The sequence below is a fragment of the Pleurodeles waltl genome, chromosome 6 (genome assembly GCF_031143425.1).
Source record: "Pleurodeles waltl isolate 20211129_DDA chromosome 6, aPleWal1.hap1.20221129, whole genome shotgun sequence".
Lineage (NCBI taxonomy): Eukaryota > Metazoa > Chordata > Amphibia > Caudata > Salamandridae > Pleurodeles > Pleurodeles waltl.
In genome coordinates, this window is record NC_090445.1 from 1074321648 (window position 1) to 1074731281 (window position 409634).

General features: G+C 44.2%; 1 protein-coding gene across 2 annotated transcripts; it reads left to right on the forward strand.

Moving 5' to 3' along the window:
• The first annotated feature begins 80327 nt into the window (after positions 1 to 80327).
• FAM131C (family with sequence similarity 131 member C) lies at positions 80328 to 372653 on the forward strand. 2 transcript variants are annotated; one of them, XM_069240100.1, is made up of 7 exons: positions 80620 to 80906; positions 200583 to 200728; positions 255312 to 255347; positions 257223 to 257316; positions 330210 to 330392; positions 334461 to 334571; positions 370036 to 372653. In XM_069240100.1, exons 1-7 carry the CDS (start codon positions 80885 to 80887, stop codon positions 370389 to 370391), a joined length of 948 nt encoding a protein of 315 aa, XP_069096201.1. In that variant the 5' UTR covers positions 80620 to 80884; the 3' UTR covers positions 370392 to 372653. The 2 variants fall into 2 exon arrangements, with proteins under 2 accessions (XP_069096202.1, XP_069096201.1); XM_069240101.1 differs by lacking the exon at positions 255312 to 255347 and having other exon boundaries at positions 80328 to 80906.
• Positions 372654 to 409634: the final 36981 nt, after the last annotated feature.

Below are 409634 nucleotides of genomic sequence, written 5' to 3' on the forward strand. Positions count from 1 at the left end.
CTGTGCCTGCTTAGAAATGTGATTAATGTTAACAGATTAATAAAGTAGTTAAATTTACAGTTGAACATTTTAAAACACGCTGTAAATGTCAAGGAATTTGAAATTGGAGGCTTAAAATTAATCCTCTGATTGATTCATGGGAGCAGAGCAAGTACATCAAACAGAATAGAGTATGGAGGATGTGTAGCTTCAATTGAATTTAGAAAAGATCCAACCTTACTATTAAAATTAGAATTGTTATTGTTTTTAATGTATTTGTTTGCAAATTAAATAAAATGTGTTTCATTTGTGTATTTACTTGATAGAATACTTCTTTCTGTATTTTTTCTGTATTGTTTTGTGGTTCAAATCTTCAACCATGTTTAGGACAGGGTCCCGAGCTTCTAGTAGTAACTCAGTGGAGGGTTCTCGATTTCTAATAATGTTTCACTGGGGGCGTGGGGTCCCTGGGTTCCTGTAATCATAACGTGGGTGTCCACAGAAGTGAAAAGGTTGGGAATACCTCCCCGAGGGCTTTTGTGTGATTTACATGTTTACCACCTCCTATTAGGAAATCGCAAATTTGAAAATGCAAAATCATAGGAATGAATGGTGTAGGATTTCTTAACAGCGATTTCCTAGACTGTAGGAATCGCTCTTAGGAAATCTCTATTTTTGTACATTCCATTTTGCATTTCCTAAGTAGCGATTTCTTAGGATTTGATATTTAGGAAATGCAAAATAGGAATTTCGGGCCCTTAGAGTGTTATTCCAAACCGCACTTAACTTGAGGCATTTGTAGCCACCTCTGGTTGCAGCTTGTGTTCCTTCATCTAGTTTGCATAAATATGAAGCCCACCAAATTCGTAGATGTTCCCCAAACTTAAACCCACAAGAACACGGGCCGCCCCCCCCAAACTTCAGGCAAAAGGGGTGAATCTTATGAAACCATTATGGGCGCCTCTGAAAGTTACCGTGGGTTACCAGAGAATTTAACTTGCGTCTATTGCAGCACAGGATGTTAAGATGGGAAGTATATTTTCTAGTCTAAGAGTGAAGATTTTGGCAAATATCTCGTAGTGTGTGTTTAAGAGAGATATGTGCTTGTTGTCTAGACGGCTTTTGCCCTCCTTGGGGGATAACCACAATAAATGCTTCAGAGGTAATGTCTGTACTTTTCCCGGGTGATGTGAAGTGCCTAAATAGTTCTTCCAGGTGGGGCAGAAGGAGAACTTGGAAACTTTTATAGAAGGATACTGTAAAGACGTCAAGCCCATTAGAGCAATTTGATAACCTCAAATATTTTTGAAATATCAACTTTTCTATTGAGATCTTTGTTCGCCTTGATAGAGTACTAGGATATTCAGACTCTCTATTTTTTGCAGAGATGAGCGTAGACTATCAGTTTGTTGTTGTAGAGGTCTGTGTAGAAGGAAAGAAAGGAGTCCAAAATTTCATTAGAGTCTGCATCAATGGTACCATTTTTGCCTTTACAGGAATTTTGTTTGCAGTGTTTTTAGTTTTGAGACAGGGCGCTAAAGTGCTTCCAGCTTTGTTACATTCTAAATGTTTTTTGCACGTACGGTTAGTGCACCATCCATGGGCTCATGCACTCAGAATTTTATTGTAGACATATTTAAGAGGTTTTATTTTTAGTGGTATCTGTGTCTCACAGGCATGAGGTCTCTCTGGTTCAAGACACTTAGGCCCTCATTCTGACCTTGGCGGTCGGCGGAGAGACGGCGGTCGGACCGCGAACAGACCGGCGGTATTAAAAATGGTGACCGCCGCGACCGACCGCCACTTCCCCACTCCGACAGCCACGGCGGTCATGACCGACGGGCTGGAGTCTGCGCACTCCGGTCCGGCGGTCGACCCAAGACCGCCAACGGTATCATGACCCTGCTTACCGCCGCGGTTTCTGGCGGTCGGGAACCGCCATGCGAACCATGGCGGTAGGCACTATCGGGGCCAGGGAATTCCTTCCCTGGCACTGATAGAGGTCTCCCCCACCCCCCACTGCCCCCCCGAGTCCTCCCCCCACACCCTCCACCCCCCTGCTACCCCCCAGAGGTGGTACGAACCCCCTCCCCACCCCCACCCCGACATGCACATACACGCACCCCGACATGCACACACCCCCTACATGCACATATACACACCCCCTACACACACACATACACAACGGGGACACATACCCGCACACATACATGCCGACATGCGCACCCGCCGAACTACACACATTGCCCATAGGCACAGCAGCACTCCCCGCCCGCATGCACGCACTCACACACCCCCTCTACACACTCCCACGCACACCCCCATGCACGCACACATCACACAACACCCCCCCACCCCCTCCCCTCACGGACGATCAACTTACCTTGTGCGTTGGTCCTCCGGGAGGTGACAGGAGCCATGGGGAGGTGACCGCCAACAGAAGACCGCCAACAGAAGACCGCCACACAGAAATGTGGGTCGTAATTCTGTGGGCGGTGTTCTGCTGGCGTGGCGGTGGAGGTTGACCAGTCTCCACTTTCCCGCCGACCGCCAGTGTGGCTGCTGGCGGTTTTCCGGCGGAACGCTCCCAGCGGTCAGAATGCGCACAGCGGCATACCGCCGCGGTCGGCGGTCTTCACCGCGGCGGTAACTCGGCGGTCTTGCGAAAAGACCGCCAAGGTCAGAATGAGGGCCTTAGGGCCAGATGTAGCAAAGGGTTTTTCCCATTCTGTGTCAATGGGAAAATGTGTTCGTACATATGGCCCTTAGGCCCTCATTACAAACCTGGCGGTCTGTGATAAAGCAGCGGTAATACCGCGAACAGGCCGGTGGTAAAAATAATGAAATTATGACTATGGCGGAAACCGCCAACACAGACAACCACTTTAACACTCCTACCGCCACGGTGGTAGCAACAAGCACTGTGGCGGTAACCGCCAACAGCCAGGCAGAAGACAATGTACCACCCACTCTATTATGAGAGGCCAATCCGCCAGCTTTTCCGGGGCGGTACCAATGCCATCAAAAGCACGGCAGAAACAGTACACAGAAGGGAAATGACTCACCTTTTGACACTTAAGGAAGAACCACGATGCCATGGAGCCCAGCTGCACATTTTTCCAATGCTGGTCTACCTCCTCCTACACCAGGAACACGAACGGCGGCGAAGACGACCACTGTGAGTACCGCATCAAGCACACAAGGGAGGGTGGGAGGAAAAAAAGAGTGACAAACACATGCAACACGCAACCCCCCCAAACCCAATACCATACACACAAACAGATGCAACAACATTACATATCCACGCCGTACCCCTTAGGAATAACGCAAGGACAAAAGGAATTGATTAAATTCAGTGTAATAGTACAATTTTAGATAAATACATCCTTAAATCAATAAACAGTATGAACAATATATACAAATGAAGGGACAATGCCCACTCCAAAATGTCCTTGGCCCATGGGGCCATAACAACAAGGCCAAGGCCACACTTGACTCGTGCCTCAATATGGAGAGAACACTGCAGGGGCATCAGGTCGAAAACACATAGGCACCTCAGGGGGATGGGGAATGGGGGAGCACCTCAGCCAGAAGATGGTACAATGCCACTGCTCCTGGAGGGAGCTACATGCCCTCTGCGATGTCCTGGGGAGTGCAAAGCCACAGTCTCTCAGGTGGGTGGGTGTGCCCACTGCTTGGTCCTGGGGAGTGCAAAGCCACAGTCTCCCTAGTGGTTGGGTTGCCCTGTGCGATGTCCTGGGAAGTGCAAAGCCGCAGTCTCTCAAGTGGGTGGTTTGCCCACTGCTTGGTCCTGGGGAGTGCAAAGCCACAGTCTCTCAAGTGGGTGGTTTGCCCATTGCTTGGTCCTGGGGAGTGCAAAGCCACAGTCCCTTTAGTGGATGCCTTCTTCCACTGGTTCTGGATTGTGCCCAGTGTGCTTCATCCTGGCAAGGATGGGGTGAGTGTATGGATTCTTCCACTGGCTCTGGAGGGGGTGTTGTGCCCAGTGTGCTTCATCCTGGCAAAGAGGGGGTGAGTGGATAGCTTCATCCACTGGTTCTGCAGGGGGTCTTGTGCCCAGTGTTCTTCATCCTGGCAAGGATGGGGTGAGTGGATGGCTTCTTCCACTGGTTCTGGAGGGGGCTTTGTGCCCAGTGTGCTTCATCCTGGATGGTGCAAGGTGACAGTTTCTCACCTGGGTGTCACACCTACAGGTGCTGCAGGGGCCAGGACGCACTGCAGCCCATGTAGTCATGACTACACACTGCTCGCCGGCGGTGACGGCTGCTCAGTGGATGGCAGTTGCGGTGCAGGTGCTGTCAGTGGTGGGGGGGAGGCTCCAGCCCTTCCTGTGCAGCCTCGGACAGCTGCCCACTGGGGCTGCTGCCAGTGGTGCTGGTGGAAGTGCAGGTGGCGGTGAGGATGGCAGTGCAGGTGGCAGTGCTGGCTGCGGTGCAGGTGGCGGTGCTGTCAGTGGTGGGGGGGAGGCTCCAGCCCTTCCCCTGCAGCCTCGGACAGCTGCCCACTGGGGCTGCTGCTGCTGATAGTGGTGCTGGTGGCAGTGCAGGTGGCGGTGCAGGTGGCGGTGCAGGTGGCAGTGCTGGCCGTGGTGCAGGTGGTGGGGATGTCAGTGATGGGGGGAGGCTCCAGCCCTTTCCTTGCAGCCTCGGACGGCTGAAGTGCCATGGCTGGTGTTGTTTGCCCAGATGCTGGTCTAGTCCCAGGCACCAGATCCATCCTGCCTGCGGCGTCAGTTCCTTTAACATTGGCCTTGGCAGCTGTTGTTGCCTTCCTGCCCTTGGCAGATGGTGGTGCCTCCTTGCTTCTGCCAGCTTGTCAGCCCTTCCTGTCTTTGCTGGCTGGTGGTGCCTCCTTCCACTTGCTGGCTGGAGGTGCCGCCTTCCCCTTGCTGGCTGGTGGTGCCTCCTTCCCCTTGCTGGCTGGTGTCCCCTTCTTGCCCTTGCTAGGTGGCGGCCCCATCTTGCCCTTGGCAGGTGGTGCAAGCACACTGGCTGTGCTGATGGGTGCAGTAGCTGCAGAAATTACAGTGGCTGTGGACTGGGTGGCAGAGGTGCTGGGCTGGGTTTTGGCCACCCTGGCCCGAAGTGAAGGATGGGGGGGAGAGGCAGGGAATAGGTCAAGGGTGGCGAGGAAAAGCTTATTAGGGACACTGGGGTGGGAAGAGAATGAAGGTTTGGGAGTGGAGGAAGAGGTAGTGGTTGTAGGAGGTGTCTGTCTGCTGTGTTTGGGTGCAGGTGCATGGGCTGGATGCTGTTGTGAGGTGGATGGCTGTTGGGTGTCTGAGTGCTTGCGTTTGTGTACTTTGGGAGGAGGGGTCACAGACACAGTGAGAGAGGACACAGGGGACATGTGCATGGATGTGGGGGTGGCGACTGCCAGTGAGGGTCGTGTTGTGATAGGTGTGCTGGTGATGGAGGTAGTGGATGAGGATGTAGTGCAATCAGGTGTGAGTGGAGACGCTACTGGGAGGGAGGTGGACGAGGAGGAGGAGGGGGACACAGTGGAGGCAGTGGATGTTGGTGAGTCTGCATCTGGATGGTGCTTGTGTGAGTGCCTGTGGGATGAAGTGTGGTGCTTGTGTTTGCCTGAGCCACTACTGTGTGTTGATTTGGGTGCATGCAGGTCTGAAGATGTGCTTGGGATAGACTAGGGTTGATGGGATTGGGAATGGGTAGAGGAAGATGGAGGGGGTAGGTTGGAGACAGGGACAATGGCTGCCATCAGTGAGTTGGCCAGAGCCTGGAATGCTCTCTGTTGGGCTGCCACACCAGAGTGAATGCCCTCCAGTATGCATTTGTTTGTTGCAAATGCCCTGCTAGACCCTGGATGGCTTTCAGTATGGTTGACTGCCCAACAGAGAGGGATCTCAGGAGGTCAATATCCTCCTCACTGAGGGCAGCAGGGCTGACTGGGGAAGGGTCTGAGGTGCCTGGGGCGAAGGAGATGCCCACCCTCCTGGGTGAGCGGGCACGGGAAACCCGCTGAGGGGCTGCTGGGAGGGCGGTGCTGGTACGGGGGTGGTGGCTGTATCTGTAGTTGGGGTGGGCACAGAGGTGTCCACCACCGCCAGGGAGCTTTCATCGGAGGAGGAGTCGCTCTCGGTACTGTCCCCTCCTGTCTCCGTTGTGGTGCTCCCCTCCGTCCCACTGGTGCCCTCACTGTCATTGGATTCGGCCTCCAGGCCCATGTGGGATGCAGCTCCCACCATCGTTGGTGTCTCTGCTCCCCTAACAGATGATGCTGATGCACACAAGGACAGGGTGACAAAACAAAAAGGGGGGAAGAGACAGAGGAAACACTTGGTCAATGCCAGCAACAACACTACCGTTGGCGTACACAACTCACAGGGAACAGCCCTATGCACTAGGCCATGCACTACCAGTTACAATGCTACTCACCAGGCCATGGGTACAATGCCTAACGTCATTAGCTGCACACCTGAATCCCACAGGACCCTGCCCAGTAGCAGATGCCCACTAACATTATTGGGATTGGAGTGCATCTGAACTTGCCCATCATGAAACCTACCCTGCCATGTTCACCCTGGCCTAGGGGCACCCATAGCCCACATCCCCACCCAGGTAACACCTTAACACATGCAAAGTCATGATTCAGAATCTGTACTCACCCCCTTGTGGCTGCTGTGATGCCTTCAAGCGCCCATCTAACTCTGGATAGGCCACTGCCAGAAATCGGAACATCATGGGGGTCACTGTTCGACAGGCACCCCTTCCTCGTTGGGAGGCCAGCCCCAGGTGGGCCTCCGCCATCTTCCTTGCCCAGCGGCGCAGGTCCTCCCACCGTTTGCAGCAGTGGGTGCGCCGCCTGTCAAAGACCCCAAGGGTCCGCACCTCCTTGGGGATGGCACGCCAAATACCCTTTTTCTGATGGGCACTGAACTGCAGAAAAAGATACAGAGTATTCATACCGTCCGGACTGTTATATTCATGGCCCAACATATCCCTCCCATCCCCTTGCACACATACCTTGACCACCATACATGCAGCACTCTGCCCAGGACCCCACAGCCCTCTGCCCAGGACCCCACACGAGGCTTACACACACAGCACTCCATACATTCATGCCCCACGCATCGTGCTCACGTGTACCCACCTGTTGGTCTGGAGGACCAAAAACTAAATGGTACTGGGGTAGGACCCCATCCACCAGTCTCTCCAACTCCTCTGAGGTGAAGGCAGGGGCCCTTTCCCCAGACACTCGAGCCATGGTCGCTTCCAGACACAGGTCACAGCAGTACTTGCAGTATAGGTCCTCTCCTGTTGAAGGTCAGGTAGCAAGTGAGTGAACAGACAGAAAATGGCAGTCACGTCCGTGGCGGTGCGTACAATCACTGCCGGCGTACATCACCATTGGCTCCTGGAACCCGTAGGCCCCAATGATAACCAATGCGGTGTTGCACGGCAGTCATCGACTGTTTCCGCAATGGCGCACAATGCCAGCGGAATTACCTAATTTCCACTTGTCCCTCCTCACAGGTCAGGCGGCCGCCATTTCAGGGGGCACAGGCCATGGCACCTACCTGCGTCACAGCAGACATAGGCACATCTACGGACCTACACATTCACATGCTGTTTCTGTAAAAAAAAGAAAAGCATATTAATCGGAGTATATGTTTGAATATGACCATCTGCACACCGTTTTTCACCCTAGAGTTCAACCGTTGAGGATGAATAGGAGATGGAGACATACCCCTGTGTACAGACCCCTTGTGGACCTGGCCACAATGAAGGACAGGCACATTATCCTAACCTACAGACTTGATAGGGCCACAATCCAAGAGCTGTGTGCCCAATTGGAGCCAGACCTGATCTTAGCCATCCGCCACTCCACAGGTATCCTCCCTCTAGTGCAGGTCCTGTCAGTGCTCCATTTCTTGGCAAGTAATTCCTTCCAAGTGACAGTGTCCATGGCATCAGGGATGTCACAGCCTATGTTCTCAAACGTGCTGACCAGAGTCTGCCCTGATGAAACACATGCGCAGCTGCATCGTATTCCCCCAGGTGGAGGATTTGGCCACAGTGAAGGCTGACTTCTATGCAATGGGACATATCCCCAAAATCATTGGTGCTATTGATGGTACACATATTGCCTTTGTACCCCGCCCTGGAGAAATGAACAGGTGTTCAGAAATCGAAAGAGCTTTCACTCTCTGAATGTGCAGATGGTGTGTTTGGCGGACCAGTACATCTCCCATGCCAATGCAAAGTATCCTGGCTCTGTGCATGATGCCTTTATCTTGAGGAACAGCAGCATTCCATATGTGATGTCTCAACTCCAGAGGCACCGGGTGTGGCTAATAGGTGAGCCCATGGTCCACACACAGTTGATGTATGTATATGGGTGTGGGTTTGGCCCTAAGGGTGAGTGTCTGGCTAACAGGTATCCCTTGATATTTGCAGGTGACTCTGGTTCCCACAACCTTTCACGGCTACTGATCCCAGTGAGGAATGCCAGGACAAGGGCAGAGGAATGTTACAATGAGGCTCAAGGGCGAACAAGGAGGATCATTGAGCGCATCTTTGGCCTCCTGAAGGCCAGATTCTGGTGCCTCCGTCTGACAGGTGGATCCCTGTACTATTCATCCAAGAAGGTGTGCTAGATCATCGTTGCATGTTGTACCACCTGGCCTTGAGACGCCAGGTGACTTTTCTGCAGGAGGATGAGGCTGGAGATGGTCATGTGGCAGTGGTGGAGCCTGTGGATAGTGACGAAGAGGAGGCAGAGGAAGAGGATGTGGACAACAGAACTACTATAACTCAACAGTATACTTCCAGTGACACACAGGTAAGACACTGTAACTTCACCTTCTATTGCAGTTTTGTGTTGGACATTGTACATGGCAGCCTGATTTTCCTATTTTTATGGCCACTTACTGTACCCTTTGGTATCTCTATTTTCAGATATCGGTGCCCCACTCTGGCTCCTGGTGTGTTTACTGCTGCCCACTACAGGTCATACCTATGTATATGTAACTGTACATTTGAATTGCAATGATTACAGCTTGTTAAACTAATACAAATTTCAATCAATTGACAGACTCCATACTTGTATTAGTTCCAAGGGTGTTTATTTCTGTTATATGTCCAGGATAGAGTACATTCTATTTGTATCACAGGTGCATTGTCCAAGGGGGCATAGGAAGTGGAGCAATGGCAGTTCAAGGTGGACAGGGTGACAGAGTGGGACACAAGGGTGACATTCAGGGGAGCCTTATTTCCTGGCAGAGGTCTTGGCAATGTTCTCTGGCTTCTGCCTGGATCGCAGGGACCTTTTGCGTGGTTGCTCTTCTTCTGCAGAGGGTGGGGTGCTGGTGGCCTGTTGTTCCAGTGACTGGACCTCCTGTCCACTAGCGTCAGTGAGATGGAGGCCTGTTCATTGGTGTAGCTAGTGTCAGAGGCCCGTTGGTGTGCCACTGCCTCCCTCATGGTGTTGGCCATGTCTACCAGCACCCCTGCAATGGTGACCAGGGTGGTGTGGATGTCTCTTAGGTCCTCCCTGATCCCCAGGTACTGTCCCTCCTGCAGCCGCTGGGTCTCCTGCAGCTTGGCCAGTATCTGTCCCATGGTCTCCTGGGAATGGTGGTATGCTCCCAGGATGTTGGTGAGTGCCTCGTGGAGAGTCAGTTCCCTCGGCCTGTCCTCCCCCTATCGCATAGCAGTCCTCCCAGCTTCCCTGTTGTCCTGTACCTCTGTCCCCTCAACCGTGTGCCCACTGCCACTGACCCCAGGACCCTGATCGTCCTGTGTTTGTGGGGTTGCCTGGGTTCCCTGTAGTGGTGGACACACTGCTGATTGACGTGTCCTGGGGACAGAGGGATGGGCCCACGAGGGGGTGCTGTGGTGGTGTTTCCTGAGGGGGGTGGCTTTGTGGTGGTTTGGGAATGTGGCTGGGTCACCAACTGTCCAGAGGTCCCTGATGGGCCAGGTTGGTCATCCTGATCAAGGCGTGCAGAGCTGCTGTCATCACTGTGGGCCTCTTCTGGGAGGGGACTGGATGTTACTGGCACCTCCACTCTGGTGACGTTGTGTGGGGGTCCTGTGGGCATGTAAATGCAGTGTTTTTGTTTCTGCATGTGACATCTTGTGCATGGGTATTTTTCTCTCTGTGGTTGTTATTACCAAGGCAGCTTTGGCTGGTGTGAGTTCTAATTTGGTTGGCTAAGTGATTGTCACTAGTGTGCATGCTGTGGGGATGGGTGTCCATGCAGGTCTGTGATGGGGGTCCATGCATTGGTGTAGCATGCAGGGCTTGGTATTGGGATGGGTGGGTTGTGATGGTGGAGTATATGTGAGGTGGTGGAGTGATGGGGGTGAGGGTAGGGGTAGGAGTTTGTGATGGCATACAGGTAGGGGGGGATAAAGTAGTAAAGATTTGACTTACCAGAGTCCAGTCCTCCTGCTACTCCTGCCAGGCCCTCAGCATGCATGATTGCCAAGACTTGCTCCTCCCATGTTGTTAGTTGTGGGGTAGGAGGTGAGGTTCCACCGCCAGTCCTCTGTACATCTATCTAGTGTCTTGCTATCACGGAACGCACCTTCCCCCGTAGGTCGTTCCACCTCTTCCTGATGTCATCCCTTGTTCTGGGGTGCTGTCCCACAGAGTTGACCCTGTCCACGACTCTCCGCCACATCTCCATCTTCCTAGCAATAGACGTCTGCTGCACCTGTGATCGGAATAGCTGTGGCTCTACCCGGATGATTTCCTCCACCATGACCCTTAGCTCCTCCTCTGAGAACCTGGGGTGTCTTTGTGGTGCCATGGGCGTAGTGTGAGTGGTGTGTGTGAGGGTGTGTGGGGTGATGTGTTGGGGTGTGTGCTGTGAGGTGCGTGGATAGTGTATGTGTGATGGTGTTTTGTGGTTCTGATTCATTGGGTGCTCCTGGCTTGTCTCTCTCTTAGTTGTCAATTTTGTTTTTTCGGAAAGGGTTGTGGGTAATGTGTGTGTTTTATATTGGTGTGGGTGTGTGGGTGTGGTGTGTGTATGTTTGTCAGGTGTGTGTAGTTTGAATTGTCCATTGTAGTGTTGTTTTGTTAGTGTGTGTATTTTGAGCAAGGCGGTCTGGAGCGCCAATGGTTTACCGGGGTTGAATGTCCGCCGCAGTGATTCGTGGGTCATAATGCTGTGGGCGTATTGTTGTTGGCGTAACGGTGTGGCTTTTGGTACTGCCATTTTATCACTGACCTTTGGGCTGGCGGACCAGTGTTGTGTCTGTATAGTGGCCGATTTCTATATGTGGGTCATAATACTTGTAGCGGTATACGGCCGCGTTCGCGGTATGTTGGCGGCAGTCAGCATGGTGGTAAGCGGTACTTACCGCCAATGTCATAATGAGGGCCATAATTTGGGATTCTAGTGCATGAACTTTGTGGTTCGCCTCCTTGGGTCTTTTTTGGTCAATACTTCTATGATTTTACCTCTGATGGTGGCTTTCATTGCAACCCAGATGATTTCAGGAGATAGATCCAGGGATTTATTTTCTTTGAAAAAGTTGAGGATTGTGTCACTTATGGATTTTGCAGCAATTGAGTCATTAAGGATCTCACTATTCATTCTTGAAGAATCCTTCATAGGTTTTGGCTTGGATAGAGTGAAGTTTAGGGACATGGTCTGAAACAATTGTGGGTTTATTGAAAGTGTTGGACGGTTGTGATATCAATGTACACAGTACAGCTGTTTCAGCAATGTCAGCAGGACATCTGCGCCTGGCTTACCCAGGCCTACTGGCTTTAAAATGTCTAGTTTATTTATTTTATTTATTTATAGTGTTTTATAAAGCATGAACATGACCATCACGGAATCAGAGCGCTGTAAAAAGATAGAGCTGATGAGAATTGCAATACAACAAAAGCACCTATCACTGATGATATTCTGTAAACAGAGTTCGAGGGCACGGTAAAGAAACATTAGTGTAAGATATAAAATGAGGTGAGTGGTGAAGGTTGCAATACAGTAAGAAAGACCTGTGACAATTATGAAGAGCAAGATACAAAGCAATAGAATGCAATAGAAAATAAAACACAATATAAAATCGGGTGAATGACAGTTTCATAAGAGTTCTCATTATGGCACATGTTTTTCTAGTAGTAAGGCTTTCACTTCCTTCTTGAAAAGCTTGAATGAGGCGATTGCTCTTGATGAGGGTGGTAGGGAGTTCCCTTTTTTTGGAGCAGTGCCAGCATACGTTAACACCAAAAGCTGTGCAGCACACATTCTCCGATGTCACAGAGCAAAGCTGTAAGACGAGGCATCAAAGGTTTCGAGGGCTGTGTTTAAGGCTAAAAAACTTATTTCACATCAAAATCTCAAATTGAAGTTCCTGTTGAAAGTCATCCCTACAGATGGCACCACAAGTAAAGTCTTGCAATTCCACCTAGGTTTGCAAACTCAGTGCCTTCATTGCCACCCTCACAGAATCTGAAAATCTGACTACAATTCAGTTTGCTCATTTCTGCCAAAATAACATGTTATAATAATGTTACGGAGGAGGTGACAGACTGCCTAATAAATAGGTTTTACTGCCCAGCAGCTACTTGAATTGCTGATTCAAACGCCATTCCAAGAGTCATTTCATTCAAAAACAGTAATAGCTCACGGGGATTCCTGGGAGAGGAGTGGCGCATGTGGGAGGGGGGAATTAATACATTTAAATGTATTCAAATAAAATTAAAAAACACTTACCTCCTGTGCCACGCACCGCTCCTCTCTCCCGCGTCATCGCTGCACGCAGGCTCCAAGCCTGCCCTGCAGCCAAGCCCGGCGCTGCTCAAAACAGCATTAGGATTGGCTGGAAGCGCCCTGGCTGGGCGCTCCCAGGCAGCCTGGGAGCCTGTGGTGGCTCTCTCCAGCCCAGCAACTGTGTTGCTGGGCTGGAGAGAGCCCTGTGCGCATGTGTTTGGCCAGTCTGAGACGGCCAGCCAAACATACACGTGCAGTGAGGAGGAATGCACAGCACTCCCCCTCAGTGCATGTCACCCGTGACCCCACCCTTTTCAAAGAAAAGGATCAAAACATAGTTTATGATCCTTTTCTTTGAAAGATTTTGCAGCTGCTGCTGCTGGCGGGGGCCAATGCTCCTCCGCCCTCATGGAGGGCCTGCCCCTGCTCAAAAATCAATGCACTTGAGAACCCCAGTCCTGAACCACCTCAGTTTAAGAAACAGAGTAAAGTCTCTCAATTATTAACTAGAAGCACACCAAAGAACTGATCAGTGTCCACCGACCGGGATATGGACAACCCTTCTTGAGAGACATTAAAAATGGAATTGACACCTGCTGATACAACTACATGTTTAAAGACATCCTTTCCTATTTTCCCAGATACATGTGTGATGTTTTGCTCCAGTGCAGGTTTTTTCCTTTGTATTCTGGGACTTGTAGTCCTGTTTTACAATGGAATAAACAAGACTACAAGTCCCAGAATTCAAAGGAAAAACCTGGACTGCAGCAGCACATCATGCATGGACTTGGGAAACTTGGTAGGGCCGTCTCAAGCCTCAAGCCTGTTTAATCCATTTTCAGACACTCCCTTCCCCTTTACCTCACTCTTGCAGGTGCCTGGTTTCTCACTTTGTGGTGGTTTTTCCATCTTTCTCTTTCGCTGCTGTTCCGATTTTGTGATCTTTTCCCTTTCTTGGTCTCCTAAATATCTAAGTCGGAAAAATAATTGCTGATCCCCCAAAATAAGTGCTGGACACCCACATTGGCGGCCACAGGCTAAACTTAATCACTGTCTACCTGGCTCTTAAAACCTGGCGACCTCCCCCTGCACTTCAGAACCGCCATCTAAGTCCCAAGTCGGCAGATGCAAGTTAAAAGAATCAAAGTTACATATGTCAATGTGACAAAAAAATAAATATTCATTTATTTTGTACAAGAAGATGAAAGGAAAGTTTTTTAACACAGCACACCATACTTAATTCTGCTTTTATTAAACAGTGAACAGCTAATTAAGCATCTTCCTGCATGTCAACTTGAATCCAGAGAACTCACACACTGAGTACACGAAATAGTTGTGAGTGGTCATCTGTGTAATAATTGTACAGAAGGTGTCATTGCATACAAAAGTCATGCAAGACACTTCTGATGCACCATCTTGGTCAATCTTACCTCCAAGCAGTATCACAGCCTTCCAAGGAAACTGTATATTGTAGGGGCATAATATTTGACATTGGTCCTAATCTCATCCAGCCGCAATGAAATTATAGTTAGAAATCCAGTCAAGTCTATCATATCTTTGGACACTTCCTTTTATCCATTTGCACTCGAAGATAAGGCCTGGAATTAAAAGAGCTAAGGCGTTACATGGGTGGGGCGCTGGCGTTCCCGTGCAGCCACCCAGGTATTTTGAGACAAACCTACATTTACTAAAGTCAGAAAACATGTGTTTGGGCGAAAAGGTGCACCTAACAAAGGCTGAGATAACAAGGAGGAGTATCTTAGGCCCATATTTAAAAAATGAAGCAAATGCGGTGCCAAAAAAGTATAAATACGGGCCTTAATTTCTCCTCATTACTTCCTCCTTGTGTAACCCTCTAAGAATAGTTTTTGTACAGGATGGTGTGCCATCCTGCACAAAACCTCTTCTAACAACATAGACACCATTTGATGATGTTGAAAGGGTGCCTGCATTGGTGCCAGAAGTACACCAGTGTTACAAAAAAACAGAACTACGTCATATATTAGTAGGCGTGGCACATTTCTGCTCTCTCCCTTTGATGCAAGGCAACACAGCAGCTTCCCTTGCCGCATTGCATTCAAGTGTGGTAAATCAAGCCCTGCTTCTATACTGGGGAATGGACATGAGATGGGTTCTTCCTATATTTCCCAACAATAGCATTCTAAGTACGATTTTACCAAATATTATATACGTTGTTAAACCGTACGTCAACAAATAGCTTCTCATCTTCCTTACATCAATGAGCCATACCTTTTCATATAATGCAAGTACCCGCTGAAGGGTCTAACTGTTGTGCCTACTATTGTTTAACCCGTGAGCCAACTTGGTTTTTGGAAGATCAATTTCATTTAAAACATGTTTAACTTTAGTTGACCTGGTTTAGCTAACATTTGTGATGGCACTGCTAGTGAAGTAACCAAATTATTTTCATTTGTTCTGGGACCTACATTATAAAATATTTCACAAAAGCGCATGTTTCAAGCAAATATGTACTAATTTGAGCTTTTTTCTAACATATTTCTTTTAACAAATCTTTACTTCACACAAGGACTCGTTTTTTAAACCAAAGATACACTGCTGTCTTTCACTTTCAAACCAAATCAATGGACTAGAGCAACGCTTTAAGTGGCAATAGAAAAGAGCAGGTACTCACTCTCTAGAGTACCTGCTTACTTCTGAGAAGCGCAGGTACTCTCCCACATAAATGTATTGTACTAGTTCGGAGAAGTGCAGTCACTGTCCCTTTCAAATTAAAGCAGTTGCAGGTACTCAGTACCGGACAGTACCTGCCCATTTAAAGCACTGGAATAGAACATTTATAGAACGCTAAAAACAATCGATCTGTTTTGTTATTTAAAATGTACTTTTCAGAGTGTATAATACTTACTAACTTCATAACTTGAGCAAGGTTCTCAAATCGACATTCACCCACAAATCAACGTAGTTGATTAACAAGGGAACGAAACATTAAACTTAAAAATTAAGCTTGACACATTCATTAACTTAAGGTTGATAAAATCTCTGTGCAGTAAAGTCAATGCAAAATGAAAGACAGGTAAAAATAATAATAATAATGCAATTTTTCTTGCTGTATTTGATTTACTTTTGACACTGACGGCCTTATTTAGAGTATGGTACATGCAGATATCTGGCAAAACATGGCATTTTTTCTGTCTTCCATATAAAGAGTGCACTGATGTCAATGGCACTCTAAAGCTGGCAGATGGTACATCTGTAACTTTTAGGCAAATGTCATGCACCACCAAAATGTAAATAAGGCACTAAGGGCCACATGTACGAAAGGATTTTTCCCATTCTGTGTCTATGGGAAAAAGCTTTCGTACATATGGCCCTAAGATATTGTTTGTGGGTCCCCGGTATTAGGCTATTATTTGTTGCATCCTATAAATAACATTATCATGAGGACTGTTATTTATTGGATGCAATAACTTACTCCAGTCATGATTTACACCTGTGAATATTGGGGTATATCAAGCAGATTTTGGTGCTAACTCCACCAAACTTCACATGTCCCAGTATTTTCTGGCTCTTTTTTCGCCTGGTAAATATTGTCATGTTTGGACTGCCAATATTGCCCTTGTGAATATTGCTGCGGTCCGGCATTTGCAACTAAACTCCCAATTGGAAAATGTGTGGTAAGCAGAGTTGCCGGATGTATCTCAATTAATGGTGGCACTTATCAGGTCCAAAATCTCTTATGTCTCTATCTTCCATAATCTCCATTCACTTTTGTAACCACAGTTTAGGAGATGGCACCTGAGGTGGGATGCTCCCAGGCATCTGTCTGGTGCTAGTGCTGTAGGACAACAGGAACTCCTGCAGGACCTGGTCTGTGAGGGGTCAGGGGCACTCCCTTTCTTCAGCCATCCTCTCTCCCTGGTTGCCAATGTCTGAATTGTATGTGGGCTGCCCTTGTCTTATCCTTGAATAGTGTATGGCGTGTGGGTTAGGGAGATAAGGTCAGTATTCTTCCATGAAACTGGGAAACCCAGTCACAACTCATGTCTCTAAATCAGAAGCGAAGAATGTGGTTGCTGTTCTTTGGTAGGAAGAGGTACTAGCTTCTTCCAGCAAAACATTAAATCGAAGGTCTTCAAAGTAATAAAATATAAGTGTACTGTGGAGCTGCACAGTATGTTGACTGCTTAATAGTACAGCTCTGATGGCAAGGGATAAACATCTTTATCCAGTTCTTAAGACTGGGCCTTTGTCAGGTTTGATGCCACACATTGCCTTCTGCCCGAGAAGTTCATGTGGCTAGACCCGATAAGACCCCCACAGATGTTTGGGTGATAGGCACCCTAATCGGTGAAACTGTCCTGAATAATGGTGCCTCTCCTGTGGAGGTGAATAATGGTGCCTCTCCTGGCAGTGACAGAAGTGGCTGGTGATCCTGCAGGTGTTCTACTAACTGAGGTCCTATGTCCCCCGTGGTGCTGGGAATGTGCAGGGCTCTAGGGATCCTGTTGCCATTATCCCCTCCTAAATAGTTTTCTTGTCACGACATGTAGAAAAAGAGCACTAGCATTGGAGTGCTATGCTAGAGCAGAAGGTGAGGGATGGAAGTCAGAGTAATGGGGGACCCAAATATGCTATATCGACCTACAAAGATATCAACAGCAGAATATCGATTACCACTATGTCGTCAAGGTGTTTGTATACAGGGAAGTATATATTTACTGTATCCTAAAATAAATTAACATGTATCTACATATATTTACTTTAACAACATTGCGCCTGTTGATTATCTGCTATTGATAATTGTGTAACTTAATGGGGACTCAATATTCCAGTATTAAAGTGAAGGGAGGACATTGTGGCTGGCTAGATGCTTGCCTTTCTACACCCTCTCCTCCTGTGTGAAGTGTTATTGTGCTTTTGGAGGGCTCTCTGATGAGGCACAACTGGAGTGCCATGCGGCACTCTGTGGAGGCTTGGCAGTGAGGAGTGGTTGGGGTGGATCGTCCTGCTGCCTTTCACTTAACCTTTGTGGTGGTGGGAATTGGAATTTCCAAAATTCTTATACTTTAAAGACTTTTAGAAGATTCTGGTTTAAAAAAAAGTGAATTCAGAATTTGATGCCAGGAAATAACATTTGCCACTACATCAAGTACAATACGTTTCTAAAATCTACAAATCTTAAAACAGTGCCTTTCTCCAAATTACAATAATTCCTTGAGCCAAAACGTATAGTCCATGAAATGCAGTGAAAACTATTTAGCGTACATGTTAAAGCAACAAACTCAAGTAAAGAAGGAGAGGAGGCCGTATCTATAGCATTATACATACAGCTATAATTTATTAAACAGCTTCATAGTCTAGAAATCCATCCATGTTAAATGGAATATTGTCTATAACTTGGGCTGAAAGCTGCTTTGTTGTCCCTCCCTGCAACCAGGGTCACTTAATAACTAGAAGAAATGGGGTAAGTACCATAGAAGTCTTGGTAAATTTCTAGACACTTGTTTGACACCTTTGCTCTATGAGAACCCATGGGGTACTAAAAGACGTGAGGCACAAACGACTCCATAGTCGACTCCAAATCAGAGTGTGATTTACAAAGATTCACAATTGTCTACCTGTGGAATAACATTGTCTATTTGCTCCCATGATATGATATAACATATGGGCAATGTTACTCCATTTCCATGGAGTAACATTGCCCATATGTCTCCATGTTATTTGTGGCATTGTACTTTGACACATAAGCACCAGTATTTTGGAGTCATCTCTTGGTCCCAGGCACTGCTGAAGGAGCTAGTTTCACGTGTTAACCATCATTTTAAGAACTGTAATACTACTTGTAAGTAAAGACATTAATTTAGAAAGTGATAGTGATTACTAAGTCAAGCTGTCAAACTTCCGTACCATAGTAGTTATTCACTGGTGGACCTGGTACCCTTCGAGACTTGCCTTCAGATGGCTTGAGTGTTTTTCAGTTGGAGTGCACTAGCAAATGTGTCCCTTGGGCAGCAGTGATAAATAACAAACTCCACCACATATACTGTCCAGTAACCGCTTAATGTCCTAGGGCCAGGAGACAGGCCCTTACGGTATGGTCATTCAATGCAATCTAAAGGTTGTTATCTAAGAAAAGCCTCCACCTCAGACTCTACCTATAGCCCCTCCACTAAAACAATCTCTATGCACAGTCTTTGTAGGCTAGAAAATATATGTATATAGGCTATGTAGCTAAATAATCACATTGCATTTTCGAATTGTATTTTCCTCTTGCTACCATACACAACGGCATGTGCACATACACACACACAAACATGTCCCATACACACACTCATCCACCAACACAAACATAAACAAATATGCCCACACAAACGTACATGCACTTGAAAACGCAGACACAAACAAACCCCCATACACGTACAGAGATTCGCACACATACATACAGGCACGTCCACCCACATACACACATGTCCATAGACACTTGCCTGCAGTCACACAGGCACACACCCACGCCTCTAATTCTCAGGCGCAGGAATTTGCTAATTAAACCAGCCTATACCCCTATAAACAACACACGGGCGCCTGGTTTTGAACTTCTTCATGTATGGGGAGCCGAATTCTACTAAAGGCACCATCATTATGAGACAGGTGATGAAGCAGAAAATGAAGGTTTTGATTTATTAGCGCTTAAACGTAGTGCTGCAATAATCATGTGTGACTTTAACCGAACTAATAAAGATTGTATGGGGACAAAATGTGCCCTTAGAGTAGTTTGCCAACATTTATAAGCGTGCTTTATATAACGTGATGTATTAGAATTGCACTAATCCGACATAATCATAAACGTGTGCTACGATTTGCTTGTTTGAAATGCTTTAGCTTAGCATTACTTTAGTGCAGGCTTTGGCCTAGTTGCCTGGTCTCACGGTTTAGATGCTCGTATTTTTTCAATGTGCTATTAAACGTGTACTTTTGCTTGAAGCTGTACTTTTCCACTGAGATCGTTCACATGCTTATCTTAAAGTTTCGTGCCAGCCTGGCATATTTTCTCTTTACTCCAAGGTCGATCTGCAGGTGCGGACAATGGAGGCTCTGAAAGTGAGCTAATTGGTATAAAATGTTGCAACTTGCGTACCCATCTCCAAGGATAATGTATGCTTAAGTAAAAGCCTGAGAACTGTCGTTTTTGATTGGACAATTTGAAGCTAACCTATGAACCCTCCAATGGAGACCCTACTGGATTTGGACTGTTGTCTATAAAACCCAGGTGCACGAGAAGAAGGTAGCCATTATTGCTTTTTGCAGCCATTACCAGCTCGATACCCGCCATTTTGCAGACTTCGTAGCTATTATGGCCCACTTTGCTGCGACGCCATTTTGAGAGACTTTGATGCTTTCTCTAATCAAGAGAAAGAGACTTTAAATGATTCTTGCCCTAGAGACTTTAACTTTGATCCCTTTGCATGAAGTAGTAGTTCTACCTTGCCGCCGTGAGGCAATTGCCCCGTCCACCCCTGCCCCTTTGCCCCGTCCCATGCCGAACGAAACGGTACCCATGCTGATCGACAGACGGTACCTGTGAGACGAAGACTTCCTTGAATGCTGATCGTAATTGGTAAATATGAAAGGAAAATTGTAAAATTGCATTGTGTTTCTTTTAGGTAACCAACTGCTGATTTTGACAAGATCCCTAGTTAGGAGTTTTTCTAAATTAATGTTGCTAAATTGTTTTCGCATGAAGTCCCACATGCCGATGCTAATTTGAGGTTAGATGAGGATTCCTTTTGTCGCACGATGCAATTTGAGACCTTGTTATGCTGACTAAATGTACGCAATTAGTTCATTACAGATTATAGTATTAGTGATTTGCATTGCTGTTATCGAATGCCTTGTGATTCAAATGCTGCATAGATTGCACTTGTTTCGCCGCTATGGACAGCTATTAATGTTCATTTACGTTTATCATTTGGTGTTGAGACACATTTATATTGTGCTAGCTTTGTTAATATAGGGAAATAAATTCACTAACTTTGCAATAAACTGGTGTGGTTATTCCTGACTGAAAGGTCAGGGTTCGCCGAAATGTATTCTGGATTAATTGTTAAGTGTTATGTTGATCAGGGTATTGCTTATGTTCGTTATTGATTATTGATTTGATTAAGGTGATCGATTAAGAGTACAGAGAGTCCCACTTAGTCAAAAGATTCATCGGCCTAAAGAGCGTCCGAATACAGGTAAAATTACTAGTACGGACCGCTCTATCAGTAGATGGTAGCAGAAGACGGTTTCGTCTTTTGGGACCCTGTACTCCTAGAGTACATGGTGTTGAATTAACGGGTACGCATTTTGAGACCCCACTCGAGAAGTTGAATTAGATTTTTCTTGGATAAAATAGATTGACAGAATGATGATGGGCTAGGTCCACCGCGACTTTCCCGGGATCTCGGAGCTTGCGAATGGAGAGAACGGAGGTGTGAGATCAGCGTTGGCGGTACTAGTGATGGTATGAGTGAAGTTAGGGTTTTGCGCTTGCACAGCTTATTGCCGCAGGGTGTGTGAAAAGGTTGCAAGGATTTTTCCTTTTTTTAGAGGATAGCGGAGGTGCGACTCCGAGTGTAGAAGTAGAGAAGTCGTCGAACTTCATAGAAATAGCGGAGGTGCGGCTCCGAGTGTGAGAGTAGGGAAGTCGTCGAACTTCATGTGCGTGTGGCGCTTTGTGCATAAAAAGGTCCACGTGGTTGTTGTTGTTGAGACGGGCCCTGCGAGGTCAAGAGACTCCGGAGTATGTTGATCCATGTTGTGGTCTGGGCGGTTTAGTAGGTTGATCGGGCGTGGTCAACGAGTCGGTACGTGTGTTAAGGGAGTGAAAGAAACTTCGACTTCGGGCTTTGACAAGATTCTAAGTGCACTAGAATAGATCATTGACAAGTTGAGAGTAGGTCTGCGGGTCAGATTTGCTTGCGAACGTGGGGACCGAGAAAGACGGAATAGCGGCTGAGGCTAGTGAAAAGTCCCTAAGGTCCTGAAGCGACTGTGTTACCCTTCCTGTAGTAAACCGACAGATCTGTTTTATTTTTTGGTAGCTTGCGATACATGCAAAAAGTTGTTACGAAAAGAGGTGAGTGAAGGAGGAATAGCCGCGAGGCTTTGTCAGCCGCAGTGTGTGTGAGTGTGACGTCACTAGGAGCCGCGCTGGGATAGGTTGGTTGGAGAGAAGAGTCGCGCACGGATTGGACGCAGTCCGTGGGGCTCGATTGGAAGGGGAAAGGCAAGCGAAGAGTATTCCGGGAATTAAAGTCACCTATTGATTACAAACTTTGTGAAATAAAAGACGAGAAAATGAAATTCTTTAAAGCATTTAGGAGTGCGATGAAGGGGGAGTCTTACATTAAAGCGAGCGTAGGAGAGGAGACGCCCCCCGAGGGTACACCAGCTTACATTGTAATGGAAGAGAAGGGGGTAGCTCCGTGCCTTTGGCTAAAGCAATGGCACAAGTTGACAGAGAAACATGGGAGCGTAGCATTCCCGATCCATGGGACATTCAATATAAGGATTCTAGAGAATTTGAGATTCACGATGTACGACATGAAGGTGCCTCCAAGGCCAGCACAGTTTGAGGCTCTAGCGATTTGGGAACTAATGTCCAGACAGCAGCAGCAAAATAAGTTCGAGAACAGGATAAGGAAAGTAGAAAAGACACTAGCGGACGCTAGGTGGGATAATGCACAGAAGGTGCGGAGGTCAGATGTATTGCAGGGGATAAAATTGTTCCCGGCAATTACTAAGGAAGAAGAGGAGACAGGTAAGAAAGCTACCTGTAAGACAAACAGGAGGTGTTCCAAGGATAGAGAGGACGAGGAAAAGTTGAGAAGAGAAGAGGAGTTAGAGGATGAGGAGTTAATCATGCAATTGCTGAACGACCGTCCACCACCCTATGCAGAGAGTGGACAAGGTCCAAGCACCAGTTCTGCCCCTCCGGCACCGGTACAGAACAGTGAAACTCAGAGTTCAGGAGCATCATCGGGATCTAAGGACCCGAGTCTACTGTTCACCCCGCAGATACCGCAGGTTAGGAGAATATATCCAGATGTGCCCATGTTGAAACCAGCAGAAAATTATCAGCCACAGATGCCAGGGTACTACAGCAGTGACAACAGTGGAGGGATGATTATAGATCCAACCGTAAGAGGAGTACAGAATGGTCACAACCAGACATTGACACAAGCTGAATCAACTCAGTTTTTGATGCCTCAGAAGCAGATGCAGGGGGGAAACGCACATGCTCAAATGACGGGGAGTCTGATGGGCATGCCGGCAATGATGACCCATGGTGTGGGAATGAACATGCCTCAGAACATGGGAAATGGACAGAACCCAGATGCGATATCCCTACCCATTACTGTAGGTCCACCGGTACCTTTGTACAGTCAGCCTAATCTAGGTATGAGCGGTCAGGGATCAATGCTGCAGAATGGGACAGAGAGGAGGTGCATAGAAAACACTCCAGGGATAACTCCGATAGCGGCTCAGCCAACTGGATCTGGGACCTTGATGGAGTTTAGTCCCGTATGTGCTCAGTCGACACTGGTGAGGTCGAGTCCCCCACTGATAATACCTCTGTCATCGAACACTGAAAAGTTGCCGCAATCATCAATGGCAGTCGATGTGAATGCTACACTGATGGGGTTGAATGCGCAACAGCTGACACAGTGGTTCAACAGTCTAAATTCAACACAAAGCTCAGACAGTGGGAAGGGAGAAGATTATATGAACAGGATGAGGCTGAACATGGAAGCACAAGAATTGGTGGAAGGGACTATGGGTGTGAATAGGTTAGAGTCCTACTCGGAAGAAGAGCTGAGATATCTATGTCCCAGGATAACAAAAGAAGTGAACAAGGTACACAAAAGCTTGCAGGAGGTAGCTGACAAAAACGGGGTTGATATAGACAAGATGAAACACTTGAGCAGGAGCTATAGGTTGGATTTTGGGACTGCAGATTTTGAACACATGAGGTCAGCAGGCATGAAGGCGCACCTTAGAGAACTGCTGCAGAGTGCACAAGTGTGGAGATGTTTAGACAAGTGGGAAAGCAGATGGGTAAAGAGGAAGGAAAAGAGGAGGGACAGTGCTACAGAGCTCAACGAGAAAAGACCACATAGTAGCGAGGCAGTAACCATGTTACCAATGAGGGAGACAGCGGGGGGAAAGTTAATACATGTACCATGGCACAGAAGTGACATTCAGTCTTTTACGGATGATTTTCCCAAACTGAGAGAGAAACCGATTGAATGGTATCAACAGACTGATAGGTTTGTAAAGCTTGCAAAATGTCTCTGGGAAGATCTGAACACTCTCTTTGAGATTGTGGTTCCGGCAGATTTGTGGGAGGATTGCAAAAGAGCTGTAGGTTGGCCGACGAGTGAACCAGAGAGAGACAGGGAGACGGGTGCACCATCACCTATGGTGATGAGCCTGTACTATAAGGTGATTGAGCATTTGAAGACGAAGGTGGCCGCGAAAAATGTGGATTGGCAGAAGATCGATCGAACTGCCCAAGAGGCTAAAGAGTCGATTCATAGTTACTATGAGAGGTTGTTGAAGGTGTTTAAGAACTACAGCGGCACGGAAACAATAGAGGCGAAGGACATGCTTCATTTTGTGTTTAGATTTGTGGAAGGGTTGAGACCAGAGATAAGTCAGATGATAAAGTCGCATTTGATTTGCTGGCAGTCGAAACCGATTGATGAGGTGTTGAATTATGCGAAATACTGTAGCGACGAAATTGAAGTGAAACAGAAAAAGTTGAAGGAGAAAGTGATGATGATGCAACTTAAAGCAGCTCAGACAGGTCTGCAAGGTTTGCAAGGGATGCAAGGGTTCCAACAGCAGGTGCCGCAACCACAGCCGCAGTTGCAGGGAAACATGGCGTTTCAGCCACAGGCCAGAGGCAGAGGCAGAGGAGGTTTTGCGAATAATGGTCCGGATTTGAATACTGTTGTGACTGGTGTGCAGGCAATGAAGAAGGTGATGCCGTGTCACGTGTGCGGAATTGTCGGTCATTGGAAACGCGAGTGCCCGATGGTGGTGCAGGAAGGTGCAGGTGCAGGTGCAGGTGCAGGTGTTGGTCAGCAAAACAATGATGTCAATGCATTTCAGACAATGAGGGGACCGAAAATGAGAGGTCCAAACCCAAATTTTCAGACCATAAATCAATTGCAGGGATTACAACCTATGCAGCCGCAGCAGATGCAGATGCCTCGTATGCAGATGACGCAAATGCAGCCAATGCAACAGCAGTTACCCATGGTACCTAATCAGCAAATGCAAATACCTTTGGCACCAATGAGTCAGCAGCAAGTGATGGTTCCTCCACAGGTCTCGGGTCAGGTAATGAGTACAAATGGCACCGTACAACAGTTCCCATTACACAGTGAGAGTGGAATAAACAATGTATGGGAGAGTGAAAGCTCAGAAGAAGAAGGGGATTGTGTGCTTGCAGCATCCTTGGAAGTTGATCAAAAGGGTCCGTACGTAGAGGGAAGAGTAATGGGTCATCGTGTTTCATTCTTGGTTGACACAGGAGCCACACGTTCGACTGTTAAGAGCAGTGAAGTACCAAATTTGCCACTCTCAGGGAGGACAGTTCAAGTGGTGGGAGTAGCAAACAGGCACCTGACGAACCCAATAACAGATCCGGTACCAGTCAGCATCGGTAACTATCAAGGGGTGCATCAGTTTGTGGTATGTGACTCAAGCCCGATAGCACTGTTAGGGAGAGACCTATTGTGCAAATTGGGTTGTTCGATCATGTGTTCGAACGAAGGAATAACAATCCAGACGAGCAGTGATGGGGAAGAAGAGGACAGTGTAGAGGGGGATGAGATGGAAACTGTCGATGAAGAGTATCCTCTGATTTGCCTTTTCCCGATGATAACTGAAGAAGATATTCCAGCCGAATTACGGAAAACAGTCGGAAAGGAAGTGTGGGACATGACAGGGAAAGAGGTGGGATTGATGAAAGGAGTGGAACCAGTGAAAGTGACTGTAAAGCCCAATGCAATCTTTCCCCAGACCCCACAATACCACATGGCACAGGACACCCTCATGAAAGTTGCTCAACTTATTGACGAATTTGTAAAGCAGGGAGTACTGAAAGAAGTGTTAAGCAGTCCATGTAATTCACCAATAATGGGACTCATAAAGCCAAGTGGAAAGGTCCGACTTGTGCAGGACTTGAGAAAAATAAATGACATCATAGTCAAGTGTTGCCCTGTCGTGCCGAATCCAGCTGTGATAATATTTCAAGTCCCTTGCGATGCCGAATGGTTCTAAGTCATCGACTTGTCACAAGCATTCTTTTCTGTGCCTCTTCATGAGGACAGCCAATTTCTCTTTTGTTTCAAATTCCTAGACAGAGGGCCTGATTCCAACTTTGGAGGACGGTGTTAAACCGTCCCAAAAGTGACGGATATACCACCTACCGTATTACGAGTTCCATAGGATATAATGGACTCGTAATACGGTAGGTGGTATATCCGCCACTTTTGGGCCGGTTTAACACCGTCCTCCAAAGTTGGAATCAGGCCCAGAGTGTACAGTTGGTGTCGAATCCCTCAAGGGTTTTCTGAGTCACCGTCAATCTTCAATCAGATTCTAAAGAAAGATTTGGAAGCATTAGAATTGCCGTTTGAGTCAACCCTAGTACAGTACATTGATGACTTACTAGTTGTATCAAAGACAGAAAGTGGCTGCACCGCCGATACCATTGCTCTGTTGAACCATTTGGGAAGGAATGGACATAAGGTGTCTCCTTCCAAATTGCAGTTCTGTCAGAAGAAAGTGAAATACTTGGGTCACCAGATAGAGAAAGGGTCACGGAGAATAATGAAGGAAAGAATAACAAGCGTACTTCAAATGAGTCCACCCAAGACAGGGAGGGAGGTGAGGAAGTTTTTGGGAATGGTGGGCTACTGTCGCCAGTGGATTCCCAACTTCTCGACTCTAGCAAAGCCTTTACTGAAGTTGACCCAGAAGGATGCCTTGGATCAAATTGAGCTGAAAGGAGACAAGATGGATGCTTTTGTTGAATTGAAAGAATGCATGTGTAGGGCTCCAGCTTTAGGTATGCCTGACTACACAAAGCCTTTCACATTGTTTTGTCATGAACGTGATGCATGTTCTTTGTCTGTCTTGACTCAAGCCCATGGTGGCATAAACAGACCAGTAGCGTATTTTTCAGCTACTTTGGATCCAGTTGCAGCAGCACTCCCAGGGTGTTTGCGCGCCGTAGCAGCAGTTGGTATCAGCCTCACTCAGAGTGAAGGAATAGTGATGGGACACCCAGTAACAGTCATGGTCCCTCACTCAGTTGAGATACTTTTGACCCGCTCCCGAACGTAACACATGACCGGAGCAAGACTCACAAGGTATGAAACGATAATTCTGGGCTCACCGAATGTGCAGCTGAAAAGGTGCACTACGTTGAATCCAGCAACCTTGCTTCCTGGAGAAAATGCTGAAATTGAGAACGCTGAAGACGTCGAGCATGACTGCCTTCAGGTGACTGAATTTTGCACAAAACCTCGACCGGACATTAAGGATACTAAACTTGATGAAAATGACCAAATTCTTTTTGTTGATGGTTCATGTCTAAGAGACGGGATGGGGATTTTGAAAGCAGGATATGCTGTATGTACTGTAACAGGTGTCTTGGAAGCGGGATGGCTTCAAGGAGTCTATTCTGCACAAGTAGCAGAACTTGTAGCCCTTACCAGAGCATGTCAACTGTCTGCATTGATGAAAGTCACCATTTACACTGATAGTCAATACGGGTTTGGGATTGTGCATGACTTTGGACAACTATGGTCACAGAGAGGTTTCCTGACTTCTTCAGGATCCCCAGTGAAAAACGGGGAGAGAATAAGGGAATTGTTACACGCCATTCAAGTGCCAGCCGAAGTTGCAGTGGTAAAGTGTAGTGCTCATACGAAAGGACAGGACTATGTTTCTCTGGGAAATGCATATGCGGATCAAGTCGCAAGATTTTGTGCCTTGAACTGTATATTGCTCAGGGATGAATGGAATTCGATAAGTGAACCAGAACTCGAACCAGCTGAAGCATTTGCCTTAAAGGTCGTAGATACAATAGAGGAACTAAAAGCATTACAGAATAATGTCAGGGAGGATGAAAGAGATTCCTGGATTAAATCACAATGTATAAAGAGACCAGACGAGTTATGGGTTTCAAATGAGGGAAAATGTGTTTTGCCAAACAGTCTCTTATCACAGCTTGCGCGGTTCTATCATGGGCAGGCTCACCTAGGGAGAGATGCCATGATAAGATTGTTCAAAACTGATTGGTTTAACCCCAGATTTCGTCAAGCTGCAGAAGCAGTTTGCCATCGATGTGTCACTTGCCAGCAGATGAACCCAGGAAAGGGAACAGTTGTGAACGCGAGCCACATTGGTAGGGCAAGCGGGCCTTTTAGTCGTATGCAGATGGACTTCATTGAGATGCCTGTGCATGGAGGTCTGAAGTACGTGTTGGTGATTGTGTGCATTTTTAGTCATTGGATTGAGGCGTACCCCACACGTAGAAATGACAGCCTGACAGTTGCAAAGCTATTGTTGAGAGAGTTGATACCACGTTTCGGATTCCCGATCTCTTTAGAATCAGATAGGGGAAGTCACTTCAATAACGAGGTAATAAAGTTACTTTGCGAAGCGCTGAACATTGAGCAAAAACTGCATTGTAGCTATCGCCCTGAAGCATCAGGACTGGTGGAGCAGATGAATGGTACACTGAAATCAAGAATGGCGAAAATATGTGCATCGACAAATTTGAAATGGCCTGACGCATTGCCCTTGGTGCTAATGTCAATGAGAAACACCCCTGATAGAAAGACTGGATTGTCTCCGCACGAAATTCTCATGGGCAGGGCTATGAGACTTCCTGCAGTTCCCGCAAACGCGCTTTTGAATATTACAGATGATATGGTGTTAGACTACTGCAAAGGACTGGCTGACGTGGTTCGCTCTTTCTCTCACCAGGTGGAAGTGACCACCTTGCCACCGATCCAAGGTCCAGGACACGCACTGAAAGCAGGTGACTGGGTCGTGGTAAAGAAGCACGTGAGAAAGTCGTGTCTGGAACCCCGTTGGAAAGGCCCTTTCCAAGTGATCCTGACGACAACTACCGCTGTGAAGTGTGCGGGGGTTCCCAACTGGATCCACGCCAGTCACACAAAGAAGGTGTTGTGTCCCACAGATGAAGAAGTTGAAGCGCTAAAACTGCCAGTGCCTGATAAACCAGTGCTGAGTGCTGAGACAGAACAAAACCGAACTGAAAGCGAACAGGCAGAAGCAGGAGAGAGAGAGATATTATTGGAGGACGAAGAGTCCGACTCACTTGGGGAAGACCAAGGAGAAAGTTCAGACAGCGACGAAGAAGCTGAAGGTGACAAAGAGCCTGAAGCAGCTGAGGGTAGCAAAAAGCCTGAAGCAGCTGAGGGTGAAAAAGAACCTGAAGCAGCTGAAAGTGATACAGAGCCTGACGAAAGTAACGGTGACGAACGGCTCGAAAAAGGTGAAAAAGCAGGAGAGCCTGATCAGAGGAGGGCTTTCCCAGAAGCAGACGATACCGAAGAAGAAAAGGAGAACGTGATTGATTCCCCAGAAGGAGGGGACAAGGCAGAACAGAACGAAACAGTTCAAACTTCTACAGAAAAGGTCGCAGGTCCAACGAATGGACATGGTGCAAAGAGGAGACTAAGTATATCACCAATAAAACAAAGGACTGAAGAAGGTTTGAATGACGGAGAAAGGCCAAAAGTGAAAGAGAAAAGAAAGGAAGTGTCTGTCGTGGTACCAACCTCAAGTGACGAAAAAGACTTGACAAAAGAGGAAAGTACCAGCGAGGCAGAATCGAAAAGAGAAGCAAAATTGAAAAGGAAAAAGATACCGAACAGAAGATATTCCGGTCCTGAATGGGCATATGTAGTCAATGATGATTGGACTGACGAGTTTGTATCTCTAAGCATCGAGAACGAAGAGGAAGAGATACCAATAGAAAAGAAAAGTTTTATGGACAGTGTTGATTGAAAGGGTGATAAATGACATTGCCTGATACAATCTAAAGTGCTAAAACCAGCTGAGACATTGCTAAACCGGATGAGACATTTGCTAAACCGATAAAGACTGAGTTATTGCCGAATTGAGACAAATGCTGCTAACAGATAAGTGACTGGCCTCCTGAAGAAGACGGTGTGAACATTGCGCTCGTTCAGCTTTGTAACTGAATTGCTAAGTAGTTTCTTTATAGGTGCTTCTAGCTCTCTGATTCTATACAGATCATGACGCAAAACAGTAGAAAGAAATATTGTAAATATGTGTGTATAGGCTTAATGATTGCATGTGTACTAATAATAATGGCAATTGTACTCGGAATGCATGGTAAGGGTGAGAATGAGAGGATTGATGCTTCTACTTTTGCTCCTGTCACTGTCACTGAACTAACCACATTGAAAAGACTAGAATTAGATGAAAGGCTCTTGCATGATAAGAAAGAGCTTTCGTATAATGTTTTCTATCGCTTGCTAACAGAATATGTTGAGACAATGGATGCGAAAGATTGTTATGTGTGTACACAGATACCGACATCAGTAAAGGAAGGGGTGACATATCACCACATGCCTCTTACATACGGGATTACATGTCGTATAGTAATGTCTAGATTTTATGGTCAAACTAACATACAGTATTTTTATTCAAATTATGATGTTACCTTTGCATATGTTCCTATAATAGCGCAGCTAAGCCAGATTGCTAAAGATTGGGATGCTAAAATTATGAGGGAATTTTTCGAGCCAATGCAACCTTTTGAAACGGCTCACGCTCATAGGGAAAATCTTACCTGCTCGCTCTCTGCAGTAGAAATAAGCTTTTTAGATCGCACAGATGATAGAAGAGCACAAATGAATGCGAAATTAGAAAAGGAGCTACATAAGAGGACTTCAGTAGATAATTATGATTTTGCCGCAATAAAGACACAAGGGAGAATAGCTTTAGATGCTTGGCATGTAGGGAAATTTTGTATATATCGAGGTGAATCTTATTATGATAACATTTTTGTAGGAGCGAGTGAGTGTAAACACACGTTTATTTTTAAGGCCAAATGGACATTCATGATGAACGGACTTGACCCTGTCATTCCAGGTGTATATTACATTTGTGGGTATAATGCCTATTATCGTCTTCCAAAGGGATGGTGGGGGAGATGTTATTTGGGTATAGTATTCCCAAAGGTTTATCAACTGGATGACCTATCGATGATTCAAAAGACATCTGGATCCCATCGTATCCAGAAAAGAGAGACTGCAGCTGCTGTGGTAGGAGATATATTTGGAGCTATGATTCCTTCATTGGGAGTTGTGCTAAATTCCATCAAAATAAGAAAGTTGTCTACTATAGTGGATAACATGTTGACAAAGTTTTCAGGTGCTATAATCCTGATAGATGCTGAACTTGCAGCGGAAAGAGCTATGACTCTTCAAAACAGGCTTGCTTTAGACATTCTTTTAGCAAAGGATGGCGGCGTTTGCAAAATGCTTCGTGCACGACACTGTTGTACTTATATTCCCGACAATAGTGTGAAGATTAAAACTATGCTTGCTAATCTAACAAAAGAGAGTGCAGATTTGAAGGAATTGAAAGAACCAGGAGTGTGGGAGAAGGTTGGAAAAGGACTTGCTTCAGTGGGACATTGGATTGGGGGAATTTGGAATGGAATATTGTTAAAAATAATAGAGGGAATTTTAATAGTTACAATTTGTGTATTTGGAATTTGGGGAATAAAAAGGGGAATAATAATGATTATGGAAAGAATTAAAAGAAGAAAAGAAGAGAAAATAATGAAAAGAATGGCAGAAGAATACAAAGCGCAAACTAGGGGAACCAAAAGGAAAAGAGAACTGACAGAATTTTAATGGAATAAAATTTGTGGGCATGATTTGTGTGATGACTAGTAGTCATCAGAGGAGGGATTGATGAAGCAGAAAATGAAGGTTTTGATTTATTAGCGCTTAAACGTAGTGCTGCAATAATCATGTGTGACTTTAACCGAACTAATAAAGATTGTACGGGGACAAAATGTGCCCTTAGAGTAGTTTGCCAACATTTATAAGCGTGCTTTATATAACGTGATGTATTAGAATTGCACTAATCCGACATAATCATAAACGTGTGCTACGATTTGCTTGTTTGAAATGCTTTAGCTTAGCATTACTTTAGTGCAGGCTTTGGCCTAGTTGCCTGGTCTCACGGTTTAGATGCTCGTATTTTTTCAATGTGCTATTAAACGTGTACTTTTGCTTGAAGCTGTACTTTTCCACTGAGATCGTTCACATGCTTATCTTAAAGTTTCGTGCCAGCCTGGCATATTTTCTCTTTACTCCAAGGTCGATCTGCAGGTGCGGACAATGGAGGCTCTGAAAGTGAGCTAATTGGTATAAAATGTTGCAACTTGCGTACCCATCTCCAAGGATAATGTATGCTTAAGTAAAAGCCTGAGAACTGTCGTTTTTGATTGGACAATTTGAAGCTAACCTATGAACCCTCCAATGGAGACCCTACTGGATTTGGACTGTTGTCTATAAAACCCAGGTGCACGAGAAGAAGGTAGCCATTATTGCTTTTTGCAGCCATTACCAGCTCGATACCCGCCATTTTGCAGACTTCGTAGCTATTATGGCCCACTTTGCTGCGACGCCATTTTGAGAGACTTTGATGCTTTCTCTAATCAAGAGAAAGAGACTTTAAATGATTCTTGCCCTAGAGACTTTAACTTTGATCCCTTTGCATGAAGTAGTAGTTCTACCTTGCCGCCGTGAGGCAATTGCCCCGTCCACCCCTGCCCCTTTGCCCCGTCCCATGCCGATCGAAACGGTACCCATGCTGATCGAGAGACGGTACCTGTGAGACGAAGACTTCCTTGAATGCTGATCGTAATTGGTAAATATGAAAGGAAAATTGTAAAATTGCATTGTGTTTCTTTTAGGTAACCAACTGCTGATTTTGACAAGATCCCTAGTTAGGAGTTTTTCTAAATTAATGTTGCTAAATTGTTTTCGCATGAAGTCCCACATGCCGATGCTAATTTGAGGTTAGATGAGGATTCCTTTTGTCGCACGATGCAATTTGAGACCTTGTTATGCTGACTAAATGTACGCAATTAGTTCATTACAGATTATAGTATTAGTGATTTGCATTGCTGTTATCGAATGCCTTGTGATTCAAATGCTGCATAGATTGCACTTGTTTCGCCGCTATGGACAGCTATTAATGTTCATTTACGTTTATCATTTGGTGTTGAGACACATTTATATTGTGCTAGCTTTGTTAATATAGGGAAATAAATTCACTAACTTTGCAATAAACTGGTGTGGTTATTTCTGACTGAAAGGTCAGGGTTCGCCGAAATGTATTCTGGATTAATTGTTAAGTGTTATGTTGATCAGGGTATTGCTTATGTTCGTTATTGATTATTGATTTGATTAAGGTGATCGATTAAGAGTACAGAGAGTCCCACTTAGTCAAAAGATTCATCGGCCTAAAGAGCGTCCGAATACAGGTAAAATTACTAGTACGGACCGCTCTATCACAGGTTTATAATGATACAAAATAAACCATTGATGTCAATACCCACATACTTGATTAATTAAAACGCAACCAAAGTTGGTTTATTGAAAGATGTTCTTTTTAATTAAAAGCTATATTTATAAATCGCAATTCAAAATAATACTTCGTGCATTATTGTTCGCGTGTAATTCAAATTAGAATATGATTTTACCTCCAACATAAATTCACAGTTGAACTTGAGTGGACGAGCCAAGATCTGTTCATACAATAAGCTTGAAACGTTAACTGAAACACGGTGTGGATGGTAACATTAATAACATGTCACACCTGCTGTGTACAGCTTAACTAAAGGGGATTCCTCCTCAAAACTACTTCTCAATACCCCGAAAGGAGAACCTCTAAGTCCATCGCTTTTTTCATTAAATAGCACTGGACCTTAAAATGCATTTTATGTTATGTTATTCACGTTAGCTGTAAATCGTTGCCTTTGTGTAAATGTAACAATTGCAGCCAAGTCCAGACTCATACTAACTATGCTTAAAGGAAGAGCCATCTATGATGTTTCAAGTCTCTCTTTGACGTTTTGGCTCCCAAGACGAGTATGTATTGATTAGCTTGCTCAGCTGAAAGTTTTTACATTCTTATAACAAATGAACGTCGTCTGCTGCCTTTGTCCTGATCTCAGACCTGTGTGATTCCATTTTATATACAATGCCCTGTGATTCTCATTAAAACCCTAATATGAAGTCCAATATATTTATGCCTTACATTAGGGAGCTTGATTATTTTACAGTTGCAGAGACCCCTATTTTAGCCAAATCTGTGACTTACAGATAATATACTTTTCTTTTGTTAATAAACCCGTCAGACTTCAAATGGCATGCATGTCTATTTTATGTAACACTGCTCCTCGTAAATTTGAATAGACCATCACAATCTTCAGTGCTGTTATGTTCTTATGTTCTTTTTGGCGTGGCGTGGATCTTCCGATATTGACATATATCGAAGTAGAGGAGCTCCTGAGTTCTTATGTTCTTATGTAAAATAAAACAAGCATTGACAAAGCCCATTGTTTTGGCTTTTGAAAGGTTCACAAATGCGGCATTGTCCAGCAGCAGTGCCCAATTCCAGGCACAGCCACCAAGACACTGCACTTGATGTAGAGCTGCTCATCCTAGTAGCTACAGAGAAAGCCCTGGAAGCCTATTTTGACTTATTTACTTACAGCCCAAACGAAGATCGTATTGAAGAAGATCTCCCTATGTGCTCTCTGCAGGCACACCCAGATATGTTTTAAAGCCAGGTTAGAAAACATATTTTATTTTACTTTCTAACAATGCATGAGATTGGTCAGTACCAAATCATAGGCAGTAATCATCACCGGCAGTAAAACACATCCAACTCCCTATATATTGTAGCACTGTGTTTTGACTTCATCCACAACACATTTTCACAGTTTATATTTCATAGGTACAGAAACACCTCGCTTTCTTAGCTCTCCCTCTTTACTCCACAAGATGGGATTGTGTACTGGCAGGTACAGACATGAATATACAACCACGAAGAAGGTAGCACTCACAAAAGTGTAACTACATATCTAACAATAAGAAGTCAGGATTATGGAAACACTTCTGTGAATTTCCTGCCAATATAACTAAGTGTGTTAGTGGCAGATTAAATAAGCGGTGGCAAAGCCAATAGGGCTGACTCTATGTTACGTAAAGTGATTGGTCACAATAGGTGACTTTTTGTGTTGTGATTTAGCTGCTTTAGAAGGAAAATCCCACAATGAATGGATCACTGACAAAACATATAGGGCAGAAATATTGTGTGGACAGAATATTGTGTCAAAATATTGAGGATCAAAATATGAAGAAGATAAGTGCGTTAGTTAAGCATAGATGTACTATCTGTAGCTCCACATCTACAAACCTTGAAGATATATATATTGCCAAGGGACAGGAAGTACAGGTGGAGTTAAATATAGTAAAACTTTGCATACCCATAGAAGCTTACCTCCACAGTATTCTTGTCCTTGATATTCTTGACACAACATCTTGTCCAGATTATATTTTGAACTCGATATTTTGTCCAAACACCGAATGAACAATATCTTGGGCTACAACAATATGGAAGCCGAGAGTAGGACCACTTTACGTAAAAGACTGCACTGGGAGAGTTAAACTGTACCCTCAAATAGTAGTGTTATAAAACTGAGTCAAAAGTTGAGATTTGCATTATACATACAGAACAAAATATTGCATTGTAGCTAGTTTGGTCAACAAGCTTGTAATTTTGTTGTATCTTTAAGAAAGGCTTAATTTTGAGATGCAAAAAGATATAAATGCTTCAACATACTTTCATGACAACAAAGAAATCAATTGAACCAGTTCCTGAATGAAAAATCCATAAGCAGCAATTAAAATGCAATTGTGTGGGCAAAGTAAATACCTCAAAGGGCACGCACTTACTCTAGTATGGCAAAAGGAGTACTTGAGCATAGTATTATTTCTGTGTCAACTTGGATTTCAGTACTTTAAAATCTATGTTAGTCAACCAGTTCTGGGTTGACATATGTACAACAAATTGAATCTGAACCCCGGATCATGCTATGTTTACGGGACCTAACATAATAGAAAGGACAGTCATGGTGGTAGTAACAATCTGCTATCTGGTTGTGTTTCAAGCATCTCACTCGAGCTTGATATTGTAAAGCAAGGAACTCGACTTCCCCATTCTTTCAGATGTCACAGTCATGATGATTCATTATCAGCCTCCGCATTCTCCTCTGGTAATGAATCTGTAGTGTTCAGCTCGGCTTCTGGGTACAGTTAACGTTATGACAGTCTGTATTAATTATTTTGATAGTTTACATGTTAAAAAAGCATAATATGCTAATTAAACTACTTTACATCTAAATTAAATGTACGTCTTTTCATACTTTGTGCTGGTTAAAGCTTTTATCTGTGATATCACTGCTGTGACATTGAAGAGTGAGGAAGCGAGCTAGGGCTTGATGTACAAATGTGTTTTCCATTCGAAAAGCATGTGATTGGCAAAATTACCAGCTTTGCACTGGCAACACACAATGGTTTCAAAGGCACTTTGCGATCTGCTGCTGTCTTTGTAACTCACACAGTATGCTTTGCGACAACTGTGAAATTGAATGTGGAGTGGGTAGAAGAGGGACATCCCATTTCTCTTTCAAAGTTGCAATGGAAGATATCAAAGGTTTGTCACAGCAATTGCAGCCGCAAACCACTAACAGAATACCTATCAAAGCAGACCATTCACAAAGTATAAGTTGACCGTGATGGGCAGCTTCCACTTAGTGAATGCTAGCTGCAGCCAATGGTGCAAGGAAGTTCACCCTGATGTCCCCTCACAGCATGCCTTTCTTCTTTAGGTCCCACCTAAAGACAACTTTTGCTTTTTCAACAGGCTCATGTAATCAAAAAAGTTAAAAAAAATACAAATACATACAAGAATACATGCAAAGAGGATTTTGGTTAGTGATCTACATCCTTTTGTCTGTTCCCCTATTATTCACATTGCACTTTCATATATCATGTTATGTACCATTGGGCAATGGGATAGCCCACTTCAGACCCATCGAAATCTACGAAGTCTTCAGATTTAGTTTAGAAAAGGGAGCCTCCCAATGCCTTTTGGAAGAAGTTTTGAAGCTCTACCAAAGTTCAAAGCTGTTGGCAATTCCATAGCCTGGAAGGACAGAGATAAGAGAGTGAGAGACTGAATTTGAGGAACAGCAAGCATTGCTTGTTTACTCATACAAAGACGTATGGATTGGTTGTGGGGTTTTTGTTTATTCTCGCTTTTTATGATATTTTGTTTATTCTCTCTTTCTATGATAAATGACTTGAGTTTGAATACATTACATGAATTTGTTGAATCATAGTAAATAGATCTACTTTTGGCCAATATAGCAAATGGAGGCAACATCCCACAGACATTTACACAATAAATTTTAAGATGAGTACCAGTTGAGAAGACAAACACTGCACAGAGGGAGCTGTGGCAGCTGTTTGGATGCACAAACAGAATTTTCACATATATTAAGATGGATGACTTTACATCGGATTGCATCAAGTTGATCTTATCAGGATCTGACATGTGAATGAGTTTGTTTGGAGACTTTTCATTGATTATAGGCCCCAGTGAAGCTTGTGGTGTATGAGTGAAATGTGTTGGCTGCCTGGTTGCATTTTAAGAAGAGAATTGAAAGAATAATAAAGAACTGATTTTAAACAACATTATCTCAGGGTTATAGAGCCTTAATATTTGGGCTTACCGGATTTCTTATGTAAATGATTGTGGGACGTTGCCCCTCCATTTACTATATATCTTAAGGATTGGCATGTTGGAGAGCTAACCCAGTGAGATGGGCAACCAGTCGACATAGATAGAAAGGGAACTTACTGGTGGTGAGGTGGATCAGTCCTTAGCTGATCAGTATCTGTTTACTACTTTTGGCCAAAACGAAGTCAAGTTGAGGCCCAGATTAATAAGGACTGCTACATTCTTTATTCAATATAGATGTCCACATAGATGTCTTACAAAAAGTTAAAGGGAGCAGTTAGCAGCCAATGATCCTCTTGACACCAACGTCCTATCTTTAGCAATGAACAAGATTAAAACCTGGGTCAGGTGCTCAGTTCTCATTGCAGAGACAGGTGTCAACCTTTCAGACCAAACTTCGACTCCTCGGAGGCCAAGTTTGCTATTCGCATTTTCAAGGTTATTAAAATGAGCACTATAGAGTTAGGTGGTAATATCACCTATTCCTATAGCCTGAAGAGGTGAGTTTGCTTTAAAATGCCCAAAATTACATAGAAGGAGAGACATCTTCAGTTTTAATAACTAAAATAAATAGGGACAGATTTAAGAGCCCCTAGCGCCACCTTGGGCCACATTAGCGTAATTTGTTTTATGCTAATGTGGCCCAACGAGGCCAAAATCGCCAAAGTGGATGCATTGCTTTGCAGGATTAGCATCACAAATGTTGAGGCTAATTCCCTAGCTGCCTCCATGGTGCTCTTTATCTGCTTAACAGACAGTGCGCATTCCAAGGGCACTAGGGGAACATCCTAAGCGGCGGCATTGGACTCGGCTCCATGTGGAGCCGAGTCCAATGCCGCCACTCGTTTTCCACTGGGCTGAGGTTTCCACTGGTCAGCCCAGTGGAAAACTCATTTTGGGGCCGATGGGGAGCCAGCCAGCACCGTGGTGATCTCCTCATCAGGAGTTTGGCAGTAGGGTTTTTCCAATCGCCAATCTTGTAATAAGCCCCCAATTCCAAATCTAAATCCAGGATTTATAAAGCTTAGCAAATCACCTGTGCGGGTCTCAAGACGTTGAACTGTAGGACATTAACTGATTTGACCAGAATCACAGGATGTTGAGCCAATGCTGAGACTTGAATCTTGTTACCCCAGCTCTTAAGTCAACAGCTCAAGCTGTTACACACCCCCTCTACCCTGCACTGGAAGGATTCACTTCCTCCAACTATATTAACTTGGACGAGGTCTCGCTCTCTTGGTTTTGATCTGAGAATACCTTGTTACACAAAGAAGAATGAGCAGGTCTGAGGAAATATTTTGTTGCACAGATGTGGGGTAGTTTGGTGGAGGGCTTTAAAGACTTCACTAAGGATGATATTATGCCTCCCCATACACCACCCAGGCACTCTCGGTTTCTATGTACTAGTTGTTCTTGCTGCATTTTGGCAACTACACAATGCAGTGGCCTAAGAGCACCTATATTTGACACATTGTCATAATTTCCCTACTAGAACACTTTCTTGTGCGCGCCACAGGGTTTATTGCTCTGCTTCTCTATGTTGGTAGATAAGGCAGTGGCAAATGGATGGGGGTTGTGTGGGACAGTTTATTATGGGTCAGTTTGTCGCACAGAAAATCTTAAAACTTGTGTGCTAACTCTTCATAAATGTATGTAGTCCAGCACTGTTCTTCTGCATATGTACAATGGAATCTGTTGAAAATACCTGGCTACTTTTCTGCTACGTAACCTCTTTTATCATACAACAATAAAATCTTAGGAAACAAAGATACGGTAATGTTTCAATTTAGTACATTAGATCACAACAATGCATTGACGTTTATATGAAGTGAATGTTTCTAAACATGAACTTTAAAGCATTCATTAACCCTACATCTTGACAACACCACAAGTGAACAAAGTGAACCAATTATCTGGAGTCCATTCCATCATGGCCAACATTATTGTTATGGATGGTGTTACATTACTGGCTAAAAAAACATGCAAGTGAGTTCTTTGTACACAGTCCATCTTAAACTGAATTATTTGAAAGTGTACTCAAATGTCACTTTCAACTAAATTAACACAAGACTTACATTGATTTTACTTAGATCACACAAGTTAGTTTTGTAGGAAATCCGGGTCTTGAACTCAGGCTTTCTGACCACATTCTGATCACACATAGTGCACCTAAGCCACTGTCTAGGTTAACTTCTTTGTCTCAGTCTCCTTTAAAACCAGAAGACAACGTTTTTCTGCAGTTCTGTAGGATGAATAGTACACTGTGTTACATAAATATAGATCCACGTTAATCTGACACAATATCTAAAAAAGAAAAAGGTACATAATGAAGTAAGGGAAAACAGGACACCATATGCTAATATCACTGGCTTTTTGAGACATTACATAGCTATTCAATGGAGCTGTCAAAGTGAATGAAAAAATGTAGGGATACTGAAGTCGGAACAGTTTCAGTGAGCATGGAGGCAGAATCAAAGGGGAGGCTAAAGAGAAAAAAATATTCTGCAAGCATTTTGTTGTCCTTTTCCCATCAAGTAACTATATATAATATAATGTATAAATGTAAAAAAATGAAAGTTAAATTAGTCAGTGGGAAATGCTCTATTTTATGGTATGAAACCTCTATTGGTTAATGTGAGAACAACAGATGTCTATCTGTGGACTCAGAAGCCCATCGAATTGAACCCTGCTTGGTGCAGCAGGGAAAAGTGACTTGTGTATTTTTAGTGCTAGGACGTCCCTGAAAAGCACTGTGAGTCATTGTTTGAAATGTGCATTAAATACAGTGTAATATCAGCTTCAACAAAACGTTCATATAAATTAAATTGAAACATATTAAGTGCTTTTGAAGTATAGATTTCAGTAATATATAGATTGATCCTAGTGCAAACATTTTTATATAACTGTCCATTAAAAGCAGCGTTCCCCAGCTCAGCTTGCCCCACCCTTACAGTACCTCTCCAAATGGAAATATCTTTGCCATCCGGAAACTTCCAGTACTCCATCAATTAATGCTATATCGGCTCCCTTTCAGCCAATACAGATGTAGATTCACCACCTGCGCACATTTGCATTTCTTTTGGGAAGCAGACACCAGGCATGAAGTTGTGTTTTTTATCTGTCTGCCCTGCCATGGAATCACATCACAGGAGACTCCCTCCCTTTAACTCAGCTGTCATCATGGACAACAGACATTAGTGCTAAATTACAGATAGTACATGAAAGTTAAGCTCTAGTGGTCACCCTAGCAAATGGAGACTGATTTCAGGATACAAACTGAGGTGGCATGGTGTGCAAAATAACGATGCAATGGGATGCGGCCCGAGTAATTACCAGTGGCTGAGATTAGGTCAAGCATTCTATCCGTCACATTTTGTATACTTCAGTGTGTCACCCATAGTGGGACAGGTATACCCAGATATGGGTCCCGTGCACACTGTGTCACTAGAACCAAGCTATACCTAGCTGAGCCAGCCCTGAGTTCCCTACCTTCTGGTTCAGGGAGGACCTGGCCTGGCAGATTGGGCTGGACTGTTCCCTTTGCAGGAGGATCAAGCCTGATTTGCATATGGCTGGGTCCAAACTGAGGTGCCATGCCTGGCTATACAATATGGAACTGGATGCAGCCCAAGCAGTGGCTGACAGCAATTCAAATATTCCATCAATCACATTGTTTTTGAAGCTGTAGATGTAACAGGTATGCCCAGGTGTGGGTCTCATGCTCACTGTGCTAGTGGAACCAAGCTATACTTGGCTGATGAGCCCTAAGAAAGGCAAAACCGGCCCTGGGTGGCCTATGTCCCTGTTCAGCAAGGACATGACCTTGCAGTTCAATCTGGAATGTTCTCACTGGAGCAGGATCAAGAATGATTTTCATATGGCTGGGTCCAAACTGATGCGGTATAGTGTACACAATAATGATGGACAGGGATGCAGTCCCCAGTAAATAGCAATTTCTTCTCCTGTATGGAAGCTACTTTCTTTCACAAAATCATTGGATTAACATGCTCCTTATCAATATATATAATTATTTTTTTTTTAACCCAAAAATTGAAAAACAGTCTCCCAGTGAATTTCACCGTCTTTATTCTTGTACAGCAAGCAGGTATTTTCTGCACAAGAACAACAGCTGAGTGCTCTGTGGACCTGCCTGACTGCATTACACTGAATATATATTTCCATAGAAGAAGCGTTTTTTTATTTGGCTGTATTGTCGTTACTATTTGATGAATCTTCACAAACTTTTCCAAAAAAGGTGTACCAAAGAATCTTGTTGGGAAAGGAAAGTTTTGGAGTGATTCACCAAGCAGGGGCTGAGTAAAAGAGGGGGCCAAAAAAACTCAAACTGCTGGATGGAATTAGACCAAATTGGTCAGGAAGGTAGCTCTTGGTCAAGAAAGAGTGCTTTTTGTTATTTGGTGTAAATCTGTTCAGTAGTGTTTGAGAAAAAAGGAAAAAAAATGAGTATATATGGTCGCAGCCTAAGCACAGATCTCATTGTGATATCTGATTGTCTGTCAGCACTTCAACCATATTGGGACCAATATACATGATACCACCCCAGTGAAATGCATTGTAGTGAATGGCAGGCTGTGAGGGTCACAAAAAGGAGAATGGTTAAAGGCTGATAACACATTTTAGTTAAATCATTTGAGGATGGTACCATACTCATTATAGGAATCGTGGTGTGTTCTAAGGTGATTTTACCCTGCTAGGATTTAATGAATCATGTTTGAGAGAAAACTGTTTTCTCTTATGGAAGATGCTCCAGAAGCTAAAAAGAGAGCATATTTTCTGTAAATTTACACTATCATTTGCAGCCATGTAGAATGAAGTCAAACTTTCTCAGTAAAATAAGTACTTCCTACAGGATTAGACTGTCAGTTGAATTACATTTGCTTTACTGCAGCCTGCCAGGGTGCTCTAGAGAACAACTAGAGTGCTAATAGTCTTACTTATGACAAAAGTGTGGCACGCCTAAAGCCATCTTGATTGAATCAAACTGGTAAAATTTTAAAACATTTAATTTTGAAAGAAACAAAATGAGGGGGTTAATTTTGTCATGGAAATTATAATTTGTGCTGCAGAAAGAAAAATTAGCACATGTTTTAAGTGAGTTCTCAAATATCACTCTTTTCTATTTCATTGAAATATTCTGACATGCAGACTGAAACATGCACTTTCAACACCAGCAGCAGACTACCAGTAGACTCCCTGGTGATCAGCAGTTTAACAGTGTACTAATGAGCAAATAGAGTGCTAACATTTTGAATTTATGCCAAAAGTGTGCTACGTCTGAATGCCATCTTGATGGAATCAAAGTGGAAAACTGAAAGAATTTTCTACTGAGGATACTGCAGGAAATAAGGAAATTAGGGAGCCAAGCCCTGTATCCAACCCCCAGAACCATGCATTGCAATGGGCATCTTACTTAACATTAAAAAACCTTAGAAGTTCACTGAAAAAAACAAAGTTTACAGTGACTTTATAGTTAAGCTCAAATTTTAAATGTACAAAACCACAGAAATTCAGGTGTTACAGTTAGAGGTATTTCAGGTAACTATAACTAGTGCCCTAAGGTAACTATAACTCGTGCCTTTTCCATACACTTCTATTTACCCGAGATATTACATCACTCATTACATCTTCTTTGACATCATTCATAATATCACTGTAACATTTGCAGAAAAATTATTGATGAGAAAATTGTGCATGGCAAGGGCGCGAGTTATAGTTACCTTAAGGCACGAGTTATAGTTACTTGAAATAATTGTAACAGCTGAATTGCTATGGCTTTGTATGTTTAAAAGCTGAGCCTACCTATAATGTCTCTGTAACCTTTTTTTTAGTGAATTTCTAAGGTTTTTTAAAATTATATTTCCTAATTTCCTAACTATAATGGCCATTTAACCTTTGTTTTTTTCATTTTTCAATATATATATATATACATATATATACATATATATCTGTCTCCTAGGCACTGCACTTTGTTGTTACGAGTATTTAAAAAAATATATATATGAAAAATCTTTGGAGTTTGCAGTGCAGTGCATCTGGTTCTAGTTTGGTCCTTTTGGAACAGATAATCAACAAATATATATACATATGTATTCATACACAACACCGAATACTTCTTGGCTGATGCCCTGTCGGGGTAGTGCGTTGACGGTGGAGTTGCAGCAATATGAGACAAAAGTTCTTGTAAACAATAAAGAGACGCACACTCAGACCATGATAGGCTGTGAAGATTTATTGCCCCGTACATCCCGCACATCCACCCATGGATTTTGGTGCATTCCCAGATTTACCATTACTGGTAGACCTGGGAGAGCGTCAAAAACCTGGGACTCCCAAGGTGAGGCTTAATAAGGAGAAATATCCTTATTTCCCCTCGTTACTCCCTCTTGCTATGTATGCTGCATTCTACAGCACACATAGAAAGAGAAAAATGCCTCTCAGGATTGTTTTTGTACAGGAACCCTCCTGCACAAAACAATCCTACTTACAATGCAGGTGCCCTTGCACCATGTTGCAAGGGTGCCTGCATTGTCGCTAGGCAGCACATTGTGTGCCAGCGTAGGGAAAAGCCAAGAATGCGCTGTGCAATGTTAAGTATGGCGCATTACTGCCCTTTCCCAGTCACGCAACGCAGCAAGGTGGCTGCCTGCGCTGCCTGTTTTTTTTATAACTATGCGCCTTAGTTGCTTGTTTAGAATGCTTGCATTACTACCTCAATAAAGAAACCTAAACTTCTTCATCTCATGAGAATATGGTAAATTTGTACTGTTTTTGCCCTTGTCAAATGGTGCCATCACTTCTACAACATTCTAATTCATTTTTCCTGTGTTTACAGGTCACTGTTCCACAATTTCAAGGCACTTTAACATATTTTAAAATACATGAATACAAATCGTCAATTGCAAAATTACAAAAATAGAGACAGTCTCATTAATTAAAGCTTGGATCGTGCACACAGTGCAAAGCGGTCGGCAAAAGGCGTGAATTACAGAGTGATAAAAATGTAATCAAAACATGTTTCTCCTTATGTTGTGCTAATTATATGTTCCTATCTTCTCCAAGCAGAGTTTCAAACAGTTACCATAGTAATAATAATACTACTATAATTGCCTTCTTTGTACAAATATTAATCCAACTTCAACTAACAAGGTTAAATTCAAGTATTATTGAGCAGGTATCAGTGTTGTGTGTATTACCTCATTGTTTACCTGAACTTTGACAAGATCTGAAACTGTTGCACTCTGAATTATTCCTATATGAACATAAGTAAGTAGATTAATAGTCCTTTTCGGTACATGGGAATCACTCAGGAAAAAATATTTTTACTTGGAGTGCTGAAAATCCTCACACTTTAACTGTTCACAGTTGGCCCTGTCCTTGTAGTCAAGCGAAGCCTACTATTTACCAAAGCGTAGGCATACAGTAAACAAGCGTTGGCAAAGTCAGCTCAGGCAAGCATGCAATGGGTTTATTTATATTTTGCAAAAATAGGCAGAATATAAAAAGTATTTACCAGCAACAAAAAGTACAAAGAACATTAACGGAGGTGTGAAAATATTTGGGAAAAAGCAGGAAAAAATAACTAATTTCAAAAATAATAAATAATCACTAAATGAAAGCAAAAGGGAAAGAAGAGACAAGCTAGCTAGCCTATGTTGTTGCTGAAAATTCAATCACTTCTTCCTTCTCGATCTTTTTGACCCTCATGCTCGGTCTTTCTTCAGGTTCCCAGGATCAAAAGGACCCACCTTGGAGGATGTTCCTTCTCGTACATCACCATCAAGACGTGGAATTATCTTCCTGTACACTTCGCTAAACCCCAAACCTCACTTGCTTCCGGAATTGCTAAAGCCTTGAACTTCTTTTAGCATTCTTTTTATTTTTTTCTGTTTTCTGGTCTCGTCCGTCATCGCAATTTCTCCTCTCCTAGCGCCACGATGCCTCTTGCGGTATTAATGCGCTCTACAAATATATTTAATTCATTCAAGTATACCTCCTTCACCCTATACAATAATATGGTGAAAGGTATTCTACGGCTGGCAGGCCCGCATGAGCAACTAACATCACTCATAGTGAATGAAGAGAGGGATGGCTGACAAAGGCTGACCCACTGACGTGCTGTATGCTGTGCGGGGATGGGTTGGGAAAGGAGCAAAATGACACTTTAATATGGACCAAAGGATGAAGTCAGCTGACTGAAAGCCCCTGTATTCATTTTTATGATGATTTTCGGGAACATGAGGCTGGCGAGGCAGTTACTGCTGTCTGTAGGCAGATTTATAAGGTGCGTGCTGTTTTGTTTTGTTTCCAACCCTCTGTCTCAAAGCATAACCTATTGTGTTTTTTATATACATTTAACAGTATCTGTAAGGTCCTGTGGTGTGTTGCCTTCCGTCTCCTTCTGCTGTTCGTTTCTGCCCTTTTCAAGACATATGAGGCAATTAGCAGCTGCAACATTCTAGTGGTTATTTCAGGATTAGAGATTAAGCAGCTACAGTGGTACTTCATAAATTATGCTTCTGTCTGTGAGGAAGATTCACAGGCTAGCGCACCCTATCTGACATTAAATAACTAGCCTCTTCAAACTTATCTGTCCAATGCATTCTTCCAGCTCCAGTCCGGGGAGGAGGGTCTGTCACTGAAGTGGCATGTTTTAAGCAAGCACCGACAAAGCCAATTGTTTTGCCTTTTGGATCGGGAAAATATTCCATCAAGTATCAGCACATCTACAGTATGGTAGAACAAATAAAAAGCCATATTTACAAGGCCCGAGTGCCACCGGAGTGCCACTTTTTGTGATGCTTCAGTTGGGCTAACTGCTTCGCCATATTTACACCTTCCTGCACATAAACAATCACACCCCTCAATGCTGACACCCTTGCACTATGGTGCAAGGATGCCTGCACACACACAAGCTGCTTAATCTAGCACCGGCGCAGGGAGAAATGCAGGGGTCCACCATATGCTTGTAAATACGGCGCATCCCTGCAATTCGAAACTGGTGCAGCGTGGTGCTGCTGAATTTGGCACAGCATCGTGCTGCACCAGTTTCTTGTAAATATGGCCCACAAGCTTTCTGAATATGCAGATCAGGTACAGCACAGGCTGCAGCAGTTCATGCTTCCCTCCTCTTTCAACATCTTTGAGTTCTCTTATTGCAAATGACAACTTTGGAGAAGGGCAGCCGTTATTTGGCACACACGCCAAAATTCCAGGAGCATTAAATCAGTAAATAGCAGGTGGTAAACTCAGTTAGGCTTGAGATGAATCTGGGTTGTATGTATCCTCTTCTGTTCAAACACCCATAGCACATAAACATTGTGAGGATTTGGGTGTATTATATGATATGGCCTGATAGCCTTATCGTGAAACACACTTACAAAACCTCTCATGGGTCATTTGCTTAAGCTTAACTCTGGGTAGCTGTGAAACAAGGCTTAGACAAAGAAACAAATGTAAAGCATTTACCAGCACCAGTCAACAAAATAAGGTCACACAACAAGAGAGAGACACAAGCATTTATGAAAATAGACTGTCTTTTTAAGAATTTTTAGATTCTTTGATTATCAAAATCCACCAGATGATTCCAGAGATATGAATTTTTAAAGCATTTAAAAACGTATCCACTGCAAACAAGCATTGGTTAACAAAAAGTTTACAGACTTTTGAAAAGTTTGAAAAAGTTAGTTCAGCAATTTCCACCAAGTTGGTTGACCAATTCCAGCTGGGCAGAGGTCTAGGAAGCCAGTAAGAATACTTTGGGCATTTACCTGGCCACCAGAGCCTTGTCCTGTCCAGTTCCAGGCTTTAGGAGATGCCCTCCATAGAAGACAATGGATTGGTTCTGGTGCTGGGGCTGCAGGATGAAAAGATGCTCAATGATGCTGCTAATGATGTGCAGTAGATGGGGATGAGTTGCCGGTGACTCCTTGGTTCATGGGTTAGGTGGGGTGACTTTGACAATGGAACTTGGGGTCCCCCAAAGTCCTCTCTCTGATTGTAGATGGCTAGCTGCAGCTGGGCTTCGGTTCTCATGACACAGCAGTCAAGGTGTAATCATTGTAGGGGGCTAATGTCCCTCTTACGCAACAAATATGAAAACAGACAGCTCCCTCGGGTCCAGCAGACATGGGTGCAACTTTTGGCTATCTTCGTTAAGTCTCTTGGGGTGCTCGGAGGCAGCCAGCAGTGATTCTTGTGAAGGGGCTACTGCTTGGCCGATTTGGGCTCCTCCAGCCTTAATGTCACTGGTGCTGTTCCACAGGGCCAGCTGACTGACAATTGGAGTAACTGCCTTGATCTGGGGCCCAGGATCAACTTTTCCCTGTGCCAGGAGCCACGGATGCAGTCCAAACGTTACTGGTCTAAAGTGCAGCAAGTGCAGTCCTTCTGGCAGAGCAGCCTCTCTTTGTGCGCTTTCAATGGCAGCAGGATGGTCCTCCTTCGGTCCATTTTCCAAACCCAGAGTGTAATGAGGTTCAGGGTGCCATGGGTGCCATATCTATCCCAGGAATGTGCCCAGAGGGGCTAACATGGCCACAAGCCAATGTGCTAGTAGGTCTTATCCTCTTTTGTGACAAAGTTCCAGTGATGTGTGGCATTTGGCAATTTCAGAATACAATATTGTGGCCACTCTCAAGAAATAGCGACCTTCTCTCGACTTTGAGGAGCTTGGTAGCCTATCCCAAAAGTGTGGCTAAATAAGGACTACACGCCCACCAGAAAACCGGTATGGGAATAAGTTTTCCCTCTCGGGCCCTGTCTCCAACCTGTTTAGATGAACAAGAGGCAGCCCCTCGCGAGTGCTAATGCCATTTGCCCAATCAAAGGAGTCTTCCCCTTTGAAGCTTGCCTTTTGGGCTAACACCCTAAGGGGGTCATTCTGACCCTGGCGGTAAATACCGCCAGGGCGGAGGTTGGCGGTACAGCCGCGGCCAGAAGCGGAAAGCCGGCGGTGTACCGCCGACTTTCCGCTACCCATGGGAATCCGCCATGGCGGCGCAGCTTGCTTCGCCCGCCAGGAACAGGATGGCGGTATGGGGTGTCGTGGGGCCCCTGGGGGCCCCTGCAGTGCCCATTCCAATGGCATGGGCACTGCAGGGGCCCCCGTAAGAGGGCCCCACAAAGAATTTCAGTGTCTGCTTTGCAGACACTGAAATTTGCGACGGGTGCGACTGCACCCGTTGCACCTTCCCACTCCGCCGGCTCCATTCTGAGCCGGCTTCCTCGTGGGAAGGGTGTTTCCCGCTGGGCTGGCGGGCGGACTTTTGGCGGTCGCCCGCCAGCCCAGTGGGAAACCCAAAATGACCGCCGCAGTCTTTTGACCGCGGTACGGTCTTCTGGCGGTTCCCGCTTGGCGGGCGGCTACCGCCGCCCGCCAAGCTTAGAATCAGGGCCTAAGTGTCTTCCTGAAAGGGGAAGGTGACATATCTCCCTAGAGCGGGCTGCTATTGTTTCTAAGACTGGGAGTCATTCACATGCCTCCTCAGGTGGGAAGAAAGCTGTCTGTAGGCCAGAGCCTGTGTGAGACTACTGGACCAGCTGGGACACAGAGAGGCAACTTTTTAAAAGTTGCTTTACTTTAATAGTGACATTAAATTCGACCTGCCATCAGGTTGGGTTCAATGAAATGATTAATTTGATACTTTATAGTACCCAGTTTAGTAGTCCCATTCAGAAGTTAGTCAGGCTAGGGTGCCAGCTGGTAACCCTGCAGTAGCCAATAAGGCTACTAATCTTTCCACACCAAAATGACAGTTTGGTAAGTGTTGCTGCTGAGACATATGAAAAATATATGTCTCGCTAAATAATAAACAGTTCCCTGCAGTAGGGATCTATAGGCCTTCCTTAGGGCAGAATGACATGTATTATTAATGGAAGGGTTTGGTTTGTCATTGGTTTAAGTGGCAAAGTCAAGCTGGCAGTGCAAACACTGCCCTCCCTGTCTGCAGTGGCAGGCTGGAAGTCATTTTGTACTTTATCACATACAGGGTCTCACAATCAGTGATGCAGCCCTGGATGGACAGATTGGCCTTACATGCCCTGAGTACCATATACTACAGACTTATAAGTAAGTACGTAATTGCCAATTCGGTGTAGCCAGTTCAACATACACATTGTAACAGGCTAGCACACTAGCACTGAGGTCTGGTTGGCAGGCCTCAGTACACTCACAAAGTTGAAATACCAGCAGCTGGTAATCCAAATGGGGGCAAAAAGTGGGGCAAAAATTCATCTGTAAGACAGCACTTGCTTTGTGGTTGAATTTTCCCTACTTTTACTCACAGCCGCCCACAATGCAGCTCAGACCTTTTTGCTTTCTCTGCTAAGGGTTTTCATTTAGTGATACATTTAGCCTTACATTTTGGATCTCTCCTCTTCTCCTTTTAATTAGTTAACTAATAGCAATTTGCATACCTCTCAGCTACTGCTCTTTTAGACAGTGTCAATCTCTTATGAGCTTTATTCACCCTCCAAACGATGGACTTATCTCTCATGGACTTCCATGAGCTCAACCACCCTGAAGAGCTTCCACACCCTCTAAAATTTAAATTATCATATTCTTTGATTTCAATGTGAAAACCCTCCAGAAGCACTCAATCTCATGCTCGTTGGGAACCCAACATGTCGACATGGATTGGTTCTGTCTCTAGTGCAGAATGTAAAGAGGCCTTAGAGTGTAGAGAACAAACATTTCTCCTTGCCCGGTCCTATATCTCAAACATTCAGAAAAAAACATGCATTCTAGAATTTTCATTTCTTTTATGATGTCAGCTTGGGTTTTGAGAACTATTGTGGCATTATTTACCAGATGCCCCATTCAAGAATACCCTTACTTTAATTTCACCAACACAAAACTTGGGTGAGATCTTCTACAGTGATCTATCTTTCTCCCTGCAGATAAATACAGTTTGCAAAAATGAATTTTTCCAACTTTACCAACTGAGTGGGAATTTACTTTTGCTACACTACTCACAGAAAATGGCACTGATCCTCGCAGTGGTCACGACCCAACTTGATTACTATAATGAGCTCTACACAGTCTATATAAAAACTCTGAGTGCAAAAATATGTTATCAGGCGCATTTACCATCTCAAATGCCATAATCATGTCCCTCCAGTTCTCAAATCTCTGCATTGATGCCCCCATTGGAAGGGAAACAGCTTTTACAATGCAGATTTTACCATGCAATGCCTTTACAATGCATTTTTACCACAAAAGTTTGAACCACACATATGCCTTTACCACACATGCTATTACCATGCATTTAAGGTAAGTACAAATATTTGTGCAGTATATAAATGTGTGTGTGTGTGTATGCATATATGTGAGTGTGTGTGTGTGTATGTATGAAACATGCTGCCATGCCCTGCAGCAAATTATCTATAACCACCCAACCCCTCCATCAGTGTTTACAAATACCTTTGTGAAAATGCAAAGATGAAAACATTTGCATTGCCTTCACCATGTACAAGAGATTTGGATGATTAGTACTTTACAGAAGTGGAGATTCAACGTTGGCACCTGCTTTGTTTATATCTTGAAATGCTTCCTGTTGACGTTTAATTTTTGTGAAATGACCATTGTGCAAAAATTAATACCGCTGTGTGTATTTATTTATTGCCCCAGGAAGGTGGCAGTCCCCGGGGTCAGTCCATGTGCCCCCCAATCCTTGTTTTTTGACTCGGGGAGGTGCAGTCTCCATGGCCTGGGGGGTCCATGCAGCCCCTGCATTTATTGTACAAGTAGCCCTGGGGAGGTGGTGGTCTCCTCGGCTTTTCAAAGTCCCAGGAGGGGGCACTGTATGCTTCCCTCTGTCATAATTATACAATGCCCCAGACCTGGCCCACCTGGGGGCAATATTAAAAGCAAGCCAGGGAGACCTGTGCTTGTTTTTTTTTTTTTTTTAATTCACAGTGAAAGTTGCCTATATTTGCAGATTTCGCTGTGAATTTAAAAAAATGTTTTTTTGTCCCGGCAAATCCCAGGGGCATCCCTCCACCAAGGCTAGTGTGTTAGGGTAAATGTACCCTGTCCCCTTTTCGTTTTTTACATTTGTTTTTGAGACTTCCCTGAAGCGAGTCTCAAAAATGGCTGCCGTTTCCTAATTGAAGCGTTGGCAGCCAATCAGATCTCTGCATGAGATAGGAAGAATTCAAAGTGTTTGCGCCTCTAGATATACAAAGTTCAATCTCCTTTGGATCTCCTTTAATTTCTCTTAAACTACCAAACAGATTTACACCAAATAACAAAAAATTTAATATACTGACAAAGAGCTTGCTTTCTGCCAAATTTGGTGTAATTATATGTATGAATGTATATGAATGTATAAATATGTGTGTTTGTGTGTGTGTGTATATATATACATATATATATATATATGTGTATGTATATGTACATATATATACATATTTAACCCCTTCGCTGCCAGGCCTTTTCCCCCTCAGGTACCAGGCCTTTTTTGGGGTTTTTGGGGCAGGGCGCTCAGGCCCTCATAGCGTTTTGTCCACATAAGCTACCCACACCAAATTTGCGTCCTTTTTTTCCAACATCCTAGGAATTCTAGAGGTACCCAGACTTTGGGGGTTCCCCTGAAGGAGACCAAGAAATTAGCCAAAATACAGTAAAAATTTCGTTTTTTTAAAACAAAATGCAAAAAGGGCTGCAGAAGAAGGCTTGTGTTTTTTTCCCTGAAATTAGCATCAACAAAGGGTTTGCAGTGCTAAAATCACCAGCTTCCCAGCTTTCAGGAACAGGCAGACTTGAATCAGAAAACCCTATTTTTCAACACAATTTTGGCATTTTACTGGGACATATCCCATTTTTGCGATTGTTTGTGCTTTTAGCCTCCTTCCAGTCAGTGACAGAAATGGGTGTGAAATCAATGCTGGATCGCAGAAACCTAAACATTTCTGAAAAGGAGACAAAATTCTGAATTTAGCAATGGGTGATTTGTGTAGATCCTACAAGGGTTTCCTACAGAAAATAACAACTAAAACCAAAACATATTGAAATTGAGGTGAAAAAAACAGCCATTTTTCTTTACGTTTTACTCTGTAACTTTTTCCTGCAATGTCAGATTTTTTAAAGCAACATACCGTTATGTCTGCTGGACTCTTCTGGTTGCGGGATATATAGGGCTTGTAGATTCATCAAGAACCCTAGGTATCCACAGCAAATAAATGAGCTGCACCTTGCAGTGGGTTTTAATTCTATACCGGGTATACAGCAATTCATTTGCTGAAATATAACCAGTGAAAAATAGGTATCAAGAAAACCTTTGTATTTCCAAAATGGGCACAAGATAAGGTGTTGACGAGCAGTGGTTATTTGCACATCTCTGAATTCTGGGGTGCCCATACTAGCATGTGAATTACAGGGCATTTCTCAAATAGATGTCTTTTTTACACATTGTCTTATATTTGGAAGGAAAAAATGTAGAGAAAGACAAGGGGCAATAACACTTGATTTGCTATTCTATGTTCCCATAAGTCTTAGTCTCCCAATAGAAATGGTACTTCACTTGTGTGGGTAGGCCTAGTGCCCGCGACAGGAAGTGCCCCAAAACACAACGTGGACACATCACATTTTCTCAAAGAAAACTGAGGTGTTTTTTGCAAAGTTCCTATCTGTGGATTTTGGGCTCTAGCTCAGCCGCCACCTAGGGAAACCTATCAAACCTGTGCATTTTTTTAAACTAGAGACCTAGGGGAATCCAAGATGGGGTGACTTGTGGGGCTCTCACCAGGTTCTGTTACCCAGAATCCTTTGCAAACCTCAATATGTGGCTAAAAAAACACTTTTTCCTCAAATTTCGGTGACAGAAAGTTCTGAAATCTGAGAGGAGCCACAAATGTCCCTCCACCCAGCGTTCCCCCAAGTCTCCCGATAAAAATGGTACCTCACTTGTGTGGGTAGGCCTAGTGCCCGTGACAGGAAATGTCCCAAAACACAAAGTGGACACATCCCATTTTCTCAAAGAAAACAGAGGTGTTTTTTGCAAAGTGCCTACCTGTGGATTTTGGCCTCTAGCTCAGCCGCCACCTACGGATACCTACCAAACCTGTGCATTTATAAAAACTAGAGACCTAGGGGAATCCAAGATGGGGTGACTTGTGGGACTCTCACAAGGTTCTGTTACCCAGAATCCTTTGCAAACCTCAAAATGTGGCTAAGAAAACAGTTTTTCCTCACATTTCGGTGACAGAAAGTTTTGGAATCTGAGAGGAGCCACAAATTTCCTTCCATCTAGTGTTCCCCCAAGTCTCCCGATAAAAATGGTACCTCACTTGTGTGGGTAGGCTTAGTGCCTGCGACAGGAAATGCCCCAAAACACAAAGTGGACACATCACATTTTCTCAAAGAAAACAGAGGTGTTTTTTGCAAAGTGACTACCTGTGGATTTTGGCCTCTAGCTCAGCCGCCACCCAGGAAAACCTACCAAACCTGCGCAGTTTTGAAAACTAGAGACCTAGGGGAATCCAAGATGGGGTGACTTGTGGGGCTCTCACCAGGTTCTGTTACCCAGAATACTTTGCAAACCTCAAAATGTGGCTAAAAAAAAACTTTTTCCTCACATTTCGGTGACAGAAAGTTCTAGAATCTGAGAGGAGCCACAAATTTCTTTCCACCCAGCGTTCCCCCAAGTCTCCCGATAAAAATGGTACCTCACTTGTCTGGGTAGGCCTAGTGCCCCCGACAGGAAATGCCCCAAAACACAAAGTGGACACATCACATTTTCTCAAAGGAAACAGAGGTGTTTTTTGCAAAGTGCCTACCTGTGGATTTTGGTCTCTAGCTCAGCCGCCACCTAGGGAAACCTACCAAACCTGTGCATTTATGAAAACTAGAGAACTAGGGGAATCCAAGATGGGGTGACTTGTGGGGCTCTCACCAGGTTCTGTTACCCAGAATCCTTTGCAAACCTCATAATGTGGCTAAAAAAACACCTTTTCCTCACATTTCGGTGACAGAAAGTTCTGGAATATGAGAGGAACCACAAATTTCCTTCCACTCGGCGTTCCCCCAGGTCTCCCGATAACAATGGTACCTCACTTGTGTGGGTAGGCCTAGTGCCCCCGTAGGGAAATGCCCCAAAACACTATCTGGACACATCAAAATTATCAAATAGAAAACTACCTGTTTTTGCAAGGGGCACCTGCGTTTTTGGTCCTGGGCTCAGCAGCCATCAAGGGAAACCTACCAAACCCAGACATTTCTGAAAACTAGACACCCGAGGGATTCAAGGGAGGTGTGACTTGCATGGATCCCCAATGTTTTCTTACCCAGTATCCTGAGAAAACCTAACATTTAGCTAAAAAATCACATTTTTCCCACATTTCTGTGTTGGGACAAATTTACTACCACCCAACGTTCACCTTAGTCTCCCAGTAAAAATGATACCTCACTTGTGTAGGTGGGCCAAGTGTTTGTGACAGGGAAGAACCAAAAACACGTCGAAATTGATGGGGAACCACAGTGGGTCCAAAAGGGCAGTTTGAAACAAAACATTTTTAGGCTGACAAGTGCAGCAGAACTTTTATCGGTATAGATGAGAGAATGCTGGGTGGTAGGAATTTTGTGGATTCCTGCAGATTCCGGAAGGTTCCAGCACAAAAATGTGGGAAATATGTGTGCTTTCCAGCAAAGTTGCAGGTTTGCAGGGCACTGTGGGTAAGGAAATGGTGCGGGTCCATGTGAAGCACACCACCCTGGAATCAACTAGATGTTTAGTTTTCAGAGGTGTCTAGGTCTTGTGGATTTTTCTGCATGGCAGCGTCCTAAAGTAAAAAAAAGTGCAGCCCTCACCATTCCAAGTGGGACGATTTTGAGAGTTAACAAGCTCTCGTGGCCCAAATGTAAAACAAAAACCCAACAAATCAAATGTCCTCTTGCTTGCCATTGGATAAGATGTTTTAGTGTGCGTGGGAGAGCTGAATGACTGTTAGCCCGTTCAGTTCAGGTGAGGGCATAACCAGGCTCATACTAGTTGGTAGTCACCACCCCACTATTTTCTTTTTTTAATTTCATGGCATCTAGTAGACTTTCTGCCCCTGTGGTGTGGATCAGGGTAATTGCCCCATCTCCTCACTGGTGGGCAGAACAACTTTGGCCTCATTTATTTGGGGTGGGGGTATGGCCATAACTCCACCCTCTCATTTTGAAAAAAAAATCTTCTCTGGTGAGCTTTCTGCCCCCCTTGGGGGCAGATGGGCCTTCCAAAAATAGGCCAATCTGCCCCCAACCGGGGCAGATATGGCCAACAGTAAAGTGTCCCCATGGGGAGCAACCCTTTCCCAAGGGGCTGCCCCCCCAAACAAAACACACACACCAATCCCTGGTGTCTAGTGGTTTCTGGCCCCCATGGGGGCAGATTGGCCTAACAAAGATAGGCCGATCTGCCCCCAAGGGGGGCAGAAAGGACCTAAATATAATATGGCCCCCTAGGGAGCAACCCTTGCCTAAGGGGTCGCTCCCTGCACATACACGAAAAAAATAACAACAAAAAAAAATCCCTGGTGTCTAGTGGGCATTTCTGCCCCCCCTGGGGGAACATGATCTGCCCCCGGGGGGGGCAGAAATGACCTAAAAATTATTTGCCCCCCCTAGGGAGCAATTCTTGCCCAAGGGGCCGCTCCCCTCATGTAATTTTTCTTTTAAAAACGAAATTCCCTGGTGTCTAGTGGGCAGCAGAAATGCTCAGAATGACATCGGAAAAAAGGAAAAGCCTTTCCTTTCTTCCGATGTCTCTCCCGCCCCCCTACTCCCGAGCGGAAGAGAAATGCTAAGCATTTCTCTTCCGCATCGCGCTGGAGGCGACCTATGATGAGGTCAGCACGCGATCGCATTCTGACGTCATCAGATGTCACAGGGAGATCGGGGGGGTCGGGGGTGAAAGGGGAAGCGATTCCCCTGTCATCCCTGACGGGCGGTGTGGGTGGGGGGCTCATGGGGGGAGCAATAGTGCTTCCCCCGTGGGCCCGGTGCAGGACGAGGTGGTCTCGTCCGAGGCACATGGGAACCATGTGCTGGGACGAGACCACGTCGTCCAAGGCACCCGAGGGGTTAAGGTTCTAAGTTTAAGATAAGGTAGGGGTTGTGGGTTTCAGGTTGGGTAGGTGTTTAGGGATGGATGGGTGATTAAAGGTATTTTAGGAAGGGTAAAGGTATTTTAGGTTTTAGGGATGGGTCGGGGTATAGAGTGGTAAGTGTATTTGTAGGGTTTTGGGGTGGGTGAAGTTTTTGGATAGCAAGGATGTTTTTAGGGTTTAAGGGAGGATAAGGATATTAGTTGAAAAGAGTGTTTTTATGGTTAAGGGGTGGATAAGGGTTTTGGGTGGTACGTGTATTTTTAGGGTTTAGAGCATGTAGGAGTATAGGGTGGTAAGGGTGTTTTCAGGATTTGGGGGTGGATAGGAGTGTTGGGTGGCAAGGGTGTTTTAGGGTTTAAGAATGGGTAAGGGTATTGGGTGGTAAGAATATTTACAGGGGTTAGGAGTGGGTTAAGGTATTGGGTTGTGAAGGTGTTTTTAGGGTTTAGGGGTGGGTATTGGGTGGAAAGGGTGTTTTAGGGGTGGCTAATTGTTTGGGTGGTGTGTTGATTTTTAGGATTTAGGGGTGGGTTACGTTTCTCGATGATAATGGTGGTTTTAGGGATTAGGGGTGGTGGTATAGGGTTGTATGTAAAGGTAATTAAAAATGGGTGGTTTGGGGCGTCTCCCCCCAAAAATACAAATTGTGTCTATATGTATTTTTTTTTTCACTTAAAAATCTAAAGATTACAGGGTTTTATAGTTAGGTTCTGAATTTACTTGTACAAAACCATAGAAACTCAGCTGTTAGAGTTATTTCAAGTAACTAAAACTCGTGTCCTAAGGTAATTATAACTCCTGCCCTTGCCACGTACAGTTTTTTCTTCATTAATTTCACTGTTTCATTGATATTTTTATTGACATTATAAAAGTTGTTATGAGTGCTGTAATATCGGGGTAATTAGCAGTGCATGGCGAGGGGGAGAGTTATAGTTACCTTAGGGTGCAAGTTATAGTTACTTGAAATAACTCTAACTATAACTGTAGAATGTTTATAGTTTTGTGCGAGTAAATTCAGAACCTAACTATAATGTCACTGAAACCTTTGTTTTTTAAGTGAATATCTATGTTTTTTAAATTCTAGTTCCTAACTATAACGTCCCAGTAACCTTTGTTTTTTCAGTGAATTTCAATGACTTTTTAATGTAATTTTAATTACTATACGTTAATCCAACCACTTCTGCACATGGCCTTTGGCAGTATGCGGCGGAGGTTGTTGTGGCCACCACCCTATAACCACCCGACCCGGTCTCGCTAAGTGTGAGAATAGATGTGAGAGGTTATCTCTGCGTGTGAGAGTGGGTGTGACAGTGTCTGGGTGCAAGAGTGGATGTCGGAAGGTCTATGTGGGTGTGAGAGTGGGTGTGATAGTGTCTGGGTTTGAGAGTAGCTGTGCGTGGGTCTTTCAGTGTGGCTGTGATTGGGTGCATGAGTCTCCAAGTGGGTCTTTGAGTGGGTGCATGAGTGTCTAAATGGGTTTCTGAGTAGGTGAGTGAGTATCTGAGTAAGTTTGCGAGTGAGTACATGAGTCTCTGAGTGTGTCTTTGAGTGAGTGCATGAGTCTCTGAGTGGGTCTGTGAGTTTATGTGTGGGTGTGTCAGTAGCTATGTGAGTGACTCGGCCACAAAGGAACTGCACCTGCCCATTTATCCTACAAAAGTCCACAGTTCTGCACAAAATGTCTACCCAAATGATGTGCTTTCTACTGGTTAGTTAGTAAGTGCTACCTCATTGAGTAAACGGCCAGTATGTATTCTACACTACAGCTGCATAATGGACCACAAGGAAATATCTTCAGGTGACCTTGTGTGCGTTTAGTAATGTGATTGTTCCTCGTACGTTTTTATCCAAAATTCTGTGCTAACATAAATCCTGCTACAGGGAGGCCAATAAGACTACAAAGATGTAAATCTACACCAAACCAGGGACCTTCCTCTCATCTATTTGACTTAAGTGCTTCTTTGTTTTGTATAGAAGTCCTCATATTCCTTGGCATCAAGAACGTGACACCAAAATAAGCGGCAAACGGACTGGGGCGGCCTTTGGTAAGCCGTCCATCATCCTGGCAAAAGGCAGGTAGGCCTCCAAATACTACTAAGGTGGACAGTGTAGGGCCAAGCGGGTGGATCTTCAGGTGATTTGCACATTTGTATACTTGTGGCAATGTAAAGGGAGACCCATGGACTAGGCTCTAGGCACCTCCCTGAGCCTAATTTGGCCCCAGGGACCCCATCCCCTGGGGCCTGGCCTTCATTTAATAGGGTGGTCATGTGGCTCCACTCCACAGGCCGATTTCAGTCCTGGGGACCCCATCTCTGGGGCCTGGTCATAAGTAGATGGAAGAGGAGGGTCAGACGGCCTCCCTCCCCGGGCCCATTTTGGCACCTGGGACCCCTTCCCCAGGAGCTTGGCCTCAATGGCCCCCACGGTCTCAAGCAGATCCCCATCTCCTGCAGGAGCTCACATTACTTTTGCACACAGGGATCTGCTAAACATGCAGCTCCCCGACTTCAAAAGCAATTGTTTAATCTTTTTACCTGCCTGCAGCTCTGTGGGCAGAAAAAGATGAAACCTCTGCTTCCAGTGGGTGAGAGCAGTTTGACAGCCCTTGCCCGGTGGAAGCAGAGTGTTTGCTCTGACTTGGTAGGATCTATCAAAGCTCCCGCCAAGTCAGAGTATATAGCTGTGTCCCAGGGGTGGGCACCCTGGGACATACCTGGAGCCGGCCCTAGATGGTGGCAGTCCAGAGGGCCATTATTGGCTCCACGGGTGGGCTGTGCAGCCCCTCTCCAGCATTTAACTTAGCCCGGGGGAGGTGTTGGTCCCCAGGGGTCAGCAACAGACTCCCCTCATCATGTTAAATCAGTCCCTGGTAGGTGGGATCAGCAAGGGCTGCGGGCAGGGAAGCTCCCCCTTAATTGCTACAAATTGTCCCCTTGAAGGAACGAAACCCCAAGGCTCCAGGGGTGCCCTGCGCGCCACCCGCATAAATTTCAGAATTAGCCCTGGGGAGGTGGCAGACCCCAGGGCTGTGGAGAAGGCCCATAAAGCCTCACACATTTCATCACCATCATCAGCATCAATCAGTTTTTGTAAAGTGTGGCTACTCACCTGTGAGGGTCTCAAGGCGCTGGGGAGGAGGGGCCTCATCCAAAGAGCCACGTCTTTATGTTCTTCCTGAAGATGTGGAGCGACAGGTTTTGTCTGAGGTGCAGGTGGAGGTTGTTCCAGCTCTTTGCTGCAATGTAGGTGAAGGATCGTTCTCCGGCGGTGGTTTTGCGGATGTGAGGGATGGTGGCCAGGGCTATCTGGGCAGAGTGGAGGGATCTGGTGGGGATGTGGAAGGAGACATGGTGGTTCAGGTAGGCTGGTCCTACATTGTGTATGGCTTTGTACGTGTGGGTGAGTAGCTTGAGGTGATTCGCTTCTCAACTAGTAGCCAGTGGAGGGTCCTCAGGTGTTGGGAGATGTGTGGGAGGTCCAGAATGAGTCTAGCTGCGGCGTTCTGGATGAGTTGTAGTTTTTTGATGTTTCAAGTTGAGGTGCCGGCGTAGCGGGCATTGCCATAGTTGAGCTGCCTGCGACAGTCTGCTGGGATTCATCTGAAGATCTTCTGAAGTTTGTGGAGTGTGTGCCAGCAGGATGACGCAACTCAGTTTACCTGGCGGGTAATGGATATGGAGGAGTTGAGGATGATGCCTAGGTTGCAGGCGTACTCAGTCAGTGCAGGCGGGGCGCTAAGGGATGTGGTCCACCAGGGGTCGTCCCAAGCTGAGGTGGCATTTCCAAAGGTGATGAGCTCAGTCTTGTTTGAGTTGAGCTTGCGGCAGCTTTCTCTCATCCAGGTGGCGACGGCTTCCATTCCTGAGTGGAAGTACCTTTTGGCAGTGTCTGGGTTTTCGGTGAGGGAAATTATGAGTTGTATGTCATCGGCATATGACACGATGTTCATACAGTGGCTTCTGACGATGGCTGCGAGAGGGGCCATATACATTGAACAGTGTGGGGCTCAGTGAGGATCCTTCGGGGACTTTGCAGCTGACTGAAGTGGGTCTGGATGTGTAGATTGGGAGTCTGGCCCTCTGCATCCTACTGGTGACGAAGGGGTGGATCCATTCCAGGGCTCTTCTGCGGATTCCTATGTCGTGGAGTCTGGCGCACAGGGTGCTGTGGGAGACCATGTCAAAAGCTGCTGAAAGGTCAAGCAGTATGAGCGCTGCAGTGTGGCTGCGGTCTAGGAGTAATCAGATGTCATCAGTGGCTGCCAGAAGGGCTGTCTCTGTGCTGTGGTTACTGTGGAAGCTGGACTGGGAGCTGTCCATGGAGTTGTTGGCCTCAATGAAATTCTGTAGTTATACATTGATTGCTTTCTCCAGTACTTTGGTGGGGTAGGGTAGCAGCGAGATGGGACGGAGATTCTTTAGTTCTGATGGGTCGGCCGAAGGTTTCTCCAGGAGTGGGCATATTTTGGCGTGTTTCCAGTCCTTGGGAAACATGCCAGTGTTGATGGAGCAGTGGAGTTGATTGTGTTCCGGAGCTCAGGGTGATGGATGTGCTGGCTCTGATGTATATGTAGTGCGGTCAGGGGTCCGTGGGGGCTCCGGAGTGGGTGCTGTTCATGATGCTGACTGTTTCCTCTGTGGAGAGCGTGGACCAGCTGTCGTTGGTCTGGGGGTATTCTGGGGGGGAGGCTCAGTCACAGGTTCCGGTGCCAGTATTTTCCAGGAGGAAGATGTCCTAGATGTCTTGGATCTTGCGGTAGAAAAATGTGGCAAATTTCTTGCAGAGGTCCTGTGACTGGGGGATGCTGGTGGCTTCGGAGAACGTATCTGTGAACTCGTTTTTTTTTTTTGTTAACTATTTTTATTAACATTTGCCATTTACAGGTTGTATTCTTTAATACATGTACATTTTCAAAGGTTATTTTGTACTTAAACATCATTATTCTTTTTTCTGTTTAAAGTCATCTTGCATTACATGTCTTGAAAGTTTTTTTTTTTGCATCCTTTATTATCGCTTACTCTCTTGTATTTGACCTCTTATTCTGTGTTCGGTCTAGTAGAGTGTAGTTACTGATTGGTCCTTACTTTTATCCTGCCGGCTTAACCTGAACTTAAACATGAACGTAAACTCTATGGTGCCATTATTCCCAGTTGTCTTTTTATGTGGCTGTGGTTTTGGAGCATTGTCCTATACCATCTTACCCTTAACTAGTTCTTACCCCTTCTATTGGTATGTTGGATCGTCTGCTATCCTTCCGGTGTCCCTTAGTTCCTTTCATCACCTCCTTATTACTAATGGGCAGCCCATTACTTCTTGTGGTTTCTATACTGTTTTCGCTCTCTCCCCCTGATGTGACGTCTCTACTAGTGTGTATTTCTCTGCTATGTCTCAATATACTAGCTAGTTGCTAGTCTTAGTCTCCTGTGTCATTGCCTTCTCCCATTACTTCTCTTCTCCAATTTGACAATATCTCTTCCCAGGCCGGAGCTATCGGTGTTTGGCGCAACCCTCTTGCTTCCTCGCTCTTCAGGACCTGTAATTCCGCCTTTGCCCATTTCTCTACATCCCGCCTCCACTCGGCTACTACTGGGCCCTTAGTGGATTTCCATCCTACCGCTATTAGTCGTCTATATAGTGCTAGCGCAGTATCTATGTAACGCTCCTGTACCTTCCCAATTGTGAGTCCTTGTTTCAGGCCTACCAAGCATATTGCTGGGGTTTGTGGTACTGGGCGTCCCATCATCTTCTCCAGATCGCTCATCACCATCCCCCATCCAATTTGGATCTCTGGGCATTGCCAGACCATATGGTCCAGGTCGGCACTCGCCACACCACATCTGGGGCATCCCGCTGCAGTGCCTCCATATATACGGGTTAAGCGCTGTGGAGTGAGGTATGTCCTATGAATGTAGGTATACTGGTCATATCTCAAATGGGTATTTCTCGACACTTTCTTTTGATATGTCAGTATTTTCTTCCACTCTGTGTCTGTTAGCTCTTTTCCGAGTGTTCTTTCCCATTTATCTCTTAGTGGTCTCAATTGGTCTACTGTGTCCCCAATTTGTGTTTTGTATAGTTTGGTGATTGGGAGGGCATCTGTCCCCATTGTCAGTAGTTGGTGTAACACACTGTGCATGGCAGGTTCCGCGTTGATCGTTTTGCAGTGTTCCTGTACAATATGGGTTAGTCTTTGGTGCACCAGAAACTGACCTCTGGGAACCCCTTTTTTCTCTACTATCTCAGTGAATGGGCTCAGTACCCCCTCCTCGAATAGGTCTCCTATCGTCTCTACGCCCGCCCTTGTCCAGGGTCCTAGGTCTGTGTCCATCCACTTCCCATCGGTCGTTTCTGCCTTCAGCATATTCAGTGGTAATGCCGGGGAGTAGGGTTTACCTATTCCTACCCTCTTTGAACATCTCTTCCAGCACATCAATGCCACTTTCGTCAATATGCTTTTTTCTTGTGACTTCAACTTTCGTCCTACCATTTCTGACATGATCTCTTCTGTGCTTAACTCTCTGTTCCCCATGTGTCTGTCTAGCGTGCCCTCCCCTGCAATCCATCTGGCCGACCACTGTAATTGACAAGCTAAATAATATAGCTCAAAGTCAGGAACTCCTAGTCCCCCCTCAATGGTTGGTCTGCATAGCGTTGATAGTGCCATGCGACACCGGCCTCCATCCCAAACTAGTTCTCTGAGTAGTGAATTTAGTTCGCTAAACCATGATGCTGGGATCAGTATCGGTAGGTTAGTGAAATAGTAAAGGAGGCGAGGTAACATGACCATTTTGGTTAGTGCTATTCTGGCCGTTATAGAAAGTTTCAGAGTTCTCCAGAACCCAACGGATGCTCTTAGGGAGCCAAGCGCCCTGCCAAGGTTACCCTCCCGCAGGTCCCCTGGTCATGATACACCTGGATTCCTAAGTACCTAAATGTGTCAGGAGCCCATACCACTGTCTCCGGGAATGCTGATGGCTGTGCGCAACCCCTTGTAATCGGAAAAACGTATGTTTTTCTTCTATTAAGTTTTAGCCCTGATAGTTCAGCAAACCGGTCCAATGCCTGTAAGGCCCATTGAAGTCCAGTGTCCCCGTCGTTAAGGTAAATTAGGATATCATCGGTATATAGTGAGATGTTGTGTTCACTCCCTCCCCATCTCACCCCTCTGTCCTTGCCCTCCATACGGAAATAGGCGGCTAGAGGTTCAATGGCTAGGGCAAACAGTAGCGGCGATAATGGGCACCCTTGCCTGGTGCCCCTATAAATGGTGTAGGGGGTTGAGATAACTTTCTCTGTCTTGACTCTCGCTTGTGGGGCTGTGTAGAGCAGGTCTACCCATTTTACCCATTTGTCTCCCATGCCCATCTTTAGCATTACTACTCTCAGGTAATCCCAACGGATCGAATCAAAGGCTTTCTCGAAGTGTATGGCCAGTAACATCCCTTTAGGTGGCTTCGATGTTACTGGCATCTGTAAAATGGCAAAGAGTCGTCAGAGGTTGAGTGATGTATTGCGGTTCGGTACGAACCCATTTTGATCCACATGTACCAGGGCTGGTATATGTTGCAGTAACCGGTTAGCTAGGATTTTGCTGAGGATTTTAAAATCATTGTTTAGCATTGAGAGTGGTCTGAAGTTGGTGACTGAGGCCTCGCCTGTCTTCATTTTGGGCAGTGGAATCACTACTGCTTCCCTGAGTGTTTCTGGGAGAAGGCCTCTGTGTAGTGCCTCTGCATATAGGTCCACCAGCTGTGGGGCCAATAATTTGGAGTATTTCTTATAAAAGTCCTTTGGCAGCCCATCGGTACCTGGTGTTTTCCCTGGGGTCAACTGTGTGATGGCCTCAAGTACCTCTTCCTTCGTCACTGGGCCCCCTAGTGCTTCACCTTCTCCATTGTCTGCATCGGGAGCGGGAGTGATCATAAGAATTCCGTTAGTCTGTCTTTCTCTAATTTGTCTGGTTCCCTATATAGGTGAGTGTAGTACTCTTTAAAGGCCTCGTTAATGGGTCCGGGTTTGAATCTGTGGTTTCCTCTCATGTCACGTGCACTCACTATAGGTGTTCCCTCTCCTCCTGTTTTCACCAGCCATGCCAGCATCTTCCCCGATCTACCCTCTTCTGCTTGTAGTGTGGCGAAGTGTTTCTGGAAGCAGTGGCAGTGGAGCTGTTCTTCCGCACGCGAGTGAGATTTTATCGCCTGTTCGTACTCCTCCTTTTCTTGCGCATTCTTGTGCCCTTTCTTTTCCCATCTATGTATTGCCTCTTCAAGTTTAATTACTTCTTGTTCTAGTGTGCGCTTAATCCTGACTGTCTGTCCTATGCTATAACCCCCCATCTCCACTTTTAGTGCTTCCTATTCTAGGTACCTAGAGGATGTTGACCCCTTGTTTATGTTAATTTGGTCTGCTAGGTGAGATCTGAGAGTCTCTCTGAATGTCTGATCTTCTAGTGCTGTTGGTGAGAGTCTCCATAGCGATATGGGGGGCCTATCCCCATCCACTCTCCACCTCACCAGTAGCGGGTTATGGTCTGATATGGTTCATCCCAGGTATTCAGTATAAAATATACCTCTTGCTATCCCAGGAGTACATACTATCCTGTTGATTCTAGTGTATAATTGGTGTAGTGCAGAATAAAATGAGTAATCCCTCTTGTTTGGGTGTTGTTCTCGCCAGATGTCCACCATTCCCCATGCTTCCACCCACTCTCTTACTTTCTTCATTGTTTTATGTGTCGCTGCCCCCTGTAGTGGGGGTGAGGAGCGGTCCAAGTCTACGTTCATAACACTATTAAAGTCTCCCCCTATTAGTAACTCCCCATGTTGTTGATGGGTGATGCGACTCGAGAGATGCTGCAAAAAAGGCGCTTGATCTTGGTTGGGGGCATAGACACTTCCCAGCACTATTGGAGTCCCATGTAACCGTCCCTCTAGTACTACAAATCTGCCCTCCCGGTCTACTTCTATGGATCTCACCTCAAATGGCACGCCAGCACAGATCCAAATTAGCGCGCCCTTGGAGTAAGACGAGTACCCGGTGGCAAACACCTGCCCTCGCCATCTGCGTTTCAGCTTTTCTACCTCGTTCGTTGTCAGGTGGGTTTCTTGGAGCATTGCTACATGTATGACTCTACGTTTCAACTGGGCCAATACTTTGTTTCTTTTTGTTTCTTTGACCCCATTCCCCGTACGTTCCATGTCAAAAGGCTATAGTCTGTCATCTGGGTATGTCTGTGAGGGATGCTGGTCCCACCCCCTCCTAGTGATCTCTCCTCTCCGTTGTGTGTTCCGACGACCCACGTGTATATGATCTTTTCCATTTATGCACCTACTGGTTCCAAACCTACGTAACCCCAACTCCCCCACCCCAGGGCCCCTCCCTAACTGTAGGGTGCCCAGAAAAAATGTGCCAACGAGCAACGCAATACAACAAGTACGTCTAGTTCTCGCCATTCTACTGAATAGGCGAGAAGCCTGTCGGGGGGCTGGTATAGAGTCCATTGGGGCCTTGCTTCTGGTCAGTGTGCCCCACCTTGGTGTCCAGCTGCGCCACGGTCACCCCAATTTGTCCGCCGTCTGCGGCGTCACTCTCGGCTGGTTCTCTGAGCCTCAGGTGCTCTCCGCAGACGATGCTACTGTGTCATCCGAGTCATTGTCAACTTTTCTCTTCGGTGAGGTTTCTTTACTCATTGAGGCCGCTGCCCTTACGGCCTCTTTTTTACTCAGGTCTTTCTGAGTCTGTGATGGCCCAGCTCGTGTGCGGGGTCTGCGTCTCATCCTCCGATTCCCCCCTCGGGGGTAGGGGGGATCATGGCCCGGGCCTTCAGTCCGCTTTCCGCCTCCTCCTCGGGCCTCCAGCCATTCCCAAGCTTCCTCTGGACTAGGAAAGAACGTGGCACTACCGTCAATCATCACCTTCAGTTTGGCCGGGAAGAGGAGTGAGTACTGGATTCCCTCTTCTCTCAGTGCCCTCTTTACAGCCATAAAGGAGGCTCTCCTAGTTTGGACCTCAAGGGTAAAGTCTGGGAAGAGGGTCACTTCTCCGTTGCCTACTCTGTGAGGGCCCGTCTCCCTAGCCCTCTGGAGCAGGATGTCCCTGTCTCTGTAGTGCAACAGGCGTGCTATCACCACCCTTGGTGGTCTACCAGGTGCCGGCGGTCTCGCGGGGACTCTGTGTGCTCTCTCCAGCTCAAAGAACGGTGTCAGGCAATCTGGGGCTACTGTCTCCTTCATCCACTTCTCCAGGTATTCCACCATGTTTGTGCCCTCTGTTCCCTCCGGCAGTCCCACCACTCGCACATTGTTCCTTCGGCTTCGGCCCTCTGCATCTTCTGCTCTCTGCTCCAATCTTGTTATTCTCTCCGTCAAGTGCAGTACAATGGATTCCAAATCCTTTTGCCTTAGGGCTATATCTATCAGGGTCGCCTCAGTGTCCTTGACCCTGTCTGCTGGCTTTTGGTGGTCTGCTCGGAGGAGACCCACTTCTACTGCAACCTGACTGATGTCGCGTTGCAGTGTGGTTTTTGTGTCCTCTATCGCTCCTAGGATTTTGTCCAATTTTTCCTGCATCATGGATTATGTTCGTTCGTGCTTGTCTCCACCTTTATTGCCATCAAGTGCTTGGCGTTCCATTTTTTCCCTCCTCAGCGTTTTTTTGATGTCATCAGCCCTGTTAGATCGGGTCCCAGCTTACTACGTCAGCCAGCCCCGTGCCCCCCACCTCAGTCTCGGTGGTGTTCGTGGGGTCGCCCCCCGGCAGACAGGGGTCCAGTACCACCTCTTTTTTGCTCACTCAACTTCCCCGCGTCCCTCCCACGTGTGATCGCTGCTTCTCGGGTCGCAGGCCTTCGAGGAGTCCTCTTAGTTCCCAATCTTTCCTGCCCTCTTCTGCTGCCCTTTCTTCAATTGTGGCCCTAGACGCTCCCCCCCACCAGGGCTTTGGCTGGGGCTTCGCTCACCTGGGTTACTGTTTTATGCGGAGTAAGTTCTTCAGCATCGGCTTTTACTGGCTCTTTCCTTGCCCGGGCTTCCTCTGTGTTGGGCCCCCTCTCTCATCTTCAGGAGGTCCCCGGCTGGTGGATAACTTCCACCCCTGTGTCACCATTTTCGTTCTCTGGGCCCCAGGCCCTTCACCTGCAGAGGGTCAGGTAGCCGCTACCCGCCACGCCACGCGCTGGCAGTCCCGGCGATCCGCCGCGCCCCATGGGGGAGAGCCGACAGCGCTCCCCACGCTCGGGGCAGGCCCTCTCTTCCCGCTCCGCCTGTTACGTCCACGGCAGGCGGGCGTCACCTCCTCCGCTCGGCCGAGCAAGGATAGCCGTCCCACGTCTTTGCTTGCTCGATCCCTGGGGGGGAGAGCCTCCAGCTTGATACGCCTGCGGCAGACAGGCGACACCTCCTCCACTCAATCGGGCGAGTACCGCCGTCCAGTGTCTCCATCTACTCGAGCCCCCGGCTCGCTCGGGAGGCCCATGGCGCGGCGGGGCCTCCGGCCCCCGGTCACCTGGAGTCAGGCGGCTCTTCCCTACGCGGCACCGCTATCTCTAGCGGTGACGCACTACTTCTCAGGCGCCGGCTTCACTCTGGCAGGGCTCCGTTATTGCGGATAATTGCAAGGTCCCGTCGGAGCACTCGGACTACGCGTCCGACATCTTGGCTTTCGTAGCCACGCCCTCGGATCTGTGAACTCGTTGATGACTGAGAAGAGTTCCTTACAGTTGTGTGCGGAGGAGTTAATGCGCTCCCAGAGTTGTCCTTCCTAGCGTTCTTGATTTTTCGGCAGTGGGCGGCGGTAGCGGCTCTGAATGAGGTGGGGTATTTGCTGGTTTGGCTGTTCCTCTATTTTTTCTCTAAGCGGCTGCGGGTACGCTTTGATTCTCGGAGTTCGGTTGTGAACCAGCTTACTCTCCTAGTATTTGGCCGATGTCAGCGGGAGGGGGAGCAAGAGTGTTGGCACATTCAATGATCTATGCAGTGAGATTGCGCGCAGCTATGTTGGCATCATCGGAGGAAGGAGGGATGGATTTCACGAGTTACAATTCGTCCTGGGGAGGTGAGGGTCCCCAGGGCTGTGAGGGGGCCACACTGGCCATCCCATATGAACTTAATTTTTAGCTTTGTGGAGGTTACGACCCCCAGCAAAGGCCTCCCCATTTTCAATTATTGTTTTGCCCCGGGGAGCCAGTGGTCCCCAGGGTGCAGGGTGGCGGCCCCCACATATTTTTGCATAAACATCCTGTGGAGGTGGTGGTCCACAGAGCTCAATAAACCTTAGGAGGGGGGCCCTGTGCACCCCCACTTTTTTGGCCTACCCATGGGCTCTATTTAAAACAAACTCAGGAGTCTGCGCTTGTTTTTAAAAAAAAGAAATTGCAACATTTACTGATCCGCTGCGATTTTCAGAGAAAAGTTTTTTTGAAAGCTCCTTTGCCCCACCATCAATGCCAAGGGGTCAGGGTGTCCCTACCCTGCCCCCTTTTCTTTTTTCTTTTTTTTTACATTTTTTCTGGGACTTTCAGCTGAGTCCCAAGAAGACTGCCAAGACTTCCTGGTTGAAGTGTTGACAGCCAATCAGATCTCAGCACAAGATAGGGACTATTTGCGAACCCCCTCGACTCTTCAGATCTCTATATTTCTTTTTTTAATATCTCAAAAACTACAGAACGGATTTACAACAAACAACAAAAAGGCTTCTTTCCGGACCAAAATCTACCTTTCTTCCAAACATGTGTCATTCCATCCAGCAGTTTGGGTTGTAGTTGTGTTCAAAATCCCTTGGGAGTTATAATGGTAAATGTGCTTTATTTGAACCCTCATCCCCCCCTTTTCTCAGCCCCCGCTGAACAGGTCACCCCAAAACATTGCATGTATAACAAAATTCTCAGCAACAGTTATTTTGGAAACTTTCATGAAGATTCGTCGAACAACGCCAAAGATATAGGCAAGTCAAAAAAATGCTTCTTCTCTGGACACATGGTACTAACTATAACTACCTAATGACCACTGCCAGTAGGTTATACATATATATATATATTTATTTATATATATATATGTGTGTGTGTGTGTACATATGTGTGTGTGTGTGTGTGTGTATATATATATATATATATATATATATATATATATATATATATATATATATATATATATAAATTACCTACTGGCAGTTGCCAATAGGTAGTTATAGTAAGAACCTAGTTTCTATAGAAAGAGTGTTTTTTGTTTTGCATGTAACTTTGGCACTGCTTGATGAATCTTCATGACATTTTCAAAACTTATACTTTGCTATGTTCAGCTTCTGTTTTGAAAGTTTTTAAGCCATCTGCCAAGCAGGGGCTGAGAAAAAGGGGGGGGGGGTCACAAAACGTGTTTTCACAATTAATTTTTCATAGGACCTTTAGACATGCCTAGAGCCCAAACCACTGAATGGAATTACACCAAATTTGGCACGAAGCTAGATTCTGTGCCACAGATCACGCTTTTTGTGATTTGGTGTGAATCAGTTTAGTAGTTTCTGAGGAATTTAAGGCCACAAAATATATATATATAGGTACACGGATCCACTGTGGATCCACGTGCCACAGGAAGAATCTGATTGGCTGCCCGCAACCTGAGAGAAATGTTGTAGCCGCCATTTTATTTTCTCTGTAAACAAGAGATCCGCTGATCCACCCGCGAGTTCGAGAGCGGACTGGGTGAATCTGCGAATGGATCAGCAGAGCTCTGGAGACATTAAAAAAAAAGAGTTAATTCTAATAGAGACACCCTACATTCAGTATTACACACAGAGAGACAATCTCACACCCAGTCTGACATGCAGGCAGACACTGTCACACCCACTCTCACACCTACAGAGATGCTGTTACATCCACTGTCACGTGTACACAAACAATCTTACACTTACTCTCACACTTAGACACACTCACACCCACCCTTGCATCCAGGTAGACACTGTCACACTCCCTCTCCCACCCAGACACAAACAATCAAGTTCAATTTCACAGTAACATAGAGACTAGTACATGCAGTGTCAAACCCAGAGACACACTCACCCTCATACCCTGACAGCTACTCTCACACTCAGTCTGACATCCAGACAGACATGGTTACAAGCACTCTCACACCTGCACAGACAGTCTCACACTCACTCTCGCACTCAGAGAGACACTCTCACACCCACCCTTGCACCCTACTTTTACTAGATCCGCTGAGCCATTTGCAGATCTGAGCAAGTTTTGAAAATAAACAAAGTACATAAATAGAAATACATATGTATATGGGTAATAGATTGGCTCTGAAAAGAGTCTTTATGTTTACGATGTGTAGGTGATTACTACACATGAGAGAGGATACAGTCTCTCAAGTTATGCAGGAAAGGTTTGTTCCCTTTCTCTGTTAGGAGAACGCTGTCATTTCTGTAGTTACCCTCCATATCAAATCGTAAGTTGTTGAATATAGAAATCATGTTATGGTACCTGAGGAATGCCGAAAGAGTTTTATTGACATGTTTCCTGGATTTCTTGATTTGTGGGCAAACTGAGTGACCAATTCCACTTCTGACTTTGAAAAATGTTTGAAAAAACCAAGGCAGTGTGTGGGAAGAGTATCATTAATTTTCCAAAGGTTTCTTTCATTACGATTTCCAAACCAACTCCTGTGACTACACCTAGGTCATTGACACCACAGTGTACAATCACAAGGTCTTGATGTTGGCAATTCTCAATAGTTTCAACCAAAGAAAGTAATTGATGCCACATTAGCCCTCTCTTGCCAATCCAAATAATATTCACATTAGACAAACCTAGGTCCCTGTCAATACCACTTCTTTTTGCACTCTCTCTGGCCCAAAACACAAAGCTGTGACCCTCAATCCACACCCTAATCATTTTGGAGGTAATCTGGAGAAACACACAGGAGATGGCTGCAGCTGAATGAGGCTGGTATGAAATTCAAATCAGCTGAAATGGAGGGTAGCAGGTACAGTCTGGAAGCAGTGATTTAATTGGCTGTTGTAGGTATGTTTGGGGTAAACAGTGATGTTATGTGAATTGTAAGTATATGTTGGATTGGGTTTAGAACAATTGGAAAACAGTAAAAATAGCTTTGATATGTTTATTCTGAAAGATTCAACCACACCTGCTAAATGTGGCTTGTTCTAGTCGGAAACTGTTATGACCTTGTGACCTGGTGCAGCAGAATGTTGCAGACTGTATAACCCTGGTAGCAGAGGTAGAAGAGCATGAGGAGGAAGGGAAAAGAAAAAAAGACGAGAATGTGACTTTGTTTTACCATATATATATATAGACGCAGTAGTGATTCATAAAGATTTTTTAATGTTATGATTTGGTTTTATGTTCTAAAAAAAAGTGTTGATATGAATGTACTTTTTATAAGATCAAAAAATAATTTCTGAACTTCCCCATGGATCCGCAGATCCAATGCCGAATTTACACAGAGGGACTGTGCTGAGTGCCACTGTGGATCCGTGGTTCCAGCGAAACTCACATAGTAATGGCTAACTTTTCAGGAGCACTGCAAGGGATTAACTATGCAAGCCAGTGAGAAGTTGTAGAACATTGTATTAACATGAAAGGGAGATTGTGATTGGTTTACTGTCTCAATAACCTTGAAAGCGGAGTTGAAGAGGTTGCCATTGCTGGTTGCTATGAGAAGGGACTTCCATTCGTGTAGTTGGTTTAATGAGCTTTGTTCAGTGAGAAGAAATTCTAATTGATACTGAAAGAGAAAAATAGAGCACAAGAAAGAGAATAGTCAGGTATGTGTAGTGAAATGTAGTTTATTTTAGAAAGTGTTAATATATGAATAAAGTAATATTAACTTGAAGAAAGTGAGCGGTGTGTTCACAAAATGCTATAAAAGATATGAATTCTAGATTTGTGATTCATGTAAAGGAATTATACAAGAAAGTCATTATACAAGAAAGGTATTTAGCTGAACTTGGATAAGAGGTTTCATGGATGTTTCCAGTTTCTATAAGTAAATTAAAGTGATCCCTTATGTATGCTGAACCTGATATGGAGAATGCACTAATGAGTAATTTAATGGTTAACAATTTTACATTGAGTTCTAAACATGTAATGTGTTTGTCTTTCCAGAAATTGGTATGTATATAAGCAATATTGAAATCATGCAGAGAGTCACACATTTATTGAGAGGTGTTAAAGGTTATTTTACTATGAGTTAGACATTAGTGAGTGAAATATACTACTTGAAAAGGTAAGAGAAAGGATTGGGTGAGAGCAGGTTGAATTGTTTTTGCAGCAGAAGGTAAAGGGGTCAGATATATTATATGTAGGCTGAAAAGGAGGTTGCTGTGTCCGTAGAAGAGAAAAAAGTGTTTTTGATTTTTATTTTGTTAACAGTGCACTTGGTATGTTAAGATATATATTTATATATATATATTTATATATATATATATATTGTTTAATGTATACTGTCAAGGAGATAGACAGAGAGAATTTAAGTACATAGGTTGCAGTCAAAGATGTATTTAGGATGTAATATACTGTGAGCAATATGTAGTTATGTACATTGATGATATAGATTCTTATTTATATAAATTATGGATTCAGTGTAGTTTAGGGTACTAATTGTGAGCATATGTCCATAGTTTTATTGTTAAGTACACTTGACATTGGGAAATGTGTTTCAGTAGGTTTGTACTGTGTGTTGTAAGAAAAGTCACCCTTTAAGTGAGATGCATGTAGAGTATGGAAGAGATTGTATTTTTATTAAAAGATGAAACATATTGTTCTGAGTTTTAGTGACTGAGGTGAAGGGTTGTAAAGGCCTATACCCAGGTATATATGCACTCTACTAGAACACATGGTATTTACATTGCTAATAAGGAAAAGATACGGTCAGCCTCGTATCTAGTGAAATAGTCATAAAGTAACTTGTGTATTCACCATTGCAGATACTAATACTCCAAGCCATACAACAGGGATCACACTCATAGATTAAATAACACAATCAGGGACGCACTGATGCATACACTGACACACCTAGACACACACTGACCTGTACACTGACACACCTATGCACACTGTGATGTATAGACTAACATTCCCATACACACACTAATGAGAAGAGTGACACACCCTGACATGCACTGTTGCATGCACTGAGACACCCAGGTGGAACTGATGCATTGACTAAGACCCCCAGGTGCACTGCAATGCATACACTATAATACCTAAGTAACAGTGATCCATACACTGACACATCCAGGGACACACTGGCATATACACTGAAACTCTTAGGTATGCAGTAACAGATGTAGTGGGACACCGAGATACAATCTTATCTATAGACTGAGAGCCAGGCACACAGCGATGTATAAAGTGATACATCCAGACACATTCTCTTACCTATACTGATACATCCAGGGATGCAATCTACTGACAGATCGAGGCACATATTGGTGCATGCACTGATGCAGCCAAGTAGACACTGATGTATTCAGAAAATAATTCTGATGTACAGTGATGTATACACTGAGACACCCATGAAGAGAGAGATGGATAGAGTGATACTCACACACCTAGGAGTACACTGATGTATAAACTACCACACACAAGCATACACTGGCATAGCCAGGCAGAAACTCATGCATATACTAACACAGACATGTACAAAGTTATGCAATCACTGATACAGCCGTACAGATACTACTGCATCCACTGACACACCCAAATGCAAAATGATACATGCACTGACAAACCCATGCCCACATGATTGGATACACTGACACACTCAGATGCACATTGATGTATAGATTAACAAATCAAGCGACACATTAATACACACACCAAGATGCACACTGATGCATATACTGAGAGACCCAAACAGACACTAATGCAGAAATTAACAAAGCCAGTTATATAGTATTGCTTCCATTCAGACTTTTAGATGGACACTATCAAATACATTGATATACCCAGGATCAGATTTACACATGCACTAACATACTCAGGGACCCAATTATGTATAGATTGAGACACCTAGACAGAGACTGATAAATACGTTTATACATGGAAATGAAAAGATATATATGCACTCACACAGGTATGGTAATACTGATGAGTAATAAAGACTCGAACACAGCTCTTGTTTGATTCAGTGATGGTTCTCCCAAAAAACTTTTTTTGTAGTTTTTGACAGAAACAGTTTTTTTTTTTGTTTGTTTTTTTTCAAAAAATGTATTGGAAACTTGTGAAAAACTTAAATGCAATACTTTTGCATTAGGAAAGCACAACAGTGTGCAATATCAGCTGGTTTGAAGAAAAATCTTGGGGAAAAAATTAGCAACAGTGGTTTGTGACCTGCAAAAGGAAGTTGTTGACATTTTTAACTTTTGCAACCACAAGATTATGGCAGATGCTGCAGGATGTTACCATTTGACTTAATTTGGTGCATGTGGCCGGTACCCTGATATTCTGAGCGGTAGCTTGGCGAGATGATGATGCATTAGGTTCTGCATCAGAAAGTATCAGTTCTTTTTCTCTCATCATTTGTTGGTATGCCAGTTCATGGATAGTGTGCAGATGTTTCAACATGCTCAACGTGGTGTGGCTGTATTTCTTTGATGTACCACGAGAGAGATTTTTTTCACAGAGATTGTATTTCACAGTTCTTGCACTGACTTTTTTCTCCACTAGGTATGGTAAAAAATGTCCATACATCACTCTCTTTTCTAGATGAAGAAGGCACCTGTTGAGAATTATCTTCTTCTGGAATATCTTGGGACTCTCCGGGTGGTGGTGGAGCACTCCCTTCAGCCATTCTGGAAGCTTCTGTAGTAGTGAATTCACAGCTAAAATGGTTCTCCCTCAAGAGGTAGCAGGAGAACAACTGTTTTAGGGAGCGACCATACCCAAAACTAGGTGTGGTTCAAAAGTAACCAATGAAATGTCAGATTGCTCTTCACACATTGAGTGGCTCGGCGGTTCTGAACTGGAGTTGCGGTTCCACAAAAATTGTAATATACGTTTTGTGTTCTATTGTAAATAAATTGTGTATTTCATTGAGGCAGAGAGTTTAATGTAAGGATTCCTAACATGTTTTCCATAGACATCTGGGTTTAGTATCTAAGTGTGAATGAGAAAAAAATATATAATTACCTAAAACACCCAAACGTTATTCACAAGTTATAGTTTTAAAATACACTTAAACAAACCTTAGAAGTTTCATAAAAATGCAAAAGATTAAAGGGACATTAAAGTTAGAAAATATAATTTAAAAAAATGTGGAATTCACTGAAAAAAACAAAGGTTACAGGGATGCTATAGTTAGGAAATAGAATTAAAAAAACTTAGAAGTTCACTGTAAAAAACAAAGGTTGCAGGGACATTATAGTTAGGAAATAGAAAAAAAAATTAAAAATTCACTGAAAAAAACAAAGGTTACATGGATGTTATAATTAGGTTCTGAATTTACTGGTACCATAGAAATTTAGCAGCTATAGTTACCTGAGCTAACTATAACTTGTGCTCCAGTAATGCACTGCTTATGACCTCACATGTAACTTCAAAGAAGCTCAGCTTGTTCACAAGGCAATAAATAACCTTGCTCCAAATTATATTTCTATGCTTCTTATTGCCTTTCAACTTACATGGAGTCTCAGGTCTGCCAACAAACAACTGTGGGCCATCGCAAATTCTGATATAAAAGATATGACGTACGGTTTCTGTTCCATAAAAGTAACTCCTACTGGAACTCCTGGCCTAACCACCTCAGACTTGAACTGGAGCACGCCAAATATAGAAAATGCTTAAGAAACAACTTTTCATCATGGCATTTGGATAATACTAACTTTCTTGTGATAGCATACATTACTTGTCCTTCAAACCTAACACTTGGTCTTGACTACCTCCCTCAAGGCTTTCACATTCTTGGACACTTCTTTGGACATACCTTTAACTTGGATTGGTCCTTCCTGCCTTAAACCGTTCCTGGTTATACATGGCTCACGTTTTATGTACACTGAGGATTCCAAATTGGTAGTTAGTAGCACGTGTTAAGTGCTGTAAACGAATGAATATCAGCCTTGTTAAGGCTGACTTTGCCTTTTTGAGCATTCTAGAAGTCGAACCTGCAAAACATATATAATGCTGGCTCCCAACAAAAACTAATCCACCTATATTGCTTGAGCTCCAGTAACAAGAAATGGTCTCAATTGGGACACAGCCTGTCATGCCCATGTCTGTTCACACTTTGTCTTCAGAAATCTCGGGTCACTGATTGATACTTTGTAACCTCTCATACTATACCATGTACTTTTTTGGTGGTACCAGGCAAACACATTTCAAGTAGTAAATAAGTAAATATATTCAATAAATAAAATAAATGAAAAAAGACAGATTTTAGGCGGAGGGATAGCTGGATTGGGACAGTGAGATTGGACTGTTATTTCATTGTGATGTAATACTCTTTAAGAAGATTTGTAACAGAAGAGTTGGGGTGTTCCGTGTGGTTCCAGATATTGGGTACATAGATGTAAATGGCCTGTTGCCTCGCTTTTTCTTTTTTTAATTTCTTCATCTCCAGAACAATGGTGTTATGGCTTTGGATGTGCTCAGAGGTGCCAGAGCTGGTGAGCATGTCAGTCAAACAGGTCTTGTGGGATCATAGGTTCTGCTAAAAGACCATAAAATTAAGTCTGTTTGGTGGTTGTGTGGTCACTGAATTGTGGAAAATAGATGCTGCAAACTGGTCGGACTGTGGAGAAGGCTAAGTCTTAGGGCCCTAGATGCTGCTGATCAAATACAAAAAGAAATCATACAGCAAAATTGTTTCTGGGAATGTACCACTGTTTCTTCATCTTGGGGAGGTGGTTTGCATGGCTATGTATTGTTATTTTGTAGTAACTTTGATTGAAATTCTTAGGGTACCAGAATTGGTCTTTGTCGAGGTCTTGTGTAGGCCTTTAGGAACTACAGGGAGTGCAGAATTATTAGGCAAATGAGTATTTTGACCACATCATCCTCTTTATGCATGTTGTCTTACTCCAAGCTGTATAGGCTCGAAAGCCTACTACCAATTAAGCATATTAGGTGATGTGCATCTCTGTAATGAGAAGGGGTGTGGTCTAATGACATCAACACCCTATATCAGGTGTGCATAATTATTAGGCAACTTCCTTTCCTTTGGCAAAATGGGTCAAAACAAGGACTTGACAGGCTCAGAAAAGTCAAAAATAGTGAGATATCTTGCAGAGGGATGCAGCACTCTTAAAATTGCAAAGCTTCTGAAGCGTGATCATGGAACATTCAAGCTTTTCATTCAAAATAGTCAACAGGGTCGCCAGAAGCGTGTGGAAAAACCAAGGCGCAAAATAACTGCCCATGAACTGAGAAAAGTCAAGCGTGCAGCTGCCACGATGCCACTTGCCACCAGTTTGGCCATATTTCAGAGCTGCAACATCACTGGAGTGCCCAAAAGCACAAGGTGTGCAATACTCAGAGACATGGCCAAGGTAAGAAAGGCTGAAAGACGACCACCACTGAACAAGACACACAAGCTGAAACGTCAAAACTGGGCCAAGAAATATCTCAAGACTGATTTTTCTAAGGTTTTATGGACTGATGAAATGAGAGTGAGTCTTGATGGGCCAGATGGATGGGCCCGTGGCTGGATTGGTAAAGGGCAGAGAGCTCCAGTCCGACTCAGACGCCAGCAAGGTGGAGGTGGAGTACTGGTTTGGGCTGGTATCATCAAAGATGAGTTTGTGGGGCCTTTTCGGGTTGAGGATGGAGTCAAGCTCAACTCCCAGTCCTACTGCCAGTTCCTGGAAGACACCTTCTTCAAGCAGTGGTACAGGAAGAAGTCTGCATCCTTCAAGAAAAACATGATTTTCATGCAGGACAATGCTCCATCACACGCGTCCAAGTACTCCACAGCGTGGCTGGCAAGAAAGGGTATAAAAGAAGGAAATCTAATGACATGGCCTCCTTGTTCACCTGATCTGAACCCCATTGAGAACCTGTGGTCCATCATCAAATGTGAGATTTACAAGGAGGGAAAACAGTACACCTCTCTGAACAGTGTCTGGGAGGCTGTGGTTGCTGCTGCACGCAATGTTGATGGTGAACAGATCAAAACACTGACAGAATCCATGGATGGCAGGCTTTTGAGTCTCCTTGCAAAGAAAGGTGGCTATATTTTTCACTGATTTGTTTTTGTTTTGTTTTTGAATGTCAGAAATGTATATTTGTGAATGTTGAGATGTTATATTGGTTTCACTGGTAATGAAAAATAATTGAAATGGGTATATATATTTTTTTGTTAAGTTGCCTAATAATTATGCACAGTGATAGTCACCTGCACACACAGATATCCCCCTAACATAGCTAAAACTAAAAACGACTTCCAAAAATATTCAGTTTTGATATTAATGAGTTTTTTGGGTTCATTGAGAACATGGTTGTTGTTCAATAATAAAATTAATCCTCAAAAATACAACTTGCCTAATAATTCTGCACTCCCTGTATAGTCTTTTTTGATTAGGGTTAAGATTATTCTTTGATATGGGCGTAGATGTGTCTTTAGTGGAAGTATGAGTGTCTTTGGGGATGGATAGGAAGGCTACTATTGGCCTTTGATGGGACTTGGGTTAAGGCTTTTTGGAAGCTTGGATTTTTTGCAGTGGCCGTGGCCTGCAATATTCTGTGATTAAGGTTTGGACTTGTCTGTGGTAGAGGCATAGTTAAGTCTGTATATTAGAGTAAGAGAGGTCTTTGGTAGGTTGTGTTAATTAGATTTGGTAGAAGTTGGTCTGACCTTTGGTCCCGAATTGGATTGGTCTATAATCGGACCTAAAATTGATCTTTGCTAAGAAACTGGATTGTCATTAGTGGTGGCTTGCGCTGCTGCGTGATGGGAGTATGTGTTGGTCGTTGGTAGATGAAGTTGATATTTGGTAAGAGTATATATAGTGGGGATTAGTCTACTCTTTAGCAGGACCGGTTTTAAGCCAGGTAGACTTCTGTTAATCTATGACCTAGGCTTGTATCTGTTTGCAAATGAAACTTGAGTTAGTTTATGGCTGTGGATGGGAAAGCTTCTAGTTGAATGCTCAGAATGGTTTTAGTGCAGGTTTGAACTGTTATTTGTTGTGGGACTGGGTGGCGCTATATATTTTTTTTACATTGACTGATCTTTGGTGAGTGCTTGCATGGATCATTGGCACTGGCTTATATTACTTTGGCTATGGATGTGTAATGGTTTCCAGTTGTTTCCTCTGTGGTGGTCATAACTGATTGTAGGTCGGGCACAGAGGAAAAATACGACGATGCTATGTCGTAGTCTTCTATTCCGGTGAAGCAGAATAAAAAGGTATGTGACTGTCTCACCTTTTTTGCCATAACATGGCGCTCCTTCCGATCTCCTTGTCTTTACCACGCATTCTGAACTGCCCTCCCCTCTCTTTAAGCTCATCTCTTCCCTGCGACTCTAAACTCGAAATTGTTTTCTTGGCGTGTTACAAATTCTGAAGTATTTTAGCCTCGCACGTCACACGTTTTGCAGATTTGCAAAGCGAAAGCAGGCGCAGACACCACACAGACTTATTGGGCGCTGTGTTACTGCCTGGCGGCTCTTGGGAGTCTGCTGCTGTTTTCTCGCTCCATGGTTGCCTGGTGGTGGTGCTTTTTGGTGTTAAGACGTTTGTTGTTCTCTGCCAGTTTGATAGTCTCCCGCTCCTTTTCTCTCTCGGGATCTGGCGCTGCCCTACCACTCTCTACCCCTCAGGCTCTGTCTCTGCCCCACCTCTCTCCCTCCCTCCCCACTCCATCTCCGCTTCTCCCTCCCTCACACACCTCCTGCCCCGCCTGCTGCCTCCGCTTCTTCTGCTCACAACTGTGACGGCGCTGACACTCCTCAGACGGTCCTCAAACTTGTGCGCCGAGGACCCCAATTAGACATTGTTATTTCATCCGGCGGTGGAGGCGGGAGGCGGCGGGGACAGGAGGCAGGCGGGCGGAGCAGCCCCGTCTCCTGCCTCCCATGCCACCTGCTCTCCTTCACGCCCCCGGGCAGAGCTCGGCCCCAGGTTTCAGGATGAGGCAGAGGAAGAAGAGATGAGCCTCGTTGCCCCAGCAGGTCCCCGGGCTTCAGGATGGGCTGCTGCATTTCCAGAGGTGAGTCCGTGTGCGGGGGGCACTTCAGCTCTTTTTTCACTCAGATCACGCATCACTTCGCACCACGCCTCTCACCTCACACCTTGGCACCCACCTCATCCATCAGCACCGACCATGCCCCTCTCATCTAACCTAAAGGGTGCACAGATCCAGCTTTCACCTCCAACCTCATCACACGTTTGAGCCTGTGGATCAATGTTTTACAGGGCGTAGAACCCTAGCAGAGATCAGATACCGTGCACTCTCACTGCGCGTGGGCTCCCTTGCAGGCATAGCCCCCACTGACATTACGTGACCCTCACCAGCTTCATAGACGCCCTCACTGTCATCGTAGCCATACTCACAGATATCCACACCCCTCCTCGTTGGCATCATAATGACGCTTAGTGACAACTTAAACAATTCACGACGTCACCTTCACCCACATTGCCGTCATAAAATCACCCTCGCCAACAGCATAACAAAACCCAGTGACATCGTAGTCACCCTCAGGGACATTATACCCACCGTCACTGGAGCCGTAATAACCCTCACTACCATTATAGCCCACTCACTTGTTGGAATCACAGTAGCCTTATTGATGTCACAGCAAAGCTCGCTGGTATCTCAGCAGACCTCAGTGACACAATCGTAAGGCTTGCTGACATCATAACAACCACTATGACATCACAGTCACGCTTGCTGACATCATAGCAACCACCATTACATCACAGGAACGCTTGCTGGCATCATAGCAACCACCATTACATCACAGACACGCTTGCTGGCGTCTTAATAACCCTAAATTAATATTCATCATCACGCTCGCCTGGATCACAATAACCCTCAGTGACGTCAAAGTTACCGTTGCTGCCATCACACTCCTCCCCCGCTGGCATAACATTCACAGCCAGGTCCTTTACACACCTTCACAGATGTCCGCGCTAGCGCGCAGGAGTGTGAGTAGTTTTACTGTTTACACTCGGATCAAGACTCCGAAAATAAAAGGGCACCGAGGAACAGGTGCACAGGATGTACAAAAGCAGTAGACCGCACCTCTTTTGGTTCGCACTACTCTGCTTGTAGGTTCATATCAAGGACTTCAAGAGTTCCATGTTCCAAGGAGGCTCGCTGCTTTTCTTGCTTCATGATCGCTGGGGGACTTCATTGTTGACTACAAATAAAGTATGGAGTGCACGTCTAATGCCTGTGTTTTTTTCGATGAGAATATAGTTTTACCCACCTGAAAATTCATATGCCGGCATTGAAACACGTTAACACCTTAAAATTGCGCTCTAGTCCCCACTTCCACATTGAGAGGATAAACTCACACCAACCTCAAACTTACCTGGATATCCGACCTCGTACTTTTAATATATCACGTCTCAAAGAATGTAAGCGCCGTCAACCTTTTAATTATTAAAAAAAAAAATACACAGGGTTCCTTCCATAGAATCGCCCTCGTAATATATGTCTTCATAGACTTCACTTTTAGCACCAGGGTAACAAAGTACACTGCTCCTAGACATCAAGGTCATTAGTGCTGCATCAGCTAATTTTTATAGCGTGAAATGCATAATTTTCTCAAACCCAAATGTCTTTAGTATATGTGTATTCTATGATCTTACATTTATTAATAACCAAATGCATCTGTAGACTTCCATTCCATAGCTTTCTCAGCATAGGAAATAATTGCAGTCTTGAGTGCCAGTACCTTGTTACAGAGTAAGATGCCCCATCAGAATTCAATGCCATCACCCTCTTAGCTAATTACATTTCTCCAAAGCCTTTGGTGTTGTGACATTCTCACGCTATATGTCTCAAAAGACTTCAATGCCATCCCTCTCTCACAAATGAAATACCTCTCTGACCTTCTGTGCCGTAAACCTCTTGCAAAGCTATAAGGCTTTCTTGACCATGACCCTCTTACACCTCTATATGCCTCAAGCAACTTCAGTGCCATCACCCTCTAACATATTAAATATCTCTATGGCCTTCGGTACCATGACTCTCTAACAATGCTAGATGGCCTTCAGTACCATGACCCTCGTACTTCGCTATTTGCATCAAGGGACTTCAGAGCGAAAGACCCTCTCACATGTTAAATATCTGTATGGCCTTCAATGCCATGACCCTCTGACAAAGCTATACGTCCTTTGGTACCATGACCCTGTTATGATGCTATATCCCTCAACAGAGTTCAATGCCATCACTCTCTCACAAATGAAATTCCTCTATGGCCTTCTGTACCATGGCCCTCTTATTATACTTTAGGGCAGTGGTTCCCAACCTTTTGACTTCTGTGGACCCCCACTTTATCATTACTGGAGCCCGAGGACCCCCACTGAATAATAATTGGAATCTGGGGACCCCCCACTGAGTCATTACTGAAAGCTTTGGACCTAATCCGTTAATATTATTTAATTGTCTAAGCAGTTGCGTACCCCCTGAGGAGGCTTCGCGGACCCCCTGGACCACAGGTTAGGAACCACTGCTTTAGTGCCTTTGGTACCATGGCTTTGGTAGAAAGATGCATGCTTCAAGCGACCTCAAAGCTATCGCCGCTTTACAAGTTAAATACTTCTGTAGTCTTCGGTGAAAGACCCTCTTCAGACAAATGGCCCAATAGATTTGATTGCCTTCACCCTCTGCCAAATCAAATCCTACATCGCATTCTGTGTCATGACCTTTTACCGTGATATATGCCTCAGTTGACCTCCACATCATTACATGCTTAGCATATCTGCATTACCTCAAATGCTTTGTTCTCATCCTTTTAAGACCTGTCCCAGACAGCTGACTTCACTGCAATCAGAGACCCAATATTTTGTGCTTCAAGTGAAGGTGACAAGCCGGATGCCAATGGAAGGTGGTGGCACCACCCCCCACTCTATTACTTTTGGAGGGGTACACTCAAGCCTCTGAAAACGAGACTATTACTTTTCAGCCGTCAGTTTTAGGATATTTGCATTCTTCTTCCAGCAAAGCTGCTCTACAGCAAATGGCAAATGTAGAGACATATACCACCCTCTTTGGCCTCCAGGTGTTAAAGATGTACTGAGATGTTGGGTGTAAAAATTAGGAGTGAAAGCACTGGTGGTCGAGTGTTCAGTGAGGGAAACAATGTTTTGAGATTTGGTAATATTGGGGGGTTTCAGTGGACAGTAAGGTAAGTGGCAGCTAGTGACTCACTAGAAGCAGGAGCAGGTTGGAAGCACCAGTGGTTGTCAGTGAGCAAAATCGAAAAGCGATAGTCCCTTAGAGGTGGAAAATATGAGTTTATGGGTGATCATGAAGGGTGGGGGGAAGTGCTGGCTATTGAAGGAGTGGTGCTGTGCAGCTGAGAGTTGCTGGCAGAATTGTCTAGTGATTTAGTGAGGTGTGACAACATCAGTGGGTGTGGATGAGGTGAAAGTTGTGGGCATTTGTGGTATTTTCATGAGTGAGACATGCAAACCACAGAAATTGAAGGGGGAGAAGGGATGAAGATTGAGAGATTCAAGATAATGTCAACAAATGTTTTGGTGGACATGTAGATACTACTTGGGGGCTGTAGCAATCTGCTGCAGAATTGTTTGTGGTATAGTGAAACGTTTTGCAACAACTTGTCCAGGTTTGGTGGGAGTTGGTAGCATCACCAATAGCAGCAGTGATCATTGACAAGGTGGGAGGCGACTAGACAGTGGCTGGTTAGGCTAGAATTGGAAGAAGCTGGGGTGTAAATGAGGTGACTTGAGGTTAAGCAGTGTGGTTGGGAATGAGGTGGTTGTGGATTGATGTTTGGGGAAATATTAGAACAGTGGTTCAAACATCTGATGTCAACAGCAAATGTAGGTGAGGAGGGGGATCAATTTAGCATTGTTTGGGGATGAGGTGAGAGGCTGAGAGAATAGACGAAGAGTGACATAGGAGGTGAGTACAGTAGTGGGTGAGAGTGAGATGATAGGTACGAGCAACAGTGGTTGGTGTTTGAGGTGATGGAGACCTGTCACATGGATTAGGAGTGAAAATTTATGGACAGCACTATTAACAGGATTAGAGGTGTGGCTTCGGGGAAGGGTAGTGATTAGCAATGAGGTTAGAGATACTCCTGCTTTTTGGTGGGTTGGGGTTGTTGGCACTGACCAGTGGCCGTGGGTGAGAAGTAAGGGTGGCTTGAGGTGGGTTAGGGTAAGAGGCTTGGGAATCAGTGGTTACACTTGTAGTGTGGGAGAAGTGACTATTAGTGGGGGTTGGTGTATTAAGAGTAGTGGTCCCTGTGATGATGGTGGGGTATAGAGGCGGATTATTAGATTCATGTTAATTTCTGAGGTCTATCAACTGATTACCATTGAGTTTGGCAATTAACACCTGCTATCAGTGCCTAGAAATAAGACAACGTGGCACATGCACTATTTAAGTGTACCCATAATTATGGTTAGAGGGGAGGTATGAGACAACAATGGCTAGGCAGAGTTGATTAGTGCAGATGGCAAAGGGAGAACATTACTGAATTGTTTGAAAGCTGAGGTGGTAGGTTACACATCAGAAAAGGGTGAGCAATGGTTGTGGACAGATCCTGGCAGCAGGGGTTCTAGAGGAGCATCAGCAGCTGGCGGGGCTGGAGGGTGGATGAGGTGAGGAGAGAGTACGCAATAAGCTGGGGAGCAATACGTTTGGTGAAACAGGGGCAACAGTGGTTCGTCTTGATAAGCGAGGTCAGTATTGATCAGGGCTTAAAGGTGAGGGCAGCAGTGGTTAAGAATGGGAGATGAGGGCACCAGGGTTCGAGACTAAGGGATCAAGACAGTAGAGCAGAAGTCTTCAAACTTTGGAGTGCATCCCCTGGTGGTCTGAGGCCGCATTCCCACGGGGGCTCAAATCGGTCGCAACTACTGATGAATGAGCATGGCCTGGAAGTGTAAATTTGTGTATCTGCACAATTCTGGGATGTCTTCATTTACATGCAGCTGTTGAAGTGCCTAAAAAAGTATGTGACCTCTGATCCTAGATGCCATGGGGTAGTGAGTGGGTTGGCGGGGTAAAAGATGCAGCTAAAAAGAGTACAATATCACACAACTATTTTGTTATTTTTTCCACTTTCAGTTAACCGCATTGTTAACTGAAAAATAAATGCAAGTGAACTAAGCACTGGAAAATACACTCTTTTATAGTGTAAAACCTCAGGTGGCTAATGTGATCACTCCTGATGTCTGTGTGTGACCAGAGAGTGAAATAATTGAATCCGAGCTGGTGCAGAGGGGAATAGTGTCTTGTGTATTTATAGTGCTATTTAGAAGTAGGTCTTTTTTTCTTTTTCATGTATACAAAGTCTCACAAAGCCAGGTGTGTGTTTCAGGCCAGGGAGTGATGGCCCAGTGGAGTGAGCAGAGCAAACAGCCTGCTTCGCAGTGCTTTAGGTATCGTTAACGCTGCAAGTGCAGTGACACTAGAGCCCAGCAGTATGAGAAGCCAAATAAACCCCAATTCTGGCCGTTTTATTACGGCTTTCATTAGGGACCAGTGCACACTTGCTGTGCTAGTGTTGCTTTGGAGCAATTGCCTAGGGGAGGGGAAAATTGACGCAGAGGAGACATCTTAGTTTGGATGTCAGAAGCATGGTGGGGGGTTGGGCAAGATTGAATTATGTTTTTAACTATGTGTAGAGGGGACAGCTCATTTCACAAAGCAGAAGCTATCATTATTGAAGAAGGTGCAGCAGAGCTGGGTTCCAGGGGTCTGAGGAGGAATAATAACCGTCTTTCTTTACAAAAAAGGTGTATAGAGGTTCTTTTCCTTTGCTAGTGTGGATGTCACCTTTGTAATAAAAAGGGGAGGGCAAAACATGCAAACTCATGGGAACTATTTTTTTCTGAAAGAGAGGTGTGACCTAATGGTGAGAACTGCTGACTTTGGAACTGGGGAGCCAGGTTCAAGTCCCAGCATTGTTTCAACATCCTGAGACTCTAGGCAAATCACTTAATCTCTCTGTTCCTAAATACAAAAAAATGAATCTGACCTTGTTTAAACAATCTGGTTCTCATGTAAAGTGCTCCAATGCCCCTGGGATGAGTTTGCACTACATAAACCCCCCAAAGTGAGCCACTTTCAAGATTGGTTCATCTTCGTTTTTGTTTGATGAATTTGCTCTTTTGTAAATCTATTTATTGTGGATTACAAGCTACAGAAAACGTCTCCATTACATTTCCTCAAAAGCCCCATTCATGCCCTCCAATTTCCCAAATTCTTGCCTTTAAGTTTTGGAGGGGGGTCCCTGTTTTAGGGGGTCAGAGCAAAAAAGTTTGAAGACCTGTGCAGTAGAGACAGAAGGAAGAGATTGGATAGCATTGGTTAATGGTAAGTTATGGAGGATAGCGGTTGGGAGTACATTGTAGACACCAGTGATTGGGATGAGGTGGAGACAATAATGATTGGAGTGAGATGAGAGGGGTGTGCCGCTGTAGCTGGTGTTAAAGTGAGGACACCAATGGCTACACTCAGGTGCACTCTTACCCCTTTGCATCATTTGAGAGTGGAGTGCAGATACAGGAGCCATGTTCAGTGGGAAACTGTAAGAGCAGAAAGGATCTTTATGGAGCAGCTGGCATGTGGCTCTGGAGGCAGAAGATAATGATGAAGGGAATTATGTTCATCATCATCATGAATGTTTATTTCGAAATATGGGCATCTATAAAACATCTTCAATTATAATACATTTTTCTGAAGGTCTCTTGGAAAATCCCATTGCTACGTAAAGGTTAGCCTTTCATTGTAGTTACAGATGCCCAAACGTGGTACCACCCAAGCTCCTTTATAACCCTGTAGTCCAGTCACTATAGATTGCAAGGAAAAACAGCCTTCCCACATTTATTTAATCAGATCTGGGGCCCCGTTGAACAAAAAAACATCCCAACCCTGCTATCCTGCCAAGAGCTAAGACTGTGGAAGCTCCAGCTGCAAATATGTGAATCCCAATACGATGTCCTGCTGAAAAGATCCTAAACCTCTCCTCTTCAGAATCTTCCTTAAGGTCTCATTCATTCTTCCTTTCTGTATATCAGCTTCCTCTCATCCCTACCTCTACTGTAATGTTACTTTTGACTGTCGTTAAGTGTATAGTGCTGCTCAGCACATCAAGGACGTTACACAGGCCCCTGCAGCCCCTGCGGCGCAGCGGGGTCTCCAACCCTATAAAGGGACCCTCATTGAGCACAAGGTCAAGGAATATCTGTGAGATATGGGGGACTCCGGGCCCCACATCACATTCTGCAAGGGAGGCTTCATCATTTTGCGCTTGTGGCTTCATCCGCACTAATAGAAATACCTTTAATAAATAAATAAAGCCAAAGCCCTGTGAGAGGGGTTGGGATGGAGTGGGTACACAGATACAACATAATACAACAAGTGGTACCTCAAACAAATTGAGGGTTGTTTATCCAGGGTATTCCCCTAAAATAGGTACCTCTATAATTACTCGTAAACCACAAGAAGAGAGTAATGGGAGTATCGCAATCCCACACCACCTCCCAAAAGAAATCTATATAATCACTGAGGGTGTGGGATAGTAGAAGTTGAGGGTAGACCTAAGTTGGTGTTCCCTCGGTCGGCGGTGTCCATTAGGTCGCCTTGTGCTGAGAAATGGAATAGGTGGAGAGTATCCACGAGGCGGGCGCTGTGTTGTACTACAGGGGGAGGGGGAGTTCCCTTACGGACTAGGTGGTCTCACACACATAATAGTGTCTTGCTTCATCATTTGACCACCTAGCCCCACCCAAGTAAGGATGATACTACTAGGGCGGACTCAACCTCTTGGTTAAAAGAACCAGAGGGAGTGCTGAAATTAAACTGACTGGATAATTACAGAGATCCAGATAGGGTGGAAATAAAATTACCATACATGTCACTGGTTATTCTTAGTTAGTTTTACCTCACTAAGTAAACATACTGCACAACTATATTTGTTATTCAAACTTCTAGATTCTTCCAGTTTTGGGGGAGGCAGTGCATGGTGGGCTAAGCGTGGGGCAGAGAGCCCTCTAGGGGTACATTTGGACTGTAATGCTGGCAGCGGTGAATGCTGGGCTGAATTGAATTGTGGAGTAGAAGGCGCGGGTGGTTGTTGACTATGGCAGGGAGCGTGGCTCGCAGTTTTTGTGAGGCATGATGTGATATTTGTTCCCCAAAAGACCGATAAAATACACCTCGTCCTTTAAACACCACCTCAGCCCCTGCACTGCAAATCGTAGCTGTTAGTTAGAAGTAACTAGGGATATTAATTTATAAGAGGCTAAAAGGACGTGCAATACAAAAACACCACACGTAAACTTAAAAAAACCAACACATATCACAAAAAAATAGCTGCCACCAACAAAAATGACAAGCCGCCAGAATAGAAGGACTGCTTTGAAAGGAGAGGGCATGTATTTTATATCTAAAGCTCTCAGAGGTATGAGGTCGCAAATTTGTTTGCACATAAAGGGCCAGATGTATCAAGAATGCCTTTTGCGAATCGGAAATAGCGATTTTTAAGAAATCGCTATTTCTGATTCGCAAAATGCAATGTATCACATTTGCGATTCGGTAATAGCGATTTCTTAAAAATCGCAAATGCTATTACCGAATTGCAAATTGCGATACCGGCCCCCATTCGCATCTATGGGCCTGTCGACCCATATTTGCGAATATTTTGCATGTCCCAAATTGCGAATTCCTAACTGGAATTCGCAATTTTGGGAAATGCAAAGTCCAGGGTGCTGGGGGCCTTAGGCCCCCTCTGCTGCATCCCAAAATATTATTTTACAACATGTAAGGTGCACACATGCCAAAAGGGCATGTGTGCTTCACATGTAAATTTTAAAAATGCATTTTTTAAATTTCCACATGGTTACCACCAAGTTCAACTTGGTGGTAAATAGCGATTCCTTAATGCCCAATTCGCATTAAGGAATTGCTTCTTACATGTGCCTTAGAAATTGCAAATAAGGAATCCTTATTTGCGATTTCTTATTTAGAGAGGCGCAATTTGTGAATGCAAAAAGCTTTGATACATCTGGCCCAAAGAGGACAGACTTTGGGTTACAGAGTCTGGCATTGCTCACAAAAACAATTGCAAAAAAATCAAAATATTTTGAGGTGTACTTTAGTCCTTTGTGTTCCTTACTGTGCCAATAGACCCAGGGACCAACTATAAGCAAATCAGCCTAGGAACAGCCTGAAATGCTAAACTATCCCCTCTTGCAATGGATCACAAGCAAACCCAGTCATTCATCAGGTGATGCAAGGGCTTTATCACTGTGGAACAACTCGGGTCCTAAGACACAGCACTCACAGACACACATTTGGCACACCCATCATAGTACGGGCGTTTCACTGAGAAAAAAAAGGTATGGTCGGAATGCTTGAATTAATCTCAACCACATGCTTTCGCTCTGGGCTACACATCACTCTGAGTTACACTCTCTGGTACGTATCTCACTAGCCAGTCTTATACCACCTCAAGTTAAACCCCCTCAAAACTGAGGGCGTGGTTTAGAGCTTGGTTTATAGCTTGGCAGACTGGTTACTCCGATACAAACATGACAGATATCCAGTCTGCTGTATTACAAGTGCTATTGTATATAATGCACTTGCAGTACAGCGGATGGAATATCCATCTCGTTTGTGACTGAGTAACTTGTTCACCAAACTCCAAATCAGGCCCTGCGTTTGTACTCATTGGCTCTACCTCCTGAGCTTGTTCCTGGTCCAATGTCGACATGACTCTGAATGTACTGCATTGTAACGCCTCCAACACCTAATATATTAAATCTTTGATTGGCACATCGAAAAAAGTCAGTATCAACTCAGTCTCATAAACTTCACATGTAAAAGCAATCTCAATTTATCCTTTGAGGGGTTATTCCTTATCCGCCACCCACACTTTAAACCGTAACACTATCCCTTTTCCTGTAGATGCTGGACGTAGAAATGATCTGCTTACAGGTACATCCAAAAAATATCTTATTCCACTTAAGGTCGCCTTGCACCCTCCAGATAGGATACCTCCAGGTGTTACGTGCTTCGAGCATATCACTCCGACCCTCTTCACCCTTAATTAGCTTTCTGTAGAATCTCAGGATATTACTCGCAAAGCCTTGCTCTCTGGTACATCAAATTACTGTCTCAAATCCATCTCAGGGAGGAGCTACTCTCTTCAGAGCTCTGAGGCTGTGCTACTTGACTCTATTGCCTTTAGGAAACAAATAATCTTTCCCGGGGATCCTGCCACCCAAAGGCATGGGGGTCTACTACTCTCTGAATTATTTTTATTTATTTCCGTTTTTAGTATAGGACGACGTAGACCCTATTAAAGGGTGCTCATGCAGTCCACATCTTTATCAAATCAGATTGAGTGCAGGGTGAGAATTATGCCAGCAGGTGACAGCAGGTGAGGAGTGACACAGACAATGAATACTTGTAGTAAAATATTTACAATTAGGGAATAGGTAGCTTTTAGTCGAGTCTGGATATTGCTAAAAATGTGGCCATATGCATCCTGGTTGGTAGAGAGTTCCAGATTTTAGGGGCATGGCCTAATAATGTATGTTTCAATCTGAACAAGGCCTTCCAGTGAGACATTAAAAAATTAATTGAATATTTAGCTCTTCCACTGCAGTTGAGACAAATAGTGGTTGGTGCCACCATATGTAATGCTAAATTTGATGCATGGTAGGCGAAGTTACAGTCTGTCATGTTGTATAGTGTAACATGCAGCAGTTCACCCATTTAATGTGTGGTGCCTGGTATTTTGTTCTCCCACTTTACCATCAAAGGCGACTCAATAGACATAGAACATCTTCTAACTTCAGTTTCCCGCTTGTTGATGGGTTTGGTCAGTTTACGTCTTGAGGGTAGCCTCACAAGATCGTGCTCCGAAAGGAGTTAAAGACTTTTGGGTTGGTCTTTCCACCATAGTTCAAACGTGAGTGGTGTGAGAATGTGCGTACATATATGTATACATGTGTGTGTGTCTCTAGGTATCCCTGTGACAACCCATTGGTCTACTTGGGGTGGTTTGTCCCAACTTGAGCGTTGGGATTCTCACCTCCCCTGCTGCGAATGTGTGAATCGTATCCATTGATCTTCACATTGAGATCTGACTTCTGAGCCATGGATACTGGTGAGTGTGTGAGATGGGAGGATGCTCTGAGAGGATAAGTCTCAAAACCAACTATTCCATTTGTGTTGTAGTTCTTTGTACTGTGATTTTAGAATTAATATATGGATGCAAATACCAGTGTCTGTTGTGCTGCGGATCAAGGGATGTCCCATTGTACTTAACAAATGTTTTGACAGTTCATGTTGCCTTGGTGGGGTTTCAATGGAGAGAAATTAAAAATGAGTTATACCTTCTGAGTGATATTGTGAGATGATTAAATGCAGTAGCCCACCAGAATAATACATTTTACACGTGCTTTATCAGATTAGTAAGGATATTAAAAGATAAATGTGATACAGCGCAATAAAACCTGACACTTTAACCACTGTGAGTTCTTACTTCAAGCGGTGCATTTCAAATACTGTGAAGTCTTGGAAACAGATACATTATGCTGTTAAGAGTGAGGGCCAGAGGTTCTTGATTCAAATTGTAAATGTTAAATATTGTAAATTCTTCAAATAAGCCTTAAAGTAAAGATTCTGAAAAAAAATAAAATCTAGGGGCCTGATTTAGAATTTGGTGAGCAGATACTCTGTCATAAACGTGATGGATAATCCTCCGCCTTATTACAAGTGCATTAACCTGTAATTAGACAGATGGGATAATTGTCATGTTTGTGATGAAGAACCCATACACCAACCTCTCAATTAAACCCTATTTCCTGTATCTACCTGTTATGAACCTTTGGTGGTTTGTGCCTGGCATGAGTGAGGTTGTGGGTGTGGCCAAGATGGCGCTATGGCTGGATGCCTCGCGATGAGGCTCCGTAAGCATCTGGCCAAGTCTCAATTATCGTCTGCAATCTGGAGCCCCAAGCTGCTCTCTTTCCTCTCCTTGAACCCCTGCACACGTTGGGAGCCTGGGGTGAGCAGAGTTGGTGACGACCGTGCTGCACTGTTGGCGAGTGGCCTACATGCATCAGCTGCTGCTGCTGCGTCCCCAGAGCCCCATAAGCTCCACAGCCTGAGAGAACAGCGCAGCCAGGGGACTCACTTACACAGGCCATTGAGGGGGCAACGGTGATCAGGGTCCGCACACCCCGACCTTGGTATTCCTGCAACATCTCTGGCACAGTTGCTTCCAATGGCACACACTTCCCCAGGGTTAAGGGAAGCTTGACACAGACATCTTCCAGGCCAGGCTAATCTGAGGCCTCCAACCCCTCCACAGCCAGACTACCGATTGGAACACCTGGCTCCCTCCTAATGCAGAAACCGCCCTCATTGCTCTGCCCTGTGGGGAGAACTGGCATGCAACTCCCATGAGGCATGCTAGGGTTTTTATAGGGGAGGCCCTAGGACATCTTCATAGTTAAAAACGGCTATTTCAGCCTCACGTTAAAATTAGTCATGGAGGTCTTCATGGACCGTACTCACGGCCTGCACTGGTGGGGCCCTGGGACTATGAGGCTGGCTCCTCCAAGCTGTGTACCACGATGGGGATATGCTAAGCGTCGCTGGAGCTCTCCTCATCTGCGGCTCCGCAGTGCAACAGTTCTTTGCTCTTCCGAAGTGAATATCTCATAATTTGCAGCCTCCCCCTGCTCCTCACTGAGATATTTTTGGACCTCACAAACACCGGGCACATTCTCGATTTTTGGGACCACCTCTGCACACCACTATGTCCACTGCAGCTCCGCAGAAATTGACTAGACCCTAGAACAATTGTCTCAGGAAAGTTGCCACTGGCGGTGAGAAGTGATGAGATCAGTCCTCTTGCCCCCATCCTCCGTGACCTGCCTACCTCCGTGACCCTAATGGTGTATGTAACTGCAGTGCCTCCGACATCACAGCAGCACTGAGCAGACCTCTGAGGTTTGCAGGAGTCCCGCCACACACCTGAGACTGCAGGACTATCCACATGAGGAGTGCATTTGTGATGCTTGAAGTCCTTGTAGTTGCCGACCGTGCCCGTGTCTTGAAAAACACCCATAGCACAGTGGAGCTGGAGTCTAGAGACCCTAAGGTCTCTAGACCTCTGCCCCAGAAGTCAATTATATTGATGCAGTCACCCACTCTGAGTTCAGTGGACCCGATCTGCCGACTGGAGTGCACATTAGAGAAGCAAACAAGCATGTTCGAAAAGGTCCTAAAGGACATACAGGACTCGAAAACTGCAATGGAAAATCAACTGAGGGCACACTAATTGAAAGTAGCTTAAACAAGCAGGCCATGCCAAGCTTGCTAAACGGGTTGATGAAACTGAAACCAAGCTGACATCTACTCGGTCCATGGTGGCAATTCTACAGGACCAGGTGAAAACATTTCAGAAAGAGGTGAGGGACCTTGCAGCCAATGCAGAGGAAGCAGAGGGATGTTCGAGACATAAAAATATTTGCTTCTTGGGGCTTCCTCAGGCTCCAAGAACCCCAACATGGAGCTATTCTTGGAGGAATGGCTAACAACAACAGTACTAACAGCCAGGGTCCAGAAAATGTTTTCCATTGAGTGGCTGCATAGGATTCCGGGTCACCCCCCACCTCATGGGTCACCTCTGCGCCCCATAATAGCGCTCCCTCTCAAGAAAGGGATCTCTTGCTGCAGCTGTTTAGGGTTGAAGGGCTTCTTGGCCTACAATGGCGCCATGATCACTGTTTACACAGACTACACCGCCAAAGTCCAGAGGAGGCGCAATACCTTTGTGATGGTAAAAGTCCAGCTCCGCTCCTTGGGCCTCGCTTATGCTCTACTTTCCCCTGCCCATCTAAAAGTGGTGTGCTCTGATTCTAACCATTTGTTTTCCACCCCAGAGGATGCCTGGAGATGGTCGCTCCAAGGTCATACGTGAATAGCCTGAAGAATCTGGCGATAGCCTACAGGGATGGTGTGATGGGAGACCAAAATGCTCACATGCAAGACTCGATCCCACCCTACATACAAAAAGGCAGCTCATGAAAGGGCGCACGTGGTCACTGAGGTCTCCACATGCAACACCAACAGGTACCAATCTCTGGCCCTGGGCAATGATTAGGACTCAATATTGGGGATTCCTGGCTCTGCTACCTCTGGAGAAGGTTCTCTAATTACACCGCTTGGCTCTCCCCACAGGAAGATGATGGACCCTTGAAAACCCCTGATGCATGGATACTCATAATCAGTATAGTGATTCATACAACTGGTAATATGTTGGAAGGTTTGATAATTTTGTCATATGTGTTGAGAAATTGGGGGTTGCTACTTCGATTCTCCCAACTGGGCCCAGATGATCTCCTTCACAAATTCTTATTGTTCCCTGTGATTGCCCGCCCACCCTGGACACTTTCACAGTGACTTTCAATTGTTAATGGTACATATTGCATCTAACTTTCTTCTTGGGGACATGATAGCACTCTGCCCATAGGGGGACAAACCTGGTCGAGTGGTGTTTTGTTGTATTACAGTTCTTTGTGTTCATTCTTTACTGGATGGACTGGAGGGCTTGAAGAAGCGGGGGGATTTGTACATTGAGGGGGAGGGAACCCCCACTTCCAGAAACGCAGGGAGTATTGACAACTAAACACTTTTAACACTGGCCTGAGATGCTGCACTTACATGACATCTGGCGATTAGGTCACCCCAGTGACACTGAGTACTCCTATAATGCCCTTGGACATCAGGTACACACCAGAGTTGGCTGTATCTTTTGCACTTCAGACTTTTGGCCACAGATGCAGACCTCCAAACACACAACAGTTTCCGATCATAGCCGGCTCAAGGTTACTTTCCGTTGGAGAGTAACCCGATTTGCCATTCCAAAAGTGAGATTACAGACGTAAGCACTGAATGATATGCCCTACAGACAAGTCATTGGTACCCACCTCCCACAATATTTTGCTGAAGATGATGGCACGGTTGAATCCCGGAGGATGGAATGGGGTGCCTTGAAGGTGGTTATGAGAGGGCACTGTATTAACACATCCTGGGGTGCAGAGACTATGATTCTCCGTTCGGTCGCGAACTTGGAAGTACGGATATGACTTGCAGAAATTGAAGTGGAGACGGTGGTGGAAGCTTGGCCATGAATGGCGGAGCTCTGGTGTAGATACCACAAGAAGGCCCAGTGAATGAGAGCTCTTGATTATAAGACCACCCTGGCATGCCAACACAAATAGGGTGATAAGCCTGAACATACGTTGGCATGGTTGCCACACTCAGAAATCCCCCGGACAGTCATAGGGGCTATCCATGATGCTGCAGTCGAATAGTTAATAGTCAAGCAGATATTAATGAGGTGTTTGTCTGGTACTACAAGAAATTATACTCACCTCCGACCGAGCCTTCTTTGCCGGCAAGTAGAGCTTTCCTACAAGGGGTTACTCTCCTTCGCCTTTCTCCCTTGCAGCTGTACGAACACCTCATACAATTGGAGGAACTCCATTTGGCTATCCGCCAGTTGGCACGGGGCAAGACCACTGGCACAGACAGCTTTCTTGTGAAGTATTACATAGCATTCCATGCCACCCTGACTCCTAAACTGTTAGTATTATATTGTGAAGCTCAGTGACAGGGCATTTTACCTGACTTTCTTTGTGAGGTTCTTACATTAGTACTGTTAAAGCAGGGCAAGGACCCAGTTTTGGTGGCCTGCTTCTGCCCCCTCTCCATGCTCAATATTGATTACAGGATCCTGAGCAATGTCCTAGCCAAAACATTATTCCCAAAGCTTGACTCTCTTGTTCATCCTGACCAATGCAGGTTTATCCCGCACCAGAAAACCACTTATAACATGCAAGCCTCTGTCATATTCTGGGAGCCACGGAGGGGCCAGCTGATCTCTCAGTGGCAGTTTCTCTTCATCTTGAAAAAGTTGGGCTGGACTTTCCTGACCCATGTGTTGAAAGCCATGGGGATGGCCCTGAGTTTCTTAGACGGATCAAGCTACTGTATACTGAGCCAAGAGCTAGGGTGAGCATGGGGGTAACATATCATGCTCCTTTCGCTCCTTTCCTATAAGAGGACCAGGCAGGGTGCTCCCTGTCACCCATAATGTTTGCACTGGTCATGGAGCAGTTAGCAGCAGCACTGCTCACCAGGGGTCCCTCCAGGGGCATACGAGTTGACATTAACTGGCATGTCGTCTCTCTTTTATTTTTTGTTTATTTAAGATGCTTGTCCTGGTCACAGGCAAGTATAAACATTGCAAATTGAGGTGTGGGTGCACAGAGTGACAAAAAAAGACGCCAATTAGCACCCATAAGGATTGTGACTACCTGAACGCCGATGTAAGGAAGTGGATAGGATGGTGTAAACTTGAAACAACCATACACTTGTTAAAATGGAATTCACCAGTGCAGGTGCAGGCGCATGGTAACAATCTATAGCAACGCGTTCATTGCAACTTGGGTGTTACATGTTAAATCACATTGCATTTTGTTTCCGCCCTCCGTAGTAAAACAGGAATGGCATGTTGTCTCTCTTTATGCTGTCAATGTGCTCTTCTACTTATGGGACTAAGCCCACACCCAACTGCCTTATACGACCTTCTAGATACCTTTGGCGATTTGGTAGGCCTTTGGGTGAACTGGGGCAAAGCTTGCATTTTTCCATGGTGTCGGTTAGATTAGGGAGACCAAAATGCGTTAGGACTTGACTCCCTTCCCTGGAGTTTTGAGACCTTCCACTACGTGGTGGTAAATGTGTATCATAGTGAAAAAGATCTCTTGGATTGTAATCATGCTAAGAGCTTTTACCTCTAAATGTCAATCACTGGCTTTCTGGACATGCTTGCCTCTGTCACCCATGGACCGGGTGGCTATCGTCAAAATGCTTGACTGTTGTATGTCTTTGCAGCACTCCAATTGGTGCCCACTAGGGCCTTTTTTAAGGAACTTAGAGGACTGGAATCTGACCTGATCTGGGGACCTTCCCGAAAGTGCATCTCGATTTTGACGTTGCAGCGACCAGTGTTGGTGGGTGGCATCGGGGTGCATGATTTGGAATTGTTTTTCGCAGCGTCTCAGTTGTAGTGGCCAATGAGATGGCTGGCGAGATATAAGATAGGAGAGTATAAGTTTGTGCTCAATGAGCTTGGCAGAAGGGACCTATTGCAATGGTTATTGACACCTGGAGGCCCAGCAGAGGAGTTAAGTAGACTGCCAGGTGTAGGGAAAGTGGTGTGAAATAGGTACCTTCAACCCAAACAAACTCTGCTCCTTTATGCACCATAGCTTTCTCTCTGAGACATGCATGCTACCAGGGTGTTATGGGACGTACATGACCCAATGCCATGGCAGGAGGCAGGGATACTCCAAGTGGGCAACCTGTTTGAAAACGGTATCACACAATCATTTCAAGATCTCCAAGAATTCCACTGACTTGGTGCGGACTCCTTCCTCATTTACCATGCCCTGATATTGACGGGAGGTAAAACTCCATCAGGCGTTACATTGCTTCCTTACACACGGGGCGGGATGCAAGGTGATATTCTTCTTCTACATAGCACTTCTTGCAGCAGATGCATATCATACACTGAGGGGCAAACCTCAATGAAAGGGAGACCTGGGCACCACACTTACTGATAAACAACGGGCGATGGCACTGGAATAAGTAAAACTTGTTTCTCTGAATGCTCACCTTAAATTCACACAATTTAATTTTCTCCATCAAACATTCCTCACCCCGCACCGGCTTCAAGCAGTGTTCCCAGGAACACTGTCCAATTGCCCTATATTCAGTCATGCCAGTTCTACACCTGTACATATAGTTTGGGAATGCCTACCACTAGCACGGGTCTGGATTCAAGTGCTTTAACAGATCGCTGCTGTGGTTGACATACAGCTGACACCGACCCATTGCTTTGCTTAATGGGGATTACCAAATGCTCCGAACTTGACAAATACCACTTGAGACTGGTAGACCTTGCTCTGGCCCTGTTTAAAAAGTTGATAGCCATGTCATGGAAGGCGACCCAGCCCCCCAAGGTTCTTACGTGGCTTCAGGTAGCACACAAATGGGCACTGGTGGAGGTGGACGCCTTAATGTCTGATCAGCTTTGACAGGGTGGCGAGGGCGCGGCCGCTCTCTGGGATGCGTTTGTCTTCAAGCTGTTTGATAAATTACATCCACCCCACCCTAATCCAATTCATTGCTGCTGGAGAGCAACAGGGTGACTGTGTCATTAGTGTCATTATTAGTGTCTCAAGGCCTCGTCAGAAGTGACGCAACAGCCATATATATGAGCCACTTGCTGCAAGTGAGAGTAGTTCTCATAATCTTTCATGTTCGATCGAGGTTAACAGCTTAAAAGAAGGAGACAACAATGAATATGGAAACTATAACAACTTACTCCTTCGAAAGGGGAGTTAGAAGAGTATTAAGAGATATGTGGGAGCTGTCATATTCATCAAAATAATGTTGCAAAATGTAAATTATTTGTTTTTCTAATGAATACTAGCTTCCTCAAATGCCTTATTTTGAACCATTCCTAAAGTATCTGAATAGTAATTGGTTTAAGGTCTTAAGAAGGATTTTATTTCATCCCTTCCAAATTGTGAGTGATCACAGTCTGCCACATCAGGAAAAAGAGGGTTTGCAGAAATAATGAACTGAAGACAAGGCAGTAGCTCTGTATATGGACTGGAGTAGTACTCACCTTGAAATAGGAGAGGTGGTGACTCAGCAGGTTTAGCAAGCATACTTAGCCTGTGGGGGCATAATTTTGCTAACTGGCAGGAATGTAAAATTGCTAATGAATGCTGCTTAAGAATAAACTTTCCAAATAGCATTGACAATCGTAGTCCAATCGAATCACACAAAGCTGTTATTAACAACCCTAAAATATTGAATTCTCTGAATATAATGGCTAATAGCCATTTTGTGGTCTAACCTACACTGTATGGTGATGAGGGAGAAAGGAAGCGAAAGCTAGTTACGAAATTACTTGGGAAACATGAAACTCAGAGTTTACTTGGGGAGATTAAATGTTTTTTAATCAGCAGCACTACCTTGTCCACAACAACCTCCACGAACGGGGAGGAGGCTATAAGAGCTTCCAGCTCACTTACATGCCTGGCTGAAGTAATGGCTACTAGAAAGCTACCTCCCAAGAAAGAAACTTGAAATTACACAAATGTAAGTGTGTGAAAGGAGGCCCGATAAGAAATTTAAATGCTTATTTTAAATCCTGAAAGAGAACAACAAAGGGCTTGAAATCAATCTTATTTGAAGTCCTTTAAAAAACATAGCACAATTGTAAACTGTACAAGAAACCTTGGTGATGAGGAAAGATGCACGTGAAGACAGATGCTAAATAACTCTTAATAGTTCCAATATTAAACCAGTTTTCAGCAGATGAAATGCCAAGCAGGAGAATATGAACTGTTTTAACTTAAAGAGGTTCCAAAGAGTTATCGCAACACTGTGTCAAAATATGACCATCTACTTGAATATGTATTTATAGTAAAATGTCTTCTGGTTTAAAAAGAACTTCCATAACCTATGAGGGCCGATCATGGGAAGTGAAGGCTAACCTCTCAAGGTCAAGAAAGCTAGACATAGAGTTTCCAGCTTGGGGTGCAGAATTCTGCCTTGATTTTCAGAAGAAAGATCATCCTTGCGACAGAGCACAAGAGAAGGGACACAAATCAAGTGTAGGTGGTCTGGAGAACAGGCCCTGCAAACCCAATCCAATGTAATCAGAATCACTCTTGTTCTATGAATGTTATGAATCATCCACTGAAGAAGGGGGATAGAGAAATTCATAATGCGGATTGAGTGACCATATCTGATTAATTGTGTCCCTCTGAGAATCTTTCATATAAAAGTGCTTGTAGTGGGGGCGTGGCCAAGGACCCAGAGATGGCGCACGCCTGAATTACTAGCTCCGGAGGGGCCGGCGAGTAGTGAGTCGGAAGCGTGCCTTCCCCGGGCCGACTGAGGTCCAGGCTGCGGGGCGAGGCCAGCGGAGGGGACCGAGCGTGTGTGGGCCCCCGCGGGTACCCCGGGAGTGCCAGAATCTGCCCGTCGGAGACTTTGGAGTCCGCGGGCCTGAGTGCGCGGCCGAAGCCGCGGCCTTGCGTGGTGCCGCGATTCGAAGCGGTGAGAGTGCGGGCGGCACAGAGCAGCGGGAGGCGCTGGGCAGGCTCTCCAGTGGCGGCGGAGGTGCTGGTGGGGGATTGGGGGCCAAGGTGTGGTCGCGCACAGCTGAGGTGCAAGGAGGCTGCGCCACTGGAGGCGGGCGGCCCCTGGAGAACACAGGGGCAGGCCCGAGATCGGGGTTGCGGCCACGGGCGGGGCTGCAGGTTGAGGCGGCCCGGAGGCCTGAAGATAGTGGAGGACGCCGGCGGAGTCTACCAGCTGGGGCGGAGATGCCGTTTGGGGCCTGGTGGCCCAGCAGAAGACGCACTCTGTTGGGCGGCGAAGTGGCGCAATTCTAGGACACAGGCGAGGCCCCAGGAATGATTGGGGACGGAGCGAGGCCACGAGCGAGAGAGTGGCAGTGCGGAGCGACTTCGAGGTAGCGGCGTGACCCGGGGACAAACTGCGGGGCTGCTTGACTTGAGGTGGGTCTCTGGGCCCTGGCACACACCGAAGAAGCGGAGTGAACGAGGGATAACGGGACCTGGTGAACCCCCGCAAACACTGGCGAGTTAGATGCGGGACGGTTGGTCCGATTGAGTCGGATGTCGGAACGGGGTGGCCCGGGACTGAGTCGACCCGGGACCCATGGGTGCTGACTGGGTACCCAGGGCTAAGGAATCCAGATGATAGGATCAAGCCAGTGAGACAAAAGGACCGACTGACGAAACTGGCGGATGGCGGATCGCGCCCCCGGGGGTGAGTGGTGGGAGGATTGCCCAAAAGGTAGAACAGTGGACTCCCCCGGGCACATTGGAGTGCTGGAGATCCCTAAATGAGTAGGACCGAGCACAGAAGTATCTCTGGTGCAACAAGGGAGGCTAGCGGGAGGAAAATCGGAACCACGATGAAGAGTGACAGCTGAGAGCCTACGACGGGCTAAAGGACCCGGAGCTGAAACGGATAGCGCCTAAACGGAGAGTGTTGGCGCGTAGTCCCTGGTGCTACGACCCGGAAACGGTGGGACCTGAGTGGGGGGAGGGACCCCGCTGGGGGCCAGCCGGGAGCGGGGGTGAGGCCTACGGTGAATGGGGAGAGATATCCCGGAGTGGAACAACAGAAACTGCTGGGGCTGCTGCCGGAGCCCCCGGGGCGTGGTCCGTTGCTGGTCAGATGCCCCCCAAGAACGGCCACAAGAACAGAACCATGGACACTGCGGCTCTGGCCGAGAGCGGGGAACCGGACCCACAGGGCCATATGCAGATCAAAGTCCAGGATACTTTAGAAAAAATACTCGGGGCGATCGAAGACACCAAAACAACGTTGCAACGGGAGATCAGTCAGGTAGCGGTTGAGGTGAGCCTACTGAGAGCAGACCACCATAAACTGGCAGACAGAGTCAAAGAGACAGAAACTGTACTGGCGGATATAGCACCAAAGCAGAAAGACCTGATGGCTGAAGTGACCTCCCTGGTTGACAGAGTGGCGCGCCTCGAAAAGAGAGCTGAAGATGCGGAGGGGAGGACCAGAAGGAACAATGTGCGCGTGGTGGGCCTCCCGGAGGGGGCCGAGGGGGCGAACATAGTTGAATTTCTGAAGAATTGGTTCAGTACGATAGTGGCACCTGGGCGCTTGACCCCTTTCTACACACTGGAGCGGGCGCATCGGGTACCGGCGAGACCCCTTGCTCCGGGGAGGCCCCCTCGGGCCGTGATAGCTAAACTCTTACACTACAGAGACAGGGACACCCTCCTGCAGAGAGCCAGGGAATCGGGCCCATTTAAAGTCGCAAATGGGGAGGTGACACTGTTCCCGGACTTTACCCTGGAGGTGCAGAACAAGCGGTCTTTGTTTCTGGCAGTTAAGAGAGCCCTAAGGGAGGAGGGAATTCAGTACTCGCTACTCTACCCAGCCAGATTAAGAGTGATACTGGAAGGGAAGACAACATTCCTCCAATCCCCTGAGGAGGCATGGGAATGGCTGGAGTCACATAGCTCCCAGGCGGGAGGTCCCACAGGAGAGGGCCCGACTGGGGGCAAGGGAAGGAAGGCCAGAGACCGCAGACGACTGGCGCCTACACAAACACAGAAAGAGAAAGGCAGGAAGGAAGCACTGGAAGCGGCGGCACGCATGGGTGGTGAGGCATCCCCCCAGGAAGGTTCAGGGAATGAAACGGACGACACGCTGGTGTCCTCTGCGGGAGACCTGGAGCATTCGGCCCGAGCCCCGAAGGTGACCCCACAAACGGCTGACGAACTTGGCTAGCCGGGGCCTGCGGAAGGTACCGGAGACTGAGCATGTCATGTGATATAGCGGCCCCTCCGGACTTGGCCACCCCCCGGAACAGAACCTCGCCTATTCAAAATGGCGAGAACTGCTGGTCAAAGGTTGAACAAGTTGCACGGTTGCATAGTTTTCTGGGCAGCCTACAGGTTAGGAGGTGCCCCGGAGAATGGGAGTTGGGATACACAGTTACAAGTTAATATGGCAAAGTGGGTGGCGGAATTTGTTTGTGGCAAAGACATGATGACGTGGGAAAACAACTTCGCGACTGGGGAGAAGCGGGGGCATTGTCACCAGACTGAAATCATGAAATGGCGGATTACAACTTATTGACCTGGAACGTTAGGGGGATGGGCACACCAGCTAAAAGGCACAAAATACTCTCTTATTTAAAGAGAAGGGGGGTACAGGTGGCATTACTGCAGGAAACACACCTGGCGCCTGGAGAGGGAGAGAAGCTAAGGCGCAGATGGAGGGGGCAGGTGTTTGCATCGGAATACTCAGCCTATGCAAGAGGTGCATTAGTATGGATCAGAGCGGGGGTCCCCTTCACAATGACCTCTTCCAATATAGACCGGGAGGGAAGATTCGTGATATTAGAAGGGAGGTTACAAGGTATCCCGATAGTCTTAAGCTGCATATATGCCCCCAACCAAGACCAGGTTCCCTTTATGGCGAGTCTATCGAGACACCTCACACGCCAAAGCGCTGGAGAGCTATTAGTAGGGGGGGATTTTAACGCAGTGCTAGACACAAATATGGACAGGTCCACCCCGCCTCTACAAGGGGCAGCGACAATCAAAACAGCCAAAAGGCTGAGTGGGTGGCTGGACACGTGGGGGTTGTCGGACGTCTGGCGAATGGATCACCCAACGGCTAGAGAATACTCATACTACTCGGGCCTCCACCGAGTGCACACTAGAATTGACAGAGTAGTCTGCACAGCAGGCCTGATAAATAATATGACACGCTCGGAATACTTAGCCCGCACCTTGTCTGACCACAATCCCTTGTTAGTAACGATGAGGGTATCGGAGGATAGACCCCCTATACCGTCATGGAGGCTGTCTCCCTCAGCACTTGAGGACCAGGCGTATAGGGAGGCCCTACGCGATCACCTGGCAGAATATATTGAGACGAATAAGGGGTCCACTCCCTCTAGGGCCTTGGAATGGGAGGCGCTCAAGGTGGTGACGAGGGGCTTCTGTCTGGGGCAGTCGGTAGGGGTGAGGCGCACACTTGAAAAAGAACTGAATGCCCTGGAGAAGGATATGCACGAGGGGGAACTGAGACAGGGGAAGACAGCACAGGAGAATGAAGAATATAACCGTGCTCGCAGGGAACACTCCCGCATTGAAGAGCAGCTCCGGTGTCACGATAGGCAAAAATATTTAGCATCCCTACAAGCGGAAGAGGGTAGATCGGGGAGACTGTTGGCGTGGCTGGTCCGCCCGGGAGGGCAGGGTGAGCCTATCACATGTGTGTTAGATGGGGAGGGATCTCGCAGACTCAGGCCGGGCCCAATAAACGATGCATTCAGGGAGTACTATTCGCAGTTGTACGGGAAACCCGGCGAACTGCAGGTGGAGTCTTTCGATAGGTACTTACAGCAAACTCCACTACCAACACTGAGTGCAGAGGAGAGAGACAGCCTGGGGGGACCAGTAACGATGGAGGAAGTAGACGAAGCAATAGCGCAGTTAGCACCCGGAAAGACCCCAGGGACAGACGGTCTCCCCATGGATTTTTATAAAAAATACAAATCGCTGCTGGCCCCCCAATTGACAGGGATGTATGCGGAGGCACTGCAATATGGAGAACTACCGCACACAATGCGGGAGGCTTTAGTGGTACCGCTCCCCAAGACAAAAGACAGGGAAGCTCCGGTGACGGACTTTAGGCCCTTATCAATGTTAAACAGCGACTTCAAAATTCTTAGTAAGATAATGGCTGCTCGGTTACTCCCTCTTATGACAAAGTTAGTGCACGCTGACCAGAACGGCTTTGTCCCAGGCCGTAGTACCTCCCTGAACCTGAGACAGGTGTTTACGATCTTGCACATGCCCAAGGACCAGAGGCCGCCAGAGGGGGCCTTACTCGCGGTGGATTTCGAGAAGGCCTTCGACTCCATCAGGTGGGACTATTTAAGGACTGTGATGCTTAAAATGGGGCTGGGGGAGAAGTGGGTGAAATGGGTGGATTTGCTGTACTCTTCCCCGTTAGCAAGAGTCAAAACCGGAAGGACGATCTCCAGTGCATACCCAGTATACAGGGGAACTAGGCAGGGCTGCCCCTTGTCCCCACTACTGTTTGCCCTGGCAATTGAGCCCCTGGCATCGCAGCTGCGGTGTGAAGGCGTGGGCAAGGGAATTATTTGGGGTCCGTCTGAACATATAGTTTCTCTGTATGCAGATGATATACTTATTTACATGAGGGACGTGACAAGAGGACTCACGTGGGCACTGGGGATATTGGAAGACTTCGGGGGCCTATCTGGACTCCGACTTAATCGGAGGAAAACGTATGTATTCCCCGTGATGTCAGACAGCGCACGCCCAGATGCGTGCCCAGCTGATGTAAATTGGGCCCACGGACATTTAAATACCTGGGCATACAAATATTTCACGAATTGAGCGACCTTAGGGACGGTAACCTTGGTAGGACACTCAGATCATTGCGCTCCTCGGTGGGGTTTTGGAGATCATTAAAACTAACAATCATGGCCAGAGTGGCGCTCTCAAAAATGGTCATGCTTCCACGCCTCCTCTACTATTTTGCTAACTTACCGCTACAGATCCCCTCGGCATGGTTCCGAGAGTTGAACGCCTTGCTCAGAGAACTGATATGGGATGAGGGCCGCAGAAGAACGGCGCTCTCGACCATCTGTAGGCCAACACGGTTGGGGGGCCTGGGCGCCCCAGATTTCGTGGGTTATTACCTGGCATCCCAGTTACAATGGGTGGCCGGCTGGCTAGCGGGTAGGGGGCGGCTGGACCTGGCTACCGCACATGTTGAAATTGACATAGCTCAGATTACAGCAAATATGGCGGGGTAGAAAGGTTGCCCCTATTAGAGGCAACATAATGTACAATGTGGCGATGAGATGCTGGAAACAGTGCGAGAGGAGGACTGGGGTGGGGCCACCGTATTCTCCCGCTCTGCCGCTGGCGGCCGTTGCTCTGGACGTGAGAGCGGAGGGGCTAGGGGGACTGGGATTGGGACCTTGGACGAGAGCAGGGATAGAGACAGTGGGGGAGCTATTCAGGGAGGGGGTGCTGAGGAGCTTTGCTGATGTAGCAGGGGGGGGAGTGCCAATAGGACAATTTTTACTCTTCGGAAGGCTGGTGCATACCCTGAAGGAGCATTGGGCCACGGTCAACGCAGAACCCACTTCCCATGGGGTGTTGCACCTCCTGCTGACAGCGGGAGAGGAATCTCACCTGATAGCAAAAATATACCGGGCCCAAATAGAGGCAGCTGTGGACCCCCTGCGATCCCTAAGAGAAAAATGGGTGAAGACAATTGGGCGGGATCTGACCGAGTCAGAGTGGGCCAGAGCACTTGCTTATCCTAGGGTGATCTCACGCAACACTAGGCTGAGTTACCTCCAATACAACTATCTACACAGAACATACCTTACTCCTCAACGGCTGTACCGCATATATGGGGGGGTGCCCAGGACTTGCCCCAGATGTGGAGATGGTGAACCCGACTTTGATCATATGATGTGGGGATGCACGACACTCCAGAGGGGCTGGAACGCGATGTTGGCGACTCTCACGGAGCTGTTCGGACGGAGCTCCGGCCAACCCCCCGACATGTGTCTATTGGGCCTCAGAGCTAGTGCCAAATGGAGCAGGGTAGGGAGTCGTTTCCTTGACCTGTCCCTAGCCCTCTATAAAAGGCTGATTACGTAGGGTTGGAAGTCTATCGCACCCCCCTCACTGACAGAATGGAGAGGCGATGTCACAAGATGGTCCAGAGCTGAGCTGCAGGTCCTTAAGACCGAGGAAGCCAGGGGAGTCTGCCAGACCCCCATCGCCTCGGAGTGGGAAAACCTAGTGACAAACTGGGATGGCCTAACGAAGGGACCAATGGCACCTGAGGGGGAGGGATGAACTAGCTGAGAGGGCCACACCAGATATGCTTGTAGGGGAAGGTTCCAGAAAACATGACGGGAGGAACACCAGAGGCCCCACCGGCCCGGACGCAGAGGGAGAGAGTACAAGGGATAGGACGCAATAACTAAAAGAACAGAGGAGGGAGGGGAACAGAAGATAGGCCACTCCTACATAGCATGAAACTCCATGACGACCCTTCCCTCTTTGAAGTTAAGCAGATACACCCACATATGCCAATAAGTTTATATACAGTTTGTAGTGGAGTTAAGTCTGTTATCAGGTCACCAATATAAAAAGTAACAAGGGGCACTGAAAGTACTGTCACCATAAAATCGGATTGATTAAGAGTTGAGAACAATGTTATACAAATTTTATAAAAATACTGAAATGAGCAAGTAATTGTGAAACACAATGCAAGCAAAGAAAAACAGAGGTGCGGACAAGTTAGAAGAAATGTATAACAATGACAAAATGTTACTGTAAAATGACCTACATATGTAAAACAGCAAACAGTTAATAAAAAATATATTTGGAAAAAATAAAATTAAAAAGTGCTTGTAGTAGAAAAAGTGATACTTCATGTTCTCTGCAGATGAACATCAGATCAATTTCCGTCTATATGGCCCATTTCCTAAGGAGAGTAACCTCCTTGCACAGTTGCTTTTACCATACTCTGTGCTGCTTGATCGGATAGATCATGGTCACTGTGTTGTCTGTTAAGACCTACACCTGGTGTCTTTGAACCTGAGGTAAACGATCTTTAAGTCCAATCTCAGAGATCTTCATTTCATCAGGTAGACTTGAAATGATTCCCCCAAGGGAGCAACCTAGCATGGGAAAGTCTGTTACTGGAGATTTGCTTCGGTCTGCCTTAGAACTGGTCCCAGTCGCATTTCAGTCCTCACTAAAGTCAGTGCATACAGAGTCTGGCATGCTAATCGACGAGCCCGTGAGGGCTACCAGTCACATGAGCCACTGTCACCTACTGAGAGTGGCAGAGAAGCTGGAGACCATTCCCTGAACATTGTGAGTTTCTATCATAGGATAAACTTGTATTGACACACATCATGGATTGCTGTAATGAATTAAACGTCTGTGTGGGCACTAGGCTTCTGCTTGTTCGCTCAAAATCCCTGACAGAACAGAAAAACTACTCTAGAAAAAATATCTGGACATCTTCAAAAGATAATGCTCCAGCTAGGGTAAATGTGAATGGCCTTATGGTCAAAATGCAACTGTAGTACCCATCACCCTTAGATCTTTATGCCTTACAAAGAGTATGGAAAGCACTATATAGATACCAATATAAAAAACACACTTTTATAACGACTTGTGGTACTGTAGTCAGACCAAATGGTAGAGCAGTGAAGTGGAAACAGAAATCTCTTATAGTGAGCCTCAATTATGTCCTCTGTTTATTGGAAATGTGGCATGGAAATAAGCACTGTGGATGTCCAGGGAGACCACTCATTCCTGTTCTTTCAACGGAAACAAGACATGCAAAAGAGTGACCATCTTGAATCATCAAGAGCCTTTTCAGAAATTCAAAAAAACTGGACAAAGCAAACACCTCCTGCTTTCCAGGTCTTCAGGAAGTACCTGGAATAGCAATTGTTTCCCATTTGAGAAAGAAGAACCACCTCTACCACCCTTTCGGCAACTGGGGATAGAAATCGTTCAACATGATGTTTCTATGAGTTAGGATGGGGAGGGTCTGGTGGGGGCATCACTAGAAAAGGCAGAGAGTATCCTGCAGGCTTTACTTAAAAGTCCCATTGGTCCAATACTATGCTCACTAGTTAATAATCTGTAAAGCTTCTGTCTTACAAGTGCTTCCATGTGAAGCAAACACTTGAGGTATAGGTTGGATATTGTCTGACGACGACCAGTCCTTGGATTGTTTACATTTTTAGAAATGTATGTGAGGACGATCTTGTATGTTTTTTTTTGTCTTCTTCCTGGATCGGGGCAGGACCATTTTGGCAGACACTTGAACCTACTTCTGACTGATGTTATATGTAATTTGACCTTCCACTCTAGGGCTAATTTAGGATTCAATGTATGGTTTTGCAACCAGAAATGTAAGGGTTAGTAAATGTCTGCTGCTCCTGGTGGCCAACCCAGTTTCCAGAAATTACATTAGTAAAAAGCATTCTCATGGCAGACACCATAGAGTTGGTGGTGTTTGAGTACTGATCAGTAAAATCCAGCTACATTTTCAGGATCTCCAGTATAAATACATGTGACAAAGACTCTCAATAGAGATTTCAACCATGAATTGAATGCTGAGATTTTCTGTGCTAGTAAGAATGATTTCTCTGCTAACACTAACTACAGTTGTTTGCTTAGTTTTAGGTTCAGAGGGAGAGACAAGAAGCAGACAGAGAAGTTGGGCATGCTTATTTACTTCTGATAGGTTATGGAGGTGAATGCTTATAGCCACACTGCCTCATGCTGTCAGGCTTACATAGCTGTTAATTGCCTTTTGCCTCTCAATGTGCCATTGGCCCATGATTGCAAGGCGGACAATTAACACCACTTACTGCCTTCTATAACTGCTTTAAAATTCTGAATTCATCTTCTGTTTGTTGGCTCGACAAATGCAGCCCGAGGGAAAGAAGCAAGAATCGCTGTCAATTAACTACAGATAATGACATGCATGTGTTGTGTCAGTTTCCTCGGTTTAAAAAGCAAATATTAAACAGCGTTATTTTTAGACAGCGAGCACATTAATAGAAAAGCGTGGAAGATGCGAATAAGTCTCAGTGGCCTAAATTGAAAGAGCAAGTGTGAAAATCTGTCCTCACCCGTCAATTAGTTCAATGGATGACTGTTGACTTAGCCAATCTAGCGCTAATGCAAGGTGACAGAAAGATACCAAACACTCAAGTACAACTAGCTTGTCTCGAAGAATACAAAAATGTATCAGGGTGTTAAATTAATCAGTGCACAATGCAATTGCCTTTAAAACGAACGCATGTGCAAACCCATGTGATCTCCGAGGAAGCACTTGTTTCATTTTCTGTCCTGATAAAGAAGGGGCCATCTTTGAAGTTGCTGCCGAACGTGGCAGCGTTGCCTGCTGTGAGCAGAAATTGATTCCCTCTCTGTGAACACCCCACGCATCCTAACGTATGGAAGGGAAGTGGCAGAAGCGGATGACCTCGCTGCTGATAGAAGAGGCGCTTCTTCCAGGAGGCATATACAGGTTCGGTCAACAAAAAATAGATTTTTTACGTGCAAAATATGAGATACGGTACAGGACGTTTAACTCTTCCTTAAAGATGAAAGCTACACCCGACTAGGGATGCATTGCTTACTTTTAACGTTTATATTGTAAGTGTTACATTACCGTTTCTAAATTTCTGGCTGAATTAAAATTATTGTTATGACTTTTACCGTGAATTTAATATTTCTACATCTAAATATAGTTCCAAGCATATTTATATCCATCTTTACCTACATACATTATAGGTACATTATTTTATTTTAATGCACAAAATGAAGTGGTTTAAAAATTACATTTCACAGGTACCCATGAAATGTGTAAACATTTCCAGATTTCCCCGGGTCCATTGAAATATGGAAACTACTTCACTGGTACGGGTGACATATGAGTTTTACCATCATAATAACCCCCCCCCGCCCGCAGGACTCTCGAGAGCTGTCTGAGCCACTAAGATTATGGAGAAATGGAGCGATCTAATTTAGGTGTTCAGAAAACGCAAAGTATGAACCATCATGTGGTACATAATCGGCTAGCATTATTTGGATCCGTTTTAGCAAGAAACAATCATTTTGTAGTGAAATCTACTAATTCCGCATCAATTTATGCATCTGTGTAGCACAATCATTATTATGCAGGAAACACTGATAGAGCGGTCCGTAGTAATAATTTACCTGTGTTCGGACGCTCTTTAGGCCGATGAATCTTTTGACTAAGTGGGAACTCTCTGTACTCTTAATCGACCGATTTCATCAAATCAATAATCAATAACGAACATAAGCAATACCTTGATCAACATAACACTTAACAATTAATCCAGAATACATTTTCGGCGAACCCTGACCTTTCAGTCAGGAATAACCACACCAGTTTATTCAAAGTTAGTGAATTTATTTCCCTATATTAACAAAGCTAGCACAATATAGATGTGTCTCAACACCAAATGATAAACATATATGAACATTAATAGCTGTCCATAGCAGCGAAACAAGTGTAATCTATGTAGCATTTGAATCACAAGGCATTCGATAATAGCAATGCAAATCACTAATACGATAATCTGTAATGAACTAATTGCATACATTTAGTCAGCATAACAGGATCTCAAATTGCATCGTGCGACACATGGACTCCTCACCTAACCTCAAATTAGCATCGGCATGTGGGACTTCATGCAAAAACAATTTAGCAACATTAATTTAGAAAACTCCTAGCTAGGGACCTTGTCAAAATCAGCAGTTGGTTACCTAAAAGAAACACAATGCAATTTTACAATTTTTTCCTTTCATATTTACCAATTACGATCAGCAATCAAGGAAGTCTTCGTCTCACAGGTACCGTTCTTCGGTCAGCATGGGTACCGTTTCTTGATCAGCATGGGACGGGGCATAAGGGGCAGGGGTGGACGGGGCAATTGCCTCACGGCGGCAAGGTAAACTACTACTTCATGCAAAGGGACAAATCAAAGTTAAAGTCTCTAGGGCAAGAATCATTTAAAGTCTCTTTCTCTCAATTAGAGAAAGAATCAAAGTCTCTTTCAAAATGGCGTCGCAGCAAAGTGGGCCATAATAGCTACGAAGTCTGCAAAATGGCGGGTATCGAGCTGGTAATGGCTACTTTCTTCTCGTGCACCTGGTTTTTATAGACAACAGTTCAAGTCCAGTAGGGTCTTCCATTGGAGGGTTCATAGGTTAGCTTCAAATTGTCCAATCAAAGACGACAGTTCTCAAGCTTTTACTTAAGCATACATTATCCTTGGAGATGGGTACGCAAGTTGCAACATTGTCTACCAATTAGCTCACTTTCAGAGCCTCCATTGTCCGCACCTGCAAATCGACCTTGAAGTAAGGAGAAAATATGCCAGGCTGGCACGAAACCTTAAGATAAGCATGTGAACAGTTTCTGTGGAAAAGTACAGCTTCAAGCAAAAATACACGTTTATTAGCACAGTGGAAAAATACGAGCATCTAAACCGTGAGACCAGGCAACTAGGCCAAAGCCTCCGCTAAAGTAATGCTAAGCTAAAGCATCTCAAACAAGCAAATCGTAGCACACGTTTGTGATTATGTCGGATTAGTGCAATTCTAGTACACCACGTTATATAAAGCACGCGTATAAATGACGGCAAACTACTCTGAGGGCACATTTTGTCCCCGTACAATCTTTATTAGTTCGGTTAAAGTCAGACATGATTATTTCAGCACTACGTTTAAGCGTTAATAAATCAAAACCTTCATTTTCTGCTTCATCAACACCACAGTCACAGTATCACATAATTCTACTGGCCCTAACCACTGTCCATTAAATTATTAGCAATATATTCTTAAAAGGTAAACCCTAAACATTTTAATTCCACTCACTGCCTATTGTTAGCTGTACTCAAAGAGAACAATTTCCACAATCTCTGTTTCTACAGAGAGTGTTTTTGTACCACACAAGCAGGTTTTTCATCTAAAAGTCGGCATTCTTAACAGCACATTTATTATACTCATCTTTATACTGCAGACAAACATACTCCAGTATTTCACTTCAGCATTTGCAAAAGCCATTTTTTAGTTTGAAAAACAACAATTTTCAGGCTAACTGTCCTAAAATAAATAATCATTATGAAAAATACATATTATAAACATGTGTGAATAGTCAGCAGATACCCTCGATGGTAAGATTGATTCATATTATATGGTTATTTATTATATATATATATATATATATATATATATATATATATATATATATATATATATATATATATATATATATCCAGTGCATTACTAGGCTTAGATTAAAGTTACCATTGAAAGGCTATTTGCTGTCGTTTGATTAATCTGCTCAAAACATTAGGGTTAGGCGTGGTAAGTTGCAGACAGATTTATGAAGGGGGGTGAAAATGAAAAGGGGGCATTTTCTTTCCATGGTGTAGTTCAGTTCAAAGATTTTTCCTGTATCAGAGAGCAAAGGTTCCAATGGGATTTAAAATAGGAAATGGTACCTTTTTCATCCCACGCTCCCCCTTTTAATGTTTCTCCTGTTATACAGGATTGAATGAACCTCAAAGAATCAGGAGTAAGCTAAACATGTCTAGTGTCTGCCAAGTGTTGTGTTGATCTGTAAAACTGTGCTAAACTTATTAGCAAATTCATGTTTTTGACTGCCCCCCAAAACCCTTTAAATCTGACCCTCTTGTAATATCTACATGATATCTGAGATTCCTACATTTAATTTAACAGGCAAACACCTGCTAAATGGCACTCAGATTCTATGAACTGTGCCAAGCTATTAGCACAAGAAAACGGCTTTGCCCCACCTTACCTTCCCTCTTTGTGGATCTGCATGAAGTTTCAAGTACCAACATAACTCTAAATATGCTAAATAACTGTCCAATTCTTATGTGGGTATGTCAATGCATGCCACAATTGGTGGCAAATTAACACTTTATTGACCCTCTGAGCATAGCTCTGCTCCTCTGCTCCTTTTTGTTGGATTACACAAATGTAAAAATAAGGGGCCTGATTCACAATGGTAAACTTACACCTTTGTGCGAGATTACTATATTTTGGGATTCACAAACGACAAGTTTAATTTTACTAATTGTAATTTTATGACTGCGGAAACTCTGTAGTTGGGTCAGAGAACTCTGCACATAAAAAGATAGGACAGTCTTATATTTTTATGTGCTGAGTTTCAACCTCTCTGCAGTCATAAAATTACTAGAAGTAAAATGAAACGCATAGTGTGTGAATACCAAAAAAATGGTAAACCTTCACAAAAGTTTAAGTTTACTTTTGTGAGTCCAGCCCAAGGTGAACAAGCAAAGCGTTTGTCAAATTTTATGCAGAGTCATCAAACGGAGCTGAAGTTAGAGGCAAATCAAAAATCACCTTTTTAATGGGCAAGATGCCTTTTTACTTCATCATCATCCGGGGGCTGAGAAAAAAGGGAGTCCTTAAAAGCTTTTCCCCATAAATTTTTCTATACTGATTTTGAGCAGCGATAGCACCCGAACTACTGGACAAAATTACATAAAATGTGGCAGAAGGGTAATTCTTGGTCCACAAAGTGACCTTTTTGTTATTTGGTGTAAATCCGTTCAGTAGTTTTAGAGAAACTAAAGAAAATCCAAATTTGCACATATATATATATATATATATATATATATATATATATATATATATATATATATATATATATATATAGGGACCTGAGGGCTTCGCAAACCCTCCCTGTCTCGAGCTGAGATCTGATTGGCTGCCAACACTTCAACACAGAAGTGTTGGCAGCCCTGATGGGACTCCGCTTCAGCGGAGTCCCAGAAAAAAAAAGTACAAAAATAAAAAAAGAGGCCAGGATAGAGTAACCCTGACCCCTTAGTTCTGCTGCTGCGATCCCAGAGCCTCCACCGCCAAGAAAATAAGAGCATTAAAAAAAAAAATTCATCCGGAGTCACTGCAGATCTGCTGAAAAAAAATAAAAAAAAAAAAGCACAGGGCTGTCGCACTTGTCTCACTGGAGTCCCCAGGTGAGTCAGGTCCTGTGGCATTTAAATTTTCAATGCGGGGGGCCTTCCCACCCCCTGCAGCTCCGGGGCCCACCACCTCTCCGGTGCTCTAATCAAAATAAAAGCGGGGGCCTCCCAGCCTCCCTGCCCCCCTGCAGCCTTGGGAACTACCACCTTCACGGGGCACACATCTATTTCAATGAGGGCGGACCTTGTGGCCTCCACCTGCAACCCTGGTGACTGCCACCACCCTGGGGCACACATCTATTTCAAAGCAGGGGGGCCACACACCCCCACCGCGTGCCCGGGGACCGCCACCTTCCCAGGGCAAATTTGAAAAAAAAAGAAAGCGGGCCTGTTTCGGACCCCTGCGGTCCGGGAGACCATTACCTCCCCAGGGCAAATTTGAAAAAAAAGAAAGGGGGTCTATTTCAGACCCCTGCAGCCCCAGGGTCCACCACCTCCTTGGGTCTGCATGCAGAGATGGATGAGAGCTGCGCGGCCCCCCTGGCCCAAGGGACCACCACCACCTGGGCTGGCTTCTGCTTTATCCCAGGGTGCCCACCTTTGGGACATAAGTGTTTGCTTTTGCGTGGTGGGAGGTTTGAGAGCGCCCACCAAGCAAAAGCAAACAAAGTCTGCTGTCTGCAAGAGATAGCTGTCAAACAGCTCTCCCTTGCAGAAAGTGGAGTTTTCATCTGTCTTCCATGCACGCAAATATGCGTGCAGAAAAGACAGATGAAAACTTTGCTTCCAAAAGCAGGGAGCTGCTACTTAAAGCAGCTTTCTGCTTGTGGGAGCAATGCCCGCTCCCACAGGATATGGGGAGCCGGCTAGGACCACGGGGGCCTTGAGGCTCCCCCGCAGTCCTGTCACACTCTCTCTCTCTCTCTTTTCCATCTCATGATCAGATGCAAAATCTTTCAGCATAGGATTGGCCCATTGCCATCCTTGCCGAGCTGTAAATGACAAAAGCCTTTCACCACAGCTTTGGACTGGTAAAATACCATCCACGTCAACCTGGAATGAGCAAGAGCCACCCCTGCCACGTGTTTCAATGTCATTACATCTCTTCAGAGAGGTTTAGCTTTGTCCAGACACAACGGAGTACCCAGTATAAGTCAAAACAACACCCTTTTAGGGTTAGAGTGATGCATACATTATGCAAAAGAGAAGAGCTTGGATTGCACTGTGCCAATCCTATGCTTTAAAACTTTGCTAGAAAAACAGACATTTGAGGTGAGCAAATCTAGAGTGTCGCTGATGTTGCAGGGTGCTCATTACTGGAGCTGCTCTCCACCTAAACTTGGGAACTACCCAGAATACTCTTATCTGTTTTCCATGATGTGTGTGTGTCACTCTAACCCTCAAAGGGTACTGTTTTGATATATATATATATCTTTATATATATATATATATATATTTTGTCAACAAAAAATAAACGCCGCGCAGTCCATTCAGCTCCAAAAAGTTTTACAGATTTATTCGATGCAAAAAAGAGAAAACAACGCGTTTCGACTTAACAGTCTTCTTCTCAGTTTTACAGTCCTTCCTCTATTGTCTCTATTTATAGTACTTAGTTTCTGAGACCATTACAATGCATTTTGGTCTCAATAGTTTTTTATATATAACATGAGATTTACAATATACCTAAAAGGTTGTTGAAAACTTTCTTAAAGGTTAATAAAATTCTAAATGCATTGAATATTATGACATAAATATCCCGACAAAGTATATTAGAGGAGGATATTGCAAATCATTAACTTTAAATTTATAACCATCAGCTTTTTCATTTGGAAAGTTAGCAAAGAGTATATGTACTAATTATAAATGTAATTATAAGTACTTATGAGGATTCACCACATTTATTATAACACAAAATATATTATTCCTACATTATATACAAGAACATATCAATTTGTCATTTTAAATTTGTCTAAAATTAAACTTTTAAATTCCATAATGGCATAAATTAAATTCTAAATACATTTATTCAATACTTAAAGATGAACATTAAGCTCCTCATCATTATTCAATCCCAAAGGGCTCTTTGTTCTCATTACAATAATATATTTTGATTCAAGTTGTCTAAGTTTTTTTACCCGCTCTCCACCTCTTTCATGTTCAGGAATGTGGTCTATTCCATAATGTCGTAACATTTTCCAACTATTCACTTCATGTTGTTGGAAATGTTTGGCTATGGCATATGTAAGGTCCTTGTGCAAAACCGCTCTAATGTGTTCTAAAATCCTTTTCTTTAGCACACAGATTGTGCTACCTATGTACCTCAAACCACAATGGCACTCAATTACATAGACTGTAAATTTTGTATTACAAGTAATTCGATGTTTAATATTCATTTCCATTTCATTCCATAATCTCACTACTTTAGTCGATTTACCAATTTTACAGGCTTTGCAATTATTGCACTTTATAAAGCCACATTGTTGTTCTGTCAGCCAATTTTGTTGTTTTTTTATGGTGAAGTGACTTCTTACAATATAATCTTTTAATGATGGTGCTTTTCTATACGTTATCAGTGGAGCTGAGCCAATTTTAGGACCCAAGTCTGGATCTTTCCGTATGACATGCCAATGTTTACATAAAATCTTTCTAATTAGACCACTTTCTTTAGTGTATTCCTTTATCATTCTAACTTTATTTTCATCTGATTTTTCCTGTGTTTTCCTCAACTGTTTAGGAACTAATGTCTCATCCCGAGGGATTATTTGTACTCTTTCTAAAAAAATTTGCAAGATTCTGTGATTATACCCTCTTTGTTTGAATCTTTGTATGGTCTCCTTATACTTCAACTGTACTTCCTGATCATTAGAGCAATTTCTATGCATTCTTAATAATTCCTCATATGGTATACTCTTTAAAAGAGGTTTAGGATGAAAACTTTTGCCATGCAGAATACTGTTTGTTGCAGTTTTCGTATGATAAACTGTAGTTTCTAGTTTATTATCCTTCACATAGATGTTAATGTCTAAGAAATTAATTGACGATTTACTCATTTCACATGTGAATTTTAAACCTATGTCATTCCTATTCAATTTATCAAAATATAATTGAAAATCCTCCTGTGATCCCTGCCAAATTATGAATAAATCATCAATAAATCGTACCCAAAGTGCAATTTTGTCCATAAATAAGTCATTATCCTTGCTCCAAGCTATTTCCCTCTCCCACCAACCCACTGTAAGATTGGCATAATTCAGAGAGAGGGAAATGCCCATTGCTGTCCCGCACATTTGCTGGTAAATTTCAACATTAATAGAAACATATTTGAATGTTCAAACTCCACAATACTTCTCTGCCTTAAGAAATATTCACATGCTCTCAGTCTAATTTCATGATTAATAGATGTATATAACGACACAACATCAATTGTGACCAATAAATATTCATCAGACCAATTCATATCCGATAAAATCCGCAATAGATCTCCTGAATCCTTAATATATGAATTTACGGTCATCACGATGGGTGCCAAATATAATCCACATAATCCGAAATTCTCTCATATAGTGAGTCACATGCTGAGACTATTGGCCTCCCTGGTGGTGCTGTTAGTGATTTATGTATTTTGGGTAAGAAGTAAATTGTGGGTATAGTTGGATTTTCTTTTTTCAAGAATTGATATTCTTCCTTATTCAAAAGTGATTGTTGATGCCAATCATCAAGCATTGAATGCAATTGATGAATCATTCGATTAATGGGATTATGATTTAATTTTTTTATAATTAGATTCATCATTTAACTGTCTACATGCCTCAGCCATATAACTTTGTGTATTTAGAATCACGATATTTCCACCTTTGTCAGCGGGTTTAATTATAACGTTATTGTTATTTGTCAGTTTCTTTAAAGCCAATCGTTCATCTTTAGTTAAATGTTCCCATTGTCCATGATGTCTAATCTTTTGTATTCTTTCCAAATCCTCCAATATTAATTCTGAAAATATATCGATCTTATTTCCAGGTGATAGTACCGGACAAAACTTTGATTTTTCTTTAAAATTACTGCATTGATGTTTATTAGTGTCTACTTCCAACTCTCGGAGGACTTCTAATTCAGGATACTCCTCATCTGGTATATCATAGTATAAATCAAACAAAGTTTTCAAGTCTGCGATCTGATCAATATGCAAATCTGTTGTTTCAGAAATGTCAATTATTGCTTCATCATGATCCAATTCTATGTTTTTAGAATGCATAGAGTAATATTTAGCCAATTTCAACTTACAAATGAATTTATAAATATCAATCCGAGTATTTACATAGTCAAAATGTTTCTCAGGGCAAAATGATAAACCCTTATTTAATAATTGAAGTTCAGACGAGGTTAACTCATAATCTGAAAGATTTATCACCAAATGTGGCATATCTATTGTTGTTTCTTCTGGCTTCTGAGGGGATATTGTCTCTTTCCTGTTTCTTTTGGCTCTTCTGGTTTTTCTCCTCTGTTTTCCATTTGATCTATCTTTCTTCCAAAGCCTCGATTTCGATTTCTTCCTCTTCCCCTCATTAGCCGTTGATCTAAGTACAATACTTGCATTTCCTCTAAAAAAGTATTCATGCTTGAGGTGTCCATACGTTCTGAAGAACTTTCCCCTTCACTTACATCCACATCAGATTCACTAGGAGTATCTTCATTACTTGGAGCAATTCTCAAATCCTTTCGTCACATATCCATTTTGAGACTCTCAAATCTTCTAGCAAAAGTTAAAATCCTGCCATATTTATAGTCTTTTTCATCCTGTATGAATTTATTTTTCTTACTTTCCTATATTTCAACCTAATATTTATCCAATTTACTTTCCATATTTTTTCTGAGTAATGCTTTTTCATCCTTTTCTTCACCTTTATCAATCTGTTCTTCCACATTTTTAATTTGATTATAAATCTCTTCTAAATCAAGTTTGGCATATTTTATGAGAATCCTCATCATATTCAGTGAACACTGCGTATTATTTTCCTCCCATTCCTTAAATAATTCAGAATTTGCTCCTGAGTATGTTGGTATGGTAAATATACGTAAACCTCTTGGAATTCTTCTAACTTCAATACATTTCTCTAATGATAATATTTCCCAACTTTTGCTAATTTCTTTTTTATAACACTTTTCCAGTTGAAAAAATAGATGTTTTCAAGATGAATTCCTCTGTGCTGATGTCATTTCTAATGAAGAGGTGGAGAAGTCCTCATCAAATAATTTAGTAGCTGCTGCTAATCGTTTGATTTGTCTTGCTTCCATTTCCAAAATATTTTGCTCTTTGGCTATTCACAAATAATGCATCAAATTCTAATCACCAACTATCAGTTTTAAGAGCTGAACCGCACGTGCGTAGAAGGAGTAATTACTTCCTTCACGCGAAGGCAGCTTCGGCAAGCAACAAGTGTCAGTATCCAAATTAGCAATACAATGTATCAATGTACACGGTCTTACCCCGTATTTTCAGCTATTTGCTTAGACGGTGTCCTCCGACTCCGATCCCATAAAGCTGATTTCAGGAGCCGCGTCAAAGGGTATTGTTTTGAGATATATATATATATATATATATATAGAGAGAGAGAGAGAGAGAGAGAGAGAGTTTTTTTCTTCAATAAAAAACAAAGGTCAAGCTTAGTTATAGTTAGGAAAATGTATTTTCCCTATACAAACCAAGTTTAAACTACACAAACCTTAACAATTCTAAAGTTATAGTTGTAACTTTCTATTTGCAATTTATCCACCTCCATCAAATTATTATATGTAGCAGACCCTGTTACACACTCTTTTCAGCTCGCTTACCTGACAACACTAACTATAACTTGCCACTCTTCCATGCACTGTGTTGTGACAAATAATGTCATTTGAGAAGTTATATGTGTTGTTATGAATGCTATGATTTCACATAGTATAAGTGATATAGTATGCTTAGTTATAGTTAGGAAAATGTATTTTCCCTATACAAACCAAGTTTAAACTACACAAACCTTAACAATTCTAAAGTTATAGTTGTAACTTTCTATTTGCAATTTATCCACCTCCATCAAATTATTATATGTAGCAGACCCTGTTACACACTCTTTTCAGCTCGCTTACCTGACAACACTAACTATAACTTGCCACTCTTCCATGCACTGTGTTGTGACAAATAATGTCATTTGAGAAGTTATATGTGCTGTTATGAATGCTATGATTTCACATAGTATAAGTGATATAGTATGCAAGTGTATAAACAGTGCATGGAAAAGGCATGAGTTATAGTTAATTTAGTATGGTGAGTGAGGTGAAAAGTCGGTGTTCAGAGGTGTGTAATTTATAGTAATTTGAAGGTGGTGCATAAATTATAAATTGGAATTATAATCAAAACTTCACAATGTTTAATGTTTGTGTATTTTAAGTTGGGTTTGTATAGAATGAATTGATAAGGTCTAACCATAAAGTCTCCTTAATCTTTGTAGTTTTCTTCCATTGTAGGTTAATGGTTTTTATTTTTTAATAAAATGTGTTTCAAATTGCAGTTTGGAGTGTCACTGACTGAAGTGACATAAGTTGAAGTGTAGTACAATACAGTGAAGGAGAGTGTCATAGAGACTAGTGTCGAATAGTGGAGTATTGTATCATGGAATAGAGTGAAGTTGGGTATAGTGGCGTAATGTATTGTACAGTGGAGTAATGTGTTTTACAGTAGAGTGGCGTGGTATGTCTTATCGTACCGTGGAGTGTCATAGAGTGGAGTAGCGTGTTGCACAGTTTAGTGGCATGTCATAGAGTAGAACTCAGTGTTGTACATTGGAGTGTTGTTGACTGGAGAGTCATGAAAAGGAGTGTGGTGGAGTGAAATGTGATTGAAAAGAGTGTTGTAGAGTGGCATAGAGTGTAGCAGAGTGTTGTAGAGTGTAGTGACAAAGAGTGGAGTTCAGTCCAGTAGAGTGTTATTTAGTTCAGTGTTGTCCAGTGTAGTGTTGTGCAGTAGAGTGGCAGAGAGTCTCGTACACTGTAGTGTTGTACCTTGGAGTATCATTATTTGTGACAACACAGTGCATGGTACAGTAGCAAGTTATAGTTAGTGTTGTGTGGTTAGTGAGCTGAAAAGAGTGCGTAACAAGGTCCGCCTCTTATAATAATTTTAAGGTGGTGGATAAATTGTAAATGAAAGTTATAACTTTTTGTGTAGCTTAAACTTGATTTGTATGGTTAAAATACGGTTCGCTTTTGTTTTTTCCATCGAATTTCAAATGTCTTTTTTAAATTTTTAGTAGTGTAGAGTGGAGTAAAGTGTCATTGAATGGAGTAGCATGGCATAGGCTATAGTGGCATGGAGTGCAGTAGAGTGGAGTGGCATAGCAAAGAGTTGAGTAAAGTGTCATAAACGGAAGTACCAATTTGTACAGTTGAGTGTAGTGGGGTGTTGTATAGTATTGGAAAGTGATGTAGACTTCAGTAGAATAGAGTGGCATACAATTTAGTTGATTTTTGTAGAGAGGAGTTGTGTATTGTACAGTGTTGTAGAGTGTGGTAGAATGGGTTGGCATACAGTGTTATAGAGTACAATGGCATTGAGTGGTGTATAGTGGAGTGGCGTTCAGTGGAATAGTGGTTAGAGTAGGGTGCTGTGTCAGAGTAAGTGGGGTGCAGTGGCACACATAGAGTTGCTTATGGTATTGTATAGTGGACTAGAATATTGTAAAGTTGAGTGGAAAAGAGTGTTGTACAGATGCATACAGCATAATACAGTGCTGTACAGTGGTGTGAAGGGGTATAGACAGGAGTAAATTGGCATACCGTGTTGTAGAGTGAAGTTACATAGAGTGCAGTAGTGTGTGAAACACTGGAGCTGCGTGGAGTGGATTGTTGTATAGTAGCTTAGAGTGAGGTAAAGTCTCGAACAGTGGAGTAGAGTTAAGTGGAGTGGTTGAACATTGTGGAATAAAGTAAAACAGAGTGTATTAATGTGTCATAGAGCAGAGGGCATGGGATGGAGTGTAGTAAACTGTTATAAACTGTAGTGGGGTCTCATACAGTAGAGTGGAGTGCTGTGTCATACAGAAAAGTGTTGAATAGTGGAAAATAAAGTTGTACATTGAAGTTTATGGGTATAGAGTGGAGTATAGAGTTGGACAGTGGAGTGTACAAGGATACAGTGGTGTAGAATGTTGCATAGTGCCATGAAGTATGGTAGACCTTTACAGAGTGAAGTTATATAGAGTGGAGGAGAGTACCATACAGTGGAGTGGCAGAGAGTGAAGTGGGGTAAACTGTAGTAGCGTTGAGTGGATTCAGGTGAAATGGAGTAGCATACAGTGGAATACTGTACAGTGGAGTGTACAAGAGTGGAGTGGCATAGTGTGGACTAGCATAGAGTGGAGTGTTGTGCAGTCAACTGGATGAGAGTGGAATAGGGTAAAGAGGATTAGCGCAGAGTGGGGTGGCATACATTGAAGTAGCATAGCGTAGAAACAAGGAAACTGTTATAAAATGGAGTGGTGTCTCATCCAGCAGAGTGAAGTGCTGTGTTGTAAAGTGTTGGAAACTGTCGTAGAGTGGAGTACAGTGTTGTACAATAGAGTGTATGGGCATAGAGTTGAGTGCAAATTTGGACAGACGAGTGTACGGGGATAGAGTGGAGTAGGCTCTAGTACAGTGGCATAGAGTGTATTAAAGTTTTGTTGTGTCTGAGTTTTATAGAGTGGAGGAGAGTACACTTGAGTGGTGTACAGTGGAGTAGCGTACAGTGGCATGGCATAAAGTAGAAAAGTGGAAAGTGGAGTTACGTAGACTGGGGTGGCATACAGTGGAGTGGCATAGAGTGTAATAGCGTATTGTGTAGTAATGTATAGAGGAGTGGTGCAAAGTGCAATAGCGTACAGTGGAGTAGCGTTCAAAGTGGGGTAGAGTGGAATACCATACTGTAGATGGACAAAGATTGAAGTTGCATACATTGTAATAGCATAGAGTGGAGTGGCGTACAGATAATAGTGTAGAGAGGCGTACAGTGGAGTGGCGTACAGTAGGAAAGAGTGGAGTGGCGTACAGTGGAGTGGTGCAGATTGTAGTGGTGTACAGTAGAGTGGGATACAGTGAAATAGAATATAATGGAGTGGCATAGAGCAGAGTGGCTTTCAATGGATTAGCATAGAATGGAGTGGCTTAGATTGGGGTGGTGTACATTGAAGTGGCGTAGAGTGGGGCATCGTATAGTGGAGTGGCATATATTGGAGAAGCGTAAGGTGGAGTGGAGTACAATAGAGTGGCGTAGACCAGAATAGGGTATATTGGAGTGGCATCCCAGTGCAATTGCATACTGTGAAGTGGTGTGGACTAGAGTAGCATACACTGGATACACTGGAATAGGGTAGATTTTAATAGCATACAGTGGAGTGGCTTACAGTGTAGTGGGGTCCAATAGAATACAGTAGAATGGAGTGGGGTAGAGTGAGGTGGCATGTACTGGAGTGGAACACAGTGGAATAGCATAGAGTGGAATGCCATACAGTGGAATGGTGTAGAGTGGAATAGCATATACTGGAGTAGCGTACAGCAGAGTGGTATACAGTGGAGAGGCGTACACTGAAGAGGCATTGAGTAGAGTTGCACACTGTGTAATTGTATTGAGTGTAGAAGTGTACAGTGTATCAGCATTGAGTGGAGTGGCATAGAGCAGAGTGTTGTACAGTAGAATGGCATATAGTGTAAAGTGGAGTGGCATACAGTGGAGTGATGTAGACTAGAGTGGCATAGAGTGGAGGTGTGTACAGCATAAGAGCATAGATTGCATGTAGTGGCATACAGTAGCGTTGTGTACAGTGTAATAGGATAGATTGGAGTGGCATACAGTGGAATAACATATAGTGGGGTTGCTACAGTGACGTGGCATAATGATTTATGTGACATTTAGCAGCAATGTAAATTATGGTGTGCAGAGCAACGCAAAATTGGGAATTGTGCTGCCGTGAGTTTCTCCAGATTTACCAATCAATGCAGGGCCACACATGGTGGCCTTGCGTTCCTTTATAAATATATCTCAAGTATTGCTTTGCCCATGCAACACCATGCGTGACACAAGGGTACCACAATCCAATAATACAGCTAGGCCTTAGTTATATTTTGGGCCATGGTATACCATGATAACCGGCAGTATACTTGGTACATGACGATGACAGACAATATATAATTGGGTAGTAGCTGTTTTTGGAGAAGGGAAAGGCAGCCATATTGTTTTTACTACAGTTGGCTGTGTTCAATGTTGGATGTAGGTAAGTAGTATGTTCCTTCCCATGACCACTTTATTAAAGTTGTGATAGGTAGGAAATTCTTTACTATTTATAAATATTTTTTATATATGTTTAAGACCATGTAACACAGTACTTTCACAAAGTTTTGTGAAATTCTGTGAAAGTACTGCAGTGACAGATATCACTAAGTCTAAATAGCTTATCACTTTTAAAAAAACATACCATACTAAAATGCAGTACCTAAAAAGCATTATCTTTGCACCATAATGTACAATGCTGCCAAATTTCAAGTAAATCCATTTATCTGTTTTTGCACTCCATCAAATACAATACTTACTTTGTGGAAATTGGATTGGTGGAAAAACGCACTATTGGACCACTTTTATTTTTGAACCCCCTTAATGATACACTGCACAAATTGACACATCTCAAAATGTAGAAAACACAGTAGGCCTGGAGAGTTTTGTGGTGATTTGTCAAACAAGTCAAAAGTTATGAGGGAGCTAATATCCGAGAATTTTCTGTCTTTGAGAATACTAACTATAACTGCAGGGTGACAATCAGACTTAATGTGAGTTCTTCTTTTTATCTATGTTTTTTGTTATATATTAGTTTATTGGTTTACATAATCATATTGACCATAAATGTGTTACTTAGTTGTTTGTGTAGTAAATCTGAAACGTTACATAAGCAGTCTAGTTAATTTTGGGGCTACTTTGCTACTTTTTGTAGGATTCTGCTACATATGAAGCCCAAAGTGAATGAAAGCCAGTCATTGTTGTTCTAAAAATTAAGATTTTTTTTTTTTTCCTAATGGCCATTTATCATGTCCTCAATATAGTAGTTTGAGTAGCTCACTGCTAGGTCACTTTTCTATTTTGTTCCACAGGAGTACACGAAGAAGAATTGTTTTTGTTTAGCTTGTTGGACACAGTTTTATTTTGTGGGCCAGAGAGCATTACAAGAAAACTCATGTAGTGTACAATGTATTATATTTGTTTATAGGTTTCAATTAGCATGTGACCATAAATGGGTCTTTCAGTTGTTCATGTAGTAAATCTGAAACTTTACATATGCAGTCTGATTTATTCTTTGGGCTTTGTTGCTACTTTTAGTAGAATTGTGTTAAATAAGGAGGCAAAATAAAATAAAAGGCAAGCTTTGTTATTGTTGTAAAAGTTGTGTTTATTGTTTTTGTTTAAGTAGCTATTTATCTGGTCCTTCAATTAGCAGTTTGTGTGGCTCTCTGCTAGGGCTATGTTTCATTTTGTTGCACAGGGATGCATAAGAAAGATGTTTTTTGTTTGGCTTGTTGGGACACTTTTATTTTGTGAGCCAGAGAGCATTAAAATAAATGTATGTAGATTAAGTTGTATTGTATGTCTCATGTATTTTTTCATAAGTTTCCGGTCTTTCAATTGCACACATAGCAAATTTGAAACTTTACATATCCAGTCTAGTTTACTTTTTGCTACAAGATATCACTAAGATGTTGGCCCTTATAACTTCATAACCATTTCATAACATCACTTGCAATAGCAAAAACATAATCTACACAGTCTAATCTACATTGCTGTGAAATTTCATTACTATACACTTATGTAAAATAGAAAAGTCTACATACAAAATGCATTGGATTGAAGCATGTTTGGGACCCCTTTTTTTCTTTGCACCTCCTTGACTAAGAGCTGTGAAATGTTCAGTCCTCCAACACTGTAACAGGTGCAACAGGTTTGCATAGTTTTGCAGAGATTTGGAAAATGGCTACAAAGTTATTAAGGGACAAAAATCCTAGAAATCCCTAACTCTGGTAACCCTAAATATAAAACTTTCCGTTCTGCAGTAAGTCTGTCTCATCCACGCTACATATGCTGGTGCCAGTTTTGGGTGTAGCTGCCGTAATCAAATCTCACAAACTTGTAACCAACGTACAGGGAACAAAACCAACAGTCCTGGATCCCTGCATTGGCAGTTTTATTTCATACAGGTAACCAGTGTTAGCCTTAGTCAGACATGACGGTGTCCTGCTTTTCCACAATGCATATGCTCGTATATAAACAGTAAAAAAAGACTTGTAAGTACATGATACGGTTGCAGTTATACGGTAGTTCCATCTTGGAGTGGCAAATTATCAGTAATGCATATTGTAATCAAGTTCATTATTAACTACAACCACCTCCCTTAATTAACATATACGCAATAACGTGGTGGTAACATACTCAAGTATAGTAAATGTCATTGCAGATAATAAAAGCACACTGCTGTCTAAATACATAAATTCCCATCTTCTTAATCTGTACCAATACCTTATATTAGTCTCATTTTCAATCATTTAATAATGCAACCAAACACATAACTAGAAAGTGCACTTTGTCGTGTTAGCCATTTTCAAACATGATTGTATTCTTTTTTCCTACAATACAAACACTTGTGTGTAAACAGTGGAAAAAGAGTAATTAAAGTAAATGATAAGGTTGCATTATATATATATAATAATTTCTTCTTGGAGAGCTAATTGTATCAACAATGCATATTGTCTTCAAGTTCATTAATAACTACAACCATGTCCATGTGAAAATATAGATAGTGATGCAATGTTAAGTTACTTAAAGATAACAAATGTCACTGCATCCACCCTCCTGTTGTACATTATAAGGATAATGCAAATCATCAAGGACTTCCGTGACCATGTAGAGGACGCGTTCCTTTATAAGGTGTGGAACACTGAGGTGACTTGTAATATCCTTACTATGTCTTTATAATAGGTGACTAAATTTGCAAGGTGTCGCCTAGTATAAAAAAATTAGAGACAGGTTTTTATACAGAGATTGCAGAATTCCTTGTATTATAAAAGTATATAGCAGTCTAAACACATATATTGCCATCTTTTAAATCTGCACCATTGTACCATATTATTCTCATATTCAATCATACCAAACAAGGTGGAATGCAGTAAAGTTAAAAACAATGTATACATAGTTTCTCTTTCATTGCAGTGTTACACAGTCCTTCATATGGTACTGTGGCCTGTGCGAGTATGAAATATGGACCTGTCACACATGCTAAATTTATTATGTAATGCCAAGTCGCCAGTGCAACACTCATTCTTCAAATAGTAATACCTACTTGGACAATAGCTTGATAGGTAAAAATATGTCATGGCTAAATTCTTACCCACTTGGGTGGTTATCCCTTATAATGTTAATTAGTTATGTGGTTTAGAACTGATATGGAGATAGAGTAATCTGTACAGATTAATGTATAAGGAACACATGTGGATTTATTAACTTATTTTTATTTAATGTAAACAAAATTATAGGTATCCTGAAAATTGTCCAGCGCTAATTCTCAGAGCACTGGCACCCATCAAGTGACGTACAAATATAAGTTACAATCAAGAAGGTCTGAGAAGAATATGATCATAAGTATTCGTTCCATTAACATATTTTATTCTTCAATCTAGGTTATCATTGCAGAACAGCCGAACAGCCAACATGTGTTTCAAGACACAGTCTCTTCTTCAGGGCTGTATGATACAATATTAAACATAATTTATAGGTATAAAGAGGATACTCATCATGAAACTTTACATAGATAGATACATACACACTCAACTGACAGAATAAACCTTCTCTTATTAAAATGCACACATTATCATCCAAGAAAGTCCCAGTATAAGGAACTCCAGAAAGAAAACACAAATATATCAACTTATGTATACCAGGGGAATTAATAAAAAAAATACTGAAGCACAAAGAACAACACAAAAAGTATATATGCATCTGCAGTGATATCCTATATTGAAGAATAAAAGATGTTATGAATACTTGTGATGATACTCTTTTTCAGACTTAGCTGATTATACTTTGTTTTAACTTAATGCTGCACTGACCGTGAAAATATGTAATATATTTTTTAAAACAATTTGAGTGAACTCAAATGCAATAAGCATTGCTGATACAAATAGCCACTCTAGGATGGATGCAACTGTATCATTTACTTGCAAATCCCATTTCATCGTTTTTACACAAGTATTTGTATAGTGAGTAAATAGGGCATGATCATGTTTGACAAAGGCTTAGGCCGAAACAGGCATCTGTATGAAATAAACTACTGACTCAAGGATCCTGGAGTGCCAGTTGTTTCCTCTAGGTTGGCTACAAGGTTTTGACTGTGTATGTTTGAAATAAAATGCTGAAACTCAAGAGTCCTAGAGTGTCATTTTTTGTTTGCTTAGAGTGGAGACATATAAATGGAATATTTTGCACGGACTGCAGCCATAGACAGGCACCAGCATAGAAAACCTGTATGTGGCAGGTTGCTGCAGCACTTGGTGGAGATGAGATACCAGACTGAGCCACCCTCACTGGAGTCAAGATAAGGTAGCGATACAAGCAGGTTGAGCATCCGTGAGCGTAGCATCAATGCGCTACTCAATCAGGTAAACTTCTGAATTGAAAGTAGATGGAGTACTAGTACACTACATCCTAAGGGAATGATTGAGGATCCAGCAGTGGGATTTACTCAGTGACAGTAATAAAGGCAAGAATTTCCAAATGTGCCTGAAAAAGCAACAAAATAACTGAGAAGCTTCACAAAGTTAAAGAGATGGCATCAGCAGTATTTACCGAGGCTGGAATTCTGGGTGATATTGAAAACCAAGAGAGGGAAGTCAGAAATCAATTATCAAAACTTTGAAACAAAAATTGCAACTGCTTGTGAAACTTTCCCCCAGATAACTTAATAGATGGTGGGAGATTTCAGTAGGGAGAATCTCCAAGGGATTATGAATTTTCATTATTCCCACATATGAGAAGCTTAACCCGAAAGTACTTGAGGAATGGGTAATTATAATGGGTGCAGTGGTTAAGAACATGATGGAACGTCTGAGACGTTATGCTAAAATTGAACTAGATTCAATATGGGAACAATTAAAATGTCTTGAAGATGAAATTAAATCTGGCCAAGAAATTGAGGAGGTTAAGAGGTTTCTAAATGTTATGGAGAAAAGACTGGAAAAATGTGATGCGAAACGTAAGCAAAAGAATCTTAGAAAGTTTCTTCTAAGGGATAAAGGTGAGTACAGAGATGGTCAGAGGGAGACTGTTAAAACACAACAGGAACTGTTAACATCAGTTAGTTCTCAGCCACCCTTGGATTCAGGTGAAGATACCAGAAGCTCTATTGTCACCACCTCCATTGGAATTATTTTTTAGACAAATATCACATGATGAAATAAAGCAAAGGGATAGAAAATTGGAGAGGTCATTCCAGGGGAAGAGGGAGGGGAAGATGAAAAGAAGACAAAAGAGAAACAGAAAAAAACAGGTGAAGAGGGTAAAACAGACACATGCAATAAACACCTCATAGGAAAAAGGTGGGGCAAAGAAACAAGAAGCAATAATGGGTGGGGAATATTTAACTGTGGTTAATTTGTCTAATAATACTCTCAAAATGGCCAAAGGTCTTGAAGTTGGGACTTTCATTTTGTCCGCTGGCCGATTTAAATTATTCTGAAACCCTTTTTGTTCTGTACTTGTGTCTTACAAAAATTAAAACTACAGAAATACTTCCAGTTAAAGGGCTACAATTACAAGGAGATAATGATTTCCAAAAAGAGTCAGGAATTAGAGCTATTTATTAGGGGAATTTGCTTCTTGATGAACTTATGTGAGTTGGAGGGATTTGTGAAACAAAGGATGGAACTTCAGGATGCTCTTGTCCAAAGAACAAAGGCAGGCACTTTTTACCTTAAAAAATGATCCCAAAATTGTCATCAAGTTCTCTGTCAAGGGAGGCAATGACAATTTGTGGGATGTCTTGAAATATAAAAAAGGCAATAAATCAAATAATATTGTTGGGATATTATGAAAAAGTTCCACTCATGACACATTGAGAAACCATGACACTATACCTGACACTATACCTTAATACACTCTGTAATTGAAGAGACAAGGGCTTAATAAACCATGAAGAATATTATCTGAGAAATTATTATCCCACTATGCCTTGTCTTTGTTCCCTTCCCAAAATACATAAAGACATAGTCAACCTGCCGTGGCATCCAACTGTGTCCTTTAATCAGAGTGTATTGGAATTTATTACAACATATATGAATCATGTGTTATCACCTGTAATGAAGAGGTTACCATCTTATTCCCGGGATGCTGATTATTATAAAAGAACATGGTATATGTTAGACCTGGCATCCTTGGCGTGGTCTCCCCTGTCTTTTTTGCCTCTGCTTCCCATGTTTTGACTGTGTGCTGGACTCTGTTTTTGCTGCTTTTGGTACTCTGGTCACTTTACCATTGCTGACCAATGCTAACGTGCAAGTGCTGCTGTGTAAAGTGTATGTGTAATTGGCTTTTCCATGATTGGCATATTTGATTTACTAGTAAGTCCCTAGTAAAGTGCACTAGAGGTGCCCAGGGCCTGTAAATCAAATGCTACTAGTGGGCCTGCTGCACTGGTTGTGCCACCTACATTAGTAGCCCTGTAAACATGGCTCAGACCCGCCACTGCAGAGTCTGTGTGTCCAGTTTTAAGCTGCCAATTCGACCTGGCAACTGTACCCACTTACCAGGCCTAACACTTTCCTTTTTATACATGTAAGGCACCCCTAAGGTAAGCCCTAGGTAGCCCCTGGGGCTGGGTGCCGTGTATGTTAAAGGTGGGACAAGTACTGATGTGTTTTACATGTCCTAACACTGAAATACTACCAAATTATGTTTTCACTTTTGGCCTATCACTCTCATAGGTTAACATGGGGGCTGCCTTAAAATATTCTTAAAGTGCAGATTCTTTTTGAGAGCAGATATAAATGTGGAGTTCAGTGTCTCTGGACTCACAATTTAAAAATACATCTTTTAGTGAAGTTGTTTTTTAGCTTGTTAGTTTGAAAATGCCACTTTTACAAAGTAGGCATTTTTTTGCTTTAAACCATTCTGTAACTCTGCCTGTTTGTGGATTCCCTGTCTGAGTCAGACTGACAGTTGGGCTGTTTGTGAATCTCCTTTAGACAGTGACACAAAGGGAGCTGGGGTGTAGGCTGCATATCCTGATGAGCCATCGGAGCTAGAGTGGAGGAAAGAGTGGTCATTTACACCTGAATGGACTGTGCCTGCCCTCACACAATGCAGTTTCCAACCCCTTGGTGTGTGTCTAGTGCTTGGCCTGGGCAAGGCAGGATCTTGTGAACAACAGAGACTTTCCTTTGAAGTTTGCCTACTTCAAAGGCAGAAAGGGGTATAAGCAGTGGAGCCACAACCCCAGACTTTAGATGACTTCTGGAACCTCTGCCAAGGAGAAGAGCTGAGGAGAAGTGCTGCCCCTGCCTGTGACCGTGCTTTGTTGGGCTATCCTGCAGGTGCTGCTTCTGCCTGTGATAGGGGACAAAGGCTGAACTTTGTTGTGCATTCCTGCTTGTGAAGAATCTCCAATGGCTTGAACTGAGCTTGCCTCCCATTTTGAAGACTTAGGGCAACCAACAACTTCCTCTGCCAGCACCTGGACTCTCTGCTGAGACTTCTACCCTGCCAAGTATTGCTCTAGCCAGTCCCTTGTCCCTTGAAAGGTGAAGTTGGCAGAATAAGAGCTGAATCCACGCACAGAACGCCGTGCTGGGAAATTTTCGATGCACCGTTGGCTGATAAACGACGGGCCAAATGCTTTGCTGCCGAAATCGACGCTCTACCTGCATCGCAGCTGGGAGATCAACTTATTGCGGCTGGAGAAACGACACAACACCCGCTTGCGGCTGCTGATAACGACGTAAACCCCACACAGTGCAGTTTTCTAATACTGTGTGACCGGATTTTACACGCATCATCCCTTGGTGTCAAAGCCATCGTGAACCTGCGCGGATCTGAGGTGCCACGTCTGGTAATCGATGCGTTGCTCTCTTGCCAGGGAGAAAAACAAGGCATCGCTGACCCGACCAGAGCAGAAACAATGCACGGACTCACTTGCGAGTAAGGAATCGACACTACTGACTTTTCCGACGCATACTCACCTGTGTGCTTTTATTTTTGACGCAAACCAGATACTTTGTGTAAAATCAAAGTTTCCATTGTTTTCTAAGTAGTAAGACTCTTAATCTTTTTAAAATTCATATCTTGACTTGTGTATGTTGGATGTTTGTTGTTTAGATCTTGTTTGATTTAGATAAATATTACCTATTTTTCTAAACTGGTGTGGTGTCCATTTTGTAGTGTTTTCACTGTATTACTGTGTGTGTTGGTAGAAATGCTTTACACATTGCTTTTGAGATAAGCCTGACTGCTTTTGCCAAGCTGCCAATGGCGTAAGCAAGGGTTATCTAAGAGTGTTTCTCCATTGCCCTGACTAGGGTGATGGTCCCTGCTTGGACAGAGTACAAACTGCCTGCCAGCCAGAGACCCCATTTCTAACAGTATACATTAGTAATCCACATTTCATATGAGGATCACAGATGTAAATAATTGGATACATGTATCAAACATGAGCTGGGTCTTCTGGAATGTGCGTACGTTCTGAAATGTACACAGTTACAGTTTCTTGACCATACATATACGTTACTAGACATAATAAAGTTGTTCTTCAACAACAACCTTTTCTTTTTTGAAGGCCAACTGTATAGATAACTATCCAGCACTGCCAGGGGTACCTACTTTAGCCCCCTGCTATGCTAAATAACACCTTTTGATGCTGGAAGGAGGAGTAGCTGGTCAATTGAGATCTTGAGGAGTGGATGGAACACATCCCTCTTTGTGTCCATTATATAGATGACCTACTTATTATTTGGAATTGGAGTGCAGAGGCGAGCGATTTTGTGGAAATACTGCAGAACAATAGTCTCATCCCTAGGTTCACTTCTAAAATCAGTAATTAGAAAGTTGGGTTCCTAGTCATTAGGATCAAGGTGGTTAATGGAAATGTAGTCACAAAATTGTTGCACAAGGAAACAGCTTTCTATGTGCCAGAAGTCACCATCCTAATTAAATGAAATCGAGAATCCCTTATGGTGAGCTTCTTCATGCAAAGCGTAATTGTAACACTGAAGAGGGTTTTGTTGAGAAATGGGCAGTAATGGAAGAGAGGTTCAGAGTAAGAGTTTACCTTAAGAGTACCATGAAGGAGGCTAAAAGCAAGGTTGCTCAGATTTCACTGGATCAACGATTATTTAATACAAATAAGGAGCTCAGTGATAACAAACAGAGAATGAGATGTACTTACAAAAAGGCCAGCAGTTGTGTAAATAGGATATTATCCAAGCACTGGCATTTAATTCAACAGACCTTAAAATACTAGTCACTGTGGGTTCCCACCCTAGTATAATTAATCAAAAACTACAAGTCACTGAGGGACACTTTAGTTATTTCAAAAGAACATCAATCTGAGCTGGTTGGGTCCTAGAGGGGATTTGTTTAGATGCATCAAGTACTCAGCATGTAGAATAAGTGCCAATTGTGACTCCTACTTCTTACCTTATGGTAAGAAACAGAGGATTCTGAAACATCTTACTTGTACCTCCAGTTACTGTGTGTATGGGCTGAAAAGTCCCTGCAACTTGCTGCACGTGAGCAGCACCATCTTCCTGTACAGATGAGAGTATTAGAGTGCTAACAAGCCATTTAAAAGCCTGTCGGAACATACCCAATAGCCAGAGGTTTTAAGCCATTTTAAAACAAAATCCAATTGACAAGGTGGAGCAAAGCAAAAGATAAGTTGACCAGGAAGCATACTCAAGATGACTGGAAAGTAAATACATCCTTGATATAAATACAAAATAGCCTCATAGACTAAACATTGATGAGTAGTTAGTGATTTTTTTTAACTTTGTGGTCTCTCTTTTGAAATGGTTTATTCCGATCTCTGCTTTTTTCCAGTGTTGCAATTATACTGATTCTCAATAGATCCAATTTTGTGTTGAAAAGCTTCCTAAATATGTACATTGGGAGCACACGCTTTAATTAGGTGAGCATATTAGTTACCAGAAAATGACATTTTACCCACTTAGGTATGTATTCAAGGGAAAATATGATTTGTAATATTGAGGCGAGAGGCAGGTTCAGAAACAATGTTAATTGGAATGCTGATGATGCCACTTGAAACATAATATATATTATGTTTGTATATTTAATTTATCGCGAACGGTGAGTTTATGACAATTTTTAAGAACTTGTTTCCTTTTGTTTGTACTTTCACACTTAAGTTATTTTTGCATTTTAGGACTTAGCTGCATGAATTTCATTACTTATATGTTTGTAATATAATTTGTGAAACTGTGAACATTATTAGTGATTATACTGGGAGAGTCTGTGACATTGGATTTGTATAGCCAGTCCTCTGGTAACTTGAAAACTGGGAAATTCTGCAGGAGTTTACATTTAATGGTGATTGGACTTTTTATTACATACCCCATTTGATGTCATGTATAATATACTGAGCTTTTCAAAAATACTGCAATATATTTGCTCAGGTTCAAAAGATGGAGATACTGTGAGGGATATAAATTATAGTGTGATCAAGCTTAGCATTTGTTTGGCAGATATGACTACGCTGAGGATTAATCAATTACTTCCATTTTTTATATATTTTCGTGAACAAATTTGAGTGATCTGTAGGATTACCCTTGATATTGTATGTATGAGTTGCCAAAATTTCCAATTAGAATGTGATTTGAAGTTGTTCTAAATAAAGTGCTGTAATACATTTAGTAATGATTAACCTCTCCAAAGGCATGGACATATTAATACAAAAGTGAAATAATTGGTCTATCTTCCTTTTTTTAATTTTAATGCGTCACTGTTTGACAATGCTGAAAGTTATGAATCCTGGCGTGCCAGATTTTGTCTGCTGAGAGGAACGACATGTACATGGAATGTGTTGCAGGGACTGGCACCGGCAAAGAGAGCATGGACATCATGGTTGCAGCACTTAGAAGAGTGTACAAAAATATAAAACGCTTTAAGCGATTGATTACTTGTGCGTTCTCATGTCAGTTTTTGAAGCAAGGACATATTTCTTGCTACAAAATAGAGCAACAATTCAAAAGAACCGCAAACAACAGCCACTCGTGTTCTGTTGTTCATGTGGATTCGCTGGCACATTCAATGTAATTGTTTACAGTGAATGGTGCACTTTTATGCAAAGTGGTGTACTGGCGGAATTTCAAATAATCAGCGTAATGCAAAATTCCTGGAATTAGACGAATTACACTGGTGTTATTTAAATTCCATCCAGGCCTATATTTTATTGATATAATAAAGTAAAATATATTTTTTTTAAACAAAACCAATTATAAAAATCATTAAAAACGAATTCCCACTACCTAATAGTACCATAAAGTGGAGCTCAAAACCTACATATTTTAATTTACACAAATGTGCTCAATTTTCTGAAGCTATTAGATGGTTTTGATCACATCATTTAATTTTCATAATTCAGCATAATTAAAACTGTAACATCATGAACTCTTTTCAGATAGTTATCTTCATCATTAGCACATAATGTCAGCAACATTCAGTTGAAGTCAAACATAATTAGCTGTGTTCAGGTGGTTGCACTTATTCTTAGGTGATTAACACATGGTTACAGTCATGGCAACCCATGTTTTGTAGATTCGTCCCCTTCATCAGGGCTTAACAGTAGCAGAACATACAATGAAAGAGAAAAAAATATAAACACCTAATAGGGACCAACAACTAACATAATATTACAAAAGTGATTTGGGTATATTTATACCAACAAAACCACTAAAACTAATTTAAGATTATATATAAAGGCAAGCAGGTGTTTGAAACAAATATACAATCACACTTATCAAAGAGTTTTATATATAACATATGTATAGATAAATAACTACATATGTATTGTATAAATGTAAAAGAAAATATCAGTAAACATATTTAGGAGTTTCGTTCACCAATTCCATTTTTATAGTATGTGTTATTTCATTTTTTGAAACGTTCTTCATTTTACACTCTTACACTCAAGGATTGATATTTATATAAAGCTATGTATTTGACCTCATTGATGTCAAGGTAACTTGACAACCATCCTATGTGGATTAAATATAGTCTTTGACTCCCATTTACTATTAGTATGACAACATTCATCTTAATTTTGATAAATTATGTTCTACAAATATGGGTAACATCTGATGAACTGTTGGATCCATTTTGCTTTTGGTCATTGCAGATTAATGTACTGTGAAGTCAGGAAAAATTAATACGTCTAGCTTGAATAATGGAGCATGATAACATCGGCACGCTAAGAAATCAATATATTATTTTTTTATCTGTATAAATGTGGACCCATGTTAAGAGTAAACAAGATGGTCCTGCCCTGTATGTGCAACTTATATTCATTATCCAATATATGCAATGCATGAAAGAGTTTACAAGAGTCAAAGTTGGCTCCTTGTAATAAGTAGGTATGTAGTTTAATCTGATGGAGTTTGAATCTTGATCATGCCAAATTTTAAATAAGCATTTAAAATGATTATGTACTGATATCTAATAGACTTGTGGCTGATGTTCAAACTACTAAATACAGGCATGAATGCGTATGCCTTTTTTACTTGAAAGACTTTTGAGGACAATGATAGTTTGGAGCCAGAGGAAGTAAATACTTTGTACTGGAGGTTGTCAGTTTGTTCCCAAATATGAGAAACTTAAATAGGCTTTAACTACAATATATCTGATGGTGGAGAATTTGTTTTAACTTCCCCTTGAAAAGCCTTTGAGATGCATGCCTAATAAATATGAGGACTGCACTTTATTGCTAAATTAACATAGTGTGTTATTTTGAAACATATGCTTCTACCTGTTTGTGCCTTTATTTAAATGTAAGAAGCAACAGTGGCAGTTCCTGAGAATGTTGATGACTTTGGGGAACTGTGTTGGGGCATTACGTTTGGGTTTGTGAGTTGGAACGTGAGCACAGCTTGACATGATAAATTGTTATAAGTCCTACTTATGAATCTCATAGAGCAAGAATGATCGTGTGTATTTTGGAACCATTCATAAGTGGTATAGGGTATTTAGGATGAGATTTTCTTTTAATTGGTCAACAGTTTAGAAGTGATTTGATTATTTTATAACTGTGAAAATGGTTGTTTCCAATGGTAAGAAATTTATTGTACAATCTTTGCTGCACAAGCTGACAGGAAATGACCTCACACGGGAAGCGGTCCTACCGGTTTTAAAAGAGACCTAAACATTAGAGATGGTTTCTTTTCCGGGTTTTTGCACATGGTGGAGGCTCGCTGAGACGATCATGAGTGCACCTGTCTAATGAGACTCAAATGTTTTGATGCAAAGTAGATGTGGCATCTGAGGGGAAAAGAAGAAAAAATAAATGGCTTGTTCTTGTGTGGAACATGACATAATCAAGTTAGGTATGATTAAATTATAGATATATAAAATGTATTTAGAATTTGTTACTCTCCTGATTCTTTATCTGCTATTTATAGCCATGTACTTTGTAAAAAAGGTCCTTTATTCAGTGCTGTGCTATGATATTGCTGACCTCACGCCTAAGCCATATTCCATCATTTGGATGGAAACAAATCTCCCTTATCAGTCATATTCTACATGGGGTAGTGGAAAGGCAGCATCTAGCATTCTCATAGGACCACCAAAAGCACTCACTATAATCTTAATAAATACATTGCAAAACTGACCTGTGGGTATTGAGGCTCAACTGTGGCAGCATAGTCAAGAAATCAAAGTCTTGTGCTTGAGGGGGTTTGAAGACTGGCATTATGCACAATATAAAACATTATCACCATTGTTAGTGAATGTAAAATGCCATTCGTGTTAGCTACTTAAAAGGTAAAATTTCCTCTTTACAAAGCATAAAATATATGCTGGGAAAATTATACTCACCTCAGTATTATCCTATGAAAAGTGATTGTGCTTAGAAAGGCTCGGGCAAAGGTATATTTAGGAGAGATGGCTGCGGTTGCCATTGACGCCAATGATCAGATTGAGATCTCCCATTCTATTCAGCTTTTAATTTTCAGTAGACGCTCTCCATCCGTTCACTATTAAGGAATAGTAATCTCATCACAGGTATTTATACTTATAGAGGACGGTTCCAATAATGGAGCATGCCACTTAGTGTGAGTGAGCTTCAAGCATCCTTTTTAGGAGAAGTCACATGATAGGCACAGTTAATCATCCCCACCACCACACACTGGTATGGCGAACCAGGCTAGAGAATTCTCAGTATTTGTTGTAGGTCTATAGTACTCTGTTGTTGTGATACAGTAAATCTTGGGAGGTTCCTATAGACAAGGGCACTAGAACTTTGCAGCAGGGGAGGACCACATTTTGTGGCAGGGTTGACAAAATTAGGCACCAAGAAAAAAATGGATATTATGCAGCATTATGCTGCATATTTTATGATGGTACTACTTTATTATTTTGTCATTTGTACACTTCTTAACACTGTCTGGGCATAGGTTTCATGCCATTAGCACCAATTTAGCACCCAAACATAGCAATAAGCAACAGAAAGGTGACCAGTCTACCTTTGCGAAGGGCCTTCCACTTCACAGCATCCTGTGTCACAGCGTTGTTGGTAAAATTTGATCCATTTGAGCTAGAAACTATTTTTTTGTTAACATCTGCAGTCTGTACAACAGATGATAGACAGTGTGGCAAACCCATAATTATGCGGAAAACGCTGCAGCTAAAAAAAACCACATAATTCCTCACGATTGCCTCTTGCTCCGCCATTTTGCTTTGGGTCTAAAATAGGCCTGTTGTATAAAAAAATGACAGTATCTGCAATACATCTACAATTACTCAGTTGTTCTAATACCTTTCCTCATAATAGAACCCAGTCTGACTGCTGCTGTTTTACTGGGCTTTTAATGGGGCAGCCTGTTGGCTTTGTCCCAGGCAACCGTCTGATCTTGTGACTTGAATCTATTTATATAAGAAGAGGAACAAGTACAAAGCAGGAAAGAAAAGGGTGATGTGCATTGTAGAGGTACAAAGAAACAAAGGAAGGCATAAGTACTCTGAATTCAAAGTAACAAAAAAGGGCAGATGGCCAAATATGAAGAGGAAAAGCAACAGCGAACATGTGCTCACTAGAAGAGAGAAAGAAACTTTCAGAGGCTGCCGTGAAAAAAGAATTGGAGAAAGGCACACATTGAAAGGGAGATAGCAATATTGGTGAGTTAGTAGCAGTGAGTGGAGTGAGAGAAACAAATGTGAAATAAACAGAGACTAGGCAATGTGAAAACTGAGACAGAGGCAACGAATGAAACAAACATAGCTGTACAAAGGCCAAAGGAGCTGAAGGAGACAGAGAAAGGGGCAGAAAAGTGTGTGCTACAGATAAGACCACTAAGCGAGTTAGAGAAGGAGGAACTTGGAAACATGTGAAAAGCAAAGGACGAGGGATGAAGAAAGGGAGAGAGTAGGGAGCAGGGGAAGAGAACGAGGCCATTGGAAACTGGAGAAGGGCCAATGTCATTGTATGAAAAGCAGTTCCCGAATATTGCACGACATACTGAAAGAATTGACCACCTTTTAATGTCACAATATTTCACTCTATATTTCATGTTTTATAACAGCTATCCGAATGAAATGGAACAGAAACAAATGTGTTGGGGTTGGAAGCACCTGTATGGCTCTGGCAGGGTGCTCCCCTGCTTCATGACATTATATATGAACAGTCAATGTTTTTTTTTTTTTTTTTGCCCTAGTGAATCTGACTGTCTTCCAAGGTCACTGATGGCTTTCCCTTTTAACTGGCAGTGAAATATAAAAAGCAGAGTTCTGTGGTAGAGAGGGTGCTAACCTTCTTTAGAATAGTGATACAAACCTCTCCATCTATGCTTTGAGGGGACTGGAAACAGTCGCAGAGTATGATCTGTAGTGCGAGGTAGGCCTTTCTACTTGCCTCCTTCAGGTGAAATACCTAGTGGCTTCCTCTGTGTTAAGGGTTCTTCCAGATTACATTATCTGGCTCGATTACTCCTGTGCATGTGTGATAAGTGTGTATAAACATTGTTTGCATCTGGGGTTGAGTGATAGGCCTATCAGAGTTGATAAAATTAGAAAGTGGAATCCAGGTTGGAGTCCAAGGGTGTGTTTCAATCATGGTCGGACTGGGATAGAAAATAGGACCCGGGAACCAAAATAAAAGTGCCCCCCATTAGTGAAGTAGTAAGCTAAAAAGTGGCCCCCGTTAGTGAATTACTAAGCTAAAAAAGTGACCCATGTTTACAAATCAGGGGAATTGGACCATGGTTACTCACAAACATTTTCCCAGGGGCCAAAACTTTTAGTCTGAGTTGTGACCGAGGGCCGCACTGAGGCCAGCAGGATGGTGCTTGGAGCGAGGGGGTAAGATGGGTGTAGGGGAAGCAAAGCATGTACATCTAGTTTCTAAATTGCACAATCTGAAACCAGAAAACCTGGGATCAATCCCGTCTACGTGACTTGACCAATTTGTGTGATCCTAGCATTTCATTTACTTCACTTTCCCTCCATTTTCTTCATTATCACTTATAAGAATATTTAGAAGTAAATGACTTCAGGGTGTGCACAGTGCAAAACCTACAGCTGTGTTTCATTTAATGAACTATAATGTTGCATCATGTGGAATAGCAACCCAGCCCACCCAAAGGGTCATATAACAACTGACATGCCTCTTAGTTCACTCTTGGCATTGTTGTCAGGGTGGGGAGAAGCATGAATATTTCTAAATTCATGTTAGAAAACTATCACTTAACAAAAACCTCCTCAATGCACTTAAAAAATACTCCTATACTGTCCCAAGATGACACGATTCTTCAGCTTAATAAAATACACTATTTGAATTTTGAAGAAACTATCCTATTTTTACACTTTTGCTGCAAGAGGTCTTTAAAAATGGTGTTCCTAAAGTTAAGAAAGGTAGGCCACGGTAGTGGCTCCCTTTCTCTATCTTCAAATAACAATTAAATACATGTTTGCCCTTTTATGAAACATATGTTTGGTGTCAATGCTGAGTTGAGCAAACAGCAAATGCTGTTGACCGGGGGGTGCATGTAAAGGTTAGGAGGGCCGCATGCGGTCCCCGGGTGGTACTTTGAGTGTCACTGTGCTGGACAGATGTTTCGCATGGAGTGGGCAGTGTTTAAGTTGAGCCAGTGGTTGCAGTTAGTGGGGGGGGGGAGGTAGTGTTAAGGAGAGAGGACCGTCACTTTCTTCATCATACATTTCCCGAGAGCACAAGGGGTAAAGAACACTAACCGGAATGGAGAAGGAAGAACCGTCACCACGTGAGAAAGAAACCTACAGGAGTGAGATAAAGCGCCAGTGAATGTCTGGCAGTGGATTAAAGAAGCCTGAGGGGAATTCAAGTCTAAGTAACCTTAATATTCGGCACGGGGACAGTTAATAGCACCAGCAACAGGCTTCTGACAGAGCTTTGGGCACCAGAACTCGTTATGTTACAAATTATACACCGAGTATGGGTGATTGCGTGCATTTGAGTTTGCTGCAGGCAGTGTTTGTTTCAATATTAGTGTAATCACCAGTAAAAAACGGCTCAGCAGACCATAAAACAGGAGCACAAACAGCCAAAACACAGGCCCACAGGCTGACCTGTCAGACCAGCTCGTTTAGCACTGCCTGGTTGCCTTATAGGCCAGTCCGACCCTGGTGCCAATCTAAAGTGAAGGACGGTTTTTTGCAGGGGAAGCCCAGGTCCCTGTTGACATGTGAGCTCATCCTCTGTGCCCCCCTTGCACCCCAACCCGCGCCAAATTAGGCTGTAATTGGTTGCCGTGTCCCTGTGGCTAATCGCTTTAACACTCTGCTTCAGTCGGAGTACTCTCAGTTCCACCTCTTTTCCTGCCTGATGAATTTACGAATAATGTGGCCTGCTGTCTGGACCCAATAAACATCTTTACCTGGGTCAGCTGAAACCAGCACAGAAGAGTTTCCTTTTGCGCACCGCCCAGGGATGAGTTGATAAAGCAATGGCAAGATTCGATTGGAAGAGTCTTCAGTACTTGAATGCGAGACTGCTGACAGCAGTCATTAGTTAGTGGTCTGGCAGTCTAGGTCCCATGCTGGTGGAGTCGACCTCTCATGTGCTTGAGGAGACAGACACACATTGAAAACACCTTAATAGATTACCACTGTCCGTAGACGTCAATGTTAGGGGAGAATCTAGCGTCTAATGTTTATGCGCTACAATGTTTGGACTCTGGTCTCTTCCTGAAAGAGACTACATTTTTCCAAATGTATGTATTTCTATATCCTTATCTCATATGTGTAATTTTTATTATTTTATTTATTTTTGTGTGTAATAAAGTACTTTTCTTTTTTTTAAGTAAGGGAATTGATTGGACATGAAGTTATTAAACGTGTATTGAGTCGTTCTACTGTGCTGTATGTAACCTTCCTCCCCCCTTGAATAATCCTTGCCCAACGTAACTCATTACCACTGAAAATCAAGTGCTAAAGAGAAATACATGGTAATTCACTTTGGGGCCGAAAGCATCAGTAGTCACTTACTCCCAGTATTAATAACCGGCTCCCCATCTTAGTGGTTAGAGCTGGTGCCCGTTATCCTCCGATGGCCTCCGAATGGGACCTTACGTTTGCAATGTTATGTGATTAGTAAATATTTTCACATGGTTACTCGGAGAGGGAGGAAGGAAAGAAGATAGGAAGTGTGGACGGAGGAGGGAGAAGTCCCAGAGGAAGGGAGGGCAGTAAGGAAGGAGGCAATCGGTTTAGCATTAGTAATGAAACAGAAGATGCCCGGAAGAGGGAGGAAGGGTGAAGGGGGCGCATGGAAAGAGAAAGGCGGAAAAAAGAGGAGTGAAGTACTCGAGCAAGGGATCGGATGGAATCCGACATAAGGGAGAGGGGTGATACAACGCATAATAATAAAACCAGGGTGAACTAGGGAGGGGGATAGTGTAATGAAGCACGAGGGTGAGAAAAGAGAATAGAAGCGACGAGCGAAGGCAAGGGTGGAGGGATGTGGGCATGAGAGCGGAGAAAAGGACGCTGGGGAGGGGCTGGTGATCAAAAGGAGAGAGCGCGAGGGGCTTCAGAAAGGATAAGAAGATGGCTGGAGGGCCAAGACAGGAGCATCTCTTGGGAGGGCAGTGTGAGAGCTGTTGCTGTGGAGGAGATGCTGAGGCTGTGTGTTGCTGTGGTAACCGGGTCGCATCCCGGGAGCGCAGAGACCAGCTCCATGCTCACTTGGGACCGCAGAGCGCATCGCAGAGTAGAGGTCAATGTGCAAAGACCCTGTCTGAACAGAAAACAGAGCGAGGTGAGGAGTTAACAAAAGACAGGTGGATCAAAGCTAACCAGTGCGAGGGGATGGTGGGTCTGAGACTGCGATTGCAAGGTTGTCAGTAGCATATGGTGCAAGTGAGGAACGACAGGCCTGGTAAACAGGGAGTGGAGTAGCTGGGCACTGAACCAGAGACATAGAAAGCTAGCGCAAGAGAGGGATGAGAGAGAGACAGCCAATGCATGTATGGGAAGAATTAGCCAGGGGCAACTAGTGCAAGGCACGAGTGCGTCAGAGTCGCGTAGCTCAAAGAGTAGTGAGTCTGAAACCTCCAGTGCAAAGGACGGGTGAACTAGTGACACCGAGTGCAAGGGATGGATGGGTGCAATGGGAAACAGCTAGTTCAAGGGAAGAATGACACAGAAACTCCCCTAGTGCATGGTACGATTGAGCCAACGTCAGCTAGTTCAAAAGAGGAGCGCACAGGGGTGGTCAACCATCATCAGCTATGCAAGGGAAGGCGCGAGTCACATACAGTTAGTGCAAAGGAAGACATGATCCAGAGACAGCTAGTGCAACGGAAGTGTGACTCAGAGGCAGCTAGTGCAAGGCATGCGAGTACTAGTGCGAAATAGGGAGAGTGAGACAGGGATTCTGTTATAATGGGACGCAGCCGGACCTGGAAGGTGCATTCAGTGCTTAATTTGTAAATAAAAACGTGCTGGTACCTAAAGCTCTCTTTTGAAACACGCGACAGCTGCATTTAAATATGCGAGCCATCTCGGGCCTCTTTAATCCATTTACAGTCACTCCCTGCCCTTTCAGCTCTCTCTTGCAGCTTTCTGCTTTTCCCTTTGTGGCGCTTTTTCGTTTTTCTCCGCCTTTCCGATATGAGTCTTTTGATCGCAAAAAATGCCTGATGTAGTGCCGGCCTTCAAAAATAAATGCTGGTGTCTCGCGGCGGAAACCACCGGCTCAAATTAGGCACTGGGCGCATTGATTCTTTATTTAAGGTTCTGTCGCACAAGATTCATGAATGTCCCGGGATCCTGCTTCCTCTAACTGCCCTCGTCTTCTCCCCGCATTCCTTTTGCCACCCAACAAGTGCTCCACCCTACATTCGCTCTTGCCCCTGGTGTGTTTCCTGTCCCCGACAGTGAAGTGCTCTGGTCAGCTAGAGCGCTAACCAGCAAGGTCCAGTATCCTCCTGCTGACTCCATTGCAGATACCTAGAGGAAGGAATTGTGATCCAGCCACAGGAAGTGCGAAGAAGTAGTGAGAGAGAAGCAGCTAGTGCAGCGGAGGCTCGGTGGCCAAATCAAGCCCCCCCCCCCCCCCCCCTCCATCCCCCAGCCCTGCACAATGTAAAGAGGGGCACTTTAGTCTCAAAGCTTTTTTTGGCCATGTACTGAACGAGGTATAAGTTGTGGTATAAGTTTGGGCCCCCCTACGCTGCAGGAACTTCTGTTACACCCCTGTCGAGACCCCATCCGTATCTTTTGTAGGTTCGGTTTTTCCGCCCCACTTTCATCTCTCTGCTTCTTGTCAGTCGATTTATTGAAACATATCCAGATTAAAGGAAACTAGGTGGATAAACACCTGTGTATCTGGGCCTCAGAGTGCAGCTAATAATAGGGCCGTGGGAGTTGCTGTGACAGGGAATACATCACACCCCGTGCCCTGCTTCCCTGGCACTCGATCACCGTGCTGGCGCCCGGCAGACACGCACAGTCACTGATTGCTCCGCGAATTCCCTGCCAACAGAATGACGTAAATAGAGCCGATTCACCTACATGCCGGGGGTCGCTTTAGTGACATCACACACTCCTTTGAGAAGCCAGAGACATGACCTCTTCTCCAACTATTTTTCACTTGTCACTGAGGGGACAAGGGAAGGGTGATACGTGCAGTTTTTAGGGCACTTTGAACGTCTCACTCCAGGGCATCATTATGGATACTGTCTTGAGTCCTGAACATTCTGATCCTTAAAATCAGTGACATCACGGGAGTTAGGGCCTGATTTAGAAGTTGGATGGAATTTTCTGTTACAACCGTGACAGATATCCCATCCGCAGTATTACGATCACCATAGGACATAATGGGATAATAATATGGCGACGGGATATCAGTCCCATTTGTGATGAAGTATTCCTCTCCGCCAATTTCTAAATCAGGCTCTTAGTCTAATTAGGTAAACGGAAGCAAAATAACTCTACAACACCCAGAATGCATTAGGCTGACATACAAAAGTCCAGCAGTGGATTCTGTATCAGTAATTACCTAAAGGGAGACCGCCACCCTCCTTTTTAAGCCTCATTAAAATTCTAAAGGAGGGGTATCCGGATGACGATGCCACTCCACCAGACTAAAATTTATCAGCTGTTCCTGTACCCATGTCTAGTTTTATTGAGTGAGCATCTGCACTCAGTAAAACCTCTGGAACCAGGCGCTGAGGCAGGGAGCACAGGCTCAGCCTGGTTTGCAGCTGGCCTACTGCTACAGTGCAGGAGGAGCATGCATAACTTCCCCCAGTAAGGCCCTACCTTACACTGTCCAACCACACCCGCTAGGCATAAACTTGGGAAGTAAGAGTGAATTGAGGAACAAGGGGGTGGAGTTGCTGCAGGTACACCAAAAATAACCATGCTGGAATTGAGAAAGTCAAGGAGCAATTATTATGCCTTTACATTTTGCTATTATCATGTCATGTTTGCTGTGGTTCAAATGCAGTTCAAATGTCAAGGTGTGACTTCTGACAAATTGCAGCTTATTCTTTTAACATGGAGGGGCATATTTAAGGAAAGTTGCGCTGAACCCAATGCAGCGCCACTTTCCCTGCGCCCCTTAGCTCCCCCCTATCGCCACCATTTGTCCGCCATATTTAAAATACAGCGCACCATGGCACAGGGTAGGGGGCAATAGTGTCATAATTTTTGACGCTATTGATGTACTGGTCAGGGTTAGTGCCAACATTTTTGAGCTAACCTGAACTGTATATAGGGGCCTATTGTAACCAGTGGTGTGCCCCCTTTTAACGCCGGCTCTGAGCAGGTGGTAAAAATGCCAGAAAAAATAATGCAAAGACATCTCTTTGATTTCTTTGCACCATTTTTCGGCCCCCTAATGGGGGAACGCCCATTTGCATAAATTATGCCTGGTACAGGCATAATGTGGTGCAAGGGGTTACAAAGTGGTGCAATGCATGCATTGCACCCCTTTGTAAATATAGCGCTGCATTGTTTGCCATCTAATGCCACATTGCTGTCAAAATAATGATACTAATGTGTTGTTAGATGGTGCTAGGTCTTCTTAAATCTGGGTCGGAATGTTTTAAAAGTGGTGCTTACTCTTCCATTTTATGACTTAAATGTGAGAGGATTTTGCAAAGCGAACTATGTGACAGTCTTTCTGGGGTTCAGGGAATGTGAAAGGAATGACTGTAGGGTGTCATTTTTTCTAACACACAGCAAACGAAATGAAATGCCATGAAATGAACTGTACTCAATTTAGAATATATATATATATATATATATATATATATATATATATATATATATATATATATATATATAGTTAGGAAAACACAAACAAAACATTTTTTTGTAATTCTGATATTTAATGGATTCAAACATTATATTAAATCAGAACAAATGAATACACTTAGTGATAGGCAAATGAAAAATTAATTGAAATCCAATTTCCACACATTATTGTTTGTGCACCATATAATTCTATGAGTAAACCATACAGCTGTCCAAAGTTAGTGACCATTTAAATGGAAAATGTGCTGTCTGTAAACAATAGTGCGTTACCACACCATACTTTAGTAATACATTTGCGAAAGTGTGCTACATTTGTTACATTAATTGTTTGTGCAAGACTTGGATTTTTCACACTCCCATGACTTAAGTGATCTAATATTGATGGCAGCACTCCACTCTAAAAAATGTTTCAGCACCACTGCTGCCAGGCCCCTGTCCCCGTGACCTGCTGTGGCTACCCCAGCCAACATTTACCACCATCACTCAGCAGATGGTAAATGCCAGTGACCGGTCCCCAGAATGTGGACTAACAATCAGAAAAGTGCCCAATATGTCTCCATTCCATAGACAAATGGCTGGATTTAGAGGAGTGATACCTGTCAAATTTAACCACCACTAAGCTCTTTTTGCTTTCATTTCCTGATGCTGCCTTCATGACAGCAGTATGTTCACAGGGGTGAACAGCCATGGAGAATACAGCCTGTCTTTGGTCTTCAACGTGGGGTGTGTGACATCAGGAAAAATGTCCAACAAGAGGCTATTCTTTTTGTGTATGAAGGGCACCATTCTCATGAAAAAGGTGTGGTTAGTCTTAAATCTGTTCTTGTCCAAGATATTTGCCTTCTCAATGTTTGTTGTCTGATATTTCCAAGCCAAGATGGTACTAACCCTATTCCATATGGTTTCCTTTCCTGTTTAGACCATATATATGGAGGCTTTACCTTGAGATAGATGCATAACATTGTATTAATTCCTCTATTTTCTGTCACGTTCATGGGCTACTTCGTAGCCTTTTTGTCCCTGACTTTTTTGTGCGTCTGGATTCCTATTGGATTGTCTGGTTCTGAAAATCGAACATCTGGCTCTTTCTCCACCCTGGTCCAGGGTAGGTGTCTTGTTATTTAACCCTTATATCTTCATTAATCTGCATTCAAGAATCACTAAAGACTGCCAGGAGTTTTTTTGGATCCTGTTAAGGAGATACCTAACACCTTTCACATGCATTTTAAGTGTGGCTGGCATCATGTCTACTGGGAGGAGACAGTCACCCTTTCTTTGGAATATCAAGAAAGAAGCTTGAGAGACATTTGCAGCATCCAGTTCTTGTCAGACAGCATGTCTAGTCGCCAATACAAAAATGGCCTCACTACATCATACACGTCCTTTCATCACTAAGTTGGCTTCCCATGGACTGTCATTCTGCATTTAATACCACATGCGTCACCTATACCTCTCAGTGCCCTTACACACTTACGAAAGTGCACTGGTGGGTATGCACTACACACTACAGTGCCCACTATAAGCCGTGGAGAAATTCCCCAGAATTCTGCAGAATTTTAGTGCAATTCTGTGGAATTACGTGAAATGAAACTCTGCCAATTCCGTCCACCCCTAAATAAAAGCCCAGGGCTGGAGCAAAGTGTCCTTGGTAACTTCAAGTCATAGGGTAACAATACTGGTTGACCAGCAGCAACGAAGTTTTCATGGCTCTACCATGCTGATTAAGAACTGTGTGCTCCTGAGAAGGCAAATGGTAGACATACATAAGATGTTGAAAACGATGTTTACATTAGTCCAACCACCCCTGAAACACTCCCTGAAATAGTTTGGAGTCAAAGTGAAAACATTGGGAGCCTAGGATAAAAGGAAGAGCTAATCAAACCTATTCTGTAGCTTCATACTTTTTTTCAGAACCAGAACAACATGGTTCATGAAAGTTTTGTAAGGTTCTGGCAAGTGGAGATCCGTAAAGGTAGAAGTGGATGTTAGTTAAGACCCGTGCTTGAGGTAGTGGTCAAAGAAGTGCTGCAGGCACCTAGAGAATGAGCACTGGTGCACAGAATCAATAAAGTGTCTTCACCAGTGGGCTGTTTGTGCTTGTCTACATGCATTCTCCATCTACTTACAAGCAGACAGTGAATTCAAAGCTAAGGAAGCCTTTTAGCTCTCTTGCAGGTGAGTGGTAACTCACAGAAGGCAGACGACCCAATAGCTCACCTGGGCAGTTTCTCTTGAAGAAACATGATAAGTCGTCATGGCAATCTGGAGGCAGGCAGTTCCACGGTTTCTTTTAGATTGCATCGAAGCCAAGTAAATGCGTTCTCCAGAGGACTCTACAACAGTCATATCAATTTAGCAGCAGATGTGTGCACCGGCAACCCCCTCTGTCTTAGAGCCATCGGATTGTGCAGACCATATCGGATTTCGGACCTAACTCACCTACTCATAGAATATAAGTTCACCTCTGTTCAGTGGCATCAGCTCCCTTGTCCCCAGAATTAAATGTGATGGTCCAGGATCCAAGCCAGAACGTTTAGTGGAACACATGAACAGGTATTTCACTCCCCACTGCAGTCACGACCAAGTGCATTATTTCATATCAGTCCTGCTTAAATCAGAGCAGGTCCACTCCAAGATTAAATTCTGAGCTTTCTTAACTTATGGGGTGCAAAACAATAATAATTTAGTTTATTTAATTTGTATTTTACTTTTTTATAACACAACATGTTGCCTTTTGACAACCTCTATTGTTACAGTGTTCCTCTTCTAAGGTATCATTACAGTATTACTTCTTTGTAAAATAACTTTGGGAGAACTCTTCTTACTGATTGCAGGGGCGTTGCTCAGGCACCTGCAGACCCTGCAGTGCCAGGGGGGGGCATTCTTAAGGTGACCTCAAAGCATCGGGGGGCTCATTCAGCAAACAGCCGATTAATATCTTGAGATAAAAGAGACTCATGGGTCCCTCTTAACAGTTTGCAGGGAGCCTCTATCATTTTGCTTTATGACACTTGTGAGTGTGATGCAGGTTTCCCAGACCTCCCAAACAGGAGCATTAGTATCACAGCTCTCAACCTTTCACCATTTCAAAGGTGGTCCACGTTGATTTTCCCATTGAAGTGCTTTGGAATGAAATAATAATGTGGAGGATACTGCTGGTCAATCATTGATGGTAGGCCACTCAAAGAGCAGGTCAATTCACTGGAAAGATATTCAACTCACTGAGTGATTTTGCTTGACAACTAGATGTACACACACCTGTAATTTGAAATACATTTATACTGTTGCGTAGGCTCTCATTATTCTAATGAGACTACTGGATTTTGACCAGCAAGATCGTCCACAGTGTGGGAGACTGAGTCTAACCAACTATGGATGACACCTGTCGCTCTAAATCCGGGCTTTGCTCCGGATAACTAGCAGTGCCTCATCTCTACCAGGGGATAGTGATGATTGGGCAGCCGAGCGCATGACATATTTAGGCTGCTCAGGGAAGTCGTGGTCACTCAGGTCGCATCCGGTTCTCTCATTCACAATTCAGTCTCATATATAAATGACAAACAGAAGCAGTATATGTTTCAATGATTGGTTTAATAAAACGGCTGCATCTTAGATAGCAAAGCGTGAGCTGCAATAACCAGGATGACACAACATGACAGTATTAAAATGGTGACGAGAGGAGTGACGCATAAGAATAACGCTATTATATTGCCACTATGATCGATGGATTATTTCATATCTAAGTCATAATCCGACCACTGCATGTTAAGCTCTAATTCTGCCTTTCAGGTTTCCCCAGGGAGACATCAACCCTCATACCTGAGCAATGGCCTGTAGTCTGCATTAGCATCTGTAGCGAAGCATTCAGCAATCAGCATACAGTCGTGGTGCCCTGGCTGGAATCTCCCTCTTAACGTGTAATGGGACTAGGAAGTGTTTTTATAATAACACCGCTGATGTTGTGAGAAAATGTCCTTATGTAACGATGTGTATTTTCTACGAATGTTGGAGACTAAACTTCTACCACGTTCACCGGCAATGTACCAAGCTGTAGCCTTGAATGAAGTACAGAGTGTTCAAGAATGTCTTGTTTGAGAACACAGTGCTAGGCTAAGCAAACCAGTTAGATAGATGAAAAATAAAACTAGACCGTAAAAATGGTTATTGTAAAAATAACAATGCAAAGCTGAATAAAATATATCTAGGTTAAAGTGCACAGCGGCCTAGTGTGTTAAAATAACGTGCATGGAGCTATAACTAAAATGGCTACACAACACCCTCCCCTTTTCGGTTGAAAGTGGTTCAAAGCCAAAACTAAAATTTCATTGCTAAAAGCTCAACCTTAGATATATATAAAAACCAGGTCAATTTGGACAAGTTAAAAGGACACACAAGCATACTACGTAGTAACTTAAAACATGAGCATGTGACTTATAACCAAATTAAAAAGACATGTCAATTTAGAAAAGTTCCAAACGAGTCATGGAGAACAGGAGATCTTCCACTTCGGCAGATGTCAAAACTGGAAAGTCCTCGCCAAAAAGGATCAAGGAGCAAGTGTGTTCCATAGCCCCAGTGTCAACCAAGGCGGCATCCTGTGGAGTGCCCATTGATGAGTTGTCGACAACTTCCTCCAGGAAGGGTAACTCATAATTAACTTCACGCAGTAAACACAACCTCAATGCGCACGTCTGGTAATGAACCCTCAGCGAGAACATCAACAGATCAGCATCTACTGCAGGCAAGCGCTGCTGTGAAAGCGAGATTTCCAGTGCATGTTCGAAAGAGCACCAGAGGCACCGGAACACGGGCTGCACACAATACAAAACCGGTCTGAATGACAAAGACCAGTCACACTCCAATTGCTCCAGGAGTGTTGCTCCAAAATACTCCATCATGCGTTCACGACACAGCTGCGCTGATGGGAGCGCCGTCATTTCTCCTCTGTGCAGCGGGACAGCCATTGAGCATAAACAACAGCAACAGCAGGATGCCAGCTAATAAAGCCAAAGTTATTGGAAATCCCCCCAAAATACTACCGAAAATTGAGTAGATAGCTGAAGGTATCAAACCAAATATGGAGGAGAAGGAGTGAACGAAACCAGAACCAACAGCTTTGAAAAAATGTGCAATTCCAGTTGTACTGGATGCATTAAATATTCGTCCCACGAGTTCACCAAAGTGTCTCATAAAGTTAGTGTTTAACAGGGACTATATTTCTGCTGATGACCTTGCCACTTGAAGTGCGCAGATGTAAGGGCCACATGCTTTTGAAACAATAAAGCATTGAGTCTACTTAACTTGTCGGAATTCACATTTGAAGTAGCAATGTAAGGCCAAATATCAGCCACCTCCCTAAATTTAGTGGGGGGAAACAGTATGTTCCCGCAGCATGTAACGACCTTAGAGACCGAAACAACGTAAACTATTCCGGCCCGCATGCCACAACAGCCTTCACTATTGAGAAGGATGTAGCTGCCATTTGAAAGCACCTGGAACGTAGGTCTAATCAAAGGGACTGGGACTCCCTTCAGATAACAAGCCAAGTTTGCAGCTGAGGCGTTACACGCCCCATGCAAAGACAGCTGTTTACAAATCATCGAATGGCTGACTGAAGTCTTGCATTCACTACCGCTAAGAAAGACCTCTTTCATGCCATTGAAGCATTTGTACGAGAAGGGAAGCTCCCACACCTCATGAATGTAACTATCTCCCAGTTTTTCATATCTGCCTACCGGAATATGTTTTAAACAGGAGGTGAATTGTAGTGTGGAAATAGGCAGATTAATAACCCCATGTACTAACCACTCAGCCGATGGTATTTTGGCCACGGTAAAAGGCAACTTTTCTAATTTCTCGATGTTAAGTATGACATAAGCCGCTTTCTTCTTAGCCATTAGTTGTTGTTGTCGCGTTAGATTAAAAGAAGAAACTATCTCCCTTGCACTGACGTGCTGCCATGGGACGCGGCCCGCCTTCAATGTTTCAAGCGTCCAACCCAACTGCATAATGGACCTGATCTGACTCTGTCCATGGTGTAAAGAAGACATCTCTGATTGTATAATGTCTATAGCAGAAGAGACAATATTATTTATGGTGTATATCCGGTCGGACTAAGTGTTAATCCCATTATCCACAACAGCTAATGTCTTTTTTACATTTTCTGATCTATTTGCCTTAACGGGGCAGCAGCATCTTGTTGGGAAAGTTTCCGAATCTCATTGGATACTGCATATAAGAAACGCTTCCTACGTGGTGTTCTGGGACCGACAAGAAATCTTGTAAGTCAGTGGAGTTAGACAGGAGACTGAGGTGTTCTCTAACCGTGTCTAGTGAGGATGATTTTAGCCACTGCTGGCATCATTTTCCCACACTATATGTTGTAATTATACCCACATGTTCTGGTGATATATAGCGAGGGGCCGGCCTACTCGTCCTAAAACCCCCGAGGAGTTAATAAAACGTTGATGACACCCATTTGTATCTATTGGCCAAAATAACCACCCGCCAGGACGTGTCAGTGATGCATTAAATGTACCATTCTGGACCCACTCATCGAGCTCAACTTCAGTTGCATTTGTATATTTTTGCCATTTATAAACTTTGCAGGTATACTGGGCATGTTTATTGTGCCCAGAAAAATATGCAAACTTTTCAGAATATGTTTTGGAACTCCCTTGAGGCGGAGTCGGGCAATGTTCCCATTGCGTGTAATTAAAAACAGTTTTGGGACTGCTCGCTCTATGTATGAAATGGTGTCCATAATAATTATAACAAAACATATCACCATCATTTTCTTTAAATTGGTACACATCTTCGTTTTCAAAGAGTGTATAATATTGCAACTCAGTCATCATAGAATCAACTGTTTTCACATCCCAATCATCAGAAACAATGCCTGGTATCACTATAGCATTCATTGATAATTTGAACACATATGGTATTTGAATAACTTCCGTGGGACCATATATATCAAACATTACTTTGTCCCAAACAATCCCATCAGGAATTGGCAATGCGGAAATGTTCACAAAGCATAAGTCTCTTCAGACTTTATGTGATCAAAAATGTGGTTTCAAAACCTCCTCCACCAGTTCAACTGTTGATCTTTCAGGTAGAAAATGACCATGTATTAACAAGAAAAAGGTAATGACAAAACCAATCCACAGTAGAACGGCTAGGACAGTCAAAGAGAGCCATAGATAGTTCCATGGAAAAATAAAATACGTTTCTTTAAGCTAGTTTGTTAGCTTACGTGTACTTGACAAATCAGCTGTCGAAGAGGCGAATGAGTCTGAGAAGGCATCGTTGAAGTTGGTAAAATAACCAGAGGCAGTTCGTGCAAATAGCGGAGCCGTTGTCAGTGGTGGAGTCGGTGTTTCCTGTGGTGGCACACTATAGATAGCACCATCCGTTTGCATTGGAGTCGAGATGACTTGGTCAAATGTTTCTAAATTGGTTGACGTTAGTGGAACTAATGCAAGATCATCTTCCACCCTCCTCAAGCTCAGAGAGGTGTAGGTGTTGGTGTAAACAACTTGTAGAGGAACTTCTTCGCCAGTAGTGAGAGGTATTCGGGAAATACTGGATGTTCCTCTTGGTCGGCTGTGCAGGATCGGCCACATGGTATAGTTTGACATTGTCAACGGAGACAAAACGATTTCCTTTGGCACCTGCCAACGGTGGTAGAATAACAGTTCTGGTACCATATATCCCTAGTACAGGGACTGGTGCTCGATAAGAAGGGCCAAATTCCTTTTTCACTGCGACTTTCTCACGTACATGATCCCCAACGCTGGGAATCCAGCCGGTAGATGTTACAGGCACATCCTTAATTCCTGTGGAGGTGGCACTTTTGGAAGGATTATCATCACGGAACTGTTGCAATTCCTGCAAGACAGTGACACGTTCATTTATGTCAAAAGGTGTTTCTGCTGCCTCCACGCCAGGACCATCAAGATCTGGAACATACATTAGAGTTCCGAACAGGCACTCATATGAAGTACAAACCCCCAGGGACCTTCTAGGCAGGTTATTTAGTGCTCTCTGTACTCCACACAGGTGATTAAGCCAACTACGACCCGTACCTAAGACTCTGGCTGTTAAGGATTGCTTTAAATCACAGTTTAATCGCTCCACGACACTATTTCCCTCGGGATGAAATGGAGACGAGTACTGGAGTTGGACCCCCAATGAAGCCATGGCGTCCCTGAATGCCCATGAGGCGAAAGCAGGGCCCTGGTCCGAATGGAAAGCCGCAACTGCTTATGTACCGATAAAGACTCGAAAATCTTTAATAACAGTCCGAGCATCAGCCGAGCGTTGTGGCCACACCCATACAAATCTGGAGCATGAATCAACAGTGACTAAAATATATTTGTATGTACTATCAGGTGTTAGGGGACCACAGTGGTCCAAGTATACACATTGTAATGGTTTATTTGAAATTAAGAGGGGTGTCTGCTGCGGGCGCTTGACAGTGGAAACTTTGATTTGTTGACAGATGTCACAACAAAGGACATACTGCTTAGTCTCTTTGTAGAGACCTGGCCCTCTAATTCGGGCCTGCAAGATCGAAATTGTAGCCGCCACGCCAGCATGGGCAGATGCCACCCCCTCACGCACTGCTTTCATCAATTGTGACTTATGTCTTTGTTGGGGATGTCTCGTACACCTACGCCCGGTATTTTAACCTCAGCGTTCAGCATACCTCCCATACGATAGTGATATGTGTTAGGAAATCCATTAGCCGTAGCTGTCACGGCAGCCCAAATGTCTGCGTCTGGTTTTGAACTCAAACGAGTCACTGCAGCTACAGCGGCCACAGCCACTGCTAACTTTGCGGCTTTATCAGCCAGTGTATTTCCAGCAACATGTATTCCAACGCGCTGGTGTCCAAGTGTGTGCACAACATGGACATTTGCTAGCGTCTCTTTCAGGTCAGCTACTTTCCGCCACAGTAGTCTGTGTTTAATAGTGTTGCCTTTGGAATCTCTGAACCCATTCTGGTGCCAGTAACGCAGGTATTCATTAAAGGACTGGACATAATAATATGAATCACAAACATTCAGCATCAGCTGTGCAGGATCCGTGTGTTCCAGTGCCATCAGCAGGGCTTTTAGCTCTGCCAATTGTGCTGTACAATCCCATAGGGTTCGTGTAAAGGTATGTAGAGGACAACATTTATCGCCCTCTATGTAGCCACTTACGACTGCGTAAGCAGCAGAATATTGATGTTTAGTTCCAATTGCAGGTTGTGCTGAGCCATCGGTGTACATTACTCTATGATATTGGTCAATAGGCAAAGTATTTGTTGGAACTGGATATTCTATTTCATATTGTAAATATTCCTGAGTTTGTAGCTTTGGGTCAAAAATGTAGTCTACATCAGTGGCTGTCAGAGACGTAGCCCATTGTATCCAACATGGATGTAATGCTTTTGCGTTTGAAACGCTAGCTTTTGTAACAGCCTGTAGGGCTGGGATTGGAGAAACGACAATAATGCGTTTTCCTTGAGCAAGAGGTCTTTCTTTAATGACAGCCATCTGTACAGCAGTGAGAATTTTCTCAGTGGGATCAAAGCGTTGTTCTGCCGTCGAGTACAAGTGCGATTTATATGCAATCAGGACTGTCTCACCTTCATTAAATGTCACATAGGTGAAACCGATGGCCCCAGCTATTACTCTGATGACCAAATGTGTTTTGTTGTCCCTCGTATGTAAGTGTTGTGCTGCAAGCATATCTGTCTGGAACTCTCGAAGAATACGCTTATGTTCAATTGTCCAGAATTTACTTGAAAAATCGGGACGTATTAAGTCATATAAGGGTTTTATGCATGTAGCATAATCTGGAATGCAAGTTCTGCCAAAATTTAGGAAACCCAATAATGATTGGAGTTTTTTAATCGTATTCAGTGGTTATAACTGTGCACATTTCTCTAAGAATTGTGGCGCTAGGCACTTCCCTTCACTTGACAGCTCATATCCTAGGAACAGGACGCTGAGGAAGGCTATTTTAGTTTTTTTGAAGTTAAATTTGTCTCCAAATTTAACAACTCCTACAACAATGCAGACTACCCATCTTAAATGTTGTAGTAATTCATCATCCGTGAGATAGATATAATCTGCATAGGACCATGCTTCAGGGTCAATCTTGTGTAAAATAGCAGTGACACGAGCTGCGAACAGTCCTGGGCTGTTCTTATACCCCTGAGGTAAACAACAGATTTTTTTCTGGGAGCCTAGTGCACTGAAACTTGTTAGGTCTCTACTCTAAGGCGCTATATTCTGGCAGAAAAACCCATTGGAAATGTCCAGTGTCGTTTTGTATTTTTTACACACTATGTTGCTCATTAGTGCTGTACTATGCGAGTTTTGGATAGCATAGGTACGTGTATGACTGTTTAAATGTCTGTAGTCTAAGACTATTCTATATGAATGGTCTGTTTTAGCTATGGGGAATAATAGGTTATTCAATGGCGAAACACAGGGTTCAATCACCCCCTGGTAATTGCATGAGTATTTCTCTCACTGGTGCTTTTGTTTCATGTTTTATAGGATACTGCGGTTGTGGCTGAGGTTCACTTTTAATTGGAATTACATGGTAGGGGTATTATTTATCCCATCCTACGTGATTTCTGTATAATGCAGGGGCTTGTGCCAAAGCCCATTCAATGGAATAGGATTCAGCGAGTTCCTCTGGAACAAGGGGCGGGAAGGAAGGCTTAGTGACCATATGGGCAGGTACGGACAAAGTCAGGTGGCCAATCTTGTTTGGCCAACAAGTCATCATATACTTTTACTACGCGATCCCAAAAGATTGCCTCTGTTGTGCGTTCAATATCTCCTTCCAACTATAACGTTACTTTGTACACCCTATCAGGTGTGGAGAAACACATGTCTGCAATCTCTACTTGTATAAAGTCATCAGTTGCTTTCACCTCCAGATGCTCTAGAAGATTCCGGCGAACTATTGTGACCTCTGCCGCGCTGTCTAGCAATGCTAGAGCCCAATTCTTGTTCTTCAAGCGGACCCTCTTCCTGTGTGACATGTCGGACTGCGACTGCTGCCACTTTTATTCTTTTTAGATTGTGGTTTTTGTTGGGCGGGTTTCTCTTCCTTTTTAACAGAAACCTCAGAAGAGCGTTGTGATTCCTCTCGCGGTTTCACATACTCTGTTCTTCGATCTGATCGCCCACCTCTCTCATTTCTTTTTTCCGATGAGTCCTGAAAGGAACGAGATTGGCGTGTATCAGTATATTGATATATATCAGGCGTTTTTATATTATCTCTGTTTCTGAGATTATACCTATTCTGTAGGGTCTTCATACACAGAGATTCTCCCCTCTCTTTCTTAGGAGTTTGTTGCTTTTTATCCCAGCGTTTCTTTTTACCCTCAGGTGCTTGCTTGGGCGTAACTTTGCTTGATTTACCCAGAAATTGTGGTTTTTGTGGTCTGGCCCCTAAGCTATCTCGACCAATACTTGAATAGGTCTCTGCTATTATTTTAGGCAGCTCTTGTTCCTGATCCTGTTGTGGAACGTCACGAAGCCGCATGCGCACTGCAAGTGTGACTACTTCACCTTTAAGGTTACTTAAAATGATTGAGCATACTGTGGCAAAATTGCCCATCAATTGTATCCCCAAGTCTAGGGCCGGGGAAGCCCCGTATTCTTCTTGAATTTGTTTCAACACTTCCGGTAAATTGGCAAGTGTCGGTGTACCATGTGCAGTTGTATAGAGCGTGGCAAATACCGTGCCCCAAGTATTACAGTTTTCTACTGTAGGGACCATCCCAAAAGGCAAGCCCATTGTTAGTATTCTATGTTTATCCTGAGGTCCTGTATGGGGAACTACTGCCTCCAGCGTATTAATTTTCTGTGCTGACCAAAACGGAGTCTCCTCTCGTTTGGCTGGTACTTTACCCATAATGCAATGTACTGTTGCAGGATTTATACCTGCCGTTGCTGCATGTGGATGTGCTGGAGCAGCACGTGCTGGGTTTGTATTTAGTGTTTGCTTCACGAATTGTACTAATCGTCTATATATCGCTATTAATTCAATGTATAAACAACAAGCCTCAGCTACTGCTAAATTTGCAACCGCAGGATGTGGTGTATAGGTGGCCAACAAAGGCCAGGTAGGACCGTCATTACTTAGTGGACCTAACCTTACTGGTAATATTGTGTGGGGTAGGGTGCCACCAAGCTAAGTATTATGTTCTTGATAAGATAGAGGTATCTCCAAATATGCGTATGCTCTGTATTGTCCAGGCGCTTTTGCAGGTGTATATTGGTGAAATGTATTCGTGTTCCCATCTACTGCTGTAAATTTGACCCAAGAATAAAAAAGTTCTGCTCTATAAGCTGCGTGGGCATCCACCACAAATGTGACTGGACCCCCCCGGGACGTTAGGCCATTCGCTAATAAATGTGGAGTTAGAGGTTGTCTCATGTTAACCACTATTTGTACCTGTTGTGGATTCGTCATGATAGTAACACTATGAGTTCAGAGAAGGCACACCAATTAGGGTTTTCCTTTTAAAGTTCAAGCTTGAACAACCTCCAGCTGTAGTAGGATCACCTACACAGCTGTGGTGGAAATCCTCAGCACCACCGACATCTCAGCTTACGGCATTGAGGTGTCGTTATATAAAAAGGAGACAGAGATGCTCCGAAGGACCCGAAAATTAGAGCCTGACCAAACATTGGCGGCGCCATGTCACTTAGGCTCTCATTATTCTAATGAGACTACTAGATTTTGAGCAGCAAGATCGTCCACAGTATGGGAGACTGAGTCTAACCCACTGTGGATGACACCTGTCGCTCTAAATCTGGGTTTTGCTCCGGCTAACTAGCAGTGCCTCATCTCTACCAGGGGATAGTGATGATTGGGCAGCTGAGCGCATGACATATTTAGGCTTCTCATGGAAGTTGTGGTCACTCAGGTCGCATCCGGTTCTCTCATTCACAATTCAGTCTCATATATAAATGACAAACAGAAGCAGTATATGTTTCAATGATTGGTTTAATAAAACAACTGCATCTTAGATAGCAAAGCGTGAGCTGCAATAACCAGGACGACACAACATGACAGTATTAAAATGGTGACGAGAGGAGTGAAGCATAAGAATAACGCTATCATATTGCCACTATGATTGATGGATTATTTCATATCTAAGTCATAATCCGAGCACAGCATGTTAAGCTCTAATTCTGCCTTTCAGGTTCCCCCAGGGAAACATCAATCCTCATACCTGAGCAAAGGCCTGTAGTCTGCGTTAGCATCTGTAGCAAAGCATTCAGCAATCAGCATACAGTCGTAGTTCCCTGGCTGGAATCTCCCTCTTAACGTGTAATGGGACTAGGAAGTGTTTTTATAATAACACTGCTGATGTTCTGAAAAAATGTCCCTACGTAAGGATGTGTATTTTCGACGAATGTTGGAGACGAAACTTCTACCACGTTCACCAGCAATATACCAACCTGTAGCCTTGAATGAAAACAGAGTGATCAAGAATGTCTTGTTTGAGAACACAGTGCTAGGCTAAGCAAAACAGTTAGATCGATGAAAAATAAAACAAGACAGTAAAAATGGTTATTGTAAAAATAACAATGCGAAGCCGAATAAAATATGTCTAGGTTAAAGTGCCCAGCGGCCTAGTGTGTTAAAATAATGTGCATGGAGCTATAACTAAAATGGCTACACAACAATACTAAACATTTAAACGAGGATTAACATGTTGGTACATTATTTGAATCTATTTGAAATAAATTATTTTTGCCCCCAAGACTCAAAAGGGCAGATTTACTATTATGTCATGCCTACTTCCCTTAGAGGGAGAGACCTGGACAGTGCGTGTACGAAGATAATGTGCTTCTGCTCTCCTCCCAAGAGCTGGCACACTTTCTGTGAGCCTAACACCATGCGCATACCTCTGTACTATAGTGCAAGGACATGTGCATACGTGTACCATAGGGTTTATATTGAAAGGATACCTTTACAGTAGAAAATACTAAGCTCTGCTATATTTTTAAACATTGCCCACATCGTATGCGTTCTGCACTCACGGTATTTTTTTAAAGTTTGGTGAAAAGAAATCTTCGACGTCATGTCTGCCTTAAGGGGGCATATCGTTGGTGCAAATTCCTGACTACAAATGTTAGTAGAAAGGGCTTAGCTTCAAAAACCGTGGTTGGAAGCAGAAGCATGAGAACATCCATTAACCACCGATGGAATGCCTGCTTCACATAAAATAAGGCAGATCAGTCACTTTCTGGCACATTTACAATACAAAAAAAGAGTTACACTAGAATTACTTGAATGCACATAAAAAATCAACTCTTTGCATTGGGTTGCATCACTTTTGCTGATTTTGCACCAGTGCAAAGTGCTCTCTGTCCCAGATTTTCACTATTTTCCATGCAACCTGCAGTGCAGGGGCTTGTTTAAGGTAACTTGTACCCTTTTAGTCCTTAGAGGATGTGGCATAATGGCCAGAGATTCCAAGTTTGGAGCTGGGAAACCAGGTTCGAGTCTTGGCGTTGCCTTAGTATCCTGTGATTCCAGGCAAATCACTTAATCTCCCCTTGTCTACGGCAAATTAATGTGTCCTTGTGTAACGTAACTGATGCTCATGTGAAGTGTTCCAATACCTTCGGGTCAAGTTCACACTATATAAAACTGCAAAAAAAGTAGGTAGCAGCCAAAATTGCAGTTCAACTATCATGTAATTATGTATAGAAAAACATAAATCTACACCCTGACATTTACCACCATGCCTGTGAGTAGAAAGTAATAGTGTATTTCAGAAAAATGCCCATATATAAAAAAACAGAATAATTAAGGCACTGAACATCATTTTAAAAGCTATTCCACATTATGACCGGATGAGTTAAAACTATGTGGTGATCTTATACATTCCATGTGCTATACATGTAATCTGGAATGAGAGAATCTCGAGGGGCAATCCAGAGGGGACAGTTGTAGAGAGCAGTCAGAGCGGTGATGACTGTGGGCAATAAAGATCCAACTTAATTGAACTGGTCATCCGTGTTCATTCTCATTTTTATCACCACAAAATCTGGCAACGAGCTGGCCACAGTCAAGAACCCACTTCCAGTTTTTTGGGACCTCAAGGGATTCTCTTTCATTGAGTACGAAGAGCTTGCGGACTGCACTACGTGGTTTCAGGCCAGTTGCTTGTTTTTGTTGTGAAGTTGTGACAGGCTCCGTGTCCGAAATCTGTCATGTACGTTCATTTTGCTTTAATTTTGCTACTTTATATGTGATTGTTACTTCCGCTCCCAAATGGTCTGCACCGCGCTACATAGCCTCACATGCATCCAGCATCCCATGCAGTCAAGCACATCCCGCATCACGTTACATCATTATGTACGTTCAGCCATATGCATGTTGAGGCATCCACGCTATGTGACACGTACAAATACGTACATCAGCCATATTTGAGGAAACAGTATTCCGCACATATAATACGTACGGCAGACATGCTTTGGCAAAATCCATTACAGAAATGTATGATCTGCATGCATAATACGTAGCGAGACATACAGCAATCAAACCCCTCACAGAAGTGTGTGGTCCGTGATCCGTACGCATAATAAACTCCTCACAGCAGGGTGTGGGTTTCACTGCGATCCGCATACACTACAAACCCACTGTGATCTGCACGCACAATATTCACGAGCCGGTGGATTTTTCTGTGACCCCCACAAATAAACTCACTGCAATCTGCATGCATAAAACTCAGGAGTTTGCAGATTTTACTGCGATCTGCACGCAATTAGGGAGCCACTGAAATAGAAGCAAAGCAGTGTTAAACAAATTTATCTTTACATACTACTACATCAACACATTATCAAAACAGAAGGGAAGCAGTGTTAATCATATTTATTTTTACATACCACTACAACACAATTATCATAGTCATTATGCAGAGCGTCAGCGCTCCGCCGCCATTTTTACAAACACCTGGAGATCCATCAATACCTTGGAGAAGTTGGCATAGGGCTTTTACTAAATGCTTAGGAGCTATAGGTGGTAATAGATATTGCCCAGAGAGGAAAAGATTTTTATTAGAACTCAATTTAGGGTTTGAAGGCCAATCTGTTTATGAACCCTTACCACTGTACAAATTACTGTACGGTGAAGCAGATGGCATTGATGAGTATCAACTTGCTGTAAAAAATGTCAAAAAGCAGTTTGATGTTCAACCAAGCTTGATAGTAAATAGACACACATTTTTTCACTCGAGCACAAGGTCAAGATAAATCAAATGACAGTTAGGTCGCAATTTTACATACATTAGCTTCCGAATACGAATTTGAAAGTTTTATGGCACAACTTATTCACAATCAAATAGTGGTACACTGCTGGGTTAAGAAAGTTCAAGAAAAACTGTTAACGTTAAAAAAATCGTTCTTTGACAGAAACAGTAGAAATTGTAAAAAGTATAGAAATTTCTCAGAAAGCATGCAAGGAACAATCACAAAAAGAACATGTTGGAGTAAGCGCAGGTAAAATTAAAGGGAACTCCAGTGATTGTGCTGAAGAACAAACAAAGAGACCAACACAGAACCAAAAAAAAGATTAATTCTTCAGCAGAAGGAACATATGTTTGAGATGTGGTAATCCTAGATATGGTAACAATGCTCGCCCATGTCCAGCTAAAAATGTCAAGTTCAGAATATATGGGAAAATAGGGCATTTTGTCAAAGTTTGTCAAAGTAGTAAAACACCTGATAAAGTGAATGTGATTGAAGAACTTGATCCAAATGAAAGCTCTAGTGATTAGGTGAACCCAAAGAAAGATGTAGTACTGGTTCTCCAATGTGGTGAACATAATTGCATAGACCCTTATGAAACATTGAGGTTGATGGGAAGAAACTACGCCTATTAATATATTCTGGGGCAAGGATGACCATAATTACTGACGACTTGCTATTATAAACATATGGGGAAAATAACTTGTTAGCATCTGACAGAAACCCTGTATCGTACGATGGAAAAAATAGACTTCATTCTTTATTTTGAAGCACGTATGAACTATAAAAACAAAGTGATTCTTGGAAAAGTTTATGTAGCTAAAAAAGGCTTGAATATACTTGGTGGTATCACCAGGGGTTATCCAAAATAATATTAAGACCAGGGAGGAGTGTTCAAGTTTCGTTAGTTACCGATGAGTTAAATGATGAATCTCTGGTAGTTCAAAACAAACAACCCAAGAATATTTGGTTACAAAAGTTCAATAAGGTGTTCAGTAATAATTTGGGCAGGATCAAAGGTTTCAAACATAAGATCAAAGTACTAAATGGTGCTGCACCTGTAAAGCATACATTGAGACATGTACCCTTCAGTGTAAGTCAAGATTTAAAGAGTATTCTCAAACAAATGGCTGTTGATGGAGTTATAGAACCTACAGAGTCATCACATTGGTCATCGCACGAAAAAAAATGGACAATTAAATGTTTGTATTGATTTGCGCAGTCTGAATAATGTCATGTGGGTCAATTCACATCCTTTACCATGTATTGATGACATCACATCTACTTTTGCTGGAAAAGAAGTTTTCAGCAAAATGGACTTATCTTCGGCATATGATCAGGTTCAGTTAGACAAAACTTCAAGGCATTACACAGCTTTTATGTCACCTTTTGGCACTTTTCAATTCAAAAGGATGCCTTTTGGGTTGGCGTCTACCACTTGGAGTTTTTAGAAAACATACTTCAGGGTATTGAAGGTATCGTAACTTTTCAGGATGATATATGGATTGCTGGTGAGGATGAATATACCCATGATGAAGCAATGAATAAAGTGTTATAAAGATTACAAAAACATGGTGTACTAGCAAATGTTAAAAAAAATGTGTGTTTGCTAAATCCAGCACAGAGTACTTATGTCATGTTATCTCAAAAGATGGGGTTAAACCCAGACCAGGTTTGGTAGAAGCGATCGTTAGTGCACCTGAACCAAAAACAAAAGACCATGTTGCATCTTTTCTAGGTTTATGTGAATTTTATTCAAATTCAACAAGAAGTTTTCTACTGGAACAGCAAACTTATGGGAACTCCTCAAGAAAAATAAAGATTTTTTTGGGGATGCAAAATCACAGGAAGAATTTAGAGCGCTTAAAAATGACGTGGTTGAGGCAGGCATTTTAGCGCCATTTGATCATATTGAACCTTGCACTATTACTGTGGACGGTAGTAACAATGGTTTGGGGCAATGTTATCATGAGAAAGCAAAAACAATCACGAACAAACTAAAGGGTTTGTGTCACCTTCTTTGAGCGTCAAGAAAAAAGTTTTATCAGTTATAGAAAAATAGTTATTGGCTTGCTGTTGGGCTGTTGAGCAATTCAAGAATTACATTTAGGGGAGAAGGTTTACACTCAAGACTGATCATAAACCGTTAGTGAACATCCTTAGTGGAGAAGTTATCGAAGAACACACTCAGATAATTGCTACATTGAGTTCAAAATTGCTACAGTATGATTTCAAAGTAGAGAATATGCCTGATGGGAAAAATATCAGGGCCAATTATTCGTCTCATTCACCAATCAATTCGGATGATAAAATAGAGTTGGTGGAAGAAGAAAATGAAGAGAGTTTGATTGCGGCTGTAGATGTATGTGATTGGAACACTATGGCGTTAGGGACGAAATGTACAATATAGAATGTTGGGGTTGGCCGGTAAACAGAAGGTTGGCGGATGACAGTTGCGAAGGCGACGACGGACGCGGTCGCATTTGTGTGTTGGAAACGCTCTTGTATTGTATCTTGAAATAAATACCTTAGTGGAACCTACCTTCGGCCGCTTATTTTAACAAACACTTTTATGCAGATTGAGTGGAACGAAGAAATGTTGAAAGATAAAGATATGGTACATATAAAGAAGTAATTGACCCATGGATGACCCAGTGAAAGTTCTCTGCCAATAAATGTACAAGCCTATACGCAGGTTGCAGACAAATTATCGGTAGACACCAATGATATTTTGATGAGGAACCATAAATTCATTTCACCCAGAGGCTTAAGAGACAAAACCATTATGATTGGTCATCAAGGACATTTAGGACAAACCATCACTAGGAGAAAGATAAGAGAGTGTTATTGGTGGCGAGATATAGATCCTGAAATAATTATGTGTGAAACAAATTGTGTGATCTGTGCAAACAGTGACAAAGTGTTGAGAAGTCATCCAACATCTTTTTTTCTTTTTTTTAAAATATATTTTTATTATTTTATCGGCCAAGTGGCCACATTTTAAATAGAATACAAACTGTTACATTATGTTTCAACTTGCATTACACATATAATTATTACATATGAGCAAAACCCAAACCTCGTGTGCGTGTAACAACGCCCGGATATGGCTCCGCGAGTTGCACGTTTACATTCGAGGTGTATTACAACATGTGCAAAATTGTTCAAGAGACAGGAAGCATAGAGAAAAGACAATAAAATAGACGCTGAGGTGGCTCCGGCGGACACACAACGGTGGGGGGGAGGAGGGGACCGACAGTGGAGGAGGTGAAGGGCCCAAGGGGGTGAAGAACCAGTCTCCGGGAGGGTCAGGAGGCAATCCACATGAGGCATGCATGACATTTGTGCGAACCTCCCCGCGACTACGTCCCATCAGCACATAGCCAGGCCACCCCACGATCACAGGGGACCAGCCCACCGTTGGCCGTGGAGCGCCAAGCACGGGGGACGGGGCGCAGCAGGAGGGAACCAGAAGGGTCCAAGGACTCCCAGCCCCCATACCCTCCAGCTCACCACAAGGCTCCAGCGGTGCGCCCAGGGGGACGCGCAGAAGGCGTCGCAATTTTATACTGGTCCATTTTTTCTTTTTTTTTTTTTCTTTATATTGTTCCTTTTTCCTTCCCCCCCATCCACTCCCCCGCATGCCCCGAGCGCCCCACACATTACTGTTACACTATGGCCACTGCGATAATGTCAAATCTCTCCTAACATTTATTCAGGGAGGACGCACATCGTCTTTATTATCTACAGCTGTCAAAAACGAATTTCAAACCTCCAGTCCTTTAACTAGTATACCTTTATCCAGTAGATTCTGCAATGTCTGTGTTTCTGCTTTGGTCCAACGTATTACCTCTTTGCGCCACTGGGCCACACTGGGGGCGCCGGGGGCTTTCCACTTCATGGCGATCAGGCGTCTATACAGCACCAGTGCCAGGGCAATGCATTTATATGTACATTTGCGTTTCTTGTGCTGAGGTGTTATGCCCAATAGGCACACCTCAGGAGTGGGGGATAATGTGGTATTTGTCCATTCCGCTAGCAACGTTATTATCTCTATCCATGTGTTCCGGACCGGGAGGCATTCCCATGTCATGTGGTAGAATGTGGCCTCTTCTGTGTCGCATCTGGGGCATGTTTTCGGCGACCGGGGAAACATACGTGTTATGCGGTGAGGTGATAGATAAGTCTGATGTACATAATTAAAGTGTGTGTATCGTAAGCGCGGGTTGCGTGAAACCTCGCGAGTCATTTTCATCGCTTGTTCCCATGAACTAGGGGATAGTGATTCCGGTAGCACACAGTCCCATTTGCTTTTTGCCTGATCCTGTTTGTGTTCAGCCTGGACGGCGAGGATATTGTATATATTTGAAATGCTTGATGGGGTGTTCATGCTTCCCATCAGTTCGTGCAGCAGAGGGGAGATATCCGGTTCCGAGTTGCCTTTACTCCAGCACTCTCTCATTACCTGCCGAATTGCACCATAAGCTATGAAACCTCCCCGGCCGAGCGCATACCTATCGGCCAGCGCTTCATAGGTTTGAAGTTGCCCGTCCTGATAGATGTCACCTAGTGTAAGTATGCCCCTGCTACCCCTATTCAGGCCCACTTTGGATGCTATTTTTGCTAATGTCGGTTGGGCCAGCAGTGGGATCCTCGGTGAGTACCGCAGGACTTTTGCGTTTTGCAACGCATATCGGCCCCAACCCCAGTGTGCAGTGTGCAGCAGCACACTGCTAGTGTTCACTGGATCAGTGCGATTCATGAGGTATTGCATTATCTCTGTGCCTTCGAGATCCCGCAACACCCTCCGAGTCTCGGGCCCGGTTGGGTTGCCAACCCATGTGGATATCCAATGTAGTTGGGCAGCTGCGTAGTACGCTTCAAACCTGGGGGCGTCCAGTCCCCCCAGCCTGAGCGGTAGGAGGACCTTTGTTAATGCAACGCGTCTGCGGCCATTGCCCCATATTAAGTCCGTTAGTAAGGTATTCAGTAGTTTAAAGAAGGAGCTCGGAAGTGTTAAGGGTAGCGCCATAAAATAATAGAGTAGTCGGGGTAATACTATCATCTTTGCGATAGCTACTCTGCCCATAGGAGACAGTGGGAGTGAACACCAGAAGGGCAGGGAGCCCCTCGTTGATCTGACCACTTGGCCGAGGTTACCATCCCTGAGATCTTGACTGTCATGGTATATGTTTACACCTAAATATTTAAATGTTGTATAGCACCATTTCAAGCCTCCCGGACCCGCCGGTGTTCTCAGTGCCTCAGGTACCGGGCGCATAGGGAATATGCAGGATTTTGTCCAATTCACTGTTAATCCGACCACCGAACTAACTTTTTCTAGGAGTTCCAGCAGACCCGGCAGGGCTCCCACGTAATCTCGTAGGAAGATCAGCGCATCATCCGCATATAAGGATACTATCTGGTGCTTCTGGCCATCCAAGACACCCCACGTGGGGGCCATTATGCGAAGGCGGGCGGCTAGAGGTTCAATGGCTAATGCAAATAATAGTGGTGAAAGCAGGCATCCCTGTCTGGTGCCTCTACTAATGTTAAATTTTTCGGAGATCGTATCGCCCGCCTTAACCCTAGCTGTTGGGTCAGTGTATAATGTTCTCACCCAACCAATGTACACTTGCCCGAACCCCATCCGCTTGAGTGTTTCTGTTAAAAAAGGCCAACCCAGCGTGTCAAATGCTTTTTCTATGTCCAATGATACTGCCACCTGGTGCCTGCCTTCCACCGGGGAGTTTCCCATTAGACGCAGTAAATTCCTGATATTGCTGAATGTGTTGCGGCCGGGGATGAAGCCTGCCTGATCCTGGTGTACCAGCTCTGACACACAGGGAAGCAGGCGATTAGCTAGTATTTTTCCAAGTAATTTGCAATCGGTGTTTAGTAGTGATAATGGTCTGTATGAGTGAACATCCAAGGGATCACGGCCTGCCTTTGGTAAAACTGCTATCAAAGCCTCACGGCATGTTTCAGGGAGCTGGCCCCGTTCCAGCGCTTCCTTTAGCATTGCTAGATATGGGGCTAGAATCTGAGATTGGAACGTGCTGTAGTATTCTATGGGAATGCCATCGCTGCCGGGTGCTTTGCCATGTGTCAGCTGTAGCAGTGCACGTTGGATTTCAGCTATCTCAATCGGGCTGTCCAGTTCTATAGTTTGATCAGCTGTTAGGCTGCCTAAAGTTATATCGCTGAAGAATTCTTCTAAATGGGTCTTAGTGGGTGGAGGCCGTGCCTGGTACAACAAGCTATAATACTCTTTGAAAGCATTATTTATCTCAACCTGAGTATTGACTATCCGACCTGACTCCAGGTGGATAGCGCCTATAGGGGCGTTCCGGTGTTCACTCTTTATGAGCCACGCTAATAGTTTACCGGATCTGTCGCCCTCCGCATGCGTGCTGGCCATGTGATGTCGATAGTCGAAGTGTCCGAGGCGACTGTCTGTCTCGGACCATTTAGTGCGCAAGTTAGTGAGCATGGTCGCTGTTATGGCATCTTTAGCGAACTCGCCCTCAGCTACTTGAATTTCTTGTTCTGATACTCGGAGTTCACGCATTAGCGTTTGCCGGACTCCCACTGTGGTTGATATGCATACCCCTCTTATGACTGTCTTATGTGCATCCCATTTGATGGCTCTTGAGGTGGCCGTCCCTTCATTCGATGTGAAATATGCTGAGATGTGTGTAGCAATGTCCTTCCCAAAAGGGGGGTCTTGTAATAATTGCGTTTGCAGCCGCCAGGTAGGAATGCATGAGCGAGGTCTTCCCCATCTTATTTGTACTATGAGTGGGCAGTGGTCTGAGATTACCCTAGCAGAATACTCCGCTCTTGTTATTTTATGCGTTAGATTCTGTGAGGTGAGGATGAGGTCTATACGGGTATGTAATAAGTGTACTTGGGAATAATAGGAGTACAATTTTTCATGTGGATGCATGTGTCTCCATATGTCAATCAGTCGACGTTCTTCCATCCATGTGCCCAGCATTTGGGAGTTTTTCATTATTGGGGCGGCCACTAGCGGGGGATGTGATCTGTCCTTATCTATATGTGGGACACAGTTCATGCCCCCCCCCCATATGCATGATGAAGTTAGATCATTGGTTAATTGAGAGGTCTTGGTTTGTAAGAATTCACCTTGTTTGATGTTCGGTACATACAGCCCATTTATCACGAGTTCCTCCCCATCCAGTAAGCCCCTTAGTTGTATAAACCTGCCCTCCTTATCTTTTGTGCTGTGTTGTACTGTATAAGGGACGCCTGGCGCTATCCAAACCAGCACCCCTTGGGCAAAGGAAGAATCGCCAGCGCTATATATTGAGCCCAGCCAGCACTTTTCTAACCGAGCAGCCTCTGTGGGTGTAATGTGTGTTTCCTGTAGTATTGCTATATGTATGTGGTGGCGTTTTAGGTACGCATGTATTCTGTGACGTTTGCTAGTCCCGGCCATGCCCTTCACATTCCAAGTTATGAGGTTATAACTAGGTGTTTTATTCATTGTGTTATGCTTAGGCGCAGGGAGCTATCTGATCTGTACCCATCACGCCCACCCACACCCACTCCCCCGGCCCCACCCCAGCCACCCCTCCCCGGCCCCCAGCCCCCCCACCCCAGCCCCCCAGCACCAGAGAGAGAGGAGTAAGCCCATAGTGGGCTAAAGATAGACAAGAAAGAGATAGATATAACAACCAAAAGGATATTACGGACTGTATACGTCCGTTAAATAAAGTGGCACAACCGGTGCCTAAGATGGCTTCCAGAGAAGTCAGTTCCATTCGGATACCGTTCAGGTGTGAGGGGTCGTGGGTTACTTGATGTCTAGTCCTTGGGAGGCCCACCTGCAGGATATTTCACTCTTCTGCAGACCCATTCGCCCATGTGCAGTTTACAAGGATTCAGTTGTAGTTACTCATATTAATAGCTGTTATTCGCTGTGGATCTTGGGGCGAGGGCCCCGATGTTGGTGTTATGCAGCACCCTAGTTGCTGTCGCCGTCGGCGATGGGCCACAAATGGCAACTCCACCTCTTTAAAGTTCGTCTGCCAATCGCGGCGTGAGGTCCGGGCCCACCAGCAACGGGGAGGGGGATGGGCTTGTATCTCCCCCATGTGAGGCAGTGTCATTGGTATCCGTTTCACTCCTTGAGTCTAGCATCCCACGAGCGAATGAATTTGTGTCTTTTAATATTTGCGCACGGTCCAATGCCATTTGCGCTTTTGTGGGACGGGAGGATGTTTTCGTGCTTTTTTTCTTCTTTCTGGAGTTAGCAATGGACCATTCACCGGACACTGCGACATCCTTTGCTGGGTCGGCCAATCCCTTAGCGTGGATCCAAGTCCATGCATCTTCAGGAGTGGGGAACATTAAGGTTTTCTCGTCCATAACGATGCGCAGTCGCGCTGGGAATATGAGGGAGTAAGTGATGCCTTTCTCTCGCAGGAGCTGCTTGATCTTGCTATACGCGATTCTCCTGCTTTGTACCTCCATTGTGTAATCAGGGTAAGCTGTTACCCTGCTGTTCTCCATCATGATCTGGTCAGACGTTCTAAAGTGTTGAAGGACCAAGTCTCTATCCCTATAATTCAAGAAGCAAGCTATTAGTGGTCGGGCGGTGCTCCCAGCCTCGGTGGTCTGCCCGGTATTCTGTGTGCTCTTTCGATCACCGGTGTTGTGGTGGGGTACTGCTCTTTAAGTGTGTTCCTCAGCCAGGCCTCTAAGAACACCTCTGCCTTAGGATGTTCAATTCTCTCAGGAATTCCGAGGAATCTGATATTATTCCGTCTGGAGCGACCTTCAGCTTCCTCAGCCCTACGTTGTAGTTGGGTTATGTCTAGTTCCATTTTTTGCATTCTAGTTCTCATTTCTTCTACTTCGGGCTGAATAGTTTTCAGTGACGTTTCAGTGTCGTGGACCCTACCAGTTAATTTGCGGTGGTCAGCTCGCAGCAATGAGACTTCCTGTACTGCAACGTCTATTTTCCCCTCTAACGATGATTTAGTGTCCATTATTGCTTGCATAATTTTGTCAAATTGAAGGGAGTGCGTGCGTAATGTTTCATTCAACTGTAGCTGTGTGAGCGATTGTGTGTCCACATGGCTGGACGGATGGGGAGGGTCACCTTCTCCAGTGGACCACGTCTTGGGGTGTTTTGGTTTGACCATGACTTCCGTGCTATACTACAATAGTGTGTTACGCCAACTTTACCGGTCAGTTGTTTGCCGGGAGCTACCGCCCACGTCTTCGAGCTTCCTTCAGCTCGTCTCTTAGTTCACTTGGACTGTGGTTCAGGAGGGGGTTGCGTGTCCTTTTCTGATATTGGCGTCAGTTTAGTTTCACCGTTTACCCACTCCGTCTTTGTTGTTTTGGCCCCAGTTGGTGTCTACCTGATCCACGTCAAGTGGCTCCCACTGCTCCCGATAGCCAGCAGGACCCGGATGGGCCCAATGCCATGCGTGGTACTTCACGCCAGAGGGGGCAGCTCGATATCCAGTGCTCCCGAGGATTCCAGATCAAAAGCAGTGACAGTGTCAATAGTGACGTCAGATGTCCGGTGAAGGTCAGCATCTGCCCACGCAGTGCAGCCCGAATGGGGCACTCGTTCCGCCAGAGAACCGCTGTCCCGTCTCCGGCCTCCCCGTCAGTAGAGCCCAGATGCCCAGCTCAATGCCAAAATGCCGATGTGAACAGGATGTGAAGCGTGCACTGTGTAGGCAAGGCAGTTGGCGTGCCCGTTCAGTTTTTCAGTAAGCCATGAACGCCGTGGGTCCGCGTCGCTGGCGCCGGCCGAGGATGAGAGCGTCGACGAGGGCGCGGGGCAACGACGTGGCTCTCCCCATGCAGGAAAGTCATGGGTGGAGTTTTCAGCCTTCCCACTTCACCGTTGCCCACCTCGCATGAGCAGGCCTATAAGAGGGGAAGATCAAGCCCCCCCCACGCCGCGACCCGATCTATGTCGCCGAATGGGGTGCAGCCCCCCGTCCAACCAACAGGCCCGGGCGCCCAGGGTCCCATCAGGGGATCCCCTGAGCGGCCACCCCAGAAAGCGCGAGCGTGACGCCCCCCGACACCACAGCACTCAGGGCGTCTACTGCTTTTTAAGGTGAGTGTGCCTTTAAGGGCCTCAGATCCATCGGGCCGTGTTCATAACAAAAGTCGTATTCCAGCGCCATGGGGTCCACAGTTATTGTTACTTTTGCGATCCGGTCAGAGCGCTGAGGGATATGGCCCTGCTGGGGAGGGAGCCCCGCAGGCCGAGGAGTCCCAGCGCCGCCGTTGTTCTTCAGGTCGCGCGGCGCCGGGCGCTCCGAGAGCTCCAACGCCGCAACAGCAACCCCGTCTCAATTGAAGGGCCTCGTGCATGCCCTCCGATTCGGCGCGATCCCCGGGGCACAAGCCCCTCGGGCCACTGGCAGCCCCCGGGCCCCCACGGGTCCCCCCAGAGCCGCGCCGGGAGCCAGAAGTCCGGGGGGCGGAGCCGGCGCACGGCCCCGGGCAGTAAGCTCACCGGCCACGGGCGTCGGCCCGGAGGGCCGCCAGCTCCACCTCAGGTTTCGATGTGACCCCGGCGTCACCAAGAGGGTCGCTGCATCGGGCGAAGATGCAGAGATGTTAGGCGGGCGGCACCGTCCTCCGGGAGGGCGATGGATGCCGCACACAGGATGATATTGTGGGCCAGGCACGGAGCTGCAGAATTATCCTGCCACTCCGGTCGCCATGTTGGCCACGCCCCTCTTATCCAACATCGTTAACACCAAATATTTTGTCTGCGGGACCCTGGATTAAGCTGGTGATTGATTTTATTGGTCCATTTAGCACCCTAGCAAGAAGATCTAGATTTGCCTTTGTGGACTATTATAGCAAATTATATGAAGTAGAGTTTATGGAGGAACCCAATACAAATGTGGTTATTAAAAGTTTGAAGAGATTATTTACCCGGGAAGGAGTCCTTAAAGAATTAGTGTCAGACAAGGGGGTACAGTTTATCTCTAGAGAAATGAAAGAAAGTTTGGAAAAATATACCATCCAACACAAGCGGGTAGCTCTTTATCATCCTCAAGGAAATGGTCTCATTGAAAAAATGAATCGCACACTGGTTGAATGTATACAATGGGCAATTCCAAATAAAAAACGAGTGAATGAAGCAGTGGAGGACATGTTGTGGTCACATCGTTCCTCTCCATGTACGATGACCGGTGTAAGTCCGTTTGAAGTGATGAGAGGTCGTGTTTCAGCCTCTAAGCTGTGTCCTGCTTAGTTGAGAGAAGTTAAGACCAAAGCCGATAAAGCTAAGTCTTTAGATGAGATCATTAGACCTCGTATTCAGAAGTTTCAAAATAAAATGAAAAATGACTGTGATACAGAATACAATGCACGGGTAGAAAGAACCGAAATTAATATAGTTGATTGGATACGAGTAAAAGATCCCACTCATGTGGCTAAGGGGTTATCCAAATTCAGAAGTCCAAAGAAAGTAGACGCTGTTTCCAAAAATGCAGTACGCATCAAAGGTCACGAAAGGTGGAATAAAAGCAGAATAGTGAAAATTGAGGGAGATTACGATGGTAACACTAGGAGTAGATCTCACGATGTCATTAAAGAGCGAAGTGGGATTAAAAATCACGGTGAACAAAAATCAAAAAACAAACCTGGCTTGAAAGCAAACAATGAAGAACTATTAAGACACAGAAGTAAGAGCATTATTTAAAAACCTCCTAGCTATTGTGATTAAGCTTTTACTTATGTATTTTGAAATGCATTTATTTTCAGTTATCATTTTTGTTAGAAATGGGGTCTTTGGTTGGCAGTCAGGTTCCCCTCTGTCCAAGCAATGACCCTCACTCTAGTCAGGGTAAGTCACACACAATCCAAATTATCCTGTGCCCACCCTCTGGTAGCTTGGCACTGAGCAGGCAGGCTTAACTTAGAAGGTAATGTGTAAAGTATGTGTGCAATAAATCATACAATACCACAATATAACACCACAAAAATACACCACACAGTGTTTAGAAAAATATATAATATTTATCTGGATAAATACAGGTCAAAACGATTAAAGATGAAATAAGTAAATGTAGGGATATCACCGGAAGTGATATCAAATGTCTTAGAGTTGAAATATTACTGTAAAAGCAATAAAAAGTGTCTTTAGTTCTCCTAGAAACAACAAGTGTCTCTTGCAGGGCAAAGTACCCGGTTAGCATTGAAAAATCCTCGCAAGGTACCGCAGAGGAGGAGATGCGTGGAAAACAGTGAGTGTGCGTCAGTTTCGCCCCTTCGCACACGGACTTGCTTTGTTTTTTTCCACGTGGGGAAGACGGTGCGTCGATTTCCGGCACCTGGACTTGGATCCTCTTCATGCTGCAAGGTTTTCAGATGCCCTGGGGATGATGCGTGGAATCCTGGGCTTGCGGAGCGAAGTCACAGGAGCTGTATCGATTCCGGTAGATGATGTGCAGAATTTTCTTCCGCACGGCAGATGCAGCGTCGATTCCTCTCCGGAAGTCGGGTGGTGTCGTTTTGAGTCAGCTGCGTCGATCCAGTAGTGCCGTGCGTCGAAGTTCCGGCCGGGTCGCTGGCACTTCGTCGATCTTCTGTCGCGAAGTCAGGCTGCATCGTTCCAGACTCGGCGTGCAGTGAATTTTTCACCACGAGCAGGCTGTGTGTCGTTCTTGGCAGGTGGTGTGTCTAATTTTCCCCGCATTGGGATTTCAGCTGCATGAGAGAGGTCTTTTTGGTCCTAAGACTTCAGGGAACAGGAGGTAAGCTCTATCCAAGCCCTTGGAGAGCACTTCTGCAGCAGAGCAAGAGAGCAGCAAGACAGCAGGGCAACAGCAAGGCAGCAGTCCCCTTCAGAAAGCAGTCAGGTGAGTCCTTTAGGCAGCCAGGCAGTTCTTCTTGTCAGGGTGCAGGTTCTGGTTCAGGTTTCTTCTCCAGGGAGTGTCTGAGGTGGTAGGGCAGAGGCCCTGTTTTTATATCCAAATATGCCTTTGAAGTGGGGGAGACTTCAAAGAGTGGCTTAGAAGTGCACCAGGTCCCCTTTCAGTTCAATCCTGTCTGCCAGGGTCCCAGTAGGGTGTGTGGCAGTTCTTTGTGTGAGAGCAGGCCCTCCACCCTTCCAGCCCAGGAAGACCCATTTAAAATGCAGATGTATGCAAGTGAGGCTGAGTATCCTGTGTTTGCGGTGTGTCTGAGTGAATGCACAATGAGCTGACAACTAAACCCAGCCAGACATGGATTGTAAGGCACAGAAAGATTTAAGTGCAGAAAAATGCTCATTTTCTAAAAGTGGCACTTCTAAAATAGTAATATTAAATCCAACCTCCCCAGTCAGCAGGATTTTGTATTACCATTCTGACCATACTAAATATGACCTTCCTACTCCTTTCAGATCATCAGCTACCACTCAAACAATGTATGAGAGCAGCCCCAATGTTAGCCTATGAAGGGAGCAGGCCTCACAGTAGTGTAAAAACGAATGTAGGAGTTTTACACTACCAGGACATGTAAACTACACAGGTACATGTCCTGCCTTTTACCTACACAGCACCCTGCCCTAGGGGTGACTTATGTGTAGAAAAAGGGTAGTTTTATGCTTGGCAAGTACTTTTAAATGCCAAGTCGAACTGGCAGTGAAACTGCACACACAGGCCTTACAATGGCAGGCCTGAGACAAGGTGAAGGGGCTACTTAAGTGGGTGGCACAATCATTGCTGCAAGCTCACTAGTAGCTTATAATCTACAGGCCCTGGGCACATATAGTGCACTCTACTAGGGACTTATAAGTAAATAAAATAGCCCAATTGGGTGTGATCTGATGTTACCATGTTTAAAGTGAGAGAGCATATGCACTTTAGCACTGGTTAGCAGTGGTAAAGTGCGCAGAGTCTAAAAACCTGCAAAAACAGTATCTCAAAAGTGGAGGGAGGCAGGCAAAAAGTTAGGGGTGACCACCGTAAGGCTGTCACGTCTAACAATTTTGCTTATGTATTTTGAAATGCATTTATTTTCAGTTATCATTTTGCGTATGTATTTTGAAATGCATTTATATTCAGTTGTTATCATTTTGTATAGAGAAGGAAGATGTTGTGATGATTTCCTACATTCCATATTCCATGCTATACATGGAATGTGGAATGAGAGATCCTCAGGGATATTCCAGAGGGGACAGTTGTAGAGAGCAGTCGGAGCGGTTGATGACTGTGGCCAATAAAGATCCAACTTCATTGAACTGATCACCGGTGTTCATTTTCATTTTTATCACCACAAACTATTTAAAACAATGTAAAACATAGGTATAAAAGCATGCAGTAAGCTGAAATAAAAGATTATGGGGCTCATTACAAGTTTGGCAGTCGGACAAGCCCACCACCAAACTTGTGGAGATAAGGCGCCTGTCAATTCGGCTGCCTCACCCCCTGAGGTATTGCGATGTTCCCACCGAGCTGACAGGCAAGAACATCGTATTACAATGTTCCCGGGGGTCAGCCTGGCAGGATCACTGCTATGGTATTGGTCTCGGCCCACTTAAAGCAGACAGCGCACATTCAGAGGATGCTGGGCAGGGGCCCCCCTGTAACCCTGTGCATAGCCTTTCCACCCGCCTTTCCATGGCGGTTGAACCACTATGGAAAGGCTGGTTGAAAGACATCTCGTGCTCAGCATGGCGGTGCTGAACTCAACACTGCCTTGGCTGAGCATAAGTCAGACCGCTGTCAGCCCATTGGGAACAATGTTCCTGTGTGGGAGGGCGTTCCCCTGGCGGTCCAACCACCAGGGTTGTAATGTGGCAGTCAGACGGCCTGGAGTGCGGCGGTCCAATGCCACTGCAAGTCTGGCGGTCCTTAGACCGCCAGACTCTTAGTAAGGGCCCTTAGATATTTTAGATGATTCCAAATTTTTCAGACATTTGCTAAAAAGCAAGAGCCCAAAAAAACTAGTGTTTGAAGTGTCTTGACTTAATCAAGTGTAAAGCGATGTCCAAGTTACAGGTACCCTTATTTTTGAAAATGTTTACTAGCCATTTTGCTCTGTGTGGCAATACATTGAACAGAAGAATAAGAGGTGAATTTTATCTTCAAACTACTTCTGACATTTATACACATGATCTGTTTTCAAGGCTGGACTGGGGAATCAAAAGCAGCCCTGGTACAACTGCTCAACTCATCCCCTCTCCCTCTCCCCTCTCCCTTAATCTCCTTGCTCATCCCTTCTCTGTCTATCCATTCATTCTCTCACTTTCCCTGTCACCTCTCTCTCTCTTCTATCGCTGTGATCACTTTCTGTCTACCTTCCCTCCCTATCTTTCTCTCTTGAAATCTCCCTGTGCCTGCTGCAATTAACCTAAGGGAGCTTGGGAAAGTGATAGATGCCAGGAGCGGCCCTAGGCTTTGAAAACTCGTCTCAAAGGGCTCCAGCCCACGAGGGAAACGTCCAGTGAAATGAAAGGACTGTACGGCCCTGTTTGTTTTGGCACAATCTTTTCCCCATTTGTAGGTGAACTGGTTGAGGAGCACAGTGCCTACATAACATACAAGGTTTTGGCCAGTGATGGTTCAACCTCATCTAAATAAGCCTCAAAAGTAGGATAGCACTTCCTTCAAAACACCCTTAGTTAACGTGCCCTTGGTCATGTTGAAATATAGCATTTCCATTCATCAGTTTTTGAACACAAGTTTGATCTTGCACATGACTCCATGGGTTGCAGACGGGGTTAGTCTACAGATAAGAATTATCCATCTGTTGTAACAGGATCCATGAATGTTTGGACTGACCTAACAAGCCACTTCCAGTCAGGGACTCTACTTCCTGCAGTGCGTTCTCACATTGTTCTAACTCAGGTGTGCCCCATTCCCGGGCACATTCAGCATCCGAAGGTCAAATAGTAACAGCACTGCTACAGTGATGAAAGGTAAATTGAATGGATGTTTGAAAAGTCTTTTTCATGACAAGCTAGCTCTGAAAGATCAGAATAGTCACTGATCTCTGCTCCATACTGAGCAGTGTTCTATGCCTGTAGACTATACCCCCATTAGTGGGAGGTACAAGGTACCTGGCCTCACCCCTTTGGAAAGCACATCATTGCTCCTGCACACTGTGTTAGGAAATTACTACTCCTGTGCATGGGCTTCTTTCATTATGCATTGTGTGTTATGTCAGTTCTCAGTAAGGTAAATTCTCTCACTAGCTCTATGCCAGAGGTTTGCAATCTAAAGTTGTTTTTGACCTTTTTGTGAGGACGAAACATAATTAGATTTGTTTTTGACATAGGCCATTTTTTGTACAGAACCCACAGACCTTATCCAGTATGTTCGGTGGGCCCCTTGGTGACTTGGAGACCAATAGAATGTTATCTGCAAATAGTAGGGTAGCAATTTTTCCCCTCCCCAGTTCACGGTGTGCCATTTAGATATGCTTTAACAGCTTCCACTAGCTGGTTATTATATACATGGAATACTAGAGGAGCTAGTGAGCAGCCCTGACACACACACATTTCAATGGGGAATGGAAGTGTGGTTTTTGCCTACTGGACTCTTGTATACTCTTGCAGTATTTCTACTATGTAATCTAATCAACAAACTAAGCAGCCCCAGTGAAATGCCCTGAGCAAGCAGTGATGTCCATAAGAGATTTCTTGAGAAATTATCAAAGGAAGAGTGCAGGTCTATGAATACCACATGCAGAGCTACATACTTCTGAATAAGAAAATAGAATCTGCATACCTGGTCAAACGTGCTGGCCTTCTTCCTAAATCCAGCCTGTCAGATAAAATCTTATTATTCTCAGCCCTGTTTTCTAGGCTTCAATGTAAGACACATGAAACTTTTGTGTGCTATTTAGGATGTCTATTGGGAAGTAGTTGACTGCCTTATTTCTGTCACCTTTTTTATATAAAGGCACAATTTCTTCATCTATCCAAATGGAAGGATACATGCTCCTCTTACAATGGCATTGCTCAGACATAAGTTACATTTCCAGCATACACAGAGTTGGATTTATAAACATCTGCCGGGATTTTGTATGGGCCAGGAACTTTGTCCCTTATTTGTTTATTAACTGCCTGAATTACTGTATTTAATGAAAAATGCCTACCTCTTCATGGTCATTTACTGCAGCCAAGAGGTATTTTTATCTTCCCAGTCTGCATACATTTTACTCACTAGAGCAGTGAAAGGTGAGCATGCCAACAGTCATCCGTGATATGGACATATGATCTAGGGATTGCTTGAGAGTTGCCATGATTGTGTAGCGAACTCACTTGTTTCGGCTTCAACTTTTTTAACATGTTCTGATTCCAGGATGGAGTTTGCAAAGTCCTCCGTCTAGGTTAGAAAACTGCTCAATTCTACCTTCCCACTTAATTCTCTTCTGATTTATCAAGACAATTATATTGTTATTGCTTTCAGCTGGCAAAGGTGCAGGCAGGAAGATATCTTTCCTTAATGGAAGAATTAAAGCCACTCAACACTTACTTGATCTTCATGTTAATTATGGTACTTCAAATCATCTGATCGACACGATATAATCAATTATGCTTTTGTTAAAGCCATTATTATATTTAAAGCGTCTGTGAGAATCAGACATGAACGAATCTTTGCTGGCTCTTATGCTATGGTGGAGCGTGAGTGAGGCTAGTTGATTTTCAATCTTATTCCCTATCAAAATAAATGTATTCTCTTCCGCACAGCTTGCTCTACAGTCATTACTGTGTTCATACCTGGTACTAGAATCACTAGCAACAAGTGTGGTGGAATTCTTCATGTCAGTTTATGGGCTATCAGCCATATGGAGGCTATCGTCAAGGCAAGCCAGAGATGAGGAGGCTTTATAATTATCACCTCTGTTATAAACGTTCAGTATCATTAATTTCTTTCCTCACTAGATTGTCAATAGCAATTGCTATAACTTTTGGCAGTTACAATTTAGTTATCCCGTCTTGCAATAAGAGAAACAAGTACCTATATTGTTAGCCCAGTCGATGGCCTGCCTCTCAATTGCCTCGCAGCTGGTACTTTATACCATGTATATCTGGCATTGTATGGGGGACTAATGTCCAAATTTTATGGAAAATGCATATTTCATGATTTTCACCAAATATCTGCCAGTCATCTTTATCAAGCTTCTGCACCGGTCCTGCAATGTTACAATTGAATATGCATTTCTCATAAACCCTTTCTGTTAGTGTTCTGGTTTGCCAAATTGCCCAAAGGGAATCATTTAATCCAGTACTTCCATCTTCTTTTTGCTAGGAGTAATGTATTTATTCATACTGACTTTAAGCAGCCACTCACTCTCCATGCCTATATTTGTGGATGCCGTCACAACCCTGTTGTCATTGCCAGGGATGCATTTGGTCTTAATGGGTGTGCCATCACCTGGAAAATCAGAACCCAGGCCCTTTACATTGATCAATGTTCTGCTTAGCAAATCTGCATTGTTGTGATTGTTGCTACACAGGTTCTTAAATTGAGGTGGCCTTAGCAAAGGGATATTTTGTGTCAGCAGCCTTTGACACTAGTATAACCACAACTACGTTTTCCATTTAGGCTCATAGTTCTTTACCGTGGTCCATGACATCCCACAGTCCCTGGGTAGATCCTTCCCCACCCCATTTCTGAATTAACAAAGAATTCAACTTATGTTATATTGGTTGAGGCAATATCTTTAAGGCCATCTAGATGCGATAGCAGGCATAAAATATTCCTTCTATTTAGGACGTCATTTTCACCCTTAGACGGACAGATAAAAGGAAGGTCCAGTTGAATTTGTCAATGGGACCTCAAGTACCCCTTGGCCACGTTTTTTCCATTTTTGCATTGCCTTCTGACTTGGCTGGCGAAAAGGCATTAACATTCACATTTAAGGTTGAGAAAAGATCATTGAACATATATGTTCTTAATTATGATGACAGTTAAGTGGACCTTCTTTAGTAATATGGAAATGTCGATATTGCTCCCCCACCGTAGGGTCGTTCTCTCATTGTGATATTTGAATTTATGGTTGCATACCTCGTTTCTAAGTGCCTTTTATATATGAGGGGGCCTGGTGATTTCTAGTTTTTGATGGTAGCTGGTGGATTGCAGCTCCTCTTGCTTCATGCAGTTCGTTGTTGTTGACATTCTGTGCAGACCTAATTCCAGATCCATTGTTTTTTTGGTTGCCCCTTTCTGAATGATGGAAATCATTAGTTTCTCCTTTAGACATTTCTGAATGGTCGTGCTACAGCAATCATTTTTTTTGCAACTGACCGAACCTTTTCAGTTAAAAAAGTTTCTGCATCTTTTTTTTACTACACTCTTCTGAAAAAATCACCATTTGTGAATGCCTCAGCTTGGCTATTACTCTCTATGTTCAAGACCGGTTGTGTTTTTGTACTGGTGCATTTTTACTTGTTTTTTCCTGGGGTCTGGGGCCCTATGCTAAACGGGTGAAAGGTACTGGCTGCAATTGTTGTTTTCTGCCCATATTGCTCTCTGAGTGGCTACAGTGTTTAGTGTTTATGTTCCCAGTCTCTGGGTGCCTAACAGCTGTACCTAAGACTTTAAGTAATATATTTTCTTCAAGTGGTTCCTTCTCTTTCCCCCTATTCTGACGAGGTAAAGAAATTATGTGTGGTTGAAAGGGGACAGGATGCTTGCTCGCCATGGGGAGTAGCTTTGTCTCCATGCCTGGTTATGCGTCTATTTCAGTCTTATTGACTCCCTCTAGGCCTTTTTTTAAGTTTGACTGGAAGTAGCCTAATGGATTCAATGTTGTTATCCACCCTAGAATGTTCAATATAGGTTTTCAATTTTTCACTAAAATTCGCTCCTGGTATTCGGTCCTGCTTTGTGAGAATTTTGCATTTTCCAGCAGGCCAGCTATCCTGCTTAGAATCCCCAGCTGTGTTTTGGTCTTTTACGCTTGGACAATGATTCCCCATGTTTGTGCTTTCAGCATGCGCGGCACGCCCCCCCACCTTTTGACCCTCATGAAGAGTGTCTGTCAGGCTGAACAAAGGTCAGCCTGAAGGACACTCTTCATTTTCAGCTCAGACAGCCAGGAGTGAGACATGCGCGATTTGCACAGATTCCTGGCTGCCTGAGCTGAACGTTGCTGGGCTGAGACGGTCACAGCTCCTATGGGTGTGACCTCCTCGGCTCAGCAAAGGTGCCTCGAGGCCCTCCCCTAGGTGACGAGGAAAGTGTCACCCATTGACTTCGCACTGGGCGCTTCAGGTTTAAGCCCTGAAGTGCCCAGGCGAGTGTCAATCAGTGACACTTCGTCACAGAGTGGGGTGGGGTCAGCAGTCTCACTGACCCCATCCCACTCCGTGACGAGGCTGGGACTGCTGCCATTCCTCAGGGAAGGCAGCAGTCCCAACCGTCCTGGGACCTCGAGGCTGAAGGTAAGTGTGTGTGTGTATGTGTATGATGTTTTAAAATGAATGTTTGGTGCGTGCATGCATGTTTGAATGTTATGAGTGTTGTTAATGGATATGCATGTGTGTGAAAGAATGAATGTGTGTGATCTTTTAAAATGAATGTTTGGTGCGGGCGTGCATGTTTGAATGTTATAAGTGTTAATAGATGAGCATGCGTGTGTGAAAGAATGTGTGTGTGTGATGGTTTAAAATGAACGGTGCGTGCATGCATGTTTGAATGTTATGAGTGTTGTTATTGGATGTGCGTGCATGCGTGTGTGTGTGAAAGAATGATTGTGTGTGAACTTTTAAAATGAATGTTTGGTGCATGCGTGCATGTTTGAATGTTATGAGTGTTGTTAATGGATGTGCGTGCTGCCTGTGTGTGAAAGAATGAGTGTGTGTGTGAGTGTGTGTGTCCGTCCCGCCCGCCCCCTCCCTCCTAAAGCTGCCGGCCACCACTGGCTTTCAGATGTGGTTTCCTTAACCATGCTGGTTTTGGCAGCTTCCGTCTGTGATGGATTTGCTCTTTTATGAATTCACACTTCTGGGTTTGTGGATCCGCATCAATTATTGTACGTTATTCTCAATTGTGCAATGGCAAACACCCTCTTATTTGTGTGATGGCTTTTATTTTAATTCGTATACATTTGTTTTCTCCAGAGATAATTTTTTTCTCTATGGAGAAACACTTTTTCTTACAGTCCCCACCTCCCTATCAATTTTGAGGGTGTTCTTAACCCATTATCGCCTTGGAAAATGTTTAATTGTGCCTTTGGTAGTACCAAGTATTTGACCGTTGCAGGGTGGTAAGGCTTTAGACAACAGGAGAGGATGTGGCATTGCAGCCAGAGCTGCTGACTTTGGAACTGGGGAAACAGATTTGAATCCAGGTGCCGGCTCAACATCTGGGCAAATCACTAATAAGGGCCTGATTTAAACTTTGGCAGATGGGTTACTCTGTCACAACGATCCCGTCGCCAAAAAATAAAAGGCAGCATATCCTATGGGATTTATATTTCTCCGGACAGGATATCCGCCACCACTGTGATGGATTAACCCCTCTGCCAAACTCTAAATCAGGCCGTCAATCTCATCATGCCCAAAAAAGTATTTATGTGACCTTGTGTAATATAACTGGTGCTCACATAAAATGTCCAAAACATTTGAGTCCTGTTGGCGCTATATAAAACTGCAAAAATAATGTTTTTTTAATACCAACATCCCAGTCCAGGAGCACCTGCACTAACTTTACTTATGTGCACATGAGAAGATGTAATTACTAGTGCATGGGAAGCTTTTGCACCTGTAAGTCAAGACATCTCAACTTGTAAATTGGACGCATGTGGAAATGGCTTTGAGAGTAGTGCCTATAGCCGGTAAACCAAGATTTGTATGTAAAATAGCCGATTTAATAGACCTGGCATTTCCCTTGTTTATTTCATCCATACCTGCAGTATGTAATGTGCGTGCGCTGCAGAAAAGGAAAGTGCTTGCAGGCGTTAAACGAGAGAGCCTTCCTATCAGAATCCTTCTGAGAGCTGAATGTCCTTCCCATCGCCTAAGCCAAACAAGTCGCTTTTGGTCCTGTATGAGCATAGCCGAGCATTCTTATGCAATAAAAGAAAATTACCTGGTGGTACCCTAACATTCATGGCGAGCCCTTACAGCGAGCACAAATGCTGGCAAGCCAGACTGTCCGATTCCAGTGCCCCATTTGTTGCTTCTTTGCAACAACTATACGATGTTCCACAACTTTCCCCCCAAAATGATGAAATTCATTACAGGTACTTTTCTAATGGGCCAGATTCGAACCTCAGCACGTTCATAGAGACTCATAGCGCATGGTACGCTAAATGAAGTAGCTGGTCTGAGTTTTTTAGACATCGTTCCCTCTGCCGTTCACTAATAGCAGTCTAGAAGGAACGTTTTTTCTAAGGCGGTAATAGATCCTTTTGTATTATCTATTTGATTATTTTTTATCCTACTTGGAACATTATTGTTGTTATTGCCAAGAGCAGTGTCTGGAAGTGCATTTTTTCCGAATTACCTTAGTCATCACATTCTTTATCTGTGGCTCCTTTGAATTGTGCTGCACTGAATCTGCAGCCCCACTTCATGCTTCACGGGTTAAGCTGCTGGAAGGCAGAAACACTGGCCGTCATCGCCTTTGAACATCTGTGTTTAGTTGCACTTGTACCTCGGCCATAGGTCACTAAGCCCCATTTCTGGAAAACCTTTTCATTGGCTCCCCCTACTGGCCTGTACCAACTTCAAAACCATCTGCATCATTCAAAAAGGCATCAGGACCAGCACCCCCACTTATCTTGAGGACAAGCCCAACATATTTGGTGGTACTTGGCACAATCCAGTCCGGACAACATCAGACTACAGACTAGAAAATGTGAAAAAGAAAAAACAAGACAATGGGCCTTTTCCACGTATGCACCCAGGATATGGAACAACAACCCAATATCCCAAAGGGCCTCAAGGCCGACCAATTTAAAAAAGCATTGAAAACCCAGCTCTTTGATGGAGCACTATATCACAAAACATTAACCATTCACAACCCCTTAACCCATCCATTCACTTGTTAACTTTGTTTGTTTTTGACCCTGTACAGTGCTCTGCAGCCTTTTGGTTAGGTTTGTACTATAGAAATATCATATACATACATACATACAATAAGCATTTATTATATCTTCTGCAGAACTCTTAATCTTGAGTCCATACAATGCTCCTTGCGTAGAGAAGAAAATTAAAGCCTGTAGTTCTGGTCTTGGCAGGCTTTGCGATGGATAGAATGTTTTCATTTTTAAATGCAAGCACATGCCACAAAAATAATAAGTATAAAACTACTGCTGCCTAGCTGTGACATTCATTGGCTTGAAATTTAAATTTTAAATTAAAAATGAAATTGAACATTGCATATCATTTTAATCTAACAGTTCTGGAGAATCATAGAAGGCAGAGGTGCCAAGATCTTGTTAGTTTTTATGTGCATCACATGAATGTATGGTTCTCCTTGAATACAAATGTACTGTTGCCTTTGAATTTCTGTATCCCAAAAATGGAGTTTAATCATGCCATAGTCTAAGCAAGAATGATTTGAAAAATCAAAACAAGGATAAAGAATGGGAATAAAAAAGTATTGGCAAAGTATTGTCCCAACGTCCCAGGCATTGAATTGTGCTTATTTTTAGGTAGACGTGCACATATGATCAGACAAAATGCTGTCATTCACAATGCAAGAGAGTCAATGGTTAGCTTTGGCTGATTCACTGTAGGCTGTCAGGCAAAAGCAAACTATGAATGACAATTGAACAGACTAATGAATGAAGATAGCTGACCTCCGAATGCCTCTATGTATGTATTTTTACCTACAAAATTTTAGGATTGTGTGAGTATGGGTAAATGATAAAGCCGACTCTAGGCACACCTAAAAAATCTGCACCGCAAAAATGCTTCAATTTGTTAAGAAAACTGGCAGCTTGTCACACATCCCTCTCGATGTCTTTTAACAGCCATTACATTGTCTGCTCCTCTGTCTATATATTTCTTTAGCAAACCCTATTCTTCTCCAAGTTTTACAGATCACGTTTCTTAATTGTTCAGAATTTAGCATTTGAATGAAATGACTGTAGTAGCTGGTGAACTTTTGTAAACCGTGGGATGTAAATGGTCATTCCAAGTTGCCCCGAATGAGCTGGAGGAGCATGTGTAGTCAACGTGTGAACATGCTATTCTCATTACTTTATACCTAGGTGTAGATGAGGTAATAATAACAAATACGTGTCTGGCACAAACCTATCTGCCCTGGAGTTTTTAGAAAGTACTATTTGCAACTAGGTAGATCTGAGTTAAGTCTTTTGAAACCACCACCAAAGGCTTAAAGGCCACTCACCTTGCCTCTAGAACAGAATTACTCCCTAACAACTCTTACAAATGAATCTCCCATTCACAACTGGCTGTTGACAACTCATTGAGGAAGGCATTGTCCCGATCTCAGCCGTGTAAGCATAGTTCCTGTGCTTGGCACATGACCTTCTTCGACATCCTCACCAAACATGAACTTTCTGGTCTTCCACACCTAAGTATTGTAAAGTCTGCCAACCAGCATTGTTGTGTTTTGTAATGTAGTACGATATGAACTTTATTCTTTTTTTTTTGTAATATGTCAAGTTAACCACTTCACTGCCAGGCCTTTTCTCCCTCAGGTGCCAGGCCTTTTTTTGGCTTATTAGGGCAGTTCGTGCTTAGGCCCTCATAACTTTTTGTCCACATCAGCTACCCACACCAATTTTTTTCTAACATGCTAGGGATTCTAGAGGTACCCAGAATTTGTCGGTTCCCCTGAAGGAGACCAAAGAATTTACCTAAATACAGCAAACATTTCGGTTTTAAAAAAAAAATGGGAAAAAAGGCTGCAGAAGAAGGCTTGTGTTTTCTTCCCTGAAAATGGCATCAACAAAGCGTTTGTGGTGCTAAAATCACCATCTTCCCAGCTTTCAGGAAAAGGCAGACTTGAATCAGAAAACCACATTTTTCAACACAATTTTGGCATTTTACTGGGAGATACCCCATTTTTACTATATTTTGTGCTTTTAGCCTCCTTCCAGTTAGTGACAGAAATGGGTATGAAACCAATGCTGGATCCTGGAAAGCGAAACATTTCTGAAATGTAGACAACATTTTGAAGTCAGTAAGGGGTCATTTGTGTAGATCCTACAAGGTTTTCCTACAGAAAATAACAGCTGAAATAAAAAATATTCAAATTGAGGTGAAAAAAAACAGCCATTTTTCCCACGTTTTACTCTGTAACTTTTTCCTGTGATGTCAGATTTATGAAAACAATATACCACTTCTAGTTGTGGGGATATATAGGGCTTGTAGGTTCATCAAGAATCCTAGGTCCACAGAGCCAATAAATGAGCTGCACCTTGCAATCGATTTTCATTGTATACCGGGTATACAGCAATTCATTTGCTGAAATATAAAGAGTGAAAAATAGGTATCAAGGAAACCTTTGCATTTCCAAGATGGCCACAAGATAAGGTCTTGAGAAGCAGTAGTTATTTGCACATCTCTGAATTCCGGGGTGCCCATACTAGCATGTGATTTACAGGACATTTCTCAAATACGTGTCTTTTTTACACTCTGTCTAACATTTGGAAGGAAAAAATGTAGAGAAAGACAAGGGGCAGTAACACTTGTTTTGCTATTCTGTGTTCCCTCAAGTCTCCTGGTAAAAGTGGTACCTCACTTGTGTGGGTAAGCCTAATGCCCACAACAGGAAACGCAACATGGATACATCACATTTTTACATTGAAAAAGGAGGTGTTTTTTTGGAAAGTGACTAGCTGTGGATTTTGAGCTTTAGCTCACCGGCACCTAGGAAAACCTACCAAACCTGTGGATTTTTGAAAAGGAGACACCTAGGGGAATCCAGGATGGGGGTGACTTGTGGGGCTCTCACCACGTTCTGTTACCCAGAATCCCTTGCAAACCTCAAAATTTGGCCCAAAAAACACTTTTTCCTCACATTTCGGTGACAGAAAGTTCTGGAATCTGAGAGGAGCCACAGATTTACTTCTAGCCAGTGTTCCCCCAAGTCGCCCCTTTAAAAATGGCACCTCACTTGTGTGGGCTGGCCTAGTGCCCACGACAGGAAATGTCCCAAAACACAACATGGACACATCACATTTTCCCAAAGAAAACGGAGCTGTTTTTTGCAAAGTGCCTAGCTGTGGATTTTGGCCTCTAGCTCAGCTGGCACCTAAGGAAACCTATACATTTTTGAAAACTAGACATCTAGGGGAATCCAAGATGGGGTGACTTGTGGGGCTCTCACAAGGTTCTGTTACACAGAATCCTTTGCAAACCTCAAAATTTGGGAAAAAAAACACCTTTTCCTCACATTTCGGTGGCAGAAAATTCTGGAATCTGAGAGGAGCCACAAATTTCTTTCCACCTAGCGTTTCCCCAATTCTCCCGATAAAAATGGTACCTCACTTGTGTTGGTAGGGCTAGTGCCCGCGAAAGAAAATGCCCCAAAACACTACCTGGACACATCAAAATTATCAAATACAAAACTACCTGTTTTTGCGGGGTGCACCTGCGTTTTTGGTCCTGGACTCAGCAGGCATATAGGGAAACCTACCAAACCCAATCATTTCTGAAAACTAGACACCCGAGGGAGTCCAGGGAGGTGTGACTTGCGCCGATTCCCTTGGTTTTTTTTACCCAGAATCCTCAGCAAAGCTCAAATTTAGGAAAAAAAATCAACTTTTTCCACATTTCTGTGTGGGATCACCGCACCGGGACAAATTCCCTACCACCCTCTGAGTTCCCCTCTGTCTCCTGATAAAAATTATACCTCACTTGTGTTGGTGGGCCAAGTGCCTGTGACAGGGAAGAGCCAAAAACATGTCAAAATTGAGGGGGAACCAAGTGGATCTAAAAGGGCAGTTTGAAAAAAAATATTGTTAGGCTGACAAGTGGGGCAGAATTTTTATCGGTAGAGATGCGACAATGCTGGGTGGTAGGAATTTTGTGGATTCCTGCAGATTCCGGAAGGTACCATAAAAAATTTTTGGGAAAAGTGTGTGATTTCCAGCAAAATTGGAGGTTTACCTGTCATTGTGGGTAAGAAAATGGTGCAGGGTGCATGTGAAGCACACCGCCCTGGATTCACCCAGCTGTTTCGTTTTCAGATGTGTCTAGGTCTTGTGGATTTTTCTACATGGCCGCGTCCCAATGTCCAAAAAGTGCAGCCCTCACCATTCCAAGAGGGACAATTTTGAGAGTTAGCCAAGCTCTCATGGCCCAAATGTAAAACCAAAACGCAAAATAATCAAATGTCCTCCTGCTTGCCTGGGGATAACATGTTTTAGTGTGCAGGGGAGAGCTGAAAGACTGTTACCCCCTTCAGTTGGGGTGGGGGCATGACCATGCCCATACTTGTTGGTAGCCACCAGCCTAAATCTTTTTTTTTTATTCCCTGGCATCTTGTAGGCTTTCTGCCCCACCCCCCAGGGACTGGATCAGGGGTAATTGCTCCATCTGCCCAGTGGGCAGAACAACTTTGTCCCCATTTATTTGGGGTGGGGGTATGGCCATACCCCCACCCTCTTTTTAAAAAAAAAATCTTCCCTGGGGTCTGGTTGGGGTTTCTGCAGATCTGCTCCCAAGGGGGGAAGAAATGGCCAAAAACAATTCCCCCCCTCTCCCCCAAGGGGACCGACCCTTGCCTAAGGGGTCCCTCCCCTTATCAGCTCCCCCTTGGGGCAGATCGGCCTAATCAATATAGGTCAATCTGCCCCCGGGGGGGCAGAAAAGGCATAATAAAAACATTGCCCCCTTGGGAGCGACCCTTGCCAAAGGGGTCTCTCCCCTTATGCCAGTTTCATTGAAAAAAAAATCCCTGATGTCTAGTGGCTTCTGCCCCCCGGGGGGGAGGAATAGGCCTAATGAAATTATTGCCCCCTGGGGAGCGACCCTTGCCTAAAGGCTCGCTCCCCTTTATATTTAAATAAAAAAATAAAAACTCCCAGGTGTCTAGGGGGCATTTCCTCTGCCCGATCGCTTTGCGATCGGGCAGCAGAAATGCTCACAATGACATCGAAAGAAAGGAAAAGCCTTTCCTTTCTCTCGATGTCTCTGCCTGCCCCCTCCTTCCGAGCGGAAGAGAAATGCTTAGGATTTCTCTTCTGCATCAGCGCAATGGGAGGTGACCTCTAATGAGGTCAGCACGCGATCACGTGCTGACGTCATCAGATGTCACTGGAGGGTGGTCGGGGTGGAAGTGGAAGCGATTCCCCTTCCATCCCTGACGGGGGGTGTTGATGGACCCGGTGCAGGATGAGCTGGTCTGGTCCCTGGCACACAGGATGTGGGGCCAAGGGTGAGACCAGTTCATCCAAACCACTGTAGGGGTTAATAGTAACAATATTATTAATAATTATATCATTATTATTATTATTATTATTATTATTATTATTATTATTATTATTATTATTATTATCATTATTATTATAATTATTAGCATTATTATTGTCATTTTTATTATTCAGTCAATAAGTCAGTCATTTGTATGGCACACTTATCACCCATGAGGTCATTTAGAGGCCACCATGGGTTGCAGATGCGACCTCTGGCTTGCCCCTTGAGGCCCCGGGTACTGTCTTTGCGACCCCTGACTTCAGATGTGGAAAAATCAGTGCCAGGAACACAGGGTGGCAGGTTGTCCTTACAGATGGCAATTGAGGCCCCACTTTCCTTGTTTTCTGTCATTCTTTTATCACATTAGTAGTGGATAATTATATATTATTCATTATCAGCGTAATAAAAATGGAGTGCAATTAGCTGGAATATGACATTCCCTGGGACCTGAGATAAGCAAAAAATGCTTTTAAATGTATGATGTGTGCATGGCTGTGGGTGAGAGTGTGTTTATGTGAGAGGTTGGGTGTATGTGTGAATGTCTGTGTATGTGTAAGCAAGTGTGTGTGAGTGAAAGTAAAGGTCAAATGGCGTGTGATGTCATTTCCGCTACCCAAGGCATTTTGATGAATTGACATCCATGGCATCCAGGTACCGGGACTACTGCCTTGGTCTCAGACGGAGCTCAGTCAAAAAACTAGGTCTTGAGCTTCTTTCTAAAGTCCTGGATGGAGGCAGATTCCCTCAGGTGGATGGAGAGGATGTTCCAGGATTTTGCTGCCAGGTAGAGAAGGACCGTCCTACGAATCTGGGGTGTGTGGGCAAGGTTGAGGGAGGCAGAGTGCTGGTGTCTGGGAGGTCTGTGAAAGTTCTCTCTGTGGTTGAGGCAGGTTGGTCTTTGGTTACGTAGGGCTTTGTAGGTGAGAGTCAGCAACTTGAATTGGCATAGTTTGTGTACAAGGAGCCAGTGCAGATTTCCGAGGTGTGAAGAAATGTTAGTCTGCCATGGAAGGTCAAGGATGAGCCTGGCTGCTGTGTTCTGGATGCTTTGGACTCTTTTAGTGAGGTGTGTGGCGATTCCAGTGCAGAGAGAGTTTCCACAATTGAGGTGGGTGGTGACAAGAGCTTGCTTGACTGTATGCCTACAGTCAGTGGGAAGCCATTTGAAAATCTTATATAGCAATCGGAGGGTATGGAAGCAGGAAGAGGATACCATGATGACTTGCTTCTTCATGTTTAATTTATTGTCAATGATGACTCCCAGGTTATGGGTGTGCTCTGTCAGTGCAAGTGATCCCTAGGTCTGGGTGCCACCAGTAGTTGTCCCCCAGAGACAAGGTGTTGTCGCACAGTAGAAATTCGGTTTTGTCGGTGGTCAGTTTGAGGCAGTTGTCCCTCATCCAGTCGGCAATGTTGGTCATGCAGAGGTGGAAGTTGGTTTGAGCCGACGTATGGTCTTTGAAAAGCAAGGTGATCAGCTGCATGTCATTGGTGTAGGAGATGATATACAATCCATAGTCTCATACGATGCTGGCCAGGGGGGTCATTTAGGTGTTGAAGAGGTTGGGAATGAGGCAGGATCCTTGGGGGACTCTATAAATGATGGATTTGGGTTGCAAGGTGAAACGCAGAAGGAGGACTCTCTGGGTTCATTCAGAGAGAAACAATGCAATCTATATCAGGGCGACACCTTGGATGCCGATTTGATAGAGTCTTTTGAGCAGGGTGTGGTGGGAGACTGTGCTGAAGGCCTTTAAGAAGATGAGGGCAGCTGAGTCTCCTTGGTCTAGAGGGTTCTGATGTTGTCTGTTGATGTAAAGAGGGTGGTTTCCATGCTATGTGTCAAGCGGAATCCAGACTGAGATGGGTCCAAGAGGTTGTTGTCTTCTCAGTGGCTTGTGAGTTGCTGGATGATGGCTTTCTCCATTACATTTGCTGGGAATGGGGAGCAGGTAGATCGACTGGTAGTTTTTAAGGTCGTTGGTGTTGGCGGAGGGTTTCTTGAGGAGTGCTTTGACTCTTGCGTGTTTCCAGGCATCTGGGAGGGTGGCTGAGTTGAGGATGCCTGTGAGCCTACTGTCAATGCCGAGGCTGAAAATGTGGTGAGGGCAAGGGTCGGTGAGTGATCCCAGGTAGATGGTTTTCATAATGTCTGTGGTGTTTAGGGTGGTAAGTATTTGTAGAGTATGTTCTTGGCCAGGGAATCTGTTTGGTTGAGGAGGTTTATGGTGTCTGCTGCAATGGGCTGGGGCATGAAGTTTTCATAGTTGGTAGAGATTTTGTCGAGGAAGTAGGTGGAGAGGGAATCGCAATGTTCCTGGGTGGGGGGGATTGTGTTCTCTTGTGCTGCTGGGTTGGCAAGCCTCTTGATGTTGTTGAAGAGTTCTTTGCTACAGTTGGTGCTGGCTTGGATGCAGGTGGCTAGGTCTTGTTTCCTGGCATTCTTTAAGAGTTTGCAATACTGATTGAATGTACTCTTGAAGGCTGTTCGGTCATTGGGGAGTTTTGAGCTGCGCCATTTCCTTTCTAGTTGTTTGTAATTGCGTTTGCCAGAGTGCAGATCTTGTGTGTACCAGCTAACTTGCTTGGAGGGTATGTTGGGCTTGGAGGTTTTGACAGGGACTAATAGGTTGGTGCAGTTGACTATGCAAGAGGTGAAGTTTTGACATCTCTGTTGATGTCTGGGTTGATGCCTGGTGTCTGTTGTGTGGTGTCCAGATGCTGGATGTTTAAGGGCCTTGGCCCATTGGTCCTCATAAAACTTGCTCCAATTACGGTGTCTGGTGGCGGGTGGTCTGGGTCATAGTGGACTATGGAGGGGTTGATCCAGATGAGCTTGGTGGCATGGCTGTACTTGATCCTTTTGCTTGAGGTGAAAATGGGGTCTAGTGTGTGACCGGCAATGTGAGTGGCATCAGTGACAATCTGTCAGAGGTCGATGAAGTCCTTGCTATCTATGAGGTTAATGGTGCTGCCATCATTTGGGTCATCCAGGTGAAAGCTAAGGTCTCTGGGGCAGATGTAGCGTTCTGTAGTGATGACTTGGGGTGGGGGGGGCGATGATTTAGGAAATGGCGTGACAGAACCTGATGCCAGGTCCGGGGGTCTATAGGAAAGAGTTCCTTTGGTGGTGGTGTTATTCTCTCTGCTGAGTCGCAAATCGAGGTGCTCCATGATTGGAGTGTCGCTGTCTACCGAGGTAGTGCAGTATATGGATTTCTTGTGTATTATGGCAATGCACCCTATGGGTTTGTTGGTGTGGATACGGTGGGTGATCTTGTGTCCGTCGGGGTGGCTGCGGCGATGTCAGATGCCAAGGAGTCGTTGAGCCAGGTCTCTGTGAGAAAAATGAGTCTGTCTGCGAGGGATGTGATAATGTCCCATATCTCTGTTGTGTGCTTGACGAGGGAGTGAACATTGAGCAGTATACAGTCCAGTTGGCAAGTGTTGGAGGTGTCCGGTTTGGCTGTTTGCACAGGAGGGTTAGTGAGGCAGTTGAACCGGTAATGTCGGCAACTGAAGACACTTGCTGTGGTCCGCGGAGAGACGCACGCAGAAGCAGTGCTTCTTGGAAGGTCGGACATTGATGGCAGTGAGTTCTGCTCTGGTGTAGCGGTGGGTGATGGAAGAGCCAGGATTCATGGCAGTGGGCGTGATCCAGGCATGGGTGGGAGCAGATGGGCTTGCCTTTAGTGGCCCTTTGGCACACCCACTGCATGCAGCCACCTAGTGGCCTCCATAAGTAGTCGTGGGAGGTGGGTAGGGCTAGCAGCGAGGTGGGAAAAGGTGGGAACTAAAGAGGCAGCAAAACAAGTGGCAACGTCAGAATCTGAAAGTGACTGGAAAGTCTAACATGACACTTAATGAGGCAGACAAACTAAGGTCAAATGAGTAGTAGCAGGGTGCTTACCAGGGGTCAAGGGGCTACTACTGTTAACAAAAATAATTTTACTAACATTACTGATTAAATAATATGTATTATTATTATTATAAATCCCATCTCTTTCATAGTTTCTATGAGCTGTAAATATCGGGGTTTACTATTAGCCAATTTAGTGGTTATAAATCTAGTAATTACATTTTTTGTGGTATATGTTCTGTTTTTTCTTATATGATGGTGTGTGACATACTAGGTCTCTAAAATCCCTCTGAGATGGGATGTGCGGTGTGTCAGACTAGAGGTGTTTAGAGTGCGGGGGTTGGTGAAGCATAATGCAGAGTTTGTGATTCAGAGCATGTTTTGATGTTGGATTGGCAAAGAGATTTTCTGGGTTATTCACACAAGTAACTCACATTTGTGAGTAGTTCCCACATGTAATTTACTCTTACACTTTTGAGTAGTTTTACTACTGCTAGCTCATGGCAAAATCATAGTGTAAAGTTACTCAAAAGTGTAAACTTACATGTCAGTGTCTTTTGAAAAAGAAGCTAGAGCCAAATTACTAGAGTAAGTTACAGCTGCAAAAAAAAAAAAAATAGTAGTGAGTCCAACATGACCAACCATAGGTCTTGCAACACCTTCCCATAGAAAATAATGGCATTAGAAACTTGAAGTGAAACCCTAAAGGAAATGACTTTAAATTAAATTAAATAGCTACAAATAAATATAACTTAATGTAAAACAATACAAATAAGGCACCTTTTTTATTTGACCTTTTTTAATTGATAAATGAATGTAGCATTATTTTAAAAACATAATTAAATTGCTTTTAATTAATTTTTCATATCACTTTTAATACTTATTAAGGCATATTTAAAATGCTCTAGGTAGTAATTTATTTTGTAATTTAAAACAGTAAAAATAATTTTTAATTAATATAATTTAATTAAAGATTAAATTAAAAATCAAGTAAACAGTGTTGTAGCTTTTTATATTTTGTTCTATATTTTTTTAAAAAATGTATACCATGCATTTACCTTAATAGTAAACTTTTTCAGTTTTCCATATAGATCTCTCCATAACCGTGGAGTCTCCCTACAATAAAATATAGGGAAAAGTAATAAAGTTTATGACACTCAAGCAAAATGTAAAAATACTTTAAGTCATATATTAATGTAAATTCATTTTATAGATTTATTTTAAATTGACAAAAAATAGAATGAAATCAAACAAATGCTGTAGTACAATAACATACTTTTGAATTAAACCTTTTCTAAATTAAATTAGTTGAAATTTAAAAATATTTTCCCACCTAAATAAAAAATATTTTTATTATGAATTAATACTTATTAAATGTATATGTAACATAATTTCATTCCATTAAAAAAAATTATGATACAGTAATTTACAAATTTAAAAAAGGTTGTTATAATATGTTATGAATAGATAATACACATTTTTAATTTTTGTTCATTTTCTTTAACATTAAAATATATTGATTTATGTTTTTAACTATTTTAACTATTTATAGAACTTAATTTAATTGAACGTACAGGCTTTAAGTTAAGTCCCTCCCTCCATTATTTTCCATGGAAGAGTGATGCACTACCAGTGGTTGGCCATATGTGGTGGTGAATGTACTCCAGCTCTGATCTGGAGTAATTTACTACTGTTTTGGCTTCTTTTTTGACTCTATAAATTTTAAAAGTGCAGCTTGTGAATAACAACATGCTTACTCTTTTGTGCGTGTCACTCCCTAAACCCCTCCCTAACCCTCACTAAACATCCTTTCACTCCTCCCTAAGCCCCTCCCATTTAGTGGTAAGTATGAGACTTTTCCCAGCCTTTCCATTCCACATTTACTAGAAAGTAGTAAGCTCACTAATGTCAGGAGTCCCTAGAAAAAATAGGAGAGGTTGAGATGTAGATTTACATTTGTAGGTTTGTAAAACACATTTTGTAGTACTATTGAAGTACTACTAAATTCCTACAAAATTTAGCTTGTGAGTAGGCCCAGTTGTCATTAATTTATGGGTGATGAATGTTAGTTAGCTGTGTGGGCTTCATGAAGAGTGTGGGGATAATTAAATCCTGGCTAAGAACTGATGCAACTATTTAAGCACTGAGATGGTGTTGACTGATTTATTTGAGTGAAGGCTCTTGATATGCTGTTTTGAATTATTTTGCAATTAGTTGACAAATTTATTTGGTAGGATGGTGTGTGGAGCTTTGCAGTACTTGAGCTTTGGCTTGACGTGATGTGGTTAGGAATGACTAGAGACATTTTAATAATTTTCTTCTGGAAAGTAAAATCTTCCATCATATTTGCAGGGTTCAAAATCTTTACCCCAGCAATTCCCTTCTCTATGTAAATCTCTGCATTCAAGCACAATCCATCCAACCCTGATTAAGGGCCTCATTATGAGTATGGCTGTCATATGAGCTGACCATCAAAAATGAGGGAGGACCCCTAAACGAATCACAATGTTCTGACATGAACATTGTATTATGGCGTTCCCGCCAGACTTACCGGCGGGAACAGTGCTGTGGTATTGGTCTTGGCTCCCTTAGGGGAGCCTAGGCCAATACCATAGCACAACAGCACCATCGGAATGCACACTGTCTGCAAAGCAGAGAGTGCGCATTCCAATAATGCTGTGCAGAGTGGCCCCTGCACTGCCCATGCCATTGGCACTGACTGGCTTTCCACCAGCCTTTCCATGGCGGGGTGACTGCTGTGGAAAGGCTGGCGGAAAGCTGAGTTGTAATCACATGGCAGCGCTAAGTTCAGCACCGCTGTGGCTGATTACAACTCAGACCACCAACAACCCATCGAGAACGATGTTACTGGTGGTGACACGGGCCCTAGGTGGGTCTGCCCACCAGGGTTGTAATGTGGCAGTCAGACCACCTGGAGTGCGGTGGTCCGATTTTCACCGCAAGTGTGGCGGTCCTCAGACTGCCACACTCATAATGAGGCCCTAAGTCTGGTCTTAAGGCAGCTCATTTGCCAGGGACCATGCTTGTTTGACCATACATACTCATTTCAGTGCCGTACCTTTCCCACTTTCTAAAATATGAAATAGTAGTCAATGGGGCAAGGCTGAGCTCTCTACTTCAATGAATCGCAATGATGTACTTGCAAGGTAAACAATATGTTTCTGGAGTGATGCTAAGGAGCAGATGTGTCAGTAATGCTTCTAGAGATGCCTATTGTGCAAAACCAAGTCATTCCACCCACCAAATGCAATTCTCTAACTATCGGAACCTGACCTTCCATCACTCAATATAAACTCCAGACTTATCTCTTTATTTCATATTTGGACCACATTTGACATCTGTGACTTTTCGCCAAACCCCAAAGCCTGGCAAAGACCAAGTACCATCACTATCATCATATATGTGTATTCCACCTAAATTTAATTAAGTGGTCCTTTTCCCATTAAGGGCCTGATTTAGATGTCAGCGGAGGGAATACTCCGTCACAAAGGTGACAGATATCCTGCTTGCCTTATTACGATCCCCACAGGATAAAATGGGATCATAATACGGTGAACAGGATATCTGTCATGTTTGTGACAGAGTATTCCCCTCCACCGACATCTAAATTGGGTCCTACACATCAGTTGTAAAGGAAAATAATATCAACAAGAGCAAGCTCCATAATAAAGAAACCCTTAAAATGGATATAAACAAATCAATGAAATGAAAGATGAGCACTTATGCTCAGCTACAATAGAGTGGACAATGGACACTGGAATTCAGCACTCCTGGGTGGGTTCTTGTGAATAATGTCACCTGGAAGAAGGGAACAAGGCTAAATCTTGGCATTACACTTCAGCTTAGAATTTATATTTTCTCTCCTTTTAGAATTTTTCACTGCTGCTCATAAGGACTATTCAACAACCAGCAACACCACTCAGACAGAGTGCCCACCTACCACGGCTCATGCCGAAGACCAAGAACCTTCATCGGAGCCTGATGCCCCGGATGCTCCACCGCAAGAAACAGCAAAGGTAAGTGGCATGAGACTAGTGAAGATGATTAACACCATGTAAGCAATCTTCTAGGAAGCTCAGCTACAATAGTTGGCCAGGCTCTTAAGCTCTCACCCACACTGTCAACTTCAAGTGCTATTGTACATGCATTGTGTCAGATGAATCATCAGGTACAAGTTACTCCATATAGTGACTCTTGCACTCCTAGTTGTTAACCCTGTTACTGCTGGGTTACATTAAAATCTCAAAATAGTTATAATTTTTCTCCAGGGGAGGCAACCGATAGACAACCAAATCTAGCCAAAATTGTCATGTTTACCGAATGACAGAGCAGTAGGTCAGATGGATGTTTGGACACATTGTGCACAATGGGGTATGCTGTTGAACACCACTGATGCTGTTGGCCTGTGATTGCCTGAACACAGATGCCTTCAGTAAAAAAGGTCCCAGTAACAGCATATCAACTAATGGTAGGTACTGGCGTGAATCTACAACATATCTTTATGAATCTAGCTTGCTGCTTTGTAGGGCAAAGTAATGCTTTGTACGATTTCTGTAAGTGCCAAAAGTAGCTACATTTGGTCTATATGACATGATTTCGATCCGAGACTAGTCAGGTGAACAAATGTACAATGAATTATGATCTAAGACTGGATCCATTCCATATTTTCATATTAGGCAAATAGGATAAAATGCACGCAGCTAATCTCATGGAAAATATTTTACAAAGTCAATGGGCACTCCTGATCTAAGAAGCAACAGACATGGTTGATTAAATGGAACAAATAACATCTTCCATACACTTGGCCTTGTTTATTCTGTATTGCATTTATAAGCAAAATTAATGAAATAGTGCTAAAGTGGTACTATCTAGCGCAATGATTGCCAGGTTTTTAAAAGAAAAAAGTCTTGCAGGGGGCAGTGATTTTCTGGAGCACTTGTGTTCTAATTAGTTCATGTCTTGAATACATATAGCACAAGAACTGCCGGCTGGAGGCATCAGATGTGGTCATATTTTTGATGCAGCATTGTCAGCATTACTGATCTGGGCAGCGGGTTTTGTTCAATAAAGCTGACATGCCCTTCAGTCCGCCTGAAGTCAAGCTTTGTTGAGTGCCCCTGTCGTGGGGTGGCACGGAAAGCAGTTGCCAAATAAACTGAGCTTGAATGATAGAAGACTTGATACGAAAGACAAGTTGGTCTCTTGTCACTGGAGACCATGTTACGTTATGTTATGCTATGTTATGTTATGTTGTGTTGTGTTGTGTTATGTTGTGTTATGTTGTGTTGTGTTATTTATTACAGTGTAATATTCACCCTAGATTCTTGGTGCTATAAACACAACAACACAACTCCATCAGCATTCAGAATGTAGAAAAATGACTAAACAAACAAGAGCTGCCATGACCTTATTAACAATTTAGGAGAAGGTCTACAGTTTTCTGGGAAAAAGCTGAAGATAGTTTAGATCAATTCAAAGGTTATTTCAGGCCTTTGCTGCCCTATCACCAAAAGTTATGGTTACAATTGTTTGGTAAATTACCAATTACAGCATGGCCTATAAAAAGCAAATCTGGACATCAAAAAGTCAGTGGAGCTGTGATAGATTGCCCGGTGAGCGATCACAAGAGTCTTAAACTAGATGCATTCTCTGACAAGCAGCCAATGGAAAGAAGCAAGAATTGGGGTGTTTTTATTGCATTTTTGATAATGATTTGATTTGAGTATTTCTTGAGAGTGCTGTTACCCCACAGGGTATCCTGGTGATGAGGCCTCAGGGAACCAATACTAACCAAATACAGACTGTCCAGTTAAAGGATCATTGAAATAGCAAATGGGAATGCTTTAAGTTGATGATAAAAGCCAGATGATCACTAATAGAAAGCAAAGAGACAGTGCATTCCAGTGTTTTGCAGCCAGAAGTGAAAACAGCCTACTTTGCATGTGATCTCGAAAAATTCACGAACAACACTAGAGCAGGAAAGATTCAATGGATTGCAACATTCTATTAAGTGTATAAATGATTATCTTGCTCTGCATTTAAGACGGGCCTACGGTGGCAAATACAGAGTGCTTTGAAGGTATTACTCTCGGAAATGGGAAGCCAATGTACGAAAACCAGATGGTCAGAAATGTAGCATCACAAGATACAGAATTTTTAATTAATGTATTTCAAGATGAAATTTGGAGCAACAAGGAAAACAGAGTTGAAGTAGTCCAATGACGGTAGTATAAGAATTTGGACTCCTTGCTATCTGGGCGTCCTCTCTGTATGCCTTGAATGGGAAATCGAAGTATTGAATTAATAGGGTTAGTGGGAGTATGTATAATGGAAGAGAGGATGATTCCAAGCTCAGCCACTTGTCTTTTTGGCGGAATGCAGAATAAAATGGAGGTAGCTGGTCAGCTTAAGAATGTGTGCTGAGAAAGGAGTTAAACCATGGTATGACTGAATTGTGAATGCCCAATTGTGATAGACGCTCATGCATGGTCGATGTTAGAGCATGTCAAAAGCAGCTCTAAGTTCAAGGTAGATAAGAAGTGATTTTCCTCTGTTGTCCAGAGAAAGATGTGGGTTGCCTGTAATGGTGAGAAGAGCGGTGTTGGCTCTCTGTAAAGGGCAAACCTGAGCTGGATCGAGAATATTGTTGTTTTTTACGAAATATGATGGTTGTTTGATGACTTTGACCTCAATCAATTTAGCAAGAAAAGAAATGTGTGAAATAGGCAGAAAATTAGTGAGAATGGGAGGTTTTGCAAAAGACTTGTTTTTTAAAAGAGGGCTGACCAAAGGCTTTTATCAGTTGGTGGGGACCATTCTGCATTTCAGTGAAACAATGATGATATTAGATAAGTCAGGCCACATGGTATATAGTATAGTCTTATAGCTCAATGCCGAGAACTACACTAGTTGTTTAAGGCCTTGAACACAAATTATAGTCTAGAGTTATAGGCTAGGGCCTAAAGCAAGGGTGAGGGCCTTTTTCAAACGATATAGCCCTCTGCAGAAGTGCCATAAGGCTAGTAGATTATGCCACCCATTGAGGTTAGAATGTTTTAAAACAAACAGGGCGAAACTCTAAAGACAAAATATTTAATGGTGGAGCCAAAGGCCAACACCAACCATTATTTGCCCTGAGCCATTTCATTGTCTTCAATGGTGCTCTAAACATTCCAGTGTTGTAATATCCTATTAAGGTGTTAGAAGGACAGGGACCCAAACGGGATCCTGATTTAATGGTCTTAGCTATTTTTTGTGACAGAAGGAGTGGAGACTGAAGACAAAAATTAAAAAGAGAGCAGAGGTTTGTTTAGGAGTAATGAAGACATGAGCAAATGACCAATTTATTGATAGAGAAGCAATCATTTTATCAATCTTTTCTCAAAAGAATGTAGAAGTGACGATCTCCCGCCTGCCATATTACAATGTTACTGCTGGCCCAGCGTCGGTGTTCCTGATGGCAGTTGACTGGCGAGAGACGCAGTCAGTAATAGAAGGTATATTTTTTAATTTGTGTTGATGCAGGTGTGTACATATTGACCAAAATGTACAGATATGCATAACACATGTGTAAAAATACTTTGTACATGGCCCAGTTTCCATTGCTGGAGACTGGGCCATATATGCCCAGTCCAGTCAATGGCAAAAAGTGCAAAAGGTGCTTACCTGGATTTTTCTGTTTTGTTTTTTGGGGTTGCTGATGTGAAGGAGGGACCCTGGCCGATGGAGTCCACGTCAGAGACTAAAGGGAAACTAAGGGAATGGTGGAGTTAGCACCCCATTACCTTCAATTCTGCCATCTCAAAGCAGACGATCTCCCTGCCACAGTCGGCTCGACAGGAAAGCACATTGTTATCCGGATGCGGTCCCCCTGTCTGTACCACCCTCTGATGGTTCCTATTCTGTAGCCACCATCCTGGTGGTTGCAAATTGCTGGGGTTGTCTGCGGGACTTCAGCGGTCTCTAGCTCAGCAAACCGCCAACGGTGTAATTCAGCTGGCAGACTGCCTCGTCAGCGTTCGGGATTTCTGACGACGCCATGATGGTGGTGACAAGACTGCCAAACTCATAATCAGGCCCTTAGGTTTGTTTAAGGTCATGTAGCCGTACATTTAAATAACAGCTGGTAAATATCGGGTGACAAAGGATAAAAGAGGAGATGAAAGTTAAAAATTCTTCCATCACATTTTTGTATACGGAAGTGCGACTTTCTACGTAGGACAGGTGTGCCCAGACATGGCTCCTGTGCACACTGTGTCACTAGAACAAACCTATACCTAATAGATGAGACCTAATAAGGGGAAAACTGGTCTTTGGTTGAGTGTGATCTGGTTCAGGGAGGTCCTGATTTGGCAGTTCGGGCAGGATGTTCATATATGAGCAGTGTCAAGACCGATTTGCCTATGGTTGGGTCCAAACTGAGGTGGCATGGTGGGCAAAATAGTGATGGACCGGGATGCAGCCCAACTAATTACCAGAGGCTGGGATTAATTGAAGCTTTCTATCCATCAGTTTTTTCTATACTTCAGTGCAAGTTAATATTGTGACCGACCTAACAAGCTTGTATCAATGAGTAGTTCTACATTGAAGAGCTGGTTAAATGCTTTCTAGATGGTTTGGGTCAAGTTCCATGTCACAAATACCTTAATTATGTCACACAAGTTAAGCAATGTCAGCCAGTCAGGGAATTAATTGCTTACAGTAATTGACCAAGTTAACCAAATTATGCATTACCATAAGGGATGTGGGTGTTGGTGAGCCTTTGACATCCACCACTTTTTCTTTATCAAAATTACACTGTACGGTGGAGAAGGGGTACTTAGAGAATTTGTTGTAGTTTATGTAGAGTTGATCCTCTTTCCGCAAGACTTTGAAATCTAAGAACATGTGAATTATCAATGAGTTCTTGGATTTTGCCATGGCAGTGTCCACAACCACTTAGCTGCCCACCTCACAAGACTTTTGTCTTTTTTTAATGATTTGCAGGTATTTACGTTTTTCATGTAGTGGTGTTTGTGGAATGGAATATGGAGTGAATTGGTCTCAGAGAGTGAAGGGTATTGTGTGGCTTCATGATAAGTATTTGAAGTAGTCTGGGATTTGTGGTAAGGCATATCTTAACAGGAGTATTTCCTGTTGAATGTCAGTGATCTGTGTGGTAGTGAGGTTAGCAGCTGTGGAACCTGTGGCAAGGAAGGAAATACACATATGGATGTTCAGGTGTCAGTGTATATTTATATGAGTTTTGGGCTCACCATCTGATGAGGAGAGATGTGAGGTACATATGTGGAAGCCTAAAATCAATAAAATAAATATACTTTAACGTTCAAAGGGAATGTTCATGCACAGCTGCATGGAGTTCAGATACAATTGCATCCAAGCTCCCTGAGCAACAAGTTTCATGTATTTTTATGGATTTCAAAACACACACAGCCAATCAGGGCATACCTTAGCATCCAGTATTCCCTAATATTCTCCCAATCATTTATCTTTTCGTGACTATATATTGATAAAGGTGTATGCAAGGTGAGCAGTTGTCATGTACACTCATAATTTCTTCTTTCCTTGAAGCTTTGCGGTCACTACGAGATGAGATCAGCACGGGTCTTCTTTAGGCTTTCTTCAACCTCGCTAGAAGTGGCACAAAAGGCAGCTTAAAACAAAATGGATTTTCTACTTTTTTTTCAGCCGTCTCATTCATTGATATGGCTGAGTTGGCAATGTTATGATACGGCTAGGGGCATATTTACAAGAAAGTGGCACAGGGCGGCTCTGCGCCAAAATTGGCAGTGCCACGCTGCATCACTTCAGAAATGCAGGGATGTGCCATATTTACAAAAATACGGCGCACCCCTGTGTTTCCCCTAGCGCTGATGCAAACGTTAGCTGCCTAGAGTCAACACAGGCACCCTTCCACCATAGTGCAAAGGTGCCTGCTTCGCAGGGAATGATTGTTTATGTGCAGGAAGGCGTCCCTTCCTGCACATAAACAATCAATAATGGAGATTTGTTACTCCTATGTGTGCTGCAGGATGCACCACACATAGAAGTAGCACATTGTCATTGTTTAATGGTTATGTGCATTAAGGGACACCTTGCTCGTTATATAAATTTGACAACCGATATCAGTGCATTACACATAATCAATTACAACAGTGTTCAGTCAGGGTCATTAATAAAACATCGTAAAAATTACAGCCGCCCTACATAAATCACAGAAATCAGATTATCATATGTTTTATTACGATCAGTGGAGATCAATATATGCACCTAACACAACATGTTCTACGTAAAACTCACTGATGCAATAGAAATCTTTTAAGTAAAATGAAATAAATATGTGTGTCATAAAAGCACAGTATAAGTAGTAAACATCGACAAGGGATTTCTTGCAAGGCTGATATGGTTTGTGGTTCACAAGCAGCACTGATTGTGAGCTATAGAAGATCATAGGCTTTGCAGGTAATGGGAACTGACGGCCTAAATATTTATAAAATACATGCATAGAGGAACTTTGAGTCAGTGGTCTTCATCCATTTGTCTATTTAAATGTCATTCAAATTTTAGTTCCTCCTATCTCAGAAAAATGGGGTAGAACAGCAGGTTTTCTCTCTTAGCCAATGGCACTCCTACTGTAACTGTCAACATTTTTCCTAATCAAAGTGCACATTTGCTTAAAAAAGAAGAGCAGTTTAGTGCCAGGGATAGTGGGACACCTCTTTTCTTTCTCAATGTTTTTTCTTTCCTTTCTTTACTCTTTTTTTAGGCCTGGCTAGACATCGCAGCTGTTTGCATGTCTTGCTGTTATCAATACTGTAAAATATACATACCTTGGGGTCTGGCTTTACCTAGAGGAGTTTTGCTCTCTCACCTCATGAACTTGGCTGTTTGGTGTGTCATGCTGCCTCTTGTGGAGTGCTTGCATTTCAATGTATCAGGGGCTGTTTTAAATCTTGAAAGTACACTGAACCATTACAAATTACATCCAATTTACACCCAATCCAAGACTACTGTCTGGTGCCTTTTCATGGTGCTTGGCCCTACGACTGCAGAAAACCATGATGCAAATTGTTGGTGTAAATGGAAATAGTGCAGACATAGGTTTTGCGCAAGGACAGCTTTAGCGCTGGTGGCTCCTAGTGGAACAATCTTTATTGATGCCCCCATGTGACCTCCTCTTCTGATTCCCTCAGTACCACCCTACAAAAGTGCCCCTTATCTCTCAATAGCCCTCCTCTCAAATACGGGTCCTCCGTTTTAAAGCGCTGGTAAAGGCTGGCTTTACTAATCCACACCGCTAGCCTCATAAAGACAGATCTGTTCTTTGCAGCAGGCACCCTCTATGCTACTTTATGGCAAGTGAAAATTGCCACTAGGATCTCTCTGTAGCTGGAAAATTAATCACAAGGGTTATCATGACATTTTTATTGCCACCTGAAAGCTGGACGCACGAGGAACTCCACAGCAGGTGCTTTTAAATCCTATGCTATTGCTAAACATAGAGCTTCTGAGGTCAGTGTTACCCTCCAGGTCAGCGCCCTGTGCAGCTGCACCTGTGAGCGCCCTGGAGGCAGCCCTGTTTTTCAGCACCCGATTGTGACTTGTGTCAAATTAGCACATATTCCTCATTTTCAGGTCACAAATCGGGACCGAGTGTGAATTTACAGTTGCTAACTAGTGCGCCTAGCACTGCCCACATTTACAGGTGCACAGTTGTCCCTGCAAAATACAAGCTAGTCGTGATCTAGCGCCTTTTATCTCATTTTACCAAGGTAAATGAGGCTGCATGTCTCTGTGTCCTCACATCGTGGCTACGCTTCTTACTGCTATGTACAGCTCTCAGCTGCCTTCTTGGATAAGTTCCTGCTTTATAAATACTCCCAGTACAATAAAAATAACTATACAAATGGGAAGGTGGGAAAATGTGCCCTGAGAGCTGTCACCCTTCGCTACACCTTTCCCAAAGACAGCTCGCTGCACTTGGGTTCCTCCTGGGAATCAAGCAACGGCAGACTGAGCAGACCTGAGGCAGTAAAGGGAACTTCAATAGGCACTGCTGAACCTTGCTGAACCTGCCCGGTATGCCTGACTGGCACAGTGCAAGAATGGTTGATTTTCCAGGAAGAAAATAGCCTTTGCACCTGGAATGCTTAACATTTGCTTAGGGCTCCATGGCAAGGGCCCCAAACTTTTGCAACCCCTTTCAAAACAGCCGTTTTTCAGGGGTCACAGTTACATAAGTGCTGAGTTTACCACATTCAGTAATTACTGAGTTCAATAAAGTCTCCACTCGTGTAATTTTCCCTTTTAAATTGCAGTTGTAGGTAAAAAATATGGTACAACAAAAATAGTGTTGCAAAGATATCGAGGATCAAAATGTCGAGAAGGTACGTTGAAATAGATAAGTATACAGTCGCTATTGTTAACCATATATAAGATGGGCTCAGCAAAAGAACAAAGTGCAGACAAAAGGTTTGGGGTGACTCTAGAGAGAGCACAGTAGACCTTGTGGTCTCTGGACTAGAGCTTGACAAAGGGAAAAGTCTCAAAAGTATTATTTGCTTCATAGATAGCTAGTAAAGCCAGATCAGAAAAAGTGGTGGCAGAGTCAATAGACCTGGCAATGGAAAGCCCACTCACTGGTTATTTTTATTATTTTTTTATTACAAACATATGCCACAAAAAAAGAAAACATGCTGCTAACTAAATGACAGCCATGTGCTTCCAGTTACCAAAAACCATCAACACATATAATTGTACTTGAACTTTATTTCTGCTTCCTACCATGCAAACGTTTAAAAAATAGGTATAGAAACCCTTTTCAAAGTGCAAATTCCATATTGATTGTGTGTGCCTAGTTATTTACCCATTGTGCAATATGTACCTGGTTCTTCTTTGTACTAATCAGATTTGGGATTTACTCATTTATGGTGCATGTTAGTCTCAATTTCGAGGTGCACAAAAGCATATATCCACTATTTGCCTGGCTGGTTTATGTTGGTTATCTTGACAAAAATCGACTGAAATAAAATCATAGTTTGTGTCAGTTTGTGCCTGGTTTTTAAACCCAAGTTGGGGCTATAAGGTATTAGTGCCCAAATTGGGATTGATACCTTAGACTGTTTCCGCAGCTTGACCTAAGGTCTGGTCATACCAAGAAATCTCGATTCGGCTGGTAACAGGAGTAAGTAGCCACACTGGAGTTGCAAGATGCACAGGGGAAAACCTGCATCTTCTGTTTTTTCCTGGCCACTTATCACCTAGTAAGAACAGGAAATCATTGCTCTGGGAAAAGTGGCATGGTATGATCTAAAAACATGTGGCACTCTTTGTACAGTCACAAATTTGAGAGGATAGTCCCTATTCCGGGGTTGACAATATCAATAATAGCGAGTGTGGTATTACCATTGTGGCTTGCCCATACACTTTCTCTTGAGGACCCCACCTCTAAGGGAGAGAGAGCAGGGGGACTGGCTCTGTAGGGAGATCATAGTCAGGGTAGGACTGGCCTACAGGGTAGTCAGGGAGTGCCTGAAAGGCTGGTTTGACAGGTCAGAGAATGAGTAGTTTTTGGGCTGTTTGTGGGTCTGTTTAATGGTCTGGTTAGACAGTTTTACTGTTGATTTCCCTGTTATTACCACACACATAGCCTGCAGCAAACACAGATACATGCAGCCCCTCATACATTGCAAAGTACTTTTACAGAGTATCCGAACAAGTTCAAAACTGGCCCGATTTGAAGACATGGCCCATTTTTTAGCTATCTAATTAACTACTGGGTGTCACTTTTATTTTGTGCCCGGACCTATTTTTTGTCTCAGTCTGACCCTGATCGTGTCCCAGGAACCTGTGATAAACAACCCTTAAAGAAGTCTGTTTTTCAACCAACTAACATTGAAAAATCAAGCAGAGCACAATTAGGCCCCCAGCTCTCAAGGCACCGCCATCACACGTTGAGCAGATCAGCTTCTGAGAAGTAACACACACATCTCTTTACGCCAGCCATCTGAAGCATATGTGGAAGTCATTAACCAAGCTTATGTGTAGTATATTGCTGTTTGCTGAGAAGCAAACTTAGGAAGTAAAAATAACAGAAGCGTTTAGCCTAGAGAAAAATTAAACAAGCATTGGCAAAATTTGTATTTCAGCAGCAACTTGTCAGTAAGTGAAGGGGAGCTTCCAAATATGATGGTCCTCGTCAGCATCCTCAAAGCTGGATGTAATTGCTAGGGAATTCAATGCCTGACCCACCATTGTACAAATGACAATTTGTAATTAATCTGTTTTTACATAAAGTGAACCAGTGTGTGTTGGAGTGGAAAAAGTAACAACAATGATTACATTTGCTATGCAATGCATCTATGCGATAAAGGCTAGAGTGTTACAAAAGGTTGGTGATTGATTGTACTTTTGACATGTAGAATAGCATATCATGTACTCCAATAGGGCCACCTGTTAGGAGGTGGAAAGACACGCCAAAACAGCCAGTAGTTTGATGGAGAGACTAAACACGCTGGTTGGCTGATCCAGGTTGTGGTTTACAATATCTGAAGCTAGTGTCTCAAACAAGTCTATTCCAAGTGTTTGAAGGGCTCTCAGGGGCACAGCAACATATCCCTCAGTTCAGTCTCTTGAGTTTCACAGAGGAGTCCCATGCATTTTATATAGCACCACGATTTCTTTTGAAGTTCTATCTCACATATGCTATTATATCGACTGACTCAAGGTTCCAAGGAACCTTTCCTTAGTATAATGTTGTACTAGATTAGAATACTAGAGAACTCTATCAGAATGTCCCAAGGTCCCTGATTTCCTTCCTTTGAATAGGTCTGTCCCATGATGAATTATGGTTGCTTAGTACCTATCTTTGTTATGAGAATGCTTGTGACAACCGGTGGATCCTAAACTACCTATCAGTATTAATTAAGGGTCTGTACAACAACCAGTTGATGACTCATGATCTTTGAAGGTCATAGTATTTTCTAACTTTTGTATGCACTGTTCCTATTTTCATAGGGAAACATGTTTTCTCTAGGCCATTCAGAGTAATTTGAAACTACTGGAATTAAATTGGGCATTGTTCTTTTAAGCAAGGCAACGCAGTTTAATAGATATAAGACCTCTTGGAATATCACTTCAACACCAACACATTATCCCTAACAGGCCTCCTCTAAGCATTGTGACATACTAGAAGAAATGTATGCTTCCCTGAGAACTATACTGTCTATAGCGTTCTACCAGAAAACAATCATGGTTACGTGAGGACCATTCTGATGCTGATGATGTATTCAAACAGGCTCAAGGTTCCTTAAGGCCTACCCTAGTGCTCTACTGCACTATGCTAACAGATCCTCTAGGCCTACTCCTAGGACTCCTCTAAGTCTATCCATAATATGGTGCTATACTTAAAAAAAGAATCATGGTTCCCTAAAGCTAGTCCTTACAAAGGGGCTGTATTCTAGAACAAACACATGGTTCCTAAAACCCTATCCCTACAACATTGCTATACAAAACAGACCCAAGGTTTAAGGCCTATGTTCATCAAGGGCTATCTTTACTCTTGTGCTATATTCATAGGCATTTGTGTAAACCTGTTGCCAGGCTACCATACTAGAAGTAAATCAAGGTTCACTGAGACCTAGCCTTACCATGTTGCTAAATTAGATCATACTCAGGGCTTATCAAGGAGTAGCCACATAACAGTGGCATAGTGAGTTACACTCGCAGTTCAGCAAGGTGTATCTTTGTTTTGGAACTATGCTAGAAAAGACTCATTGATCCTCAAGTTTTTTTATCCATACCCGCTACTGATCTAGAATAAAACTCATCATTCATCAATGCCTAACCTTACTGTGGTACCATATTAAAATTAGATTATGGTTCAAGGCCTATCTTTGGTTCTGTTGTGTAACAGACTTATGTTAGTTTAAAGCATAACCTTATGATGTTGCTATATTAGAACAATCACATGGATTCTCAAAGCATATCCTTACCACTGCACTTTATTAGAATAGGCTCATGATTCACTAAAACCTGTCCTTCCCATGGTGCCATGCTAGGATAGCCCAAATGGTGCAATCCTAGAACCGACTCATGGTTTTTAAGGATCTATCCTAGTCATGGTGCAATACTAAAACAAGCGTATTGTTCCTCAAGGTCCATCCTTCCTATGTTTTATTAAGAGATAAATAATTCCTAAGGCCTTATAATTTCTAAGCTCTTTACTGCTGTGCACAATCAGCCCTTTTATCCAAAAGTCTAATACTTTCCTTTGTACCACCCCAAGTTCCTAGTGAAGAATATGGCAAAGCAACCATTATCTTAGGGCAGGTGAACCTGAGACACTTCTTGAGAGGATCCAGTTTAGTTAGGACTTTGTGGCACTACTGGAATGTTTCATTAATGCAATTTCGGGGCTATCTTGTTTTAGAAAATGTATGTAGAAATGTGCTAAAAATGTGCTGAAAAAGCACTATTTGACAATCTAAAAAACAATTCTCCACCATTAATCCGCAACCCCAAGACAGTCAAATTTAGGCCAGGATTACCATTTCACCACTCTTAAAGAGAACCAGCTGACACTGGTAGTTGAAGTAAGTCTTAGTGGCTTGAGGTAAGTGTTCAGTGTGGTGAAAGAACAGCAGAAATATTCTCCCAGTGGTCTCCCATCACCCTTTGCTTATAGTAGCTGAATTCGTTGAGGATTCACAGCCGTGATCTGAAAATTACATGCACAGCCTTTCTGCCTGCACCAGCATACCTATGCCAGACATATCTACCACTGCTCTCAACATGGTGCAAGCAGAGTATACCCTTGATACAGATGAATGACTTCAAATGTTTTGTTTTTATAAGTTGCTGGAAAGAACATGATCCTGTCTCTTCTCTAGCTTGTGATAGGATCTCGAAGCCTATGTCTTTGATAATAATAACCTGTTTATATAGTGTTTCATACCGCACTGCAAACAACAGGTGATGCACTAAACAAATTTCTGGTATTTAGTTGACCGATCTCAGAGGACTCAAAAACGGAATCTGCTTTGCAAGTATTCAAACTCATGACTTGCAGATCACTATATTTGTCATAAGTGTTCAACTCACTAAGCCATTTTACTTTGCTCAGTGATGAGTGATCCTGGGTGCCCTTCTGTGCAAGGCAATGGGGTGTGATAACAGCCAATTGCTATATGTCACCTCTACCTAATATGATGCATTGTCATGCAAATTCAGAGATTTGGAGCAGTACGGTGGATGAGGAGGAGAGGTATGAAAAAATCCTGGGTCGTGCTTGCCCCCGACACTTTCTCAATCACCTGATTCTCCAAATGCACCTGTTTGTTATCACAGCGGGGATGGGATGATTGTCTAATGAAAGATAATAGAAGAACACAAAGCAACCTAGGAGTCGGCAAGATCTGTTGTATTTTGGATGAGGTTGACACTTGAAGAGGAGTCTTTTTAGTCCTTGCTTATTGTTTGATATGGTCAATCATAAACATTCCCCCCCCATGCAAAATAAAAATATTGGCATTTCATGGTCGGTGGAAGCACAGCTCACTAAATTTCTTTCTGACCACTCGCTATTTCTCCCCACTCTCTTTTCCATTCCAGTAGTTTCAGTCTACATTGCAACATTTTAAGTTATCTCACCTTCCCCCAAGCTATATGAGGTCTATGTTGGACCTCTTTTACAGCTCATAAGATAATTTGGCTGTCAGGCTTTTCATTTATGCAGCTGACACCTGAATTATCACCCTTTTATCCCACCATGACCTTACAACAGCATTTGACTTGAACAATAGTACTCTAACCAAGCAGGACTACATGACCTCTAACTTCCTTAAGCTAAACCTCAACAAAACCAACCTTCAGCAAACAAAAGTACAGCTGGCTGTCCGCTCTAAGCACCTACCCCCATGCCACTTGGAAGGTGACCCTACTAGTTGTCATCCTTCTGAAAGATATTTCCCTTTGTGCATATATCAACCTAGTTACCAAGTAAAGCTCTTTTGTCCTGAAAGGCAAAGACTTTCTTTTTCTGACTTCTGGTTCACACTTTACCTTTTGCAGTGTATGTGATCCCCATGTTGGAGTGTGATTATGATCTGGACGTTCCAAACAATATACTGATGAAAATAAAAAGAAGTCAGCACTTTTTCCCCAAAGATTGTGTACGTAAGCAAAACGGTCCATGTTTTCCATATTCGTGGACAGCTCCACTTGTTGGGCCGGTGGAACATTTTAAATTCTTTTGTATCATGCATACAAGTGCACATTTACTACAAAGTGTAGACTCAAATGTCTCCACCCAGGGAATTTATGGAGTGAAGTCAAATTTATGAGTGTAAAGTTACTACCAGTAACTTCTCAAACATAGGCAGATATTTTCCTAGTGAAAAATAGTTCAAAGCAAAAAAGTGTATAAAAATAGTGAACATTATTTAATGTTGAATAATAATGTTAACATATTTCATACATTTATTTTAAATGCAGAAAAACAAACAAAATGCTACAGCACTAGTAAATTAATCTTTAAATGAATATGTTATGAATTTACATATATTAAACTAAATAAACATTAGTTTGTAAAAGTTTTATTAAAACTTTGCCACCTAAAGTGATATATTATATTTAGTGAAAATGTTAACAACAACTGTTGAAATATGCTGTAAGAGATTAGTTATTTCTCAGTACATATGAAATATATTTAAAAAATGTTTTTATGTTCATATGTACTGTTCTTTCTCAGTACATATGAAATATATTTAAAAAAATGTTTGTATAATGTGAGTTCAAATTTCAAAGAGCTGCAATAACAAACAGATAATGGCAGGGTTGGTAAAGGGGAACTATAGTATTCACAGCAATCAGGTGACTTTTCCCAATAAATTCATATTTTTATTTAGAAGTTGGGTATTTGGATTTTACCCAGAATTGTAGGCATTAATTAAATATATAGTTGCAGCCAACTTTAGTTAGCTGAATACATTCCATTATTTATTAAATTATCTATGTTGTTTTTCCTTATAAGGATAATAACATATTTCACAAAACCCGTGTCCAAGGTACCGTCTGCAATAAACAGATGAGTCTCTTGAGGTTACTTCCTAGCAGCATTTGTCAGGTCAGCTGGCATCAGTGTCCTATAACAGAATGGGGAGCGCAGATGGCAAAGTATGTTGTTAAACCAGCCTTTTCCTTCTTCCAATACATCCAAATGACTTTCAACTGTGCATACACTCGACAGGAGGTGGTACATGGATAAGGTCCTATCGATGGGATGCTCAATACAATGTGCACTTTTTGAGTGTTTCATTTACATTCTGCAGTGGCTCTTTACATGGCACATGGGCTATACTCTGATAACACATTACCTTGACAATTTATTTGCTGTGGGGGCACCTGGCTCCGAAGACTGGCTGCGTATGCTGGTAAGATTCCAAGAGCTGATGGATGATCTGGGAGTGCCTCTGGCACCTGAGAAAATTCTGGGCCCAAGTACAGTGTTGTCCTTTTTGGGAAGCAAGATCGATTCCATTAAAATGGAAGTAAGATTGCCACAGGGCAAGAAGGTTGTGATGCAGACATTGTTTCGGACCAAGCTGGCAAGGTAAAAGTGAAATTGATGGAAATTGAGGTGCTACTGGGCCACTTACATTTTGCAAGTAGGGTAATCAGAGCAGGTAGGACATAGGAGGCGGGGGCTGGCACTTTCAGGTTCATCTTTGCCACACCATTTTGTGCCCTAGTCTGCAGGGGTAAAGGAGGACTTCAGGATGTGGAAGTTTTTCCTGGATTACTTTAATGGGATTCTGCTGGCCAGGCAGGATGACCTAGAATGGGATGTATAGATATTCTTGGATGCAGTGGGAGGGTTGGAGTTGAATTGTACTGGTAGGGTCATTGGTGCGCAGAGGAATGGCCAGCGCAGTAGAAATCAGGGGGCAGAAGTACTGCATTTCTTAAACTCTTTCTGTTAGTGGTGACATTGTGGTGGGCAGAGGTGGTGCACATGAGTGTTCTCTTCTGGGTGGGCAACATGGCTGTGGTGCAGGAATTCAATAGAAAATTGGCTAAAGATGCCCAGGTTTTGTCTCATTTGCAGTGGGGGAGATTCCGTGGGCTGGCCAAGGAAGCAGACAGATGCAAGACCCCCATGCCGGCAGAGTTGTGGTCAGTAGGTGACACAGGATGGTACAGCTGGTGGTTTGGATCCTTGGCCAAGTTGACACAGAGAGCTCATGGCCAGGCATGGGTGCAATTCTGGGCATCAGGGTGGTGCAGGACGGGGTATGTAGTCCCATTTATATTGGACTTGATAGAGAAGTGCCTGTCACAAGTGATAATCACAGGTAAACTTGCAGGGATCACCTTTATGGTGAAACTGTTGTGGGGTTACACCTCATCAGTGACGGAACTAGGTCAGAGGATGATTGAGGGTTGGGCAAGGGAGCAAGGTCATGTGGGGAAGATTCGGCAGCCACTAATATGGAATTTGCCTGGTAGGGTGCTGCAGACCTTGACCGTGGTTACCGGGGGGCTGATGAAGTTTGCCTGTTCTCCACTCTTCTGTCCTGGATGTTATTTGGAGCGTTTCTCATGTCAGAGCTGCTCGATTGTACAGCTCTAAGACTGATCAGAGAGCTAAGAGTAAGAGTGTTGTGTTTTAAGCTATTGCGGTGCCGGGCCGATACCTGGTGCCATGGGTTGATCTCTGGGTGGTGTGCTGAGGGACAGTGAGCAAGGAAGTGTGCCGGGGTCAGTCAGGGGTAAGGGTAACAGCTTTCCAGCTCCTTTCCGTCCTGCACATGGCTCTTTTGGTGTTCGGGGTACCCGCAGCTGAAAATGAAACCCACTCTTTTTGCATTGGTGCTGTGACAGAGGCTGGAAGCTGTGGCTCGGCGTGGAAGAACATCATGCTGTTGGGGCGGTTGTCCTCTGATTGCTTTTGAGGATATGTGCACTGTGCAAGGGGAGAGCCTAATTCTTCAGGGCTCTCTGTGTGAATATTCACTGCTGTTTTTGTTTCAGGTTCAGTTGTTAGTCTAGCTGCGGAAGTAGTGGCCATCTGGGTGGCTGGTCATTCATTCGTCAACTGGGTAGAGAGGCAAGCAGAGGGGATTTGGGGTCAGTTTGGGTTTTGACCAGAATTTCTTCTCAGTCACTTGGTGGGGTAAACGGGGCATGAGTTGACGAGAGTTGACTCAGTGCCTGAATACCATGTTGATTGGGGGCAGGTGCCCAGATGTGTTGGTTCTCCATCTGGGGGAGAATGATCTTGTGCTTGAAAAAGGACAAGGCCAGACTGGCGTACCAGGCATCTGGCGTTTCCCTGGGAGGATGGAAGGGGGAGAGGTCACTTTTGCTTACGGAGGGGGGGTTAATGGTGGGGTTGAAGCAGTGCAGCAGTTTTAAAAGTACTGCAGACTTTCTTGGATATCCAACAGTTTTCAGGCAACAATAAAAGTGCCAGGATAAGTCTGGTGATTAATGTACCTGCTGGACAGACATCACGTTTTGTCTAGTGGCAGTTTTGACTCATCTAAGGTAACACTTAGGGTTAATATGCCTGATGCAAAGAACCTATTCTGTGCAGATCACAGAACAGTATTTTATGTGCAATGCTCAGTGGGATGCTGCTTTTATCACAGAAATCCTTTTGTTACTGTGCAATTCATATGTTACAGTCATAATGTAGCACAGTGAGCTGGCAACTGCCATCAAAGAGCTGCATGCAAACTTCATGATAATTGTTAGAAAGTTATGTTTTTTTTCCCAGTCTTTGATTATCCTAATTTTGCTAAAAGGGTTTGTTTGGGTAGAAACATATTGTCATTAGTAAAGTCAACCCTAAACGTTATGTTACGTTCTGAATCATGAGTTTATGAGAAAAAGCACTCTTAAAAATGCCTACCAGTGTGGTTGACATGTGTATCCTACACCTTGCTGTCTCCTTTGTCTTATGTAACATTTTCTATACACTGATTTACACATGTATGATTCATTGTCTCTGTATGTGTGTCTGATGTAAAGTGCTCCAACACCCTACACTCGTGAGAGAGGCGCAATAAAACAAATTAAATACATGTTGGAGAGGGGCTATGGAGAGATGAGAGGCACAGTTAGAGGGTGGCTGTGAGGGAATCATTGAAGAGCCCCAATAAAGATTGCTCTATCCTGATGCACTGTAAGGTCAACTCCCCAAGCCCCACTGTAGTGGTCAGGTTCACTCACTGTGCACCCAACTGGAAGCTGGTCTGACAACATTTGCCAGGGCTGATTTGGGTTCCCAGTCTCGCCCTGAGAAAGGAGTGGTTTTGATGAGGGCAATGAAACAGAACCTTCAACAGATAAAGTCTTAGTGATCAGGTTGCTTTCTGCTTAAGAAGGAGCTTTTGCCCAGGAGACAGTGGAGTGGGGCCAAGAAACTGTCAGTGGTAGCCAGAGCTACCAGGAAGATGAATAGGGAGATGAGTAGGTTTTGAAAAGAAATCCGGCATGCATATATGACAGTTTGGAGTTTTTCAGGGGTGATGGTGTTGACCTGTCTAGGGTAGGAATGGAATTTTACCTGCTGGAATTGAGACAGCACTGGCTAGGTCCTTGTACCTTTATAGGTTGGGGAGTAAGCCTCAGGAGATCTGCTAGGTTGGGTGGGGGAGCAGGAAAAGTCAGCAGGTGGCCTTTTTCTGGGTGGCAGTTGCCTGGACAATTTGTAGGAGTTCAGGGATGCTTGATTGGAATTGTCATCAGTGAAACTCCAGGAAAAGGAGGTTAGACAGGAAGTACAAGGTAGATTAGATTAGAGGTTAGTACTTGCAGTCATAAGTGGTAGAGAAGGGTAAGGCTGAAAGTAAAGGTTGAAAATGTTGAGAAAATTAAGGATGAAAATGTTGAATGGAGATACCATAGCAACTAAGTTAATTACAGGGGTGGGCATGTGGCCTGCACAGTAGGGGTGGGGGTTGGATATTGGATAGTTTGCTTTATGTCTAACGAGTTGGTAGTTTTGTAAGGCAGTTTGCCTGGGTTTAAGTTGAAAAAGAGCATCTGTTTCAGTAAAGCTGACTTTTTCACACTCAAAAGAGGTCAGTGGTCTGTGCTGCTCCCGTCTCTCCCAGGTATTTACTATGGAAGTCTTTTCAAAAGAACATGAACACGAAATGTATTTGGTAACACTGCACTGTATAACTGCCTACTGTATGTGGTGTCCTATCCTTAGGTTGGAAATTAAGGGATACCATTTCTTATGGTCCACAGTTTGTACCCCTGAAAAGGGTAAAAATACACAACAGTATAAGTATTTGAAAAAACAATATGCGTAAAATGCTTCTTTCCTTCAAGATTTGTGGTCTGATTTGAAGGTCTGCCAAAAAATATGGTGGATTTATCGGTAACTTTGAAAGGTAAATCACAGGCACTTTGGAGTCCAGCAAAAGACAGGTCATCCACAAGAGTGCAACTCTCCAGATCCACACAGGTGACTCTGCTGAAATAAAGGTGGTTGTACAACTGGCCAAGTTATAGTGGCTGACGCAGACCTGCCTACTCACGCGGTGCCAATGAGTGTCACACAATATCAGCTTTCTTCACGCTGTCACCCAGTGAGGAGACAATATCACACGGTGGCAGGAAAGGCAAACTGAAAACCACTACAAGTTGGTAGTTTTATAAGGCAGTTTGCTCAGGTTTAAATTGTAATATGCACCAGTTTCAATAAAGCGACATTTTAAACACTCATAAATGGTCATTGGTCTGTGCTGCACCCGTCTCTCCCAATTATTTACTATGGAAGACTTTTCAAAAACAACATAAACACTAAAAGTATTTGATAACACTACACTGTAGTAACTGCCTACTATATATGTAGTCCTATCCCTAGGTTGGAAATTAAGGAAACCCATTTCTTATAGTCCACAGGTAATACCCCTGAAAAGCATCAACAACACAACAGTTAATTATTTGAAAACAAAATATTTGCTTGAAATGCTTTTTTCCTTCAAGATCTGTGGCCTGATTTAAAGGTCTGCCAAAAAATATGGTGGATTTATCGTTAACTTTGAAAGGTGGATAACAGGCAAGTTTGAGTCCAGCAAAAGACAAATCATCCACAAGAGCTCACTTCTCCAGTTCCACACAGGTGACTCTGCCAAAATAAAGGTGGTTGACCAACTGATAGTGGTTGATGCAGACCTGCCTACTCACACAGTGCCAATGTGTGTCACACCATATTGGCTTCCATCACGCTGTCACCCGGTGAGGAGTCAATATCACACGGTGGCAGAAAAGGTAAACTGAAAACCACTACACAGAATGGTTTTCTAGCTTGTTTTTGGATCCTCTAGGCTTGCAATATCCTTTAGGGAAGCGAAAGCCCCTCAGGACAACTGTGGCAGCCACAGAAATCTGTTGTCTTTCTTGAGTTTTTTTTTAAAGAGGGGATGGTGTAAGAAGATATAGGGGCATATTTATACTCTGTTTGCGCCGGATTTGCGTTGTTTTTTTTTACGAAAATCCGACGCAAAGCTAACTCCATATTTATACTTTGGCGTTAGACCCGTCTAGCGCCAAAGATCTTGGAGTTTGCGTCATTTTTTAGCGTGGACACCTACCTTGCGTTAATGATATGCAAGGTAGGCATTCCCTTCTAAAAAATTACTCTAAGGCATGTGCGCCTTATTTAAACTCCCGTGCAAAAATGACGCATGGGAGTGGGCGGGCCATAAAAAATGACGTCCAGCCGCTTTTGCGTCATTTTTTAACACCTGGTCAGGGCAGGCGTTAAGGGACCTGTGGGCTCGGAAGGAGCCCAGAGGTGCCCTCCCATGCCCCCAGGGACACCCCCTGCCACCCTTGCCCACCCCAGGAGGACACCAAAGGATCCCAGGGAACTTAAGGTAAGTTCAGGTAAGTATTTTATTTTTTATTTTTTTGTGGCATAGGGGGGCCTGATTTGTGCCCCCCTACATGCCACCATGCCCAATGACCAGGCCCAGGGGACATAAGTCCCCTGGGCCTGGCCATTGGGCAAGGGGGCATGACTCCTGTCTGTACTAAGACAGGAGTCCTTTCAATGGGGGTTGGGCGTCGAAAAAAATGGCGCAAATCGAGTTGAGGTGAAAATTATGCCTCAGACCTGACTTGCCCCATTTTTTGACGCCCAAGCTCCATTTTCCCCTACGCCGGCGCTGCCTGGTATGAGTAATTTTTTTTGATGCACACCAGTCAGCTCCGCCGGCTAACGTCATTCAATAAATAAGGCGCCCGCATGGCGCTTTGGAATGGCATTAGCCGGCATTAAAAATTTTGACGCACAACTGCGTTGGTGCAGTTGTGCGTCAAAAAGTATAAATATGGCCCATAGTGTCTCGCTCTTGGCACGAGGCCCCACCCCATACGAGGCCACACCCCTTCTCATAACGTGAAATATTTTTGTAAGTTGAAAGGTCTACTGATGAGTCTAACCAAGTTACATTCATTAGTGACTGTTACAGAAAGACTGACAGACACACAGAAAGATAACGGTAGTATTCAAACATCCTTCTTAACTAACATTCTATAAAGACTATAGACCCGGGTGCTGGTGATGCACCTATAGTTTGATGGTATATTTCCAGTACCGAAGATTGGCGAAAATACAGTCAGCAGAGACAGGTACTGGAAGATTCCCCCTGTATTTTTGACACCAACAGGCTAATCCAATTTCAAATTCAAAAACTTTGGTCGAGAAAACCTCTACCCCCCCCAGGAAAATAATTTTGAATATGGTGTATTTTCCTTAAATATCGTGGTTAAGGGGGGAATTTTAGTGGAAACTTGTGTGTCTTTTCAATGCCTGAAGCACCATCCAGGAACTGGTGAAGGTTTCTGTACTCGGGCCCTGTATCTCAAACCTGTATCTGAGACATCCAGTTTATTTTGGTTTTGGTTTTGCTCACTTTGGGTGTACGTCTCACGTTTTCAATTTGGTATGCTCTTGTTTTTGTTGATTATAATTTGAAGATGATTACTTTTTGTTGATGATAAATATGTAGTGGTTGCTTTTGTATTTATCAATGAATGGATACCGGACAGATTGCATACTGTTCTCATCAAAAATATATTTTTCAATTATTCATTCGATGCAGAACGTTCTGCTTTATGCATATATACCACAAATGAGCTTCACGTGAACAAGTGTTTTGTGTTTCAATATTTATACCTAGGTTCAGGTGAACATTTGGGTCACGCTTGTTTCTTAGCAAGAAAATAGACCCAGACACCCAGAGCCTTGAGACTCTACAGGGTGAGTAGAGCGCTTAAGAAATTATTAATTGATTGATTGAGACACCAAAATAAAATTGGCCTCTATTAGTGGATCAAATGGTTAAAAAAGTGTCCCACGTTTGCAAACTGGGGTAGATTTGAAATTGTAAAGACACACTATATAACTGTTTTGCAAGATCTAGGAGCCTGGATGAATGTCTGCACTGTTTGTGGCAATGTCAGAGAAATGAATAGTAAAAACTGGCCCATCAGACCATAAAACAGGCCACGACCATTCAAACAAGCATTTGAAATGCAACGGGTCTCGCGTTTGGTCATGTTCGAGCTGATAGTGTTGTAAACTCCTAACCCGACTTTTCAACTATCGGCAAAAGTGCATTTATGTACGTAAGCCGAAAAAGTGCATTTAACTATGTAAAGCGCTCGACTTCTGCCAAGCGAAATCGCACTAGTAAATTAGAGAAAAAGTAGTCCACGAGCCGGACAGAAAACAGCGAGCCTCGCATGTTTTCTGTACTTGGTCGATGAGCTCGAGGAGGACTACACAACGGAAAAGGCATGACATATGCATGCCTTTGACTAATGAAAGCAAGCAGATTTTAATAGGCAAGCCCAATAACCAATGAAAAACACTGACGTGATGTCGACAGGGCTCCGAGCCCTTTTCTAAACCCTAAAGCGTCTCGCTGCGATACGCATGCGCGAGCGCATGCAATGCAGGCTCGACCCTGAAAACTGGCCCAAAAACTGACTTGTCAGACCAGAACTGCTTGAGTGCCCTATAGGCCAGTCTCTCAGCACTACTCAACACCAAAAAGCATCACACAAACACCCAATAGAACATATTAGACAGTTCTTCTCCGAGATATTCAACACAGTTACAATATGCCATGTAGTCACCTGCCACTGAACTCCCACCTGCCCCTACAAAGTACTGATGCATCTAATTCACACAGTCCCAGATATATGTAAAAATAGCTCTTCCACAACAAAACAACTCAGTCCTTTTAGCACCTTCATGCACACAACACGGCACCACAGTCACATAGCTGGCAAATGGTAGAGCACTCCATCAGTCACATCAAACACACCTCATAACTATTTGGAGCAGGTTGGCATAAACATGCTACTGACATATGTATTGCTTATTTTGAGCTGTTGGTTGCCGGTGGGGGCCTCTGGCACTTATTTTTGAGGATCTGCACTTATTTTTCCACATCAGACATTTACAGATAGCAAGCAAAGAAGGAGCAAGAGAAAGGGGGAAACCCATCACCCTCGGAGACAGCAGAAATCTACAAGAGTGAGATAAAGGAGGAGGGAGTGTTTGGTAGTGGATTAAAGAGGCCTGATGTAAATTTGGGACTAAACAGCTTTGGTATGTGGCGTACTGACATTTAATTGCACCGGTCGTCGTCTTCTGAGCAGAGCTTGGGCACCAGCTCTTACATTTACAAACTAAGCACTGCATGTGTGCTTTACATTGCAGCAAACGCTACACACCTTAACAATATTGCTCAGTAGAAAACAGTCTCCCCTGGTAGTTCAACGGGCCTTAAAGGGCCAAAGGTAACAAAGGGGTCCTGCAGTGCACTGACCAATACTTACAGTAGTCCATTACGATGCTGTCAGGCGTCGGTCACATTTGTTTCTTTCCATTGAAAAGCCAGAACCATTACAATAGAATGGGGAGACACATCTATGCTAAGAAAGCACAGTGATGCAGGGCCACCTTACTCCTGTCACTGATAATCCCAGAACTATATGGAAAGAGCAACAAAACTCCTTAATTATAAAACCATAGTAGAAATGTGCAGTACAGATTGTAATCCCATTACATAAAATACGTAACATAAGATATAACATACAATATAACATAAAATACCATATAACATAACAAGCACATATTTGCTCTGTCAGTCTATGTCCTACGGTTGTATGCTTCAGCAACATCACATGCTTTCCTCTGCAGATCAGATACCACCAAGACAGACTCCACCATTCCTCCTTCAGAAAGTAGTAAACTCAAAAGCAGTAACGGGTACCTAGCAGGTGTTCAGAAAAAGGTATCTGTTGCCACTGCCAAAGTTCATGGAGATCACTTGGATTTGCCAGGGCAGCCCCTGGCTTGCCCTTTGGTACTCCTGGCATTGCTACCAGGTTTCAGGGGTCATAAAGACAGCAGCAGGAACAGAAAGTAAATCGAGCTCTAGGAGAAATGTTTCCTTTCTGTAGTTTGCATTCCTTGCTCTTCCTAGCCCCTTCACCAGTTAAAAACAGGAGGTTGAGGGCTAGGTTTTATATGGAACAGCCCTGGTAAAGCCACTGGTGAGGGGATATGGTGTGTGATATCCCTTATTATTACTGATAGCACAACTGCTAGCATACAAAATGGCGTAGATATTGCCCTTAATTTAAAAGAAAACAACAGTGGGTCCATAGTATATTTAGAAATACATGCCAATGTCACAATTGCCATTTCTTGCCAAATTACATGAACAGTGTTCAATCAATGATCTTTCTTTGTCAAATTTCAATACCTTCTTCTTTCGGTTCAGGACAGATTTGCGCAGGTGACAGCAAGGAAAGTGTGGTGACAGCTATTTTTGAATATCCATGTCATTATGCAGAGTTGGATGTGCTTGCAGCCCTGGTCGTCTAAGATCTGTGTGCCGCAATTGATAACATTGACCGCCAGTTTCTGCTAGAGTGCCTGGATGGCTTTGGTATCATAGACATTGTTCTCACATGCTTTGAGAGTTTTCTCTGTAACACTCAGGTTAGCACTCAACTAAAGTGGGGTACCACAGGGATCAGTTTACCCCTGTTGTATAATGTATATGTAGTCCCGCTCGTCTATGTGATACAGTATTTTGGTCTACCTGCCCTTATGCATGTGGATGATACACACATTTTATTTGGCATCACTGGGGACCCTAGCACAAGGGCCGAAGATTTGCACATCTGCATGTTAAGTGTATACCACTGGATGTCACAAAATCATCTTGAATAGAATGGGGGAAAATTAGTAATGTTATTCCTCTTTCATCACACATACAACGTCTGCGGAAAGTATATGTTTTGGCCCTCTTTGATTGGTCAAAACCCCATCTCTGCTTACAGTGTTAAAACATGGGGGTAAAGATCGATTCAGCCGTAACAATGGAAGATCATATTAAACTTACGGCGCAAAGGCACATATTATTCATTTGTTCACCTTACAACAATGAATATGGATCATGAAGGCATGTGTTTCGACCAGTCTGAGTTATTGTAATGCACTGTATCTAGATCTGCCATAGGATCTCAACTACAGATGGCACACATGGCTGCAGCCAAACTAATTTTGAACATCAGCAATTAAGACTTCATATCTCCTGTTCTATCCCAATTGCACTGGTTTCCAGTTAGCCGAAGAGTAATGTTTAAATCTCTATGCCTGGTACATAAAGTCCTTCACGATCCCCATACAAACATTCTTTCTAATAGATTCTCATTTTATAATCCAGGACAAGGCTTGAGATCTAAAAAGGCCTGTTTTCGGAATCTTCCAGATTCTGCTTAGTAACTCTGGATAGTAGATATTTCTCAGTGGCGAAGGCTAGACTGTGGAATAGACTGCTGGTGAACCTGTAAGGGGGGGAAGCACCCTGCTGAAATTCGGAAATCTCCTAAAAACTTGGTTATTTCCTGCTTTACAGTGACTGGCTTGATGCTGCTATTATCAATTGGTGACAGGCTGAACAGCCATAGACTTATTTACACCAGGATTGTAAATATTCATTTAATAAACAAATAAAAGAGAAAGCAAATTTTATTCATGTTTCGGTTGGGCCTGTAAAGTGTTTATTACAAAAATGTAATAGTCTGTGAATCACAGAGATTCTAAATAAGGGAATCCCCATAAATCAGTACTGGAGCTAAGCTCTTTGAGAGAAGACAGGACACAAATATTTACCCTACTACAAACACACACAGTTCTTAGTATGGATCACATACCAATTTCTCACCAATGAAGCAAGTAGGTGACTGGCTAAACTCATGAACATTAGTAGATGGTGAGAAAGCCTCAACGGGTCCTAATTAATAATGTTTTTAGACATTTTAGAGGTTTATCACTGTCCTTCCTACTTCCTGAATTGTTCAGACGTTCTCATTAATACAATTATTAAGTAGTTGATTCCCATCAGTGAAAATCGGAATACTTGTCAAAGTCCATTTGCTTTTATGACATCACCATTTATTGAGTAAAGGTTTTTTACTGCCGCAAATGTATTTACATGCTTTGTCCACTATCATTTTCACCCATAAGTCTCATTCATTAAAAAAAAAAATCCCAACGCGTTTCAGCACCTACATTGTCCCACCATCAGGGGAGCATCAACAATAGGGTCAGTACACCAGAGTAAAGAGTGGAACATCACATTAGTTGCTATCGCTATCTAGAACTCAATGTATTTGGACAGCCATTTATTTTTACTAACTTTAATAAAGCTCCATACGTCATCACATTTCCGGCAATGTGCAATTTCTAATTTCTTTGTAGGCACATCAACAGCAGTTAATATTGGTATGCAATTCCAAGTCGTCATTTCAGGCACTCTTCAGGGAACCTCAATAATGCACTATATATCATTTTACTGTCACCGCTGCTGTTCCTTTGGAAACCTGCTACTCCCTTTCTTCCATATTCCACCCTCAAAATAGTCTGCCCTACAGTATCTCATTTTTGAGGAAGCTTTTCTTGATAGTGCAGTCACAAAGATAAAATGAGAAAGAATATTTTCATTCATTTAATACCGGTAGTAACAACAGTCAATTCAACAAAGTTCCAGTTTTTTGTTGTTGTCTCCTCCTCTAGGATTTTGATGAACAATATCATATACCTGAAATCCAGTTTAGTTTATGTTATCTTATTTTTTATTGAAATGTTTTTTTTTTCTCAAAATGTCAAATCTTTTTTTAACCAATCTTAGATTTATGTTTCTTCACTTTTGGCCTACATAGACAATTTAAGTGGAAAACTTCAAAAAATAAATCACATCTGTTAGCTGTGGCCTGAGACTCATGCAGTGTAACTTTCACAATCTTTTGTTAACTTTAACTTAAAGGCAGCTTAGAGCCTGCCCATTACTTACCTTTGGTTGGCATCATTGTCACTCTCATTTCCTTGCTTCTCATTGGTCAGCTTGTGCTGGTTTCTCTTCATGTGTTTATCACTTGAATGGAGCATGGACCAAGTATTGATTAATGTCTTTGTTAATGTCCTTCCACAGATTGCGTTTGATTTGAGGCACTGCACCCATGGACTTGTTTAATGTATAAAAGCTTCAGGGAGGTGCTGCAGCTCTTTAAAAGCACTTTGTTAATTTTCCAAAGCAATGTTTGCCACAAGGTTGCTTTTATATCCTCCAGGGCAATACCGTAGTCCCAGACGTATTTAATGTTTAAAAGCATTTTCTTTTCAACATCCAATTTCAGTCTTTTATCAAAGCAATTTGCACGACTGAATGCTTTCTCTGCTGTGCCTCTTCTCTGACCAAACTGTGTAGCCACAGAAAGCAACTCCTACCACTGCATATTTGTGTCTCTTGGAACTCTTCTCTGTGCTGATACTGCAGCCATAGACGTATTAATGTTTAAAAGCTCCAGGACGACACTGTACCTATTGGCTTAATGTTAAAAAGCATTTCCTTTTTAAAAAAAAAAAAACAAGTACACTTTGTTTCCTTTTACTTCGACAGGCAATTTGAACTTTTTATTAAAACAGTTTGTGTGACTGCAATTCTTTCTTCATTCCATACGATACCGTACTATACTATACAATGACTGCCCATACCATACCATACCATGCCTTCATCTTCGGCGTACTCCAAGGATCATCCCTCAGGCCCATGGTGTTCAATACCCATGTGAACCCCTTCGCTGATGTTGTCGGATCCCAAGGTCAACATCATAACCTACACAGACAACACACAACTCATCCTCTCACTCACAGAAGACCAAACCACCACCAGAACAAACTTCTGCAACACCATGACCAGTCGCCGACTGGATGAGAACCAATGGCCTTAAACTCACCTCTGACAATAGGGAAGTACTGATCATAGATAGAAGCACTTCCATATGAGACCACAACTGGTGACAAGCCGAACTTAGACCCACATCCACGCCGTCAGACCACACATGCAACCTCTTCATCATCCTCAACAGTGAAATTACCATGAAATGGCAGATCAATGCAGTCACCTCCTCATGCTGTCACATCCTTCACATGCTCGGCAGAATCTTCATATGGGTGCCATTTAGCACCAGGAAGACCATCACCCTGGTCCTTGTCACCAGTCGCCTCAACTACGCAACGCTCATGAGACCATGAGCCAGTGGAACTAAAAATCACCCCCAGATATGAGAAGGTATTAACGCTGAGTAAGCGGCTTGAACCTTCCAATATACTTGATAGGGATATGCTCTTTGGGCCACAGGCTGTAACAGATGATTTGGAGAAGTTGGTTAGCAAATCGAGGGAACCCATATTTTCCACAAACTGGAGGGCCATCAATCGCAGGGCTGTAGGCTGAAAGGCCATTAGTACTGCATCATTTGCAAATAACAGAACTAGGAGCAGGAGCCACAAATCATAGGGGGATCCGGAGTGCATGATGCTGGATGTGTGCCAAGTTTGGTGATATGCAAGATGAACAATAGAGGTGCTATACACAACCTAATATCTTTTATTCTTTGAGTGCATTATAAATTCACCTTTAATGACTATTTTAGTGTAGACATGGAAATGTTCCCCTAAAGTGAGTAGTGAATCCTTTTGGGGGTGGTCTTTGAAACATCTGCTTTAATTAAAATTTGATTATTGTTCTTTTTCCCTGGTGTACACCATCATTGGGTTATTTTTTTGTTAAGGGATTCTAATATGCCATTAGGTACCAAACTCTGTCAGTGGTTAATGATGATTTCTTTAATTCAAATGAACAATGTTTGTCCTTCCTACAAGTAGCTTCTTGTAATTTCAGCAGTAGTATCTTTTACCAATGTGGGTACATATCCTAGGAGATTTTAGGTTCTTTTCTAAGTAGTTCACCAACAGTATGAATATATATAGGTTGTAGTGTTTGAGTCTCTAGATTTGTGTGTGTTTTAGCCACTTCCTGAAATAAAGTTGTTAAGCATTTACTTTGTAAGAGATTGTTTCTCACAGGGACATTTTCAGGAATGGGCATGTCGCGAAGGCTCTCATTATTCTGATGAGACTACTGGATTTGAGTGGCAGAATCGCCTGCGTTGTGGGGGACTGACTCTAACCCACTACAGGTGACACCTGTCACCCCAATCCAGGTTTTGCTCCGGATAACTAGCAGTGCCTCATCTCTACACTAGAGCAGGGGTGATTGGGAAAGTGAGCGCATGACACAATTGGCTCCTCATGGAAATCATGGTTACTCAGATCTCATCCGTTTCTCTCAGTTACATTAGTCTCACATATACGACAAGCAGAGGCAGTATATGTTTCAATAAGGTTTTAATGAAGCGACTGCATCTTAGACAATAAAGCATGTACTGCAATAACCAGGATGATAAAGCTTGACAGGATTAAAATTGTGACAAGGAGAGTAAAGCATAGAAATAACGCTACCATGTAATTCCTACCTAGGCCATATTAGAACGTTTGTCTCTGGTATTCATAGAAAAAACACATCCTTACGTAGGGACATTTTCTCAGCACATCAGTTGTTTTATTATAAAAATACTTCCCTGTCCCATACACTTTATAGGGAGATTTCAGCAAGATGACCACGACTGTATGCTGATTGCTGAACGCTTTCCTTACAGCTGCTTATGAAGACTCCAGTAGTAACATATGACAAATGCTGTTTGTGTAATGGGTTGGCAATTTGATGCCCACTGTATCACCAGGCAGCACGGTCGAACTGGCACAAAATATAGTCCTGGGCATCAAAATAAAAGTGGCCCACAGCAGCAAATAAGATAGCTAAAAGAGTAGCCCAAATTCTGCAAATCTGGGCAATTTTGAGCTTGCAAAGTGCTTGTTGCAGGCAATGTTTGTGGTAATATTAGGGAAATCAATAGTAAAGACCTGCCCACCAGACCATGAAGCAGGCCAGCATACATCCAAAAAACTACCCACACAAGTCTTTGCAGCACTGCCAGTTTGCCCCTTATGACAGTCCTGCCATGCTAGGCATTTGGAATACACATGGTGCACTGCTGTTTTTCTGAACTGCAAGTGGGCTTTCAGTGCAGCATGTTAACCATTGTCATCTTTAGGGCCTGATTATAATGTGATCCGTGTATTTTGAACAGTGAGTAAACCCCTGCTTACACACATGTTGGAATTACAAGTTCAAAGGTATGTAACGTATCCAATAATTATTGGATACGTTAAATACCTCAAGGTTCATTAAAATTCATCAGGTCAAACCTGTCTAAATTTACCAGGGGAAAACACACTTTATGTACCGTATCATGCAGATTTTGGTATGTTAAGCACCAAAATCAACATGCTATTCCTCATAGACCCGTAATAGGTGCTGTTTATCACACTTGATAAATAACATACCTGTGGTATCGTTATTTACTGGGTGCACTGAATAGCACCCATACTCGTAATCAGGGACAAAGATTTTTAGATCTGTGAATGGAGGATCTCTAGTAGAAACATGAAGCACACACAGATGTCTCTGTGTTGTTAGGTGAACTGATTTATGATTAAGACTTCCAGTTTTCAGTGTTTACTGTTTTTTACAGATAAATACATACAGAAATCAATGTGTTTCCTGCCTGGATTTAATTTTAAAAGCAGAAAAACACTTTAAATTGTGCTTTTAATGAGTGACTTTCCATGCTGTCTGTTGTGAATTCCAAGACAACAAATTTGCAGATAGAGAGCATGGGGAGTTAAAAACAGGTTAACATATCTTTAAATAGAGGCTTATGTTAATATATATGTGCAGTAAATTGATAATATTTACTTGAGGGTGCAGTGTTTTGCTATATTTGGCTGCTGAATTTTCTAAAACGCAGGAGGCATCAAAGTATGATTGCATGTCTATCAGTTAAAAGAATGCAGAAATGTACAATTTTTTACTCCACTTATTAGCAAGCCACAATGGATAAATACTAATAAGATGGCCAAAAAATAAATATGGATAAAGACGGACGGAAATGTTAAAAGAATAAATGCCATAAAGCCTGGACCCCATTTATAATTAAGGAAAAGAAAAGCTGTTGTCTGGCAGTCTGTTGGAGAAGCTCTGGCCTTATGCGCAGCATTGATGCACTCTCTGGTTGGTGTGTCAGTTTATGCAGCCGCATGCATCAGTCTTGTGTTGATAAGGCTGTCTCTCTACTGGGAGTTGGATTAAATTGAATAATTGATTGTACAGAATAATGGAGGAATAGAGGAGGGAAGAATCCATAAGTGTTAATTCAGAGATCATAGTAGTAAGGTGAGGTTTGGGATGAGTAAAGGAGAGATGGAGGAGGGATTGGTCTGTAGAAAGGTATTAGGGAGATGATAGCAGTAAAAATAGGGGTTGGGATGAGTCAAAGGAGAGATAAAAGAGGGAGAGTTTAGTAGGGTTGTTTGTGAGATCATAGTAGTAGTAAACTGAGGTTTGGAGTGACCCAGGAGGGGTAGAGGAGTGAAGAGTCTAGGAAGGGTTATTTTGGAGATCATAGTAGTAGAATGAGTTTAGGATGAGTCAGAAAGTGAATATAGAGTATAGATTGATAGAGGTGTAGGGTGATGGTGAGACAGAGTAAAGCTTTTAGAGAGTATTCTTCCCTGTTGTACAGTAGGACTACAATAATAAATATATAGCTACATGATTACATAGTAAGGGAATGTATGTCTAAGGAATATCAAATTTTGAGATTTAAGTCATATCATATAAACACAGACTTTCAAGAGGAGAAGTATTTAAAGGTAATTTATTTGTGTGCTTTTATAACGTTATTTTATCTTTTCTCAATATTTCTATAGTGAAATGATTGTAGATAGTTAAGAAAATATTTGCCTATTGTGATAGATAAAATAAAAGTAGAGACTCATAAGCATCTACTCAAACAACTTATATAGAAACTATGCAATTACCTATGAACATGCGAAGTGTAGAATAATATACACATATATATATATATATATATATATACACATACATACACATGTACATAATATATATACACACACATACACCTATACATACCACATTTAACCATTAGTAACATGTACATTTGTTAAAACAGGCCTAGGAGTATGTATATTTTTAAAGTTAAAATATTTATTATACATATTTGTACAAAGAAAATACACATTTCTAGATATATACTTTTAATCAAATTATAAATGTTTACATTCACAGTCATATGCAGTCCATTGCTGTTTGAGTGTGGTGGTTATGTAGGAAAGAGCCAACTCTTGAGTAGTCTTCTGAGGATAAGATAGTTATCCATGGATCTTATATTTGGGGGTAATGAATTCCATAGTTTGGCCGTTTGAACAGAGACAGATGTATTACCTATTGTAGTTTTCTTGTATGGTGGTGTTTTGAGGCAGGGTACCCATCTTAAGCATTTTTTTCTTTATTGAATGTATTTGGTGATTTTCTTCCTGATGAAAAGCGGTCCTGTTCCTGTTTGTTGGAGATCAGCTTGAAGGTGAATCTTCTGGCAAGTGGTAATCTCTGTAGGGCCCTCAGGGCAGGAGAGATGTGGGCTTGTGGCTTTACATGTAGAAGTAATATGGTAGCCGAATTCTGAATGCATTGCAGTTTTTTTCATAGTAGATAGAGATGATCGATGGTAGAGGCCATCGTCGTAATTCAGTTTGGATAGTACAAGAGAGATAGTAGCCTGCATCTTCTGTGGAAATCTGACTTGGGAGAAGATGTGTCGCAGAGTTTTCATGGTGATGAAGCTTGATCTTGCTAATTGGTCTCCTGCAGCCTTCATTGTTAACTTGGAGTCCATGGTAATTCCAAGGTTTCTAACTTCCTTAGATACTTTAGGAGGCAGTCCCAAATCAGCAGGCCATGCGCAGAGTGGGTCATAATTTTTGCGATAGCCACATGTGAGTATTTCGGTTTTGGAAGCATTCAGTTTGAGATGGCTCCATATCATCCACTAATCAACGGCTCTGAGGCAACTGAAGATTAATGAGTTTCCAATGTATTTGGGGCTCACCAGTTAAGGCGGATTTGTGTATCATCTGCATAGTTGTGGCATGTGAGTTGAAATTCATTGATCATTGCTGGTAATGGTATCAAGTAAATGTTGAAATGCATCGGTGAGGTTACTGAGCCTTGAGGGACACCTGCTTTTGTGGAGTAGGGCTTGGACGAGAAAGGGGGAGTATGGATGACAGTTGTTCTGTTTTGAAGGTATGATGTGATCCAGTAGAGAGCAGTCACCTCTATGCCCTTGCTTCAGGTTTATTCGGGTTTCATGGTTAACTGTGTCAAAGGCAGCTAAGAGGTCCAGGTGAAGTAGTGCAGTGACTCAATTGCAGTCTATTGCGTTTTTAAGATCATCGCAGATGGTGATGAGGGCAGATTCAGTGCCTCTTCCTGGGCAGAATACAGATTGGTAGTCTGAAAGTATGGAGTTATCTTCAATGAATTGTGAATCTAGGCGAAAGCTGCTCTTTCGATCGGTTTGTCCGTGAAAGGTCCATTTGTAATTGATTTGTAGTTGTTGGGGTCATGCAGGTCCAAGTTTGTTTTCTTTAATAATGGGCGCATGTAAGCCTTTTTAAGGTCTTCAGGAAAGATTCCCATAGTTAAAGAATTATTGATGATTCTTTTTACTGATGTGGCACCAGAGGTTGATAGAATAATGTTCTTGAAGATGTGTAGTGGATAAGGGTCAGAAGAACAGCAGTAAGTACTGCTTGTTTTGACCAGATCCATAAATTACCTCTGTGATATTTGTTTGAAGGAGTGCAGAGGCTGGGTTGACTTACTCTTGGAGAGGATTTTTGGCACCAAGTTGGTTCTGGTGGTTTTCCTTTGTTTTAAATAGTAGTCCAATGTGTTTGCCTTGGTTGTGTAATGATTTGCAAGTTTGGTTGTGAGTTCTTGAGTAATGGGATGAGTTCCTTCCATGCATTTAGGTTTTCGAAATCTGTTGAGAATTTTATAAAATTCTTTATTTGCTGATATAGCATTTTGAATTTTGTCTGAGTAGTACCTTGTTTTTGCTTTTTTGATTGATGATTTGTATATTTTGTTAAGTTTGCATATGTGATGTTTGACTTGAATGTTGTTTGTTAGGAGTCGGGTTTGTTGCAGTCTTCTGATTTCTTGTATCTTTTTTATTTCTGTATTTCTCCAAGGTGCTTGTTTTCTTTTGTCCTGTTTTGTTTTTCTGAGTGGTATTAGGATAATGAAAGCTTTCTGTAGCCACTCATAAAGTTTTTGAACAGAATTTATTGTGTGTAGATCTGTGTTGACTATTAGTTGTGTTTCTAAGCATTCAAAACTGAGTTTTTTCCATGGTTAATAGGTAGATGTGTGTAAGGCGGTCTTGGGTGTGTTGATTTGTAGCATTGTATGCTGGAAAGATACCAGATAGTGGTCTGATGATGTGACGGGTGTGATGCTTTGAATGGTAACTAGTTCTGGGTTTAAATAACATTTGGGATGTGTTCAGTGATGTTTGTGGGATTGTGTGCAATCTGATGTAGATTGAATGTGACTAGGCCAGTGATTATAGCTTTTTGATGGAGCTTATTGGGTTTGTAAAACAACTTGTTTAGGCCCCCAAGAATGCATAGGTTGGAGAATAGTGTTATAAGGTTTGAAACTGTGCTTAGAAGTGTGTCTGGGAATTTTGAATTGCTAGGTGGTAGTCTGTAGAGGAGGAGGAAGTTACAGGAGGAAGATGGGGTAGGGTTGCATCTGGTGATAAGTTCCTCACAACCCTGTATAGAGACAATGGGGGTTATTACAACTTTGGAGGAGGTGTTAATCCGTCCCAAAAGTGACGGTAAAGTGGCGGATATACCACCAGCCGTATTACGAGTCCATTATATCCTATGGAACTCGTAATACGGCTGGTGGGATATCCGTCACTTTACCGTCACTTTTGGGACGGATTAACACCTCCTCCAAAGTTGGAATAACCCCCATTGTCTATTTTGTAGAGATTTATTGCTTATTTGAATATAATAGCTAGTCCACCTTCTTCTTTTGCCTATACAGTTTTGTGTTATGGTTCATTGGCCTGGAGGAATGGCTTCATGCAACACTGGGGCCATGTCATCTCCCTACCATGTTTCAGTTATGAAGAGTAAGTCATGTTGTGTGTCAGTGAGTAGTTCGTAGATGTGGTGTTCGAGCATGTATGAAAAGGTAGTTTAGAGATTCTGTTTTGGTGGTGGTGTGATTTGGTTTTGTAGTAGAGTATATTTTGAATTTGTAGCAGGTGTGTCATTAGTGCTGATATTAACTGTATGAGGGTCACAATGGCATTGTTTTTCTATATTGTGTTCCTCATCCAGCATGCTTAGAAGGAATTTTGTTGGATATGTGTGTGGGGGTCGTGGAATTAGTGGTTGCGAGTGACATGGTGAGTTGTGTTCTTTTTGTAAAGTAGCCTTGTTATATAAAAGGCATGGGATGTGTTCTTTTTGTAGAGTAGCCTTGTTGTGTAATAGACATAGGGATGCAAAATTGTGAAGAGTGGCATGTCGTTTATTTTGTTTGCATCTGTTTATGGTGGAAAGAGTATGGGTTGGGATGGTGATTGAGCATATGGGTCATATTCTAAGGCTCTGAATTGTGCAATGGATGAGAGGCAGGTGAATCAATGTTGCTGTGCTGGGGCGTTTGGGGTGTTTGTAGTAGATGTTCTGGGAGATATTGAGAATTTTGGAGTAAAGGTGATTAATGGTTTGTTTTATTTGTGTAGTGAGAGTGGGAGTGGATGTGACGGAAAGTATTATGAAAATGTGTGTGTAATTTTGTATGTGAGTTACTGCTGGTGAGTGGTATATAAATAGTAGAGGAGGTGGTGATTTGTTTTGGAGAAGAGTATATGTGGTGTCTAAGGGGATGGACACAAGTTATGAGTGTTTTTGTTACCTTTGTTCACTAGAAGAGGTAATATGTTTGGGGGAGCGAAATGTAAGGATTTTATGGTTGTGTGTAATTGATAAAAAGAGGAGGAGGGTGTTGGTGGATGGTGTGATGGAAGGCTGAGAATATGTTTCATCGTGATAAAAAGAGGTCTATTAGGAAGAAATAGTGAGTGTATGTGTATGGATCCAATAAAGGTATGTATAATGTGGCTTTATATTGTGTTGGTGATGTGTGAATATGTTAGTGGTATAGGATAGAGTTGTGTTTTGTATGAGAATTTACCAGCCATAGTGTTGACTTTGTGGTAGATTTCTGTATAGGTTTGGTTTGTGTGGTTTTGTAGTGGTTCTTGTGACATTACAATCTGTATGAGGTTTGTTTGTGGTGCATGAGTAGAATGCCTTTGCTGATATTGTGTTTAGATGTTGGATGGTGTGGAGGATTTAAGGTGGTTACTTGAAAATTGAAAATTGGGCAGCATCTCTGGCCCTAGACCAACCCGCCATGAACATGCCCAAACATGCAACTGCCCTTGTCCTCTCGGTCTTTAGCCTTGGCGCACAGGCTGAGGCGCCCTGAGCCCTGTTGGCCAATAGAACCTTAGACCTAACCCTAACCAAACAGAATCCTAACCCTAAACAGTAAAACCAATGGGAGATCTGGCCCTATTAACCAATCACAGGCCTAGCCCTAACAGGCAATGAAAACCAAAGCCCTAAATCCCATATGAACTCCAGCCTTACTAACCAATCAGAACCCTAGCCCTGACAGACAATCAAAACTGTATCCTTAAACCGTTAATCTATTTGAAACCCTAGCCCTAGTAGCCAATCAGAACGCTAGCCCTGACAGCCAATCAGAAATGTAGCCCTAAACCCTTAGTCCAGTGGAAACCCCAGCCCTAGTAACCAATCAGAACCCAAGCCCGATCAGCCTATCACAATTCAAGCTCTAAATCCTTAATCCAATAGAAATACTAGCCCTTTCAACCAATCACAGCACCAGATGCAACAACCAATAGAAACTTATATAAGAGACAAGTGACGTTAAGGTCAGACTGCGGGGCAGGGAGCAGGAAGGTGCTTTTTTATTCAGAATCTCCTTGGATACCAACAGCCAAAATCCACACTTTCTAGTTACCAGATTCTACTTTTCAGATAAGGGACCATTTTGAAATTATGTGACATATCGCAGCATATTTGATGGTTGTATTACTTGATATAACAATGTGCATTTTTTAAAACTTTTGATTAATTTCCTTCAATTATTTTTGGCAAAAATCTGCATATTATGCAGCAGATGAGGGATTATGTAGTAAATCCTGCAAAATCCATATCCAGAATCTAAATCCATAATTATGCGGTAAACGCAGGGGCCACAAAATCACATCATTCCAGTAGCCTTGGCTTTATGGTAGGGCAGCAAGCAAGGATGTCATGCATAGAAGAGCTGAACAAACTCCGTGCAAAATTCTGTATGAAGTCCAGAGGATGTTCCCCCATAAAAAGTTTCTGTTTGTGTGAGAGTTAAAAAGTTAAAACATCTCATAGGTTTACTGGGTTTTACTCTGTATTTCCTCTTTAACAATCATTAGTAGTATTATAAATTTCATCTGTCAGCTCAGCTTCTGCTTCAGAAGACGTCAAGCTGCTGCATGTAGGCTGTAGGTAGGCATTTAAAAATTAATCTGCTTGTGGTGGTGCCCTCAGTGGAGTCACGTAACGCATGACAGCTCACCATTCTCACTTACCACTCTCTTTCTGTCATCATAAGTGTGAATGAGGAATACTCTAAAAATAAAGAAAGAAGCATGTGCACCCTCAATTTGCCCATCCTCAATTTGCCCACTTCACCCCAATAATTATATTTATAGAGTAATTGTGATGAGATGTTAGACCTATGGCGGTGCACGTTTCTTTCATCACTTTGCATGAAGGTCACTCAGTGCTTAATTTGTGCGTGATGTTTCCGGTGCTGAGCCCCAGTACTTATTTTTTAGGGCCGGCGCTTATTCTTCTGCCCCCAGCACTTGCTGCGAGCAAAAGGCACATATGGGAAAGACGGAGGAAGAGGAAAGCGAAAAAGCGTCACAATGGGAGAAAGAAGAAAGCTGCAAGAGTGAGCTGGAGGGGCAGGGAGTGAGTGTAAATTTATTGAAGAGACCCGAGATGGCTCAATATTCGTGCTCGCACATTTAATTGCAGCAGCCACGTGTTTAAGAGGGGGGCTTTGACCACCAGCACGTTTTTATTTAGAAATTAGGCACTGAGGTCACTGCAAGTTAGATAACACATTCAACTATTTGAATGTTTCAAGAGTACGTCTTCAGGACTGTCTTTTTAACACACAGTTGTTAAACCAAATGATGCTGAAAAATCTGACTACAAATGCGCCATATTTCCCTTCTATTTTGGGGGCGAATGTGAGATTCCCCTCAAATCCACCTTGAACCAGCTGAGCTCGATTGCATTACTTACCCCGCTCGTTTTAGCTCAGCACAGGCCTTCACACCACCCCACTTTTACATTTCCCCAGCTGCCAGTGAGTTTGAGCTTTGTTTTATCATGATGTCTCGTCATTGCACAGAGTGGTAATGCCACCTCATTTGGCAGTGTATGTGTTTCATCTTGATGCCTCAAAATAAGCTTTGGAGTGAAAGGTAAGGGTAACCTAAACCGTGCCCTCTCAACAATATATATCACTTATAGAAACACTTCATACTACGAGCACCTTGTGGTGCGGATAGTTTATTCAATTCCATGCTCCGGAGAGAGCTCCGATTAACTGTTTTAACTAGCTGTGAAACCACATCCTCCTCAAAAAGGTTACCGAATGATTTCAGTCAGAAACAAAACCACAATCATATTGAGTGTAATATGTTGTTATGTATGAAACACACTTTCACGTTACACCTTTCACATACTAATCGAGACACATTAGCATTAGTTTCTGGGTAGCACAGTACAAGGGTCTAGGCCCTGAAGCAAGCCATAGATCCCATATGGAACTTTACATTGATGTCTGAAACATGTCAACCAGGGTAACAAAGGATCATTGACCATCCTTTGCACAACCTGATTTTCTGGTTTTAAAATTATGTAAGGTAACGCAAAAAATGTCTGTTAGTTTCACTTACAGAAAATTGTGTTATATATTTTTTTGTGTTGACTCTACCTTCATTCAGACATCAAATTCAAAAGATCTCCATCAAAGAGCTCCTAATAACTTAGCCCAACCGTACTACCAATAATGGAGCCCGTATGAGGAGCAACCAGACTATGAAGCATGCCTCCTATATGGGTGAGAGTTTGCATCCTTTAAACAGTTGGACCCAGGTATTGTCTTGATCATTGATGTTTAGCATAATTTATACAGTTGGATAAACTGTCTGCAACATAGGGTGCTCATAGTCAAAGTGTTTCTATAACATATATTCTGATAATCAGATTTAACATTATAAAAGTGGTATGTAGTGCAGTGGCCAAGCAAGACTGTCATGGCCCTAATTCAAGAAAGGGAAATGTGTCCTCTGATCAGTGGTTGGGTATTGAAATGTAAAAACATTAAAGTTGCATTGAACCTCTCAGACCCATAGACCCAGCGTCATCGCACCTGTTGCACCACTGATAACTATGCCCTTGATGTAGTACCTTAAAAGGCAGCTACTTTCTAGATCGGTGGTTCCCAACCTGTGGTCCACAGCCCCCAGAAGTCTGTGACACATTCATATGGGGGGTGGGCAGGCCTGGGCCAGGTAGGAAGGCACTACTCCAGCTGGGGAATCTGAAAGAAATATATGTGTGTTTTTATATTTATTACTTCCTTTGTGCAGTAGTTTTAAAAGCACTGTAAAGCTCCTTGTACATCCAGCATCTTTTGAGAAAAAACAAAAGCGTCAAGATAACTCTGGTGGTTAATGTGTCTGCTGGCAAGAGATGGGAGTTTTATCTAGTGGCAGTTTTGACTCATCTAAAGTAGCGCAGATGGTTAATATGCATGGTGCAAAAAACATGTTTCATGCAAAGAACAGTATTTTATGTGCATAGTACAGTGAGTTACTGCTTTTGTCAGAGACATTCTTTTGTTACTGTCCAGTACAATCCTAACCTAGCACAGTGAGCTATGAACTCCCATCAAAGAGCTGCATGCAAAATGAATAGCACAAATTAGTCCTTTATTTTCCTTATGCTGCTAAAAAAGGTTTGCTTGAGTAGAAATACATTCTTATTAAAGTCAATGCTAACCACTGTAATATGTTCTGAATCCTGAGTTTTGCTTCTCCAGACCACGCACTCTTAGAAAAAGCCTACCAGTGTGGATGATGTGAATCCTACATCTTGTAGTCCTCTGTAAAGTGCTCTGACACATTACACTGTTATGAAAGGCGCTATGAAACAAATTAATTACATGTGACAGAGAGTCTATGGAGAGATGAGAGGTCCTTAGGGTTTTACTTCCTTCCCCCACCACATATTAATGTGAAAACGCTTTCTCAGATCTTATGTACCTAAAACATAAAAACAGAAGTTGTTTGGGAAATGTAGAATGTGACCTGAGGATTCAGCTTTCCTAAACAAAACCAAGCATTGAAATGTTAGTCATTGAGATACAGTGCCACCCTTCCCATTAAAATGTTTTGATTTTTTTCAACATAAAATAATTATATCTTCAGTAATTACAGTACTTGTTTGGTGTGTTCTTGTTTGTGAATTACTGTTTTAATGTTTGAAATTTAATTCGTACAAATTGCTTGGAGGTCCCCAGCTTCCAGTAGTGATTGAGAGGGGGTCCTCAGGAGTGAAAAGGTTGGGTACCACTGTTCTAGATAATGCAAATAAATACTATTTGAATTGCTGGTTGTTCAATACTCTAGGTTCCAGTCTGTTGCATAACATATGTTTTAGCAAGATTGCTGCCTTATGGTACCTAGTTAGTGGGGCACAAACTTACAAGAAAATGGAAAAAAATGTTTTCTTGCTGGGTGGGAAAGTGCTCCAAGAGCAAAACATTGATCTAAAGGTTATACTCTGTCTATGTCTCTCACTAACTCGAGACTCCCAGAAGGTGTGGCAGGATATACATTCTGCATTTCAACCCAACTGCGTACCAAACCATGTGAACCCAATAAGAGTAAAAACATTGGATTTATATAGTACAAGCAAGCATCAAATGATTCCTTCAGACCATGAAACACAATCCTTACAAATTGAGGAAGTTGAGACTGAGCTACAGAATCCTGCTGCTGAACCTGAAATGACAATTAGTTTTTTGAATTTATGTTTTTGCTCAAATAATTGAAGGATTACAAAAGGAATCATTAATATCATCTTAACCACTTAAGTGTGAGTGTTGGTCAACGGCCAACACCCACACTCCCTCCCTAGTTCGTCTGTCAGCCATTAGCCTACACTGGGGAGAGGTATAAAAAGGCCCCTCTGGCGCTATGGACCAGAGGGATTCCATTATTTAGTTTTTATCGCAGCCTTCTCGAGAAGAGCTTCCCGAACAGCCTGAGTATTTTTTGTCTTTTACTGCAAAGATGAGTCATTACAGTAAAGTAAAAGTAAAGTGCGCCGATGAGCTTATTTTACTTTCACTGAATCAGTGACCGGGAGTATATCTCAGTGATTGCCCCCAATCTGGCCCCAAGTGGGAAAGAGAGCCCACAAGACAGCAGCGAACTTAAAAAAAAAAATATAAGGATGATTGTTGCCCGCCATGCAATGCTCCCACAGCATCAATGAGGTGCAAAGTTTTTCTGCCCCCTGGGGCCAGATTGGGTAATGACCCCCAATCTGGCCCCATGGGGGCACAGAGCCCACTAAACACCCGGGAATACTATAAAAAAAAATGCAATGCAAAGGTGGCAACTGCCCACCATGAGCATAGCCATGCCCCGACCCTAATGGCAAGGCAGATAGTATTTGGGGGTAATTCCTCACGATCTGCTGCCCGCTTGGGGCACAAAGCCCACTAGACACCAGGTATTATTATTTTAAAAAAATAGGAGTAAGGAGTGGCCACCAAGGGGATGGCCATTGCCCCACCCCAACAACAAGGCGGACAGTCTCTCTGTCCTCAAGGGAAGCCGAAGAGGCAACTACCTGAAATCCCTCCCCCCCCAGCTATAAGGCCCACTATTCACCAGTGACTGTATTTATGCAGTATTTTTTGGTGTGGGGAGCAGCCCCCAGGGCATGGGCCCATGCTCTCCCACACCCCAGGGCCCAATAGACTTATTGCCCCTACTAGGGGCATTTCCTTCCCTTCAATCTTCCTTTCCAAGGGACAGGGCAGAAAGGCCACTAAACACCAGGACTTTCAAAATGGGCTCAATGTCAAAAAAACAAAAGGAGGAGGCGGTCTACCCTGGCACTGAGCCACACCCACCATAAAAGGGGCAAAAGTGTCTTTCTGCCCTCCCTTGGCAAATATAGGCAGTTATGCCCAATTGCAAAGCTTGCCACAAATCTGTCTGCAGGGCGTGGGGTGGGACGGTTTTGTACAAAGACCACTAGGCACCTGGTATTTTGTATTTAGGGCAAAGAAAAGGGGCACAGGTGTTGCACTCTGGCGGCATTAGTCACAACCTCACCCTAAAAGTGACAAACTAATCTTACTTCCCCTCTCCCAGGGGTAGACTGGGGGTTTACCCCCAATTTTCCACTGTTGGGGGGAGCAGAAAGCCTCCTTAGACACCAGAGAATTCTAAATGGCACAAAAATAAACAAAAGGAGGTGGAAGCCTACCCTCACATTAAGCCATACCCCGCCACAGAAAGACAGTATCATCTTTCTGCCCCCCCGGGGTCAGATAGGCAGTTTGTCCTAATTGGGAAGGTTGCCCCAAATCTGCCCCTCATGGGTAGAAAGGCCACTAAAAAGCAGACCTTTTGCATTTAGGGCAAAAGAAAGTGGCATGGGTGTCAGTCTCTTTCATTAGGCCATGCTCTTACCCCAAATGGGACAAACCAAAATGTTGTCTTCCATGAAGAGCAAAGAGGGAGTTTGCCCCCAACATGCCCCTGGGGACTGAAAGCCCTTTGAATGAAAGGTCTATTTTTTTCTCATTATCAAATAATGGGGTGGGTCTGGCCCATCCTGACATCAGGTCTCACCCTCGCGCATAAAGCCTCAACAGGTTTTCTGCTCTCATGCAGACTGTAACATCCCACCCCACAGACAAGCAAGAGGACAACTTATTCTTTTGGGTGTGGTTTTTCACTACAGACCAGGAGAGCGGGAGTAATCTCAATATCTCCCCATTTGCCATGTTGAGTGGGTGCGTTATTTGAGCTTGGGTAGGCTGCCAACCGGAGAAAACTGCCTGACCCAGACATTTCAGGAAACTAAACTTTGAGGGGAGCCCAGGGTGGTATGCCTTGCATGGATCCCATGATGCTTTCTTACCAACAATGCTCTGCAGACCTCAGACTGTGCCTAACATATCTCACTTTCCTTGCATTTCTGTGATGTAAACTTCTGCAATACACAGAGATTCATAAAATTCCTACTGCTCAGCATTCCCGAACATCTTCGAATAAAAAAAGACAACCCACTTGTATGGGTGGACTAATGTGCTGAGAACAGGAAAAGCCCCAAAATGTAATATGGACACATCAACATTTCCAGTCAAAAAACGAACCTGATTTGTCAATAGGCATAGCTACGTTAACTGAAGCCTGGCTTGGCCGCCGCCTAGGGACATGTATCAAACTCACTAATTTCTGAAAAGTTGATATCCGGGGTAGTCCAGGGTGGTGTGCTTCACAAGGATCTCATGAAGTTGTATATCTCTCAAACCTCTGAACCCTCAAACCTTGCTTAAACCAACTAATTTTCCTTGCATTTCTGTGATGGAAACTTCTGCAATCAGGAGGAATTCAAAAAATCCATACCACCCAGTGTTTCCCCACTAGTCCACATAAAAATGCTACCCAACTTGTGCTGCTGGGCCTAGTGACCATGACAGGAAAGCATCAAGTCAGGGTCAATGGAAGTACCACAGTGAAATGCCCACTGACCTTGGATTGATCCATTCCTGTCGCAGACACTGGGCCCAGCCACACAAGTGGAGGAGTGTGTTTATTGGCACAAGTGGGGGAATGCTAGGTGGTAGGAATTTTGTGAATTACTCCTGATTGTGTCTAGTTTTAAAAATGAATGAGCTAGGGCACTAAATCTACAGTTATCCACTTTGCAAAAAAAAAAGTCACTTTTGAGTGGAAAAATGTGAAGTGTCCCTGTTGTGTTGTGGGCCCTTTCTTGTCGGGGGCACTAGGCCTATCTACACAAGTGAGGTACCATTTTTATCAAGAGAATTGGAGGAATGCTGTGTGGAAGGACGTTTGTGGCTCCCTGTAGTTTCTAGAACTTTCCATCTCAGAATTGTAAGGAAAATGTGTGTTTTTAATCATGCTTGGAGGAGGACAAAACGTGGGTAATAAACCTTTAGAGAGCCATGCAAACTCCATATTGGATGTTTTAAAATGTGCAGGTTTGCTAGATTTCCCTAGGATCTGACTGAGCTAGGACCCAAAATCCACAGTTACACAAGTTGCAAAAAAAGGTCGGTTTTAAGTGGAATAAAAGTGATGTGTCCAAATTCCAGTTTGGGCCATTCCTGTCACAAACACTAAACCTACCCACACAAGTGAGGTACCTCTTTTATCGGGAGACGTGAGGGAATGCAGGCTAGAAGGATGTTTGGGGCTCCCCATAGATTCCAGAACTTTCCATCACAGAAATGTGAGGGAAATATATTGGTTTAATCAAGGTTTGAGATCTGCAAGGGTTTCTGGGTAAGAAAGTCTTGGGAGAGCCAAACAAGTCAACCCACCCTGAATTTCCCCAGGCGTCTAATATTAAAAAATGTGCAGGTGTGTTAGGTTTCGCTAGGTTCTGGCTAAGTTAGGGCCCAAAATCCACAGCTACATGTTGCAAAAACAAGGGTCAGTTTTCAGTGGAAAAATGTGATGTTGCATTTTGTGTCCTTTCCTGTCGCAGGCAGTAGGCCTACCCACACAAGTAAGGTTTCATTTTTGTCGGGCGACTTGAGGGAATGCTGAGTGGAAGGAAGTTTGGGGTTTCTGCAGATTCCACCTCTTTCCATCAGAGAAATGTGAGGAAGTGTGTTTTATAATTAAAGTTTGAGGTTTGCAAGGAATTTTGGACAAGAAAACCTTGGAAAATGTATGCAAGTCATGCCACAATAAATTCCTCTTGTTGTATTTTAGAAATGGATTATCTAGTTGTCAGTTGGTTTACACCCTGTCCAAATAGGGACCCTCACTCTAGTCAAGGTCAGGGAGTCACACTCGTAAGATAACCCCTGCTCACCTCTTTGGTAGCTTGGCACAAGCACTCAGGCTTATCTCAGAGGCAATGCGTTAAGTATTTGTACCCACACACAGTAACACGGTGAAAACACTACAAATGGACACAACACCAGTTTAGAAAAATAGCTAATACTTATCTGAGTAAAACAAGACCGAAATTACAAAAATCCAACATGCAGAAACAAAGATATTAATTTTAGAAGATTAAATCCCAATAAAGCTCTTAGAAACACACTAGTTCCAACCGGTGTTACTACGGCGTTGTGACAGAGTCATTCCCAAGAGCCTGATGCCACTCGTGTTGGAGTGTGGCACCAGACACGGAGTCACATTGACCCCAGGTACAGTACCTTAGAAACAAGGCAGAGTCAAAGATGTGGCATGGAGTCAGGGAGGTCGGGCGACCTCTCAGGTTGTGGGCACACCATTGTGCCACAGGCACCCCGGCGAAGTCTAATGTTATGGCACTCAAGGCTCCCAATGTTGTTGGAATTCAGAGGTGTTGTGGCAGCATCGGGCCTGCGGGGTCGGTCATGGTCGCTGCACTTCAGTGGAGACCGTGGCTTTGGGTGCAGGCAGTGGCATGGAGTCTGCCAACGAGCTGGTTCTGGAGCTGTCCACAGTCAATGTGCCTGCCCCTTCTTGTTTTATGCCAGATTTCACTCCCAAGGGCCGAGGAACTGGAGTGGACACCTCTTGGCAAGTCAGAGTCCTCATCAACAGGACCCAGGGGCTAGCAGGTAAAATATTTGATGTCCATGAGACTTCTTAACAGAAGGCAAGCTCAGTCCAAGCCCTTGAAGAAACTTCACACGCAGGATACACATCAAAGCCCAGTCTTTGTCTTCTCCAAAGCAGAAGCAATAGCTGCAGGCCAACCCAGAAATTCACACACAGCAAAGCGTCAGTACTCCTCCTCACAGCTCTTCAACTCTTCTCCTTAGCAGAGTCGCCTCTTTATCCAGAAGTGTTCTAAATGTCTGGGGTTTTGGGTCCCATACTTATTCTAATTTCTGCCTTTGAAGTAAGTAAACTTCAAAGAAAAGTCTTTGCAGTGCACAAGACCCTGCCTTTCCTGCCCTGGCTGTGGACACGCTCTACAGCGATGAAGGCTGCAATGTGTAAGGACAGGCACAGCCCTATTCAGGTGCAGGTGTCAGCTCCTCCCACCACTCTAGCCCAGGAAGACCAATCAGGATGCAGGGCACACCTCAGATCCGTTTGTGTGACTGCCCAGAGTGAATTCACAACAAGCCCAACTGTCATCTTGGCCTAGATGTGTATTCCACTGTCAGGCAGAGGCACAAAATGGTTAAGCAAGAAAGTGCCCACTTTTTAAAAGTTATTTTCAAACTCACAAGTTAAAAACCACCTTAACTAAAAGATGTATTTTTAAATTGTGAGTTCAGGGACCCCAAACTCCATATCTCTATTTGCTCCCATTGGGAAATTAGGCTTAAGAGCAATCTCCATGTTAACCAATGGGAGAGATAGGCCTTGCCATAGTAAAAAACGAATTGGGCAGTATTTCACTATCAGAACATGTAAAATACACCAATACATGTCCTACCTTTTAAATTCACTACTACACCCTGCCCATGGGTCTACATGGGGCCTACCTTAGAAGTGTCTTGCATGTACTAAAAGGGAAGATTTGGGGCTGGCAAGTGAGTGCACTTGACAGGTCGACATGGCAGTTTAAAACTGCACACACAATGGCAGGTCTGAAACTTGTTTACAGGTCTATTCATGTGGGTGGCACAATCAGTGCTGCAGGCCCACTAGTAACATATGATTTACCGGCACTGAGCACACATGGTGCACTATACTGGGGACTTACTAGTAAATAAAATATGCCAATCATAGGTAACCAATCATAATCACAATTTACACAGGGAGCACTTGCACTTTAGTACTGATCAGCAGTGGTAAAGTGCCCAGAGTACCAAAAGCAGCAAAAACGAAATCCAGCACACAGTCAAAAAATACACAAGGCAGAGATAAAAATACAGGGTCACCACACCAAGGATGCCAGGTCTAACAGTGTCTAGTTTAAAAAATGTGCAAATGTGCTAGTTTTCCTTTGGTGATGCCTGACCTAGGGCCCAAAATCCACTGCCACACACATTGCGAAAAATAGACAATTTTTCAGTGGAAAACTGTGCTGCGTCCATGTTGCATTTTGGCCGTTTCCTATTGTGGTCACTAAGCCTATCCACACACGCCAGGTGCCAATTTTATCGGGAGATGTGTGGGACCATAATATAGTAGAACAGATGTCATTACTAATAGGTTTTCACTGCATATGGGCCTTCCAAATGCAAGCCAAAATGTAAGAAAGAAAACATTTAGAAAAATGCCCTCTGAATCACATTCTAGTTTGAGTGCCCACAAAATCAGAGATGTACAAATAACCACTGTTGCTAAACTCCATATCTTGTGCCCATTTCAGAAATACATGGGTTTCCTTGATACTCATTTTTCATTCTACATACTTCATCTATATGAATCAGTCCATACTCAGTACGCAATAAAACACCATTGTTCTATGCAGCTCAGTTTTCGGCTCTGGGTACCTCTGGTTCTTGGAGAACCTACAAATCCTCTATAGTCCTGCAAAATGAAAGGTCTGGTGGACATAATGGGGTATTGCTTTTGTAAATCAGCCAGCATGACAAAAGAAGTTACAGGTGAAAACACAGTCACAAATGGCCATTTCTTCCTATTCAGTTTGAGTATTAATTGAATTCAACAGTTAGTACATTTGGGAAAGTCTTGAGAAAATTACATATATGACCCATCGCTTAATTCAGAATTGTGTCTACTTTTCAGAAATCTATAGCTATCCACATTTGGGAAAGCCTTGAGAAACTTACATATGTGATCCATTGCTTAATTCAGAATTATGTCTACTTTTCAGAAATCTATAGCTATCCTGGATCACCCATGGGTTTCACACTGATTTCTACCCCAAACTGGGAGTAGTTTCAAAGCACATAAAATAGAAAAAATAGGCTACTTCTTTGAAAAATGCCAAACAGTAGTGAAACAGTCGTTTTTTTTATTCAACCTTGCATGTTTCTGAAATCTAGGAAGATTGCGATAGTGACTTTAGCACAGCAACTTTTTGTTGATGCCATTTTCATGAATAAAACAGACTCTTTTTTTGCAGAGCATTTGTTTCCTATGTTTCTCAAAAATTCAAAATTAAGCTACATTTTGGACATTTTCTCAGTCCCCTTCACAAATTGTGAGTACATTTTGAATTCCCAGGAAATTGGAAAAAAGGATGCAAATTTGGTGGGAATACCTTATGTGGCAAAAAAGTTATGGAGCCCTAAACTCAAACTGCCACAAATAGCCAAAAAAAGGCTCAGCCCACGAGGTAGGACAGCCCATCTGTTAAGGGGTTAAGAAACATCTATTCTGTTCAGTAGAGCCAGATCTTTTTATGGAGCTAGCTCCCATTTGTGATATATGCTCTGGTATATTCTCATAATATCGATTAGGAAATTTGAGCTCCTGTGTTAAGTAATATTTTTATACTATTAATGTAATGTTGCTAAAAATGCACAACCCTCTATAAATTACCTATCAAATTTGATTGTGTTTTTACAACAAGTGAACATCCTCCTTCTGATTATGTCCACCTGATTCAAGCAAGTGCTCAACAGCACTAAGAAACTTTATATATTCCCCCCCCTAAATTTTGCAACAGTGGCTACACTTCTGTTTACATTGCCACCTTCCAGAAAGGTTATGATTTGTCTGACTAATAAGAGTGTTAATAAAAATAATAAAGAATTAACAGTACATAGTCCTCCAGAATTTATGTCACAATATTATGATTAAAGTATTGACCTGCAAAACGTTTGACTCCCAACTAACAATAGACCACCAAAGTGAATATAAATGGGGAAGTGCAGATTTAGGGGTTCATTATGAACACGGCGGTTCAGACCGCCATGCTGGCGGCGGCGGAAATTACCGCCGCCAGCATGGCGGTCTGAACCGCCATATATTGAACATGGGACGGCCACCATAGCCGGCCCTCCGCCACCACCAGGTTACCGCCGACAGGCAGCCTGACAATGGCAGATAGCACTATCCGACAGGGCAGCGCTGCTGGATAATGATCCCTTTTGCCTCCAGCCTTTCCCTGGTGAGTTCTACCACCAGGGAAAGGCTGGCAGAAGGGGTGCTCTGGGGCCCCCCGCACTTGGCATGGGCAGTGCAGGGGCCCCCATGCAGTGCCCCATCGCGCAGGTCACTGCCCGAATTATGGGCAGTGATCTGAGCGATGGGTGCTACTGCACCCGCCGCACAGCGGTATTGACAGCGGCTCCATGTGGAGCTGTCGTCAATGTCCCGGCCCAGCAGAATGTCCATAATGCGGCCGGCGGAGTCTCAAGGGGGCTGGCAGTCTATGAAAAGACCGCCAGCATGAACACGGCAGGATTTCCCCCCGTGTTCATAATGAGCCCCTTCGTTTTTAAAGGCCATATGTGCAAAGTGTTTTGGTGGTAGCAAACGGTGAAATGGACCGTTTGCGACTGCTAAATGGCCTTTTGACATGTACCAACCCTACTTTGTAATTCGGTAACTAATTACCAAATTGCAAAATAGAGTTTGCAAGTCGGTATTAAGAACGGGCGCCTCTTCCTAATAGCAAGTCACAGGAGCATGTATGAATGTTTTGTGACCGGGATGCGGTCATTTACCGACTCTGTGAAGGAGTTGGTAACCCATTTGAAAACTGGAAGGAGTCCCCAGGGAACCCCTTCCCGTTTGTGAATGTGGGTGCCAACATTTTCTGAGAGCAGACAGTGGTCTCACTGACCACTGCATACTCTTAAAAAATGAAAAGAACACATTTCATTTTTAATTTTCCTTTAAGGAAAATGGGCTACATTTAAAAAACAATTGCTTTATTTAAAAAGCAATCAAAGACATGGTGAGTGCAGGCCATTCCCAATGGGTTGAAAATTGTGACCTGTCTCATAAATATTGATGAAGCAGGTCCTTTACAACCCATCTGGGAATTGCAAATAGTGTCTGAGACCCTATTGTACATTGAATTCTGCGAGTTCCTGATTGCGAGTCAGAAAAAGGTTGCAATTAGGAACTCGCAAAATGTTGCGATTGTACATGTGGCCCTTAAACTCTACATCTGTGCCATATTATAAAAGAACATCAACGCAGACTCGTATACCATCCTAGCAGCAGCCACATTACCCAGCTCCAGTCTAATCAAAGTTTCTGGCAAACTCCATTTGAACCGAAATAGTTCTAAGAGCATTGGCTTCTAACAAATTCAGACAGATAATATAGGAGCCAGCATACGTTACTGAGCTATTACAAGGCGCTGAATCCATCTTTTCTTTCATAGCCATTAATGCTGGAGCTGGAGCCACAGCACCTGTTGATGCATACAGTTTAGGTATCTTTCAACCACTACCGCTTCAGCACTCAAGCGTCAAGTCATCTTTTTGAACACGTAATTCTACCCCTAAAAAATACCGAATAAATAAATAACGAAACTGCGCAATACAATCGACCCGTCGCACAGACAACAGACCAAGTACATTTAATGTTGCTTTTCCATGTTGCTTAATTGTTGTTTTTGAACAGTTATCAGTTAGCACATTCTGCTTATTGTAGTCATCCAATAAATATTCTCTATATTTATTTTAAATGTGCCTGACCTGCCTGTTAAATCAAAGAGAACTAACAAAGTGTCCCAAAGGTCTCAAGTATTTAGTGCCAGTGTAAAATAATTTTTCCACCCACATTCACTACCCAAAGCAGAGCAGATCTCTAGTGGTTGCATTTTTGCTTGATCTAACAGGTGAATCTGTTAAATAAACTTAGGCCCAGATTGAAGTGGGCCTAGCGCCTCCTAGCGCCACATTGCCGTCATTTGTTATGCCCACAAGGTAATACTTCTTAACATAGCCAAGGCTTCTAGAGACCCATTTCCAGAGAACAGTTCAGAAGATACAGCTGACCGGACTCACCAGAAGATAGAGGAATGCTTTTACGGGCACACTGTTTTGGAATACACCAGGACACAATCTAATAATGTTTTGTTTCTTTAAAAACGCAGCACTCCATAATAAACAGCACTCCATATTAAAAACTAGGGAGCATATTTACAAGCACCTAGCGCCACCGGAGTGTCACTTTTTGTGATGCTCTGGTGGCGCTGTGCACTGCCCGTATTTACAAGGAGGCATTAAGCTACTTTTTTGTGGCATAATGCCACCTGGTAAATACAGCCCTTTCACATGCATCACTTTGCGTGAAAGGGGCGTGCAATGGGTGTTGTTGTGTGCGTTCGACAGCAACACCCATTGTGTTTTGACACTGCCCCAGATTTACAAGAAACAAAAAATCTGTAGCAGCACCGAAATCTGCATGGCGCAATGAGGAGAAATGCTTTTATTTCTCCTTGTTTTTTGCTCTTTCTATGTGTGCTGCATTCTGCGTCACACATAGAAGGAGCAAATCGCCATTAAAGATTGTCTTTGTGCAGGAAGGTGTCTATTCCTGCAGAAAAACAATCTCTCTCCCAACGCAGCCATCTTTGCACCATGGCGCAAGGGTGCTGTGTTGGTGCTCTGTAGCTAATTTAGCGCTGGTGCAGGGGGAATCACAGGGATGGGCCATATTTTTGTAAATAGTGCGTATCCGTGCATTTCAGAACTGGGACTGCGCTGCCAATTTTAGCGCAGTGCTGCACCAGTCTATGTAAATATTGCCCTAGGATTTCTGGAGGTGCATGTTATCAGAACCAGAACATAGAAGCCAGGTCTTGAAAATCAAATTTTTCCATACTATAGACAGTGCTTCCATAAAAACATCTCACTAAAAAAACATATAGTGCTTCTGGATACTCCTCAGACAAGTGTTGCAAAAAACTAATCTCACAAACACAGAGACTGCTGCTTTCACATATTCATATGATCTGTATATTGATTAGAAATTATGTAGATTCCTCTGACAGAAAATAAACTGATATTCTTTTGCAGTACACCACTAAACATTAAATAGCTTGTCATCCTTAGTTGGGCGACTGAACAGAGATTCATACTTCAACTGAAAACATGAGTTTTCCGTTCCAACTATCTTTCCCCGGTCTCTTTGTGGTAGGCAGCATCTGGGCGCCCTCTGGGCAGCTGGGCTCTACATATATGTGTGCAATATTATAGGTATTCATTAATAGCAGCTCGCGTGGAGCTCAAAGGGTGGGGCGGGGCGGCGTGCGGGGGTGCTCTGGAATAAACATTTCCTCTCTGTCGCCCGATGCTGCACGAACAGGCTCCCAGCCTGCCCTGCGCCAGTCCTAGCCCTGCTCAGAGCAGCATCAGGATTAGCTGGGAGCACCCAGCCAGGGCACGTCCAAGGAGATTGGGAGCCTGTGCAGGCTCTCTCAAGCCCAGCAGGAGGAGGAGCCGCCACTGGTATTCATACATTCAATAAAATTATCCAGAGTGCGCCCTGAGGCAATCATAGTAGTCAGGGAATATGGAAACTGTATATGAAATGTAAGCATTGTGCACTGTAATCAGCATGTCAGACAGTGCTTAATTTGTGCTTGTTGTTTCTGGTGCAGAGCACCGGCACTTATTTTTGAGGGCCGGCACTTATTTTTCTGCCTCAAACATTTACTTCGAGCAAAAGACACTTATGGGAAAGATGGAGGAAGAGAGAAACGAAAAAGCGTCTCAATGGGAGAAAGAGAAAACTGCAAGAGTGTGCAGAAGGGGCAGGAGTGCCTTTAAATGGATTGAAGAGGGCCGTGATGGCTTTAGGATTACGCTGTCTCAGTATTCAATGTTCGCACATTTAATTGCAGCAGCGTTTAAGAGGAAGGCTTTGGGCACCAGCACGTTTTTATTTACAAATTAAGCACTGATGTCAGACCAGCAGTAACTTCTGTTTTTTAGTAAATGGTTACTAGGCAGATATGCACATCTAGGTGTGGTTCCAGAAAATCATAGTCCCATCACTGCCTGACATAATTGCCTTGTCCTAAATATCATTTACTATTTGTAGTGCCCCATTAGCGTTATTAAAACAACATTTACACCTAAGAGGACCATACTTTGTTAAACAATATTTAGGACACAAACTTAAATTTGGTCTTATACACAAGTGTATGTCTAAATGTACCTATTGCACGCATGCAGGAATTCACGGAGGGATTCCTTCAGCTGTAAACCCATTTACTTGTGCAGTCATCTCCACCACAGGGCACAAAGTTCTTCACATCTATAAACCGAGCCAAAGGGTGGGAAAATGAGCTTTCCATAGTGTGGCTCAGCTTGGAAGATTGTGAATGCTTATAAACATGGATGCTTGTGGGCATTCACAAACTTCCACATTCCTCTTTCCATTGTATAAACGGTAGAACTTTTACTTTAGTCTAGGGCCCCTTTCCAAGTTGGGAAGGGGAGTGAATCATCCCGAATTTGGTGGGTGTGCAGTGCAAAGGCTTTCTTGACTTGGAAAAAATGTTTTTCCTTCAAAGAAAAAAACTGTACATTTGTACAGTAGCCCACAGACCTCTATTTTGAGTTTTCTGTTGTGGAGAACTCTACACAGCCGGAATATGACCCGTATGAGAATGCCTCATGAACTTCTAGAGGTAAGTCTGAGCTTGGACTGTTTTCCAGGCGCACTCCTTGAGACCTTTGTGAATTCAAAAAACTCAGAAAATTACACCCAAATGTTGACAGAGATCCGCATCCCTAATACTTAGGTAGAACGGCATTTCTGACTATGATATTGTGACATAAAACCACACTTTTATAAGAGAACTAGCATATCAAAATGAAACATATTCATCTCTTCTTCAGCTTGTCTTTTCCTTTCTTTAAGGATGGCCAGTCGGACTTCTGCTGGGACCCCTTGCAGGTCAGTGCATTATTCATTCATTCTCATCAAAAACCCCACCATCAGACCCATACTCAATGAGCAGCGCATTCGATTTGTAACTGGGCTTACTCATATTAGCCTAAACTGTGTTTGTGATCAACTTCCACTTCTGGGATGTGTGAAATTAATGCTCACCAGCAGTATTTAGCTACACACATTCCTTAAAAAAAAGCAGTGAATGATTGAAAATATGCACTATTAACGTGTTGTTCCCCATTTTGACCTGTGGAACTTGGAATGGGAAGATAACACTGTACCTTTAGCAAAAAAAAAAAAGGCACTGGAATGGATCAACTTTTTCACTGGTGGTTTTAACTCACAGAAATACCACAGCCCTCAGAACAAGAGCCCATATAGTTTGTGGGAGACCACACGCCCTAAAAAAAGGTCCACCAGATGTGAGTTGAACCCTTCTCTGGAAATAAGGCATACTCTGTGGCTATGTAAGAATAGTGAAAGTAAAAATATCGCATGACATTAATATTGTATCGTAAATATAATTTACTAAAATATAGCTCCATTGGGTGCAGTCGATATCTTGATCACAATATTTTTCTCAGATGATGTTTAGGAAATGCTGTTCCGGAAATATGCAAATGGAAATGCACCGCCCACTCAACGGCCTGTCATATTTCGGACCTTCCAAAGTCACCTAAGGAAATCTTGAGTTTTCCATGTAGGTCATTTCATTTCTGCTGCAACTTTTTCCACTGGTTCTTTTTATAGCACATGCCAGTTTTGCACCTGCTGCAAATTTATTTTGTTGCATAGATTCAGGCGCATCTGCCAACACTTCTTTGAAAGCGACTTCTGTTTATGTAGAAGTGGCTGCCTTTGGGTATTCAATGAGTGTAAACAATGTAACCCAGATAGTTCTTATAAATGAAAGCAGCACTTAACATCATCAGATTAAAATATCCATGGCCCTGAACAGCACTAAGTGAAAAGTCTGTATATGGATATTTGTAGGACAACCATTTTAGTAATAACAGGTAGTGAACTAGAAAGTTCCATCATCAACTGTGGTACAATAGGTTGTGTGATATAGGCAGGGACTCTCAAATAATTTGGAAATAGAGGATCAAATTATGTGGCAGGGCTGACTAAATTATGCGGCAAGGAAATTCATTATTATACAGCATAATGCAGCGCACTGCTACCTTGTCAATTTAATTCACATTAATATTGTATGGGGAAATGCTTCAGCTCATTAGTGCCCTATCAAAGTCTTAATATAGAAATTGTCACCTGAAAGATGACTAGATAAACTGTGTAAAGTTCTGTCACCATACAGTTTCATGTGGTGCACTATTTTAAAATAACTTTTAATTCATTTTGTCTGGAAACCTTTTTGTTGAAATATATTACATGTGGCGGAATATGTGGCAAGTGTGGCAAATCCTTTCTTATGCAATGAATGTCACAGCTGTGGAATCACAAGTTCGATTACCTTAAATGTCAGATGCAGAATCCTTCTCTATAAGCGGCCATAATGCCTGTGCTGTTCACACTTTTTCATACTAATTTGAAGAACTCAAAAGTTGGAAGTCTTCATGAATCTAGATAGAGACAGGTGGAAAGTTCCATAATACCATTAATACATCATGCTTACGTTTTTCATGTATGGTCAGGTGCATGCTCTGTAAGCATTTGGAAAACCTGTTGGTGTTCAAAGGAAGTTAATACTGTAGGGGAGAAGTAGTCAGCTGGTCTAGTTTGAACCATTATGTCAGCCTTGTCCCCTACCTGTTGTGAGATTCCATTATCTAGGCAATGATCAGGCTCTGTGTTAGTGTGATGACTGAAACCAGTGGATTCCAAATTGGTCTTTACTGTTTCATTTTCTTCCCTTAGAAATGTTGCAAGAACTCTAATGGCATCCTGGCGGAGACCAAGTCAACCTCCAACAGCTATGACATCACTGAGCTGGCGACGTCCTCTCTGGTGGGTAGGTAAAGGCAAACCATCCTTCCATTGCCTTCATGCTCCAGTTTTGCGAATTTTGTGGAAATTTATGGATCTTTGTATCTTCCACCTCTAAGCATTTGAGTACCTCTGGTTAAATAAGAAGCACTGCATCTCCCATTATAGCTCCTCAAATGTATTTTACATGTGTTTGTTTGTGCATGGTGAGCGTGCCTTTTCAATTTTTCGCATGGGCTACCGTTGTTTGTGGAAGCAAGCATGAAACTGTGAACCAATCCTCAATCAGAAAAAGAGAGCTAACCATTATGTGATGATTACTTCAGCATTTGTTTAACCCATTTGACTGTATTCACTCCCACATAAAATAAACTATGTGCTGGGCCTGAGTATAACCAAGCCCAGCTTTCGGCTTCCAAATGAGCAGAAGCTGATTTAATACTTTCTTTTATATTGTGCTTCCAACCACACTTCTGTTGTTTCTAAGTAGAGATGTTAATATTACCCAAGTTAGTGTTACTCAATTCATGGACCTTCAGAACGGGAAAGATTGAGTCTGCTTTGCTAGGAACTGAACTCATTTTGTGCAAATCACTACACGTTTCAGTAGCAATCTCTCAGCTCAATGAGCCAATCAGCCAGATTTCTAACATTTACAATCATAAGGATGAAAATTTGAATTCTTAGCTACACCTCAATAAGTGAGCCGATATTCTGTTTCATGATCCAAGTTCCAGAGTTTACTTGTGGGAAACAGAAGTGAGGGTCGCAGAAAAGGGCGTTTCTCAACCTGGTAAGCTTTCCCTTAATGCCAAGATTGATCTTTTAGAGATAAAAAACCGGGTGGTTCAGGTAATTTTATTAAAAAGTGCTAGTGATTTCCGTTCAGCTTTTAAATTCTTTTTAATGTGATTGATGGTTTGCCAATAATCATTAAATCCCTGCACCAATATCTCAATCTGATCCTTTCTGTTGAATTTAACACTAAATTTGGTGAATGCACTTAAAACGTAGGACTGCATGACTCCTTTCAGGGTCCTGCTCTTACGCTTGTTCGCCCGGGCCATAGAGGGATTTGAATTAAACAGCTATATCATGGCTTGTGATTTAACCAACGCTAACAAGAGTGACATTTGCAGTGAAAAAGTGATTCCAACCTTCTTTGGTCAGGGATGTGCAACTTGTCACATAGGCTCCTGAAGTATCATTTGAAGAGTGACCTTCTGGACTTAAAGTATACTCCTCCTGAGCAAGCTCATTACATAATGGGATGAGACGGTCGTGGAACTTGCTCGATCCTTGGAAATTCCTAATTACTAAGATAAATAAAAGTTTACCCTTTTTACCACTTGCCTGTCTGCAACTGCAGATAGTGAACAAGTTATGTCTAGCAGGATCAAACTGTGCAATTGTATCACTATTACACTTTTGAAGCCCATCCAACACAAGAAATTACCACCATCGCAATGGTTGAGTGCAGCCTGTTCCTCTGTCAACAGATGTCTGCACAAAGCCCTGTCAAAAAAACCGAAGGGAGATAGTGGAGGTTAAAATCTGCCGCACACAAAACAGGGCAGGTTTGAAACTGATGAAAAATTAGATGAAAACCACAACTGGGACGGATTGGCATCTAAAAGGACAAATCCTAACATGTTTTTGCAGACTGCTAATTCCATTAGGTCTAACAGAACAACTCAAACTACTATGGGTACCCACATCAGTGCTGAAAAAAAGGGTTTCACACTTTAAGGGTTTTTACTATTTTTCGCCCAGGTCTGATTATAACTTAAATTCACGTAGCAATAAAGATGCTTATTTACAAGTGACCTTGCTGCAGTGCCCTGCGCCACAGGAAAAGGGCAGGAATGCACTGTTTTTAAAAAACATGACGCATTTTTGACCCTTCCCTCCTCGTGGCGCACAAATGGCTGCTTAGCGCCAATGCAGGCATCCTTGTACCATTGTGCAAGGGTGCCTGTGTTGCATGCAGGATTGTTTTGTGCAGAAATGGACACCTTCCTGCACAGACAATCCATGGAGGCATTTTCCTCATTCTATATGTGACCTGCAGATTGCAGCACACATCGAAAGACGAAAAACGAGGAGAAATTAAAACATTTCTCCTTGTTATGCCTCCCCTGGGGAGGCAAATGGTTTTTATGCATTCCCAGGTTTACACATCCTTGCAAATCTGAGAATGCATCAAAGCACATGGCTGTTGCACAGAAAATCCATTGCAATGTACATTGAATGCCCCCTGATGCAGAGTAGGCTTGCCTTACTCCATATCTACAAGGGCATGAAAAGCCATGCAAAGTGGCTTTGTGTGGCCTTGTAGATATGGGTCTGCACCCAAAAAAGTGACGCACAAGTGGCGCATGAGGCTTGGAAATATGCCCCACAGTTTTTAATACAAAGCTAAGCTTCGACCTCCAGGAGCTCTTAACAGCCTTGCGACAAAGCCCTTTGGAGAAAGCTCCTGGCTCATATGGAGTACCTGTGTATGTATTAAAATGCAACATGGATTTGTGGACCCATTGTTAACTAACAGTCTTAACAACCTGTGCCATTCCCTGATGCCCGATTGTTGGTCATCATCCACGAAACCCCCCACCTTTAAGAAAAGGCATAAGTTGGAGCCTAGATGTTACACACTAATTTCTCTTATTGACTGTACTGTCAAAGTTATTGGAAAAGTGATTTTCAATCGAATTCATGAATGAGAATAATAAAATTTGCTCTTCTGGAATGACTAGGGATTATGGAGCAATGCTCAAATCATCAGTTGATAATTAACAAATATACCCTAGCAAGGCATTGCCCATTCTACCTAGCCTTTAGGGATTTGGCAAGCGCATTTGACAGGGTAAATCATGAGAAATCGTGGTCCCATCTTTTAGAACAAGGACTTGACCCAGACATGTGACCAACATCAGAATCTCTCTGCCAGGGTCGGATTTGGCCCCGACGGAGAGAAAACAGAAACGTTTAGTTTGGGGCATGTAGTATGCCAGAACTCTGGGCTTCTCCTGCTCTTATTCATTTTATATGTTAACAAACTAAATTTGCATTTTAATAATGGTTGCCAAAATATGCCATCTTTAAGCTCTACAGCAGTGGTTCCCAACCTGTGGTCTGGAGACCCCTGGGGTTCCGCAAAGCCTCCTCAGGGGGTCCACGACTGCTCAGAAAATTAGATAATATTAACAGATTAGGTCCTTAGCTTTCTGTAATAACCCTGTGGGGGGTCCCTGGATTCCAAAAATAATTCAGTGGGGGTCCCCAGATTCCAAAAATGATTAAGTGGGGTTCCACTGAAGTCAAAAGGTTGGGAACCACTGCTCTAGAGATATACCCATGCTTTTATTCATAGATGGTGGGGTCTTGTTGGCAGACATTACCAAGGCCTTAAGGACTTTTGTGGAAGCTTTTACTTAGTTCATGGCTGACGTAGACCATGCCAATAATTTTTCAAAGTCACAAATCATGTCATGTTGCCCAAGTAGCTCTGAACTGCCCACATTTTCTATTGACAATAATAATTTAAGAAACGGTAGTTAAGTTTCCCGTTTTGGGGTAGTTTTTAATTCTTCTCAAAACGTGGGACTAACGTTTCAGCCTGATGTTTAAATTTAGGCTAGCCCTATTTAGCCTACCATCTTCCTTGGGTGACAAACCATTACTCCAGTGGTAGAAATCTCAGAGACGGTGTGTCTTAATTGATAGATATGGGGGCGGGATCTGGGGATATGCCAATTCCTCATCATTAGAGGTGTAAGAATTGTTTCCACCGCCACCTCCTTTCTCACCCAGCTAGCACTTCACACTATCTTTGCCACAAGGAATTAGGACTCTCATACTTTGAGAATTATATTGTGTGAGGCCCCGTTATGCTCTGGCTATCAATTTGGACAAGCCCTCTACTACCCTTAATCACACTATTATTAGCGGCTGTCTATCGTGCAACAATGGCCTAAAATTTCCTGGCTGCTATTTGCTTGGGATGGTCGTCCTTTTTCAAGAATCCTTCCTCTGCGAAAAATAGGGACATGATTTGGGTCAAGCGCGCTTTCTTGGAAAAAAAGACGCCTTTCTAGACTCGTCCGTGAGACAATATGCAGCAGTGCAAACAACAGCAGATATCATTATTACCTGCAGATTGTACCCAGCTAATAGGAAAGTACTTTGTTATTAGATTTAGATGTGGCAAAATCAGCAATCTGTTATGTTTTCAGAGCAGGTTTTGTATATGCCCATCTGACATTACTTTGAACCAATCACTTCTGAACTTTGATATTTTTGTTGTAAATGGTGTGAATTTTACAGTTTACAGTTTTCAGTGCCATATAATAATCTAAATATGCCAGGTGAAGACCTGCTTTGTGCTTCTTACAAATGTTAAAGGATAATGTTATTTGTTTCACCATGGGAGCGTTTTTTTAAATCTATTCTTCACTGACTAAATTCTATGCTCTTTTAATAGTTTTTTTGTTTTATTTTACTTTACTTTTTATGATTATCATTAATAAAGTATTTTTAAATTGAATTGAATTGAACTGAATGCAGTTCGGAGTGCTGTCAGGATTCATCCCATAAGCAAATGCAGTTAGTATTTGTTTTACGTAATGGTCTCATATATGCATTACACAAAAAGTCATGAACTTCAGTGCTGAGGAACACCTCACCCTACTTGAGTCATGTTGGAAATATAGAGGCTCTGTCTGATCAAAGTGCATAATTTTTCATAATGCAGATTCGGGGGGAAAAAGGTTATATGCTGAGTGGTGGAATTATATGGAGAGCAAAGGGCTTTAGATAGAGGCACAATTTGGATATGTACTGAACAAAGAATTGGACCCATTTTATAGCCATGTCATTCAAAGATATGTGGATAGTGAGCATACATAGGAGACATGGGGTGTCATTATGAGGCTGATGGTCTTGAGAACGCCAGCCTCGCCTCAGCAGTCAGGACCGTCGCTGCTTGGGCGGTCTCACCACCACATTACGACCCTGGCAGTCAGACAACCAGGGTTCCTCAGTCTCCACCGGGATCGGTGATCCCGACGGGTTGACGGTGGATGGAGATCACAATCAGCCAGGACGGCGCTGCATGGAGCACCGCCCTGCTGATTACAACCTCGTTCTCAGCCAGCCTTTTCATGGTGGTTGTACCAACATGAAAAGGCTGATGGAGAATGGGTGCAGGGGCCACAGGAGGGTCCCCGCACTGCCCAGGCACTTGGCATGGGCAGTGCAGGGGTCCTCCTGCTCAGCACCATCGCAATGTTCATTGTCTCCTGTGCAGACAGTGAACACTGCAAAGTTGCTGGTGGTGGTGCACCCTGCAGGCAACAGTATTGCAGCCGGCTCAGTGTCGAGCCAGTGGCAATGCTGCCACCAGTTTCCCGCTGGACTGACGGATGGAAACCTCAGTTTCCGCCGTCAGCCTAGCGGGAAAATCGTAATAGGTTCAGTGGAGTGATCGCCACTACGGCAGCAGCCACCCTCTAGTCAGAAGCTTTGTGTGATGTGGTAGGGAGCAGAGTGATAATAAGGGGAGTGAGAGGTGGAGCAGAGGACAGGCTAAGAGGATCCATGGGTCCAGGTATCGAACTGGGCTGGTGGGAGGGTCGATTGACTCAATGCTGAAGAATACCCCCTAAGTTCTTTCTGTCCTGCTGTGGATTGAAACACAGTGTAGAGACGATCCCAAGGAAGACTATTTACCCCCTGAAGAAACTAAAGAGCATTAAGCACCATGCTGTCACCCTAAATACTTTTGTCTCCATTTTGCCTTTCGGGGACAACCACAAATGGCTGTTACACAACATGATTTTTTATCATGGCAGTCTCCATCTGCCTTCTTTTGAAGCAGTTGTATATATATCTCAAGAAAGGAATGCAATTATTAGTACTAACCACATTTTTTGCAGTACATCTTAATGCCATTTTGTAATACATATGCACATTGGAGTGTGGTAAAGGAAGCTCCAAAATGACATATTAAGTTTGACACCTGAATATAATATTAAATACTTTTAGGTATCAACAGTCATTCCATCACCTTTTTTAAATTTGCGGTTAGGTATGAACTTGTGACGTACTGCAATTAATCTTCTAGTGAGAATTGAAGAAAAATAGCTATACGTGATATATGTTTGTATCTTTAACATTTTGAAGAATCCCTTAATCCATGGTGAGCGTGTTAGTTGTGAGTGGTTACCTCCAAAGGAGCAGCTTTTTAAGGTCCTTGGTTTCACTACACCTCTAAATATGAGCTGCAGAGAAGCCAAGACTGAGTTTGATCTTCCAGAAGCTTGTTAAACTCACTGACAGAGAATGGTCCGGTGATGAGGGAAGAGATGTATAAACAGGGGCTGTAAGTCTGCATTTGCATATTATTACCTATTACCGGGTCATTGTCTTGTCATTTTCTTGTAATGGCAGAGCAATACCACATGGCACCAGTAAACCTAGGTGCTGAATTATATCACTGAAGTTACTTTGCCACTCGTAACCGCTTGGTTTGACCTGCAAGCCTAAACCACCTTAGTTAATATTGATCATCTTTTTATTTGTATATATTATATTGTGCACAGGTCCATACTGTGAGTGAGTAGCCTCTAATCACCTGGCACTGCTTCAATAAATTTTCTAATACCCCCATAATACAGATATGATGCCCTACACTGAAACTATTCCTCACATTAAACAGCCCCAAGCTGCCATCCACTGGTACAGGCTATAGGACACATGTGAACTGAGGAATTTTACTGCAGTGGAGCTGGACTGTTTCCATGAGGAACAGGGACAAGACTGTTTTACATATGGCTGGGTCCAAACTGGGGTGGAGAACAAAAAAACGATGGATTAAACGCAGATCCTTGTGACTGGGGGTGAATGTTTGCATTGTTCAGCATTCCGTCCATCATCTGTTCTTTTTGCATTTGTCGCCCAAAGTGGGAAGGGTATGCCCAGACGTGGGTCCCTTGCTCACTGCGTCACTGGATTCAAGCCAGCCTGGCTGACAAAGGGTGATACTCTGAAACCGGTCCTAGGATGCTTGTTTCCAGTCCAGGGAGGACCTGGCTTGGCAGTTCACGCTGGACTGTTCCTATGAGGAGCAGGGTCAAGACTGATTTGCATATGGCTGGGTCCAACCTGGGGTGGCATGGTGAGCAGAAAATACAATGGATTAAACCCAGATGTATGGGACTGGGGTGAATGTTTGCATTGTTCAACATTCCTTCCATCATCTGTTCTTCTAGAAACTCACCTTGTCACATGCATTCCTGTGGCAGGTAAAGGAGGCTGAGCCATACATTACAAGGTTTTAGGGTCATTTGAGGCTGCTGACCATCAGGGACTGAAAGCTTTGTCCCAGAGGAATGGTTGAAGCTTAGAATGGCTTTAGTACTTTGTTTCGTTGGAAACAAAACTTGTGGGAAAATTCACAATGGCACTTTCAGACATAAACATACACAGACAGCAAAAAATACCTACATTTACACCTGCCAGGAATACTCAAAGGAAATCCTAGCAAGTGTGAATGAATTTACTACTGTGAAGGTCTCCACCACAACTGCAGAGAAAGGTGCAGTGCTAAATTCCCAGTTTGGGAATGTAGCAAACCCCTACATGTGTGGGAATTTCTAAACTCCACTTTGACCCCAGTTCAACCTTCGAAGTGGTAGGTGAGTTACTTCATCCATTTGTTAGAGTAACTCCACTTACAGGATGGGTAGGGAACAGATCACCCCAAGATTTGCTGCTGGTGTGAGAGAAGGGCATTCTCTAAGGGGAAAATTTCCTCCCTGTTGAGTTTTCTAAAAAGTGCATTTTCCCCATGGACTCTATTCCTCTTGTACTTAAACCCTCGGAACCGGGGGACAAAGGCCAGATGTACAAAGCATTTTTCTGGTCACAAATGGACCATCAGGCTGTTTATAATCATAAAAAAACATTTCCAGCATACAAAAGGCAAAATGCGATTCAGTAACTTGTTACCAAATCGCATTTTACTTTTGTGATTCAGTTTTTGGAAGGAGCGTTTTTAGGGCGTGCCTTTCAAATACTGAATCGGTATAGTATATATTACTGTTTGGCGACTGAATTGCAGTTGCAAAATGGTAACACTTTACCACAAGTTTCAAACTGGTGGTAACCCATTTGTAAAAGGGAAGGGGTCCCATAGAGACCCCTTCCCCTTTGAAAATGTAAGTAATAATATTTTTTAAGAGCAGGCAGTGGTCCCAGGGACCACTGCCTAATTCTAAAAAAAATGAAACTGCAAAGTTTCCATTTTTTTAAAACGCATCCCGGGCTGCATTTGAAAAAAAAATTGCTTTATTAAAAAGCAATCACAGACACAGTGGTCTTCTGAGCCCAACAATCCACCATCCCTGTGATGGCTGCGATTCCTCATAGGTCTCAAATTACGACCTACCTCATTAATATGCATGAGGTGGGCCTATTTACGACCCACTAAGAATCGCTACTGAAACTGAGCCTTGGAAATATGCCACACCACATTCCCTGTGGTGTATCTGGAAACATTGCACATGGCACAACTTTCAAGCAATACTTCTTTGAATGTTTGTGAATGTAAAAAAGTAGAAAATCTGCACAGGCACCGAGACATACTTTTACACGTGCAGACTCATCGTTTTTGTGTTTCCTAGGCTCTAAAATCTTGAGATTTAGCAAAACTCATTTACTGAAAAAACGCTGGAACTGGTTTCCGCAGCCAGATTTCTGTGTTTTCCAAACAGAAGTAAAAGAAATAAAGTAAAACATCTTGGAGGAGCAGACAATATTACCTCAACTATTAATGATGATCAACACTGGGTTTTTTCAGTTTAGGAAAGTAAGAGAAATTATGCAACATATTCCCGAGGAATTTCATACCCTGATTGTGGGAGCTGAGATCAAGGGAGCCTTGATTATATAAATCTGTCCCAGGCAGGTCCTCATTTTCATCAGACTACCCTCTTAAGTGAAAAATACATCTGAAAGGCTGCTTATGGACTTCGGCAGATAAGTCTGTTCAATAATTACTTAGTTCCTTTCGTCGGCTACCAATACAGTCTGGGACTGATTTTACAGGTAAGATTTTTCTGTTTTTTTAAGGTTTGCATATCCTTGTGTCTAAACATCTGCATCATAAAGTCAGAATGGATGATGACAGTGGACGGTTATACCCTTCTACTTACAATACCTTGATTGCATGTGTGTCACAATTACGAGTAGGTCAGAGTTTTATGTAAATATCATCACTATGAAACTGCCAATATTTAGAGCCTGATTACAAGTTACCCATTAAATTGTGCAGTTGCAATTTTAAGCAATCTGAGTAGTTCACACACTATCTTATGATTTAGTAGGTCAAACTGGCCGTACTTTAACGTAGGTAGAAGGCACAGTACTTCCTAGGTCATGGGGCTGTTAGTATGCAAAACTGCATGTCCTTCCCAAAAAAATCAGAATAGGTGATAACTATTGTACCTGATAAATTGCAATGAATGTTATTTATCAGGTGCGATAGATAACCCACCAGTACCAAGGCACTCATAATACAGGGTATTCAATTTGGTCAACGCCGTACAGGATATTTTGCATATGCCTCTAGAATTTGGAAAAAGCATCCCTGTAATGTTAGACGTGCTCCGTGTTTTCAAAGATGAAGAAAAGTAGGCATGTTAATTCTTTTGTTGGTGAATTACTATTCAGTGTTGTTAATTCAACTGAAGTTGAATTTCTTAATCCATTTATTGTGGTTGTAAGATTTTGCGTGTTATATACGTTTTACCAATGGCTGGAATCCCAGTAACTATCGATTTTGCACTGTGTACACATAAACCATATATTCATAAACCTAGACCGAGACAGAAAACTGTGACATTAAGGGGGTCATTCTGACCCCGGCGGGCGGCAGGAGCCGCCCGCCTGGAGGGAACCGCCAGAATACCGCCAGAATACCGCCAGAATACCGCCAGAATACCGCTGCGCGGTCAAAAGACCGCCGCGGGTATTCTGGGTTTCCCACTGGGCTGGCGGGCGACCGCCAAAAGGCCGCCCGCCAGCCCAGTGGGAAACACCCCTCCATGAGGATGCCGGCTCCGAATGGAGCCGGCGGAGTGGAGGATGTGCGACGGGTGCAGTAGCACCCGTCGCGAATTTCAGTGTCTGCTAAGCAGACACTGAAATTCAGGGTGGGGCCCTCTTATGGGGGCCCCACGACACCCCATACCGCCATCCTGTTCCTGGCGGCCGAAGCCGCCAGGAACAGGATGGCGGTATGGGGGTCAGAATCCCCATGGCGGCGCAGCAAGCTGCGCCGCCATGGAGGATTCTACAGGGCAGCGGAAAACCGGCGGGAGACCGCCGGTTTTCCCTTTCTGGCCGCGGCTGAACCGCCGCGGTCAGAATACCCTGCGGAGCACCGCCAGCCTGTTGGCGGTGCTCCCGCCGGACCGCCGGGGGTCGGAATGACCCCCTAAGTCCCGGTTCTGCCATAAGACACACTGTACATTTTTGAGGCCTCTATCACTGATCCCAAAGCAGCTTCACTGTGGGTGGAGGTACTGTAATTCACCTATGCTCTGCACAGTGCAGCACTTTATTTCTGATGTATTTTTTAAACAAGATTTCAGCCCCTGGGTCTGCCTTGTAAAATATCTTAACAATCCAATTAAGAAATCATAAAAACTCACCAGACACCTGTTGTATTTATATTCTAAGTTAGCCTTGAGAGCTTCCATACCTGGAGGTTCTTATAGTGATGTAATAGAGAATGTGTGGAGATACCATTATTTGAGCCTTGAACAGGTTTTGGGAACCCTCAATAAAAAACGGTTTAACTGCTGAGTGTGGGAAATGTAAAGTTTCAAGGAAGGAAGTTACGTACTTGGGCCATGTGGTAAGCAGAGAAGGGCTAAAACCAAGAACAGAGTTCATAAATGCCATACAGAATGCACTTCTTCCAAAAAATAAGGATGATGTATGTGCGTTATTAGGTCTTACTGAATTTTATTAAAAATGTGTTAAAACTTTCTTCAGTAAACGTATCACTTTAGACAACTTTTGCAAAACTGGAACAAATCTGAGTGGACGAATGAATGTATGAAAGTATTCCAAGAATTAAAAGATGATATTTGCCAGGCCTAACCACCATTACAAGGGTTGGATCCCAAATTAAGGAGCATTGCCACCACGGATGCAAGTGGAAAGAGAATAGGAGCAGTTTTTACACAAATAAGAGAATCTGGGAAGAAGAATATTTTCACCTTTGCTTCACACCTATAACCCCAATTGAATAGAAATATACCATAATAAAAGGTGAAACACTTGCATGTGTATGGGAACTTTAAAATTTTAGACAAAATGGGAACTTCAACATTTTAGACAAAACACCTGAGCTTCTCCTGTCATACTAAGAAGTAATCACAAACCATTGACTAAAGTCCTCACCATGAAGGTATTGTACTATGCTTCTCCCCCTTTAGCTTGTTTAACTATTAAATTATTGGACTACAGTTATGAGGTGCAGTATGTAGCGGGAGGAGAAAATAAAGTTGCACATTTTTTAAGTAGGATGCAATGGCCCTTAAAGCAGGCACCTATGGATAGTTGTGAGAAACTGTGTGTGACTGAGGTGGAAGAGCAAATCACTAATGAAGAGTGGGAAAGGGCAGAGGAGGAAGATCCCATTTTCAGAGAAGTCAGAATTAGGATCAGTCAAGGGTGACCTGAGAAAAATACACTTGAGAAGAATTTACAAAACTTCTTGGAAGTTAGGCATGAGCTCTCTGAAGTGGAAGGCAGAGTTATGAGTAATGGTAGAGTAGTTCCCCCATAAGGGAGCAAAGGTAAGATTTTGAATATTTGTCCCTTGGCCTATCTTGGTATTTTGAAAAACAAAAGTAGGATGAAAATGTTGTATTGGTGGCCTGGAATTCACTCAGCGATAGAGAGGAAGGTAAGAGAATGTGTCAGGTGCAATGATTTTGACAAAACACAAATTACTATGAGTCCACCTTTGTGCCCTATAAGTAGTCGCAACATGCCATGAGAGAGAAATGGCATTGATATTACAGGATCTATCCTTGAGAGACGAGATTAAAGTATGTCAGTGATATTTGACAATTTATCTAAATAGCCAGAAATTTACTTTGTTTCTAAGGCAGATGCTGCTGTCATTGTGAAATTTCTGGATGGTATATTTATGAAAGAGGGTTTACCAAAAGTTGTTATCAGTGATAATGGCTCTCAACTTCCGTCTGATGTATTTAAGGCTTTTTTTAACCAGATTGGTATTCTGCACAAGACTACATCTGTTTATCACCCTGCCTCCAATAGTGCTGTGGAGCGCTTTAACTGGGTCATTAAAGATACTGTGCAATTGGCTGTCAACTCTGGTTTAAATTGGCGAAGACAAGTGTTACCTACGTTGTTAGCATGTACAATTATCCCTTGTAAATCAACTTGTCATAGCTCTTTCGAACTAATGAGGGAAAGAATGCCATTTTCAAGAGACAATTTGATGGGATGGTCTTACATGCTTCCAAGACCATCCCAATCCAAAAAAGTCATTTGGTCTCCTGCTATGGTGAAGGAGAGATTGCCACCTGCACAAGACTTGTGCAAGAACAATTATGACGCCAAACATAATTGTGGAGCAGTTCACATTTCTGTTGGGGACGATGTCCAAGTAAAGAAGAGTACTATGGTTAAAAAGAGAGAAAGTGGGTTTTTTGAACCATTACAAGTTAGCAAGGTATTTTTTAATTCAGCACTTTTAAGTGACGGAAGGGTTTGGCAACGGAAAAAAATGGCATGGAGTGTTTATGTGATGGACCAGAGGAGAAAAGTAAGAATAGGAAGTGGAGCTGATTGTCTGATAGTGGAGAGGGGGGGAATGGTACACAACCAGATGAAGGAGTTGGTACACAACCAGATGAGGGAGTTGGTACGCAACCAGATGAGGGAGTTGGTACGCAACCAGATGAGGGAATTGGTACACAACCAGATGAAGGAGTTGGTACACAACCAGATGAGGGAGTTGGTACACAACCAGATGAGGGAGTTGGTACGCAACCAGATGAGGGAATTGGTACACAACCAGATGAGGGAGTTGGTACACAACCAGATGAGGGAGTTGGTACACAACCAGATGAGGGAGTTGGTACGCAACCAGATGAGGGAATTGGTACACAACCAGATGAAGGAGTTGGTACACAACCAGATGAGGGAGTTGGTACACAACCAGGAGACAGTGAAGTGGTACCAAATCACAGTGATAGTACGAATTTGTCACATAGAAAGGAAAAACCTGTAGAAGGTGACAGTGGCAGGTGAGAGGGCTGTAAGAATGCTGAAAATGGTCAAAGATTTTGTGTGTGATTGATCTTTCGTTGCATTACTTCTTCATATCCAGTATTACAGCTCCTATTTGATAATCAATATCAGTACTGTAGACTTTATTGGGCAACACTTCCCACCTTTAAATATATTGAAATGTTTGTTCGAACACGCGTATATGTGTTAAAGTATAGTCTATATTTAAGTTGCAGTTTAATTGTCTCGTTCTTTTAAAAGATGGAGCTATGTTGTGTTTACATTCTAAATGGGCCTTGAGAGCTTCCGTAATTGGAGGTTCTTGTAGTGATGTCATACAGAATGTATGGAGAGAAGGGCTGGAGAGAGAGCCTCAGCCGGGAGCTGAGCTGACACGTGCTCTCCGTGCCCGTTCTGTACCAGGGTCTTTAACTCTACAATAAATCGTCTTTGAACTCTGCTGGCACTACAGGGACAAAGCATAGCGCCTCGGTCTGCCTTGTCAAATATCTTAAGAATCCAATCGAGAAATCATAAAAGCGCACCAGACACCCCAATTAGTTACACCTAACCCAGTAAGATGCCTAAGGCCTGTTACAAAAGACGCCAATAGCACAGCGTTGAGAGACCCTGTGACGCATTACCAAACACAATAGAATGTGCAGTTTATTGTTAGAAAATAAAATCACAGAGTAAAAGAAGGAACCCCGTGGGGAACAGTTACCTCCACCGTGTTCGAATGCATCCTAAATAAATTGCATTTTCTTTAGCATCGACTTGGCGGCAACAGATAAGACACTCACAGACGGTGTCCTCCATCACCTGAAACAAATAATTAACTCATTTTATTTGAGGCTGCTGCAGACAGAGTTTCCCAATAATGCCACTGTAATCAACTGGCTGAGATATGCGTGTTCCTGGCAAAATAAAGAAAATATTTTTCCTTTAGTTTTTCATGATCAACTCCGTTTTTACGTCTGACATAAAATCAGCCTTAGCTCTCTCGAAAGCCTCTTGTTTTCCAAAACATTAACAATAATAATGCATACTTATATACATACCGGGGAAGCCATCGTCATCTATTGGCCTGTTCACATGTCTGTCACATTTTGCTTCCACCCAAAGCGTGGGGAGGTGGGTTAGCTAACTTCGTCCATCTTCTGTCTTCTACTGTGAGTGAGGGCACTTTCCAGACTACATCTGCACACCTGCGTGAAAAACAGAGCACTCCAGAGCTATAGCTGAGGTGCCTGGCTGCAGGGCTACTCTTTTATTTTTATATTTTTTATGTGTGTCAGTTATTTTGTACATTACATATGTTTGCAAAAAAAACGAATTAAAATAGATTTACATGCTTCCAAGACCAGACCTATTGACTTTTCCAGTGAATGTTTTTTCACTGTGTTCTGTCCTGTGCTCCTCTTTTATGAAAATAAGTGCAGCAGCAATAAACAATAATCTGGCTATAGTGACTGAGGTTGTACTAGATAAACTTCATCCGTTATTACACCAAAGGCAAACGGACCAGTGGAGAAAGGTAGATCCTGATATAATGAACTCGCATTACACAGGTTACACATCACTTTTAATGGTAAGGGCAAATTCATTGTTTCTAGAGACTTCTACACAATGCAGTTCAGCCTGCTGGTCCCTTACAGCCCAACTTAAACTGTTAAAAGATCAGGCGCAATCTAAGAGAGAATACAAAATAAAGCAGGCCAATATAGTGCCATAGATAGTTTACTCAGTCTTGTGAGAAATGAGTGTGAGGCCTGGTACCAAACTTAATGCGGGCCTTGTAGATGCTTGTCCGTTTTGGCCAGGTGTGATAAGCATCACCTGTTTCTAAGTATTAAAATAATGATCTAGACAAACAAGCTGCCTCATTACCAATGAAGCCAACCAAAAAAGTGATGGGTGGGATGTTGGAATTAATCTTAATCACTGGTAATTACACAGAGCAGCATCCAAACCCATCGTTTTTTCCCACATTGCTACCTCAGATTAGTCCCAGGCACATGCAAATCTGCCTTGATTCTTCTTCAATAGGAATAGTCCAGTCTGAACTGCCAAGTCACATCTTCTCCAAACCAGAACACAAGTAACCCCAGACCCGTTTCGACCTAGTTGGGCCTCTCAAGTCAGGTGCAGCTTGGTTCCAAAGCAAAGTGGGCAGATGACCAACATCTGGGTATATTTTCACTTAGGGCATCACACTGAAGTAAACAAAAGTGATTAGGTTAGACTCAGCCATTCTGCCAAGCCAGGTCCTCTCTGAACCCTAACTCAGTCTTGAGTTGCTGCCGTAAACCCATTTCTGGGGTTGTCATAATATTGCATTTAGGTTTCTTTCCAAACTAAAATATTTTCATTAGAAACATAACAAAATATGGGCATTTCGCTCTGGCCCCAGTCCCACATTCAGCAAGTTTTGTACCATATATGACATGCCAATGAATAATCTTCCCTATACTCTCTTTGGCATGGTTCTGTAATCAGGGCACCTGGAAAATTCAATAGAGTTGTGTTTTCCACCTCAGTATTAATTTACCATAATTGCTACTTAAAGACCAGCTGTTGCATAATTTACTTGTTAGACTTTTCATCCTTGGCATGGTCTCCCTTAACTTTTTGCCTCTGTTCCCCAGGTTGTTGATGTGTGCTGGACTCTGATTTTACTGTTTTTGTTACTCTGGGCACTTTACCACTGCTAACCAGTGCTAAAGTGCAAGTGCTCCAATACAAAATGTGTATGTAATTGGCTTATCCATGATTGGCATATTTGATGTACTAGTAAGTCCCTAGTAAAGTGCACTAGAGGTGCCCAGGGCTTGTAAATCAAATGCTACTAGTGGGCCTGCAGCACTGGTTGTGCCACCCACATAAGTATCTCTGTAATAATTTCTCAGACCTGCCACTGCAGTGTCTGTGTGTGCAGTTTTAACTGTAAATTTGACTTGGCAAGTGTACCCGCTTGCCCGGTCTAAACCTTCCCTTTTCTTACATGTAAGACACCCCTAAGGTATGCCCCAGGTAACCCCAATGGCAGCGTGCAGTGTATGGTTAAGGTAGGACATATAGTAATGTGTTTTATATGTCCTGACAGTGAAAGATTGCTAAATTCGTTTTTCACTGTTGCAAAGCCTGTCCCTCTCATAGGTAAACATGGGGGCTACCTTTAAATCTGATTAAAGTGTAGATTCCCTTTGGGAGCGGATAAACATATAGAGTTTGGGGTCTCTGAGCTCACAATTTAAAAATACATATTTTAGTAAAGTTGATTTTAAGATTGTGTGTTTGAAAATGCCACTTTTAGAAAGTGAGCATTTTCTTGCTCAAACCATTTCTGTGATTCTGCCTGTTTGTGGATTCCCTGTCTGGGTCAGTTTGACAGTTGGGCTGGTTGCACCTCTCACTAGACAGTGACACAAAGGGAGTTGGGGTGTAGTCTGCATTTCCTGATGAGCCATCTGTGCTAGGAGGGAGGGGAGGAGTGGTCACTCACACCTGAAAGGGCTGTGCCTGCCCTCACACAATGCAGTCTCCACCCCCCTGGTGAGTGTCTGGGGCCTGGCCTGGGCAAGGCAGGATTTCACAAACAAGAGAGACTTTGCTTTGAAGTAGGCCTACTTCAAATGGGAAAATGGGTATAACAAGGGCACCCAGAACCACAGACTTTAGAACACCTCTGGAAACCAAGAGCAACCTCTGCCTGGAGAAGAGCTGAAGAGCTGAGGAAGAAGAGCTGCCCTGCCTGTGACTGTGCTTTGTGGAGGTATCCTGCAGTTGCTTCTTCTGCCAGAGTAAGAGAACAAAGACTGGACTTTGTGTTGCCTTCCTTCTTGTGAAGAACTCTCCAAGGGCTTGATTTAGAGCTTGCCTCCTGTTGTTTGAAGTCTCAGGGACAGCAAAGACCTTTCTGCCAGCACCTGGAGTCTCTGGAGAAATTCCTACCCTGCCAAGTGGTGCCCATCCAGTTCCTGGGACCCTGAAAGGAGAAGCTGGCAGCCTAAGAGTGAGAAATTCACGCACCGACCGCCGTGCGGTGAAAAGATCGACGCAACTCTGATCTGCGGCTGAAAAAGTGATGTGCTGCTGGCTTCGTGGCTGAAAATCGACGCTCGCCAGCAATGCGACCCGGAGGTCGACCCCCTGGGCTGGAGAAACGACGCACAGCATCGCTGACAGAGGCTGGTGAGATCGCAACCCACGCTGCGTAGTCTTCGGATCATCGTGCGGTTCGATTTTCGAGGCAAACACCGCTGGGCGTGTGAAAACGATGCAAGGCCTGCCTGGACCCGAGAGTGCTTACCGGATCGACGCATCGATTTCCTGCGGAGAGAAGAAACGATGCATACCGGCCAGACGAAAGAAGAAACAACGCAAGGTCTCGCTCATGAGTGAAATCGACGCATCTCAAACCCTTTTTGATGCACACTCACCCGTGCAGGGTTATTTTTTACACACCCAAGGTACATTTTCACGATAACAGCGTTAGTGAGTGTTTAAAATTACATGAAGACTCTTTTTGCATTTTTAGTGATAACTTGACTTGTGTATTGTGGATTTTTGTCATTTTGGTCTTGTTTAGTTTAGAAAAATATTTCTATTTTTCTAACCCTGTGTTGTGTCATTGTGTAGTGTTTTCATTAAGTTACTGTGTGTGTTGGTACAAATACGCTACACTTAGCACTCTGAAGGTAAGCCTACTGCTCATGCCACACTAACAAGTGGGTGAGCGGGGGTTAGCTGAGTGTGATTCTATTTTACCCTGACTAGAGTGAGGGTCCTTGCTTGGACAGGGGGTAACCTGACTGCCAACCAAAGACCCCATTTCTAACATTACTCATGTCAACAAAAAACATAAATCCTTTGTACCTCAAGCAGGTCAAATGTTACTAAAAAGGCACCCACATAGTGCTACACATTGGCAGACTTTTGTCAAAGGTTAACTGCATACCTTTTAGTTGCTGAGGATTGCAGTGCTAAACTACAGTTTTAATATCTGTTAAAGTGACAAGGGTGAATAATACTGTCACAGAATGCTCCACACTACACAACACAATTTGCTTTTTTTTACTCATAATTTGACTCTCTTAGTTTCAGAGGCCCTAAATATAATGGTGTATCAGCTGCATTATTTTTTTTTAGTAAAATTGCTTTGCTTTTCTCAAACTAATACACTTTATTAGGTAAGTAGCCATACGTTATGTGTGTTCCAAGGCTTCTAATACTCACAGACTACCAAATGAATGGAGTACTCTAGGGTACAGCATTGTTATGGTAATGGAAGCTCTCACACATCATCAGAGAACAGGCTTGTGTGGTTTCTTCTCAGCGCTGCAAAACAGGTGAAGCAGCAACCAGTGCAATTCTTTGAACTCAGTCATCCATTTGCAGAAGATGAGGCTGCCAAGTATAAAAAGAGACTTTTATTTCTGCTCTACTGTGAGAATATGAGCTACCAGTTGGCTATATACCCAACGTGTAGGCATAGCCTTTTCACTCTGCATCCCCTTAAAAAGTGCCCTTTTCTAAATGAATGAACAAAAATGTCTAAATGGTAATATGTGGCTATCGCCTATTACGTGCCACAAATGTTCCCGGCTTAATGTAAGCTGTGTGGATGCTCATTATGATAACAATTAATCTATTTCCACCAAAGTGCAAAACACAAACTTTAAAACATTGTCCAAGGTTTGATGTTTGACATTACTGCACAATATTCTTAATGACCTGGCTATGCATTTTTTTCAAGCATTGGCAAAGCCAATACTTCTTGCTTTTTAGTGTCATTACCGACTTTTGGCTGTACTATTGCTTTTGACAGATGCTCTTCCACATTGGCCAAAGGAACAAAGGCCCATAATTATACTTTTTTGCGCCAAATTTGCGCCACTTTTTGACGCAAAAGCAAAGCAAACGTACAAAATACAATTCTATTTTGTACGTTTGTGCTGCAAATATTTGTCAGGATGACTCAGACAATTTTCTATTTTTTTACATTTTAACATACCAGTCCAAGACAGCAGCTGCCAATCTTGGAGCAGTAATTTAAAAAACATGTATTGAAAACAGGCGTGGCCTGGTAATATATTGGAGATGTCTGGCCTCCAAAAATGAAAAGGAAATCTTTTTGTTTGAGAGCCTGTGGAGCTGTGGAGGAGTGTGAGGGGAGCAGCCAATGCCAAGCATGGGAAATGCATGAGACCAATTGAGGAGCTTGGGGGTTAAAGAAATATAATTGAAAAAGAGCCCCTCAGAGACTGGTTGGACACGCCATGACATAGAGATTAACACAAAAAGAACGGGGGATGTGGATTTGATGGGGAAGCAGCTCATTAGGGAGAGAGCAGATCGTCCACTATTCTGCCTCCCAGATGATAACCTATCATCCCGCAGTAAGTGCGGCTTTTCTATGGACCGAGGGGAGGGGGATGGTTCACCTGCAAGCATTGTGGCTTTACTATCAGGTCTGCTGTTGGCAACGGGTCTCTTATGGGGGAACACATTCTACAAGTTTTAATATGTTCAGTATTAATTGCCGCTCACTGGTGCATCACCACATAGAATTCTCCGATTTTATCTCTGAGCACTCATTGGAAGTCATGTTCCTTACGGAATCTTGGATCACCCAGTCCACATATGCAGAGGTAGAATTAACTCTTCCTACTGGAAGATTCAAAGGTATCTCCCTACCAGCGTGCTGCGTTCTGCCTGGCCCTCACTTTTGTTGATTTCTCACTTTAAGCCAGTGCTTAATTTGTAAACAAAGAGGTGCCGGTGCTCAAAGCCCTTCTCTTAAACACGAGGCTGCTGTAATTAAATCTGCCAGCACTGAATACTGAGGCAGCGTAATCCTGAAGCCATCCAGGGCCTCTTCAGTCCATTTATGGCCACCCCTGCCCCTTCAGCTCATCCTGCAACTTTCTACTTTCTCCCTTTATGATGCGTTTTAGTTTTTCCTTCTTCCGTCTTTCACATATGTGTGTTTTGCTCGCAGCAAATGCTTGAGGCAGAAGAATAAGCCCCGGCTCTCACAAATAAGTGCCGGTGCTCAGCACCGGAAACAACAAGCACAAATTAAGCACTGCTTCAAGCGCATCCAAAGGGGCGGTAAAGCTTTCTCCTTGCGGGTAGCTAAAGCTTGGATGAGCTCTCTTGCGAACTTCGTCTGATTCCCCTTGAGACTGTATTCCGCAGAAAACTTAGAACCTGGATTTTCTCTGTAGGGCAGGAAGGCTTGTGTCTACTATGTGGCGTGTACCTTCGGGGCTCTTCCCGTTTTAGTGCTGGGACACTCCTTGAGTAGCTGTGTGCTATATAAATCGGCTCATTCATTCATACTGGCTGCTGCATCAAAAGGTATGATAGAACCTCCGGTGGGGGTGAATGATGTAATTATTTACATAGACTCTCATTTAAAATTGTCTCTTGCAATTTACAGGAGTGGAATAGCGTGCTGTTCTAGGTTCAATTGAACACCAATGTAACTTTTTCAGGCCTATTGATTTATAGACCTTTATGGACAGTGAAATGTTTTAGGGAAACTCTGGTAGGCTATATTTCTCCTCTTGTGTTGAAACTGACTAATTTTAACATTACAGGCGACCTTAATTTACATTTCCAGCAGAGTAACAGCAGTCACGCATATAATCTAACCAATTATTTGGAGGCCATTCAACTGACACAATTAGTGACAGGCCATGTGCATGTCACTGGCCATCTCAGAAGCAGCTGGTGAAGTTTGAAAGTGGTGGGACATAAACTGACCACTCCAAAGTGCAGCATCTCACTGAGCAAACTGTGTTACCTCGACCTGATAAAGCAGGGTTTATGAGGTACAAACCAAAAGTTTTTTTTTATCAAAGTAGGGCAAAATGGTGCTTTTCCCAGCAAATACTGAAGCAATATATTTAAGGGTTAATTGCATGCCCCTTGCTAACTACAGCAGAAGTGCATCTCTGCTCTCTGAATCAATTCAGATTCATAGGTAATTTTACAAGAAACCCATGCACACATAACTCAAGAAATATATTTATGTGTATATACATACATGTACACTTTGATGTCTACAGTGTCATGTATATGTTTAAATAACTAACTGCTCGTTATCTTTTACATGAATGTATGGCTATGTACAAAAAGGCATGCAGACACACATACTTCTGTATTATATAAATACATGCATACGTTCAAACATACATAGCTCATGGTGAAAATCATTACCTCTAGTCTACTTACTTTGTTGCTGTGGATAAGATAACCGCTCATCTTGTAAATCTACAGTCTGCCCTGAGTGCACATGCTGAATAATGGAAAATGTATCTAAACAAATGCTTTGACGCATTAAATGAATTCACTTAAATTATTTATGACTCACCCCTCCATCAGCTCCGTCATTACAGGCAATTAAGTCCACAGACAGGCAGTGTCTTCAAGTTGACAATGAGGACGAACTCCTTAAAGGGGAACTACAAAAAAACGTGAGGTGATAAAGGAATCATGCAGGGTTTCAGGGTTTATCGCCTTGTGACACCAATTTCCTTCTGCACAAGTCTCGTCTTCGATGCAGCTATGGTATACACAGGGTGTGAAAAGGTAAGGCTGGACATGTGCAGTGGGCTGGCTTCGTGCCCGACTCTGTTCATGCTCTCTATGAGAGACTGACCGCTAGCTACCTTTAGCATTGCAAGACCAAGGCAATGCATTTCAACTTTTAAAATCGGAGATGCTTGGCCTCAGAGCAATAGAGAAGCCTCCCCAGTAGGGTGACCAGAAATTTACAGCCAAAAACCGGTGATAGCGCGTCAGAGCCTTGATAAGTAAACTTACAAGGAGACACGCCTAGGCCGACAAACCTTTTGACCACGTTTGGAGACTTCCCAGAACAAGATATCTTTCTGGCATCACAAATCAATATTTCAATAACCCAATCAATATACACAATACCTAATCAACAAGTTAGTCAATAACATTCAATAAAGATCAATAAAAAGAATGCACCATGACCTTTCAGCCATGAATAACCACACAAATCTAGTTAAGTGTTAGGATATTTATTCCCTATTAGTTACAATCTAAAGTCATTTCGGTTAAACTCCTTAGCAATTCAATCTCATTAGTGACTATTTGGATTTACAATTTGAACTCAGTTAATCAACGCATAGAGAATATTAATTAAGCATTAACACATCACTAATAAGAAGCAGTTTAGCAAAATCTCAGAGTACAAGATTCAACAAACCAAAAATTCAGTCATTTTTCTATTTGCGTCAGATATTAGTGAACACCTTAACTAACCTTGAATTAGCATTAGCATGTTGGGCTTCATGCAAAATAATTTAGCAAGCACAAATTTGGAAAACATCTAACTATGGCCTCTATCAAAAGCAGTTGGTACCTAGAAAGAAAAGGCAAACAGACAATTACAATTATCATCAGATAGTTACCCCTCCAACGAATCAGCAAACAGCGTCAGTCTTCGTCCTCAGGACATCAGTCGATTCACCATCAGCAAGGATAGGACAGGGCAAGGTCTCAGTATGGCATAGCTAAGAATAAGGCTCTTCCCGCTTCAGGAGGAGAAGTAAGTATCAGGTAAGAATGGGTTGAGGATGGCTTAAGTATCAGGAAGAATAAACGGCAAAGTCTCAAAGGAATAATGGCAAAGTATGGCTTAGGGTAGAATGTCCGAATAATGGCTGATTTCTCCTTGTGTCGTGCGGTTATATCAAAACTGTCAAACTAGCCTTTAATTCCCTATTGGATCATTTTTGGTGCATCATTATCTCTGTCCAATAATTCTCCACGCACCTTACTAGAATTTTCCACAAAACACAGTTCTCATGCAGTTGATTGGCCCATGTAATTGACGTCTTCATCGGTTGGAATGTCAGGTAAGAAAAGTTACACTTTATGCTCCAGTCAGTAGTCCCATTGTTTTCTTCTAGTCCAGGCAGCCATTACACTGTTGCATTCAGCAAGAATGTCTACTTGAGCAAGTCGGGTCCCATGAGAAAGAATTTACTACGGCTACACACACATATCTAGCTTCTGGAAAAGTACAGCTTCGTGTCCTTCAGGAAAGTAGCACATTGCACGTTAGAAAAACACAGTTTAATATGAGACCAGGCAACTAGGCCCAGACCCTTGCTAACTAAGGCCTAGTGATTAATTTAGCAAAACCCCAATACATGACTTTAATCATGATATGCTAATACAAATCCAAACATTAGTACATTATTAATTCATCATTAATAGGTTTCATTAGTCTTTATGTACATTTGTGGCCACTCCCCGTGGACACATTTCAAATGTGTGTATTATTTTCTACGTTAACACATTTTTCTATGCAGCTTCATTACACAATATATTGCAAGCTTTCCATGTTAATATTGATTTTAAAGGTCGCACTTCAACACCGGGACAGTTCACGAAAATAGAGGAAGGACTACACATTTACTTCAGCTGAGCAACAGAATAGCAGCGCTCATCAGAATAGAATTACAGAAGAGGCACTAAGAACATAAATAAACTGCAATTTTTAAAGCCAGTGTAATGCCTGGCGACAGCACCCGGCATTACAGAAGCTGTACACAAGGAATCATCGTGGGTCCTGAATCAGCGTCACAAGACGGCGTCGGAGGACACCGTCCGGGTGAAAACTGAATACAGGGTAAGTCCACGTCTAACCGTGTTGAACTACTATCGCAGCTACGAAATTCTGTAACTGCCGAAGCGGCCCCAAGGGATATATTGTATCAACATTCCCGGTACACGGGTAGTTAAGGTTAAAATTGAAAAAGAAAAATAACTCTGCAAACCGCGAAATCTTTTAAAATCGTTTCAGTGCAACAAAGTTGAACTTTGAATATTTACTCAGAATTAAAGCTAGAAAAGCCAAACGAATAATGATGGCTACAAAGTTATTTGATGCAAGTGATCACTAAACATGATGAGAATTCTTATTAAGTATGCCAAATTGGATTTGGAAGAAACACACAGGAAAATTAAAGATTTGGAAGACCAACTAACCAACAATGAAGATACAAAAGAAAAGGTGTTTTTGAGAAAAAATATGGAAAGTAAATTGGATAAATATGAGAACATGATACAGGAATGTAAAAAAAGGAAATTCATAAGGGATGAAAAGGATTATAAATATGGAAGAATATTGACATTTGCAAAGAGATTTGAACGTCTGAAATATGATGCAAAATGGAATAGTGCAAAACAAAACCTAAATAATACTGACACCACAAGTGAATCTGATGTGGATTTGAGTGAAGGAGAGGGATCCTTTGAACATGCTTACACTGCAATTAAGAACACTTTTTTAGAGGAGATGCAAGTACTATATTTAGATCAACGGTTAACAAGAGGGAGAGGCAGAAACAGAGGTCAAGGCTTTGGAAGGAATATAGATCGAACAGGAAAAAGAAGAGAAAAACCAGAAGAGCCAAAAGAAATAGAAAAGAAACAATACCCTCTCAGGAGTCAGAAAACATTATAGAGGCATCTGACCTAGTGGTAAATTTATCAGACTATGAATTAACACCAGCTGAACATCAAACACTAAATAAGGGTCTATCGTTTTGTCCTGAAATCCATTTTAATTATGTGGACACTCGGATTGACATCTACAAATTTATTTGAAAATTGAAACTAGCAAAATTTTATTTGATACAGTCACAGGACATGGAATACAATAAAGATGAATTAACAATTAATGAATCAGAAAATGAAGAATTATGTATTGATCACATTTCAGACTTGAAAATAGTTTTTGATCCATATCACAATCAATCAGATGAAGAATATACTGAAATGGAAGTTCTACAACAATTAAACTTTGATACCAACAAACATAAATTTAGTAATTTTAGAGAGAGATCTAAATTTTGTCTAGTTTTATCACCTGGCGATAAAATTGATATTTTTTCAGAACTCATATTGGAAGACATAGAAAGATTACAAAAGACGCGACATCATGGATCATGGGAGAATTTAACTAAGAATGAACGGATGGCATTACAAAATTTAATGAGCAATAATGATATTATAATCAAACCAGTGGATAAAGGTGGAAACATTGTGATCCTTAATACACAAAGGTATATTGCGGAAGCATATAGACAATTGAATAATGAGTCTAGTTATAAAAAACTTACTAATAATCCCATAAATCGAATGATTCATCAACTGCATTAAAAATTGGATGACTGGCATCAACAAGTGCTACTTAATACTGATGAATATAAATTTTTGAAAAAAGAGATTCCAACTTTACCTACAATCCATTTTTTACCAAAAATTCACAAATCAATGATTGCACCACCAAACAGACCAATTGTATCCGCATGTGAGTCACTTTATGAAAGAGTATCTGATTATGTACAATTCAGCTTGGCACCCATTGTAATGATATTGAGTTCATATATAAAGGACTCAGGGGATTTGTTAAGAATTTTAACAAACATAAATTGGAGTGATGAATACCTGTTAGTTACAATTGATGTAGTATCTTTATATACATCTATCAATCATGAAGTTGGATTGAAAGCTTGTGAATATTTTTTGAGGCAAAGAAGTATAGCAGAATTTGAGCATTCAAAGATGCTACTCTCCATGATAGAAATGTGTCTTAAAAATAACATATTCATATTTAATCATGAGATTTATCAACAAATGTGTGGGACAGCAATGGGCATTTCTCTCTCTCCGAATTATGCCAAACTAGTAATGGGATGGTGGGAGAGGGAAATAGCGTAGGGTAAAACCAATGATCTATGCATGGACAAAATTGCATTATGGGTACGTTTTATTGATGACCTTTTCATCATCTGGCATGGGTCACAGGAAGATTTCATGGTATATTTTTCAAATTTGAATACTAATGATGTTGGATTACAGTTTACAGGTGAAACGAGGAAAACCTCAATTAACTTTTTGGATATCACTATTTATGTTGAAAAGGATAAACTAGAGACAACAGTCTATCGTAAGGAAACCTCAACTAATAGTATATGACATGGCAAAGGTTTTCACCCAAAACCTTTAATAAAAAGCATACCATATGGTGAGTTAATTAGGATGTGAAGAAATTGTTCCAGTGAAAAGGAGGTACAGTTAAAATATAAGGAAACTATACAAAGGTTTGAAAGTAGAGGATACAATCAAAAAATCTTATACAAGAACTTAGAAAGAATGAAAACGATTAGTCGTGATGATGTATTATTTTCAAAACAACTTAATACAAGAGAAAAGAAATCAGATGAGAATAATTTAAGAGTGGTAATGAATTACACTAAGGAAAGTCGTTTAATAAGAAATATCTTATGTAAACATTGGCATGTTATCTGCAGGGATCCGGATCTGGGTCCCAAAATAGGTTCACGGCCTCTGATTACATATTGCAAGGCGCCGTCAATAAAGGATTATGTAGTGAGGAGTCACTTATCATTAAAAAGTCAACAAAATTGGCTAGTAGAACAGCAACGAGGATTTATTAAATGCAACAATTGCAAAGCTTATAAAACTGGTAAATCAACAAAATTAGTCAAATTGCCTAATGAAGCTGAAATTCAAATCAAACATAGAATAACCTCCACCACTAAATTTACAGTGTATGTAATTGAATGCCATTGTGGTTTAAAATATGTTGTCAGTACAATTTGTATTCTTAAAAAAATAATTTTGGAACATATTAGAGTGATCACACACAATGATCTAACTTATACAGTAGCTAAACATTTAAGAATGCATGACACCAATAGTTGGAAAGCCCTAAGATACTTTGGAATAGATCACATTCCTGAGCATGAAAGAGGGGGTGATAGAATCAGAAAGCTACCACAACTAGAATCCAGCTATATTATTCAGATGAGAACAAGAACACCTTTTGGTTTGAACAATGACAAGGAGCTTTTTGTTCACTTATGAATTGCTTGGCACTATGTAGAAAATGAATACCTTATTGATCACGAGTATGAAGGTACACAGACTTTACATAGAGAATTCATTTAAAAAACATTCATAAATGATTGAATTTAAATTTACTTAGTATTACATTTAATTTATAACTATCATGCATGAACCAGCATTCCATTTGCAAGTAGAATTTTTTTTTTGTTGATATATAATGTTGTAAATTGTGGTTCTTTTCTTCTTTTCCCTTGATTTAATTTGAATGTAAAAATAATGTGCATTTGAATCTACATCTTGATTACATTTGAAGTAATGTGTGATTTAGACTCATTTGAAAATATAAAGTAGTTGATTATCGTTTTATATCGTACTATAATGTCCACAATGCATTGCAGTGGTAATTGTATTATGTTAATATAAAAAGGGACAGAGAGAAAGGACTGAGAGACCTGGATGAAGACTGTTAAGTCAAAACGTGTCGTTCTTTTGCACTGAATAAATTGAAGAATGAAGAATTAATCCCTAAAGGAGTGCGTTGCCATATATTTTTTGTTTAACAACAAATATTTATATACACACACATATATATATATATATATATATATATATATATATATATATATATATATTGCAGTCACAAATTCTCTTGACTGGGACCCTGACAACTCCTGTGCCTTTAAGGGTGAGGTACGCATTTTCCAATATCGTCACACACCAAACGGTAACGCACTCAAAATCACAGTAGACGCAGTATAATTATTGCAAATGTTATGCTTGTACCAGTGAAATGAAGGGGGTCATTAAAACAAACCAAACAAATTGGTGCTAGATCACGGCGCGTAGCGCCAAAATGCATTGGGTTGTATTGGTGATCCCCTTCTTTTCACTGGCACTAGAATAAACATACCAATTTAATTACACATAAAAAGTAAACAATATAAAAAATATGGGGCATATTTATAAAAATTGTGCAGCGCCACTTTTCCTGTGCCCCCCTAACACCACCATGGTAGCACTGTATTTAAAATATGGCGCACCATGGCGATAGTTAGGGTGTCATAATTTTGTATGCTAGTCCGGCGCTTTGCAGTATTAGTGTCAAAACTTCTGCGAACTCCGCCAAAGCATCCAGAGGCCCATTTAAATCAATGGGAACCTCTTTTTGACACCTGTATTTAGCAGGTGTTAAAAAATGCTGATAAAAATGGCGCAAAGGAATCTCAGATTCCTTTGCTCCATTTTTACGGCCCTCCAAGCACCTGAACGTTCCCCTTGCATACATTATGCCTAACGCAGGCATAATGTAGCGCAAAGCGTTACAAAGTGGTGCTATCAAAGCATTGCGCCACTTTGTAAAGATGATGCAGCGTTTTTTCCCGTCCAACACCACATTAGCATAAACAATGATGCTGATGTGGTGTTGGAACAGCCAAGGCCAACATAAATCTGGCCCTACATTTTACTAAAATATATTATACATTACAAACATTATTAATTAAATACATCTTAAAATACAAAGAAACATAATAATAATGTAATTTTAAACAATGTAAACAAAGCTCTGAATTTCTAGGAATAATACTTATAGTATTCCCACTCCAGTCTGTGCAACAGTAGCGAAAGCATTGGACTCAGGTAAAATGTACTATTCCCACTCCAGTCGGCACAACAGTAGCGAAAGCATTGGACTCAGGAGGGGTAATACCCACTGTTAGAAATGGGGTCTCTGGTTGGCAGTCAATTTGTACTCTGTCCAAGCAGGGATCCTCCGTCTAGTCAGGGTAAGGGAGATACACAGCTCAGATAACCCCAGCTCACCCCCTTCGTAGCTTGGTACAAGCAGTCAGGCTTATTACAGAGGCAATGTGTAAAGTACTTGTACCAACATACACAGTAAAAACACCACAAAAACACTCAACACCAGTTTAGACACATAGCCAATATTTATCTGAGTAAAACAAGACCAAAATGACAAAAATCGAACACACACAAGCAAAGTTATGAATTTTCAATGATTAAACTTGAATAGAGCACTTAGAAACACAAATATTTCTATTTTGTGTCATCACGGCATTGTGACAGAGTCTTTGCCAACAATCTGACGCCAATGGCGCCGGGCACAGAGTCGCATGGGCTCCCAGGTACAGTACCTTTTGAAAGTGAGGAAATAACTCACGGAGTAGGGGAAGCTAGGCGTTGCAGGATCCGGTGGGGCTTCAGTTCTGGTGCTGCAGAGCAATGGAGCGGAGGCGTCACTGTGAAGCCTCAGGCCCTTGCTGCACAGCAGTGGAGATGATGCGGCGTCGGTTCGTTACACTCCGGCGGGGTCAAGGTCTGGCAGGTCAAGACGCGGTGGGGCAACCTTATGGGGTTGCAGGCACCGCAGCAGAGTTGGGTGTCACAGACATTGGTTACACAGCACTCAGGACTCACAAAGTCACAGAACGCCAGCAGGGCTGTGATGGCATCAGGCCTGCAAAAATTTAGTTGGGTTTGTCTCACTCCAGTGGGGACCACAGCTTTGATTGTAGGAGGCGTCATGGGGGCAGGCAGCAGCATCAATCCTGGCATCGTCTAACATCAGTGCACTTTATTTTTCTTGGCTTTCAACCAGCTTTCACTCCCAAGGGCCCAGAAGCTGCAATAGGCACCAACTGGTGAGTGAACCCAGAGGCTGGTAGGTGAAGTCTTTGCTGTCCCTGAGACTTCTTAACAGGAGGCAAGCTCAGTCCAAGCCCTTGGAGAAACTTCACAAGCAGGATACACAGCAAAGTCCAGTCTTTGTCCTCTCTAAGGCAGACGCAGCAACTACATGCCAAACCAGCAAAGCACACAGAGCAATGGGTCAGTACTCTTCCTTCAGCTCTTCTCCTTGGCAGAGGTCCATCTTGATCCAGAAGTGTTCTAAAAGTCTAGGGTTTTGGGTCCACTACCTATGCCCATTTCTGCCTTTGAAGTAGGCAAACATCAAAGGAAGTCTCTGTTTTTGACAGGTTACAGGCAGAGGGACAGAATAGTTAAGCAAGAACTTTCTAAAAGTGGCACTATCAAACTGACACTCTAAAAAACAACTTTACCAAAAGACGTATTTTTAAATTGTGACTTCAGAGACCCCAAACTCCAAATCACTGTCTGCTCCCAATGAGATACTGCACTTAAAGGATACTTAAAGACAATTCCCATGTTAACCTATGGGAGAGATGGGCTGTGCAATAGTGAAAATTTAATTTGGCAGTAATTCACTATCAGGACACGTAAAACACACCAGTACATGGCCTACCTTTTAAATACACTGCACCCTGCCCATGTGCCTACCTTGGGCCTACCTTAGGGGTGCCTTACATGTACAAAAAAGGACAGGTTTGGGGCCTGGCAAGTGCGAACACTTGCCAGGTCAAATTGGCAGTTTAAAACTCCTCAAACAGACACTGCAGTGGCAGGTCTGAGTCATGTTTACAGGGCTACTCGTCTGGGTGGCGCAATCAGTGCTGCAGGCCCACTAGTAGCATTTCATTTACAGGCCCTGGGCCCCTTTAGTGCACTTTTACTAGGGACTTACTAGTAAACCAAATATGCCAGTCATGGAAAAGCCAACCACTAATGCAATTTACACAGAGAGCACTTGCACCTTAGCACTGGTCAGCAGTGGTAAAGTGCCCAGAATACCAAAACCAGCAAAAACGAAGTCCAGCACAGAGTCAAGAATTCAGGAAGCAGAGGCAAAAAGATAGGGGAAACCAAGTCAAGGATGCCAGGTCTAACACTTACTATTCCCACACCAGTCAATGCAACAGTAAAGAAAGTGTTAGACTCTGGAAGGGTAAATTAACTATTCTTACTCCAATCAGTGCAACAGTTGGAAAGTGTTGGACACAGGAGGGTCAAAATGTACTATTCCCACTTCAGTCTGTGCAACAGTTGGGAAAGCATTGTTCTCAGGTGGAGTAACATTTACTGTTCCCACTCCTGTCCGTGCAACAGTAGGGAAAGTGTTGGACTCAGGATGGGTAAAATTTACTATTTTTACTTCAGTAGGTGCAATAGCAGGGAAACCGTTGGCGTCAGGAGGGGTACAATTTACTATTTCAATTCCAGTCAGTGCAAAAATAAGGAAAGTACTTCACTTCAAACACGTACCTTATTTTTTAATACTCATTTTTATTTCATAAAGTTATAAAACTATTAACATAAACTTAAATAAATATATACATTAAAAAACAATTAGGCAAATAAAATAATATGTTTTAATAATTAAATATATACATTAAAAAACAATTAGACAAATAAAATAATATTTTTTAAATAATTAATACGAGAAAATGTTATTTATTAATTTCAATACATTCCCACACTATAGTAGCACATTAAACAAATATCTAAGTTTGAAAATTGTTAATAGACAATTTACATAATTAATTAGCAATTAAGTATAAATAACTTATAATTAATCATTTATTATTTAATTAACTTCGCACACTGATTTTTAGGCAGACAAATTTGAAAAAAGCAGCGACCCCTCAAAATAAATCTATACTAGACTTCATAGGTTGATTAAGCCTACAGTTTACTCGCATTCGGTTGTAGCATCCAATGAGAAATTAAACAGGCTTGCAGATTATTTTTTAAACAAAGTCAACAGTATCTATGCACATTTCTCTGGTGATATCCTTAGAACTGATGTTGGATTCTTTCAAACAAAGATGTGGAGGACGCTGCAGGAGGATGGGCTGGCAGAGTTTGAATTGCTGGGCGCTATTTCTTTCAAATTCCTCATGAGTAAAGTTAAGTCCCGCTCTCCTGACGACCCTATCAAACCAGAATTGATATTCAAAGTGCAGGAATTCCTTACTCACACATTTTTAAGTTTAGTGAATCTCTCTTTGTCCACTGCTGTGTCCACCGCTGTAGTGGCCACAGTGTGGAAACACACTAAAGTCATTCCTCTTTTAAAAAACCCTTGCTTGCCCCAACCCAGCCTGAAAATTATCAACAAATTTCTCTGCTACTGATTTTGGCTAAGGTAGTGGAGAAATATATGAATAATCTTCTGAAGGTCTTTTTAGAGAAAAGTCAACTGTTAGACCCCTCGCAGAATGGGTTTAGACCTTCCCATAGTACTGTATCTGCTCTCCTTTCTGTGATTGAGACTTTGCGACAAACAGTGACTTAAGAAGGCTCCACTGCACTTATTCTACTAGAGTTAAGTACCTCCTTTGATATGGTGTCTCATGAGGTGCAGTTACAAGAGATAGAGGGTCATTCCAACCCTGGCAGTCCGAGGCCGCCAGGGTTGGGGACGGAGGAGGCACTGCCAACAGGCTGGCGGTGCTTCCGGGGCAATTCTGACCGCGGCGGTAAAGCCGCGGTCAGAAAAGGGAAGCCGGCGGTTTCCCGCCGGTTTCCCGCTGCCCCTGTGAATCCTCCACGGCGGCGCTGCAAGCAGTGCCGCCATGGGGATTCCGACCCCCTTCCCGCCAGCCTGGTTCTGGCGGTTTTCACCGCCAGAACCAGGCTGGCGGGAACGGGTGTCGTGGGGCCCATGGGCACTGCAGGGGCCCCCTAACAGGGCCCCACATTGATTTTCAGTGTCTGCTAAGCAGACACTGAAAATCGCGACGGGTGCCACTGCACCCATCGCACGCCTTCAACCCTGCCGGCTCCATTTGGAGCCGGCTCCCTCGTTGAAGGCGCTTTCCCGCTGGGCCGGCGGGCGGCCTTCTGGCGGTCGCCCGCCGGCCCAGCGGGAAAGCCAGAATGGCCGCCGCGGTCATTTGACCGCGGTGCGGTCATTCGGCGGCTCCCGCCGGGCGTGCGGTTACCGCCGCCGGCGGGAGTCGAAATGACCCCAATAGTGTTCCAGGGCAAGGCAAGGCAAGGCAAGGGTTCACTTCTTTCTTAAAAGATCAATCTTTCTAGGTGATATCTCCCTATTTTTTATACTCTTTGAGAAGTCTGGAACACAGCGTCCCCCAAGGCTCGGCCCTAATTCCCACACTCTTTAACATCTATGTAAGGCCACTGGCAGATGTGGTGACATTGTTTGGGAATTCTTTGGTATCCTACGCAGATGATACACAGCTTATTGTTACATTGTCCTTATGGTCTGTGGAGGGCACTGTCAATTTTCAGAACTGTTTGACTGCGGTTGCTGATTGGATGAATTCTAAATGCCTGAAGTTGAATGCCCATAAAATGGAGATTCTCTTGTTAGGGAAACATTCTAAGGAATGTGGAAATCACTAGTGGCTGAGTGGGGTAGGGCTTGAATCAGTTGTAAAAAATCTGGGTGTCTGGGTGGATGATGCACTGTCATTTGAGCCACAGGTCAAGGTGCTGTCTGAGGTCTGTTTTGGCAATTTCAGAAGCTTTGAAACTATCTTTGGCTTCTTTAATCCCCAGGTTTGGTGGATGATTATCCAGCCCTTAATTACCTCCCACCGCGACTATTGTAATATTTTGTATTGGGTGCCACTAGATATGTGAAAAACAGTCTGCAGATAGTTAATTTTGTGGCAGAGAGATTACTTTTCTATTTGCCTAAATTTAGCGCAGCCTCTGCACTGCTTTGTAAACTGCATTGGCTTCCGATAGAGAAATATATTCAGTTAAGGCTCTTTGCACAGCTCATCGGATTATGAACAAACAAAGGGGATGTCTGGTTTGGCATCCCTATTGCAGCCTTACAATCCTACTATGACCCTTCGATCAGCTGACTTTAATTTGGCGGTGAAACCCCATATCAATATGGTCAGGTTGGGAGGTCACTCCTATCAAGTGATTGCTCCAGTTTTATGGAATAACCTATCTTTCCATTTACAGAATGCTCCTAATCACCTTTGATTTAGAAATCAGTTGACGACCTGTCTGTTTGCAGCATAGGTCCTTCGTCTCTCTTCTGTAATGAGTTTTCCTAGTGCCAGGAGGCTAGTGCAGGGAAGTCCCATCGGTGGGGCAGCTATGCGCTTTGTAAGTCAGTGTAACATAACATAACAGAGCAAGTATGCAGATGCACTCATATACAGTGCTAAAAGAAAAAGAAAAGTGCAGCTGCCTGAATGGAAGTGGTGGAAGCATACAAGTGATCCTATCAAAAGGATGATAAAGAAGCTATGCTCCAGGTAAGGGACAAACACACGAAGAGGAAGGAAAGTCATGGAATAAGAAGCAAGCAAATGAGATTTCACAAGAATGTCGACCAATAATCCAACAGCCATTTATGGCTGAAGATGGCTTTCGTGAAGCAAGGGCCATATTTATTAAAGAGCTGTGTCACCATGCAATGGGGCCTAAAAGGAAGAGCAACTCTTAAGTTAGATTTGTCAAGCCACACAAGGCCACCTGGTCCTGAGTGACTTGATAAATGTAGACTAACGCAACGCAGCCCAGATCACTGCATTGCATTACTTTGCCCTGCGAAGGTGTTCCATGGGTGGAGAATGGGTGTTCTTACGCATCCACCCATGGATTTTGGCACATTTCCATATTTAGCATTACTGGTAGACCTAGGAACCCAGGTGAGGAGTAGCAAGGTGAAATATTTTTATTTCTCCTCGTTATTTCTTCTTTCTATGTGTGCTACATTCTGCAGCACACACAGAAATAGGAAAAAGCCTCAGAGGATGGTTTTTCTGCAGGAAGGTGTCCCTTCCTGCATAAAAGCAATCCTATCTGCAATGCAGACATCCTTACACCATGGTGCAAGGGTGTCTGAGTTTGGCATTAGGCAGCCCATTGTGCGCTCATATAGAGTGCGCCAGTGTAGGGAAAAGACAGGAATGCACCCTAAAATGTAAAATACAGTGCATGCCTGCCCTTTCCCTATCACACAGCGCAGCAAGGTGGCTTGCTGCGCGGCACTGTGTGATTTTTTTTTTTATAAATATGCACCAAAGTCTAAAGACTTTGTTGGGGAAACTATGCCACCTTGAGGTGAACTTAGGATGCAGGCAATGTTTCACTGGTAATGTAACGTAGGACTTAGATCCATCTTACTGATGGATGAAAACTCATCTAGCATTCACTAAACTCAGTAAGTCACCTACCTCAAACACGGAGATCTAAATTGTCCCATGTCCACCAATAGTACGTGCAGCAGCAGCAAGCTCTCCACCACTGCAAAAATGAATAGTGACATCTGGTTGTGCCACCAGCCATCACAAAAATGACTTAAAAGATGGGTACTCCCACTCCTAATAAAGCAGGATAGCTCAACATCAGCTAATGGTGGTGATGCTGGAAATGTTTCCTGGGTGTAGCAGCCAAAGGCTGAGACAGTGTTTGAGAGAGCAAACCACATTTGTTGCAATAAGAGATTATGGGCCTGATTCTAACTTTGGAGGACGGTGTTAAACCGTCCCAAAAGTGGCGGATATACCACCTACCGTATTACGAGTTCCATAGGATATAATGGACTCGTAATACGGTAGGTGGTATATCCGCCACTTTTGGGACGGTTTAACACCGTCCTCCAAAGTTAGAATCAGGCCCTATGTTTCCTCATGGCGCCAACTGAACTAAAAAAGTACACAACTAGTGAAATCTAATAACTGAGAACTAGAAGTATCTAAGGGAACCCTACTATGCTCTTGGATGTGGTGTTCTTGGCAGCTACCTTTGGAGCAGGCACATGCTAAACTAGGTTTAGTGTCCCTTATGACATAGGCCAAAAGCACACAGTGCAGTTACTGGAGTCAGTTACTTAACAATGGTTTTCCTCTGAAAACTAGTCTGTTGACTCTGCCAAGATATACTACCAACATCCCGAACACAAGTCCACCAGGCAGAGTAAGTCATGACCATCTTCAAAGTTACAGCTAGTGCTAAATTTGCCAGGAGCAAAGGCATTACTATTATCTCCTCTGGCCGCCATGTACAGCAGTCTGATGCTTTGGTACACGGACTCCTACAAAATCATAACATGTTGCAAAATTATAGCAGTGCAAGCTGATCAGTTTTAGAAGACACCAACTTAATTTTTAAGCCTTGATGCATCAATCTTAGAGGTCTTCCACCACCACATTCATCACTACAAGCATCACACAGCAGTAGTAAAGGAGACTAGTGAGCAGTTCTAGATGAAACAACACTGAAAACAACTGAACAGCCCTCACTCGACAACAACACTTGGCTTTTATTCTATTGAGCGACTTTAGAGAAAGAATGAACTCATAATCTTTCAGGTATGCATCTCTCTGTCTTTTGATGAATCACAGTTTTTTCTTGTGCTCTCAGCATCCTTCTACTTAGTATGAACGTCTGTCAGTGCAGTGTCACCCACATGACAACTGAACAACTTACCTTTATCAACACACCTAGCACAATCTAAATCACCCCATCTACTTCTACCATCTAACATTTAGCTCTTTGCCTCGACTACACTGCATTCTTTATAAGTAACCCAGGATTAGAGACCGTCCTCTAGCACACTGGTATTCCAGCTACCTCTTCTCACTTCGAAAAGAAACCGAAGACCGCCGAAGCCACGGGCGCCAGAAGACCGCCAGTGCTGGTGGTCTTCCGACCACCATATTATGAGTATTGAAGGATTTCGGACACAATTTGGGTAGAAATCCTCCAGTAGTCATGCTGGCGGTCGGCGGCGCAGAGGCGGTTCCACCAGCCCTGCCAAAAGGACTCCTCCATCCATATTACGACCTGTAATACAGTCTGGTGGTGTCCTGATGGCGCAGCGCTGCCGGGGGTGTAAGCGTCTGTTCCCGTTCCCTGGTGGACAACCTCCTTGCCAGACAAGGTAAGTCGATCATCCGATAGAGGAAGGGGGTGGAAAGGTGGGAGGTGTAGGGTGTGCGTGTATGAGTGTGTGTTGTCTGTGTGTGTGAATGTAAGTGTGTATGCATCTGTGTATGAGTGTGTATGGGTGTTTGAATGCGTGTTTGAATGCGTGTGTATATGCATGTGTGTATGGGTGTTTGAATGGGTGTATGATTGTTGAAGTGAGTGTGTGTTGGAATGTTTGTGGGACTGCATGTATGAATGCATGTATGTATGCATGTGAGTGAATTTGTGTATATATGTATATGCGTGTGATTAAATGCATGTATGTAAGTGTTGGTAAATGACTGTATGCGCGGTGCGTGTGGGTGTGTGTGTATGCGGGGACGGTGGTGCTGTCATTGAAGGGGGTATGGGGAGGGGGTGCTGTCATGGAAGGGGGGGTATTGGAATTGCAACGGGGGTTGGGGGAGTCATCTGCCGCTGACAGGAAAGAAGTTTCCTCTCACCAGTAGCCTTTCCTCCATGGTTTTCGTGGCGGTGCTACCGCCGCGGAAACCCTGGCGGAAAGCTGACTCATTATACCGCTGGCGGTCTTCAGTGGAACGCTTGGTCGGAGATGCTGATCTCCAGCCCAGCTGCCTAACCCCCCTGGCGGTACAAGCGGGGATGTGGCGGTTTGGCAGAGGCCAAACCGCCACACTCATTATTTGGTGGTTGTCACCGCAGGCCCAACGGCGGTGAGACCGCCACCACAGCCCTGGCGGTCTTCGGACCCCCAGGGTCGGAATGAGGGCCAAAGTATGTAAAGCATTCAAGTATCACAAAACAGTAATTCAATAAATCACAGGAAACTGTTTAAAAATCCAAAACTTTAAAATATTTTTATCTTTAATTTGAAACCAAAATGAATATTATCGGATAAGGGGAACCGGAGATATGAATTTTTAAAGAATTAATGTTTTTTGGCACATAGAAACGGATAGCGCCAATCTGGTTATCTGGTTGCACCTCGACCGGGACAAAGTCAAAGTTTAAGGCCGACGCAATGGAGCCCTGCTCAGCCACAGCAAGCGGGAGGCCTCGGTCAAAAGTTTACCTTCGGACTTTGTGATTTTCTTGAAGATTTTCTTTAGTGGGATGAAGTCGCCAGTCCGATCAGACCTCCCAGGAGCCATTCCTCAGATACGCATCACAGGAGACCTCGGTGAAGATTTCTACGTTCGGACTTAGATGATTTTTTGAGACAAAAATCCTTCGACTGGGCCAAACCTGAATCTTTATCCGACGTCCCTGGAGCCCTCTTCGGATACACTGCGTGAGAAGTCCTGGACAACTTTCTACGTTCGGACATAGTCACTTTTTGGGAGATTTTCTTCAACGGGACAAACCTGCAAGTCAGGCCGGGTCACGGCTGAGGCAAGCCAGCTAGACTCACTGTGGCGAGTCAGTCCCTCTATGGAGCTTTTTTTCCAAAAAGTTCACCAATCTTCTCCAAACTCCTGGATCTTCTTCCAGAAGGTCTTTGAAGGTTCTTTAGGAGTCCACAGCTCACCCCAAGGTTCCAGAAGCTCTGAGTTGCTCCTTGAGGGTGTGGACTCCAACTCCCAGAATACAACTGGCTCAAACTCCAAAATGGTAACTGGACAGTGGTCAGCTGGTCAGTTTCTTCAAGATTTGATGCAGGGGACTCTGGTTAGCTATTTGTCACCTGTAGCAAACAGGGAGTCCCTCCTTGAACCAGTTGAAGAATGGCAAAGTCCTTCTTGTGGTGAAGCCCAAGTGTGCAGCTGGTGCAGTCCTTCAGAGTGCAGTGTCCAGGTGCAGGTCAGGGGTCCATTAGGGCAGTTCTTCTTCTTCTGATGTTACTTCTTGTAGGGATCTGAGGTGTGGGTACAGCTCTGCCATATGTATCCTTGCTCCTGGGTGAAAAACAGGGGGGTCCCGGGTAACCAATCAGAGGCAGGCTCCTTCCCCCTTTGATGACACTTCCTGGAAAGTGTGGCAAAAATCAAACCCAGGGAGCAACATTCCTCAAAAATCTAACATGACTGAAAGTGATTTTGGAGGTTAGATCTGCCTGAGCTGGTGTAGCTAAAAATCCTAAACACACCCCTCTCCTGCCTTTTCCCAATCTAATCAAGAGGGTACCTAATTATCTGGGGTTGCAGAATATGAAGGAGGTGCTGGGCTGCTCCAAATGTCCTTCCCTGCCTTTGAAGACCAGTTTGGCCACCCTCCCCCTTCCTGCTTCCCCATCTGCTGAGGCAGATATCCCCCGCCCCCCCAGGCACTTCCTTTGTATTCAGCCCAGGCCACTTCATACCTCATCAAGGCAGCCTGGCCAGGCTGCCAGAGGCTGACCAATCAGAAAAGGGCACTACAGAGCTGAAGTTGGCAACTTTCAGGTAGACTTTTAAAACTGTTTACCTGAACTAGTTATATTAAACCCCACAATTCGAAATTGTGGGATTTATTATAACAATGAATTTGATAACAAACTCAAGTCATATGACACTTAAGGGAACTTTATTAATTACAATTAAGTTTCCCCAATTTAGCCTATGGAGGCCATTAACTTCAGTGAGGGAATACAAACTTGGCTATTTTACCTCACCAGGGCTTATAAAACAATTTTTATAAGGTCCCTGCTTATAGTTACATAGCACCCAAACCTAGAGGCACATAGGGCACATCTTAGGGGTGACTTATATGTAAAAAAAGGTCGAATTTGCATATACCCTTAGTTTAAAAGCAGCCAACAAGTAAGGCCTGCCTTAAAAATTACACTGGGCACCTCAGCAGTGCACCTATGGTTGCACTACCTATGCTGGGGTCCCTAAACCTACATGCCCTACCATATACTAGGGACTTATAGGTAGGTTGATACTGCCAATTATAATTAGCCTAATTTGCATATCCACTTTACACAGAGCACTGGCCCTAGGACTGGTAAGCAGTATGCAGGGCACAGCCAAGAGTCAGTAACCACCAGTATCTGTCCAAAAAGTTGGGGGTGACCAGGGCAAAAAGGAGGACTTTCCTACATTTTGTTACTATCATAAAATATACCATGCACCAGCAAAGCAGAAAATCCACTCCAACTCATACCTGTCACGGTCTGCCCTTCTCTTACTACCTTGATCTGAAAAACCTGGAGTACCACCTCGTTTCTTGCGTGTTCTGGTCTGGACGAGAGAAGGGCGACCCCTTCCAGTAGCCACGGTGCTGCTGACAGGTATTACGTTGAAGCAGTCCGTACCCTCCAGAAGGAGTCCCAGAGGAAAAACCCAATTGGGAAAAAACCTCTTAATCATGAACTCCTGAAAATAGGGGAAAAAAGGGAGCGTCAGGAAAACAGAACTTCGGAGTAAGGAACTACAAATGTTGCAGAAAAAAAGAGCATGAAGAACTCCACAAAAACAGTGAACTGGAGCAAAGATCACCACCAACAGGAAGTGTTCGCAACGGAAGGAAAACAAGAATCTGGTGCCTTATACCCCCATAGACAGGAAGTGACATGCAGGAAGAACAGAAAACACAATCTTGGATTGGTCATATTCCATAAGAAAAAACAGGAAGAAGACACCATCTTAGAAATGAAGAAAAGAAATGCATGCAGGGAAAACATAGACTCCTGGGAGGAAGAAACATGGCCCAACAGAAGAAAAGAAGGAAAAGAAAGAAATGCCTCCAACCCAACTTCCAGGTAAGTGACAAAAAATACGGGGAGGAGGGCCGTGGGAACCAGCGGCACCCGTCAGGCCACGCCCAAAAGCAGCGAGGCTCAAAACCCAACCCTGGGCTATCGGACTACGTGGCGGGCGACCAAACAAGTTACAGCCAGCCAAACAGTCCATGGTGAGCCCGGCAGCCCAAAAAGCAGACCACCGATCCCACTGCAGCCCAGGAATGAGACGCTGTGGGCACCCTTGGTGTCACACATACTTGTTGCCCTTCTGTCACCACTACCAGTGGCAAACTTACTCATCCTGGTTAGAAGACATGTTTCAGGGTTTTAAACTTTGTACAACCTACTTGCCTTGATCTATTAATGCCAAACACATGAGCTGCCTATACACATCCACATAGTAAAAAGGTTATCTCCTGGTAAACCAAATGCTGATTCAATTGATTGCCCACTTTCAATCTGGCCAAATTTCATCATCTTTTGATGCCACCCTTCCACAACATACTTTTTTACCCACTGTAAGCATTTCATCATTCACATTCAAACCTTCTGCTGCCTTTGCAACTCTAAAACTGTTCACCACTCAGTTACAAAACAGATTTCCTATATGTATTCCTTCCTGGCACCTATTTTACTATAAATTGATGTTCTTGTAACTTGAAAGCCAATGTGGCTAACCATACAGTATTGTAATTAGCATCTCCTAGTGACAGTATATATAGTATGATTTTTGATTGACACACAAGATAAAACACCTATCCTAAATATATAGTTGAAAGAAATTCAGGGTCCGTACACAAGTCAACACCTGTCTCTGACATCAACACACTTGCAGCCACAATCAATGAGTGAAGCATATTACTTATCACAGGTGTTTGCCTTGAAAAGGGACCCATAACGCTGTGGTAAATTCAGTTCTTGTATTTTTCATTTCACTATTGAAATTGTAAGTACTTTTTCACAATAGCTGACTGTTGATTGCAGAATCTGCTGCTCTCGCTGAAGTTTTTCAAAAAGAAAAAAATGTTCTTAAGCAGCACTGGTTCCTTTAAGAAGTAAAGGGCTGATGTAAAAAAAATATGGTTTGGATTGAAGTTCCAGGGACAATAATGGGGGTCGCAAATTGTGACCTTGCCAATGAATCCTAATTAGGAATGTCATTGTTTCACCCCGTGAAAGGCAATTTTGTGAACTGACAATATCCCGTTTCACTCATAATAAATATTTTAGCAATTTACAACACATTTTTGGGAATATAATCTTTGTGCATCGGGTCCTAATTCTCAACAAAAACAGGCTAAAACTAACAGAGCTCTGTGGAAGAATTTAGTTCTTCGTATCAAAATTTGCAATTCTCTTTTTTCAATGCCATCTCACCTTTTGTCATGTGCATCAACACCAATTCCCGGGTGTGATTCTGATCACAAACATGTCTCCAAATACTAATAAGTCATTGTAGAACATCACTGCATTTTCAAGCCTTTAAATATGGCCTACATTAACATTTCAGACACGGGCACAGCCTTAAACATATCCTTATTAGCTATAATGCTTCTACCATCCTACTGATAACAGACATCCCACTGGAATCAGGATGTGAGTTTGTATGCAGTTTAGTGATATATTTTGGCGTAATCAGGGTAGATGGCCTTTTGTATATGTTGTTTAATGAAAGTATCATTCTATCCAACAGCTCTTAGGTGAATAAAACAAGTAAACTTATCATTTCAGCCACCTTCTCTGTTTTCGGCCAGTTGGACTTAGAAACAAGAACTTGCATGTCGTGTTTGTTTTTTTTAGTTTGCCTTTAAACAATGCCTCAGTCACTTTATGTTTTGTAGCCTTTAAATAAAAATTATCTGCATTGTCTAACTTCATGATTGGCAGGGGTCACTCTTTACATTAGCCTGATAGTAAAGGTAAACCCCTTCAGCTTAAAGACTTTCTGAATACCTCCTTGATTTCTAAATATAGTGGAAATCTTCCTCGCCAATTTGCAAAACCTGCTTCTTTCAGTGATCCAATATTGCCAGTTGTGGATGAAGGCAGCAAAAGAAGTAGTTGGGTTATAAATTTAGATTCACAAAATTTATAACAGAAACCTGCGATAATAGCCAGAAAAATAAAATCCCCCCACTTTGAACTATATGGCTCCCATTGAGTGAGCGACCTTTCAAAGAAAGGTTCCCATGAAGTGTTCCCCCAAATAATTGTTTTCCTTCCTTCTTCCTTTCCTTTTCTCTGTTCCAATTTTTCTTCCTTATTTCCCTTTTTTGTTTCATTCCTCACAACCATATTTTCCTTCTACTCTCTTTTTTCCTTCTATCATTCTTTCCTGCTCTGAATTCTTCATTCCTTCCTTTTTTCGCACTTTCACTCTATTTACTTCTCACATTTCTGTTCCTATTTACATCACTCCTCTTTCTCTGGGAACCATATTTTGTTATTTTTGCACTCCTTGGCCACAACCCACAACTGTGACTTTCCGCTATTTCAGAGTGTTTGCTTTTGTCTTGCAACTGAGGAGTCACAGTACAATGTTTAAAAGAGCAATAAAAACGAATTTAATGTATCCACTGTCACCGCTGCTCAAGCGGGTGTAGCAAGCGCTCCACTATGCCCTTACGTCCGCAAGCGATATATATATATGTGTGGCCAAGCAAAGGGTGTCTTTATTGGATCGCAAGTGCTATAAAATCATGTGATTGTGTATATATCCTAGAGGGACTGGTGGGGGACAGAAGTGAGATTCATAGGGAGGACTGTTTTATAGCCATCCATGATGCAAGCCTTTATAGGAACTTTATTGGCATTTAAAGTAGTCTTGGGAACCCAAAGAGCACTGACCAAAGTTATTGGCCCAATGTGCCTTTAAGTGCAACATTTTAAAATGTTGTTCAGTCGTAAAACTCACACAGCTTCGGGAAAGGTGAGGGGTCTGAGAGGAGGACGTAGGGAGCCTGTGAACGCCACGGTACTTTGAGTTTAATGAGGCTGCCAGATATACATCATGGCCTTGAATGGGCGCCAGGGTGTCTCGTTTAGGACCTTTCCCTTCAGGCACTCGAGCAAAGCGCTTCCTGCCCAGACAGCGAGCTGTAAGGCTGAAGATCACCCCACACTGGCCTCAGGATGTGGACCTCTATCCTCACACAGAATCCGCCCTTGCAGAGAGGGCATTCTGTCCCACCACCGAGACACTATGCCCTCAGTCTCTGAACTGTCTTTGTGAGTGTCACACTCCTTCACCAGCCCCTAATGATTGAGATGAAGGCTTCAGCTACAGTGCAACGTTCCAGAGGCCAGCAATACCACTGCTTTTCAGCACTTAGGTATCGCTTCATGCCACGTTGTGGGATGCCGAAGTGCATTTTTGCATGGGTAGCATGCTCCCCTTTGGGAAAGTACACTGTTGTCACTGTTGTGCATGTTGTGGTCCTGTGAAGGAACCTTTTTGGTATCATGCTTGGGTGACTAGAGAGATGGTCTTATCTTGTCTTGGGATGCAGTACCTGGTAGTGTGATGGAGCAGGATATAACTGTAGATAGCCCGCAGTTTTAATTCAGTCTACAGGTCCTGTGTTATGTTTCATGATGTCTATTATGCTAGAGTCAGGGAAAAGAGGCAGGAATCTCCCTGTGTGGTTTGTGTCATAGATAGCCTAGTTTGGGGCCGATGTTCTAAAAAAATAGAGGGAGCAACATAACACACATCTAGCCAGAGAGGCAAAGGGGTGCTCTGCGTTTTTACACCAAAAAGGATCGCTCGGAGTTAAAGCCACCTCATAGATGGACAAATGCCTTGGTACGACCTCAAGCTCCACCCTACCTGCCCCTATCCGGCCACCAACACGATGCCAGGATCCCAAAAAAAGACTCAGTGGTGTGAGAATAAAAGCAAACCTGCTGTAGGAAAGCTCATTTTCCCACTTCTCTGCCGGCCTCTGGTGCAATTAACTGTGTGATGTGGAGATTTGGATGGTGTGCGTTTCCATGGAAACAGCATGAACCAGGAGTACTAGCTTCAGCAATCCTCATGAGATAGGGGTATCAAAGAGAGGGACGCTGGAGGAGGCAGGGATAAAGTCCAGAGGGAGAAGGCGTTCAGAAGTGTGTACTTAGTGTGAGAGAACGAGGAGAGAGCAAAAGGAAGGTCGAGAAGGAAATTATCGGGAAAGGAGACGCTTGAAATAGGAAGCGAGAGGAAGGGGAGGAAGAGAGGATAAAAAATGAGCTGCAATGAGGGGGCATATATATCTTTTGTGAGTGAAAGATATGGGATGGGTGTGACAAACACAGCTGTGAAAGGCAAGGGTGGCTCCTCCATTTGGGCGGAGGAGTATCACCCCCTGCGCCAGCAGCTGCAAACCTTTACAGGGAAATGATAATAAACAGTGTTTATTGTTGTTTCCTTATAAAGGGGCAGGGCCATGGGGGTGATGGAGGAGTGCATGTGTGTTTGGCCAGCTGTCTCGGGCTGGCCAAACACACAGGCGCACAGGGCTCCCTCCAGCCCAGCAACACAGTTGCTGGGCTGGAGAGAGCCTGCACAAGCTCCTAGTCCACCTGGGAGCACCCTGTCTGAGCACTCCCAGCCAATCCTGATGCTGCTCTGAGCAGCGTTAGGATTGGCACAGGGTAGACTGGGAGCCTGTGCCTGCCTGGAGCGACGAGGGAGAGCGGAACGGCTCAGCGAGGGGGGAGGTAAGTGTTTTTATATATTTTGTTTTATTGAATTTTTATTCATACCCGAGCCTCCTTCCCCTCCCTCCTGCGTCGCTTCGCCCATGTAGCGCAAGCCACGACTGGTGAAAGGGCTAGTGAGTGTATAAGAGAAAATGAATAGAGGAAGATGGAAGTTGAAAACACGAAAGAGAGTGAGAAACTTTGTGGAGTACTATGAATGAATATAAAGTTTCAGTCCCATTGTACAAGTATATTTAGATTACAGTAATCTCCATTACTACAAATCATAGTCTTCCTTGTGAGGCCAGCCTCATTCTAAGACAAGCAACACAGATTGAGTTTAAAAATATATTTTTTCACAAAGAAATGAATATGCTCATCTTACTTTGTTAGACTGAGAATATCTTTTCTATCTTTATTTCTTCTTAACATTCCGCCCCAGCTATATGTACGGGAAAGATTATGGGACTGATTACGAGTTTGGCGGTCCGTGGACCTACCGCCATCGGCTTGGTGTTTGGACCACCATATTACAATGCATGCGGTTCCATAGAGAAAAGACTGCTGCAGTCCCGCTGGCACTGCCAGGCAGCACTGACCGCTGTAGGGGTGAGACAGGCCAATCAGGTTGACAGGGCCAGTGTTCCACTGGACACATTCTGATGTTGCCTTCCGCCAAAGTGCCTGTGGTGGTCCAACGGGAAACGGAGAGTAAAAAGGAAGGAACTCACCTACAGGCAGCGTCACATGTCATGTGCTGCCATGGAGCCCATCACCCAAGTGCTGCCCCTGCTCGTGAATGGAGGTCTAAATCCACACTACCGTGGACGCAATCAACGGTAAGAACACACACCTATCTGTGTCAATTAGCCCAACAGCAGATTGTCGCGCCATCATCCACACGATATGGGGGTCACTCTAGGTGGACCAAGTACACTTGTCATTGTGTCTTGTGTCGGAGTCATTCACAATGAATGAAAAATTCACAGCTATTAAACGCCCCCTTTGGGCAGGTCACTGACAATGTACCGCCACACTCAACAAAAACACATGTATGCTCATCTTAGGCACAGGGGCAGCGAAGTTTACAGAATATTGTGTCACACAACGGAAAGCATTACATCATCATCACATCTATCAGTTCAACTGACACCCTCACATTGCTCTCATGCCATTGACTCTCATCAGATTAAAGACACATATGTATACACATTTCACCCACATTGCAACACAATGGAAGGTCAATGAGATGCAGAATATTTTGTGAGACAAATACCCAAAGCTCACAATGCAAAAAAAACCTGCAGAATACGGATGGGGACATCAGGTGCACTCCTGGAAGGATGCTGCCATGGGACACATTTCACTTTGCAAATCCCTAAACACCATTTGCACAGGAACTGGCCTACATCTCAGGGACAAGCAATAGTAGATCAAAGTGACATGCCAATCTGCCACAGATGTAATTGCAAGTCGAGGAATCAAACTCACCAGCAACATCATGTGCCATACATGTAGATGAAGTAGCTTCAAGGTACACATATGAAAATGGACACATGAACAGTCAAATGTAAAGGAAGGTAGCACAATTGAACACCCTCCATTTGTGGACAAACAAAACTCTAGCTCCCACACATGAGACTAATGTCCAGTCCATATCAGGGGGACAAGTCTAACATCATACTTGCAACATTGGCCATCCAAGTGACAGTGATAGTAATGATATAGCCCAGATGAAACATGTGTTGACTTGGCTGGAACGAAAGTGAAGGAATAATAAAGAAGAAGAATTTTAGAACACATCTTGGGACTCATAACTTATTGTTTGTATACTAAATGGAGTACGGGTGCTTTTAGTTGTATGCATATATTGAACAATCCTAGGATTGCTCTTTTACAAGGGTTGTAGGGGAGGTACCTTGTTAAGCACCGTTTGGTTTACTGAGTATATACTTGTGGAGAGCACCTTTTCCACCTAAAACCACCCCTTCAAGTAGTTACATACAGGGGAAGTACCTCATTCATAAGCCTCTCCAGCTTCTCTAGAGAGAAGGCAGGATCCCTTTCACATGCTGGCTGTGGCATGATTGCTTCCAGAGGTGGCACACAGCAGCTTAAATGGTGGAGGTGTTGCTGGCAGCAGTGTCAGGAGTCAAGTGACTGATTTTGCAAAACGCAGCGCACACGTATGCGGTCATCATAGCCGATGGATACAGCCATTAGCCTGCGGCTGCCAGAGGCAACAACGCTAACCTTATGACTGTGTCTGCTGCTATTGGAACCTCCGAGTGCTCTGACGACTTCTGCAGGCGGACACCGTTGGTTCCTGATATCCAGTGGAGTAAGTCAGGCATCCGCAATTTTGATGGGTTGAAATACTGTATATGGCCCTGTTAAATTTGTCACAACAACATGTGTGTAGGATCATCACAAACATCCTAAATCTGTCTTGTGCTAATGGTCCTACTACACAACCACCAGTGTATTGTGCTACAGAACACAGATGGCATATGACGGCAGTGCACTGTCCACCACTGCTGACATTATTTTTGGCAGTCGGAAAATACTGTCACATTTTGAGGGGCAATTGAGTAGCAGATACTTGGGTGTCCCCCAGATCCACATTGTGGACATGTGTTCACAACCATATGGGTCACATTTGACCCTTGTGTATTTGACAGCTGTGATGTGTACTGGGTGTAATGTATTTCCAGTCAGAAATACTCTGTCACATGATTTTGTTGGTATGCATCATGTGTGTTAGTGTGGATACCTTGACTAATGTTCCAAATCATGTTTTTTCACATGTAGGTACCCTGGAAGAGAGAGGATGTGACAATTTCCTGTCTACCATCCATTGCCAGACCTTCAGACCATGGAGGAGCACCACGTCATCTAGCTCTACCATCTGAATAGGCAAACAATAGTGGATTTATGCAGTCAGTTGGAGCCAGATCTGATGCCAACAAACAGTAATCCATACTGTATACTACCCATTGTTCAAGTTTTGACGGTATTGTGCTTCCTGGACACAGGGTGCTTCTAACATACAGTGGCCCTATCTGGTGGTACGTAGCAACCTATGTTCAGTCTGGTGTTGAGAGATTTCCTCTCAGCAATGTTGAAACCCATTGACAGCTATATCAGGTTACCCCGACGTGAGGATTTAGCCAATGCCAAGGCTGACTTCCATGGTTTTGCCCGCCTCCCACATGTGGTGGGAGCCATTGATGGCACACATGTTGCCTTGGTGCTACCGCAGGCCACGGAACAAATCTTTTGCAACAGAAAAAACTTCCATTCCATCAACGTGCAAGTTGTCTGTTTGGCAGATCTCTACATCTCAAATGTCTGTGCCCGTTTTCAAAGATCAGCCCATGATTTCTTTATAATGTGGAACAACACTATGGCGGTCATTCTGACCTCGGCGGTAAAAGGCGCTTACCGCCGGTCAGATGCCCGCCATAACACCACTGCGGCCGTGGTAAACCGCCACGGTCATTCTGACCCGCAACTTGTAAACCTCCAAAAACCCGACATCCACAAAAGTCCGCCATACCAAAGGTCAGCAAAAAGATGGCGATGACCAAACCTCCACCGTCACGCCAACAGAAATACGCCCACACTATTACGACACACGAATCCACGCAGCGGTCTTTCAAGCGCGGTATTCCATTGGCGGTACACACCGCCGCGCTCAAAATACACACACACATAGAAAACTCAGCCACATTGGTCATTTTGAAACACACACACCTGATACACATACTAACACCACTCCCACACACCCAACACAATATAAAACACACACCCACATCACCCACAAACCCCTACGACCCGAAATTATTGACGAAGGCTAGAGAGAGAGCACAGAATAGACAAACCCACAACACAGAGGCACACAACTTCCTCACCCACACAGAATCCACGCACCAAACACCACACACCACTACACGCACCACACTCATCACCACAAATGCCACCCCACACCTCATCCACACCACCCCATGGCACCCCAAAGACACCCCAGGTTCAGTGACGCAGAACTCAGGGTCATGGTGGAGGAAATAGTCCGTGTAGAGCCCCAGCTCTTCGGGGCACAGGTGCAGCATACCACAATAGCCAGGAAGATGGAGCTATGGCAAAGGATAGTGGACAGGGTCAACGCGGTGGGACAGCATCCACGCAATCGGGAGGACATAAGGAGGCGCTGGAACGACCTACGGGGGAAGGTGCGTTCCATGGTATCAAGGCACAACATTGCGGTGCAGAAGACTGGCGGCGGACCCCCACCTACTCCCCCAGAATTCACAGCATGGGAGGAGGAAGTCTTGCACATCCTGCATCCTGAGGGCCTCGCAGGAGTAGGCGGAGGAATGGACTCTGGTAAGTCAAATCTTCACTACTTCATTCCCCCCACCCCACCTGCATGCCAAATCATACCCCCACCCCCACCCCCATCACACCAACTCCTTGCAAATGGCTCACCATCACAACCCAACCATCCCAACACCAAGCCCTGCATGCGACCACAAAGCATGGACCCCCATCACCAAAGCATGCCCACTGCACACACACATCACCCCCACAAGCCATCCTCACAAAAGCCCCCACAAGGGAATGCCTGCACTTGGGTACACAGACACCCACCCATCACACGAAATGCCACACACAGGAGCAATAACCATACCTTCATACCCCTGCAGGACCCGAACGCCACCACACCGCCACGGAGGGTACAGAGATGTCCATCCCACCCCCAGAAGAGGCCCCCAGCGATGACAGCAGTTCTGTCTCCCTGGACCCAGATGACCAGCCCGGACCATCGGGGACCTCTGGACAGTCGGTTCCCCACAGACAGCCACAGGCTACACCAGACCCAACCCCCTCTGGGAACACCAGCACAGCTCCCACCCAGCGGGCCCATGCCTCTGTCTCCAGGACACGTCAATCAGCGGTGTGTCCACCACTACAGGGCACCCAGGTTGACCCACCACCCCAACAACAACAGGGACCTGGGGGCAGTGGTAGTGGGCACACCGTCCAGGGGACAGAGGCCCAGGAACACAGGGGAACTGGGAGGGCTGCTGTGCGACAGGGGGGGGACAGGCCCAGGGAACCGACTCTCCAAGAGGCCCTCTCCACCATCATGGGAGCTTACCACCACTCCCAGGAGACGATGGCGACGGTACTGGCCAGGTTCCAGGAGATCCAGGCACAGCAGGAGGAACGGTACATGGGGTTCAGAGAGGAACTGAGGAACATCGGTTCCGCAATGGGGACCATCGTCCTGGCCCTTAACCAGATAGTCACCACATTGCGGGACCATGTGGCACCCCAAAGGGCCCCTGTCACTGGCCCAGGCCAGGAACAGCCTACCACCTCCGCCGGCGCTAGTGGACAGGAGGCCCCCACACAACGACAGGCCACCAGAACCCCACCTCCTGCAGAAGAAGAACCACCCCGCAAGCGGAACCTGAGATCTCACAAGAAGACAGAGTAGGATTGCAAGACCCCCGCCAGCATAAGATACCCCCTGATGTCATCCCACTGTCCCACATTGTCACCCTGTCCAACCTTTAACTGCCCCTGCTCCATCCTTCCACAGGCATCTGGACAATGCACCTGTGCGTCTGAGAACTGGACTCTGCCATGGACATTACTCCACCCCCACCCATCACCGTTTTACAATCATGTACCTATATGTAGCACTTAAAATAAATCACCTATTGCACTTAAAATAACAGGAGTCTGCTTGTATTCTTAACAAATGTATTACACATAACGGTGCAATAATGTCCAGTTACTTTGTGATGACAACATACCAATTTCAATAAGCCTTACTCCATGGGCAAACAAAGTAGAAGTCATGCAGTGGGTCATACAGCTCTGAAAAGGGAAGGGAAAGTCACAAATCAGTGAACAGGAACTGGGGGGAAACACAGACAGTAGAGACGCATGAGGCCTTAAGTAAATGTAATATGGCGTGGGTGATTCTTACCTGTGTGCTACTGAAAATATTGTTGTATGACTGTATCCCTGTTGTCCGTGTCGTCCCCGTCGTCTTCCTCCTCTTCACTCTCCACAGGCTCCACAGCTGCTACAACACCACCATCTGGACCATCCTCCTGCAGAAAAGGCACCTGGCATCGCAAAGCAAGATTGTGAAGCATACAGCAGGCCACGATGATATGGCACACCTTCTTTGGTGAGTACATTAGGGATCCCCCTGTCATATGCAGGCACCTAAACCTGGCCTTCAGGACCCCGAAGGTCCTTTCTATGATCCTCCTAGTCCGCCCATGGGCCTCATTGTACCGTTCCTCTGCCCTGGTCCGGGGATTCCTCACTGGGGTCAGTAGCCACGACAGGTTGGGGTAACCAGAGTCACCAATTAGCCACACACGGTGTCTCTGTAGCTGTTCCATCACATAAGGGATGCTGCTATTTCACATGACATACGCATCATGCACTGACCCAGGGAACTTGGCATTTACATGGGAGATGTACTGGTCAGCCAAACAGACCACCTGGACATTCATCGAATGATAACTTTTTCTGTTTCTGTACACCTGCTCACTGTCTTTGGGGGGAACCAAGGCCACATGGGTCCCATCAATGGCACCAATGATGTTGGGGATATGTCCAAGGGCATAGAAATCACCCTTCACTGCAGCCAAATCGCCCACCTCAGGGAAAATAATGTAGCTCCGCATGTATTTCATCAGGGCAGACAACACTCTGGACAAAACCTTTGAAAACATAGACTGAGACATCCCAGATGACATGGCCACTGTTGTCTGAAAAGACCCACTTGCTAAAAAATGGAGTACTGACAGAACCTGCACCAGAGGGGGAATCCCTGTGGGGTGGCGGATGGGGGACATCAGGTCTGGCTCCAGCTGGGCACACAGTTCATGTATAGTTGCTCTGTCAAGCCGGTATGTAAGTATGATATGTCGTTCTTCCATTGTCGACAGCTCCACCAGCGGTCAGTACACGGGAGGATTCATCCTTCTCCTCGCAAGTCCCAGCGGACGGTGCCTAGGAAGGACAACATGGAGCACAGAGTCAAGCAACCCACAGGTTTGTTCACACAGCTTGCACAGTACACAAATCGCTATGCATTGAAAGGCTTGCATGAGTGGCAATGCAAGGCCTAGGCCTGTGTGAAGCAGTAAAAATTATGCCATGTGGGCCCTTGAAATGGCGGCTGCCTGACCTGTGAAGTGTGACAGTGGGATGTGAGGTCAATGCGCTGGCGTGGCACACTGTGGCGGTAGGCGGTCGAAGACCGCGGTGCTAAGCCGCATTGGTTAACATTGAACCCTATGGCTTTCAGTAGCCAATGACGATGTGCGAAGGCGGTCGCGGTACGCACCGCGGTGGTACGCACCGCCGCGGGCGTGACCGCCATTTTCTATCTGATTAATCACTCGAGACCTGATCATCCACAGGAGAGGACCTATACTGCAAGTGCTGCTGTGAACTCGGTCTGGAAGATACAATGGCTGCTGCGACTGGGGAAAGGGCCCCTGCCTTCACTTCTGATGAATTGGAGAAACTTGTTGATGGGGTCCTCCCCCAGTATGTGCTACTCTACGGTCCTCCAGACCAACAGGTTAGTACACAGGGTGCACGTTGAATGGGCTATGCCTGTGTTGAGTGGGGTGGATGTAAGATGGTGGGGAGCGAATGAGGAGTGCAACGCACGAAAGATGAGAGCATGTGCCACATGGCAAGGTTGGGGAGGGGGGGGCCACTCACATTGACCAGGCAGAAAAGTAATGAGATTTCCTTTCCCACCCTGTACATGTCACATAGGTCAGCGCCCATCAGAAGATCAACATTTGGCGTGCCATCGCCAAGGACGTCTGGGCTCTGGGGGTCCACAACAGACGGGGCACCCACTGCCGAAAGAGGTGGGAGGACATCCGCCGCGGGACCAGAAAGACCGCCGAGTCTCTGCTGGGGATGGCCTCCCAACGTAGGAGGGGTGCCAGCTGCCAATTGACCCCCCTGATGTCCCGGATCCTGGCGGTGGCCTACCCCGATTTGGATGGGCACGTGAGGACATCACAGCAGACACAAGGGGGTGAGTATCAGCACATTCTGCTATCTGTGCGCGCAGTGAAGGTGTCTGGGTGGGGGAGGAGGGGTTTTTCTTTGTCTTCCTGTTCATGTGTGCATTAGCATCATCAGGCGGAGAAGAAGTGGCATCGGCGCACGAGGGAGCTGCATCTCACATGGCCCCGGAGGGCCATGCTACAGACTCCGAGTACACCAGTGAGACGGAGGGCGAGGGGAGCTCCACAACGGGGACCCGTGCAGACGTCAGAGACACAGACACGTCCTCGGAAGGGAGCTCCCTTGCGGTGGCGGCAACATCCGTGCCCACAACAGGTACAGCCGCCACCCAGCGCACCAGCCCCACCCTCCCAGCAGCCCCTCAGCCTTCGCTCCGTGCCCGCTCGCCCAGGAAGGCGGGCATCTCCTTCGCCCCAGGCACCTCAGGCCCTGCCCCAGTTACCCCTGCTGCCCTCAGTGAGGAGGTCATTGACCTCCTCAGGACGCTCATTGTTGGGCAGTCTACCCTTTTGAATGCCATCCAGGGTGTAGAAAGGGAGGTGCATCGGAGCAATGCATACCTGGAGGGCATTCATTCGGGTAAGGCTGCCCATCAGCGATCGTTCAACGCTCTGGCCTCAGCACTGACGGCAGCCATTGTCCCTGTCTCCAGCCTCCCTCTTCAAACTCCCTCCACCCAGTCCCAGTCCCCTGTTCCTCTGCCTATCCCATCCACACCTACAGACCAGCCTGCACACACCTCAACACCCAAGGGCAGCTCATCCAGACATAAGCACCACAGATCCCACAAGCATTCACCCACGCAACATCCAGATGCAGACATGCCAACAGTCACTACCTCCTCTGTGTCCCCCACCTCCTCGTCTCCCTCCCTGTGACGTCTCCACTCACACCTGAATGCACACCCCCATCAGCCAGTACGTCCATCACCAGCACACCCTCCAGTACAGTCCGCACACGTGCAGTCACCACCCCCACTGCCATTTACACGTCCCCTGTGTCCTCTCCCAGTGTGTCTGTCACCCCCTCTTCCAAACCACACAAACGCAGGCAGCCACGCACCCAACAGCCATCCACCTCACGACAGCCTCCGTCACAAGCACCTGCACCCAAAGACAGCACACTTGACTCTCCTACAACCACATCCTCTTCCTCCACTCCCATACCCACTACACCTACCCGTCCCTGTCCTTCCAAAGTGCTTTTCCTTTCCAACCTTGACCTCGTTCCAATCACTGACCCACCCCCTCCATCTGGTAAGAGTAAAAAAAGCACCTCAGCCACCACCAGCCCTGCCTCTACTATGACCATAGTGCAGGGCTATTGGAGTCCACCAGCTCCTAGGGCAGGAACATCGGCCAGCAGCAAGGGGACAGCCAGCCCACCCCCTGGCGAAGAGGACAAGAAAAAATAAGGGCCGGCGCAACAAGCCTGAGACGGATGCCACCAAGGACAGTAGCCTTGCCCCGTCTCCTGCCACATCATCAAAGGGAGGCAAGGGCCACAGAGCTTCAGCGAAGGAGGGCAAGGGTAGCAGTGCGGAGAAGTCAGGCAGCAGGCGAGCTGCCCAGGAGGGCCCCACCAGCCCCATTCCGGTTGTGACGGACGACACCCACGGGGCCAGGACTCCATCACAGGAGGGCCCCGCGACCGCAACGGCGGATGGCGAGTGAGCGTGAAGTCTTGGCCAGGTCTGGCTCCCTAGAAACACAGGACAAGCACCGCTGAACAGGGGCCCGCCCTGAGAAGAACCGCTGAACAGGGGCCCGCTGTGAGAAGAACCGCTGAACAGGGGCCCGCTGTGAGAAGAACCGCTGAACAGGGGCCCGCCGTGAGAAGAACCGCTGAACAGGGGCCCGCCGTGAGAAGAACCGCTCCACTGGCCACCGCCGTCTCAAGCACCGCTCCGCTGGGCCCTTCCTGTCAAGCACCGCTCCGCTGGCCACCGCCGTCTCAAGCACCGCTCCGCAGGGCCCTTCCTGTCAAGCACCGCTCCACTGGGCCCTTCCTGTCAAGCACCGCTCCGCTGGCCACCGCCGTCTCAAGCACCGCTGGCCCATTGACAGTGCCGGTTCTGTGTCGAGCAGGGCTTCACGAAGCACTCTGGGCACCATGCCTCCTCCATTAACAGTGGAGTCGGTAATCCATCTGATGGACTGTGGCTTTGCACTCCCCAGGATGGTCCAGTGGGCAATCCACCCACTGTAGAGACTTGTGAGACTGTGGCTTTGCACTCCCCAGGATGGCACAGTGGGCATGGAGGCCCCTCGTGGATCTGGCGTCGTGGACTCATGTGGCTGAGGTGCCCCCCTTCCCTTCCCCCTGAGGTGCCTGTAGTTATATCATCTGATGCCCCAGCAGTGTTCTCTCCAATGGTATCTGGTCTCCTGTGTGGGCTTTGCCCCAGTGTTTGTGCACATTGGCCGACGGACTATGGAACTTTGACAGAATGGGCAGGACTTATTGCCTATGTATATATTTTTTACTATGTTCATTCCTTATTTTGTATCTTTCATTTTGCATACTTCCCATGACTTCAATGGAGCTATATTATACATATATTTTAAAGATCATTTTATTTTGTCTTTGCATTATCCCGGTGGGTTTGGGGGGTGTAAGTCTGACTTGTTGCTCTGCATTGGTGTGTAGGGATTTGGGGGGGGGGGTGCGGGGGGGGGTGTCGCATATGTGTGTACCCGTAACCTTTTCTCCTCCCCCCTCCCCTGTGTCGTAGGTGCAGTACTCACCGTTGTCGTCTGCACCGGCGTTCGTACTCGTGGTAGATGAGCAGGTAGACAATAGCTGGTAGGATGTTTAATTCGGGTTCCATGCTGACCTCTGTCCTCGTGGAGTGTATAGAAGTGAGCGTTTTCCCGTTCGTAGTCTGTTTCCGCCGTGTTTTTATCGGCGGGGCTCCCGCCCCGGAAAAGGTGGCGGATTGGTGAGTTGTGATAGGGTGGGCGGTACATTGTCTGCCGCCTGCCTGTTGGCGGTGACCGCCGCGCTTTTTGTCTGTCCCGCTGTGGCGGTCGGAGTGTTAAAGTGGCGGGCTGTGTTGGCGGTTCCCGCCAGGGTCAGAATTCCATTTTTTTGACCGCCTGCCTGTTGGCGGGTTGGCCGCCGCTTTATCACCGACCGCCATGGTCAGAATGACCGCCTATATCCCAGCTGACGTCACAACTTCAAACAGAGTGGACCCGGTTGCTTGGTAAGTTACGTGTGTCATGATTGTGCGTGAGCAATGTCAGGTGCTACAATCATGAAGTCAGTGACTCATTGTTGTACTTATATCCCATTCCTTAACAGGAGACTCAGCATATCCAAACCATCCTTAGTTATTGACTCTGCTGAGGAATCCAACTACCCCAGTGGAAGTCCGCTACAATGAGGCCCAATGAAGAACCTGGTGGGCAGTAGAGTCGGCTTTTGGACTCCTGAAGACTAGATTTTGCTCTCTGGACAGGACTGGGACAGCCCTCCTCTACTCACCCGGGAAAGTATGTCAGATCATTGTGGCATGCTGCATACACCACAACATCGCCCTGCAGAGGATTATCCCATACATCCCAGAGGAGGGGTAGCCTGCAGTTCCACTGGTTGAGAATCCTGAAATGTCAACTGAAGATGACAGTGGAGAAGAGGAAGGAGCTGACTTGCGACAAGATCTCATCCACTACTTCTTTTATGAGTGTAAGTATGTCATGTGATGTCATGACTGTGACTGTACAATGTATTGTAGTTGTGAGAATGTGTGGAGTGGAGTTTTTTTAAACAGTTAGGGAGCCAATACTCTGCAAAAATCAACCAAAGGCTGATTGATGAGATAGCTTTTGGCACATCCCCACCTTGATGATGGTGTTTTGTTTGTGTCATATTTTTTGCAATGTACTTTGTTTTCTAGCTGCTTGCTATGTAACTTTTGTCACATGTATGGTTTCATGCCTATACTCCTTGTTTTGTTCTTTGTACAGGTACTTGCACCATGACATCTTCATGTGGGCATTTCAGAGTTGTGACATTGGCAGGTATGTGATGCTGCTCTGGCATTTGAAGTGGGCATGGATTGTTCCAGGGAATGTAGGTCACAGAGTTTGGGTGTATGAGACCCATACCAAGACAGCTTGCACAGCGTTTGGATGGAAGTTTAGAAGTGTCCATTGAACTTGTTTTGTGTCCTGTGGTGGGCCTGATGCATCATGTCTGTCATCATGTGATCAGAAAATATATAGTCCTAGGGTATGACCATATCATTTCCCCTTCACATTGGCTAAACACTCCTTTTGTATGACCTGTATGTAGCTGTAGATGTGTTTCATCATTGAAGGGCACAGTGCCTGTGCCAAAACACTGACATATATTTGTGTCATACCACCAGATGCATGAACACTGGCCTAGAATGACCCTGAGATCAGAAACTGTTGCACTGTCATCCGTCTGAACCTTGGATGATGTTATGTTGGATTACTTTGGTGTGGTGTGTGTTAAGGCTCAAGCTGATGACGTCAACCACTCCAATGTTTGCTAATTCTACAGGACAATGCCTGGCAAATCCCTTCCTTCCGTGGCCTGGAGGTCTGTACCTGTAACTATGTTCCTTAACTCAGTATGAGTCAATCATTGACGATTTGCAATAGCTCAGACATATTAACACCCTATGTGCTGAACACTGCAATGGCATTTTTAGTTTGACAAGACACTTGTATGTAAGTGTTTGTGTGGGATGGTTGTAATCCTGAGCTGGACACTGTGTACATGCAACATATCCCATCTTGAACAAGTACCTTGGATCATCATCATATGGTTCACATGGTCTGACATGTCTACATGGCTAAATATGAAATCATAAACAGCAGAAAATTAGTCAGTAATGGGTGATTTCATTGTGAAGCTACAACTGACAGAAAATATGTCTCATGACTCAACAAAAAATAAATGTGACGGGGTCAGTCATGGTGAATGAAATCATTGGAGTAGATGCCACACCATTGGAAGTCCAGAGTACTCCTTCCATTGGAAATGGAAGGTGGTTCAGGATCAGTCCACAGAGAGAATGTGTGACACACAAAGGAGGACCTTAAGGAAGAGGACTATTGCTGACAGTGGTGGGTGTCTTGCCATCCGCACCTCCTGAATTCTTTGCTGGACGTCCCTGCTTGTGAGGGGGGTGATCAGCTGCTGCAGAGGCAGGGGGTGTCTGTAGGGGTTTGTGCCTCTGTCAGGGCCTCCCTTCCTGTGTCTGCCACTGATGTATTTGGCATGATGTACTTGCCACACAGGAAGGGGTAGATGTTGGAAGTAAAGCCCTGATTAGTGTGGTGTTATTTTCATGCAGCACCCCTGTTAGGCTGTCCATTTCGATGTTATGGGCATTTATTTTTTTCTATCATGATCCTCTGAAGCTGCTTAATGTGCCGGAGTTCAGTCAACACTTGGCCCACCACACCTTGGGAATCCTGATGGACCCTCAAGACAAGGCTGATAGTGTCCTGGCCGACAGCAGCCCCAGTGACCTCACTCTGCTGGCCCACAGTATCCCTCCCACACCCCCTACCCCCACAAGTCTGTGCCCTTGGTACAGGGTACCCTCTCCAACTGGGTCTTGGAACCTCAATGTCCAAAGTGTCAAGTTGCACCTCAGGATCCAGGACTGGGGGCACAAAATGGTGGAAACTGTTCTAGGTACACATGTTGGAGGGGCACATCGTTGCCTGGGATGTTGATGCAACAGGGCTGAGGGGGTAGTTTTGGCCACAGTGAGATTCAATGTTGCTGTCTGACCAGGTTGCCCAGATATGGCAGGACCTTCCTCCATGTCCACAAGTCCAGGAGTGTTGTCGTCACTGAGGCTTCATCCAGGGGAGTAGTGGTACACTGTTCTGTGGCCTCTGTGTGCCCAGTGGCAGATCCACTATGTACATTGTTACTGACTGAATTGTGACACCTACCTCCAAAAGTTTTGTGTCACAGTATTCAGAGACATTGGACATATTTAAGTTGTAGGTAATCCTATTGTGCCAAGTTACCGTGATATTGGGTTATTTGAGATGGCATGTGTGATGCATGCCAAACCTATTTGACTCAAGCAGCTGATGAGATGTGCAGATCAGTTGCACTTGGGAAGATGGCCTGAAAATGACAGTAGTGAAGAGGAAGGAGCTGACTTGCGACAAGATCTCACCCACTACTTTTTTTATGAGTGTAAGTATGTCATGTGATGTCATGACTGTGACTGTACAATGTACTGCAGTTGTGAGAATGTGTGGAGTTGAGTTTTTTTAAACAGTTAGGGAGCCGATACTCTGCAAAAATCAGCCAAAGGCTGATTGATGAGATAGCTTTTGGCACATCTCCACCTTGATGATGTTGCTTTGTTTGTGTCATATTTCTCGCAATGTACTTTGTTTTCTAGCTGCTTGCTATGTAACTTATGTCATATGTATGGTTTCATGCCTATGCTCCTTGTTTTGTTCTTTGTACAGGTACTTGCACCATGACATCTTCATGTGGGCATTTCAGAGTTGTGACATTGGCAGTTATGTGATGCTGCTCTGGCATATGAAGTGGACATGGATTGTTCCAGGGAATGTAGGTCACAGAGTTTGTGTCTATGAGACCCGTACCAAGACAGCTTGCATAGCATTTGAATGGAAGTTTAGAAGTGTCCATTGACCTTGTTTTGTGTCCTGTGGTGGGCCTGATGCATTATGTGTGTCATCATGTGATCAGAAAATAAATAGTCCTAGGTCAAGACCATGTCATTTCCCCTTCACATTGGCTAAACACTCCTTTTGTATGACCTGTATGTAGCTGTAGATGTGTTTCATCATTGAAGGCCACAGTGCCTGTGCCAAAACACTGACATATGTTTGTGTCTTACCACCAGATGCATGAACACTGCCCTATAATGACTCTGAGATCAGAAACTGTTGCACTGTCATCTGTCTGAATCTTGGATGATGTTATGTTGGATTACTTTGGTGTACTGTGTGTTAAGGCTCAAGCTGATGACATCAACCACTCCAATGTTTGCCAATTCTACAGGACAATGTCTGGCAAATCCCTTCCTTCCGTGGCCTGTAGGTCTGTGCCTGCAACTATGTTCTTTAACTCAGTATGAGTCAATCATTTATGATTTCCAATAGCTCAGACATATTAACATCCTATGTTCTGAACACTGTAATGGCATTTTTAGTTTGACAAGACACTTGTATGTAAGTGTTTGTGTGAGACGGTTGTAATCCTGAGCTGGACACTGTGTACATGCAACATATCCCATCTTGAATAAGTACCTTGGATCATCATCATATGGTTCACATGGTCTGACATATCTACATAGCTAAATATGAAATCATAAACATCAGAAAATGAGTCAGTAATGGGTGATTTTATTGTGATGCTACAACTAACAGAAAATATGTCTCATGACTCAACAAAAAGGAAATGTGACAGGGCCAGTCATGGTGAATTAAATCATTGGAGTAGATGCCACACCATTGGAATTCCAGAGTACTCCTTCCACTGGTAATGGAAGGTGGTTCAGGATCAGTCCACAGAGAGAATGTGTGACACACAACGGAGGACCTTAAGGAAGAGGACTATTGCTGGCAGTGGTGGGTGTCTTGCCATCCGCACCTCCTGAATTCTTTGCTGGAGGTCCCTGCTTGTGAGGGGGGTGATCAGCTGCTGCAGAAGCAGGGGTGTCTGTAGGGGTTTGTGCCTCTGTCAGGGCCTCTCTTCCTGTGTCTGCAACAGATGTAGTTTGGCATGATGTACTTGCCACACAGGAATGGTTAGATGTTGAAAGTAAAGCCCTAATTAGTGTGGTGTTATCTTCATGCAGCACCCCTGTTAGGCTGCCCATTTCTATGTTATGGGCATTGATTTTTTTCTATCATGACCCTCTGAAGCTGCTTAATGTGCCGGAGTTCAGTCAATACTTGGCCCACCACACCTTGGGAATCCTGATGGACCCTCAAGACAAGGCTGATGGTGTCCTGGCTGACAGCAGCCCAGTGACCTCACTCTGCTGGCCCACAGCATCCCTCCCACATCCCCTACCCCCACAAGTCCGTGCCCTTGGCTCAGGGTACCCTCTTCCAGGTATCCTACTGGGTCCTGGAACCTCAGTTCCCAAAGTGTCAAGTTGCACCTCAGGATCCAGGACTGGGGGCACAAGATGGTGGAAACTGTGCTAGGTACACATGTTGGGCGGGGCATCGTTGCCTGGGATGTTGATGCAACAGGGCTGGAAGGGGGTAGTTTTTGCCACAGTGAGATTCAATGTTGCTGTCTGACCAGGTTGCCCAGATAAGGCAGGACCTTCCTCCATGTCCACAAGTCCAGGAGTGTTGTCGTCACTGAGGGTTTCATCCAGGAGAGTAGTGTTACACTGTTCTGTTGCCTCTGTGTGCCCAGTGGCAGATCCACTATGTACATTGTTACTGACTGAATTGTGACACCTACCTCCAAAAGTTTTGTGTCACAGTAATCAGAGACATTGGACATATTTAAGTTGTAGGTAATCCTATTGTGCCAGGTTACCATGATATTAGGTTATTTGACATGACATGTGTGATGCATGCCAAACCTATTTGACTCAAGCAGCTGATGAGATGTGCAGATCAGTTGCACTTGGGAAGATGGCCTGAAAATGACATCTTACCACCAGTGAAGGCACCACAGTGGAGAGGCAACAAGTGGCTTAGACCATATGGAGGCCTAGTTGAGTGGAATGCAGGCAAACCCAGGACTTTGTCGTATATGTGGCTTGGATCATCATGTGCACAGTGCTGTGTCAATGTGTCTCCTGCCAATACTAATCTGGTGATGCAGCTTGAGTTTAAGAATACTTGTTGTACACACTCAGTAAGATGTCATTCCTGTCCTCAATAGTTTAATCTTAGGTTAGATGGTCATGATGGAGCTAGGTAGACAGACACGTCTTTGAGTTGAGCATGATCTGTATCTTAATCACTCCCAGGTGAGGAAACTTCAACTGAGAGTCAGCAAACAGGGTATTTGGACAGGTGCACACTTTTCTGGTAGTTGGAGTTAGAAAATGAAATGAAATGTAGATTTATGTAGCGTAGCTTATAACCCGTGAGGGTTTCAAGGCGCTGTCCGTGGGCACGGGGAGATTAAGTGATATGCCCAGAATCACAGAATGTTGCACCGACGCCAAGGCTCGAACCTGTATCTCCAGCTCCCGAGGCTGTCACCCTGACCGCTGCACTGCATCCTCTTTCCAAGTTCTGTGCCCCAAATCTGGAGATTCCACCCCAAATGGGGACGTAAATATATGACTTGCATCTTATATTTTTGAATACTGAAAATTTGTAAAGCTAAATTTGTGGTCTAAACTTAGACCAAAAGTCTATTTTTACCTTTGTGAATCGGGCCCAGCGTATTTAACCTTTTAATGCCACACCTCACAGCATCTTTAAAACACAAGATTGAACTCTAAAATTTTGAAGCAATAAAGTCGAGACCATCCGAACCTCACCAAATGTTCCTAAATTCTACAATAGAAATGCTGCCATAAATTGGATACACACAGCACCTAAAACATCCCTTCATAAACATCTTTGAAATTAAACAACATGCAGTCTCTTTCCAGAGAAAATTTGTGAGAAAGTACTAGGCTGCGGAGGAACAGCATTCAAAAAAGGAAGTGTTGATTGACAAGTGACTTATGGGTAGAGGAGCATTCTAGTTCTAGAAGCAAAGATGTTCGGTTCAATCTCACTTTTTTAGAGCTAATGTGGCAATACTGTGATAAAAACACTGCGCCATATTTACAAAGTGACGCAATGCATGCATTGCGCCACCTTGTAAGCCCTTGCGCCACATTATACCTGCGGTAGGCATTATGTATGCAAGGGGGGGTGTTCCCCCATTAAGGGGTCCGCAAAAATGGTGCAGTGGAATTTGTAAGATTCCACTGCGTCATTTGTAGCGGCATTTTTAACGCCTGCACAGAGCAAGCGTTAAAAAGAGGAGCACCATTATTTATAATGGGCCTCTATGTACTTTGCAGGATTAGTAAATCCTGCAAAGTACAACAATAGCATAAAAAATGATGACGCTATTGACCCTAACCTGCGCTATGGTGCACCGTTTGCTAAATATGACGCACACATGTGAAGGAGGCTGGCCTGGTTTGTAGTAGTACCAAGGGGTACTTACACTCTGCACCAGGTCCAGTTATCCCTTATTAGTGTAGAAGAGGTGTCTAGCAGCTTAGCCTGATAGAAAAGGGTAGCTTAGCAGAGCAGCTTAGGCTGAACTAGGAGACATGCAAAGCTCCCACTATACCACTAGTGTCATATGCACAATATCATAAGAAAACACAATACACAGATTTACTAAAAATAAAGGTACTTTATTGTTATGACAATATGCCAAAAGTATCTCAGTGAGTACCCTCAGTATGAGGATAGCAAATATACACAAGATATATGTACACAATACCAAAAATATGCAGTAATAGCAATAGAAAGCAATGCAAGCAATGTACAGTCACAATAGATTGCAATGAGAGCACATAGGTATAGGGTCAACACAAACCATATACTCCAAAAGTGGAATGCGAACCACGAATGGACCCCAAACCTATGTGAGCTTGTAGATGGTCGCTGGGACTGTAAGAAAACAGTGAGGGTTAGAAAAATAGCCCACCCCAAGACCCGGAAAAGTAGGTGTAAAGTGCACCTAAGTTCCCCAGAGAGCACAGAAGTCATAATAGGGAATTCTGCAAGAAGGAACAACACCAGCAATGCAAACAAAGTGGATTTCCGGACGAGAGTACCTGTGGAACAAGGGGACCAAGTCCAAGTGTCGCGACAAAGTCGAGATTGGGCAGATGCCCAGGAAATGCCAGCTGAGGATGCAAAGAAGCTGCCACCGGATGGTAGAAGCTGTGGATTCTGCAAGAACGAAGAGGACTAGGAACTTCCTCTTTGGAGGATGGATGTCCCACGTCGTGAAGAAGCTTGCAGGGGTGTTCCCACGCAAAAAGACCGCAAACAAGCCTTGCTAGCTGCAAGGGTCGCGGTTAGGGTTTTTGGATGCTGCTGTGGCCCAGGAGGGACCAGGATGTCGCCAATTGCGTGAGGAGACAGAGGAGGCACCCAGCACGACAAGGAGCCCTCTCAGAAGCAGGCAGCACCCGCAGAAGTGCCGGAACAGGCACTGTGAAGAGGAGTGAACTGGAGCTCACCCGAAGTCACAAAAGAAGATCCCACGACGCCGGAGGACAAGTCAGGAGGTTGGGCACTGCAGATTAGAGTGTCGGGGACCCATGCTTGGCTGTGCACAAAGGAAATCCTGGAAGAGTGCGCCGGAGCAGCTGCAAATCACGTGGTACCCAGCAATGCAGTCTAGCGTGGTGAGGCAAGGACTTACCTCCACCAAACTTGGACTGAAGAGTCACTGGACTGTGGGAGTCACTTGGACAGAGTTGCTGAGTTCCAGGGACCACGCTCGTCGTGCTGAGAGGGGACCCAGAGGACCGGTGATGCAGTCTTTTGTTGCCTGCGGTTGCAGGGGGAAGATTCCATCGACCCACGGGAGATTTCTTCGGAGCTTCTAGTGCAGAGAGGAGGCAGACTACCCCCACAGCATGCACCACCAGGAAAACAGTCGAGAAGGCGGCAGGATCAGCGATACAAGGTTGCAGTAGTCATCTTTGCTACTTTGTTGCGGTTTTGCAGGAGTCCTGAGCAGTCAGCGGTCGATTCCTTGGCAGAAGGTGAAGAGCGAGATGCAGAAGAACTCTGATGAGCTCTTGCATTCGTTATCTAAAGAATTCCCCAAAGCAGAGACCCTAAATAGCCAGAAAAAGAGGGTTGGCTACTTAGGAAGGAGGATAGGCTAGCAACACAGGTAAGAGCCTATCAGAAGGAGTCTCTGATGTCACCTGCTGGCCCTGGCCACTCAGAGCAGTCCAGTGTGCCAGCAGCACCTCTATTTCCAAGATGGCAGAGGTCTGGAGCACACTGGAGGAGCTCTGTGCACCTCCCAGGGGAGGTGCAGGTCAGGGGAGTGGTCACTCCCCTTTCCTTTGTCCAGTTTCGCGCCAGAGCAGGGCTGGGGGATCCCTGAACCGGTGTAGACTGACTTATGCAGAGATGGGCACCATCTGTGCCCATCAAAGCATTTCCAGAGGCTGGGGGAAGCTACTCCTCCCCAGCCCTGACACCTTTTTCCAAAGGGAGAGGATGTAACACCCTCTCTCTGAGGAAGTCCTTTGTTCTGCCTTCCTGGGCCAAGCCTGGCTGGACCCATGGAGGGCAGAAACCTGTCTGAGGGGTTGGCAGCAGCAGCAGCTGCAGTGAAACCCCAGGAAAGGTAGTTTGGCAGTACCTAGGTCTGTGCTAGAGGCTCGGGGGATGATGGAATTGTCTCCCCAATGCCAGGATGGCATTGGGGTGGCAATTCTATGATCTTAGACATGTTACATGGCCATGTTCGGAGTTACCATTGTGACGCTATACATAGGTAGTGACCTATGTATAGTGCACGCGTGTAATGGTGTCCCCACACTCACAAAGTCCGGGGAATTTGCCCTGAACGATGTGGGGGCACCTTGGCTAGTGCCAGGGTGCCCACATACTAAGTAACTTAGCACCCAACCTTTACCAGGTAAAGGTTAGACATATAGGTGACTTATAAGTTACTTAAGTGCAGTGGTAAATGGCTGTGAAATAACGTGGACGTTATTTCACTCAGGCTGCAGTGGCAGGCCTGTGTAAGAATTGTCAGAGCTCCCTATGGGTGGCAAAAGAAATGCTGCAGCCCATAGGGATCTCCTGGAACCCCAATACCCTGGGTACCTCAGTACCATATACTAGGGAATTATAAGTGTGTTCCAGTATGCCAATGTGAATTGGTGAAATTGGTCACTAGCCTGTTAGTGACAATTTGTAAAGAGAGAGCATAACCACTGAGGTTCTGGTTAGCAGAGCCTCAGTGAGACAGTTAGGCATCACACAGGGAACACATACATATAGGTCACAAACTTATGAGCACTGGGGTCCTGGGTAGCAGGGTCCCAGTGACACATAACAAACATACTGAAAACATAGGGTTTTCACTATGAGCACTGGGCCCTGGCTAGCAGGATCCCAGTGAAACAGTGAAAACACCCTGACATATACTCACAAACAGGACAAAAGTGGGGGTAACAAGGCTAGAAAGAGGCTACTTTCTCACAACATGGTGGCGTTAGGGTGGTGCAATGGGCCGCAAGAAAAGTGTCACTTCATGACATAAAGTGCCACTTTTCTTAAATTTGGGCCCAAGTGACCTGCATCAGTCCTAGAAGGATGGATAACTCCCCCTGCAGTCTCCTGCCAGTGAGCTGCCTCCTGTAACAACATGCACCTCTGACCTTTCAAGCATCAGTGATTATGTGATTATGTCTGTCAGGCTGGCATTTTGAGATATTCTGACATTCTAAAGTGGCATCTCTAGCAGATTGCATATTTATCATCACATTATTAGTAGCACACGTGTTTTGATGGACTCTTAACTGGAACAGTGGAGGACATTGTGTTCTGAAACAAAAGTAAAAAAAATGTGATTTCTCTCCGTATAGTATTTAGAATCAGCATTTATTCATTAGGGCACACTCTCCCACAGAAGCACTATATCGTATGCGGCCAAATATCGGCCTGCTGTGCATCGATTCCGTAAAAAAGACGTTATAATATGCACAGTATGGAGCCGTTTCACAATTTTCTGGGGTGGGAGAGAATCCTTGCCATTTTGAGAATTTTGTAGTAGTGCGATGTATGACCAGGAAGCGTGTGCCCCCTCCTGGACATACCACCTTAATAAGAGCCCTCATCCCATTTTTTGTAGTAACAAATTTTGTTGAATTTAATTGTGTAAAAATCATTTACAGTAGATAATTATAAAAAAAAACATCAGTGCAAAATTTACCACGAAAAATAAGACCACAAAACGCATTGCACTAATCAGTTGATCAATTAACACAAGGACAAGTTGGGCCTGAGACTCAAAAAACACAATCAATATTATTATTCCTCATCACCCATAATATCAATAAACATTATAAATAGACAGACTAATATACTCACGGTATTTAAGAAGGGTACCTGTATGACTGATCAGGCCTTGAGGTTGCATGTTTTCTGTTCAAAATGGCGCCAACATAAGCTCTCATTACCAGCACCACAGTTGTTTTGTGAGATGTGTGCAGCAACTCCTGTTTATGCACATATCGCAGTTATGAGTTTTGTGATATCAGCAGTTCAGACCTGTCGATATTTATGAGGGAAAAAACAAGTGTGAGTAGGTGTATGCTTCATATGTTTGTTGTGGCTTTTAGCCGATAACAATAAAGACGGACTTGACTTGATTAGTCGGAGCAGTCGCTAAAACATGTGGCATATTCATGTACCACAAAAAACACAATACCTAGAAAGCCATTCTCAAAGTCCAAGGAGTTATTCTGTGTCCACTTCCTGTCGGTTAATCCCTCCTGCCTCATAAAATAGACAATGTCTTCATTTGATCTAAACAGGCCGCTGACAGCTATGTCCGGGTGATTCTTTGTTCCGTCACTTTCAATGATGCAGCGCCAAGCGTGGCACCAATTGACTTTTGCAACCAAAAGGGTGTTTCGCGCTGAAAGTTGAGGTGATGCCGAACTAATGTCATTTCTTCACATAGAAACACACCCCTGATGGAGGGAGCGTAATAGGGTGGAAACAGGGCTCAAACCGCTAGGATTCCACTCCAAGCCAGATCAACTAAAGTCATGCAAAGCTGCACAACCCAGCTTGGCACAGCTTGGAATCCTAGCACCAGAATGAAACAGGCACCATAATTAGGCAAAGCAAAGTTGCATACTTCCACAGGTATTGTGTATAATGTCCCTAAACTTTACATATAGTACACAGTTGACTGTTAGGCATCCTTGCATGTTTCATACTTAAGGGTGTGCCCTTAGTACAAAACTCTCATAAATCATGACTAGCAGTAGTGCCATGGTACAATGCAAAATCATTTTGAATGCCATACAAACTCCGCATATTTAGAATGTGCACAGCCACTGACCTCCTTAGTACATGATACATTGTAAATTTGGTGCTTCACTACTTTTTGCTACATCCGCAATGCTCCAGATTTTCAATTTATATTGTGAGGCTCTTGATATGCCCTACAAGATTCTAAAATATACTCTTTCTTTAGCTTCTTTAACTGCTCTTTAATCTACCTTTCATATTATCACTTCTAAAAAATACCAATAAACAAATAGTGTCAATGACTGACATGTCTCTGTGTATGTATGCATTATTTCTGTATCCCAGACTTAGTCAAACGGCAGCGGAGCGCTGTACAAGGTCAAAACTAAGTATAAATCCAGTGAATAAAAGGAGATGAAGATGGGATGTAGACAGTTCATACATTGTAATACAGCTTTCTTTAAAGAGGAGTGCCTCCAACTCGTTCCTAAATTGGATCAGCATCAGGGCGGTCTTGATGGATGTGGTTTCAGATCCTGGGTGCATTGGTGGAAAAGGCCTGATGTCTTTTTTACACTTCTTAATTTGAAGTCTGATGGTGTCCTGGCTGCGAGTGTGCAGAGAGCAACAATAGATAGTCCGAAAGATAAGCAGGGGTCCTGGTCATGATAGCTTTTTAAATGATGCAGTTAGTTTTAAAGGTAGCGCAGGCCATCAACGGGAGCAAATGAAGTTCCATCAGGATGGGGTTTATGTGGTCACATTTATTGAAGCCTGGATCAGATAGCCTGCCCTTAACAGGTGCACTATAGAGTCTGAGAGCAATGAAGAAGGGCATTACCACTATTAGCTGTGAAAGTCCGAGAGACTGAACAGCAGTTCTGAAGTCACTTTCTGGTAGGAATGGTTTTTTATTCTTTAGAATTGAGAGCTGGAACCAAGCCATCTTTGTATTGTTTGGCACTGTGTTCCTTGAGTGTTAAGTTGGTGTTCTGGGTGCATCCAAGTGACTTTGCATTCGGTGAAGTTGGGGTTTGAAGCTGTCAAGGTTTGTGTCATTGAGCCAGGTTTGACTGGATTGTGTTTATTGCTCTTGACAAATAACAGGAATGCTCTCTTGGTTGGGTTGAGCTTCAGGTAGGCGCTGGACATCCAGGCCTAGATGATGTGCAAACAGTGTTTCAGGAACTGGATGTCTGAAGCAGAGGAGACATTCCAGTAGACTTGTGTATCATCACATATTGGTGAATCTTAATGCTGTTATCAGTGAGTAGAGTAACAAGCTGCTCCAGGTAAAGGATGAAGATGACAGTAGATAGCATGAAGCAATGGGGGTCTCCACAGTTTACCTGAATCTTTTGTGACCTGGGGGTGCCTATGCGGACAAAGTGTGTCAGTTGGAAAGACAGGAGGAGGACCAATGAAGAACATTGCCATTGAAACCCATTTGAGACTCCATCTTGTGAAGGGGGGGATTATCGACTGTTTGAAGGAAGACAAATTGTGCTAGTAGTCATCAAGAACTCCATGAAATCAGTGTCACCATTGTGTGTCTAAGAACAGTTTGTATTCCGTCACATGAGACACATGAGTATGTGAAGCCAATTCCAAGCGGATCCCCAGCCTCTATGGACCCATTTTTGCTGCAATCCTTCTCTCCCACTGATTCGTTAGAGCGTATGAACGCTGCACTTGTAGAGTGCTTCAAACCACTGGCGAGGTGCTAAGGTATTTTCACACTACGTTATGTGGCTTGCATAGTAGGAAGGATCCAGCTTGACAGAGTGGCCTACATGAGAAATGTTTTGGGGTCATGCAAGGAGACCACGGTTGTACTTCTCAAGTGTTATATATTACTGCCCATCCGCATGCAGTGGAGTCAAAACGAGTGAGCGATGGGATGCTTAACCTTGTAGGTCTTGTTATGTGTGACTGTAAGAGGATGTGAATGTATTGTGGCCTGTTTGTAAAATGCTTTAGTGTTGTGCGCCATTGGCGCAGGCTGCTCATACCATGTGATAGCTACTAAATGTGTGGCTTATTTTGTTACTTACATAATACAAGTTATCCTAAAAATGGACCAACATTGGACACTCAGGTTTTCAAAATAACTACTATGTAAATATTATTTTATTCATTGGGCCTGATTAGAAGTCAGGTAGTAAATTACAACCCCTCTGAAAGCAGGAATTTGCACAGGCATTGGAATTACAAGTTGTGTGAGGATTATCACACTCACACAATTCTGCCCTTACATACCTCTTGAAATATATCAGGGAAAAATACCCGGAACGTGTTTGTTAAGTATTGCCTCTGCAAGTTACCCCTCATAACAGGAAGTATTTACAAGTGCAATAAATGACTTACCCAGGAGTAAAACTATTTAGCTCGTGGGGTAAATACTCCAAGAGTTTTGCACAACTCATAATACGTTCTTTTGTAGGTTAAAGTATGGTATGAGGACATCCATAAAATGTGGCATGAATTCGGCCTTCCTTGAAGGCTACACTAGAGCATGCACAGACATTTACTAGGCCGAAATCATCTACTCTTCCCTAGCATTTTTTTCCTTTTTTTGGTATGTTGAACAACCTTAAACTATGCACTTGCACTTAACATGGCGATCAGGAAATCTAATTACAGGCACCAGATCTTTTTTACTCCACCTCTTCTTCACTAGTTTGCGTTTTTGCCTGTGGAGCTGCAGTATATGTCTTTTTTTTCGTTTAACCAGAAATTATTCATCTGGCACCTCAAGGATACCAGGCACTTGCCCGGACTCACTTATAGCAGGAAAGGTATGCATGTCTTATGACATCACTTCTTCGTTTTTGCTAACCGGGGATCAACTCTGTTACACTTTTGTGACTTCTTAGTGAAGGGAAAAATTGGACACAAACTCGTCTCACTGCCTAAAAATTTCTGGGAGCAAAAGCGTATTTTCTCTTGTATCTGTTCCGAGCATTTTTCTCCTTTTCGTGTGTTACAGCGCCGGCTTAAAACTGATTGGCCTGGGGTGGGGGCGAGTCATGTCGTTTTTAGTCCTTCCATTCGTGTCTAATCTTTAGGTCATACCTGCAGACAGCTTTTGCTGTGGGACAAGAGCTCAGGTCGTCATACAACACATATGCCACGCTATAAAACAACCAACATACACATTCACGTTAAGATAGTGAAATGGGCTTTTTGATGGCCCCATCCAGTCCTTGGCTGCAGTGCCTCAGCTGGCTCTAGGCACTGGATGGCAGGTTGCCTATTAGTGATGGGATCAGCCAACAGTATTTCACACATATTTACTGCTTAAAATGTTCATTAATGCAGTGTTTTGTTTTTTTCTTTTCTTATTGTTATTTATTGGGAGTGCCTCTGCACACTCCCTGTATCCTTTAAGCCTTCACCAATTGTCCGTTTATTCCAAGTGCTCCCGTTTGCGTCTCTGTTCTGCTTTACATTTTCTGGCTGCTTGCTTCACATTTAAGTACTTCGTGCATTATCCTTCTAGTAAAACGACAGTGAATAAAGAAACAAAATGGCCACCGCCACCTCTCAGCTCATTAACTGCAATACTTATTGGCCTAAATGATACATGTGCACACATGGTATTCCAATATAGCCTTCTTATGCACACACAAAAGTGCGTGTCTTGCAACACGTACAAACATTTGCACCGTGAGGCTTGCACACACGAGTTGTGATGTGGCAGTATGCATTTTGGCTTTTTATTCCTTTGCCATTCCCACATGGTCTATGGCCATGTCAGGCATGTAAACTAATAGAAAATGGGCGCAATATGCCAATGCTAATAAGAACTGGTAAGACAATTAGGCTGGCACTCACCTGTCAAAGTCACGACCTTCTGGCTTTTCCAATGCCTGTTTACAATCATTTGACAGTGGAGTTGTCTGGACAGGGTGTAGAGAATGGCAAAGAATGGCTGGACTGTATGAATCTTCAGAACCAGAAGCCAATAATTCACTCAAACACCCAAAAGGTGATGAGTGGATGCTTGTAATAAGTCTAAGCAATGGCAATCCCTCGGGGTAGCATTCCAACCCATCATTCTTTTGGTCACCAGGCCACCCCAGATTGTAAGCATTCCTCCCATCACTTATTGTGTGTTTGACGTAGCGACAATAATTCTCTTACAGGCAAGTTGCGTGATGTCTTGAGAAAGGGATACCATCTAAACGATAATCAGCCCCTATATGGACTATCATGTGAATTACCCTGTTTTGTCTCTTTTTGATTTTCAGAGGCAGCTGTGCTTGGCACATAATTCATTTTACCTTATTACTACTACTAGCATCCATGGCCTTTATACACTTTTTCCACCATTCCTACTCATCCATCTGATTGTGAGACAATCTAGAGCTTTCTTGACTAAAGAATCCCTTCCACACACCTGCTTGAATTACTTTTCTCCAGATACTCTAACGCATGTGTGACTTTTGTCCACTCTAGGATTAGTACAGACCATCAAGGACCACATCACGAAGCCAACAGCCATGGCACGTGGTCGCGTTGCCCATTTGATAGAGTGGAAAGGTTGGAGCACACAGCAGACTGGCTGGGACCCTTCGCTGACGGATGAGGAGCATTACTCCTGCCTCACGGATGAACTGAAGGAAGCCCGCTTCGCTGCAGGTACCTATAAATGGGGGTGTCTGATTGTTGTGGTGTTACAAAGTGGTAATGAACATACTGCGTAGAATGTAGCAGGAATTCTAACAATAGGGCATTGTGTATGTGACAGTCGCAGAAGTTCCACATCAGAATTACTGTAAGTGGATCACTTAGTCACCTAGAGCCTGGAGTTTAAACCTTTACCCAGCTGAAGCTGGTGCATCTGGGGTGGCTTCCTACAGACCGTGAGGCACGTGAGAAGACATGCACTGCACAGCAGCTCCTAGTGACCAGACTTGGCTTGAGCTGGTTACCTTTGTGACGTGTACACTCATTTACCCAGCTGACTGGCTGTTTTGAATTTTTGGGTTTCTGTGGAGAGCTCTAAACCACCCTAGAGTGGGGAGGCAGTTGGAGAGATGCACAGGAGGACCTGATAGAGAGGTCGGGGCAGAATAGATCTTGGTGATGGACGTACAGATGTGGTTAACTTCCCAGAACACTATTATTCCCTGACCGGAGCGATAACTTATAGTGCTGAGTAGGCCTTAACTATCTGCAGTGGCGGCTCTTCTGTTATGGAGGAGGAGCATCGCCCCACTGTTGGAGCTAGCAGATGAAAACATAAAAAATGAAATGATAATAAATTAATTTTATTATCATTTTATTTTTCATCTGAGATCCGGAGCTGAGTCTTGAAGGCGGGGCAATTGTGACGACAGCAGGCTCAGCAGCAAGCATGGGGGTGGAGTGGTGGACACTGCAAGTGCACATGTTGGTTTGGCCAGCTGTCTAAGGACAGCCAAACTGATATGCACATTTAGGCCTAGATTTAAGAGGGCCTAGCTCCATATATCGCCATGTTAGCGTCATTTTTTTACGCCAATTTAGCAATATTATGGCTAAACGCTGCAAAATATTTACAAAGAGACGCAATGCATGCATTGTGCCACTTCGTAACCCCTTGTGCCACATAATGCCTGCGCCCGGCATAATATATGCAAGGGGGCGTTCCCCCACTAAGGGGGGGCCGCAAAAATGGCACAAGAAATCTAAAAGATTTTGTTGTGCCATTTTTTGTGCCATTTTTAACACCTGTCCAGAGCAGGCATTAAAAGGAGGAACATCATTGTTTTCAATGGACCTCAATGTGCTTTGCAGGATTAGAGTCAACATGTTTGGTGCTAATCCTCAAAGGGCCAAACTAGCGTCAACATTTTTGTTGCTAGTTCCCTAACTACTACTGTGGTGTGCTGTATGTTAAATATGGCGCAGACATGGGGCATTGTGGGGGTGCTAAGGGGCGCATTAAAAGTGCCACTGCATTGGATGCAGCGCCACTTTACTGAAATTCGCTCCTTAGTTTTATTCCATACTTCAACCCAAGCTGTGTTGCACAGAGGGGTGGAGAACAGCAGATACAGAGTCTCAGTCCCTGTGAGAGAGCAAATCCAGCCACTCAGATCAATCCTGGTGCTTCACTCATGGTGGATAAAAGTATTACCAGCATGGGAGCAGTGTCTGGATTGGCACGGTGGAGTCTGGGATCTGGTGCACCAGGAGCACAAGAGTACCAAGGCTGTGAGGCGGCAGGTACGTTTTCTCGTATTTTTTTTGTCAGTGTCCCCCGTGTTGCTCCACAACTTTTCCCTGATAGACAACCGCCACTGAGTATTTATTCAACAAGTAGGGAGAGGTGTTGAGGGGAGCAGGAGAGGTAGAGTAGTGGACAGGATAAGGCATCAGGATAAAGGAGCGGTAAGGAGGAGGAGGTCTAGTGGAGGTGAAGGTTGATAATGGAAGGCCATCGGGCCTAATATAGAAGAGAGCATCATAGTATCTGTTAGATAAATTCTATGGCAGTCAAAGTGAGCCTATAGGAGGCACGAGAATGGGTCCTTGATTCACTGACCCCTCCACACTGTCTTCTGCCACATCTTTCATAGGCCTCTTCCCTATGGATACATGTACCTGAGGGCCAATGCCTGAAGAGGAGGCTGAGTACAGGGATATCTGAGAGTTTCACATTTTCCTAGCTTTCGGAGGCATAGCCCTATAACTCACTCGGCTGAGTGATGGCTACACTCGGCTTTCAGCATTCAAGATCTCACCTAGATTTCCTCCATGGTTGCTTTAGTAATGCTTCTTTGTTCCCTGTTCAATGAGAACTGAGCCCCGCGTGGTTTGGAGCTGATGTTTTAGGGTCTCCATCCCAGAGCCTCGCCTATTTCACTCTAAGATTTTTTGAGGCAATAGGAAGGAGCCAGATTTGTAGGACGTGGGCCATGTGAGTAGAGGGCAGTTGGCACAATAGGGGCGGAGACTATCATTACAAAACGGTACAAAACAATGTTGCTTTCTTTATTGCTAATAGAAACTGCACCAGTCTATACAATAGGCCGAACATCTAAAAAGGAACAGTCAATGTGTGATCAAAGTAACATATTGATGTGTAAGTGCTTACAGTTTGCAAGACAAAGAGAGAGAACAGACGTAAGGCCTGAAAACAAGTGAGCCGTTCATTTGTGATTCCTGTGCATGGATCGCAGTTACAACTGATGCGAGGTTTATTACATCTAGTAATTACCAGTTGCAGTAAAGATTGCTCCCAGGTGAATCCTGCCTGATTTTAACAATGGGAAAAGGTTTGGTATGTAAAGGACATGTGGATGTCGCTGCCAAAATGTTCGTGTTATTCCTCAAAAAGTGGAAATATGCAATAATTATTACATCCCTTGAGTTTGGGACACCTATGTTTTAGATTTCGACCTACTTTTAGCCATATATGAGAAAGTCCTTAATTCTGTCGGACCTTTTTGTGACACGACTCCATGTGAGCTGTGTTCTACAGAATGAAAAATGTACGTCCAGTGCTCAGTAGGAGCTGCAAATACAGCACACTCGAGGGAACACTTAGGGAACATAAATGAGGCACCATTGGGACGCCTTTCAATACGTCAAATCCTGCGTGAAAGAAACCGTGGCAATGCTTGTGTTCAGTAGGTAATGCTAATGGGTATTCACAATATGGTGACTGGCCCTTGCGACTTCAAGGTGTCACGGATATTCATTGGTTATGAGATAAATTTGCCCCCCCCGCAAGGGGTGGTGGTCCCCTATAAGGTTGGGGGGGGACTTCGCCTTAGGGACTTCAGGGACCTGTGTTAGCGCCCAATGACTATCCTTCTCCATGAATTCTCTCCCTACCACTCTCCGACAGTGCCCTCATTTCTCAATAGCCCCTCTCTGACATATATTTCATCTTTTATAGCGCTACTCATAGTTCACTCACTCAGTTCTCTCATCTGCATGTTACACGTTCTTTGCAGCAGGCACATTGACCTTCTGCCCCACTTTCTAATGAGTCAAAACTGCCATTAGACAAAATAGATCTCTCACCAGTCAGAACATGAATCACCTAAGTTATCTTGACATTTTTATTGTTGCCTGAAAACTATTGGACACACAAGGAAGTTCAGGATGTTTACTGCTTTTAAACCCATATGTTAGTTTTAAACCCCACCAAAGTCAGCGCCAGGTGCAGCTGCACCGGTCACACTGCCCTAAAACCGGCCCTGAATATAAATATGCTCATCTAGAAGACAAAAGTACATCCTGACACTTCTTCTCAGATTTACATATTTTTTTGCTGTGTAAAAATATACTTTGAACATACCCTACTGAGAGGAGGCGATGGGCCTATATGCTATCGCTGATGACCTTACAAAAGGAAGCAGCTGTTTATCCACTGCCAGCCAAATAGTCCATGATCTATGCTATTTAGCCAGGAGCTTGAAAGTACAGAGAAAATTCACTATTTACCTGGCAGCCTGGTAAATGGGTGCCATCTCACAAAATAAGGATGCTGGTTCACTTCCTGGCCTCAATTCAGCAAAGTGTATTCCTGGGAAAATTACTTAAACTGAGCTCACTTTGCCTAAACAAATATTGGAAATGTGCTACCATTCTGGTTGTGTCGTAAACCTTCTAATGGCCTTGCCCAGTTTTGAACTTTAAAGAAATAACAAAAAATGCAGTTAACAAAATGTAACTGCATTACTGTTTACTTTTCTCTTGAATTTTGTGTAGGAGTGGCAGAACAGTTTGCAGTAACTGAGGCGACACTCAGTGCCTGGTCCTCGCTTGAAGATGAAGAAGTGCATTATGGGAATGGATCCCAAGAGGTCATACAACTTCAAGGTATAGTGCATTCTCTTGGTGGGTATCAGAATATGAGCAGCACAATTTTCCTCGTTCTGGCTTACATATAGGCTCTTCTGCTTAACATAGTACTGTATTATATGGTAATTGGATTTATATAGCACTCACAACCCCTAATGAGGCTTCGCAGTGCTTCACGGTGAGTAGTGTGCTGTGTCGGGACCGAAAATTAATGGTTAATCCACTGGTTATTGACTATTGTTCATTAATTGGTATTATTGTTCTGCTCCTCAGAAAATCATTTCACACATTTGGCTCAGGTTCATGAGGTAGGTCAGGTTAATAGGAGTTAGATGTGGTCATTAGAATGGGCTATGCAAGTTCTTGCAATCGGTTGGTGGGGTGAAGCAGTAAGCTATAGAAGGTTATGTTTTGTTATGTTGACTGAGTATGGTTCAAAGAAGGGTAGGTTGTGATCAATGAAATGGGGTGTAGGCAATTTGCAGAAATAGAAACACACTAGATTAAGGGAGGGAGACGTATGCGACTGGGAGCGGCCTATACCCAGAAAGAGGAGGCATGCAGAATTTGGAGGTTAGCAGGTCATTCAAAAGAAAGAAAACAGAGGGAACAATAGAAGGTTTTAAGTCAAAGTCAGATTTTCATAGAGGGTTTTAGAATACAGCAGGAGGAAGCTCTTTGGGATTGCATGCAAACTAAGTATGTAAATCTTGAGAAGGAAATTGTAGAAAGGAAAACAAAATTATTTGCATGTAAAATAGTAATATATTACATATTTTGATAGACACCAAAATCTGAAGAAGCCTTTCTGCTACTAACATTAATTTCTGCTGGGTTGGGAATGCAGTCCTCGTGGTTTACTGGCGTAAACCCCTCCCCTGAATACCCCGATGTGTGACTATCTTGTATCCTGTCTTTGTAGTTTGCCCTTGCATCATACTAAACTAGCGTGTGCTTAGAAGCCTAGGCGTGTTCCAGACAATGTGAGGTCCAAGATCTGTCCTGTGACATGTTGGGGAATTGAAGAGTACACCCAAAGTGGACACAGAACTGCTGTCCCTGGGTTTAGTACATAGGGCTTTGGTGACAGCATATTTTGTTTTATGGTTGACCACAAATGTAGATCTATGTCAGTGAAGGTGTGGGCTACTGGCTCCTCTCATGTAAAGTTCTGCTGTTATGTGAAAGCATAGTACCTTGCACTAAAATCCTGTGTGTGGTTGTGTCGGGAGTGTGGAGACAGAGAGAGAGAGAGAGAGAGAGAGAGTGTGTTTGTAACTCTGAGTACTGAGATTGATTGCTTCCAGTTTAGTGTGGCACAAGCAGAAAGATAAAGACAGCCTCACCAAACAGTGGAAGTGTTATTTCTTATATTCCTGCTGCTGGAGGGAAGCAGTCCAAACACTGCAGTGATGCAAATGGAGTTATTCAGACTTTGAGACATTACCTGAAGGCTTTGTTAGCAAGGCACTTCGAATTAGCTTCCTGAACACTGCCATTTCATAAGTGGTAGAGGAGAAGGGTAGGACTGTATCTTTTTATTCTTCAAGGTGAGGATCTTTCAAGGTCAGACCCGCCCTTTGTTTGTCCCCGATTCCATTTCAAAAAGGCTGATTATAGCCAATCAATCAATCAATGCATTTATAGAGCACGCTACTCACCCGAGAGGGTCTCAAGGCGCTGGGGATGGGGGGGGGGGCTTACTGCTGCTTGAAAAGCCATGTCTTGAGGCACTTCCTGAAGGCAAGATGGTCCTGGGTAGTTCTTAGGTGTGTGGGGAGGGAGTTCCATGCTTAGGCTGCCAGGTAGGTGAAGGATTTTCCTCCTGCGGTGGTTCTGCGGATGCGTGGGACGGTGGCGAGGGTGAGGCTGGCTGAGCGAAGCTGGCGGGAGGGCGTGTAGAACGAGAGGCGGCTGTTGAGGTATTCAGGGGCCCATGTTGTGGAGAGCTTTGTGTGCGTGGGTGAGGAGCCTGAAGGTGATCCTCTTGTTGACAGGGAGCCAGTGCAGGTGTTTCAGATGGGCAGATGTGTGGCTGTGGCGAGGGATGTTGAGGATGAGGCGTGCGGAGGCGTTCTGTATGCGCTGAAGACGTTTCTGTAGCTTTGCCAGATACAAAACCGTACACACCAATGTACCCATGTTGTGGGTGCTCCAGTTTGGAGATAGCCCCAGTTCTACCTGCTGTGAACAATCACTTTACACAATGGCTGTGTCTGGATGGCAGCTAGAGAGGAAACTTGAAAGAGAACCACCTCAAAATATATATGTGATGCTAATATTTTTGGCACCGAGCACATATTTCTGACAATATTGGCACATTATCTTTGTGGTAAAGAAAGTGTCCTATGAAAATACATTGACCAATTGGCCACTCCGACAATTAAAAATCCAAAGTCAATATATATAGCACCTCTGGGTAATTCCATCTGCAACTGGCTCTGTGTGAGCCCAAGAATGGACAGAAGCAATGCACCTACCTGTGCCTCACCACCTCCAATGATCTCAGAGGGACACTTTAGAAAATATTTGTAACTGGCAGAAAGTTTAAACAAACGACCTTTTGTGACCACAGCTATATTTAGTGGAGTTTTGTAGTGCTTTGCAAACCAATAGTTTGTCAAAGTTCCTGAATTAAGTAAATGGACTGAAAGTGCCAGATACCTTTTATCTTAAAATATTAAAGTCAACAAGATTCTAACAAAAGGACACATGCAGTAATATTTTCAGGATCTACAGGTGCCAAAGAGAACATTAATGTGAGGTGATTTTTGTTCGACCTCTAAACTTGGTGCATTGCTCCGCCTCACATGAATGTGTATTTTCATGCACTTTAAGCTGTGCTATGAGTAAGGAACAGTACTTTATTGTGTTGTTAGAACCACCTGGGTACAATGTCCAGCCATCCTGGATCTGCCTTGTTAGTCCCAGTTTTTCAACATCTACTCCTGGAGATTTCAGTAAATTTAGGGGCATATTTATCATTCTTTTGTGTTGCCTTTGCAGTCGTGGCTGGTGAATCTAGAAAGTGGTGAAAAGTCCATAACGTTGGCTGAGCTCTCCGTCCAAAAAAGCTTGAAAAAAAAACTCATCACAATCATCTGACGCAAATAAAAAATCGAAAAATCCAGCCAGTGGGTGAGCCATTGCAGACCTGAGCTGGATGCTCGATTCAGCCAGAGGTTCTCTTTGACCCTCAAGCCCAAAAAAACCAAGGCTCTACATGGGGCCACACGTGGCCCTTGCCTGTCAGCCCCACTCCAACCCCATGCACCAAAAATGAAACAGAAAACACAACCCCACGGTGCAAAACAGGTGCAAGAGACACTCATCAAGTGGCCAAACCCCACAATGTGGAAGCAGAGAAACAGGAGGCTGTGCTTTTTCCATTATCGTGGCTTCTGATGGGGCATAAGGGCACCTGATGGAGAGGCCCTAAATCCCCGTTATCTGACATGGTGCACTAACTTTCGCTAGTGCATCATGTTAGATTTGTATTGTGTCTGTGTTAGGTTGGGCTATAACAGCCCCACCTGACACATGCACAGTACAGCTGGTAGAATCCTTAGCTGCAGCTGAGGTGATATTACAGCTTTTCCCACCAGTCAAGCGATTGCTTGTTTTCATGTCATAGTGGCAATATTAAAGCAATAAGATGCAAAGTAAGGCATGATGGCTTAGTGTGTCGTTGCGCCCCCTATGGGCAGCGGCTACTGTCGCCATGCAAGGGGTCGCATGGACAACGCAAAACCTAAGTCTGATTTATCAAGCCATGACAGATCTCCGAGTGTGGCCCCGAGTGGCTTGATAAATCTGGAGTAAATCAAGCCAGTGCAAACCGATGCCTTCCATTACTGTGACCCAGGGAGGAGTTCCATAGGTGAAGCCTGGGTGTTCCTATGCATCCACCCATGGATTTTGGTGCATTCCCGATTTTGCCAACACTGGTAAACCTGGGAATGCATCAAAATGCCACGCCTTCCCAGGGGAGGCACAAGGAGAAATATCTTTATTCCTCCTTGGTGTGTCCCCTTTCTAAGTTTACTCCATTCTGCAACACACTTAGAAGGAGGAAAATGCCTCTCAGTATTGTTTTTGTGTAGGAATGTGCCACTTCCTGCACAAAAACAATGCTGCCTGCAACACTTGCACCCTTGCACCAATGATGCCTACATAGGTACAAGTGATTGTGTGCCAGCGCAAGGAAAGGACTGGATTATGCTGCCTCATGCTAAATATGGCACATTCCTGCCCTTTCCTGTAGCACAGCAAGGTGGCTTGATAGATCTGTCCCTTAACTTGTATCCCCGTTTTCAGAGAGGATCATCTGAGCATAGAGAGAGGCACGTTTTCATGGGCTCCAACACAGAATTGGTGCCAGAAGCAAAAGACAACTTAGTTATTATAAATGATACTGCACTTAAGAGTGCATTTAGTTCCCTTTAGTTACCTCGCTTTCTGTATGACAGTGCTGTCAAATAAGCGATGGTCTGCCTCTCGGTCGATGAAAAAAGTTGTAGTCCTACTTCTCTGTTTGTAGAACGCCTGTGTTTTTTTCAGGATCGGGTTACCACAAGGCCGGGCGTATTAAAGTGAAAAAGGGTACCAGCTGAAGTCCCTTGGTGCCCTGTCACTCACCTCTGGGCTTGGAGCCCTTGCAGTGTCGTTAAATAAAAGAGACAGTTACTTTCTCTCAATATAATACTTTATTCAAATGTTCAACAAAAACGAACCAAAACTACATTCGGGGCCTATTTTAAATCAATTAGGCACGTATAAGCAGTGGAATTTTATCTCACCCCAAGTTGTTAACCCCTCCTGGTCAGGTTTTAGGATTTAATGATCAGTTAACAGTAAAAGGTGTCAACATTGTGTACGTCAACTTTTGGCAACATCTACAAGTGAGATGTATTCGTAAAATATTGGGGCATAATTCATGCTAGCATTTGGGAAAAAATAAACGATATTAAAAACAAAACCTGGGAGATTGAATGTCTCGTTTGACTTAAAAAAACGTGTGTTTACCGTGCTGGGACAGTTAATTACCTCATATAATTGCATTTGAGGGCAGGACCCTCTAATCACTGACTACCGCCTCTGCGTAACATATAAAGTGTGATGGCAGCCTACCATGTTTTGTGAATCCTTAGTATGACCCGAGTACGACCAGAAGTTTTTATCTGTGTTAGTACGAGTGTGGCCTACTGACTCCTCTTGTATAAAGTTCCAGGGGCATATTTATACTCTGTTTGCGCCGGAATTGTGTCGTTTTTTTTTACGCAATTCCGACGCAAAACTAACTCCATATTTATACTTTGGCGTTAGACGCGTCTAGCGCCAAAGTCCATGGAGTTTGCGTCATTTTTTTGCGTGGACACCTACTTTGCATTAATGATATGCAAGGTAGGCGTTCCCGTCTAAAAAATTGACTCTGAGGCATGTGCGCCGTATTTACACTCCCGGGCAAAATTCACGCCCGGGAGTGGGCGGGTCAAAAAAAATGACGTCCGTCCGCTTTTGCGCCGTTTTTTAGTGCCTGGTCAGGGCAGGCGTTAAGGGACCTGTGGGCTCGGAAGGAGCCCAGAGGTGCCCTCCCAAGCCCCCAGGGACACCCCCTGCCACCCTTGCCCACCCCAGGAGGACACCCAAGGCTGGAGGGACCCATCCCAGGGACATTAAGGTAAGTTCAGGTAAGTTTTTTTTATTTATTTTTTTGTGGCATAGGGGGGCCTGATTTGTGCCCCCCTACATGCCACTATGACCAATGACCATGCCCAGGGGACAGAAGTCCCCTGGGCATGGCCATTGGGCAAGGGGGCATGACTCCTGTCTTTGCTAAGACAGGAGTCATTTCAATGGGGGTTGGGAGTCGAAAAAAATGGCGCAAATCGTGTTGAGGTGAAAAATTTGCCTCAGCCTGACTTGCCCCATTTTTTGGCGCCCAAGCTCCATATCCCCCTACGCCGGCGCTGCCTGGTGTACGTCGTTTTTTTTCACGCACACCAGGCAGCGCCGGCGGCTAACGCCGGCTAACGCCGGCTAACGTCATTGAATAAATACGGCGCACGCATGGCGCTTCAGAATGGCGTTAGCCGGCGCTAATTTTTTTGACGCAAAACTGCGTTAGCGCAGTTTTGCATCAAAAAGTATAAATATGGCCCCCAGTGTTTTGTGAAAGCCAGAACTTTGCACTGGCATCCAGTGCATACTTTGAGTACTTGCGCATGTCACGTATGCGTGCAGTACATGTGTGGTAATATGCCTTTGTGTGCGAGGGAGTCCATACGAAAAAGAGCTGGATCCATTTTGGATGCTCTAGTTGTAGCATGTACAAGATGGAGGATGAGGGTTTCTTTCCCAGACAGTGGAATTGCACTGCATGCATTCCAGTTTAGAACAAGTCCCTGAAGTAAGGCTGGATGGAGGCAGAGCTGCCTTTCGAAATTCCTTGAAGATTTTGTTGTCAAGGGGCTACTGATTAGCACTTCTTGAGCAACGCCACTTTGTCGATGGTAGGAGTGAAGGATTGCCCTACAGTTAATGTTAATGAAGGTGAAGAGATTTCTATTCCAGGCCTGTCTTTTTTTCTGTACCTGAATACTGCTTCAAAAAGGCTGACGACACTATGACACTATATCATGGATGCATCACTTTATAAAATGTCTGTACCTTAAATAAGACATTTGAAAGAGAACTACCCCAAGTTGGTTCTGAAGTTTGATACAGTGAATCCACATCGCTGTATCGAAAATAGGTATGAAAGTCGGATTGAAATCACCCCACTTTGTTCCAGTCCATGCTCTTCTTGATGAAGAAAGGGAGTGCTCGACAGAGTCCTTGAAGAGCTGCCTTGTAAACATGGCTGATGTCTGTCTGATAGCCAGTCTCCAAAAGGTGATAGCCAGTCTCCAAAAGGTGAGGGGACAAGACATCGTCATCACTTTTTGTTAGGAGGCAGAGGGTCTGCTTGAAGTGCATAGATGTCTGCCTGCCCGCCAAGAGAGGGAAGGTGTTTGCCTAGCCATATATGAAGAGAGACCGTCCAGGAAGAGAAGCCCACATCTTCCCAGCGAATGGAATTGCAGAGAAGCTGATGAACCAAATGGAGTCACTAAAAAAGACTCATGTCGTGTAAAGGTTCCTCAAGGCCTTTCTGCACAGCGTGTGGAGTGAAGTTTACCAAGTTGTGCCTGAAAAATGTCACCCGGCAGTCGGCAATGGGTCTGATCACTGAGTGCTGCTGCCACTGACAAAAAGAGCAAAGGAATTATATCACGGCAAGATCTGCCCAAAAGCTGCCACTGCCTGAATTCATAGCAGTCAAAAGATTTGGCACAGAGGTCGCAACAGCCTTCTGCTGAGGGATGGCCCACAACCACCTTTGGCTGAGTTCTGACCCACCTTTGACTGAGTGCTGGCCCACCTTTGGCTGAGTGCTGGCCGCCGAGCTCACATGAAGACCCGTCTCCCCAAAGGTTTCTGATCTTACCATCCGTGGGAGCAGGTGAGGCCGCCCTGCAGGACAGAGTGTGTGACGTGAAGGAGGAGGGTGCGACCGCATCCACCCCCCACCTAGTACTGCTGAACGTGAAGTGCAGGTAAAGTGCTGGGCGTAGCCAGTTCCCGGGGCTGAGAGACTGTTGGATTCAGACTAAGGAAGGGGACATGGGTGAAAGTGCCTGACTGATAGATCGCGCCATTCTGAAACCCTGGTGTTGGTGCAACAAGGATAACCGTTTCAGTATGGGAAACCGGTTTCTGTTAGAACCAAACAAAAGCTAGTGCTAACACATAAAGTGGAATAATTCACAAAAACACCATCCCAGAAGTTATTCCGATTACAGACGTAAATTAGAAGAAATGCCAGGTGTATTAAATGAAGCAACACAAACACTTGGTCATGTGGCATTTTCTGGGGTCAAACATTTAGTAACAGGTGGGGAATACCAGTGGGGTGAATAAATGTTAGGGGGACATCTCCATAGATGTCCTTGGAAACTACTAACAGCTCATTGGTATGTGACATTTGAATATGTACGTAGAGTGGCTTTTCATATTGGTGCAAAACGTAGCAAAGGCACATTCTTTTGACACCTGACCCTCCATGGTTCAATCAGAGGCACTTGGGATTAATAGTGCAGTAAAACGATGTCAGCTACTAAAAGAAGTCACTGGTGTTTTTTATTGACTGAAATGCACTTAAGGGTAAGAATCAAAACGTGTCCTTCAGCATGGTTTTCATGCTCACTGCACTTCTTAATTCACCAGAGTCATTGTACTGCCTGCACATTAAATGTCACTTTAGGATGCACTCAGTCAACAATGTCGTTTGGAGAGAGTGGAAATCTCCCTTTGACAGTGCTGTAAAAAGCTTTCTGATTTCAAGGAGCCAGCACATCTCGGTAGAGGGTGCAAACATTTCGATTAAACAAGAAACGTCTCACATGCCATTAATCCCCCCCTCCTATTCTGTACCACCGGCCCAGAGGCGATTGAAGGGATGTGTGTCTTCTCAGATAGCGCCAAGTTGGGGCTTGAATTATGAATGCTGCCCATGGAACACGAAGAGCTCGGTCTACATTCAGCTCACATGAATGTTGGAAAAGTTGGCCTGGTTTGACCAGGGAACTTCTTTTGCTATGCGCCCAGTCACATGTTTTTTAGGGACACTATATGAGCGGTTTCATAGCAGAACTTGAAAATGTTCTAGAGAGGTCCCCTGTTTACCTGCTTCATAGTATCTTCCCATATGGATTTTACAGGGTGTCACCTACTAGTCTGAATTTGTTTTGGTCCATTTCCATTGCATATCACCATACTTTAGGTTTGCCAGCTACCAAGTGATCCATTCAATTACTTCTTTGATCTTTGGTTTCTGCTTTCTCCGCTTATGGAAAGCACATCACATCTTCTTGTGAAGTCTGAGTGCCCGGTGGCAACGTTGGCCTAGCATGAGGAAGAGACTTGTTTGCTTTACATATTTTGTGGTAGGCCTCGTTTGTCACTCTTGATGGTCAGATAGGAAGCAGGATCACTACAATTAGTTGGACAAATTTAAGAAAGACCCCCCAGTGCTCGCAAATGGGTACAGCAGTCCTCAAGGTTACATGCTTTGATATGAATCAAGACAGGCCTTGGTGCACATCCAGCAATGTTAGTGGTAGTGCTAATAAGTTGGCTTGCGTGCGGTACTTTGGTGCTCTCTCTCAGCTCTGTGCTTTGCTTTTAGTCTACTAAGTTGACCTAAATATGTCAAGTCTCGCAAATCTAGGAGGCATATTTATAAGCCCCTAGCGCCACCTTACTCCACATTAAGGTCATTTTTGTTAATGCTAATGTGGCCCAACGAGGCCAAAATCCTCACGCCATATTTACAAAGTGGCGCAATGCATGTATTGCACTACTTTGTAACCCTTTGCGCTACATTATGGCTGTGCCAGGCATAATGTATGCAAAGGGGGCGTTCCCCTGTTAGGAGGGCCAAAAAAATGGCGCAAGGAAATCTATGAGATTTCCTTGCGCCATTTGTTTTTGGGCAATTTTAACGCCTGCTCTGAGCAGGCGTTAAAAGGGGTCTTCCATTTTTTTTAAATGGGCCCCTATGTACTCTGCAGGAGTAGCGCCAACACTTTGCCGCTACTTCTGCAGAGTACATCAACAGCGTCACATAGAATGACGATATTTCCCCCTACCCTGCGGCATGGTTCGCCGTATTTTAAACACGGCACATACATCGTGGCAGTAGGGGGGCGCTAAGGGGTGCAGGGAAAGTGGCTCTGCACTCAGTGCAGCGCCACTTTCCATAAATCCGCCCCTAGGTTTTTGAGACAAAAATCACAAGATCAGGCCAACTTCAGCAAAGGTTTTACTAGAAAACCAGAAAGGTTATATTAGAAAAACAGGCTTTTATGATCAGGGCAGCCCCTGAAATAAGACTCTGAAATAAGGTTCTGACAAGCCTAAGGGCCTCCACTGACTTATTTCATTTAGACGGTGCCTAAAAACTTGGCTTCTTCCAGCCTCCCTTTAGGTTTTTTCCCCTGCTCCCCCCCCCCCCCCCTTCGCCCCCCAATATGTAATAACATGAAAGCAGTAAATATTATTTTGGTCTTAGTCAAGCCCCTAGCGCCAGGATACCTGTTAGGTGGGCAGTGTGCTTCATACATGTTTTCAAGATTATTAATAATGATAATAAATACAAAGAAGCAAGTGTCCTGCCTATGTTAGTGATACAATAAATTGGGGACAGAGATTGACATCAAAACCAAGGAGCTGTAGTAGAGAAGGCAATAATCGCCACTTTTATCTCCATGTCAACACAATCCGTATGATGCTCCCTTCCCTGCTTCTCCCAGGTCCCCCTTTTTTACTACCAAACCGTAATGAAATGTATACTGTGATGCCATGACTTCACTTTCATTACAACCCCCTGATTCCTCTGTCATTATCAAGCATCATCTGCTTTCAGGTTCATCTCTAAACCTGGGTTTGGCAAAGATTTGGTTCACAGCGTGTACACTACAACTATTCAGCATACTGTATCCTATGTGAGAATGGTACCCTAACATAAATGGAACTGATCATTGACATAATGTTACAAATCTGAAATTGGTCATTCAAGCTTATTATCGACTCCTGAATATTCTGCTACTAGATTATCAAGGACAAAATATCGAGGACTTAAGAAGCAATATGTTTATTTTACTCCACATATATGTATCTATGTATCTTAACAATATATATATCTATATATATATTTTTTTTTTTCAAGGTACGTAGATGTGAGCTAAGAATAGTAAATAAAGGGTTACCTACATTTACCTTCTCAATTTTTGGCCTTGATAATGGGGCCACAATATTTTTGTAGCATGTTATTTCTGGACTCGATATTTTAACATACCAGCTCTGTAATTGGCTACCTACAAACCCGACCATACATTTGCATATCTATGATTTTGTTACTAAAAAACACAACCTGTGGTTCATTAGTACAGATAATAATACACTTACATAGTAAGGCATGCTCTTTAAATTATTACTTCATAGTCAAATAAAATGCATGATTATCTACAAATGCCTAATCATTGAAATAGCTATTCCGGTTTAATATAGTTCATTAAGTACAGATTCCAACAAAATTCTCCTTAATAGATTTAAGAAAGGGAGCAGGGCCCACCATAGGCTTTAGTCCCAATTCCTACTAACAGATGTCTGACATTGTTCATAACATTGATTCGCCCTTTAAAGAGCCGGAAATCCTTACTCAATAAAAGCAGCATAGGACAGTCCAGATCAATATTATATGACAAATTAATTTTACAAATGCATTGTTGTTGTTCTCCCATGCTAAAAAAAAATCGCCCATGGTACACGGTTTCAAATTTAGCTTTTCTCCACTGGATAGGGATCAGTGGATGTTGTGATTGATTACCCACATAGCATAACACATCTAGTACTGGTTAGCTTTGTACCACAACATATCTGTAACATGTTACCAACGCAATAAATGGAAAAAACATCACCCCGCTTAAAATAGGTTTTACCCAAAAAAGAACGAAGTGTTGTATTTTGACATGATTGCACTGATACATTTAGGGCGTTTTGTGTCTGATATTCTTACAACAAGCCAAGAAAATAGCACCCAGTTCTGTACATATGTTTTTTTCCATATTCTTCCTGGAAAACGGTCATTAGCTGAGTGGGTGTTGGCATGCAATAGCTTGCGTAGGCCACAAGTGCAACGCTATATATATGAGGGGTTGCCAACTTAGCAAGCAAGTCTCTGATTTATTACCAACACACAGTGGTTAATTTGTAAATAAAAACGTGCCGGTGCTCAAATCCCCCCTCTCGAACATGCGGCTGCTGCAATTAAATGTGAGAACACTGAATACTGCGGCAGCGTAATCCTGAAGCCATCTGTGGGCTCTTCAATCCATTTAATGCTACTCCCTGCCCCTTCAGCTCACACTTGAAGCTTTCTGATTTATCCTATTGTGACTCTTTTTCGTTTTTCTCTTCCTCCTCCTTTCCCAAATGCGTCTTTTGTTCGCAGTAAATGCTTAAGGCAGAAAAATAAGTGCCGACCCTCAAAAATAAGTGCCGAGGCTCAGCACCGGAAACAACAAGTACAAGTTAAGCACTGCAACACACCTTTACATATCAGTGATTGGTTATCAACATAACAGAACAAATCCGTGATTGGTTAAAAACCTTTCTTAACATTACTGTCATTAGCTACCAAAATTAAGTTACTTGTCTATCATTGGTTACCGAGTCCAACACTTGAGAAATTATCAGTTTTAGCACCAGAAACAGGCTTTAGGTGTGAGGAGGGCCGATGATGCATATCACAAGATCGATGTCTATGTTTTTTTAGCAACTGACTTTTTCCGTCCCTTATTTCTTCCAGGACGTGCTGTGCCCAAAGGCCGCTGATATTTTTGTCGTGCTGATTTTCCTAACCAGGTTACCGTTCTTGGAGAGCACTGAGGCGCTCCTTCCAAAGGACGATTCGTCACCCAGAAGAGGGCGGCCCCCGCTGGCAGCGGCAGCTGCTCCCCAGCACTGACGACAAACTGGGTCGTTCTCATTAATCAGCAGCCTCCCGCTCTCCGGGCCCTCGGCCCGGGCAGAAGCAGGCGCCAGAGTCGTCACCAGAATGTAGAACCAGTCCTTCTGCAAGTGGGTGCGCAGCAGGTTTATTGGGTCTCCAAAAGCAGTTCAGGAAGTATACAAAGATGAGACACAGGCGGGGATTTTCCCACTTTTCAATATAAACCTTACACACCTAATACAAGTAGAAATCGCTTGGAAACTATTTTAGACCTCTCCAAAATAATCCTAAATTCATACAAAAGTGAACATAAGCTCATTTTAAAAAAATACAGGAGGTTTCAAACATATTCGTTTTCATGTGCCACTTCCTAGCTCCTTCATCATTTCGAAATATAAGCACATAGTATGTTTCTCCTGGAAAGGCAGCAGCCGTGGTTGCCTACTGTGCTCCCTTGCCTCTGCCTACCGACCCCGAACTGAGGAAGCGCCCACTAGCTGCAGAGTCATCCAGCCAGACCTTAGTCACCAGTGGCTGGATTTCTTTTTCTTTTTGTGGCCTCACATTGAAGAACAACAGTCATCCTGCCAATTTTGAACTGCAAACAGAGATTTCGGCTTCTGTATATTCCACACACCATATGGCATCTGAACCCAGGCATTTTTAGGGGGGCAGCTAAAATAAAGCCACATTTGCCTTTATAAAATGGAAGTCTTCCATCTGCGGGACCGCGTGTTGGAGCAGACTATGGTCTCCGTGTGATGAATCTGGTAGTAGACTGGTAGGCAAAGGAGTTAGTAACTGATTTATAGTTTAAAGCTTGTGAAGCCCAGTTGACCTCACAATGAGGACCAGGAATCAATATGGAAAGTATAGTAGGTTTATTTCAAATTAGCAATCACTCAAATATATATGCAGATAAAAATCAAGTTGTAAAGGTACAGAATCAGAACCGGCAAGCTGAAACACTGGAATAAATTCAATCTCAATAGCATAAGGCATACAGAAACTACAATCACAGCAATACAGATGCTAAGAAACAAAACGTGATTATCCTTTAAGGAATTTGGATTGCTCATTCTAAACATAAACAAATTTAAGATCATCTAACTCAAGATCTAATTAAAATGGAAAAATGCAGGCTAAAGGTCTCAAGGGATTTGGAGATGAAGCAAGTTAGGTGTCAGCAGTGCTTAATTTGTAAATAAAAAGGTGCTGGTGCCCAAAGCCCTCCTCTTAAAACACGCGGCTGCTGCAATTAAATGTGCAAACACGGAATACCGAGGCAGAGTAATTCTGAAGCCATCTCAGTCCTCTGCAATCCACTTAAAGGCATTCTTGGTCTCTTCAGCTCACTCTTCCAGCTTTCTGCTTTCTCCCATAGTGACGCTTTTTCGTTTTTCTTTTCTTCCGTCTTTCCCATTTGTGTCTTTTGCTTGCAGTAAATGCTTGTGGCAGAAAAAGAAGCGCTGGCCTGCAAAAATAAGTGCTGGTGCTCTGCACCAGAAACAACAAGCACAAATTAAGCACTGGGTGTCAGCACCATAAAGACTCCAATAGAAGTCTTAAAAAGAATGGAACTGTTGTTAGCATGAAGCTAAATAAACACTGTAAGAGCCAAGAGGGGTGTGAAAAGGTCTGCACTTCTCCAAGTCCAAAGACATCTGCTGTAACTCCAGCAATGTGAATACTAACTTAAAGTGGAAAGTTCCTGGTACATCCTTATCTCCAACCACATAACCAAAAACCCAATTATTTCTCTTTCTCATGGCACACACTTGCAACATCGGACAGATCTGCCATCACACAGAACCCCGACAACCAGGTTAACTTTGAGTATCTTCATTCCAGATATGTAATCAATAGGAGGCTTCTTCTTCTCATTAAATAGTCCAGTCCATGCCAAGTTTTCTCTTCTCAGGCCTTTCTATCTCTAATACGCAATACTCCTTTCTATAGCTAAGAAATTATGAATGCGCTCCTGCAAAATAAAAACATGCAGAGCACCGAAAATACATTTTCATATTAAACTGAGGGCCTAGTTAAGCTAACTTAATAAATCACTATTGCACTTCTAATAAACAATTATGAGTGTAAACATTATGCCACGATAAATGCAAAACATGAATAAATTAATTCAAGATTACATATACAATGTACTTTAAATATAAGCAACATATCAAAGTACAATTGTAAATGTGAATGAGAACTACAAACCTTCAGGTTAAAGCTAAACTTTAAAACACATGTATATATAAAACTCTAACTTCTACGGTGAATACACCTTCAATAATATGTTTTGATGCTTCACTTTACATTAATAATGTTAAGGCACACAGAGTACATTATGTCGGGTACATGTTTTGTATTATTTCTGTAACGTATAGAGGTGAAGCCAATATTTTGCTGCTACACATCTGAATCACAGGCTCTACGATATAGTGAGCCCTACAATCTAAATATGAATGTTTAATTTAATCTTTAAACTATACCTCACTACTCTTTCTGTACACCCTACTATGGAATTAGTACAGACCAAATATCACTGAAACAAATCAGTTTGAGCTGGAAGGCTTTACACAGCATTGAGTAATGATTTAAACAAATAATCCTCCTTTGAAATTTCCTACAGCAGCTCCTGCATCAGATCGGCAGCTAGAGAGCGTCACAGTGTCTTTTCTTTTTTGAGAATCTTTACAACCGTTGGATGGTTATTGTGATTGACTCCTGCAGAGAAGACTCCTTTCAGTGTTTATGAGGTTGTGCTTCCAAAGTCATACACATTTACTTCAGTGTCTTTGGCATTGGGTGTAACTTGCATCATTGCATATTCAACACTGCATTCACTGTAACACGTGTATTTGTAAGGGAGGGGGTAGGTCTCCTTGTGTTATGATTTGGTAGTTCAGTTGAGTGTTTTATATTGAAAGGTTTCATTTTTCCATATATGAAATGAATTACATCTTCCTATTTACCTTCATCCATGTCTTCAGTGCTGGTCCTTCTGCATTAATTCATCTGACTCTGCATTTTGGTGTATTTGGAATTGTTTGGTTGAGCTGGTTTTGGTTCCAGGGAATCCTCCAACTTTTGCAAAGTGATTCAGTTTCCCAAGCATTGAGCAATTCTTTCCTTCCAGTGGGCATTCAGTACTACATGAGTAGGTATTTTCACAATACTCACATTGCAAGTGGTGGCTTGTGGTGTGAGTGTTCAGGAATTTGATGGTGAATTGGACCACATGTCCATCTTGTTCAGCTTTGACTGCTACTTTGGGCATTGTTGACTCCATTTTGGTGGCCCTAACTTCTAGAAGGTCATGGGATCTTCATAGTGTTAAGAGGTTCCGCAGACAAATGTGAGGTTGTCCTGAGATCAGTTGTGGAAGATTTGCAACTCTTTGTTTGTTGTCCTCTAATCCCATCTCATCCAGGCTCTGGTAATTTGCACTTGCTGGCTAAATCTATTAGTCTAACATGAAATGCTTTGGTGAATCATTTTGCTTTCTGAGTTGCATGCTTGCATACAAATCTTCTATAGTCAGGTTTTACTAGTGGGTCAAAATATATGTTTAAAGCAGTTCCTGTTCTGTAAAGTCAGGAATGGCTTGTGTACATCACTGTCTGCTTAAGGTCCCAGTAGTGATTGCTTCATGTAATTATCCTCCTTCTCTGTGGCTTTCAAGTACTTTCCGAGCATGACTATCCAATGCCTCCATTGTGTTGTTAGTGGAGTGTGCAGCCCAGGCATATCAAAGTGTCTAATTTGAGGTTATTACGTTGCTGGCAGAATAGATCTTTGTGAGGGGTTGTAGTGAAGTATAGAGTTCTGTTTGCGTTTTAGTGTGTCTATATGTGTGGTGTGGTCCACTTTTCTCCATTTATTTCCATGCTTTATTTATATTTTATGCTATTATTTTAATCTGTGCTTAACTTGTGCACACAAATAATTTCAAGGGGTGAACAAAAAATTCTGCTCACTGTCAGAGCTTGCAAAGTTTTGCCCATCGAACGTTATGCTTGGAGTGCGAAATTCTGGCAAAACTCTGCCACGTGGCAGAGTTTGTTCCCACTCATGGCTTGGCAACATTAAGTTGCCAAGCAGGAATTTACATCCCGTAGTGTGATTTTCGGGTGCTAGAACAGCTCCCAGTGAGATTAATCAATGCAGGCAGTCACAGAAGTTCGCGACCAATCGCATTGAGAATGCTGCCGCTTGAGTAGAAAATCTACTCCAGCAGTAGAAAGAAGCAGGTCTCTCTGTGGTGCAATTCACACTGATTTTACAGCAGAGAAGAAGCTTCCAGTACTAAAAGTCAGCACAAGCAGCGCAATGTGCCCTATTCTGCCCACTCGCGGAACTCTGCAGAATCTTGCAGAGTTTTTATGTAACTCCACAGAATTCTGTGGAGTGAAACTCTGTGAGCTTCGCCCACCCTAGTAATTTCTTGCCTAGTCACTTACAATACCTTCTCTGGAGTCTTAACTATTCGGCAGTGGCCCCATTTAACTGGTTGTCATGTCAATTGACAATGTTCCTTCAGTAGCGTTGCTGGAAGTGTCGGAGGTGGCAGATGAGGACAATTGTTGAATGTGCCAAGAGTCAACACAGAAAACAGACACTGCAGTTTACACACATCCATAAAAAGCCAAATTCAAACATTTTAAGTAAACTATTTATGTAAATAGGTAGGTACATTAAATCACACTCTCACACTTTTTATAGTTGCTCATCTAGGTGACATCTCCAGTTTTAATTGTGGCCCAATTATTCCTCCCACCCCGCCCTGAAAATGACCTCAGTGCTCCGGTTTGCAGCTGTGGGATTGCCAGTAGAGACATTACCGGCCAGAGGTGCAGCAATGGAAAACTCTGTCTGCGCATCAGCTGCCTGCTTTTGGTTTCCTTGTTCTATTTTCTTAAGGCTCCCTCTGTTTTCCCACCTTGTATTATTTTCCCTCCTGTCTAATGTTGGCCCTTTCCCATTTCACTTACATACGTCAAAGTTGGGGTTTCTCTAAATCATTTAACTCAACGCCCCCTCCCCCCAACTCAACACTCCATAACATTTTCATGTTTTTTTTCATTTATGTATTATTTCATTACCGAGTATTTAAGTGTTTACCAATCGATATTCTGATTGTAAGTGTGTCAGGAATTCAGATGTAGTAATTTTGTACTTGAAGCTACTGATCCCTTATAGATTAGTAATTTCTGAACACAGAATCGCCTTGGCATTCAGAGTTTTCCCTACTAGAATGGAGAATTACCGGGGAAATCGGTGTTACCGCACCAGTTTCCACAGGTGACTCCCCAGTTCCAGGTTACTTACCGGAGACGAATCCCCTAGGTTTTATTGAAACATTATTTCCATGCACATACATTAAAATAGCTGCAAGGCACAGAGGTCGAAGAGATATAGCAATCCCACAACCCTCCACAATAATATACAATTATTGGCAATAAGACTGTTACGCAATCACACTTTTTGGGCATTAATATGAATGTTAAGGCCAAGCAGTAAAGGAATAAAAACATCAGAGTACAAACTAAAACTATCAGTATGCAAGGTTCATTGGTTGCCAGATGTAGGCCCTGGAACTCTCAAGTTTTTTAGTATTTTAGGAATGAGATCTAATTAGCTTATTTGATGACACACAAACATTGGCATCAATGACATGGTTAGAAATGACCTTTTCCTAGGGTGCGATGTTTTTCCAAATTGCTTTTCAGTATTACAGAAAGACAAACCTTTCACTCCTTTTCTTCCGGTACAAATCTGTTTTGCGTCTAGTTACTATTAAAGGGGGGCATACTATTTCTTCGTAACTGATGTAACATTTTTGACTTTGTACCAATAGAATTGCCTCAGGTTTCACCTCCTGTACTTCCATGTGCCAGTGCACAGATATTGATGGGCATTCCCATCCGAGATGCAGAAATGTAGTTCCCATAGAGGTGCAGTTAGAGCATTTTCAAGAATAAGGGGGAGGAAACTTGCTGATCGTGTGTGGCCGGAGGTAGCCCCAAGTAATTGAACTCGATCCGCTGACGCGTTGCAGTCAGTAAGACGGCCCTGCTTTGCAAACGTGCTTGTCTTCACTGGTGAATCCCACCAGGGTTGACCTTGTGAACTGTGCCCATGGAAAATTGCTAATACCAAATGCAAAATGACTGCACCGTGGTACCAATTTGGGCATTTATCCCTATTTCAGCTCAGAATGCTATTACAGTGTGAAACAGAATGAGGGCCTACGTCTTTCTTCAAAGGAGGATTATATCATTTTTGCATCGTCTTGGTATTCAACAATATTAGTTTTCAACACTATAACTGACTATCCTATTATTACTGTGGCTGTTTTCCCTGCGTTTTGTTGAGAAAATACATACGGAGCATTATTTAATTCAGAACAATTCTTCCCATACTTCTTCCCATCTCAGTAACCAAGGAGAAAAATCCTTACAGTGCAAGCCACGCGGCATAAAACTTTAGTGCCTTGTCAAAGGCTTATCAAAAAGTCAAACGCCCTGAGTTGTTGCACTACTTTAGTACAACAAAAGCTCTAATAAAATCGGATGTGGACAATACAATACTGTCCTCTCTTCACTAATGACAACACAAATAAAAAATAAATATGCTAAAACATCTCTCAACATTTTTAACACAACACCTACTAACAATAAATGAATTCAGCAAATGGCGTACGACTGACAGTTTGATGACGGCAGCCACGGCTCTGCAGTGGTCATGCGTTTTTTCTCAGATTCTTTGGCAAAAAGTTCAGAAAAAGTTTCTAAGTGTCCATTCAACATATTCCGCCTGAGAAAAGATTCTTCTTCCTACTCCACTGAAGCCCTTGACCACTCACCTAAGCATCAACAACTCGCACTTTTGAAGGGAGAAAGGGTGAACTCTAACACCAGTCAAGGGTCCAGGACTTTTTGGAAGCCACTTGGGGTTAGAACTCAGTCTCCCAGAAGCCACCAGCAGTGTCCAGGGCAAATCAGTTAAAAGGGGGTATCTGGGCTCAGCAGAGATTTGGGCTTCTTGCGGGCTTCTTGCAGCTTATGTGTTCCTGACCAGAAGGCTAGCCAACTGGCTGTTGGAGTCCACTCTTCTGTCCTGGGTACAAGAGGGAGCCGGTCCAACCCTTGGGGGTTTTATCCACAGCTTCAGCAGCAGGTGCAGCATGTCTTCCACAGGTCCAGAGGTGTTCTGAAGAGTGTACCAAAGGTGCCACTTTAATGATCAGTGCCAGTCTAAAGGTGGGGGAAACTCATGGCCACTCCCTAACCAATCGAGCAAAAGTTTCCAAGGGTGACCCTACCGACTTGTCCAACACTTCCTGTGTTTTACTGTAAACTATCCCCAGTGCCTCTCTCTATCCAGAACTAATATAGCATAATCTTTCTTCCTGTGTCCAGAGCCCCATGGGCCACCCAGAGGTGTGTCTAGTGTAATGGGCAAACCCTCTACTGTGGTCACTCTAAGCCAGTTGTGAAAGATGTGATGTGGTCTGCCACAACCATGACACTTTACTGTATAAATAGAAACTAAAAAGGGTGCTCAGGCTTAGGCTATGCGAGAAGTGTACCCAACAAGGGAAAACAGAAGACTTCATAGGTTTGTGCTTCTCATTGGGCCTCTTAAAGAAGAATTCATGGTGCCATTTCATCACAGAAAAGAAAAAGAAGGTTGTCAGTACAAATACAGGTTCCACCTCTCGAAGAGAGCACCTGTGTTGTGCCGCCAATAGTATCCTTAGACAGGTTGACGTTACTGTAGGTGACTGCTTCATGTCATGCAGGTCAATGCAGCAAACATCCTGTTTCCAAGGGGTCTGTTAAATTCTGGTCCTTGCACCATTTCCTGTTTGCACCATGATCGGAATTCGGAGGTGTTTACTAATGCACCTCATTAATTTCCCCTGGTGAATTTCAGTAGGTCAATCCTGCCAAAATGTACTGCTTGAAAACATTAAATCCATTCTGCATCAACTTTCCCGTTTTGTCAATGAAAAACCCTTTTAACAACCATACAGTCTGTGTCTGCATTTACTAGGTGAGAATCTGTGGCCCAGTAGTAATCGGGGCCAATATTTCAGGCGGAAAGCATCAAACATTTTGGTAGCCGCATTCAAAGTCAGCAATATTTGTATGTGGTCAACTGCCTAAACTGGTTGTCATCAATTTTGAGAATAATGTTGCAGTTTTGGCGTTTCACTTTGAACTTTAAACACAATACACTGATCTACTTGTTTCTCTTTAAAGATGGGATACTGTTGCAATGCAGACCTATGATGCCCTTGTTCCAAGTGAGCAGCAGCAGAATGGATCTCTAGAACATGGATGCTGAGGGAGGTTAACCACTCAATGACCTGGTGTTTCTGGAGACCTCCAGAAAAGCTACAGTTTGTTTTCCAATCATTAGGGCACGTTATGAGTTGTTCTGATCTCTGTGCACTTGTGAAAAACATTAACTGGAGTCTCAACATGATAGTTCCTGTCTTTAACAATAGATGGAATCATGCTGGTTATTTGTTCTTTGCCAATGTGCAGAAGTAGTCAAGCTGTGCCTTGAACTTTTCTGTCACAATGGCAGGGACACCCCCACACCAGGAGCAACACAGAAAGTTTTAAGACGATTCAGTGACAAAAGCAGTACAGCAAGTTCATGCGTAATCAGCAGGTGGCAGGATATTCTCCCAGAGGAAGTGGAGGACGTCCTTGGAAAGTAGATATCATTTATGTACACAATACAGCTGTCATTATGCTCCTGAAATCCCACCTTCACTTGCCTATTTTGAAAGTGAGGCTACGCTGTTAGGAAATGAGCAAAGGTACAACCCTATGCCCTAGGGTTTCCAAGCTACTAAAGTCATGACAACAATGTTTCAATGTTGCAATAAGCTTCAGACAACCATACAATATTGATATTTGATTAGAGTTGCTGATACATTCTAGGTTATGCATGTTATCACCAACATTCTACTATATGTGAATATATATACATGATACAGGCAAGATTTAGGTTTTCACACACATCAACAAAACGTAATTGATCCTCATCACATAACCAGGGGTGGCTCCTCCGCTAATGCAGAGGAGGGTCACCCCGTTTTTTTTAGCAGAAAAATAAAATGATAATAATAGATCGTTATTATCATTTTAGTTTTAGTGCAGGCAGCAGGATACGGAGGGGCTGGGCTGGAGGAGCCTTGAGGTAGTTTGTGCACCTTAAGTGCGCATGTCCCAACATGGCTGGCCAAACAGACATGCACATTTTGCATTTCTCCACCAGGGAAAGTGCACAGGGAGCCACTCCCTCTTTGAGCTCTGAAGCAGGGTGCACACTTGTGGAGAAGTGTGGCTCAATGGTTAGAGCGGCAGACCCTGAAGCAGAGATCTGGCTCAAGACCAGGGTTCAAGTCCCGCTTCGGCAGGTCTTGGGCTCAATTCCCCTTGACCAGATAATTCTCGCCTCTGTGCCTAATCTAGTTCATGGGTCCCACTCTGCAACTCTGGGCAATAGCTTGCTTAATCTCCACAACGGCCCCAACAGCGCTTGGATGCCTGGCTTCACCCTGGGGGTGCTCAGGAGTGGGTGCCTCACAGGGAAAAAGCCAGGAGGGGTTCCATAGCGGTATGAGTACAGCGCCTTGAGACCCTAACGGGTGAGTAGTGCGCTATACAAGTGCTAATTTACATTTTACACACTCATCACGGAGCTGCTGTCATGCTGGTGACAGCAGTGTTGTGATTGGTTGAGGAGAGTCTGGAAGCCTGTGTGCTTCCAGACGAGGAGGAGGACGGAGGAGACGAACACATCTCTGACCTCAACAGGTAAGTGTTTTTTTTTTCCATCCTCGCCCCAACCCCCCATTCCCATTCATGGACAGCTGCTACTTCACATAACCCTAATGCAGTAGTTGTTCAACCACCAAATCCTACACTGGCTTCACCTACAATGGATATAGGCACAGTCTCAAATCACCTTGGTAATATCAGAAGCCTTTAATTGATCTATCTGCCCTGACACACAACACTCAATATTAATTTCTGATACTGTGGTGACCATGCATCAGCCATAATAATTACCATGCATTCAACATATTGCGCCTGAGAAAATATTCTTCTTCCTACTCCACTGAAACCCTAGACCACTCACCTAAGCATCAACGACTCCCCAGAATTGACTACAGATTGGTTTGGATTGTATCTGGCACACCCATCCTAGATGTTGAACAACTTTGGATTGTCTGCCTTGGCGAACCTTCACAAACTAGTCAATCTCTTTGGTTAAGTGAGTGTTGTAGCCACACAAACATTTTGTTCCAACATTTCTTCTGCCTATTCATTGAAACATGCACATCACTGCTCTTCAAAATTCTGGCTTCACATTCCTTTAGCTCTTCCCATCCAACACAGTGCACACACCACCTTACATCACGGTTATTTACATACTTTTCACATTCACTTGGCATTGCAGCTCTTTGTGCTATCTCATAACCTAACATTCGTCTGAAAAATTGTCAAGATATCACTCACTTTCCACCTGCAGTACCAGATCATCAAGAACAACTTCCATACCTCTACCATTCAATCAGTCAACCAATCAACGTTTGTAGAGCATGTCTATTCACCCCTGAGGGTATTTAGATGTTAAGGATCTCGCTGGCATCATTCAAAAAGCCAGGCCTTGAGTCCCTTTCAGAATTCTGCGAGAGGGGGCGATGTTCGCAGGGGGGAGGGGTAAATCATTCCATGTCTTGGTGGCAACATAGGAGAAGGAACGGCCTCCACTGTAGCTTTGGTGAATAGGGGAAGTGCGTGTGAGTGCGAAGTGGGTGAAATGCAGGTGTCTGGAGGGTTGGTGAAATTGAGGTGGTAGTTGATGTATGCTGATCCCAGGTCATGGATGTCCTTGTAGATGTGTGTCTGCATCTTGAACTGGCATCTCTTCTGGACTTGGAGCCAGTGGAGGCTCTCAAGGTGAGGGGTGATGTTGGTTTGTTTGTGGCAGTCGAGGATGAGTCTGGCTGCAGAGTTCTGTATTTTATGGAGTCCTTGTGGAGTTGACTGGTGATTCTGGCATACATGCCATTACCGTAGTCTGACCGGCTGGTGATGGTTTTTCTAATGTTGACAGGGAGCTATCTGAAGATTTTATGGAGCATTCAGAGGGTGTGGAAGCAGACAGAGGAGACTGCTTTATTCTGGTGCTTCATGGTGAGTCTTCTGTCCAGGATGATGCCGAGGTTGCAGACGTGGTCTGTAGGTGTGGATGTAAGTCTGAGCTGAGTGGCCCTCCAGCTATCGTCCTACAGGAAGGTGTTTTTCCTGAAAATCTGCACTTTGGTCTTGTACGTGTTGAGCTTCAGGCAGTTGGTCCTCATTCATTCGGCAACACTTACAATGGGACTGTGGAAGTTAGTTCAGGTGGTGGTGAGGTCTTCTGTGAGCGAGAGGATGAGTTAGGTGTCATCTGCATAGGATAGGATATTGAGACCATGGGACTGGACCATGTCTGCTAGGGGTGTCATGCAGGTGTTGAACTGTGTGGGGCTCAGGAATGAGGCTTGGTTGATGCCACAGATGATGCTTTTGGGCTCTGAGGTGAAAGGTGGAAGGCGGATTCTCTGGGCGCGTCCTGTGAGAAAGGATGCAATCCATTTGAAGGTGTCTCCCTGGATGTCGACATGGCAGAGTCTTTTGATGAAGGTGTGGTGGGATACAGTGTCAAATGTAGCTGAGAGGTCCAGGAGGATCAAGGCTGCTGTTTACACCGGTCTTGGAGGGTTTTAATGTCATCGGAGGCAGCAATCAGGGCAGTCTCAGTGATGTGGTGGGAGGCATCCAGTAGGTTGTTTTTTCAAGGTGTTTGGTGAACTAGTGGTTGATGCCCTTCTCAAGGACTTTGGTGGGGTGCGGTAGCAGCAAGATGGGGCAGTAGTTCTTCAGTTGGTTGGGGTCATCGGAGGGGTTTCTTTACAAGAGGGCTGACCTCTGCTTGTTTCCATGCATCAGGGAAGGCAGCCAAGGTGCTGGATGTGTTGAGAGCGGTGATGAGTTCTCTGCTGATATTTTTGCATCCAAGGTTGAAGAAGCATTGGGGCCAGGGTTCCGCGGGGTCTCCGCAGTGAGTGGAGGTCATCATGGCTGTGGTGTTCTGTGTGGTGATTGGAGTTTAGGCAGTGAGCGGGTGGCTGTGAGTGGTGTCCATAGGTGTGAGGAGGTTGTAAAGGTCGATGGGTTGGGTTGCAAAATTGCTATAGATTAATGTTATTTTTTGTGGAAGTAGTCCACCCGAGTGATGCAGAGTTCCTGGAAAGGGCTGATCGTGTTCTCTGTAACTGTTGGGCAGGAGAACGCTGATGATGCTGAAGATTTATTTGCTCTGGTTGGTGCTTGCTTCAATGCTGTAAGTCAGAGCATCACTTTTCATGTCCTTGAGGCATTGGTGCTATTTGTTGAGGGCTGACTTGAAGGTAGTTTGGTCTGTGGTGAGCCTGTTGGTGCACCGCCGTCTTTATAGTTGTTTGTAGTTACATTCAATGGTCCTCAGTTCTGGTGTATACCAGCTGGCTTGTGTGGTGGGTCTGCTAGTTTTGGTTGGCTTTATGGGGGCGGCTCTGTTGGCACAGTTGGTGAGCCAGGCAGAGACATTATGGATAGCCTTTTCCAGGTTGGTTGCTGTGTCAGGCTAGGTGGTGTTGAGGGCATAAATCCATTAAGTCTCAGCCTCTTTGTTGCAGTTGCAGTGGGAGGAGGTATGGGGCCTGGTGGTGGTGCTCGGGGGGGCCTGTGATGGTGAAGTATACAATGGTGTGGTCGGTCCAGTTACGTTTGGTGACATGGCTGTACTTAACTCTGTCACTGACTGTGAAGATTGGGTCCAGCGTGTGTCCTTTGTTGGGTGTGGGGTGGGTGACCTGTTGGGTGAGGCCAGTGTTGCTCATGCTTTCCAGGAGGTTTGTGGAGCTGGCGTTATTGCTGTCGCCAAGGTGGAAGATGAGGTCACCAAGGAAGATAGCTACAGGGGTGATGGCAGTGAGCGGTCCGGAGGCCTTTAGGCAGGGGTGCCTCTGATGGTCACCCTGGCATGTATTTAGAGTTGGAAGTTGAGGTGTTTCATAACTGGCGTGATGGGGTCTTTGGTGGTGGTGCAGCGGAGAGTTTACTTGTGGATGATGGCAATGCCTCCTCCGTGTTTCCTGGTGCAGTCCAGGTGTATCATCTTGTAGCTGTCGGGCGTTGCGGTGGCAATGACAGGGTTGAGCAGGGGACGAGCCAGGTCTCAGTGATGAACATCATGTCAGGGTGAGGGTGGTGACGGTGTCCCAGATTTCGATGTCATGTTTGCAGAGGGACTGGGCATTGAGTAGGATGCACTGGAGCTGTTCTGAAGTATTTGCTGTCAACATGGGGTTGTGGCAAGGTTTTCAGTGCATGCAGGAGGTCCTAAGTTGCCAGTGAAGCAATAGTGGTGGCAGGTGAAGGGTCATTGCATTGATCGTAGAGGAGTGCTACAGCAGTTGTTACGGCATCTGGGGTCTAGGGTCAGGAGCTTAGTGGAGGAGTATCGGGGTGGCCGGTGGGTTCCTGGCACTGGAGGGAGTCCAGTGGTCGATGGATGCAGCTGGCCTTGCCTTTGGTTTACCTTCGGCATGCCGGCAGTGCACCCACTGCATGCTTCCGTAGTGCAGTTGCGCTGCGGCCTCTATTAGTCGGTCCTAAAAAAGGGAGGAGTACTGGGTGGTGGGAAGCAGGAGGCAGGAGTAGCGAAAATTACAAGAAGAGGGCGACGAGGCGGCCTAAACAGAAAGGCTAAACTGAGCACAGACAGTTAACAAATAGACTGAACAATAACAGAATATGCAAGCAAGGCTACACTGCACATAGAAAACTAGACAAATAACTGGACAGCTGCAGAATAACAGAATATGCAAGCAAGGCTAATCTGGGCACAGATAACTGGACAAGTGAACTGCACAGTAACAGAGAATGCAAGCAGGCAACAGTGGGCAACTAGCAGCAGTGGGGAGACCTGAAGAGGCAGCGAGGGGGAGCTGGTATAGGGACCAGCTCAATGGGGTCACTCTATGGTCACTCTATGGCCTCCATTAAGTAGATCCTGGGGGGTAAAGAGGCTGGGGGTGAAGCTGGAGGAGAGAAAACTGAAAATGCCAGGAAGTGGGTGGTTAGGTTGTCTAAACATAAAGGCTAAACTAAGCACAGAAACTGACAAATAGACTGGACAATAACAGATATGCAAGCAATGCTAGACTGGACACAGATAGATTAGACAAATAACTGGACAACCGGACAATAACAGAATATGCAAGCAAGGCTAAACTTGGCACAGGTAACTAGAAAAGTGAACTGCACAATAACAGACAGTGCAAGCTGGTGGGAGTGGGCAACTAGCAGCAGTAGGGAGACATCAAGAGGCAGCGAGGAGTAGCTGTTATAGGGACCGGCTTGTATTTCCTAATTAGGTATCAGATCAGGCTGCTGCACATTGACAACTACTGGTAAGTAGTTGACATTGCCCTCCTCTTCAACACTTCAACAACAAAATAGCTCCCTCCTCCTGCTCCAGCTCAACCTCTCAGCTGACTTTGTTACTATCAATTATCAAGCAGCAATAACACTCTTGTAGCATGTATTGGTTTGTTGACTTGGTATTACCATGATTCACTGCCTATCTCACCAAACACCCCCAGAACATCAAGATTCCAGAAAGTCTGCATTTCCTGTACAGTACCCCAAGTGTCACCCTCTTCCCTATCATTGTCAGTCTCTTTAGGAAAACAAGCTTTTTTGCAGGATTCCCCCCCCCACACACACTTTTTGCCCCCATTTGGACTACTAGCTGCTGGTATTTGACTCTGACAGTGCACTAAAGCCTGCTAACCAGCCCCCAGTGCCCATCCTGAGTGACCCAAGTAAACATATAGCAGCGGGCCTGCCATTGCAGACTGCAGGAAGAGTGCAAACTGCTCCAATTCGACCTTGCCCTCACCATTTGTGGAAAGGTCAAACACTACTTTTAATACATGCCAGTCACCCCTAAAGGAGGTCTCCTGAGCCCAGGAGGCAGGGTGCATAATATTAAAAGTGTGAACTTACATTTGATGGAGAAGGTGACCAAGAAGCGTATTCCAGCTGTACTCACTTTGGATGCAGAAAAAGCGTTTGATCAAGTCGATTGGTCCTTCTTGTTTCAGACCATACAGCACTTTGGCTTTGATGACAAATTCATAACAATTGTAGAAGCCAATTATATTACCCCTAATGCCAAAAGGTTGGTAAATGGCATTAGTTCGAAAGTTTTGCCATTGGGCCTGCCCACTCTTTCCTCTCTTGTTCCCGCTCAGTATATCACGTTTGGCAATGAAGGTGTGACAGGAAGAAGAGATTTGAGGCATATCATTTGGCTCTACTGTCCAAAATATCGTTCTTTTTGCGGAAGATGTTCTCTTATCCTTAAAACCACCGAAGACCTCACTCCAAGCTTTACAGTCAAACTGGCTAAGTTTGAGGGTGTGTCAGGATATAGCATTAACTTAACCAAGTCCTGCCTCCTGAATTTAACTCCTCCCCCACAAAGATGGAGCATTTGGCACTTAGATTCCCCTTCCAATGGGTAAAAAAGGAACTCACATATTTGAGTGTCAAACTCACCTCCAGCATCTCAGCCCTCTACAAAGCCAACTATCCCCCATTGATTCAACAGCTAAAGAGATGGGCACTGTTGTACTTGACTTGGCTGGGGTGTATTCACGCTCTCAAAATGATGGTGTTGCCATGATTTCTGTACCTCTTTCAAGGCCCGCCTATCCCAGTGGAGAAGGGGTTCTTTTCCACCCTGCGATCCTACTAATTAGATTTGTTTGGCAGGCAGGCAGGGCTCAGCTCCCTTTCGGAGTTCTCCAGATGACTTGATCGGCAGGGGGACTGGCTCTGCCTGACTTTCAATTGTACTACCAGGTGGCACAACTATGGATGATTACGGAATTGTCTCTTAAAGCATCGGATAAACACTGGCTCCACATGGACCGTGCGGCAATGAGCCACTTAATTTGGGACCTGTTGTGGAAACCCAAACCCTATAGACCTGGTAATGTTCACTTAGGCACTCCCACAAAAATGACCCTTGACACCTGAGACAACATAAACAAGACAGGAGCATGGGCCCAACATCCATCCCCATTTATGACCATTCATTTTAACTTGGCTTTTCCACCAGTGCTCTCGCAGGGACCCTTTGAAAGATGGAGGGAGGGGGCAGTCTGGTGATATCAAACCTATTCCACGGGCCCGGCATACTCACCTTTGAAAACTGTCAGAGATTCCGGATTGCCAATATCGGAGAGGTACCACTATACACAGTTATGACACTGGGTCCTCTGACCCAAAATTAGGGAAAAGGCAACTAGAGACCTTTCCCCTATAGAACACTTTGTGAAAACCCATACAGACTCTATAGGGGCAATATCATCCTTGAACAAACTTCTGTTTGATGCGGTTTTCCATTTCCCCCCCCCCCCCCCAACATGTTGAATTTTTGGTCTAACTAATTAGGCGAGCAGATCTCTAAAAACCAATGGTCTTGACTATGGCAGGATATCCCACAATATGACCACTCCATGGGACTGAGGGAAGCCCATTAAAAAAAACCTATCTGACTGCTATCCCACAAAGCTTAAAAATATATTTCCCAACACCAGTAATACTTGCAGGAGGGGCTGTGGACTGTTTGGTGACTTTAGACATATTTGGTGGGACTGCCCAGTGATTGGACAGTTTTGGTTTGAAATCTTATCCCAAATTAAAGACATACTGGGGTATCCAGTACCGGCTTCACCAGGCTTTGCTCTTCTGGGGTTCAGGGACACCTCCCTCAAATATCAAACTTCGAGTGATCAGGCAATTTTGTGGCTATGTCTGAAGGCTGCTAAAATGGCATTGGTGCTGGCGTGGAAGAAGCGGGCACCTCCCTCAATCACTCAGTGGCATCTGAGGCACTGGCAGGCCCTTACAATTGAGCACTTAGAAGATATTTTCTGAGACTGTTTCAAAAAAATGTTTGAATCCCAATGGGGACAATCAGTGTCCTTTCTCTCCAGGGACCTCCCCCTTGTGGCTTGCCCTTCATGGACTCGAACACTCCACCTTTTCCAGTAATTAAATGTTTAAGATCACTGGGGCTTGACACCTCCGGCTTAGGGAGACTATGGACTAAATGTACTCTCTGCAAAGTGCTCTAATAGATACCAATTGTTCCAACTCATGGTATGTGTTATTTCTTGTTCTTGATCAGATTGTCCTGTTGGCAATTTATTCTACAGGTACTGTATGTATTGTTACATTAGCAATTGACACGCGCTTTATTTGAATCTGTGTAACATGCTAATGTCCTTTAATGTTGATGTCAATCTAGATGGTATGCGCTACATGTATATGTTCCATTGTGAAATCCAATAAAGAAAGTTTGACTTAAAGTGTAGACTTATAAGTGCAATCATATTTGTCTCTATGGTGGCCTTTTCCAGTAAAGGTTACCATAAGTGGTCAGTGGGCCATAGGCTAACATGGGTTGGCACCTGGGCATCCTGATTTTGCCACCTCCATTGCCACCTCCATTGGCCCCACTGAAGTATGTCATGCTTGGTATCAAACAACTTGTCTCATTAAACCTGACTCAAATTCAAAGTCAGATTTAATGTTACATGCACCCAGATACCTAACTTAGAGGTTTCCCACCTGATTGATCCAGCATTCCCTGTGCCCTGGCTGACAGCCTGCAGCTGCTGCCGACCAAGAGAGGATTCTGATCCCCCGCAAGGAATTGTGAATAATTCCATGTGTCAGAAACAAAGACCTGCCTGGGCGGTAGGTGTCACCTCTCTTCCTGGCAGGATGGCTAGTGAAGTGGCAAAACATGGCAGTGAGCTTCCAAGGGCACGCCGCCTCTGATAAGCAAGTAGGCTATCCCCCAGAGGAGGAGGAAGCCATATTCATGCCCCAGGCACATTTGCATCTGGGCAGGTGGGGCAATTAGGTGATCAGGAAGCTTAAACCTTCAGAAGGCTAACCACACCTCTAGGGTGGGCTACCTGGTCTGTACAGCCGAGGGTGGGTTCTGTCATTTTGAAAAGTGGCAAAATAGGGGATTCTGGGTAGGAATGATGGCACACAGCCCCAGATGTAGTCACCTCAGGGGCAGATTAGCAACTAGGGCTAGAAGCTCATTGGCCACTGGGAGCCACACCCATATTGCCCCTAAGTCTAGGATTTAAGGGGAATGCCTGGCACCAGAACCTCAGATTTGATTCAACTTACATCTGAGGACAAAGAAGAGACCTGAGTCTGTGACTTCAGGACCTGCACAAAGAAAAGGTGTGAAACCCTGCACCTGTGGCAACCACCATACAACTGCAAGACTGCGACTTGTCCTGGACCAGAGACCGGTTCCAAATTCAATAGGAACATCTCTGAGCACCAAAGGCAACTCCAGAACTCCCTTGGACTACAGTCATTAGTCCCATTCACACCGCAGGACCCAGCATGCTCACAAAAAATTCCTGGCCATTGGGCCTGTTAAGGGACTGCCCAAAAGTAATGATCTAGTGGATTGTGGTAAATGTAGTCCTGACCTCCAGCAAGTATGAGGCAGCTACTTTATTCCCCCGGACTCCAGGACATCAATGAACCACACACTGTAGTTAATGCTTCCAAGGCTTGGTGAAGCCCAGCCAGGCTATCACCACTTTTGTTTGAGGCTGAACCTCAAGGGATCCCAGCAACACCTTCAGTCACCCACCTCTGTGGCTCTGTTGTCCAGCTTTTACATCTGTTTCCTCCCCAGCAATTTCTAAGTGGTAAATCCAGCACTGCAGCTTCCGCATTCAGCACCAAGGACAGCTAGGACCATTCTGTACCAGGGCTGTGTGAGCCAGGTCAAATTGTACTGCCTTGTGAACTTTGGTCCAGGGATCCACACCTGCTTAACCCCAAGTGTGTTCCCCTGAACTCGACCTGCAAGTGACCGTGTGTCACAAATGTATTTTTCAGCAACTGTGGCTCCCGTTTCCAGCACCATGGACAGCCAGCACAACTCTGAACCCAGGTCCTACGAGCCAGGTAAAACTGTACTGGTTGTTGAACCCTAGTCGTGGGACCTGCATCACCTTAACCCCCAATGGTTTCCACTGGACTGAACCTGCGAGTGGCTGATTGTCACTAGCTGTTTTCTCAATTGACCTCAATGTTAAAGTTTGACAGTAGTGAACTGCAGTGATTTACTTTTCATTCTACAACCCATATCTCTGGTTATACTTATTTATTTGTGTTCATTTTGGTGCCTGAATTTCTATAAAAATCTGCTCTATTTTTATACATTGATGTTGGATTTATTTTGAGTCATGTCAGTTACTTATCATCCATGATGGTACTATGAAATTCTTAAAATATGTTTCTCTAGTAAAGCCTGACTGCTCTGTGCCACACTACCAGGAGTGAGCTAGGGATTTCTGTTAAAAATTACTTTATTGCCGCTCAAAGACATAAAAGTACATCATAAAAACACTAAATACATTGTATTTATATAGAAGAACATACATTATAGCTCGGGATTTATTATTGTGAATCCAAAGGACCCAGTTGGGGGTATTGCAGTGTGAGACCTAACTACCCTCACTACTTAGTACTCCACTTTTCTCCAATCTCTATATGTAACATCTAGGTATTTTATCCAGCGACATCAGGATCCATCAATACGCCAATGATACATAACTTAACCTCAGAATCTTCACAGTGCAAATCAGTCAGCAACTGAGACCATGCTTCAAGATTATTTTGATTTGGATGTCAAGCATTTGCCTAAATCTCAGCCCTTCTGATCACCAGCAATGCCAAAAGACCTTAATTTAACCCATGCTAGCAGAGAGAAACCTCAACATCTTCACCCCTAAGCTCACAGCTAAAGGGACATCATTTGAACTCACCCTGAACACAGACCTCACCTTCAAACAACACATCACTAAGAAACCCAAGATACTATAGTATCTGTTGTCCCGCCTGAAAAAAGTGAAATTCTTCCTTTTCAAAAATGACTTGAGATGAACACTGTAAGCACTGGTCCTTTCTGAACTTGCTGGAGACAATGCTCTGTCACATTGGCTTTCTTGAAATGTGTGGCTTAACTCATCACGGGCCTGAAGAAATTGTAACACATCACCAGATGCTAAAGGACCCTTACTACCTCCCACTTCAGGCCTCCGTCATCTCCAGACCAGCTGCATCATCCGCAAGGTGTTCAGAAACAAAACTCCAACTTAGCTGACCAGAAAACTAGTCACCTTCGGCATACAGCGCAACACTAAGGCATCACCAGACTGAGAATGAGGAAAGATAAAACATAAAAAATCTCAGCCTAATTACCATGGCAGGGAGCAACATCAAAATTACCCCTATCCTGCTTGCCTCATAAACAGAAAATACCACTTCACCTTTTGGGTACCTACCCTCTCTGTGTCATCCTGTTAACGTTCTTAGAAATGCACCACAGGCTCTTCCCATGTTGGTCAGTACTGTGCTGCTTCCCTGATAGGAATGCAGCATATAATGGTAAACGTCTGCATTATAGAACATTTAAAATGGGGGTTATGTATGACAGATCAGGTGGAAAGTCATCTCTCCTGAAAGGTTGACATTATTACATCCCTACACACGGCTCAAGTTGTACAGAAGCCGAGCCAACAATGGGCAACATTATCAGCCACATTATATTGAGCAAATGTAAAAAGAACTTGCTCTGGAATATATTTTCATCTGCAGTTGTAACTACCTCCATCTGACTCAAGTGAAACAGCTCTATTTTCCCTCCTTTATGTAACCTTTCTCTGTTTATTGATGAGTCTTCCTTCCTCCTTTACACCACTAGATTGTTGACAGAATATTTCCTCCTTTCCCCTGCCTGCTGAAACTATCTCAGGATCCACGTCTGCCATCCCTTTAGCCATGGAGTCCGGTTGCATTCTTTGAAGGGATAGAGTAAATTGATGTTTGTGTGCGGATTCAGAAACCACGAGGCTCCTGCCTGGCCTGGGACGGGCCAAGGCAGGAATAGCCCTCAGTTGTTGAGCAATGAAACTGAAGTTACCACAATCAGGTCAACCACCCTTCTTCACAGGGAAAGAAAAAAGTGACTAGCAAAGCATGCTTCAACCAGATTTGTTACTACTGAGCCTCCTTAACACCTCGAGAGAGGATCTAGGAAATGGAGGCTCATCCTCATTGGAAAGGTAACTGGTCATCCTGTCACCACACAAATCTTATTTCCTGTGAAAAGTATATTTTTTTAGTACAGATAAGTAAAATGTATTTTCCGGAAATGGAATGCTGCATAATTAGACACGACGATATTAAGTAGCCAATTTTTAAGACTTACTTTCTTTAACGTTTTTGTCAAAATATTCAGCAGATACTGAATTGACTTGATACTTTATCGAGGAGAAACGCGTTTTAAGTAAACAGCCCTACTTAGCAAACAATCCCAACCTTTTTTAAACATATTATAAATAATACTTTAACCTATTTTTGACAGACCAACCTACCTTTAAAAGAAAAAGAAAAACACAAACGTTATTCAAGAGTTTGAAAAACGTTGGACTGAACTGAAATGAGGTTAACCAGTGATAGGCCTCAAGGCTGTCAGATTTGTGGGATAACCACAGTGTAAATATAAATGGGTTGTATTCAGATTAATTTAATGTAAATTTAGTTTACGTGGAATTGCTGATAAATTAGCATACATTTGCTACTCTAGGACCTGTGCTGTAAACGTTAACATTCAATGTAAGTTTGTAATGAAAGAATGCTTTACCTGTTATCAGCAAGTGGCCCATTTCTGTAATTCGCAATTCACTTTTTATCTTTGCACATTATTTCCCCCCAGATTTGAAGAATTAAACATAATCAACTTCGCGATCCTTGTGATATGTTTTTCCTCGACTTCCAGTCGTTAGACGAGACAATGTATGACAGTTCCATTCATCCATATTTCTGAGCACTATACACTGAGCTGCTGGAATTATGCAAATGTTCAGCCGCAACACTTTCTGCATAGTAATGGGATTCACCGCACTTGCCACCTAATCCATCAAGTGCGGCATAGTTCGCAGTTTTCAACCAAAACTTGTTTCTAGCTCAAATGGGAGGCATGTTGTTAAATAAAAATTTAACACATTGGTGCAACGCAGTGGCAGACGGTTTACAAAGGTTATCCGGTCACCCTTTAGTTGCATAGTGTTGTGTTGAGGTGTTAAGTTATGACAAGGTAAAACGTTTGACAAGAAATTATCACTGTGTTTTAAAGTGACAAAAGAGTGAAACAATACTGCCTCTAAACACAAACTGACTGTTCTTACTACATTTTGAGTGTGGTGTACGAGTTACTCCATCACAAACGTGATGGATATCCCATCCACCTTATTACAAGTGCTAGAGGACGCAATATACATAACATCTGTGACTGAGTATCCCATCCGCTAAACTCTAAATCACACCCTATGTTAGTGAACACTGCTACAAAATGTGGTCCTCCTTTGCTGCATTATTTCAGTGATCCCCGAATACACAGTTTGCAAAATAGCTTGCGATTTGCACATTAAGGCCCATATTTATACTTTTTTTGTGCCGCATTTGCATCATTTTTTGGCGCAAAAGCGGCGCAAACGTACAAAATACAATTATATTTTGTAAGTTTGTGTCACTTTTGCATCAAAAAGCGGTGCAAATGAGGCGCAAAAAAAGTATAAATATGGGCCTAAAGCTATATATATTTAACAGTGATTTTATAGATTTAATATACTTGAATTCCTGACTGCTTTGTCACTTCATTCTTTTTTTCTCCTTCCAGACCTGGAGAGCTTGTATCTTCAAGGGAGGCTCCTAAGCTTTCCTCATGGCCCTGGTGGCTCAATCCTGGATGGAAGTCTCCAACCCTACAACGGCTCTGCCCTGACTTCTCCAGCCCGGACATACCCATACGTGAGGGCTGAGAACTGGCTCGTGAATGGGGCAGTCCCAGCCGAAACCGTAGGCAGCTCTCCTCCGACAGGAGACTCCAGGACCAACAGCTCTGAAAGACAGGAGCCGATCTCTGCTGGGGAGAGGAAGGGTGTTGCTCTTAGTGCAAATAGGCAGCTCCTAAACAGCTCCATTCACTATGTGGACAGCAGCTCGCTCTCCGAGGACGAGGTCTTTTATAACTAGGCCCAAATTACTTTGGTGATGGTAGGAGGTGTACATCAGGTCTATTGGCAATAAGTCCTGATCATTTGGAATGAGCATTCCTAAGGAGGTGTCCAAAAGTCATGAGTTGTTATTGCAGTAGGTTACCAGACAGTGGAGAATGCTTGTTAAGTGGTTGACATTGGCCTAGACTAGCTTCCCTAAAAGGTTAAAGTTTAACACCTCTTTTGACAACTAACTCTACCAGACTCTCAGAACTGGTGGGCACTGACAGACAGGAAGAACAGCCAGTTCTCTACTGGTGGCGGAATCACCAACAACACACAGTCAACATCTCCTGTCAGACTGTAGGATGAACCGAAGTGCGAACAGGATTCTTCAACATAATTCAGTCAGCTTGAACAACTGCATCCCCTGTGCTTGTCATCAAAATACCTCTTCCCCATCCCCTCACTAGCAGTCAAGCATTCAGTTCTGAGCATATGAACTGCACAATCCAGCTTTGCAATCACAGTACAGTGTTCAATATATGGTCACAGTTGCACATGTCCCAGTATCCAGCAATAACTGCTAGTCACACCTGCTTCTCTTCCTGGCCATCCCAGCTCTCTACTCATTTATATTTCAGACTCCTGGAAGATGCCATGGATTAAAAGGAACAGCGTGAAAACAACTGGAAGTCCAGCACTAACTGTAATAATTGTAAACTATGTTAGTTCCTCTCAAGAGGCTGTACAGCTTAACCATTCCACGTGTTTCTTTGGTGTCCGTGATGCAATGCGGTTCGTGGGATGTGCAGGGGGTCATGCCATCCAATAGATGGAAGGAAGGAACTTCTCCCCGGATCATCAGAGGTTGTTTGACTGAGAACAAGAATGTAGTATTCACATGCTTGGTAAGACCAATTCTGCAGTCTTCTACAGAGTTCAGAAAAGTTCTATGAGCAATTGGCCATGTGCTCAAAGTGTATTTTAACGAGGTTTCTTATTGGGCCTCTATACTTACACTTTTTATTTTGCAATGACATAACATCTACACATTTCCCTTCAACAAATTAACATTCTTCTACATTAAAAGAAAAGTGGCCTTATTCAACAAGGTCAAGTTGATTGTCATAAGATGTGACATGCATAGATTATATCTGGGTACTAGAATGCTCATAGATGGGTGATTCATATAGATGTCCATAATCATTGTGAAAAATGTTAGCGGAAAAGTATGTATTTTTTTAAAGGACACCTTTACACAGGTGCATGCACAATTTCCTGATGGAGAATTGTGCCCATGCATAAAGAGCCTGAGGCCTGATCATTAAACAAACATTGTAGACTTCCTCTAAGCAAAACAAAACGCATTCCTGAATAAAAGTGATGTTGTTGAATAGAGTCTGGTGGCACTCAAGACATAGGGTTGCATTTTCTTTTTTCCCCTTTTAGTTGCAGTCACCTTTTTGAAATGAGGGCATTTTAAGCGTGAGGGAAAGTAAAGTAAATCATATTTCACTTTATCTATCTTAGCAACCCCTTTTATGGAATTTGCCCCTGTGTTGGTGTAAACTTCATTTACACTGATTTTCATTTGCCAGCCCCTGGGCAGGCGCATTTTGCATAAGTAAATTGTGTAATTTTCCTGTTGTATCCTAAATCTGTCCACTTTGTTAGGGATTGCTTGCAGTTTGCGTATATGTAAATTGTGCGCACGCTGAGAAAGTTACACGTAAGCTGTGCAAAAGTAGGCAAGCACTTTTTTGTGAATTATGTGCATAATCAAGTTTCAGTTTTTTTAACAGAAGTATGCGTGGGACTAAAGTACATTTATTTTAAATCAGATCCAGTCTGTAAAATGATTTCTCACACATAATCTGGACATCCATACTAATAAAACGTAGAGTAATTCCTTAATGCCAACTCCACAGAGCACCAGTGAACATGTGTACATTGATGGCATTCCATGGACAGAGTCCATTCCACTAGCGAGATTCTATATCTACGAGTTACTGGATGATTGGTTAACCTGGAAGGGTACAACTGTGCATGGTGCTGGTACTTTACTTTATCGGCCTGGCTAAGTCTCCGAGTAAGAGGAAGGCTTTGTACACACAGCAGAGAGCTTTAGAATCCATGTTTTACCCTCCTTCAGAGGTTCACAAGCATTGTACTTCATTCAAACCAAACCCGGGATTCGTGTTCGTTTTGGGCTGTTGTTCAGTTGCATTTGTTGACTTTGTATAGTAACACTTTGTGTGCTGTAGGATTTCCACAATAAAAAAAGTGTCCTTAACTAGTTCTTTCGTTTTCGTCGTGACTATTCCTTTTTTAGGAACCCCTGAACTCCAACCCAGCATCACCCTCAGAGCCCTTGGGTGGAGGGGACAGGACAGTGTATGGGTCATGGCTGCTGCTCTTGTTGTGAGGCCTTTCTATTGCTTAGCCAGTTACTTGCAAGTTGGATTACTTCAAGGATCGATACCTCATCATTCCTTAGTCACAAACACAACAAAGAGAACCGACGCCCAAGAGTCCTGGCTTGGTACAAGGTGCTCCTGAGCATGAAAGCAGTGATCATTCTGAAGATGTGGTACAAGGTGCTCCTGAGCATGAAAGCAGTGATCATTCTGAAGATGTGATAAGATCCTATATCAGCACATTGGCTGGCTTTCTGCTTTGTAAGACCCTCACAGATGTTTGATTTTAATTTATGGATTACAGTTGTGTTCTTCTGATTGCCCTAATGTAATGGGGTTAAATCTGTTATCTTGTTTTATTAGGACGACACATTCAGAATATACAAACATGCTGTGTTTAATTCGTGCCAGTGGTTTCAGGTTATCGGCACCAGAACTTATTTCGGGGGTCTAAGCTTATTTTTTATTATCAGACTTTGACACAGAGAGGAGAAAGAGAAAGCCCGGAAAGAAAGGAAGGGAGAAAATCGGTGAAACGAGAAAATCAAGGATGAAAAAGAATATGCGAGATAAAGATACAAGAAATGTAAAATGGTGGAAGAAAGAAGCATGAGCTGGATTCAAGACTACGGTGCTTTGATATTCAGCTGCCACAGCCGCGGGCTTCCTAAGAAACATTTGGATCCTTGCACTTATTGTATGCTTTCACAAATTTAGCACAGCGTACACCGTCCTCCTGAAGAGTTTGGAGTGTAGCTCTCAGTTCACAATTATAATTTGCAGAAACACAATATTGTCATGCTGAGTTTATTGCGGTCACTGGGGAGCATTGGCCTTACATTTATCATGCAATGCACTAAGTAAATTGTGGTGTATTTGTTCTCACACACAATGTAGGGGCTTTTTAAACCTTTGTCACAGTGAGAGAACAATCCATATTTGGATATTATTTGCCACCAACCATTGACTTACTCTGACAACTCAGAAAACCAGAGAACCACGACTGGAATGGGCAGACCTTTGGTCACAGTGGATGACACCCTTGTTGATGCAGATTCAAATTTAAAAGAACTCCTGTTTTTCATACACTGATAAAAACAATAGTCATCTCAATAAATTTATTTCTCTAGTGCCATGAACATCTAAAGAACCTGGAATGCACGATGCCCCTTGTGTTCCGGACAATGCTGTGGGGAGCGTGAGTGGTCTCAGGCTCACTTATGGCGATGAGCTGTTTGAACCCAATCAAATATAATGGTTTACATGTATTGCATGACCGAATTGGGGTTGCACTCAAGTCAACAGACTCACCAGTGATTACACTGCAGGAAGTGGTAGATTTCCTGATGTTTCAAATCAATGCACTATCTAGAGGGGTGCCAATGGTAGTGGTGATTTGCTTGTTGAAATAGCACCATCAAAATGTCAAGCCACCACTTGGAAGTGGTGAGGCTGAGCAGCGCTGCTTCCTGTACAGGGCAAAAAGCATTGCTACGTGGATTTAACCCTCCACGACAGACCCTCAGGGTCACTTGTGGGACAGTTTTTTAGGGTTTCTTTAAACCGGCCCACAGAGACTTCCTGTCTTTCCCAGTCCTTGTGACCACTGTAATGTGGCACCAGCATTGTGGTCACTCCCCTGCCATGCTGTTAGACTCAGGCTGGGGCCAGGTGTTGCGCTGACCCTTACAGTATTCTCACCTCAGCCCCCTGCCCTGTGTGGCCTGGCCCAGAAGCAATGTCACCCCCGCCTGGGCCATTACTTTCAGGTCATGGTGGGTGTGTTGGTGTGTGCCTGAGGCTAAGTGGGCTGGGAGGGAGGGAGTAAGAGAACTGGCCTTGCAGGGGCATAGCTTGGTCAGTAAGATTAGGGGATGTGTGAGCTTCTGATTTTCTGACAATCAGGCTGGCATATAGGCCCTCATTCTGACCCTGGCGGTCGGCGGAGAGGCGGCGGTCGGACCGCGAACAGACCGGCGGTATTAAAAATGGCATTCTGACCCTGGCGGGAACCGCCAACACAGCCCGCCAACTTAACACTCCGACCGCCACAGCGGTACAAACAAACAGCGCGGCGGTTCCCGCCAACAGCCCGGCGGCAGACAAAGTACCGCCCACCCTATTACGACCCACCAATCTGCCACCTTTTCCGGGGCGGGAGCACCGCCGATAAGAACACGGCGGAAACAGACTACGAACGGGAAAACGCTCACCTCTACGCACTCCACGGGAGATTCCGGCAGTATGGAGCCAGAGTTGCAGGTCATCCCCGCACTCCTATTCCTCCTCATATACCAGGAGCACGCCCGGCGGCGCGGAAGACATCGGTGAGTACTGCACCTACGACACAGGGGAGGGAAAAGATTACCGGCACACACCCACCCACCCACACCCACTACAACACACACATCAATGCATTCCCACAGATCACTGTCACAACCCACAAACCACCCCCCTCCGAAATAATGCAAAGACCAAAAGAAGAGATCATAAACGGCCAGATATATTGAAAAAAACTATGTACAAAATATATACAGCTACTAAATGTAGTCCAACCACTGTCCGTGGATCACAGGGGTCCTGTGCAAAGGGGCAAGGCCCAGTCCCACGACAAGAACTCCACGGAGAGAACACTGCAGGGGCATCAGAAAGAAAATAGGACAGGCACCTCAGGGGGAAGGGAAGGGGGGGCACCTCAGCCACTTGAGTACACGACGCCAGATCCACGAGGGGACTCCATCACCACTGGCCCATCCTGGGGAGAGCAAAGCCACAGTCCATACAGTCCATACAGTGGGTGGCCTGCCCACTGGGCCATCCTGGGGAGAGCCAAGCCACAGTCCATACAGTCCATACAGTGGGTGGCCTGCCCACTGGGCCATCCTGGGGAGAGCAAAGCCACAGTCCATACAGTCCATACAGTGGGTGGCCTGCCCACTGGGCCATCCTGGGGAGAGCAAAGCCACAGTCCATACAGTGGGTGGCCTGCCCACTGGGCCATCCTGGGGAGAGCAAAGCCACCGTCCAAACAGTCCATACAGTGGGTGGCCTGCCCACTGGGCCATCCTGGGGAGAGCAAAGCCACAGTCCATACAGTCCATACAGTGGGTGGCCTGCCCACTGGGCCATCCTGGGGAGAGCAAAGCCACAGTCCATACAGTCCATACAGTGGGTGGCCTGCCCACTGGGCCATCCTGGGGAGAGCAAAGCCACAGTCCAAACAGTCCATACAGTGGGTGGCCTGCCCACTGGGCCATCCTGGGGAGAGCAAAGCCACAGTCCATACAGTCCATACAGTGGGTGGCCTGCCCACTGGGCCATCCTGGGGAGAGCAAAGCCACAGTCCATACAGTCCATACAGTGGGTGGCCTGCCCACTGGGCCATCCTGGGGAGAGCAAAGCCACAGTCCAAACAGTCCATACAGTGGGTGGCCTGCCCACTGGGCCATCCTGGGGAGAGCAAAGCCACAGTCCATACAGTCCATACAGTGGGTGGCCTGCCCACTGGGCCATCCTGGGGAGAGCCAAGCCACAGTCCATACAGTCCATACAGTGGGTGGCCTGCCCACTGGGCCATCCTGGGGAGAGCAAAGCCACAGTCCATACAGTCCATACAGTGGGTGGCCTGCCCACTGGGCCATCCTGGGGAGAGCAAAGCCACAGTCCATACAGTCCATAACAGACCCCACTGCCACTGGAGGAGGCAAGTTGGCCAGAGGACATCCTGCAGCCCTGCCCGAGATAGATCCTGCCCTGGCACGTCTGCCAAAGGGCCAGCGGTTCTTGCCCTGAAGGGCCCAGTTCTGCGGTTCTTGAGACGGCGGGGCCCAGTTCAGCGGTTCTTGAGACGGCGGGGCCCAGTTCAGCGGTTCTTGAGACGGCGGGGCCCAGTTCAGCGCTCCTTGCCCTGAAGGGCCCAGTTCAGCGGTTCTTGAGACGGCGGGGCCCAGTTCAGCGGTTCTTGCCTTGAAGGGCCCAGTTCAGCGGTTCTTGAGACGGCGGGGCCCAGTTCAGCGGTTCTTGAGACAGCGGGGCCCAGTTCAGCGGTTCTTGAGACAGCGGGGCCCAGTTCAGCGGTTCTTGAGACGGCGGGGCCCACTTCAGCGGTTCTTGAGACGGCGGGGCCCAGCGGAGCGGTTCTTGAGACGGCGGGGCCCAGTTCAGCGGTTCTTGAGACGGCGGGGCCCAGTTCAGCGGTTCTTGAGACGGCGGGGCCCAGTTCAGCGCTCCTTGCCCTGAAGGGCCCAGTTCAGCGGTTCTTGAGACGGCGGGGCCCAGTTCAGCGGTTCTTGCCTTGAAGGGCCCAGTTCAGCGGTTCTTGAGACGGCGGGGCCCAGTTCAGCGGTTCTTGAGACAGCGGGGCCCAGTTCAGCGGTTCTTGAGACAGCGGGGCCCAGTTCAGCGGTTCTTGAGACGGCGGGGCCCACTTCAGCGGTTCTTGAGACGGCGGGGCCCAGCGGAGCGGTTCTTGAGACGGCGGGGCCCAGCGGAGCGGTGCTTGAGACGGCGGGGCCCAGTTCAGCGGTTCTTGAGACGGCGGGGCCCAGTTCAGCGGTTCTTGCCTTGAAGGGCCCAGTTCAGCGGTTCTTGAGACGGCGGGGCCCAGTTCAGCGGTTCTTGAGACAGCGGGGCCCAGTTCAGCGGTTCTTGAGACAGCGGGGCCCAGTTCAGCGGTTCTTGAGACGGCGGGGCCCACTTCAGCGGTTCTTGAGACGGCGGGGCCCAGCGGAGCGGTTCTTGAGACGGCGGGGCCCAGCGGAGCGGTGCTTGAGACGGCGGGGCCCAGTTCAGCGGTTCTTGAGACGGCGGGGCCCAGTTCAGCGGTTCTTGCCTTGAAGGGCCCAGGTCAGCGGTTCTTGAGACGGCGGGGCCCAGTTCAGCGGTTCTTGAGACGGCGGGGCCCAGTTCAGCGCTCCTTGCCCTGAAGGGCCCAGTTCAGCGGTTCTTGAGACGGCGGGGCCCAGTTCAGCGGTTCTTGCCTTGAAGGGCCCAGTTCAGCGGTTCTTGAGACGGCGGGGCCCAGTTCAGCGGTTCTTGAGACAGCGGGGCCCAGTTCAGCGGTTCTTGAGACAGCGGGGCCCAGTTCAGCGGTTCTTGAGACGGCGGGGCCCACTTCAGCGGTTCTTGAGACGGCGGGGCCCAGCGGAGCGGTTCTTGAGACGGCGGGGCCCAGCGGAGCGGTGCTTGAGACGGCGGGGCCCAGTTCAGCGGTTCTTGAGACGGCGGGGCCCAGTTCAGCGGTTCTTGCCTTGAAGGGCCCAGGTCAGCGGTTCTTGAGACGGCGGGGCCCAGTTCAGCGGTTCTTGAGACGGCGGGGCCCAGTTCAGCGGTTCTTGAGACGGCGGGGCCCAGTTCAGCGGTGCTTGAGACGGCGGGGCCCAGTTCAGCGGTTCTTGAGACGGCGGGGCCCAGTTCAGCGGTGCTTGAGACGGCGGGGCCCAGTTCAGCGGTTCTTGAGACGGCGGACGGTCTATGGCCAACTGGTAATTGCATGGTGGTGCCCTCCTGGGCAGCGGGGATGGTGCTCCTTCACTGCCCACCTGGGCTGTGGGTGGTGGGGCCCTCCTGGCCAGCTGGGCTGGGTCCTCCCTGGGCAGCGGCTATGGGGGTGGTGGGCTCTCCCGGGGCAGCGGCTATGGGGGTTGTGGGCTCCTCCTGGGCAGCAGGCCTGCTGCCTGACCTCTCCAACTTGCTGCCCTTGCCCTCCTTAGTCGTCGGCCTGTGGCCCTTGCCTCCCTTTGGAGCTGTGGCTGGTGACTGTCTCTGGGTGGTGTCCGGGGGGGATGTAGAAGGCGGGCTCCTGCGGCGCCCCTTCCGCCTTCTGCTCCTCTTCCCAGGGGGTGGGCAGGCTGTCCCCTTGCTGCTGGGTGAAGATCCAGACATGCGGGCTGGCGGGCTCCAATACCCCTGCACCCTTGTCAAGGGGGCTGCAGGGCTGGTGGTGGCTGAGGTGCTCTTCTTACCCCGACGAGAAGGAGGGGGGGGCTCAGGGTCAGGAAAGAAGTTAGTAGTGGCGAGGAAGAGCTTCTTGGGACAATGGAGAGTGGTAGGTACAGTGGGAATGGGAGTGGAGGGAGAGGATGTGGTTGTAGGTGAGTGACGTTTGCTGTCTTTGGGTGCTGGTGCAGGAGGGATAGGCTGTCGTGAGGTGGATGGCTGTTGGGTGGGTGGGTGGCTGCGTTTGTGTGGTGTGGAAGAGGGGGTGACAGACACAGTGGGAGAGGACACAGGGGACGTGTAAATGGCAGTGGGGGTGGTGACTGCACGTGTGCGGACTGGAGTGGAGGGTGTGCTGGTGATGGAAACACTGGCTGATGGTGAGGTGAATGGAGGTGTGAGTGTAGACGTCACAGGGAGGGAGGAGGGAGACGAGGAGGTGGGGGTCACAGAGGTGGTAGTGACTGTTGGCATGTCTGCATCGGAATGTTGCGTGTGTGAATGTCTGCGTGATCTGTGGTGCTTATGTTTGGATGAGCTTCTCTTGGGTGTTGAGGTGTGTGCAGGCTGGTCTGATGGTGTGGGTGGGACAGGCAGAGGAACAGGAGACTGGGAGGAGGGAGTTAGTAGAGGCAGGCAGGAGACAGGGACAATGGCTGCCGTCAGTGCTGAGGCCAGAGCCTGGAACGATCGCTGATGGGCAGCCTGACCCGAATGAATGCCCTCCAGGTACGCATTGCTGCGATGAACCTCCCTCTCCACCCCCTGGATGGCATTCAAAAGGGTAGTCTGCCCAACAATGAGCGTTCGGAGGAGGTCAATGACCTCCTCACTGAGGGCAGCGGGGGTAACAGGGGTAACAGGGGCAGGGCCTGAGGTGCCTGGGGCGAAGGAGATGCCCGGCTTCCTGGCAGAGCGGGCACGGGGCGAACGCGGAGGGGCTGCTGGGAGGGCGGAGATGGTGCGCTGGGTGGCGGCTGTACCTGTAATGGGGGGGGGCACGGATGGTGCCACCCCCGCAAGGGAGCCCCCTTCCGAGGACGTGTCCGTGTCGCTGCAGGCTCCAGTCGTCCCCGTCGTGGAGCTCCCCTCGCCCTCCGTCTCACTGGTCCAGTCTGACTCTGTGGCATGGCCCTCCTGGGCCATGTGAGATGCAGCTCCCTCCTGCCCCGATGCCACTTCTCCTCCGCCTGATGATGCTGATGCACACAAGCACAGAAAGACAAACAAAAAGGGGGGGGGAGAGAGAAATAAAGGGATATTGAGTACATGGATCTCCGGTACAGTTAGCGGACATGACAGACACAGATGCCCCCTGCACTAAGTTGCGCACTTGGGGTCCGCTACGCATTCCGTGGAACATGCCCTACACGCCTAGAGTTGTCAACTGCACCCATGGATGACACGGCCCAGGGATGGCTGTACTGACACACTACTGAGGGTGGTGGCTGGGGACACAGGGGCTTACGGGGGTGCCCAGCCTACAGATATCGCCCTGGCCTAGGGGGACCCCCAGCCCTCCTCCCCCACCCAGACACCTCCACTGCACGACAACAGAGTAGATGATGCTTCTACTCACCCCCTTGTGTCTGCTGTGCTGCCCTCACGCGCCCATCCAAATCAGGGTAGGCCACCGCCAGGATCCGGAACATCAGGGGGCTCAGTTGACGGCAGGCACCCCGCCTACGTTGGGAGGCCATCCCCAGCAGAGACTCGGCGGTCTTCTTGGTCCCGCGGCGGATGTCCTCCCACCTCTTGCGGCAGTGGGTGCCCCGTCGATGGTGGACCCCCAGGCCCCGGACTTCCTTGGCGATGGCACGCCAAATCCCAATCTTCTCATGGGCGCGGACCTATGTGACACGTACAGGGAGGGTGAAATACCACGTTCAAGTTACTCAGCATTTTCCTTTCCAGTGGCCCAACGCCCCCCATCCCCGCCAGGCCCCCCGCCAGCCCCAACATGCACCCCATCCCCGCCAGGCCCACCGCCAGGCCCCCCGCCATGCCCAACATGCCCCCCATCCCCGCCAGGCCCCCGCCAGGCCCCCCGCCATGCCCAACATGCACCCCATCCCCGCCAGGCCCCCCGCCAGCCCCAACATGCACCCCATCCCCGCCAGGCCCCCCGCCATGCCCAACATGCCCCCCATCCCCGCCAGGCCCCCCGCCAGCCCCAACATGCACCCCATCCCCGCCAGGCCCCCCGCCATGCCCAACATGCACCCCATCCCCGCCAGGCCCCCCGCCATGCCCAACATGCCCCCCATCCCCGCCAGGCCCCCGCCAGGCCCCCCGCCAGCCCCAACATGCACCCCATCCCCGCCAGGCCCCCCGCCATGCCCAACATGCCCCCCATCCCCGCCAGGCCCCCGCCAGGCCCCCCGCCATGCCCAACATGCCCCCCATCCCCGCCAGGTCCCCCGCCAGGCCCCCCGCCATGCCCAACATGCACCCCATCCCCGCCAGGCCCCCCGCCAGCCCCAACATGCACCCCATCCCCGCCAGGCCCCCCGCCATGCCCAACATGCACCCCATCCCCGCCAGGCCCCCCGCCAGCCCCAACATGCACCCCATCCCCGCCAGGCCCCCCGCCATGCCCAACATGCCCCCCATCCCCGCCAGGCCCCCCGCCAGCCCCAACATGCACCCCATCCCCGCCAGGCCCCCCGCCATGCCCAACATGCACCCCATCCCCGCCAGGCCCCCCGCCATGCCCAACATGCCCCCCATCCCCGCCAGGCCCCCGCCAGGCCCCCCGCCAGCCCCAACATGCACCCCATCCCCGCCAGGCCCCCCGCCATGCCCAACATGCCCCCCATCCCCGCCAGGCCCCCGCCAGGCCCCCCGCCATGCCCAACATGCCCCCCATCCCCGCCAGGTCCCCCGCCAGGCCCCCCGCCATGCCCAACATGCACCCCATCCCCGCCAGGCCCCCCGCCAGCCCCAACATGCACCCCATCCCCGCCAGGCCCCCCGCCATGCCCAACATGCCCCCCATCCCCGCCAGGCCCCCCGCCAGCCCCAACATGCACCCCATCCCCGCCAGGCCCCCCGCCATGCCCAACATGCACCCCATCCCCGCCAGGCCCCCCGCCAGCCCCAACATGCACCCCATCCCCGCCAGGCCCCCCGCCATGCCCAACATGCCCCCCATCCCCGCCAGGCCCCCGCCAGGCCCCCCGCCATGCCCAACATGCACCCCATCCCCGCCAGGCCCCCCGCCAGCCCCAACATGCACCCCATCCCCGCCAGGCCCCCCGCCATGCCCAACATGCCCCCCATCCCCGCCAGGCCCCCGCCAGGCCCCCCGCCATGCCCAACATGCCCCCCATCCCCGCCAGGCCCCCGCCAGGCCCCCCGCCATGCCCAACATGCACCCCATCCCCGCCAGGCCCCCCGCCAGCCCCAACATGCACCCCATCCCCGCCAGGCCCCCAAGCCAGCCAGTGGCCCCAAATCTAGATAGAATTAAACTCACTTGTTGGTCTGGAGGACCGTAGAGTTGCGCATACTGGGGGAGGACCCCATCCACAAGTTTCTCCAACTCCTCTCCAGTGAAGGCAGGGGCCCTTTCCCCAGTCGCAGCAGCCATTGTCCCTTCCAGACCGAGGTCACAGCAACACTTGCAGTATAGGTCCTCTCCTGTGAAAGTTCAAGTCGCAAGTGGATAAGTAGATAGAAAATGGCGGTCACGTCCGCGGCGGTGCGTACCGCGGCGGTGCGTCCCGCCACCGCCGGCGCCCTTCGCCATTGGCTCCTGAAACCCATAGGCTTCAATGTTAACCAATGCGGCTTCGCGCCGCGGTCTTGGCCCGCCGCCCGCCGCGGTGTGCCACGCCAGCGCATTGACCTCACATCCCATTGTCACACTTCACAGGTCAGGCAGCCGCCATTTCCAGGGCCCACATGGCTCAATTTCAACTGCGTCACACAGGCCTAGGCCTTGCATAGCCACTCAGACACGCCATTCACTGCATAGAGAATCGTATACTGTGCTAGCTGTGAGTACGTACCTGTGGGTTGCCTGACTGTGTGCTCCATGTTGTCCTTCCTAGGCACCGTCCGCTGGGTTGGGCGAGGAGACGGATGAATCCTCCCGTGTACCGACCGCTGGTGGACCTGTCGACAATGGAAGAACGCCACATTATCCTGACCTACCGTCTTAACCGTGCCACTATCCATGAACTGTGTGCCCGGCTGGAGCCCGACCTGATGTCCCCCATCCGCCAACCCACAGGGATTCCCCCTCTGGTGCAGGTCATGTCAGTACTCCATTTCTTGGCAAGTGGGTCATTTCAGACAACAGTGGGAATTGCTTCTGGGATGTCTCAGCCCATGTTTTCAAAGGTGTTATCCAGAGTGTTGTCTGCCCTGATGAAATCCGTGAGGAACTACATCATTTTCCCTGAGGTGGGCGAACTGGCTACAGTGAAGGGTGATTTCTACGCCCTTGGACATATTCCCAACGTAATTGGTGCCATTGATGGGACCCATGTGGCTTTGGTTCCCCCAAGAGACAGGGAGCAGGTGTACAGGAACAGAAAAAGTTACCATTCAATGAACATCCAGGTGGTGTGTTTGGCTGACCAGTACATCTCGCATGTAAATGCCAAATTCCCAGGGTCAGTGCATGACGCCTACATCATGCGGAATAGCAGCATCCCTTACGTGATGGAACAGCTACAGAGACACCGTGTATGGCTAGTGGGGGACTCTGGGTACCCCAACCTGTCGTGGCTACTGACCCCAGTAAGGAATCCCAGGACCAGGGCAGAGGAACGGTACAATGAGGCCCATGGGCGTACTAGGAGGGTGATCGAACGCACCTTTGGCCTCCTAAAGGCCAGGTTTCGCTGCCTGCATATGACCGGGGGATCCCTAATGTACTCACCTAAGAAGGTGTGTCACATCATCGTGGCCTGCTGCATGCTTCACAACCTGGCTTTGCGCCGCCAGGTGCCTTTCCTGCAGGAGGATGGTCGAGACGGTGGTGTTGTGGCAGCGGTGGAACCTGAGGAGAGTGACGAGGAGGAAGACGACGGGGCTGAAACAGACAACAGGGACAGAATCATTGAACAGTACTTCCAATAGGACACAGGTAACATTTCAAAGATAATTTAGTAAAAGTTAACTACTCTGCAGCATCTCTGCTGCCTGTCTATTTGCCCCAGTGTATGATGACTGAGTTTTGGCTTTTCCCTCCCTATTTCAGATCTGGGGTCCCCACTACGAGTCCTGTGCTTCGTTTCCCCATGGACTACAGCTTTGTGGCAGCTGTTTGTTGACTTCACCATGTACAAGGACATATTTGCACTGTCATGTCAATTACAATCTATTGAAATCACAGCCAGACTCCTGATATTTTGGTGCAAAATAGGTGTTTATTGAAGTGCTCAAAATGGGATGGGTGGTTTCAAGTGGGTGGGGGCTATGGTGAAGGAATGTCCATGGCAGAGTCCAGAGTAACAGTCACACAGGTGCATTGTCCAGAGGCCTGTGGAGAGATGGAGCATGGGCAGTTCGAGGATGGACAGGGTGACAATGTGGGACAGTGGGATGACATCAGGTGGTATCCATTGCTGGCGGGGGTCTTGACATCCTACTCTGTCTTGCGAGATCTCAGGGCCCTCTTGCGGGGTGGTTCTTCTCCTGCAGGAGGTGGGGGTCTGGTGGGCTGCTGCTGTGCGGGGGCCTCCTGTCCACTAGCGCCGGCGGAGGTGGATGGCTGTTCTTGGTCCCGGCTAGTGGCAGGGGCCCTTGGGTGTTGTTCAGTGTCCGCCCTGCTGTTTACGAGGTCCTGCAGCAGCCCTACCATGGTAACCAGGGTGGTGTTGATGGCTCGGATGTCCTCCCTGTACCCCCGATAGTGTTCCTCCTGCAGCACCTGGATCTCCTGGAACCGGGCCAGTACCGTCGCCATCGTCTCCTGGGAGCGGTTGTATGCTCCCATGATGGTGGTGAGGACCTCGTGGAGAGTGGGTTCCCTGGGCCTCTCCTCCCCCCCCTGTCGCACAGCTGCCCGCCGAGTTGCCCTGTTTCCCTGGGCCTCTGCCCCCTGGCCGGTGTGCCCACTACCACTGCCCCCAGGTCCCTGTTGTTGTTGGGGTGGTGGGTTATCCTGGGTGCCCTGTAGTGGTAGACACACCGCAGATTGACGCGCCCTGGAGACAGAGGCATGGGCCCGCTGGGTGGGAGCTGTGCTGGTGTTCCCAGAGGGGTTAGGGTCTGTAGTGGCCTGGGCCTGTGTGAGGGGAACCGACTGTCCAGAGGTCCCCGATGGTCCGGGCTGGTCATCGGTGTCCAGATCGACAGAGCTGCTGTCATCGCTGACGGCCTCTTGGGTGGGGGGTGTGGATAATTCTGGCCCCTCCGCCGCGGTGTGTTGACGGTCGGGTCCTGCAGGGGTATAGAGGTATGGTTATAGTTTCAATGTGTGGCATATGGGTGTATCTGTGGGTTCCCGTGTCCCCAAGTGCTGGCATTCGTGTGTGGGGGCTTTGGTGAGGGTGGCTTGTGGGGGGGATGTGTATATGCATTGGGCATGCTTTGGTGATGGGTGTCCATGCTTAGTGGACGCATGCAGGCCTAGGTTTTGGGATGTGTGGGTTGTGATGGTGAGACATTGGCGGGGAATAGGTGTGCTGGGGGTGGGGGTGAGGATGGTGGTGGGGGTGAGGATGGTGGTGGGGGTGAGGATGGTGGTGGGGGTGAGGGTGGGGGTGAGGATGGGGGTGGGGGTGAGGGTGGGGTTCGAGGATGGGGGTGAGGGTTGGGGTCTGATTTGGCATGCAGGTGGGGGGGAAGCAGTATTGAAGCTTCAACTTACCAGTATCCATTCCTCCGCCGACTCCTGCGAGGCCGTCAGGATGCAGGATGTTCAAGACTTCCTCCTCCCATGATGTGAATTGTGGGGGTTGAGGTGGGGGTCCTCCGCCAGTCTTCTGCACGGCGATGTTGTGCCTGGATACCATGGAACGCACCTTCCCCCGTAGGTCGTTCCATCGCTTCCTGATGTCTTCCCGATTTCTGGGGTGCTGTCCCACTGCGTTCACCCTGTCGACAATCCTCTGCCATAGCTCCGTCCTCCGGGCAATGCTGGTGTATTGGACCTGTGTGCCGAACAGCTGGGGCTCTACACGAACGATTTCCTCCACCATAACCCTGAGTTCTTCGTCTGTGAAGCGGGGTTGTCTTTGGGGTGCCATGGGGTGGTGTGTATGATGTGTGGGGTGGAGTATGTGTATTTAAGTGAGTTGAGTGTGGTGGTGTGTGTTGTTTTGTGTGTGGATAGTGTGTGGGTGATGGTGTTGAGTGGCTGTGGCTGTTATGTTTTGGATGCTGGTGTCTCTCTCTTGCCTTATTTACGATTTTGTAAGCGTAGGGGTTTGCGGGTGATGTGGGTGGGTGTTTTATATTGTATTGTGTGTGTGGGAGTGGTGTGTGTATGTGTATCAGGTGTGTGGGATTCAAATCGTCCAATGTGGGTGAGTTTTGTTCGTTGGTGGGTATTCTGACCGCGCCGGTGTGTCCCGCCAATGGAATACCGCGTTTGAATGACCGCCGCGTGGATTCGTGGGTCGTAATGGCATGGGCGTATTTCTGTTGGCGTGGCGGTGGAGGTTTGGTCACCTCCACCTTTCCGCCGACCGCTGGTCTGGCGGTCTGTTGTGGCGGTCGGATTTTCGGAGGTTTGCCTTCTGCGGGTCAGAATGACCGTGGCGGGTTTCCGCGACCGCGGCGGGATTATGGAGGATTTCTGACCGGCGGTAGGCGCCTTTTACCGCCGAGGTCAGAATGACCACCATAATGTTTAAATACATGATACAACAAGCAGGGCACATGAGAGAGGCTAAAGGGGCAGTGGAAAGGAGAGGAATGTGGACTGGTAGGTGTAATAAAAAAGAAAACACTATATTTTTCGAAAATGACCAGTATTTTTGGCTCAAAACAGAGGGAGAGCTTGTGTGTGTACATTTTTGTCTGCTTTTGTAAAAATTATTTCTGAAATTTGACTGATATCTCACAATACCCGACTGAAAGCACCAACAATTTTTCAGAAAATACGTTTATTAGTGGGGTGTAACACCCCCCTGAAGCCTTGCTCTGGGTGGCTCGCTAGAGGGCCAAGTGTTGTAAGCTCTGTCCTAATGTCTTTTAGGCCTTGGTGGAGGGCTGTGGTGTGTTTGCATACGCTTCTAGAGCGAGAGGAATAAAAACATAGGGTGTAGTATTCTAGTCAGAGCTGTAGGAGTTCAACATCCTTTGGATTCTGGGCAAATCACTTAGGCCCATATTTATAAATTTTTAGCGCCACATTTGCACCGCTTTTTGATGCAAAAGCGGCGCAAACGTACAAATGTCTTTTGTAAGTTTGCGCCTCTTTTGCGTCAAAAAATGACGCAAATGCGGTGCTAAAAAAGTATAAATATGGGCCTTAATCTCCCTCTCTAAAATAAAAAAATGAATTTGATCTTGTGCAATGTAACTGGTTCCCATGTAAATTTCTTATTTCCTTTTCAGCCGAGTTCACACTGTATAAAACTACAAAAAATGATAACGATTCATGAATGTGGGCCACTTGTTTCAGAGTGCCCGGGCCTAATATGTTCCCAATCTGCTGGAATGGGAAGCCGATGACGGCAAGCTCTTAAATATCTTTATTCCAGGACAAGCATAAACGAGCAGTGCCATCCACTCTCTTTGCCCGTTCTGTTCATCCAACCGCCCGCCTGTAACATTCCACGTTTGACCCCTTGCCTCACTCACATTCTACAACGACAATGGCACGCAATCCGACCCTGATCTACAGGAATAATGGCCACTGTGGCCCTACTTCTCATATTCTGGCTCTCCTAGACAGCATAATGGTTAGCTTTGTCATAATTTGGAGTAGTTCTGGAATTATCCTAAAGCTTGTTCTCACTGGCATATTTTGGACATTTCAAGCGATTTGAATGGTCTTCCCTGTCATGATGGTGGACCTCCTTCTCCTATCCTGGGAATTAGGGTCGGTGTAGCCTGAGGTGTCAGTTTTTGTCATCTTGTGGGTATCTAAGTCTGTATGATTGGTATCCGTCACGTACAGATGCTGTCAGTGGCATACCTGCCATTATGGTGGTCATCCTTGGCATAAACTGGCCCTGCTTGGTAAACTGTGGGTACCCGTAGCATTTTGGTGGTCATAGCAGTCACATTGATACTCTTTAACATCAATATTTCCCTCCTTGGAATGTAGTCCGCATTCAACTGTACTATGGTCATTCCATGTAGGATGGAGGCACTGGGATTAAGCAGTTTCCTTGGCAATATAGTGGTCCTGGCATTGAATGTACATCCTTGGCATTATGATGACTATTCCAGGCATTCTCGTGGCTATCTTCGGCATATGGGACACCATGTCATATGGTGGACACTATGGCTCCTGATACATATCTCAGACATAAGGTGGGCACCCTTGGCCTTTGATGGCTGTCCCTCACACGTGATTGTCCATCAGTGGCTTGTGATTGTGGCATGGGCACGTAAGTCAGATTCTGTTATTTTCTGACAGTAGTTCAGTTGAGTACTTCAATGCCAAGATGATAATTGGTGATCAAAGTAATACACTTACTAGGGCCTGGATTGATAGAGTCTCATTAATATATTAATTTTTGGGAGACTTGAGCCTTTTGTTAATTACTTGGTGCCAGAGGGAGGGCCCTTGCCCTGCTGGTCAGGTTGGGGAAATTAACAGAAGCAGAAAGAATAAGTAAAGAACGGCACTACATACACTTAAAATAGGAAAAGATTAATACAATCGTGTAACTATTTTTTTTAAATATGAACAAAACAGATGGCTTTTTAACGTGTCTTTTTAACGTGCCTTTTTAGGATGCCTGTTCTGGCATACCATCAATGTACACCGTTAAAGTATTAAAATATTTTGCACACCAGTGCTTTCAAAGTTTATCTGCCGCCGCTGCCTCAGCACACTCGTAGACTGCTTTGCTGGCACATGTCTGGCATGGGGGTCTCACACTCTGCTAATAGGGTTGACACAGAAGCAAACTCAGTTTTGCCTACACGCTAACACATTACTGTTATGTCATTATGGGTTAGAAGTTGCGGTAATCAGATGAGATAACTGAGGTTTTGTAGTGCTGCTGTGGAAGATAGCAATTAAGGATATGTTTCTTGAATTAAATTTAAAAAGCCACTGACAACACTCTGCAGCCTTTTTTGCAGGAAGCAAAAAGTACTTTATACCTCAACCAGAATTGTCATCTCCTTGTGGACAAAATGCTTGCTAGAAAAGAGGGCGCCAGAGGAGGTCAAGAATGCTACTGACTGCCAACAGCCTAATGACAGACCAGTAAGTGGATCAGAGCGAAGACACTCAAATGGCTCAGCTATTCTTTATAGGTGCCATTATATACAATTAGAATAGATGCAATTATATACAATTTTTGAAAACTAATTTCATGTGTACTGGCTGATTGCTTTATTGGTGGAACAACTGTGTTGTAGCTAGCTGTCCTGTTTTCAGTTTCTATTTGTTGCAAATTCCAGTGGGTTGTTTAAGAGTTTCCAATGATTTAAAAATATAAAAATCGGTGGTTTTCAATGTTTTTTTTTTTTTTTACTCCATAAAAAGTCACGGGTTAGTGTTTTTCCAGTGCACACAAAGAATGTTCATGTTTGTTACAACTATCATCAATTCTACCTTTCATCTGTCCTCCTCCTAAATCTTTTCTTTGTTCACTTCTTTGGCTTTGTTCTTTCAAGGAATGTTTAATTATTTCTCCCATCTCCATGTCTGTATCATTTCCCAGCACTCAGATTCCCCTTTCCAGTTGTCCAGCCCAACCACATGTGAAGGATGTGCAGAGATGGAGATTTGTTTCACTTCATTAAGATTTTATTACAGCAATTAAAAGGTTAATGATAGTCATCTAACTCCTACTCTTGTCTTCAGGCAAATGTCAAAAGTGGGCTGAAGGAAGAATTTCTACTTAGGATATGACATATATATGGCAGAGTGCTCAGTGCTTCATCATTGGAACCCAGTGTCACACCACTATTGGCTGTCTTGAAGTGTCAATAATGGACTGGGAGGATAAATGTATTATAATTGTGTGATTGGCAGCCAAGATATTAAAGAAACTTCTTGACCTACAACCTGGCTTGGATTGTTCTCCGGTATAGGTCACACATAAATGATATTTGTGTTTGTTTGAAAGCCAGAACAAAGACTGCTAAGTACTGATTTTTATCAAACATGTGGGTCTCCGTTTATTTGTAAGCAGTGTGGGACTCTGCTCCTGCCAGGCATGTGTGAGAGTGTCATGCCACCTTAACTTTGTGCTATGCGCAGCTTGCACTGGTGTGGTCTACTTCCCAACTTGGGGAAAGAACGAGCACAGCTCAAGGATTCCAATACATGTGGTTGCAGAGTTTGTTTATAGGAAAGATGCCAAGTGTCAGCCTTGTCTCAGCACCATAGGTCTGGAGCTTCACTGTGATCTGCAGGTCGCAGGAATGAGTGTTGAACTTATTGATCCTGGAGTGCCATCGTGGATGTGCTCTGCATCGCTGCACAGCTAACAACGGGTCTGTGCATCCGTTGTGCTGAAATTGTACTGCCTGAAGCACATACTAGGAAATTCAGGCCTGGTTGCCTTATCATAGAGAACTACTCTGTGTACAGCTCATACACTAACTGATTTTCTGAAATAATATATGCAATGTAGACAGCACAATTTCAGCAAAGCGGGCACATGGACCCTTTTAGCGCCTGCACATGAGTACTGAATGTGTTCATTACATACCTCTGATCATTCTGTGGCTCAAATAGGCAGGCTTATTACATTCTCACAATATAAAACTAAGCAGAGGAATGATGGGAGATGTGTGTTCATCGTGGCCTTTGTTGCCATAATCCTGATATGTGAGTTTTCATTCCCCACTTAGTGAATAAGTACGACAACATGGTGGTTCAATTTACTCTTGAGGGCTGCCCTGCTCAGTGTTCAGCTAAGAACCAGTTAGACACTGTACAGCAACATGCAGCAAACCGTGAACTGAAGCCATATGAAGTGAACCACCAGTAGAAGTAGGTCTTTGGGGTCAAAGGTTCGTATGGGGAGCCACAAGTGCATATTAGGTGGTTTACCATTGCCCAGGTGAGTTGTGGCAGAAGCATACATGGCAGAACAATGCTTGGAGAGAGGGCTGCATGTGTACTGTTCTGACACCACACAGCACTAAAGCTGGAAAAGTGTAGGAAAATATGGTATTTTCTGGTTTCTACTGAAAAGCAAATATTCCTTTCAGTGATGTTTTGTTGTTTATAATAGGTCTTAAATTAAAAAATGAAACCACTGTTATAGCATATGCAGATTGTAATAATGATGTTTTGGTCCATTTATCCCAAATTATATCTATAGTTATCACCAGCTAAAAGTTAGTGGTAAAGAAGCTGATCCAGTCCTTAGAATGCACTAGTGCTAAAACTGCCCCAAATACCCTTTTTACACATGTTAGCACTATTGTAAGTGTAGTAAGTCTTTATGATTATGGCCTGTCCAATAAGGTCTCTGTAGTTATTTTCATTAAAAAGCAATTGCCCACTTTACAATTTCCAGGTAAGGCCTTCCCTTTTTTATATACCTTTGCAATGTGTATGTAAAACAAGGAAAGGGCCCAACTTCCTTATGAAACTTTAGGATAAGACCGACGAAGCTCTTACATGAAGTGTAAAACTGAACTGAGGATAAGCGTGCAATGCATTTCATGAAGGCATATACAATAACAACATAATTGATGTTCTCATTACAGCGAGTGCCTCTTTACATGAATATTAGATTTATTCACTTTTGTAAGGAGTATGGAAATACTTAGGGATGCAGTGCCTTGAAAGGCTATATAAAAATGTCAAGGTCTGGATCTTTAGAAGGTTTGTTGAGTCCCTCTGTTGATTACAGAAGAAAAGGGTCATTTCTCCCAGGGGCCACAGTGCTAACCTTCTCAAAATGGTGTATGTGAAAGGTGGTTAGGGGCATATTTACAAGCCCCTACTGCCACCTTGTGCCATCCTAGCAACAGTTTTTTTTACGAAGGAGGCCTTTCTCCCCCACCTTATTTACAAAGTGGCGCAATGCCTGCCCTTGCACCACATTATGCCTGCGCCATTACACTGTGCAATTTTTCCGTCATTTCTAACACCTGCTAAGAACAAGCGTTGAAATGATGCACCAACTAAAATCAATGGGCCTCTCTGTGCTTTGCTGCACTAGCATCAACAATTTCATGCTAGTGCAGCAATGCATCACAATAGTGTCACAAATTCCGATGCTATTGTCCTAACGACCGCCTGGGTGCACTGTATTGAAAATACAGCGCAATCATCGTGTTGTTAGGTGGGGCAGGGGACGACGCAAGAAAAGTGGTGCATCAGGACCGATGCAGCACTTTCTTGTAAACATGCCCCTAAGTGTCTCCTTAGGAGGGTCCCTGATAGAAGGAAAAAATACCTTGCCAATCTTGTGGCTCTTGTTTGAAGATGAAAATAAGTATTGAAGTGATTAGGAAGGCATCAAACTCCTCCTCAAATAAAGGAGGCAAAAAAATTCTAGAAAGGAAATCGAGAAATAGAATCCAGTAGGAATTCTAATAGCTAAAAGCAAAACTCTGGGACAAAAAAGGAGTCAGAGGGGAGAAGAACATCAAGAGAAATAAGAGAGTGAATGTGATGCGATGTATCTTCAACTAGGTATGACTCAAGCACAAAATGACATGATTGAAAAAGGCTTCACCCCATCATAAACTGGTAAACATGACTAACATCCTATGAACAGACCATTATCTTCGGAAGGTCATCTTATAAGACTTGTCCATACATCTTTCCTGAAAACCATGGCATTCATTTAATACATGAAGAAAAAACTAAGATTGCTTTTTTTAAGCCTAAAATTAAATTAGCCAGAGCTGAATTACAAAGTCTGCCACCCACCTTTATGCGTGGTGCTCCAGGTAGCTGTCAGAACACCCCTCTAGGTGACCACGAGTTCAGATATACCAGTTAGCTGCAGGTGCTGCAGACACTCAGTCATGTGCTGAGCTTGGCATCCAACTACTCACTGCTCATCAATGCATGGAGCACTTCTTCATCCCCTGAACGCAGATAGGCCCTCATGACGGCCCTGGCGGTCCAAAGACCACCAGGGCCCCTGTGGCGTTGTCACTGCCGATGGGCCAGCGGTAAATACCACCAAATTAGGGATTTGGTGGTTTGGCCGAAGCCAAACCTCCGAGCCTCCACCCATCCCGCCACATTACTGTGTTCTGCCAGGCTGGAGGTGAGCACCTCCAGCACAGCGAATGACGTGATACCGCTAGTGGTTTCACGCGGTGGGAGACCGCCAGCATTTTTTTCTGGTGGTCATACCGCCAGAAAAAGCTGGCGGTCTTGCACCCTGGTAACAGGAATAAGCATTCCTGTAGCCAGGATACACTTGCACACATGTCCACATACCCGCACACATGCACTCACACACTTCTACACACAAACACACCCCAACTAACCCACACAAACGCCACATAGACACCCATTCACCCTGACAAACATACACAAACACTTCACTTACGCACGCATTCACTCCCCCCCTCCATGTGCATATATATATTCACACACCCCCCCTGCACCTCATACATGCACTCACCCGCTCTCCCCATCCACTCACACACTCACCCACCTCCCCGTCCACACACAATCACTCACACACGCAGATATGCACCCACAAACACTCTCCTCATGTTCACGACATTCACACATGCACTCAAACACACTCCCTTGTTGGACGATCCACTTTACCTCATTGTCGAGGAGGTCGTCCAGGAGCAGACGGGTCCTGGCGCATCCACGGCCGGCAGCGCCTCGCCATCTGGACACCACTACATCAAATTACGGCTTGTAATACGGTGTGCGGTCTCTTTTTGGCGTGGGGGTACCTCCTCTGCACCGCCGAACACCAGCACGACTGGTCTCGGAATTCCACCTCATTTCGAGCAGAAGTCAGTGATCAGTCCTATTCGGGCGGTCTTAAGACCGCCAGCACTGGCGGTATTTCAGCGCCTGCGGCTTCGCGGTCTTTGGAAAAGACCAGCGAAGTCGTCATGAGGGCCATAGTCTCTAGTGAGGGCCTAGTTCTGTTTTCAGCACATGTGGCATTAATAATTCATTTTAAACGTTAAGAATTGACAACTCAATCCACGTGCATAGCTTAAATAGATAACATATTTATTGAACATCCTCTCAATTTTCTAACAATAACTAATAAATAAAATGACTTCTCAAATAAATAATACCTCTAGCTAGTATGTGTGATATTCTATATGGCCATAGAAGCTAAAGTGAATATATTTTAAAGTTACTGAAACATGATTTAAAGTTACATTTTCAATGTGTAGTTCATATAATGAAGATGTCCCTGATGCAAGCTTATTTCTGGGCCTACATTTCCTTTGCCTTTCAGTTGAGAAATACATATATTTTTTTTTATACGCATTGAATGACTATGTCTGTTAAATCACCTGTTTGCTTTACTCTTTCCATCTTCAGATGCTTAGAAAAGTTTGGACAAGTACCTGTCAATCAAAGCAATTATTTTCTTTTAGGGAGCTTTCAGAAGGTAAAACAGATTTTTAATTTTAATTTCCTTAGGACAGCTTAAAGACTCCTTGAACAACTTAAATGAGTGATGACCCTTTAAGCTGTGTTTCAGCCCTGACACCAAATGTACCCTTTGAGTTCCAGTGCTGGCTATCGGTATCTCACTTGACAATGCTTTCTTATAGACTGAGCATGTAACGTAAACTCTTTCTTAATGGAAGTATAAAGTTCAATGAAATGCTTATATTCCAATCTCTGCCTTTCTCTTGTACTTTTGATCAAGAGTGCTCTGTTTCTGCTGATCTCACTCCATCCACCCTTAGCTCTACCATGCTTAAAACTGTTTCTTGTTGAGCATTGCCCTGACAACCTGTACCTGCCACAACAAAGTCTAGAAGAATTATACTCTGCGACACACTTCAATTAGGCCTGATATTACTCCCAAAAACTGAATTTAAAGGAATATGAATGTGGCCCTCAATTATAAAAGTTAATCATACCTTTCAGATATTGAATACTCAGCAGTGATTGAATGTACCATTATAGCACCACTATTCTTACGTTCAGCATAAATTGTAGATTATAAAACCACACATTAAATCATTAAAAATGTAATGTTTGAAGTACATTTATAGTATCCAAAAAATAACAAACCAAGTATTCTGACATATATTGACAGTTGCATGTGCTTAATTTACTTCTGAGATCGATGCTTACCCAGTGATACTACACAAGGGTCTTAATGACCACCCAAAACCTATTGTTTTGAAATAGGCTTCAAGTTGAAGAAAGAAAAAAAAATGACCACTCTCAGCCTGTGCTTCAACCTAACATCAGTAGAAGTAAGCACTCTGCCTTTCAAATAATTGATTTTCACATATGGTCGCAGCCTGTCCTTCTATATACAGTAGTGCAATATAAGCGCTTGTACATTTTTGTTTAAACATGAATCTTCACTGACTCCTACTATATACACACTATTCTAGAAATGTTCTTCTGTTGAAAAATAATGATAGGAAAGCATGGCCAATCCAGAAGCTATCCTCACTTCGAAAATAAAACGACATGATCTCCACAGTATAATTAGTACTTAAGGACGCCTGACACTCATTGCAACAGGTCAGAGGCAACATTTTCCAGCTCGAGTAATTTGTGGGTACATTTTCCAATCCCAGATTCATGAAGAGAACAGAATCAAAGTTTTCAAAACAGACTAAAGCTCAATCAAGGTTGTGAGATTGATCCCTATATTCGTAGGGTCAGGCATTTCTGGAATCTCATCTGCAGTAATTTGGTGGAGAAACCGCTGCTGCGCTGGAGAAGTCTGAATTTCCATTTCGTCCTTGGCAGAAGCAGAAACTTCTTCACAAGGTGAGGCTGAATTCGGACTACCAAAGCTCTAAATTTGGCGAAAAGTATTGACAATTCTTTAACCCCCTCAACAGCAATGCAAACATAAGAAAGTTATTGTTTCAAATGATGAAGATGGAAGAAAATATCATTCGGCAAGAGGTAATGGCCACGGGTCCCCTAGAAAACTACAGAGAACCAAGCGCGACAGCCTGCCTGGGCCTCCCTGGGCCCGATGATATTTGACTAAGGCACCACTGCCTTGGCACTCTCTACATTTGCTCACAGTAAAGAAAAATATAACATTCAAGCTTTTATTCACAACTAATATGGAAAAATCCAGCTGATCTCCAGATTCAAACACCCCACTGCAATACACTCAAAAATCTAAGGCCCAGACACTCATACATCCTAACATCAATTGGTTTACAGTAAGGGATCCAATATACTTAAAATGCAAAGCCACCAGGGTTCAAGCACACCCTACACAATGTTGAGACATTCAAGATAAGTCTGAAAACCATCCACACTATCCTGGCAATCATTTCGACCTCAATGTCCACATAAGGACCTACAAACAACAAACGCCAGCCTCTAAAATAAGATGAATAGATTTAAATAACTAATGGTGGCCCGTTGTGCAGTAAGACACACCTCACAGATCATCTTTCTCAGATTTTCAATATGAAAAAGAAACTTGTGACTTTATCATGAGTAAATCTTTCAAGTGTTTGAGCCACCTTCCCATCAAATACATTCTTTGATCATTGCTTACTGCAACCCGAAGTAATGTCCACATGCTGTCCTGAAACTGTGTGTTCAAACTGCTATTTCCAGCCACACTCACAGAGATAGTTAAGGGCGAGAAGTGGATGATTGTGTTGGAAAGAATATCGAGCAAAGTGCTTCACAACCAACGATGACTTGGCCAGTAAAGGCAAATCTTGTCCCATTGAATATTAACATTGCATGTGCCACAAAAGTCAGTCAACAGTCGCACTGCCTGCCTGAAAAAAGCTGCCAAGGCTCACATACTTCTTTTGCAAGCTAATTCTAAACGGATCAGATATATTACTTCAGCCATTGTTGGAAAATTTGAGTTCGTCAATTAGACAAAATATTACTGCTCAGGTTACTTACTGGTAATCTTCACTAAGCTGTGTCTTGCTTTTCGTGGGGCCAGTCCCAGCTATTGAGGTGTCACTCCCCATAAAATGGCCCCCTTTAAGCACTATAATTCTCTAACCCCCTTTTTTTAAAACTACTCCTTCCACAAGGAGGAAACTACCAACCTGTGATCTTCCAATGGGGGATGTAGCAGCTAAAAGACGAAAATCAATGTGTACCGCTGGAAAGGATGGAGTATGTAAACTTGGACTGAGACATGGAAGAGTAAAAATCAGCGTAATGAAGATTACTGCAAAGTAATCCAAGCATTACCTCTAGTCTGTCTTCCTCGTTCCCTCCCTAAATATTGAGCATGCATGACACTTTAGCTAGAAGTCAAGCAAAAAGAACATTGTGCCGCTTTACAGAATATAAAAGATCCTGAATTGACAACATGGAGTTTGTTGCACTGAACAAAGTTATCAGGGGACAACGAAGTTGTCGCTTTGAATACATCAAAAGTAGAAATACCACATACAACTTTAGTGGAATGTTCCAGCATAGGAATTAGAGTGTCTTCTAACTCATAAGCAATACATACTGCAAAGCATAACCAATGACCAAGAGCTGAGACCGACATTTTAAAGCACCTGGGTCAGTCATTGAACATAGCAAATAGAGTCATATTAAAAAAAATCTGCAGGTTGAGCTGTAATAAATTCTGAAGGGATACTCCCAAATTACTCTCACTTATCCTTTCAGACTGTCAATCTTAGTGGCATATGTACAAGCCCCTTGTGTCAACTTAGCACCACTACAGTGTCATCTTTTCAACACTAAGGTAGCTTTTCTGCCACACCGTTTTAACAGAGGGCCCAATGCTTGCATTGCGCCACTTTGTAAACCCTTACGCCACAATATGCCTGTGTCAGGCATAATGTATGCAAGGGAGGCATTCCGGCTCAGGGAGGCCTGAAAAATGTCACCATTAAATTTACAACATTTCACTGCACCATTTATTAACATCATTCTTTAACGCCTGCTCAGAGCAAGTGTTAAAGTGACACAACCATTTTAATCAATGGGCCTCCCTGTGCTTTGCTGCACTAGTCCCAACATTTTTTATGATAGTATAGCAAAGCTCCACAATAGCGTAAAAAATGTTGACACTATTTTGCCAACGACCACCATGGTGCACCGCATTGTAAATATGGCACAACTGTGGTGTCATTAGGTACCGATAGGGGGCACAAGAAAAGTGGTGCATCATCTATGATGCACCACTTTCTTGTAAATATGCCCCTTAGTGTTGTCATACCTGAAAGAAGAAGAGGAGGCCAGTGCAGAGGAGATGGTTGTAAAGGTAGTACCTCTGAGAAAAGGTAGCTGGGACTTCCATTTCCAGGCCAGTGCCACCAAGAATACCTGCAACTACTACCTCCTGATTTTCAGAAGACACCTCAGAGATTAGGGAAGGGAAGTTAGAGAAATAGGAGATCACTGGGCCAATAAGCTGACTAATCATCTTTCTGGATTGCACTGGGATCCCTCCCCATTGAAATAAATCATAAACGACGAAATCTGGGAGCTAGCAGCAAAGTCCACTAGTGGCTTTCTAAAGTTGTGGCAACTTCTCTGAATGAAGGCCAAAAATTCAGCAGCCTTTTCTGTTGCAGTATGCCAGAGGTTTGTGCACACCAGACCTATTCTGTACAGTCTGTACTGTCTGACTAGCCCACAGATCATTTATTTTAAGGTTCTTTGCTTAGTGCATAAGGAGCTCTACAGCAATACACCTCTTGCATCAAAAACAGCATTTTGGATTGTTGCCCTAAAACATTGCTTCAATTCCCCTAGTGATAAATTTTTTAAGGATCCCCAGACTACGGAACAGCAGGTCAGGTGGTCAGAGCATTTCCTTCTGTGCCCCAAAACTCTGAAATACCCTATCCTGCATCTCCACTCAGTGACCGCATTGTTTAAGTTCAGACGTGGTTTAAAAAATTGGCTGTTCCCTAAGCTTTTCCTTAACTTGCAACTAGTTCTTCGTGTACTGCTCATTCAATTCGCCCAGATACCCTATGGTAATAGCACTATAAATTACTTATAACATGATATAACATGGAGACAAATACATTTCCGTGGATTCAACTTGGCCAGTTTCTCACGTTAGCCTCCAAACAAGTCTCAGTCAGCTGGGATTTGTGCTTGTTCTCTATGGCAGTGCAGCTTGAGTCCTAGGAGCAAAGTCCAGCAGCTCATGTCTCAGTCAGTCTGATTTCTCTTGTGTCCCAGGATTGATTCTAGACTCAAGTAAAACAGCAACACGAAATCAGCTACCATCTCTGAGCTGATACAGCAGAAAGTCATTACTACCTGCTTACTCTAGGAGGCCATTATATATGCTGAAGTACTGTTGATCAAGGGACATTCACAACGGTTTTGCGGTTACAAGCATATTGATCTCAGCCAACTAGCACAAAGAGCATCTTTCTTGTATCTTCTGTACTGGAATTGGAAGCATTTAATTGTCAGAAGAATGGCATTGGAGAGAAACAGGCATGACTTTGTGTGCACAGTCTCTCTGTTGCTTGGAAAGACCACTGATAGGCAAAGAGATGTTTACTGGAACATTTGCTGGTTGGTAAGATCTAGGTCAGGAATGCACATGGAGCTAACCCGTTTTTACATATTGCACTGTCCAAGGGCATACCTATACCTGAACATGCAAAGTTGCACTGAAACCACACAAAGGTGTCCCAGAGTGGCAGACCATGTTGGATGCTCCAAGGACAAAGATGCAGGAATGGCGTTTACCATCTCACAAGGAACCACCATCTTGTGGACAATGCAGTGTATCCTTGCAGAGGGCCCTATTTAAATTTCACATGGTCTCCAGGAATCACACACATAAACCCAATCACACAACACACTCTTGTGGTGAGGTCAAGGATCCCACTTAGAGGACACTGCTAGATTTCACAAAGAGGACCGAACAGCCCTTCTCCCACTGGTACGGGTAACAATGGCTGTGCTCTCTACCAAGAATAGATGTCACCAAGTGCCAGTTTGCCCACTCCCTGGGGATTGGATGGTCCTCACCATCCTCTATGGCTGCTAGCATCCTGCTGGGGGGAACAATTAAATCATACAAGCAGCATCTTTTAAGAAGTGAGGCAGAATGACGAAATGAAGAAGGAAGTCACAGACACTTCCCTTGAGGGATGTTTGTCGCAACATTGGCAGAGCACTGAAAGGGGCTGGGTTCTTGCATGAAACTACTTGTATCGGTATTTGAAAGGTTCCATTGGTAACAATGGCCATGGGCTCATACCCTGTATGTACTCTATTTTATTGTCAATAATTGGCAGGTTGGACCTGCTGCCGAGGCAGCTCAAATGGTGGTGGGCTGACCACATTAAATTACCCAGTGAACCTACCAATGTTGTTACCACAGAGTTTGAAGCATATTATGTAGCAGATCAACTGTGCCTTATCACTGTCAATAACGGGCATGACCTGTATAACTAATGGCTCCTTCATAACGCACGTTTATTCAGTGTTTACCTGCAACCTCCTGCTCCTATAAATACATGCAATGTCTCTATTTTCTAATGAAGGTGGATAACACTGTGCTAAACAGAAACATGGGGGACAATCGAAAAGTGTGTTACGAGACCACCAAATATATCTGAATCACATTTACCACTGGAAGAAGGAGAGCAATCTGTGCCTGACTAGCATCAAAATGGAGATCATGGTCTTGGGGCCTTTAGAATATTTTCCCCTTTCCCATGGTCACAAACACCGCGTGCACTTCTTTTCGGAACCCATAAACCAATAATCTTGTGTTCTAGTTCGACATCTAGCTTCTTTTCACTACTTAAAAGTAGAGCATTAGCCAAACCTTAGTTGCTACCAAAAACTATCAGTTTGCAACTCATTTTTTCTTTGTGAGTTACTGATTGCTGTAATATTGTTTTATGTAATGTTTCATTTGTTGTGTTTTTGTTTACTTGAGTGTACTATGTAAAGGAGTGTGCAAAATATAGAGGCTGAGTTAAAGCAACGTTGTCTATACTAAGGCACAGTAGAAATACATTAAAATAACTCTCAAGGGTATGGAATAAAGCGCTGAGACTTTGTTTGAATCCAAATAAATCTGACCACATAACCCCAGGTCTGAAGAGCTCCACTGGCGGCAATGGAGGAAAGGATTACTTTTAAAATAACGAGTACCACCTTGAAATCTTGTGAGGTAAAACGCCCAAAATGAATGCAGAATCCCGTAACCCAAGACATCCTGGATACCCTCTTATATTGGAAAACTAAAGCCTAATGTCACATTCTAGATCAGACAGAGTAAACACTAACACAGAGATACAATCGCCGGAGGACATGTTTGATTTCTGGAATACCTTCAACCCACACCAGAAAACCCGACCCAGTTTTAACTTTCAAGAATGCTCTTACTAAACTGTACATAAAGAGGTGTCTCCAGCCACCAAGTCAACTCTGGGAAATCCACCTCTCCTGCATGAACGAATCCTGGCCTAAGACATACAACTACAACTAGGGACACTGGAATTATTCAATTTTCGGCCGCAGTATTTTCCATATAGTTATGGATTTGCTGTATTTATAACATAATTCATCATCTGCTAAATAATCTTCAGATTTTAATAAAAAATGGTTTCTACCTCAAATGGATCAAACATTAATTAAAACATGGTGAACATGTTGCTGAGCAGAGGAAGGCCCTTCCAGAAGTTTGACTGGTCACCTTTCGGGGTTTATTGATGTATTTGGGTATTAAAACGATACTATTAGGCTAATAGGGGTGAAATCAACAGTGTTAATGTGTAAAAATGATAAAATAATCAAGTAATACTGCCAGAAAATGTCCTACATTGCGCTGCATATTTTGCCTTTTCTTGCCGCATAATTTAGTCAGCCCCACTCCATAATTTGGTACACCCCGGCTTCATAATTACTGTGCCCGTGATACAGGAGCTGAGACTTCTGCTTTTCTAATAAACATTCGAAGCTGGAGGTGTAGACTTGTACCGATAAATACACCTGAGGGGATGCAGAAACAAAAAATGTAAACCTCATTTTAATAGATCATCGGTTCTGCCCTGGTATCCTTATTCGTAAACCTACCTTGCAGTGGTGTAACTAAATTTAAGGGGGGCCCCCTGCAAAGTACATGGAGAGGGCCCCCTTTCCCCGACCCACCACCTACCACTTTTGATTGGGGAGCCCTCTGGAGCTCGGGGGCTTCCCCATACCGTGGGCTGCAGGGGCTTATGTTATGCCACTCAGTGCCGGCTTTAGGGCAGTGCAAGAGGTGAGGCCGCACCGGGTGCTGACCTGGATTAGGGGGCGCTGACCTAAAGGGGGCGCTGTGTTTAGCAGTAACCTATAAAACTTGAGACTTTAAAGCACCTGTTGAAAAGTTCCTTGTGCGTCCTGCCTTCAGGAAGTAATTAAAATGTCAAGATACCTCTTGTGATTAATGTTCCTGCTAGGGAGAGAGATGGGAGTTTTGTCTAGTGGCAGCTTTGACTCGCTATAAAGTAGCTTAGAGGGTTAATATGCCTGCTGCAAATAACAGTACCACATTTTATGGGGATAGCTGAGTGGATTAGTAAAGTCAGCCTTTACAAGCACTTTAAAACAAATGAATGTATATGTGAAAGGCGGGGCTATGGAGAGATGAGGGGCACATTTGCCGGGTGGTAGTGAGGGAATCCAAGGAAGTGGTCATGGGGTGGAGGGCACCAAAAAAGACAGTTGCACAGGGTGCCACCAGCGCTAAAGTCGGTCCTGATGCCACTGCTACCTTGTCTTAAACACTCTTTATGACAGTGTACCCTCTTGTTAGGGGCCTTTAGCTTAGGACAGTAATACACCATGGGTCTGATTTTCAAAGCCTGGGTTAAAAGTTGGTAAATGGTTTCTGTACAATCACCCCTACATTTGGATACATTTTCTGAATTTAATGGGATTCACAAAAGATCCCAGGAGTACAATGAAATCTAGAGCAGTCAAAATCTCTCCTTGATTACCCAGATGCCTGAAATATATGCAAGAGGATTTTCCACCAAGTGGAAAATGTGGCATCTGTGAAGCTCATGCAAATGTGCATCTGCGTATTTAACTTTTATTTATTTTTTGGTTTCTTAACAGGGAAAATATTGTGCCCATTGTAGTGTGCCATCCTGCATCTAAGATACACTTTTGGGGCATTCAGCATGAGGGCCGGGCATGGCCTCAGGGTGTAAATGAACGGCAGAGTGCTAACTCGTGGCCACACCTGTGAGATCAATAACCTGTGTACATCTCCTTTCACCTTGGCACTGAGAGCAAGGGCCTAGCCGCGTGTTCGCTTGGCAGCAAACATCACACTGGTGACAAAGACAGTTTCAGAGGCCCAGACATGCTGTTGGTGCGTTCCTGCCTGATTTGAAGTGTGGCTCCAAGCGCCACTGAGCTTTGCGACACCTTGCTCTAAGGTGCAGATGGCTGATTAGAGTCCCTGCTGTAGCTGCTGACTTGCATTAGACTTGCGCAGGGAGCGAGACACCTCTACCCTGTGGTGCCTGAACTCTCCTGCTCATCCTCAGTAGCCATGCCACCGCATCGAAGGAGCACTTGACGATGATGTACAGGCCCTGGTTCAGCCTCTGCAAGGACTAATAGGAAAATAAAATGTTTGAGAAAGACGTACCACCTATTGACTATTGGTGAATGGCAAGGCCTGGGGGTAAAGGTGGAAAAAGAAGACTGCACTGTGTGGTGGGTTACCTTGTGATATAAAGAGACAGAGAGAGCCCTAAATAAATAAGAGAATAAAGTCTTCATGATCTCCTTTGCAGGCAAGTAAGGCAACTGGAAACTGGCCCCACCCATATGCACTGTAGAGATCGGGGGCACCTTTGAGAAGGCTTTGATTTATACTGGGGCGTCTGTCAACATCATGGACTCGCTGCAATTTGACAAACTAACACCACACCCTTACCCAAGCAAGGATCTACACCTAAGGTGGTACGGAGCAGGAGTGGTGGAGGTCATGGTGATAAATGAAGGATGATCGACATGAACCTGGTACCATGCCACTGAATGGGACACGGGTACCCTCCTAAGCTGCCACACTGTGGAGGACCTAGGGCTTGTCTTCTTAGTGACACAGGTCCACAAGTCGCATGCCACTGCCATCATGAAGTCATGAAGAAATTCCCCCTGCTGTTCAAAGGTCTTGGTTGGCTGAACGCCATGCAAGTTCATCTGTACATTGATGACACTGTAAGGCCTATGGCACTTCATCACAGGAGGGTTCCTTTTCACATGCAACCGCAAGTGGTGAAAGAACTGTGTGAATTGAAACAGCAGGGAGTCATAGTAAAGGTCAACAGCCCCACACTCTGGGGGTCCCTGCTAGTGATCACACCGAAGCCAAAGCAACGGGAGGCCATTCGATTATGTGTAGAGCTGCGGCTCCTGAAAAAGGTCTTTCAATGGTAAGAACACATTACCCCAACAATGGTTGACGTTGTGGCGGACTTGAATGGCCCCCAATGGTTCTCCAAGCCCGACCTCAATGCCGGCTACCACCAGCTTCAACTAGATCTGGCGAGCTGCTACATCACCACATTTTCAACTCACACGGGCCTCCAACAGTATCGGAGACTCAACTTTAGCATATTCTCAGCTGCAGAGGAGTTTCAAAACTCCATTTGAGAGACCCTCTCTGGCCTGGTGGGGGTATTAAACATCAGTGACGATATCATGATCTTCTCCTATACACTTAAGGAAGACTATGTGAGGGTTAGAGACACTTTGAGGCAGCTGGCGGACTGCGGGCTGATGCTGCAAAGTGTTTTTGATAGCTGTCCTGAGGATGTACCCAAAGAAGGTAGTGATGATTTGAAATACATTGATCCTCTAGAATGCTACAGAGGTGAGAAGCTTCCTTGATATGGTGACATACTGCGGCCAGTTCATCCCGACCCCGGCCACCCTGTCCGAAGCAATGAAGGCACTGACGAGCTCTGATGTTTCCTGGTAGTGAGACACACATGCTAACACGGCGTTTTGACAGGTAAAGGAAGCACTGCTGGCTGATGCCACAATGCATTACTTCAACTCTCGTTGTCGGACAGAGCTCATGGTCGATGTGCACCCTGTGAGAGTAGGGGAAGTCCTCCTGCAAGAGAAAGCCAAAGGGTTGTGGTTATCCATCGCCTTTGCGAGTAGAGCACTCTCAGACATGGAAACCCGATATGCCCAAGATGAACGTGAGGAACTGGCCATGCACTGGACTTGCTCCTATTTTCATATGCACTTCTGTGGGCAACAGTTTTGAGTTATCACAGACCACAAACCACTTGTTCCACTATTTGAGGGCACACCTCAACTTGCGCATCCCCAAATTGAGCATGGACAGTGCAATTGCAGCCATACTCCTTCGATATGGTGTTTCACCCCAGAGTGAACAACCTGGTGGACTACTTGTCTGAGCTTCCTCAAAAACCAATGAGTCTGGAACAAGCTGAGGAGGACAAGTGGGTAAGGAGTTCATGAGAATAATCATTCAGGAGGCCTACCCCAGGGCACTATCATTAGAGGAAGTCAAAGAGGCGACCTTGGTAGATGTGAGCCTCTCCAAGGCTAAAGAAGTGCTATCTCAAAAACAGTGGCACAATTTCCTTGATGGATCAAAATCACTGACACCTGCGGAGCAAGCAATTATGAGCCAGCTCTGGAGGGTTAGAGACAAACTGTGTACCAGCAAAGAAGGCCTGTTGCTTAGGGGTGGCAGATTGTGATGCCTCAATATCTGTGGGCCAGAGTTGTCGATTTGGCTCATCAAGGCTACCAAGGGGTGGTAAAAACAAAACCGAGGCTGAGGGACAAAGTGTGGTTCCCTGAAATAGACACATGGGTGGACTAGAAAGTGTGGAGTGGTCCCTCCTGTGCTATCCCCAGTGGGGAACCAGCACCAGTGATCACAGAGGAGCCGTGCTTGAAACCCTGGTCAAAAATCAGCATGGTTTTCAGGATTTTCCAAGATGGCCAGATCACACAGTCTTGCAGGTAAAACCGATTCTGGACAAAATATTACAGAGAAGGTGAAGATGGACAGTGGGCCGCCATTTCAGGGGCAAGAATTTCAAGAGTACCTGGCATCCCTTGACATCAAACACTGGAAGGTGACTTTGCAATTGCCTCATGCCAGTGGCAAAGTAGAACACTTAATTGCATCTTGAATCAAGCCCTATGGATAGGGGTGGAACAGGGCGAGGGTGCTCAGTGCTGCCTCCACAGTTTCCCAAGAGCCTGCAGGCAGACTCCACATAGCACAACAAACTGTTCTCTGATGGACCTATTGTGTTGGTGACTGTTGGAAATTGCCCTTTTTGAAGGGTTATCCCCAAACCTTTTGCCTTCTTCCTCCTATTTTTTTAGGTCTGTTTTTGCTGGTTTATTGTCTCTGTGCACTTTACCACTGCTAATCAGTGCTAAAGTGCAAGTGCTCCCTATAGAAATTGTACTGTTGATTGGTTTATCCATGATTGGCATATTTGATTTACTAGTAAAGTGCACTAGAGGTGCCCAGGGCCTGTAAATCAAATGCTACTAGTGGGCCTGCAGTACTCGTTGTACCTCCCACATTAGTAGCCCTATAAACATGACTCAGACCTGCCATTGCAGTGTCTGTGTGTGCAGTTTTAAACTGCCAATTCGACTTGGCAAGTGTACCCACTTGCCAGGCCTCAACCTTCCCTTTTACTACATGTAAGGCACCCCTAAGTTAGGCCCTCGGTATCCCTATGGGCGGGGTGCAGTGTATGTTTACAGTAGGACATATACTAGTGTGTTTTATATGTCCTAACAGGGAAATACTGCCAAATTCGGTTTTCACTGTGCAAGGCCTATCCCTCTCATAGGTTAACATGGGGGCTGCCTTTAAATATCCTTAAAGCATGGATTCCCTTTGAGAGTAGATAAAAATGTGGAGTTTAGGGTCTCTGAACTCACAATTTAAAAATACATCTTTTAGTGAAGTTGGTTTTTAAATTGTCTGTTTGAAAATACCACTTTTAGAAAGTAGGCATTTTCTTGCTTATACCATTCTGTGGCTCTTCCTGTTTGTGGATTGTCTGTCTGGGTCAGTTTGACAGTTGGGCTGTTCACACCTCTCCTCTAGACAGTGACACAAAAGGGGGTGGGGGTGTAGCCTGCATATCCTGATGAGCCATCTGAGCTAGAGAGGAGGGAGGAGTGGTCGTTCACACCTGAAAGGACTGTGCCTGCCCTCACACAATGCAGTCTCCGACCCCCTGGTGTGAGTCTGGGGCCTGGCCTGAACAAGGAAGGCTCTTGCAAACATTTGGGACTTTGCTTTGAACTTTGCCAACTTCAAAGGCAGAACTGGGTATAAGAAGAAGACACAAAACCCCAGACTTTTAGAATCTTTCTGGAATCAAGAGGAACCTCAGCCCAGGAGAAGAGCTGACGAGCTGAAGGAGGAGTACTGTCCCTTTGCTGTGTTGCTTTGCTGGAGTGTCCTGCAGTTGCTGCTTCTGCCTGGAAAGAGTGCAAAGGGTGAACTTTGCTGTGTGTCCTGCTTGAGAAAATTCTCCAAGGGCTTGGAATAGAGCTTGCCTCCTGTTGGAAGTCTCAGGGACACCAAAGACTTCAGTTTCCTCGACCTGCAGCACTGGGAACTGTGTGTTTTGTGCTGTTCAAGAGGAGAAACTACTGTGATGCCGCCAACGATGCCGCTGGCACGCACCGTGACCTGCCGACGCCGCACGGATTCGCTTTGCCCCACTTCGCACCGCGACCCTGGTCTCACCGATGCCGCCATCGGATGACTTCACAGAGCCGCTGCTCGCACCACGACCTGTGGGCCCCGCACTCCGGCGTCTCCTGCTCACACCGCAGCCTGGGCATCCCTGACGACGTCGCTCCTGCTGCACTGTGGCCTGTGGACACCGCTTGGGAGGAGCACGAAGCACTGTTCCGTCCCACGCCGCAGCCCCCGTCCACCGACGCCAGCACCATCGGCTCCAGTGTCGTCACGAGGCATCCTTGCCTGCACCGTGGCCTGTGGACACCGCTTGTGAGGGTCACGTAGCACCATCCCATCCCGCACTGCTGGCTTGGGCCTACCGACGACAGCGCTTCCGCAACGACGACGCCGCTGCCTGCACCGTGACCTGTGGACACCGCACATTGCACCGCCCCGCTTCACACCGCAGCCCTGGTCTCACCGACGCCGCTGGATGCCGTCACCGAACCGCTGCCTGCACCGTGACCTGTGGGCACCGCACGTCGCATCGTCCCGCTTCGCACCGCAGCCCCGACGCCATCCACGCCAGCGCACCTGATTTCATCAGCCCAGAGTTTGATCCCCGAGGTGCGTGACTTCAAGGGCCTGACGAGTCCGGAACCAACTCCGGAACCGATGCAGGCGACACCGCTCTCCGGAGCTCACAACGAGGATCACGACGCCCTGCAAATCCAAGGTACTGTTTGCGGGTCTTCCCTACACCGTAGCTGGCCCGCAACGGCGCGGCCGGCCTGAGCTGTTGGTTTTGTTGATCACAACGCCGTTATAGCCCCAGGTGGAGCTATCAACTTCAAGGAACTGTAGTTTTGAGTAAATCTTGCAGAATTCATATTTTTCTTACTGCATGTTGGATTTTTATCGTACTTGGTCTTGTTTTATATATATAAATATTGGCTATTTTTCTAAAACTGGTGTGGTGTCCTTTTGTAGTGTTTTCACTTATTACTGTGTGTTATGTGCAAATGCTTCACACATTGCTTCTGAGATAAGCCTGACTGCTCGTGCCAAGCTACCAAGGGGGTGAGCAGGGGTTATGTGAGCGGATATCTCCCTTATCCTAACTAGAGTGAGGGTCCCTACTTGGACAGGGTGCAAACCGACTGCCAACTAGAGACCCCATTTCTAACAGTGATCAACCTGAGACAATATCCCTGTGGATCCCAACTGGAAGCCCGGTACCTTGGCTACAAAAAGCTGCATGAGGAAAGAGAAGTATCACCACAAATCGAGTGAGCCAAGGCAGAAGGGTGGTGACATCAGACTTGAGGGTAAGTGGCCAAGTCATCATGCAAGACCGCCATCCTGGCTGGAAGTTTTGCACACCTTTCAAGAAAGAGATCTGGCAGGTTGTGAACATTCAAGGAACTATGGTCACGGTCCACCATGGCCAAGCCACAGTAGCAAGGAATGTGCCCTAGCAAGGAATGTGCCCTGGTTTAGGTGGGTGGATACCGCGTCGAGGGAGCCAAGTAGTGATGTAGGAGAAATTGATGGTGCAAACTGGAAAGGAGCAACAGCTCCAAGCTCCCCCAGTTGGAGCGCTTCAGTGTGCTCTGGCCATTCCACTGCCACAGATCACAAATCCGGGTTTGCAACAGTCCCTCCAAATGTGGGCATTGCTACCTGGTCAGACGTTGCCCCCAGCCTTCTGGCTCGCATAACTGACAAAGGGGTCTGGAGCCAGAAGTATGAACTTTGCTCGAACTCCACACCAAGCCAGAAGTTGCAGGACTGTGTCTGCTCAGTGAGAGTGCCCGCCTCTATCATACAAAGTTACTGCCTTCACACCAAGGGCTGGGCACGGCCTGAGGGCATAAAGAAAGGGTGGTGTGGTCGCTCATGGCCACACCTGCGAGATCAGGAACCTGTGTGCAGTTCCTCCTTTCACTTTGGCACTGTGAGCAAGGACATAACCGTGTTCGCCCAGCAGGGAACATCACGCACTTGAAGAAACCC

Bases quoted from the DNA above. Each gene is read 5' to 3' on its own strand.
- FAM131C (XM_069240100.1), top strand. From the start codon at position 80,885: ATGGGCTGCTGCATTTCCAGAG. The intron at 80,907-200,582 runs GTGAGTCCGTGT...CTCTCCTTTTAG, and splicing joins GGGCTGCTGCATTTCCAGAG to AATTTTTCACTGCTGCTCAT. The intron at 200,729-255,311 runs GTAAGTGGCATG...CCTTTCTTTAAG, and splicing joins CACCGCAAGAAACAGCAAAG to GATGGCCAGTCGGACTTCTG.